Source organism: Pararge aegeria, chromosome 4 (genome assembly GCF_905163445.1).
Source record: "Pararge aegeria chromosome 4, ilParAegt1.1, whole genome shotgun sequence".
NCBI classification, from domain to species: domain Eukaryota; kingdom Metazoa; phylum Arthropoda; class Insecta; order Lepidoptera; family Nymphalidae; genus Pararge; species Pararge aegeria.
Window position 1 is genome coordinate 9,354,299 of NC_053183.1, and position 576,716 is coordinate 9,931,014.

The 576,716-nt window shown below is 35.1% G+C and overlaps 28 protein-coding genes across 70 annotated transcripts in view; 14 read left to right on the top strand and 14 right to left on the bottom strand.

The window, feature by feature from the left end:
* The first annotated feature begins 27,757 nt into the window (after nt 1–27,757).
* LOC120623414 (arginase, hepatic) lies at nt 27,758–33,213 on the top strand. 3 transcript variants are annotated; one of them, XM_039889438.1, is made up of 7 exons: nt 27,758–27,956; nt 28,093–28,253; nt 28,730–28,918; nt 29,536–29,722; nt 30,883–30,993; nt 31,248–31,375; nt 32,896–33,213. In XM_039889438.1, exons 2-7 carry the CDS (start codon nt 28,109–28,111, stop codon nt 33,135–33,137), a joined length of 1,002 nt encoding a protein of 333 aa, XP_039745372.1. In that variant the 5' UTR covers nt 27,758–27,956; nt 28,093–28,108; the 3' UTR covers nt 33,138–33,213. The 3 variants fall into 3 exon arrangements, with proteins under 3 accessions (XP_039745372.1, XP_039745371.1, XP_039745370.1); XM_039889437.1 differs by having other exon boundaries at nt 27,950–28,009; XM_039889436.1 differs by lacking the exon at nt 27,758–27,956 and having other exon boundaries at nt 28,017–28,253.
* Nucleotides 33,214–35,907: 2,694 nt separating this feature from the next.
* LOC120623417 lies at nt 35,908–37,071 on the top strand. Its single transcript, XM_039889440.1, has 2 exons — nt 35,908–36,153; nt 36,747–37,071. Exons 1-2 carry the CDS (start codon nt 36,076–36,078, stop codon nt 37,053–37,055), a joined length of 387 nt encoding a protein of 128 aa, XP_039745374.1. The 5' UTR covers nt 35,908–36,075; the 3' UTR covers nt 37,056–37,071.
* A 924-nt stretch (nt 37,072–37,995) lies between these two features.
* Nucleotides 37,996–43,776, bottom strand: LOC120623332 (zinc finger protein 622). Its single transcript, XM_039889299.1, has 6 exons — nt 43,159–43,776; nt 41,541–41,741; nt 40,373–40,527; nt 39,604–39,744; nt 39,029–39,157; nt 37,996–38,489 (listed from the first exon to the last, which is right to left on the bottom strand). Exons 1-6 carry the CDS (start codon nt 43,621–43,623, stop codon nt 38,378–38,380), a joined length of 1,203 nt encoding a protein of 400 aa, XP_039745233.1. The 5' UTR covers nt 43,624–43,776; the 3' UTR covers nt 37,996–38,377.
* Nucleotides 43,777–45,182: 1,406 nt separating this feature from the next.
* On the top strand, nt 45,183–48,347 carry LOC120637691. Of its 2 annotated transcripts, none has more exons than XM_039909641.1 (3): nt 45,183–45,511; nt 45,601–45,768; nt 46,559–48,347. In XM_039909641.1, exons 1-3 carry the CDS (start codon nt 45,462–45,464, stop codon nt 48,009–48,011), a joined length of 1,671 nt encoding a protein of 556 aa, XP_039765575.1. In that variant the 5' UTR covers nt 45,183–45,461; the 3' UTR covers nt 48,012–48,347. The 2 variants fall into 2 exon arrangements, with proteins under 2 accessions (XP_039765575.1, XP_039765576.1); XM_039909642.1 differs by having other exon boundaries at nt 45,448–45,511; nt 45,578–45,768.
* Nucleotides 48,348–48,452: 105 nt separating this feature from the next.
* Nucleotides 48,453–59,700, top strand: LOC120637692 (zinc finger CCCH-type with G patch domain-containing protein). 2 transcript variants are annotated; one of them, XM_039909644.1, is made up of 10 exons: nt 48,453–49,470; nt 49,826–50,032; nt 50,763–50,864; nt 51,427–51,564; nt 51,796–51,890; nt 53,069–53,186; nt 53,367–53,553; nt 54,815–54,972; nt 58,418–58,588; nt 59,228–59,700. In XM_039909644.1, the coding sequence occupies exons 2-10, from the start codon at nt 50,030–50,032 to the stop codon at nt 59,639–59,641; spliced, it is 1,386 nt and encodes a 461-aa protein (XP_039765578.1). In that variant the 5' UTR covers nt 48,453–49,470; nt 49,826–50,029; the 3' UTR covers nt 59,642–59,700. The 2 variants fall into 2 exon arrangements, with proteins under 2 accessions (XP_039765578.1, XP_039765577.1); XM_039909643.1 differs by lacking the exon at nt 48,453–49,470 and adding an exon at nt 49,578–49,754.
* A 2,958-nt stretch (nt 59,701–62,658) lies between these two features.
* On the bottom strand, nt 62,659–149,890 carry LOC120623219. 5 transcript variants are annotated; one of them, XM_039889111.1, is made up of 14 exons: nt 149,636–149,890; nt 146,261–146,321; nt 105,971–106,083; nt 93,682–93,799; nt 89,113–89,195; nt 78,331–78,452; nt 76,606–76,817; nt 74,720–75,069; nt 74,079–74,180; nt 72,192–72,352; nt 71,398–71,553; nt 69,200–69,500; nt 68,726–68,892; nt 62,659–67,755 (listed from the first exon to the last, which is right to left on the bottom strand). In XM_039889111.1, exons 4-14 carry the CDS (start codon nt 93,789–93,791, stop codon nt 67,618–67,620), a joined length of 1,902 nt encoding a protein of 633 aa, XP_039745045.1. In that variant the 5' UTR covers nt 93,792–93,799; nt 105,971–106,083; nt 146,261–146,321; nt 149,636–149,890; the 3' UTR covers nt 62,659–67,617. The 5 variants fall into 5 exon arrangements, with proteins under 5 accessions (XP_039745045.1, XP_039745044.1, XP_039745041.1 ...); XM_039889110.1 differs by having other exon boundaries at nt 145,754–146,321; XM_039889107.1 differs by lacking the exons at nt 146,261–146,321; nt 149,636–149,890 and adding an exon at nt 120,395–120,823.
* A 485-nt stretch (nt 149,891–150,375) lies between these two features.
* LOC120637648 lies at nt 150,376–165,522 on the top strand. Its single transcript, XM_039909563.1, has 10 exons — nt 150,376–151,665; nt 156,062–156,266; nt 156,749–156,902; nt 157,136–157,296; nt 158,418–158,584; nt 159,398–159,538; nt 160,291–160,455; nt 161,609–161,834; nt 162,573–162,729; nt 162,931–165,522. Exons 1-10 carry the CDS (start codon nt 150,886–150,888, stop codon nt 164,771–164,773), a joined length of 3,999 nt encoding a protein of 1,332 aa, XP_039765497.1. The 5' UTR covers nt 150,376–150,885; the 3' UTR covers nt 164,774–165,522.
* Nucleotides 165,523–169,251: 3,729 nt separating this feature from the next.
* LOC120623238 (rab-like protein 6) lies at nt 169,252–181,277 on the bottom strand. The gene is made up of 11 exons (XM_039889156.1): nt 181,036–181,277; nt 180,602–180,756; nt 179,942–180,129; nt 179,545–179,691; nt 178,936–179,110; nt 178,239–178,394; nt 176,857–177,005; nt 175,886–176,038; nt 172,332–172,618; nt 171,654–171,694; nt 169,252–171,075 (listed from the first exon to the last, which is right to left on the bottom strand). The coding sequence occupies exons 1-11, from the start codon at nt 181,145–181,147 to the stop codon at nt 170,884–170,886; spliced, it is 1,755 nt and encodes a 584-aa protein (XP_039745090.1). The 5' UTR covers nt 181,148–181,277; the 3' UTR covers nt 169,252–170,883.
* Nucleotides 181,278–181,816: 539 nt separating this feature from the next.
* Nucleotides 181,817–183,129, top strand: LOC120623447 (small integral membrane protein 8). The gene is made up of 3 exons (XM_039889479.1): nt 181,817–181,959; nt 182,074–182,249; nt 182,337–183,129. The coding sequence occupies exons 2-3, from the start codon at nt 182,130–182,132 to the stop codon at nt 182,490–182,492; spliced, it is 276 nt and encodes a 91-aa protein (XP_039745413.1). The 5' UTR covers nt 181,817–181,959; nt 182,074–182,129; the 3' UTR covers nt 182,493–183,129.
* A 1,090-nt stretch (nt 183,130–184,219) lies between these two features.
* On the top strand, nt 184,220–198,254 carry LOC120623255 (host cell factor-like). Of its 2 annotated transcripts, none has more exons than XM_039889174.1 (13): nt 184,220–184,524; nt 187,296–187,391; nt 188,270–188,370; nt 188,689–188,860; nt 189,845–189,956; nt 190,533–190,667; nt 191,597–191,724; nt 192,349–192,569; nt 193,876–193,956; nt 194,415–194,576; nt 195,446–195,616; nt 196,530–196,716; nt 197,524–198,254. In XM_039889174.1, the coding sequence occupies exons 1-13, from the start codon at nt 184,383–184,385 to the stop codon at nt 197,610–197,612; spliced, it is 1,797 nt and encodes a 598-aa protein (XP_039745108.1). In that variant the 5' UTR covers nt 184,220–184,382; the 3' UTR covers nt 197,613–198,254. The 2 variants fall into 2 exon arrangements, with proteins under 2 accessions (XP_039745108.1, XP_039745109.1); XM_039889175.1 differs by having other exon boundaries at nt 196,533–196,716.
* Nucleotides 198,255–199,768: 1,514 nt separating this feature from the next.
* Nucleotides 199,769–237,399, bottom strand: LOC120637759 (regulating synaptic membrane exocytosis protein 2). 15 transcript variants are annotated; one of them, XM_039909755.1, is made up of 24 exons: nt 236,126–236,601; nt 228,889–229,093; nt 227,985–228,480; nt 225,517–226,055; nt 224,857–225,073; nt 223,949–224,113; nt 222,601–222,737; nt 221,034–221,279; nt 220,483–220,620; nt 219,890–220,048; nt 217,808–217,885; nt 217,017–217,113; nt 215,300–215,430; nt 214,364–214,475; nt 212,197–212,383; nt 210,946–211,857; nt 210,209–210,858; nt 209,547–209,693; nt 209,259–209,394; nt 205,478–205,640; nt 205,105–205,302; nt 203,537–203,677; nt 202,155–202,271; nt 199,769–200,021 (listed from the first exon to the last, which is right to left on the bottom strand). In XM_039909755.1, exons 1-23 carry the CDS (start codon nt 236,233–236,235, stop codon nt 202,239–202,241), a joined length of 5,397 nt encoding a protein of 1,798 aa, XP_039765689.1. In that variant the 5' UTR covers nt 236,236–236,601; the 3' UTR covers nt 199,769–200,021; nt 202,155–202,238. The 15 variants fall into 15 exon arrangements, with proteins under 15 accessions (XP_039765689.1, XP_039765692.1, XP_039765690.1 ...); XM_039909758.1 differs by lacking the exon at nt 236,126–236,601 and adding an exon at nt 237,200–237,399 and having other exon boundaries at nt 210,209–211,857; XM_039909756.1 differs by lacking the exon at nt 236,126–236,601 and adding an exon at nt 237,009–237,072 and having other exon boundaries at nt 210,209–211,857.
* A 1,977-nt stretch (nt 237,400–239,376) lies between these two features.
* On the top strand, nt 239,377–259,606 carry LOC120637593 (antichymotrypsin-2-like). Of its 5 annotated transcripts, none has more exons than XM_039909444.1 (10): nt 239,499–239,654; nt 240,486–240,525; nt 240,783–240,877; nt 241,244–241,378; nt 241,970–242,176; nt 242,372–242,470; nt 242,880–243,020; nt 248,401–248,610; nt 250,637–250,781; nt 259,067–259,606. In XM_039909444.1, the coding sequence occupies exons 2-10, from the start codon at nt 240,498–240,500 to the stop codon at nt 259,198–259,200; spliced, it is 1,194 nt and encodes a 397-aa protein (XP_039765378.1). In that variant the 5' UTR covers nt 239,499–239,654; nt 240,486–240,497; the 3' UTR covers nt 259,201–259,606. The 5 variants fall into 5 exon arrangements, with proteins under 5 accessions (XP_039765380.1, XP_039765378.1, XP_039765379.1 ...); XM_039909445.1 differs by lacking the exon at nt 259,067–259,606 and adding an exon at nt 256,484–257,948; XM_039909442.1 differs by lacking the exon at nt 259,067–259,606 and adding an exon at nt 256,308–256,475.
* A 1,544-nt stretch (nt 259,607–261,150) lies between these two features.
* On the top strand, nt 261,151–271,068 carry LOC120623300 (serpin B7-like). 2 transcript variants are annotated; one of them, XM_039889252.1, is made up of 7 exons: nt 261,151–262,016; nt 262,572–262,745; nt 263,104–263,316; nt 264,392–264,634; nt 267,814–268,017; nt 269,703–269,832; nt 270,921–271,068. In XM_039889252.1, exons 1-7 carry the CDS (start codon nt 261,345–261,347, stop codon nt 271,028–271,030), a joined length of 1,746 nt encoding a protein of 581 aa, XP_039745186.1. In that variant the 5' UTR covers nt 261,151–261,344; the 3' UTR covers nt 271,031–271,068. The 2 variants fall into 2 exon arrangements, with proteins under 2 accessions (XP_039745186.1, XP_039745187.1); XM_039889253.1 differs by lacking the exon at nt 267,814–268,017.
* LOC120623301 (acetylcholine receptor subunit beta-type acr-2-like) lies at nt 264,348–266,080 on the bottom strand. Its single transcript, XM_039889254.1, has one exon. The coding sequence runs from the start codon at nt 266,047–266,049 to the stop codon at nt 264,796–264,798; it is 1,254 nt and encodes a 417-aa protein (XP_039745188.1). The 5' UTR covers nt 266,050–266,080; the 3' UTR covers nt 264,348–264,795.
* Nucleotides 271,069–279,282: 8,214 nt separating the features above from the next.
* On the bottom strand, nt 279,283–291,480 carry LOC120623543 (dnaJ homolog subfamily C member 5). Its single transcript, XM_039889596.1, has 2 exons — nt 290,780–291,480; nt 279,283–281,755 (listed from the first exon to the last, which is right to left on the bottom strand). Exons 1-2 carry the CDS (start codon nt 291,360–291,362, stop codon nt 281,730–281,732), a joined length of 609 nt encoding a protein of 202 aa, XP_039745530.1. The 5' UTR covers nt 291,363–291,480; the 3' UTR covers nt 279,283–281,729.
* A 1,754-nt stretch (nt 291,481–293,234) lies between these two features.
* LOC120623440 (protein Mpv17) lies at nt 293,235–294,859 on the top strand. The gene is made up of 2 exons (XM_039889469.1): nt 293,235–293,672; nt 293,766–294,859. Exons 1-2 carry the CDS (start codon nt 293,463–293,465, stop codon nt 294,120–294,122), a joined length of 567 nt encoding a protein of 188 aa, XP_039745403.1. The 5' UTR covers nt 293,235–293,462; the 3' UTR covers nt 294,123–294,859.
* A 1,243-nt stretch (nt 294,860–296,102) lies between these two features.
* Nucleotides 296,103–302,289, bottom strand: LOC120637935 (lipopolysaccharide-induced tumor necrosis factor-alpha factor homolog). Its single transcript, XM_039910007.1, has 6 exons — nt 302,164–302,289; nt 301,246–301,308; nt 300,428–300,493; nt 298,438–298,568; nt 297,200–297,305; nt 296,103–296,292 (listed from the first exon to the last, which is right to left on the bottom strand). The coding sequence occupies exons 2-5, from the start codon at nt 301,297–301,299 to the stop codon at nt 297,209–297,211; spliced, it is 348 nt and encodes a 115-aa protein (XP_039765941.1). The 5' UTR covers nt 301,300–301,308; nt 302,164–302,289; the 3' UTR covers nt 296,103–296,292; nt 297,200–297,208.
* Nucleotides 302,290–307,816: 5,527 nt separating this feature from the next.
* On the bottom strand, nt 307,817–318,626 carry LOC120623227 (sodium-dependent phosphate transporter 1-A). The gene is made up of 10 exons (XM_039889139.1): nt 318,560–318,626; nt 317,111–317,754; nt 316,618–316,863; nt 315,560–315,742; nt 314,338–314,493; nt 313,104–313,594; nt 311,789–312,012; nt 310,552–310,737; nt 308,911–309,057; nt 307,817–308,166 (listed from the first exon to the last, which is right to left on the bottom strand). The coding sequence occupies exons 2-10, from the start codon at nt 317,301–317,303 to the stop codon at nt 308,076–308,078; spliced, it is 1,917 nt and encodes a 638-aa protein (XP_039745073.1). The 5' UTR covers nt 317,304–317,754; nt 318,560–318,626; the 3' UTR covers nt 307,817–308,075.
* On the top strand, nt 308,110–334,339 carry LOC120623228 (presenilins-associated rhomboid-like protein, mitochondrial). 3 transcript variants are annotated; one of them, XM_039889144.1, is made up of 9 exons: nt 308,110–308,224; nt 321,878–322,067; nt 322,490–322,549; nt 322,699–322,861; nt 331,452–331,547; nt 331,932–332,056; nt 332,730–332,831; nt 333,536–333,633; nt 334,126–334,339. In XM_039889144.1, the coding sequence occupies exons 1-9, from the start codon at nt 308,175–308,177 to the stop codon at nt 334,211–334,213; spliced, it is 972 nt and encodes a 323-aa protein (XP_039745078.1). In that variant the 5' UTR covers nt 308,110–308,174; the 3' UTR covers nt 334,214–334,339. The 3 variants fall into 3 exon arrangements, with proteins under 3 accessions (XP_039745078.1, XP_039745074.1, XP_039745075.1); XM_039889140.1 differs by having other exon boundaries at nt 308,112–308,224; nt 322,490–322,618; XM_039889141.1 differs by lacking the exon at nt 308,110–308,224 and adding an exon at nt 321,530–321,723 and having other exon boundaries at nt 322,490–322,618.
* A 30-nt stretch (nt 334,340–334,369) lies between these two features.
* LOC120623356 (S-formylglutathione hydrolase) lies at nt 334,370–338,756 on the bottom strand. The gene is made up of 5 exons (XM_039889330.1): nt 338,623–338,756; nt 337,666–337,889; nt 337,062–337,307; nt 336,043–336,262; nt 334,370–335,068 (listed from the first exon to the last, which is right to left on the bottom strand). The coding sequence occupies exons 2-5, from the start codon at nt 337,878–337,880 to the stop codon at nt 334,886–334,888; spliced, it is 864 nt and encodes a 287-aa protein (XP_039745264.1). The 5' UTR covers nt 337,881–337,889; nt 338,623–338,756; the 3' UTR covers nt 334,370–334,885.
* Nucleotides 338,757–340,112: 1,356 nt separating this feature from the next.
* On the bottom strand, nt 340,113–347,523 carry LOC120637856 (integrator complex subunit 8). Its single transcript, XM_039909894.1, has 10 exons — nt 347,493–347,523; nt 347,228–347,351; nt 346,366–346,575; nt 346,139–346,236; nt 345,031–345,161; nt 343,143–344,733; nt 342,899–343,061; nt 341,681–342,029; nt 341,206–341,449; nt 340,113–340,384 (listed from the first exon to the last, which is right to left on the bottom strand). Exons 1-10 carry the CDS (start codon nt 347,505–347,507, stop codon nt 340,145–340,147), a joined length of 3,165 nt encoding a protein of 1,054 aa, XP_039765828.1. The 5' UTR covers nt 347,508–347,523; the 3' UTR covers nt 340,113–340,144.
* A 1,560-nt stretch (nt 347,524–349,083) lies between these two features.
* Nucleotides 349,084–352,723, top strand: LOC120623523 (lipopolysaccharide-induced tumor necrosis factor-alpha factor-like). The gene is made up of 3 exons (XM_039889573.1): nt 349,084–349,250; nt 349,795–349,978; nt 352,344–352,723. Exons 1-3 carry the CDS (start codon nt 349,202–349,204, stop codon nt 352,456–352,458), a joined length of 348 nt encoding a protein of 115 aa, XP_039745507.1. The 5' UTR covers nt 349,084–349,201; the 3' UTR covers nt 352,459–352,723.
* Nucleotides 352,724–353,801: 1,078 nt separating this feature from the next.
* On the bottom strand, nt 353,802–362,492 carry LOC120623392 (lipopolysaccharide-induced tumor necrosis factor-alpha factor homolog). Its single transcript, XM_039889403.1, has 3 exons — nt 362,206–362,492; nt 355,743–356,031; nt 353,802–354,242 (listed from the first exon to the last, which is right to left on the bottom strand). The coding sequence occupies exons 1-3, from the start codon at nt 362,216–362,218 to the stop codon at nt 354,137–354,139; spliced, it is 408 nt and encodes a 135-aa protein (XP_039745337.1). The 5' UTR covers nt 362,219–362,492; the 3' UTR covers nt 353,802–354,136.
* A 3,100-nt stretch (nt 362,493–365,592) lies between these two features.
* On the top strand, nt 365,593–454,027 carry LOC120623239. Its single transcript, XM_039889157.1, has 4 exons — nt 365,593–366,054; nt 447,127–447,271; nt 448,345–448,551; nt 453,045–454,027. Exons 1-4 carry the CDS (start codon nt 365,593–365,595, stop codon nt 453,368–453,370), a joined length of 1,140 nt encoding a protein of 379 aa, XP_039745091.1. The 3' UTR covers nt 453,371–454,027.
* A 15,745-nt stretch (nt 454,028–469,772) lies between these two features.
* On the bottom strand, nt 469,773–506,920 carry LOC120637649 (matrix metalloproteinase-14). Of its 11 annotated transcripts, XR_005659440.1 has the most exons (14): nt 506,619–506,920; nt 484,121–484,274; nt 481,993–482,097; nt 481,606–481,774; nt 480,208–480,283; nt 479,014–479,091; nt 478,628–478,759; nt 478,137–478,305; nt 477,303–477,506; nt 476,381–476,637; nt 476,048–476,213; nt 474,426–474,617; nt 472,679–472,784; nt 470,101–470,115 (listed from the first exon to the last, which is right to left on the bottom strand). XR_005659440.1 is itself a non-coding variant. In XM_039909565.1 (12 exons), the coding sequence occupies exons 1-12, from the start codon at nt 506,775–506,777 to the stop codon at nt 470,000–470,002; spliced, it is 1,761 nt and encodes a 586-aa protein (XP_039765499.1). In that variant the 5' UTR covers nt 506,778–506,920; the 3' UTR covers nt 469,773–469,999. The 11 variants fall into 11 exon arrangements, 3 of the variants coding, with proteins under 3 accessions (XP_039765499.1, XP_039765500.1, XP_039765498.1); XR_005659444.1 differs by lacking the exon at nt 474,426–474,617 and having other exon boundaries at nt 469,773–470,115; nt 484,121–484,250; XR_005659446.1 differs by lacking the exon at nt 474,426–474,617 and having other exon boundaries at nt 469,773–470,115; nt 476,129–476,213.
* A 47,314-nt stretch (nt 506,921–554,234) lies between these two features.
* On the bottom strand, nt 554,235–563,246 carry LOC120623230 (beta-galactoside alpha-2,6-sialyltransferase 2). The gene is made up of 5 exons (XM_039889146.1): nt 562,478–563,246; nt 556,065–556,162; nt 555,554–555,699; nt 555,330–555,466; nt 554,235–554,685 (listed from the first exon to the last, which is right to left on the bottom strand). The coding sequence occupies exons 1-5, from the start codon at nt 563,244–563,246 to the stop codon at nt 554,444–554,446; spliced, it is 1,392 nt and encodes a 463-aa protein (XP_039745080.1). The 3' UTR covers nt 554,235–554,443.
* A 5,443-nt stretch (nt 563,247–568,689) lies between these two features.
* LOC120623216 (transmembrane protein 43 homolog) lies at nt 568,690–573,511 on the bottom strand. 3 transcript variants are annotated; one of them, XM_039889101.1, is made up of 8 exons: nt 573,157–573,511; nt 572,332–572,436; nt 571,775–572,001; nt 571,190–571,383; nt 570,831–571,006; nt 569,969–570,197; nt 569,777–569,894; nt 568,690–569,183 (listed from the first exon to the last, which is right to left on the bottom strand). In XM_039889101.1, exons 2-8 carry the CDS (start codon nt 572,434–572,436, stop codon nt 569,054–569,056), a joined length of 1,179 nt encoding a protein of 392 aa, XP_039745035.1. In that variant the 5' UTR covers nt 573,157–573,511; the 3' UTR covers nt 568,690–569,053. The 3 variants fall into 3 exon arrangements, with proteins under 3 accessions (XP_039745035.1, XP_039745037.1, XP_039745036.1); XM_039889103.1 differs by having other exon boundaries at nt 569,777–569,882; nt 573,157–573,509; XM_039889102.1 differs by lacking the exon at nt 573,157–573,511 and adding an exon at nt 572,542–572,876.
* Nucleotides 573,512–574,150: 639 nt separating this feature from the next.
* LOC120637813 (transcription termination factor 5, mitochondrial-like) overlaps nt 574,151–576,716 on the top strand; it is a 7,426-nt gene continuing 4,860 nt past the window's right edge. Inside the window, exons 1-4 of the mRNA XM_039909836.1 lie at nt 574,151–574,453; nt 574,565–574,799; nt 575,882–576,042; nt 576,514–576,716. The exon at nt 576,514–576,716 is cut by the window's right edge and continues 138 nt beyond it. Coding sequence (XP_039765770.1) covers nt 574,324–574,453; nt 574,565–574,799; nt 575,882–576,042; nt 576,514–576,716 — 729 coding nt within the window. The 5' untranslated portion in view covers nt 574,151–574,323. The remainder of the gene's footprint in view (nt 574,454–574,564; nt 574,800–575,881; nt 576,043–576,513) is intronic.

Consider the following 576,716-nt stretch of genomic DNA (forward strand, 5'->3'; position numbering starts at 1 on the left):
TCTGTTATTAAATTCATAAAGAAGTTGTAATGTATAGAATGGGCTATTTATGATATGTAATAACTTTTGTAGCATTATGGGAAATCAATTTCCATCTTCTATTTCAAATCTTTGAATAAAAATCGTACTCATTATTAAAATGTAGGTACCAATTTACGCACTCTGTTTTAGGTGAAAACGTGACTTGTTTCTAAACAATGTGTAAACAACGCAACTTTCGTATAATTGGATGATTCAAGAACGAAGCACTCAAAGAAGAATAAACGAATTTATATTTTCCATCCACCTACATTTACAGTATTTTTTCTTTTGAATCCCCGACACAAAGGATAAAGAGGTGTTATAATTAGATTGTGTTTTTACAACGAACAAGAACTTTTTCCCTGATATATACTCCAAAACACCATTGCTCTGCTTACCTCTGCAAAGCATAGGAACTGAAAACTGCTTTATTTAATGATCTTGGGGCCCTATTTCAGGAAAAACTATTTTCTAGAGCAAGAGTATTTCCATGCCCAACCGTGTCGAAGGCATTGTCAAAAATGGCAATTTTTTTTTTTTAAAACCCCTGACTCTTGATATAGTGTACATTATTCTACTAGTCAAGCTAGTTATTTGATACCTATTACCCATATTCAGGTAACTGTAAAAAAACATGCACCATTTCATGGTGGTGGCCATCTTGGATTTGCAATTTATAATATATAGTCAAGCCCTTTCATTTAATACGCGTTTAAGGAGTCGTGGAAAAATATGTAAGTAATCCGACATTTTGTGGCGGCCATCATGGACCGATTTTCATCAAACATAGCTAAGAACACTCGCGACTAATTCACCTTTTAAAAAAAACGAAGTCAAATTCAGTTCATCTGTTCGGGAGTTACAATGTCACAGACCGAGAAACACACAGACACGTCTAATTTATAACACCCCATGGGGGTTAAAAAAGAGAATATGCCATTAATTTACAACATGTAAATATTTAAACCACAAATAATCTAAACTAAATTGGCATGTCTAAAACTAGAGCTATTATTTTCTAGTGTGAAAAGGCTGCACATACTGATTTAACCTGATAATTTAGTTACTCGTAAGATTCCCTTCAACGGAATCGGTACCATTATATCGCTTTGATGTAGCTTGCTTTCAAAATCGCTCTTAAACGAAATCCGTTCAACATAAACAACATTGTGTTAAGGCATTATTGTGGTCACCATTTCATTACCCGCTTGGACATCGTTATTGAATTGTGTCCGTTCAATTTTCCCAGCTAAGTGGAAAATGCAATTATTGGTTGCGGCTTGTTAAATGTGTTTGACTTTTGTAGCAACAAGTTACTGTGAATTAATTGTTATAATAACAAAATTAACTTATATTTAGATAAATTTTTCGAAGTTGACCTTTGTATCGGACAAAGAGCGTGAAAGCTCGTTGGGCAAATTTACTATTAAATGTATTTAGAATTTAGCTACGGTGTAAAAAGTGATTTTTACTACCCAATATCAATATGTAGGCAAAGCTAAACCTGACTTGAGACTTAAAACACATATCTTCTAAACTAGCTGTATCCAGTGACTTCGTCCGCCTTGCTTTTTGTTTTTTATGCATCCAGTAGAAATGGTACATTTGAGAGATGTCTGGCAGTAGCAGCGGCAAAAAATTGTACATTGTAATAACAGGGGTCAGTAAATAGATAGGACCCCCTTTGGAGGTTCGAAGGTGACTTTAAGGAGTACTTCGGTTTCAGCTTTTATCATTTCCAATGAAGAGTAACCGATATATTAAGAGACAGCATCGTACTCTTAGTTTATTCAAATAGGTAAAGATATCCACTAAAATTCTAACTCTGTAAAAATCAGAAGATATTTTTAAGTTATTTATTCTTGTATAAAAGTGGGTTTAGTTTTTAAAATGAAATTCTTCAATTCAATGTAGAACTGTGTTTTAGGTGTAGTCTTTAATTTTTTTTTAACTCGCGATTACTTATTACTTAAATGTACGATTAGAATGAATTAAAAATATTTTTGCTGCTATATAAATACCCTTCATTATAAATATATTTCTTTGAATAAGAATGAATACTGCGATACCAATGTAACCCAGTTTTGTTTCTACCGGCGACCTAATAAAATTTTAGAACACAAAAGCTGCTGTTATTACTTAACTATGATAGTTAGATATACTTCTTCCGGGACTTTTTTGTTGCTTATAAAATTAGTTCTTTAATCATGAAGTACATCAATTTCATCTATCACCAATAGTTTTCTCATAATGTTACATTCATTCTCAAGTGAGGGGTTCGCTGCTCTCCGCTGAGGAATTATCTTAACAATAATATTTAACAGATCTTGATGAAATTTTGGTAAAAAGTAAACCAATAATACAGCCTGTCCGATGATGCGGTGTTATGAAGTAAAATCTACAAAAACTTTCATCGCATATCCCGAACGAACACTATTGTTAAATGTATCAAATTGCATGCAATTCCGTTCAGTAGTTTTTGCGTGCTGCGCGCGTAAACCAACAGACATAAAAAACAGACAAACCAAAAATTGCATTTTTACGATCTATTGCTTATTTCTACGATTTTAATATATGGTTATAGATTACAAAAGTAAACTTGGTGTAAGTCGAAAATAATTAAAAATATTGAATGAAAAACAGGGTAAAACACAATAATGATTAAAGAAAATGTGATTAATAAATAGTAAAAAAAATAAATAAATAGTCCCAATTCGTTTACAATATATATAAAGTACGAATTCACATTGCTATTGCATAAGTTATTTATGCTGTTCAAGCGATGCACCGTTGAAAATATTAAACGATGCCTACCTAATTCTGCCATTAAACTGCCACGTCGTATTTGCCGTACAACCAACCAGAAATTACATTTCCGAATTTACATCTACATCAACAATCAGGTATTCTGAATTTGATTTGATTGTGCAGTCTACGCCAGAGGTGAAACCTGGACAAACATTAGCCCCCGGCGCCTTTTACCGCCTTATCAAAATAAATCATATTTCTCTTCAAATCCATCTCTACAATTAAGGTTAAGAGCTGTTGGAGATTCATAACGTTTCAAGGAAATATCAAATTATTATTAATAGCACTCGAGCCTCCCTACTTTAGCTCCTCTCAAAGACGATCAGGGAGATAAAGCACACGCTCGACTTGTTCACTAAATTTCAAACTTAACGATCTCATAACACCCACTCAAATATAAGAGTGAACTTGAATTTTATGCGACCGCATACACTTTTTAGAGTAGATGGTTCAAATATATGATCAAAGCAAACTTTTAAACTCTCCTGCTATATCAGACCCTCGCGACTTCGTCCGCGTATGAGTCAATCGAGAAGCTAGAATAGATGTGATGCTAACATCATAATCATCGTGGCTAGCTATGTACCTACTATTATTTTACGTGGAATACTGAGTTAGTAAGTTGTCATTATTTTAGTTGATACATGCATACATACATCCATACATCCACCCTCACAAACTTTCACATTTATAATATTAAGTAGTATGGTACGCATGTATTCGATCGTTGTCCCATATGCCTTGCTACTTGATGTTATTTGTGAAGAGTTATGTCCTTTGTCTCCGACAATTTTTATCAGATCTTCATTAAAATTAGATACAATAGTTGTTTTATAGAACAATTATTGACACTACACGTAATACACGTAAAAAAATAGTTAATAAAACCGGTTCAAATTTAACGGTAGCTCCGTTAAATTTGAACCGGATTTAATAACGTAGAAGTAAAATTGATAAAATTTTCATCCCGTTACCCATATCCTATATGCAGACACGGAATATCAGCTACCACTATACCAAATTTTATTTAAATCCGTTCAGTAGTTTTCGCGTGATGCCCGGACAGACAGACAGACAGACAAAAAAAAATTAAATAAAAATGGCCTCAGTATCGGTTATAAAGCATTCCCCGGTCAAAATTTTCAAAATATATTAAATGTTCACAAATATTCCAGTTAGTTTTATTATAAGTATAGATATCTACCAGTAAAACATTATGTCATTCATCCAATAAACAGCGTGCTAAGATAAGATTTAGATATTCATTTTAAATAGGTACCACTAGTTACATTTAGCATGTTAATTAATTTTGTATAGTAATAGTTGACAGATCAAGCGGGTGGCCTACCTGATGTTAAGTAGAAAACCATTGCCTATCAACAGAGCAACACTTCGACAGGTGCGTAAGGAAAACGATAATGTTACTAATAATAAATAAATATACTATGGCAATACACACTTCGCCATCTAGCCCCAAAGTCAGCGTAGCTTGTGATATGGTATGATACAAAGACGACTGAAGAAAATTATGAATATACAGAAATACTTATAATATAAAGATAAAAACCTACTGTACATGTTCAATCACACTACCATTTTCCAGTTGTGGGAATCTGAAAGCGGGGTCGCTGCCCACTGCGCCAGTTGGCCGTCAGATAACTCAATAATATAACTTTACTAGCAGTTATATCTAACCCATAATCTGTTTCTACGTGCCATCGTACCGGAACGCACAATCCACGTAAGTCTTTGTCAGTAAGGTGGTAACAAGCTGCATCCGAAGCCTTCCGCAAGACCAGACCGGAGAAAATTCACAAATTTTTCCCAAATGTCTGCCTGGAATCGAACTCTTGACCTACCACTTTTAAGACCATAGTGTTGACCACTAGACCCAGCGAAATCCCTTCTTATCTCTGTCATACATACCCAGTAGGTACTACCTAAATGCGCTATCAATACGAAAACTCATAGAATATACAGAAAATATATTCCTTTCATTAGACCATCATTTCTAGCAGCATTTGTATGAATGTTATCAAGGGTCAACCTTTCCCAAGTCCACGGAATAATAAAAAATCCCATTTATATTTGAATAGCAGTAACTTCTGAACGATCCTTTGACATTTCGTGCCAATATCCTCGAACCGACCGACTATTGAAAGGGCCTAAAAATTATAATTCAAGGCATGAAATTCGCATTTATATAATATCTTTAGAAATCTGCTCGTAATCGCTACGGGTAATTCATTCATTGAATTTATCGGACGACGTATCGTACCCTTAGAATTATTACGAAAGCGTCTCGTTTCTAATATCACGAGCAACCATCACGAAGAGCAACCTACTATGTCTAATAACTGATATCGGTACATTACATTTAATTTTCCTATAGAAAGTTACCCAGAAACTTAAATGGTATGAGATTTAAATTAGTTATATAAATCCTCTGGGTATTATAATCTCTGCCTTTACTAGGATTAAAATGTCGGGCCAACGTTTTCCCTGCAAACAGTCATAACTCTAAATTCATAGCACCGCCGGCCTGACTCCATGTGTACACATATAAGTTAATGAAAATATGTTTCTACCTTCCATAACCATAAAAGGCTTTGTCCAGATGGACAACCTACAACCCCGCGGCAGAACTATGAAGTTTGGAATTTCGAGAGAATATTCTTTGAGTAGGTACCCCGCGTAGTCGTGTGTAGGCAAATACGTTCGCGGACGTAGCCCGAGACGTTGGATAGACCAGGTCAGGGAAGCACTCAACTGTCCCGTCTACAGTGCTTATCATGCGGCGAAGCATCGGAGGAGATGGAAAAACATAGTAAAGCGGACAATATCAGTTAGAAGCCAAGATCCTCAGTAATGGGGAACTCAAAGAAGAAGTGCCACGACCCCATAGTTCAGATCAATTCTCAATGGAGCCACTGCATGGTTGACATTAATTCGTTGAGGCAAGCTTAATAGCCCTTGGTTTAATGATTATTCCCAGAAAATTAAAACTCAAATATTCCTGTAAAAATCCATCAAATGTTCCAAATATATTCATGGACACGGTTTACAGCACATGCTATTCTAATTTACAGCGGAGTGTAGCACCTGCATTAACATTTTGAACCTGAGCAACCCTCTTAGCAACAGGACATTTTTTTTAAATAAAGCTTTTTATCTAAACCACTTTCTTATTTTCCTCGTCACGTCGGGACTATTCAACCTATCTTTTATATTAAACACCGATGTTTGTGTGTCGGTTATTCTTTCCATCCTGAACGGCTTGAAAGTTTTTAATCTTTTAAACTTTAGGTATCACTTGGTGCAGTGGTCTTATGAGGTTATATATCTTATCCAGGTTCCAGGGTTTTACGAATGATTTAGGAATTTATATATGTTTCATTTTCTCTCGGGTCTCGTGTATAGTGGGAGTATATTATTTCTCTCGGGTCTCGTGTATACTTTATCTGTGGATAGTTACCACTACATACCTACTTACAAAGACTTGCCACCAAACGATTTAGCCTTCGGGTACCATGCCGCGTGGAAACCGATTTTTAGGGGCATGGGTCTAATAAAACTGCCAGACAGCAACTACCATTTAAGCCTGTATTTATAACATACAATTCAAGAGTAACTTGCAGTGGAAAGAAAAAATAACAATTTCGGAAATACCATAATAATAATTTGGTGGTGGTAACAAAAATTAAAATTCAAAATTATTTTCATAAATTCATATTGCGTACAAAACATGACATGACATCCGACAGAATTAAGATAAGAGAATCAATTTCAGTATATAGTGTTACTTCAACAACATTAAATTAATTTCGTGGTATATTTGCGGATAACTGACGCCAAATACGCCTATACACATTGTCGTCATTTATTGGCGCTTAGATTCGTTTTAAATAGCGAAGATTTATATTCGTACATAGTTGATTTATAAGTACCTATGTCATATTCCATATTAGTAAGAACTCCAAATATATATATATATATATAAATAAAAAATACCTATTCCTTAAAAAGTCATCCTTTTTACTATGTTCTTAGCGGACATTGATAACTATTTTTTCAGACTTCTTGACAACATAATTAACGCCAAATTGAATAGCCATCATCGGTAAGAATATGCAATGAAGAATAATATAAAACTGTCTACAGATTTCCGAGCACAATCTTTGAATGTGATTTCCCAAAAATAACGTTTCCTTAATTATCTGTACCTAATACTGCGTTTCGGTAAATTTGTTGCATTTAAGAAAGACAATTCTTTTAACGCTTTACGTCTTTGACGGCTACCAGCCTCAAAGACATAGAAATAAGCGCAATAATTAACCAATGCAAAAGTCTACCTTCAGCCCAAAGCCAACTTAGAAATCATATAGCAAACTTGCCCAGGAACTTTCGAGGCAATGGATTGAATGAATTGAGCGCAAAAAATAAAAAAGATGCTTTCATTAAATAAAAACACCTTAGCTTGAAGTTAATCAATTCTTAATGATCTGAAAAGTATAAAAAAATGTACATGGGTTCCACAAAAAACTTGATCATCTAGAGATACTTCGAACAAGCTCTCTCTATCGTCCGGTGATGAATCAAGTATGAGGAAATCCGTAGAAGAAAATCAACGGAGCCGCGTAGGTGAAGTGGCATTGGGCGGTGCACATAGCTCGCCACCGGTTAACACAACGTTGGTTGACCTGCGACTTTGGAACTCCCTACAAAAGACCTATATCCAGGCGTCCTTTGATTGACATGATGACGATGAATTGAAAAACTCTAGACTTTCAACAACACAGTATGTACCAACGCTGGACGAGAAAGTGTAAATATACCCTAACGTGTGCGAGATTTAACTGAAATTTAATGGAAGGCAACGGGCGCGCAACCGCAACACACATTTCCCATCAAAGGAATCACTCTAGGTATTATCCCATAACACGGTCTATAATTGGGAACTAAGTGTGTTTAAGCGTGAAGCTATCGAAATAACAATACGTCCATTTGTCATTCAAGCGATCGGCTGCAACATTTCACGTTTGCAGAATGAAATTTATTACTTTACTATGTGACTGGCTTTATAAGCTGAGTACACTCGTAGTGCTACTGTTTCAAGTAGAAACACCTACAATGACGTTCAATATTATTAAATTCTAATATTCATTTGTTGTATTTCAAAGTCGAAAACAAAATTGGAAAACTTGTGCGAAGACAAGTAAGGCAACTTATAGCTTAAGAGTTTGCGAGTCAAAATAGATTGGTGAAAGTTAAATATATGCAAGGTATTTAGATTACGCGCTACTTACTTAGGCCTTATTGCCTTATTCATTGTTAGTAAACACGGGTAATAGAGTGAACACATAATCATATACCGGCCCAGTGCAGGGCACGGGTCTTTTCTCAGAATGAGAAGGGTTCTAGCACGCCTTCGAAGTGCGGGTTGACTTCACACACCGTTGAGAACTTTATGGAGAACTCTCTGGCATACAAATTTCGTCACGATGTATTCCTACACCGTTGAAGCGAGTGATACTTAAAATTGCCTAAATTAAAAACGCACATAACTCCGAAAATCAGTGGTACGTGCATTAGAACATACGTATTGAAAATTATAAAAAAAAAACACTAAAATACCAATACCAACAGATACGTTAGATTTTTAATCCCAATTGAATGTAAAACTAGCTAGTACATGCTGCAATAAAGAACCATATTGGCTTGACACATAACTAATTAGCCTCAATACATACGAAACAGTAAGGTTCTTTTGTGGAATATAACGAATCTTCCTGAATACCTCGTTAGTATCCAACATGCCAGTCGATATATATATCTTGATTGAAGTTACTCATAGGCTTTTTTGGCCTTAAATGAAGCCAATGCAATCTCTTATTTATCTTTTCTACCTTTAACGATCTCATTTCTATTACAGCAGAATATTCATTTGCATTGATTAATCATCATCATCACATCAAACCATTACCGGCCCACTACAGAGCACGGGTTTCCTCCCACAATGAGAAGGGGTTAAGGCCGTAGTCTACCACGCTGGCCCATTGCGGATTGGTGGACTCCTCACACCTTTGAGAACATTATGTAGAACTCTCAGACATTCAGGTTTCCTCACGATGTTTTTCCTTCACCGTTGAAGCAAGTGATATTTTTATTACTTAAAATGCACATAACTTGGAAAAGTTAGAGGTGCGTGCTGGGATACGAACTCGGCCCCCCGAAGGTGAAGTCGAGCTCCTATCCAATGCGCTTTCACCGCTCTCATAACGTACAAAAAAAGAACTGCCATTGCGTGTGCACTACAAGTTCGTTGAACCCGTATTTAGTAGTAGTAGTAGTAGAGATTTTTGTGATAAAGCGGGGGAAGTACTATGGCCACGCTTATTTCTGCCGTTAAGCAGCATTATTGCAATGCTGTGTTCCGGTCTGAAGGGCGTGGTTGCCGGTGTAAGAAACAGGCACATGAGCCTTAACACCTACGCCTCGAATTGTAGGACACAGGGCGGTATGTTCACAAGACGTCAGCATTTGAGAGATAATTTGCAAAAACAACATATCTATAAACTCTTATTTAGCGGCATTTCAAAGGCTAGATGTAATGTTGGTTAGAGAGCAAGTTCCACATGACCTCACACCTCAAGCGGAGACGGCGTCAATACCAACTCCTTCCATTTGACTGGATGCAAAAGCGGTCAGTTTGACTTGTGGGCAAATTGACTTTCACCCTAAATCAGTACACACCCTGTTAAAATAAATTATTACCGTGTAACCCAAATAGTTGTTTTCTCATTATAAAGAAGAATGCTTAAAATATTGAGATCATTATGTTTTTCCGCCTGGCTCTCGATTAAATATTTAATATTAATGAGCCCTTTTCGCAAAAAGAAAAATGAGATACTCGTACGTGATTTTATTTACCGCTTCGACGGGCAAAGCTTTATGATACAATATTTAACATTATGGAAAATATTCAATGCAAATTTACAAGATCTTTTTTTTAAATACCTAAATAAAGAAATATTTCGCGTGTTTTAATGCTACGCTGCCAATGTTATAATCTTCAGGTGTTATAAGTTTGACGTAGCTGTGTGTGTGTGAGTGTGTCGATGTGTGTGTGTGTGTACGTGCGTGCGTGCGTTTGTTCGTCTGTGCGTGCTCGCTATTTTGTCTGTGGCAGTGGCATCCTGGCTCCCAAACAGCCGAACCGATTTTGATTATGTTTTCATGACTCCCACAATATGGAGATTTCGACCAGTACAATAATGTAGGTACATTATATTGAAAGGGAATGATTTTGTGTCGGGGGTTTTTAAATTATAAATGTATAATTCTAATTTTTGTTTGTCACTGCAGTTGCTCCTTGCTCCTAATTAACATGGCGTCACAGAAGATCTCGTTAAAAGTTGCAATTTATAATAACTTTGTTACAGTCTTTTACCACAGTTCTACTTAAGGTGCTGCGCACACGTAGACTCCTTTTGCTTCACGAAAATGGATATCTTAATTGCAATGCATCGGAGAAGAAATGTTGATAAAAAGTTGCATTATTATTTTATTTAAAGCTGAACCAAAAAAATGGAAATAGTTAGTTTGTCAGATAAAGTTTATCATGTGCAAATGCAATTAAATAAATCAAATCTTAATATTACCGGTTCCGGTTGTAATGTTTTCTGGACCCCTGTGGGATTTAGGGAAATATTTAAGGAGCGTCAAGGTATTGTCCTATAAAACTGTAACTTTAAAATAATACTTTTTTAAGCGATGGTGGTAAGCCCTCAGAAACATTTTCTGTGTACCCTCAACATAAGTTAAGAAAGGTGATCGCAAACACACTCGCACAGTCACTCAAATCATACTTAGACCGCGTATACATCAAATTCGTTTAACCAGGGTCACCAACGATAGAACTACTTAATACTAATGTTTTGGCATTCTCAGGAAGTAAGGAAGAGTCTACGTTTGCGCATTGTCTTTGACTGTTGACGCAGGTTGTCCTGAAACTGTCGTCTCAAGTTCAGAATTAAATTTTTCTTAGAAACACAAATATAAAGAGAGAAGAGACATCCTACTTAACATTTGTTTTTAGATCAACCTTTAAATATTAATTTTAATACTTAAATTGTGTTGTATTAACTAACATCCCCAAAGTATAATCATGCTTTTAATTAAATGGAGGCTGCACGATTTTCGGTCGAAAATGATTACGCGGCTGAAGCATGTGATGGAAATTATATTTTATCAGATTTATTCTGCTATCGTGAGGCCGTCAGCTCGACGTTGTTTGTAATTTACTTATCGTCCCAAATATTCCGAATCCAATTAAGGGAGCTAATTACGATACCGAGGAACTCATTAATGTAGTTTTAACATTTTGCTGATGGGCATTATATTTTATTTAAGAATATAAACTATTTTCTGTGTGTGTATGTGCTCAGTGGAAGTGCTACATATCACTACATTCACTGTTCCAGCTTTATGCCACGTACCTAGATTAACAAGGCTCTAAATGTAATTTACTTATCGTCCCAAATATTCCGAATCCAATTAAGGGAGCTAATTACGATACCGAGGAACTCATTAATGTAGTTTTAACATTTTGCTGATGGGCATTATATTTTATTTAAGAAAATAAACTATTTTCTGTGTGTGTATGTACTCAGTGGAAGTGCTACATATCACTGCATTCATAAAAAAAAAAAAAAAAAAAAACTGAAAAACTTGACGACTTTATTTGTTTGCAGGGAACCTTGAGGGAAATGCCAGATAATTTTGAAGCTCGTGTGGTATTCGGGGGATTATTTTTCCGTCCCAAATGTCGGCCAATAGAATTGCACCATGAGACGAAATGTACAGTTAACAAATAAGAATTTCATAATGAATAAAACAACATTTAATTAAGATTCAGGCTAGTGCAATTAATATATAGCAACTACCAGAGAAAATTTTCAAAAAATTATCAGTATAATACCATGTAGGTTGTACCACGTGACGTCGAATGGTGCAATTCTATTGGTCGATATTTGGGTCGGAAAAATAAATTGTTAAACAAAAAATCCGCAATATATAGCCGCAAATTATTATGTACATTCAGAAAAATAAGAAAATTTGGTGGCAACTTTGTTACAAAAAAGAGGAAATTAAAAGTAAATGGAACGTAAGTAATTAGAGTAGAGGAAAGAAATCACTTTCAGGAAGAACGGAAAATATACACCTATTTATTTTTCCTTTTCGGCTGCGTCCCTTCATTTAATTATAGAGGGGCTTTCCTGACAGAAATTGTGCTCGGAATGTCATGGTTTTTATGTGACGGTAAATATGACAATTATTGGGGTTTCATAGAAGCTAATTATCTGTTCACGTTACCCAGCTGTCATAACAACACTTAAAGAATTTTTGTTGCAACAATCTTTTATCCTAGTTGTGTATGGAGATGAAACTTATAAAATTTTTGAGTACAATCGCATAATTATGCGAACATTTGTTAAAATAGGTAAACTGTGTTACAACCATTCGAATACAAGTTTGGTCTAATTTTCTGTACACATGTAGATTACGGTGAAACTGAATTAAGAATGATGATTCGATGACGAGAACCTATTTCGCTTTATGACTTCATAACTAACTTAAATTTCGAACTGATTTATTGGGGGATTATTCACTTCTGGTACGATCTCTACATGTATAATACAAGGGAGGCACTGCGTTCGTAGGAGATCCCAGAGCCTCCGAGAATGGCCACCTAGGGGGTATAAGTGGTAAAATTCCCACATAACCCGATCTCCGAAAGTGAGCTCGGAATTTTTGAAGATGCATTCCCCAATAAATGAAAAAAAAAGGTACAGCGATGACAAATTAAAGATAATACTTTATATATGGCGGAAATTTGTTCTAACGCAAATTGCGTGGCAAAGACGTGAATAATTCAAGTGGAGGTCATTGTCGGACGTTTGATGCCGACACTGATTTATTGCTGACCCCGCGTGACAGAGCGCCGGGTACAGAAACTAGGATCACCCGCAGCGGGCTAATATAATAGCCTTATGTATTTCCATAGTATGCAATAACGGATATATAGTATTTAGATATATAAGCAAATGGAGATCTCAGCCTTGTAGTTCCTATTATTTAAACTGACAACATTTGTTGTACTTTTCAAAATTCTGTATTAATTAAATTCAAACCAAACAATTAATAAATCTTGTTTTTCCTGTAATGTGGCATTACACTGTAAAACCAAATACATGTGATTCGGCAACGTCAAGTAGTCGGGTCGGTGACCGCACGATAGAGTCGTATTTCGGGCTCTGTTGCCGATGTAACATTACAGAGTAGTAATAGGTAGTATCTATGTAAAATATTGAATATTGAATATTTTACAAACTATCGATTTAAAAAAAATATAGAACAAAAGTTGTTAGTTTTAATGTAATCAACTACAGGCCGAGATCTTTCTCGTATTTTTTATTTAACCCTGTACTTGTATACAAAGATCAATGTCTGATTGACGGCCGATTGGCGCAGTGGGCAGCGACCCTGCTTTGAGGCCAAGGCCGTGGGTTCGATTCCCACAACTGGAAAATGTTTGTGTGATGAACATGAATGTTTTTCAGTGTCTGGGTGTTTATATGTATATTATAATTATTTATGTATGTTGCTAATTAAAATATTCATCAGTCGTCTTAGTACCCGTAACACAAGCTACGCTTACTTTGGGGCTTCATGGCGATTTGTGTATTGTCGTAGTATATTTATTAATTTATATTTAATGTCGTACAGACTATACTCACAATAACTAAGTATTGGCAATGATATCCTTAGCTGAAATCGTGCGTACCTGTCCGATATACGCTCGAATCTTAGCTTCCGAGCGAGCGAATTTTTTTTGTGAGTTTGAATGTCTAGGTACAAATCTCATAGCAAAGAAGTTGTTTCTATACATGATTAATCGTTAGGTTGGCAGTGATAAACTGAAGGTGCCGGCTAGCTTCTTAGCCACAATTGTTACCGCCATCATCAGCTTAGTAATATCAACACAATTGTGGTAAAACCCGGTAACCAAACCCAGGACCTAATGATCCTTAGTCGATCTACTACTCCTTAGACAACGGTTCGTATAAAGCAGATGTTTCTAAATAATATAATTAACTTTTTTCTTCAAGCACCCCATAAAAGGTTTATAGAGTTATTAATTAGAAATTAATTAAAGTATCCAGCGAACGAAATAAACGGTTTGCATCTGACAGATCCCCAATTGCCCTTGGCTCGTTCTAACCAGACTGACGATCAATGTAACAACATGGATTAGGAATTTAACTGGATGAAACTATAGTGCTACGAAATCCGTATTTTTGCATTATAATACATATTAAAATTTCCAAAAACATTCCGAGTCACGCACACAGAAGTTTATATACATCTCTAGCGTTTTTTTAACGCACTCTGATCAACTAGTGGGCATAAACAAATGACGACTACTACTACGAATAACAATGCATCAAGACTTTCGTATTTAAAAATTACCAGCAGTTTCCTTACAGTTAAAACTGTCAGACTAAGCAGATGGCACACCTGATGGTAAGTGGAAAACAACGGCCTGTAAAGAAGGGTAACACTTCTTAGGGAATGCAAGGAACACGTCCTACAAACGCCGTCCTCTGTCCATCAATCTGAGGCGTAGGTATTAAGACTCATGCGCCTGTAATAACACCGGCATCACGCCTTTCAGACTAGAACACAGGCCGTTTCAATATTTCTCAAGCTTACATAGGCTTGATATTTCGACTCCGAAAATAAGTCATTATTTAATTACAACTAGCTGACCCGTGCAAATTCGTCTGCACCAAATCGGTTATTATCGGACAACACGAAAAAAATTACATTTTCTAAAAATGGGTGTAGGTAATGATGGTAGAAGGGTTTAGTAACAAAAGTTAAAGATTTAAGTATAATAGCAAAAATACCATGTCATGCATAATTTTACTGAAAGCATGGGATAATATTTTGGACTGAGAAAACAAAGCATACCAGCTTATCCTACGGGATTAAACCTAATTACATTTGCGTGCAGCTTGTTAATTATAATATGTACCTACTATACAGTATACACTTGGTATCCCCCGTAACATCCGAACCGCTATTTCTTAGCTGGCTTTTTATAAAAAAGTGGTGTTTTATCGGTGTCTTGGGTGGTGCTCACGCATTGTAAATTCTTGCTGTATGTAGCAAACGTTCACAAAACTTAATACCTATTATTGTAATCCTTTGTACAATGCTAGTCGAGGAGATTCTGTACAAAGTAAGTCTTCCCATTTAGAAGTTCTATAAAACAAAGAACAACAGAAAAGTTGCAGGACATATTAATTGAATAAAAGGTCGCAGTTTGAAAACCTATTAAAAAGAAATTTGCAACTACTGCTACAGATTAGAAAAAACATGTTGGCCGTAATGGAACACCCGGCAGATGTGAAATATTTAAATATATAATTAGTAAAGTATGGAATAAAAAATAGAAAATAAAAATGAATAGAGTACCTATCGTATATGTATATCACAATATATATTTCGGTGATACACACGCGCACACGCACAAGGGAGTCTAGACCGGTGGTAGAACGAAATAAAGAGTAATGCCATTTGCCGTGACTGCATATGAGTCGATTTTACTGCCAAGTTTCGCCAAGTTTTCGCATTAAAATTGTTACAAACTACATAAATAATTATACAATATACTTATCTATCTGTGTTTAAATATATTTAGTTCATGTAAAAAATATATAATAGGAGTAGGTCATAAGCGGAATCTTGGATGACAGGAATATTGCTAGACTCGACGAACATAATGCATATGGCATTACTAGTTCTCTTGACCACTAACTACTATATTGTATGTGCATGCTATAACGGGTCGTTACAATAGGCATTACCTCCCTGACGCAGAGTTGAGTGATGTGGTCTTAAAACAGGGAGTTCCCGGTTCGATCTAGGTGGAAGTTTTCTCTTGTCTGGAGTGCTAGGCTTTGGCTTAGCAGGGAGCTAACTCGCCATTACCATCACCCTACCGACACAGTCGAGGCGCCAAGCAATTTTGCGTACCGATTCGTAGCGAGAATATCTCTAATACCCTATCTCTAATATCCTTATGACCTTATGACCTACTCCTATTATATATTTTTTTCAAGAAATATTATTACTAAGTTTTTAAATATATTGGTCTTTATCTTATCTTTATTTAGACGGCCGATTGGCGCAGTGAGTAGCGGCCCTGCTTTCTGAGTCAAAGGCTGTCGGTCCAATTCCCACAACTAGAAAATGTTTGTGTGATGAACATGAAAATTTTTCAGTGTCTGGGTGTTTATCCGTATTTTATATGTATTTATCTATATTATTCATGAAAATATTCATCAGCTATCTTAATAGGTACCCGTAACACAAGCTACGCTTATTTTGGGGCTACATGTATATGTATATTTTGGCAATGTTTAGTGTCGTAGTTCACGTGGAAGGCTTCGGCCGTGACTTGTTACCTACCGACAAAGTCGTGCCGGCAAACGATTTAGCGTTCTGATACGATGTCACGTAGAAACCAATTAGGGGTATGGGCTTAATTAATATAAATGACATACCCCTAACAGGTTAAGCCGCTACCATTTTAGACTGCATCTAGGTGAGACTGCAGTTAGTTGCTAGCTTGTAGTAGAAAAAAAAGATATTATAAATACTTCGGATATTTCAATATGTTTCATCTTTACAAAACTCGCGATTGTGTTCCACAAATAATGTCTCTGGCCACCTTTACGATCCATTTAAAAACACCGCAGCACCTCTGACACCAATCTTCGTGTAATTGCTTCCCACTGAAACCTTTTTAACGGAAAATGACTGTTTTTTATTGCACACATGAAAAATTTCCCCCAGTTTGTTAAAAACAATTATTAAATATTTGTAATATTTTTTTGATCAGTACCGGACCTACCTACGAAATAGTCAAAATTAAAAACTAGCCTTTTTTTGAATACAGAGTATTGCCTGACGCTTACCACTTCAATTGCTATAAATCAAAATCGCACATTACTCCGAAATGTTATTGGTGCGTGCCAGGAATCGCCTTTGGTCCCCCCGGAAAAGAGGCTGACGCCTTAAGACAAGGCCATCTAGTGTCTGTTCTTAGTGTTACCACTGCTTGTGGCAACACTAAGAACAGACACTAGATTAGACCCGCTCGAAATAAATTATTTTTATGTCTTAAACGACAATGAAGTCCCCAATTCGATGGAGCATAAAATAAACAACAAAATAAGCGAAAGAAAATAAATACCTGCACAGAGACAATATCAAATGTTCTTCCAAAAGTCAACGTTAGTTCGGGCGTGTCTGATAGCCGATATCGGTGGCATTTTTCCACGACGCTGGAGACAATGAGAGCGTTCCATACTATCTGTAGCGCGACTCTCGATACAAACGAACAATTTTCGCCTTTATATTTCTGTATTGAGTGGAAACAGGCATTATTTTGCGGAATTCCATGCTATACAATGGATATCCAACTTAATTTGATATACTCAGCGAAAGTAAGAGCGGAGCATGTAAGGTGTTATTTATAATTCCTTCGACACATAATTTAGCATTTTTTTCATATTTAAGTCAACATCTCCTTAGGATGCCGGTGTCGAAGCGAAATGCGCTTATGCTTAACCACAGATATGGATGGTTTGTTCGTACAGATTCTCCTGCTTTTTGCGAAGTATAGCAAATTAAACTTGATAGCTATTGTTATATTATAAAAATATAAATACCAAAACTTTTAAAAACAAAAGTGACAATAATAGTTGGAATGCGGCACAGTGACTACTTCAAAGAGCTAATTATTGTAACCTAACTTAATGTGCTTTTTACTGATATATTGGTATCATTATTCGCAATCTGCTACATGGCATGGGCACCTCTCAGAATGAGAAGGGTTTAGGCCGTAGCCCACCAATCTGACAAAGTGCGGATTGGTAGACTTTACATGCTTTTGAGAAAGTTTCCATAACTTTCTCAGGCAATGCTATTAGATAAGTTTTTATAATTATATCGAATTGGTTTCCTCCTGCGATCTTGACATTTTAAATCGTCAATCTGTTATTTTCAATCTATCCTTAATTGAAACGTTCTCGAATGTGATAAATTATTTTAATGCACGTACTTATTTAATACTCGATTTACTCATTTTTCTATTGTTTATTTATTTACTTTTTTTTTCCTTCCTTTGTATTTTACCCCTCCTTGGTAAAATGCAATTGGTCAAACACATTAGACGGGCGGTCGACCCTACAAAATATGCCAAAACCAAAACAACAAGTCAGTCATCAAGTTTAAGGACACAACTCTCTCTCTCTCTTGTATAAAAAACCACTGACTAAATCAGTGTGTCTGCAGAGATTTATGTCCTTTAAAAATCACTACGAACCCTGGATTTCACTTAATTACTTCATAAGTGGGCGGCCTATCCGGCTCGTCGTCGAGCACACAGCCAAATGCTTCAGCCACTCATATTCCTCAGCTCGTAGCTCGAGTTGAGAGCACTAATAGAGTCTACAAATCTTTTTCAGACCGCATTCAAAAGGGAAGACCTTTTTAAGAAACTTTTTCATGATTTTTTTACAAAAACTCAGTATTTTTAATTTTTATATTGATGTATGGCATGTATAACATCGTTCTATATTATTCATTATTCATATAAAGTATTTTCTGTGTCCTTTTATATGGATCTAGTTGTCTGAAACAAATCTATAGCTATAAAAAGGCTTTGTACTAGCTGGCAGTCAACCTACAGCCCAAACGAATTTGCGATTTTAAAGTTAAAACGGGGAAGAAAGTTTGTATTTAAATCTGTAATCTTTTAGGTTAATTAATACAGATAATTTGGTACAAAATATAAAGAATAACTTCTGAATTAAGTTCAGTCACATCCTTTCTTTGCTTTGAGTTTTTTTTGTAATTTTCTTTTTAAAGACGCATTGCTACCTCAAGAAGATTTCTTAATTCCGTGGTCAAAAAGAACCGATAAAACTACAACTTATTGATGTACCTACTGGAGGATAAGATCCGATTGTTCCATACATCCCACAGATTAGATAACAAGCCTCTAGATTTTGGCACATTGCCCACCAAACTTTAAAGGTCATGTTAGCACAAAACACAAACACAAATCAATCATCATCTTCGTCATCATTCAACCCGTGGACGTACACTGGACATAGGCCTTTAGTCTCGCTGCTACCTGCGGTTTGATGCTTTCCGTCCACCTAAAGGTAAAACAACGTTACGATTAGCTCGTCTATGCGTCTCGAATATGCGAGAGCACACCTTATAAATAGTAGTAGATAAGTACATAAATACAGCGGATGGTCAATTACAAGGGTGCGGTTGTAGAACAGATTTGCAGAATGATCTAGGTAGGCACTTCATTTTGATTGATACGAAAATTTCCCAAACATCGTCATTGTTAAATAAAGTAGGAAATTGCTTTCCTAATTTCGAAGTGCTATTGTTAATTTTAATCAAAGATTCAAATTGTAATAATTCCTTTGATACGTCAGCTGTCTTAGTTGTTTTCTGAATCTCGAAAATGGTTTTGTTGTTTCAGAACGTAGAACAATAAATGGGAAAGCTTTTCATAATGAACAATTGATTTTAACGATAATTTAAACATAATACTGTCGATTGATTTGTTAAAACAGTGTTTTATTATATATTATGGCACTAGCTACCTCGGGGTTACAAATGTTTACTTAAATATTGGATAGAAGCAGACGTTACTTTGCGCAAACCCATGGTATTTTATGAATATTAAGCTTAATTTGCTATACTCCGCGTAAAGCAGGAGAATCTGTATGGTGTAATTTATAATTTCTTCAATCCTCCAGAATCTCCTCTTCCATAAGTGTTCACTTATATAAAACTGATGATCGTTCATAATAATCCATTTAATGCCACAAAAAGTGCTAAAGAAGTTTCCACTTCTATAAAATATAACCCACAAAGTAAACATAATTATATATACAGTATACATAGGTATAGCTCATGGAGAGCTCGGAGACACTGATGCAAGTTCCATTTTTTTGGACACCCAAAAAGTGCTAAAGAAGTTTTCACTTCGATAACACATGTTTACCCAAAAAGCAAACATATATACACAGCATACATGGGTATAGCTTATGGATAGCGTTAGGTGATAATGATGCGAGTTCCAATATTTTGGTCCACCCAAAACGTGCTTAAGAAGTTTCCACTTCGATAACACTAAAACTTAAAACAAGAGGCAAGAATGCAATGTTCGTCTGATAGTAATAACCGCGTTTGCAATGCTCATAGTCATTTTCCTTGGCCGTAAATTAACCCTAGAATTATAAACAACATTCATGACACGGACAAAAGCTTGCAATATTATGCTGTTCCAAGGCACAATCTCGTTGTGATATAATTTACAATACACCACGTTAGTGCTTGGTGTCTTATTAACATTTGAATTACCTAAATTGTTAAACTGGATCACGAGGTTATTTATTTAATTTCCGGAACGGATTAGAGAAATCTAGGTATCGTGTGTTTCTATTAAGATACCTGCAGTACCATTGTGGAGTAAAGAAATTGCCCAACCTGTGCCTCGGAGACGTCCGGTTATTGTGTTTGTGTCGCCAACTCGTATTGGATCGCTGTGGTTGGTTAAGCTATAATGCTCTGTCTCCTATTACATCCTCTGTCCTCTGTTATTGCTCACAAGCACAATAATTACCAAGGATTTATTTCAGTAGGTACATAAAATAACTTATGTTTTTATAAAAACAAATCACAAGATCAACAAAAGCTCACGTTAGGTAGGTAGGTCAAGTTAGGTACTTCTAAAAAGGTTCGCCTTGCATGACGGAAGTACTCATTACAAACACACCATATAGGGTTATGCAACACTTAGCATTCTTCAGTAAATACCTCTGCCTCTACATGAAGAAGAAAAAGAAAAACTTTGTTGTGCGCAAAACTTAAAATAATATAGATAACGCAAAATAATAAGGATAAGAAATACATTAAAAATGAAGGCATGCAAAGGCGGCCTTATTGCTGAAAACAATCTCTTACAGGCAACACTTGAATGAAAGAAACTATGGTATGTACAGAGAGAGTTCATTACGCTATCATATAAATAAGAAGTGTTAAAGGTTTGCAAAAGGCTCAAAAATTCGTTATTTCTGTTGCTTTAAATAAATCTAAGCTAATCTTCATCTTAATATTTCTACTACATTAACTTATGCATTTTATTCATAAAGAAGCTTCAATTTTGCGACGTCAACCAACCTCTGCAAATAACGGCACATTAACATTATCACTCTTTATGAGGGTCTTTGCCTCAACACTCAAGAGTCTCTTCATTGCAGGAGAGCCGTGTTCAGAAACTGTAATTTTCTCTTTATTAGGTAATAGATAGATAGTACTCTTGTTATCCTTAACCAATATTTAAGCTATAAGTGTAATACCGAGACTTAAACGAAGATGTTAGAGGCATATGCCAGATGAATACAAGTTAAGTCTGAATTTCTTAACACATGTTGATTCGCGTAAAATTTAAAGCGATTAGTTCTCCAATTTTATATATAAAATATATATTATAAATATTTTTTTTTTTTTACTAATTATATATTTTTATATTTTTTTAAATATATATATTTTTTTTGTATTTTTTAAAGTAATAATTGATGGACTAAGTAGACGGCCTACCTGATTGTAAGTGCAAAACCATCCCCTAAAAACAAAAATAAAATTCGCAGAGCACAACAATGCCGCAGAAAGTAAAGGAAAATGTACAAAAATTTTTAACATGTAGTCTGGTTATTATGGTCAACCTGGGATCACGTAGTCCTGGGTTCGAATCCAGGTTCAAGCAAAAATTTGAATTGGGTTTAAAAATTTCGGAAGTAATACAAAATTAGAAAATTGCCCTTGTCCATCTCCGTGCCAAGACGAGCACTAAAGCCGTCAGACTTCATTACCAGTTGCAATTCTTAATATGTGTTAATAATCCTTAAAGCCCACCAATCCGCATTTGAGCCGTGAAGTGGGTCCGTGTTTTAAACCTTTACCCAAACCCAAAACCTAACATGTGGGAGGGAGACCTATGCCCAGCCGTGGGACATTAAAGCCTCTAACCTATCCTGACCGGATCGTTCCTTATTAAATAAGTACTGAAACTTATAAAAGTTTCGAAAATTGTAGTAAAAGACATCTTAGTTCAGAAAGTGGCAGTGCAAACTGAAGTAGTTTTTATTTTAAAATTACATTTTCCACTTGCGCTTGTCTTCAGGCTGAAGTTGATGAAAGACGATTCCTTTATCTTACAAGTTAGAATAACATGTCTTACTGGAACTTTAAAGAACTTTGTAGTGTCTGTAAATGTGTAGCCAACCACTACTGACCGCTTTACTAAGAATAACTCACTATTGCTGGGTATGGTTTAAAACTTTCGCTGAAACAATAATATAGCTAAAGATTAGATTTTTCACCTGGTGGGAGGCTTCTGCCGATGATAAGCGATGTTTTCCTACACCGTTAAAACCATTTTAATTGCGCTATGACCCATAGGCTGTATTTTTGTTAAGGCTCGACTCTCTAAGAATTACAAGGAAGTTAAAGAGTTAAATATCAGTAATAAGAATAATATAATATAGGGATCCTTTGTCATATTCGTAATATAATTTATAAAGAATTATTGATGTCTTAACCGATTTAAATCCAATAAATAAACAGTACCGAAACAAACGACGGCCGATTGGCGCAGTGGACAGCGACCCTGCTTCAAGTTTAAGGCCGTGGGTTCGATTCCCACGACTGGAAAATGTGCACGTGAATGTATTTTTAGTGTCTGGGAGTTAATATGTACATTATAAGTTAGTTATATTTATGTATATTATTCATAAAAATATTCATCAGCCATCTTAGTACCAGGGGCCAGATGGCGATGTGTCTTTTGTCGTAGTATATTTTTTTATTTATACCTCATACATAAATGAAATAACAACTAGAACCATTTATAATCATCCGAATTGATAACCACTATTTTTAATGGAGGCGGTTAAATAGGCGGTCAAATTAATAAGATGAGATCCGCTCCCAGACCTTTGTACTGTCCCATGGCTGGGCAAAAAAACTTTTTCTTTGCAGAGCTGTGAGATCTCAAAGGAGATGGATTCAAGATAGATTCTCCACACTGATCTAATGCGGGTTCGCGGTCTTACTTGTAAATACCAAGTTAAAATGTTTTTTCCTTATATAAATTTATTGCTTTTTCCTCTCATGTGACCCCACAAAAGACATTCTTTCGACCGTGCGATTTTTATCCTCTCACTTCCTATATTTTTCCTGTCGATGAGCATAATGTAAAGGGAAATATCCAAAGGAATTTTCTTATTTGCTGCTCATGTATAATTTAAAGTTGCCCAAGCTCGCATACCTACTACTAATATGTAATTTAAAGGGCATTTAAAGTTTTTTATTCTTCCAAATATTTTAGATATAACAACTAGGTTGCTACATTAATTAAATACATTCTAATTCTCTTGTCATTGTTAGAAGCAGGCATTACTTTGTGGATATCCATGATATTTAATGGGTATTGAGCTTAATTAGCTATAATCCGCATCCGCAATTGCAAAGTCGTAATTTTTATTTTTTTTCATCAAGCGATGTTCAATACTCAGTTGTGCATTGCAAAGTCTCTTTCATGGTGTCGGAACGTGCGTAGCCATTGCATTAAAACCATGCAAATTTAACCTTGTTTTCGTTGATTATAAGAAATTTAGCATAATGTTCATTGTATTGATATTGTCGTTTAATTTATGTTTGATAACTATAAACTAAGTGTATTTACATGCACAAATACTTTTTTAAAACACAATTGCTAAACACTTTTCATTTATTTCAGTACCTATATAAACAATAAAATGAAACCACCTTATTGCCCTATACAATAAAGTGCGTTTACTCGAAACATCTTACTTCACCATAAAGGTCGGGTAGCAACCCTTCTGATTATAACCCAGATTAAAGCAATATAAATATTTCCAGACCGTATGTACCTACCTAACCGTTATAAACAACTGCTATTTACTTTTAGATATATTCTACGCAAGTTTTATTTGCAAACATTTTGTCCCAACAAGCTTACTTTACAATAGGTATCTCGGGAGTTACGAGTAGTTTTAGTTTCACCCTTGGAATTCGTTATTTATAGGAGTAGTTTTACTGTGCATAAAATACGCTAGCCAAACTAAGTATCTCCTTAATTTAAATGAAAAAGCTTCGGTAGATAAAATTTTGGCGGCTTTTGTTTTTTCAGTGTGCTTAACATTGAAAGGTTTATAACCAACGGAAGCCTTACCAAAGTAAAATGATAACTAATTTAATTATGAATTATTTTTTTACGTATTTTAGAATTGAGCGTATAATTATTTGAAACTATGGAACAAACAACTTCCCGACTTTAGGATATGTGTAGCATCTTGCATAATTGATATATTTTACGTTGCACTCTAATCTATCAATAACAAATTATTTCAAAAATTAATGTCCACATAGTTAGGTTATGAACACTTTGGTCAGGAACACTTTGCCAATGCTTCATGAACAGTTTCCTTGTGTCAGCGATAACTAGGTTTATTGACCGGCTGTTTTCGATCCCACCCTTAGATTGCAGATTTATTTGACCAAGTGTATAAGCACACAAGAATTCGGTTCAAGAGACATAGAATAGAATAGAATAGAAAAACTTTATTGCAACAGTAATAGGACAAGTCCTATTACTGTTTTCCTTGTATTTTCCTTTTTTTTGTTGTGTTGCAATAAAGTTTTTCTATTCTATTCTATTCTATGTCTCTTGAACCGAATTCTTGTGTGCTTATACACTTGGTCAAATAAATCTGCAATCTAAGGGTGGGATCGAAAACAGCCGGTCAATAAACCTAGTTATCGCTGACCTAGTAACCTAGTTATCGCTAGGGTGCAAAGGCATAGACTGTGTGCTTAGGCGACATATGATAAATCGTTCCCAAATCAGTTTGAACGAAACAGGTCAAGTTCCCTAACCTAACCTAAGTAAATCCCGGTTATTTAGAAACCGATTTTGATGCCCTAACAACGATATAAAATCACACGAGCGTCGCGTGCTTTCAATTCACTGGTTCACCTATTTAAGATTAACTGTGACAGTTTGCGGTGGAGCTCGGGGGCGTTTTAATTATCGCTCTAGATTGCTTATCGATAGGGTTAGCGATGAAGTCAACCTTATTGGCTTTGTCGCCGATACTAACTGGGTACCTATCAACCTAGTTGCAGGTACATTTTCATTTCCGAAATACGATAGGTATCATGCCTTATGTCTGCAGTGGGTATTCCTAAATGTGTGCTAATGTAGAAAAGCAATCAATCAAGCAATTAAGATTCATTTTTTTTTATAAATTTATAGATTATGTTTAAATTTGATTATTTACACCGAAGCCAAAATATTTATATTCCTACCCAACTGACGACGGGGATTCTAGATGCTGGTCATAGGTTTTTATGATGTTCCAAATGCGCCGGTTCCAGCGGCTCCTTGCTACTCGTTGTGACTACTACTGGTACGAACAAGTAGTACAAAGAACTAGCAAAATTCATACAAGTTATTAATAATTGGGCATAAACTCCTATGCATAGCGGCGCAAACCCTATTGGAAGTATACTAGTTTCCGAATGCCCCACTATTACTGTTTATGGAAGAGAGCGACCAGCGGTCATGAGGAAGCTGAAGACCAGGTGTATTTGCGCTGAAGATCTGTGTCCATAGGTTGATATCCACTTACAGAAATGATTATGATGATTATAATAACAGGATTTAACGTACTCTGGTGTCTCACGCAGGTCTGCATTGTTCTTATCTGCATTATCTTTATTGTCAGCCCATATCACTCAAATCTAGATCTTATAATATTGATAATAAGAAAAGATAACTAACTGTCTCAGTTCGATAATTAATCGTATTTAAATTTTTTACCAGAATAAATTGCTTTTTATCTACTTACTTTAAAACGCAAGTAAATAGCAATATGGCGTCAATGCTTAACTCACCTCGAACAAGGGAAGCGAATCAGATTCCGAGTCAGGGAGTTTTTATTGAATTCAAAAGTTAAAATCCAGTTCGCAAACAACCCTGGGAAATGTAGGTATCCGTCAGCGGGCATTCGTTACAGATTAAAAAAGTTTTAAAAGATTTTCAAGCTTGAGTTCTGAATTTCAGTTTTATACTCTCTGCCAATGAGGATGCAAACACTGATAGTCTCACTGTTAGTGTTATTATTTTCATTAGATACCTACAAAAATATCGGCTTGGCTGTGCAATATAGTTTTTTTTTAACATTAGGAATCCCGATTCCGCTCAAAAGCTCATGAGAATAATCACTATTTAGCTTTTGATGTTTAAGGTTATATACCTTTAACAATTAGTAGTGTGTGTAGTGATTATTTACAAGGAAATGATCTGTTTATATTTCGAAAAAAGTATATCTACTCCATTCCTACCTTTACATACCTTTCAATATTCCGTACAACATTAAAAAAGTTTTAGCGGATATATTATTACCAAAGAATGGCGTTTAAAATACTTATTTTTGCTGAAGTACCATTCAAAATTAACGTTTCGTCTCACTCGCCCTTTCAACCGCTAAAATTAAATAAACCTCAAAGAAAAGTAGTTCTCGGGTACCTACTTACCTACCTTTCAACGGTGAATGGGCAAAAAATTAATGAGAAGAATGTTGCTTTCTATAAAGATTTTGCCAGCCTCTTCCAGCCTAACTCTCCAGTAATAACTCAAATTTATCTTGGAATCCATCTTCCTTATTAAGGTTAAGGGCTGTTTGAAATTCATAGCGTTATAAGCAAATATCGCATTGTTATTAATAGCACTCAAGTCTCCTCATTACGGAGTTTCTCCGGAGAATAAGATGATTAGAAAGATAAAGCATATTTCTAAGTTTTGCACTAAAGCGAGAATATAATGATGATATTTTACTAATATGTACGGGTTGATATTTAATCATGTCAGTTACTCATATTATGTCTAATGAGGATTTGTACGGATCGCACGATAATACGGAAATACCACATGCACAGTGGCTGTATTAAACACAAATAATGAAAATTCATTATGTTAGTATGTTTAGGAAGTTTTTTAGACAAAAGAACCGTGCAGACTTTTGGAATTACGGATTCTTAATACGTGGTCGTTGGAACTGCAGGACTACGTTACAGTTTTAATTACAACAACATTTCCAAGCAAAATACGTAAAGTATTTGAATTCAAGAAAGTGGTTAAATTATAAACCAAATGCCTCATTTTTACAGTACATCGGCATCAGGCTTAAAAGAAAAGAAATTAATTATGATTGGATTAAGAAATATAAAGACTGAAGAGAATGTTTTACATCATCAGACTTATCAGATACCTTGCGAGAATCCAAAATGATACTATTTTATTTTTTGTATTGAATATGTTGATATTTCCTGTTATGATCAACCGTTTTGTGAAGACGCTCCGGTTTTATAAAATGTTGATAAAGTTTTAGGCATTGCTGTAAGCCCTATCGTCTTATTGGGTTTAAAAACTTAAAGTACATACAATGTTTTAAGTGGTCTATGCATATATGGATAGACGACATTTACTTAGATTCTGTAAATGAGTTAGGAACAGATTCCAAAAATTAATGAACATACAACGATTAACGATTTTATAACTTGCTAATTTATGAAGTAGAATAAGCGTTAAAAGTAGGTACTTTATCTAAACTACCTTTGTTATTTAATGCAGATAGCACAGGTTCTAAGATAAGTGCAGTTAGAGCACAACCTTTTTTCTCAGAAGCTTCACGTAGACTTAGTAAAATCAAATTATTTTTATAATATTGTCGATTAAATGTATTGAAACAGATTATTTAAAACACCCAAATTATTATAATATAGTATTTATAATTATTACTTAAAAATAAAGCTAACATATCTGCTTACTTACATTAATAATGATGTAAAAGTGTAAAAAAAACTTGGAACATCAGGTAACCTTTGACTTGAAAAGATAAGATGAGTAAAGAACTGTATCGAACGAAATGTCAGTAACAGTGACGATACTGAGCGTAAAACAGTATTACTAATATAAGCTACATAATTTTAATAGAAAATGAATTTTGCTAGGACATTCGTGAGAAATATGAGCAGAAAGGAGAAGTGGGAACCCTTGAAGAAGGTAGGAATTATAGGAGTGCCATTCGAGAAGGGCCAAAAAAAGTATGGTGTAAGTGTAGCTCCTGCAGCCATGAGATCGGCTGGACTCGTCGATCACCTCAAAGAAATATGTAAGTAAACAAAGAACCTATGCTTTAGAACTCCAAAATGGCTTTATTATACATACGCATACAAAACTATGTACTGTTTTTAGATAGCTAACTGTTACCAGAGACTTCGAGATTTTGGTATTTTTTATTCAGGAGTATTAGTTATTTCCAGAATAAAAGTATCCATAGGATATAGGTGCAAAGTTTCACCAGGAAGAGTGCAGTGGTTGAGCTGAACAGAAGCTACAAATAAACAGTTATACATGCGTATTTAAAATATTAGTATTAGGACTGACTATAACCATATACCTTAGAAACGCGCTTTAAGATATAGAAGGAAATAATCGAATGCCTTTCATAGAAGCCTTAAGCTCTTTCTAAATTCCTTACTATGGAAAAGCATTTTCTGTAGTTTTGGCGTTTAAATATGATCTCTTGATTTTAAAATGGCATATAGCTTTAGGATTTCTTTTGGAAAACAATATGAAATTTTTCAGATGGGCTAGATATTAAAGATTACGGTGATGTAGAGATTCCAACTCGTGACGAGCCAGTCGATGTAGATAACATGTCCCATCTACCACTCGTCTCGGCTTGCAATAAAAATCTGTCGGCTAAAGTATCACAAGTTCTCAAAGAAGGGCGTGTGGCAGTCACTATCGGCGGCGATCATTCCATTGGAGTTGGTAATTAAAAAAGTATTATTCAGATAAGTATTGAGTGGATAATTTTGGTGTTTACCAATCCATTGCATGCACTACACATGATTTTATAAACGTTGCAGAGTTTCGTCTTCTATCTATCCGAGACTTTCAAAGGATACTTATCAATGATTTCAAAGCTTTCTTAATTGCTTTTCTATATTAGGTTACGAATTGTTAATAAAATAATTCATATATGTGACGGCTTACTACAGTCAGTTAATCCAAATGAAAAGATATATAAAAGTCGTGTACATACGCCTGCTTTTATCGTTGATAATTGATATTCCATATCAGTGTCCAAAATAAAAATACCGTGTACCGTCTTGTTAGCCTTATAAAAGTTTTATGTGAATCAGTTGTATAGCTTCGGATATATCGGAATTCCTCAGATGAAAAACACTTTCAGTAGTTTAGTATAAAGGATACCTACTTACTCCATCAGTAGTTTAATAACAAATTTGATAAGACGGAAACGTGAACGCAATCAGTTGACCTGATCTTAGATGGTGTGTGATGGTATGCTGGCCATGTCGGAAAGGCCTATATCAAGCACTGGACGCAAAATAACTTTTGAGTGTTGACTTTTTGCCATTGAACAGGTACTGTGGATGGTCATTACAAAGTGAACGAAGATATGATTCTCATCTGGGTGGACGCCCATGCAGACATCAACACTAATAAAACTTCAGAGTCTGGCTCGGTGCACGGTATGCCTGTTGCACTGCTGGTCAAAGAGCTGTCAGACTATTGGCCGTATCTACCAACGATGGATTGGCAAGTTCCAAAGTAAGAAATCTGCTCAGTAAGCAGTGGTGTAGAGTAAGTTTTCGCCGTCTGAGGCTAAGCATAAAAGGGATGGTGACAGTAACAAAGAATCGCTACAATATTTTAATAATCTAATGACAAATGTTTCTTGTATTATAAAAAACGTATTTCTTATTCATTTTGAAAATTAATAAAAATACGTTTTTTAAAGAGTATGGCAAATTAAGTTTTTTTTTTCATATTATAGCAAGGACTTCCGCAAAGTAACGCTTGGTTCTATCCAGTATTTTTTTTGGTATATTCGTAGTGAGATTGAGATTATTTTCAATGAATAAAAAAAACTCCATTAAACTGCAAAATCTATCGTCCCGCCGCGCCATGGCAGCTGAAATTTTGTACCGCTTGAACTTCGCACTGATTATTTACGTATATCAAAACGTATTTTGTGATTATAAACTATCAGGTGCTTAGTTTTGTCTTTAATTTTGGAACATGAATTTTCTATAAAGCTCTAATTTGCCTATGACGTCACAAATGCGGCCATGACACGGCGAGCGTTTTTTCAAAACCTTTGACTTTTGCAAAAATAAGATATTTTTTGGATATAGTAGATGCGTTCGAACATTATATTGCAGTATTTCAAATGTGCTGAGGACGGACGAGGGGTTTTAGTGGAGTTGTAGGAGTCCCACAAAACCTGATTTCCTCCCCTAAATGAAACCCTACAGTAGAGTTATTAGTAAGACTTGCGCCTTGAAGGTTACGGGCCATGAATTTGACAAAGTACCTACTAGAAGTAATAGGCGAGAGCGAGTGAAAAAAGTTGTTAGTAGGTATCTAGTTTGTGTTAAAAATTGCAACGCTAAGGGTACACTGACGCGCCTAGCCATGAAAGCACCTGATGTTTACTTTTATTTCCCAATCCATTTTGTATAATCATAGGCCGTAATCCACCACGCTGCAGGCCCAGTGCGGATTGGTGGACTACGGCCGTAACCGCTTCTCACACACCTACGAGAACATTATGGAGAACTCTCAGGCATGCAGGTTTCCTCACGATGTTTTCCTTCACCGTTGAAGCGAATGAAATTTTAAGTGTTCCATTTTAGATAACAACACGTCAATATTTATAAGTTCTAAGTAAGGTACCTTCGTGTCGGTGTACATGTATTTTTTTACAGATTTTCAATTAGGAATCTTGGTTATGTTGGCCTGAGATCCGTGGACGAATATGAAAGGTTGGCGATAGAAAAATACGACGTGCCAACGTTTGCTATGGAAGATGTCGAAGAGTGAGTATAATGTTAGAAGATATTATACCTACTAGATTTTAAAGCAAACCTAGGCTTCAAACCTGAGGCTTTAGCGTCGTTTGAGTTTGCGACCAATCCTAAGAGTCCTACTCGAACGCGCGTTTTGTGTGATTGGTTACTCGCTAGGCTGTGATTGGTTGACGCGACGATATGGCCCTCGCTTTAGATAGTGGATTACGAACGTTTTTATTAATAACTAATTAATAACTTCAATTAATAATGAAATCTATCAGGTACGGCATCCAGAAGTCCATACAACACATTCTTCAAAGGCTGGACCCAGATGGCAGTAAGCCGATTCACGTCAGCTTCGATATTGACTCGCTAGATTCTTTGGAGGCGCCTAGCACTGGAACTCCCGGTTCGTAATTTCGTATCAATATCACCATCGACCACAATTAATGACACACAGGCAAACACCAACAGATTATCTTATGGGACAGAAATATATTAAATAAATTAACAAATAAATAAATATACTACGACAATACACACTTCGCCATCTAGCCCCAAAGTAAGCGCAGCTTGTGTTATGGGTACTAAAATGATAAATATTTTTATGAATAACACACATAAATACTTAGAATATACATATAAACACCCAGCCACTGAAAAACATTCATGTTCATCACACAAACATTTACCAGTAGGGGGAATCGACTGCGCCAGTCGGCCGTCACCTATATTAAATGTAATGTACGTAATACAGGTTGGAACTGAATTCATTATCTTAAATTAATTGGCAAAATCACGGATAATTCTTTATCAATAGCCAATAGCAGTCCACTGTTGGACTAAATGCCTCCACCAACCGGAGGGTTTGCCCATAATCGCAACTGTGATTGCAGTAGGTATATGGTTATAGTAGTACAGAGGATTCTGCTTTCCGTTCTTCGTTATATTCATCATATCTATTATAACCCATAACAGGCTACCAAGCCCTCTACAGGGCACGGGTCTCTTTCCACAATGGGTTTGGGTATTGTAACACAGTCTACCACGCTGGCTCAATGCGGATTAGGACTCCGTTTTATTATTATTATTTCAAGTGTCGAATATACTGGTAGTTAACGTTGGTGTATTTTTGGAACGAAAAACAGAATGGAGACACCTTAGAGAGTTAAATTTTAATGAAGGATAGTGTGAAGTGTGACCTACTTGCGAAATTTGGTCGCTTCCCTCCGTGCCCCGAAAACACGTTAGGTAATTTGTGAGAATATAATCCAAGTCTGCAAGTAGGTAACTATGCAAGGATGCACGCAAGTGTACAAGACAGTCTGCCAGTATTTACTTTACAAGCAATGCTACGTTTTAAAACGTGACTCCAAGATTAACCTAGTTGCCTCCTTAGTAGGGATTCTCCACATTTAGGTAAACCTACCATGATATTATTATATTTGCTACGTTGCTTTCCAAGGGACGTTCATAAATAAAATTACCACAATAAATGTATGAAGAGATATCATCAAGTGACACTCAGGTGTCATGTTAGTAAAGGAGGGTTAACAAATGTTACGTGCCGTGTCGTGTTTACAAACGTACATAGGTATACCATCGTCATAAATAAGCAATAAGATCCGCGGAGATCCAATCGGATGCGTTCAATCCCAAGACGCAGAACACAGTTTTTTTTTCATCTATTTTCCAATGTGAACGAAAAAGCAGGAATATCAGTCTCGGCAGACCAAAACTTCAGTCATTACTATGAAAATAAATGATTGTTTACTTATTAAGTACCTTTTTATTTACCTTTCAAGGAATAAAAATCTCGTGATGTACGAATAGAGAAAGTGGATGTACAGGGTCAAAAAATAATTAAGACATACTTAGGTACCTACATGATAAAATCTGCTATTTTCAAGAATTCTTTTTTCATTCCAGTGCGCGGTGGATTGACACTACGTGAAGCCATTAAACTTATGGAGATAGTTTACGCAACGGGCCGCCTCAGGGCAATAGACCTCGTAGAAATAAATCCAGCTCTTGGAAACGACTCTGACAGGAAGAGGACTATCGATGCTGGCTTGTGTATACTTAAAGCCGGTTTAGGCTTTTCTAGACGAGGAACTACGCCTCGTGGTGTGGTGGACTTGCCTGTGCAAACTTATCATGAATATAAGTGAAAATAATATTTTTTTTTTAATTCCAAAGGAAAATAATGTTTATCAATTATTGGCCTATTAAATACGATACCTTCTACTATAGTCTATTTCGCCTTCACTAGTAGTGTAGCCAAATTTTCTAATAAATCTTATGGCAACTGACGAAAAAATATTCTATAATGTTATAATTTTTTGTTTATAAAAAAAATCGACTTCAACATACGCCCAGGAACTAAAAAGCAAAAAATATTTGTTTCTACCGGCGTTCTAATTAAATTTGAACACAAACGCCACTATTGTGACCTAAATATGATAGTTAGATATATTCCCTCGGGGACTTTTTGTAGGTAATAATGGTACTTATATATAGTACATACTATCATGTAGTAGTGTAGTACATATTTTTTATGTATCATGAATACTTTTCTCTATATATCGGTTCAGGCGTCTTCGAGTAGTCGGGTAATTAATATACATAAGATTCCGACGAATTGAGAACCTTCTCCTTTTTGAAGTCGGTTAAAAACATTGACAAATCGCAAAAATGCAAACTATACCTTATTTAACAAAAAAAAAATAACTACTTATACAATATTTAGCATTTATTTATTTATTTAATAGGAAGCCAACGTTATATAAAATTAAATAAAATTTATTATCTTTATATATATATTTCTTGTGTGCGTGTGATGTCACTGAACTCCTCCTAAACGGCTGGACCGATTTGAATGAATTTTTTGGTATGCGTTTGGGTGGCACCCTGGATGGTTTAGATTCACAAATTAGCCCGACAGATGGCGCTGGGGTCCGCTAGTAAAAATATATTATTATATCTTTACTTATAATAAAACGATTTCTGTACATTTAATATATTTTGAAAATTTTGACCGGGGGATGCTTTATAATCGATACTGAGTCCAAAACAGATTTTTATTTAATTTATGTCTGTATGTCTGTCTGTCTGTCCGGGCATCACGTGAAATCTACTGAACGGATTTAAATAAAATTTGATACAGTGGTAGCTGATATTCCGGGTCAACATATAGGCTACTTTTTATGTCGATACACAATAAGCTTCTCCCGGGAAATGAGATGAAATTTTTTACAAATTTTACTTCATAGCTCCGTTAAATTTGAACCGATTTAAATAATTATTTTTTTATTTGGAAGTGTATACTATCAAGCATGTGTTGTGTAATTTTAATGAAGATCTGATATTATCGGAGATAAAGGACATAAATCTTCACAGCGAGTCGCAAGGCATAAGGGACAACGATCGAATGCATGCGTACCATCTTACTTATATTATAAATGCGAAAGTTTCTGAGTATGTATGTAAGAATCGATGGAGATGTTTAAAGTAATCATTATTACTTAAAAAAAAGTCCGGGAGGCTAAACGTCTAACTGTTAAGCCACAATAACCGCTTTTTATTATAATTTGTCAATCAAAACACGCCTACAATCTTAAGATGGTGACGTTCCTATCAGATCTTTATCCAAACAATTGATTATGTACCTGCAAATCCCTCTTTAAATTATCAAATTGGACCTATCGTTTAAACGTTACGACGGGTATAGAAATGCTTAAAAATATTTTAATTATTTTTGACGCAGACGAAGTTGCGCGGGTCAGCTAGTTATATTATATAATTATTGAGATATTCAAAGATATCAGCTGCAAAATTGCAGTAGGTACCAACGAGTGTGGTTTTCATACAGTTGTATCAAAACTGCAAAATGCGGACCAATGTAATTTTAAGGTAAAAAGCGCATAGATATCACCTGATAGACATCCCACGATTGCAGACGTACAATTGCTATGGTTTTATGCTGTATCCAATGGTTTCCGTTAACTCGTTTGCTTCGTAGGTTTATCAACGCTACATTACCAGTGCGTGATCGTCGGTATTGGTCGAAAAAAATCACATCCTATTTTGCCAATTGCAAAAGTACATATAGTTTAAATGAAAAAGTAGTACCTAAGTACTAAATAAATACCTACCTACCTACATAATATTAATTGCCGTGACATGACTTCCTTTGCTATGATGAATTTTAATTATTTCGTATGGTCGTACCTGTATTATTTTTTATTGCCATTGTTATCGTTTTCACAAAATGTTTCTTGACTTTGCAAGGCTTAGTAAATTTTATCTGATAGTAAGTTTAATTTTATTATTCTTGATCTGGATATTGTATACGAATCAAGCGTGAAAAGCTGTCCTCCAAACCTTTTGACATGCTTTCACGAAATTCTATGTAATCTTACTTACGAAAATCGTATATCATAATGACTGGTTCCGGTAGGCCAAGTTTGGCAAAGCATGATAGTGTATGGTGCGAAATTGACGCCTAGCAGAGTACGGGCAGTCCAAGACAGAAGTCGACTAGGTATAACATATCCCCCGCAATCGTATTGAAACTTGATTTTATAGGAATTGTTCCTCCTTACGCCACTACCGAACACCGTTCTCCGCTATGACATTAGTGCCACAATACTATACACACTTACTATACATTCGTTCCCAAGACTCCGCGCTTCTGTGCCACGGTAGTATCACTACATAGCATTCAATCGATGAAATCAAAAAGTCTTATGTATCCCTACTCTGTATGTCTTATTATATTATGAACAATCTAATAATATTTTTTTAGTTTAAAGTATTTATTTAAAATAGAAGAAATACAAATGTGTCAAAATAAATACAGATTGTGCTGTTTTCGCAGCACTTTAATGTTTCTTTATTTCTGTGTATTAATATGTGTTGAATTATTAAACTGCACCAACCTTATATGCACTTCACCCGGAATGGGATGAACATCTGACGTCACGCACGGCGCTCTTTTGACTTAGCAGACTTGACACAGCTCTTTCCACTGAATTTGATTCTTGCATGGGATCTGTCTTACGCAACACCGAAGTATGGAAAAGCACTACAGCGTGAAAACGTTTCAACATGGAAATATCCACGGCCAGCAATCACGTATTGCCTCGTAAACGGTCGCGGAACAAGTCTTTATTCACGCACATTCAGGTGAAGTTGACGGCTTGATGCAGTCATTTTATTTTTCCAATTACCTACCAATTTAGGAGCAAAGATCGAACACAGATATTCTTTATGAATGTATGCTTATATTATTTTTAATAGGTATTTTCAAAACAAACTACACTAAAAAGTAATTGCAAGATTGTTTACACAATAAGAAACGTAGAAAAAAAATGGAGTTTAGTTCGTCGCAATCAATCAAATAAATTGAATATCCTTTATATAAATGGCTAATCCCGGGATTCTATTATCACACAGTGCAGCACCATCGTCCGATCTAAGTCGGTGTTGAAGGTGAAGTAGGTGGGTACTTAAGTGGAATGGCTGACGCCCGAAATTAAGATCGCAGATTTAATTTAGTACCTAGTTCTCCTTTTCTTACTTCCCTGTCGATGATGATAACTCTGCTAACGACTTCAATTAAAGATTTGGTCGTGGTGGTCAATAGTCCGAGGCGACAGTTTCAATAGTCCGAGGTGACATTAGTATCCAGATTGTAGGTTTATAAATGCGAAAACGTATTGCCAACTGAAGCCGGCCAAGTAAGTTTGTGCGAACTGTACGCGCGATTTAAATTACAGATAATAGCTGCTGTCATTGGTGTATCCTACGCATTAGAACCGAAAACTGACGATGAAGATATTCAAAAAGTACTTGCAAAGTATTTCAAAAAAGTTCCGGATATACACAGCAGCTACGTTGTAAACGAGCAGTTGGCAAAGACTATTGCCAATTACTTCAATGGTACAGTTAACGCGTTTCCCCTATTCAGAATAAGCATCAAAATAGATCGAAAGCCGATAAAAATCCCTTGGACATTGAACCATGGTACAAGGGTTAACGATACTCTAATGAAGAAAAGGTATAAATATATAAAAATAAGGAAATAAAATGTTGCGGATGATAAATAAAAAAAAAAGTTAAATTTATTTCATTTTTTATTTCATTTCATATATTTTTAATAATAATCAAATAAAAATATTGTGTTTACGGCGGTAGCCGCTATATCAAATAAAATATATATATAATTACTATATCTAATTATCTTGAACTCAGAGCCACGTCTTATGTTTATAGACTTGCTGCTTAAATAATAATTAGATAAGTTGCGTTCTTATAAATGCTTGCTTACGTTACACTTTACTGTATTTGGATTCATTAAATGCATAAATCCATAGAAATCTCGGTTCGTAATAAAAGGGTTCAAGCGCTAAAGGATGATGGCCAATATGTATAAGAACAGACCAGGCAAAGTAAATGCAAGACGAAATGAACAACCCCCGATACAAACTTGAAAGATACGAGTAAGAAAAATTGTAGTATACACAGAACATTATCATAAATAGCATAGTAGGTCAAAAACGCCCAATTAAGAATTGCTATGGACAGCTTGAACTAACTATATTATACAGAGTTTCTAGTGAAATAATTCCTCATGCAGGATAAAATATTACTCCTCTCCCTTAATTTTGTCCGAAACAGATTGGCTTTGCAATAAGACTGGTTTTGCATACCAATGTTGTGTTTCTATAATAGTAGTGTTACTAATCCCACAAATAAAATTGTTTTTAGATCGCAGTTCACCACTATATATATATTTCTTGCGTGAGTGTGTATGTCACTGAACTAATCCTAGACGGCTGGACCGATTTGAATGAATTTTTCGGTACGCGTTTGGATGGCACCCTGGATGGTTTAGATTCACAAATCAGTCCGACAGATGGCGCTGGGGTCAGCTAGTAATATATTATATTTCTTGTGTGCGTGTGTATGTCACTGAACTCCTTCTAAACGGCTGGACCGATTTGAATGAATTTTTTGGTATGCGTTTGGGTGTCACCATGGATGGTTTAGATTCACAAATCAGCCCGACAGATGGCGCCAGTACAATATATATTTTTTTATGTAGCAAATATCATAAATCCCGATTTTTATTAATCTATTATTTTCACCACAGGTCGACTGTAAGAGCTTTCCTTAGCTTAAGACCGCCTTTGTACACAACAGCATAGCTTTTCTTCTTTTTCTGTGTATCGCTTATTGTTTCCACGTATATGGAATAAAGTGATCTAAATGAATAAATAATATAACAAGTCTTTTAAAGTATAAAAGTTGTTTATCTGTAATTAAATAAAAACGACAAGTGCAACCATGGCACAGTGCTATGCAGTCGATAGCACATAGAAGCACCTGTACAAGTAACAAGAGTAAACTAGAAGTTGACTTGAGGTCGGTAATGTTTCTGGAACTTGTTATTCTTGATTGACATTTTCATCTGCCACTTGGCTTGCACGCGTTTCATGAAGTGGATGTCTCGCGCTTTCCTGAAACAGGTTACATTTTCCTAGTAAAATGATCGAAATCAACATTCTTTACTCAAGCGGGCCTATAAAGTCAACATTTTCTTTATTTACATAGGCACGATTTTCGATTCCAGTGGTATGAACGAATGCAAGAAGGCAGCTATTATTTAATACTTAAAATCCCATCGTCGTGATAATAAAAATGCCATCACTGTCATGATGATAATAATCACATCATAATTATACTCTGCCTATCAGAATCCCACTGTTTGCGGAATCTGTCAAAGAAGTGGGATTTATAACTTATGCTGAACAATGCTGCTCCAATTTCCAAAAAAAATATTATTGATTTGCCATTTGCAGCATTGGGTAATTATTTTTATATAAGTTTCGTTTCAACCATGTCTATGCCTGTTGATAGTAAAAAGGTTGTACTCTCTGGTGGCCATATTCGAAAGCTAGTTCACATAGCGCCGTGCGTTATAACCTAATTAGATATACTCTATGACTCAAGATTGTTTGATTCCTAAAAAGTACAGAATAAAAAAAATAATACGTACTTAACAGCTAACGCCTGCTCTTTAGGTGCCCAACCCAAGGCTCGGTACACTCCCAGCAAGCGATGTAGCTTCCGATCCGACTTCTTTACTAACGCCTGACTGCTTTGTGTCAAGTTCTGTTTGTAATATCTGAAAAAAAAAAACTATTGTTTATTTTGACCTCTTCAAAGATCCTGTCCGTCCTACTACTGACACTGATATTTCATCATTTTTTGTCATGTTGTGGTTGCTTGGCAAATTATAAGGCAGTTTATACTGTGCTGGAGTAAAAAAACCTTTGAGCTGTATTCCGATTCACACTTAACCCAAATTAACAAATTGCAGCCCCGACAAACAACAACACAAATGACAATTAAAATATATGTAGTTGAGCCAATTTGCTTCAGCAACAAATAATAACATTTTAACTCTCGTGCCTTTGATATGTTTGCTGCAACTTAAATTAATTGGATTACACTCTACTTGAAAGCTCATAATACGCCTTAATATTGGGATACAATATCTTAGGCAGTAGGCAGATTTCATCACATAAGACTAACACCACACTGGATACCTAATTTAAAACAATGTTCTACCTCATAAGTGAGCGATGTCCAACAGTCACACCAGAAGGCAAGACTAATTGGAAATCATCCCCTTCCAGTGTTGCTGGGTCTTCCACTTCTTCATCAACATCCATCTCACCACCACCTTCTTCACGGTCAGGATATGATGCACTAAAAAATACACAAATACTTCATTATCTTATCTACTATCAAAAAGTCATTTTTATCTAATTACCTATACAGATATAAATATGTACACATTATATATTTTAATTTGAGATATACATGTTTAGAGCCTTAATTTTATTATGATATTCTATCAATATAATAGGTGATGCTAAATTTATTTAGGTATGAAATAAAACTATAGAATATTACAAATCCATCACACCTACTAAGAAGTTATAGAATACATTATTAGTAATCTTATATCTTTAAACGAGCAATTCTTGTATATAATTGGAATCTCGGAATTGGCTCTCAACGATTTTCATGAAATTTAGTATACAAGGGGTTTTGGGGGCGATAAATCGATCTAGCTAGGATTCATTTTTAGAAAATGCCCATTTGGTGCAGACAAAGTTACACGGGTCAGCTAGTTAATCTCTATTGTTCATTATAAAGTGGCAATCTGAAGACCACACTTGAAAGTTTAATTTTGACAATGATATAGATTTAAGCAAAATATTCTGTAAAAAACAAGTGATTTTTAGACACAAAATGAATTAAACTGTTATTATTATATGTACAATATATTGCGCAATTTTAATAAATAATAATCTCATCATTTTATGGATACCTATAATCATAATAGTCTGCATATTCCGCCAGTGCAATGCCTTCATGTAACATCTTGCAATGCCCTGTATCAATCATATGGGCTCTAGCTGCTTCCATGGAGTAGAATGTGCGACCCGCTTCATTGCACCATATACACATGAACCCTTGTGAAATCTGAAATGTTAAATTTATTGAATCCACATAATATTTGTTATTCTATCTTACTGTGCTGAGTGCAGCTAAATAAAGTTGAAAGAACTTTAGCTATTATAAATCAATGTAATTCTTCACAAAAAAAAAAGATATTTAGATTAAACATTAGAAGTAAGAATAAACTTACAGTGCAATATACTAGGTTACATTAAATTCATAATTCGTTTAAAGGAAATTGCATACATTTCTACAATAAACTACCCATTGAAATCTCCTAGATGTCTCTTAAAAAGTTCAAAGTTTGTATTAAACGTAAGCTTATAAAAAAGTCCTATTATAGTATAAAGGACTATGTAATCGCTAAAAAATCTAACCAGGTTGCTCTTCTTATAATTTTAAATGACAATGTGAGATGGCGATAACAAAAAAAGAAAACACCCGGTTAAGTTTGATGTGGGCTTCTTTTTAGACCTGGACGCGTTTGGAACCCTCATAGCTTTAGTTTTAAGTTTAAGAATACGGTTATCGCCATCGTCTCACTACCATGTAATACTCATTTAATGTACGCATCAAAAGTGCCAACTATCGGTCTACTTGAATAAAGATATATACCATATTCCTGACTTGGTTGTCTTCTATACACAATTCAGTAAAATCTTCGCAATAGAAAAAATTTCACTTATAAAAAACAAGCATCAAAAATTGCAAAAGCAAAAAAATTTATAAAAAACAATTGAAAATATCGAATACTGAAATTAAATATGGTGATATGATGATCTTAAATAAATACATTGCAATGATAATTGCAACCTACCTAATCTGTAATCTCATGTAATCTCATAGCACAGCAATAGTAGCAATTAACAGAAACATGTTCCTCCTGAGGTGTTAGAAATTCATCACCAAAAAACAATAATTTAGTTTGTATGAAGCATTATTCTTTTTTGTTAGCATGTTCTGTATAAACTATGCTTTAAACATATACACACAAACAAACCATGTTTCTTATATGAATGTTCAGATTACGAAATTACCTTTTCTCCAAGATACAACAAGAGTCCCTTGATATCCACACAATATTCAACATCTGGAATGAAGAAGGAGTGGGCAGCAGACATGTGTTTTAAATTCTTCACCATGTTCTTGCTGTGTTGGCTGCAAAACAGACAGTCTTTTGGTTTGATGAGAGAGTCACTGCCCTTGACTCGCAGCTCATCCCATTCATCAGAATCAAGCTGTAAAACCATTTTTTTTTGTAACAAAAATTTTACTGTGATTACCACTGGACCATAGTTGTCCATTAATAAATATATGCAATATTGCATACAATACACACAATATAGAATATTATAAATGTTTAAATGTATTTTTCTGATTGTCCTTCTTTCACATACAAATATGATATATCTACAATGCAACTTTAATATCAACTTTTCATATTTACTATGGAAATACTATGGCTAAGCAAATTTTGATGAAAATTAAGATATCCAAGACCTGTCTGTTTTATAAATATAACCTAAAATAAACTATTTAAAACAAAATAAAATCTAAAACATCTTCAAAACCACAGACCTATCTTGGAATAAAATAAAGGTTACTTTTTATCCTGAAAAATACTACTTTTATTACAAATTATTTATTTATTCTATACCTACCAAGCAGATGGCCAACCTGCAGGGCTAGCTCAGGCAGGAGACAAAAATTATATCCCCTGAAAGCACAGGATCATGGAATAGGAGAAGTTTACCCATGTTAATTATTATACATATATTATTTAGATATTATTTCCACTTGTGCACCGATGCTGCAAGAGTTCATAAAACTATTGCAGATGACAATTTTTTATATCAGTGAGATATTTGTCTCTTGCCCATGCTAGCCATGCTGATGGTGATTAGAAAACCATTGCCTATAAATAGAGCAACATAAGACAGGTTATGCAAGGACAATCTTCAAAGTACCTCTCTGGATTTATAACCCTGAGACCTAGATGTCAATGAACTGTATGCCTGTAATAACAACAGCAAATATGCCCTATAGACTGGAACACTGCAATGCTACTTGCTACATGGTTGTAATACTGGCCCAGACAGTTACAGTTTTGTAACACAGCCTGTGTTACAAAATAAGTCTATATATATTTATAAAAGAGAAAGTATGTGGGTATGTTCCGTATAGGCTCCGAAACAGCTGGACCAATTTCAATGAAACTTTCAGGGAATCTCCAGATTGACCTGGCGAGTAATCCTGTAAAGTTTGGTGACGATCGGAGCACTCCAATTTTTGAACTGTCAAAACTGTCAAACTGTCAAATACAGCTTTTATTTACTATAATGATTTTCTATTGTTTGGTGTACATGGGTGTAGATAATGATCTTCACCCGCTCGAGAAGAGAATAGAAGAGAATGAATACGGAGAGAAATTAATGATTTAATATATTATGAGACTTAAATTAAAAATTTAATGATGTAAGTTTATTGTTTAAAGCAAAATCTAGCCCGGCGAAGCGGGTTGGGTACGCTAGTGTACTGTGTACTATAACAAAGATAGTTCTATAGTAGAGATACACATGCAAATGGTACACAATAGTAAAGCTGATAGGTAAAACTAGTTTAGGATTATTTAAAAACTGAACATGAAAACCATACCTCTTCTATTTCAGAATCTGTCTCAATATCCTCTTCTGCTGAATCCTCAGCGTTTACCACAACAAATTTTCCAGGTTGTAAAGCTTTTGCAGCTTCAATTTTTTCAAAACTATCACTGTCAGATGGACTGGGATTATCCTTCTTAGTAAATGAAAGCTTATCACTGCCCAAATTCTTTTCTTCAGCCAACTTGTGCTTTTTACTATTCAAATGGTTGTTAAACGCGTTTTTGGTGTTGAATAACTTTGAGCAATATCGGCAGTACTCGGATTCATCACGATCAGCATTTTGACTCTGCTCCCTATGTTCTTTTGCTCGTAGCTCGAATTCCTCCAACGTTACTGGAGGTATGGAAGCTACCTTTCTTTTTAAGTTGTATCGGTGCCAGTCCAACTTATAATGCTCACGCTGTAATTCAGCTGTTTTGAAAAGGACCTGGCATGTTATACACGTGTATGTAGACATTGTGGTATGTCTGCTCTATCACAGCTAATAGATTTATCACAGGGTAATGAACACCTTCAGTTTTACTCCTGAATTTCTTTTTGGATCTACGCCTAACAAAATTACAAAATAAAATGAATAAGTAAAAATTGATCGCACGCATTTACAAAATAATATTTTACCATAGACAATTTGACCCAGTGATTAATCAACTAATCGACTTAAATTGTATTCGATTACCTATTTCAAAAAAGGATTTGTCGTAGTATTTTTTTCGATACCAATATTATTTTATCATCATCATACCAACCCAATACTGCTCCACTCCAGGGCTCGGGTCTCCTCTCACAATGAAAAGGGGTTAAGGCCGTAGTCCACCACCTTGGTTTAGTGGACTCCACATACCTTTTAGAACATTATGTAGAACTCTCAGGCATGCTGGATTTACTAACGATGTTTTCCTTCAACGTTGAAGCAGGTGTTATTTTAATTACTTAAAACGCACATAACTTAGAAAAGTTAGAGGTGTTAAACGCGAGGCGTGCTGGAATTCAAACTCGGCAGCTTGAAAGGGAAATCGAGCCCAGTATCATCGCTTCTCAATACTATATAAACAAATAATATTGGTATGGAAAAATACAATTTAATTTATATAAACCGAAACAAATGCGTATGAAGCTCAAGTGCTTTGTGTACTGTGTGTGTGTATTTTGTCAGGTGGGTGGCTTCGGCCTTGGCTAGTTACCACTCTATCGACAAAGTCGTGCCGATAAGTGATTAAACTTTCCGGTACGATGTTGTCTAGAAACCGACTAGACATACAGGTTTAATATGTAGCACCACATCTGCGCCACATATTTTAAAGTACGCAACAGCGACCAGCGGTGACACCCTTGACTACCGACCACTGGACTCTTGCGCAAATTCTTACGATTTCTCACAGTACATCTATTTTACATAATACAACGTTAATTTAGGATTTTTTACTGTACTTTTTTATTGGTTTGATAATTGTTTACAAATGTTACAGTATTGATTTAGATAACTTTTAAGTTCTTTTCTATCGGCTAGCGTTAACACTTAACCTGCACATTTGTATTTAAGCAACTGTAGTGATATAGACACTCATTTGTAATAAATGAAAAGGTGAATAAATAATTATGTCTTATAATTAATATTAGTTCCGTAAAAAATTACATTGTAATAGCTAACTCTAGTAGGTCAATGATTTCAATTATTTTAACAATTTATTCTATTAAAATAATGGTTAAATACTTAAGATGGGATTTTTGAAAGAAGACATTTGAAGAAGACTTTTTTAAATTTTCTTGCAGCAGAAGAGCAACTGATAAAGTAGAATCGCAAGTAAAATTACAGTTACTTATAAATCATATTTCAACATCGGGAACAATATGTATTATTATTACAATTTATCTGCAATTTCCGCAAAAATAAGATGGATTTTAAATCCATTTGAATATTTAATTTTTATATTGATTTTTTACCTTAACATCCCTAATTTGATCTCATAGACCAGTAAAATCACAACTGACATCTAAAGTTGACACCAAACACGCGAATTGTCAATATCGATAAAATGTATGTCAATAAGAAAAACCACAATATCTTTTATGATTGGTTAAATATATGATACTCTTAGTAGTTTTAAATTTTTTAGCCAATAATCCAACCACTTTTTCAATTGCGATTGTCACATCATCGCTGTCGAGTGTCGGCTCAGTCTGTCATAATTTGACATTATTTGGATCTCATTTGTTTTTGTCTACTCTTGATTTTCGTAATGTTTTTAAGCATAAAACTAAGCGTATATTGTTATGTAAATTAAATAGCAAGTAATAATGCTTGAGACAGAAGAAGTTGATGTTGATTATTTTACTCCGTCAACATGGTAACTATTTTATTATAAATCTTTTTTTTGTATATCATTAATTATCTAGTTACTAACTAAGAGTAGTAAATGAAATACATCTATTCCAGTACCTCTCTTTCAAAAATATTTGGCAGCAGCTCCAAAGAAGAAGATGTATTAGAAAACAATAATTCATTAAAGTTTATTGCACCGCTACCTCCACAAGTGACTACAAAATCTGAAGAATCTAAGCAAACAAAATTTCTTTATGCAGGATCTGTATATGCATATGAATGGTAAATACCTAATTATTTATTTTTATTGTTCAAATATTACAGTGGTAAGTAAATTCTTGTCAATAATTATATCTATAGATATAGAGAAACAGGCCTTACTTTGCAAAAGTTAATGATAAATCTGGACAGTGTTATTAATAACTTCTTTATATGCCACACCACACAGTACTTTCAAAGACATTTTACGCACATTTCTTAAATGACCAGGAATCAGCATTTTCAGGAGATATTGACTTTACAAAGTGCATTTGCTAACTAATCTCTAGTCAATATAACACTGGATTGAAGGAAAATAGGCTTGTAAGATTTTAATCTGTTAGTAAGCTACATAATATTCAATTTACATCCACCCTCACCCTTAAACTGTTTTAAGTACTGCACTGTTAAATTATGATATCCTTTTGACAAAAAGGATTTGAAATACTCCCCTGGCTTCTGTCTTCAAAGCTACCTATAAAATAGGTTCCTTCAAATTAAAAGTGAATAAGGAACTTTCAAGTAATCGTTCAATTCAAAACTATTCTTAAAATATATTCCATTGGCCCAAGTATAAATAGGCAATCCTGGAGTATTGCAAGAAACAAAACTAAACTTTCATCTGCACTCTAGAATTATGATAGATGCATTTATATAATGGCTAGTTCACACAGGTTCAGTAATCAGATATCTTTATCTGAACATGTAGTTGATTAATCACAAGCAATTAGACATGATGTGTTGGAAGATCTTGGTAACTAGGCCTTTTAGATATTTGTGTCTGCGTGTGTATGTAAGATTTTTTTTGTTCCAGGGTTGATAATTCATATGAGTTTAGAGGTAAATTGGGCTTTGCAATATTCAGCATTATAAATATAGATATTCATAAAATGGTCATATATAATTCCAATAAAACCAGTCTGTCCAGTTTGACGATTGCGCATGATATTAAAATAAAGGTAAATGGGAATATCAGTATATCATACTATGACAATCTCCATAAATTTTGGAGTGTCAATCCATCATCATCCAAACTTGACGAAATTTTAGATATACTGAGAAGTTTAAATGTAAATCTTGAAATTGTGCCAGCTATTGAAGAAAAAGAAATAAAAACTCACATAAAAGATTTCACTGAAAAAGATGCTACAACAAATAAATTAAATGAAACTGAAAAAGAAAGTGATACAGATGTTGCATTTAACAGAAAAACGAAAGATTCCATTTTGAAAAGAATGGCGACTATGGGGCATTCTGTGTTACCACCGCCTCATGCAGCAGCAGTTACTCAGACTAGTGATTCCTCAGATACAAGCATACCACAAAATCAGCGAAAACCCCGTCACAAGCCAAAGATTATGAATAAAAAGGGACCATCCGAAAAGAAATCATTAGATACAGACAGATTTTGTGAACTGACTAATCAAAATACAAGAAAAATTCCTCCACAACCAGAGCCACATGAAATGTTTAAAGATTTTCTTAACATTGCTAGTCAAGAAATTGTCCCTGTAAGCACTGCTAGTATAATTAATCCAAATGACATAAGTGCTGACGCCAGTAGTGTGGGACTAATCATTTCTGAACAAAAATTGAGTAATAGTGAATTACGAATTAACATGAACAGAATGGCTGATAAAGTAGACATACTACTAGATAAAGTTAAAGATTTGGAGATGGTTGATAGAAGCAAATCAACAAATAACAGCAATCTATCACAATTTCAAAATGAAATTGTACAAAAATTATTAAATGAATATGAAAAGAAAATTAATAGATATGAAGAATTTATGAAACTGAAGGGATTTGATTGTGAAAATTTTGAACTAGCATCTCAATCAACCTGCGAAAGAACACAGCACAGTTTAAAAACTTCTGAAATAAAAGAAACACAGATACAACAGTTATGCAATGATAAGGATAAAGAAATTGTTCAACTAAGAAAAGATTTGGAACTCTTATCTAACAAAGCAGAACAGTTTAAAGATTATGAAAGAAATTTATTAAAAGAAATCTGTAACTTGAAAGATAAGTTAGATGTATCAAAAGAGCATATTCCTAATGAAATTAAGAAATTGGATGATGCAGACAAACAAAACACTGATATTACAAATAAACTTAAGCAAATTATGAATGATACATTCCAAGCCATATCAGTAAATTTTGATGATGAAGAAAATTACACAGGTTCCCAAATTAAAAGCATTGTTGGAGTAGTTGTGAAAAAAACAACCATAGATTCACTTAGACAACTACAAAGTACCTAGATTTTTCTAACTGAATTATTTTGTTTGATAATTTGCCTAGGTATTTTCTTGGTCATTATAATTCTTTCAATATATTTACAATGAACCTGTCAGCAGTAATATGATTTTTAATTATCTGTTTATTTATAATTTATATTAGTCCAGTTTCGAGTCTACCCACCCTGGGCAAAAGATAAAGAAAATAAACAGCTTACCATTTTTTATCCTTGCCTTGATTGGTGGATGGTACCTATCAAGCAAGCTTTGAATATAATTTCTAATTATACAATTAGAAATTCTGTTCAACATATTTTATCATCTCTGTTATAATATTTAATATATTATTTTCTTCTTTTATATTATTTCTTTTGATTACCATACATACATCATCTGCAACATATCTATTGCAGATTTAGCTACTATATTATTTTTATTAATAAAATTACTAAGAGCTAAGTATTAGGATTAAATTGATTCCGATTATAAGGTTGGAAAAATTACAAGAGTACCTTTGTATCCTCTTTGACTACTAGCTTTAAGCGGATATTCAGTAGTAACCTGCTAGGCACGTCGGAGAGTTCTATACAAAAATCTTGTGTGCTTGTAAAGTAAAACATTGTAAGGAAACTAAAAATCGAAATTAATTTTGGTGCTTTAATAACCTGCCCAAAATTATGGCTCCATGTTGTATCCAGCTTAAGTATGCTCTAATAGGTCTATATTTCGGAAGAGACTATTTTGATTCATTTACTTCTTTGTTATTAATACCTATTGATTTCTGTTTTTGTAAGCTTAATGTTGGTTAGTACCTATAAGATAGAAAATCTCTTCGTGTTCTCCACGAAAATTAAAAATGTAGAAAGTAGGTAGAGTTCCACACGATTGATAATGGTGGTTAAAACGATTGACACAGGTGCCAATATCACTACTAAGGATCACACATATAAATTGCAGTGGGATCAAAATGATAAACTAGTAGTCAAAGAGGATACAAAGGTCTAAAGTTTGCTCTATCGGTCTAACCTGTCAGGCCGTTTGGAGGTATAAACTTTATCCAGTACCTTTAGCCTTTAAATTATCTAGCACATGTTAGTAACTTTAGAATAAAATAGATTTTTAGAGGTTAAGTTTTCCACACATTAACGGATTTAAAAGGAAATTGTAGTTTTGACTTTATCCATTACTTTTTTAAGGACCAAGCAGGTTGCTCACTTATAAATAGAAGAACACGTCGCAAGGAATTCTTTCTATATCCATAAATCTGAAACATAGGTTATGATTCTCATGTGCGTTGGTGCCCGATGTGCAAATTCTGCTTGGCGGCAAAATAACAGGGCACCTTCGACATTATCTGATATATTATCTCGACCTAACGTAAATACAATATTTATAGATTGAAACCTAAAAGGATTTCTGGATAAATCTCTAAACATTGGATTCTGTATCCCGTTAATACTAATTCCAGAGGAATTTAGGTTGGGTACGTATTAATTTATTTTGTGTAAAGATAAAAATGGTACTCCCGGTGTGCGCTGATCCTTATTAAAACATAGAGTAAAACATAAAAGTAAAACGTCAAATAGTGTTTTACTTTGCAGTTGTTTTTTTAATTAATAATATTAATTGAAGTGCTAGGAATTTAGTAAGTTAACTATATAAAAGTGGAATAATTAATAAATAAAAAGAAAAATATAAAGAAACATTTACAAGAACTTCGGAATAATGGAAGATTTGGCAAGTTCTATCAATCAGTATGAAGACCAAGTAATTAATTTTTCTATTGTGTACATGTTATTTATGTTTTCCCTCTCCTTTAATTGTTCACATTTCACCAGTTATCAGTAGTGAGACAAGCACTCCAAACAACTAAAGATGCTGGAGAAAGAGAATCACTGTCTGCTCTGCAATCAGAGTTACAGGAACTTATTAGCCTAACACAAGAAAGTTTGGATGCCCAACAAGCCAAAGCAAACAAATCGCAGAGTAATTCTGTCGATAATGATAATGTAAATGAATTAGATGATGAATATGCTCTATTTATGGTAAGTTTTATAACATTCCCAAAAATGGATGAATAATCGGACAGAATGTGTAATGATTCCATAAGTTAGTTATAGCAAAACTAAAGAAGTATTTGAAGTTTTGATGATGTGATGAACATGAATGTTTTTCAGTGTCTGGGGGTTTATATGTATATTATAATTATTTATGTTTATTATTCATAAAAATATTCATCAGTCATCTCAGTACCCATAGCACAAGGTATGCTTACTTTGGGGCTAGATGGCAATGTGTGTATTGTCATAGTATATTTATTTACTTATAAAACTTACACAACATACATTTTGTTGCTTAGCTAACAATACAGCACAAGTCAAAGTAGCTAAGTATGAAGGAGATACAATAAAAGGCTCTGTTAACATTTCTACAAAAGTTGCATGACAAACCTGTGTAAAATCATTAAAATAAAAAAAAATGTGAGTAATATTGATAACCAGGTTAATTATTCATTTGATTTTTGCATTACATGATAAGAGAGAGTTTTTGTGTCTTGAAAACTTACTAATTTAATTTGTATGGGTTTAGAACAAAAGGAGTTTTAGACTATTTAAGGAGTGTTTCTTTTTGGTTTTCATTATCAGATTGAGCTACAGCAAAGCATGGCAGGGTTAATTTAGTTTGCTAATAAACTTATATATTTAATTATGAATTTTGAATATTTCATTCTTTACTAATTGATTTTTTAAGTACATATATATGCTTTTTTTCTAGAAAGAGATGGCAAAAAGTGGTGCCTTTAAAGATAAGAATGATTCAAAGGATAAATCTGAAAATAGCAGCCAAAATGAAAATAATGAAGATAGTGATATAGAGGTAACATTGTATTACTATAATTTGTATTTATTATTTGTCTTCTTAGGGCTCTGCTAGGGTTAAAGTATCACAAAACCATTTTACTAAAGACAACTATATTGCCTCAACATCAAATAGTACCTTTCCAAAGTATAGCAAGGAAGGTTTCTGGACTTCTAGGATGATTTCTAGCTATCCCAATATTTTAAGAAAAAATTATTGAAGTAACAATACTTTCAAAGAAAGATATTGCATAGAAGCAAGCAATATAGCAATACTTTTTGTGTTTACAAATGAGTCTGTCTAATCTCAGGAGAGTGTCTAATCATTGTATGTGATGTTGTTGTGGTTTTCAATAATCATTTCCTCAGATAAGCATTGTCTTTCTGAGGAAGGTTTTTCTCAGAATTCCATATAGACAATATATGACACTATCAAAACTGATTCCAATATAATATATATTGGAATCAGTTTATACTACAAATATTTTATGTTAAAGTCAGTTAATACTATAAAGTAATTTTTTTGAATAATAAGTTTTTTGAATATTATACTAAAACATTCTATTATATTGCACATTTAGGATGAGTTAGCCACACTTCTTGGCATGAGGTGCGCTGTGTACCACACACATACTTGGGGTGGACAGCCTAGTTTACATAATGCCATGGTCAGCTCTGCGGTGCCACGTCAAGATGATGATCAGTTTACTGACCTTCAGGTAAGCTGGAAAAATCTTATTTCAGTTGAAAAAAAAAAATTTGAAATGTAATTAGATGGCTCATCTCATTAAATTAATTTTTTAGAACTGGGAAAAAAATGGGACAATATTGCAATATTTTAAATCTTTTTCCTTGCTCTGATAGATGAGCTAGAATTGTTGTTTGTTGTATTTCTTTAGGTATTCTTGTAAATGGGGCTATCTATACATATAAAATTCAAATATTTCTAGGTGCGAGTTCTGTTTACGCACCCTACTCATCAAGAAATGTTACCATGCCCCTTTTTCTTGAATGGAGAATGCAAGTTCAGTGATGAACAATGTAGGTGAGTTTTTACAACTTTGAGAATTGATTATGGCAATACATTGTCGGCGACTAGCTTTTACTTTAGTTTAGAATAATTAATATATGTAGTAAAAGTAGTTTAATAATTATTATAAGCAGTTAACATTTAAGATATTTAGGTAGAATAGATTTTATTTAGATGTTAACTAGACAATTATTTAGTAATAAGATTAGATTGTTTAGTAGTAAGAATTATTATTAAATAAAGAGACCCCGAAGGGTTTTATTGGCGGTTGGACACATTGACGCTCGATAACTCACGACGAGTTCTCGACCGGGATTCGGATATAAATAGGCCTCTCTGACCGACCGCCAATCAGTCGACCCGGAGCATTGAAACTAGAAACATCTCGTCTTTTATTGTGAAGAACATCCTGAAACCTCAAGAACGGTGTCGCTACCCCCACCACGGGCTACGACTACCTGGAACACGGTGGAACTCACGACCGGAGTGCGTAGCAGACGGGCGCCGACCAGCGCACGAGACAGAACTCTAACTCTGTCTCAGAACATAAGGCAGGGTTCTTATACCTGCCTTATTTCGCGCCTCGTCACCCAGTGGGACACGTTCCCTTGGCGTTGGTTCGGCATAAAACGCCGATGCGCCGCAACAACATGTATCTTTTTCTTCTTCCTGCATGTAAGCATATTACTTGTTCTGCATGTTATATGTATTTATAAGATGCGTTGACCAATTTTATTTAAACTGCAAAAACTTGAAAAACTTCTTGTACAATCTTCTGCATGTAATAATTTCAAATTATTCTCATTTAAAGGGTTTAGGTATTCTTTTAAAACTATTAATTTATATGATATAGATTCCAAAGCTTAAAGTCAGTTTGAAATAACCAAATTGTAGAAAGAATAAAAGCCATTAGCAGTTTCAAGTACAAGATCAAACACAAGCGACCAATCAACCCAATCAATGCTTACACAAAGAATCAGCTGATAAATAGGTTGACAGATTTTGATGATCTTTACGGAAAAAAAATTTAATTACGATTAAATAGTAAACTTACAAATATATTTTAAACATTTGAATAAAAAATAATGTATAACAGTAATAAGCAATACTTCATCTTCATTACAAAGATAAAGTATTTTTCAGTGATAAAGCAAATATTTTTATTGGATGGGGGGTATACTTTTTAATTACAGATATTCTCATGGAGCTGTGGTACAGTTATCAAATTTAAAAGAAGCAATTGAACCTAACTATGCAAATATAAAAATTGGAAGCAGAATTCTATTAAAATTGAAACCACCAGATGATGAGGTATAGTTGAAAAAAATCGTCATCATTATATCAATTATCAACCCATTAATGGCCCTCAACAGGGCACAGTGTATGCTCTCACAATAAAATCCAGTGCGGATTGGTGGTATTCACACAACTTTTTTTTTACTACGACAATACACACTAAAACATTAATTTATTAACATTTATTTATTTTAGGATATGAGCGTTGTAAAAAAATCCACAGAGAAATATCACCTGTGGCACAGAGGGGTGGTGAAAGGTGTGGATGTGGAAAAGAAGTCTTGCGTCGCAAAGTTGGAACAAAACATCAAAACTGGAGACAAAAGAAAATCAGCTTCCGACGAATATAATGTACTGTATGAGGATATATTTCCACTTAGTAGTGAGTTTATGTTTTGATCATTAGGAAATCTTCTAATGCCCATTTTCTATATTTAACCTATCTGTAATCTATAGAATTTATATTTAGCAACATTGTTGAATAATTTTCGGTAACAGACTCCAGGGTAAGGAACTTTGCTTACCAACATATCAACAGATTACAGATAGATTGAATCTAGAAAACGGGCGTTAATCTGCTTGCTTTATCTGGGATATGTCTGTTATATTTATGTATATAATATATACTATATCCAATATTTGCACATTTATAATTCACCAAAATGAAAATGAAATATTTTGTTGATATAAATACATTGCAAATTATATGTAAAAAAATATTTCCTCCAGAAACGCACAACTTGTCATGGCCGCACTCGTGACGTCATAGGCAAATTAGTGCTCTATAGAAAGTCCTTGTTCCTACACTAAATATAATCAATTTTGATATTGATAATACAAAACTGAGCAACTCGATGTATTTTGTGATTACAAACTATCAGTTGCTCATACGCAGCGATTTTCGAAGTTCAAGTGGTAGAAAATTAACGTTTATATAGACGTGACGTCATTTAGCGTTTCACCTGTCTTGTCGGAACGCTAGCGAATTTATTGAAAATAATTAACAATCTCACTAAGAATATAAATAAAAATAAGTTTTTCATATTACATGAATCATATATCATTAAATTAGTACTATATTTTAGAGATTCTTTGCTACTGTAATCATGCCTATTTCTTTTAAACGATTTATTGATTTATTGTAGCGTTGTATACACAGCAAGTTTAGCCATGTGAAACCCCTTTAGTCTTTAATTTTACGCATAATCATACTATTACGTTAAATCGCTTGGCTATGCTAACCGTGTGATTATCAAAACAGTTCATCAATTTAACGCAGACCAAGTCTGGTCAAGTAACCTATTCTAAAATTGCACTATTTTGGAATGCGGAACTTGTCAGACTTGGCTAATACTTTTTTATGCCCTTGATATTCACTAGCATTAAAACAGTAATTATTTCACATGCCATACTGTATGTAGTCTGTATCCTAGCTTCTCTGATAACGTAACAAACTCACTGCGCGTTCATACCACGACCAAAATACTTTATTATGAAATTTCGCCAAAATCCCATAAATATTATTCATTAAAACTTTAAAAGTAGCCATAAAATATACAAAAAGCACTTCAATCCGTTGAAGAAGGACAGCTAGTGAGTGAGAAGTAGGAATTAGACGTGACAACTGTCATTTTTGTTTATAGCGGAAGGTGATGAATCGGATTCGGAGGACAGTTTGAGTGATACCGATTACCCAGATAGCAAAATACTTAGAACAGAAGAAGAAGCACGCGAACTGCTGATAGAAAAAAGCTTGCATAACAATGCGCCCGCAATGGGCGAGTGGGAACGGCATACTAGAGTGAGTATGTATTAATTTACTTATTACGCTTAGACATTTTATAGTTAAAATAAATAAATAAATATACTACGACAATACACACATCGCCATCTAGCCCCAAAGTATGGAGGGTAGAGGTAAGGAGAGTCATCTGTGTATATGAAAAAGTGTCGTCAAAATGTATTAAATTAGGATGGCGCCACATTTGCATCAGGGTAACTCCTAAAAGAAGCGCCAAATATAAATATTGTTAGAGTAGGCTTGAAAAATAAACAAGGAAGTATGGAGATACAAGGAAGTAAGGTTATATTTACCACAATATTTTGTACAACGTAAGTTGTTGAAATTCTCAATAATTAACTACTTTAGTCGATAATGACATTAATTTTTTTAACTCGGCATACTTCAATTCATCTACGATTGCTACATTCATACCATACCCTGTGCATCCACCAGCGCCATTGTGGAGGATTTTTGAACTGTTATTTAGCGCAACAACTGGACACTTTTTCAACTTTTCTCCCATATAAGATGACTCTCCTTACCTCTACCCTCCATACCCCAAAGTAAGCGTAGCTTGTGTTATAGGTACTAAGATGACTGATCAATATTTTAATGAATAATATACATAAATACTTATGATATAACATATAAACATCCAGACACTGAAAAACATTCATGTTCATCACACAAACATTTTTCCATTTGTGGGAATCGAACCCACGGCCTTAGACCCAGAAAGCAGGGTCGCTACCCACTGCGCTAATCGGCCGTTCAATTTTCGGCAGTTGCTATAGTCGTAAAAATGTAATAGGCCCGTTTTGACATTTGTGCAAGACCATAGAATGTAACTTGGAACGATACTGAAAGAAACAATAAAATTAAAATCAACTACATACAGTGTTTTAAAAAATACGTAAATTTTTTTGGGACGTCAAATAATATGAAAGAATATATCGCGAGTATTCTTTTTGCGCTTACTTTATAGTAGCATGCAATTTATAATTGTTGCGAAACGTTTCGAAAACAGTTTCGTTTTGACATTTGTGCAAGACCATAGAATGTAACTTGGAACGATACTGAAAGAAACAATAAAATTAAAATCAACTACATACAGTGTTTTAAAAAATACGTAAATTTTTTTGGGACGTCAAATAATATGAAAGAATATATCGCGAGTATTCTTTTTGCGCTTACTTTATAGTAGCATGCAATTTATAATTGTTGCGAAACGTTTCGAAAACAGTTACGTTCTCAGTCTTTTTTTTTTATTCTAGAGTTTGTAACCATTTTTTTTTACTGAATATCGAAATTAAATATTGTGTAGTAATCTTTACTGCAAAGAATGAGCTTGGTTCTCAAAGCCGCAAATAAAATTTTGAATTGAAGGCACTGGGTTCTAAATAATGAGTCTGAGTTGATGTATCTGACCAAGCGGAACGACTGAAGCGTCCCCGCGCGCACTGCGCAGTTTTTCGTTCCCCATCTTGTAAAGTTGACTGTGCGCTCGTTTAAGTTTGATATATACTGTTTAATATTACGGTAACTTTGGCTCTTCTACTTTGGACATTGATTAATTCGACGAGACAATGAGATAGAACACACAAAAAGGTTTTAAGATAAGTGGATAGATATGATTTTTTCTACATATATATTTGTCATCATGTCAACCGAAAGACGTCCCAGCTGGACTTATGTATTTTGGACGGAGTTCCAAATTCCATGGTTTTGTTTCGCTCCCGTTCAGCGGCGTTTGATGTCGTCTGGCCTACCGACGCTGCGTTTACCGGTACGGGGCGGCATTCCAGCACTTTGGGACTACAGCGTCCATTGGCTCTCCGAGCCATGTGCCCCGCCAATTGCCACTTTGCTTTCGACTCGTTGAGCTTTTAGGGGGCGCGTTAGGTTTGATTGAATTAACACGCACAAACACTTTCAAATCAGAAGTATAATATTTAAATATAACAAGAGCACATTACACAGCAAAAATTGAGGACAACACGAAATAATAATATAAAAGAAGGTGCGCACATAAAAAGTCTAATGATAGGTAGAATGCGCATACAGTCGAGTCGCGCGGAAGGTTTGGACTGCACTCCAGCGCCCGGCGCGTAGGCGACGATCGCGGTGGGAACTTCGCCGCGCCGGCGCGGGCTGCCGGCCGCGCGACCTAGTTTATTTTCGCCCGGGTATGCTCGTGAATTAAATTTTGTGTGTAAATAATTATATATTTATGTTATGTGGATGAGTTGGTGTGAATGTGTACGTAGTGTGATGTATGTAATACGAATACTTATAATAACTATGATATATATTATTAGGTATAGTGGTGTGCGAATGAATAAATAAAATAAACTGATATATATGTGTTGCCTACAAGCCGTGTCTTTAACTCTTTCCACTTCGTATTTGACCACGGCTCTCTCCATCGCCTGCTTAGTGACTCTGTGCCCAAAGTTAGCGACCACGTTTCAGTTAAAACCAATGCAATCTTTATACATAACTTAAACTGGCAACCTACTTGTAACGTTCATACGAGCCATCCGATTCAACACAAAGTTAAATTTACCCGGGTTAAGGTAAAAAAAAGATTTGAAGCTCTATAATAGATAGTAGTAGATAGTAGTAGTAGATATAAGTAGATAGATAAAATTCTAACTTCTACTACTACTATATGTTTATTCTAGAGTTATGTTCGTTTTAAGTGATAAAAATATCACATGCTTCCTGAAACCTGCATGCCTGAGAGTTCTACCTAATGTTCTCAAAAATGTGTGGAGTCAACCAATCCGCACTGGGCCAGCGTGGTGGAATACGGCCTTAACCCGTTCTCATTGCGGGAGGAGACCCGTGTCCTGTAGTAGGCCGGTAACGAATTGATATGATGATGATGAATAGCCTAGTGAGTAAGAATTCCATCTCTCTTTCGTGGGGACCGAGTTTGATCTCCGGCACGAACGCATCCCTTTCTTTTTGGAGATATACAATCCGTTTTAAGAAATAAATAAATCTTGCTTTAATAATTAAGCAAAACACCGTGAAGAAACCTGCATGCCGGAGAGTTCGCTACATTCTAAAAAGGGTGTGAAGGTTACCAATCCCTACTTGGCCAGCATCATTTTATCATCATCATCATTTCAACCAATTGACGTACACTGCTGGACAAAGGTCTTTTGTAGAGTTCCACAATCTACGGTCCTGGGCCGCTTGCCTCCAGCGGCTCCCAGCTACTCGCCTGATGGCATATGTCCACCTCGTTGGGGACCGACCTACGCTGCGTTTACTGGTGCGGGGTCGCCATTCCAGCACCTTAAGATGAGCAGCTTCACATGAAGCTGCACTGCACTAAGTCTAAGTCTTACAACCCTAATCATTCTTACTAGAGACCCGTGCTCTGAAATGGGCCGGTAACAGATTTATAATGATGTTGATATAAGGGTTTATGTAGTAACGTGTTACGTCACAGGGTATCGGCTCTCGCATAATGCTGTCGATGGGCTACGTGCCGGGCACAGGACTTGGCGCGGCAAGCGACGGACGCCTGCGACCCGTTGAGGCGCGCGCCACACCGCCCGGGAAAAGCCTGGACCACTGCATGGCCTTGAGTGAGAAGATGGCTTCACAGGACCCACTTAAGGTGACTATCTATTTATTTTTACACCTTGTCAGTACGGCACGGCCATTTACACTACACTTAAGGTCAGTGGCGTGCACTGGGTTTCTTACCAGGGTATGCATACAGCAGTAAAATTACATAAAATGGAAAAAATCCTCCTCTTATACGGGCTATATTTCAATTTTAGGGTATGCAGTGCTTTTGTGCATGTATGAAGTGCACGCCACTGCTTAAGGTGACTATCTATTTATTTTTACACCTTGTATGTACGGCAGGGCCTCTTACACTACATTTAAGGTGACTGTTTATTTATTTTCTCATCTCCTATTCCAATCAGCATTGGGCCAGCGTGCCCTGTAGTGAGCCGGTAATGGGTTGATATGATGATGATAATGATTCCAAATTATGTGCTTTCATAACTTAAAACATTTTATTCTAACGAAAATGATTTACAACGAACGCTCGCTCTCTCTTCACTCATCGCCTTATCTATATAGCTATAAGGATCGAAATTGTGATGGTGGCACTTTAGTTAGTTGTTCGTCGGTAAAAAATACTTATTACATGCTTTTTACAATGTCGGTTATTTTTTGACAATATTTTTTTTATATCTTATTGTCAAATGTTACCTATAAACCTTTATTCTGATTAAAATTTCAGGTTGAGCAAAAACTGAAAAGACTACAAAAGAAGGAAGAAGAACGCAACAAAAGAGCTTATGAGAGGGAAAAGGAAAGGGAGAGGAGAAATGTATTCAATTTCCTAAACAACACTTTAGGACAAAAACCGGAACAAACTACTAATGTAGCCTCTATCGATATCAAACAATCTACGAGCAAAGATTTAAACATAGAACAGTTTAAATTGGAAGAAGATTGTAGAAAGATCGAGAACGAAATTGTGAAATTAAATAGTACTTTATCTAAATATCCTCAAGGCACAAATGGTTATAGAAGCATTGCAATGCAAGTTTCAGAAAAAAATAAAGAGCTTAGTACGCTTCGAAACAAGGAAATGCAAATTGCAAAAGAGCAAAAACAAAGGAAAGACAAACAGAAAATGACTGTTTTTTAGCACACGAGACAAGCAGTAATGTACTTTATTGAGTACGTAATAAATATTTATGACAGTATTATAATAGTTTTATTATTATTTTGAAAGCCACATGTATCAAAATGTGCTTATCAATGTCGGCATTGGCAGACCAAAATTGTCTCTCAAAAATTAGGCACGAAATATCGTTTAATGGCTGACAAATCAATGGTAGTAATATCTGTTGTACAAACATTATTAATTAATTAGTTCATGGGGAATATTCGGAAAAGTGATGACCTATGGCTCTGAAACGTGGTCGCTAACTATGGGCCTCATGCGAAGTCTCACTCAAGTCAACTCACTCAGTGGGCGATGGGCAGAGCTATGCTTTGAGTATCGCTGACGTGATCAAATCAGGAATAGGATCTGTAGAGGAACCAGAGTTACCGACATAGCTCAGAGTCGCGAAGCTAAAGTGTTAATGGGCGGGCACATAGCTCGGAGAATTTAAAGTTCTGGACCGGCGACCTCGCACCGGTAAACGCAACCTTGGTAGACCCCCGACGAGATGAACGAAGACATAAAGCGGGTCGAGCTCTGTCATAAAAAGCTACTAGTGTGTTCTATTCTACTATTACTAGTGTGTTGCGGCGACGCATAGTAAGTTTGACGCATAGTGCTAGTAAAATTTTCTATCTCGGAGATTTTCTTCATTTTATATCATGCATACCCTGTGCATACCCTCTATGCACGCCATTGAGAACGCTACAGCATTAGTGCCCTGGCGCTTTAAAGCATTGTGTTAACCGGACGATAGTTGTGTTCCTCAACTTATCTACTTGAATCAAAGTTGTGTAACCGTAGTCCACCGCGCTCGTAGCCAAGTAGACTTTACACGCATTGAGAACATTTTGGAGAACTCTCAGGCATGTTTGTTTTTTTCTCGTTGTTTCCTTCATCGTTAAGGCAAGTGATCGAAGTTGGTCCTCCCGTAAGAGAGACCGAAGCCCTAACTAGTAGGCTTTTACCGCTTTTTCAGTTTCAGTTATTTTTTTTCTTGATTACATTTACAACAATTATTATTTAGAGTTAAAGGAAATAACAAAAATTTATAATTACAAATTTCTATATTTACATGTGATGTTTTTAGTTTAAAATAAGCGTACATGGCATATAATTACAATTAATATATGAAATATTTTCTCTATAAATTAGATATTTGTACTATCAAACAATATTACAAAGTACTTATAAATGTTAATGGATAGTGTGACTAGCAAATAATATTTGCCGATTATATAAAATTGTAATATTTTAGCGACAGTGGGTCAAATGTTTTACAACTTAAATTACCTAATATTACCTACGCTATACCTAGTTTAGGTATGGAATCGAGGCTTCACAAGCCTGATTTATTATTTCCAAGCTATCCTTAAAATTTTGCATATCAATTGTTATTAATTTATATATACCTGTTACGGGCAAAATGATTACTACAGGCATTGACCGGGCAATCTGAATAATGCGTAGGGAAACCTAGCAATGTGGTTAATAACAATTGAGACTTATTTATTTATTACACAGTATACATTATGAATACTGATAAAATAAGTTTTTCGCAATACTTTTATAATTTTATTTGCGGCGTAGTTTTATTTTATTAAGTTTTATTACTTAAGTGAATTTACTATAGGGAAATTCAATATAAAATTACAGTTATGTGTAATTTTTTGGTGTATAAATATTTGAGGTGAACGCGAAGTGGTCTAGCAGACAAGCGAATCCTTTTCACTAATATTAAATTAATGAATTAATGATTTTCTGACAATGATGCTGATTCTGTTGCACACAAATTAACTTAACTGGTTGATAAATAGTTCTATTTTTTCTACGGGAAACATACTGAAATTCAGAGATTGGTTTACGACAGTAATCACATTTCCCGATTCGCAATATTAATATTCACACTACCCTACTAATCACTGAGCCCGCAACATATCGATTATATTATCTACATTAAAAATGAGTATAAAGGTGATAATTTTGCATAACATTATACTCCAAGTAACAATTAAAACATACTCTTAAGATTTGCTACGTGAGCAAGACACATTTGTACTTTCCATTATCCTGCGGGATTATGCTTTATTTTTTTGACATTTGGTTATTCACATTCACAGTGCCCATTTAGTTCAATAATCGCTTGTGATCTCACACATAACCGTCACGTTGAATGAAAGTTGCGGCATTATCGATATGACAGGTTTGTTAGAGATAAGATAGTTGCAATTAAATCGCTTAAATGTCAATAAAATTACAACATAAACCTGCAGGCTGGTGTAGTTAACGTATTCGTAAACTATTTTATATAACTGCACTATGCCAATACACTGAAAAGATGTTATTCGGAAGAATGAGGGCTATCGAGTGTAGGCTACAGAAGACGCCAGTTGTGAATAAATATAAATGCTTTTGAAATCAGCGTTCAGAAAGAATCCTTTTCTGAATAATCCTAAACAAAATGGAGACTACGTAAAACTGAGGCTGATTAACAACAATATTTCATTGCAACAATGGAAAAAACATTAGTCCGTTAGAATAATATAATATCAAGCCTATTTTAACACATAATTATAATAGGCCTTACATATTTTACTTAAATTAAATTAAAACAAATAAAGAGGAAAAAAGGTTTTTCTTAAAGTAGTGTACGAAATTGAAATTATACAAACTTGTTTATTACCTTACAACTATGGAGGGTAGAGGTAAGGAGAGTCATCTGTGTATATGAAAAAGTGTCGTCAAAATGTATTAAATTAGGATGGCGCCACATTTGCATCAGGGTAACTCTTAAAAGAAGCGCCAAATATAAATATTGTTAGAGTAGTCTTGAAAAATAAACAAGGAAGTAAGGTTATATTTACCACAATATTTTGTACAACGTAAGTTGTTGAAATTCTTAATAATTAACTACTTTAGTCGATAATGACATTAAATTTTTTAACTCGGCATACTTCAATTCATCTACGATTGCTACATTCATACCATACCCTGTGTATCCACCAGCGCCATTGTGGAGGATTTTTGAACTGTTATTTAGCGCAACAACTGGACACTTTTTTAACTTTTCTCCCATATAAAATGACTCTCCTTACCTCTACCCTCCATACTTACAACTAATGGTCGCTATAACGTATAGCTGTTAAATTTTGACGTTTGGTTCTCCATATAAAACTACAGATATACGCTAACGCGGTTGTGATGTCAGTTACATGAACACTTGCCCTTAGGTCAGAAATTGATAATTAAACAATCTGATTCTAATCTTCATATACATTGACTAGTGCTATATTTTTCTATACCCTATTGACAAGGATAGCTCATCTGATTTTATACGATCTAAAGATTTTGGATAAAATAGATTATTTATATCTGTATGCCTTGAATGGCAGCCCTTAGTGTCTTAAAGACCCACCAATCCATATCTGTTTTTGATAGCTCCCATTCCACGCTCGACGTTGTGTATTGACACGTGGCATTTGTCATATTAAGATTCATTAAAACTTGTTAACATGCGATTTCAAATTCTCTGCCTGCGTAATTAAATTAATCCTATATTATTTTATGCTAAAATCTACCTACTTATGCATTGAAAATTTACTAAACGGATTCATCACAGAGATTTGTTGAACTCATATAAGGGCTCGCACACACTTAAACGGATTGCACCATAATGCATTATTTCACGTTCCATACATTTTATGACTGCATCATACATGGATGTAGCATCATTATAATGATCGTAGAGTAATAATAATTATTACTATCTTTTTCTTCTCCACTATTACTAACATAGCGGAGTAGACAAGGATAACAATAATTATAATAGTACATACAAAATGTATGAAAAAACATTAATTACGGTGCTGCCCGCAAAGATTTGCGCTTAGCATTACCATCACCTTTCATTCTGTCCTTTCATACTAAGTCGAATCGCATTGTGTGAATCATCACAGTAGCCATAATTGTAGTAGTAATGTCCATTTGAATACATCCATACATTATTCCAACAGCCATAGCTAAAAAATAAATAATTAAAATTGCTTCTTGCTTATTTTTTTCGGTAAGTAAAATATTATACACTGTTCCTAAAATTATTTTTTTTGATAAATTATTTATAAAAAAACATAGTATGAAAAAACACAGTAACAAAACTGCGACGAACTAATGATTATTATTTTTGTTCGTTTCAAAATTGCATCGTATAGTTTGTCACCTTGCAAATCGATTGGCAATAAAAGTCCTACGGCATGTATTAAGAGCGTTACATATTTTAATTAGGAGCAACCTATGCATCGAAATAGGAACCATATTGAGTGCAACGAGGCGTTAATTCTCTATAACATAAAAATCGCAAAACACTCTTTACCATATTTTGAACGAAATGGGAATTCAAAATCGAAAGTGTCTGTTGACTAGGTAATCACGGACATTTCGTATGCGTTTTTTTTTTTTAAATTATCAGATAGCCTTGCGCATCATGCCTGATAGAAAGCAAGCATGGTTTTGGGATTTGGGGCTTAGTTTGAAGCGAACTTGCCTAGAAAATTACTTATCACTCTAGCCTTGAAGGTTCTCTAGTTTTACGTGGCCAGAAACACAAGATGCCGAAGAGTTCGTGTCACGTTATGTAAGAGTTCTGTATATTCTTTTGCGTTGTATAATAAACATACAGTCAATACTACTTTATGCGCTACTGGGACAATTCAATTCTCATTCTAATTAGCGGCTACGCTTTCATAATATATAATACATTAGAGAGTGACAAAGAAAGAGAGACTTGTTTCTACTACACTAAGTGTTGAAATAATTAAATTGTAACAAATAAGTACACGTATATGAGACTCCTTGTCGCGATAACTTACACGCCTTTTCCGGCGACGATGTGAGACGACTTGCTTAAAGCGTAGATACCCAAGTTTTACTCCAGTACTATAAGGGTTGTGTGTTGATTATCGACAAACGCTCGCCATTTTCTATCGAGTATCGAAAAAAACAGAGTAAAAAAAACCTTATTAACCTTGTTTTAAAGCTTATGTTACGCAACAATTCTTAACGGGCAAAACTTTAAAACGTTGGTCATTGGTTCCAATTTACTTTGATGTAAAAGTGTTGTAATACTGGACGAAGACGAGTCGAAGATTGCGAGCATCCAAACATCCCACTAACTACTTATGACTGAATCTAAAATTAAAGGTTTTGCTATTTAAGTTTATGTAACCAAAGTTGCCTCATGATTCCCTCTTACATGTTTTTTATTTAACTGGAATTTTGTATGAAAACTCTTCAAGGATCTAAACGATAATCAAGTCACCTTTTTACCAGATTTTGGCATACCCCTATAGCGGATACATTGTGATGTCTTTATTACGTCTTTATACGTAGCTTCTGATATTACTATGGAATTACGTATGAGGAATCTGAGAAGGTCGCATCATGAGATTCACATTTTCCTATATTAGTTTGTTTATAGGTGAGAAATTCACTGCTAATGCTCTTCTCACAACAATCACTGAACAAATCAAATAACTCCAATGCAACTAATCGTTTAGGTACCTACATTTCTGGTTGCATTGCAGTCTAACAATAGTTTTCGATAAAAAAAGGCCAGAATATCTTGGAAATGTACCTATGGGTTTTCCCAAAAAGTCGCCGATTGTTGTACCTAGAGCCAGAGCTAAAAATGCAAAAGCAAGCCAAACTCCAAAATGCTCTTGCAAATAAAGCTCAATACAAATTACTACCTATCTTCTCTAGGTATTACTTTATTGGTACACTGCCGACGAATTATTTATCTTTTGGGTTTGTACTTTTATTAAGAAAAGACTAGGATGAGTCGGAATTCAAAGCAGACTTTTTTTGCCTCCTTGTGTGACATCGAATTTCCCTTTTAAGCGTTGTTTTAATTTACTCAAGGTCTCGCAAACTTCTTAAACGTTCTGCATGTTGACTGACAATATTTAACATTTAAAAAAGTTGTTTAATTGAGTTATATTTTAGTTCATAAGGTATATGGAAGAAGCGAGCGCTAATTCCTTTATTACGTTTTTAGGCATCATAATATTAAATTTATCGATTCTTGAATTTTCACACCGTTACTAAATGAAATCCTTTAAAGATGCCGATTCTGTTGTTGTTCAAATCTCTAAACTAAACCTAACCTAATGTAATGCAAAAATAAAGGGTAGCAATATTTTTAAACCTGTAAATTCAGTTTCGAGAATTGTGTAAAACAGAATTAGTGCTATTCATTTAGTTACTAATGCCATCTTTCACAAAATGTCATCATCTTTAGTATGAATTCTTTCGCGCCTTTGAACGATGAAATTCAGAAAAGTCAAAACTCATAACGTAGATTAGGAAAAGTGTTCAAATATCACATTAGTCCCACATTTTTTAAAAGATTTCGCATAGTAACGACGATAATAGATGCGTTCATGGTGCAAATTCTGTTGAACACAAACCTCTAAACAAACTAAAATGCCTAAAATATGCCATCCTTTTCCTAGGCAAACATAGTGCCAAGAACAACACTACGTTAAACCAGACAATTAAGTTTATTAAAAAGATTTGTTTTCAATATAATCTGCGCTATTGTAAGACCTTTTATAGTACAATGATTTATTAGGTTCCGCGAATGTAATCCAGCTCATGTGTAGTTAGTACTAGAAGGATCGCGCGATCAGTAACTGTGGATTTATATTAACTTAAACTATGTCGCTAGGAATTAAATAGAGTGTGATGTGATGAGATTGTGTACACTTTAGAGCTTCGTAACCCACTAGTTAACATTTATTACAAAAAAATAAAAATCGGATAATTTGATAAAACAGTGTTTTTATCATTGTAAATATTCATAATGGCGTACATTCAGGCGTAAATTAAACAGTGGTTTGATGAACACCATAAGATGGTTATCAAATACTAAACATTAAGCAGGGTTTACGTTGAGTTAGTTCCTGAGTTAGTCGATATTAAGTATAAAAATGCACTACGATTTGAATGCCATAGAGAATTGTGGCCATGACAATGTAAGGCAGTTTTTCAAGGCCGTTATCCGGATCTACTGTCTCCACTTTCAAGTAAATATATGACACTCTTAAATACCCCAGGCCTTGAAATTGTAAACGAGTATATATCTAGGCCACACGATAGATTAGTCCTATTCCGAGAAAGAGGTTGAACCGAATCCAACTCTGGAGTGCAGCGTTCGGGATGTTTCGGAACGTCTTCTCGTCTATATTTTTAGACCAAACAAAGAACATTGCGTGGAATGACTAATGGCTGAACATGCTTGCATACCATGGAGAAAATCTTTATTTCATGAAAACAGGAATGGGAAGATCCTTTAAAGAACCAGAGTTATCGGCAAAGTTAACAAACCCCTCACTAGGTGGACAGAGTTCAAACTAGTCGTAGAGAACCGCTGAATACAAGCGGCACAAGACCGTGCAAAATGTAAATCCCCATAAAAACCTATATCCAGTAAACGATATAGTGAAACGATGTGATGACCTTGACAATAACTCTTACTTCTCCTGAGGATTTGCTGATTTACGATAGGAGAGGGACACAAATTATGTTTGTGTTTTCAATTGATACCTTTTCAGCTATTGTCTTCTTCCTGCGGTTTAAATCAATAAATTTTTGTTCCTTGTTCCGTCATACACTTCGCTCAGTCTAACTTGACCGAGATAAAGTTGGCTCTATCGAGACATTCGCGCAAGTATCATTTACAAATCTCACCTCAGAATATAGAATTCCCAAAAACTAGTTTTTCAGCCACTAATTACTTACCCGGTCAACTCGGATGACGCGTATTGTAAAGGTTGGTCCTATCCAACTAAACTAACTTGTAATAAATGCCGACTAGTGAATACATGGTTAAAGTACTTATTCTTGTGTGTGTGCGACTTCAACCCAAAAGCACTATGTGTGTGTGCAATGTGTGTACGCTACGTAGGCCGCAGACGGGCGACTACGCACGCCATGGCGTCGTCCACTGAGTCGAAGACGGGCACTCCGGCGCGCCGGGCTAGGTCCGTTAAGTAGTGACGCCCGCGGTTGTAATCTCGTACCGCTGCTTCGCTGTACTGTGAAAAAGGAAGTTAAGCGTAATATATATTGCGAATTTCGCAGAAGATTAAGTTAAATTGGGATGCACTTTTTTATAATTTGAACATTTAACTTGGTGTGCTCAGGGCAGTATTGCGCGCCTGGATACAAATCTAGCAGACGGAAATACGAGAACAGCGGTGTAACTTCGGTCGCTACCAACATGCGGGGTTCGGGAGGGAAACAAGGCGCCGAGCGGCTACTTACGAATGTTACGGACATTGCGCGTCTTACCTTCATACGTATAGCAATCATTTTACTATATTAGTCTGATTACCTTTGTGAGCTGTGTTACCTAGTATTTCTACAGTAAAAGTAATTTATTCCTACAGTGCTACTATTATTTGGACAGCCAGAGCTCCCTGGTACCTAAATAGGGAACTGGCTCCACTATGGTGCTTAGCTTCATGTGGCTGTAATCTTACCGGCAACCACGCCCTTTAGACTAAACGGCAGAAATAAGCAAGGCAATTACTGCCTTGCTTATGGTACTTCCCCAGGCGAGCTGTTTCTACACTATTCTACTACTAAACCAACTACAGGCACGGGGTTCAAAAAACAAGTGAGTTCAATCTGCACACGAGGCATGATTGTGCCGAAATCTGATCCAAACGGGTCCTTAAGTGTTTTTTATACCCGTGCGGAACACAACGCAATTTCTGGTCGGAATACTTATTTTGCGAGTGCTGCAAACATGGCACGGATTAACGTATGGAAAGTCGATTGCTCATCACCAAAACTGTTGGGTCTCCTCTTCAATTGCGCTGGCGTTACCTGACCCGAAACTAATTGGTCTCCTGTGAAGTTGTGCCCGGAATGTTTAAATGACATGCGAACTATGTTTTCTTCTGTTGCAATTTTATGTCTTAAAAGTGTGAAGCGATAGGCGGTACTTCTTGGTCTAATGCAAAGTGTCTGGCTGGAGTAGTAATACGTGTCGGTACATACCGGATGCGCCTTAGCGGGGTCCATGGGTTGCACGATTAGCACCGTGTGCTGCGCGCGCAGTCCCATGTAATGTGCCGCCAGCACCATTGCCGAAAAGCTCGGCGCCTCTGCACTTAGTGCGAACACCAGCACGCGTGATCCCAGCAATTGCTCCTCGTCGTACGTGCCTGCGGGTCACACGATATTGGTTAGCGCAAAATTTCAAAAATGCAGGTTATTCAAGTTAAAAGAAAATACTGTAGTATAGTTCTTCCCAAATAGCGCCACTTTGTGTTTTTGTTAGTGGGTATGCCAACATAAAATACGCGTGCTAAACTGCATGCTTAGTTAATTATGGTCTCCTAGTGAGGCAGCAACAATAATTAAATTTTAGGACATCATAACACAATTAAAAATGTTTTTTTGTATTTATTTCTTTGTTTTACATAAATAATAAATAATAATTTGGTACTATGGGGGGGGACTAAAAAATACCTTTGAAGGGCTGCGGCGTGACGTCCTCCGAAACAGTATAATAGTCCGAAGCGCTAAGCCTGTCCACGGGCCGATCGGAGTCCGGTGCCCTCTGTCTCAGCTCCACGTCGTTCAGTGGTGACGATGGGGGTGAAGGCGTGTGGGTATCGGGCCTGGGTTTCTTGTCTCGGCACGGCGACTCGGGCGCAGGTGCCGTGCGGCGGGCGGGCGCGGAAAACATGCGCGTGTAGTCGTTTGCGCGCGGTATCACGTACGTGTAGCCCTCCCGTCTGAGAATCTCCTCGGGTCGCCTGCTGTTTGACTACAGGGAAAGAAGAGTATCCTATATTATACTTCGTCCGCTTGAATAGTTTACGGTACATCTGCTTTGGAAACTATGTGAAATTAAATAAATAAATACATAAACACAAATAAATGGAGATAGAATATACCTTGGATTTGTACAGGTTACTTTTTACCCCGTAAAAAATTCTTTGCTTACCGCACGTTTTGTGAAAAACTGAATTTTACGTCTATAGATATAGTTTGGTATAGCAAACTTCATCGAAATAGATTTATTCTAGCTGCCATACATCACAAATATCAGACACTAAGGACCTATCATAGTTCTGCACGGGTATAAACTAGAAAAAAAGAGTGAAACCACAAAATAATAAATTTAAAGGCCGTAAGTAAGTCTTTAAATTCATTTTTTGGCGACTTGGTTGCAATGAGAATGCGAATGCGAATTTTATTGCGATTTACAACAAAACTAAATTAAGTTTTATTACGTGTATAAACGGTCTGCGCAAACCTCGTTGTTCGGTTAAGGAAGAGTTATCGGATAAACACAGACGCGGAAATATATACTAAGTATATAATATGCAGAGTTAGAAATTTTATGATTATTATTGAATGAACGAAGTTACTCATTTTATGTAGCGCACAACCACGTTGCCTTACTGTTACAGACGATCAGTGAAAGTTTTGGCATTCTCTCGTAAATTTTTAGGTTAATATGGTAACTGACATTCATGGTTTGTAGGTCAATAGATGACGCGTTTTGTGAGCAGGCGGCTAGTAAAACTTGGTTTCAAACTAACTGTGGCTCGCGACTACATCCGCGTTTGATATCAGTTTTTAAACTCAGCGGGAATCTATTATTTTTCCACTATAAAAAGTTTCCTTTATGTGTACTATTCCAACTTTATTTGTGACAAATTTAATCAATATCGTTTTAGCGGCTATCTTGTGTAAAGCTATTTATTATGTGTAAATCCGCGGGAACGAAACTTAGCGGGATAAAATCTACCTACGATATGGCTAGTTTGTTGGGTTATAAGCCTTTCATTACGGTATTAAGGTTCAATTTGGCTCGCATCATCGCAGTCTAGGTAAATATAATGAGAAGATAACAGCGCTTCCGTGAACAAATAAATAAATTTAAACTGTTACGCAACGCTGTTAGTACAGCTATTTAATTAACAGTGACGACAAAATAAACAGTATTACAACAGTTAACAGTTAATACTGGCAGTACAATTAGCAATTTTCGTGAGACTTCTCAGTATGTATATGCGAACTGCAGTACCCAGCTGAAATTTTCGTGAAGAATAGATAACCAGAATATTCAGAGGGGTGGTCCACACTGTTATTATAAATGCGGAAATGTATTTGTTTGATTGTCCTTCCTTCGCGCCCTAACTTAGCAACCAATTAACTTAATTTTTGGTTAAGAGTTAGTTGAAAGGTCGGAAAGTAATATAGGCTACTTTTATCCCAAGAAAACAAGCTGTTCCTAAGAAACTTGTCAGTCTTGCCCGCGTTCTTCGTCCGCCTGTATTACGGTTTTGTACAATTCCCGTTTTTACTTTTTGTCTTTTTTTCTTAATTTAATACCCAAATTTTTCTGGGATAAAAAGTAGCCTATGATACTCTCAGTCTATTGTTTAGTTACAACTTTTACGAAGGACAAACAAGGATAAGGATAAAAATGTCCAAAAGCCCAAATATCATCGGAGGATCCTAACTCGCCAAACATTACCCCCTAAGGACGTCCTAGTGCTTCGGTGGAAATACTTGAGTATCCTCAAGTATTTTCAACCTTACTCTACTTTATTTACACTTTTTTTTATTAATTATACCAATTCGATTAAAATAGTCATCGTTAAGACATGACAACGTCTGTCGGGTCAGCTAGTTTTAAAATAAAAACTTACGGGGAATGCTCCGCCGAGGTAAACGTCGTGAACAGGCGCACCCAACATGGCGGGTAGCCTCTCTAACCGTCGCTCAGTGCCCGGCGTGAAAACTGAATCTCCACTGCTACCTCCTGACGCCGTGCCCTCTTCCACTGCACTTCTATTACCACCATTCTGTAATTATTTTTTCATATAAGACTACCCGTCGTTTTTGTTCTTTTTATACACTTTTCAGCTCTTCTGACACTGTAAACAGCGGATGAAAGCGTTTTAATAGTTATAATTGACGGACCAAGGAGATGTCGCAAAAAAACTCTACTACTACCTCTAGTGTGCGTTTATGTTTTAGATACCCGATCCGGTCTAAAACACATTTGCTAGTTTTGAAACATTTATGTCCTTATGTGGCATAACGTCTGCACAGTCGCAGTGTATTTTTCACGCTATGACATCTGAAACGTGCTGTCAGTAAAAGTGTGCCAGAACACTGTATAAATATTACGCCATATTTATAAGTAAGGCCCTAAAAGTCTCAAAACTATCTCACTGTGAGTTGAATCCGATTTAGTCAACTACGTCAAAATAGCTTATCCTATAAATTCCTCAAAAGTTGGGCTATCAAATGCAAAAAAGATTTTTTTCTGCGTCCAAACAAACACGTTTTAATTCGGAAACAAAAGCCTTTTGTAGCAAAAACCATTGTAAAAAGCATCTGAATTAGAGTCAACATTCTTTAATTGCAGAATCATATGTTTAGTTCAGTAGTGTTGCATTTTTAAAGTATTATACCAGGTGAGTAACGGAACGCGTACCTTCGGTATCTTCAAGGAGAGTTTCTGTCCGTACGCCCTTAGCCTAGGGTTGTGCACTCGCAAGCAGTTGTGCTCACGCGGTGAGCTAGATACACGTTCCGCCACGCTCGCCGCTACGCACTCCTTATTTTCAGATTCCGTCCCATTGCGGTTCTGGTATTCTATAAAAATATATTTAATTATATATTTGATAAAAGAGTAACGCCTTACTTTTTTTTAAATCATGATGTAAAAAACACATTAGGCCTAAATTTATAGTCCACGACAATCAGACAAATTTGTGGCATATTGGGCTCTTGGCAATTGTGCGTTGTAAAGTAAATATCAGAGGGCGTTCCGGTATTTGAGAAGAACGTGCGTGAAAGTGAATTTTAGAAGATTCGTGTAAAAAAATACTTAAAAAATATTTAATATATATATATATATATATATATATATATATATATTTGTAAACATCATCCCATAGTTGTTTGGCTGCCGTAGATAAAATGAAATCAAGTTGAATGTTTGTCTTGTCTTTCAACAAAATGCAATCATAAACAGAACATCACTAACAAGACTTTTGCGAAATAGAAAAAAACATCGATTTACCTAAAACGGAAGAAATAAACCAAACGACGATACATTAGCCAGAAAGGCCTTGAGAAAATTGCTCTCCTTGATTCGAATAATAAGGAAATCAAATCAAGATATAAAATCTTTATCATGAACAACTTCAAAAGGTCGACAAATTATAGATATGCAAAAAGCCGAATAAAATACTGGAAAAATATTTACATGAATGGAGATAAAAAGGCGAAAAGATTAATAAAAAATCCAAACTGAAAAACCAAACAACGGTTGCTCAAACAGCGAAATTTCAATGAAATGCAAAACAGAAAACAATCACACCGCAAATGAATCTATTCGCAGAATGAAATCTGAGTGTTGTATTCCTCAGAGCGAAGAAATGATAAGATAAGCAATGTTTACAACTGTTATGCCGAATGATTAAATTTCATATTTTTATCTGCCAGGGAAAATGACGATACGAAATAAAATAAAAGCGTATTATGAATGGGACGATGTATCTATGAATAATGACTGCATAATATCGGCATCTCCTTAAGCGCACCGTTCTCGGGATGATTCTCAAAGGAAAATAATATTTAGGATCAGCACCAAACATGCGACAAAGCACTGCTTTAACTGCACTACGAGAATTCCTAATATTCATAATTTTCCTTTTAAAATCACCCTGCTATTTAAAATAACGCGTGAAAGCCAAAATTTGAACTAATTTACGATAACGAAAGTTACTGGCAAAATCCGCATTAGATTGGCTATTTTTAGTCGCATCTCCAACCAATCTGTGATCAAATTTTGTTACAAATATTTCGCAGCTGCTTGTAATGGACTTGAATATGAATTTGGAAAAGCAAAAGTTATATTACATTTTATTATTATTACATCCTATTTTTATTACTGAAACAATATTATTATAGATTCCTAATATGGTAAGCTAAGCGTTATTTTGAATATTTTTTATAATGATTATAAGATGAAAGATTAGACTATTGATATAAGCAAATAAACAAAAATGATATTAGAAATGCATTCTTATGCATGTTCAAAGTCAGCAAGTCATTATTAATTATGTGACGGTACGCTTTAGGGTTATCATAGTCCGTCAACTTCTTAAGCAAATATGCCCAGGAGTAATGAAGATAAACATTCAAGAGCTTGCGTCGAAGAATAACAATGAGGCTCTTTCTTGGTTAATTAGGAATAGAATTCAATAAAGAAAAACATTAAAATCTCCAGTGTTTTATATTTTGGGTATATTTTGAGTAAAGCGTGGGAAGTTAACGAACTATAGCTCGGTTAAGCGTGGCGTGCATGACGCACCGGGGGACAAGGTAGACGAGGTGAGCAAATCACGGAGCGAGCGAAACGCGCGACGAACGCGTGCCGCCACACTCGACCCTGATGGAGTGCGCGGTGATTGCCCTTTAACAAATATCACCTTTACCAACCGATACTATGTGAGCACAAGCTGAAATAAACCTACCTATTTGTGTTTTAGAAAATCGAATGGAGAATTTGAAACAAGTCGATAAATTACTAAAATCGATTTTACAGTTTGCACTTATTCTGGTTGAAGTTGGCTCTCTGGGGAACTTCCCACATATAACCTCAGGGTACTTTTGAATTCCTAAAAACTGTAACTATGCAGTCAGTAGTAGTTTACTTCAATTACGCCCAACTGAGATCGCACGAATAGAAGACATGTTATACAGAAATAATACTGTTATTATAAATCTATTTACGAGATATAAGTATTATTCGTAGAATAGGTCAATACATATCTCTTATCGTTATTCTGTCAGTTGTTGGCTATATGTCGTTTAAATTTCAAATTGTTAAATAGGCACTGTGTTTTTTTTAAATAATTTATATACCATTAAGAATATAATAATTGAACTCATAAGCCGTTTAATTTTAAATGATGATTTGTTGATAATAGCGGTTGTGATCTCAGTTCTCACCTGCATCCGCAGCAAGCTCGGCGACACGACAGAACGTTTCAAAGTCGATGGTATCCGCATTCGGTGGTAAACAACGTTCTGCAAGATCGCGCGGTACCCGCGTCGCATCCTTAAGTGCTTCGACGGCTCTTGCGCGTGTCAAACGCGCGTTTCTGCCGCCTGCCGCATCGTACGCGCGTTTTAACCGTAGGATTGTGTGACCCAAGGGGTGACGCGGGTGCGTTCGCGCGCCCCGAAGAACAGTGCGTGCGCATCGTAACGCCGTGGGGATATCTGTAAATGCGGGCAACCCCCGTCTCTCTACCGCTTCTTGTAAAGTAGCACGCGCTCGCGATAGCTCAATGTATTCCCTGGAATAAATAAAACAAATATGTATTAGTTATCGGTGCCTCCCAAAAGAATCTTGACTAATCTTTTAAAACTGAGTTTGTTGGAATCTACTATCCGGCCGTTTATACTAAATATGTCAAATAGTCTGTTTCTTAGGGAAAATAGGCTATTGTACCAGGCTATGACCCATAGTTAACGTGGCTGAAATCGCAGGGCATAGCTAGTAACAAAATATGAATTAGCAACCAAATTTAGAATTTGTTGGTGTAAAGACAATACAAAACGTATTAACACACAATAATGAGAGATCTTGCATAATACAAAGGTCTTTTGCCTTATATTAGTCTAGGTGGGATTGCTTCACAATAAACAATAGTCTCATCCTTTCGCCTATTGCGTTCGCATGTAATCGAAGTTCTTAAAATAGTCCCAATGACGTTTGTAAGAGTATTGAGTAAAAAAAATCTTTGAACATTGCAGGCGTTATATATAGCAGAAAGAAAGAATGTAAGAAAAATCGTCACACATTTGTGTAAAATTGTAACATTTGTATCATTAATTTGTTTTAAATAAAATTAAATGTGTGTCAAAAGAGCTGGCTCAGTATAGCTGCACTAAAAGGCTTGATTCACTCTAATTTGCGAAAAACATTCAAATCTATCCAGTCTGGTTAATCAAAGAGAAAAATCACAAAACTGCAGATACAATAAGTTAGGAAGGTTGTTTATTACTTTTTAATTTACGCAGGTTTCGTGTCTATACCGGAGCAAACTCAGGAGTTTTCATTGCAACATATTGGTGTTAATTCTATTGTACTTAATCTCTTTTCGAGTAGTTATAGCTTGAATAGCACTACTTTTAAAACTGCCAATTTACTATAGTTTAGAGATTAGCGATTATGCACCTACAATAAAATTATCACTAAGTTCTTTGCAATGTAAGAAACCATTATACAAAATTTCATCAAAAGTTAATAACAGAATTGCACTTTAGGTCGAGATAGCGAAATAAAAAGTAGCTCAATCTGGTCTCCATCGAAATATATCACGTAAATCTGGTTGCTCTCTGTTGTTGTTACCCTATGCTAATCGCCGTATGTACCGTTGTAGTAGGTAAAAGCACAGAATCAAGAACATATAGAATCCTCATTCAGCCATTATCGCATGCAATGCGTTGTATCCAAAAACAGTGAAAACGTCCCGCGCACGTCTCACTTTACACCCGCGGAATGTTGCTAGCTCACCAAATTTTCCCAATTTCCTCATTCTATGCTTAATGTTTTCCAAAAGAACAAACATTAGAGGTAAAACAACTATTGTCAACCGCTAAATGAAATGACAGAAACACTACTAAAGTGGAATGCTTTTTAATGCTTCATTATTAGTCGTGTACACGGTTTCTCAGAGCACAAGCTCTTAATTCTGTGGGTAAAAGAATATTTTAATGAGTATGCCTTTTTATTGAATTTTTTCAATAGGTACTTCATTGTAACCTATATTAGTAAAGATAAAATAGATAAATGAGAACTAGTGAGGATAAAAATTAGGTAGACTAACTGGTCTGAGATGGTCTCGGATCCAATGGTCTGATGGCGTGAGTAGGGTCGCAGCACCAGCAGGAGGTCTCTAGGCGCGGCGGCGAGATGTGCCGCTTCCACGCTAGCGGCAACCGCTCGCGTCTCGCTGTCCAACACGAATAGCAACGCCCGCGCTTCAGCCTTTGCCCGATGCTCTACCTCTATCAACTCCGTCGACCAGTCGTCTACTTGCTATATAAAAAAATACATACTAGTTAAACATTATTTAATGTCTGTTTTTATATTGGCAGAATACGAAAATTTAATTTCATTTGAATTGAGTTCCAATGTGGTTATTGTGTTCTACCGTTTAATTAACATTCCTAAATACAAAGGTTAAATACATAGGTATTTGGTTTTTGGTTTGGTATAAAACAAACCTTTAGAAATAAAACCGCGTAAGAAATTTTGCGCTTAGACTGGATTGTAAAATTGGTGCATTGAAAGCGAACAAAATGGTGTTGCATTTAAAACTCACTTTTTTAGTTTGGCCCTCTTATGAATTGAGCTTTATTCTTTAAAAATTATCTAATTGAATTAGGCATTATCTGTAAATGCTCTACATAATTCTCATGAGACCAAAATAAAACGATATCGTTATCTTTAAAAATTTACGAAAAACGTGTTATATCGGAACCTATTTAACTTGATGCAATCACGTAGGTAACTGTAAGTGATACTGAATACACAGAATCTACCATTGAAACACGCATTATCTCCTTCGATGGCCTATGTTCCTACATGTCGAAACGGTGTATAAACATAACCCAAAAAAAAATATTAAACATTAAGGAATTATAAAGTAACGCAATAAGTAGTCACAGCAGGTATTATAAAGGTATGGATGAGTCGCATTTTTTGTACAAATTAATGACACCAGTATACGCTCATAAATATTATATGCATCACCTACCTACAAATAATGTCTCTAGAATACAATAAAAAAAATCTTATAAATTTGCATGCGTAAATTAGTCACATACTATATTTAGGATCATGCCGACGTGTTGAAATTTTAGTATATTCAAATTGAAAGGTCTATGGCACTAAAATGCAAAGCTGATCACACCATTAGATTGGATACGTATATTTTAAAATGTGGTGCCCCTTTATATCATGTTCACGAGTTTGAGTTATATAAAAAAGATCGACAAAAATTTCAAACGGAATTTGAAAAATCAGCTCGGATTTTGAATAGTATTATAGCGTAAAGATGGTAGAATTTAAATGAGAAGGGAAGAACTTCCTATTTTGATGTCCGCTTTTTGATCAGCAGGATGTAAAATAAATCTTTTGATTTATTGTTTATTGGTTTAAAATCAGAAAAGACTACTTCAAGTTACTTTAAGCTTTAACTTCACCTATGCAGTAAGTTGCAAAGCTAAGGTGGCAATGGGAATTGGCCCATAACTTGGTCGATCGATGTACGTTCCAAGTTTTTGGAATGGGGACCTCGATTAGTGGTATTGGTTAAATATTACAGACAGACTGACAGATTTGCCCGCTAGCATCCTAGCCCTTGACTGCAACCTCATCTGCATCATCATAGATGAGGTTGCAGTCAAGGGCTGACTTGTAGAGGAATTAAAAAAAAAAAAAAATGGATTTCTGTCGGTTCATGTGATAATGATGTCGGCTTTATTATTGAGTTATCAACTAAATAATATTCCTATTTGGCAAGAAATCGTATTGTTTAGATACTTACAGGATTGAAATATGTGATGCCCATCTTTTCAAGCATAGGTATAGCGATGTCAGATCTCCACGTAGTAGGGTTGCACGATCCGCCCAGAAACACTTCGCAAGGAGGTGGCGACGCCTCGCTGCCTGCGCAACATTACATTAGTTAGTTATCACACCACTCTACAAACGCTTGGATTTAAAATTCTAAACATATTTAGTTAAATATTGGACAGAAGCAGGCATTACTTTGCGGAATTCCATGATATTCTCATCCATGGTTGGTTCAGCAATGTTAATTGTAGGGTAATACCCTACAATTAACATGAAGCTTAGTTTACTATACTCCACGAAAAGTAGGACAATCTGTACGGTGCAATTTATAATTTCAACTTAATTTATTATCAACTACTACTACTAGTAGAACTATTATCAAATACTCCACAACTACTTCTCTCAATTGAGAGTACATTTCCGGAGATCTGTCTGGTACTTACAATTGAGAGTACATCGCCGAAGATCTGTCTGGTACTCTCCATTATTTAAAGTACTTTGTCAAAGATCTGTCTGGTACTCTCAAGAGAGTACATTGTCGATGATCTAAGCAGATAGCTATACCAAGCGGCATGGAGTATAAAGATTGAAGAAATTGTAATTACACAATTAATTAATTAATGAAAAAAATTATATACTAATAACCATACCAGCTAGGACAATATCCTCACAATTCATTTTTGGCATTTAACTTGACGGAATGTCATTAAATTTTTTAACGGGACTTAATTAACTGTGGGTCCCGTACCTTCCTATACATATCCAGCCTGCACCTACCGGATCCCTTTATAATTATGAGGATTTAATTGGTTTAGCTATCTATTATATAATATTACCGCTCCAGCGATATTCAAACTTATCTCATTCAATAGTAATTTGATAAACATTATGTCACTCCTTTCCTAAAAAGCGATATTATTTTCGCTGAATGATTTCTGATTCCAAAGTTAAGTGTTTGTATTAGGAAACAAACACTTTCATCGTTTATTTTTGTGAATTCGCCATTTACGATCCCGCTTATTCCGTCACCCTCGGGTAAAGGTCAACGACATTATCAGGCTGACATCATCAATATTTTATATTTATTTCTACGCTTTACTTTAGCTTTCATTAAAATTAATGTTTAGTGAACTATTTAACCAATAACATAAATCTATCTACTAAAATACTAACACTGACTGGCTGAAAAACTGAGAGATAATGCCCTTGTTACCTATACCTCTGGGTATTATACTGAAGAAGCATGAAATTTTGCACAATAGTTTTATAAACATATCGTTTTATTTTGGATAGCGAATTTATTGAGAAAAGTTTACCGCCCTTAGTGGTGCGATAAACGTAACATCATATCCTTGCTATATCTGGTTTTGACAGCCGATTGGCGCAGTGGGCAGCGACCCTGCTTTCTGAGTCCAAGGCCGTGGGTTCGATTCCCACAACTGGACAATATTTATGTGATGAACATGAATGTTTTTTAGTGTCTGGGTGTTTACCTATATATTATAAGTATTTATGTATATTATGCATAAAAATTATTCATCAGTTATCTTAGTACCCTAACACAAGCTACGCTTACTTTGGGACTAAATGGCGATGTGTGTATTGTCGTAGTATATTTTTTTATTATTTATCTGGTGTAATTCCGATCAGCAAAAACGGACATAAGTTGCATAGTATAATCCACAGTAAATGTTCGAAATTTATATAATCAATGTTATTAAAAAAAATCTGATTTAATATTGAATTCAACATTAAACAAAACAAAACTTATATATCTTCTGAAGATTACGTATTGATTTTATAAACTTGCAGCGTTTTATATCAAACAAATTCAAAATTTTCAAATGGCAGATTGAATTAAGTAAGTATTGCTATCGTTATCTACAGAGTGGAAAGGAAATACTAAATTTAATATATCTACTGAGGACTTTGTATCAGATTGATTATTTATTACTAACGTAAGGCGTACATAGCGGTAGAAAATCTATTTAAGATTCGCCTTTCGAGATGATTATTCAATAATCTTATTCTATGGTCGACTCGGAAGTGGCAGGCAAAAACTATGTTACCCAATATAGAGATACGAGTATATTTTTAAAATTGTATGTCGTAGTTATAAAGATATATAAACAATTTAAATAAGAAGGACTGCCCAAATTGAATAGTTGATTTTCAAGGGTACGAATAAGTAGTAGTAAATATAATTTATGATACAAATACCATACTGATATGAATATCATAACTTGATATCTGGGCAGTTTTAATATTGGGTGTAGGTGTGGTATCGGACAACCGATTCCGTATTACATATGCAGTAGATTTAATCACGTGTTCGAGAGCATAAGCCCACGCTCTTAAACCTAACAACGAGCATCGTGTCTAACGTAGTTCTACGTCAATACCGTGAATAATGCCATTTATAGTCCTAAGATAAAGGAAGACAACAATGACCACGATACATTTGCATCTGCACATGATTATTCATAAGCGTTTTTGGATATATGTACGAGTATAACCAGTGTTGCTATGCAACGAAATTTGTATGATGTGTAATGCTCTGACCCTATTTCTAAGATATGATTGAAGCACGCAAAAGAAGTACTGTTAATTATTAACAATTGTACTGTGGTTGAACACGCAATGGTGCGAAGATAATAAATAGTACAATAAAGATTTAAACAAATATAGCAATTAATTCCTCATTCTTTAAGATAATGGATTGAAAGTAAATATATCTTTGGACCTGTAACGAATGAAAGTTAATTTATAACTATTTGTTGACGTACATTTAATATTTATTTAAACAACTTTATTGCATATAAAGGAAATACACTGGAACACTTACATTAACATAAATTATATGCCAAAGGCGGCCTTATCACTAACAGTGATCTCTTCCAGGCTACCTTAACTATTGGAATAAGGCAATGAGAGACGGGAAATCGCAATAATATATATAGTATATATATATATACTATATACATAAATAATTAAATAAAATAATAAATGTAATAATATAATATACATAAATATAATATATATTAATAAATATGCATAAATACACACACATATACAACAAGTACTAGATTATCAAATGCCCAACCCGAAGGTTGCTTGAAACAGATCGCTACTTTGCTATAAGGTCACCTTATTGATTGATTAATTTCAATGTTTGCTACCAGTGTATACGAGTATGTGGTTTATAATACAGAATAATATTCTACTAGTCTAGATAAATCACATGCTGTTTAAGTTAAACGATTCAAATGTAAAGTTATATGCAAACAGAGATAGAGAATATTGAATGTAGAGCCAATATACACGGCAGTCCATTATTCCATTTTTACCGGAAGACATGCGAATACAAATTTAGTTCGCTATAAATAAGAATGACTAATATGATGATACACCTTAATTTAGAAAGTGTTCCATAAAGGTGAACGGTCTGTACGACCTGGTGCCCATGGTAATTATTGATGGACCTAGCGTGGGCTGTGGACACGTCGGCGAATTCTTGAACAACCTAAATCAAGTGTTCAAAAGCGCAGCAGGTAACTCTCAGGAGGTATTCAATCATCACCAGCCAGTTGTTCAATCATAAGTTTGCTTACTCCAGAAAATGCAATGTTTTGATTAAAAACAATAGAGAACAGAAACACCATGTTAACAAATAGAAAACAAATCTAACCGTTTCAATGAAACATGTTAAATGTTGACATTTCAGAGCACAAAAACGTGGCCAACACAATCCAATTCGGGATCAACATTCATTGCCAGAATGAAAACGTAAACATAACGCGTGGTCAACAAACGCACTGAACATCCCTTCCTTAGCCTTCGCACAGATGTAGAGGAAATGCCTTTTAATCTACGCGATTTTATAGTAAACATATTCACGTCACCCAATGGAACTAACACATTTTGCACCGTAGTATTTCATATTATGGATTGTTTGCGTGAATAAACCGTACCGTTTAAATGAAAATTTTTAGTTATTACTAATTTAATAAAAAAATAATGTTTACGAGGTTTAAAGACAGCAACGCACAAGGCACTATCATGGTTGTGGGCGGCATGGCTGCGGCTGCGTTTGACTCTTGACACTCGCGTTATTACGCGCTGTCCCGGCGGGCGGTCGGCGGCCGACTGGCTTCAAGGCACCACGGCAGCCAAGCCAACTCTACGTCCGACAACTAGCCAATTCCGCATTTTAAAATATTCCGTTATTTCTATACCACCACAATGACATGACACACAATTATCATGGCGATGATCCATCCCATAAACCAGTTATTGTCTTATTGATTCGTTCCCCATTAGCTCTGTCATGCTATAATTGTGCGTATTTTGCACGCTCGTAGCGGCCACTTTGCGATTGATTGCCGGTACAGGAATAAACAGTTTAGTTATTAATACATTCTGGGTGCAATTATAGCTTATTACTTTACATCTATTTCAAAAATTTGACGTACGATTGTATATCTCTATTAAGATTTCTAAAAGATGATTTCAATATTACTTTTGAACACTGGTATTGAACAAAAGTTCTGTTTTTATATTCTTCTAAAGATTGACTTCTAAACCTAAACATTTACTTATTTATATTATGTATTTGAAAAGGTCATCATTTGTGACAAATACTGTGCATACCTTAAATGCTTAAAATGGGTCGTCACCTCCATAGGAACGTTCTTTTAAAAACGACTACTTGAATTACTTAGAATTTGAGATGGCAATACTTAGAATTTTACTCATATATGTTGAAATACTGGTTTTCCCTAAATATCACTATAGAGAAAATGTAACTAAACAATTCCGCTTCGTCCGATGATATCTTCCGGGTGATAAGGAAACGTGGCGCGCCTATTTGTCAACGTACAAGGAATCTCACCGTGATCGTTTTATTCTTATATGTGTAATATATATAAGAATATTTACATAAATCGTACGATGAAAATAGAACGAAGTTTTTCAAGATCTCACAATGATTTTGAACGCAGCGTTTAAAAATATTGAAATGGGGACAAGATAACTACCGATATTGTTGCTTCACTAAATAATGTAGAATACATATCTGTCTATAAATGACTTCGTACTAATCGAAATATAAGATAGGAAAACAACACATACATTTTATTAGGGTGTTTCTTTAGTAATGCAGTAGTAAGTTACACTCTGTGTCTATCGTATTTTCTCATTAAAAATGCGCAAGCAACAAGACTTCTTCACGATTTCACTTAAAGTAAATTATAATTATTTATATTTTATATTTGTACTCCACATCAAGTTCAGAAAATAAAAATATAACATATACTTTAAGTACGTATAAGGATACAACAGGCGGCTTGGGTACAGCTAAGTATTAAAACAATGAAAGCTTTCAAAATGTATTTTTTAGAAAAAAACAAACCAAAGTCTATTGTCTTTAAGGATATTCTTGCTGTACGAATTGCTAGATGGTAAAAATAAGGGTGCAGATAAGTCGATAAGTAATTCTGAAGTGTTTCCAATTCGGACGAAGAATCTGCAACGAGTAAATTTCGAGCCGTTACCGCAGAAACAGTGTATCCGACAAAAACAAAATGCGTTTTTAAGTTCTTCTCTTTGAAAAATTTTTTTACAGTATAATTGGCTCGGGATTATATAACGTTAATTTATTAAATTTAACAGCACATTTCTAATAATATTTCAATGAACTTTCGTCTGTAAAATTTGTGTCTTGTCGGTTACACTTAGTCGACGTTAGTGGCTATATAATTGTCGACCCACCTAGCGACCAAGCCAACTTAGCCTAATCGACAAACCAGCAGAAGATTTATATTAATAATTTAAATATTTAACAGATATGCTGTGAAATTAAACTTTAACTTAGTTAAATTTCAATTCAAAAATTTAACATTATCTATATTTATAAAATTTCATACAAAAAAACTGCATACATCAAGCCTTTACCGCCAAATTAGCGAATACCATGAATAAAAAATGTAATTTTTTTTTTTAAATGAAGGTTTACTTAAATATTTTTAAACCTTGTCTTGGAATAAAATTACGCCAATTAAAAATTTATACTTTTCATTACTTAAAACGCACAAAACTTAAAAATTTAGTGGTGCGTGCTTGGATTCGAACTCGGTCCCCCGAAAGTGAACTCGAGCTCTTACCCACTGCGCTATTACCTACCGCCTCTTGTATATATATTGTATATTCTAGTAAATCGTGTTTCCACCAAAGAAACATTAAGTCTGGTGTGTCTGTGATTAAGTTTGGTGCATCTGTTCCAGGCACACAGCACTGCAGTGTTTCCGCACTCTGTTTATAGTTGGTGCGGAAGAGCGGGAAGGCCACGCCCGCGGTTTATTTGAGTTTGTTTACATTTGCGTTACAACATTATGCGGAACTAAGCCCTTTTATCCGTATTGTTTTAAAATTATGTGTAAACGTTTAACGCTTCAAGAATTCTTGACGCAAAAACAACGCAATTTGCATAAATCGCAATAAATAATTGAGTGTGTATGATACTTTAAGAAATTTTAAACCCGTTTTCTTTTACTTGTAGCTATATCTACAAATAAATCGATTAGTATCAGTAATTCAACTAACGATAACGTACAAAATATCCTTCATATAAAGTTTTGTTTACAGCTTATACTCGGTTTAAGCAGGCTGAAACTGATTCTTATGATCTTGTGCATAAACGTGTGTTCATAGGTATCATCAGGATAAATAATATTCGTTAAAAACTCTCAAGTCCCAGTATCTAACTTTTTCATGAAAAATGCAATTATGCGTAACTAGTATTATAATCCGATCCTTTTGTTGTAAAGAAAGATCACTGTTTATATTCCTTGCTAAGTGAAAGCCAATAGCGTAGAAATCGGTCGAATTCGGTAAAACCAATTTTATCTTCGACTTATAAATGTAGCTGATATAATAACTTATTTTATGCACTTGTTTAACAAATCTTTTATTGACAAAATTCATGTCTATTTAAATCCGTCAAATTTAGAATTACAATGGAACAACTTATAAGTATAATCTTAATATATATAAATCTCCTGTCACGATGTTTGTCCGCGATGGACTCCTAAACTATTTAACCGATTTTAAATTAAATTGGCACACCGTGAGCAGTCTGGTCTAACTTAAGAGATAGGATAGCTAATAGCTTAGATCTTTAATTATAGTCGCAATTTTATTTTATTGCAAATTATTTGTCTATAATTAATTGATAGTCACATGTTATATATATATATATACTACTATAATCATTTAAGGCTTAGCGATACTGAATACTTTAAAAACAAAATCAAACGCAGACGAAGTCGCGGGCAACAGCTAGTTAATAATAAATATTTGCTTAATTTACGTTTAATGACTATTTTGTATCAGTAATCATGATTTCGCTTGTAACACAAGTGCTTCCTGCTCCTCGAATGTAATTCCGAACACGTGATACAAAAATATAATATCATGATCATACCGGAACATTGAATACGCAAAACGTACAAATTTAGACATTACCACCAAGGAAACCGAATTACAAACCATATTCATAACATTTGATTGTGTCATCGACGTTAAAATGCATCACAGTCGAATTTGCTTTCGGACTGACATATGGTGTTTGAGTAAGACACAAAAAAGCAACAACCCCACTTATATGATTTGAATAAAGTTAAACATAGTTAAGCTCAGTGGACCGATGACGATTGACGAACTACAGTTACCTACACAGATCAGCGTGCGTGTAAATTAGAAATGGGCGAGGAAAATAGCTCGGCAAAACCGATGTTGGGAACCCAAGGTGCTGGAATAGCGACCCGTTTCAGGTGAACGTAGCCTTGGTCGGCCCCTAACGAGGTGGACAGACGCCATTTTATCGAGTCGCTGGGTGCTGCTGGAAACTGCCTAGGACCAAAGATTTTGTGAATATCTCTAAAAGACCTATATCCAGCAGTTGATCTCAATCAATCGATTTAAGTAATGAGGTACGTAACATTACATTTCAACCCAGTTTTTGGAATACTGCTGAAAAGAACGTAAAATGAATCGTTACTGAATTAAGGGAATGAGATAGCATATAGGTACGAGTATAATTTTTAAATCCATCCATCCATAGACAGACTAGGCACAACTCGTAAGTCCTTCTACGATAATGTAAACTATTACAGCTACCTACAGCTATCGTTATTTTTCTTAAGAAATTGTAGTCTGTATAAAAAAGATTGTGAAACGAAACGGAAAGAATTAGTATATAGAGCAGATACAATTTTTTTCCGTTTTCCGTTACAAGATAAAGGTCTGGAGTAAAAGGCAATGCAAAAAGATCATAGGAGCTAAGTGCTCTTCGTAGCTATAAACTTGCAAGATTTGATAACCAAGACGTAGTAAGTACCTATAACTATCTTGAGACCGGTAGACAATGTGTAAACAAAAAACATCGTCATATTTTTACGATCATTGTGACTTAAATGTACTCTGTTAATAAACAAAGATGCGCCGCGCGATGACGTCAGCCCACGGATTCCCTACGCACTGGACGATTCAAATTGCGAACTCATTGCATTTTGTTTGTGTTTAAAAAATCAAAAACATCAGCAACATATTGCATTCTACATTATTTAATAGTCATAATTGTTCTTGAGATAAATAACCATCATCACACGTTCATCACACAAACATTCTCCAGTTGTGGGAATCGAACCCACGGCCTTGAACTCAGAAAGCAGGGTCGCTGCAGAATGCGCCAATCGGCCGTCTCGGATAAACGTTGTGAACAAACTGGCAATACTCAGAACCAAAACTAAATCAGATGTACATAAGCTACTTCAAGATCAGGCTTTCTTTTTTCGCACGGGTCTCTCGTTAGCTCGTTCATTATCGTTTATAAATCCCGTGGGAACTTTCCCACAAAATGATGACTTTCCGTCCCTTCATCTAACTCTATGCCAAAAATTAAGTCGATTGGTTGGATATGTTAGGGCGTAAAGTAAAGGCAAACCAACAAACACACTTGAGCGATTAAACGCATTTAGTAGAAGTAGAGCTTTTAGTGACAGAGCTCGTCCGTGGAGGTGGAATTATTTGTCTCCTCATAGATTTACAAAAATAATTTTAATAACACACAAAAGTAAAATGCCTGTTGCAGAAGAATTGCTTTAATTGTGTTGTGGCTTTTATATTGTGCCAAACACAACATGCATCTACAGTCTTGCCAGCAGTGATTGGATTATAATGCATACTTGCTCTAAACAATCACCTGAAAAAGATATTTGGAAATAAAACACTTGACCATCTAACTATCGAGGTGGAATTACAGGCATAAAGGGCAATAAAGTGATGGATGGCATGTTGCATGTCCTGCGAAGTGTTGCTCTGTTTATAGGCGATGGCTTTCCACTTACCATCAGGCCAACTTCTCGGTCGGTCAATTAATTTATTACTATAAAAAAATAATACAATACTGGTATCGAGTAAGCTTGGTTTTATTGTAAAGTCTATAGTATTAAGAGTACAACATCCGCATCAATGGCTGACAGAACCGGTGTGGGCGCAACGACAGTGAACTTATGTCCGACCCGGCCACTGCACGCGGGGATGCCGCTAAGAGTATTTCTGGATTGATACCGTGCGGAAAGTTAGTCACATAATCGGCGATTCGGATAGGATGTATATTAGCAATATACAATCTTTGAGAACTTTAAACAACCAATATAATACACTAAAACGGACCAATTCTAATAAGTTTTCTGAAACGAAAATTAGCAACTAAATACAATTAAATAAATCTTAGCTTTTGCCTTCGACTTCATGCGTACATAGGTAACAAACAAACAAGTGAACAGACTAATAGCCTTTATTAGCCACCGATGACCATAGTCAATGGTTTGTTTGTAACCCTAATTTGAATGGAAGTTTCACGCCGCAACCATAGTTCCCACGCGGTTTGTGAAAAACTGAATTTCACGTCAATCAACAATAACTATCTTTATAGTTTGCCATTGCAAACTTCCTCGCTAAATTCAACAATACTGTTAAATAATGTATTCAATATATAGCCCTTCAGTAGTATAAATGAAAAGTATTAAGTATAATATATGTACGGCCTCAATCAGGCAGTGACGGACGATGGCGTCTCAACGTCGACCTTCCGCAAGACAAAATATAAACGTACACTACGTCGTTAGGTACCTACGCGCACGGAAGAGAATAGCGATCTTTATTTCTCTTATACCTACGCTCCAGATCGTTAGTCACCGAATTTCACCAACGAATTGGTTGGCGTACTCCCGTAGGTGGATAGTCATTATAGACTAACGAACTCTATAAAAAAGGATGCTTTGTCAACTGTTTCGAAATATTAAAGTGTGTATATCTTTCTTCTTCAACTATAGCAATAATATTATTAGATATTTCAGATCACCCAGCATTGAAGTACATCTAGAATTCAAAGATGCTATAACTTTCTTTTAAATTCAAAACTATTCTAGCTATTTAACATTATCAACCCGTTACCGTCCCACTACATGGTACAAGTCTCTGGACTTTACAACTTTCAGGCATGCAGTTTCCTCATGTTTAACTTTACCGTAAAAGCATGTGATATAAATTTATTGTTTAAAACGCACGTAACTCCGTGAAGATATAAAAGGTGCGTGCCGTGGTGATCGAATTCTGTACCCCTGATAGGGAGGCATAAGGCCGCTCCAATTCTTCTCTGCTTTTATAGCTAAAATAAAATCCATATTCTTACCGTTAACATGTTTACAAATGGACTCCTTATCCCGAAATTCCTTTTCTATGCTCCACACAGGTGACTCCGGCTTATTTGGTGTTCTGTTGACAAAAGATGCACACATAAATGCACGATTTATGAAGCCACAGAGAAATTAACTTAACACAAACATGTAAGAGTGTTGATTGTTATGTACATATAAACTCTAAGGCGCAAGCCGCGCCGAAATTATTTTGATTAAAAAAACGATTTACTCCGCTAACTTCAAAAAACATAGGAATTACCTACCCTAACCCCCGTTTTAGCCCTATAGTTTTCGAAAACCCCTGCGGTTGTAGCACCCTAAAACGCACCTACCGAGTTCTGTGTTTCCTAATTCTTACAACCTGGGCATGTTTAAAACAAGAATCAATAGGCATCTTAGGCAAGCGCGTCCCATCTTAGGCAACAACTGCACTTTCAGTTAGGTGAGATTTTAGAAAAAAAAAACCTTCTAAATTTAAATGGCCGTGACATGCGTAGGTATCTCATACAATTTCCGACCCGACATTTTACCCCATAAGAAGTAGGTTTTTGAAATAAAAGCAGCCCAGCATGACCGTTGTATAATCAAAAGCCTGTCCTTTGGAGTCCTCTCAAAATAGGTCCAGCACTTTCAGAGATTTACCGGAACAAGCAGAGACAGACAGACATCCAGTGATAATTACTGTATGTGCATAATATGTTAATAACTCATATGCATTAATAGATAGCTGTTGTTTTGTTATACACTTGTAATATTTTATTTATTTGTATGCATGGATGTAGGAGTCTGCTAAAGGAGCTCGTACTGCAGGTTACCCGTCATTGTTCTAGAGCTTTTTGCAGCAACATTATGTCGTAACAAAGACATGCATGACCAAAATATTACGCGACACTAAAGGGTCAAAGCTCGCGTTCTCGGCAACGGCAGCGGTGGCCGCTACGGCGGTTCAAGACCGGGTACGCATTGTACCTACTGCCGTCCATTGAGCACGTCATCGACAGAATTAAACTGATTCATGCTGCACTTGAAGCGTACACGGAGGACACTAATTATGCCATTATACTTAGTATAGTTATTTATGATCAAATCGGATGCTGTAACGTTCGGAATATTCTTTGCTAGTATTTGATAGTGTAGGTACTATTAAGTCACTTACTTATAACCTACTCCATCCCTATTTATCACTACAGAAATACAAACAAACAAACGCACTTTCGTATTTTTGATGAAACATTAATCTTATGTATTATATAATTAAAGTACTCATTATTACCTACAAAAAAGTCCGCGAGGAAATGAATATCAAAGGTAAGTCGCAATAGCAAATTTGTGTTCTAAAATTTTATTAGATCAAAAGTGTCGCAGTTAGTATCGTAGTATTAATTCTTATTCCAATAAATAGTTCTATTATCAAGGTCATTTAGCATACATTGCGGTAAAAACCTTTTTAACACGCTTTTATTAGCTTCACCTGTATGTATGTTCGTAACCGACTCCTTTGAGCTCGATTTTGTCCTACATTGAACGATCATATACAAAGTTTGAATCAAATGATTCAAACTATAATATCTGTCAATAAAGTATTTATAACTATTGACACCATGCACCCCACGCTTTTTTTACAATAATTTTTTTTAACTATTATTTTTATTTATTCTAATCGGACGATTAAAGTACAATTTATCGCGAGTTTCAAAAATTTAAGGCCCACTCTTTAACAAAACTTAATAGAATAGAATATAATTTTATTGTTTACTGTTTACACATAGAAAGGCAGTTGACAAGGCCTAGAAATGTATTCAAAACAGTAAACCCACAGCCGGACGTACAATTATATTATTAAATAAGTATAAAATTAAAAATCACAACATAAAATCACAATATAAAATCAGTGACAAAATATATATAGGTATAAGATTTTATTAAGAGATTAATAATTTAACAAAATTGAACAAGAAAAAAAAAAAAGTAAAAATCATTAGAGGCAGATAAATTAAAACTAAACAGATCCAGAGAACAGTCTCCACGTCAACTGTCATCGAAAAATTCATTTAAAGAGTAATAGGCTTTAGCAAGCAACCAATTTTTTAAAACTGTTTTCAATTTGAAGATAGGGAGATATTTTATATTATCTGGCAGCTTGTTAAAAACTCGTATCGCCATGATGTATGTACTTTTGCGGTATATATTACAGGCTATGGGTTAATTGGAATTTTGTTTTTAAAAACTACACCAGATTTCATTACAAGTATAAACAACTTAAAAATTTGCTTTAAAACAAAAACAAACAGCTAGTAACTGGCGGCTCTTCGCGACTTATTCCGCGTACGTTAAATAGTCTAATGCAAACTTTAACTTTAATTGGCTCGTTCAAATAACATAAATATTCTTCATCCTACAATCTGTTAGAATGTATTACGAAATACCTTTATTTCAGGTCAGACATTCCTCAATTTGATTCTAAATGTTACGCTTTAAGATCATTATGTAATACTTGATATTATTTTAATACAATTATCCGTTCTCCGTTCTTGTCTACAATTTGTTTTACTGCCAAGACTTTATGCGCAAATAGCTAAAATGCCTGTCTTATTACTATGTATAAAGCTGTCATTACATCTGAACAAAACTCAAGTGGAAGTCATCTGTAATATATACAACGTTATATTTAAACAATGATCTAATCCACTCTTCCTGAAGTAGAAGCACGTATTAAATATCTAAATCTAACTAGGTACATGATGTATTTTTTTACGTCTATAGCCATATATAAATCAATTGCTTAATTAATTCATTATTTTATATCTAAATAAAATACTAAATGGTTAACGTGAAAGTTTCTAAGGATGTATGGATGTTTGTTACTCTTTCACGCAAAGACTAGGTACTCGAAAGTATTTTACTGAAATTTGGAATTTAGATACCTTGGATTAACACATACTTAGGCTACTTTTAACCCCTACGATAGTATAATTCTTACTTTTCATAGGGTCTTAAGCATTGTATTGTTTATTTATTATTATTTCTAACACGCTGTCAGCATGGCAGAGCTTATATTCCAGTCACGGAATTCGATTATCTTTTATCTTGATTTAAGATCTTCAGCTTTGTTTTAATCTAAATTAAAACGGAACAAAATAATAATTATTCATTAAGTATAATGTATACAATCTGCGGTGATTGCCAAGTGGTTCACACCTCCCTTTGGATGGACTGAGTTCGACACCTCTATTTTAGAGTGTGCGGTGGACTACGGCTAAAATCCTTATGGGCGTAGTCCACCACACTGGCCAAGTGCGGATTGGTAGTCTTCACAACCCTAGAGAACGTTATTAAGAACTCTTAGGCATGGAGGTTTCCGCAGGATGTCTTCCTTCACAATTTTTCACAAAAAACATAACTCTTACAAGTTAAAGAGATGCTTGCCGGGGATCTAGCTAGGTGGCCCCGACAACTAGGATATCATCGCACTTATGGTTAGGTTAGGTTATTTTATTGTTAGATATATAACGGACCTAACCGGAAGTGAGCATGAGAAAAGCTCAATTATGTTTGCGGTCATCAGCACGGTCATTACTTGCAACTGGGTGATTATTTTATTGCAGTTTAGTCATTGGGATTACGGATACGGATTTATTCTGCACAATAGAATGACTTAATATTATGATAACAACATGTTTACAATAAATAGACACTTGAGGTAAATTAACAGCAGGTACCGGGTAGTACATACTTTAAACAAGTGCGTATGCGCAGGAGTTAAGAGTCGCGCATTAGCGCAAGAGCTAAATTTTTTTATATAGGAATAATTGACGGGCCAAGCAGATGACCCATCTGATGGTAAGTTTAAAACTATTGTCTATAAAGAGAGCAGAACTTCGCAGGGCATGCATCCTTGCATGCCCTGCGAAGTTCTGCTCTCTTCACACATCCAAAAGGAGACGCCCTTACACCATCGCTCTTAAAATTTAATTATTCCGACAAATGAAACTATGCCCAGACAGCTATTACTTATAACTAAAGCTAAGGGTTTTTTGGTAATTACGCTAGGTAACAGAATAGGGGTTTTAAATTTCAGGATCAGTGATCATTCAGAGGCGGAGGTAAAAATTATGACACACAATTTGTATGAGTTTACACTTATCCATATCAGTGACAGAATTTTGAAGCGTAGGTAACTGTGTAATGTCCAAACGAAACAAAATTTAAGAATATTCTGTTATCGATGAACACAGTTGTGATGTTTTGTTTGCCTATTGATCAGAATAGCCCAAAGCAACAGAAAATAAAATAATTTGAGAATTTATAATTTCCGACTCATACTCCAACATAGTATTAACAAGCGATTTAACGATGCGCGGGTGACGAAGACTGCATCATCGCCTACCATCAGGTGAGATTGCAGTCAAGGGCTCAATTGTATTTGAAAAAAACAATGCTATTTAAACTTCTAATATTTTGACTATGTGATATTGTTCAGGTTTTGTAGTTCTTAGGTATCCATCTTCCGATCTTTCAGTGTTATATATAGTAGTTCAATTACAAAAACAGTCCATGCTTACTGTCTCGTCTGTCTTGAGCACCGTCGCAGTTCCGCCGCAAAAACGCAGAACTCTCCAAATGTGAGGATGAGAGATTTTCGCCGCGCGCACTGCCGAGCGCATACCAGCATTTCAAAAACTGCAACAAAAAAAATAATTTTAGATTAACGTACACACAAAAACGACGTCACAGGTTGGAATTAATGAAACACGATTTAGATTCTATACCAGTTTTCTTATTGATCTGGGTGGCTTAAAGTTATATGTAAGTGATGTTTACATAGGATAAATAAAATTCATAACTACGCCCCGAGGTTCAACCCGCCTAAGTTCCGATTCGGTGGGAACTTTAACAAGCAACAGTTATGAACCTATCAAGATTGATCGCAATCGTTTTAATAAAATAAATTAAAAATACGTTTTGAATGATAATTATTACCACTATACTTTTGTTTCTACCGACTGTTTATTAAATTTTTGTAACACAAGCTACTATTGTAACTTAACTCTAATTATGATATATAATATATTTCCTAGCACGCCAAATAATGAATTTTGCTTGCTGCAATTTTCTTGACATGCTCAATTTTTGTATGTTTTAAGTCTTTATTGCACACACACATTTTATATAAATTAAACACAAATACAGAAGAAACTTAAAATAATAAAAATAAAATAGAGCGCGCAAAGGCGGTCTTATCACTAAAGCGATCTCTTCCAGACAACCTTTGACGTTAGGAAAAAAAAAACTAAATTTTTGTTATCAAGCCTAGGAATTCACTTTCTCATAACTTAGCTTTCTATTAAAATATCTACGTGTTATTAAGCGTTTAATATAGATGTCGTGCAATAAATGTATTTTTTGAAAGTTTATTCGTTTAATTGATTTATTTTTATCATATATTGTCAGTGATCTCGTAATTCCATGATTCGTTTCCTTTGTGTTAATAAATAGTGAATTGAGTATTTTAATAATTAACAACCATCCGCATTTTTTCATTTAAAAATGAGGAAGGATGAATTCTTGGAACGCAATGTATCATGAACTCATCCAAGGAACGAGCAATTAAGGAAAATACAAAAACACTTTATTTTAGCTCTACGTGAAATAATTCAAGCTGCGATAGAACTTCGTTATACACAAATAGTCTACTATGCTTTAACTAAAATTAGAAAATGGCGAAAGCTTGTAAATCGCTTCCTTTATTGGGTTAAGACTTTTTCTGAACCACTCGTTAATCCTTATTTTGCCTTAAAGCTCAGGCCAAAACAAGGCTACTGGCTTATATACTTGGCCAATCACAAAGCCTGCTCAAACCAGCGCGTCTTGTGATTTGACGTAAAGCATGCCACGGCAGACGCGGACTGGACGCGTTGATTCGGCCTTGCCCTGACATACTACATTCTGATCGGTGAAGGATTCGCTACAATTTTACAGAACTTTTTTTAAAGCTAGGCCACACCGTTTGGTCTAGGTCTCCCAATCTGCATTATTTAACAAAAGAAAAAAGATTTTTTTATAAAAGCAGGTGTCTTGTAATTGGTCACTCGCAGTGCGCAAACTTTAACGCCACTAAAAATGCTTGTCATACCTTTGTGGTCCTTTTTATTTCACGTACTTGTACGATCTATGACTTTTCCCATAATAGCGATTTATGATACTCAATTAGTCTAATTCTGATCAATACATACTATAGTTTAAATCTCCGCGTCACGATGTTTTCCGCGATGGACTCCTGAACTACTTAACCGATTTTAAATTAAATTAGAACACCGTGTGGAGTCTGCTCCAACTTAAGAGATAGGATAGGTTAGATCTTTGATTATAGTCGCAATTTTATTTTATTGCAAATTATCATACTTCATACTAATATTATAAATATCAATGTAAGTTGTTTGTTACGCTTTCACGCAAAAACTTCTTAACCGATCCTCATGAAACTTTGTACACATATTCTTGGAAGTGTTAGAAGTAATATAGGATACTTTTTATTCCGACATTAAGCTCGGTTCCTTTGGGAGAGGGGATGAAAGTGTTTAAGGTTTTTACACCATAACTCCGACACATTATAACCGATGTACTATAGAGGCTATAATATGTGTTTAATTTTGCCCAAACTTTGTGTAGAGTATGAATTTGGTTGTAGATAGAGGACAGAACTCCCCAGCGGACAACAGCAAATCCCTTATTTAAGGCTTAGCGATACAAAATACTTTTAATTTTTTTAGATTTACAACTAAATTAAATGCCTGAAATCAAAAACAAAATCAAGCGCAGACAAAGTCGCGGGCAACAGCTAGTGCCTACTATAAGATTTTAAAATGTTTAAAGTAAAAGTCACCGTTATGTTTGACATTACTTCCAGACCTACTCTCTCTGGTGACTGCTGACTATGCTGTTATTATAAATTGCATAATGTTCTGTTATAGAAGTTATACTTCAAACGATTACATAGAGCTATTGATATTTTATTAAAGTGACCCTATGAATAGGAATATTTACTCTCGGTCTTGCCCTTCTACGCTTTTTTGCATCCATGATAAGGTTATATATGTAAAAGGGAGTATGTGTGTTTGTAAGACGGTTTTGTACCTTCACCGATGTGGACGTAATTTGGCACAAAACATTTCGCATCCTCGTTATGGACATAGGATACCTTTTATCTCGATAACCAAACTGGACTTTAGAAATATAACCTATCTCCCCTATTCTTATAAGCTTTACCGCTACTTCTGATTTTGATTTTGCTCAATTTTGCATACAGGTTGGTTGCATTCTGCAGATGGATATCCAAGACATTTTGCTCGGAGAACCAAAGTCTGGGTCCCGCGGCATTTTTATAAATAGAAAATTACAGCGGACTAAAGGCGGGCAAAAACTTATGACAGGAACTACCTCTCTATCTAAATATTACTAATCGCTATAGAAATGTTATAAAGCTCTAGTATTTTACGTAAGGGCGCGCAAGAAAATCTGAAGTTCAAATCTCGAGTTAACAATGTACAATTAGGTACACAACTTGTATTGTATATTATAGTTTAGGCGCGCATAAGCATTGCATAATAAACAAAGGCAATAAAGCTAGAGATAGATAAGTCTCACGTACGCAACTTATGCAACACATTAGGACTCATGATTTTAAATCAAAACTATGCAATAGAAACACACTTATTAGGTGGACGGTAGTGACGTGCATAGAGCGCATGCACGGGGTATGCAGATAATATAAAATGAAAAAAAAAGAAATCTCCAGTAAAAACTTTAGGGTAGTCGTTTTATAACTCTTACATCCTATCCTAGTCTGGCCTAGCTTATCCTTACGATTTTATAACCCGTACTAGAGATTTTTTAAATTTTATATCTGCCTGCTGAGAGCATATCCTGTGCTTACCCCGTATGCACGCCACTGGTGGGGAGGATGTTCGTAGGCTATCCCATGCGTGTGACTAGTGGGTTTTAAGAACTAACTCGTAGCACGTCATAAACAAATAGTTTTTTGCAAAATTACAACGGAGTCTGATTCCAGCTTACGCTGAATACATGGCACAAGTTGAAGTGTGCTCACGATTTCTCCCATGTTGCATCGCATATATTGCGTCCCAATCTGTCTCGACCTTTAAGACTCTACTGATTAACATGCCGGAGTTGTGTAGTAATATGATATTAGTAGTAAATAAAATAATACAATAACAGTCCATAGTACGCCGCGTCGTAGTTTGTACATAGTAAATACACAGCTTATTATGCAATCGATATTTTTATATTATGATTCCTGTGTACTCATTTCCTTGTATTGTTTATTGTAGGTACGTACGATTTTAGAGCAGGTACTAAAGTACATTTACAAAGGGGGTATGCTACCATCGCTTAAAACAGTACTTTAATTTCTACAGTACTTTAATAAAAATTATTGTTTCAGAATTTTAATCCTTATTTCAAGAAAGTCATGGTATGGCATCTTAAATTTCCATTTTTCTCCCTGCCCCTAGACCTAATTTCGCGCGAAAATCACTAAACTACTGTAAGGTTACTTAAATTTTCGTCACAGATAAATGCCATTCTAAGCTAGATTCTCAATACGAGATGATATGCAAATCAATAAAATGAATCCTTTTGATAAAAACAGTAATGGATTTGGAGTATTTATATTTGATAAGAAGGTGCTGGCACGTTGGAAAGTTGGAAGGACTGGCGACTAAAGCGACGCGGGGAAAAAAGAAGAAAGGATAGCGTGAAAGGTGACATCGGGCGTTTGGGATGATTTGGCGAGATTTTAAAAAGGAAAAAGGGAAAGGAATATATTAGTAAAGAGTAATTATTTTAAGACTCTAAATTTGAAGTACATTGTTTGCGTAATTGACAAATTATATGATAGTGTATTCTGAAATTGGTTTATATTTGGATTGGAATCTTTTTATACTATTGTCGCATTATCATATTTTAACAATAAATTTCATTTTCATTTCGTTTATATTGCTAAAGAACGCATCCGCAAAAGGACCAGTTAAAAGATATTAATATTAATCACAATATAATAACAATACAAAATCATATTATTTATGATGGGGGCATATATTTCTTATACCGGATCTTGCAATACTAGTGATATATATCTATTAAAGTTTTTAAAAACGTAGCTGGTCCATACAATGATTGTAGGAGTCAGCTGGTATTTAAAAAATAATTAAATTAAAATTCAATAAAAGTATCATAATACTAGTCTAAATTCCTGCACCACCTGAGAAAATAGCTGATTATTACCATCAAACGAATAAACTGAAGCTGAACTAGTCAAACAGAGCTACGAGTACCATTTAGCATTCCTACTATCGCGATTTTAGAACTCCCTTGAATAGAAACAATATTCAAATTCGTCAATAATTCCGATTTGAATGCTGTTTTTCTTAATTTTAAAATTCCTGCACCACCTGGGAAAATAGCTGATTACCATCGAACGACTAAACTGAAGATAAACTAGTCAAACAGAGCTATATTCCTACCATCGCGATTTCAGCACTCCTTGAATTAAAACAGCATTCAAATTGGTCAATACTTCCATCTGTATAATCGCTAAAATGAGAATTAAAATTAATTAAATTTATTTTCGAATCTTAAAAAGTAACAATACTCTTTCTACTAACTGGTCATGTATACAAGTGTCCTACGTATAAAACCTAAATAGGTGCAACGCATCAAAGTGAGCAATAGGTGAGATCATAATTCATCGCACCTACTCGTAGCACCTGGTGTAAATGCTAACACGTATACATAAACAACAAAATCACCGCTTATTCAGTTAATGAAACACTTGCAAACGCTTTTATTACTCGCAAATGGAACTTCGCATACAATTGGTAACGTACGGTAGAAATCACTTAAGCAAATTACAGAGATGTTGTTCGAACACGAAAACAAATAAGCTTGTTTAGATTAGAAAGATAAAAGCAGTGAATAAAGATATTTATATATAGCTGCTACTGAAAGGATTGTAAAAGAAATTTTTATAATTGAAAATAAAGTATATATATATATATATATATATATCTTTTGAATCCCAATCTTTTTGGGTACGCTGATCACAGCACCGTTACGGAGAGGTACTTGTCCAGCCCTAGGGCCAGTGCTAATGATATCCTTGAGCATAGAGAGTCCTTGGTGGAGCGTATTAACTTGACTCTAAAAGAGGTGTCTGATTGGGGTGACGCCAATTTGGTTAAGTTCAATGCTGCCAAGACGCAGTCGTGTTTATTTTCCGCAAAAAAGAGCCCTTTCACCTTGGCTCCCACTTTCCGGGGTGTATCCGTTCCAATTAGCGACCATATTGAGCTCTTGGGTGTCAACATCTCATCCAATCTCAATTTTGGCAAATGCATCGAGTCCAAAGCCAAAGTGGCAGCTAAAAAACTTGGTATCCTCAATAAGGTTAGGCGGTACTTCACGCCAGGTCAACGCCTCGCACTGTACCAGGCTCAAGTGCGAACCTGCATGGAGTACTGTCAAGTACCAACTTGAAGCTTTGGATTCGGTGGATCGTCGCGCCAGGAGAATTATAGGCGACAATTCGTTAACGCAGGCGAAACTACATAGTCTCCAGCACCGACGCAATGTTGCCTGTTTATCGGTTTTTTACCGGATATACTTCGGTGAGTGTGCTCAGGAACTTCACAATCTTGTTCCCCCTTCCCCGTTTTACCACAGAACAGCGAGACACCGAGAGCGGTGGCATCCTTATGTGGTTGATATCCCATCAACACGCACGAAACGTTTTTTATCCACGTTTCTGATACGTGCCGCTAAGATGTGGAACGCCCTCCCGGTAACTGTGTTTCCTGCCACGTATAATTTAAGTACCTTCAAGGCTAGAGTGAATAGGCTTTTTCTAGGCAAGCGTGCTCCAACCTAGACCTCATCATTGCTTTCTAACGGGCATGATTGTCGTCAAACGCTGGCCTATCGTTAATAAAAAAAAAAAAAAAAATATATATATATATAAAAGTGTATATATATATATATATATATAAAAGTATATATATAATACATAACATTTTTAAATCAGGATTTAATGTTAATGCTATAATCAGATTTATATGTGTGGTCAAAAGACATCAGACGAGCTTCAGTATTGATGAATCTACGTTAACAATAATGGTAATTCTATGACTAACTTCAAAATCCATGTTCATATATATATATATATTATATATAGTACATCGTCAACAACTGGTTCATAAATCTGCAAAATTAACAGCTCAATCGGATGCAAGAAAGTACCTGATAATTGAATTTTGAACCGGAATTCGTGTTTATGAGAAAGAAGAAGGTAATACGATACTTTGATACCTGATATTGTTGAACAAACCCTGGTGTGTAGAGAGATACACTTTTAGGTATATAACAATGAGATGAACATATGAATCGACCATGTCAGTCCTAAAACCAAAGATATGTCATAGGAAGCTCCAATATCACTATAATACACGACCATCGTTAGTAAAACTGGTTTTTAACATCCTGACTGAAAAAAATGTTTTACGCCTAAGTTATCAGCTTAACATAACAAAGTGAAGACACAAAAGGAGTGTAGTCTATTCACATCTCCATAAAATAATCGTAATGAGTATTAATAGGCTTATAAAGTGTGAGTGATTGCCGTGATTTATGAGGCTTAAATTAACAATGGGGCGTAACCCCATGCGGCCCATAAATTGTTTTATATGACATGCATATTGGTCGGGCACTTTGTGATAACATCAGCCGATTGCAGTGTAAGATATTGGGAACAATTCGCTATTATTCAATGCAATGAATGGCAATGACACTGTAGATGATTTGTTATAACTTAACAGTGGGCCTATAAATACTATTCAGTATAACATTAAATCAAAGTAACTTAATATCTAATATTATTCATTACAGACTTTCAGTTACAGAAGCAGTATGATACATTCATGTCTGCAAAAAAAAAATTCTATTCTTATTCATAAGTTTACCAATATCCTATTTAAAAGATGTATGTACTCTACAATGATTTGCTTGTAGATTACATACATGAAGGATTGCTTTTAAGTCCTCAACTAAGCCGTATTCCTAAACAAGACAGAGTAGATAGTTAAATTGTATAATATTGCTGATCGAAATAAGCAACTACTTAGTTACTTTCGGACATACAAATCTTTTTGTACTCAGTAGAAATAGACTTAACTTTTCGAAAGACTCTTGACAAGTTTTATAGATAAAAAAATATCTTATGTTAAAAATTGCGACGGTGGCGGTAATATTATGTATTTCAGAATACTTAAATTAAATGTCTCATAGCTCTCAAACACAAATAGCGTTCGTTTTTTGTGTACATATTATGATTCCTAGATGATTATTCAAACATAAGGAAGAAATTAAAACTATTAAGGTACAAGACAAAGTATTCTTCGTTAAAATCAGCTAAACCTTTATTTATAAAAACTAAAGTGTGGGTAAGTGATGATTGATGATGATGTTTTTTTTAGTTTTGTCTTCCCCATACTTCTTAGTCATTATAAAACAAAAAATATTTGCTCATATATTTACGTTTATGTGTCAACAGTTGCTGGCACACTCATTAATCATTATCTCAATAATTGTTTTAACCTAGAATTACCTATGACTAAAAACTGGGTAACATAGATAAGGGTCAACACTTATAGTTCTTGAACGTTCTTGTCAGCCTATACGATCTTAAACGTGCAACTAATAGAAATGTTTTACTATACTTATCGATAATGTCATTATTTGTAAGTTGAAGTCATTGCACAGGATTTATTTAAATATACAGTTATTAAAATTTACGCCGTTAGTTCTTAACTTTTTTTACAGAAGCCAAGAGAAATTATAAAAGGAAAATACAAATAAGGCTAATATAATACTGATGGACAAGGAAAATTATGGTATAGAATCATAAAAATGATTCACCTTATTTTAAAACCAACAGAAATATTTTTACTAATATTTTTAGTACATTAGATAATACAGTACATTTAGAAAATTTATTTCTAAACAAAAGCTCAAGGACACAGAAAACTTAGGATGTTTACGCAGTACATATTCTAGGCCTCCTACGTTTTAATGGTAGAGCTATCGAATCTAAAAATAAAATCGAATTTAATTTGAACAGCACGCTTTACCCTTGACTGCGACAAATGACAATGTCTTTGGGCCATTTTTAACATCGAAGACAAGGTGGCATTTCTAGATGCTTCACGAGCAAGTACTCCTTGCAATCTACATGAAGTATGCTCGGGAAATTCTATGAGGTCGTCTAAATGGCTCATATCACCCATCTAAGGCTTTAGATTGTTACATCAAGTTTTGCCTTTCTTTAACGTTATATTTGTATTCTACCCATAATATAGCAGGATATTATCCTGCTATATTACGGGCCTCTGTATTAAAAAGAAGCTCTAACCAGTCTGCTTAGATCAAAAATACGCAATAATATATATATTATTGCGAACTCGCCATCCTCATTATAAACGTTATGTTTCTAAATTTTTTACAATACAAACGTAGCAGATATAGTAAAATGTTTGTAAAAAATATAATTTGAACAACAAATAAAAAAAAGTATCCGATTTGCAGAACAAATAGCGATACAACCTGGAATTATATAATTCATCTGTGTAACAACGCATTTGATTACAACTGAAATCATATAATTTAATGTGAACTCATTTGTATCCAAATATATAAAACTGATTACAAGGCTGATTCAGCAATGACGCTCTTCCTTTATCTGATAGTGATCGGTGACCAATCGCTTGACCGTTCTTTGGAAGTTATTAAGGTTAAAAGTTGCGAGAATTAAGATGAGTAAATAGTTAAACTCTGCGTATATTCAATTGTTGACGGAAATAAGCTAACGAGTTTGAAATTGGCACACGTCACGAGTAGCAAATGTCATGAGATTTGAAAAATTTTATTTGTGTAGATCTTTAGATGGCGATTCTTAGCGACCTCGCAAATCTGCTATATACTATCGTATTAAGAATACTAAAAACGGAAAATAAATAGATTAGACAGTTATTACTTAGCCTGAAAACATGGAAGTTTATAAAGATTTGTTACTTCGTTTGTAATATCACCATTTTTTCTTCTTGATAATAATCAAGCTCGCTATAATTATATATTCTGATCGCTTGGAGGAAACACACTTTTAGAGAAATGTAGCTCGATTCATTAGAAAACTAAATTAATAGTAAATCGATCGTTGCCCTCCGGGTTTTGCGAACATACGGAAGCTTTTACCGAGCTCCCTGGCACCGCGGAGAGCTCGGTCGTTTTAAGTTGGAGGTCCCGGATTCGATTCCTGGCAGGGGCAATTTAAGAATTTATTGGTCTGGTGGTAACTAGCCACGGCCGAAGCTTCCCGGCCAGTCACCCTACCGACAAACCGACGTGCCGCTAAGCGATTTAGCGTTCCGGTACTATGTCGCGTATGTAAAAACCGATCAGGGGTATGGGTTTAATATAACTCCCATACTCCTAAACAGGTTAGCCCGCTACCATCTTAGACTGCATAATCAATTGGTGGTAATTGATGATGCATTTGGTGAGATTGCAGTCAAGGGCTAACTTAAAGTCAAATAAAAAAAACCTGCATACTTTTATACGACTTTCCATTTATTTGGATAATGGATATTCTGTTAAATACTTACTACTGTCTGTTCAAAGTTACCTACTGTTGTTTTATGAGTTGCAAACATTCTATAGAAAAATAAAATAACTCTAACCATCAAGTTTTCAATCTTATTCATCGTAAGTGCTAATAGTAAGTGACCAATGATAATTAACAGGAATGAAATGTAATGTAATGTACTTATTTGTTATAGTCAGTTGGTATTTGAGTGTTAAATGTTTGTCATTGCTATATCATTTGTAAGATTCATGAAAATTTTGTAATCCTACATTGTTGTGAAGGTCGTCGCTGGCAGTCATAATTGAAATCATAATTACTTGTGACTGAAGGAATTTCTCATAACTATACGTACTATACGTACTATTTGGAAGTCATAAATCTTGAAAAAAACTTATGTATTTGTCTTCAATTGATAAAGATAAGATATGTAACTCAGAGGGAGTTACTATATCTAGATCATATTTGTAACGTCAACGGTGGACGTTTTTTGCTAAACATAGGTATTTTGTAAGGATTGCCACATATGACTCGTCGGTTTTGTGCCGATTGTGTTCGGAGATTCGCAGAGACCAACTGGATCAAGTCTGCCATGAAGTCGGAATACATCAAAGCTGAATTTTCCTATGCGGGTCGTCTTTAATTCGAACTTTGGGCTCCTACGAAGTGGATTGCGCAGAAATACTTCGTGCATAGTTCTTTGTACAATATTATATGGAAGATTGTTAGCAGTAAAAAGGATAATATACTAGCTGTTGCCCGCGACTTTGTCTGCTTTTGATTTTGTTTTCTGATGTGGCATTCAATTTAGTACTTCTAAAAAAAAATAAAGTATTCAGTATCGCTTTGAATGAGGGGTTTGCTGCAGTCCGCTGAGGAGTTCTATCCTCTATCTCCAACCACATTCATCAGATCTACACAAAGTTTGGGCAAAATTGAACACATATTATTATAACCTCTAGTATAAAAAAAAATATTTAAATTGGTTATAATTTGTCGGAGTTATGGTGTAAAATCGTCAAACACTTTCATCCCCTCACCCAAGAGAACTGAGCTTAATGTCGGGATAAAAAGTATCCTATATTATTTTTAACACTTCCAAGAATATGTGTACAAAGTTTCATGAGGATCGGTTAAGAAGTTTTTGCGTGAAAGCGTAACCAACAAATTTACATTGACATTTATAATATTAGTAGGGATGTTCAGGAGAGCTAAGCGAATAAGAACAGGGATTAAAGGTATGCTTCCGCCGCCCAAACTTCAGCCAAAAAAGGTATCGGAATTGCGAACTCTATTAGCTAGTCTAGACTATTGAGAATTATGTGGCTTGCTATCCATTTTAAGAGTACATCCTAATAATAACTTTCTTTGCTATCGCTGACGTCATAGTAAGATAAACCTTATACTATCGATTACATTATATCTGCGCTCAATCGAAAAGTACCCAGGAGTCAAATATGCGGAGATAATAAACACAGAGACACTTTATCAGACGCTATAGTTGATAGACGACGGGCTCTTTTCTCTCACATTATATTTCATACTTTATGACTAAAAAAACCTAGTATACCAACTATTTTTATTTTTTTACTGTGTAATGTTTTGATGAATTATGAAAATTTTGTGTTTGTAAAAAATTTTCAATCGATTTTGACATTCGGTAACAAGACTTCTAGTCCAGTGAACATGGTCAAAAACGTGGTCTAATCAAATTCAAAATCAAGATCAAATTCTTGATCAAGCTCCTAAAAATATGAGCGAGAGCGATTATTCGTTGCGGAATACCGTCTAGAAAAATGTATCGAAAGTATATATTAAACATAAAAAATTGCAAGGCTTTATTGTTCCAAGTGTTTTTATAATACCAGTTTTTTCAAATGCTTTAATTAATATTTAATACTATTAAAAACAGTAAAATAATTTTGTGTGATATTGTTTCAAAGCGGGGCACTGTCTTCAAACCGTACAGGCCGTACGGAGACCTATTTTCGGTGTTGAATAAAAATTATACCGAGGCAGGATTTTTTACTGGAAATTACCTCCTCTTCAAGGGTCTTTTTTCAAAATTTCTTCAACATCAATAATTTTAACGTTACAAAAGTGCTCATAGAGTAAGCCTATTTGTTTCTTTTTAAGACACTTACCCTGCGTTTTAGTTGGATATAGCTCGATATCGTTGAAGAGGCCCTGCACTCGATGGGCGGGCGCCGGCTCGTCGGGCGGGCCGATTCGGCACTCCCAAGCGTGCGCCACCTCCCTGGGAAAAACAACCGTATTAGTATACTAATACATTCCTCCGCTGCCACTCGGTCCCTCAATTGTCTGCTATTTAAGACTTTAAAATTTAACGCCTCTTAATCATTCAGAGCCTATTAAAGTCGCGATATTAGGTACAGGACTTTTTTTCTTATACGAGAGGGTTATACGCCTTCGGCGGCCTTGGACGCACGCCGCTGTTTCAATGCGGTCAAACGGTTAACAGCTTAGCGTGCTCTGCGAGCCGCGGGAATGGACTCCTGAGGCTGGCCACGAGTTAGACGACGCGCGAGGTACTGAGAATTTCTTGACAGAAAATCACAATGCCTTACTGTTTCTTGCAAAATCCCGGAAATCCATATTAGCATAGCCAGAACACAAAAAAATTATCCCCCGATTGTATGCACAGACAAGGTATAAAATTTAATTGTCTAACGACCAAACCACGGTATTTCCACCCGTGTGGCCATATGCACGGAGAATTGATAAAACTGTGAGGGCAGATAAACATTGTCTCCTTTTTCCGTGGAGAAAATTTTTCTTGCAGAGCAGAAGAAGAACACCTCTCTCGGATCCCTTTACAATATTAAAAAGATGGGTATGAAAGTAACAACACTAAAAAAAACTATTTAATATTGACCTGACATCCGATTTCGTACAAAGTTTTCCTCTGTTTAATTTATCATAGGCACAAGTAAAATGTGCAGGAACATGTATGATTGGACAGCTTGTTTTTCTTACACACTGTTTTGGCTTCATGAGGAACAAAATGAGCAGACGTAGAACTCAAAGCTGTTTTTTTTAAAAAACTTTAATATACAAGAGATCCGGCGATGAATATCACATCGGTGAAGACGACGATGACCGTATCTTGACGTCAAAATACATTTAGACATTTACGTACGTAACTAATAACTATATACTTCCGTGTATGGTAGGCACTAACTCATTACAGCTTAGTCAGCTTGCTGACTGATGTAATGTACTATACATACATACAAATAAAATTGAAATGTCTGTTAGTTATGTGCAAATAATAGGTTTTTACAGAATGAATTCGAAATACCTTTTGAAAATATGTCTTAGTTAAATCCGGACCGAATTTGACTGACCTGTGTTTAAATCCGTGTCATTAAATTTTAGGTATCCTTTTGTGTGTGGCGCAGTGGGCAGCGACCCTACTTTCTGAGTTCAAGGCCGTGGGTTCGATTTCCACAACTGGAAAATGCTTCTGTGATGAACATGAATGTTTTTCAGTGTCTGGGTGTTTATCTTATTTTATAAGTATTTTATGCATATTATTCATAAAAATATTCATCAGCTATCTTAACAAGCTACGCTTACTTTGGGGCTAGATGGCGATGTGTGCATTGTCGTAGTATATTTATTTATTTATTTATTTATGTGTTGTTCTGTTTATGTTTTACTACGGATCACGAGATCCTTGGCTCGACTAAATATTGTTACGTATCGCGTTATTTTTGGTTAAAGAGGTTTTTGAGGTGACAACCCCTATGCCTAGGAGAGCAAGTTAAGCTTCTGTCCCGGTTATTTTCACTTACTTGTGATAATAGTTGGCAGCGTGTTGGTTCTATACTCTTAAACCGTAACTCCTATGAGAGAGGCCTGCTCTTGGAACGATATACCGGTTACCACTAAGAGTTACTCTAGAATCTACCCTAAAGGGTTCAAACGGAGTTGTGAAGATTCTATTAATCCTGTTTTAGAAATCAGGGCAATAAAATACTGTTTCTTTTTAAATAACTCTCAAGGATGTAGAATACTTACTTGCGTAGGCATTATTTTACGTATAACAAATTTTACGCGGCCGAAGTCGCATGCATCGGCTATTTACAATATGTAGGTACTTTAATGTCAAAAGTCTAGACATTGTTTAGGAATTCCATTTGAATATCACATTACAATTAGGTAGGTATGTTATGTCTATCAGTAGTTAAACGCAGACTAAGCGCATACTCCAGCTCGGGTTACCAAAAGCGAGCGATATTGATATTATTGTATGAGAATCGAAGGCATGCCCCACTTATCTAAACTATTAACACGAATATGCCGATATCTATACCTATTAATTATACCGAAACTAATATGCCGATATCTATAAATACCTATTAATTGGCCGTGTGGGGACGGTGCAGTGGTGTGCTGAAGTGGAGATAGCCAAGTGGATAAGGCTTCGGAAGACGATCGATCCCCGGCACGCACCGCTAACTTTTCGAAGTTATGTGCGTTTTTAATTTATGCAATTAAACATCACTTGCTTTAACGGTAAAGGAAAACATCGTGAGGAGACCTTTAGTCCAGAAGTGTTATAAGGTATCGGTGATACTTTTTAATATTATTATGCTAAATAGATAATTTGTTTGTTCGAGCGCACTAATCTAAGTTACTACCAGTCACTTTATATACAATGATTGTATGAGTATTTTTTTAGTATGACGGACTGACGGACGATGTCCTGCCTGGAAAAGCAGCGCCACATTATAAAATATACTTTGATCTAACACACAGACAGCAGCGCCAGTTACCTGGTAGGTAAAAAAACAATAAACAAAAGAGATTTTTGTCAAAAAAATAAAAAAATAATCTGTATAGAGCCACCATTCTCACCTAAGCACTACGTCAGTGCCTAGAAGCATGAAAAATACATTACGACCTATTCTCATACTAACCAAAATATATATACGTTAAAATAAAAATCAGGAGAACCATTATAGAGGAGTAACATACATGGTGCCTCTGAGATCCTTATCCCAGATTTTCCCTTATCACCAAGCTGTATGAAATGCAGGAGGAGTGCTACCAAAAACACCGCAAAGTAGGAAAAGTAACGAAACTAAAGGAGAAGTTATATATAAAATGATCTGGTATAATATATATTAGCTGACCCGTGCAACTTCGTTGCACCAAATCGGTTATTACCGGAAAACACAAATTAAATGACCTTTTTTAAAACTGAATCCTAGCTAGATTGATTTATCGTCCCCGAAACCCCCCGTATACTAAATTTCATGAAAATCGTTGGGGCCTATTCCGAGATTCCAATTGTATATATACAAGAATTGCTCGCTTAAAGATATAAGATTCCCATGTTACATTTGACTAAAAGAAAAAATCTCAAATTTAAATTCAAACTCATTTATTTCAAGTAGGCCTACTTTATACGCACTTTTGAAACGTCAAGTATGTATGTTTGCAGTGACTCTACCACCAAACTTGAAATCAGAGGTATTTCAATTCAAACACAAATCGTTAGGTGTTCGATACAAAACATAAATAAATACGTCATGGTATTGGTGTTAGGTACGTACGATACACATCGGATATTTCGACATTCATTGGCTGTGTCGTCATTTCTAACTGTGTAGATAAAACCGATAAAACGAATCATTTTAACATTACTAATAATCACTGCAGTTACTAATTAATGAGGAATTATTTTATAATACTATTTAATTTCATAAAGAAGAAAAGGTTATTAATAATTGCCGAAGATGAAAGCGCTATAAACAAAATAACATAAATATGAAGGGACGACCTCCTTGGCGCAGCTGTAGTGAGCGCTTGTGATCTTATTATTGAAGGGCCAGGCTTTGATCCAGTGGAAAGCGATTAGCGATGTGGGTTCGATAACCCTGGTTTGATTATTGAACCCACAGCCACACCGATCAGGGATCGCTTTCAATGATGTATTATAGTAAAAAGCTAAACCCATTGGCGGTGCAACTTCCCCGGTAACTACCCGCTGTTGAATCATCTCACCAGACAATCTACAATTTCCTGGGACAGTCGTTACATTTGACGCAACAAATACTTGGAGTCTTGTTTCTGTAGGTGTAATCTTCGCTTGTGATACGAATGCGTTCCCACGTGAACCATTGGTGGGTGTATGGTTATCGACCGGTTAGATCTACGCCGTATATCATGTTTTAAAGATATTCTATTCTAAAGTAGGTATATTATTTTTTATAGAAAATTGTACAAAACTTAGTAATACTCGAATAAAACTCATCATCTTCATTATCAACCCATTACCGGCCCAATACTATCGAGCACCGGTCTCCTTACATAATGAGAAGAGTTTGTAAACAAAAACTGAGCATACCAAATTGATAACTTTATCGCAATCGTAAATCGAAAATAAAAATAGTTACTTAATTATTCATATTCTACCTCTTCCAGGATGATGACGGATGTGATGACGAGGTATTTTATAAAACTGTGAAATAATTGATTAGGTATCAATCTGTGATAGTGATACACTAAAGTCTAGATATTCTTGCTTAATGTTTAAAAAATCCCCAAGTCTTTGAGTTGTAGTCATAGTTTTTTGTACCTACTACAAGAAGAAATATAGACCAAATGTAGAGCTCGTAGATTATTTAAAAACCTTTTGAGCTTCTTTTACGTGAAAGAGACGACTTTGTTAAACTGAAACGCTGACCACATACTAGTATACTGACTACATTTTACACATCCATCTGTTTACTCAATATTCGCAGAAAAATAATTAAAATACAAACTATAAATTATTAAAAGTTTGAATGTAAGGTGGACATAGGAGGTGTTTTAGCTTTATTGTTACGTTGCTAGTATCAAACGATTTATGATATTAGGTATGACCAATGCAACATGGCAGCCTTGAAAATAAAAAGTACGTAAGTATATAATGACAGAGTTCTTTGTGTGGGTAATAGAAGCTTCCGAAAATATACTACTAAGGTATCAACAAAACAATTTGAAAATTAATAGGTCCTTGGTACCATAGAAGCTAGTAGCAACGTTTTATTTTAAAAACTATATCTCGTTATATATAGAAACGTTTTAAGAAACATGCTGCACCATGTGGATCAGTCCGGATTGGTTAAATAGAAAAAAAGGAAATCCATCAGATGCCCATGGTTTTTAAAATCGTACAAAACACGCGCACAGAGTACCTAAATTCCAAAGGAACCGGTAAAGAACTCCCTCAGATTAAGAGTTCTAAACAAGATGTTCCTTTGAACATTTTGATTTAAGTTAGAAATACTCGTTTAGCGCACAATTCACTACTACTTACGGAACGAAATCAATAGCAGATGACATTAAACCACAATCACATGGAACTGACTGATTATCTTTGGTCAAGAATTGAATCCCAGCTAACGCACATTTGTAGCACATTATAACAATAAAACTTTTTAAAACTTTCATAGCTCGATATTAAAATATAGAATAACAAGACTGAAGCCGTTACTTGATATCGGTACATTAATAGTTTCAAGTGGATTTGTCAGTGGATGGGGTATGACGCGGTTGTGACAGGGCGTTCGATCTTGACCCGCAAGATAAGTAAAGGGGCGTCACTCAGTGAATCCATACTAATGTTATAAATGCAAAAGTGTTTTTGTTTGTCTGTCGTTTCTTCACGACCTAACGAAGCAAACAATCAAATTAATTGTTGACACAGACTTACGTTTTTGTATTAACAGTGAGATCGGAAATTTTTGAGTAAACTAGCGGTTATTATATGGTATTATGTAGAACTAGCGGTTGCCTTCGAACTACAATAAAACTTTTTTTATATATGTCTATAGACGAGCGTGTGACGAGCGTGTGACGAGCGTGTGACTGCAATCGAACCTGATGGTAATTGATGATGCAGCCTAAGGTGGAGCGCACTTGCCTTAAAGATGCCTAATCACTCATGATTTGAAGGTTCTCATATTATAGGTACCTACTGGGGAAAATGTAAGGGCATTCCAGATCTTTGCGGTGCGAATCAGAAACGACGATGCAAAGCGTTTCATACGCGTCCATGGTATTTCAACAACGAAAGAGTGCAGATCCTTACTGTGCCTCGTGTTCGATTGTAAAATGGTGAGAGGGGAACTAGATGAAACAGTTCTTGAGGACTGCATTTAACACAATAATGCATTCTACCAATAATAGGTACGTAAAATTTAATAACGCTTTTAGGGATAAAACCCTAAACACAATCGGATTTAGAAGAACGTCATTCTAATTTTTAATGACCCTAATTTTGAAGACATTGACATTAATTTTGAAACATTACACTTTTATACAGTTTTATAATAGACATTTCGAGGTAGAAATCGAAAAAAAAAACAAATATATTATCACTCCCTATGAAAGTTGCGTCTCGAATTAGTCCAAATGTTTCTTAATTACGCCGGAAGCATACAGACAAAATGGTTTTGTTAGTACCGTACATATAATTTCATAGTTTTAGTAAAATACTGTAATTTTGGCATTAAAACAGACACTTTAATTTCATTCATCTGAGATAGATTTTAATAACCATATAACAGTTTTATAGTACGCTAATATACATAATAATAAACTGTATAAGGAGTTGATCAAATAAACGTCTTGTGTCACTAGTCTATGAAATGATTCTTAATCTACAATATATTGGTAACCTGGATAAATTTTATAAGCTGAGAACAAAGAGCACAAGCCGTCATTGTTCGGTGATTATTAAACAACGTAAAAATGACTGATGAGGTCAGTGTGGCAGTAATTCAATCAGGGTAGAGTCATCGCTCGGCTCCTTTATCGGGCGATCTTACGAGAGAACTCGGCGAACGGAGTTTTACGCATTACTTTATTTATATTATTAGATCGCGTTCCAATGCAATAAAATATGTTTAAGATATCAATATACACGAATGAAATAATAGTGACTTTCTATTTTCAAAAAAATCACTAATAACTATCTTGCAAAAAATCAGGTCACCGATATTATACACTTATTCTGGAAAATGTCACTGGCATGTTATTAATCATAGAGAGACAGGTTTGGTTTGTACCAAATTGTGCGTTTTAAAATTAGGAAACAGGTTTTAATTATACTGTCTGATAAAACCAGGATATCTCGAGCAAAAAATAGCAATGAGTACTAGTCGTACAGAGCCCTGCTGCGTTGCAAAACTCATCTTTACGTTATTATAAAGTCCCCCCTCTCCCTCCTCCAAACGACTACTTTACTTGTCCGCATAATTTTGGTAATAATGGAAAATATCAAACATCAGGAAAATCAAACAGAAGTATGGGTAAGCTGCTAAATCGTGTGAATTATCAGGTTTTGTGAAAACTAGTAATACATATTTATTTGCTGTATTAAATAATATGAGGAGGTGCACTCCAAATTTATTATTATTCTGTCCAACACACAAAATAAATAAATGGGGTGGATAGTATGCGATCTGGAAACCTTGAGAATCAATTTTTTGTAAGTTCTGCCAATGTCATTTCAGGCCATTGACCATAAACAGAGTCGTGATTATCGTGGATCAGATAAGTTGTACCAGTTTGGTCATTACCTTTGAACGTACCTAAATAGTGTTTTTGACATTATACATAATGACGTACCAAGATGTCCGCTATTTGAATATTTTGTATATGTTCTATACATACATTATTAATACATTGCATACATTCAGCGTTTCTTCTGATAAAAGAATGTTAATGTCGAGACTTGAGATAAAAACTGGCATGACAATATATGATTACGCGCAATTATAAAAATACGCCATTATAATGGTGGTAATTATGTTACAAATGCTTGAAATAAGATAGAATAAGACTACATCATTGATCGATTGCCAATAACCTTATTAATATGAAACCTTGCCAAAAACTTTACCCCATTTTGGATACATGAATTTGAATATTCTCCCATTTATTCCTTTTTAATGTAAAATCTATAATCGCTTCTTCTATAACCAGTGGCGTGCACAGGGCTTTTGACAAGGTCAAGTAATAAAGCAGAAAGATGGCATGAAATAAGAACCTATAAGTGTAATATAAAAGTTTTAGGGTAGGCAGTGCATCTGTGCATGTATTAAGTGCACGCCGCTGTCTATAACTATGCGTCCAACTAGACTGCCTTATAAACAATTCGATATTACATCTCTGTAGTTTCAAGCCGGTAAATAATAATTGATGGATTAATTACTTCAATTATCCTATTTGATCTAGGTCTTGTTCCTTAATTCTTGCCATAATTGATGCCTCCAGGGGCATATCCGTGAAAAGTTAAATCAGTAAAACAAGCATCAAAACTTTGTTGTTTATTTTACGCAGTATCGGACAACGTATAATAAATAATAAAGATTGACGTGGATTATAATAGGTATATCATACAAAATTAAACGGTACATAGGACTAACATTTCTTCATAGAAACAAAATTAATTTATACATAAATAAGTGTCCGGTGGGTGGCTTCGGCTGTGGCTAGTAACCAACTAAAATAGCCTAAGGACAGTAACGCGTTCCGGTACGGCGCGATTAAGGCTACGTATAGGTAAACCTGCAACCATCGAAGAGCTGCATCATCAATTACAATTAAGTGAAATTATAGTCGAGTAACGGTAACCTTACTTTTTATTCCCATACAAGTTAATTGGAGTGAAAACTTGCCCGTAAAAGTCAAAAACTATAGTGTTATTTTGTGCGTTAAGGTTAAACAAACATTTGTATCCCTATAGCAAAACTCTGATGGGCATAATTCTCTTGTTTATGGGTTCTTCCAAAACCTTTCCTTGATGTAAAATCTGGGTCTTCCTCGAACCACGTATCCACCTATTTCAGCTTCACGTCTTTAAGCTATGAGGGTTACTCTAATTTGTTCTCATATATAATATAAACACCGAGCATATTAATGAGTTTCGTTATCAGGTTCATAATTAAACAAATAGAAAACAAAAATTGCCGTTTTAATTACAAAAGCCGCAAAACCAATACCAATGTCGGGCAAGAGCAAAGACTGCAAACAGTACAACCACGCGTGCGACCCAGCCAGGCAAGCGTTTACAAAAATATACCATGACATCATGGTTTGCGAGAGAGAACATTCGTTTACGTCTTCCCACTCGCACACTACAAGCGTATTATAAATACACTAGCGAGTGCATTTACTCAGTTTGCGTTCAATTAAGTAGGTTCGATCTCGCGATCGGACGCTTATTGGATAACGAGATCGATATGAACCTGGCTTTTTCGTTTTTTTTTTGTTTCGTTTGAAGGCGCTTTCATTAGCTACACCATAATTACTGTTTAGTATCAACAACCGCATAGATTATACGCTGATAGGAATCTACGTGAATATAATCTTTAACTTTAAAGGAGAACCCGATTGGATACCATTTTAACAAACAGAACCGGAAGCTTCCGTAAACAACTACGAATTTTGTTGTAAGTTTGTTATATATGTAGGTATGTCGATTGTTTTGAATTATTTAATACGTTGCGTAAGGGTTTTAGATACAATTTAAAAATAAAACAAGGTAGTTCGACGTTTACACAAGACTAAACCTCTCTTTATTAAACCTTATTCTCCTACTCATTTTTATATTATTTCCATTTCAACACCCCTTAAAGAAAGAACTTTATTTAAGAAAAGTAACTGCAGAGTCGCGTTGAAAAAGATAAGACAACTTGATAAAAGGTTAATAAATTAAAATCGTGATAACACATACCCAATTTTGAAGATGTTATGACGGCAGAAATACCTTTTTTCATCCTCATTATACGTTGCTATAATACTCTAGTAGGTACTTCAATACGTATAGGAGTCAGTGACAGCTGTAGCTTTTCATGATCCGTTCTTTATCGTGCTATATTCTCGCAATTAAATTTGTTCTACCAAATGGCATACGAGAGCAATTTAAAAAACAAAACTGATGTCTATGTTTTAATTAAGGTAATCATAAAAGTTTCATTAATGTCCCGGTTTTTTATATGAGAGGGATAAATGCCCGTTTTCACTGAACCTAGGAATCGCCTTAATCGGTTGCCTTGTGATTTAGGTGGTACCTGGAGAAAAAAAGTTTCACGAAGTCATATTGACTCATGTCATGTCCTAACTACTTATGTTACTTATAGGCAGTTCGCGTATCCCACCCAGGTATCGAACAATATCCAGCTATATAACTAGGCTTAAATAAGAACTAACTAGGCTTAAAATATTTAAATACTATGGAAAAATAATAGTAATCGTGTAATATGACATCGTATCGTAGTTATTCATATTTAAATTAGTAAGCAAAAGAAGAAAAAAAGGAAAATATTACGTCAACCTGTAATGCTTGCCCCCTGGTGATAACGAGCATGTTTCATATCGGGGATAACGGTGAACCTATATTGGTTTTCAAAGAATTATTTGAAGCCGCAGGCAAAGTTTATGATGTCATCTTTCAAAGGTATAACGGTATTTTATTTCAACACTGAACGCTGTGTTCTGCGTGTATACAAACGACTTTGAAAATTTTGAAGTCATGAGAACGGAAGATCGTTTAAATAAAGTATTAAGGACTAGCTATGCCCTGCAGTGCCGTAGCAGCTGTGTAAAGATAGCGATGCAAGTTTATAATCGACAAAGGTATGCGGGCATAATGCTTCAATCACCATGGCAGTAGAAGCATGAGATGTTATTCGAGCGCGCTAGGCAATGAAAGTTGTTTTAAATCAGTAAATGGATGGGTGAGCAACTTGTTTTAAGGTAAGGTAAGCTGAACGCCGTTATTCACCTGGCATGTTTGCATGCACTATTTACGTATTAAGTGAAGTGTTTGCTTTCCGATCGCTGGCCCACCTTTAGTACCAACAATATTGGCCAGATCTTCACAATATTGTGAAGATCTGGCAAAAGCAAATTGAACTAATAATCAAACCTTTCCAATGAAAGAAAAAATATTAAAATCGGTTAAGGAATTGCGGAATTATAGAGTAAAATCGACAAAAACTTTTATAGCCCATTTCGAACGAACCCTTTTGTTTTTCGCGATGAAAAGTATGAATTATTTTAAACCGGAGCATCAGCTATTGATGTACCATACTGCAATGAAACATTTTCAGTAGCTTTTGTGTGATGCGCGCAAAACCCAACAGACATACAGACAAAAGGACACACAGACAAACAGACAATAATTTCAAAAGTAGCAATTTTGCGTTGCAATGTACAGAAACATCTAGTCTACGATTTTATTAGCTTAACTCTAGTTGGTCAATACATCTCATTATATCTGATTTGAGATCACGTAGAGATACTCATAGAGAGCATAGTTCCACTGGAAACAGGGAATGGAAATAGATTTAAAGTTTGAAGTTTCCAAAGGCATATGTTATTTACCTACCTACGTAATTATACAATTTGCTTTGTACAACGTAAATGTGTACCTACAATGACAGTTTCATACCAAGAGGTCGTGACTAAGTGTAAAGCTTTTGGCTCTGATGTCATACAGTTGTTGGCTAAGTACTTCGCAATCACCACTAATTAATCATACTCCTTTTTATCACCATCATACTTTTCCAAAAAATAATGTTATAATTTTAATCTTAATATTCCTTTAGGAGATTTCTCTTGCTGGACGAAAATTAGGATTGAGAAAATGGTAATTTATGAAGAGAAAAAAAAGGAGTAAAAACACGGGAGTGAGAACTATTGCGAACCTGTATTGTAAATCTGGAAGCTTTCAAGTTGAAATAGAAAATAAAATTTTGGTACTCTCTGTGGAATTTAATTCTGTACTTAATATTTTTAAAACTTGTTAAAACACGCTACTATGTTAAAAGAAATTGAGACTAAGAGGTAGCCCGTAAATACTGCGGCCAAAATCAGTGATGGGAGTGATATTTATTTGCGCGACGTATATTCCGAGTACGAAATTTCACCCTGCGAATTTTGCTCGCGATTTTTATCACGTACATAATATTCGCGCGAGATTAATCCGAAAGTATTAAACCAGAGATGTATTGATCGCGCGAATTTCAAACCGCACATGCTTGTATGATTGCTGAGTTACAGAATTGCGGGAAAAAAACCCGCGCGGATCTTTTTCGCAGTGCGGACTAGGTCTAACATAACCGATGACTTCACACCTTTTATGATTACTTGTGGCTCGCGTTAACTGTCAACTAAATTTATCAAATCAGAATCGTTAAAGATACCTATTTGTCGATAATATGGATTAGTGATATAATTTCCCGCAGAGTCATACACAAACTTAGGTATGATTATTTAAAAATATAAATATTCAACAGAAACCTAAATTCAAAATTCGTTTATTTCAAATAGGCCTACTTTATAAGCACTTTTATAACCTCAAGTATGCTCGTAATGTCTCTAGCATCGGTGTGTAAGGCAGATAACGCACAAGAGGCCGACAAGAAGCTCAGCAAGCAACCTTGTAGTTGATTCCTTCTTAAATATTTGTCTCTTAACCTCGCTGTAATAATTGTGATTTAACACATTGTTTTAACTTATATATTCATTTAATAGAGTAACATAAACAGCGATAACATTGGAAATGTTTTGAAGTTTAGGCATGTTATCGTATACAGTATTATCAACTGTCAACAAAACAACTTATCAAGTTTAAAACCCAATATTTTCGACTCTGAATGTTAACGAATATTTGCTCTAAAAACAATCTGTGTCCGCTGCCTATTAACTATAATTTTTTGAAACCAATTTTTCTTCATTTCATAAAATTATATTAATTTCTACTAACTGTGCAAACGTTAAAATAAGCCATTAAAATTGGCTCCTACATAGCAGTAGTTAAAATTAAAATAAACAAAAATTAACAATTTAAAGAATTGACATTCACGAATATACATTAGGTACATGTTTCCACTGGCCCGTTACTGCGTCCGCGTGAACTATAGTTTTTCAAAAATCCCAGGGAACCGTCAGTTATCCTGGGTATTTTTTGTAGGTAATAATAACTATTTTCTACGAACTAATAATAATTAATATTTGTCAGCGAACGCCAAATAATATTTTTTTTTTAATATTTACTTCGCCTTACTTACTTCGTGCTTTCTATTGGTAATAATTTTTTTCGTTAATTTGTTGCGGAGCCTACAAAACAAAAACGCGTGACGTGTGTGTACTAATGTACGCGCGTTAGAAGTTATAATTCGTTGGCGTAACAAGATTAAAATCTATATAAAATTTTATCTTTCGCCTTATTCTAAGTTTGTAGAAATAAACCACACTAACAATAGAAAAAAGGTATTCAATACATTGAAAGTTTTATTATAATTATCTAGTTATCTCAACGGACAAACAACCAAGTTTCACTCAACATAAAAATTTGAGATTTTTCTACAATTAAATCACCGAAATGAGCCCGCAGACTTTGACAATTGAAAGTGTACACTGTCAAACCTTATAGCTAACTTCGAGCTGTCGGTTTTTAGTGAAGGTGCGCATCGTAAAAATTCACTCTCATAATTTTTCCCTAACGCGCCAATAGAAGTATAACTTCAAAAATCTTTCCTCTTTATAATATTAGTATTGATTTTCCATTTTAAATAAGTTTATATAATTTATATAACAAAGTGCGTAATTAGCGACATCACCTCCGGCCCGCGGTGTAAACAAGCCACCATGATGTCATGTTCATGTTGTTGACCCAACCGCAATGTGTGCCTACATTCATTTTCGAATACATACAACGAGATGATGACAGATTATAAAACATTATATACTTATGTTATATATTTATTAGTCTTTTAATTATGACAGCACTTTTGTCAGTAGTAACAGTAATAATGTCATCTCAAGTTTAAATTATTAACATTTATACAAGCAATTTGCAGGAATGACATTCGTTATAAGTTGAACCCGACTGCGGATGTAGGGGATGAGTATTAAATTTTTAGGACACGACATGATTTATTGCGTAATTTTTATAATGAGATGAGTTAAAGATTAAAATTGAGGTGTTAACTAGATGTGACGTGAAATCTGGAGGTGCCAGCGTGAATTGGTCTCATGATAATAATTTCGAGATTAGAAAACACAATTTACTATTAAGTCATGTTTATTGACGGAAGTTGTAATAGATATTTGTGGTGGTGATATTTCTTCACAAAAATAAACTAATTTTACGCGTATAGGTATAGGTATAATTAAACAAAGGATTAATACAATTGTTTCAACATCATCTAATTTCAATAAAAATGCAACATTGAAGTCAACCATTTGTATTTCTCTGTAGCAGTGCAGTGAAAAACTTTCAATTAAGTTATTGACACATTACACTTTTTATCATTTCATTATGATACCTATACAATGTACATAGCACCGTAGCAGCTCTCTTTCTCCTGAACTCGATGTTATTATATATTTCTTCTTCCTAACGAAATGCGCCAAAACGTGGCCTTGAAACCATCATATCGCCGCCAAGAAGGTTATATAAATCGCCGCCTAAGAAGTTTCATGTAAAACATGCCAATACATAGTAAATAATTTGTACATAGTTATATTAAACTTACCTCGCTAGGGCGCTTTTTAACTTCACTACGCCATTGGTCTTACTGGCTGTCGGCGGGATGACATCACTAGGCACGGCTTCTGCCTGCTTGAAAGTCGTTGCCTGTGGCACTTCGCACATTAGTGGTTCCATTCTGCACGAAATAGATGTTCTCTTGGGAGGCGTTGTACGCGGATAGGTGTGATGCTTTGAAGAACTAGCAGTTTGTTCAGTGCATTTAGACTTAGGGAAAGCCCGTGCGCATAGAACCGTTGCGGCATTCTTCAAGTGCGTGCGAAATCTGTTATTACTTTGGGTGCTCAATATGGCACCCTCCATTTTTAAGGCATAAAATGTCTCAATTACAATCAGTGTATGGTCGAATCCATCGTTAACAATTGCACTACACTGTGGTAGAACACGGGTTACCTTTTCAGGATCATGACAGTTTCATGACATGAAATAGTTGTTTTTCAAATATCGTGAGGAAGACTCACGATATTTGAAAAACAACTATTTCAATTTTACTGTTTTTAGTGTTTATGAACACAATATGAAACATTTTTATTATTTTTTGCTTTATTACGTCCTTAAATTGAAATTGAAAAGTTAAATTGAAATTTCGATGTTCACGTATATCATAATCGTTATCGTGCTATGTACGCTATTAATCATTATAAGCTGTTATAAAATCGATTTGCTTAATAAAATAAGACTTGAATCATTGCTTGTTAAATATTAGATACGGTCTACTTGGCGGATCGCTCGCTCGACTGCATTGCAGTAATAGTTTGGCTCGATTACCTACAACGTCTAATATGCAATACATTTTAATAAATTAACCGCTTACTTTGCAATGAACATAAATATCAATTCTCTAGGATAAAATCCATGTTTGAAGATATCGGGAATTTTAAGGCATATCAATACCCTGGCAGGCCTGAACCTTGCATCTTTGATTGTCCATACAAAATGCATATAAACTCCCGAGCTTGCTATACTTTACATAGTCCGTTTTAAGATATACTATGGACCGCATCATTCTTTTGGCATAGTACATACTTATTATCTGCAAATAAGTAAAGCCTATTTTAATAAATGAACCGCATTCATTGCTAAACATATAAATATCAGTACTTTAGGATAAAATCTATGTTGGAACATATAGGGTATCTTATGGCATATGCATAGCCTGGCAGGCCTTAGCCTTACCCTCGAAAATCAACCGTAAAAAAACTCCAAGTCCTTTTACAATACACCCTGGAAGTCTTCGCATAATGCATGAGATAATTTGTTTTAAGATGTACCGCATTCTCGCTTTATCTCGTTGTAGCAAAAGTTAAACACCTTTTTTTATAAAGTTTCTGTATCCAAAGCCTGCACTGATAAGTACCTAGTCGGATTGGCGAAATAACTTTCATCGCAAGGAACAACTGGACGCAAGTGGCACTACATAATAAGTAATAAATAGGCGCCACAAGAGCTCTAGCCCGTCTAATCCCTCCAAGAAACCTGCCACCATCACTAGACATTTTTCGGTTTAAGCAAAGACGTTGACGCGTCTTATGAATAGTAGTTTGGTGTAAAAAAATCGCCTCTAAGCGATGTGTAGAAAAGAATGACATTTGAACAATTTAGCAAGACAGGTTTTTAATTTGGTATAATTATTTTTGTATAGGTTTGCGGAAGGCTTCGGAGGGCGCGGGCGGTTGCGGTCAGCAGGGGGAGGCGGGGGGAGTGTAGGCGCGCTGACATCACCGTCGAAGCCAGCCGCTCTTACATCACCGCTGGCGACTTGACTACCTCCCACCGTCGCCTGACGCCTGCGCGCCCATGCCCCTTCTACCACACCGATCTAGGATGGTGTGGTAGAAGGAACACCAAAAATTACATTAGAAACAGCAAAAATTTTAATTTAATTTTAAGTTACTGTAAGAACGCAATACTCATTTACCGAACGCAAGAACTATCCTAAACGAACTCTGATTTTGAACTTTAAATTTTCATTTCAGTTTAGTTTAATAAATATCGAAAAGAGTATTATAATATAATATATCTTAGAGGTAACAGAAGATGAATACTTTGCAATTAAAGTAGCTAAAGAAAAGCCTAGGTATCACACCTACGTGACTGAAATCAAGCGAAAGGAAGGCATACAGTTCATTAAACGCACAACAAGACCTTCGCTCTTCTTTACTCACACTTGACGCTTGCAAGATAATAGCATTTACTCCGTCATATATTGGTCTGAGTCAAAGCTGTTGGATGTATTCAAGACATGTTTGCGGTGATTCGTAAAATCAGATTGTCCGACTTTTAAATTGTGTTAATTAAATCATTAAATTAGAATTGATGAAGTTGTGGGCTACCTAATAAATTCCTAAAGCGACAAGAAACACTCATTTGTTATTTGACTATAGCACAATTTGTTTACAGGGTAGGTGTTCATAGTTCATACGAGTTTAGTTGTAAACATATTTTGTAGGCAGAATTCCTAATGTGATCTACCTACGTTAGCTTATTCAAACGTGTGAAAGTTAATTACGATTTTCATAGAATTGAACATCTTGTGGCTATACTGTTTTCCAGTATCGTACTTAGAGGGCGCTGTTTTGATTCCATTCAAAGCGTTGTTAAATTTCACGCGATCTTATTAATAAACGTAGGTAGAAAAACAGACATAAGCAATGACTCTACGGATCGAAACAATCGGTTGATTTTAAACATTTACCATTTACTAAATGGCTTTTGAAGTCGGTTTTGCGAATCTTATTTTATTTTGTGGTTTTTGGTGTATAATCTAACAACCAAAAAAACGCAGAAAATTTGCCTCGTTGGAATATGGTTTTTAAATACTTAAAAACAGCGCTCCAACAAAGTTAAAACTTGAATAATTTAATTGATATTATTAAGTTAATTATATAACATACTTTGTGGTTGTTAATAATCTCAGAGATCGTTTACGTAGTAATATAATAATATTTATTATGTTTATATACTCTAAAGGTTTAATAGCACCCACCAGGGTGGTCCTTTTCTCAATAAATTTAAGTAAATAACATAAGTATTCTTGCCTGCACGACTTTTAAATGTTATTTCATTCAGTCGAAGAATAGGAAATTATTTATGCCAAATATAATTAGGTTGAATCTTTATTATGCACGTTTCTTTATATTACATTCGCGCAGTAAGCTTTTTCATACGTAACATCGTAAAATAATAGCCTGCGGTGAAACTAATTATTTAGACATAGGTGTAAGTGCTGCAAACAATAATTTATCATCGCCCACGTTTCACACCTGACATATCCGCATTATTGTCACCACATATTGTTCATTAAGACTTAATAAAGCTTACTATTGAACGCGTCATGAGCTTCTTAAATGAGGTAAGAATAGTTTGTTAATACTTAAATTTTTATTTTTGTTATTTATCAGCGGGGTTTAGTTTCTTGCGGTTTTATTAAAATCGGCGACTTGTCAATCCATTAATCTAAGTTAATCTGTATGCGTCCATAAAACAAGGAAAGGATTGTGATTAAAAATGTACACCAATCAACAAACTTTTATTACATAGCGTCTTCTCGTTTTCAAATAGGTGGTTCACAAAATTGAAACATTCTATACTATTTATTATGTTTTATCAAATAAATATCGATAGAGAATATTATTGAAAACAACTTCAAAGGCGCGTTTTTCGGTGAACACGAATAAATTCAGTACACCTATACTTTCTGAGATCAGCGATTTCAAATACATAAAGACGGCAGATAAATTTATTACAGAATGATGTTGATGACTCTAATGAAGCCTTAGAATATTGGTAGTAACGAGAATACAATTTTGGTCATTTCGAAAGTTGCCGGTACTAATTAGTTTACTCCTAATTTTATAAATGCAAAAGTGCATTTTTTTATGTTTAGCCACCAAACCAACCAGCTAACCAACCAGTGAACCGATCTTGACGTTATTTGGTGCGGATAGCTCGTATCCCAGTGACGGAGATGGGATACCTATATTCTATCCCGGGAAAGCAACCGGATATTGTTTCTGCGGGATTAAGGAAAATAGCTGTGCGTGTAAATTGCATAATACAAAACTGATGTCGACAATATTTTGAATAGAAATATCTCGCATCCTGGATTGGGACATAGGATACTTTCTATCCTGGGAAATTAACCGGATACCGTTCGTGCGTTGCATAAAAGCAAAACTGATGTCGACAAAAATTTTGTATAGAGTTATCTCAAATCCTGGAGGAGTACATAGGATACTTTCTATGACGGGAAAACAACCGAATAGCGTTCCTGGTGGATTCAAAAAAATACTTAGTGTGTACATACTTAGGGAATAAAGGCAAAACCGATGTTCACTACATTTTGCTTCGAATTAGCACCCTTGAGATGGAAATAGGATACTTTTCAGCCATTGCGAAAGCGGAGTACAAACGGCTCCCTCGGGATCATTCCTCGATAAAAACACCGAAACACACGCAAAGGAAGTCGCATGAAACATCTAGTAATATATAACCTTGTAATTATAGGAAACATGTGATACCGTAGTATTAGCAGTTATTAAACAAGTAATAAGTGTACTTAAACGAGACCTGTATCATGAGATCAAGGCTGCGCCGCGTCGCCCACAATACATCTGTAATTACGAGTATGATCGCCAGTTACTCGATTTCATGTTAGTTAACTAGTAATTGTTGTAATTACTTTAAGTTTAATTCTACCGCAACTGTACAACCAGCAGGCCTAATCAGTAGATTCGAATGTTATTATATATTAGTCCTAATTAATAAGAACTATATTCAAACCCTAAACTCATAGGTTAATATTGAGTTTCGGTGGATAAGAAATTACAATGTAAAACTGCCGTTTTATTCTGTAACCCCAGTTTCCAACCGAAGTTCAATTTTGACGTCATATTCGGCACGCAAGTTACATAAAGAACATCAAAATTTTGACAGTCTTTTGATGACAACTTTTCTTTGTTTACTTTACTAATGATAATTGTACAAGTTGATATTATTTTTAAAATAAATCGTACACAAATATTTTGCGTTCTTAATAACAAACAAGCAAATATATGATAATGGCCGATTTCAAGTTTCAGAGCAGCCACATTGCAGTCGCTCACTTAGTATTTTAGTAGGCTATATTCAGTAATTACGACTTGTATAAAATACAATCATATTTGTCGTTCAAAGCCTACAATCACTTGGCAATAACATTCTGACACATACTTCTAAATGCGGTATAATATATATCAGTTATTATATGTTTAAGTTAACAATGTTATAGGATGTATGCATGAATCGCATTGTCTCTCATTATCATATTATTATTATTTTTTACATTCTCGACAAGTAACTATGCATTTAAAAATGATCTCATCCTTTATAATATGTTTTTATACCAGTTGCTGGTCGCAACTTTGTCCACTTATAACTTATGTTTTCTCGCGGAAACAGAAAAAAAATAGTAAGTCACTATGTTTTTTCACACACAAAATATTTTTGAGCACCTGGGTGTATGATATGAAACGATATTTTTAAATTCTATCCCTACGCGAGAATAAACAATGGAAGAGAGTAAATTTCAAGTTATATCCATGAAACTTGTTATCTAGCTTTTTTTGTTGATGGAAGAAAAATAAAAACTTTATTGCATCTAACTTAAATGTGGGAGCGATCGTTGCTTGTATACCATCTTACCACTATTTCTAAACAATTTAATATATTTTGTAATAACTTCTAACTAAGAATATGATATACGTATACTTCCGAAGGTCCTTTGCTTTTTGTTAGAAAATTAGCATTCCGGTGAGATACAGAATGCTAATTTCCTTTTAAAAAGATTTAAGGTGACGTTACACTGTACTTTGCATAATAAAGACTGACAATGGTAACCACCATAGTGTTCACATACATTTATATTAAAAATAGTTTTAAAATACCTTAGCACATAAAAAGAAGAAGTAAATAGTCGTTATCAAGTACCTATACTATTTCACTTATAATTACTTTAGTCATATTTCATATATATCGGTGTGTAAATGAAAATCGTAATAGGCTTTAGAGGTACATTATTTACAGTCTCTGAGCCTTATCTGTGAAACCGAAAAGCTAATAGTTTTTGAGTAAACCATTGCCATAGTTTTTACTGAAAGAAATCAGATACAGCTTAACATCAAGTGCAAAAGTATCAAGTGACTCCTGTCACGCGGTTGCGTCGGGTAGCTTACTTACTATGCACGTGTCAATCTTTTATCATCAAAAGGGTTGTCATAAGTAAACACTAAGAATGTTTTGAATTTTTTTCTATGGAAAAATAAATATGCTCCTTTGGATTTCATATGCACTCTTCAACAGTATTTCGTAATTTCGTTATATTACTATTCACTAGCTGTTGCACGCGACTTGATGCGCGCTTTTGGAAAGCCAAATAATTTTGTCCGAAAAATTTAAAATAAAATCTGGAGTCAGCCACCCTTATCACCAAGGGGTATAAAAGCCGGACAAGCGGTTTCGTTAGATAATAAACATTTTATACAATATTATATCTAAACACTAGGTATATGTAAGTCATTACCGACCATATAATGCCCCACTGAACATCATGGGTTTTGACCTGTATCCATGCGCTACAATACACGTTGGAGGGCTCGAGCTGCAAAGCTTGTGTACAAGGCTTTTGGGAAAGGCGGTATCTACATTAACTATAAAAGTATCACTATACTATTATCATCATCATCATCCATTTTCGTTTCCATATATTTAAAGCAACCTCAAAAAGATCAAATTCATTTATTTCAAGTAGGCCTAGTGTATAAGAACTTTTAAATGTCAAGTCAGTCTGTAGCTCTACGAACGGTTCGGAAGGCAGATTCCATCGAGAAGAGCCGGCAAGAAACTCAGCAGATTGCTCTTTTCAAACATCATTTTATAGTATAACAATCCTTATATTTTTTTTGTTTTGTGAGAGATGAGAGCGGAGTGGTCGGCTTCCAAGCAGCCTTTTCGTTAAGGAATTCATCAATTTTGTAGTAACCACGATTGGTTAAATGTGTTTTAATATATTGCTAAAATTTGGCACGAAGGGATTCGCGTGATCTAAGTTTATAAATCAATCGTACAGCACTTTTCTGTAGTATAAATATAGTTCCTATATCAGCAGCTCTGCACCAAAAGGACTTCGAAAGGCATTAACATGTGTGTGCGTATGAACCATATACTCTTTGCTGTTGTCACTGTAATTAATGACCCCATTTGCCCTTAATGTAAACACAGCTGATCTAATGACAATTTTATACAGTTATTTCAGTAAAACAATCGAAACATAAGCTTTTCTTTATATGAATAATGTAGTCCATTGGCTTAATATCGAACTTGTATTTTTTTATATTTATGTATATTTTGTATAATTTTAAGAAACCTCCGTGTAAGCTGGGTGCGTCCCCTATTTCCCACGACAATATCAAATTGGTTTATCAATCAAAGCGGGAAGGATGCGGGAAGGATGCACTGCGGTGTCGGTGGTCAACGACCTTAGTGGGTGTAGGGTACTAGGGTACCAGATTTAATACTAATCATAATATTAAGCTCTAAGATATGAAAATGAAACGCCATTTGACGATATTGAAACCGTTTGTATGAACTGTACTGTAAGAAACTATGTATTACCTCATAAAGAATTATTTTTGTAAATTAACTAGGTAGGTACTATCTCTTATTTGTGAAAATAGTAAAAATTACTTTTTGACAACTTTTTCTTGAAGTTACAACACGATTTTCGACGACGAGCAAATTATTGTATAATGTTATTGAACATTAAGAACATAGAATCAAATTTGCAAAGCAAAACAAGATATAACTGTAAATAGATAACTGGGAAACGTAAGAAATAAGCAATAGAACGTAAAAATGCAATTTTTGGAACTTTTGTCTGTTTGTCTGTTGGGTTGTGTGCGCATCATGCAAAAACTACTGAACGGATCTGAATGCAATTTGGTACTTGGCATAGCTGATACTTGGGATTAAAATTAAAAAAGTACTTTTCATATTGAAAAGCAATAGGGTTCGTTTGGGATATGCGATGAAAGTTTATAGATTTTACTTCAAAACTTCGCCAGACCTTAACTGATTTTCAAAATTCTTCTTTTACCGGAAAGGCTGTATTATTAGTTTAATTTTGCCAAAATTTCAAGACCTGCTCAATATTGTTGTTGGTAGAGGAACTAATTGAAAAAGTACACCCGATTTTTAAACAAGAAAAAATATCTGTACAACTATACCTGGTCAATACTGTTGTTGGTAGAGGAATTAATTGAAAAGGTACACCCGATTTTCAAACAACAAATAATAACTTTAAAATATCTAATTCTTAATAACGCCTAAATGAAATGTTTTTTTACAGAATTCGAATTGTAGTAGATATCTTTACCTATTTGAGTCAACTAAGAGTGCGATGCTGTCTCCTAATACAACGGTTACTATTCGTTGTAAGGGATAAAAGCTGACTAGGTGTCAGCTTTTATCACAGGTACAGTAAATTCTCCGTCAAACCTCCAAAGTGGGTCCTATTTATTTACTAACCCCAGTTATCATAGATTACCCAGAACAATCTACAATTATTAGCCGCTTCTCAAATGAACTGTTCCTATGAGAGTTAAGAGAAAACAAAACAAACGGGGACGAAGTCGTGGGCAACAGCTTGTACCAAATATGATAATATAATATATGTAACATACATGTGAACAGCGGTTTTTCAGTTTGATGTTTTTGCAGAATTTTATCTAGATCATGCTATCATCTTGCTATTTGTTAAAGGTCATGAACGAGGATATGGTAATCACAGTCGTGAGTTCACCTACTTATATAACAAAGGTATAATGTTTAGATGTTTAACTATTATATTTAAAACGTAAGAATATATTATATAATGAATTATGCACTAACCTTTAGATACGGCATTATGTATTACAAACGGGATAACTCATAGGTAATAAGTGAAACATTTAATTATAATAAGTATCCTTTTTGGCGTATCTATTCATTTATAACCTAGGTCGATTTTAAATATAAGAAAATATCGTAATAAGAACAATTTTACTATCAAAAGTTAGAGTTTGAACAACTTATAAAGTATATACCTACATACATTTGTTTATCTATAATTAAACATTTTTTCACATTTATCATTTTTGGAGATTTAACCTTGTACACACAAATCCTCTTAAATACGATCAATGTACGTAACTCTCCGATACCACGATGCCAAGTGTGTTATTTTGTACCCGTTTGCTTATTCGATGGCGTGAAAGTTCACTACGATTTATATGGTATCGAAACAGCTTCATCTAGTGACTATATGATTTCCCAGTATTCTAACTAGCTGGCAGAATGTAAATATTTCTTTAAGTACATAATAACAATAACAATGCCTTTATTTGAAAGAGCGAGAAGTGTACAGAACAAGATCTTATTAAAATAAATTTAATACCTGTTTGTTGTATTGTGGCTTACAATCAATCACGAATGGCATGCAAATGTTTAGAAAAAAATTGTTAGAATTGTTACTGAAATTAAATTGCATACAATAAGAGAATGTCAATCCATCAAACAAAGTTAATATTATTATAATTATGTTTGAACGTTTGAGTCACGTGCTCAGACAGTCGCTTATAAACTAACAAACTTACTTTTTAAAAGAAAAATAAAATATTGAATGTTGCGTAGAAATCCTAAAGTGTAAACTATTTTTTAAAGTTGACTTCACACTTTGCAAATCTTGCATTTCTTGTTATAGTGGAGTTTAAAATAGTTACTGCTTAAGTTACTTTATGTCCCTGACGTAAAAATAAACATGCTTAGTCAGACGCTTTGGCAGTACAATTTTTTGGCACCAATTTACTATATTTACTCTGGATTTACGAGCGACCTGAATAAAAACCTATGAAGACGATTTGCAATAATATTAATATTTGTACGAAAAAAACACTATAGCAACAAGAGCAAGGTTTCTAACGGTGGGTTAAATGCCGTCGACCTAACAATCATGTATAAGACCACCGTCTTGTTAAACCGTTGGTTTAGTAGCAAGAACAAGTTCGTTGCTTCGCTTAGAGCGATTGTAGTGAGGCTGGTGATTTAAGACTTATTCACAAGAGGTTATAAGAAGTCATATCCGCTGTCGGACAATACACTGAGGTCAAACGACTCGCCGATTGTGTGCTCATCTAGAATGGGTTAGATACGTCCTGGCAATAGTACTTTTTTGATAACGTCCTGTTAGAGACCAATAACCGACATAATAAATAAAATCTCATAATGTATATAGCCAATTGTGTAAAGTTATCTACAAGCTAGTTTTTAAGGCTCCGTACCCGAAGGATGCCAGCTGGACCTTACTAATTCTTCGCTGTTCGTCAGTCCGTCAGTCCGTCCGTCCGTCTGAATGTATTCGATAAATTAAAATAGGTAGAGATTTGTTCTAATATACCAAAAAATAGTTGCTTTGCTCGATCCTAAAAATCTACAACGTGGATAAACCGCGGCTACGCTGTAACGACTGCGGCATATGGCCGACTTTCAGTGGCGTGCACTGGGTTCCTTACCAGAGTATGCATACGGCAGAAAAATAGCATAAAACGGCAAAAATCCTCCTCCTATACGAGTTATTTATCAATTTTAGGGTAGGCAGTGCTTTCGTGCACGTATGAAGTGCACGCCACTGCCGACTTTCATGTTAATCACAAAGATTGGGGAAAGCTAACGATCGACAGAAATTGATTTTGAGACAATATTTGAATGGTCTAACATAGACTAGCCAAGAAGTTACACTCCTGGTTTGGAGGAACCCTAGATGACAGAGGCAGGCATTCTAGATCTCATAATATAAACTCGATTTAACGATTAGTTAAACGCTGTTGCGGGCGTAGATAAACCATCATCTATTTATCTCTTAACAATAATTTCTCGACGCTATTTTTAAAGCACACATTTCGTTAACGTTGAAGGTCATTTTTACGCAATTCTCTAATTTTTTTAAATCTTGTTTTGAAATTATTATATTTTATTCTGTTTTGAAACACTGTGTTTTGGAACACTTTGTACCTAACAATACTTGTATTTATCGGGTTATGTAAACCTTAAAGTAAAACAAAATGTATTGGTTACCTTAAACAAATATAACTAAAGTGTTCGTGTACGAGAATAAAAACCCTTTAAAATTACTAAGAATGCATAAAAGACAAATTGTCGATGTCAACCTCTGTTTTTTTCCCTCAGAAAATTTTGCCTCTACAATGATTAATTTGCAAGTGACCGTTTTGAAGTCAACATCTCCTGAGGATGCTCTGGTGTCACAGCGAAACGTGCGTAGCGAGTACATTTTGGAAGATCTGTTTTGTTAAAGATTTACCCGGTTTTGGCTGATTATAGCAAATTAGGCTTAATGTTGATTGGGAATTCCGCAAAGCAACGTCTACCTCTTATAATATTTTTTTAGTTTTTGGTAACAAAGTTTCATATCGGTTCCAGATTACGGATAATTGTTTAATTGCTTTGTGAATGATGAACTTTGTGATAGGAAGCTGATACTTTATGAAATCTTCTATGGTTATAAGATTAACAGAAATGGCTTTCTTATGCTGAATAATCAGTTTTCCTTTTTGTTTTAGGCAAAGGTACAAAGAATCTCTAAATCTTGTTTAGATGAGCGAGTAATGTTTTATTATATCGAATAAGAAGATAGATTTATCTAACAATTAAATTAAAGCTGACGTCCGAGATACACTATTTGAAAATTTAATATAATAGGTATGGTATGGTATGATAGGTGTAACCCATGTATTGAAATTAATATTACAAGCAAGTTTACCACAATTTCAAGAATCTGCCATTGCTTATTCAACATCCTGTTAGTCAATAATTAGTTTTCTTACTCTACATCTTAGATGTGGGCGTTGTGTAGGTCCTTTTTTGGATCTCATACGCAAAAGCACATAATATCAGCTACCTACACTAAATATTATACTAAATCAAGGCATACTCCTTCATCTCATGGGCCATGGCTATACAAAATTACTGACCTAATGCTAACAGTTTCTTTTAAGTCCATTTCTAACAACTAAAATATATACGGATATCTCCACGTAAGGGATACTGTCAAGTCCTCATTCAAAATGTTGTATGGTTAAATTATTAAAACTGCTATTTAAAACTGACTTTCCGTATTTCAAACCGAACATAATAAGCCACGAAGACAAACAATTCTTTATAGTTAACTGTTCCATGTTCTTTTTCGGCGAAAATATAGGTTAATTTAGGTAACAAACAAACAAAAAAGCAGAAATACTTTCGTATTTATAACATAATACTAAGTATTTATATACAGAGATATTCTACTGAAAAGCTACTTAACTTACATAGGTAGGTCACAGTCACGGATATAAAAAATCGGATCTATCTATCTACCTACCGGCCAACGTCAATTTTGGCGTGAAGATGTGATGCTTTATGGGTACCGATCATGCACATAAATGAAAACTCGTATTCGCAAGTTCCACTTTGAAAAGACTGGTCAAGTACGTGTTAAGGAACCCGCATAAAGGTTCCGTGGCCAAGCCAAGACGACTTTATCAAAAAAGTTGTTTTTCGGTTTAAATATTTTCGATCTCCATAGAATTATTTCCATGTAAAAACCAGAGCAACTGCACTTTAAATTAATAGGTTTTTGTTCTTAGGTTAATGATTGCAAGAAAGTTATATTTTACGTTATTGCTAACCATTTCGTTCCTCCCAGAAACTATAGTTAAACTTGCACATGGTTTCGGTAAAAAGTTTCTATAACATTGCATCAAGTTAAGAGTTTCTAAAAGCGACGCTGCTTTATGATATTTACTGACATAATAGCCTACGGAACTCTAAAATCGGTTTAAACATTCGATACCATTTTATAGAAGTAGGTAAATTGTTAGAAAATTCATAATTACTTTTTAGTTCTATATTGACGTACCTACATTGCAATGAAGGAAAAAGGATTGTAAGTTTCTAATAAACGAATGAAAACCTAGTAGAAGTCCGTTTACTTTTTAATAAAACGCAAAGGTTTATCTCTATGTAGAGCCAAGTAAGCTATAAAAGTACATCAGGGAGTTCGTAACGTCAAACACTTACATTATATCCATAAAATATGTTAAACATAGCACGACACGATTCAACGATTTACGTATATATCCCCAGTGTAGATATTCGATAACATTCGGGGATTAGAAGGGCCAATGTTGATCACAGACCCATGCAGGGCTCTGGTTTTATTCACCTGTGTACACATCAATGGCAACCTTCCACCGGTAACACTATGATAGTATAGTTCACACAACGCCACTGTAAATAAACTGACGTGACTGGTAAATTAGCGCTACTATTGTTAAATAGACGGCGGACTGTACCACGCGGCGGCGGCGTTCGCGCGGCACTACTGACTGGCGAACGATAGCATGCCCGACCCTATGACTCCTACCACGAAACGTCTAACGACACTAAGCATCGCTGCTTTATCGCCACTTTGCGTACTTAAATCGCTAAAGTATACCCAATTGACTGGCACGATACGATCTTGGTACAGGGTGCGCTGTGTTGGCTTGGCACTGATAACAGGTACATAATATACCTCCTCGTTTCACTCGTTAAGTACACAAATGTACTGTGTGTAAACAACTTAGTACGAACTACAAATTGAAATCGCGTATTGTGTTAGGCTCACGCTGATAATGCCATCTGTATTTAACATCCACCGAACGTAGGAATACGTGTGACACTAACTTCTAAATCCACATTAATATACTCTTATTAGGTGTACCAAATTAAAGTCAGGGATAACTGAATAAAACCTGTCACGTTCGATTCTTAGGAAGCTCAGCAATTCAGCGTAGATTAAAATTATTTGCTAATACTAAGAAGGCAGGTTTCTTACAACAAATGTCAAAGACCTTTCTTGATATACTTGAGTAAGTATCTAATTTAACAACTTATACACAAAATATATATGTATATACTTTTTTGGTTTTTGCAAGTAGAGTAGGTAAGTTAAAAAGATAGATATGAGTAGATAAGCAACACTCATTCTATACATGGGATATCATATCCACATATGCTTACTTAATCGATATCGCTCTACCGTTAAAAAACTGAAAACATACAAATAAGTTTAATTTTAGCGGTGATAACGATGGGTAGGAGCTCGACTTCACATTCGGGGGCCCGAGTTCAAATCCCAGCACGCACCTCTAACTTTTCTAGTTGTGTGCGATTTAAGTAATTAAAATATAACTTGGTTCGACGGTGAATGTTCTCAAAGGTGTGTGGAGTCCACCAATCCGCCACTGAGCCAGCGTGGTGGACTACGGCCGTAACCCCTTCTCACTGTGGAAGGGGACCCGTGCTCTGTAGTGGCCCGGTAATGGGTTGATGTGATGATGAAGTTTATTTTAAACTTACTTTGTAAACAAACTTATAATAACGTACTCTCATATCTTATAATAAATTTGTTTAGTAAGTAAAGACAGGTGAAACAGAGCCCTAACAAGGTATGATATGTAGTTGAGGAGTTTTAACGAACAACGTAATAATTAACGGACCAAGTAGATTTACAACCTGATGGTAAGTGGAAAACCTTCGCCTAGCAACATCACACGGCATGCAAGGAGCACGTCCTGCAACACGCCCTGTGTCCATCAATTAGAGGCGTAGGTGTGCGTGGAGTTACAATGCACAGGCGACCACGCACCGAAATGCTGCTTATCGGCAGAAATAAGAATGGCGATACTACTTCCCCGGCACGAGCTCTGGCACTATAAGCTCTACTACTACTACCTCATTCATTTCAGGCTAAATCAACACACCAACCCTTTTAAACCGGATAGATATAATAACAGCTTGAAGCGTTGTATTTTTTGGTTTTTGTTGTGACTAAGACCTACCCTACTCAAAAGCTAAGTTAAAAGTTAAAGTCTCTTACACAACCGTTTTAGAAAGCATAAGACATAATAGTCTCTTATACACTAAAGAGGATCGTTTTACGTAAGAAATTTCTTATTTAGATTTACCTAGACTAAAGTTTGGACAGTAAACAAATGAAAAATCCTTTATAATAAGAGTTAATATAGAGTCACGCATTGTATAAGTTTTCCTCAAATCGATCAACATGATAAGAGGTCTTCAAGATTAGACAATTTAATATTGTGTAGAGCTTCGTCATCAAAATATATTTACGTAGGTACATTACCTAGATTACATTCCAGAATGTTTCGTAATAACTGTCTAATTTGTCTTACCAATAATTAGAAAAAATACCTTTTGAGTTTTCACCATTCCTTTTTGATTTTTTTTCGCCGATTAGAAAAGTTATCTTGGATATACTCGTAATCAGCGAATTCTATATTCCGAGTTTGTTGCTCGCAATATAAGAAAATATTAAAATTAGTTTTACTTTAACTAACTAGTTATATTTGGTTCCGAAGTGCCAACTCTACTAATCAAACTTAAAAATGAATCTGACAAGGCAGGATGACGGTGACGTTATTTCATATTAAGTTATATTTAAGTCCTTTAAACGTTTTTGTGTATGCTTGCAAAACCGTTGCAAGCCGGAACCCGTTCATGCAAAAGCTGGAACTGTAACTAGTAAACGAAACCTTTATATCCGCATTATGTACGTTACTCTTAATAAAAAATACCGATGTACAACTTTTGTTTGACGCCAGTGGCGTGCACTTCATACATGCACAAAAGCACTGCATATCCAAATTATTTTATATAACTCGTATTGGAGAGGAAATTTTCCATTCTATGCCATGTTTCTGCTTTATGCATACCCTGGTCGAAGACCCTGTGCATGCCACTGTATGACGCCCTAATTTTTTCTTTAAGATCGAAATATTATAATTTTCACTGATTAAGCGTATTTATATTTTAATGTAAGGAGAACGAAAGAAGGTAGAAATAACGGATCAAGCAGATGGCCCACCTGATTAAATGTTGCTTACATTTTGGCGTAGGTAAATTTAGGATATAAAATAATAAATAGTGCAAAGATCTGCCGATAAGTTTTTATGGAGAGTTTTTATGAGCCCAGCCAATTCAAGTTCAGCATAATGCCAAGCAAATTGCTTACGCATTTTTACGAGACATGCCAACTTTTTTATCCAGATAACTAAAAATAGACTTTATAACCGCACATTCATTGTGTTTCATAAAGTGCATTCATCACCCAGCGCAGCTTTGAATACATCGCGTGTGGCAGTTTCTGAGTCGGAACAATGACCAAAATAAAGTTGATCGCGGGGAGCTCGGCACGATATTTTGGCAAGTCGCTTGTGCGTGTCGCGGGCGCCCGATGATGCCATCGCCGTGGAGGATCGTGACGTCATCGCGCATTTTCCAAACGTGGCCGCCAGACGAAAATAGTCCCCGCCCCACCCCAGGCCCCTTGTACACCGTCACCGACGAATTTAGCGAGCAGAGCCGGCAAGAAGCGGACAGCCTTCGCAGTCAGATGTTTGACAACCATCCACTTGCATATTTCCAACGCTTTTTACTTTAGAATACAATCCAACCTTGGATGTTAGCTAATTTGCGCTTGCGACATCTATTTGTTAACAAAACAATAGATTGTATTATAGTAGTTAATTCTTGAAATAAATTTCACGTGAGATTTCAAGTTGCAAAATTATTTTAATTTATATGAAATGCCTTATCTATTAGCATGTCAGTTAACTATGATTAGTAATTTTTTTTTTTTTAATAATTATATTAAATATATTTTAATTTTACTTTAGTATATTATCTCGTAATTCCTTACAGTTATGGAGTGCTCGAATTTTACTGGTTTAGCGTACTGGAACGCTGTCCGTAGAGACCGGTGAGGGGTATGCTTTTAATATAACTGACATACCTCGTAACAGGTTAGCCCGTTACCATCTTAGACTACATCATCACCCACTACCAGCCATTAGGTGATATTGCAGACAAGAGCTACCTTGTAGGAAAATAAAAAAATTAAAAGCTTAGATGATTAATAAATGCTTTGATGAATATTAGACTTTACCAATTGACTTATTTTTAATTTTATTTCTGGAGAACTATCTTTGAGAACTATAACAAACAAATCATATATATATTTACTTTCATATATTCCTTGTAGAGCCCTCTACACTAACTTTATCATCGCGTCTGCGGTGCAGTCGAAGTCACTAGATTACCAAAGACATTTCTTAGAAGAGTAATTGTTATAGTAGACTTAGGATCATAGGAAATTTCTACTACCACAGTTTATTTTATTTATTAGAAGGTGATGCACTTCTTGCTAACTTTCGTCGATGTTATCTTAAATCAAAATCAACGTAGAAACTTTCTGAATTCAAATAACCTTACCCAGCCAGCCTTAAATGACATACCTTGACTACAAGGGAAAAAAATACCTTGACGAGCGTCAACAATATGAAAATATAGATACGTCATGGATATTTATGCTCTATCCAAACTGTTTTATTTCCCACTTTTAGCAAATAATTCAATATTTATTATTACGGAATTATTGTCACTAGTTTAAAGAATTTTTCGCATAGTATGGCTGCTTGGCTAAGTACTACAGAATCCCATTAGCAGTCGCCATGTTTATTCGCTGGATTTATAATATCCTCTAAATAATACCTACTGTTTTATGGTAACTGAAGTGTAAGTAGGTGCTTTGCTTGCTTTAATGTGCAAATAATTGGTGGATAACATATAGTTCATTTAAAACTAAAACTACGAGGGTTCCATATCGTTTAACCTTCAATAACAATGTCTACGACAAACAACCAATATAAACTGTTATCATTGGCCAATGAGTTGCCAATGTACATAACGTACCAATCAGTTTGATTCGATTTGATTTATAGGGGTACAAAGTTCAAGCCAAACAGTAAATTTAATTTTCATTAATTCAATTGGTTCCGACAAAGCTACCAACGAAGATACACTGGTAAACATTGACACTACGAAAAGTAAAAGGATTTAAACTACGAGTTTATACTCGTGGCTGTAAAATGGTACCAACTATACAGTCGTAGCTATAAAATAGTGTAAATACACTAGTATAATTCGCGCCATTAAAGAATTGATTTGTTAAAGGTAGCCGATGCTGTGGTATCTCGTTCCCACAATACAAGAGCGTACGCATATTGTGCGAATGATATAGATTGACATCGGCCGCCAAACCAGACTCCTATCTATGACTGTGCCGAACTTCATCCAGATCCGTTTGCAGTTCTGTCGTGATCAGTGGAAATTAATGAATTACCTATATAAGGCAGCTAATATCATGCAACCAAATACGTCGATAAAATCTATATCGGTTTTATTATTAATTAAATAACGCCTTAAGGCTTAAATGCTTAATGATTGTACAAAGGATGTTGATTAAAGCGCAAAAAGCGATTTGGTACGTCCGACAGATCGCTCACGAGTCACAAATGTGATCGACCTTGACTCTTGACAGCTCACACCTGGTATTACTTTCCGGAAGCCCATATTAGTCGATGACAAAAACTCGAATACAACTATTTTGATGACAGCAAGCTATAGGTACTTAATCCGGTATGAATTGCAGACATGGCAAAAAAAAATACTTTTAAGAAAACTCGCGCGGCGGTCTATCCTTTGCCCATAGGTAGAGAATTCCTCAAACTCTATTTGAGAGTAGGAAATTAAAATCTGGCAAGCATTTATTACTACTTCCCTAATTATATCAGAGATTTGAAGTTTGTGAGGTCGTCTTTGTTTCACGCAGCAACACAACACAGGAATGGCATGATTTTATGCATAGAGAATAGAGATACGTACATAGTTTATGAGCCGAAGTAACATGTTATTGCTTCTTTATGCAAAAATGGCTGCAAACTAAATTTTGATATAATCTGTTATTAAGGCATCTGGCATATCTACATATACGGGTGCTAGTAACAAAGCTGAAGAATTGTTTCGGGCGAGTATGAAAAGAATCGTGGCATAGGCTATTTAACACACGCTTCGACCCTTAGGAGTCGAAATGCGGGCGGGCATTGCGACGCGGTGGGTCGTAGAACGAATGGTTGTAAGAAATGTATCGGAAGTTGTACGCGGATTAAGTCGCGGAGAAGCACTAGTTCAATATTATAAAAAATATAAATGATAGTTCGTTGGTGTATTTGCTTTCAGTGGTAGGAATACAGAATGCGAATATGTACCTAGTATGCCTAAATAAGGGACGTTGCAGTTTTCATTGTGCCATAATGTACACAATTTAAGAAAATACTACTACTGTTTTGCGTCATTTAAGAACTTGACCTATATTCAAAATACCTAAAAGTACTGTATTCAAATAAAGACCTTTGTTTAAATGCTTGTTCTCCATTATATCTTAAAACTCTACCAATACGCACTTGGCGCTAGGTGAATAAAAGTCCAAACTTTCCCGTCCTGAGAGAGGACCCGTGCTCTATAGTGGTCCGGTAAAAGTTTAATAATGATGGGCGCAGACACTCTTTCCCATAGAAGAGAGCCGTAAGGAAAACGACGTCATTAGAAAATCGTTCCGAATTCAGACGCTATGATCGCATACAACTGTCTTCTTCTTTTGGCGTCTGGCTTATTGACGAACCAATGACGTCAGTGTGATATTGGTACCACAGTTGTGGTAGATATTTAAAAGATCGCAAGATGTATCGCAAAGATTTTGTTATAATAGCTTTTATAACAAAAAGCCAGCATACAAGAAAGGCATGAAACAGTGACGACTCGCTTCGTATTCTCCTTGTAGTGCTACTTGTTGCGTTAAATTATATTGTACTAGCTATTGCCCGCGACTTCGTTTGCGTTTGATTTTGTTTTTTGATGTGGCATTCAATTTAGTTGTAGTTCTAAAAAAAATTAAAGTATTCACTATTGCTAAGCCTTAAATGAGGGGGTTGCTGCTGCCGCTGAGGAGTTCTGTCCTCTATCTGCAACCACATTCATCAGATCTACACAAAGTTCGGGCAAAATTAAACACATATTATAACCTCTATAGTACAAAAATAATTATTTAAATCGGTTATAATTTGTCGGAGTTATCACTTTTATCCCCTCTCCCAAAGGAACCGAGCTTAATGTCGGGATAAAAAGTATCCTATATTACTTCTAACACTTCCAAGAATATGTGTACAAAGTTTCTTGAGGATCGGTTAAGTAGTTTTTGCGTCAAAGCGTAACCAACAAACTTACATTCACATTTCTAATATTAGTAGGGAAGTAGGGAAGTAGGGATAGGGATAGGGATGACATTTTGGAGATGCGTCTCCATCACTGACCTCTATTTTACTATAAAATATAATAGATAGAGGTCAGGGCAGCGGCGATAGCCCGGTAGGACTTCGACTTCACTTTCGGGGGGGGCGAGTTCGAATCCAAGCACGCACCTCTAACGTTTTTATGTTACGAGTATGTGTATTTTAAGCAATTAGAATATCACTTGCTTCAACGGTGAAGGGAAACATCGTGAGGGAACCTGCCTGAGAGTTCTCCATAATGTTTAATGTTCTCAAAGGTGTGGGAAGTCCACCAATCCGCACTGGGCCAGCCTGGGGTACTACGGCCTTAACCCGTTCTCATTGTGGGAGGAGACCCGTGCCCTGTAGTGGGCCGGTAATGGATTGATATGAGGATGATGATAAGTGGTCAATGGTCTCAATTAGTTCAAAGTTACAATAAAAAGTTCTATTATAACAAATGTTTGAAAAGCTTGGGGATGAGTTGCTCTATGTAGAGACGAAATGAGTTCAAAATGCGTTTTCCACGTATTTACGATAACTATATCATATAAAAACAGGGTAACGGAACTGAATCTATGTCATACGGAATCAGGTTTGCAAATGTTGACACAGACTCTTCAAGGCCCTTTGTTCTACAAAACAAACCTATCACAATAAACACGTAATAAATTGGATATATTTTCTTACAGGAAAAATATAGGTTGAGAGGTATATGGAAATGTTTAAATGCTAATAAATAACTAGCTGTTGGCCGCTTTCTACGTCCGTGCTTTTACGATTTTTAAAAATCTTGGTAAACGTTTGTTTTCCTGGGATAAAAAATAGCCTTTGTTACTCCGTTCTTTTAACTAACTTTATTCAAGTTGATTAGTTGCTAAGGTAGGGGGGCGTGAAGGACAAACAAACACACTTTCGCATTTATAATCGATTTTCAATTTTAAATATTTTTTGGGAGCCTTCTGTGTTCGTTAGGTTGCCCTTCTTTCACGCAGTAATTCTCACATTTATAAAATGAAAAGGGTACTAGAGATCCATTTTAGTGTACATACAGGAAAAATGTAGTATACATTCAGTTAAACGTTGATTTTTGTCTTTGCTTTTTTTGGTTTTAATTAATAAAGAGATACCTTCATGATACAATTCAGAACTATATTGTAAGAAAGTGGTACAATTACCTCATAAAATATACATGTCAATAGCTTACAGTATCGGCCCGGAAATATGAACGAGGGCGAAGTTTGTAATAATATACCAAGGTATAGAGGGGCAGATAAGATAACGTGCTCGAGCACTGCGCAAACAGTTCGCATTTCAGCGTTTAACGAAATTCAGCGTTCTGCGGCGGTCTTTCATGCCATTCATTGCTGAAAACGCGCGCGACATTCAATCGGTTCCGAGAAATACGCCCGTGTTTCCTGGAAGCGCTACTATTGGCGCACACACGCTCACAGTGTCAGTACAGCACACTATCGCCTCGCCCACGGCCCTGATAACATACAACCGTGACGAGACGTATCGGTACACTCATTAACGAACTCATATTGCGTGCCCGGCTCAGCTTACATGTAATCAAACAATTCGCTCGACACAACTTATGATGATGCAGTCAAAGTAGACAATAGCAGAATGGCACAAAGATTGGATAGCATCTACGCACTACACGCAAGTGTTGAGTAGGCGTAATACTTCACTCAAATGAATTAAATGTTTTATAACTCTTACTTTTGCCTTCGTGCTCGGATAGGGTTGCCAGGTTTATCCTTTTCGTTACCGGGATATTTCTGGGGTAACATTACTACATTGATGTTACGAAAATGACGTAGAATACATGAAAAATGTATTTATCTAAAATATAACGCACGCGAGAAGCGATCACGAAAATTTTACTTTCCAAGTTGCTAGAAAGCTGTTCCTTGAAGCTGATCCGGGACTATAACGACTATCCGGTAAGGGTTAACCTGTGGGTAGATTGTAACTATCGGCTTTAATATATCATAGAGATTTACATCTGATACATTAAAGATTATTTTATTTTTCAATAGATAAATGAAACGGGAAGCCCGTTTAAAATAAAGAAATTACTTAAGCCTTTTGCTGCAATTGTTGCATCTGTATATCGTGTCATTTCCCAATTAAATGGGGTAAGTTGGTACAGTAACTTTTGGTCGATCGACAACAGTGGCGTGCACTTCATACATGCTCAAAAGCACTGCATACCCAAATTATTTTGTATAAGTCATATTGGAGGTGAAAATTTCCATTTTGTGCCATGTACCTGCTTTATGCATACCCTGGTCAAAAACCCTGTGCACGCCACTGATCGACAAGTATAGTGCACTTTACGGTACTATACTACAGTTGTGGAATGATACTAAATTAAATAGCATCTACGCACTACAATTAGCAGAGTTGTTATTGACTAATTCACGTTGAGATTTCCGGGAAACGAAACGTCGCGTCGTGTCGCAGTAAATTAAACTCGGTCTCTGGAATTTTATTGCCTCAGGACTCACGAACGGTTGCGAATTACGTAGTTAGACAGCATCTCTACTAATATTATAAATGCGAACGTCGGTTTGTTGATTTTTAAGTCCATTTACTTGGATGACATAACATATATACTGTACTAGAAGTGCCCGCGACTTCACCCGTGATTCTTTCTGTTTTTTATTAAACGCACGAAAACCGGATAGTTTTCCCGATATAAAATGTATCCTATGTCGTTCCGGGGAGCTTTGCGACGACTTTTTTTTTTGAGTAAAACAAAGGTAATAAATAATTAATAAATAAACAGAAACACTTTCGCATTTACAATGTTAGTATTACTCATTGTAATATTATAAGGTTTGTTTGGGGATTTGTCGTACTTTTACGCAACATTTTCGCATTACTTTCGCTAGGGATCGTAAGCTAGGGTAAGTACGTTTCTAGGGAATTTGGAAGTAAAAAATATTACATCCAATGTTCCGTCATGCCAACCCCGCGCTATCACGCCGCAATAAATGTTTTCTAAAGCCCTCTCCCAAGTTGAGGGTTTGCCCATAATCACTACGCTAGGTAGACGGATCGGTGATTGCAGAAGTTAGTAATAGTAGCAGAGGACGATGCTGCCCGTGCAGCGGGAAGACAGGGGGTAGTGACAAATATACTCTGACCTGCCGTCTCCACAAGGCATAATAGAAGTTTTACATAAATAATAATTTGGAGTGGATGAAGTGAATAAGTAGTTACTAGTTAGTCGTTGACGTATCCAACGAGGAAGGGCTCAATTCAATAGAACGTTTGCTGATCGTCGGGGTCAGCGGAGCAATGGTAGCGGTCAATAATGATGATTCGACGTATGAACTCATGCTAATAAATATCAATTAACAAACCTTTTAGCATTCAAGACGTCTTATTTAGTTCTTTGTTTAGTTATAAACATCCATAAATGAGGTATTAAGCGATAACTAGGTTAGCCGATAACCGATTGGTATTAGGTATATTTTTCGGTATGTCTACCGAAATAGGGACCGATATACCGAAGTATAATAAAACTAGCGTGGATTAACTCGTGTTAATGTACATTCGTGTTGCATTTTTTCCATCCCTTGGTACTCCGTAATAGGTAGTACTTTTAGTACTAGATGATAGGTGCCCTGTGTCCTATTCTGTACCCCCGAAACTTGTATGCAATATTTCACTATGATTAATAGAGTAGATAAACGCGTACCCACAAACTCATATTCACATTTATGATATTGGTTGGGATTTTAACGAATTTAAGAAAACTTTCTGACAGTTTTATTGTGAGATTTTAAACATTTTTACCTTTGTTTTTTTTTTCTTTAAAAAAATAAATAAATAAATATTACTTACACATACATAAATATACATACATAATACATAAATAAATCTACGGATTTTAAAATGTACCAGAGCTGGAATTCATGTGGACTTTAAGTACAAGCAACTACGACGAATGACACACCTGACGTAATTCGGAAATGGTTCAGATATGCAAAACCTCATTAATTAGAAAATTGCACACTTATTTAGGGTTTGGTTTGGCACTATGCTTACTTGGTTTAATACTGACGGACGTAGGCTTCTTTAAGCCCGAGGGTTAAACTTATTTCTATGGGAATTCAAAATTCTACGTGTCCGAAGTTGCGGGAGTCAGCTCCGAAGTTGCGGGAGTCAGCTAGTTTGCCATATTACTATACCTACATAGCATGCACGTGTCAAGAATAATTGAAATTTAAAAAGCGTCTCTTTGTCTTTTGTACGAGTAACTTATCAACTGGAATGACGTCAACCTGCACGTTTCGTTGATGTCACTGTGTAAAAATTTAGGTTTCGATCAGGTAGGTAAGTAACGTATATTATACCTATTATAATATCTAAGTGCAAATGATAAAAGCCTGAAAGATCTCCATAATTTTCTCAAAGGCTTATTAAGTCCATCCGGGATCCGTTAGTATTGAATATTTGATGAAACTATTTTTGATCGAATTTTTGGTCAAAGAAATTTCGACGGGTCATTTTGACTTTCGTACGTGAATGTGGGACAACTTAAACCTTTCTATCTTTACATAGTATATAAAGAATTCACCCCCTCTGTTTGTACGCTTAGGTCTTTTAAAATACACAACGGATTTTTATGCAGTTTTCATCAATAGATAGAGTAATTGAAGAGGAAGTGTTACATGTAGTATTCAAGTATATTATAGTACAGAAAAGCCTAAAAATAAAAAGCTAAAGAGGGTCGCTAGTATATATTATTTAAAATCGAAAGGGTCGTGTGTTGACATACTTATCACAAAAACTACTTCACGTGGGTATTTAACTAGGCAACTTAATAATTTGTAGATGTCAGCTAAGAACGGATACTTGGAAACTTAATAAATTGTATGAAAGTCCTATGTTTTGATGTTAGACACCAAAATTCGCATTTAGTTTTAAAATGTATAAATAAAAAAACTTTTTTTATATCAAACCCATACAGAGCTAGTTTATATTAGTTCAGTAAAGCATTAAGCTAAAACTTTTTAAGGTATGCTTACTTGGTGAAACTGGAGGTAGCTGCATGACCCGCGGCTTCGGCCCGCTCGGCAGCCGCGTCCACCATGCCTCAGCATCACGAGCATCACTGACTGTTACCACCTCACCACCACCTCACTGTCACTACCACAATTTCACAACACATTACACACACTACCCTCCCCCTTATACCTTCCAGTTGCGAATGGGTGTAACTAAACGGCGCAATCGCTTGCGGTTTACTGTCATTAGAACTTCGAAGATTAATCAATTACTGTCACCACAGTGTACACCACTGGTAATACCACATATCACTATACCGAAATCTAGATTTTATATCCCGATTTACTACCGAGAGGTCACCGCCGTACAGTTATGTCACTTAGGAATTACTATCATCACCAATCAAAGTCACAATCTATTGAAACAGAAAAAATAATGCGGTTATAACTTTGCCATCACCTGACCGCGCTTCTACTAGCATGCCCAAACAAAATACAAAATATGGCAATAAGGCCACACCCGGATACCTGTTACAATATCCGATACTCCGTCACTTCTCATAAAATATCATCAGAACTGGGGTTGGATCTGAAACAAACGAAATCGATACATGTATATAATAAGTATAAAAAATTATTCCTATTTGCCTTGCCGTAACTTTAGAAGCACTTTACTGATTACATCCATATTTTATTAAACATTTTCTAAAACTTTGAGCAAGGTTAGAAATAAAGAAAATTGCAGTGAAAAGTAGAAAACTTAAGAAAAGTTAAAGACTAAATAATAAACTTTTCCATTGTTTAACAGCTGCATAGGTCGGAATCTATACATATAATAATCTGATATATAAAATTCTCGTGTTTTAGTGTTATTTCTTTTTTTACGTATTCGGTAGGTCTAGAATCGGTCGAAATATATATTTTCAACCCTTAAATGATATAAGGTGACCCTTAAAATATTTTGTTTTATTTTGTAGACAATATTTTTATTGTCTACAAAATAATTTTGCCTAAAAATTGCCTAAAATAAGCGCGGACGAAATCGCGGGCAACAGATGGTATAAATTCATCTGTACGATAATTTGTCTATCATCTGGACGGATTTAGATTAATGTTTGGGTGAATATTTCAATGTGTTCCTGGATGGTTTGAAAACAAAATTGGACCCGGTAGATTGCGCTGCATTAACGCAATCCGCGAAAATCAGGAGAATCTGTATGGTGTATTTTTGACGTGACAACGTCTTATAATTCGATGGAGCCGGCTGCACGCACGAAAATACAAGACATATGCGGCGTTACCTCGCTCTGAGGCGTTCCATTCAAGGCTTGAAGTGCAAGCGAGAGCGCGGAACGAGCGACAAAGAGGCACATGTCTCTCTCCTACTTGAGTTAGCGATGCGTCCGCGTGGACAGATTCTATACAATAATACATTTACATGTTTTCGGCAAGGATGAAGTGCATTGAAAAGTGAATGTGGTGTCGATTGTTCATAGCAACGATAATATCTATCAAACAAATAAAATTAAAATTTTCTTTTGAACAAATGCAACCATTGCATCAGTATTTTCTTCCGACGTTGTTACGTTCAACTATCGTCAGTAAGCTGACTTTATAGACAACAATTTTTTTTTTAAATGTCTTCAATCCTCATACTCCACACAAAACAACAGAGTGTAGTCAATTAATCTTAATTTTCATAATATATCATGGATTTCCGTAAACGCCTGCTTCTATCCAATACTCACAGGATGACGCTTACCGGGTCCGCTAGTCTTTTATAGTTTTGTAACCGTTACGTATCTACAAACCTTTTAAACAAATCAGCCGCCTAGAAATAAACTAGTGCGCAGGTCAGGGCGTTTAAAAGACGTACCCAAAGAATTTAGTACATACAGAAACCGTGTATACGACTAATATTGAAGCGCCAAAAACCACTCTACTTCAGAATGGTTTCTCGAACAACCGCTTAGTCACTTCACACCATTTATCAGTTGACAGTAATTGGTTTACCTCTTATGTTCTAAACTTTAACCATAAAATGGGAGAATGCGAAAAAGTTCGTAAGCTAGCAACATTCCACGGTTGTAGTGAGACGTGCGTGGCGCGTTTTGTCTATTTTTGGACACAATAATGGAGTTGGAAAAATAATGGCTGAATGGATTCTGTATGTTTTTAAGTCAGTGGACATATCTAATCTGCATTGCAAACTTAAGGCCGCCCTAGACGATGCACCGCTAGCAGGGGCAGGAAACATTTTTCTCCCCAAGGAATAGACACTTTAGTATTCTTTATATACTAGTTTTTCCCCAGAGCTTTATCAACTCATCGAGCATTGGCGCACGTGTAGAAATAATATCCACATAATATACTTGTAATAATAAATGGAAGTAAACTTCTCTGTTGCCGTGCAAAAATAAACGAGGGTAAGCTTTTCCTATTCCCTGTTAACATGCTTTGACAGGTGGAACGTTATCCGTTATCCCTAAATGTTATCCCTTGTCAGGGGATATAAAAGGGAGATATAATTTTAATCTCCTGCCGTACAAATAAAATATGTGTAATAATAAACGGGGGTAAACTCTCCCTATTTCATGTTCCAGTGCTTTACCAAGTGGACACTTTAATTATATCCCTTGTCAGGGGATATAATCAGGGAATAAAATTTTAATCTCCCGTTCGTGCTAGCTCTGCTGCCTATGGTAGTACTGCTGAAGTGGGCTTTGCGACGTTCAAGGTGCTCAAGATCTTAGACTACTATACTAACTAAACCGGTTAAGTACTTAATCTGAAAAAGCAACTCGCATACAAAAGATTGTAGCTCTTCTTTTGGGTTTTTCGTATTTTTTTAAACTAGGCTTGTAGTTTAAAAAACAGTAGGTCCTATACCTATTTGGTGTCTATACCAAGACATGCATGTATCACAGGGCGTCTGCATAACTTGCATGTCTCCGCGGACGCGGTCTGGACGTGTTGTTCGGGCCTTCATCATCATCATATCAACCGATAAACGTCCACTGCTGGACATAGGTCTTTTGAAGGGAGTTCCAAATTCCACGGTTTTTTGCCACTTGTGTCCAGCTGCTTTCAGGGAAGGCCAAACCCCGGCAGGTAACGCCTAAGGACACGGGTTCAGCCTGGGACTATACCAAGAAGCGCTAATTTCACCTTATTTTGGGCAGAGTCCGCTGTTTCGTGCATTACCATCCTGTGCGACCAAAACCCAATACGATACGCCATTTTGAGGAAGAGAATGATTCGTGTCGTTTTATTTCTATAAATGCCAAGCGTAAGTAGGGATTTCAGAGTAAAACCCAAACTAGAAAATGCCTTTACCTAAAATATATTTCTTGGTTTCGTTCGGCTCAATTAAAGAGTTGGCTGAAAAAAAATGAGCAAATCTTCTAATGAACTACCGAGAAATCGATATTTGTATTTTTCACACAATTGTCAAACAAATCTAGTTTAACAAAATACAAGCCCGATTTACACATCTAATTTCTGTTTTTTTTAAATATTTTTTCGATAGTAAAATGTAAAAACAAGGATTCAGTTTAGTGCCAACAATAATTATGGTCCAAACCAACCGCTGGAAGAGCTGGTCACCCTACTTTACTTCAAAACATTGAAGAGTAAAATCTTAGTTCCTTATAATTTAAGAAGAGTTCGAATCCATTTCATATCCATTCATTCATTATTTTATTCAGGTTATACAATAAATACTTAAGTGGGTACATTCATTAGCTAAATATCGATTTTCATTTATTTTACTTCGCGCACTATTGACAAATTCGCAATCAAACTTACTTATCAAGGCAATGATGCCCACTACGATGTATCTACTATACCTACCATATTATTATGAGATCATCGATACAGCAAATAAATTTAAATATGACTCACCGTTTATATACTAGCTAGTAGCTACAGAAAGACCGTGTAGGTTATCATTATCACTCACTTAGTACATACATACGACACACACGTCACATATTTCAATATTATTCAAGGGGTCAGAGACGAAAATATTTCAATGTTATTGTTACAACGCAAACACATTGTTCCGAACAAATAGCGAAGTACTTTTAATGTATAAATAAATCTTAATGCTTTTCAGAGAGGATGAAAGAGAAACAATAAAACTTCTCCCGAGTCGAGTTCCAATTTCTGTATTGAATTTCTGTAAATTGAACTTGTGGTGCCATCTATGATGTTTTTGTGCAACCGTCCCAATCTATATTATAATGCTGCCAAATTAAGGAGAATACCACCCGCATTTATTAATTTTATCAATTCAATACTTGTGCTTTTGATAGGACAATTGTTTGATTGCTAGAGAAATATATCCAATGAGAATGACTGAGAAGTAATTTATGCAGCACTTTATTGGTTTATATGTTTTCACGGTGTTACCAATTTCAAGAAGACGTTTGACATTTACTTTGACACAAATCTTAATCTTGTAGTGAAGTTAATTTGTGAGTTTTGATATTACTAAATGAAAGGAGAAATAAATTACAATTTACTACCTTTAAAAATTAAAATAAAATAGATGACAAAACATACCTCAATATATTGTGATATATATCATAATTAAAATTTTTTTTATTCATGTAAAGACGTCTTAACAAGGATACTGCGACAATACATAGAACACTTTGCTACCAAACCTTTCGTGACAATGTCTGCATCTGTTGACTAAAATTTGAAACCTAATAAGCTTTTAACAAGGTCAACAGTTTTCATCTACTCGTAGTCGACAAAAATAATTAAGAATCGGTACATACAATCACAATTAGTGCAATCAGCCTGTCTTAAATAAAGATAAAGTGTTAGTGTCCGCGAAAATGATGTGTACTTTGTTTTTCGCAATCACAACGTTACATGAACATGGATGACCTAAAATGCGAATACGTAAAGAAAAAAAGATGCTTTGGATTGTCCCAGAAAGTGCGAGTTAAAAAACACAATAATGATAGGTACTTCGAATGTAGATAATCAAACGTAATCGTAGTTTCATTGAGTGATCAGTGAGTGTCTCAGCATCAAAAGTGAAAATGTGATGTGTCAAACTGATTGTTTACTTCACGACGGACAGGTGACGGTGAGCGGTTTGTAGAAGTGGTACGCGAGGGCGGCGGGAGGCGGGCGGTATGTCGGACCGTTCGAGTCCCGTAAACGACGGCTACGAGGCATCCGAGCCCGCCATGAGACTCTCGGTGCGCAAGGACCTGTTCCCTGATGCCCGGCTGTCACAATTAGCTACTGACTCGGACTCTGAGGACGAACTCGTGTCCTGTGTCAAGCTGGAGACAGACTTTGAGCAGAGCATTGATGCCATCGCTAGCCAGAGGATGCAGGTTAACGGAGCGCTGCCGTCCCCGACACGTCCTCGCCACAGAAAGCACAAGCAGCACTCCAGGCGCGACACAAACCACTCTACTCTCAATGGGTGTCTTCCTAAAGAGAGGAAGAGGAAAAAACGTTCTCGTGACTCCCATAAAAGGACGCATACATCAAAAAGTGTAGTGTCACAAGTGAAAGGTGGTAAAAACTTAAATTTAGTTAGTAGTAGTGAGTGCCACGAAGAGGAGGAGGTTGAGGAGGCAGAAGAGGAAAGTGAAAGTTCAGACGATGAAGTGCTAGGGCGTAGTGTAAAGTTACCGTTAATTAATGTGCAGAGAGCTAGTGGCAAACCTTACAGTCATAGACTTAGTCAATTATCAACAAAAAAGAGTAAATCAAAGGAACAAAGGACTCATATAGTCATACCATGTAGTGGTAAGCCCCGTTCGATGTTGGACCTCTGTAGTTCTCGTAGCAAAAAGAAATCTAAGAAATCAGATTGTAGTACACCAACGTATCGAAGTCAGATAGTGGACACAAATACGAAAATCAAAATTAAGATAAGAAGAACAAGTTTTCAGGAAGTGGTAAGCTTTTTTAAATATAATAATCTGTTAGTTTTAAATGGTTTGTGCCATATAAGCATACCTAAACTTACATAGTTTAGGTACATAACTTTATATTGTTATTTTGTAAGAATGTACAAATGCCTTGGCTCCTCCTGTAAAAAAACATATTTTGGTATTTAGAAATTTGAATCAAGACTGCAGAAAAAGTCAAGCTTTGATTGCAAGTATTCTTGGAATTGGATCTAAACCACATTAATATTTTTAAAAGTTGTGTCATAATCTCAGCTTTTTTTAATTCGCACTGCTAGTCACAGACCTCCAATCTCAAAAAATAAAGTGTAGTGCTGTGTCTGATAAATGTACAATACTACTTAATTCAATCTAAGTTGGTCCCTCAGAACTTGAGGACAAAATTTTCATATAAGTGAAGTAGAGCTAGTAAGTATTGAAAAGATTAAATTTAAATGTTGAAATGTAATTGTTGGTTGCATAAATACAAAAATGAACATTCTATTTACCCAACTAGGTAATACAGTTTACCTAATCGGCATATAGGAAGCTCATTTCAGTTAGCTTACGGTAGCCATCATTCCCAGTTTATACCCATATTCAATACACAATAATTTTATTATTTGTGCTAAATTTCGAGCTTTGCATTTTCTTTATAGCTTATAGTCCAATCACCTTTGTGTTTTAGAGTGAAAATCTGTCACCTGTTTTTTTCAGAATCCATTGACCCAAGCATATGTACAAGGATAACTTATTATGAAATGAATATTGCTGGATCTAATTAATTAAGCCATTGTACTGTTGTTACCTATACTTATGAAATATTAATCTCCATCATTTATTGGTATAAAAGGGTGGGAGCTCCAAATGTCAGCACTGAGAATTATTGTCTCAGGTATTGAAAATTAAGCAGCTGTGTCAAATGTATCAATTTCAGTACAGTGCTTTTGTTCTAATTTGCTATAGTGGTTGAGTCAACTATTAATACCTGCTACCTACTTTTAAAATAATCAACTATTAATGCTTTCTTATCAAGAAGTCTTTTTTTGGTAAATTCAAAGAAAAAAGTACAAAGTTGTCTAAGTTCTATTCCTATGTTCCTTCTGCTGGCTGGTTGTGTTTTGAAATAAAACTAGCTGTACCCTGCCATGCTTCGCTGTGGCACATTGTGATTGAATGGTTGAGAAAAATAGATAAAAACAATCCTTGATGCGTATTATATATCATGCTAAAATTTCAGCTCGATCGGTGCAGAACTTTTTGAGTTTTTGGAGCGTAAACAAACCAACATATAATTTTATATATAAAGATTGTATTTGGAAAAAAAAATTGTAGCCAGAGTTTGTTTTGCGAATGTAATACTTTATTTATATATTATTTCAGCTAGCTTTCTAGCTTGTTAGATTACAGATTAAATCTCATTTGTTATTTTGTGATTAAAGTTAATTTTCAAATTGTTTTTTAAGTAGGTGGAAGCTTAATAATGTGCCAGCAGATACAGGCCTAATATTTTATCTTATACTGCACCAAAAGATAGTTAAGAATTAGGGATTAGATTTTTTTACTGTTTAATAAGGCATCACAGTCCCAAACAGCAAGTTTAAGATTATCCATCATTTGATGTTTTAAATTGAGCTTACTTGTTCCTTCATCATATCAACCCCTTACAGGTCCACTACAGGACACGGGTCTTCCCACAATGAGACTAAGTTACAAGTAATCCACACTGGACCCCTTTCCAGTGTGGATTACTTGTAACTTAGTGAAATTTAATTAAAATTATATGATTTGCCTAAAATGAAATAAAATATTTATTTCTTTGTATGTTTGTATGTCTATTTTATATCTACATAATTTGTTTATTGTCTACTTCAACTTAGGATTCTTGTATTACACTGAACATTTTCGTTATATATTATAATATGTTAAGGTTTCTTCCTATTTAATAAGTATATATTGAGGATATTATATTTATTGGAAAATAACCTAACAAAAATTAATGATATGTATACAAAATATAAAGGAAAATAACAAAAACAAGAAATGAGTTTTCATCCATGTGCAAGAACTAGGCATTGAGATCTAGTGGTGAGCTTTAAATATGAAACTATACTGTTATAGAATTATTTTACAATCCTTAGTTAATGCAGGTGAAGCACTGGAAAATAGCTAGTTTATTATATTTGAGGACTTTTTGTTTGAATGATATTATAATATTTACTTATACTTTAATGCTACTTCAAACTAATAACATATTAAACCATTGACTTCAAAAGTATAGTTACACAACATTTCAGCCCATATTTCGCCCATTTAGAAGGGAATTTTCGTTTAATTATTTCCAAGTAAATGCCCTGGATTATGCAAGAGAACCTACTTGTATATTCAAAACACACATTTGTAGGTTTAATATAAAAAATTCTTCACTTAAAAACTGTGTTAACAAGGTAACAAAAGTATTTCTGCATATCAAATTAATGATGTTGATAACAATATTTGTTTCTATCAATTTAAAAAAAATGAGACCCAAATACAACATTGCAACCCTCATTCACCCCTTTTTAAATTCTTTTTGAAGCTAAACCTCCTGAAAATTTTTAGAACTTGAGTTCCTAGGTCTAATAATAAAACTTGCATCCCATTTTACCACACTTAAAAGGTTATTTATGCAATTCAAAGCCTTTAAGGCTATTGTGAATTAATTATGCCTTGAATAGCTTTATTTACAAATAAACCTTCTTTATAGATTTTATGATAAGATTGATTTGATTGGCTCTAATATAGTGTTTAATTGTAGCACTTATAATGTGAGATTACACAGTGATCTCAGGATTACTTATCTTGAGAAGAAGATGCAAGTATAACAACTATTTGGTTTTCCTATTGAAATACTCAATGGAGAGAGCAGATGTGTTGAATATGAATTAAATGAAGTAATATATTACATGGATCAGTCAGATATAAAATATTATAAAGAAGAAATTTTGATAAATAAATTTTGATAATTATTGATTATTGAAATAATTTAAAAATTGATTTTAAGCTTCTGTTCATGTTAGAAGATAACTGATAACATAGATAAAATATCAACTGCAGATCAGAATAAAGTTGTCACCACCCCCACTGCAGGGCTAACACAAGCTGGAGACAAAAATTATGTGCCCCGATATATCCCCTGACAAGGGATATCATTAACGTGTCCACCTGCTAAAGCAAGGGAACAGGGAATAGGAGAAGTTTACTCCTGTTTATTTTTACACATATATTATTTGGATATTATTTTCACTTGCGCCAATGCTCTGAGATTTGATAAAGCTGTGGGAGAAGATAATTTTTATCCTTTCCCCGGGGAGAAAATTTTATCCTGCCCATGCTAGCCATGCTAGGTGTATGAGTGACTAAAGCATAATCAGAACAGGCAACAGCACATCCTCTGTGCTATTTCTAATGTCCTGTGTCTGTGTACCTGTCTGCACACGGGGCCCACCCTCCTATTGGGAGAGGCCTTTATTCTAGCAGTGGACTGTTAGACCGTTAGGATAGGCTATTGATGATTGATAAACAATGAGTTATTCAAATTGCATGGTGATGAAAGAAATGCAATCAATATACTTAATTATGAACAAAGTAATGGGTGAAAGTTTCTCATAATCAAGTTTTTTTACATGACCAACTAGGAAGAGTACTTAATTTGATGTAAAGCTATGCCTACACTATGTATGTATGTTTCAGGTATACAGAATAAATATATTATTTTTTGTATACCTATGCTCTTTTATGTAATCTACTCTTTTATCTTGTGGTTGTTGACCAAATCATTTAAAATTGTTTATCACTGTTAACCTTTAAAGATTGTTGTAATGATAATTAAATACACTGCTATATCATCCAAACGTAATAGTGATCATTCATAGTCATAGTTATTTTTAAATTTTATCCTAAAGTTGCAGTTTGTTTTTATGTCAGTACAAAAAGTATATTTTATATTATTTTTTATTAGTATATATTATACTAGTGAATAGCAGTAGAACGATTTCTGGTTTACAATGAGATTAAGAAGAATTTTTTACAACTGATAAGAGAAACCATCCCACCATACATTATCTTTGCCTAGCTGTAACAGCAATGCACGCCAAGATAGGTTTTGTATTGCAGAATATTATACTTGAAAAAAACTCTTTGAGTCTTTCTTTGGCTGATCTACAAAATATATTTATAAATTATTTGTATTTTCTCTTTTATGCTATATATATATATATATATATGCTGTATAGTTTAATCAAACAACCATTCATGAATTTTTTTGTGAAAGAGTGACAAACATCCATACATCCTTAAACATTTCACGCTTACAATTGTAATGGAATACAATGTACAGAGCTGAGATTCGACACTATAATTACAGGTTGCCCCAACACCAACATCGATAGCTGAGCTTGGTCAAAGGAAATCTAAAAAGAAGCGAGCAGCATCACCGGTTGCTAGTGCAAGCTCTGGAGAGGAGTATGATCCTTCTAGGGGAGATGCAGTCATGAGCGTTGCTGCTCCTAAACCTCGTGCGACTCGCTCTAAAACTAAGAAATCTAATAATAATAACTCCAAAACTAAAGGTATAAAAATCTTTTATTCCTGCTAATAATTTTCCCTATAGAAGTTAGTAAAACTCATAGCTAAATCTTTAAGCTAGCTTTTAGAGCTTATGGTTGGGGAATTTACAAATAGAGAGCCTACAATTTTATTCATGCTGTGTATTATAAAAGTTAAGGCCAAATGTTTGCTGTAAATTAATATGTTGCACTAAAAGTCAGTCTCCCCGAGGTTAAACATTGGAAACCTAGACATTGAACATGTAAAAAAATACACGATTGTAAAATTGTGCCTAATCGTCATCACCGCCATAAAGTAAGCTTTAAAAAAAAAGAAAATCTATATGTACATTGTAAATATTATTGCGAAACCTTGGCTAGCATTTTTTGCAGCTACATTTAACTTCTGAGGGTGCGCTATGAATTGTTGCAGTATTAATATGTTAAATATATTATAATAATAGTAATAATACTATTATAATAAGTTCTAATTAATTACATTTCAGATAAAGCTCAAAAGACTGAAAGAACTAGAAGTAGTGAAACAGATAGTAAAGAAAGTGGACCTCAAAGTCCGTGGGCGCATTCCATGCCTGAAGAGATTTTAGTTAAAATTTTTGAAAATGTAGTAAGCAACGGAACTTTACCAGCTGTTATTAGGTAAGATATCCTCTGTAGATATATTTATTCAATGTATGTATTTCGGAGATTGTGCTCAGGGACTATTCAACATGACGGGGAAATTTGTTACCCATCACTTCGAATAGCGTCCTCACGTAAGCTATAAAAATGGTAAATACAGGTCATAGACGATTCACAAATTAAAAACCTCACAGTTTGTGACGAACTTTCCTGGCTCGTAATATTCATTATAAACTTTGTTTTTATTTCAGATTGGGTAGAGTATGTAAATTATGGCACAGTGTCAGTTGTAGGCCAGAACTTTGGAAGAATGTAGACCTTGCACAATACACTGTAGATAAATGCAAAACTGACTATAAACTGGTCTGGCTTCTCGAAAATCGTCTGTCCCAATGTCAGATTTTAAATATTGGTAAGTTATTTTTTGTTGTTATTCAGTTCAACTTGTCAATAATTAGCTACTATTGTAAAATTTACAAAGATCTTAATCTTGAGGAATGGAAAAGAGGTTATATTAAAAACAACTCTTTAGACGGCCGATTGGTGCAGTGGGCAGCGACCCTGCTTTCTGGGTCCAAGGCCGTGGGTTCGATTCCCATAACTGGAAAATGTTTGTGTGATGAACATTAATGTTTTTCAGTGTCTGGGTGATTATATGTATATTATAAGTATTTATGTATGTTATTCATAAAAATATTCCTCAGTCACCTTAGTACTCATAACACAAGCTACGCTTACTTTGGGGCTAGATGCCGATGTGTGTATTGTCATAGTATATTTATTTATAGTTTATTTAACTCTACTACTAAGTGGCTTTGAGTTCGATTTTCGGTACAAACAAAGACCTGGAACATTACTCTAAGCATGATGTTAAATAGCCTATTTGTGACTTCCAGCAATTGCATATTTGATGTGCACAGTTGGTTCACACTACTGTCGTTTCTAGAGACAAGCGTGTTCAAGCAAACAAACACTTTTAGTTTTATGATTGTAATGGCCGGTAGTACTTACAATCCACTGCTTCATTACTACACAGATGCAAGTCATGCGCACTCCCAATCAGTACCTAGTCAGTCGCAAGACTACTCGATTGACAGCTACCCCCTTTGCTTGTGTACCTGAGACAATGTATGTGTATCTATTCAATAGATACGAACCCTAAAATCATTATCATCATCATCATATCAACCCATTATAGGCCCGCTTACATGGCACAATGAGAAAGGGCCGTATACCACGCTTGTCTAGTGTGGATTGGTGGACTGCACACGCTTTTAGGAACATTATGGAGAACTCTCAGGCATGCAGGTTTCCTCACAATGCTTTCCATCACCGTTGAATCAACTGATATTTTAATTGCTTAAAACGCACATAACTTGGATTACAACTCGACACCCAAAAAGTGAAACCGAAGCCCTTGCCATTAGACTATCACCGCTTCCGCTTCATCATTTTGAGTATACATACATATAATAGAGCAAGCCACTCACAGTAGGTATGAATTTTTACATGTTGTACTATGTTGTGTTGTAGCTCAATGGAAGGTATGCAATGTGTCGTGGGTGCTCGCGTGTGTGGTGGACTACTGCCCGGGGCTGGTGGAACTGAGCGTGGCCGGCTGGAGCCGCATCACACCGGAACAGCTGTTCGATGTGGTGCAAGGCCTGCCCAAACTACAGCGGCTTGATCTTTCTTTGACGGTAATTTAAGTAATTTACTACTAGTTACTAGTGCATGCCCTGGGCATGTCTCTCTAGTTGTTTACTTTAAAACTAACATCTTTGGTTCTATGACTTTTTCTCTAACTTAATAGTTTATGTATTATGAAAATTAAGCTTAATTTGCTATACTCCGCGAAAGGCAGGGGAATCTGTATGGTGTAATTTATAATTTCTTCAATCCTTATACTCCACACCAAATGCTGCATGTACTGTGTATTATTTAATTTAAAAATGATATATACATATATTAGTTTTTTATTTTTTAATATTTATTATATTATGTATTATTTTATTTGTAATCTAGTATAAGTATGTAGTTATCCATTTTTTTTTTCTTAATTATGCACCACCTACATTCTGTCTTCATCATGTTTTCCTAATCCTAAGGTTGCCTGGCAGAGATCTACTAAGCGATAAGGCCACCTTTTGTTTTCTGCTTCTGTCTTTCTTTTCTTCGTTTCTGTCTTTAACTTGTAGTGGTGTGCACATAAAGAGTATAAATAAAAATAAATAATAGTATATAGATATTCTACTTGTTACAACTCTGTACTGTTGTCCGTCGGCAACAGCTCACGAATCACGGCTTCATCGTGCGGTCACTGACCCGACTTAGCGTCGTTGTTAAATCACTTGTAGTTTCACAGTGTAATGCCACTTTATAGATAAAACATGAATTTTGAAAAGTCGTAGAACAAAAGTTGTTAGTGTTAATGATAGGAACCACCAGGTCATAAGCTTTCTGGAAATTTTTATTTAACCCTGTGTAATATTAATATGCATTTATGCAAACAGTCTGAAACGGGAGGTTCGAGCACGTGTTTGTCGGCTGCGTCTATGGCCCGCGTCGCGAGCAATTGCGGCACGCGTCTCACGCACCTCACACTTGCCAACAACAAGTTCTCCGCCCTGCCGCAAATACTCTCCTCAGTTGCCGTAAGTATTCATCCGGGTTTGTTACTCTCCATCTTTAAGTAAATAACTATACCTAGAACTACTGAGCCGGTGCTCTGTGTCAGAGTTGACATCAGAGTATGAGAGTGAGGGAGTAAAGAGTGCATCTGTGTTTTCGCATACACTTGTACACTGTATAATCTACCGCATAGTTAAAAAAATCTCGCTGGAGATTGACAACCGTGGATAAAATCAGCTAGGGAAGCTTCCCTAGCTGATTTTATCCACGGTTTGATTTTATCTGATTGGCGCAATGGCTCGCACACCTACACAGCTGTGTAGGTGTGCGAGCCATTGCTTCCTATATTTTTACAACGGTCAGCGTGGGTTCATAAATCGTGCCAGCAGTGTCTCACACGAGCTACTTCTAAACAGACATTTTTGAGATTGAGAATGGTTTATGCTGTAGTCGTAGGCTTGGTTAACTTTACACGACCTTGAAAACATTTTGGAGGATTCTCGATGAAAAAATGTGATATTAAATTGTTTAAAACGAACACATATCCGAAAATTTAGGAACGAACTCGTTAATCGTTAAAAACTAAAGCTAGTTAGAGTAGAGTAGACAGCGAGTAGAGTAGTAGCTAGCTAGAGTAGACTTAATCCAACCTCACTATATCGAAACGCTATTAAACTAATAGCGGTTGTATGTTACTGACTTTCCTCTTAATTTACTCTAGACTCTAATGGAAAGTAATCTGAAGAATTTTAAATACTGAATATATTTTCAACAGAGTCACTGTCCGAATCTCGAAGTGCTGGATATTTCTGGTGCCCAGGCAACGTCTCATCCAGCACCGATTCCTCTAGAAGCACTGCAGAAAGGCTGTCCTAAAATAAGGGTATTCAGCGCTGCCAATGCCCAGTTAGTTCTGGCCTCTGCAACTAAGACGCAACAGGTATGTTGATCATTAAGCTAAAAGATGTAAAAACTTTTCAAGAGTTGCAGTTCGGACTTACTTTCTCAATATCTGACGGCATTCCAAGATGGTCATGGGAATGTTTCTGCGCTCAGTCAACAGTGCCCGTCGAAGCCGACCCTATGAGATCTGGAGAGGTCCAGCGACTTCGTGGGACTCGTTTGATGCAATCTTTCCACCTCATCGGGGGTCTACAAACGCTGCAATTACCGTTACTGGTCCAGCACCTAGAGACCCTAACGTCCATCGGATTTTCCGAGTTACATGTTCAGGATAACTTGTATATAGGCAGCGTATTTTTTATCTTTGTGGTGTGTATAAAAGTAAAAAAAATATATAGGTATTAAATCACCGTACAGTTGCCATACAGGACTTGTCTAGCCAATTATAGCAAATTATAAACCGATGACGGCCGATTGGCGCAGTGGACAGCGACCCTACTTTCTGAATCGAAGGCTATGAATTCGATTTCCACAACTGGAAAATGTTCGTGCGATGTTTTTCAGTGTCAGTGTTTATCTGTATATATTATTCATAAATATATTCATCAGTCACCTTAGTACAATACACAAGCTACGCTTACTTTTGGGGCTAGATGGTGATGTGTGTATTGTAGTAGTATATTTATTTATTAAAGCAGAGTGATGAGTCTATGCTATACAACACTTTAGTATGAGAGAGGCCTTTTTGTTTTATCGTGGTGGAAAAGCTTAATGGCTACCTCTGTCCTTTTGGGCAGGACAGTGGTTATATGGGACTCTTTTACCCAAACCATAACCACCACGGCTTGTCCCTCTCGTTAAGTTTAGGAGACGTCCGGGGAACCCATTGTATACTTTCCAGACGTCAATGAAAGAGAAGGCCTGAGCCCAGCAGTGACACGTTAAAACGTTGATAATGAGGATACAAAGTAAATATTATAAAACTGATATAATTCTATAACATATAATTTGTTTGTGCGTCCAACACGCTTAATCCATGAGGCAGATTTAACTAAAATAATATGATTATCCAACTTCAACTTGGATCATAATCGCTCCACTACATCGAGGTTCATTTCATTTTATCTTAATTTCACGCTAGCGAAAATATGTTGAAAAGTTTGATGAAGGACTTCTATTTGAAAACGTAGATGGAGGCAGGTGGTTGGACCCAACTGGAAGAGGTTTCGATCGCCGGTAGCGTAGCTGAGGAACGCGCGGCCGTCGGTGACTATAGGCTTGGGGACGAAGCTTTAGCGAGACTCGTTCGAGGGGCCACACGTCTGAGTCTACTCGACCTGCGTGGGCTACAACGCATTACCGACTCGGGACTAGTACGAGTGCCGGCGTGGGACCTGCAACATCTCTTTCTAGGAGGTATGTTTGGTAGAAAAATTGACATAATACACAAACATTACAAGAAATTATATGTATTATGTTTGACGGCCGATTGGCGCTGTTTTCTAACGACCCTGCTTTCTGAGCCCAAGGCCGTGGGTTCGATTCCCACAACTGGAAAATGTTTTTGTGATGAACATGAATGTTTTTCAGTGTCTGGGTGTTTATATGTATATTCTAAGTATTTATGTATGTTATTCATAAAAATATTCATCAGTCATCTTAGTACCCATAACACAAGCTATGCCATCTAGCCCCAAAGTAAGCACTTTGGGGCTAGATGGCGATGCGTGTACTTGTCGTATTTTAATATTATTTATTATTATGTAGTTAAAGATTAATTCAAGGGTAGATAACATCAAGAAACATATAAAACTACATATTGAAATAAAAATTATACAATTTGCGGCCGCATACGCGAACTCTGCCAGGTAACCTAATTGTGGACTACATTTCACATTCGTTTACAGTGGATATGATGATTAAGTATTAATTGGGTTGGGTTGTATAGCGACTGTATCATATATTTATATAAACATTAATATAGCGCACATATACATACATTCCTTACTACTAGTTTATAGGGGATAACCTAAATGTGCAATAGCTTTAAAATAGAAAACAGCGACGTGTTTGTATGATCCTTAACGATTAAACACAAAGGAACTAAAAATACTGTTACGCTTAATTAGCTTAATCCTACTAAAATTGTTTTAGGTTGTAACGTGTTACGGCAAACGAATGCTTGCTTGGAGTTAATTTGTGAGAAGTGGTCGCACAGCCTGATAGAGTTAGACCTGTCCTGGGCCTCCAATGCCAAGGTTTTGCACGCGGCAGTCTGCGCTTTGGCCGAATCTCCAAACAGCAAACTCAGGTAAACGAGATAATTTAAATTAAGGGACGGTTCAATTAACACACGAATCCTTGAATACTGCATTCAATACGGATCTTAAATACTAAGAAGACCATTTTTTTTTATGAATTTTATTTAATTCTTGCAACAAATATCTCACTTTATAATCATTGACCCAACTAAAAACTGCTAAAGGTCCTGATAAGGTTTTTGTTTTTACAGAGTACTCAATTTATGTGGATCATCCGTCTCGTATGAAGCTGTCAAGAAAGTACTATTAAAATGCCCTCGCATAGAATCGCTCAACCTAAGCTCATGCCGCGCTTTGCCGAGAGGTATGAAACGCCTCTACTTAGGGAAGGAACTTCAGGACCTCAAAGACGGTTTAGATCCGGAAAAAGTTAAAGCCAAAGAGAGTAAAACTGAAGAATCCAAAAAGAAAAAGACAAATGCACAGGCCTCTAAGACTGATGACGACAAAGAGTCAAAAAAGAATGACGCAGCAGAAAGTTCTGGTAGTAGTAAAGTAGAAATTAAATCTCCAGATAAGTCTTCCGACACTGTGTTTCAGGAACCAAAAAGTATACCCGATTTAAGTACTAGTGTTCCTGATAAACGTACGTCTATCGAAAAACAAATTATATGTTCCCCTAGTAATAAGAGCGATGAGCAATCGAAGAATACTTCTGAAAATTTAACTTCCGAAGCTGTGCGAAAACTTTCGAGTCCCCTTGCTCAATCGAAACCCGATTCCTCATCGACTCCCCGGTCAGATTCCGTCAAAACTGACACGGGAAGTCCTCACTATAGTCCCGTCCAAAAGCCAGATAGCCAGATTCCTAGTAGTCCCGATGTTCCGCCAGAATTGGTTAAGGGCAACCATTCTTGGAATTTAGGCCAGTTCAAAAGTACTCCTTCTCATAAATCTGAAGCAAGTCCACTGAACAGATTAGAGAGTCACACAAAAATACGACACGCTAAGGTCATCGAGCAATGTAGTCCCACCACTTCTCTTGAGAACAAACCTAGTCCTGAAACCATAGCATTGAAACAAGATATTAAGAATCTTAATAATTGGAATTACAGTAGCTACAGCCCAATGCCTAGGCAGGAAAGTCAATTTTCTTCTCAAAGAAGTCCCTATTCGGCGCAACCGAGCCCCGCTCAGCCGAGTCCGTACTCGACGCAGCCCAGTCCATATTCCACTCAGCCTAGCCCTTATTCATCACAGCCTAGTCCTTATTCTGCTCAACCGAGTCCGGACACGAGTCAGATCGTCAAGGCCGATCTTCAAAAGTCGGGAGCGTGGAATAATGACAACTATAGTCCCATGCCTAAGCACCATGCTCCGTTTTCACCACATCCTTCGACTCACACAAGTCCCGATCCCGGCTTAGGAGTCAAAAACGACAATCTACGTAATAACCCGAACAGGACTCCCGGTCAATACAGCCCAATGTCTCGGCAGCAGCACCACAGCCCTTATTCACCCAGACCGAGTGTTGAAAACACTTACAGTAATAAAAAGAGCCCAGGAGTCGTTAAATACAGTCATCTGCCTAGTCCAGATGGTGGACATGCCTCGCGAACGCACTTGAATGCGAGAGCACAGGACGTGTATGGGCGTTCAGTGTCCAAGGTTCTCGATATAACTCCGAATGTCCCTCCACCGGAAATTCCGAACACATGGGGTTTCAATCATATGAACACTCCCACGACTGGCATAGAATCGTTAGTTTGGGGGACACCGTCCTTCGGTACGGAGCCCGCGATACAATCTCCGCTGCATTCGCGCGTAGACAACATGCCAACGATGTTAAACACTCCTCCACCGCAACCGTGGGGCGAGCTGTCTCCATTCGACAGCGGTGTCCGGAGAGCTCCCGACGCGAATGACCCGTGGACTCTAGGCCAGTTCCGAGTGGAGCCGCCTAGTCAGGTACACAACACGTTCGTGGAGCAGAACGTGAGCTTTGAGCCGCTAGGTACGCACCTGTCGCACGGAACGCATGCGTTGCACGCATACCTGGACGATGCCTACTCCGAGACGTCTCGCGCAGACTGACGCGACGGCGCGCAATACTCGAACCAATGTTTATTATCCATTAGGATCCTCGGAGGAGCATCTGAGCGGAGACGGATTTGGAGTGATATAATTATAGATATGAACAATTATTGTTAGTGATTGTAAATAAGATTATCTAGCTAGATGTAAGTTTAATGAAGCTAGGAATGCATTCAAATTATTTTGCAGCCGTTAGTTTATGAGAGATGCAGATTAATTATATTAGGAGTTAGTTAATCGAGATATAGATAATATAAATTGTTTTATACTCGATTGTTAGGACGTTCTCATCAATCTGTGCTTTGTTGAACGTATATTATACGTTACATTTTCGGTAACTTGTGAATGAAAATAAAATATGTCTATGATATAACTATTTCCGAGCAACATTTCTTAAGTTTACATAAAAATTAGATTTTCTCATTTAAATTTTATCTAGTTTATATCGAGATATGATCTTATAGAAAAAACAGCAAACTAATAATGCTATTACAATTTAGGCCTACTTAGGCCTGTGTTATATGTTCGTTGTGTAAATCGGTCTTATGAAAAGCAATAACAATAGTAGTAATTAAATAAACAGTGAATATTGCTACGCCGTAGCTTATATTTGATTATAAAAAAAAAACATTATTTAATAGAAAATTGAGGCGATGATTTGTAGTCTCAAATAGCTCAATGAAGTTTATCTCAATTTTAAAATATCAACATTCCTTTTTAATAGGTATTTATACATAGTTTCAGAAAAAAATGGTACATTGTTATAAAACTTTATTTGCTAAACCGTTATTGTTCCGGAAATATTTTTTTATATTGTTGACAATGAATGTATTTAGAATGTAATCAGAGCGATAGTTGAGCAGCTATGTTAGTGATTTTATTATAATATCATTATTTTAAAAATGGGGTGTTGTTTATGCCTACATCAAATAAATAAATCCTTGTAAAGGATTAAATAGGATGAAGCTTTTCTTAATACCACCTCTTTGTTTGTTATAAATTGCACAATCTAAAATTACTTATTACTTATTGTACAATATGAAGTTTCCTAAAAATTAAAATAACGAAATTTTAATTTTCCAATCCAAAATTACGAAAAAAAATCGCGCAAGGAACTGATATAATTGACGAATGTGTAACTTTGAAATAATGTTTTTCGTAATGAAATGTATTTTTTATTTACTGGTCACGTTGAACACAAAAATGAATTTGCATTTACTTTTAGTAGCACGAGTTTTATTATATTTTTTACTGATTTGTTTATCGCAGCATTTGCAGATTACTTTATATTAACATTTCATTATACTATACAGATGACATTGCAGCCAAGGTCTAACTTGTAGAGGAATTTAAAAAAAAACATATATTGGTAGAAGTACAATGACGATCGGGATGATGATACCGGTAGATTTTTTGTATAATTATTGTTATTTTATAACAATATAAACACATATATTATATAAATAAGGCAATAATCAAACTGAAATTATATTAAATATTGAATCTATTCCGTAACCAGTAAATGAAACTACGTTTTATTATTATAATAATTGGTTTATGTAAGTTTTTTTAACATCACATTTATTTGCGAACGTTTTTTGTTGTAGAATAATATGTATGATGTCCTTCGTAAACTCATTTGTGCGCGTAGTGCTTTATACGTTAGTTTCTGCAGATACGGATAAAGGACCTTCAAGAACTGTAGATATGCAGTTCGTATAATTAATACGGCTCTTACCAGCGGACAGGTCCACCCATTACCGCCTCGTAAACTTGCGTAACCGGCCAAGCACAAATATTGGAGGAGAAATTTTATTTAAATACTTTAACACCCAAATATGCTGTTATATTTAAATTCTTACTGAATTTAAATATAATATAATCAAATATAAATTTAATAGCACAAAACCGTAGTGTAGAATTTGTTTTTTGTCTGTTACGATAAGTCGGCGGTAATGGCTCGATGTTTTAACGCGCTGATAAAGACCTTATCGCTCACCTTTACGGTAAAAAAATACTGTAGAATTTCACAGACTGGCTTCAACTACCATGTAAGCTTCTTGTACACACTGAACATCAGATGTCAAAACACTCATGCATGGCTAGCATAGACGGGGGACTATAGTTATATCCCCAGATTATATACCCTGACAAGGGATAAAATTAAAGTGTCCGTCCGCCAAAACACGGCAAGGAGACAAGGCAAGGGGGATCAAAACTCATCATGATTTCACATTGTCGCTATCGATCTAGAACAATCAATACGTTGGGCTAGAAAAGCAATACCGACTAAGTGGGAAATTAATCTGACTAGAAAATACTCACTTCATTGTACGACTTAAAAATAATAGGAGCACATGAAAGCTCTCTCTCTTTTATTATGACGTTACGATAAAGATTTGCGAAATTAATAATTATTTTGGAATTTCTTATTAGCCAGTAGACTCGCACAATTCCTAGCGTTTAGGATTCCTTACCTCATAGACCAAAACGAAACTCTTACATGATCACTATGTGATCTTCAATTCAGTCTCGGCAAGTTATGAATATGATAAAGGAAAAAATAAGATTTCGAATGCCACTTATTTTTTTTTTTTAAGAAAATCGAGCTACCTTCCTATCCCAACCTTTGAGACTACTACTGGGCCTAGAAATTGTAAAATTCTGGCATAAATAGCAATTTCGCACTCTGCATATAGGAAAATCCTAATTAATTTTCTACGGGAAACAGGAAAATGGTTTATAGTAAGGAACCCTCTCTATGGGGGTCCGACTCGCAAGTGATGGATTAATGTATAGTAATAGCGTAAATCGTGTAGTAAATAAAAAAACGCGCACAAATGAGCGAATATGTTTTACGGTGTTTTGATTTCTGCTGAAATTATTTAAAATAAAGTACAATATTTATGCTAAGGGGCATCCATTAATCACGTACGGTAACTGGCAGTTATTCGGCCCTCGTCAGTCGTCACCCCTTGAGCCGTCGTAAGATTTTGCTCGACTATATCCCACCTCCACCGATGCAAAGGGAGATTTTTCAAAATGAATACTTTTAATCCTCATAATTTAGTATTTGTACGTTGGATTTAAAGAAAATAATTTGATTACGTCTTTTTATTAATTGCTTTAAATAGTCTTCTTTATTTAACCCAGTTTTCTCGTATTATTATACTATTTCTGGCAGAAAAAAAACTTATGTGAGATTGAGTGATATTCGGCTCAGCCCCCTCTGTTCCCCATAAACATTCACGTAAATAATGGACGCCCCTTAATGAGTATGAATAATAAGAAACATCACAATGTTTTTTTATAAGTGTAATTAATACCTGTAATATAATTTGACAGCATTTTGTACCTTGAAAAGTTCAACCAAATAATCATGAATTTTTTTATTTGATTTAGAAGTAAAGTTTTTTACAACCGTTCTATGCCCTAAGGCACAAACATTGGAAATAAAATAAATTTTAACCACAAAGAAAAAAAGCAAGTACAAAGTGCTTTGTATAAATTATTTATCTACTTAAGTACTTGTTGTATTCAAAGAGAACCGTAAAATCACCAAATATTGTTTCATTACCTACATTATTAGCCTTATTAAATGCCTATACTTTTACGAAGAAGATATTTTATAGTTTTATTAACTTATTACAAATCGGAGAATATTATAATATACATAAATGTATAAAATATAATATTAGGTAAATATTAATGTTAAATAATCGTGTACTATAGAATGTATAAAATAAAGTTGACTAATATCTGTAAGTTCTGTTATGTAGAGATTTTTGTTTGTAATATTGTTACATTACTGCGAGGACACACAAGTGGTCCAATTTTTATAATCTAACCAATAAAATATCGATGTGGTTGTATATTTACATTTTGAATAGATTGTAATCTATTTATTAAAAATCTTTCGTTGAAATGAATAATCACCCATCATTGCCAGCTTACCCCTAATATTTACAATTGAATGATTTAAAAAATACTTTTAACCGTCGGACTGCTCAAACCCCCAGAAAACTAGGACTATTTATGTGTGTATGTTTGTTCAGATTTTTATCTCATGTAGAAATTGAACAAGAGTTTATATATCCCTTATCATTGATATAGGAATGTGGTAACAATGACAACATATAAATTTATAATAACTGGAGTTAGGAAATGAATTTTCAAGGCTGCACAAAGAAAATATTTCAATTTTTGCACTAACACTTTATTTTTTATTTTATAATAACCGTTAATTTTTTATCAAAGTCGATTTTTATATAAATACCAGGATCAACATGATGAAGTTTTGCAAACGTTTTTATTATTCTCTTTTTTCGTTACCTGTAAAAGTTAAAGGAATAGATATAAAAAACAACGTATTATGCAGTAAAAATGTATTTTTTCACAACAAGCGTAACCACAATAAAAAATATATATAACATTATAACAAGCTTTTTAAAATTTTAATTTCATGTCAATATTTCAAATATCTCTTATGTTATAAAATATTTTTCCATCCATCAATAAACATTATATTTACTTACAAGCTTGGAAATTATCCACTCCGAAATAAGGTGTTATCTATTTATTAAATCTTCTGCATCATCTGACACATCAAACAGATCTTAGTAATGAAGATTTATTAAAATCAACTGCGGATATTTCTTTTTAGCTATTATATATAATTTAATATTTTTCATAGCTAGACAAAGTATAATCGTATCTTTTTAATGAATCGCGTGAGCTAAGATATCTCTTTGCGACTAAGATATTCTTACCGCGAACAAAAATGTAAACGGTGATATTCTTTATTCAAGCAAATCCAATTGGACCCTTACAAAAATCTTGATCAGTTTGACCATAGCATTCGATACATTTGAGGGTGAGAATATACTTTTAGTTCACGCAAACCGAAATGCAACGCGTATCAAGTCAATAGATATAAGAAGCGTAGAGTAGGCCACATGGTCCCTTCAGAAAACTGTATGATGGAAAATAAGTCAGCAGCTACTATTAGGAATACGCTCAAGGCGCCTTATCACCCGCGTTTAAGAACGGCTCTATCCTTTATAATATTTCTTTATACATTGGGTGTCCCTTAAATTTACTGTAAGAAATTTCTTTGCACCGGGCGACGGAAACTAAAGTTATGACACATAAAAAATTAGATTTTATTAACGATAAGTTACAATCTAAGATAAATCTTTAGGATTAACTAAATGGAAATAATTCATGCGATTAATATAACGCTTTCATTGGAATTTAAACATAGCTTACCTAATTAAAACGAATATACATATACCGCTACTCTGAATTCTAGGTATTTCCAAAATGTCGATTTACTCGCAAAATTTACTTTTCATCGAAAATTCTTCTAAGATAAATCTTCAGGATTAACTAAATCGAAATAATTGTCGAAATATACGTATAAATGTTATCTGTACTTTTAGAAATACTAGTCTGTGATTTTTTAAATGAATATTTTATAAAAAAAAACATCTTTTGATTGTTTAGATACATTTAGACCTAAAAGTGTAAGTAACTGAAATTCATAAGAGTAGCTTCGATTGAAAAAATTGTGTTTCCTCAAGCATTTTGTAGGATCAACACATAGGTATTTATACATACAAGAATTAGTGAGCACACGAACTAGTAAACGAATAAAGAAATTATTTTGCAATGACTAGATATAAATCAACTAAAAGTATGAACTGACATTCAATCTCAAATATATAAAAATTCGACGTCTGCTGAGAACTTTCAAAATATTAAGTAAATAATAAAAAAATCACAGTTATTTTATGTAACTTAGAATTTATGCAGACAATTAAAAGCGATTGATAAAACGCTTTCATTGGAATTTAAATATAGCTTACCTAATTAAAACGAATATACATATACCGCTACTCTGAATTCTAGGTATTTCCAAAATGTCGATAAACGCGCAAAATTTACTTTTCATCGAAAATTCAGATAAACTTAACATTTTGGATAATAATTACTTAAACTAAATACACTATTAATCCAATAAAAGGAGTAACCACATAAAAGGCAATATACATCCGTTCACACGTTTTGCGTTTCTTCATTGTATGCCATCGCAATTCAATATTCTTCAATTAAATACTATCATATTCTTCATAATTAAATTCCGTAACAACTGAAGGTTCTAGTAAATCTTTCTGGGGATTTGGTCGCTTCTCACTTTTGGACTTTTTGTGTTTGCTCTTCTTCTCAGTCCGATCTGATTTGTCACTGTAATCACCTTTGTCTTTATCCTTGGACTTCTTTTTTTTGTGTTTCTTTTCCACCTATGGGATTCAAAATAATTCCTGAGTTTTCCAAAGATATTTCAAAGATATTTCAAATTGTTTCGATTTTTAATATATCTGTTAAAAAACTCCGAAACGTCTACGTGGCTTCAAGGAACGTGTCTAATTTATTGCAAATTATTCAATTGAAAGTTCATTAAAAATAGAAATTAAGCTTTTTTGGACTAAATTAATCATAAATCATTCACACTGATTCGAAATTGCGCCTGTTTGATTGTTTGTTACATAGGTAAAACATAGGTTACAGCTAAACTGATCTTGATAACATTTGGCACACATGCAGCTTCCATCCTGGAAATAGTTATAGAGTATTAGATATTCCGGAAACGCTGCTGGTAAGTTACCCGGGGGTTATAAAAAAATAGCATTTTTTACTTATGCATGGCTTGACAGCTGAACTTATTTAGGTGCAATTTTTGCCAATATAAACATATCTTGGTGCATAGTTTGCATTTTGAGGACGGCCATAACATACAGTCTTATCCCAGAAAAGTAAAGGATTCCTGGTTCCTGGTATATTAAAACCCAAAATGCACGCGTATTGTTTAATAAATTACCTTTGTATCGAGTTCTTTAGCATTATCAGGATCTTCACCACCTATCGTAAAAAAACCATTTAATTAAAATATTTTGAAAATAAGTAAATAATAAATAAACTACTACACATCGCCATCTAGCCCCAAAGTAGGCGTAGCTTGTGTTATGGGTACTAAGATAGCTGTTGAATATTTTATAGAATATAATACACATAAATACTTATAATATACAGATAAACACCTAGACACTGAAAAACAATCATATGTTCATCACACAAACATTTTCCAGTTGTGGGAATCGTACCCGAGGCCTAGGACTCAGAAAGCAGGGTCGCAGCACACTGCGCCAGTCGGCCGTCAATTAGAATAAATAAGCCGCCGTAAATAAGATTTGGTTTAACGGATGAGACGACGGCCCATCTTATGGTACATAGAAAGCCATCGCCTATAAAAAGAGCAACACGTCAAAGGGCATGCAAGGAATACGTCCTACAACATGCCGCATAGTGTCCATCGACACGAGGCTTAAACCTGAAGCCTTATCTGCCCGTAATTACTCCAGCAACCATAGGCTTCATACCCGAACACAGCAGAAACAATCAACGCGGTAGTACTTTCCCAAGACGAACTCTGTCACTAAAATCTCTACTTCTACTTATAGTTTAACAGTTAAACATTAAAAATAAATATTCAACTTACCTTCTGGAGATCTTCTAACACTAGAATCCCCGGCCCAAATTGGATAATCAGAATGCATGTGGACATTCTGATCTCTACTGAGTATAGAAAAACTGTCATTGTTATCTTCTCGGTCCTTACTTATTGTTGCTTGCATTGAAAACATGTTGGACAGTGTTTCATCTTTAATTGGATCTGTAGCAACCTCTGCACCTACCACCTCAGCAGGTCTAAAAGGTGGCCCATTGTCTACTTCAAGGTCATCTTCATCTACTATTACTTTAGGATTCAACGTTGTTTCCTCATCACTATAAATAAAGTTTTTTTTTGTATTAAATAATCGATAATAACCAACTTAAGATCAGATCATTGTGGCCAACAAATTACTGTTTTGAATAATATAAACAAAGATGAACATATCGTCAAGTGTAGGCCGATAACTAAGAGCAAATTGACGCGATTCAAAGGTGAAATATCATCCAAAATTCCTGCCCTTGCCTTTAAGAACGGTCATCCTGACAGCATTTATGGTACGCTCTTTAATATTATAGAAAATGAATTTAACAAAATATTCAATTTCAAACATATAGATTTCAATAAAAAAATAAAGTTTAGCGATTGGGCAACTATTGGCATATACAAAAGTAGAGATAATTTGTATGAGCTCTATAGTGAAAAACAATATAACCATACTCCAGCTTTCCTACAACACGTAAAAATGTACTCTAAAACGTTTAAGAACGTTTGCTTTCATGCTAAGTCGCTATACTTTAAGGATCAAATCATAAAATCGGATAACAAAGTACAAACAACCTGGAAAATTGTTAATAATGAAACTGGGAAAGCTAAATCTCGCAACGTAAACTTTGAATTAATTATTAATGATAATAAAGTTACCGCTGACAGTGAGGTTGCAAGTACCTTTGAAAACTTTTTTCAGAGTGTTCCTATTTTGTTGACTGATTCACTTAATTCTTCACCTACTGCAGCTCAGAGTTTATTGAGGAACAACGTTAATGAGTGCAACGTTTTATTTAATTTTAAACATATATCTGCATATGATATAATAAAGAATTTTAAGTTGTTGAAACAGAAAAAAACCGGTGATTTATGGGGTATGTCTGTAATGGTAATATCTAACATTATAGACGTTATTGCCCCTTACTTAGCCATACTTTTTAATGAATGTGTTGATAGAGGTACTTTTCCAAATTTAATGAAACATAGTAAACTTATACCTCTATGTAAATCTGGCAATAAAAACGACATTAACAATTACAGACCCATTTCAATCTTACCAGCTCTTAGTAAGGTCTTTGAAAAAATTATATTTAATCAACTTTTGAATCACTTCAATGTAAATAACTTACTACATCCGGAGCAGTACGGTTTTACTAAAGGTCGTAGCACCACGGATGCAGGTGCTAAACTTTTAAAACATGTGTACGATGCCTGGGAACGTTCGCAGAATGCCATTGGTGTTTTTTGTGATCTATCCAAAGCATTCGATTGTGTCGATCATAAAACCTTGCTTCTTAAACTAGCCCATTATGGTATCAAAAACGTTGCACTAAATTTGGTTGCCTCTTATCTCAGTGACAGAACCCAAAGGGTTTGCATAAAAGACATTAAGTCGCAGGGGTCGGCTACGTCAATGGGTGTCCCACAGGGTTCAATCTTGGGTCCCTTTCTATTTTTGGTGTATATAAATGATCTACCACACCATGTCAGTGAAACCTGTGACATTGTACTGTTTGCTGATGATACATCTCTAATTTTTAAAACTGATAGAGGTAGAGACAACTCTGACGATGTAAGCCGTGCTATGTCGCATGTGTCGCACTGGTTTACTGTCAATAAATTACTTTTAAATGCAAAAAAAACTAAGTGTGTGGAATTTATTTTACCAAATGTAAAGAAAGTTAATAAAAATATAATAATAAATGGAGAATCACTAAAAATGGAAGATTCCACAGTTTTTCTGGGCATGACTTTGGATTGTAAGCTTCACTGGGGTACCCATATAGATACACTAGCAGGTAAACTAAGCTCGGCTGCCTACGCCGTCAGGAAAATTAGACAGATTACTGACGTAGAAACAGCAAGACTTGTTTACTTCGCGTACTTTCATAGTGTGATGTCTTACGGGATCTTATTATGGGGCAAAGCTGCTGATATTGAAACTATATTCATATTGCAGAAAAGAGCTGTACGGTCAATATATAAACTTAAATCACGTGAAGAAATGGTCATAAATTAGTGACATCTGCATATCGTCTGCGAAACGTGCAGAAGTCATTTGTGGGATTGAGTATACGCTTTTATAATATGATTCCTAAGGTAATTTTGGACCTACCAATACATAAGTTTAAAGAATGTGTTAAAACACATTTATTACAGCGAGGTTATTATACAATTGATGAGTTTCTTAATGACAAGGTTGCTTGGAAGCATCCGGCTCCGCTTTCATCTCTCACAAGATAGAAAAATATAAAATGTAAATTTTTGATGTTGGAAAAGAGCAACTGCTGAGTTTCTTGCCGGCTTCTTCTCGGTAGAATCTGCCTTCCGAACCGGTGGTAGTCACTACACACGGACAGACTTGACGTTTCAAAAGTGCTTGTATTAGGCCTACTTGAAATAAATGAATTTTGAAAATTTTGAAATCATATATTTTTTTATGGATTGTGTTTCCACATAATGAAAGGATTGGGTTCTTCTTCAAATCTTTACTAAAAAGGAAGAATAAAGCGATAAAATAAGATAATATACATAATTTAATTATTTACATCTCCTCTAACTCTCCCACTAGCTTACTCAAACTTTTCTAAGTTATGTGCGTTTTAGGCTATTAAAATATCACTTGATTCAACAGTGAAGGAAAACATCGTGAGGAAACCTGCATGCCTGAGTGTTCTCCATAATGTTCTCAAATGTGTGTGGAGTCCTCCTATTTGCACTGGGTCATTGTGGGAGGAGACCCGTGACCTGTACCGGGTGGGCCGGCAATGGGTTGATATGATGCTGATGATGAATAAATACTAATAATAATTTATTTATTTCATATAGAAAAATGTATACAGCAGGAATCTCCTTACGGACACAGAGATACTCTATTGATTTGTGCACAATTATTTTCATTATTTGGTTTATCCACACTAATATGATAAATGTGAAAGCTTGCTTAGTTTGTTTATTTTTTACGGATGTTTCACTGAACCGCTGAACCGATCTTAATGAAATTTGGCACATAGCTCGTATCCCGGAGAAGGACATAGGATACATTTTGTTTCGGGACACTTAAGGGTTCCTAGGGGAATCATAATAATATTTGTTTCGTAATCAATGTTGCCACTATTTCGCTTAACCTCTGAACCAATCTTAACGTTACTTAGTAGAGAGATAGAACATTAGAGGTCGAGAAATAAAATTAAATTAAATTAACAGTACGGGTAAATATTACGGCGCAGGCGCAGCCACCGGCGCAGCTAGCATTGAATAATTAACATTATATTGCTATTCCTATAACCGTAAAAACATTGAGGAAGAATTTAAAGAATTGCATAGTTTTATACCTATCTGTCTCGTAGTTTATCTCCTGATTGGTATTGGTTATAGGTCCTAGGTCTTCCAAAAAGCTGCTATCCAGAGTACCTGCGTAAAACTCGTCCAAGGCGCCTGACGATCCTGATACTGACACATTATTACCAGACGGTGTACTTGGTATGCTAGAAAATAAAATATTTGTAAGTATATTAGTTTCTCCATCACATAGTATCTAGAAGTTATATAATAAATAATAAATAAATATACTACGACAATACACACTCCGCCATCTAGCCCCAAAGTCAGCGTAGCTTGTGTTATGGGTACTAAGACGACTGATGAATATGTTTATGAATAATATACATAAATACTTAGAATATACATATAAACACCCAGACACTGACAAACATTTATGCTCGTCACACAAACATTTTCCAGTTGCGGGAATCGATTCCACGGCCCTGGGCTCAGAAAGCACGGTTGCTGCAATCGGCCGTCATAAATTCTTACCATCCATACTTTTAATAATTATTATATTATAATAAATGGGAAATTGTGTTTGTTAGTTTGTTTGTCCTTACGCCCTAAGTAAGCAATCAATCGACTTTATTTTTGGCGTACAGTTTAGCAGTAGTAAAAACTCTTACTGTATTTGTAAAAACCGAATAAACGCGGACTACAGCAAGTTATATTATAAATACGAAAGGTTATTTGTTTGTTTATCGTTCTTTCCTCCCGAACGTAATAATCAATCTTCTTGAGTTTTGTTAGTTGAAAGGACGGAAAGTATCATAATTCCTCAGGCTATTTTTAGATATGGAAAGACATCAAATTCCCTCAAATTATACTCAAAAACATAAAAAATAAGTCTTTAGGTAAATACAACGCCAGGACGCCTTTTCTGCTAGATTTTGTATGGATCTGAGTAGGGTACGATAGAAAGGTTTAATTTGTCCATGAAGCATTATAGTACATTGGTTCATTTGTTTAGGTTAGTTACCTATCTTGTGGCAGTTTCGAAGGTGTCATCTCCATACTGACTGGCGGCTTGGTCTTCATCAAATCAGAGCTCACATATTGAGTCTGTTTCACTTGAGATTGCTCAAACTCTTGGGGTTTGGCGACAACAGGGTGCAGAGACTGCGCTAACTGTACAATAAAAATTTACACGTGTTGATTTATTGTATATTCCTACTTAAGCCTTAATAACATCGACCTAACCCAAATCTGAGTTTGATAAACAAAAAGAAAGTGGCTTAGAAATGTCTAATAATCTAGCCACAAGAGTTTGTACTGTTTAAACGTTGCTCTTGTCTTTCCTACTACCATTAATTAGCTACTGTCGAATCAGTAAAAAGAAGTCTTTAAAACTTTTCTGATCTGTAATTTATTATCAGTTTAACGTACAATTATTATCAGTTCAAAACGTAACCGTATATATATGTATTTTGATTTGAAAATCTGCACCTTTAACTAAACCCATTTATTTCCATTATATCGTCTAATATTTCATTTATATACATTCTTAAAAAGGTAATAGTTTCCTTAGTAAGCTAAGGGGGCTGATTATTTTCATCATAATCATTACCAATAGATTCCCGGCGCACTACATGGCATGGGGCTCTTCTCAGAATAAGAAGGGTTTCGCCCTTATCGGAACTTCACGTGCCTTTGAGAACATTAAAGAAGAGAGAAGGACACTTAGGCATGCATGTTTCCTCAAGGTGTTTTCCTCCCCCGTAACAGAAACTGACATTTTATTGCTTAAAACGCACACATCTTCGAAAGTTAAGAGGTGCTAGGGATCAAACTCGATCCAGAAAATGAAGCACAATTCCACTGAAACACTAGGCTATAACCGCTTCTGATCGCTGCTTCTTTTACTTCCATAAAACAAAATTTATTTTACGGTAAAACCGCATAGAAAGTAACAGAAGGGCGCATAAAAGATTCTAGAAAAAAATAGCATGACGTAAACCGATCAAGGTCGTCGCTAGGCGCCACTATCCCAACAGCAATATATAAGAAACAATATCCCATATTATAAGTAGCGAAGACGGGAACGGATGGCTACATATTAGAAAGGAAAGGAGGCAAACCTATGTACGAGTCAATGGGATATCAACTGCTTAGATCCTCGATGCCTCGCAGTTTGATGGTAGAAAGTTCCCGTTTGGTTCAGTAGAATATGTAGATCAGTTATCCCAAATCTCCGAGGCGTACCCAAAGTACAACCATAAAGCTCGAACGTACGTTTAGACAAATTCCGTACACATTGAAATTGCGATCTAATCTGGGTGATCGTAAGATGTAATATAGAATGCACGCAACTTTTATAGGCGGTATTTGTAGAGATTAAAGGAGTGCAACTTCTGTACTTACAAGTGGATTCACATTAGGTGGTATGATAGGCTTGCCAGCGCCTAGAACGATGCTTGGCGAGCGTTCGTTAATGACCCGCGGCTCCTGGTCCGCGCTCTGACGCCGCTTGTTCGCCAAGCGATCGACGAACAGGTTGTAGTGAGATTCCTCGGAATTCTGCCAACATATAAATACAGTTTCACTCGTCGTCTTTCGTTCTCTTTTTTACTTCCACAATTCTCGAAACTAAACTAAATTGGCAGATCTAAATGTGACGTCACTTTCTACACAGAACATAGTGTAAAGAATGGCACTTCGTACTTTTAGAGCTGTCAATTTAGATATTTGTGTACAACAGAATTGGCACCATAGTCCAATTAATCTTTAATCCATATTGTTTCCTTCTGGCTTTACACAGATTAGTCACAATGTCAAGTTTTATCCAAGTTAAGAACCTGCAGGACATAGTGTGAAAAAAGCAATTGATTTTACTGTTAGGTAACACAGATAATTTAAATAAATTAGCATTGTTTCCTAGCAGTAAAATCTTTCTTATTAAATTTTTTAACAGATATAGGAAGGACTTTTCAGCCATATTTGCAATTCTCATAGTATTATTTATAAGTTACAAATGTCACTATACTTTGTCAATATACCTGCTCGAAACATGGCTTCAAGTGATATTGGTATTTTTAGATAAATGGAATGATATTTTTACCTGAAAATCATCAAGTTCATTTTCTATGTCCTCCATATCCTTTTGATTTCTTTGCAGTTGTTCCAACAAACTGCTTTTTTGTAGCCTTAGGAATGGAATACTGAGAAACTTATGCAGTAATCTCAAACCAAAACCATTTCTCATTGATGATTCTGCGTACCGGATAGGTGCCGTTCTTGAATATGAAAATTGATAATGGCATATAATAGGCTATCTAGCTAGCAATTAAAACAATTTCAGTATTGGTTATAAATTTGACGATAAAGCCGAAGAGTTTGTTTTTTCTTTGCTAAACTAAGAAAGGTTATAGGATCTTTAACATCATGCTATGACTAGAGGAGAAACGAAGCAAAGCATAGCAAACAAAAAGCAAAGTAAAAAGGCTGGCTGGCGGCGCGATGCGTTTGCTTGGGGTACATTGTGTACTATAGAGGATGAAAGTTATTTCTAATACTGCAACTTTCTGTGAAACTGTACAGCGGGGAATCAGTAGCTATTATAATCTTTGTTAGTGTTTCTCTCACATTGCACTGCCTCAAGTACAAATAAGGCAAAAATTACATGAGATTTCACATTGCAGGATTTGACTGATTAAAAGAACATTTATACCTCGAAGTTTTCGCATGGTATAAGGCCTGTTCAATATGATGAGGGTGCACTTGTCTATGGTGTTGCATGTCACAATGATTGCCAAGAATCACCACAGGTAGATCAGCGGGGATGCGACTCAACTCTTTGACTACGTATTCAAAAGTCCTAGAAAGATAATAATATACAAACTTACAAATAATTAATAATGTAATAAATTTCATAAAAAAAAACACCTGATACAGCTACAGGTAACAAAAGGTGGCTTATTAATATCTGTAGCACAGAAGCCACCAATGCATTGACTTATAGGAGGTACAGGATTTGTTTGGGGGGATGGATCCATATAGTATTTGAAAAGTTGAAATAGACTAATATAAAATATAAGACCATTCAAAATCAAGAACAAAGGACCTACCACGGCTTGGTTATATCCAGCATCAAAATAACACCTGTGGCATTTTTATACACATCTAAAAATGTTGCATCTAACACTGGAGTATCATATTCCTCTTCAGGTACTGGTGCTGACTGGTTCTCAAGTTTTAAGCCAAGTGGTGGCTTCTTCTTTGTGCGACCTTTATCTACTACTTCCCATACTTCTACCTATAATAAGTGATAACCTAATATAAATTTTAAGGATAAATTAAGTTTGAAGCAACATTTCCTCTAAGTAAAGTCAGCTCAGCAAGTAATAAAGTACTGAGCAAATTTTAATGAAGTATTGACTAATAAAGGATAGGGAAGTCTTCTTGCAAGGTTGGAGACAAAAACTATATCCAAGGGAAAAGGCATATAATAGGGACAATAGAAAAAAGGAATTTTAACCCTATTCATTATTACACATGTATTAATTGTATATTGTTTTCCACTTGTGCATCAGTTGTAAAGTTGTGGGAAACTTTTGTCCTTCCCCTGGGAAAAAGAGCTTAGCCAAGATTACAACATAATGATATTAAAAATGATGAATAGTAATAATAATAAAATGGAAATAATCTGCCTGTCTTCTAAGCTTATCATTGATTTGTAGTATGAAGGATTATTTACAAAACTTGAATATCTTGTAACTTAATCTTACCTTTACAATGAAATCTGTGTTTTTATATGCCCAATGTATTGGTGCAACTTGTATTTGTTCAGTAGGCACATACTCTTCAGTAAATGCTCCTCCTTGTAAACGCTGTAGGAGACATGACTTACCAACATTTCTGTCGCCTTTGATCAAAATTTTCACTAAAAAGAAAACAAGGTATCAGATTTCTTCTATCAGGTATCAGACTTCCTACTTGTCTTATTAAGTAAAAAGTAATTTAAAATATTAAAAACCAATAAAAACTTTAAAAGTTAAACCTCTTCTTATATTTATAAAACATACATATAAATGTTTAAGATTGTTTACATTGTAAAATTTTTAAAAGTATATTTATATTTTAATAATTCCAATCCAAGAAAAAAATACTATATTTTTTTTACAGAGAACGTTTGTATTTAAAGTAGGCAAGAGTTATTTACTATTAAAATGTACGCCTCTAGAAAACTTTTTCTGCAAGGAAGACGACATTGGCATCGGAGCTGTGCATCGATCATCGCCACTTCTCGTTAATTTCTTCAATGCAGAGAACATATTTTATAATTTAATTTTTAATAACAAACCGGGTGACACCGAAAAGCGAAATGAATTAAACTTAAAACACGACACCTTCAAGTAGTTTTAAACAATCAGAAAAAATCAAAACACTTCATTCAACTTTCAAGTTTCAATAAGTCAAATAACTACTATAAATGACTTTTTTTTTTTTTCTTTACCTATTTCTTTAGGCAAAGGAATATCACCGTACAACCATTACCCCAATTGTTTATAGTAGTTGTCGCTAGAGATGGAAAATCGATGAATTATAGAATCGAACACAGTAAATTATTAAATATCAAAAAGTATACAGTTATTGCAAACATAAAAACCCGTTACAAAAACCCGTAAAAATATTGGATTATTTAGAAAGATCGGTTGTTGTGTGATTTTAAATAGCCTATGTTATAAAACTTTTTAGAAGAATGTTGGGTTTCTTGAAGATTCTTGGGTCCAACTTGTACAGTTTAGGAGATTAGCGTGTTAAAAGTTTAAATTAACAAAAAATTTACCGTCGTGGGACATCCAAGGCAGATGTGAGACATTATGAATTTAATCACTGGAGACATGGCAGTACGGTGATATACCTTTGCCTTTTCCTTACGGGAAAGAATGAAGAAAAAGTTACGCCAAAATCTAAATGTCAATGTTATTTTCATTTTTCATATTTTAATGTCTGTGGCTGTGTTTGAGGTTATGTTATGGTGGTTGCAAGTTGGAGTTATATATATTTTTTTAAATAGAAACCAAGTGGGTTTTTAATCATTTTGCTGCACAAACTAATAATTATCAATATTTTTAATATGAAGGTGATACATTAGTGTTCAGTGATACGACACAGTCCATTTTTCCATAAAATATAGTTGCATCACTAAAACTACGTTCAGTTGTAAATTACAACTTGTAATTACATTTTATTTCAGCTATATTAAAGAACCTCTGAAATTGTAGACCTGACAGTGTACTATAAATCCACATAATGTCTAGCAGCGATAGCAACAAAGGTAGTAACAGCCAGGAAAAACCTGGTGATGGAATACGCGGAATGAGATCCACTACAGCCTTCAGAGTGGTTAACTTCGAGTTGTATGCCAAACCTGTGTGTAATTATTTAATTTTATAATGTAACATTTACAATTTAAAGGTACAGACTTATATTTCATGATGTTTTTTGTTGTTCTTTCAGAATATAGTGATAATGAGCATAGGCCTAACATGTTTTGGTATTGCTCTAGGATATATAGCCTATATGAGACAAAAATATGAAGCAATGGGATATTATTCAGCAATTGATAAAGATGGAAAAGAAATATTTGAAAAGAAGAAATCTAAATGGGACTAAGAAATAAGAATATATACAGTGTAAACTCCATGTAATGTCCCTCGATTTATCGGCGAAATCCCTAAAGCGTCAAAACTAATTGGTTTTGGTTGGTTTAGCTTGTTTTCCATACAATGATACATTCTACATAGCATTACACCCACCCTCAATAACAACAACAATTGAGTAATAAAGTACCTTTTAAGTTGCTAAAATTACTAAAAACTGTGCAGCTGTGTACATTTTTTTTGTCGCTTTATTATCCTAGCCCACAATAAACTCTACTGTCAGCATCATCCATACGAACGTTCTGAGAAATTCGTTCTTTAGTTTACGAATTGGGATTGCTTGCATGTGTAGACTTGTTGACCATGACGAATAAGACTGAGTCGTGGATTAGCTATACGTTTTCATATACTTAGTTGTTCACAAACAACTTTTTCTTTTTCTAATTCAGATTTTTCTTATCTCCATTTAACGCCAACTCTTTATAACGCCAAAGCACACAGTGCCCTCAGTGTCGGTACATAGAGTTTACACTGTATTTGGAATGTTAATAATTTAGGTTTAGTCACTTGTCTTAGAAATTGTAAATAAATTTTAAATTATTAAAGCTTGTTTTTAACCCTTGATGCTAAAATAGTAGGGTGTGAACCAATCTTGATTTTTTTTTTTGTTTGTTATGTGAATTAGTAATCTTAGCTGTTTAATGAAAATCAGTGCAAAATGGATGGATAGTTTTTCAATACTCCCTCAATATGGCACACACTATGGCAAATTAAAATATGAAGTTGCTGCCACCACAAAACTGCAAAAAATGTTTTTTTTTCACCTCAATATGGGTAACCAATGCTAAGGCTTGACTAGTAGGATAATAGAAGTTGAATGTTTTTTTTAATTTTAAGGTAATATATTATGTATCACATTTTACAGATCTTACATGAAAACAATGATAGCAATTGGTGATTTATTCAACTAACAATTGAATTATTCTTTTATAACACTTACTATATTAATAAAATAATTGCAGTTTATAATATGGCTTTTGGAAATTTTACTTTGCATTTACACCAAAATTGGTAGTATTTTAAACTTTTTAGTAACTACCCATAAAAAGTTTAAAACACTATGTTTATATATAAATAAAGTAACTAAGAAAACGCAATCAATTATTACGGATGGACCAGCTATTACTTTTTATTTGGTCATTTTCATTTGTATCTGCCGCCATATTATAAAGTCTGGATTTATCGTGTCTTGATGACGAATGCCGCAAGGTCCTCAAAGTATCGACAACAAAAATAAATTGATATCGATTTCGATAAATTGAAATAAATCGATATATCGGCCGAACAGAGTTATTAGCATAGATTCAGAGATATTTTTTAGTAGTTCAACGCACGAAATAATTTACATGCAGATGAGAACTACAATGGTGAAAAAGTCTAACAATAATGTCAAAACGGGCCTATTACATTTTTACGACTATAGTTAAACAGTTATACTAGTGGGAATAAGATGAGGGAAGACTCCTGTACACGAAGAGACTATATTCTCTTTGCTAACTGTGTGACCTGTCGCTTTTTATATTTTTTCATAATATTGTATACGATTTTGTTAAAAAAATCGAATGAAATCGAGATGAAAAAGATTATAAAAATCTTTCTTTCACAAGCCACAGAGTAATTTCTCATTTTACTGACAAAGAGGGTACAACACTAGACGCCGTGTTGGCCCCTGTTCTGTGGTTGGCTTGGCATTGCTTTTGGCAGGTGGGTTAGTTTTACAGTTGTCAAAAAAATTGAATTTGTTGATTTACTGAAAAAAATGTTGCGTTTCACCGCTTAAAAACTTGTAATATTTCAATGTTTACTTGTGTTATACTGAGTCAGTGCATCAAGTTTCCTTGAAATGGAGTCAGACTCTGCTCTTCACGGTGATATTCCCGATGGCGCGGAAATGTCCCCTTTGGTTGAAAACCAAGCCGAAACAGTCGATGATAACAATGTAGTACCCGAGGAAGCTGAAGATGCTCAGACTTCAGAAGATGCAGGTTTGTTGAATATGTTTTTTCTCTCAGGCTGATTACAATTTCGAATTGCGCTTTCGTTCCAGTACTGTATTCATTTTACATTATTTTAAAAGGTTGCGCTCTCGACTCTTGTAAGAATGACTACAGTAATAAGTACATAAGCAGGCATGTCATATTGGGCAGCATTTATATATAAGCCAAGTTCAAACGTAAACAAACCAAATTAGGGTCATCAAAGTTCCAGTTTGAAATCTTAATATTAGTATGCAAACTTACACATAAACTTATAATAAAATAGTATTGAATTATTTTTATATCACAATACTTCAGAATCACTCAATTCAAATCAATGTCAAACATCAATATGGTTTGATATTAATGTATGATAACTTTTCTTTAGTCAATTTTAAAATAAACTTTGTTAGTCTGAGAGAAGTTTACTAATGACCACTTGAACCATTGTGTTGGTTGCTTGCCTAGTGACCAATGCATATGCTTTGTTATTAAACTTTCTTTTTGGAATTTGGCTAAGTTTAATACTTATTTAACATTGTAATTTCTTTCAATACACATATATGTTTGTTATTGTACAAATGTTAAAATAATTATAAAACGCAAGCTAATAGAAATATTGCGTATTAATATTTGGTTAGGGAAAAAGTATCTTTGCATTTTTTAAGAAAATTCAAAACATTTTTTTGAATATAGTATATTTACATTTAACTAGAGTATGAAGGTACCATTTTCTTTGATAACTTATTGCCATCTTGTAGGTATAGACATAATCCCATTGCTATAGAAAAATCTGCCATAAGTCGTTTTGGTAGTCCTCTTGCAATGTTAACCCGACACTGCCTAAAGAATTCTGAAGAGACCGAAACAGATGGAAATCTGAAGGTGCAAGGTCAGGACTATACGGCGGATGCTTTAACACCTCCCAACTCGATATTTTTTTTCTGAATGGCTAATGATGTGTGACGTCTAGCTTTATCATGATGGAAAACCACACCCCTTCTGTTGATTAATTCCGGCTGCTTTCTCTCAACTTCTTGCTTTAATCTCATCAGTTGTTCTCAGTAGAGTTCAGAATCAATAGTGGTGCCTGTTGGTAACAGCTCATAATGAATAATGCCCTTCCAATCCCAACACACAAAAAGCATCACCTTGTTGCAAGTTAACCTGGGTTTGGCCACAGTCTGTGAAGCCTGACCGGCCACCAACCACACCACGGTTTTGACCACAACCTTTTTCACACTTTCTTGTCATACATGATCCGCTTCTCATTACACCAGTTATCAGCTTCTTCAAAAATGGTTTGGTTTCATTACATTGTAATAAAGAATCACAAATGAGTACACGGTTTTGCACGACTCATGATGCGAAGCATCAGAGAGTGCTTTACGATTTAAAAATTTTTGTTCGCCTCATTTCGGCGGCTATTTTATATTTATATTTTATAGCCTTGTTAGTTCACGGAATCAAGACATTTTGCATACTATTGTCGAGATAAATTAATGGAGATTAATTCCATACTTTTAAAAAATTTATTTATTGCAATAGAATTGGAAAAAAACACCAAAATAGGTCAAAATATTTTCCTGTCCGTCATGTGTGAAACCCGAAAACACTTGTGAGAAAATCCATTATTTGAGTTAAATTTTAAAAAAAATTTCTAATCGACGATTGTAGGTCACTGAATGCGAATGATTAATTAATTCAGTGTAGTTTAACTGCAATTAATAAAAAACGAAAACTGCAAGACTGTATATCTATATATATCCATGTAAAATTAACATGGATGGTGATATATCTATATCTATAGATATTATGTACATTTTATTCCACCAGGGGCGCCTGTGCATCACTTTCCTAGTAAGCTGTTTTAAATTTTTATTTTTTTATTTTGAACGACTCATGTGTTTTTTTTCGTTATTTATTGACAAATAATTGGATAGCTATTTTATTAATGAGTCGTGCACTTTTGGATTTTCCAAATTTTATTAGGTTTCTTTCAGTGAGCTCTGATGAGTTTTTTTCAAATGCGCCAAATCTGTTTTGTGGTCAATTCCCAGTTCTTCAGCTATGTTGTAACTATAGATATGCCAATCTTGCTCCATTTTTCAAAAATGGCATCTATTTTATCCGTAATAAGGCATCCAGAGCAAGTTGCATCTTTGACACCAAAATTTCTGGATTGAAAACACTTAAACCAAATTTGTCCTACTCTCACAGACGCTGCATAAACATCGCAAATTTTTTTCGCGGCTTTTGTTACATTTTTACCTTTTTTGTAGTAAAATTTTAAAATGTATCGAATTTCTTCATTAGATTCACACATTTTCCTCATTTGAATTTGGAATTATCTTCTTTAAAATTTAAACTTTTAATTATAGCAAAACCAGCTAGATACAAATAGTATAGCCAAAGAGATTTTATTACAAGTTCATACATATAGACTTTTTCCCAAACCTATTATTAAGGATTACATATATGATAAAAAAGTTTGGGTATTAATTGCTCCAACTTCATAGATAAACATTAACTAGACTGTGAGATTGTGATAAAAAAAACCTGGTTAAGTTTGTTTTGGACTCTTCTTAGACCAAGGTGTGTTTGGAACCCTCCTAGTTTTAGTTTTACGTTAACAAATGCTGTTATAACGGTCACCTAACATTAGTGTTAACATGTTAAATGTAAGAACACTTCATAAGTGCCTATGGTAAGGTCTACATGAATAAAACATTTTTAAATTTCAATTTGAATTTGAATTAATATGTACAATTTGTATACAGCAACAAATGGGGCTGCACCAACAAGCAGCAGTGATGTCCTGGATTTGGAACCCATTGCAGATTTGCCTGAAAATGAAGAACAGCATGCTGAGCCAGGTATCCCAGTTTCTAAGATTGTGCTTTATTAATTTTGATACTATAATAATAAGTAAAATGCTTTGCTAAATGTTTGCTTCACGACAAAACCTTTTGGATGTTAAAATGTGTTAAAACAAAACACTTCAGTACTATTCAGACTTTCTGCCATGTTTATAAGTCTGTCTGTATTATAAGTGGGTCTATGATTTTATATATTGGCCAGTGTATCCTAGGATATAAACTTTATATTCTGCAGGCAGGTGAAATTATGGCTAAACAATGCACAAATAAAAATAGTAAAATCAACTACTTTCAGGGGCTGTTGACATTAAACTTTCATATTTCCTAGCACTATAAAAATCATCTGAATGAATAAGTTGACAAACTCCCTGGCTTAGTGTTGAGCACTGTGGTTTTAAGTGTGAGGTTTGCAGAGGCAATAATTGCAGAATTTATAATTTCTGAATTTTCCCTGGTTTGGTCTGTTGGGACGCTTCACCTGTGGCTAGTTACCACCCTACCAACAAAGATGGGCCGTAAAGCGATTTACTGTTTCGTTATTGATTAGGGGTATAGGTTTAATATAACAGATTAGCACTATACTATCTCCAAGATATGCATCATCACTAACCAGCAGGTAAGATTGCACTCAAGGGCTAACTTGTAGTGGAATATAAAAGAAAAGAAGATGGCTGGGATCTTCTTGGCTTAGTAGAAATATCAATCTGTCTATGTTATAAACATAGCTGGGTTTGTTCATCTATTTATATATACAACTATTGAGCTTAACTAAATTTTAAAAAGCTATAGAAACAGTTTAGCAACTGCTATCTTTTTAATCACTAATTAATTACCTAAATGAAAATTTTATTAATAGTTTTCCTCTGATCACATAGCAGATGCAGATCCAGAAGAAGAAATGGACATAGATGATACAACTCCAGGGACTGTTGGTGACGAGTCAGCCTACATTGGGGATAACTGTCTATCAACACCAGTAAGAAAATTCTTGTTTCTCTATGCTATTCTCTGCATGTGAGGCTTGGTAATTGTGGTGATTGTACACTATCGTAATGCTTTATTTAAACATGGAAGGGCTGTTACAAGAAATCTTGCTTTGGCGATAAGCTGTCCTTGTGTACTATGTATTAGTACAAGTGTAAAGGGTTCTTTTTTATTCAAACTAATAGAGATTTAAATAGAATACACATATACATCGAGCAAACTTTATTACTGGTGTAAAATTGCACTTTCTTGTTGTAAATTGTGTAATTGAAGACTCTTCAATATAAAGGACCATTTGATTATTTAATAGGCTGAAACTGAGGAGAACTCTTTACAAGATGACAACCAATTGGAACCTTTATTAAAGGAGGAAGGAATAGACGAGGGAGAGGGAGTCGAAGGAGCCCAAGAGGAGTCCCCAGATCAGTCCATAAGCTCCGCCATGCCCATTGAAGGAGATGGTGCTCCACTGATACAAGACGGTATGTTAATCTTACTCAGCAACAGGTTTGTATCAGTGCCCAGGTTCATAATATTTCTTCTACTTTGCTTGGATGTGTTGAGTATATGTAACACATTCCCTAGAACATTTTAAGGCTACATTTATGTACGATTGTGCCCGCGACTTCGTTCGCGTGGACTTAGATGTTCAAAAAACTCTCGAAAAGTTTTGAATTTTTGGAATACAAATATGGGTTACTGTCTCAAAAACCCATGAGAAACCAAGGGGCAGATAGCTAATTCAAAAATTGTATGGGGTAACTGGTGACCTCGTCTTGATCTGCAAGCCGATTGATAGAGCTAAACTGCACATTGTCCCCATCAACACGCATCGAAATGGTGTTGTTTTTTGGAGCAGCTTGATCGTTTTGAGTGGTTGGCACGCACACGCAAGTAAGCAAACAGACAGACAGGCAGACAAACAAAAAAACAAACAGACAGACAAATAGAAAAACAAACAGGCAAACAAACGGGCAATCAAACGGACAAACAAACGGACAGACAAACAGGCAGACAAACAGGCAGACTAACAAACAGACAGACAGACAAACAGACAGACAAACATACAGACAAGCAGACAGACAAGCAGACAGACAAACAGACAGACAAACAGACAGACAAACAGACAGACAAACAGACAGACGGACAAACAAACAAACAGTCTCAAGGACTAATGAAAGGAGAAGGCCATACCGTAGAGACATAATGCGTGTCCGGTAGTTTCTCGTCTTGATGACTTCGTCCATAATTCCACAGACAAAACCCTCGGTTTCCCCAAATAGGTTACCGAACTGTAACCAGGATACAGATGCGATAACTCCTTACTTTTTCATACCGCCACACGATCTTACACGAGTTACTAAGTACTTGTGGCTTGCGCCAGTTCTCTTGGCCAAGGAATAGCGGAGTAACACCCTTATCTAATGCAATCATTCACATCATTCACAATCATTTTATTATCGTAGAAGAGTCGAGTACAATGGATGAAGATATGGGTGGTGGTGAAGGAGTAGCCAGTAGTGATGACGTAAATGATATTAGCAGTGCAGCACAAGAAGTACTTAGTACAGGAATCAGGTACAACAAATTCATTGTCTTTTTTTATTGGAATTTAGTGAATTTAATTTAATTGTTATTCCATTAAAAGTTAGCCCTTGACTGCAAAATCACGTAAGTGATGATGCAGTAAGGTAGTAGCTGGCTAATCTGTTAGGCAGTATGGCAGTCATTTTACACCCCTTATCAGTTTCTACACAGAACCGGAACGCTTAATCGCTTAGCGGCTCTTCTTTGTCGGTAGATTGATAAAAAGCCACAGACTCCCAGACCAGACCAGAGATAATTCAGAAATTATAAATTCCCAAATTGCCCCTGCGTGGCCTCGCATCTTAACTTAACGCTGCGCAAAATAATATAAAAACATGCTTTTGCCTACATACCGAAATCCATTGTAAATTGTCAAGGCCAATCGCCTATATATTAGTTAATTGTTTTGTGATTTCTTGATACCATAATATTTTGTTTAGGACGAACCTGAAGTAAACATAAAAGTTATTAAATGAAGTTATATTTTTTGTTGCTTCAAGGTTAATAAATAAGTTTGATTTCATCTAATGGATTCATGGTTCATGTTGAAAGCAAACTTTTATTCAGTTCTAGCACAACAGAAGGTGGTGCAGACATATCAAGTAGTGGTCAAACGGAAGCTGCTCTCATATCTTCAACCGCTAACGGCCCGGCAGTGCTTCATTCCTTCTCTGTGCTACCTCAAGTGCAACCGACGAATGAGTAAGTCAAATTAAGATAATAAAAATAAATTGTTACAAATTTATTATGTCACATAATATGTTGAAAAGTAAGCTACACATCATATCTCACAAAACCTGAAAATATCTCTCCAATCGTTACTAAAATTATAAATTTGCAAGTGTGTTTGATTTTTTGTTTGTTCGTACTTTCTTTACGCCCTCACTACAGACAGACTTAACAGAGTTAGTTGAAAAGATGGAGAGTAACTCTACTCTACTTTTTATCCCAGAAAATTAACAGTTCCCACGGGATTTGTAAACACCGGGATGTTTAAGAAACCGTAATAAATGCTGACGAAGAATGCAGTCAACAGTAAATATTGAAAATAATTCACTAAGTGCAAAATGTAAATTGTGATATTGAATTTGACAACTCTTCACACATGAACTGTCCCGGTCGCATCAATAATTGTCACTACATTTCTTTCAATTTCAATGTTGAAGGCATGCGAAGGTGGCTCAGGCATGATCTCAAAAAACCCTGGTTGCCTAATAAATTCTAATTGTGTAAAATATTTATGGATAGAGCCCATCCAGGGATGTTTCACTTATTTCAGCCGCCAAACAGCAATGCTATGTTTTGGTTTTAAGGTATTTTGATAATTGCGATGTTCCAGTTTTATGCAATTCACTGTGGTTAATGTTGTGCTGTAATAAGTTTGGTCCATTACGGCTGGGGTGGCTGGGCTGCACTACATTTCTCTCTTCGGAGAGAGGACTTAATTTTATCTCCTACCACAGCTTTATAAATTCTCCCGCCGTTGCGGAAATAATATCTGGTCAATATATGTGTAATAATAAAAGCGGGTAGAACTGTCCTATTCCCTGTTGCCACACTTTGTTAGGCAAAATATTTGTAACCTGCCTATGCTTAGTGCTGACCCGTATAAGTATAAGAGTTTTGCTTAGGTTCAATGACGCTGACACGTCTGAAATGGAAGGTGCGGCGGACACGATGCCCTCGGTGAGCGAGTCTATGCCTCTTCTCACCATGACAGCGAATGGATCTGCGTTGCTTTCACCCAATTTACTTCAAGGTCAGTTCAATACAATGAATCCAACCAATCTTTTTTAGATTGTATCAAAATATTCATCTGTCTGCTTTATAACAGGAATGTTCTAAAGAATTAAACAAATATACTACAACAATACACACATGGCTAGCCCTAGATGCATTCTGCCACGGCTTGCAAATTGTTAAGCGATCTCCTCTCTGTATTGCAAGTTGGGGTTGTTCAAGATAAACAAATAACCTAAAAACTGCAAGTGACGATGCAATCTAAGATGATCTCTGAAAGGGGTGTGGCACCTATTTTAAACCTCTACGCCAGTGGCGTGTATAGAGGGTATGCACAGGGTATGCAGGTGATATAAAATGAAGAATACCTCTAGTACGATTTATAAAAAACTTAAGGATGGGCATTGTAAGAGTTATAAAAAGTCTACCCTTGAGTATTTATAACTCGTATTGGAGATTTTCTTCATTTTATATCATCTGCTAACCACAGGCTATGCAGATGATATAAAAAGCGTGCAAACCCTCTCTTCACATATTAAAAACCAATTTTCTGGTCAGTAAACAGCTACAATAAGTAGCACCATTTGAGCAACGGAAAGATAAACAACATAATGGATGGAGTATAATGAGTTATACTATTTAGGGATATTCCAAAGCGAGGAAGGAGGCGCAGCGAGCGTTTCCTCCTCTGGAACGGAGGGTGCTGGTGCGGAGGCGACGGGTGCAGGCGAAGGGGATGGAGCCGTGAGCAGCTCTGGCCCCGCTGCCGCCGGTGCTAACGGAGCACCGCCAATACCGCCCACGGACGCTGCGCATGCGCTCGCCACACTAGCCAGCGCCGCTTTACATCATCAACACGAACAGGTGAGTGTGAATTGGAGCTTTGTTGGTAAGCTTGGCCATAACAATAAGAAGATATGTTTCGGAGAGTGTGCTCAAAAACTATTTGATCTAGTTCCCCCCTCGCCTTTTTAAAATCGAACCGCGAGGCACCGTAAGGATCTGCATCCCTACGTGGTCGATATACCGCGGACGCGTACGAAGCGCTTCGCATCTTGGTTTCTGATCCTCACCGCTAGGATCTGGAATGCAATTCCAGCTTCCATTTTCCCCAGTTCGTACAATATGAGTACCTTCAAATCAAGAGTGAATAGGCATCTCTTAGGCTGCATCATCGCTTACCATCAGGTGTGATTCAAGTGCAGTTAAGCTATCGTCTATAAACACAAAAAAAAAACATCATTCTCCGAACTGAGTGCCGTGAGATTTTTCAACTACGTTTACGTTTACATTTATATATTCTATCGCGTGAAAGTTACCACGGTTTATACACGGTGGCCGGTCAATTGACGTCACAAAAAAAAATTAAGGTCCAACTCATGAGAATTCAGCAAAAAAAAAAAAACTAAAAAAGTATTTTGATTTTTTTTAGAATTTTTTTAAGATGGTCATGTCGAAATTCCTCAAAAAATCGAAAAAATTATCATAACTTCGGGAACCCCACAATATTCCGGACCTACATTTCGTTTAATGACGTCAACTGACCGGCCACTGTATAGAAGGAGCGTCAGCTCTAGTTACAGTAATAATAATAATAATAAATATACTACGACAATCTACCATCTTTCTATCGCCATCTAGCCCCGAAGTAAGCGTAGCTTGTGTTATATGCTAAGATGACTGATGAATATTTGTATAAAAAATTAACATAAGTACTTACAAAATACAGATAAACACCCAGACACTGAAAAACATTAATGTTCATCACACAAACATATTCCAGTTGTGCCCACTGCACCAATCGGCCGTCGAATACAATACTGGGACACTGTACTGACGTTAGATGGCGCTGTTTAGATACTTACCATATAATTAACTCTCACGCGATCGCATTAGTAAACGTAGGTAGAAAAAACTCATACTTGCATTCTGGTTTCATAATTGATGACAAAAGTCCGACCGTTCATTCTTGGATGTTATATATACCACCTGTTTGGAACCCTCGTAGCATTAGTTTTAAGTTTACGAAGATCGATATCGCCATCATCTCACTACCGTGTACACTTTTGTCATGTAATGTACGCATCAAAAGTGCCATCTGATATGGGCTTACTTGAATAAAGATATTTTTGACTTTTGCCTGATAGTACTATTTTGTTGCTTGTTACAGGCAGAACCTGAGGATCAAAAGCCAGTCAATGATGAAGATGCGTGGTACACTGTGGGCTTTGTGAAAGGAACCACATTTACGGTAAGATTTTTTTTTATTTTTTATTATTGTATTTATATGCAAATTTTGCGGGTTTCAACATAAGAAACAGCGTTGTGGCACCAATAGCGATCTTATCATAAAGTTCAATCAAAATTTACGAGCTATTTATTTTGAGTACAACTTAAATGTATTATATAGTTTTATTGAGTTATAGAAGATTTCCTTGTATTATAGGTAGTTCAATCCCGGAAATATTGAATATATTAAAAAACGTATATGTAATAATTGGGTTTGTTCTAAAGCCTTGTTTTGCGAGTCGGTTCAAAATATTCTTCATACTTTTATTAATTTCCCGCACTATTAAAGAAATGATTCATAAAAGGCGGCCAATGTCGTGTCAGGGCGAATATTGTGCGAAATAGATAGAACGAGATTTTTAAGAAAAAATATTTTCTTTAATGGTGCGTATTATACGTTAATTTATGGTACATTTTCAGGTGCACAATTACATATCGGATCCGAACGTTGATATATCGAATCTATCGCTGGACAGTATGCCGGATTTCGCAACTTTACCTACATCACCATTGGAGCACGGCACAGCATACAAATTCAGAATTGCCGCTATAAACTCTTGTGGGCGAGGAGAGTTCAGTGAGGTGAAGAGTTTTATCATTATATTTATTCTAGATCCACTAACTGCCTATTTAGTGGGGACAGTCGCAAGTTTTCGGTTCGATTATCGGGTTGAAGTCTGCCCATCAGCATTTGACCCGCGTGGTGAACTAAACCCTTCAAATATAATCCTAATTTTATGAAGGCTCTTTAGTGGATTAGTTTGGGTTGATAATATTTTTACTTTTCGCTTCGACACCGGAACATCCTCAGGAGGTGTTGACTATTTACAATGAATATTTAAGCAACGATAATTATGGTGGGCTCCGTGCATATTGCCGAAGATCTGTTTGGTGTGGAGTATAAAGATTGAAGAAATTATAAATTATACCATACAGATTCTCCTGTTTTTCGCGAAGTATAGCATATTAAGCTTAGAATCCCGCAGAGTAATGCCTTCTTCTATCCAATAATTATTCTACGTATGTTGTATACAACGTGTTAATGAAAACCGATATAATACTTCACAGGATTGAGGTACATTATATACTATCTCTGAGATTTATTTATGAAACCGAAAAACTTTGAGTAAACCACCAAAGTTTTAACTGAAAGACCGGCCGAATATACGGCCTTAAAATTACATGCAAAATTAAAATCAAATAACTCCTGTCACTTAATTAGGTATGCATCACGTAGCGTAGGTACTATGCACGTGTCGAACTTTTACGTTTAATAGGGTTGTCAATAAGTAAACACTTAGAATGTTTTGAATTCGTTTGTATGGAAAAATAAATATGCTTCTTTTGATAAAATATTTTCACAGAGAATTCCTTATGAAATATACTAATGCATCCTTCAATATTATTTCGTAATTCTGTTACACTTTGTATATGTCAAATTGTATTAACAGGAGTCAGCATTTAAAACGTGCTTGCCCGGCTTCCCGGGCGCGCCGTCCGCTATCAAGATCTCCAAGTCGGTGGAGGGGGCGCACCTGTCCTGGGAGCCACCGCAAGTCGCCGCTGAAGGCATCTTCGAATATTCAGTATATCTCGCAGTACGCTCTAACTCACAACCTAAGGTAATCATCATATCAATCCATTTACCGGCCCACTACAGGGCACCGGTCTCCTCCCACGATGAGAAAGGGTTAAGGCCGTAGTCTGCCGCTGCCCCAGTGCGAATTGGTGGACTCCACACACCCTTGAGAACATAACTCTGGCATGCAGGTTTCCTCACGATGTTTTCCTTCACCGTTGAAGCAAGTAATATTTTAATTACTTAAAACATATAAAACACAAGAGATTTATATATATTAAGATATAACGCGCCTCGGCTCCCACACCAGACCAGTCCAGAGAAAATTCTGAATTCATAAGTTCCCAAATTGCCCCTTTAGCATTTTGATTTTTACGAGGTCCTGCTTTCTATTCCCGGGTCCAATAGTGTTAGGCCTTCCGTTTTTTCTGTCACAAAGTTCTCAGTACCACCAGCGCGGAGTTAGGAAATTAGTAAGATCCTACTGGTAAACATAAGCATCAATAATGGCCGTTTTCACTAAGCTTGCGTAATGATTTAGGCGATGTTTGTAGAAAAAAAAACGTTTCACAAACTCTTAGGTGATAGCTATTGGTGAACGGTTGATGTATGCCTAGGAATTTCCTTAGATAAGGCGTTACTTAATTATGCATTGCCTTGTTCGTCGTTAGTGAAATAAACAATTTTCTGTTCCTACGGGCCAACAAAGGCATAATCTAATGGCCGTTTTCACTAAATCTAGGCATCGTCTAAATTGAATGTCTAATGAGCTAGGCGATGCTTATGGACATTTTTACCAACTCTTAGGTGATAACTATTGGTGAACGGTTGATTTATGCCGAGGAATCTCTTTAGATTAGGCGTTACTTATTAAGGCATTGCCTTTATTCGTGAAAACGGGCATTGGTTTTTTAAATAAACAGTTTTCTGTAGAATTGGTATCACTTTCTCCCCAGGAGGCGTCAAAGTCGCAGCTGGCGTTCGTGCGAGTGTACTGCGGCAAGGCCAACACGTGCGTAGTCCCGCAGGCGTCGCTGAGCGCCGCGCACGTGGACTCGTCCACCAAGCCCGCGATTATCTTCCGCATCGCCGCGCGCAACGACAAGGGCTACGGGCCCGCCACTCAAGTCAGGTGGCTTCAAGGTAATTTACTTCTTATTGTAACTACTATCTGTTATAGAGTGTGTACAAACGGCTCGAGGTATATGGGCGGTGAGACAGGGGGAGGGCGCGATTGACAAGACGCACATGAAATATTCAAGGACAGATAAATCTCAGGATAACAAGTTAGAAACTGTAATTATCTGTAATCCACCTTCACATACAAAATTTGTGTTTTATCGGTTACGCACATGGCACGATATATTTTGTTCTGTGGAAAATTTCTACATTAGACATCTTTTATTAGTAACACCTACCGGTAGTAAAATTGACGCTTGTGCTGGCACGCTCTCTTATGTCGTCATGCCTCGATTCCCTTGTTTGTATTACGGAATTATAACAGAAGGATTATAGTTTTACTCTATATTTTTATCAAAGTACATTCCAATGTGAACTTTTTATGTATATGTTTAACACCTGCCGTATGTCTCGTGACATGCATGTATGCACCCTTCGCCACAGTGTATGTGTAAGTTACCGGATCTAGAGAACAGAGTGCCTAGTGTGAGATTTCTACCTGTTCGATGGCGTGAAAGTTAACTACGATTTGTATGAAATCAAAAGAGCGCTATCTAGTTACAATACTGGGAAACAGTACTTAACAAATCGTAGGTTACTTTGACTCGATTGAATAGGTAGACGTGGGTAGGCACCCAGCTAAACGACGCGTGACGTGACCTAATGAGCTAAAGCTAAGCTGCGAGAATTAAGCGACCATGAAGATTTTAATATGTTTCATATCGGTTTCTTGCATATCCTTTTATTTAATAACAAAAACCATTCTTTCAGATATTAAGTCAACGGGGATGAAAAGGGCAGGCGAAGGGCGGTTACCAGGAGCATCTCCGTCAAAACAACCAAAACAGTTAATGCACTGAATGTTTAATTCTGAGGTTTTACTTCGAGTACATTGTTGTATGAAAATATTTAAATCCACTGAGGCCTTAGTGTAAATTTTAAAATTATTTAAATTTGATTTCGTAACAGCTGGTAGGGAGGCTCTTGGTTACCACCCTACCGACACTGAAGACCCCTAAACGATTTAGCGTTCCGGTACGGTGACGCGTAGAAACCGATTAGGGGTTTGGCTTATAACAGGTTAGCCCGTTACTATCTTAGACTACATCATCACTTACCATTGGGTGAAATTGCAGTCAAAGGCTAAATTGTAATAGAATAAAAAAAACAGCAGTAACTTCATATAATACACTAAGGCGATTGTTCTGTATTTGTGTGCTTGTTGCACATTTTAATATATGTAGTACACATAGCAAGTTATATTTTCTAATAATGTTAAACAATCATAAATAATATTGCGATATCTGGTTTATTTCCCGGAGCGTGGTCGCGTGGGTGAATGAAATGTTTATGACTCGTGTTTTGATGACAGATTTATTTTTAATATGTAATAAGTGACTGATAAGATGAAGTTGTGTAAGTATCATAAATAGAATAAGTGCAAAATTATATCTGTTATGTAAAATATCCATTCAAAGAATAAACATCATTTTGAAATATTTTTTTGTTGTTTTTACACAGACCTCGAATTAATCCGGATTAGAGTAGGCGACACTGTACGGGCACCAAACTCAAGTGTATGTAAAAAAAATAAAAGATTAACTAAAGTTTTAAATTTCGAATGTTATAATATTTTGAAATATCAAAAATAAAAAGTTATTAATTTTTACTTCATAACAAAAAATTATAACAAACTAAATTTAAAACCAACTTTTGCACGTAATCGAATTACATTTTCACTTAAAAGTTTAATTTTTATGTCGATTTTTGTAACAACAGAAATTTGAAAAAAATGGTTGAATAACAATCGTATTTGAAAAATCGACATATTTTTTCTCACGCGGCTTTGTTGTTTAAATTTTTTTGACATAAATATTAATTATTTTTTAATGCCTGTTATAATATAATGTAATATAATAAATACCTGTTGCAACAAGGTTTTTCTAGGCGGCAATCCAAATCGAATGAGCCCTTGCTCATATTTTAGGAGCTTGATCAAGAACCGGCAACCGATTTAGCGATCGAGTATGTACAAACCGATTATGGTTTAATGAACCGAACTAAATAAGAAAGGCGAGATGGCAGTCAAAGGCTAACTTGGGAACTAGAAAAAAAACAGCAAGAGTTCAATGGCGCCAATTATTTTGTTGTACATAAAACACTAAACTTAACTACGTTGACATGTCTAAAAATAGTGCTATAATTTTGCAGGGTGAAAAGAACAAAAGATTTCTGTACAAAAAATCAGCACCAATGTATAGCTCTTTCTCCTTTACGTTATTCTTTTAATGTCTTAACGTGACGATGAAAATTTACTATTGTTAATTTTCGTCCAAATGAAATGATATAAGCCTAAGAAATTTGACTGAAATGAAATCTTCTAGTCCCTAGCTTTCCGGGCCGTCACTAATAGCTGCCGATTTGATTTTGGAACGCATACATTGGAACACAAGACGTATTCATCTGTCATCTTAGTATCCATAACACAAGCTACGCTTAGTTTGGGGCTAGATGGCGATGTGTGTATTGCCGTAGTATATTTATTTATTTATTTATTTACGCATTTTATTACTACTAGAGAGTTCGTCCAGGGAAGTACTGCCGCCATGACGAATTCTACCGCCAAGCATCACTGCTGTGTTCGAATTTTTTTTTAAAACTTGTGCTAAGCAGTGATGTGTTTACAAACAAAGTAGTGTTTTTTTTAAATATTTTAATCAAGCAAATATTTATAATTATACGTTACCTTACAAGGTCCGGAATCCTCAGTGCAGGAGTCTTACTCGAATTAAGTCAGTTTTTTAAATCATTACGCTCGAATAAGGAAGATTGTCATTTACCCCTGGTTTATCAGACAGAATTTTGGGTCATAATATTTGCGAGTGAATTGGTTATACTACAGGTACTGCCTATATTATAAATTTGCTCGGAATACATTTAAAATTGAGGTCGAGGAAAATAAACATAGTCTTTATATTTGGCTTTTAATACTTAATTACATAATATTATTGAGTACACTATACATTTTATTTTCTTGCTATAAAATGCTATCTATTCAAAACTCCGGTAGGCATTCCAAAAGAAAATAAAAATACAAATCATTTACATATAACTTTCGTTTTATAGAAAATTTCCTATGTTCAAGATATTTTTGCAGTTTATTATGATATTAAAGCAGTATCACTAAATGTATTGTTTGGACAAAGTTAATTTTTATTGTGTTTGATATAGCTTCGTCGAACACACTAGCCACTGCTGCACCTTGGTTACTGAAAACAAGAAACTATAATTATTATTTCACGTCACAGACCTCTGTTAGTACCATAGGATAGGTTGTTGTCAGTTTTAGTCTTTATTTTCATAAGCGCCAATTTTGCGCTGTAAGTTGTAAAGCTGTTATACGTACGTATGTACAAGGATCTAAAGGAATTACTTAAACATTTATATTGTAAAAGGGTATTTGACTGTATTAAAACTATCACTTGAGCTGCTCTAATTCTTAAAGAATATTATTTCATTATTATGAAAGATCTCTGACAATATAAAGGAACTCTCGGAACGTAGTTCAAACATTTTTAGAACCTCAGTTTTTTAACCATTGTTTCTCATGAATAAACATTTAAAGTACATTTTAATGAGACAATGCAGTTTACTATCAATTTTTAAACTTTTACAGATTTAAACGCCATTACAGTGACGTGACCCCAAAGAAGCGTTTCGCACCATTTTTATTTATTTAATGAATTTCATTAAATGATTTAATTTACCTATTGTTAGCTCTTAAATAGAAAAATGGTTAGTACAGTCCAATTGCAGTCAATTACCCTGTTCCAAAGGTAATCTACAGTAACATTTGGCGTTTCAAATGGGGACAAAATGTAAGCTTTCAATTTTTTAGGGATTGCAAGTAGGTACAAATACAATGCGGATAATAAAGGACAGACTGCCGTGGTAATTAAAAAGGTGATCTTTAACATTTTGCTAAACCTGAATTTCTGACTTTATAAAAAGTCTGTAACTCAGTTTAAAAAATATTAAAAAGTTGCGTTTTTCAATATCATGGCAAACTTTTCAGTGCTCCACGTACTATATATAGGCTTATATACATAATCTAGCTTGAATAACTAGCGTAAGGAATACGTCAAGCAACTGTGTTATATATGGACTACGGGCCTAAACCCCTTCCATTGTGGGAGGAGAACCGTGCCCATAGGCCGGTAATGAGTTGATATGATGATAATGACGATGAATTCTCTAAGCAATTTTTAGCATAAACTGCAATACACCAATTAATTGCTACGCAGTCTTTTAGGCAAGAACATGCTAAAATTATGTAAAGATCGGATGGACTAGTAGATTTACATCAGATCAAGGAACAGAATCTGACTTAAGAAATGACCAATTTGAATTTCAGAAGAGTAAAGAACAGGCATGCCTTAGGTAAGAATGGGAAAAGGGATATTTGATGACTAATTTTGAATAACTGCCCTATGATGTTCGGAAGCATTTTCTATAGTTGACGGCCGATTGGCGCAGTGGGTATGACCCTGATTTCTGAGTCCAAGGCTGTTGTTCGATACTGGGTTCGATTCCCACATTAGAACCTTAAATACTTAAACAGAAATTAATGTTTTTTTCGATATCAATTCCAAATTTAATTTTAAAAAAATATTTCCCACGAAAACGCTCGCCGGTTGTCGTGGCACTCGTAACGTCATAGGCAAATAAGAGCTATAGTAAGTATGGTATTGATACCAAAAATCTTAACAACCGATAATTTGAATAGTATCTACTAATTAAAATACGTTTTTATAATACATGTCAACATGCCTATTAAATGTATTTTTAATTGCAGGTTTTCTTAAAACAATTCTCAAAGAGTATATATATTTTTTTAGACGCAAGTTGCTTGACGTATTACGACGATAGTTTTTCAAGCTAGAATACATGTATATACAAATTACAAGGAAGTAGTCATTAGGGCAGGACTTACTTTAATTTAGTTAATAACTTACTGAGAAAGCAAGTAAGCAAGGCGACTGAACCCAGGATGGTTTATCATCATGATTTATACCGACGGACCCACAATGCTGGACATAGTATTTTGTAGGGGTTTCGCAAGTGAGCTAGACGACTGAACCCAAAATGGTTTATCATGATTTAAACTGATGGACGCCCAACCGGATATACTCTTGAAGGGTTATAATAATTATGATAGGTTAGTGAACTCAGGATTGTTGATCATAATGATTTAAACTGATGGACATTGGGCCATCCGTTTAAATCCGGACAGTATTTTGTAGCAGGTTTTACACTGCAGTTTTGTGCCGCCTGTGTCCAGCGATTCCTTGCGTCTCGCTAGCTGAATAACTATCTTACTACTCAAGCATATAAAAACAAGCCTTTTATCACCCGGGCACTAAGAGCTTGCGATTAGTAGGTGCCTGATACGTGTGCGCGACAAAATGAGACAGATTCTGATGACGTCATAGAGGTTTTGCCGATTGCGATGTACTGTCCTGAAACAGGAATAAATTTGACAGGTTTCCTGTACATAAAATGACATCACTTAAAAGGAGGTGTTTCATCAATGTATGAGCCTAGGGGCTAGGACTTTGTACGGTATACTTGGATATAGTCCAGAAAAAATTAAAAAGTTTTTAACTATATATATTTTTTAAATGGCTTTGTATTATTGAATATGTATGGTATGGCTACAAAACTGACAACACCTTACAAAAATTCAGTAACTTGTCATTCATTTCGCTTTGACAGACATTTAAAATTGCCGGAAATGTTAATTTTGTAGTTGTAGTTTGTAAAGTGAAAAAATTGTAGTTATAAGTATATTCCGGATGATGAATTATTAGATTAGATCGTCTGACTTGCTAAGCAAAATCGAAGTCCGTGTAACAGACCGCCGGGTAAAAAGATAAGTAAAACGGTTTGCTTGATAAGCAAAATTATGAAAGTACATAACCGACATCGGCCGAAATAACATTGAGAATAATTGACATCAAAGTGAGAAGCTGTCAGTTAACTTCAAATCATACTACACCAGCGACGCTATATTGAAAACCGATAACTACTTAAAGAACTCGAATTTTATTTTTCCCGAGAACAACAGATTTTTCTTGATTTTTTTAAGGTACCGTACAAAACATAGCCAGATTTGAAACACCTCCTTTAAGCCACACATGATTTAGCTATTGAAAATGATTTTAGCGGGATATTCTCTAAAACTTATCTGACCCGGTGACGGCGCTGCCATTAATTACAGTGAATAATAGGCCAATTGACATATCAATATGGTTCAAATGTTAACTACCGGGTCAGACAAGATTGTTAAACTATTACATACTAGCGGTCGCCCGCTAAATTTCCGATACAAACTTTCTTCCGCTATTCTACATAATCATCAATACACCCCGATCTGTCGCGTCGCCTCGCCTGACTGACTTCCTCAAGAATTGGGCTATCAAATGTTAATAAAATTTCATTTCCCCTTGGCAGTGGAGTTTATGTACACTAAACATGGTATGTATTTGACTATTTTGGTTTTCAAACTACATAGCAATTATCATTTTAGTATCTTTACTGACAACCTAAATAGCAACTTCCCTACAAACTTTAATCCCCTATTTAACTCTCTTAGGGGTGATTTTACATCGCCTATAGCAATTCGCCAGAGTTAGGCTATCGAATGCATAGTTCCAGCTATTCAGCTTTATTAGTACGTAAAGATAGAATATTAGAAAGTATAGATAGATTGACTTCTAATTACTTGTAACAGTGACGTGGTTCCGAAGAGCTTGTACCATCCGATGACAATATTGGTGAGATTTAAGTCGTCTAGAACGATCTGCGCCACTCCCATGAACACTTTTTTACCTTCTATGCGACCATAATCCCCCCACACCGTAACCTGGAAATAAAGTGCCGGTTGTTATTATTTGTGACTTCTCGTGTTATCGCTGTGAACCTGAATAAAAATCATTTCCGAAAACCTTAATAACAACTTATAATTTGAGAAAAACAGAAAACTTTTCAAAAGCTGGCAGTGAAAATTGTTATTAAACACGGCGAGTTTGGAACTCTCGTAGCTTTAGTTTTAAGTTTAAGATGTAGTTATAGCTATCATCTCACTACCGTGCCCCGTTTTTAACATAACAAATTTATAAAAAGTGGCTATATGGCCCTATTTGAATACAGAAATATTTGACTTTGACTTTAGTCAGTTTTGCAAAGTAGGTAATTACTTCCTTTTGATTTTCCCAGGAGAGTTATGAAAACGAAACAACGCGACCAAAACTTTTTGACTCCTGCGCTTGGACTAGCCAGATTGTATCTACTTGAAACTATCAGTAATCAATTTTGTTAATTGTAATATTAATGTTTCAAGAATATTCCCGGTACTTAAAAAACTCCACTTTTGGATTTTCCCAAGGGCCACTGTATTTGGCGATGCAGCAGTGATAATTTATTAGCGCATTGGCCTTTTTATACGTGACCTTGTTGCTTGTGTTTGGCCGTAACCCTGGGACCGTAGCCAAGCATACTGTCTATAATCGTTAACGCCTTAGAAAACTAAGGAAATGAATGAAAATTATGTTGTTCATTTCCTTATTTTTGTAAAACTTTCAAGGCTACTTGAAGAGGGAACTGTGACACGAGATTAATGTAATTGCAAATAACGTATATTTTAGTTTACATATGAAAGAACAAAAACCCTAACTAATTCTAATGACTTGAAATCTCATTTGCACGTTGATGTGTGTGAGTATGAATAGTGCGTAAATTATTGTTTAAATATTAAAGGTTTTTTTGTCATAGCCATTTGACATTGTTAAAAGAGTTAGTGTTATGTGTGTCCAGCTCCCTGAGGCGTAGGTTATAAGCCTAGCTATAGGTTATGAGCCTGTGATTGCATCAATGCTACAATGCTGCTTGGCGGCAGAAATAGGCATGGTGTTAATACTTCCCCGGACGAGCTTGGTCACGAAAGCTACTACAAAAAAATACTGTGATATCCCAAGGACTTAGTACCTACCCCATTTTCAAATAGCCTTGTAGATAGATAGCCAACTTGGCGCGGGCCCTTAGTCGCTGATTCTCAATAACTGCGCATAATTATAATGCAATTTGTGACGTAAATGTTTACAAAAAACTGTATCTCTTTATGTTAAAATTGTGGTTAAGAGTGTCACTATTATAAACATAAAGATAACAAGGACCTTGTTCTGAACTTTGTTGATCTGAAGTTATTCATTAATTTGAATTAGGTTTTGTGCACTTGTATAAGTGAAATCACTTGATGAACACAATAGATAAAGTTAAAATTTTAGTACGCACTTGTAGAATACATCCCTTGTTGTTTTCCCTAAATGTAAGAGTTTGTTGGTATAGTGGATCTAATGTTCTTCTTGCGGTGCTCGTCTTTGCCTTGGCAATGCAGCGTTTACCATTCACTAAGTACACTTTAACGTAAGGCGCTGGCAGTGTACGGCTACCTTGTCTCGCTTGTAACCCTCTTGCCCGAATTACCTCCACCTGGGATAAAGAGAAATAAATTGTTAAATGTCTTCGATATGTAGTATTAACCTTTTCGCGTATTCATAGAACAAAAGTCGTTAGATTTAATAATAGAAACTGCAAGGCCGAGATCTTTCCGGTATTTTTATTGAACCCTGTATATTAATTAGTTTTGTTTTTTCTTAGACTTTACCTCAAGAAATCCTTTCTGGTAACACATGGAGAGTTGAACATCGCCAAGAGTGGCTGCTCCCAGGAGCTGTCTACCGACAAGCTGTCCTGGGCCCAGCCCATCAATAAAGTCTGTATAGCCACCGCCATCGGAAGACCCTGATCCTCGCATCCCAGGAGACCACCTGAGTTTAGCCAAAAGTTATTTTAGGAACAGGTACACGAGTTACAAGTTTAATGCAGTACTATGAACCGATATAAATATTTTATTTCAAATGTAGTTTGAGTTTTTATGCTGTATTTTTTAACTTACCTGTGAGGTTGCACTTATTGTTTTATAGCTTAGTTAGGATATTTGTGGTTATGCAGTGTATTTAAGTTCAGGTATTCCCAATAAAGCGTTAGTTAACATTACGTAAGTTTTTCACTGAAAAGCCAAGTTAATAAGTAAACCAAACCCATTGACTAAATTGTGTCATGTCAACACAATATTTACACAATCTTTAAAAATATATGACTTGGATTTTCATGTGGCAGGTTATTATAACATAGTAAGATTTGAGAATAGAATATTAAACACGACATTGATACAATAGTGAAGAAAGAGGGCGGTAGACTTCGGATGCAACGAACAGTAAATAAGGTTTTATTGAAACGGACCTTTAACATACTCTTTAGGATATATAGTATAAGACCTATTCTAGAAGTCGAAACGATCAGTAATAAGTAATATGCAATAAAGGTAAAGAAAAAGTAAAGTAAGTAACATAAGTACCCAGTGGCGTGCACAGGGTTTTTGACCAGGGTAGGCATAAAGCACGAAATTCCATAAAGTTTAAAAACCCTTCTCGCATACGAGTTCTTTCAAAAATTTTAGGTAGGTAAGCATTGTTTTTGTGCATGTATGAAGTGCACGCCACTGTAAGTACCCTACGTCCGGCGCATTATAACTATGATCTACTTTGTAACTTGAACAAGTTATCAGATTCATATCAGTAATTTAAAAAGTTGTGTCCGGTGGTATTATATCAAAGGATAAGCGGTTGATTTAAACCGAATTAAAGAGAATCGTAGAGAGAGATATTCTAAAAAGATAACCTAAAATATAAAGCAATTATTTTCTTCTTTTTTGCACCGTACCCACATTATGTGCGTTCGGCAAAACATGTTCTATACAAACTTGAATACGGACATGTTGGTTTGGTTATAGCATATTTTTAATAATAATAATAATAATCGTATATCTTTAAACGAGTAATTCTTGTACATAATTGGAATCTCGGAATCAGCTCCAACGATATTCATGAAATTTAGTATACAGTCGGTTTCGGGGGCGATAAATCGATCTAGTTAGGATTCATTTTTAGAAAATGTCATTTTATTCGTGTTTTCCGGTAATAACCGATTTGGTGCTGACGAAGTTTCAAGGGTCAGCTAGTAAGTATATTATGCTGGAGAGTTAATCTCGATAATAATAATATTTAAAAATATAAGGTAAGTTAATTTCATAAGTAGTCTAAACTAGATTATTAATAAAATGCTTTAAATAGCCTTTCACTACGCCTTTCTATTCAATTCCATCTAAATTACGAACAGTCTATTTGTGAAAAATCGCATCTTTAGAATCGTTCCTGCCGGTTAATGTAGTTAATGGTGTTACTTAGCTAAAAGCTTAGTTATGTAGCTTAGTAGCTTCTATCTTTATATCATAAGATAAATTACTCAGAAAGCTAATGCCGTTAACAGGTTTTTTTTATAGAAATGTCTATGACTGATTAGCCTGCAGAGATCGTATCTGTATCATATTTTGTATATGTTAATGTTTAATAATAATATATGACTGATTGACGTAAATCTTTTTAGGCGCGAGGTGCCCGGGTCGGAATAGGAATCTTGCATATAAACTAACATTTTGTTTTTTGACAGGTTACAGTAAGGTCGCTGAAAACGATAGGACGAGCCACTCGTTTAGTCTTTAGCCCCAACCTGTCTAAAGTCCCGTTATCTGAAGTTTCTTTAGTTAACTTCTATTGCAAATCGTATGCCGCTTATCCTAATCATGTATACATGATCGTATACGATTTGCAAATAAATTCTCAGGTATTTAATTTTGAACGTCATATATAGATCATTGCATACAATGGGTGAATACCTTTAAATAAAATCCATTCTTGGAGATTTGTAAACGTTAATAATAGTGCAAGTTTTCAAGTAGGTACTCTAAAGTCTCATAGTAGTTTATCCTTTTGAGATTGTTTTTACTAACTGAATTAAAATGTCTAGGCAATCGGTTGCGCTGCAATTTCATCTATCATTAAGTGTCTTTATATCTTATTTATCTAAATGTTTAGTAATAAGCTTTAAGAATTTATGTTCAGTTATAAATCCATTTTAAATTTAGGTAGGTAGGAGTTGTAAAATTTTTAGTATATAGATACCAATAGATGAATGTGGTACAAAATATTGTGATACATGCATGAAAAGTAACATAATATGTGAACATTAATTATAAACGGAAGACAAACGATCCAGAACAGAAAAGTGCAAACATCATTAGGCTTTCAGGCAACATTTAGTAACCAACGATATTCGTGCAGCGTAAACTGTAAAGCGCCTTAACATCTGCAATAAATTCGAAAATTTTAATTGTTACTTATTAAAACCGTCAATAGCGAGTTCACGATACCTTGCTGTATATAGACTTGATGCATTGCCTATACGTGTGAGGACACGGGTGCGCTGGATAGTATAGAGAGTGAAGTAAAAACACCAATACAAAACGGCGTCATGCGTACAAGACGAAGGCGGAAAGAGGGAGAAGACGTGAGCGACATCGACGTACACACAGACGGGCTGCAAGGAGTGAGCGGGCGAGCGAGTGACTTACGATGATCCTTCCGAGCTAGATATAGAGATGAGGCTGGTGGAGTAAACCTCGTGCGACCGCTGGAAGGACGTAGTAGCGGTCCCGGAGCGCTTGCGACGAGCGCCGATCCCGCCCTCTACGCGAACAACGCACCCCGCGGGCACAAAAACGTTCAATACTCGCCATGATATTTACACATTTATAGAAATCCTTAATATATTGCATTTTAATTAACATCTTCATTAACTTAATTAGATACATAAATAGATTAAATTTGTTTGCCAATTAGGAGTGGGTACAGCTACAGCTTCTCTGTTAGTCGGTCAACACAATTTTGATACTCGCCCGCTTTGAGGCCCGTACATTTACACTTAAAAGCTCTACATAGCCTTTGCGAAGCAACATTGCACATATAACTTTCGTAGTGGATGCTTGTATGCATGCTGTGTTTATTGCATAAAGGTACTTCTATACATTAGTAGATCGACGTAGATTAGGTTAACAGTACACTTATTACAAGATTATATACACCTAGGACAGATATTATTTACGTACTACTATAACAGCCGATGAAGTAAGTGAGCGGTAGAACTTTCTTAGTCATTTTTATCACAGTTAAAAAAAATGTACTTTTAATCAAAATAAGTTTATTTTTTAAGTAGAGAGAAAGCCTGTAGCCAGCATACCTGTGTGGCAGAGGTATTAAAAAAAGTCTAACTGCTGGAAAGTTAAGAATTTATTACTTTAGCTATGAATTGTCGATGGTTTCCGAGTCCAGAAAAAAAAACGCAAGACCTAATGCTAGATGTCCGTAGTCGTACTAAGGATGCAGATGCGTAAAAGTTTCTACGATGGGTACATAACTAATATCGCGTCGCGTAATACCGCCGGAACCCCGCACTATTGTGTCAATGTGTGGTGCGCGAGCGCAGCCAACCTTTCATCGTCGTTTTCGCTCGATGCGGAAGAGGCCCGTGTACCGCCTCGCATTTCCCCAGGCACCACTTCCTCGCTGCGTTGAACCGTAAACGAATTTTTCCCACGTTTACCGAAACCTAACCGTCTTTTTCTTCCTGTCGATCATTGTAATTTACTTAGAAATGTTAAATTATTTATCTGTTTTTATCAGAGCATGGTATTTGCGCTCCATACAATAGCGGAAAAAAGGACCACAGGGATTTTTGGCAACAGGTTGAAAGATCAGTAAAAGTTTGCATTAGATTACCTGTGGCAGAAAGTTGAGAAGTAGAGTTGCTTTTCTTTCCCATGCCAGGGCCGAAGAAATCTCTTGGTTCGGCTTTGAGAAGGGCGTCGTCACTTACAGGCTCTACTTCATTGGTTCCACCAAGTGCTGTATCGCTGAGACTGCCGTCTTAAAGATCATTTAACAGTTATTAGCTTTAAGATAGTTGTTATAAAATATTGAAAATACTGTAACTACCGATATATAAGTTATAGCGAAGTTATTTTTTTATGATGATAATAAACACTCATATTATCATTATCATCATATCAACCCATTACCGGCCTACTACAGGCACATGGCTACCGCAATGAGAAAGGGTTAAGGCCGTATGCGGCCCAATGCGGATTGGTGGACTCCACACACCTTTGAGAATATTATGTAGATCTCTCAGGCATGCAGGTTTCCTCATGATGTTTTCCTTCACCGTTGTAGCAAGTGATATTTTAATTGCTTAAAACGCACATAACTTAGAAAAGTTAGAGTTGGGATTCGAGCTCGGACCCCCGACAGTGAAGTCGAACTCCTACCCACTGGGCTGTCAACGCTTCTGACTCTTATTATATTCGTTAAACATTAATTAATCGTAATTTTTAGATTCTACATAATGTGAAATTTTTGGTAGTGTGGGAAAATATATTTACCTGCTTTTTCATCAGGAGGTACATCAGCATTGCTGAGACTGCGAGTAAACTGTCCGCGTCGAGATTCTCGCCTCTCGAGCGGCTGCTGTTGGCTGTGATTCCGCCCGTTCTCACGCCCTCCATAGTCATTGCTGCATTCAAGTTCAGGCGAATAGACGGTTTTGGTCCGTGTATCATTGGTTTTGGTAGTTGGAGAATTATGACGCTCCTCGTATGGCATGTTTGATGTTTTCGGTTTGTCAGCACGAGTGAAGTCAGCAGCAGCAGGCAGATACGTCGTCGCTTCGGTGGTGTTATGATGTGTGTCATCGGATGGCAAGTGCGGGGCGACGGATGTGAGCACACCACGGGGCGAGCCGAGGTTCGTGGGAGAAAGACCGACAGACAAAGAATTAGCCATTTTACTATACTCTTGGTCTACGTGATTGGTTGCAGCATAAAAAGGTGATTGAGAGTAAGCGTTGTTTATGTTAGGTGATAATGGATATTTAAATGTTCTATCTAAATTAGTTGGGTGAAAAACGGAATATTGGGGGTGATGTCCATTGCATGTTGGAGTTTTAGGAACTTTATTTACAGCCTGCCTTTTCCATGTGACTAGTTCTTGATCTCGATTTACATCTTTTTGCTTTAAATATTTTTTATTGTGCCTGGAAATGTACATTTTTTTAAACATAACTTCTTTTTCTCCTGGAGTTGACGGTTTTAAAAAGCTAGGAGGTGAAATATCGTAATACCTCGTAGACTTCTCGTTAAATCCAATTTCAGTATCTTCAAGCTCGTTATTAAATGTTTCAACATTATCATATCTTGCTTTTAAATCTAAAGATAATATATTTTTCCTATCTACATCTTCGGTAGATGAATAAGATTTATTCCTTTTTTTAGAATCTCGTTGTTTTTCAGTTTGCGGTTCCCTTCCATCTTTATCTAAACTATACTGTCTATCAAGTCTAATAATATGTATAGTGGTTTCTGCTATACTATCATCACTAGCATAGCCATGAAAATGATGGAAAGGTTCTTCCGTTTTATTATTTTTACGTTTATCATTAGCTTCATCAAAAAAGGATGTTTCCGGCAAAGTGTTTGTTTGAACTATTTTATGATTGCCTGTTTTTGATGTTTTAATTTGACGGGCGACTCTCGGATTATCTATTTGAAAGTAATGGTTGCAATTACCTTCATTACTGTATTTATAATAATTGGTCAATTGCGATTGTAATTTCCTTTTTGAACGATGCTTTTGACGTACTTTTGAAGGTTTACCTTTTGATGTATTTGTATAGTTTTCGATACTTTTTGAGTTTTTAGACTTTATGCTTTCGTAAATGTCATTTGCGATATAGAAATCATAGTCCTGTTCGGAACTTTCAGAATAGCTACTACTTTTTTCATAAGCGAGTAAGGGTGTGGACTCTTTAGGATAGGCACCAGCAGAACGACTGCGGGAGAGTATACGACGAAGACGGCGGGTGGGGTGTGCGAGATGTGTCGTTAAATTAGGGGATACAAAATTGGTGCAATGCGATTTGCAACTTTTAGTAAAAAAATCCCCATCCGCCGCCTCATTATAATAACATTCAAGGGCAGGGGCAAAGCTTTTGCAAAAGGAAGAAGTGCTGTAAACGGGAAGCGTTTGCATCCGGCTGTAAAGCATGGAATCAACCAATGATAAAAAGAATTTACATGCAGCTTTTTTATCATCACATACTATAATAAAATAACTAAGGGCAAGCTAAAATAAAGATAAAAATTATGTAGATGAAACCTTTGTTAAATGTGTCGTATTTTTTTGTTCTCAATTTTATTACAGAAATAACGTTATCCGTTAATCGTAAGCTCGACTTCAAGTTTTCAATTATTTAGATAGAATGAGTAAAAAAACTTTTCTTATTGAGATACGAGTATATAAGATAAGAAAGTTTAGAATAACACAAAAATAATTTTAATTTAGGAATTTGATACGTATGGTATTTTAATATCACCTTAGCATCCTCGTGGGACGTGGCCGTTCGGACTGCGTACTGAAAGCACTAGATGTGACGGAGGCGACGGACTCGAGGTCCGAGTCCGCAGCCGCCGCGTCGGGCGAGAGGCGGCGTCTCGGTGCCCAGCCTCCACCGCGCGCTGCCAATTCAGAGTCCGACAAACCCGCATAGTGCCTCTCCCACCCTAAGTAATTATTGACATTTTGTGTGAACAGTCCACATCCCATAGGATGGCTCTAATTTTGCGAACGTAGCGCCGTAATAGTCATGATGACAGTAACAAAGAATCGCTAAAATATTGCATTAATCTAATTATATATGATTCAGGAATATAATATAAAAAACGCAATTTTATTTATATTCTTAGTAAAATTGTTATTAATTTTCAATATCTAAAATCTAGCTATCCGTCATTACATGCGAGACGCCGAATTTAACCTTAAGACTTCACGTCTACATAAATATAGTACGTATATCAAGTATTTTATGATTTCAAACTATCGGTTGGTAAGGTTTTTATTCTCAATACCAAAATCAATAAATAATCTATAGCTATGGAACAAGGATCTACTAAAGTTCTAATTTGCCTATGACGTCACGAGTGCGGCAATGACACCCGGCGAGCGTTTTCGTGGGAATTTTTTTTTTAAAATGTAATATGCAATTTATATCAACAAAAACTTTAATTTCTTCAAATATAAGATCTTATATCTTATTTTCATAAGATATCAATAGATACTTCTATTGTTCAAATTAGTCATCATGCCTACTACTCGATCAGAAGTAAGGACTAGGTACGTATTTTCGGCGCTTGCGTTTGACACTTTGCGATCATAGTCATCAGACTTTTTTTTTAATTCAAAGATCTCTTTACTGCAATCTCAACTGTTGGTAAGTTAAAGTCAAAGTCAGTTAATTATTAGTCGCTAAATCAGTTTATTAAGTCGTGCCGCTGCATGTATTTGCCATCATCATTTGGTCATCAGAAACGATTTTATTATCACAAAAGCGACCAATACATGTGGTAACGAAAGACCTGGCGTTATTTAGCCTTGCACTGCAGATACAGATGAGAAAAATCGCCAGCCTCTAGTGCACCTTGCTTTAGGGGCGACCATCTCAATGAGGTTTATATTTTTTTAATATTTTTCAAGTAACTCATTTAGTATTAAATGTGTTAAAATAAAAGTTAAACGTAGACATAAGAGAAAAAAAAAACATCTAAAGAGCTCTTTGGCAAATATCAGGTCATGAGCGTAACTACTAACTAGGAAACACTTACGATTTTAGACCAAGAGTCACCATTTAAATGTGCTAAATCTAGTTCTATCAATTTTGTATACATACTTATTCCTTATTTATAATCAATTATATCTGGCTACGTCCATGTCTAGAGATGTGCATTCAAAATAACAGAACTGCAAAATTAAATTATTATGGGACCTAAGAGATTTTTCTTAATTGTTGAAATTAATATATAAAATCTAGAACATAATAAACATCTATATGCATAGTGCAAATCTAGTCCGCTAGGCGGCTAATTTATTAGCAAAGCAGTGTTTCTTGATCCAGTATTAAACAGACAGAACGACGGGTAGTTAAAGGTATGTTTTTTTTAAATATTAAACCTAACTTTTACGCAATTCCAATTATAAAAGTAGTTTTCAAATAAAAATGCATCTATCAACATCTATTAGTAAGTTACACCTACAAATATTCTTTCTGATATTAAATATCTGTTAGACTTATTTTAATTATTTTTTATTCCTCTACAAGTTAGTCCTTGATTGCAATCTCAGTTGATGGTAAGCGATGCAGTCTAAGATGGTAGCGGGCTTAACCTGTTAGGGAGAATGGTATATATTTACCATACCATACCCCTAACTCTACCGTACCGGAATGCTAAATCGCTTAGCCGAACGCCTTTGTGGGTAGGGTGGCACCAGTAAGGACCAGAAAGGACCAGAGTAAATTCGGAAACAATAAATTCCCAAATTGCCTCCGCCGGGAAACGAACCCGGGACCTCCAAGATAAAACCACTGAGCTTACTGCTGCGCCAGGGAGGTCGTCGAAACAACAGACATAGCGACACAGCGGCATTTGGTTTGACGCTTTGAATTTAAGATGATGTCTATTTGCAAGTGAAGGTATGGGTGTATTGACCTTGTGGCGTGCTGCGGTAGGTGAGTGTGGCGCCAATGTGGTGCGGGCCGATCCACTTACGTTCTTCAAGGTCCGCCGACACCTGCGCGCGCATCGCTCGCTGACCACTCTGCTGCACAAAGTTCATTATCAGCTGAGATGAGCAACTTTACATGACGACATTCACGCGGTGATAAGGGAAACTCAAAAACATCAATCAAAGCATATAGTACCTACTGCAGTAATCTAATTCAAATTCAAAATGCATTTACTTAAAGAAGGCGTAATATAAGCACTTTTGAAACGTCAAGTCTGTCTGTTTGTAGTGAGTCTACCACCGGTTCGGAAGGCAGATTCTACCGAGAAGAAGCCGGCGAGAAGCTAAGCAGTTGCTGTTTTCCAACATCAACAATTTACATTTTACATTTCAACATTCATTTTTTTATCTTGTGAAAGATGAAAGCGGAGCCGGATGCTTCCAAGCAACCTTGTCATACCAAATCCTATTTTAACCGGCTTCCTTCGAAACAGAGGATTTACAGAACGAAAGGTTTAGTTTTATTTATTTTATCGGGATACACCCACATTTTTTATCGAAGCTAGTAGTAGTAGCAAATTTTTTCGACCGTAAGCTACCTGTTGCCCATAGTATCAGTACATTGAGAACTTAATTTATTTAAAAATGTATTTACTTTTTAGTAATTATAAAATTGATGATCAAGGGTGGTTTTTTTGCTGATAAATATATTTTGTATGGAGAAAGTTTCTGTAAAAAGTGGACAGCTATGCATTTCATACATCGTAATCGGGAAAAAAAAGAGACAAAACACCAACATTCATGCAATGCTAAATACATAGAAGGAACACGAAGAAGTATAAAAATATATTCTGACTCCACGTTTATTGATTATTGGGTTGTTCCGTGTATTAAAATTATCTAAGTGATGTTATACCTACCTGGTGCGGTATTTGGGGAAGCTGTCGCTTCTTTGGACTAGTGGTGGGAGTGGCGGTGGCCGATCGCGACTGAAAACGCGGTGCGTACGCGTGCGTTGGTAATCGCGATGCATCGCCTCGATCTTCACACACTGAAAAGTTAAGTGTACTCTGCTTTTTGGCACTTTAGTGAGTTACCCTCAAGGACATAACAATTCCAAACTACTTCAATGATGTCACAACATCTATTAAATTCATAAATAAATACGGCGAAGTCAAATTTTGGTGGCATAATTTTTTGGTTTTAAATATCAAGAGTAGCTTAGTTTTTTTTTATAAATACTAGTAAAACTTAAAAAATTACTTCTGATATAATTTTCCAAAAAAATGCCACGAAAATACCTTACAGTACCGTTTGTACAGACAACACAACAGACAGACAAGAATTAAGATTTAATCAGGATACTAAATTTTAATTGCTTCATTCGGACATCGCAAATAACATACAAGTTAAGAAGTTAATATTGCAGGAATACCAAAATTTCAGATTAACTTACAAAGGTTGTAATTTTTAAGTAGAGTGGCATGCAGTTTTAAACATAGTGATATTATTGAAAATACGTTGCACCCATCAATGCCCACGGATGCATTGATGGATCCAACGTATCTCACAAATCGAGTGGTTAGCGTGCTTAGGTTGAGGACGAGGTCGGAAGATGCGTGAAACAAAAATGATAGGAAGGTAGAACAGTAAGTGGCAGTAAAGTGGTGATGAGCGCGAAACGTGCAAGTCGCGACGATGTGTTCCGTGCGGGGTCGGGGCCCACAGTCCATTGGCCCCATCCAACATCAGGCGTAAAAACACGTAAACATACCTACTTATGGAAGAACAATACCGCAAATATTTTAATTGTATTCATTGTAAATATTGAAATTATCAAAAATCCCGGTCAAGAAACAGAAACAGTTGTAATACTCTACCAGAAATATCTGCTTATGTCTGATTTATTGGAAATAATACATATGTATTAAGGTATAATTGATGTATTATATCTTAATATCTATGTATTTATTGCGTACTTATCTGATGGAACTAAAACTAGGACATAAACATTGTAACAATTTAAAGCTGTAAACACGTATATGGCGTAGATAATTTCTTTTAAGCTATAAGAATAGATAAACAGATACAATAATATTACATATATTATAACGATCATCGAGTATACAAGTAAATAATGTAGGTAAAATCACATGCAACACAGATATACATCAGTTAGGCCAAGAGCCTCATAAGTTTGTTATGAGAATTGTTTTTGATTTTTCACACACCTTGCGATAATCACAATTCATTGTATTGGCCAATTCTTGTACTTTAAAATAAAATTCAGTTTCCCTATGGAAAAAATTTTGAACAATGCCTGTAATGATCGCAAAGAAGGCTTCCGTATTATTTCGCAGTACAAGGTCTTGTTTTAGTGGCACTTCTTAATAAATGTAGCCATAACGTTGGAATAGGACGTTGGAATACTTATGCAGTTATTTTGTCACGCTCTGACATTTATAAGGGTTTGACGGTTGAAGTGTGACAAACCCCTGCTTAACTATTCCTTCGGTATGCCACTTTTATTAATGAGGGCCTGTATATGTAAGTGTTCATCAGACGTTGAGGCACTTATATGCAATCCAGACAAATGAAGGTTGTTTTAGTTAGTCGGTTGTGTTTTGTTGTGGTAACCTGTGTAGCGCGGGGCGGAGCCGGGTGGAGACAGCGAGCGGCGAGGCGACGCACTGCGTCCGCCGGCCGCAGACTGCGACCTCACTACGTATCCACTCTATTACCAAAGTACAACTAGATAAATATTATAACAATACCGCAATCCATACTAATGCATAAATACCTGTAAAAGTTTCTAACCTATGATCTATAGTAATTAGGTAATCAATACTTAAATTTACGATTAAAATTCAGGTACTATCGTAAGGTGCCGGTAGTAACCTTAAGGCCATTGTATCTGATAAAAATTCAGTTACTTACCTGAATTTTTTATTAGGTACTTCATTAAAACAAAATAGAAACTGAATAGTTAACGTTTGTCTGGCTCTGAGAGCAGAAGGCTCTGTTCCTCTATTTATTAGTTTATTTGTAATTGAAATGATTATTGTGGCTTATATTTCAAAAAATCTTTATACAATGAACGAAGTTAAATGACAGCCAGCTATTTCCATCGTTTTTTGATTCTTTTGGGTGAGTACAAGTTTGTTTAGGTATGATTAGAAACCAAATTTTATTAAATTTTTTAAGTTAGTATTTGTTGCGAAAATCATATATAACAATAGTTGCAAGAGATGCGCTCTAAATAAATTGCAGGCAGGCGGACTTAAAAATACGTGTAAAAACATCGTTAATTTTTGTATTTCGTAGTGGATTTTGAACAGAATTAGGGCCAGACATTTGCTATTCATGTGTTAACATTTACTTAGGTTTTGCTTGTTCTACTGATATAAAATGATAAAATTAATCCTCACCCGTTCCCTCGACATGCCAGCCGTTCTCACACGACCAGCTGGCGACATGTCTCGTCTACTGCAACGTGTTTCCTCAATCTATAAAATAAAATAATCATGTTTTCATAATATCTATGTACACACAGTAATTGTTTAAGAGTTAAGTAGTAGAAATTCTTCCCTTTCTGATCCTGATATAACACATAATCACTACACTATAGAATACCCGTTACCACCTTCCAATTCATCTATTACTATTTCAGGCTACAGCTTAAGATATTTCGATACCAAGAAAGTAAAGTCTGTTCTGTAGGTAGTAATATTTTTAGTTACTAATGTTACCCGCGTTTATTATGGTTTTTTTACAAATCCCGTGGAAAGCGTTTGTTTTCCTGGGATAATAAGTAGCCTATTTAGATAGGCTACTTCGACCTTTCAAATAAATCTATACCCAAAATAAAGTTAATTTGTTGCTTCGTCAGGGCGTAAAGAAGGGACAAACTACCTTAGCGAAATTGTAGGCATAAAAAATGCTTTGTTATTTTATTTCACTTCAAGTTAGCCCTTGACTGCAATCTTAACTGTTGGTCAGCGATGATGAAGTCTAAGATGGTAACGGGCTAACCTGTTAAGAATATGACAGTTATTTTAAACCCATACCCCTCTACGCGACATCGCAGCGGTACGTTAAATAGCTTAGTGACACGACTTTGTCGGTAGCCACAGCCGACAAATTTAGGCAGAAAAATTTATAAATAATAATTTATATAACAACTAGCTGACCCGCACAACTTCGTCTGCATCAAATCGGTTATTATCGGATTTAATATCTTTTAGCATTTCTATAACCGTCGTAACGTCTAAACGATAGGTCCAATTTGAATAATTTAATGAGGAATTTGCAGGCACATAATCAATTTGAACTATAAAACTATTTATTTAGATAAGGATCTGATAGGAACGATCTCCAACTTAAGATTGTACCCGTGTTTTGATTGACAAATTATAACAAAAATTTTTATTGTTATTGTGTCTTAACAATTAGACATTTAGCCTCCCGGACTTTTTTGTAGGTAATAATGATAACTTTATCCATGTCCATCCATCCATACATACACCCATCCATTCATACATCCATACTCGCAAACTTTCGCATTTATAATATAAGTAGGATGGTACGCATGCATTCGATCGTTGTCCCAGATGCCTTGCGACTCGCTGTTATCTATGATGAATTATGTCCTTTATCTCAGACAATATTTACCAAATCTTCATAAAAATTTCACAATACATGCTTGATAGTGTACAATTTCAAATAAAAAAAAGAATTATTGAATAAAAAAACAGCAACTACTGAGTTTCTTGCCGGCTATTCTAGGTAGAATCTGCTTTCCGAACCGGTGGTAGAGTCACTACAAACATACATACTTGACGTTTCAAAAGTGCTTATAAAGTAGGCCTAGGTGCTAGTGGGTAGTAAATTTAAAATCGGTTCAAATTTAACGGAGCTATAAAGTAAAATTGATAAAAAATTTCATCTCATTTCCCGGGAGAAGCTTAATGTTTAACGGTATAAAAAGTAGCCTATATGTTGACCCGGAATATCAGCTACCACTATATCAAATTTTATTTAAATCCTTTCAGTAGTTTTCACGTGATGCCAGACAGACAGACAGACAGACAGACAAAATCTGAATAAAAATCTGTTTTGGACTCAGAATCCATTATAAAGCATCCCCCGGTCAAAATTTTCAAAAAATATTAAATGTACAGAAATCTTCCAGTTACAGTTGTATTATAAGTAATTTGTTTTGCAAATCATCTAGATTTGCAATAACAAGCCACTTATTGATGAAAAGAATCTGTAATGCCGTTCTGGCTTCCGTTTTTCACACAACTTTGATAAACGCTGCGTTTTCCGGTGCGAGGTCGCCATCCCAGCACCTTGGGACCCCAACGCCCAGCGGTTCTCCGAGCTAAGTGCCCCGCCTATTGCCACTTTAGCTTCGCGACTCGTTAAGCTATGTCGGTAATTTTAGTTCTTCCACGGATCTCCTCATTTCTGATTGCAACACTCAACAGTATATTTAAAAAAGAGCTTACCTCATGCGGTGGTGGTGGGCTCGAACTAGATGCCAGGCTGGAGAGTGAGTGGTGCCTGCGTAGTTCGCACTCACTCGGGGTGTCCGAGTCAGAGAGACGAGACGTCGATGTGGATGGAGGTGATAAATGTTCGCCATCCACATCGTCGTCCCGGTACCGCTGTTGGAACAAAAAAAATCAAGTTAGTAGGTTAAAAAGCTTTTTATATGCTTATTTATAAGAATATTGTTCTAATCAGGTTGCTATTTTGATAATTTTAAATGACCGTCTAAGTTCTTTGTGGGATTCTTGCTAGAACAGGGCGCGTTTGGAAACGTCGTAGCTATAATTTTTAGTGTACGAATATGAATGTCCCCGTCACTACCATGTACACATTTTTCATGTAATGTACGCATCATAATTGCCATTTATGGGCCTACTTGAATAAAGATCTTTCGGAGAGAATCTGAGGTTGAAGACTGTTCTGTGACTTCATCATGTTCAAGCAATATTAACTATTACGTAACACACGATTCTGAATGCCTAGTCACTAAATTCTTCAGTTCTGAAAGACTATATAATGAGACCTTTATTTAAGATAAAGAAGAACTCACACTATATCCCGGTATTTCTTCGTGAGGTTTCAGTAAATACCAATTAGGTTCTTGATTCATCATAGCAGCATCGAGGTCCAGTAAGACTTCACCTAGGAAGTCATTAGGTCCGTAGCGATTTAAATCCCATACAGTGACCTGTGGTACAGTTTTTATAATTAAAATCATATAACTTTTTTGTATCTAAAATAAATTTTAAATTACTTTATAGTGTTCTCATATATTTTTTAGTTAACACACTTTTATTGGCCCGAGCTACAACGACATTAACCAATTGTCCATGTCGCCAGAATTTAAGCTATTGAGGGTAAGTAGGTTATGATTTTTTTAAATATGTAGATGTAGGGCTTTTGCGCAAACTGTATGTCGGAGCTACGTATAATTGTGTATAATTTTAATAGGACTTTTCGAGACTTTCCGAAGTTTTGAACTCTCGATAAATCGGAGATTAGATGCGTTGATAAAAAACAAGCATCTTTTTGAAAGCAAAATTTTAATTTTTTAATAGCGTGATTAGTTAAAATAAGTTAACAGAATAGTAGAGATCGTACCTCTAGAGTTCGTTTTTTGAGGTCAGAAATTCGAATGCCACAGTACACAAACGTTTGGTTCCATCTTGGTTCCAATGTATTCGCAAGTGTTTTAGTTCGGCGTTTGCTTTTCTCGCTCTTGTCTGGTAGTAAGAAGATTTTGGCATATGGACATCGAGGGGAGCCGTCAGACCTGGGGCTTAGACCCGTAGCTGATACAACGGTCACCAGCAGCTGGAGAGCCGGGATGTCGAAAAAAACTTTTAGCTGTTGAAGGAATAAAAAAAATATCGTTAAAATATGAATTATGACAATAATGAAAGGTTACCTGGAAGAGATAAGGCCGCCTTTTGTATACTGCTTCTGTGTTTTTTTATTTTAATTCTTCTTATGTATTTTTTTTGTGTGTAAAGAAAGAGTATAAATAAATAATAAATAAAACCAAGTAGATAAGGGAAGTAGGGTTACCACAATATTGATTTTGTTAAAATGAGTATGTCTTATAGATGATATGTATGCCCGTTTTCACTAAACCTAGGCATCGCCTAAATCAAATGCCTGAAGATTCAGGCAATGTCTATAGAAAAAAAACGTTTCATCAACTCTTAGGTGTGAACTATTGGTGAACTATGCCTATAATTCTCCTTAGATTAGTATTACTAATTTAGGCATTGCCTTTTTCGCCGTTGGTGCAAACGGGCAATAGAACGATAAGATGCCACCAGCTCTGGAATTCTTAAATTCAATTGTTTTCAATCTCATTAATCAGAATCGATTCAATAGAGGTGAGGAATATTGGAACATTCATACATACATACATAGATAAATGCTATTAAATACATAATTAATTAATTAATTAATTAATTTTTATCATGGACCAATTGACCCTTATTTGCTGTTACCTTGATTTATTTTTTAGTGTGTGAGATATGTTGTTATTATACTCTCATTCACGATACCTTCTGTTTTCATGTTATGGTGTTATTGTATATTTTCATATGCTGTGTTTACTTTTAAGAAAACATTACACTTAAATAGAATAGTTAAAATTTTAAAACCGGTTGTATTAGTGTAAGTGTTTGTAAGTAAACCTAATAAATAAAATAAATACAAAAAATAAATAAATAACCTTAAGAATACACAATTTTTATGACAAGATACTATGTGAAAAAAAAATCCGGGTAGTATAACAGGTGAACAAGCTATAAATATTAAGCTGTTTATATGGTGTTTGACAAAGTCAGAAACAGCAGAGAAACTCCGTACCCTTCCTTAACATGGGAGAGCGGGAGAGATTGAGAGCTTAAACCCTCCTCATTGGTCTTATGCTGGTTGGCAGCATACATTATTACGATAATAACCGGGACCGACGCACAACGGCTTCCCGTGCTCTGTGAAGTACGGGAAAAGGCATAGCCAATTTCCTAATTGTACAAGAATTTCTTGACAGACCAAAACAAAATCCATAGTCAAACGCGATAACCACTAGACCAACGCCACATAAAACTCGCACATATAATGGAAATCACACCTTATAAGGCTACAGTTAAATGCAGTAACTAGTGCTATAATATCAGTAAGGTTTCACCTGTATGCGGCCGGTTACGCTGACGTTGTGATGGTTTTGCCGCGCGGACCGGCGGCGTGCATGTATGTCTGGCGAGCCCGGTGACGTCACCAGCACACTAGGTTTCTCGCATCCACCCAAGATTTCGGTGTAAACCTCTAAAATCAGACACGGTTTCGCAATCAATGGCTATAATTCCATCGAGCGCGTTTATTATTACAATGGCAGAGCAATGAGCGTAGCAGTGGCGTAGCACTTGGCTACGAGTCTATAAATCTGCTATGCATATTAATTTGAAAGAAAAATTCATTGTAGCACCTTTGCACACTGCTATGCAGCATTTTTCGACCATTTGATGTAGCTTTTGACTGCATCATGACTTACTAGGTGATTTAGCAGTCAGAGGCTAAATTGATGTAAAATATAAAATGTTCTTCAAAAATGCTCGGTTAGTGACAACAAGGATACTCACAGCCGGTTTTTACCACTAAAACTATCGTTATTTTACAATCGATATGTCAGAGCTAAAGATTGCAATTACTTGATCTAGTTCCCCCTTCTTTTATGCACCGTCAAGTAGTTAGTAATTCCCCATCAATGTTCTCACAAACGTAGTGTTTTTCTTTTCGTTTCTAATTCGTACTGCAAAGATAGAATGCCTGTACGGGATATTGTTTTCTCGGTCACATATTATAAGAAGAGTGCATTCAGTTCAAGCATGCATATTATAGGCAAAGGAGCCCTTTGCCTTGAGCTGCATCATTACTTATTACATTTCTCTAACCAGGTTGCTCTTCTAATAATTTTAAATGCCATTGTGAGATGGTGATAACAAAAAAAAAACACCCGGCTAAGTTTGTTGTGGGCTTCTTCTTAGACCAGGACGCGTTTGGAACCCTCGTAGCTTTACTTTTAAGTTTACGAATGTGGATATCTTCATCATCTCACTATCGTGTAATTCTTATTTACGCATCAAAAGTGCCACCTATAGGCCTACTTGCATAAAGATATTTTTGACTTTGACTTTATTATCCTAGGTGTAATTGCGGCCAAGCTCTAGAAAAAAAAAAACCCCGCCTAGTGCAACTAAGTTTCCGTTCTATTCCGAAGGGCATACTCATCACTCGGCTCTAATGCTGGTTTGCAGTTTGCAACTTTTTTTTTCTAATGCTAATATAAATTTCTGTTAAGTCTATTGGCTTACGTTTATTAAAGGGGAGTGATTTTTTTGATTTTTTAAAAAAAAGTAAATAGAAACCAAACTTCAAGCAGTCTTTCAGAAAATTGTAGGATCCTTAGACGAACGGATGGATCCTACTGACAGTTTTGTCGGAACCCTCAGAAAGGTTATAATATTGCAATTGTTTACCTTTATGAGCTCTCCAAGACTGTGCCGGCGGGCGGGAAGATGCAAGCGGGCGTGACACCACCAGCTCAACGTGTGAATCGTGCTTGCTGTTGGCCACCACCGCTGCCACTTCCTCCGCACTGCGCCCTTGCAGCGGAACACCGTTCCATTGTAACACTTCGTCTCCTGTGACGAGAGATTGGTGAAATTATGACGTATTCATTTCGCATCATCTCCTAAACTATGTGTCCGGTTTATGGACTTGATAAAATAACTATTTTGTTGTACGGCTACGGATTAATAGTCTATGCCTAATAATGACGATTGCAAATCAGCTTTTCATTTTAAATATAATTTCGACATAAAATGCGTTATTGCGTCATTTTAATGAGATTAATATTTGGCCCTACCGATTTTTTAAAGATCTGCTATTTGTTTAATACCTAGTATTTACGCATGATGGTGCATTTAGTCAGCCCACGCGGATAAAGCAGCTAAGTAGAGTTATTATTATGGCTTGCTTCACAAATAGCATTATTTCAGGCTGAAATCTCATTTTAACTTAAATATAATAGAACCTATGTAGTTTATCATAGGTAAAACAATTTTATTTTGAAAATTTGTTGAACTAGTTTTTAAGTTTATCCCTAAAATTCTATCGTACAAAAAATTTAATTTTTATATAGATTTCATTAATAGAATCATTATCATCTTTTCCTTTAGAATATTAGCGTCAAATTGTTGGGCATATTCTTCTTCTCCCTTTGACGTATGAAGAGCTTAGACCATATTCATAATCGCTGTTTAATTTGAGGTGGTGATCTTCGACACATTCATCATAGGCATTTCGATTCAGCCATCGGAACAGTTATATGGGCCGAACTAATTTCATACAAGATATATGCATTACAGAATTATAAGCCCCTTACCTATTCTTAGCTGCCCTTCTAAGTCCGCAATGGATCCTTTCTTGACCTTCTCAACTATGGCACCACGCGTTCCGTCCGGTAGCATTTTCGCTCCGACGACCTTCAGACCGAGAATCGCAGCTGAGGAGTGGGAGCTGCCTTCTACCACACTCTTGCGCAGAACCATGTGCCCAATCATACGCGTACCATCAGTTGAAACTTGCCAGTTCAGTGGAAACTGTTAGCAACGATATACGCTTAAATATGGTCGATCATAAGGCTTAAATGTCACAAAATATCAGCAAGTTTGGCTAGAAGTGTGTCGCGATGACGAAAGTGCTCACTCAGTGGTACTAGGACGATTCATGCCTGCCAATGCAATCATGCTACAGCCAAACACAAATATGCCTAATTGTTAGCTCATACATATACCTACCTATTTCATTATTTTCATACAAATTCATCAAATCATATGTTACCATGTCGCTCTAATCTTTTTTATCTTAAGTGGATTAATATTGCATTTCATAACCAGTGAATTTGCATGTAGGTATATTTAAAATTTTAATGAGTGTTATATAGATAATATGTACTTATTTATGTGAGCTGTTAGGTTTTCGGTTCAAAAAAGCAAGCCAAGTGGAACCGTTAGTATGAAAATGTGCAATGATCATTATGTACCTTAGGGCAATCACCCCTGTTTGAGTCTTCACTGGAAGTAAAAGTGCTAGAGGTATCGATGCCCGAGTCTTTGGTGGCGGAGTCTTGGCTGGTCTGCCGCTCCGACTCCCAGCGCAAGGAGGCCCAGTCGTGCGGCGCGCCCGACGCGTCGCGACCGCCTCGAGGAAACGTCGCGGCACCTTCGTGCCCATCGAAGCGTACAGTTTTTTTTCTCCTCTCGGTGAACCGTCTGTTATCGGAGGAGTCTTCCCACAAATAGGCACTCTTATATACAGCACGGTCAAGACGCGGGCCCCCGTCCGGCACGTAGGGGCGCAAGTACGAGCCCTCCCCGTCGTCACGGGCGCGCCAGCGGCAATCCGTGACCGAGTCGAAACTACGGCCGCCCGCCGGTGCAGTTCTGGCGGCATCGAACGCCCCGCGCACCTCCGGCATGTACGAGGCCGGTGAATGATTAGTCAAATTGTAATAATTGTTGGCAGCCACGCTGGTGTTGCGCAGGTGCGAGTGCCGTAGAGAAGAACACGCTTCGAGTTGTCCTAAGAATGACAACGTATGAATAACAACGATCGACACGCTTCACTAGACCGCCCAACGACTTGCGAGCCCGTACGCGCCCGGAACCGGATACATTTAATAATTTGTATTCCAAATAAGAGGAAATCAATTTTTTTATTTATCGCGCGTAACTTTTAAGATTCGATAGAAAGTAAACCGATCCTATTTTACGAAATTCTGGGTTTCTGGTTCTCTAAACATCTTTAATAGTCTATCAGTCAACAGTTCAGCCTCAAAACAAATAAATCGCAATTAAAGCGGTGATCACGCGCAAGCGGAAAGAATGTGTGTTCAACTTACTCGTTAGTATTGTAATACTAAAAAAACCGTAACTGTACATAAAACGCGGTCATAAAGAGGTATCAATTAAGTCCCGATGATACACTTCTTTTCGCCCAAACATGCATTGCTTGAACCACTACTATTAGATATAGAGTGCTTTGTAATAATTTTAGGAAAATATTTTGTAAAAGTAATAAATGGATAAATTTATTAACAGTTGAAACTGTGTGACAATTTTTCTCTCATACATGATGTGATTTTAATTAATAGATATGAGAAATTATTTCAAAAGATGAAACATTTTAATTGTGCTGGAGAAAGAAGCAAACCTAGCATTTAAATGAATTCGAGATTAGGTATAAAAAATGTTATCGTCCACAAAACAAGCATTCTTTTTGCAAAATGTAATGGAATCTTTATCGAGATCAAAATATTAACTGGTTCAAGCAATAAAATGGCAGAGGTACATAATGTTGCTTTGGAATCGAATAAAAATATGTGTTTTAACTTAGAGACTATCAGAATATGGTAATTTAGAAAAATACGCAAAGAATTTAGAACCTCCTTATTTTCAGGAAATTGGTTAAAAATCATAACACACATGTACGTCTGCCTGGATATGATGATGATGACTATGTCTCAAATATACGAAGAAGTATAGAAATTCGATAAACAGCGATCAAATATTGTCGATCAGAAAAGATTTTACAAAACGAACAATAACAATTAAACAATATACTGAAACATCAACAAAATTAGCTTAGTTACAACGCATCATTCCCCTGAAATACGCCCTCTCACCGATAAGAACTTTTTCATTTTCTCATCTAACATCGCTTGTCGTTGGTTTCTGGTAGTTCCGGAAGCTCTCCTATCTCTAGCAATACCTGCGAACAGTGCATGGCGAGATGAGGGTCGGTTCGCGACGCGGTGCAGAAGCGATGCGGCGCGATGCGACGCGGTACCGGGCGCATAGCAAAGGCGCGCGAGACGCTCGCGGCATATAAAATTTACTTTCAAAGCAAATTTGTATTTTATAATTGAAGACAATTTATTAGGTAAATATAACACGGTTCATTTTTGGGTACACACATCAAGTAGATGCTTTTATCTGAAAAAAGGTATATGTTTATAGAAAAGAACAAGAAAAATTTTTTTTTTTAAGTTTTGGAGTGATGAAGATTCAGGATACTTACATAATAACTTTTCGGTCACATATACTACATGAACGTAGATGACAATAAACATAAAGAATGTATATGTACCTATGGATAAGTTTAGGTGCTCTAGATTTAAAGTGATGACTAGCTTATATATTTCTGTTAATTTAAATTACCCTGGTACTAACTAAACGCTACAGAATTAACAAAAGAATACTTCTATACCTCGCACGGAACACCTTAACTTTATCGCTGCAAGATGTTGAGGGTTAATATATGAAGTAAAGTTTTAATCAGATTTTTTATGAGTATCGACTTTATATAGCCAGGTTTATGTAAAACGTTATATTGCGTGTTGTATAGTGTTGCTGTCGTGTAAGGTGACAAATAAAAGTTGCTCGGAAGAAAAGGATCAGTGACGACACGTGAGGGAGTGGAGACGGGCGCCGGGAGAGCGTGCTGACTTACCACGGTCGCGGTACTCGTCGTTCTCGTCGGAGACGCACTCGGGCACCTCGTCGTCGGACGAGGAAGAGCGCGGTGGAAGCGGCGGGTGCGCACCGGGCACGTGCGGCAATGGCAGCAGCTGTGCGTGCGGCCCGACGGGAGGCAAGCCCGTATCCTCCACCCCGTACGCTGCTTTTTGTCTCGGATGCACGAGGTGAGGATGAGTTCGGGCCAGCCCTTCCAACTCCCCATAACATCGTGCTTCCTGCTGACTGTACTGCCGCCGCAAGGCACTCCCCGATCTTTGCAAGGGTAGGTTCTCCTTTTCTGCGGCGCTGTGTGCCCTCTCTAATTTCGGCCTTTTATCTAAAGAAGTGTCCCCCTGAGGAGGTAAACCTCTCAAATCGGACTCCATTTGCCATAGCATTGAATCTTGACCGGCGCTTTTGTGTATCCATTGGCCGGTTTTTGACAACAGTTCTTGTTTTTTTCGACAGAGTATGCAAACCCATATAACCTGTAAGTTATTATTACCTTAAATATCCTTGCAGCTAAATTTAACAGGAAATGCCTAATATGATCGGAGTGTGAAAGAATCGTTTATTATGCTTAATAAAGTGCGTGATTGTTAAGGATTAAGTAGTGTGAGTGGATCCAGGAAATTGCATCGTACCTTTTGTTCCGTATAACCACGTTGTTCATTAAAGTACTAATGAATCGCTATCAAAACATGCATAGGACTGTTAGGAACTATACCTATTTTAGTAAATTAAGATAGAAACATTGATTTTGGTGCAGTACAGAGGTACAGTTGTGCTCTCTAGGAATTATCTTTGAAGCCTTTGCGAGAGATGTGTGAGGTAGCAAAGGTAAGCGTTGAAGAAAGCTCTAAAGATGTTCCGAGATTTGAGAAGTTTTTGATTACCTTATTGGATCTTAAAGTGACCTTTCCTCCGCACCTAGCGCAACACCTCACCCTGCAGTAGTGGCAGGAGTGACCCACTCCGTCTGCGAACTTGGTCTTCAGGCAGATGTGGCAGGTGGCAGCTAACTCTACTCCGGCTGCTCGGTGCATTTCGTTTCTGGTACGAATAGTCTGCTCGAGTACCGCTACTTCGTCTTGTTTACGTCTGCCATTAGAAATATTATTCTAGTGTCAATATTATACTTACCTACTTGCTTTGTATTATGTGCTTATAACCTTGGATGGACTGACTCGTTATTCTTTTGTTAGGTATGTGTTCAAATTTCAGTACCAGCTCGGTGTTCAGATATGCCCACCCTTTGGTCTCAGTTATTGTCACTAACATGTGAAAATAATCTTTATAGGCCACCAATCTGCATTGGAGCAGCGTGTTGCTTAATACCTGCTAAAGACTTGTTATTCTTAAGTATAAAACTAATTAAGCTTTGTAACATAAGAACGTTAACTATAGTTGGTTGTGCCCTATCACATCTCCCAGAAACTTTCTATATGACGGCCGAGTGGCGCAGTGGGCAGCGACCCTGCTTTTTGAGTCCAAGGGTTCGATTCCCACAGCTGGAAAATGTTTGTGTGATGAACATGATGTTTTTCAGTTTCTGGGTGTTTATCTATATGTAATATAATACACATAAATATTTATAATATACATTATGTGTATTATATTCATTAAAAAATATTCATCGGCTATCTTAGTACCCATAACACAAGCTACGCTTACTTTGGGGTTAGATGGCGATGTGTGTATTGTCGTAGTATATTTATTTATTTATATCATGTAATAAGAGTTTTTGTAGGACTGATAGCTTCCGAGTGCAAAATTCAACAAAACTTTCCAATAGCAGTAAAATCCCATTTTACAAATGCTTAGAACTTTTATCAAGCAAATGAGGTATACGCGCTTAAAGTTATATCTACTTATTCAGAATAATATAGCGGTTTATTGCTGGATTGTTGTGTTTTAAATATTATAAAACTTGGCAAAGGCATAGAGTTGCGAGCATGTGGTATGTAGTGACTAATAAAATTCTTATAATGCATAATATATTAAACAGTCTGATCATGAACGAAGTTCATATCTCGATTCTGAAATTCGATGTTATCGGGGATATAAGATTAGGTGGGTTGCCTACTACGCTAGCCTCGATTACTCTGCTTCGGCCTTCACAGCGTGTTTAGTCTAAATAGTAAGGCCTTCATAAGCTTTCAGAGAATATATTATCTACAAGGCTAAGGATAATCTAAGATACGAAATACTGAATAGGTAAAAGCTCCATCGCGCCAGGATATCGTAAAGCTGATTAGTGATTGGCGGTCGCAGATTACGAGATGAGCAGCAAGAGTCGTAAAGCTGACTGCACATTACGAGACGCGCCGCAATGGTGCATGACTAAAGATGAATTCGAAGACAGTGGGCTAACCTGTTAGCGTCAAGGGGTATATTTAACTCATACCCCTAACTGGCTGCTGAGAACAGCAACATCAACAAGGTTGGTAACTAGCCACGGTTAAAGACAAGATCAGCAGACTAGACCTCAAAAAGTGCAAAAATGATAAATTCCTAAATTGCTCTGCCTCAGTACTGGTGGTTACCCAAAATGGTGCTCGAGTGTCGATTGGAAGGGTACAACGATTATTATCACGTGATCGAGTTAACATCTGGGAGCTACAGCATACGGTCGGTTCGAGGAAGGGGTGTAAAACAACTGTAATTTCCTAAATCAGGATTGGAACTAAAAAATTTTTGCTTTTATAAAAACCCAATTACTATCAATCGACCAAGAAATCTGACCCAGGACTCGTGAAGTAGAACATGCTGACCACTAGACCAATGATACAGTTCCAACTCCTTGCTGACGTAATTTGCATTGTCCTTTGTAAAAAATACGTTGCTTTAGCCGCTTGTATTACGGTTCTTTTTGTAATGTGCATCAACTGGAAATTCTTGGTCGGAATTCAATCTAGAGTCTAGACCTAAGTCTAGACTTCATTAAGACTCTCCTGCAGTACTCTTTTTTTGTTTTCGAAGCGGATCTTATGTCAAGCTTTGTCTCATGTTACATGCTGTGCTATTGCACAGCATAGCAATATGCCATGGAAGCCCTATACTTATTTTTTCTACCTTACTACGTGAAAAATAATCATTTTATTACTTAAAGTATGCTTTAGAATTAGAGAAAAAAATAAGATAAATATATATTTTTATGATTTATAAATATGATTTATATATTTGTAACATACTTTATTATAAAAAGTAATTAAAATATTGTTCACCTAATAAGTACAGTACGAAAAAATTTACATAACGTTGAGTCTGCTATAAAATAACCGCACATAGTGAAGGTAGAGCTACGTAGACCAACTTACGTATAAAATAGGAACAATTATTGGGATACTCAAATGAGTGACTATATTCTCATTCGTCAAAAGCCTACTATTAAATAATTATTAGGTAAATTGTTATTGTTTTAGTCGCTTGTTTGTTCGCGTTTGTCTCGTATGTAGAATTATCAACTATCTCAGCACACAAATTTATTAAGATCGGTTTAGAGGTGTGGACAGACGTATTCACTATATAATTCACTGACTTTTTTAAATCATATAATCATTTTTATGTGTGCACGGCTGTAAAATTTCTGCCGAATAGCGAATCCGTCTAATCACGAATCTGACGGACACATCTGTCCAATACTGAATAAAGGATTTTTTTGCCCCCTTAGAAGAACTTTCTAGTCAACTTCTAGAGCCTCTGAGCCTCTGAGCTAGACTTAAAAAATCACTTGTTGACGGTTGACGGTATGGCCGAGATTCGTCAACTTAAGTTATGAACTGTGTAATGATTTTAACAAACCATTCGCCACGAAACGGAGGTAAGTTGGGACTCCCCCCTCTTAAGAGGGTATACTCGAACAAAAAACCACGTCGGCATGTTTGCGGTGGCGTATTTAAAGATTTAGCTCCCTGGGCGGCCCTATAAATTAAAATTAAAAAAATAATAATATGCAACAGTGTTTTGTTATGAATGTTGGTGAATGAAGAAACTAAACAATCATTTCTACAATACAAGAACTGCTGTTGCCGTTCGCTGTACTTTTCGCTATTACTGTATCCCTATTTCTCCACTAATATATCTATAATTCTATCCCATAGGATCTATGCATTTTCCGGGATAAAAACTACATTCACTCCAAGATCTTTTGCCATCCCAGGGTCCCCAGGCTATGTCCCTTTTGGCCCTAGGGTAAATATGCCTATGCATGTTTGCTTTGTTAGTCGCCCAGGGAACCGAACCGTGGCCCTATCACCGAGTGCGCTATAGCCTAATGGTGGTAGAGTCACTACAAACAGACAGACCTGGCGTTCCAAATTGCTTATAGAGTAAGCCTGCTTGAAATAAATTAATTCTAAACTTTATTGTTGTAAATTTTAAAGTAAAAATCTCTGTTTGTCTTTAAACTTTTCAGACCTAAATTAAACAGACCATTGGAAAATGTGGCAAGAAGATAATAGATTAAATTCCTTGTATCTATAGCTTTTTCCTTCTACGATTTCAATTGCCTGGTAGAGATCGCTATGTAGCAATAAGGCCTCCAAATTGTATTGTATCAAAGTTGCTCTATGTACTCTGGATTTCTTTTATATTTCTTTCTGTGGTGTACAATAAAAGTAAATTAATTAATTCACTAATTTATTCATTGCGAAAACTCATTGAGGCATCTGAGAAACTTTTTATCCCGGATAACAGACTCCCGTCTCATAAAAAAGAGCTGGACGAAGCTAGTTGCTAAATAAGGTAGTATGAAGAAACATTGAAACTTGGTGCAAAAAAAATCCCAAGTTCCCAAGTTATTATTATTTATAGGTCAAACACACCGAAGTGATATTTATACTTGCGAAATTTGCGCACAAAATCGATTACAACGCGCGTGCGAAACAGCAGACATAACTATGTTTGATACTAAAATACTTTAGATTACTCACAAATGAATTCCATTCAAGTAAAAACTGCTATAACTAGGTAAATTGTTAAGTATGGCGGTTGGTTTGTGGGTAAAACCAGCATAATCATCTCTTGGGTCATGTGCATATCAAATTTCAGAGGGTTTTAACATAGGGGTTTACAAAATAAGTAAAAACTTAAAAAAAAATACATTGTTTTCCGAATGATAATTCCCTTTCGTAACTTCATACCTAACGCAAACAATAAGAAAATTGAAGTCTATTTGAAAAAAAAACACTGTGTCATCACCTTCACTAGGAAATATCGGAAAGGTACGAATTTGAATGCACCCTACCTATCTATAACAGTATCTTTAGGGCGATTAATGTTATCAGGTTGTACCAACTTGGCCGTGTATCCTTACTATATATGCGAAAGTTTGTGTGTTTGTTTTTCCTTCGATTACGGGGTACTACACAACAGGGTAGATTGACGTGTTTTTCGGTGTAAAAATAATTTATACGCCGAAAAGTTAGGGTTTACTTTTTATCCCGGAAAACGAACGGTTGGGATATGTAGAGCGCTTGCAATTCTATTATTTGGAAATGTTTGCAACGTGAAATGTTTGGAGGGGTTTTTACGAGTTGTAACGATTTTGTATCTTTGAAATAATATACCAAAATGATAGTTGGTTTTATTTAGAAATCGGAATGTACTTTGCAAGTAGTATCTTTACCCTTCATGCAGTATCTTTAGCATTTTTAACTTGTTTGTTTGTTCGAAATCATTATTGCAAACACAATTAAAGATACAAAAGAGAAATAAATAAAAGTAAGAAGCTTAACTATTCATATTTTAGCGTGCAAAGGCAATCGTATCGCTAAAGCAATCTCTCCCAGACAACCTTTGGCGTGAAGATATCCGATAGAACGGGTTGGTGCGCCAAGAACTTTCTAATATTGGATAATACTAAAATAAATAACATGGGGTAAATCCATACATATATAATTGTATATCATACATATTTATTTAGATAATTCGATTATATACAACATAGGTACTAAAAAGTTACATGGCTTAGTAATATTCTTTCAAACCATTTTTTTGTATTATTAGGTTGGTTAAGTTGGTATAAATATATGTATATATATATATATATATATATATATATAATAAAATGGTAATTAATTTGTTTCAGGATTCATAAAATTTCATCCCTAAAGAGGTTTAATTATTAAAAAATAGCCTAATTCTTGAGGAATCTTATAGGCTGCTATGAATAGTTAGGATCCGAGCAAAGTTAGAAAGTACAAAAGCAAAGAACTATAAGCAAAACCGTGATAAATAAAGTAAATAAAAATTTTTGAGGCTTCTTAAAAAATCAAATTCCTAACTTTCACAATCCAAAGCATTTAAGAATGAAACCCAAACACCATTAGAAGTATTTGTTTGACAAATGAAACCATACGCTAGCCTTAAAATGAATACGAATGTCTTATACAATCGCACCTCTTATTAGATTTAAAGTTAAACATTTCTGTGCTATTGTAGAGTTGCAGAGATTATGTGAGTACATACATATTATTATTCCGCCTATGTACACCATAATAAGTCTCATGTAGGTACCTAATAAAACATATTTAACACGGTTGAATCTGCGCATTACATGATTTCTGAAAATTATTATTGGATGAAGCATTGTTATCGACTGACCAAACAGCAATTTGCCGCACTGCAACGGAATTTATACAAAATCCTCATCTACAAATAACAGGTGCCTTTTGCCATTAAAATATTCGTGTTGTATGGATATAGAATAAAAAATAACAGATTTTGGTTTGAGAAAAATATAGTTGGGAGATGATTTTTTTAGTTTTAAAACGTAAAAATGTAGCATATGACAAGAACTTAATTTAAACAATAAACTATATTCATGATAGGTACGTGAAAAAAATACCTACACCATTTAAGTGAAGGCAAATAAAAATCCATTAAAGACATTTGAATCTTATCCTATTAAAAATTGCATCAATCATTTTGTCAGTAAAAACAACTAAAATTCAAAAAACTGTCGTGGTATTTGAACCTCAGGAACGTATAGAAATTATTCGAAGGTAGCTTTATACTTTTAGACAAAAAAAAGCCCGAAGTCGAAAGTGTTCGGTTTAATTATTTATTAATTATCCAACAGCGAATAATTATATTCCACATAGCTAAACCGAACTCGATGATTTTTCGTAATAGATAGGTCGGTTCTAGAGGTAGACGATGAGGACGGACGACTCGAAATCATAAGTAAAAACTAGCACCTACGGCTTTATAAAAATGCTATATTGTATATATCCATGTAATAACTCTACTTTGTTCGTGGTTTTGATAAATGCGAATACAAAGCGCCCACAGGCTTGCAAATTTACTAGGTACAGTGTTATGCAGGTCTGAAAGTAGGTCACTAAAATATCTTACTGCATCCACGCTGAACGCTCCCGCAAGCGAAGCGTCTACTTAACGTCAATAACTAAGTAGAACCTAGTGCAAATGTTCCGCGCCAAGTAATATGGACCTATCTTATATGCCAATAGAACCCGGTTCCGCTAGGTACTCGTACCCATTTCAGTACTTGACGAAAAATATACTTATGTAGATACAACAGATCGATTTATTTATCATGACTCGTATTACATAGAAGGATGGTTAGATAAATAACATTAGGAATATTAATTTCAAAGGCCAAATGATTTTGCAACTATTTGTAATCTAATTATGTACATTAGTTAGATTCATATTTTTCAGTATTGCAGCCTTCTGTCTCGCAGATTATTGAAACAAAATATATGATCTTGTTTTACATATTATATCAAATTCAATTTATGCATATTAATTGAAATAGTGTGCTAAGAAGTATCTAGAGGTAATCTCGCTTTATACATACGTAATCACGACTTTGAGATCGCGCAGATGACACTGAACTCACGTCGATATCAATACTGTAGTTATAAATATTCAGAACTTATTTAAGTGCACTGTTTTTTCCTCTACAAAAAGTTACTTTGTTAGAAACGAAAGAGTATTATGAGCGTTTAAAAAACGTTATGATATATAATAAAAGCACATTCACAACATTGTCACATATGGTGCATTAGAGAAAGATGGCGAACGGGGATGGAGCGGGGTGGGAGTCAGTGGTGGCGGAGGCGGACGCGTGAGGAGTCGCCGAGTGGAGGGAGGGTCGGGGCACACCTCATAATCTCGTGCTCTCGCTGCTCCTCTTGTCGCTGGCGCATTATGACACCCTCGATGATGGCGCGCTCCTCCGGCGTGAGGTGCGACAGGTCCGGCATGTCGTCCATGGCGGGCGGCGAGCCGCGAGCGGTGCGCGGGCCCGCCGCGTTTTGCGGTGCTGTGCCGCGGCGCGACGTACAGCGCCACTCGCCCCGGAGGTTTATTTAATAATGCCGGGAGGGCCAATGGCGCGACACCTCACTGACGTCAGCACGACTATTGATCGCATGCTCTAAGCCAACATTAACGCGCCGCCGCGCCGCTTACTTACGCCCTTTCTGGTTCCGATGCGTGCGCATCACTCCCTCGCAGACCCTTAGTTCTATTTATATTTTTCTTGCAAGCTTAGGTAAACGAGACATTCAGCGAAGGTATCAATTGACTGGTAATTCTATTGAAACTATAATATGATAAGATTATAAGAGTTCGTTCAATCACAATCGAGCGGTGGTGGAACACATTCACCCGGTAGAAAGTTCACGTCATCGTTATGAAAGTATGTTTTTTGGCCGTCACCCCATGGATATTTCTTTGTGCGTATGCGCATGTACTCGTAATCGCGACATTCTGTCTTGTGTGGTATTGGGCAACCGCTGACGAGGAAAGCTTGAAAAAGAATAAGTGGTAAACATATGAAAAGTGAAATATACTTATATCTTTTTAAAGCTGTTTTAGGGTAATGAGGACGGCAGGGATTTGGAGGGATGTTAGAAGGGCGACATGTTCCAGGGGGTTGAATCTGGCAAGAAGCTCCCGGCACGCAGGGAGAGCACGAGCACGAGCTAGGTGAACGGCGAGGTGGACAGCATAAACTATACAACCTGATACAGTTCTTCCTTACCGTACCATATATCCTGCTTGAACTTTTTAACATATTAAATAAACCTTTGTGAGCTACTTATTTTTAAAATAATATAATCTGGTAATAACACTTAAAATTTTGGTTGACAGATTTTAATGTTTTCTTACAAAGATGTTTCTACTATTTGATTCGTTTGTAGTTTTATATTTTTCACAAATAAGGTTATATACCTTATATTGGTACTAAATAGTTATTTAGTAAAAAGTGCAAATGTGCAAAGTGTCAAGTTGATTTGCAGTGTTGCATCTGCTGGTTGTATCCATATCGGACAGGGCGTCTCCACGTTTAGGGTGCTAGGTTGGGTAACCTCCACGTTCGCCTGGGTGCCGTGGATCTCTTTTGATTCGTCCGACGGGAAGAGCAGCATTCATTTCGATGCACCCTGGAAACATCGGTTAATAATTTCTAATCAGGAATATGGTTAGCCGATGGCTAATGACCCGACGAAGTGTGAAGTGTGCGGCAACGGAGGGTGCAGTGAAAATGGCTGGCACCACTGGCCACTTTTACAGCACGCCTCTAACTAGCGTAACTGGGCTCGTAGTGTCCGAAGCGGAAGAAAACCGTTGGTAGAGTCGCGGTTAACGGTTATGTGCGAAAGCGTTCCTAAGGTTCCGTCGTCAAGCGGTGAGTAGGATGGGGCTTTTGTCTGTGTGATTCTGATATAAACAATGCGGCTCCCCGTAGGGCGGGGCATCCATGAGAATTTCTTGACGATAAAAATAGGCATCTCCACGGTTACCTCACGCTTCTCTTGTTGACAAGAACTCTGGCTTTAATAATCGGGACCAACTGAGGTCTTAGGCACGGACACAAAGTAAAGACAACGTAAATAATTATAATTTTTTACGTATATTGGTGATAAAAATATTCATCAGTCATCTTAGTACCCATTACACAAGCTTACTTCTAGAATTGTTGGCGATGTGCGTATTGTCGTAGTATTTATTTATTTAACGAACCAGTGCCTTGTGATGCCTTAACAAAGTGCATGCTTTCTATCTCATATGAGTCAGGGATTTAGTGCGTCCACCATCCTGTTCCAATATGGGTTCGTGGGCTTTAGCCCGATGCCTTAACGCACTACCTGATGCACTGGATTTTCCATGCCTATTTCTTAACTCTACGTTGGTAATAAAAAAAAATTAACTGCCTTAAAATTGAATCCCGCGCCAGGAACCGCACCCTAGTAATCGAAATGAAACATGCTAACCATTCGACTAACAAATCATTTGTTAATATTGAATAAGGGAAGTGTGGTCTCAGACTTAATTTGCGTGAAATTACATTTTGTCTGTTCGTTTGTCTGTCAGTTGTACTTAAAACATCTTAAATAAGGAATGTGGTAACTCTAAATGTGCAAATATTATGATAATCTAAACCCCAAATAGAGAAGTAAAATATTTAAGAGAGCCTCTCATACAAGCAGTGGGTTTAAGTTTAATATCTAAGCATCAGGGTCCAATTTTTTTTATATTACGTACAGGCAGCGTATCGAGAATCCATAGTTCAAATAACTTAATTTAATTGGAAATTGGAAATGGAACTGAAAGTGGCCTTAACTGCTGCACTAGCTATGCATGGCTCATTAATCTGTGCATACATCTTTGTAAGAAAAAAAAATGATAATTATGGATCAATAGTACCTATGTGAAATCGAAGATCTTACTCCTAGCACGGACATAAGAAATTGGGAGTGGAACTATGTATATCATATTTATCTCTAGTATTAGTTCACCGCAATCACAATTGGTGTTAGAGATTTAAGAGGGTTGGTGGGCTAACCTGCTTAAATTGTATGGGAGTTATAATAAACCCAAGCTCCTAAACGGTTTCTATGCGGCACCGTACCGGAAAGCACGTCCAACAAAGACGTGCGGTACAGTAGGGTGGTAACTTGCCACGACCAACGCCTTCCGCCAGAACAAATATTCAAAATAATAATCTGTTGCCGTCGTACAGTTTATTTGAAGACATACCTACCAAAAAATTACAAATTGAGGACGTAAAAAACGAGCCGAACGCTCGTTTTTCAAGTATTTGTAATTTTGCATTTCATTGCGGAGTTTTTCTTTTTTATTTTAATAAAGATATCGCTCTTAACTGAATTTACCGAATAAATTACATGTATATTGTTTCCGAAAAACATTTTCTACTCTTCACGAATTCTGGTGAAATCTTTCGTGCAACCTCCATCTACAAAGTTATGGCATTGTGGATAGAGGTTGTAAGGTCTGTGTTCTCATACAGATTTTGGTGTAGGGTTTGTGGTTCTTAGGTTGATTGTTACGTCTAGGTTGTAACCAATCTCATAATCTGTGTCGGTCATCACAGACTTCATAAAAATGGTTGGTACTTGTCATAACCATGCCAATTGTCAATTAGTATTTATAAATTAGTCGTGTTTGTACGTGTTTGTACTAACTCTGTGATAAACTTTGAGTGTTGATTCATAAATTCAAGGTGACTAAACTTTTCAAGTGTTATTATCCATACGGAACAACAGAAGAAGTCTTTAGATTGTACCTACTTTCAAGTTGGCAACTTTCAATAGTTTTACACGATACGAATAATAATCACCGGTTAATCTACATACCTTATCTATTTTTGATACCAAGAACAACTATAGTCGTAAAAATGTAATAGGCCCGTTTTGACATTTGTGCAAGACCATAGAATGTAACTTGGAACGAAACTGAAAGAAACAAAAAAATAAAAATCAATTACATACAGTGTTTTAAAAAATACGTAAATTTTTTTGGGACGTTAAATAATACGAAAGAATATATCGCGAGTATTCTTTTTGCGCTTACTTCATAGTAGCATGCAATTTATAATTGTTGCGAAACGTTCCGAAAACAGTTACGTTCTCAGTCTTTTTTTTTTTTATACTAGAGCTGTAACCATTTTTTTACTGAATATCGAAATTATATATTGTGTAGTTATTTTTACTGCAACGAATGAGCTTGGTTCTCAAAATGGGTTCTAAATAATGAGTCTGAGTTGATGTATCTGACCAAGCGGCACATGACTGAAGCGTCCCCGCGCGCACTGCGCAGTTTTTCGTTCCTCATCTTGTAAAGTTGACTGTGCGCTCGTTTAAGTTTGATATATATTGTTTACTTTTACGTTAACTATGGCTCTTCTATTTTGGACATTAATTTAAACATAGTGATTTGACTCGATTTTTGTGTTTGTTTTTATATAGTACTAACTCTGTTTCAACATGTTGAAAAGTGGACGTATAATCAACAGCCAGTTACGCGTATTGGTTGTGAAGTTAAAGGAATACTTTGAACGAACGAACACTTTACAATACATAATAATATCAATCCAGTACTGATACAAACTTGAATTGATTTATCGTGAGTATCGAGTACAGAGTCTTATGGTTCCATAACTAGTTACGTCGCGATGACAAATGTCAAAACGGGCCTATTATATTTTTACGACTATAATCGCCCATCAATGTGGATCCGCACTGCCTTCTGCATTTGTAACTATTAATTTCTATTACTCTTTGCAATTCATTTCGGTAAGACGTCTAAATATTATCGTGTCAACGTTACTTCGGAACCAAATGCCGGTTTTTTTTTGTTTATGTTGTGTTCTACGTTTTCTATAAAAGCCGGTCTGCCACCCAGTATGACATCATTCGCTCTGACTAAGCAGTAGTTGTTACACTTTGGCACGCTCATCGAAATTTTTACATAAATTTGTGAATTTCCCTTCAATTTAAACTTTCATTTACAGCTGTTCTTTACGCGTCAGTTCAGACAGTGAGCTCAAACATGGATTCAAAGGCTCTCTCCTCGTCCATTGCCCAGTTTTCAGCCAGATTTTGTAATGTAAGTTTCTAGATAGAAGAATACTGACCAGTTTAAGAATACTATGAGAATTCACCCATTACAATGGTGTCTTGGGTACCAAGGATGTCATGAGTCAACTTCTTAAAAGCAATAATTTTGTAAATCCATATCAGATATTGTAACACTAATGCTTAGTATTCTATAACACAAGCAAAGGTTTTAATTTTTTCAGTTTTGGTTTAAACTATCATAAAAATCATATTAGCTATAAAGTTTTAATTTATATCTTTAACTTTATACAACACTGTAACACCAAAATCAAAGGTTTTTAGTTTTAGTTTTATATTAATTTTAGGATTTGTTAATAATTTAACTTATTTTTTTAAACAATCTGTAATTTTTTAGGAACTAGACAAGACCAAGAATGTGGTGTCCTCACCTTTATCAGCAGAATTCGTTTTGGCCCTTGTTGCTTTAGGATCTGAGGGAGATGCTCATTCTGAACTTTTGACTGGACTCGGCATTCCTGATGATGATGCTGTAAGTACATATATCCCTACTAATATTATAAATGTGAATGTAAGTTTGTTTGTTACGCTTTCACACAAAAACTACTTAACCAATCCTCATAAAACTTTGTACACATATTCTTGGAAGTGTAAGAAGTAATATAGGATACTTTTAATCCCGACATTAAGCTCGGTTCCTTCGGGAGAGGGTATGAGTGTTTGACGATTTTACACCATAACTCCTACAAATTATAACCGATTTAAATAATTTTTTTTATACTATAGAGGTTATAATATGTGTTTAATTTTGCCGAAACTGTGGTTGGATATAGAGGACAGAACTCCTCTGCGGACAGCAGCAAACCCCTCATTTCAGGCTTAGCGATACTACATACTTTAATTTTTTTTAGACCTACAACTAAATTTAATGCCACATCAAAAACAAAATCAAACGCAGACGAAGTCGCGGGCAACAGCTAGTATTATATAAATTTGTATGAAAAGAATCCTATTATTAAACAATTTTTAACCTTGAACTAGGAATTTCGAAAAACAAGGCAATATAAAATCACCAAATGAGGATTATGGGACCAACTTGTAATGGAATTTAAAATTGTTTTAGATTCGTTTTGCATTTTCAACTGTATCTCAAAAACTGAAAGCAGTAAAAGGTGTTACTCTAAATGTTGCTAATAAAGTTTATGTAAAAGAGGGTGACTATGATTTGAACGAGCAGTTGAAGAATGATGCTATTAAAGTTTTCGATGCAGGTCTTGAGAAACTCAATTTTGATAATGGGGCTGCTGCAGCTAAACTTATCAACCAATGGGTGAGTTTTCGTTTAAATTAAATTACCTGTAAGTACTTAATGATATAAATTATTATGTCCTCTGTTTATCACAAACTTCTTACTTCAATTTATCATTTTCACATCTTCCTACAGTTTACTTTGCAGAGTAAAGTCAACAATGCCATTACATTACAGTACATTTTCTGTCTGTGTACCAGTTTTTTTTCAATACAGGTTGAAAGCAAAACCAATAACAAAATAAAGGAGCTTCTCACATCAGACTGCCTCAATGAGGATACACGACTTGTGCTGGTTAACGCACTTTACTTTAAGGTATTGCTATTTAACTTGTTATGTTAAGAAAAATATCTGACCAATTTTATTGAGATTTTTTTTAATAAAACTAAAAAAAAAATACAGAAAAATTAAGCATATGGTAAAACAGTCTATAATTCAATAATTGTTACTACGGGCAGTTTACTATTTTTATAGGTAATTTTATATTTTACAATTTCGATAATATTTTTAATGGCAATAGATTTGTAACAGTGATTATGCAGAATACAAATGATATTCTCATACGATTCCATTCAGTATTTATCTCTAATAAAATTATTACTGAATTATCACATAGTGAGGAAAACTGCATGCCTGAGAGTTTTCATAATATTCTCAAAGGTGTGTGAACCAATCCACATCTTTTTGTAAAGAGGATTTTTCTATAATTACTTCCATGTTTTAGGGGCAATGGAGTAAACAATTCGACCGCAACAACACTAGTGATCAGCCTTTCTATATCAATGAGGAAACCACTGTTGATGTTCCCATGATGTATAGAGAAGACGACTACTGGTATGGGGAAAGTCAGGAATTGGGAGTGCAGGTAAACTTCTTTATAATTGTTTTCAACTTTCTTTCCAAAGATCTACGCACTGTACATAAAAAGCAAGTAAGATGAATCTGACTGAGTTCTGCTCATGATATTAAAAACTAAAGTAAGTAAAGTTTTCGTAGCTAGTATCCACCTTGTTGCTTTTGTGACCTAAGAAATTTTATTCAATTTTAATAGTTTACTATACTAGACAGTCAGATTAGTTTTAATATTGGTAAACTAGAAAACCAACAATAGAGAAATTCTTGGTCTTTATAATTTGCAAGAATTTATTTACATGACAATCAAATTTTTAATTGTTCAGTTCTTTTCTACAACAACCGTAAGTTGGATGCACATTCAATCTTTTAAATTGATGAAAATCCAATATACTATGAAAATTAAGCTTAATTAGGGAAATTCCGTATGGTGTCATTTATAATTTCTTCAATCTTTACACTCCGCACCAAACAGATTTTCGGCAATGTACGCACATTTCGCTCCGACTGGAGCATCCTCGGGAGAGGTTGACTTTACAATGAGTAATTTAAATTATATTTTTTTTTTAATATATTGTATTTAATTGCATAGAGGCTACCGTTTGGCGAGTATCACAAAAATCTGTTCTTGAGTGGGTACTTATCAATATTGAGATCACTTATCGTGGGGAACCACGCCGTTTATTTCGTCTCGGCACAAGATAAAAATACGCGATAAAAATTCTCAAGCTTTTTTGTTGATAAATCTGGACTTGAAACTTTAATTCTAACGCTATAGATTCGAAACTTTGCTATCGGGTACAGCAGGTTTTAGAAATAGGCTAAAAATAATAAACAATTTGAGCGGTCTGGAATGCGTCAAATGGATTTCGTTCTCGGTAATGGTTTCTAAGCAAAACAAACTAATGTTTGCTTTTATTTTTGTATGTTATATTATTTAATAAACGTAAAATTATGTTGTAAAGGCTGTAGCTAGCGAATTCGGTATGTTTCTTCTGAATGCGAAAAGCGTGTAAACTCCACGCGCTAGTTAACGGCTCAGAATTTAAAAGCAACAGATAACAATTAATTTTTTTTTATTCCTGTTATTAGTTGAATATTTGTAAGTAATTTCAAGAAGTTCCATTAAAAAAAAAATAGTTTCTCATTTAATCTTCAACACTCAGTTGCATTCGAATTATTTCACACTAACTTTTTCCCGCCCAAGTGTTAACACTGTTAAACTCGTATTGGATTCTTACGTTCTATAAACTATCTTCAATAATTATAGAAAGTGTGGATTTTTATAAATTCGTAACGAATGAGGAACCTACTTGCATAATTTCATAAATGGAGATTCGTATTATTCCTTACATGCAAGCATGTTACTTTTTCCTATACTATCTAAAACGTTTATCAGGTTGACCCAAATAATTAATATCATAAAATACTTAGTTCAAATAACAAAACATATTGAATTACGGATCACCACTTTTAACCTACTTCAAAAAAGGGAAAGTATGTTGCGGTGAAGTAGGTAAGTAAAAATTCAGTTCATACCATAACAAGTTATAGGTGGAAACTTTTAAGTATATAAAGAACCTAAATTATTAACATTTCCTCACAAAAATAAATAAAGAGTGAAGCGTTGCGATTTTCGTAAAATTCATCCCTGAATAGGTGAAGCGATCATGTATGAGAGAGATTTGGTTAGGTTGTGGACGACTTATTATGATATCATTCCCGATTTCTCCGAGTTCTTTATTTATGAGCATTCAATACTATTGATCTTGCTAAAATTCAGCACAAAGATAGCTAGCGTACATGAGAATGATGTAGGCATCTTTCAGCCCGATAAATTATTTTAGTTCTACGGGAACTCTCCGTGGACGGAATTTTGGGCATCTAGCCAATCTTGTCATAAGTAAGTATAATAAATATGTAATGTAAACGTTAACTTTTGTTGGTTAAGTTGGTCATTGGATCGATACACTTATCGTTTACACTGTCTGTCTGATAACTATCGCCCTAATGATAACGTTATATAATAAAAACGAATGATTTTAACATACACTGCACACTTAATAACAGGGATTGAAAAATACAAAACTGACTACATTGTTCTATCATACTTATTATAATAGTTAGTGGCGTGCATACAGGGCATTAACTAAGCGATCAGATGATGATATAGAATGGAAAAATCTCCAGTTAATGTTAAAAACTTAAAAGGCTTTTAATAACTATTTTTTTCATTTTACATCATCAGTGCATACCCTGTATGCTTAGACTGAACTAAATTGACGGGTGTAAAAATAGTGCTACCTTTTTCCAAAATTAATGTAGTGAAAAGGATAACACTACTTTTAATGTGTCAATATTGTTCAGTTTAAGCGACGTGTGACAGCATGGTTGGTAAAATTGATAACTTCTTCACGAATTATGAAGATTGACCTGTTGTTGATCTCAGACTATCTTCATTAGATATCCACTAAATAGCCGTTGATATCGAAGAACAGCTAAATTTAGTACAGTTACATGTGTATCTACATAAATCAAAATCTTTGCACTACACTAAATTAGCAGGTTTTTTATAAATTCTGAACTTATGAAGTACCTATCATCTGAGTGTTGAAAACATCAATATGCAAAGGACGTCGCCATCGCTAGTTTTATGTGAACAAACACGCGGAAATAGTTTTTTTGAAATTCACTATGGTGAGTTTATACTTAAGTTAAGTTATAGGTATTCTTGCAGCTTATCGAACCGGTGCGTTTGTCGCTTCGTGTTTATACAGGATGTTTGGTGCATCGTGTGCCAAATCGAATCTGATGATTGGAGGGGTCTTTGGCTATCTCTTCAGCCCTCGTAAAAAAATCTTGCTCAAACGGTTTTTTTTATACTGATTTTAAATTGTTTTTTTAAAAATTGTAAAAATTCTACATTTAAATTTTAATAAAAAATAAAGTTGTTAAGTATTAATTAATTTTCTTTTTAATCTTTAATTTGTAACGTTTTACGCTTCTTTTGAAACTAGAATTACACGCCAGCAACATCTAGTTTTTGTTTTACAGCCCCGCAAAGTTTTTTTTACGTAAAAAAATAAGCTTGAACGTCAACTTTCGGTTTTAATAAAAAAAAAACTAAAAGTGATCATGTTCTTCCAATTTTTTTAAAACATCTCTGGACTGTCCCCTTTCTAATGGTGTGCAATATGCCATGAAAAGTAATTAGTAACATCACTAATTTTCAAATTTTCTAAACTTGGTCGCAATTTTCTAATATTCAACAGGTGAAAGAAAAACAAGGGTTTGCGTAAATAACACTCACAATTCACAAGGCAGATGACATTTTCTGTCTCTTTCATAAAGTTATACCTGCCTGATAACTTAAATGGCGATAATTATTTAGAGTTCCTGCAAAATGATCTGCCGGAATTATTGGCCGAGGTGCCCGTGTTTAATGAAGATGTGCCCATAGTATTTCAAAATGACGGCTGTCCCGCGCATTGGCGTTTAACTGTGAGGGAATACCTCGATAATGTGTTCCCCAATTCGTGGATTGGGCGCGATGGGCCTATTGCATGGCCTCCACGTTCCCCAGACTTAACTCCGTTAGATTTTTATGTCTGGGGACGTGCCAAAGAGCTAGTATACGCCACAGAAGTCCCAACGAGGGAGGTACTAATACAACGCATAGAAGCGGCCTTCGGTACAATTAAGAACGAAATACGGCTTCGGACTACAACTGTAACAATACGTCAAAGATGTCGGGCCTGCATTCGAAACAGGGGTGAACAATTTGAGCAGAATTTGTAAAAATTATGAAATAAATGTTTCAAATGCAATGTATTATTTTTATTTCAAGTAAAACCTACGAAATTTAAAAATTTTACCTGCTTGTGAGTTTTATTTACGCAAAAACTTGTTTTTCTTTCATCTGTTGAATATTAGAAAATTGTGACTAAGTTTAGAAAATTTGAAAATTAGTGATGTTACTAATTACTTTTCATGGCATATTGCACACCATTAGAAAGGGGACAGTCCAGAGATGTTTTAAAAAAATTGGAAGAACATGATCACTTTTAGTTTTTTTTTTATTAAAACCGAAAGTTGACGTTCAAGCTTATTTTTTTACGTAAAAAAAACTTTGCGGGGCTGTAAAACAAAAACTAGATGTTGCTGGCGTGTAATTCTAGTTTCAAAAGAAGCGTAAAACGTTACAAATTAAAGATTAAAAAGAAAATTAATTAATACTTAACAACTTTATTTTTTATTAAAATTTAAATGTAGAATTTTTACAATTTTTAAAAAAACAATTTAAAATCAGTATAAAAAAAACCGTTTGAGCAAGATTTTTTTACGAGGGCTGAAGAGATAGCCAAAGACCCCTCCAATCATCAGATTCGATTTGGCACACGATGCACCAAACATCCTGTATATGTAGGCATACAAGAAACAAGGCAAGAATTGTTCAAATATAAATTTAAAATTTAAACACTCCCAACGTATAATATAGTGTACATTATTCTATTAGTCCCTTAGATTTAATACCCATATTGAGGGAGTTGTGAAAACAAATAGAATTAGCCTAGCTTATACGATGACTGATAATTTTTAATCGGCATAATTTATATTTTTCAAATGTGTTTCGAAGTATTACAGTGCCAATAAAAAGGCTACTTTTTGACATTACGCTAAAACTGAGTAAATTGTACGTATCTTACAACTTCTTACGGTTTCCGAGAAAAAATGATTAAATACGTAGATAGAGCTATTTTTGCAGATGCAGGACAAGTCTTAACTTAGTTTTAGTATAACGTCAAAAAGTCTTCTTTTGTGCGGCAGAATTGTACACAGGAGTTTCTTAGATAACGTTGAGAACCCAATAAGTTTTGATGGATTTTCGGTTATTTCATTTAGCACCATGAAATTTGATGTTTTACCAATAAAAATTTATAAACACCGGTTCTTTTTGGGTGATAATTAACCATTGTTAATTTAAATAATATTTTGTCTCTAAATAGTGTATGCTTTTGGTAGTTTTATCCAATTTTTAGCCATTTTTTAGTTATAATATCTTACAAATCTTAGTGACGGCACCATTAGTTCCAAGCTGTTTAAGTTTAGGGTATCAGCTAGTTTTTATGAGTAACGCACATCCAATGCAATCTAAATAACCGCCGTGTGGTGACGGCAGATCAGAATACAGTTGTCACCTCTTCACCTCTTCCTACGGCCAGCAGCATCCTCTGAGTATTTCTACTGCTATCATCTACTGAGATTACGAACCTGCCAGCCCAGCGTGGTGATCATGGGCAAACCCTTCGGTTGGATTTGGAAGAGGCCTTTAGTGCGTTGGACAAAAGGCCACTCCCAAATCTATAGTGGAATGCAATCTAACATTGTTTCAGTTGCTCCGAATCTCATACGTCGGCAATGAAGCCAGCATGCTTATACTTTTGCCTAACGAGATCACCGGCTTGGACACGGTGCTAAAGAAGCTGGCCGAGGGCTACGACCTCTTGGCTGAACTGGACAAAATGTATAACACGAAGGTCCAAGTTAGCATTCCTAAGTTCAAGATTGAAACCGAAATCGACCTCGGTGAAGTTCTGCCAAAGGTATAACTTTTTGTCTTAATAGAATACTTTTTTGCAGATGACCGTGTTGCTGTTTATTTTCTTTATTTTTTTGACACTTAAATAGTACTTTAGCAGTAATCCGCCAATCAGATAGAAGAATAGAAGTGAGCAACGTTGTCATGCATGATTTGATCGAAACTAACGTAAACACGCAACGCACGCAGCGGAAGCTCTCAAAGAAAAAATAACCCTATTTTGGAACATTCTTTATTGGTGCTATGCTCCTATTGGTCTTAGTGTGATGATATATAGCCAATAGCCTTGCTTGATATATGGGCTATCAAAACTGAAAGATTTTTTTTCAAATCGGTCCATTAGTTACTGAGATCAACGCGTTCGAGTAAACAAACAAAATTCTTTACCTGATAGTTAGTGGAAAACCATAGCCTAGAAACAGAACAACATTTCGCAGGGCAGCCAAGGAACACGTCCTGCAACATGCTGTCTTGTGTCGGCGTAGGTGTTAAGCCTCGAGTGCTTTTAATAACCCCGGCACCCACGCCCTTCAGACCGGAACACAACATTGCAACATTGCTGCTTGGTGGCAGAAATAAGCGTGGTGTTATACCCTGTTACTACTTATATGTTTCAGTGATGACACGATCACTTTATTTATTAATTAATCATTGGAGGGACAGGGCTTTTTTTTTGTCGTGGTGGAAAAGCTTTATAGCTTCCTCCGACCCTTGGGCACGACGGAGGTAAAGTGGGACTCCTCCCTCTAAAAGGGTATGCCCAAACTAAAAACCAACACGGCATCTCCCTCTTGTTGGCTTTGTTAGTCGCCCGGGGAACCCGTTGTATACCTCTCTGTCGGGCGTGACATGGCCTGCTAGTTCATAGTATTTTGTCTAATATTCGTATAATAGTTATCCTATCGAGTGTAATAGAACCAAAAGGAAAATTTTCTTCTTACGCATAGAGTCAAAAATAAATATGTGAATAATGTTTTCCCAAACACATTTTTGTACATGTAAAGAATGTTATCTGTGGACCGATTAATATTACGCGAAAGCGACTCATTGCATTTTTCAAGATAAGATAATGGTAGACGTTAAGGATTTCGATAATTACTGAGTATTGATTGGTTGTTCATATTCTATTTATATAACAGTGAAGTATTTTTGCGCAGATAAACGTTTTTTAGGAATTTATGTTGCGATTGACTGAGCAATCCAACCTATCAAAACCATTGCCTATAAACAAAGCCACACATCGCCTATAACAGAGCAACACTTCGCAAGCATTCAAGGAACGCGTCCTAACAACTGACCCTGCACTATGTCCATCAACCTAAAGCGTAGGTGCTAAACCTTATGTGCCTGTAATTACACCAGCAGGGCTAGCACGGGCAAGAGAAAAAAATTATATCCCCCGAGTAATATAAGTATAATATAATTAACGTGTCCACCTGCTAACGCAAGGGAATATGGAATGGGAGAAGTTTATCCCCGGTTATTATTACACATGTATATTATTTAGATATTATTTCAACTTGTGCGCCAGTGCTTTGAGAGTGGATAAATCTGTGGGAGAAGAGAGGGATATAGTTTTCTCCTGCCCATGCTATCCGTGCTGCAGAGATAAACATGGAGGTATTATTCCCCGGACGAGCTCTGTAACAAAAAGCTAAACTATTACTAAAATTGGAAACAACAATTTTATTACCACGTTTATTACGACGCGGAGAGCTCGGAGCATTTCACTGTTATCAGAAATGAGGAGAGCCGTAGAAGGACTAGCTTAGTAAAGTTAGCTAGTAAAGTTATTTACATAGCGAAACCGTGCTTCGGACAGCGTCTTAAAATGTCGTTCCCAGTTATTATCGTCAACTTATGATAGTAGTCGTTGGAGCCACCCCGCTTTAGAGCAGCGTTGTAGGTCTTGTAATCTAATATCCTCTCAGTTACTATGACAGAAGTGGCCTTTTCCGAGCGGGATTTTTTAGGCTGAGCGAGGATTGTGAAGTTCGGAATCCTTAAAAACCATGTAAAAATTATTACAGCTCGGCATCAAATCGATCTTCAACCGTGGTAATTCTGGACTATCGAAGATTCTTAACAAGCCGGAGGAGATCTACGTGTCCAAGGCTGTACAGAAAGCCTTTATTGAAGTCAACGAGGAAGGCGCCGAGGCCACAGCGGCTACGGGTATGTTTTTTTTAAATAGTAGGTTTATACACATGTCCTGCAGGGTTTTAGGTAATATCATATAAAAACTCTGACCAGTAGTCATAATAAGGTTAGAGTAATGGGCCGGACATACTACATGTTGCTGAGTCGAACCAAATCGAGTTTTTCCGGTTAGACGCAACGTTATCAAATTTTGAAGATATTGGTGTACCACGATGTAATGAATACATCTGCTTTCCTTTTCGAGTGTACAGGCGTGATGTTAAGTTGTTTGATTGCGTAAACAATGCATGTTTACGCAATAGCAGCAATCGCGGTTCTTTGCTTTCTTCATCTAATCTATACAAGATTTAAATGGGACCATTTCGGGATAAAGCTCTTTCGAACAAAAAAAAACAAAAATTTTGAAAATCTGTCTATAAATGACGGGAGTTATGGCCCCAATTTACGAAAAGAAAAATAAATAATTGCCTAATAAAAAGTTGTGTGGTCAAAGTAACGGTGGGAGACTCTGCCGCGGCCAGTAGAATCAATCTTACCCAACTTGACGCACTGCCAAGAGATTTGGCGTACCTGTACGATGCCGCGTAGAAACTGAGGACTAGGGATTTATTAGGTTTCCTTTCAATCTCACAATGCATCGTGAAATAATGAGATCGCGGTCAAGCGCTAAATAGTAATCAAATAAAAACTACATACAATTGCGACCTCGCGCCATTTAAGTAGCAGCAGGTAAACGCAGCGTTGATAGGCCTCCGACGAGGTGGATGGATCTAGCCGCTGAATCCAAGCGACACAAGACCGTGGTATGTAGAATTCCCTCCAAAACCTATGTACAGCAGTGGTAAGTCTATTTGTTGACCTGAAATGGTGATGACAATATTTTTTTTTTCTTTGATGAAAAAAAGATGATGACAATAATTGTGAAGGACTGAAAACTTCCCCCTGTTATTAAAGTTAATTATTTTGTTTTTTGTAAGTATGTATCTGTCCGAATAACGACTACAGAGGTACGATATTGAATGCCTAAAATCCTGTATGATGGAATATGTTTGTTGATTTGCGCTTTTGGGGTGCATGCAAGGCTTGGGGTGTAACTTTTATCTTGTCATTTTTCATTATCATAACAATAAAGTTTGATTCATGATGAAAAATTGTTTCGTCAAAAAGTCATAACTGTTAACACGTCGTCCTGTGCTTATACATCGTTGTTTGCCTGAATTAGTAAATATCGTACAAATATTCATTCAATTATATCAATTCAGTTAATTATAAAGCTGTCTGTCAGCTGCAAGATATGGCAGTTTATAATATAACTAAATGTATATAAAATGATCATCACTATCGGCAATCATTGAACTCACGCGCGTTGATTTGTAATCATTTCTATTTTTATAATGTATTTTTTTTAATCTATATAAAACTAGTCAAGCATGATCCAATTAAAAGGCTTGACTACTTGTATACTACATGCTCTATTCTGTATGTTTAATTATAAAATTATTTTAAGTCATAACACATAATAGTATGTAGCTTTTACTGATTGAATAAAAAGTAATTTAATTTAAACGCATAAATATATCCAAAATTGGTTTAATTATCCTCACTGAAAAATGCCTTGCCTACGGAAGTGCTGAATTTTGCGAATGCAATAGGTGTCATCACTCATCTATTGATGCAAAGCCTAAAGACTAAAGGCCTATTCCAACAAAAGGGTTTGCCTATAAGCGCCACACTAACGGGTAGCACAAGATGCTGTTGCCCTTTTTCCATTATATTCCCTCAGTCGCCTCGTGGGAAGAGGAGGCGCGGTGACATCTGTATCGCGATTCTATTCTATGTATACCGAAAGTAGAGTAGTATTCTTAAACTCGAGGATTGATACACCATTCACATGCATGCTAATGCTTTCGCCTTTCTGCGTTTATCCGTAAATAGAAGATTATACAAGAAGTGCATAAAACAAGCCAATTGATTCAGGACATTTATCCAACCGAACCGAACTAACTAGTAGGATAATTTAAGCCGACGATAATACATGGATATTACGACTGTTTTGATCACTTTGCGTGACACTTTGATTATAAATATCTAGGTCAGAGATCTGCTCATACTGCCTAATCAGTGCTTTTTTTCATGCACCGTTTTCTGGCACTATACAAATATAATTACACAAGATTCTGGTTTATGCAATATGTAAGTTAGAATCAGTTAAAACTATTTTTAATTTGTTACCAAGATATAAGCTGTCTCATAAAATAAACGTAATTTATACTCAGCTATTGAATACTTATTTGTATACAATACCCTGAGATGGTTTCTTTTTTTAAAATATTAATTAATTTTCAGTCAACAATTATTACGGCTGACTAGCAAAAAATAGGATTAGGTATAGGATTTAGGATTTCTTGACTGAAAATCTATTTAAAAAATGAGCTACTAGTCATTATAGCAAGTTTCTAATTCTAGACGAAGAGAAGTTTGTGTTTTTGAAATATAATCAAAGTGGTTTCGAACTTTTTAGTTAAATTATTTCTTTTCAAGTCGCATAGAAATGTTCCTACGTGCTTAACGCTGTTGTTTATCTAAATGTATGGTATGTCTATATAATTAATTCGATTTCTCATTCTTATTAGAGGGGAGGTTTGTGGCCAGCTATAGGACAAAAGTCAGAGAATGATGATGATGTTTTTTTTTAACCTATCAGACAAGTTAGCCCATCACTGCAACGCCTTCTGGTGGTAGATGGCTTGGTATCTAGTCTTTCTTGAACCACGTCTTCCGTCGGGAATCCAGGACCCCCACTCAATGCTCATCGCGAACTAACCACACCAATATGTCAAATAAACATATAAAAAATAAGAATAATAGAGATATGGTTATATAAAACAATACTTAAAACATGTTCGGGGTATGGATGTTATGTTAAACTCATACTCATGATCGTTTTCTATATGCGCCGTCGAACGATAAAATCGCTTGGCGGCACGTCTTTGTCGGTAGAGTGGTAACTAGCCACGGCCAAAGCCTCTCACCAGACAAACCTATCAGAAAGTGGGTTGGAGTGGTTTTCCATATGGACATTGTTGGAATTGTTTGTGTTTCAGGAATGACCTTCATGGTATGTTCAGCTATAATGGACGAGCCCCCAGTACCGAGGTTCATCGCCGACCGGCCTTTCCTTGCAGCTATTGTAGCAGATAATACCGTCCATTTCACTGCTACATACCGCGGAAAATAGGTTTTAAGACCTACATTCAAGGACGTAAGAACATTTTTATGCGACTATGAACAAAGGAATTGAAAACACATTATTTTCATAACTTAAAAAAAATCATAATTTAAAAAACGTCGTCTTCGTTTCGTTACTGTCATTAGAAAATAACTTTCTTTGCAATTTATAGATAGATAGATAGAAAACACTTCATTGCACACAAAAAGAAACAGCTCATATGACAACTTAATAAAATAACAAATATTGCTATTGTAAATATATAGGACGTATAGCATACTTTTTTTAGTGTTCCCTGTTGACCCATCCATGGCTCTACAAATTTTGCTCGCAAATCTGAAGGTTTTGAATTATATTGATTATTAATTTCAGCATATAAATATCGTATTTATAAAAACCGTTGAAAGCTCAGTTCTTCTTATTGATGGTCTGCAGGACACGGGGCCGATAATGCGATCCGTTTTATTTTATGTATTAAAGCTTCAATGGTTTTTATTTTTTTAAACTATTAGTCGCGTGATATAAAATCAATATGTGCGATATATCAAACGTTTCTAAATTTATTATTCTATAATTGAACTAATAACAATATATTTATTTACAAGAATTATGGTAAATACAGATCTAGTTACATTGTAAACAGCTTAGTATATTCTACTAGTTGGTGTGTGAAAATCTTAAACTAAATTACAATTTTATAATGAAATTTATAAATTATTCAAAAGAATAGATCATTTGAATTTCATTTAAATTAGTCAATATATTAAGTAAATTAGATGTACGTTATTGTTTTTAAATAAATCTCCACACCGATCAAATTCATGGATAAAATTTCTAGCTAAGGCAACACGGACAGTTGACGTGTTGCTATGTTTAATAGTTGACTGACGTTATGGAGGGCCAAGAGAACAGCGGTTTAGCCACAGTATTGAACTCGGTTGTCATGAGTTTGAATCTCATTATTATAAAACAATAACCACAGGCACACCCACAGGTACAAACAAACCACAGGTATCTTGGAAAAAAACGCCCGAATTGCTTTAATTTTATATAAAAAATGTTCCCACGTCCTGAAGCGCTAGTGAAGTATATAATCATTATAAGTATTAAAATATTTACTATATCTTTCGGTATGCAATAAACCATTTTCTGAATGTGGGTGGCCCCATATTACTAATATCGTTTATACAAATCCAAACGGTTTTTACTATATACAGGCAATTATTAAATTTACGTTGTAAAGTAAATTTTAAGACAACAAGTTGCAACCATTTTTCGAGGGCTTTATTAGAATAAATATTATCTACCTCAGATTTCAAAACTACTCTATATTGTTGTATTGTATTTTTTAGTTACTTTCGTGCATATTACACAGTGATGAGATGATGAACTCTCATATAAAAATGTATTATTTTAATTGTTATTGTGATAGAGTACATAGTGCGGTCATAGTCGTTTTTAAACTTATTATTTAGTATTTTTATAATGCAACTACAAATAATGTACTTAAAAGTTGATCGCAGACTGACGCATGAATGAAAGCAACGCTTTTTTCATTAAATAACAATACTGCACTTATAAAAATAATACTGAAGTTTAACTTTTCTCAAGGGATGGGAAGCTAAAATTCTGTCACAGCTATCAGCGTGTACCTATGGGGTTTTTAATACGGAAGTACTGATGGATTATAAAAAAAAGCTAAAAGTTTAGTGCATGGATTACAGAAGAATATATAGGTTTAGGTTTAAAGACATTTATTCCCATAAAATGACCTAAGTCACTTACATAAGAAACTTAGTTTTCTATAATAAATGAATACACTTCGCCATTAGACTAAATTAAATTCAATTTTACTATTAACTACTCATTCAATGTATTCGTCTTTAAATTTATTGGTATATATAGATATCTTCATATTTCATTCGTTCTATTATAAGTCGGTAGTAATTCGGGTTCTAATGATACACAATGGTTCAAACCAAACTAAATTGACAGGCCACATGGCTTAACACCTACATCTTAAGTTGATGGACGCAGGACGGCAGTTTGTAGGATGTGTTCCTTGCATTCCCTGCGACCTGTTTCTCTGTTTATAGGCGATGGTTTCCTCTTACCATCAGGTAGGCCGTATGCTTGATCGGTTTAATAAAAAAAAAGTTCATATATTTTCATACAAAAGAAATAGCATCTGCTTGTTTGCATGCATAAATTTGCACCACTAACATTGTTTTAAGTTTCGGGCAAAGGTTTGTGTTTTTGGTTATTTGTGTGGGCGTATGTATATCGTTAAATGTTAAATTGCCGTTGGCTAGTGGGGGCAGTGCGTACGCGACGTTCGGCGACGATGCCGAGGAGCGTGCGTGTGAACCGGCCCGCACTGTGGTGTGTTATGGCGCATGGGCTGCCGCTTGTCACACTAGTACCCGCGCCCGGCAACCGCGCGGCCCGCGACGAGCTATAGATGTGAGCTGAGTCTGTGTGCGTACAGGCATGGTGATGATGATGCGGTGCGCCCGGCCGCCTTCGCCGCTGTTCCAAGCCGATCGGCCTTTCCTCTACGCGCTGCTTGATGGCCAAACGGAGCTCTTCATCGGCGTCTACCGCGCACCCTAAAGCGAAGGAGGCACCGATAATATATCCACACTGATCACGAAGCACGTTTAATAAAACACGCTATATTTAGTATATCTATATTTTTTTATCGGGCAAGTGTTTGATGTAATTCTAATTATTTGATTGAAGTATATACTATTAATAAATTATGAAAATCAAAAATTAAATATGGCTCACTTGCCTTATTTATATTGCCTCATTATATGCAACGTGCTGTCCACAATAGCGGCTAACATACTCACAATCGAGCCGATTCACCAACACGGCCAGCTAGCAATTGGTGCTCCTCCGCTCATAACGCTTGAGCAAAATGCAAAAAAGTAATATAAAAATCATTATTGATTGTGTATCAATGCACATTGATAATATTTGCTGTATTGGATGATTTGATTCATGCACTAACCTGCTACGTTCACTTATTTTTAAATAGCCCACTAAACAAATATTACGACCTCGCTTATCCTCATAAAAAAAACCTTTAACCATATTTTATTTTTATGGTTACCTACCTAAAGTTATATAATTGTTACCGCAACTTATGATCATTTTTAACACTTGTGGATTCGCTAAGTCATGACTGACTTTGCGTAATTTATTTCTCGTAACAAACTTACTAAATAAACATTTTTTTCTTTATTGTATTAATTTTATTATATTATCATACTGCTCGCATATATTTACCACGACAATATTAAATCGATAGCTAACTGTTGAAAATTATAATTATTCATAAAATATTTGTTCGTCCGTGTTCGTTCAGCGTTTCTTTTTTAATAATATTTCTTGTATATTGTAACTTTAATATTATTTTTGACCTCGCATTAAACTACAGAGATAGACATATCTAAACTACAAAAAAACAGCTATTTGATAAAAAAATAGTACCTAGTATAAAAAATGGGTATTCTCTTTTTTTAGCATCATAATCAATTTAATTTACGCCCGGTTATGTTTTTAATTTTATGCGCATGGTTATTTAAAAGCGATATAACTAGTAATCAAAATAATGTATCATGTTACGGTCAAATAAGCGAGCACATTAATTAAATATAAAATAATAATGAAAGAAGCCATTTTAACTTAATAATGGCTTCTTATTAAAATGTTTGCGAACAAGACATTGTTTTGCGAGAACAACTTTAGAATTCGTTCTTAAAGAATCACCAAATGTTCAAAAACTATAATTTTAACGAGATTCTGTTGATGCCCATCGTTCATTAAAGAACTCTTGGTTGACCAGAGCATGGGATAGTGCAAGAATCATCTTAATAATAACAAATTGTGTTTATCTGTATATTATAAGTATTTATGTATATTACTTATAAAAAATATTCATCAGTCTTTTCAGTACCCATAACACTTACGCTTACTTTGAGGCTAGATGGCGATCTGTGTATTACGATACATATTTATAATTTATATTTTATTTATCATAAATATCAATACTTATATTGTAAATTCAAGAGTGTTTGTTTCTTTCTATGTTACAAGTGTCGGGCTCAACCGCATAAACGATCTTGATGAAATTTGGCACAGAAATAGATTGTATCTCGAGACTTTATACTTATTTACTTAGGTAACTTTATTCCCACGGGATTTAAAAAAAAGTTAGTTCCTACGTCACGGGCGTATGTCAGTTACAATAACACTAACTGATGCCCACCATTAAGTTCGCGTTTCTTTCGGTTTTTTTTCAAATAGTTTTCTTTGTCGGTCTCCAGAATACAAATAGAAGCAAAATTTTATCAAGATTAAGAGGTTAAGTGGTTCGTAGATTGACAGAGGTTAGTTTTAAATCTCATCGGAACGATTTTTTGGTGCTTTTCTTGGTATCCTACGTCCATCCACACAATGGAAGTTTTATATGCTAAATATAGGGAACAAACATTCGAATTTATTATTATGGATACCGTTGTTTTTGCAAGCAGCGACGCCGATGTAAATCATGCTTAGGCTTATGACGCAGTGGGTTTGTTGTCTTTGTTAAAAACGGGTAAAACAGTCACAATTCGCTACGCCATATCAACGTTCTAGGATCTGCTATGATAGTGCTAAGAATATTTAATAAATCAGATTTTTTTTTCCCACAAGCATTGAGTTTATAATATATTATGATTTATTTTAGGAACTTTAATTTTTAGTAGTACCTAGTACGGTGGCAGACCTCCTGGGCTTGCATTCCCTGGTTAACGTTGCTCTGACCAGAAGGCCCAACTTCTTGGTCCGCCAATTATTCCTATAAAAACATATTATATAAATGAAAAGCACACTATTAAAAATTTATAAAAATCGTCCACCTTTCCTCGTGCGGGGCTTTTGAGGGCTCAGTGTGAGGAACCTCCTCACAATACGCGCCGTTTCGAGGACTACTGCCTTCTGTAAAACAATAGGAAAATATAGGCGCTACGACGTTGATAAGGCGTGGCGCAATGATGGTGTATAATTGTTTGTATTACAGCAATGGGCATCATGACGTTTTCGGCAATGCTAGACGCGGAACCCGTGCCGAGCTTCAATGCTGACCATCCGTTCATCGCCGCTGTCGTTGCTGACAATACAATCTATTTTACTGCTACATTTTATGGAAAGTAGACAAACGTTTCGAACATTAATGTTGAATGTTTCGAATATAACATTAATGTTAACGATTTGACATGCTGAAATCTGAGCATGTTTTATTAATTCTAACATTTTTGCATGGAACCACTACTGATTGACAATTCACGCGATTGCCTTAACTATTTTTAATGTTAAGGTTTAAAAGTCCAGACACACGTTTATGCCAAGCATTACAAGTAGAAACATTTTAATATGTCAGTGTGTATATTGGTTTAAGTAGTCTATGTTTATATTTTATATGCCCTTTTACCAAATAATGCATTTAATTTAGATACATGTAAGAGTTCAAATGTGTTATATAATTTAATATTTAATATAATGTTCCGTCAGAAATAAGAGAGTACAAAGTGCAATTTATTATACATACATAGCAGTATTTGTAAGTATTTATTTATTGTTGCTTATTAAATTTTATTTATTGATACCTAAATGTTTTTCTTTTTTATTAAAACCCAAATCCATAATTTTATCTATAAGTACAGGGTAACTTGAACGAGGGTCATTTGAAGAACAACTAAAATAGTGGGGCCAGGTTTGCTGAATAACTGGTAATTTAATTTTATCTCTATTAGAATCAAATCTACACAAAATACTTCAATCCCTCTCCCTTTGCAATCACTATGTGTGTACTTTGAGTTTGCTCGATGTTAAAACGAGACAAGACGAGAGTATGTCGGACACATAACTTCGCCCGTTTAACTTTTTCTTAAGTTTGAAGGCTAAGCACGCACATAGATCTAAGGATAAGATGTTATAATTTTCCAGAAATGTGTCGAATAAACATTTTTCTCTTTGTTCATTTCCGCGAATCTACATACGACGCCCCTGTATTTATTATTGCAGATTATACCCAGTTAAAGAAGAATGGACTGGACCCTTTACAACTCACAAAAGAGAAAATTATTTTTTATTATAATATGATTAACTTATTTCCCGCATGTTTATTTTCAGCCGCAAATTTGGAAATGCTAACCGAAGACCCTTGTGAACAGTTTATAGCATGCCATCCATTTATATCATTTGTAATGTTGAAGAACAATAGTTTTTTCTTGTTTAAATATATAGTACCACAGAGATAAATAACTAAGATCTGTAAATAACTAAGATGTCTTCTAAATTTTCCAGCTTCCAAGCTCGTAGAGTGATGGGGTCTATGTTCTTAAACTCTTCCATCAGAGTGCTTTTATAGCTAAAGCAATTTGTTCACTGTCTTTCGACTGAGTAATCTTTCTTTTTAATCATTTGTGCACAAGCGACCTGGCTACATTTCAGTTTGAGATGACTAGTTTACATTGCACAATGGCTAAGGATGTTCCTTAGCAGGTTTTAAACAGAACTAGATTAAACAATCTTCTTAATATATTGAGTGATTTCTAGTGGAGCCGAGGACCATAAAGGCGATAGCACCTCAGAATTTAGACTCCATAACACAGGTCCAATTTCGAGAGAGAGGTGAACCACCCCTCACGAAAATCTAACTCAGATGGGCAGTGATCGGGTAGTTTCAATACATATTTTCGTAAATATGTCATTAGCGTTATGTCATTACATTTTCATCAGCTATCTTAGTATATTTATTTATTTATTAGCGCTCGAATACCAACAAAGTTTTTATACAGTGCGTGCTACCAGTGTAGATATTGCCGCTAACCTTAGGCAAGCTAAGAAAGACCTGAGTTCAGCTGTGGACGTCCCTCGATAATGATGTTCACGATGATGAAGCTATCCCTATAATAAAAAACGTAAAAAGTAGTTAGGTATTTGTGACAAATAGAAAGAAATCTGAACAATAGCTATTTTGATGCATAAAAATCGGCAATAACAAGAAAACAATAGGTACGGTCTTACCATACCCATATGGAATCTAGGTATGCATTAATTAGCAGCATTTAAATATCATCTTTCAATTTAGGTAGACGTTTGTCGCATGCGGAACAGAACTAATTTTCTACAGATAATAAACTGAAAATTTTGCAGCGCGATAAGAAAATTGAGCTAAAGCAGTAGTGAAAACAATATCAAAACAACCTGAGTGATTTCATTCGTAAAAAGTGATATTTAATCTTAAATATATAATATTGATATTAAAGTGCCCTAGGAATTTATTGCCGTGCCTAATGAATCACTACCTATATCGAACCGCTCTAATGAGAACTCCGGCCAGTATTGGAATACTAATATTAAATAGTCTATGTGTTTGTGTGAGACCGTATGATTTTTCAATATCGAATCCATTAAAGCCTGATGTCTCAATCTACCCGCAAATATGTTTTATGGATATCAAACCGTTCTACTGTCCAAAAGTCTCGCCTAGGCTTGATCCAGCTAACATGCCATATGCCATTCAAGCAGGTAGACAACGTCAAAGATATAACTCATATAGAACAAATGCACGCCCATACATAGATCCAAGTTTCGTGTTTCTGAAAGGAACACTGGATAATGATCTCAGACGGCGACCACCTATTTACTATAGCCCACAGACATATTTACAGTCTTCTGTTAAACACGCACCCAATCCTGATATTCACAGAAGCTTTTTATATAATTCACTTCCACTGGAACACGGAAAAAATAATTATGAAGTAACAACCGTGGAGACTGAGATTAAACCTTCGTCAGATTATTCAATATTGACTTCACGGAGTGATGTAGTAGCCGTGAGTGAATCAACAACAGCTGTACCATTTGTAAAAGTTCCAGAGAGAAGTTCCGATACACCAGCCAATGTTTCATTATTTGATAAATTTACCCAGTCATTAGACCGATTTGAACGTAAGTTTTATCAGGTGAGGTTGCATATTTAGTTTGTAAAAATCGATCATTAAAGATTATTTTTCCCATTATTCAGATCCATAATATTTTAGTAGCAACGATTTATATAAGTAGTAAAACATTATTAATTGTCATAAAACCTGTCCAAGCAGGTAGCTGTTGGCAATGGGTTATGGGGATCGGTCGCATAAACTCTGGTAGACTCTTATTTCAAATATGGAAATGAGAATGCAGGGCCAGGAAACCAACTATTAACATCAAAGCTCGCGATCCTTAAGAGCGCTTTCTCTTGTAGAATAATCACATTTTACTGAGATATTTATATTGATGGTCTATGTAAAAAATCTAATTATGCAATGAACTGGATATACCTACTATATTATCATAATGTGGGCAGCGGGTATTTTCCATTGCACGAAATACAACCTGTTCATGATATGGTCGGCCAGATCTATTTTACGGGCAGGACACGATTTGTACATATGATTTTTAACACACATATTTTCTTTTACATATGAAATTTAATTTGATTTTTTTTATTTATTTAGTTGAAAAAATGTATGTTTTAGATCACATTTATTAAGCTTTTATCCATAAGCCCGCCCGGCCACCTGGTAAATGGGATCAGTTTCGCTCAGTCCGGCCTGTTTCTATACTTGGCGCTCACTGCGTTGTCCACGGAAGTTGATTCGGTTTCTTCGGCCGAAATTGACAGATACTTGCATCTGCAATTATCTGACTCAGTAAGTCTACGTTCTTTAAATAGGTACCCTTTTCATATTACAAGTTTTTGAATAAGATTATTAACAACTATTAATTAATTAGTATCGAGCCTACTCTTTGACGAAACCATTTATAAATCAACTTGTGTCAGTTTAACTTAGGACAATATAATTTGCGTTCAAAATTAGTAACGTTAATTCTAATCGATAAATTTTCTTCTGTTTCCCCGTTACTGGGGAAGAACGCAGTAAAAATACCTAGTTTTACTTGCTGAACGGATTTTGCTCAAATTTTTGCAAATTGTTAGTCTTAACATTGTTTTAAAGCTATCCTTGTGGAGCCTGAGTGATAACCTTACCGTAGACGTTTATATGACAGGGCAAGATAAAGCTTCTAAATCAGATTGTTTCCTGGCTCCCAACATCAAGTGTCAATCTGAAGTTCCGCTGGGCTACACGTCTGGTACTGGAAGCAGGGTTACCAGTAACTCAAAAATTTCGGCAAGGATCTGCTCCTGCTCTTAAGTTACAAGTGGAATGGTTAAACGGGACAGAAACATTGGGCAATTTAACAAAAACGCTCAACAGCAGGGTAGGTAGAACCCGTTACTGGGGAAGAACGCAGTAAAAATTACGCGTAAATCAAATACTTAATTAGCGTTTTTCTATCAAGAGACACCTATCGTTAGATACGGTGTATAGTTTCGTAGTTTCAGCTTTAATACAAACGATAGAAAAGTGTTATTTTAGACATTTGAGTTATTTGATTTGCGCAGTATTTTTAGCAAGTGACTATAATAAGGGCAATAAATGTAAAATGAGAAAACAAAGTTGGGCATATGTGAGTAAGAATCATTTAATTAATTTCATGTGCGTTCTTTCTCTCGGATAATAGAAATTCTAAGATTGCTTGGTTGTTTCTAGGCTAAAAAGTATTATCTCAGCTACAAGTCATGCTTGCCAATTTTTATCGTTTCAGTGGTATATGCGTGAAACGGTTGACCTTTTATCGGGCTAAAAGTATCATTGGCCTTCCCCAGGATACAAGTTATCTTTTTGCCAAATATTATGTAAATCTGTTCAGTGGTTTAGGCGTGAAAAGGTACACAGAGTAACAGATTAACTTTTGAATTTATATATTTGCATGGATGCAAAGAAAACTTAATTAGGTTACTGAATATTTATGTTTAAGGAAACTGTGTGTCTTAGTTTCCTTTCGAGGAGATCGAGTTAGTTTTTGGGAGTTATGTTCGAGCAATTTAAATATCCCTTGCTTTAAATGGTGAAGGGAAACGTCGCGAAGGAACCTGCATGCCTGAGAGTTCTCCATAATGTTCACAAAAGTCTACTAATCCGCACTTGACCAGCGTATTGGTATGGTATACTATGGCCTAAACCCTTCTCATTCTGAGAGGAGCCCGTGCCCGTAATGAAAATTAGTTTTGTCTTACGTAAAAAGTTAATAAATAATTTAAAATCCAAGCTAAAAATATCTAAAGGGGAACAGTCCTACTCAAAAAACTTACTAAATACAATCTGTCAACTGATTGATGAGATTTTGGATATTAATTTTGTGTGTTATTAAAACAATCACTGTTACTTAATTATTTAAAAAAACGTCAGTCTTAATTTAAAGTTTATTGTAATAATCTTATGTCAATATTAAGGTGAAAACAGATTCTGGTGGTGCAATGCGCAATACTTTCGAAGAAGACGATTTTTCCGAGGGTGCATGTTCCATTCTGCTGAACACTTTGTACTTTCGTGCGCGGTGGCGGTCTCCGCCCACCGTGCTCAATGGCTCACGACCTTTTCATGACTCTGAGCTCACCCAACCTCAACGGTCTGTAAGAATGATCAGAATAAATGACGTCATGCGGTATGCCGATATCGAGGAATGGAATGCTGAGGTAGGTCTAATTCATTATCAACAATATTTCTTGAAACTTATTTATATTTGTATCTACAGATTTTGCTTAGGTTCAAAAGCTCAATTATGTATTAAGTACAATGAAATGTGCCTTATTAGGATTAAGTTCTAAGCTAACCTAGCGATTATATGTTTATTCATTTATTTATCACTCGGGATACAAGTACAAATTAATATTATATAAACGAATAGAAGTATGACAAAAGTGAGGTTATTTAGCACAGTAGCGAATTTTATCCAGTCGGAGGCGGAACGAGTGCTTTTCTCCTCAGTTCTCGGATCTTCGGACACTATTTTGCCTTCAGCACCATCGCTTGGATCGAACTCTGTAAAAACCATATATTTTCCTGGCCCAATGCTAACTAAGCGATTAAGTGTCATAATCCAAGCTGGAGCAGGCACCACTTGCTTTCGTAAGGACATCAGCACCATAGTCACGAAAATTGCAGTTAGAGTGATTATCATTGAATCTCTTACAAGTAATAGTATAATCGGTGTATCTGTGCTCAGTTTAGGTACTACATATCCTATTTCACTAGTCATCGTAAAATGACCGAACAAACTGAAGCACAGGAGTATTAATCTCGTATTATCCTTAACGTCAAGTAATAGAGACGCCAGCGTTACTAGCACCAAAATAACTGATGGGGCAACAACGATAGCTGCGAGGCCGGCCGCTTCTCTGCGTAACATAAACGTATATTTAAGCATGGGATACGTGCTGTTGAGGTTGTATTTTCCTGGTAATCGCTCGTTGACGACGTTCAAAAGTTTCCAACCGGCACCATTTTGAAAATCATCGAGCACTACCGGTTTTAAATTGTAAAATGTAAAATTAATCTGTTCTCCAGTGTGCATCCATGAACCGAAATAGAGTGTACAATTTTGCACATCATACGGCCATCTTTTAAGCGTTGTTCTACAAATGCCTGTGTGAGCAAGGTGCGGAACGCAAGTGACCTTTCCCGTGTTAGTTACTAAACAGGTGGTGTAAAATGAATCGCTGTTATATGATGTGGCATCTGCATTGAACAGGGCCATGCCTGGTGTCCATATTTCATGGCTCTCGATTTGGATCTCGTTAATATCACCGTAGTCACTGGGCGTCCAAGTTAAAAACGCGTCATTCCAATTCAGTGCCACCCAACTGTGCACGGTGACCATTTCTTCTGAAGAATCGAAACTTAAATACTTCAACGCGAAACGCACTTTGACGGTGACAGCGCTTTTGTGGTCTCTCACCGGTCGCATGTCACTGTTATATTCTTTTAGTACATCGGTGTGCAATTTCATTTCGTCGTGTTCTACTTGCTTGGTATCAGAACTGTCATCACTCCAAACAGGGTTTGCAAGAAAGTAAAGCACTAGAGCAAGTAGAGGACCGTAACGCACCATCGTTACGATGTTTAGAGAGGTACTGAGGGCGTCCTCACTGTAGGCAATGGGTTTGGACCAAATGCAGATACACAAAATTTGATACAGTACAACGCCCACCAATGATAACTTGATAATTGATGTAAACCATTTTCATATCGGCATTGTTATTTGATACTTTCATTACGTGATTGAATATTGCTGTTATGCTGCGTTTACTAGTAACCTATCTTTATTATATTTAACCTATACCAGAGATTCTAAAACTTTCTTTAACACATACCATTTTCAAGATAATACCTACTACTAAGGTTTTTGGTTTGTTATATTAAGCATAACCCAGAACTCGGTCAAAGTACGGAAAGTGTCGCGCATGAGTTTCAACCATAACTAAAAATTAACGCACATTTATGCAAATAAACTGATATCGCCCGAACATGGTAGAATCTGCTTTTCTTAAAGTCTGAGAACTACCATCTTTTATCAAAACACAGCCCGTCAACACCATAAATAACGGGAAGGTTGTAAGGCTTTAATCAATATGAATAAATAAATAAAAATAAATATACTACGACAATACACACATCGCCATCTAGCCCCAAAGTAAGCGTAGCTTGTGTTATGGGTACTAAGTTAGCTGATGAATATTTTTTTTTTATGAATATAATACACATAAATACTTATAATATACAGATAAACACCCAGACACTGAAAAACATTCATGTTCATCACACAAACATTTTCCAGTTGTGGGAATCGAACCCACGACCTTGGACTCAGAAAGCAGGGTCGCTGCCCACTGCGCCACTCGGCCACACAATGAATAGGAACATTTATTAAGCAGCACAGAAAAAGAATATAACGAAATAATCACTAGGGTAACCACAATTACAGGGAAGCGGTGAGCTTCCCTGTAATTGTGACGCTGTGATAGGAGAGTACCTGTCCGTGTCTTGGCTGCCATACTTATTTTAAGAGAGTGCATACATTTTCTGCGAGATTTCCCCCTGAAATCTCGCCCCCCGGGTACGCCCATGACGGCGCGACATGTTGCAGGACGAGTTCCTTGGTTAGTGTTGCCCTGCTGACATAAGGTGGGCCATCTGCTTGGTTCTTCAACTATAGCTATAAAAACAAAACACTACACATCGAGCGATTATCGCTAACTTATCGATTTTAGAGGAGAAGGTTTATTAAAAAAATAGATACATGTACTGATGGTTATTATATCATAAAACAATTACATATATATATTTTTATTTATTTATTTATACTCTTTATTTGTACACCACTCAAGCAAAGAAACAAGACAAAAAAAGAACAAACACATGAAGAATGAAGCATATATAAAGACAACAACGTAAACATTTTGTATGTCGGTTGCACTAAGTCGGTATTGATTCGTTTTTTAGTTTTAGTCTGGTGGGGGGCTTCGGCCGTGGCTAGTTACCACCCTACCGACAAAGACGTACCGCTATCCGATTTAGCGTTCCGGTACGTTGTCGCGTAGATACCGATTAGGGGTATGGGTTAAATATAACTGCCATACTCCCTAACAGGTTAGCCCGCTACTATCCTAGATTGCATCATCACTTACGGTTAGATTGCAGTCAAGGGCTAACTTGTAGTCAAAATAAAAAAAATATATATTAGTTTTAGAAAAAAGAAAATATCACTTGTAGTGAGATAAAAAATATATAAATTAGTTAGAAAAAAGAAAATAATGTGTCCGTTAGTATTCCAGTTAAAATATTAAAGTTGGTATATAATCGCTTCTATTTCAAGGCATTGGAGATTAAATATGCAACACCTGGTCTAACACTCATGCTGCTGATCCCCAAAGGGCACACACTCCGTAACTTGGCAAAAAATGTGACTACGTCAAGCCTATGGGAACTTGATAAGAAATTACTTTCAATGCGGGTAGCCGCGATCCTGCCGATTTACACGCTGCGCATGACACTGCTGTTACCTGGGAAACTTGAAACGGTATTTATTTATTTTATTGAGGTGTACTTACCCACAGAATTAAGAAAATACCAAAACCACTCCACTTTAGAATGGTTTCTCGAACAAACGGTGAGTCACTTCATACCATTTCGACGGCCGATTGGCGCAGAGGGCAGCTACCGAGAGTTCGATTCCCACAACTAGAAAATGTTTGTTTGATGAGCATGAATGTTTTTCAGTGTCTGGGTGTCTATCGAAATATAATAAGTATTTATGTAATTTTTCAAAAAGATATTCATTAGCCATCTTAGTAGTATCCATAATTCAAGATGGACAGTATCAAGGATGTGCTCCTTACATGCCATGAAACGAGTTGGTATGTTTATAGGCGTGGGTTTTCCATTTGTCATCAAGGGCCGTGCTTCATTTTCAAACGCACAGAATTTAAATTCTGAAAGAAGCATAATATTTGCCGATTTTGCATTTATTATAAAAGACCGTTTCGTAAATTATGACTCTCAAATTTTCTTGCTGAGGAATGATCCTGGGACTTCACTAGGGAAGTGAATGCAATAATAACGCTGTTATTCAGTCAGAAGTGTATTGAGAGATGTTATTAAAAAAAAATACATGCTACACAGCACAACATCTACCAACCACTATATTAAGCGGAGAAAGTGGTTAGGGCTTCGGTCTTCCTTTCAGGGGGAACCATGTTTGATACGGTACGCACCTCTTATTGTCCGGAGCGTTGATGTGCGTTTTTGATTTAATAATAATAATAATCTCTTTATTTCAGGCAAAGCCCATATTAATACATTTAAAACAACAATTAGTATTAGTTAATAAAAAAATATCGAATTAAAAATTAAAATTACAGTATAAATTGATTCAAATGGAATGTTATAAATTATTCATTACAATGAATAATGATAGTAAAATGAAATGAAAAAAATAATTAAAATTTAATACTTTTTGCTCCGTGTGTGTGTATGTAAACCCACCTAGTGCCTCCAGAACGGGTTATTTAGCTTTCCAGCTAGTGTTTGCAAAATGGTTTTGCTGCTGCCGCGAATCCTGCTCATCAAAGATGCAGCTCTCTTCCTTATTACACAATAAAAGTCATCAACGTCTGCAAACATCTGTGATGCGCTGCATCAGCGCGGCAACCCCAACAGTATCCTGAGGCCATTACTATATTGCACACGTAGGTCATTGTAAGCCCTCTGCGTATACGCCACCCACAGGCTGCAAGTGTAGAACGTTTGGCAGTAAGCTTTAAAAAGCGTAATCTTTACATCTGCATTACATCGTGCAAACCTACGAGCCAGCATTGCATTTGACGGCCAATGACCTACGTTCCCTTTCGATGTCTTTAACATCAGACATATCTTCTGTCACGATGTACCCCAAATATTTCAATTCAGTCACCCTATTAAGCTGAACGCCGCTAAGTGTTAGAGGAGGAATGTCATCCACAGCTTGTCCTTTGCACTTAAACACAAGTAAGAAATTAAAAATATAACTTGCTTAAAACAGTGAAGGAAAACATCGTGAAAAACTTGCATGCCTGAGAGTTCTCCAGTTCTCAGAGTCGTGTGAGGTCTACCAATCCGCAATTGGCCAGAGTGGACAACGGCCTAAACCCTTCTCATTCGCAGAAAATAAGCGTGCCCTGAAGTGGTCCGGTAATACATTGATAATGGATACTATATATTTCACAGATGGGTATTTCACGCTTAGTTGAAACAAATAACGCCAAGACCAGTGGATGTGGAGAGCTGAGGTTGTCGCACGCGGTCCAGCGGATCATGTTTTGGGCGGAGGCTGGTCGGAACGCCTACAAAGATGACGGTAATCTTTTGCCTAATATACACTTAGACTAGTACGTATCTTCTTAGACATACCTTTCTATTACCAAATGAAATGAAGTGGCGATCTTTGAATTTAAAATAACTGCTACGTATCTACTTTAAAAAATAATTATGCTCCAGATGGATGATAAGTTTATCGATATCTAAACGTTTCAAAATTTTGTCTGGGTAGTAGCAGGCGTTACTTTGCGTAAATCCATAATATATTATGAAAATTAAGCTTAATTTGCTATACTCCACGAACAGCAGGAGAATCTGTTGACATAACATTTATTCATTGTAATGTCAACATCTCCTGAGGATGCTCCGGTTTCGGAGCTAAACGTGCGTAGAGGGTACATTGCCGAGGATCTGTTTGGTGTGGAGTATACGGATTGAAGAAATTATAAATTACACCATTCAAATTCTCCTGCTGTTCGCGGAGTACTTATAGCAAATGAAGCTTAATATTCATAAATTTTGTCTGGGCTTATTATCTCCGCTGTATTTATCGTTTGGCGGGATTATAATAAGTGTTCTATCATACTTTTTATGTCCGAAATCCATGCCTTGTTTGCTTTTTTTTATTCTGAAAGGGGCAGAATTAAGCATGGAAGCTCGTAAGGGAAATTACTAATAAAATACTCTTTCTTCTTTAACTTAAGAGCTAAGCTAGGTTTAGCTTTTTCTAGCCATGCCCCCCCCCCTCTCTCAATCTCACCTAGTGTTAAGTGATGATGCAGTCTAAAATTGTAAACCAATTGGAGAGTTATGCCGGTTAAATTTAACCCATACCTTTAATCAGTTTCTACGCGACATCATACCAGAACGCTAAATCGGTTAGCGACAAGTCTTTTTCTTAAAGGTGGTAGTCACGGCCATCCTTAATTAAGTTCTATGAAATAGAAAACAGATGTGAGTATTATATAAAAAAAAAAAAAAAACTAGTCACGGCCGAAGCCTCGCACCAGATCAGACAACAGAAAATTTTGAAATAATTCAACCTTATTCGGCATATTTGTCGTTTATTAGTATCTAGTTATTACAATTATTTTGTTTTGGTGTAATTGATACTTATTATAATTTTAGGAATAGAATGGGATGAGACTCCGGAAAAAGAAATTATTGTGGACCGCCCGTACCTTTTCTTCGTTCGATGGAAAAACGTTACATTAATGAATGGAAATTTTGCATTATAGACATTGTAATTTAAGTATCTTACTCCATTTTATTGAACTTTTTTATTTTTCTTCCATCTTTAAAACAAACTTTACACTAAAAAATTATGAAAATTGTTTATTTAATAAGACAAGTTCTAAAAAATAGACTTTACCAACTACATTCCTACCTTGATATCTTATCTTATAATTACAAATAAAAGCACCTTTTGTAAAAAAGTCACATTGTTTTATTAAGCATTAAGATTTAAACAATCATTCTACTACATACTTAATTTTAGCAATATAATTTACATATTTACTTGATTTGGCCTCGAATTTCTTTTGTCAACCGTGAGAAGCCAATCTTACTAAGTGGTACCAATATAGTCAGTGTAGTTTACAAACTTCCCTCATTAATAATAATAAGAATAACAATTTATTATATTATATATATTATTATTTTTTAGTTAGTAAAAAGACATTGCTTCCCCGTTCCTTCGTCTTTTCTAAGGTTAAAAGTTGTCTGGAAGAGATCGCTTTAGTGTTAAGACCGCCTTTGCGAGCTCTATTTTTCTATTCTATGTTTCTTCTGTATATGTGTTTACTTTGTATATAATGTGTGTGTGCTTTGCTTTCAAATAAACAACCAAGACATTAGTAGGAAAACCTTCTCCTATACAAGTTATATAAAAAATTGCAGGGCAAGCAGTGCTTTTGTGCAAATTTAAAATGCACACACGTGGCCATTGAGTATACTTACTCGTACAGGGTTTTTTAACCTCTAGACATCCTTTTAGTAAATTATTGATGCAAGCGCTGTTGAGCGTAACTATCGACTGGTTCGCAAAACACTTTGCTGCGAGTGAGTGGTGTGACGCCGAAACGTTGCAAGATAGCGTCAAACTATCTTCCGCCACAGGCCAGTAGGGGGTGCGAGCGAAGATTGCCGCTGCGCCCCCGTCATCAACAGCAACTCGCTGCCACATTGACCAATCATTGACCACGGATTTGCATTTCATTACTTTTATTTACTGTAATAATTGACAGCCAAAAAATATTGAAGGTTTATAGGCGTCGGTTTTGTCACATAAAACATAATTGCATGTGGGAAACCATCGTCTATAAATAGAGCAACAGTACGCAGTGCATGCACGAAACACGTCCTATAAACTGCCGCCCTGTGTCCATCAACCACAGGCGTAGGTGTCAACCTAATTCTCATGGGCCTATTACACTACACCGGAAACCACGCCCTTCAGACCGTATCACAGCAATGTTGCTTTGCGGCAGAAATAAGCATGGCGGTAGTATCCTCCTGACGAGCTCAGTCACAAAAAGCTCTACTGCTACCCACACCCTCCCGCAACTGAGTACCCAAACGCGCGATCTTTACATTTTTCGTTATCTCCTACCTAAGTATCGAAATAAAATCCTTACCTTAATACTGAAATAAAATGTAGCCTATATTACTCGCTAAGAATGTAGCATTCCATACGATAAGGATTTTACAAATCTGTTAAAATGTTTTAAGTTTATGCATTGCATAGGTACGAAGATACGTTTTAGACCCTTGATTCCGGCTTGCAAATAAAACACACTCGTAAAAATAAAATACTTATAACATAGTCGAAGTATCTAAATACTTGGACCAAAGTATCTAAATAATTGAACCTTGCCCACGAGATTTGCGCCATGTGGAATGTTGAGTCGACCGTTATTGTTCCGATCGTCGTTTCAGTCAATGGTCTTCTCGCGAAAAGCTTCGAGCTTCATAAGAAGCTTTCGCTTGGTTGTTGGATCAAGGGTCAGATACATAAGGCAGTAGTCCTTAAAACGGCGCGTATTGTGAGGAGGTTCCTCACTCTGGAGTCCTGACCGCCGGTTTCTTGGGCATTCAAAAGCCCCACAAACGGAGGGTGGATGTTTTTTTTATAAATTTTTAATAATGTTTTTTATTTTTTTTAATCATTGTTAATAATTAAAAAAAAAAATTGAAAAGAATAAATGATTGAAGAAATATAACATGAGTGAATAATATTACCTACGTCTGAGACACAAATGATGATGAGCTATCCTATTATCCATATCAGAGGCAATTATGAAGCTTTTATGGCAACTTTTCAGTCGAATTCGGGTCACAAAACCCATATTCCGTAGGTCAAGCGTATTATGTAACGCTGAGTCGTAGTATAAAATCGGGTCACCTTAATCTTTTGCCAAGTTTCTAACATTTGGGGATGATAGTTTGCGCAACAGGAACAAATAATAAATTTGTTTCCATTAATTTGTTTGTTTATTTGTAGAAAAACTAATTTGAAATTTATTTTCTTTTTCGCATTTTCTTTGCTTACGAATTTTCCTAATAGGTAATATGAAGCAATCGGCAAGTGTCACAATCGCATCCTCAGACTTTTAGTAGTCCACTGCACCTACATTGCATTCTTTCGCAGGATTGCGGGATAAAGCTTAGAACCTCAAGCCCTCTCTCGGGCAGTGCGGGTTGGAGGGCTGAAGGTCAAAGTCAAGGAACCCTTGTAGATTCAGCGTGTTAGTTCGTCAAGCACAAAAATTTGCGACGTTTATTATGAACTTCTAGCTTGCTTTCTATTCCATTTACACATACTATCTCTCCGAGATTTCTTAGATAAATAACCTGATAGTCATTTTCTACGATATCATAATATGAATATTAAAAATGTTCTCAGAAAACGTGTAGTAGGTAAGTATAATTATTTTTGTGTATGTATTACCCTAATTATTATTACACGACCCTCTACAAGTTGGCCCTTTACTGCAATCTTATCTGCAGGGCTAAAAAGGCCACACACAGGCCACGATATAATTAACGTGTCCACCTGCTAAAGCACCGGATTAAGGAATAGGAGACATTTTCCCCCATTTCATATTACATATATATTATTTGGAGTTCAGTCCAGTGCTCTGAGAGTCGATAAAGCTGCGGGAGAAGATACATTTTTATCCTTTCCCCGGCGATATACTTGTCTCCTGCCCATCCTAGCCGTGCTTGTTTTAAATGATGCAAGGATAGTCTACGATAGCAGCGGTCTAGCCTGTTATATTATAAAACTTGTGCCCACAATAAGTAGGGCAGGAAAATACACAGCCACACAATAATGTTTCTCATGTTTGTATACGAAATAGTGCCAGGAAATAATTGGGTAGGAGACAAATGGCTGGTTCACTCTTTACACTAGTAGATTAAAAAAAACTAATAGCAATAGTTACTGTTGCCCTGATTGCGAGTAAAGCACCTCCATTTTATTTAAAAGTTCTGTCCTTTATCGGATAGAGATTAAGGACAATTAATCAGATACCTTTAATAAAACCAACCTAGTGTTAGTCGGACTCGCGCACGAAGGGTTTTGTACCTTGATCTACAAAAACGGCAAAAAATCATGTTGTTATATGGGAGCCCCCACTAAATAACTATTTTATTGTTTTTAGTAGATATTTGTTGTTGTGGCCACAGAACAAGCAACAGAATTTGCTATATTGAATATGGATTCCTTCAATTCACACTTCAACAAAACACTTTAGTCGGTGATGATACTTAATAGATATACCTACCTGCTCTCCTGATGACACTAATGGCCAATCGATATCCTCTAACATTTATCTCATTAGGGACGGTCCTTAACATTCATTATTCATTGAAAACAATGGAGTCTTTGTGATCTATGTGTTTTCAGACTTATGACTTATAAAACGAGACAAAGTGATATGTGGCAGATAAACATCTCGATCGTTTTAACATTCACAATGGCAGACCTAAATCAAAATACGCGACATAAAGCTATGAATGAAAGAGGTATAAAGGGGTGTAGTAGGCAATGTTGAAGTGTTATTTGCAACATGTACCCTGTACCTGTAAGGCAAAAAAATTTCAAAGGTGCATCCGATGACTCAGTACCATAACAAACATCAATTAATGAATCTAAAATTGAAACAATGTGTCCAATTAAAAACGAGTTTTCGTTTAATAGATTACATTAGAGGCCAAGTCACAAGTACCTTGTGTTTAATAATGTTGTTGACCTTAGTCATCACGTCGTTGGGAGTGAAACGACGAAAAACACAAACACAAGATTTAAGGAATACACGACTGTACGGCAGCTGGCAGCTACAATGTATTGAAAATGTAGTTAAAGAGTATTTTGTGACAGAGCCCATCTGGCGAAGTTCTACCGCCAAGCTGCAATGCTGTGTTCCGGCATATGAGGCTTAAAATCTAAACCTAGAGTTGACGGGACAGGGCGGCATGCTGCTGGACGTGTTCCTAACATGCATTGCGAACTGTTGCTCAGTGGCGTGTACTTCATACATGCGTAAAAGCACTGCTTTCCCTAAATTTGGAATATAGCTCGTCTAGGAGGAGGATTATTGCCATTTAATGCAATTTCCCTGATGTATGCATACCCTGGTAAACTCAGTGCACGCCACTGCTGTTGCTGTGTTTATAAGTGATAGTTTCGAGGGCTTGCTTGATCCGTCAATTATTACAATACAAAACTTTTAAATTCTAGTCTGGTGTGAGGCTTCGGTAGTGGCTAAAAACAGACAAAGACATGCCGTGTAAAAACCGTAGAGGTTTAGTATAACTGTCATACCCCTAGCATGCTAGCCCGCTGCCATTGAGATGCAGTGAACGGCTAAGTTGTAGTAGAACAAAAAAAAATCAGATGAGGTTAGGATAAACTAAAAGCTAAAGACTACTTTAACGGCGTAGGTACTATGAAAACGGCGTATTTTCAGCGGCTACGTTCACATTTAGCTATAATGCATCGCGTACTACGCATGATACCAGACTCGGTGTTTCGCCACTGAACCGCATGGAATCGAGGTGCACTGCATCTAAAAAAAATCTACCTACATAACAGTTTAGTGCGGTTGAGATAATACGATTTCACGTTAGAAATAATCTTCGGTCACGCATTACGTCCGGTGCGTTTCAAATTACATTACTACGAAGTGAAGGTGAAGATGGCGGACCCGTTATACTGCTAAAAACCGCGCTAGTATCGTGTAGTGAAGGAAAACATCGTGAGGAAACCTACAACCTGAGAGTTCTTCATAATGTTCTCAAAGGTGTGGGAAGTCCACCAATCCGCACTGGGCCAGCGTGGTGGACTACAGCTTTTGGGAGGAGACCCGTGCCCTGTAGTGGGCCGGTAATGGGTTGATATGATGTATATTAATATATAAATAAATAATAAATGATCTGAAAAATTATGATCCTTGCCAGGTGACAAAGACGAAAAGCTCGAGTATAAATTTTGATGTAAACAAACAACAACGTCGGTAAATCAGTTATTATTTGTGTATTGGCGCTGAAACGTAATAAAACACACACCACCTCCACACTTTGAGTGCTTTATACAAGGTGTAACGGAATTACGAAATACTGTTGAATATATAAGTAAGTATATTTCATAAGGAGTCACCCTGTAAAAGTATTAAATCAAAAGAAGCATATCTATATTTCCATACAAGCGAATTGAAAACATTCCAAATGTTTACTTATGACAACCCTATTGAAGATAAAAGACCGACACGTGCTTAGTACCTTCACTGTGCGACGCGTACCGCGTTGATTTTACATTTTCGTTTGATGTTAAGGCTGTATGTGATTATTAACAGCAAAATTTATTGATGGTTTACTCAAAAACTATTAGCGTTTCTGTTGCACAGATAAGTCACAGAGACAATAATAATGTACCTATTATTATTATTCTCTGAAGTATTATTTCGGTTTTCATTTACACGTTGTATGAATAATAATTAAGCAGTTAGTTTTTGTATGGTAGTTATTGGTAACATTTGAAAGGTGCTGTCCGTTGAAATATGGCAAGAAACTAAGTATTCCGACGGTAATAATAAAGCACTGAAACAACAAAAAACCACAAACACACACACACATCCACACATACACACACCTACCCACACACACACACTCACGCACATTTTATAGTGAAGAACCTCCTCTTAAGATGTTGGTCGAAGCTATAGTAAAAGCACTGAAAATTTAAAATTGTTGTAGTCGAACCTATATAAAATCCTTTTCATTTCATATCGACTTATCAACAATAAAAACAAATGCAGACTCTACTGAAATTAAAGCTGGCATTTCAATGTGAGCTTTAAACATCATTCGACAAAGACAAAGACGATAAAGACACGTCATACACTTAAAAACAACCGTTTTAAATGTATTTCGCGTGGGCGAAGAGTGTCCACTCGTAGTATGCTACTGGCACTGCAGTTTGAATGTTACCTCCTTCATAAAACATGACTATATAACTCGCACTGCCGTTTCTTGCTTTAATCTATTTTTCGGTCGAGAGTTGAGTCGGTATTGAGTTGGTCGATATGGTGTGCGAAGGCGATGAAAGTAGACCAAGGTTGCGATTTCGTCAGCTTTCGTAAATAAATAATGTCCTTGGAAATTCTTAACATGAAAATAGACGAATGATCTCCATTAAATTGTAAGGAGATGCGATACGTGCGATGAATGTGTGATCACTTACTTTGTTTTCATATTACGGCCGCGCTATCAGGTAGAATCTCCGGACAAAAATTGTACGTATCAGTTCTCTATTAATTATTCTACTTCCTTAATTTAACCAGACAATGATTTATCTTAGCCTAAAACCTGACATTGACTTCACTTAAAACCATTAAAGAAATAATAAAAAAAAAACATTTTTTTACCCCTTACCTAACCACTAAAATAGCACATAACTTTATTTAATCATGATTACAAATGACTTCGTTTACTTTTATTATTTTTTACATAAGTTATCTACAACTAAAGTAGATTTTACAGGGTTTTACGCCTTTCATTTCGATTGAAAAATCGTTCTTAGCAATACGTCCGCCAAAATCGCGGCAAGAGGGGTGCGGCTTTGCGAATAAAATAAGGCAGACATAAGTTTAGAAGGAACGTGTTGTCTGTATCTAAAGTCTCGAAACGCAAAATTTGTATTAAATTTTCCGATTTTTAGTGACACATTACTCTCTATGGTATTGTAGTGTACTAGAACCAGTCCATAAATTGAGTCTCCTTTAATTAAAACGAATGTAACAATGTCACGCAATTTAATACGCCTTATTAAAATAGGGCCTATCGAGGCTCGCTTTAATTCGATAACATTTCAACATTTACATGGTCATACATTGGCATACATTTTTGTACTTGAATGGTACCTACGCAGTGATCCAAATAGGGAATCCAACTGTATTAAATCTGACCATAAAATTTCGCTTGTGATGTACTTAATCCTTAAAGATGATTAGTTTTAAGTTTTATTTCACTAAACCAGAAAGTAAAGTATTATTTTTGTCATTATCATCATATAAACCCATTACCGTCCAACTACAGGTACTGCATCCATTGGCTTCCTCCTACAATTGTATTTTTTTTTTAAACGTATACTACGACAATACACACATCGCTATCTAGCCTCAAAGTAAGCGTAGCTTGTGTTATGGGTACTACGATGACTGATGAATATTCTTATGAATAATATACACGAATACCTTAAACACCCAAACACTGAAAAACATTAATGCTCATCACACAAACATTTTCCAGTAGTGGGAATCAAACCCACGGCCTTGGGCTCAGAAAGCAGGGTCGATGCAAACTGCGCCAATGTATAGGGGGTTAAGGCCGTATTCCAACACGTTGGCCCAGTGCGGATTTTCCGCAAGCATTTTAAGAAAATTATGGAGAACTCTCAGACATGCAGGTTCCCTCACGATGGTTTCGTAGACATGCAAGTGATATGCGTGCTGGGATTTGTACTTGGCCTCCTGAAAGTGAAACCCAAGTCCTAACCACCAGGCTATACCGCTTCCTATTCTTAATTTCGTGATATATCCCATAAACTAGAACCCTTTTACTATTAATTTCACATATTTTTTTAATTTGTAACGTCATAGGACTTCCGTGACCCCATAAGGACTAGGTAGCGTAAACGGGGAATTTATATTATGTAGTATTTTATATATTGATTTTTATTAAAAGTTATTGAAGTCTGACTAACTGTCTCAGTGTAAAGGTATTCATAACTTTCTTTCATGCAGCAACGGATTTCCCTCCATGAAAGTTAAGAATACCTAGGTACCATCCGAAGTTTTAGTTAAGGCAAAGACGTATATACATTTATAATAATAATTGTAAATATCGCCGACTGGCAACGTCTTATAACCGTTTATACGTGACGCTTACAATATAAACTTAATAAAACCAATTTGTTGAGTAAATGTGACTTTTAATTAAATTGACGAAATTGCTATCTATAAATAGTAACACTTATTATATATTATTTAATGGTAATATCATACATATTATATTACGCGAGGATTAGGTAGGGTTTTCTACTTTTTATCATTTTAGTATGCTTTGATACATATACCTAACTAAAAAACAAATCTTGTAATGGCTAAAGCTATAATTAGCTTTAATTAATTATTTAAGCTTAATACTTTAATTGTCATTAATTGTGATTTTATTTTATTTAAATTTGTTTTTGTCCTCTTATATTATGTGAGAGTATACATTAAGCGGTCAGATGATATCAAATGGAGAAAATCCCCAGTTCCAGTTATAAAAAACTTAAGGGTAGACTTTTTATAAGTCGTACAATACCAATATTTAGGTTTTTTATAACTCGTACTGGAATTTTTTTCCCATTTTATAAAATATTCCCGTTTAGTGCATACCCTGGATGCAAGCCACTGAGTCTTATAGAAAACATACATTTTAATGGAATGCAGGCATTTTCACTGACCAATTTTTGAAACACAGAATGCGAAAGCTTATGACCATGTTAGATACTCTACACATACAATTTAGGACTCCAATAAATTACGATGATTACAAAGACACTTCCACATTGTGCTAATAAGAACAAATTTTGTACATATATCATTGTGAGATATAGAGAACGTTCCGCAATTTTCTGATAAAAAGCAAAGAATTTACCGATAGATAGGTAAAACATATTTTTTTATAGATACCTTGGCAAGAATAACCAGCGTATAGTATTATATCAAGCGGATAACAGGAAATTCCGTTTTATCAATTTTACACGTCTACCTAACAATCTAGCTAGTTAAATTTATTAGATTGAACGTTTAATATGCATTTAACTTTCATTTGAATTACTTAACCCGGCGTCATGGGAGATCCGGCACATCATATTTTGCTTGTAATTCAGTTACTGTCCGTGCAACATTGCCGTTCTTCTCAGTAGCTGGAGCGGTTGGGTCGGTCTAAGCATTACAGGTAACACAAAAGTCGGACAGCGATCGCACTGAACTGGTCTAAAAGGCGTAGTCTAAAAAGTTACGTGAGACCCATTCTGCGGCTATGGTAACAAATTTGGGTAATTTTGTATCAATACGGTTTTAGATTTTTACTATGTATGTAGGCTTTTATATGTACTTTGTGATGAAGAAGAATTAAGTTCTCATGCGAGTGACTTTTGTCTTTTATGGGAATAAAATGTCTTTAAACCTGAACCTAGTTTTTCTATTTTTGTTTATGGTTTTAGTGCCAATATAAAATTTAACACATTTTAGTGTGTCGTTAAAAATGGGTCGAGAAGAGGCAGTAGGTAAGATAATTTTTTTTATAATTTTTTTAATGTTACAATTAAAACATAATATAACATGATATTTTCTTTTAATTATTTACGTGAATAGCTAAAAAGATAAATAGGAACAAATATTAATTTCTATGTTAATAAAGTACTGGTATAATTCATATCCAACAAGCGGGTCTGTGAGACCACCTACGTCCGTGTAACACTTTTCCACCCCCATGACTCTGGGTTAAACGCACGAAAATTTATAACTTTATATTTTTCACAACAGTAGTTCCAACCAATTCTAAGTTAATTTAATCTGAAAGGTTAATATATTTTTTTAGTGCTTTACACTAAGGATTGGTAAGAAAGTAAAATAAATAAATCGCTTTAATATACCTAGGAACAAGCACTGGACTTCACAAAATTCATAACTATAGTTATATTCAAAAACCTACTTAAATTCAAAGTAACGTATTAACTCCTTCGTTGATTTGAACATTATGTATTGTTCCCCACATTAAGGATGCATAACAATCAGCCAATATAATAAGCCACGGTAACGCAGCGTGGTAAAGTCAAATAATAGCTGGGAATCTGGTGCGAGATTTAAAAAAAATGTTAATAATGAAGTTTGACATTTAGCGCTGCTGCACGGTAGTTATTATATATGTAAATATAGTATATATTCATTATATACCGTGCTATTACTGTGGCGTCCGATTTGTACACCCTAAAGGTAAGGTGTGGGGTGGGTAACACGAAATACATAATTAGAATAATTCGTTAAAACAAAATCTTAATTCACACTATCGTAAAACTTTAATAACGTTACTGATTCATCATACTAAACTAGATATTTTTTTATAAAATTGTGATCAGACTTAATAGATCACAAAAAAAATGTTAAAAAAGAAAATAATTCATCAAAAAATATGCAGATAAGCAGTAATAAAATCAGTAGACAATGATCAGTTTAAAAAAAAAAAAAATATTAAAACAGATAAGTAACATAACTATAAAAAATAACTTTATAGCTTACATCTGTAAGAAGCTTCATGAAGGTGGTACTAAGTAGTCAGTTCCTCATTTCTCTTACAAATAACTTTAGATTAGTTGTTAATACTTCATGTGTATTTTGGAATACTGCTCCCTGGAAATAAGAAGTAAATAATATTTTTATAACAAATATAAGTTACACATTGTAATAAGGCGAATGAAGAGGCATCGGTAAATATAATAATACATGCTAGTTTTATTATGCAGAAATTTATTTGATTGAAAGTATTTCGTGTAATTACAATTTAACATCTTAATAACTCGACATTTCGTCATTATAAATACTCGTTGACTAGTATCATATCATTAAAACATGGGTGACAACGATCGTTCATTGAATACAAGGTAAACATAATAAATATAATTATTTTTTTCTTGTGAGACGGAATGAATTCCGGTGGAGACTTCTTAACTAAAAAACGTCCAAAGACGTGTTTTATTGCTAATGGTGTATTTAATTAATTAACACATAATTCAGAGTAACTATTAGGTAACCAACCAAAAAAGATTACATTGACTTCATATAATAATTTCAGTGACAAGATGATATAAATCTATTAATATACCATTTTAGCTAAACTCTGGTTCAATAGAAGGTTAATGGTGAACTGTGATATAATTATATACTTACCAAATTGATCGACACGATAAATAAGAGATTTTCAAACTTTCTAAAGAATCACAGTTACTTTTGTATCTTATAATATCTTTAATGTTTCGTGTTGAACTAATGTCGACCAACGATCGCGATTAGGAATAATTTAATGTTAGCGTTCTCGAAGCACACATAGAAATTTTAAATTGCCTCGTAAGTTCATATAGATGTATGAATAATTTGTTTAAATGCAAAACTTATGTGTAATATTTTTCAATTATTAATTAATTCATTTTTATTGTGATAAGTTAGTAAGAATGACAGCGTAGATCGTAATGCAAAACTATATGATATAGAATGTACTTCTTAGAGTGGAGGTCTATGCAGTGTATTGTATGGTTTTGCGATTTCCAATCTCTCAGTGAATACATTATGTTTTTCTGTACCTAGGAAGAGATCACTCTTAGCAATAACCTCTGGCTTGTGTTATTTTTAAGTCTTTCAATTTTATCTTTGCCTTTAAATAAAATGGCAATAAAATTGTTTGAATAAATAAAAATTTGTAAAAAAATTCAACTTGTTGCAAATGTTAGCAAATCGGACAGCAGTTCAAACTACTTCAAGCACAAGCCGCAACTCGTAAGTCGACTGTAGTTCAAATATAAACTTTTGACACATTTAACATCAATGCGCACTTCGAGGTTGGTAATTGACAGTCGTAGTTTCGCATTTGCTCCTAAAACTGCAAGGGTAGATAACTTTTCAACTAACAGACGTACGAACTACGACATACGTGCTACATATGGGCCAATACCTTTGGCAACCGACATACACATATTGGAAAAACCGACACAGTAAGTATCAGGCCAAGTCACGGGTCTCATCATATCGGTACCTAAAAATTTAAAAATACAAGTTTCCTTCTAATCTTCACAAAACAGCCAATTGACCCATGATGTAGAGGATGCATAAGCAAAGTGATAATTGATTAAAAGCTAAAAACTAAGGGTCTCATTTATTAAAAGTAGCATAACGATGGAATAGTTATGAAGAGTCACTCGGACATGCGTTGGAATATGCGTTTAAGGTCTTGCTCCGCTTGGCGTGACGGCCGACCAGAGCGTGCGGGCCTCGAGGCAGCGCCTCCTTACTGGGTACTCTCCGTACCCTCTGTACTCCGTACGATAGGGTTCGCGGGGAAACTGTACTTTCCGGGTAGTCTTTTTAGTGCTTTTTGATGCTACATGGTGTCGGTCTGAGAATAGAAAGGTGCAATAAACTCGGGTCTTCTACGTTTGGCCTTGCCTGTTCGGTGCCAGCCTTGTTGTGGTGGGATTTCGACAATAGGGAAGGTACTGTCAGGGACAATCCTGATTCCCATGATTATTACTTGATGTTGTTCTTTAGTTTCCATACGAATCTTAGTTAACATCCACGGCACTCAGTTGCAGTGCGAAAAAACATTGTAAAACAACATTCGACAACAGTCGCAAACATTCCGACGTTATGCCACGTTTATTGTTAAGGTCTTCATATTTTAAGACAACTAAACACAAAAGTTTAACACCATAAAACGACAAAAATATACTTCTGCTAATCCTTTCAAAACGAATTACTCAATAAAGTCTGTGGCAATAGCAGTATTACAATATAATTATGTATTAAGTAACTTTTATCTAAAGGGTCTTATTTAATAATTTATCCCGAAAAAACAAAGAATCTAGGTATCATCTTAAAATGATTAAAATTAAACTTATCAACTTAAATAATTAGTTATATAAACGTAAGTAGTTAAATTATACACAGTAGGGTATTTGACTAATATTCATCTGAATATTATATTATTTTAATAAATACCTGAGCTAAATTGAATTACGTATTTTAACAATAATCATTAATATTTTTATTTATTAATCTTGAAATAACCATTGAAAATAGAATTTATCTATCGGAAAGGGGATACTTTGCTAATAAGTTACCTACTATGATATTTATGATAATCCCACACCTTTTTGCTGGGATCAATACTTTTCCGATTAAGAGAATTAACTGTAAAATCTGCCATTACCGCAGACTTATTAAAACTGGCTAAAGGACAATACAAAAAGAGAAGTAAATATTGAAATATTTCTGCAGATACATCATATTATGTTAATTATTAAATTGAAGATTTATTTCAATAATTACTTTTCTTGTAAAAAATGTTGTTTTGCCGTTACACTTACGATACAAGTATGCGGTAATGGCTCGTTAAGTCGTGTTTACATTTGAGGAAATTAATGGGTTAATTATTATAAAATGTTTTTTTTAAATTTAAATTTAAGAAAACAACAATACTTTTTGCGTTAATAAAATTAATTGCATTTTTATTAATATAGTCATAATTATAAATATGTAATGGTTTTTTTTAATATTACAAAGAAAGTGACGATATCTATAGGAACTGTCAAATACCCCAATTACTATTAATAAAATAGAAACATTTTTATGGTCAACACTGACGTCAATTATATTTACAAAAAAAACTTAACTCAATCTACAATAAAAATTTGCACATCTCGACAACGTTGGTCGTTTTCGTGTCGTTATGTGTGTATTTAACGTTAGAGTTAGTTACCACCTCCAGAGATCGCCACCCCCTCTCGAATTTTATTTTAGAGATTTTTTTTATTATGACAAAGGCTTTGGCAGCTGCCTCTTGCAACGTGGCTCTGTGAAATTTAACTTCACCGTCTAAGCGCAGGTAAGAACCTGGTAGCCATTTTGTTGTATGCTAAACTCATGGGTCATGTCTGTTAGGATGACGTTTTCTTTAAGAATTTATGCGCATGTTTAAAAATAAAAAAATCTTCAAGATCAAAGGAGTTCAATTTCTACGAACGTAGTACCCACCAACCTTCTCGAGATACACAAATTTATTAAAAATAGATACATAAAGACTAATAGTAGTGCAATTATATGACTAAAAATAGACAATATATTTAAGAGGATAGAATTGTTCTAATTCCGAATTTAACCCATTTCATAAAAGAAATATAAAAATATTACTATACAAGACACCTGCGTTTTGCAACCGTTTACTGCTACTTATAAGTTGAATTATATTATAGAGAGATATTTTTAACATAACGCTGGGCAATTTTCATAGCTAGCATTTTATTAATTAACAAGGTTCACAATCTTTAACTATAGGTTATAATTTTCCCATAAAAATAGCTTTACTTTAAATTATGAACTAGTCAAACTAAGTTAATGCAGCGGACTTTATTGCATAAATTCTTAATATACTATGCTTCAGTGATACACTGGTGGTCTGTGAATGTCGCAGGACCAATGCAAGGTGATTTAATCGCATCGTCCTTTTGCGTGAACCGTAAATGTGTAAGATTACCAACTTTGTTCAAGATTATAACTATGAGGAAGCAAATTTGATTTAAAACACCGTAATTATCTCTTTAAAAAAATCTAGCTTACTCTACAACGACATAACTACCCACACTGACAACTTTGAGAAACGAAAATAAAAACAAACGAAGATACTCGTGCTTAAGTGTCAAGAGAAATTCGATTCCTCTAGTCTAGAATAAAGTAAATTTGAAAATCAAACACATTATTAAAATAGTCATCAAGACGATAATATAATAGTACAGTCAAATAAGATTAAACATAGGCCATATATGAAAGATAACAAGCTGTATTTTTGCATAAGCTTTATTAAGAAAGGTATTATTTTCTTATAATATAAATATTAATATATAATTTGTTTTTTTAACTAGGTAAGATTATAATTTCATGATGATATTACTTCTTCTTTCGAATTGTTTAAAAAATATTGAAACCCACAGAGGGGTGTAGCGAGGGCAGGTTTATCAGAGGTTGAGCACTAGGGCTCGAAGAAATCGGGGAGAACGTGAACCTAAGAACCAAGAAGGTATACTTGTGTGAATGAGCATATTCCTACTATTCATGCTCTATTTGAAACGATTAATTAATTGAAACAAAAACATCTAAGATGAATAATGTACGAATATAAAGTTTAATAAGCTAGAACATCGTTGGAAACGAGGTTTTTGGTACTTATTTATTCAACCTACCATCGTCTATAGTACTGAATTCTATTAAACTTCAAAAAATATATTAAATGCCTAATCAAATGCGTATATGCGAAATTACAGCTCTTTATCACTTAAAATCATTTGAATCCTTATTTGGCTGAGCTAATAAGTATATCTAGTGTAAAAGTGTATAATATAAACATTTTGTTTGTTTAATTCCAATTGCTACCACAAAAGGCGTTGATGTTTATGAACAGTTACTTAATTTAGAGTTTAATATCCTATATTCTGCTGTTTAATTCTTCTAAATCAATGTTCGTTTCAAAGCCTTTTCATAAGAAGTGACCGAATATATCAATAACATACCTAACGCATTGAAAATATACTAACTACATTTACAGATCTTCCAGCCTTCGTGACCGAATTCGAGAACAACTTACGTAAAGCATAAATAGACGAAATAAATATAATACCGACATATGTCCCATTCTTTTTTATTATAAGAAACCTTCGTCAAGTTATACGTAAGTTTGCCTCACATTTGGTCCCGACATAGTAAAACTGTGGGGAAGGTTCTTTAAACTAGCCGACAAATTCTGGGCGATAGCTGCAGTGCGATTCTGATAAATCCATAACCCGCGCCTTGCTGATGGCACGAGACAATACACTCGTGGCAATTTCGGTATATGATTAACTCGCTGGCATGGAAGGTTATATATTAGACTTGGCTAATAGACTCTTTAGTTATTATTTTGATTTATCTACACATATTTCACATTACCACCGGACTCATTTTATCCATTTTTTACTATAATCAAATTAATACTTAATTACTCCTTAATAAATTAAGCCTGGCAACGATATTTTATCCTGAAACACTTTACTAATGCGATACTGCCAAACAAGCTCGTAATTTTTAAAATGTTTACCTCTCTAGTTCTCTAGTTATAATTTGACAGCCGTTCTGTCGTCACACGGCATACGGTGACATATTTTAACCCATATTCTCATTTATTATTCTTATTTAAACTACTACTTCTATTAAAACAGTCAAAGCTCCCCATGTATATGGTTTGAAGTGTATATACCGCTGTGAATTTAGCCGTTTCACAGTGGTTTGAAAATCGAATTGTAACCAATACCATACAGTAATTGTTGCATTTCTAAGGCACATATTAAGGCATGCTCGTAGAAACTGAATCTCATACGATCTAGAATTCTAGATGATGTTTCAAATTACGCAAGTTTTTGCCAATATAACGATACAAAAAACTTCCCACGGCGCTTAGAAATTCAATTTATACAATAATCTTTTTTATTCATTTTATAATATAAATTATAGATAGTCATTTTAATAAGGTAGCTAGCTCTAAATATCAAAGATATAACGATTTGATCTTAAATATCCCTCCAGTTATGTACCAAATTAAAACTGCATACAAAGTTTTTATATTGTTTAATCATCATTACGTCCCAAGTCAATAAAATGTCCATTTTTTATTTGACAATTGCTACTTTTAAGGAACAAAAGTTTGTATAGACACATTCAACTTGTAATTTTTTATAGTTACTTGTAAATTTTAATATATATACGATATAATATTGCGGTGAACGTTATTAATAATAAAAATCTTAGTATCACATGGAAGACTTTTGAGATCTGCAATCCAAATACGTAAAAATAACTGTAAATTAATGGTATCTATTTGTTTCAAATTCAAGGTAAAATATTAATTCAAGGCTTTTATACTGAACATACCTAGTGCTTAGAATAGGGAGCTTTGGTTGTACAAATTACAAGTAAATATAAATGTTATAGGTATATTTTTTTAACATATTTACTATTTTCAGACATATTTTGTGATGTGTTGGCTGAATAAAAATCAGCCACTAGTAGCGAAGGCCACATTGCGGCATCGAGATTGCGTCCTTAGAGCAGCGTTCAGGTTTGCGTCTAGCGTGCGACTACGTAGTGTAGTAGTTTTAAAAGTCCTTCCCATATCTAATAAGTCTAAGAGACATGCCTGTTAAAATTGGTTAGATGTCTTTTAGTAAAACTAAGATCAATAAGGTTCTAAATGCTTTTAGAGCTGCATAACGATTATAGCGCCAATTACATGCTAAACAACTACAGCGTTGAAGCTATTGGCGTTTTAACACTTAGGCATTGGTAACTCTTTTTGGGAATTGGGAATTTTAGATTACACAAGTGAAGTTTTGCATACTAGAATTTCTGCAAAATTATACATTATTAATCATGTAACAAATTGTTGTTGTTGTGTTGACTGATGTGTACAGTCCCTTTGCCTGCTATTATTTTCAATAAGTTTCACTCCATCTCATTTCCATCAAAATGCTAATCATATACCGAAATTGCAATGAGTATCTTATTTAAAAAGTAATTCCACATCTACATTAAATGGGTAAATAAACAAGTATGCCACAACTTTATGTGTATTGATTATTAAATTAATAAAATATATATATGGGTATAATAAATAGGTTATCCTTATAGTTTTGTTAGTCTACTCATCTATATCAGCCAATATATTTCGCTTAAACTATCTTAGCTGAAATTCAGAACAGTTGAAGCTACTACTAAGTATTACTGCTTAGGTATGTATTCTAATTCTGAAAACAAAAAAAAATTGGTATTGCATTTATGAGTGATATTACATTTTTTATTTAATGTTGATGTCATAGAGACATTCAGTTGTATATAATATGCCAAAATTAAAACAAGTCTATCTTTAAGTTTGTAGGAGACTAGTGGTGCCATACCCTCATAACAAGTAATAAAAAATAAGATTAAATTACCAAGGTATTAGTAAAACACAAGCCTACATTGATTCTTTTGTCTCATTGTTTGTAAACAATTTTTGTTTACAAACATATGACAGAGCTATTTAGCTAGAATCAAGTTCAAAATTTCAATATCAATACACTTGACTGAAGCAGGATTCATTTTATAAATATGGAGCAAAAGTAGCTTACATTATAGCTACTTTAATATTAAATAATAAACTACAATACATATGTACCAATCAACTCAAATACTTTAAATATAATTAATGGACAAGATAATTAATTTAGGCGGCCAATTTGATCCATTGTACTCAATTTCTGTAATAACCAAATTTGTTAAAAATTTTTTGCTTTTAAAAAGTAAACGTACATAAGAACACAAACAAGTTTGTGCTGTTTTGTAAGATGCAAAACCCAACATTATAAGTCTTTCTGAGATTGGGTAACAAAATAATGTTCAGTAATTAGCCACTCTGAGCCATATAATACTTTTGACTGATACAACATTTACTTCTTTCATTTGAAGAAATTGGCAGTGGAGGTGCATTACTTTGTTGCAGAAGCAAATAGTATGGCTGATTTAATTGCAGTATGGAGAAAAGTTTTTGTAATTAAACTACTCAAATTAAAAAATAGTGAATGACACAGAACCTAGTGGAAGGTTGATAGTGTACGAATACAAGGTATTGGAAGTATTATTGCAGAAAGATAAACCTTAAATGCAAGAACTTATACTTACATCAAAGGTAACCAATCCAACAATCAATAACACATCTTTTAAAATCATTCAACAAAAATAAGAGACATTAACCACTGATTGCAATGTGAAATTTTGTTTGGCAAACATAAAAATCAGGGTATTTGCATCACTGGTGATGAATAATGGATCCATTTTGATAACTCGATCAATAAAATATATTTAGGAGAGATGCAGCCATTACTAATAACATATTCAACATAACAAAATCATTCTTCTACATGATAATGCAAAATGTTTGCTGCTGTCAAAACCTATTCTGAGGAGTTCTTCCATTGTGATACCTATTGCTATTAGAAAGACGGGAAATAGATTGTGCTGTGGCTAGTTATGGAAAATACTTTTAATGAAAGGTAATATAATTTTGTTTTACTTATTAATAACTTCTTAATATTTTTAAGAAAAAACAGCAGAATCTTGTTTGAATAAATTAAAAGTTACATAAACATTTTATTCATTTAAGTGTCAATTAGGTTAATTAAAACTTTTTTGAAACAACAAATGTAGTATTTCTTTAAAAGCAATGAAAACCTCATTATACATTACTGTACACATAACTTGAGTATACAATTTCTTAATCTACAGATTAGATAACACCTTAGCTGATCATACCTCAAAATGATGATTCATTATCATTATTTTAATATGTTAAGTAGTTAATATTGATTTTTAACTATCCCTTTATAAATGCAAAATTTCCCCAATGGTTGGCTCAATTAGGGTCAATAACAAGTATGAACATACTTTGACCAATGTATAAATTAGAACATAATTTAATAGGCTGCTAATTAAACATTTTTCAGTTGCATTAAAATGGAAAACATTACATTTTGGAAATATGATGCAAAGCAAAAATTGTTCATAGCTATGAGAAAAGTTATTGCGAAATTCCATAATTGACCCCACCTGTATTGAGGCCAGTGTTTTCGGAGGCGCCGGCGGGCTGTGGCGCAGGCATTGAGATAGGTGGTGCCTGGTTATTGGCCGGGCGCCCTTCCCCACCCGGCTGCAGCGTCACGGGCTGGACACCGTCGGAATCATCACGCTCCAGCGTGTGGTAATCACCAGATTCTTCGGGCGGACGTGGCTTGCACTTGCCGCAGCAGCAATTACAGCAGCAGCACAGACAACAACAGAAGTAGCATCCAGTTAAAATGCCGCATACGGTGAAAAGCACTTTGCACCAAGTGCTCGTAACGACGAAATAGGCGTTGACGTTTTCTTCTCCGAATTGCTCAGCTATGTATAACCCGAGGGAGCCGTAGTTATCATATATGTTTCGTTTTGTAGCGTCACTCAGAATTGTGTGAGCGCGATTTACCTCCTTAAACTTGTCTGCAGCTTCCGGGTTGTTTGGATTTTTGTCTGGATGATATTTTAATGCTAATTTGCGGTAACTTTTCTTGACATCGTCGGCCGTTGCAGTTTTAGGGACTTGCAGTATTAGATAAAGGCTATCGCCCGCGGTGGAGAGTTTTCTTTTATCCATTGTTACGAGTATTCTTCGATAGGTTCACAATCGTTAAATAATGGCGTTACAATTACTTAAACATGAAATTGATGAAAATCATTAAATCGTCAACCAAAAATCGTTTCTCCCTCTAACGAATGCAGATAATACAATCTGAAGCATAGACTCTTAACCAAACACAGACAACATTCTCAACGCTCCAAATAGATATAGTTTATGATATAAATTATAATTGTCTATTTTGTACATTGTTTGTAGTTTGTATTCCCTTTGAACAAGAACAGAACAACAGAAAGAACATGGTGATTAAAACCATGTATAGTTTTAATATTTTTTTTTTAATTTAAAATCGGTTTTACATCGCAACATGCTCCAATAAAAATGCTGGTAGATTTAACAGTGCAAGAAAATGTCAAACACTCAAAATACATTTAATCAAAATTTATAAAAAGAAGAACTACATGGATTTCGCAATCGAGTAAATAATATGTCAGAAAAATAAAAATACTAGAATAGGAAAAAAGTACCCCAATAGTAAAAAAACTTTCTTGTTAATAGTTATTCAATTACAAACTCATTTATTGTATTTAACCCTCAGCACCACTCGTATTAGCCTCACAATTACATTCGTGGGGGAGCTATGTATATAAATTGACTTTTACAATAAAGAGGAATAGAGGAATTTTAAAATTAATGCAAGGTTAATTTTAAGTATCGGGAAATAGTTTCATTGAAATTGTTAACAGTATGATAACATTTTTAGCGTTTGCAACTGTATGCTGTATGCACGGTTACCATTATATTAAGCTTTCTGGCGGGCGACACAAGGAGTACATGGACGCGCAAGTGCGTGTCGTTCATAATAACAAAAAAAATTACGCAAATGTGAAAAGTGGGGGACCCTACTCCCTCACGAGTGGTATTAGGGGTTAATATATTCTCCGAAATTTGTTGTTCTTAGGTTGTTATTATTATGAATTTTTAGTTTAGGTATCGATTTTGTTTATTTAAATGCTTATCTACTTATTAGGTACTTTCTAGTTACAGGATTTCATTTTGGATTTCTAGTTCATCAAGAATGAATAACAAGTCGAAGAAATGCTATAATAAATCTAACTGGACGCCTCTTTAATTCACTCAAACTTGTTTAAAGCATCTTACGTAGTTTCAATAAGTACACCTACCAACATAAACTATGTAACATAATTACGTTCTAGTAGTTCTGTAGTTCACCTAAGGTTGCTGCACTATTTAACCCAATTATGTCTATAGTAGGTATTTCTCATTAGTAAGTGAAGGTTAGGAAAGCCTCTTGATTAGAGAAGATCTTGTATACCGCCAATATATATTGTAATATATCGTCTAACAAGCAGCTTTGAATAAATTTTTCGAAAAAATACTGAATGGGCGAATAGAAAATGACTATAATATCCGAAGTGTTAAATAAAGGGTTCCTAAAATGTGTTATCTCGCTGTCTCCGTTCTACTAGTTATTTCTAAAGGGTGATATAATATTAAAGCGCAAAGTAACTCCGAACAGGACACTAAAAGTAGTTTTTACTCGTAGCTTACTAAGCCAATATGTACAAAGAATAAATGCATTTCGTTGCTATTTTAGTCCTTCTAAACGAAGGTGGTTTTTAATCATATACGTAGTATTGTATTAATCTGTATCTGAAACACTGACCTATTTTATCTATAGTATAATAGACTTCTAGTATACTATACAGGTCAGTTGTCTGATCATCTGATGACTGATACAAAATATTTATCTGTCGTCGTCGCTTGTTTTCTCACATCTGCCATTTTCGTTTACATTCAAAAAAAAAAAAAAAAAATTTAAAATTTAAGAGATGCATGGTTCTTAGTCACATAAATTTAAATAAGATTAATATCACAAGAAGATAGAAGTAAAAGATAAAAAAGTAAAAAGATAAAAAGTTTGAAAATCAGCTAAAAGTTACAAACAAAACCAATAAAGTAAAGGGAAATAAACTAATTATTTTTAAGTCACGAAAATTGATGAAAAATAATTACTCAATGGCTCCTAAACCTATTGTATTATCATCGCCGAACTGTCAGTGTCTGCTCGGAATCTACTAATTCGAGCTTTGCAGTATGTACTTGGCCATGGCGAAAGCTCGTGGTATTTTTCAAATATATAAAAAAGTTCTTGCAAGGCGACCCTACTTAGTTCAAGCTATTCAAACTGGAGCTTTAATGGGGGCTGGTGATATTATTTCGCAAACTTTAATAGAAAAAAAGTCCATAGCTGCTGTTGATTTTAAAAGAACTCTTCAATTTTCATCTATTGGATTCTTTGTTGGTGTAAGTGGACAAAATATAACTGAATTTTATGACATGTAATGAATATTCCATAATAGCTAAATTAAAATTATTTATGGTGTATTATTTTTTCAGGGTCCAGCTTTACGTGTATGGTATGGTCTTCTAAACAAACATGTAGGTGCCAGTGGTAAAACTGTAGCCATGAAAAAAGTATTTGTAGATCAATTCATATTTGCACCAACATTCTTATTTTTTATCCTAGTGGCTGTTGGTACTATGCAAGGAAAGCCTTGGGATTCAATAAGAAGGGACATTAGTTATAATTATTTAGATGTTCTAAAAACTAACTACTATATTTGGCCTTGGGTACAATTAGTTAATTTTTATTATATTCCCCTACAATATCAAGTATTATTAGTGCAATTTGTTGCACTTTTTTGGAATACATATTTGTCATGGAAAACCAACAGTAAACGGCCAGTAGAATAAAAGAAGTACTGATATAAATAGGTAATAAATCTATATTTTTCTGAAGGTTACACTTTGTATAAATTGATTTACCATCTTTAGCCATTTTTTATTACATTCTGTTTGCCTGAAAATAAGAGACGGAGAAGGGGTCGTACTTAGCAGATAAAAAATGGTATATTTCCCATTTTGTATTGGTATGTTGCCTAGGCTAAACTGTCACTTTATTTGTTATGGGCACCTTTTTATGTAGCAAATGCACTGTTTCTGTTACCTCTAGCTCTCTTGGCAAATGTTTATTTCTAATAAAATTATAATCTCAGATAAAAATTATGTACATAAACTTTGCCCCATTTACAATAACAATATTTAGTGTAAAATCCAACTATTGCCCATACAAAAATTCAGTTACAAATTGGAAAAGTTTAAGACCAAATATATTTTGTTCAGTGAACATTTTATAGAGATTGAGTATTTCTTATATTTTTACATGAAATAGTAAGTAGTATGCCAATAATTGGGTTGATGCCAATAAAATAGCTACCTTAACTGAAGTAAGGAGGTACTAAAATCATATTTATTACATTTGCTGTTGTAGAATGCCCAATACATGAGTTATTTACTTGCGAGAAAGTTGTGTTTGTAATTGATTGTTAGTTTCTTAAAGTAGGTAACATGTATTTTTTTTTTTTTGTATTCAATACATAAAGGTATAATTTAAGTATTAAATCAGGTTTCCTACTGAATCTGTGGATTTTATTTTAAATTATGTTGTGGTGTGTGTTAGGTTATATCACTAATAGTGCAAGTAAATCGCAGAACCTGCAGAAATAGAGTATCGAGCGGGTTCTTGTGAGTGTCTGGAACAGCTTCTATTCAGTCCTAGCAATAAAGTCCTCATAAATGTGGTAACACATGTATTCAGTATTGTAAACCTTCTAGCACATGGGATTATTTTTATCCTGTTATTCAGTTCCTTTGGGAGAGGAGTTTAAAGGGTTTGGCGATTTTACACCATAACTCCGTCAAATGTTAACCGATTAAAATATTCTTTTTGTACTGGATATATTATACTATAAGTTTAATTTTGCCCAAATTTCGTGTACATCTGATGAATATGATTGGAGATAGATTTCCACTAATAAATAGTGCTGCTGTTACTAAACTTTTTTTCAAATTCAAAAGTTTTTTAAATTAGGCAAAACAGGAGTAGTTCCTCGGGAGGGTCATTTGCGATTGGCAAATGCAAATGATACTCCCGAGGTCATTTCCATTGACCTCAGGAGTTTCCATTCACGTATCTCTAAACGTGATTTAAGGTTTCAAATAGTGGAAGAATATAGCTCCAAGAGGAAGAACAGATATATTATTCGCCCACACCACAATAAATACATCGAGCGTTTTATTGTCAGTGGTCACACGATCGAGCGACTAATTGAATCTACTAGCACATCGAGCGACGTATTGAAACTACTCGCACGTTCGAAATAAGTGCTACTCGAGAAAAAATTCCCAACGAGTCGCAGTGTGACACTATTGGGTGTGACTCGTGGGAACTCAGACGTATACCTCATTAAGACCTATTTAGCTACTCGCTATATCTCGGAATATCAAAATGAGGGGTCAATATTGCATGTGACAGCGATCCGATTGCACTTCACGCGATGGGTTGTGCTGGGTTCTCGTGCGTAGGTATTACAGCCGCTTCTCGGTTGGCCAGCCAGTCCTACATAACCTTCCGGAAATTGATTAGGATTACTCGTTAATCTCCGTAAGGGATGCTTACATAATCCATCTGGATTTCCTAGTGAGAAAATAAAAGGAGTAGATGTTGTGAAGCTAGACCACCTAGCAACGCGGCAATCAGTTGCGACAACCTTATTTCTTGTCATAACTCCATGACGAAAGTACGGGTGGATAAATTGCGTTTCTTGTGGCGTGCATTCTAGCGCTGCTGTCGCTGACCCGTTTGAAACCGCGGGTACTTAATAAAACGATTCATAATGTCAAAGTTATTTAATAAGAGTATCTCTAAAAATAGGAATTACAAAGTATGAAGTGATAACAAAGCTAATTATTTTACTTAAGGTCACACATTCGGTGGTGTACTTAAAATAGATTTTACAAAGTTTAAAAAGTTTTCCTAAGTGAATGATATTTTAAGATTAATGGCCGACGGCAGGAACGTCATCTGAAACAAATTGGGAAGGATTTTATTGTACAATGAGTAAGATTTTATTATATCGTCAATCTGATGATAGGTTTATATATTAGGTACACTAAAAATTAGCCCTAGACTGCAATCTCACCTGGTGGTAAGTAATTATGCAGTCTTAAGATGCTAGCGGGCTAACCTGTTAGAGGCATGTCAGTTATATTAAACTCATTCACCTTGTCTGTTTCTACGCGGCATCATACCGGAACGTTTAACGCTTCGCGGCATGTCTATGTCGGTAGCGTGATAACTAGTCACGGCCAAAGCCACCCAGCAGACCAAACCAAAGAAAATTCAGAAATATTAACTCCCAAATTTTCCCCGCCATTCTCCCACACGAAACCACAGCACTTCCCACTGCACCAGGCAGTTCGTAGGACGATAGATAAACTAAAAACACCTCAGATCATATCCAATACATGCCGCTTAATTTTAGGATTAAACTACTACGAGCGTGCATATCTTAGGCCCTGAGGCTAATTAAGTAGTTGCATTCTATTTACTACAACTTCTTCATTATTATCATATCAATCCATTACCGAGCCGCTACAGGGCACGGGTCTCCTTCCACAATGAGAAGGGTTTTGGCCGTAGTCCACCACGCTGGTCCTACACACCTTTGAGAACATTATGGAGAACTCTCAGGCACGCAAGTTTCCTCACGTTGTTTTTCTAGACCGTTGATGCAAGTCATATTAGAATTGCTTAAAACGCACATAACTTGAAAAGTTAAGAGTTGCTTGTGGGATTCGAACCCTTGAGATTTAATCCGATTTGAGTCCTCCTATAACTTGTCCAAATAGATGAGGGGAATTTACAAGATAAGGGTCAAGTTAAAGTACTGTAGTCTGCCTTGATCTTGTAAATAAAAAAACATAGCTACCTTCTTACATTACTTCTCATAAGTTCCGATATAGTTACTGCAACTGGGGCAGTAGTGGTCGGTATTTTTCGCGGAGTCCAAGCAATACGGAATGCAACAGCAACAACTGAAAACATAACTCTACTTAGTTTTTTTTAATAGCCAACGGGTAACCTCGATAATATCTAGATATTTGTCGATATTTCGACCAAGTTACGTGGATCGGGTCACCGAAGCGGTTGGACAATAAACCTCAGAAGTCAGCGATTGTGGAGCATATTTTTCAAAGGGGCGCCCAGCACTAGATAGAGCTACTAGAGAACCTAAAGTTCTCTCCACCGACATATTATACTCAAAAATTTCAATAGTAAAGTTTATTTTCAAAGACTAAGTATGGAGAATCCAGTGTCAGAATTATACAAACCAAGAAAGCATAGTACTACTTCCGAATTTAAAAGTGGCGTTGTCAGTGTAGTGTGTCGAACAATTCGCGACATACCAACTAAAAGAACACAAAATTGGCTGTAAGTATGTAGGTATGCCAAAGTAGTTTCCGCGTAATGCGCGAACAATCAGACCGACAAACAGAAAGTTATTAACAATAATATATATATATATATATATATATATATTATATTCTTGGAAAAGGTAAACTTTATAGTTATCTTATTGAACTCTATATAATATAGGAACCTATAAATAAATGTGGGTCTAACATCATAGGTACTTTTTACACAATAAACCAAGAATAGTTGGAAAATCCAAAAGTGCACGCCTCATAATCTCATTCATTACAATAAAATTTATATTATTTGTAAATATTAATTAAACTACATCTAATTTTACCGTGAAAAGTAATAGGCTTCTATTCTTCAAAATACTGAAGCCTATACAAAAACCAACTCGATAAGTGAAGTATTTCGCTCTTTAACGTGACCACAAGATACGTGTATCTGTATCTGACACACGGACGTCCAAGACAAGAACTTTTTTAAAAAATTTTTTAATTAGTTTAAATAAGAGATTTAAAAATATCATGAGTGTTAAAAATAGTGTTTTTTCTCAACGTTATATTCACTTAAAAAAGCAATAAAGAATAAAAAAAGTGACATTTTAAGTTGGAGAATCACTCGGTGTTCGTAAACTGACAGTAATACCCACCTCAACGCTTCGCTTATGAGGCGTGCAAAAGCAATAGTGCGGGCTTTTACCCCATATAACTACATTATTAATGACAGCATATCGTAATACCTACTCACCATATCAGGCAACAAAGTGCGGCAGTTATGTGTGTTCTTGTTGTGCTCCTAAATTTCACGGAAGTCTTGATGTTGGAACTACAAAACGGGCATATCGTTACTGTGTTGTCTGGGCCCAGCAACAACGGAACCTGAAAAACGAAAGGAAATACGTAACTCACAGTTAAAACTGTTTTTTTGTTTGCTAGCCAAGGGATAGGTCTCGTCGCAAGATTTAAATAAATGTATCGCAGCGCCGGTCACCTGCCTGCGGCCAGCACGTTAATGTAACGAGCAAGGTATTCGTGTAGGTATTACCTTATTACACTAATTAGCGATTTATTGGTCAAATTCACCGAATGAGCAGTTAGACCGTCGCCACTCTTTTTACGTGACAGCGTCAAAATTTAAAAAATATGTATTTAAAGTAAGAACACTTTATAAGCACTTTATAACGTCGTGTAGCTTGTAGGTATATCTGTTTGTAATGACTCTTCCATTTCCTCTACACAATACGCTGCTGTTTGATGACGTTACTGCTGTACTATCGTTCTCAATTTCGATAAACGGTTCATTTGTTTGGGTTACTAGTTCTGAGAACACTTGTGCGAAGTGCACGCTTGTCAGCATAGCTTAACGTTCCACGTGACAAACAAAGAATCGACTGTGAAATAAGAGAATAGTTGTTATACTATGTATAGTAGGTACTTGGTACTAAGTATGTAGTAGGAATGCGGGAATGAATATACCTACATTTTTAAGGTTCCGTTCTCCGAGGGTGCCAATGAGCATTATAATACTAACCTTCCGCTGTCCATCGGTCTATCAGCGGGTTATATCTAATGAACCCTACCTAATTGATACTTGAAAGTTTCACAGAATGTGTTAAGATCATTTTTATATCTCTAAATAGGCATTGTAATTGATGTAACGGTCTAAGATGGTAACGGGCGAACTTGTCAAGAGTGTGGTCGTGACGTTAAACCCAAACCATTAATCGGTTTCTAAGCGACATCATAAAGTCCTTAATCGTCAAGCAGCACGACTTTTTCTGTAAAGTGGTAACTAGCCACGGCCGAAGACTAGATCAGATAAAGTCATACTAGACAAAGTCAGAAATTATAAATTCCAATTTGCCCCTGCCGGGTAACGAACCCGGAACCTCGTACTTGTAAGACCACAGCGCTCACTGCTGCGCCAGGGAGGACAAATTTTCACTGCCATTAAAACATATACAACAATTGGCACAGTTAGCATTCTTTTTGACGTAAAACTGCAATTGTAGTTGTTATACGGAATAAAAATCGAAATAAAAGTATAATGAACTATAATATCCGTTTACGTATATTAATACTAATACAATGTGTTGACATTGTATTACTACTATTAATAATTCCATTCCATCCAAATTCCCACGCCATAGTGCCCAACCTACCACATGTGTTGACACTTACTTAGTCAAACAAAATCTCAGTAAAAAAACACAATATAACTCAAAGCAACTACGCTTCACGCGGGAATCACGTAACTCGCGAAAATCCTATTCTTTAATTCCACAGCTCATGGTTTCATTTGTCAAACAAGAGATTCGAATTCGTTTCGGGGTTGCTTTAAAATATCGTAATAATAAGTAGGTAATCTCTAAATATAGAAGCGGTGATAGCCCAGTGCGTAGAACTTCGCTTTTACTTTCGGGGGGCCGACTTCGAATCCAATGGCGTGAAAATAATATCCAAATACTAATACGTGTATCCAAATATTAAACGTGTATCCAAATATTAAACAGGGTTAATCTTCTCTATTCCCTATTTTTGCCATCTTAGGCAGGTAGACGCGGTAATTTTATAATTTTATCCCTTGTCAGATATCGGGGGATATAATTTTTGTTTCCCGACTATAATTACCGTGCTGGACAAGTTTGGCACCCGACCGCTAGGCACTGCGCGGCGGGCTTGGATGTCTATCTTTTCGTATTACTTCTAAAAGATCAAATAGGAAGGTTGGTACCTACCGCTTTCGGGGCGTTCGGCGCGGAAACGGTTATCGCGGACTTCTGAGACATTGGTAGGATTTCCATCTGAAAAGAAAGTTGGAAACTTCATTACAATGGAATGAAACGCAAAAACATCTGAAATTATAACTGGGGTCGTGCCTACCTACCTACTTGACTGGAACAGGGTGGCTAAATGTAAAATATATCGAATTTACATAGTTTATGTACCTAATTAGATGGCTATATGATTATATCTATTGTATGTAATTACATAATTTTTTTATCATCTTCATCCATCCTCAGTCTGTTATTGTAATAGTTCTGAGCACAGGATTTTTATAGGTGGCGGGATAATCCCGAAGCTTGGAAACTCCACGCTGCTCTAAAGCTGGGTGGTGGGCTATATCAAATGCTAGGTTAGCTATCTACAGCAATCCTGGAGCGTGAGATCAGTTGAGAGAGGACGACGTGAACTCTAAACCGACCCGTCTCGTTGTAGGACTACCCTTGATGAGCACCTAATGGAAATAAGTCCTAGAGTTGGCAGGCGCACCTTGTCTTCTCGGTGCCTCTTTGGCGATTTGATATAGATGCATTTTATTAGTTTCCAGTGGAGGATCTTCCAGGACGGACCGCGTTGCTGGGTGACGGAAGGCTGAAAAGCGTTCCCATGACCCAGCTACCACTGGGTGGCAGTTTGGAACACTGTAGGGTTTTAAGCGGTAAGAGGCCATCTTAATCACATAGCCTCCCCGTGGCGCGGTAATATCCGTGGGGTCCTCCATGTGTCCGTACTAACTATAAGCTTATAGTAAAATAAGTAGGTAGGTACTTACATCTTTGGTTGGTTCCAGATTTCTGGGATACAAAAGTTCCGAATCTTGACTCATTATTGATTCCTTAAAAAAGTTAATAACTAGATTTAAAAAGTTCAAAAATGTAGGCCACAGTCACACCTATTTTCTTAGTTAAGGTGAAATCGTAGGTAGGATACAAAGATACAGCTTTTGCTTATGGATATACAAAACGAATAGGTATGTAGGTTTATTTAAATAAGACAAGCTAATCTAATGTAAAATTTTTAACCAAATGCTTAGTCTTGAATTTGGGTTTAAAAGGGTAAATCAAAATAATAAAAAAAAAGTCGAAGGAAAAAGGAAAATTTGAATAAACGACAAATTTGATGAAGATAATTGGTACGTAATATTATTTATCTAAAGAAGTGTACGTTTAGATCCTGTTAAAATAAGACTTGCGTAGGTAGATACCTACCTACCTACCTTATTATTAAGTATATAGAACATAGGAACATAGGTACCTACATATGGTAGGGACGCAACTAGCAGCTACTGTTACAGAAACAAAATTAAACTGAACTGAGTATACATACTCTATAGGTCTGAGTATAACTATACCTACGACAACTTAGATGAAGAAATGTTCCCAGTTACTACATGATAATTAAAAACAATTAAAATACCAGCGCGGGCATTCATAATTTTTCAAGATCAAATTAATTCGTATAAGTAGGTAGGTACTGTACGTAAATAGAACCATGAGGCACCCATATTCACTTTAGGAACCTACAGGAAACGTGAAGTACCCATTGAACTCTCACTATAAAAAATACACTCACAATAAAGAATTAAGTAGGTATTATACTCAAAACTGAAAAAGTCCACGCTAAAGTGATAAAGAACAACCGCTATTAACGAATCACTTATTTTATGTTTTAGTTAAAAATTACTTCTAACCTTTTAAAGCTGGTATGGCAGCAATGAAAAAGTGGACGACACACAGTGGAAGATCGAACTCGAATGAAACTATATTTTATTATTTTTAAACGCTCTTGGCTATGGGTACGCTATTCAAAATATACATAATCGACGGAAGGGTTAGCACTCACTGTTTATAATAACGCGTGGATTTAAAATTCTGTAGATTTTTTATATGGCGAACGTTTAATTTATCAAGATTAATGAACTGTAAGAGAAATCTACTGTAGTAGAATAAACTTACGAATAAAGCTATTGAAATGTCTCAAGTATTGTATAACTATCGCTGTGTCCTGCGATTTCACACTCGTTAACTATGGCTTGTATTGTAGCATGATGTTAATAATATACAAATAGTAACGCTAGTCCGGGTTCAACAAGCCGTCTCGACAAAGCAATATTGCTGTAAGGGCTGGGCGAGTAAAGAACCCTTACCGACCTTAGTCTAAGTAAGTTAACTGTCGCATCTCGATATGCTTACTAGATGAGAGAAAAAGATCGTCATGAGATTAAAGGCGTCAAACTACTGTGCTACAATTTTCCTCAATAAACGGCTATCTAATATAATGACACAATGAGATACAACGTACAATCAAACGCTTTATAATACTTCTATTTTGTCTACTTTTGCGGAACACATTTCAACAATCGACGTAGATGTGCTTTTAGGGTCGAATGACACATTGGATAGGAATTGGATATCATCGATCATATTTTGAAGCTTGACTATCGCAAATTACCGTCTCAGGGACTCATATAGGTATATGAGTCCCTGAGACTACTTACTTATTTTTCTTTGCTTTTGCTTCAATGTATCGTCAAGATAGATCACTACGATTTCAAATAACAAAATTTACGATAAACATATTAAGGGCGTCAAATAATTTTTTTATTGGTGATGGAGCTACATAGAATTTATTGTGTGCTACCAGCCTTATTCGAGGTCATTCCCGATACCATAAACTATGATGTACCTACCTACTTTAATCAATATAAGCTTCTCGGAATTTAAATCAAAAGCTATAGTCAAAAGCTAGCAGAAAACTTAAAAGTTAATTTACTAAACACACCAAAATATTTGTAGAGCTCGTCCGAAGAAGTACTTTTTTTTTGTTGACTGAGGGGATATTTCCTTATTACTGACCCGAATTCTTGGGGGGGAGAATTAGGTTATGTGGGATTTCTATTCACTAAAACCCCCCTCGGTGGCCGGCCTCAGACGTGGGTGCTGGTGTAATTGAAGGTTGATGGACATAGGGCGGCAGGTTGCCGGACGCGTTCCTTACATGCCCTGCGAAGGGTTGCTATGTTTATAGGCAATGGCCAAGTAATACAATAAAAAAAAAACACCCTACAAATAGAAAATCCTTTGTGGTCCCAGTAAAAAAAGTAACTGTTCTCCGTCTCTTTAGTAGGCAGGTACTCATTACTCTAATAGGTAGGTATGTAGTCTTTACTAGGAGAATGGGATACAAGTGCTTTTCCTCTAGATCGGTTCAGCGGTTGAGCTATGCATTGTTAACTATCAAGCAACCGAGCAGACACGCAGATACACTTTTAATATTAGGAAGTGTCCCAATATCACTCTCGCTACCCTTAGTTAAGTCTATTTTATTGTTTGGATTACTTTTGTCTCTTTTTTGTTTGAACGCGCTAGTCTAGACAATTTAAAACTTATTTTGTGCTTGGTAGCCCAATTATTTAGAAGGTTTAGGCTATACATATACGGCAACGACTGTTTGGAAGCCGATGTGGTCGAGCCCTGGGGCTCAACTCCTGGCGAGCCTTTTCGCCCGCCCCCTTTCCCTGGTGACACTTTTACAGACCTTCAGCACAGCTAGGCATGGACGGGAGCTATTTTCTTCTCGGGGAGAGGACAAAATGTTTATTTTCTGCCACAGTATTATCCACTATTCTAGCATGTAAGAACGGTTGGCAATAATATCCAAATAATATATCTACGAACGTTATATTAAAGAGTCTAGTGGCTTCGTTTTTATTTTCAGGGTTCAGAAATCGAAGCCCAGCATGCACCTGTAACTTTTCTAAGTTATGCGCACTAAGCAATGGAAATATCACTTGCTTCGACGTCGAAGGAAAACATCGCGAGGAAACCTGCAAGCCTGAGGCTGAGAGTTCTCCATAATGTTCTCAAAGTCGCGTGGAGGCCACTAATCCGCAGTAAGCCATTTACATTGTGGGAGGAGACCCGTACCTTGTAGTGGGCCAGTAATGGGTTGATATGATGATGACGATGCCGAAGATTAAACGCGTCTAAAAAATCATCTAAATACATGAGTTAGAACGTCCTGTCTATATTCTTTTACAAGACTCATAGGACAAAGTAGGCAGTAGCTAACTTTGGGGCAAACCATACATTTAATAATTTACGCAGCGCTTCGCTAATCTATGTAAACGTGTGTGTTATGCAAATAAAGATCTATCTATCTATCTATCTACCTACCTAATTTCTTCAATAATATCTGAGTACTCCAACTCCATCAAAATAGAGGCTTACGTACTTTATACAAAATTTAAAATAGTATTCTAAGCATCTCCGCTATTGGGAAGACCTTGAATATATCATAGGCACCTACTCATAGCTAATTTTTCTTACATCCATGGTCATCGTTTTAAAAATAGTTTTGAGGCGATATTAAAAATCCGTTTTTTAATGTAATAATTTTATTTAACAATTGTTTCACTAAATAAATAAGTGGCGATTCAGATGTTAAATTGACGTTAAATGTTAACTTCATTGGAATGTATTATACTATTGCTTATTCTACATAAAGCTTAAACTAATAGCTTTATGATTATTTAAGACATACCTATATCTACCATGCGTCCAGGAAAATGTAATAAGTCGAGGTCTAAGTATAAGTAAATTATCTTCTATCTATACATATTATAATAAAATCGTACACTAGCCGTGTCTGTACATTAAAGATTATCGCAAAAAGAGAACTGGGAGACGTTAGAAATAAGGAACAGAACGTAAAAATGTAATTTTTGGAATTTTCCTTTTTTTGTCTGTGTGTCTGTTTATTTGTATGTTGTAAAACTAGGTACTGAACGGATTTGAATGCAATTTAATACACTTATAGCTGATACTTGGGATAAGACTAAATAATAGGCTTCGTTTTAGATATGTGATTAAGGTTTTTGTAGATTTTACTTCAAAACTCCGACATACCTTAACCGTTTTTAAATTTTTTTTCGGAATACGGCCTATTTTTAATTTTATTTTGCCAAAATTTCGTGAAATTTTGTGAAGCATTTCTTCACAAAATTTCAATCAATATTATTGTTGGTAAAGGAAATCTTTTCAGCGGACAGCAGCGCCCCCTCCCTTAAGAATCAACGAAACATTTTGAGCAATCTATTTGGTGATAGTTAAAAGTGATATACTGCATGATTAAAGAAATTATATTATTATATATCATTTATTGATTTTAAATTTTTTTCTTTTTAAAATTCTTTACAATGCTTACAAAAACAAAAAACACTATTAAAAATTTATCAAAAATAAAAAACATCCTAAAGAACTAATTTTATTAGCTACAAAAAAGGTCGGAAAGAAGTATCATAGTTAAGTCACAATAGCAGCTTTTTTGTTTTAAATTTTAGTAGATCGAAGGTAGAAACATTGGTAGGTTACATTTGTATCGCAGTATTGATTCTTAGTCAAATAATTAGTTTTATAATTAAGGGTATTTAAATAGCAGCAAAAACCTTTTAAATTCTTTCTAATCGGACATTCAAGTGAGAAGTTATGACCAGTTTAAAAAAAATTAAGGAAAAACTTGAACAAAACAGTTCTTTTTCGCAATATAAAAAGTTTGTTTTAAAAACTACACCCGATTATTGTATAAAAATAAGACACTTAAAAATATCTGTACAGATACACTTAAATTAAATGTTTTTTTACAGAATTTCAATTTGAGTAGATATCTTTACCTATTTAGGGCAACTAAGAGAACGATGCTGTCTCTTAATATAACGGTTACTATTTAGTAAGTGATAAAAGCTGAAACCGGAGTACATTAAATTTACTTCCAACCTTCAAAGTGGATCCTGTCTATTTCATATCAGTCCAGTTATCAGAGTTTACCCACAAAAATCTAGATTTTTTTGCCGCTGCTACTGCCAGACATCATTCAAATGAACTGTTCCTATGGGATGTTCCTGAAGAACATTTAATTTTATTTTAACGCACCACTTCATTCAATATTTGATGTTTTTTAAATACATAACTGAGTCTAACTTTGGCGGGAAACGTGCCACACTATTTTTCATTTCTGGCCACACTAGTTCTCTGGTGTGTATGCTAAAATCTGAGCATTGTATCTTAAATTATTTTGTATACTCGTAATTGTTTATTTTCACGGCGTTAAATAGCTTAGAATTAACGAGGATGGATTAAAATAAATACGAAGCTATACTTACTCAAGAGGAAATATGTATCATTGTACTGTATTTGAAGTTGGAATATGATGTGTTTTTTTTTCTGTAATTTCTTAATATTCTTCAAGAATTTGTAGGAGACCCGTGCCCTGTAGTGGGTCGGTAATGGGTTGATAAGATGAATAAAATCCAGCGGTTGTCCATGATTCATTGCTACATTGCGAGGAGTCCTAGCGCTACGTTTGCCGGTCAGTGGCGTAGTTACTTATGTAACCAATGGCCCAGAGGCACAATGTTTCCGGTGAGGGTCGCTATTTGTATACCGTAAGACACAACGGCCATGGGCCCAACGAGCTACGTGATACGTAGCTTTGCATATATGTACTTCAACTTTGCATCTCGCTGATGTAAAAAAGAGTCTACGTCGACGAATCTCCTAATTTATGATTTGATTACTCAGAGATACACTGATCACAGGGGTTTCTCCATCTCCCACTGAGTGACTGACCTTTCTTTCCGCGCCATAGTTAGCGAGAGAAGATGATTTAAAATTAAAACTGGCACGTTGATTGCACTTAAAAAATAAAGTAGGTATACCTACCTACTTAATTAGTCGAAGTAGGATCTTAAAAAATAAAACAATTTATTCTAATCGATTAATCTGTTCCAATGCTATAAAACTTTAGATACATTTCAAACAGTGAAAAATAAACATCTTTTAATATAGGTTTGTTTCAGTTTAACTAAAAAACGGTTAGTAGCTAAACTAATTAATATAAATTAAAAACTATAACGACTTTATATTATATGTATGTACATAAACAAAGTGATACAGAAGAATAAAGTAGCAGGTAAAATACTCGCGATTTTGGACATTTTATAAACTTTGGATGTAAAACTAAAGATTAATAATATAAAATTAAATTAAAATTATTTTGAGAAAGTAAGATATAAGGAGATGGATATAAATAACGAAATATTTGATAGTAATAGTGCACACGTGCAATCAAATAATATCTAATACTATTTTTGTGACCAACTTAAATAATTCGGTACCAAGTTTAACTCTAAATAAAGGATGGTCAGGTACAGTATTACCTACTTATATATTCTTCTGAATGGTATTTTTTCCTGTCCAATATATGAAGGTAATCTAAGATTAGCTGTTAAGTACAGATTTATATAAACAAATTTTGTAGAAAATTATATTTCCAATTTCTTAAGTCTTTATAAAAAAACTATATTTTTTTTTATTAATAAGTATCTATTATACCTAATTTCAGATTGGCGATTTGACTTAAGTATGATTTTATTAATAGATCAATACAGTCACCGTACTACCATCGCTTGTATCATTACTGTAATACTTTTGACGTTTCCTTACAGAATTATAATCTTTATTGTTAGAACGTCAAACTATGTTAAATGGAGGTATTTTAGAGTAATGCTGCTTTATGCGATGGTAGAACAATATTTGTTTGAGTTCAAACGACAAATGCTTCGAGAGCCAGCATAGCGAGTGCCGCCGTAGCTGCAACGGCCGGAACCGTTACCACCCAAGCGAATATTATGTTCCTGTAACAATGAACATTCCTGTCACCGTTATCAACCTCTCACAGCGTATTATCGTCAGGTATGTTTGTTTTTTGTATATAGAGGCATGTAGCTACAAGCTAGTAGCGTCTATTCTGTTTTACATAATCGTTATTTTGATTGTAAATGTTGATGTTGGAAAAGAGCAATAGAAGAGTTTCTTTCCGCCTTCTACAAAACAGAATCTGCGTTTCGTACCGTTGTTAGAGTCACTATAAACACTTTAAATTTCAAAAGTCGATCAAATTTTCGACAGAAAAAAATCAAAGGAACCTGAAAATTTGCAGTAAGATTATCTTAGCTATTTATTAAAATTTTGGGATTAATAAAATAATTTAATTAAAAATAATTTATACGTAGAGATTACCGATTTGCTTGGGAAATGAAAGTAAATGTCAAAGTTAAACGAATATTGACTGTAAATATAGTAGTTGTCTTAGCAAGTACGGTCGGTGATACGCTAGTGATTATGACTCCAGCCTTACTTTTGGGGGGACCGAGTTCAATCCCTTCCCAGACCTCTACTAGCTCTTCGGATTTATGTACGTTTCAATCGACTAGATATCACTTGCCTTAACGGTGATGAAAAACATCGTGGGCAAACCTGCATGCCTGACAGTTCTCCAAAATATTCTCAACCAATCCGCGCTTTGCCATCTCTTTTTCGATGAAGACCCGTGCCCTGTATAATGGACTGGTAATGATGATGATGAAGCAAGTACGTACCTGAACAAACTCCAGTCCACAGATTTTTCGGAGAAGTATCCAACGCAGACGACGGAGCCAACTTTGCAGTGTGTAGTGGATATAGGCAGGCCAGCCTTGCTAGCTACCAGGACGGTCAAGGCTGCTCCCAACTCGATCGTAAACCCACTGACGAGTACAAATTTAAATTTTGCTTTAGTTATATATTGGATAGAAGCAGGCGTTACTTTGCGGAAATCTATGATATATTATGAAAATTAAGCTTAATTTGCTATACTCCGCGAAAAGCAGGAGAATCTGTATGATGTAATTTATAATTTCTTCAATCCTTATACTCCACATAAAACCGATCTTCGGCAATGTAGGGTACATTATGCTGCGCAGGTACCAGTAACAATTATTGTATTAGTATATTATAATAGTAATATATTAGTGTATTATAATATTAGTGTATTATCAGTATATTATATATAGTTCTTAACAATTATTCATTGTAAATTCAACATCTCCAGAGGACACTCCGGTTTCGGCGCGAAACGTGCGTAGAGGGTACATTGCTGCAGATCTGTTAGGTGTGGAGTATAAAAATTGAAGAAATTATAAATTAAACCATACAGATATTCCAGCTTTTCGCGGAGTATAGCAAATTAAGCTTAATTTTCATAATTAGTTATATATTTTTGCATTGCTTGTCTAAAAGCATTCTTTTTTCTCACAGATTTTAATCGTAATTATAAACTCAAACATCATAAATCTTTATTATATAACATAATGCTGATATCGGATGCTTATTATAAATAACATTAATACAGGGTATACCAAGCTAGATCCCTGTAATTTTAATTCTCACTCGAAGTTTTTAAATAAATAATTAAAACTTACTGGCAAATCCAGTGTTGTTAAATTATTATCTAATCTTGCTACTTCCGGAATAAGCGGAAATCATAATATAGTAACATCTATTTTTATTAATTTACAAAAATAGGTACCTACTTTTGCAATTTGTTTAACATTTTACATTTTGTTTATTATCAATATACCATTTCGTTTTACTAAACATAAATATTCGCGTGACACTCAATTAGAATAAATTCCAAGGTAACCTACATACCTAATCTCCATCAGGAATAATCACAATAACATCACAGAGTCTCTTCGAAAAGTAGGGATTTCTATTTTCTTCGGATGGATTGTAGCTGATAACCACCTTATGCGTAAATACTCAAGGGTTGTTAGAGCGTCACTGGGGATGGGGGCGACATAAACTTATGCGCCTCCTCAGAGTCCTCGGACCTCAACTTAGGGTGACGTTTGGACAGTTCGAAGAGTAGGACATTACTTTAATTTTTTTTAAACTATTTGCAAAGTTAAATAATAAGAATACTTATGAAATTCCTCAAAATTCTAATCATTTTAATAAATATCTCACATCATTTCAATATAAGAACTTCTTATCGTTATAATTGGCGGAGCAATCAGAAGGCCCACCTGAAGGTATGAGGAGAGTCACACTTTCCAGGTAGGTGTTAATCATGTGCCTGTAACTGCAATCTCGGTAATAGACCGGATCAGAGCAATGTTTGGCAGAAGAAATAAGCAGGGTACGTACTTCCCCGGATGAGCTCTGTCACAAAGTGCACTACCCCTACTAAAACTACTTACGTGTCAGGCGTAATGCTGGTGAGATCCTCGCCCACAGTACGAATGACGCGTCTTCCCCAAAACCACAGGCCCAATGCTATGCCAACGCCACCAAACACCAGTATTGCGAGCGGAGTCTCTGCTCGCGCGTGGGCACCACCTTCTGAGTATAGCAACCAGAGCGCTACTAGTGGACCTATGGCGTTGCTGAAATTATAGCAAAAAAATAATGGTTTTGAATCATAATTTCATTCTCTATGTCCCGTGACCACAGACTTTATCTTTATTATTTAGGACTTTATTTACAAAGACTTAAAGGCTGTTTTTAATAAACTATCGGAGAATAATTATTGACTGTAGATATACTGCACATAAACGATTTTACGTTGAAAGTACGCCGGTAGGTAATCTATCTATATTTACCAACGCTAAATGCCCGTAACTAAAGTATAGTATAGAGTCTACACGAATAATAACCTTGACTTCCAAGATCTACTACTAGAATTCTGATTGAAACTTCGCTTACATTAATAATATCATTAGTATATTATTATACTCGACAAGTCAAGAGGAAAGAATGAAACTATATTTTCTGTATTACTACTACTTTTAGGCCATTGATCTTTCTTCTCTCAGAATTAGCTTTAGGCATTAGTTCACCGAGCTGGCCAGTTGCGGTAGACTCCACACACCTTTAGAGAACGCTATGAAGACCTTCTCAGGCATGTAGGATTCCTCACGATGTTTTGCTTCACCTTTAAAGCAAGTCCTATTTATATGCTTAAATAAATACGCTCATAACTACGAAAACTTAAAGGTGCGTGCCGGGTAGCGAGCTCGGTCCCCATGAAAGACAGCCTGAAGCCCAATCACTGGGCTATCCCCACTTAAAAATTGATGTATCTACGGTTGCTTGTATAAATTATATTTTTGATCGAATGCCAAACCGCTCGTTTAGCCAGAAGCATGCAGGCAATCTGGAGATAAGACAACTACATTTTACTGGGGTGGCGCAAAGGTAATAATTTGGTCACGGACAACAGATATCCAACGCGGAGTCATTGGCATCTTTAAATGTTATGATTTAACGTACTAATTCTGTGGTTCAAAATTTTATCCTTTGTGCAAGTACGAAGCCAGCTCTTCTGTCACCAGGCTAGACGATAGAATGCTAGGCAAAAAATTGACATAAAATTTAGTGTGATGAATATGTTACCTACTCTTTACGAAAGTAGCATTCTTAGGCATCTAGTCTCACCTGACATCGTTGCCTCCATGAGCAAAAGCCCCGAAGGTAGCAGTAAGGACTTGTAGAAAGGAAAACAGTCGCAGCGTATCCGTTGGCGGTGGTGGTGGCACCACCGCAGGCGCGGGACTGTTGCTGCGCAACAGTGGTGCAGCACTAGAGTTAGGCGTAATAGCTGCAAGCTGAGTGTTCCGTATTTCACACTCGATACTCCACGCGCTGCCACCTTCTGGACCCTGAATGCAATTAAGTTAGCTTTTAATCACAACTACTGATATAGTTGGTATTTAACTAACTTCCTTCAACGAAGAGGTTAACAATTCGGATGTTTTTCTCATGTAATGTAAGTTGTGTTTACGCATTCAGATACGGTATAAGATATGATTTCAGTATATCGGGGTACACCAACATTTTCTATCAAAGTTAGTAGTACTTAGTTAATATTTTTTGTCGACTGGAAGTCCGTTGTTCAAACATTGTTTTGATTTATTCAAAAATTTATTTTAGTTGGTATAAATAACATTATAGATACTTTTTTGTTGGTATAAATGTAATTTATAGAAGAACTCGTTTTTTTTAATCTTGTTTCTTTAATAATATTTTTTGGAAGGTTTCATTGTTTGTTAGTTGAAGTGCCTAGGTTTTAACGCGCTATTTGCCATATTCCAGTAGAATGTGGCAAATAGCGCGTAAATATAAGTTATACCTTGGCTGCAAAGACACCTGGTGGAGGTTATGATGCAATCTTTGATGGTATCGAGTGGGCTAACCTGTCAGGAGCATGGCATGTATAATAAAAGCATACCTCTATAATCGGTTTTTAAGCGGCATCATACAAACGCTTGGCGCATCGAACATAATCTGTTATATGGTCGATGACATAACGGCGCGTCTTAATCGGTAGGTGCCACGGCCGAAGACCAGACCGGTGAAAATTCTTCTTCCGCTTACAAGAACACAGTAAGTTCTAAGAGCTATGTAAAGCACTTTGCTTATAATAAGCTTGTGATTTGTCAATGTTTTTATTTAGGTAAGGAAAAATACGTAGATAAATTATATCCTAAATAATCAAGGAATGGAGCACACGGGAACACTGCTATACTAAAAACTCGTCGGTTTCGTATTTGGTGTTTACCCCAATTAGATAACCTATTTAGTTTTACGTAGATCTTTCCATGATTTCGGAACGATTGCGGTTCGAAAAAACGTTCTTTCGATTTAGATGAGAATCACATCTCTGTAACTCATATCATGAAATCTTTCTCTGTTGCTATTTCTGTAATTTTGTCGTGTAAAATGTTATAAGGACGTTATTGCATAAGCTTACCTTATCTGATCTTGGTGGAGGAGTGTCGAATTCAACTGTAACGGGAGGCATTCTCATCGCCGACAGTCGTCCAAGCTCACCACGAGCAATAGTGTCGCATGAATCTCCGAGAAACCCATTCTTTGAATCGTAACTTTCACCCATACCCACAAGCTGAGTAGAATCCAAACTTTTACAGCAGCTTAACGTCTCGTCTATGTATTTCAAGGTATTTATCTGGGGATCCGCATCTATTAACTGTAAACGTGATTTGTTCGGTGGGCTTAAACTTCGGGAAAGAATACTGCAGTCGTCCATCGTTGCCAAGAGAGCACGGTTTCTAGCATTCATCTCTCTAACACCAACAGAGCATTTGTCTGCATCGCTCAGTGTAACCATTTCTGCGCTCTCCGCTATAGCTTCGAGGAGTTTGCCGTCTTCCGATAGTAACGAGGTTGGTCGTTGAGGAACGCTGTTTTTTGTATGTGTTGGTGTATTGGCTGGGGTCGTTTCTATAATAGGCAAATATTTAAAAATGTAAGTTATGCTAAGACTCGATACGAGTTTAATTACGTACATATTTTAAAAGTTAAAATATAAAATATAAAGAAGGGAATATGTTTTGCTTGAGTGATAATGCCATGTTGTTATGCCATAATATAAGAGGTTGACCCTTGCGACATATTTTTCTAATATGGTAGACAAGCTTTGACCATTTGTAACTACATTATAAATGGCCCCCAATAGCACACAACGACTATCGATGACGGTAATAAACATGGATAAAATTATAAAAAGTTATTTTGGTTTCTGTGTTCTTCACCCACGCTTCGCTCTTCAATTAAATTGTCGAAGATGGGTGACATACAAGACTAGGCATAGTTCCTTTTAATCGTAATAATGTTTTTTTATAGAATTGATTGACGGACTGAATAGATGACACACTTGATAGTAAGTGGAAAACCATCGCCTAAACACAGAGCAACACTACCAGGAACACCTCCTCCAAAGAGCTGCCCTATATCCATTAACCTGCGGCGAAGGTGCTTTACCACCACAACCTTCAGACCAGAATCACAGTAAATATATAGTTACTGTGCCGCAACACAGTTTTGCAACAATGCTGATTTGCGTCAGAAATTAGCTTGGCAGTAGAACTTCCCCGCATGAGCTGGTATTAAAAGCTCTACTTAAAACGGAAATTCAGTGAAGTATGCAATAATATCTCGTGAAATGTTGTAAAGGTCATATTCACCGTTCGATAATCCGAGGGTAAAGTTCACAGGCGGTGGTATAAGCTGTCGTTTATAATAGGGAACGAGGAAGGCGCACACGCAAATCGCTCCGAATACACCCAAAGCCAAGGATCCTGATAACGCTGCCCATAGTGGTATGTTATCCATTGCTAACACTGTACAAATGAACAACAATGGAATTAAATTCGATTCCGGGGCAAGTATACTTACAATTATTATTTTCCGCGGTATACAAAATGCAATAAATACACGTACATTGAAATACATACACGTACTTGACCACTAGAAGGTGGCAAAGCTACAAAATGGAAATAACTAAAGGATCACAGTAGATATTTAAATAACACAAAACACATAATTATTTATTTGTGCTAAAATATACATCGCCTTCTGTGGCATCCTTCTGGTACTATAGACGAGGTACCTAACCGTCGCGTCGGGCAAAAAATGCAATCCAACCAATTTTATATTTATATGTTATTGCACAAAAATAAGTCTTAGATAGAATACGTTTAGCCATAATATGTCCAAACCGTCTTCGTGTGTGTTTGTCTGGATAGGCCACCACAATTAAACTTTCTATTCATTTAACTCTTTAACTCTGTTAAATACGTCAACAACAATAGTAAGTATTCGATAACAACAAAAGCTTTGAAACCATTAACTCTATTTCCTTTTTAATAAAACTTGCGTAGGATTGATTTGATTTTGTTTATTTATTTATACTCTTTATTTGTACACCACTCAGAAAAACAAAAAAAAAAGAACAAACACTTCAAGAATGAAGCGGGATACAAAAGGCGGCCTTATCACTACGTACCGATCTCTGCCAGGCAATCTTAGGATTAGGAAAATTAAAAAGATTTTACACGTTAGAATAACTTCCCGTAAACATTACTCGCATACCAATGTAGGTAGGTATGCGAACGACGGCGAAACATATTAATATTTTTTGTACTACTCGTTAAAGAATCTCAACCGTATTTATTAGTCAAAACATCTGCGACGAATAATTGCGTAAAAAATGCCTTATTACAGTCTGAAACGTAAAATCTGTACCTAACGGTTGAATTTGGATATAATTGTTAAGAAAAAGGAACATTTGCAAAATAATCATGTGCGGGAAAGATTCTTTGAGCTATAGAGATTTTGCAATGGATAACGCAGTCGTAAAATGTATTGACTGACAAAGGTAAAATACGATAAAAATACAATACTTACATTTCGGCCCATCGAGGACTACACTTAGGACATTAACAGCAATAGTAGCGCCATAGAAGAGTGGTAGGACTTTCAAGCCTGCGGTCAACGGTTGAGGCAAACGGAGTATGAATCTACGCACCAACCAGTATAACACTGCTGATACCGTACCGCTGAGAGCAGGTGATATAAACCATGAAAGAACTGTAAGTGAGGAAATTTAATGTTATGAGATTATTAATTAAGTTACTAAACGGTATGTTGATATGTTCAGTTTATAGTCACGATCCAGTGGTATAATTCTGGGGTAAATTCTTCTATAATTTATAAATTTAAAATTCATATTAAAATTTTGGAACCGATAGAGTATGAACTTGCATCTCTGCGGCAATCGCGGTCTGAGTGCTTTGCCTAAGCTATGGTCAGTGGCGTGCACTTCATGCACAAAAGCACTGCTTACCCTAAAATTTATATATAACTCGTATAGGAAGAAGAATAAGCTGTTTTTTGCAATTTTCCTACTGTATGCACACCCTGGTAAGACGGTTTACGGTTCTTATGCCATTGGTGCTGAAACGAATACTTTTACCTAAGTCCTTTTATCATTCATATAGCGACTAAGGCGTTATCTAGTAGTGGTTTCAATAATTAATAGTATGTTAGGTACTTCTAAAGATATTCTTATTTCTTATTTGATAACTTAGAGATCTCGATCATACCAAGTTATTTTCACCAACAGAAAACGGACTCCAAGGTATCTTAATCCGTTTTTTTCAATATATTTCTGAGCCGTTAACCATCACTTGTCAAAATCTAACTTAGACTTATTGGTGATCTTTAAAGTTCTACTAAATAAAGTCTTGGTACTTGGAGGGTCTGTGCAAACAAACGTAACTGATCGGTAAACAAAAATAAAAATAAAATTTAAGAATACTCTTAAAAATATTATCCACTATAGGTAGCCATTAGGAGACATGGGAGCACTTTCATAGCCGCATAGGTATCTATCAAAGAGGCATGCCCATTATTATCGGAGCTTAGATTAGGAAGTCTAAGTGCACTTAAATTTACATACTCACCAATGGCCCCCAGAGTGGACCAACGTACACCAACAGGGCCTTTAGCAACCAGTGTAAATCCAACAGTGGCACCAACTACCGAGTGAGTCCCCGAGACTGGTAGCCTCAAAGCTGTGGCAAGGATGAGCCAGGTTGCTCCCGCAATCAGAGCAGCCAGGCAACCGGCGGCCAACAGACGCTCCCCTCCATTATCGTACAAAGAAACGTCCAGTATACCCTTGCGCATAGTGTCGGATACCTTGTAACCTAGCAAATAAAAGCACATTTATTTAAAACCCGCTTGTTTTAGTTTAACAATAAGTAGTTATACAACTTTATTGCGTCCAAAAACTAAAAAGATACAAGTGATAAACTTAAAAATAACAGATACAACTACCAGACTATCGAAAGATAATTTAGTAATAGTTCTTATTGCCAAATTAAACAACTGTTTCATTTTAAATAAGAAGCTCTTATAAGTCATGGTAGTAAATTAAAACAAGATGAAACTTACCAATCAAAACCGCACCTGCGATTTCGAAAATTGTTGCAAGTATGCATGCTTGTGTTAGTGTGAGGACTTTAGACCCAACGCTTGTTCCGAATGAGTTCGCCACGTCATTAGCGCCGATCCCAAACGCCAAAATAAATGCAACCACAAAACCACATATCACTAACCAAAGCAAATCTTCTGAAAATGGTTCCATCACTTCTTTCTAATTCAACTGTATTTGAGTTTCATCAGGCAATTGGCTACTTATGATAGGTAAGTACCTAGGTACTACTTAGGTACTAAATGTAATTTTTTTCTAGCACCTATGTAATTTTTATGCACATAAATACATATTACAGATAACAATTAGTAAGCTTCGCTTTTAACAAATATTGGCTAATCACGACAGTAACAATAAATCCCTTCTTCGTCAATTCAATTCTATTAGCATCATCATTCCGTACAAAAATAGATATATAATTATAATTAGTAGATACTTAACATATTGAAGGTAATAAATGTTTTATAAACTATGAATTGTGACATTCAATTTATGGTTAGGTTTAACGATATTGGTTGAAGTTACAAAATTGTGCGTCACAATGTAAGATGTTTAAAACGCAGTTTTTGGAGGTGGTGCTGTTTCAGTAAAATAGGCTTCATTTCTGAAACAATAATTAATTACGATGTTTTATTATTTTCTGTAAATTAATCTTACCTAAGCAATTAAAATATCACTTGCTTTAACGGTGAAGGAAACATCATATAGAAACCCGCAGGCCTGAGAGTTCTCCAAAATGTTCCCAAAGGCGTGTGTAGTCCACAAATCTGCACTGGGCCAGCGTGGTGGACTACAGCCTAAACACTTCTCATTGTGGGAAAAGATCCGTGCCCTGTAGTGGGCCGGTAATAGGTTGAAATTTTTATTACGTTTTTTTAATTTTAAAAAATGTATCCCCATCACTGAGTAGTTCTATTAACAAAATACCGTATCAAATCTATGTATCACGTGCCTAAGTAAATATGATGCCATGTGACGAAGTGAATCGGCAATCGTCTTTAGAGGTCATTTTGTTAATTTTATCTTCTCTGTTAGTTTTTCAAAACTAATAATAACGTGAGTTACCATATAGAAAACACACTCACTAACGAAATTGAATTTGGCCAGAGACCACATGGTTCTGATAATATCGATTTGCTGACGCCATTCATTGAAATTTTCGCGCTTAAATAAATATTCCATCATATTCGCTTGAAAAAATATCTATCAAGAATCTAATATAATATTCCTGGTGGAATAGAATTTCGCTATCCCAAAGGCTTCCTATGTGCCCTCTTTTACCTAATTATAATGCTTCGTTAACTCGTAAATTCGAAAGACGAAATATGATAAAGTTACGCCAACATGTGGTCATATTTAGTTAAGAAACAGCAAAAATCAATTAATAACTGCAAGAAAATATCACTTACTTTTTGAAAATGTAGGGTTTTATGGTCCTGCGACTCAAAAATCGAGATTTTGAGAGTGTAGCAAGCCGCCTTGACTCTCTCAGCTGTACACTGAAGTTATCGAGGGTCGCCCCATTCCATAGTCTGAATGGAGCATGCGCGAATCACCGCCACCCCACTTCTGCAGACCCCCTTGCCGTCGCTATTATTACAGAGCTGTAGGCACGGGTATTTGCGAGGGACCCCCTGGAAACAAGCCTTTATAAACTAGACGCTATAACAAGTTTACGACTCATCACAATTCCTAAGTAACTTGGTATGTAATGTAGATGGGTACTTCGTTGACCTTGTGTAGTCGATGGGAATTTTTTATAGAGAATTATTGAGTAGGTGTTTAGTTGAAATACCGCTACTTTTATGAATTTTAAATATTTTTGGATGTTGTCTCAAAATATAATCCTAAAATTTTTTTTCCAAGGGTGGCACTTCATAAATACAAACATATTGCTGTTCATACTCATTCATATCTACCTACCGATTGAACCATTTTAATTAAGATTTGAATCAAAGCAAATTTTTTTGGACAATCTTATGGATGATAATTCAGTTTTCGCCCGCTTAGCGGAATTTTTTAAGTTTGAGTTTAATTTCTGTAATACTTGTGTACTTGTTATTTGGTGCTTTTGATGTTGTTAGCTAACTATTAATAATAAATAGGTACGAAGTAAAGTACAAATTTGCTTAAGCTCCGTCCTTATGTACTTTTCACTGGCATTTGTGTTCGGTCAAATTTAGCCCTCCCGTTGTTTAATGGCGTATGGCAATACAATAATTGTAGCCTGGCTTTTTGAAAACAATTATTATTTTATTCGAACTAAAATAAGGATCTTTAATTTTTACAACATCTGTTTTGCTGTAGAGGTTTCAGCAGAGCTAGGTGCCTCAGCCAGGAGACAAAAATTATATCCCCCGATTATATTCCCTGAGAGGTAATATATTTAACGTGTCCACCTGCTAAAGCTCGGGAACATGGAATAGGAGAAGTGTAACCCGGTTTATTATTACACATATGTTATTTGGATGTTATTTCCAGTTGTGCGACAATGCTCTGAGATTTGACAAGGCTGTGAGAAGAAGATACATTTTTATCCTTTGTCTCGGAGATGTTTATCTCCTGCCCATGTTAGCAATGCGGCTGTATAATGGACTTGATTATAAAACGCATTATAATTTACGTAACGGGATTTGAATCTTCGCCTCTCCGGTACAGGAGTTCTGAGTGGCAATAAAGTCACTGTCCTACAGTGGCTTGGCTAGTGTAAGCCTATGCTGTAATTATTGCAGCAGTTAAATGAACTTTTTTTTTATATAGTTGATTCTTTTAGATCTCTTCTGTTGTAACTTTTGTGTTTATGCAGGAATTTGATTTCGTGAAAGATATTAATTTCCTAACCTGAAGTAGATATCCTAATAGACTACAAAATTCTATTTAGAAAACGATATTTCCAAAACTGCTTGCTGGGGGCCAAATATTTCACCAAAGTACTGAATGGATTTGACTGTTAAGAATGGAGATAGATTATGGATAGTTAAATTGTAAAGAATCGTTGTTGTAAAAGAGAGTGCGTGCCAGAGAAGGCAGGTAGTCGACTTTATTGGGCGCGGTTACTTAGATTTTTTATTGCTTTCGACGCGCGGGCAACATTAGTCTCTTGCAAAGCAGATTGCAACTGGAAAACCATCGCCTTCTGTTCTACGCAATTCTCTAGCTGGACTAAACTAGCGGTTCAAAAGGTACTACTGTCGTTCTCATAATGTTTGCAGTAAAAAAAGGATAGCACTTTTAACATTTTAAGGGTTGTCAATTTAGTTTAGTTTAGAGATTTGTGGATATCAGGATAATAAGCGTTGGATTGGAGCATCCTCAGGAGATGTTGACTTTACAATGAATAATTGTTAGGTCAACATATCCTGAGGATGCTCCGGTTTCAGAGCGAAACGTGCGTAGAGGGTACATTGCCGATGATCTGTTTGGTGTAGAGTATAAGGATTGAAGAAATTATAAATTACACCATACAGATTCTCCTGCTTTTCGCGTACTATAGCGAATGAAGCTTAATTTTAATAATAAACTAATATTACATCGTAATTTGTAGGAACTGTAGTCGGTATCTAACCTTCTTCTCAGTTGGTACGCTCTTGTCAGAACGGTCACAAAAATATATCAAAATTTGAGAGAAATTGTGACTGCAATAATTTGAACGTTAGAAGCAAAAATAAACTTGCAGTACAGTACCTATACAAGACTACACTAAAAGCAGTGAGATAATATATACTACTAGCTATTGCCCGCGACTTCGTCTGCGTTTGATTTTGGTTTTTGATGTGGCATTAAATTTAGATGCAGTTCTAAAAAAATTTAAAGTATTCAGTATCGCTAAGCCTTGAATGAGGGGTTCGCTGCTGTCCACTGAGGAGTTCTGTCCTCTATCTCCAACCATAGTATGGACAAAATTAAACACATATTATAACCTCTATAGTACACAAATAATTATTTAAATCGGTTATAATTTGTCGCCAAACACTTTCATCCCCTCTCCCAAAGGAACCGAGCTTAATGTTGAGATAAAAAGTATCCTATATTACTTCTAACACTTCAAAGAATATGTGTACAAAGTTTCACGAAGATCGGTTAAGTAGTTTTTGCGTGAAAGCGTAACAAACATACTTAAATTGACATTTATAATATTAGTTGGGATAGGGATAGGGGATAGGGATGACATAGCAGTATGTGAAGGCATCAGACGTTTCGTCAACTTGTCATCAGAAAACGCAATCAGGCAAGAACCCTCAAACAATAATTAAAAAAACGACAACCAATTAGGCATGCACTAAACACAAAATTTGAAGGCTGTACGGTAATATACCATTGCCTTTTTCGTACGGGAAAAAATAAAGAAGAAAAAAAAGTGTGCTAATGTGACTGTCAAATTGCCAAGTCAAGCCGTCTCCAAACCAAAATACATGGTCATTAAAATATTAACTCAAATTCAGGTTTACAATTCACAAAATCTCTTGAAAATCTCGTCGTTAATAAATTATGTAACATAGAAATAATTTTTCTACATTAAAATTAATATGTTATTAAGAAATGTACGGTATGCGGCAGAGTTGACTCTTTGCTGGTATGTATTAGCACTTGCAGGATTAAAAACCATTTTAATTTTTTAAATTAAAACATTATATAATGTACAAACGAAATTTACAGTCAATTCAGTAAGCAATTCCATAAACAAAAAAGTTAAATAGAGTTATTAAAACTTTTAACTATATTTTCAGCAAACCAGTGTTTTTCAACCAAAACTCAAATAAGTTTGGATATGTGCGACTACAATTGCGCAGTGCCTTCCACAATTCACGGCGAGGTGCCCGAAAACCTGTCTCTGAACCAAATCCTATTGAAAATATACACATAGAAGGACCTCTGAATGCAAGTGGCCTTTTAAAGCCATTCTTCTTTACTGTAGGGGTATGAAAGCACTTTTTAATATAATTATTGATTGCAATATCAAAAATTAATTTCTAGACTATAGTAAAGCAACAGGGTTTTGTCCAACCTGTTTGTTGGTTTGGACAGAGCAAAAGATTGATGTTGTTTTTTTACATATTTATAATTTCTCAGCTTGAGATTAATAAGGGCTACTTCTATCACAGGACACAACACAGCTTCACTTATATAGAGCTATGGTGCAATTTTTTTATAACCTTGCTTAAGCTGAGAGTAGTAGCATAATTTTTAAGTACTGAATTTAAAGAAAAGGCTCAGAAAATTACTTGTATTAAAATTTGAAACAAACATAATTTTTAACTTACTTTCTATAACAAAGATGCATCATAATAGTCTTTTATTATAAATCCTGTAAGGATACTTAATTATTTTTAATTTTTCAGGTTACATCTTTGAGCCTAGCTGGTTGTGTAATATGGGAGTATGAGAATCTACGCTCACATGCAAGTACTTTTCTCAAACGTCCAGGACAATGGTTGAATGCTCATCATAAACGTGTTTCAGCAAATAATGTAGATTTTTTTTTTTTGAGAAGATAAGAAATTAAATAAAATTGAAGTTAATATGAATTGTGGCTCTTGACTTGTTTTAGAGATCAGAACCTGGACCAATAAAAAAATGGTGGAGTTCATTAAGAGAAAGCGAAAAGGTTTTCTATCCCATTCTAGCAGCCAACATTCTTGTCTTTGGTGCTTGGAGAATAAGACCTTTGCAGCCTTTTATGATTAAATATTTTTGTTCAAACCCTTCAGGCAGTAAGTTATTATATCATCTTTTTCATTGTTGCATAACTATACCAGTAGGGCTAGCATGCACGCCAAAAGTTGATTATCTCAACCTGTTACTCGTACTTTTTCTATAGCAGGGGTTGAACCTAAATAGTTTACCAAGAAGAAAAAATACTTAATTTACTGACTGAAAATTCTGAATAACTGACCTTGACTATTTAACTAATATTTTTTAATAATCAAAAAAATTTCATCACCCTCTTTATCTTCTATACATATTCTAATTGCAGGCCAACAAACAAAATCAATATTCTAAAGAGCTACAAAAATACAGAACTGACTTACAGAGTTACTGAGTCTTACATATGTGAGATGAGAGAATCCACCTACATCTTGCATGCTGGACACACGAAACGCGCATATAACGCACTTTCAAATTACTTGGTAGACATACAGAACTCGAATGAAAGATACTTTTTAGATTTTAGAATAACAAAACAAAATCAATATCCTAAAGAGCTACAAAAATACAGAACAAACTGACTTACAGTTGTCGTAAAAGTATTGACTTTAACTTATTATACTGATCAGTTCGACCCCTGCACTTACAGCTCACGTGTAAGACTCACAAAACTTGTCATGTGAGATGAGAGAATCCACCTTCATCTTGCATGCTGGACACACGAAACGCGCATATAACGCACTTTCAAATCACATGGTAGACATACAGAACTGGCATAAGAGACACTTGCAACTATATTGAAAAACATACATAACTCTCATAAAATACTCTTTCAAATCACATGGTAGACATACAGAACTGGCATAAAAGACACTTGCAACTATATTGAATAACATACACAACTCGCAAAACGACACCTGAATCTTTCATGCTGGACGGACGAAACTAGCATAAAAGACACTTTCAAATCACATGGTAGACATACAGAACTGGCATAAAAGACACTTGCAACTATATCGAAAAACATACACCACTCGCAAAAACGACATCTGAATCTTCTATGCTGGACGGACGAAACTAGCATAAAAGACACTTGCAACTATATTGCAAAAACATACATAACTCGCATAAACGACACCTGAATCTTCCATGCTGGACGTACGAAACTAACATAAAAGACTCTTTCAAATCACATGGTAGACATACAGAACTGGCATAAAAGACACTTGCAACTATATTAAAAAAACATACATAACTCTTATAAACGACACCTGAATCTTCCATGCTGGACGGACGAAACTAGCATAAAAGACTCTTTCAAATCACATGGTAGACATACAGAACTGGCGTAAAAGATACTTGCAACAATAATGAAAAACATACATTACTCGCATAAACGACACCTGAATCTTCCATGCTGGACGGAAGAAACTAGCATAAAAGACTCTTTCAAATCACATGGTAGACATACAGAACTGGCATAAAAGACACTTGCAACTATATTGAAAAACATACATAACTCTCATAAACGACACCTGAATCTTCCATGCTGGACGGAAGAAACTAGCATAAAAGACTCTTTCAAATCACATGGTAGACATACAGAACTGGCATAAAAGATACTTGCAACAATAATGAAAAACATACATTACTGGCATAAAAGATACTTGCAACAATAATGAAAAACATACATTACTCGCATAAACGACACCTGAATCTTCCATGCTGGACGGAAGAAACTAGCATAAAAGACTCTTTCAAATCACATGGTAGACATACAGAACTGGCATAAAAGACACTTGCAACTATATTGAAAAACATACATAACTCTCATAAACGACACCTGAATCTTCCATGCTGGACGGAAGAAACTAGCATAAAATACTCTTTCAAATCACGTGGTAGACATACAGAACTGGCATAAAAGACACTTGCAACTATATTGAATAACATACACAACTCGCAAAACGACACCTGAATCTTCCATGCTGGACGGAAGAAACCAGCATAAAAGACTCTTTCAAATCACATGGTAGACATACAGAACTGGCATAAAAGACACTTGCAGCTATATTGAAAAACATACATAACTCTTATAAACGACACCTGAATCTTCCATGCTGGACGGACGAAACTAGCATAAAAGACTCTTTCAAATCACATGGTAGACATACAGAACTGGCATAAAAGATACTTGCAACAATAATGAAAAACATACATTACTCGCATAAACGACACCTGAATCTTCCATGCTGGACGGAAGAAACTAGCATAAAAGACTCTTTCAAATCACATGGTAGACATACAGAACTGGCATAAAAGACACTTGCAGCTATATTGAAAAACATACATAACTCTTATAAACGACACCTGAATCTTCCATGCTGGACGGACGAAACTAGCATAAAAGACTCTTTCAAATCACATGGTAGACATACAGAACTGGCATAAAAGATACTTGCAACAATAATGAAAAACATACATTACTCGCATAAACGACACCTGAATCTTCCATGCTGGACGGAAGAAACTAGCATAAAAGACTCTTTCAAATCACATGGTAGACATACAGAACTGGCATAAAAGACACTTGCAACTATATTGAAAAACATACATAACTCTCATAAACGACACCTGAATCTTCCATGCTGGACGGAAGAAACTAGCATAAAATACTCTTTCAAATCACATGGTAGACATACAGAACTGGCATAAAAGACACTTGCAACTATATTGAATAACATACACAACTCGCAAAACGACACCTGAATCTTCCATGCTGGACGGAAGAAACTAGCATAAAAGACTCTTTCAAATCACATGGTAGACATACAGAACTGGCATAAAAGACACTTGCAACTATATTGAAAAACATACATAACTCTTATAAACGACACCTGAATCTTCCATGCTGGACGGACGAAACTAGCATAAAAGACTCTTTCAAATCACATGGTAGACATACAGAACTGGCATAAAAGATACTTGCAACAATAATGAAAAACATACATTACTCGCATAAACGACACCTGAATCTTCCATGCTGGACGGAAGAAACTAGCATAAAAGACTCTTTCAAATCACATGGTAGACATACAGAACTGGCATAAAAGATACTTGCAACAATAATGAAAAACATACATTACTCGCATAAACGACATCTGAATCTTCCATGCTGGACGGAAGAAACTAGCATATAAGACTCTTTCAAATCACATGGTAGACATACAGAACTGGCATAAAAGACACTTGCAACTATATTGAAAAACATACATAACTCTCATAAACGACACCTGAATCTTCCATGCTGGACGGAAGAAACTAGCATAAAAGACTCTTTCAAATCACATGGTAGACATACAGAACTGGCATAAAAGATACTTGCAACAATAATGAAAAACATACATTACTCGCATAAACGACACCTGAATCTTCCATGCTGGACGTAAGAAACTAGCATAAAAGACTCTTTCAAATCACATGGTAGACATACAGAACTGGCATAAAAGACACTTGCAACTATATTGAAAAACATACATAACTCTCATAAACGACACCTGAATCTTCCATGCTGGACGGAAGAAACTAGCATAAAATACTCTTTCAAATCACGTGGTAGACATACAGAACTGGCATAAAAGACACTTGCAACTATATTGAATAACATACACAACTCGCAAAACGACACCTGAATCTTCCATGCTGGACGGAAGAAACCAGCATAAAAGACTCTTTCAAATCACATGGTAGACATACAGAACTGGCATAAAAGACACTTGCAACTATATTGAAAACATACGTAACTCTTATAAACGACACCTGAATCTTCCATGCTGGACGGACGAAACTAGCATAAAAGACTCTTTCAAATCACATGGTAGACATACAGAACTGGCATAAAAGACACTTGCAACTATATTGAAAAACATACATAACTCTCATAAACGACACCTGAATCTTCCATGCTGGACGGAAGAAACTAGCATAAAATACTCTTTCAAATCACATGGTAGACATACAGAACTGGCATAAAAGACACTTGCAACTATATTGAATAACATACACAACTCGCAAAACGACACCTGAATCTTCCATGCTGGACGGAAGAAACTAGCATAAAAGACTCTTTCAAATCACATGGTAGACATACAGAACTGGCATAAAAGACACTTCCAACTATATTGAAAAACATACATAACTCTTATAAACGACACCTGAATCTTCCATGCTGGACGGACGAAACTAGCATAAAAGACTCTTTCAAATCACATGGTAGACATACAGAACTGGCATAAAAGATACTTGCAACAATAATGAAAAACATACATTACTCGCATAAACGACACCTGAATCTTCCATGCTGGACGGAAGAAACTAGCATAAAAGACTCTTTCAAATCACATGGTAGACATACAGAACTGGCATAAAAGATACTTGCAACAATAATGAAAAACATACATTACTCGCATAAACGACACCTGAATCTTCCATGCTGGACGGAAGAAACTAGCATAAAAGACTCTTTCAAATCACATGGTAGACATACAGAACTGGCATAAGAGACACTTGCAACTTTATTGAAAAACATACATAACTCTCATAAACGACACCTGAATCTTCCATGCTGGACGGAAGAAACTAGCATAAAATACTCTTTCAAATCACATGGTAGACATACAGAACTGGCATAAAAGACACTTGCAACTATATCGAAAAACATACACTACTCGCAAAAACGACATCTGAATCTTCTATGCTGGACGGACGAAACTAGCATAAAAGACACTTGCAACTATATTGAAAAAACATACATAACTCGCATAAACGACACCTGAATCTTCCATGCTGGACGTACGAAACTAACATAAAAGACTCTTTCAAATCACATGGTAGACATACAGAACTGGCATAAAAGACACTTGCAACTATATTGAAAAACATACGTCACTCGCATAAACGACACCTGAATCTTCCATGCTGGACAGAAGAAACTAGCATAAAAGACTCTTTCAAATCACATGGTAGACATACAGAACGCGCATTTTACAAATATACAGAACTAGCATAAAAGACACTTGCTACTATAATAAAAAACATACATAACTCGCATAAACGACACCTGAATCTTCCATGCTGAACATACGAAACTAACATAAAAGACTCTTTCAAATCACATGGTAGACATACAGAACTGGCATAAAAGACACTTGCAACTATATTGAAAAACATACATAACTCGCATAAACGACACCTGAATCTTCCATGCTGGACGTACGAAACTAACATAAAAGACTCTTTCAAATCACATGGTAGACATACAGAACTGGCATAAAAGACACTTGCAACTATATCGAAAAACATACACCACTCGCAAAAACGACATCTGAATCTTCTATGCTGGACGGACGAAACTAGCATAAAAGACACTTGCAACTATATTGCAAAAACATACATAACTCGCATAAACGACACCTGAATCTTCCATGCTGGACGTACGAAACTAACATAAAAGACTCTTTCAAATCACATGGTAGACATACAGAACTGGCATAAAAGACACTTGCAACTATATTGAAAAACATACATAACTCGCATAAACGACACCTGAATCTTCCATGCTGGACGTACGAAACTAACATAAAAGACTCTTTCAAATCACATGGTAGACATACAGAACTGGCATAAAAGACACTTGCAACTATATTGAAAAACATACATAACTCGCATAAACGACACCTGAATCTTCCATGCTGGACAGACGAAACTAGCATAAAAGACTCTTTCAAATCACATGGTAGACATACAGAACTGGCATAAAAGACACTTGCAACTATATTGAAAAACATACGTAACTCGCATAAACGACACCTGAATCTTCCATGCTGGACAGAAGAAACTAGCATAAAAGACTCTTTCAAATCACATGGTAGACATACAGAACGCGCATTTTACAAATATACAGAACTCGCATAAAAGACACTTGCTACTATAATAAAAAACATACATAACTCGCATAAACGACACCTGAATCTTCCATGCTGAACATACGAAACTAACATAAAAGACTCTTTCAAATCACATGGTAGACATACAGAACTGGCATAAAAGACACTTGCAACTATATTGAAAAACATACATAACTAACATAAAAGACTCTTTCAAATCACATAGTAGACATACAGAACTGGCATAAAAGACACTTGCAACTATATCGAAAAACATACACCACTCGCAAAAACGACATCTGAATCTTCTATGCTGGACGGACGAAACTAGCATAAAAGACACTTGCAACTATATTGCAAAAACATACATAACTCGCATAAACGACACCTGAATCTTCCGTGCTGGACGTACGAAACTAACATAAAAGACTCTTTCAAATCACATGGTAGACATACAGAACTGGCATAAAAGACACTTGCAACTATATTGAAAAACATACGTAACTCGCATAAACGACACCTGAATCTTCCATGCTGGACAGAAGAAACTAGCATAAAAGACTCTTTCAAATCACATGGTAGACATACAGAACGCGCATTTTACAAATATACAGAACTCGCATAAAAGACACTTGCTACTATAATAAAAAACATACATAACTCGCATAAACGACACCTGAATCTTCCATGCTGAACATACGAAACTAACATAAAAGACTCTTTCAAATCACATGGTAGACATACAGAACTGGCATAAAACACACTTGCAACTATATTGAAAAACATACATAACTCGCATAAACGACACCTGAATCTTCCATGCTGGACGTACGAAACTAACATAAAAGACTCTTTCAAATCACATGGTAGACATACAGAACTGGCATAAAAGACACTTGCAACTATATCGAAAAACATACACCACTCGCAAAAACGACATCTGAATCTTCTATGCTGGACGGACGAAACTAGCATAAAAGACACTTGCAACTATATTGCAAAAACATACATAACTCGCATAAACGACACCTGAATCTTCCATGCTGGACGTACGAAACTAACATAAAAGACTCTTTCAAATCACATGGTAGACATACAGAACTGGCATAAAAGACACTTGCAACTATATTGAAAAACATACATAACTCGCATAAACGACACCTGAATCTTCCATGCTGGACGTACGAAACTAACATAAAAGACTCTTTCAAATCACATGGTAGACATACAGAACTGGCACAAAAGACACTTGCAACTATATTGAAAAACATACATAACTCGCATAAACGACACCTGAATCTTCCATGCTGGACAGACGAAACTAGCATAAAAGACTCTTTCAAATCACATGGTAGACATACAGAACTGGCATAAAAGACACTTGCAACTATATTGAAAAACATACGTAACTCGCATAAACGACACCTGAATCTTCCATGCTGGACAGAAGAAACTAGCATAAAAGACTCTTTCAAATCACATGGTAGACATACAGAACGCGCATTTTACAAATATACAGAACTCGCATAAAAGACACTTGCTACTATAATAAAAAAAATACATAACTCGCATAAACGACACCTGAATCTTCCATGCTGGACGTACGAAACTAACATAAAAGACTCTTTCAAATCACATGGTAGACATACAGAACTGGCATAAAAGACACTTGCAACTATATTGAAAAACATACATAACTCGCATAAACGACACCTGAATCTTCCATGCTGGACGTACGAAACTAACATAAAAGACTCTTTCAAATCACATGGTAGACATACAGAACTGGCATAAAAGACACTTGCAACTATATTGAAAAACATACGTCACTCGCATAAACGACACCTGAATCTTCCATGCTGGACAGAAGAAACTAGCATAAAAGACTCTTTCAAATCACATGGTAGACATACAGAACGCGCATTTTACAAATATACAGAACTCGCTTAAAAGACACTTGCTACTATAATAAAAAACATACATAACTCGCATAAACGACACCTGAATCTTCCATGCTGAACATACGAATGTATCATAAAAGCCACTTGCAACTCACATGCTAGACATACATTACGTAGTTTTAATAATACAAACTTTTACTGACTAATTACAACTGTCCCTGCTTTATAGATAGACAATACTGTGTAGATAATTTTCTTGTGGTACTACTATACTATATATATATATTTAATACAATACTAGCCCTATAGAGCGCATTTGGAATCCCTATGCCATATGAAGGTACGCATAAAAGTATTTTCTATGGGTCTTTTTATTATTTGTAATGTAGCTTTGTAATAAGTACACCTTATATGTTTTTTTAGGTACACAATAGGTTAGCATGTTAACTAGAGATAACAAAGCATAAACAAGTTTATATTTATAATTATTAATAAAAAAAAGGTACATAATTCAGTTCATTCATTTTCCCGAACTTAAAACTAAATATGTCCTACAGAAAACAACCTGTTCTGTGCCACTATAATTGCCAATTTCAACAAGATCGGTACTGTGGAAAGTAAGTGTAAGCAGAACATAGTTAACAAACAAACAAACACTAGCAATTATAATATTAGCATGGATGTGAAGGTCTGTTTTTTACTCTTTGCATAGTACTTAATCTATCCCTGGCAAAAAAATCCATTCATGCATTAGTTATAAATAATATAAAAATATTATTTTTAGATTAAATTTATGTTGATGATTTCAGGTGCAAAATGTCTGCCCATGGTTCTGTCCACCTTCAGCCACTACTCAACCTTACATTTAGCAGCCAATATGTATGTCCTGTATAGTTTTATGCCAGGTAAAATAAAATAAAATCTTTATCTTCTTTACATAGTATAAAGCAAAATGTCGCTTTCTGTGTCTGTTTACTTTTAGCTAACTCCTAAACCATAGAATGGATTGAAATGCTACTGTAGTCTGTAACCATCGTTCATATAATTTAGCACAGAAGGTTTATTTAATATACAATAAAGATTATTTAGCTTTTTTGCATCTAGCTACAATAAATTTACATGGCAGTAATTTCACTCTTTTTTATTCTAATTTACACTCTTGCGAAGCCGGGTCAGCTGGTCACTAATATTTAAAAAGCCATATTGATATAGCAATTGCCATTTCATTAATAATTATCACTTGTTAAAGCAATAACCAAATATTAATGTACGAATATTATTCCACACAGCTGCCATAGCATCACTAGGCAAAGAGCAGTTTGTCGCGATGTATTTGAGTGCAGGCGTGATAAGCAGCTTTGCCAGCTTCCTTTATAAAGTCGTGGTCTGTCAACCTGGACTTAGTCTTGGAGCGGTAAGTCTTTTAGGGCATTGGTTTCATTTTGAAGAAAGTAGCAATGAAACTAGACCTGCTAGTTGGTAACTGGACGATTGTAATGCATTAAAAAGTTCTAGAATACCTGCTGTTCAACTAAATATCATGAATCCGTCAGACCCATATACTTCGACATATAGCGCAGCGGTGAGCGCTGTAGTTTAAGTTGGAGGTCCCGGTATCGATTCCCGACAGGGGCAGTTTGGGACTTTAACATTTCCGAATTTTCTCTGGTCCTATCGGGTGGGAGGCTTCGACCTTGGCAAGTTACCACCCTACCGACGATATCTTGTTACTAAGCGATTTAGCGTTCCGGTACGATGTCGGGTAGAAACTTATTAGGGGTATTGGTTAAATTTAACTGGAATACTCACTAACAAGTTAGCCCGCTACCATCTTAGACTGTATCATTACTTACCACCAGGTGAGATTGTAGTCAAGGGCTAACTTGTCAAGTAGTAAAAAAAAACTTTTATACCTTAAGATAAGGTATATATATTTTTTTTCTTTACAGCTTTTAAATTGTAAATGTTTAACTGCTACATTGTATAATTTTGGCAACTGTACTTTGGAATATACCCAAACTTCTGATTAGTTTTCGTTTTCATTAACTAACTGGAGCCCTTAATTAATTCCTTTTTTTTTTTTGCAGTCTGGAGCTATCATGTCAATCTTGTCCTACGTCTGTGTGCAGTACCCTGACACTAGACTAAGCATAATATTCTTGCCAATGTTTACATTTGCTGCTGGAACGGTAAGAATATTTTTTATAAAGCAACAAAGTTGCCAAAAATTATATTAAATTATTGAAATTTTTTGCCATCAGGGCATGATTCTACTGCTCAAACAACCTGCCTGATTCAGTAGCTTTTCTAACAAGTTACCAACCGAAGGTCATAATGCAAATCACATAATTTGGCAGTGTCAGTTGCACCTACTCATCCAATATGGAGGATTTTAGAAACTGTCCATTTCCTACACCTAAACCTATTTGTCACAAATAGGTTACGATGAGATTGTTATGTAGAATTAAGGCAAAGTAAATATTAATGAATAAATAATATACGACAATTCACACATCGCCATCTAGCCTAAAAGTAAGCGTAGCTTGTGTTATGGGTACTAAGATGAGTGAAGGATATATTTATGAATAATATAAATAAATACTTATGACATACATATAAACACCCAGACACTGAAAAACAGTCATGTTCATCACACAAAGATTTTCCAGTTGTGGGAAACGACCCTACGGCCTTGGTATCAGAAAGCAGGGTCGCTGCCCACTGCGCCAATGGGCCGAAGATACGTATAGTTAGGTATAATTACAACAGGTTGCATAAGCTAAAGGGAAGCAAATTCAGTGGTTGTCAAAACTTCAATCTTCAGAGTCTTCGTCACATATGCTTGAAATAATACACATATGGGTAGGTAGCTAATTATTTTTGAAATTAACAGGCAATAAAGGTGATTATGAGCGTGGATCTTGCAGGCGTTATTATGGGATGGAAATTCTTTGACCACGCTGCTCATCTTGGTGGGGCTTTGTTTGGCATGTAAGTGTTCATCTCCTATTTATTTTATATTAAACAGAAAAAATACATAAGGATTAAAATGCAGCAAAGGCTCAAGTGAGCGCCACAGAACAAATAAGTAATAATAATCTAGGTTCAAAAGTTTGTAGCATAATTGAAGAAATTGCTAAAAATAGAAGTGTAATTTTTTTGCAGTGCAAAGAATATAGTCAAACTTAAATACTACTCTTATTTTAAATATAGCTTTTCTACTATACCTTAAATCCTGATTTTCAGGCAGACTAATAGCACATTAATCATGGTATACTCAGATATATCAGGATAAGGGTTTTCCAGGAATGTTATGTTCCAAAAACCATAAGCAATATTTCCAAAGCTATAAAATAATCTGACTTATATTAGTGCATTCTGGCAAGTTTGTTTGTACCAAGTATGAAGGCAATTTTTTGCTCCCCTGTGTGCTGCCGTCTGTTTACCTTAAACTACAGACTAGACTATATTTTTCTTTTACAGGGCCTGGTGTTACTGGGGCAACATGCATGTTTGGGGCAACAGAGACAAATTTCTGCAGTATTATCATAGCATCAGGAAGGATTCATGATAATACATAGATAGACAGGCAATGGTACTTTAATGACAAGTTGTATTTATTTTAGAGAATCTAATTTTGATAACTACTTTGTTAGCCAATTGAATATTTATAAAATACTATAATATCTACAAACAACGCTTGTTTTCTTTAAATAAAAAGAAAAAATATTGTTATGAAATCACTTTTATTATGTAAAAAAAATATCACATTATATTATGAACTCTGTGTAACTTTAAAACATACTCTATGCCAACTCTATGTATATATACATATATACAATTCATATTGCAACCTCATAACAGGATGTAGTCCCATCGTACCTCGCCATAACTGTGGCATAAGGGCACCGCATACTCATAATATAACTTTAAAGAATTTCCCATAAGTAATGGTCCCTGTTAAAATGATAGATAACGTGGAACTTTTTATATTTATACTTCAAATCAAACTGTCCATTAAAGAGGAAAGATAACAGGGATGTTTGGATAATCTTTTAATAAATTTATTTTAATCCCAGTGTCTCCAATAAAAAGATAACGGGACAATTTTTCAATTAAGCATGCCCTATTAATGGGGATGCGATTAGCAGGGACAATGGTACTACATCTGTAACAGTTAACACTTTCAGTGAATACTGCATCACAGACAATTTCTTTGTGATATCCTAAGGTTTTAACTTGTCTAAGCTTTTAATATTTTAGCATGAAAATCAAAATGTTCACCAATGTATGTTGCTATGTAATAATAAGAATGGTCATATCCCTCGCGTAAATTCAATATGACTGGAACTTCAACCGAACGGCAAGCTTCCACAAGGTTTTCGGGCAGCAACTGTTTCTCTATGTAGAACTTGTCGGCAGTACCCTAAAAAACGTTTTACTTTAATATTTTCTGCAGCAAATATTAAATAAATAAATAATATACTCGACAATACACATCGCCATCTAGCCTCAAAGTAAGCATAGCTTGTGTTCTGGGAAGTAAGACAACTAATGAATATTTTTATGAAATATATACATAAATACTTATAATATACAGATAAACATCCTGACACTCCAAAACATTCATCTTCATCACACAAACATGTTCCAGTAGTGGGAATTGAACCCACCTCCCAAAGGAGGTGGGTTCAATTCCCACTACTGGAAACTGAAGAGTCAAAACTCTTAAGAGCAGGGTCGCTGGCCAATGCCAATCGGCCATCAGTATTGTAATTTTAAGTTATTTTTTTTGTTAAATAATACTGTATACCAATGACGTCTGTAAGGTTGACATCTATTCTGATCTTGAGTTATGAGAAACAGAATATGTCCATACCAATGTATATACCCTTGTTGTTGAGAATTTAGAAGTTTTCAGGCTGGTAGTACCTCGTAGCTTGATACTTTCCTATTATTATAGTAATTTGACAGTTTATTTACATGCTTGACCTTACATTTTGCTTTAAATATATTTTTTAGAGGCAACTAAACTGTCTGTTGTTCTAATAATGTTTAAATGGAAATTGAATAGGCAACTGACACACCAGGTCTTAGAAACTAGTTAATATTTCAAAATGCTTTTGGGTGTAAACCCTAGCAGCAACATTTGAATTTACTGAAGATACAGTTAATGTTTAACTTGTTGAACATTAATTAACCCTTATTGAAAATTCTCAATCAATCATCTTTCCATCATTCTTTAAAACTTGTTCATTCAATAAACCAGTTGAAAAGCACATTTGCAACAAGGAACAAAATTGCAGGGAAATAAAATCCTTGATTATCAGCCCTAGAATATAACCCAAAAAATTTTGTGCATAATTACATGGATGTAGTTTTTATAAAGACTTTATTTACCTGGTCAATAAGCAATGTAAGTGGGGGTCCGTCATATTTCTTGACTAGTTCAGTTGCATCCCATTGGACCGCTTCACTCTTGTCACCTCCAAGGTAACCTGTAAAGGCTTTCTGACCCCATGGACACTGTGTTGGATTGCATATAGGGGCAAATGCACTTACTGATTTGTATAGACCAGGGTTTCTTAAAACTGATACTAAAGCTCCATGACCACCCATGCTAAAAATATCACAAATAATTTATGTTTCAAGTTCAATTGGCATTATTAAATTATATTAATACTAGCTATTGCCCGCGACTTCGTCTGCGTTTGATTTTGTTTTTGATGTGGCATTAAACTTTATATTAGATCCAAAAAAATTAGGTATTTAGTTTCGCTAAGCCTTAAATAAAGGGTTTGCTGCGGTCCGCTGAGGAGTTCTGTCCTCTGTCTCCAACCACAGTTTGGGTAAAATTAAACAACCAAGCTTAATGTTGGGATAAAAAGTATCCTATATTACTTCTAACACTAAGAATATGTATAAAAAGATTCATGAAGATCGGTTCAGTAGTTTTCGCGTTAAAGCGTAACAAACAAACTTACCTTCACATTAATAATATTAGTAGGAATTAGTTGTAATTTGCATAGGTACAGAAGTACTTTATTGCATGTTTACTAATACTAATCCATACTAATCTAATAAATAAATATTACCATGTTATTTTAATAGCAATAAGATTCTGTGATCTGGTGTGATATTTAATAATCCTAACCTTCTAGAAATCTAGGGATTAGTCCATGAATAAAACTTGTTAACAATTATTTAATGCAGATGTTTTTAGAAACATCATTACTCTTCACTAATATTTTTTATAGTTATTCTAAAAATATATTCCTTCTGGACTAATGGCAGGACCGATTTTCAAGAAATAGATATAGGAATAGATGTTGCTGCAATCAGATTCCAGGTTTCCTAGTTTTTGGGAAGGACAACATAATATGCCACTTCAATTGATCATAACATTATCTCATCATTACCTGTGTCCCATAATTCCTATCCTGTTTGGGTCAACAATATTATTGAAAGCTTGCAAGATAAGATCATAAAGCTCCTTGTTTAAATAGCTGCCCATCCTGTAATTTTTAGACCATGGCTCTTTTGTAGCATCCAAGTAAAATCCTGCACCAACCCCAAAGTCCCAGGATTCATCATCTCCGGGTATCTTGACACCCCTGGGGGAGGTGTCAGGTCCCACTACTATGACACCATATTCAGCTGCATATCTAAAGTAATAGAAAATTAAAATATGATAAAAATCTTTTATTTGAGTTATCTGTTTATTTGCCCAAAAACTGAATACTTGGAAACATGTCTTTTCCACCCCAGAAGTGGTGGATATAACACAAACACATGTATTTTGAGTAAAGTCTGTTTTATTTATACTTTATCTGTAAAATGAGACAAATAGATTTATTTCCAGTTCTACTTGTTCTGTTTCTACATTGCTTGAAGAATGTAATAGTCACCTAATCTAATATTATGTTTATTAATTTACATAGTTGCATTAGTTTATTTTTTATAAATGTTAAATGTCATATATTATAAAATCCTTCAAAATAAAAAAATCATTAAATATTATACCTTTGAAAACCAGCTTTAGATATAAAGTTTTGTTCATTGCAAGTCAGGCCTGAGAGATAAAATATGACTGGTAGCTTTACATCACCACCTTCAGCCTGAGGTGGTAAGTAAATGGAAAAGTTCATTTTGCATAATAACTCTGAAGACTCGTGAGAGTACACCTTCTGATAACCGCCACATATTTTATTAGATGATACCAACTGCAAACCATCCATCTTAAGTTTCTGAAAAAAACCAAAAACATTTTTTTTATTAAAAAAGTGTACAAAATGTAACAGCCACATTCTTTGAGAAGATTAGTAATTAAATTTGTTTGTTAAAATTCCATTACAAATAAGCCCTTGTTTGCCATCTCACCTGGTGGTAAGTGATGATGCAGTCTAGGGTGGTGGCAGGCTGATATGTCAATAATGTTAAAAACCATATCCTTTATCAGTTTCAACATGATGTTAGACAGGAAGGCTAAATTCAATGGTGGCACGTCCATGTATAGTGGTCACAACTAGCCACGGCCGAAGCCCCACATAAAAGTTATTAAAAATATAATACAATAATCAAACCACATGAAGAGTAATCAAAGGGTCAAGTTCTTTTAATTGATAGGTACCAGGTTAGGTATCTCTTATTTTAAACTTAAATGCTACGTAATATGAATTTTATCGATAACAAATTGGCACACTTCAATGATAAGTTATCACTGCAAATTTCACTAATCACCAGACCTTTTTGATCGAATAACACCGGTATGAACTATGAAATTATGAAGGTATGATGGTATTATAGGTTAAATATCGTCATCCAAATGATAACCAGCTGGTAGCAGCTACTTTTATATTATTACTATTCTTTTATTAAAACTGAGCACTTTTTGTTAATTTACTTTTTGTACATTTCTTTTTTTAAATGTGAATCTTCTGCACTACGAATCTTTTAAATATTAATGCAAATAATACGTACTTATTTAGACAGTTCTTATTTTAATTTATATATCAGCAAGCACTCTTCAAGTCACCGAAATAAAAATTATTTTTTAAAATCACCGAGTTGAGAGTTCGGAGTAAGTCAGCGAAAAGATAGGGATATATGTTTTTTAAACTTTTCTATTTTATGCCTTTGGGTTCTAGTATTTTTTTAGCATGTTTTTTTAAACTTGCTTTACTAATTTGGGTTCTAGCTCTTTTAAGTCTACTTAAAGCAAAGACAATAAACCATGCTTTATTGTTTAGCCATGCTCTGTGCATTGGAATTCGTTCTGATTTTGGGCAACACTCCTCTCAATTATCGGAGCTACGGAGTAGAGACATATTTTATTTAGTAAAGGGCTTTATGCTTTTAGCCTCAGAGGATATAAACACCGACACTGTGAAATGCAAAAAGGATTAGTAAAGAATCAAAGGATGCAGTCCTAATTTGAATCAAATACATACTTAAAGCTATTCCGGTGCGCAACCTGTCTTTCTAAGAGGGGTATCGTAATTTAGCTTTGTGGAGCTGGGTTTTTATAACGCAGCTTGCCCTTGTCAGTTAACTTGGAAATATTCACATAAGGAAAATACATTTGCAGGCAGCGTAGTTTTGGATTATCTTGGGTGTTAACTAATAATGAAATCGAATTTATTGTAACAAAGTTCTCTCTGCTCTGGTATATAGTATGGTAAGAGCAGAGATAATTTTGTTTTGACGACGCGAGGGTGTGTTCCCTTCTTCGACTGCATCATCACTTGCACCAGGTGAGAATGCAGTCAAGGGTTAACTTGTAGTGAATAAAAAAACAATAAATTACTTTTTTAATAATTTCATGATTCTGAATAGTTTTTTATTTAATATTTATAGATTTTTATATATATTTTTAAAATGTCAGTCCTTTCGCACCTTATAATTATTTTATAGAATCATAGAATAGCAGTAGTAACAGCAGCTGTTCCTATTCCTCATAAGTATTTATTTTTTCATAAATATATTTTTTTTAACAAAGCGGCCGATCGGAGTGACACATCGGGCGATGGAGAGAGCTATGTTAGGAGTTTATCTACGTGATCAAATCAGGAATGAGAAGATCCGTAGAAGAACCAGACTTACGAACACAGCTCAACGAGTCGCGAAGCTGAAGTGGCAATGAGCGGAGCACATAGCTCGGAAATAGCCGATGGACGTTGAGGTCCCAAGGTGATGGAATGGCAACCTCGCACCGGTAAAAACAGCGTTGTTTGATCCCATCGAGGTGGACGGATGACGACGAACGGATCAGGCGAGTCACAGCGAGCCGCTGGCACCCAAGCGGCACAAGATCGTGGTATTTGGGACTCCGTACAGAATACCTATGTCCAGCAGTTAACTTCATTCGGTTGATACGCCGGCGGAGATCTTCTGACTTGCGCTTATTGAAATGGTCTTAGATAATATTATATAAACTCCTTTACAGTTTAAAGAAAATATTAAAACAGTAATTGACAAAAAAATTATATTTACAAAAGGTATCTTATGCTACATATTGATTAGTAAGTGCCCGGAGTAGCCTAGCACGTCGTAAAGCAGCGGCTTCTCTTTGTATGTCTTCACTGTTGTTGGCGTTTAGTTCGAGCGCTCCAGCGGCCTTTACGGCCCTTGCACGTCTTCCTCCCTCCCCGCGTCGTGCGTGTAAAGCTACGCCTACTTCTAACAGAGTCCCGTCCCATAGACAACCATAGTATCCATCCATCGCATCAGCTGCATTGCCAGTCTACGATTTAAAAAAAAAAACATTAATTATTATTATTATTATTTAACTCTTTATTTGTATACCACATCATTAACATATAAAAAAACAAAATTAAAATAGAAACATGAAGAAAGAAGAAGAATGCAAGAGGCGGTCTTATCGCTTAAAAGCAACCTCGGCCAGGCAACCTTAGAATTAGGAAAAAAGAATAGGAGAAAAGACTGCTGGTGGTACACATTTTTTTAAAGTACATACATGCGAATAACTACATACTAATATATAAACTAGTTTACTAGTTTACGATATAACAACAACACATTTTGAATTATTTTTTTTACTTTCTGATTTTTTTGTAAGCATACAATACAAATACATACAACCTTTTTAGCAGTACTTTATAATTTTATTATACAACGTGTAACCGAATTACGATATACTGTTGAAGATTGCATAAATATATTTCATAAGGAATCATTCTGTTAAAATATTAAATCAAAAGCAGCAAGCATATTTATTTTTCCAAAAATATTACATAATTCAAAACATTCTGAGTATTTACTTATAACAACCCTATTTAACATAAAAGACCGACACGCACATAATATCACCTACCATACGCGACACGTTCCTAATAAAGTGACAGGAGTAATGTTAGGGCTGTATCTGATTTCTTTCAGAAAAACTATGGCAGTGTTTTACACAAAAAATATTAGCGTTTCGGTTTCACAGATAAGTCCCAGAGACAGTAAATAATGTACCTCTAAAGCCCGTGAAGTAATATTACGGTTTTCATTTACACGTTTTATAAACAAATGATTTATTAATAAGTATGACAAGCTTACTTTTTCAGCGAGGCATTTGAAAGCAGTTGTGTAATCGGGCTCATCGGGCAGTTGGCAAAGGGCAGCAGCCTGTGTGGGCGCCGAGAGGGCCTGGCAACATCGAGCGGCACGTCGGGCCAGCCCTCCTTCATCAGGAGCCCTTTTCGCAAAGTGCCAAGTGGCTGCTGCCAAGGCGCATAGGTATCTGCGTAGGGCCGCCGCCCAACGACTCCCAGCCATTTCTACGTCGCCATATAGACGTAGCCTGAGAAGAAAGACACAAAGTATAGAAACCATGATGAAATTATCAACTTCCTGTTGTGCTTTACAAAATTAACTGATTTTCCCATCCTGAATTTAATCAGAGATCCTTATACTGCTTTGTTGAGTGATTTTAAGTTTGTATTTTTATTATCGAAGATGTTATATATCAAAATACATTAAAACTACGGCATGTCGAGTCACCAATGAGGAATAAGCAAGCTAAAAAACTCACCATGAAGTGTTATAAGGGTATAGCCTTAAGCTTCTCTCGAGCAATTCAGTTAAGGACTCCAGAACATGCTTCAGATTGTAATTGTTCATATTCGAGATGTTTGATGGCCAGAGATTTGTGTATTCCACGACAAGTTCCAGGGAACTGTCGTCTATAAGAAGATTGTGTATTCTTGCAAGTAGGGACATCATGACGCTGACTGCGAGAGGTTCGCGTAATGTAGCCAAAAATCCATTAAAAGCGTTTCTGGCTTCTGCCGCCACGTTAGGTGCATCACGAGAATGTGATGGCATTCCGCTTGCAGATCGCTTAATGGGACCGTTGGAACCATTATTGTATATAGATAGAGCTGTGGAAAAGTTTAATGAATTTTAATAGGGAAGCATATTGAGGAAGTCTATTTATAATTAGTTTTACATCAATGATAAAGATTACGTTTAATTACTATCGCTTATTATTCATAAGCTCGATTTATATCAAACCACCAATCCGCACTAGACCAGCGTGGTGGATTACGGGCTAAAACCCTTCTTATTGTGTAAAGCAGACCCGTACCCTGTGGTAGGCCAGTAGTGGGTTGATATGATGGTCGCGAAAGTATAATATCTTTAGTACCTATACAACTTATAACGCAAAAGAAAGTTTGTGAAACGAATGGTGGAATACCCTCTATAAGGCAATTTGCCTTTAATAACCACTGGTCACCTTAAAAGATTGACATATCCTGCCCCGCAGGTGTATTACGTATCTCGTGACAGGCTTGCGACAGGCGTAAATCTTGCAATCACTGCTGTCGAACGTCACTTTTGTTTATTTATTGTATGGAAAAGTGACGTTTGTCAGAAGTTATTGTAAGATTTACGCCTGTCGCAAGCCTGTCGCGAGATACGTAATCACCCTGCGTACTTTTTCATAACTTAGAGGTACAACTTAGTCATACATGATGTTATCGAAACATTAACCGTTAATGCAGCGCACGCAGCAGATGTTCTCAAAAGTAAAAAAACCCCGACTTTGAACATCCTTCATTGGTGCTATGCTCCTACTGGTCTTAGAGTGCTGATATAGTCTATAGCCTTCCTCGATAAATGGGCTACAACACTGAAATAATTTTTCAAATCAAACAGTTCCTGAGAACATCGCGTTCAAGGAAACGAACACATTCTCAGCTTTATATATTAGTATAAGATTTATGTGTATTAAAATTATATGTCTCACTATAATCCCACAGGGCTCTGGGGAACTTCCTTGAACCCTTTCCTCTTTGTAGCTCGCAACAAGCGGCACATAACGCCGAAGCCGCCTCTCCTGGACCATTAGCAACGCTCGCTCCTTCCCATTCGCAAGCGTTCACCAGACAAGTCCAACATGATTCAATTACCTAGACGCAAGATATTGAAAAACGAATAACATAAAGTTTTGTAATCACAATACCCAAAAAGAATATTTGCATTCAACTTACTTGAGGACGAGGAATAATACTATCCCCCGAAGTTACAGCAGCTATGCAAGCCTTGCATTTATCAGCTAAAACCGTCAAATTCAAGCGATGGTGTGGCCATTCAGATAACATTACGTTTACTTGAAGCAACAACACTTCCCACGACAACTGACGACAAAGCCTGTATAGTATGGGATCTGAGCTTCCTCCAAGTTGGCTTCGAGCTTCGCCTTCTAATACCGAGAGGAGAGATAAAGCTGTCCGCGCGCAACCAGCTTCAGCGCGAGCTCTCGCAGCACCAGATACAACATAACCAAAATCTTGCAGAAAACCACGCGGTAATGAAATCAAAGCATTGCCTAATCCCCCTGGAGGTTTCCAAGATGGATTTAATTTCCATAATGGTGACGACGGCATCATCATCGCGAGTTTCACTAAACACATTCGCACATCGTCTGCTGTTGATGCCTCAATTAGACGTTTCTTTAACCTACCGATTTCAAGCTCGGGTACAGATTTACACTCGAAATCAGGCATATCCCAATCTTCAGTAAGAAGTTCCCGTGGAATATCGACATTTTCATCGTCAATGTTAGCTGGGTCATTTAAAATTTCATTTAATTGATCATCAGATATTAATCTTTTTCTTATACTCTCAGATGCATCGCCCACATACTTTTTTAAATATTCATCTATTCTTTCAATGGGTATTTTCAACTGTGATGTAGCTAGATGTAGGAAAAACATTTTCAGGTTTTTCCAGTCAGCCTCAGGTAAATCGGACATTAAAACTGGAGCTATAGCCCAAAAAAGTAAATCAAAAAATTTTATTCCAAAAGTTTTAAATTTATTAATGAAGTCAGGATGGGTGGACGGGATTCCTCCTTCGAGAGCATATCTGACCGCATTTAAGGCTGCCACACGGTTTAATAGGTCTCTAGCAACAGTAAATGCCCCACTTGAAGCAGATCCTTGAATATCAAGTTCAACAACTTCTCTGTGTACCATTGGTATTTCTCTTGCCAGATTATCTGCTTGAAGTATGGCTATAATGCCTGTATAGTGGTTAGCTACAGCTTCTTGAAGTTTTTGTAGTAGTGACGGTTCTTCATTCAAGACTTCATATCCTAGATTTAGAGCTCGTATGTAACCCAAAATATCATCTTTGGTCATACTGGCGTAATAAAAATCACCCCACGGCATTGTGCTGTGTTCCCCGTAGCCAAAAGTAGATACTTCTTTTTCGAGAAGGCTAGAATTTTCCCTACATCCTAATATGTGTTGTTTAGCCAAGTCATGTTGTCCGTAAAAGAAGTAATTGTAACAGAGATCAAAATGTATTTGCATTGCCAGCTCATATTGGCTTATTATTATGTCACCAGCATCCCAATTATGGTTCATGTCATCAGAATCTTCAGTGAGGTGAACAAAAGCTTCCCTAACTGGAATTTTTACCTTTCTCGCCTCCCTTCGACCTAGTGTTGTTTCGTAGTAAGATAATACACTATCCAAATATCTGATGCTTTGCATGCGGGAAGATTCACACATTCGAAGAATTTTTTCGAAGTTTTGATTCATTGGACTGTAGGCACTCTCTATTTGCATTCCAGGCCTGTTTAGGTAATAAGACAAATGTTTACATTCAAGTTTAATTATTAACAGTAAGACAAAAAGATTTCAAAAAAATTGTGTATATTATATGGTTGATAGACTACTGTTTCCATAACTATTACTGTCATTAATCAGTAGATTACAAGCCTGTTATTGTCGGTTGATGTATTCCGTGGTATGTCCCGAAATATCCTTAAAAACTTTAAATACGGCAAATCGCCATACATCTCGCCATCTCTTCAGTTGAATACATGAATAACATACAATAAGAAAAAACAAATAGTTCAATCGTACATACATGTGAACAAACGCCATTTTTGTTGTTTTAGCATAAAGAGCAGCCTTCACTGGAAATCTTAGCACCCATCTGTGGTATAATGTGAGAGCAAATTGTACTTGAGATTTATGTATAAATTCAGATGGTATATCCTGAAACATAATAATATGAAGATTTACATTGAGTGTAGGTATATATGTAGGAAGGGTGCATAGGTATATTTCAAAAGGAATTACCCAGTAAAAAATTTAAATCAATCAGGAGCATATTTATTTTTCCATACAAACTAATCCAAAACATTCAAATTGTTATGAAAAATCTATTGAAGATAAAAGACCGACACGTGCTTAGGGACCTACGCTATGCTACGCGTAACTTATAAAGTGACAGAGCACCTTTGCTTTTGATGATTCAGCAAAAACTATGGCAATGTTTTACTCAAAAACTATAAGCGTTTTAGTTTCACAGATAAGTCTCAGAGACAGTAAATAATATACCCCTATAGCCTCTGAAGTATTACTTTGGTTTTCATTTACACATTTTATCGTAGTTGATATGAATAAAAAAGCAGTTGACAGTTGGCTATTATAACTTTGATATACATAATTGCAAATCTAACTAAGAACCAACTTTGTAAAACAACTAAAAAGCATAAAATAAATATTTTCTGGAAGATTTTTTATGTTAGTGCCAAGAAAAACGGGGTAATGAAAGTATTTACAAATTTTTACATTTTACTTGGCACCAACTTAAATATGTTGCATAAAATATTTATTTCTTGCTTTTTTGTTGTTATACAAAAAAAAAAATTTACCAAGTTACATTAAAAAATACTCAAATCTCTATAGGTGTTCCTATTTCATTTGAAGAGTTTCCTCGATATTTTGTGCCAGAGGATGCCTTCAATAGATCTTCACCAAAATAAAATGGGATCACTTTGAGGTACTAATACCAAACAAAAAAAGATCCATCAATAAATAATTAATTGTGTAACAAATATATATAAAAAATAACATAAGTCAAATTGAGAACCACTTTTGCTAAAGTTGGTTGAGAATCAACTTTTAATTTTTGAAATATTTTTGCCATAAATATGTTATATAATTATCTTATTTCTAATTATTATTACCTGTGGAGGAACAGCAAAAGAAGTATCTGTTGCCATATAAACAAGATCCTGCATCAAATGTTGTTGAGTTTGTGGGGGCAGTTTTGTTTCCAACATATCTAAAATATAATTTAAAATGAGTTTAATGAGTTTAACTCAAAGGGGACACCTAATTAGGATTAGTTCATCTCTTTGTATAATTTAACTTGCTTTTTCCTTAACTTAAGAATAACCAATCTTTAACATACCTAAGTTCCAATGTAAACTTGCAGCCACTTTTAATGCAAGAATTTTCAATGCCAATTGTTTACGAGTAAATTGTAGACTAGTTGGTGTGGTTACAGATGGTGGGCTAGGTGGAGCATCAACGTCTACCACCCTCTCACTAGTTGGCTTTGAGTTGGAGTTCTTTGAATCCACAGATAAAAACTCTTCTATCAACTCACATGGTGTAGGTTCTATAATGAAATAAACCATTTAAATGCTATATAGAAGCATAACTTTGCAGAATTCCATTATATACAATGAGCTATAATCCAGAAAAACAGGATAATCTGTATGGTGTAATTTATAGTCTCAATGGTGAAATTTTCTTCACATATAATTATTGACGATATTATAAATTACAGTGTACAGTGTAATTTACCTGTTTTTCACCAACTAGGAAATTATGCTTAATGGACATGTGATGTGGAACACCAAAAAGTATGAACTTCTTCAAATTATTTACATGGTAAAGTAGCAGGCAGAAGAAGGCCTGCCTGTAGTAGAATATCATGCCTCAAAAGCCAATGACAATAGTTTGGAAAGAGCAACAAATCATTATTTAGAGTGGCAGTGTCCAAAGTAGAGATATCCCTAATGATTGCCAACCTTTGTAAGGTGACAGCACCCCAAGAAGAAGTACATTGTATTTTTAATGATTTAAATATATTGAACAATTGATTAATTGAAAATGTTGTTGTGTGATTTGAAATAGCCCATACCGTTATTAGAATATAACATGCAAAAAAAGATGTTTTCAAATCCAACAGATAGTAGTGACTAGCTTGATGCATCCAATAACAAACTATTCAGCTAATTTTAATATAGATATTGAGCATTCCAAACCTGGGTTAGGTTTACATAAGTGTTTCTTCAGCAAGTTCGGATCCAATAAAAATTCAAACCACAAAACAGTATCAGGAGATATAGGCACAGTGCCCGGCCGCAAAAGGTCCACATCCATTCTGCTCTAAGCGCATAAAAACAACAGAAAATAATCAGTTATACATATACGTTTGGCCACTCTGATTTATTTAATATTTACATCATAATACAATTACACGAGATAAATTACAGTACTAGTTTATAGTATTATTTAAAATCAGTTTACATTGGATATGTTCATACTTCACGACCCACATTAGAGACCAGATAAGTTTTGACAGATGACAGTGACACCAACTTCTTTTTAATCTTGCCTTAGTACTTTGGGTTCTAACTTTTCCAATAACCTTGTATGACAACATCCTAGCTAACATGGCATGGTTTTTATTATTTTATAGTACGTACTTACCTATGGAGTCAAAACTTTTTGATGAAAACAATTTTCCTTTTTTTAGTTTTTCTAGGTTTTAAATTTAACATCCTATTAGAAAAAGCATAGTAAAAAGCAGACAGTTTTTACGATTTTTGCATTTTTAGTTACATTTTGTATTGACTTAATATGTGATAAACTTACCTGTCAAGCTTCTTAACCTAGTCCTGAGATTTTTGTTTATTCATTGTACCTCCTACCGCCCACGCCGGGGCTTTAGAAGATATGAAAATAGATATTATTGAAAATAAATGATGAGAAACGAGATAAAGATCAAAACAAAACCCGATGTAACAAAATACTTAGAATTCCTTATTTACGTATTTTCGTCCTTCTTATACATCAACACTAATATTATTAGGTATAATGTTATCTTATACTAATATATAAAGCTTACCTATGTAAGCTTAATATTTTATACTGAAGAGTTTGTTTCTTTGTTTGGTTGAATCGCTAACCTCAGGAACTGCTAGTACTATTTAAAAAAAAAAAACAGTATTTAATAGCCCATTTATCAAGGAAAGCTATAGCTATATATCATCATGACAAGATCAATAGGAGCATTGCACCTGTGAATAATGTTTCAAAATCGTGGTTTCTTTTTCTTTTTGAAAGCTTCCGCTTCGCGCGCTTGGAAATGGTTAAAGTTTCGGAATATTTATGTATGAGAAAAAATTTCCCCTTTCGAGTTCTATAAAAAAATCCGAAACAGCATATGTCTTTCTTTTAAGGTTGGCTCACAATATCCTTTTTTATGCTAACCAAAATTGTTCTAAAATAATGCATTATTTGGGAAGGTGTTTTATAACCATAACTATTTTAATCCTCATCCAAATAAATATGCTATTCAACACAAGTATTTAATTTGCCCATACATTGCGGTGGAGAAGCCGCAGGGCACAGCTAGTTTATAGATATGCCAGATTGTCTAAACTGATCTTGATGAAATTCAGCACAGACATAGAATATAGTCTGGAATAGCCCATGACTACTTTCATCTCGGAAAAATGTATTTTTCCCATGGGATAGATTAGTTTTCGGTTTTCACTAGGATAACGACAGTTTTGAATTGCTTACCTACCTTTCGGATTTCGGATGCTCACCTAGTAGCCTTTCCCCTACTAGGTGTTAAATAATTTTACCTATTAAGAATAGGCGATTAAGAATACGCGAGCAAAGTCGCGGGCATCCGATAGTTGATGTTTAGGCCCTAAGTGTAGCCTAAAATAATTGGTAGAATGTTGAACAATTTTATGACGTCGATATTTTATGGATTATCGATTAATTAGTCATTTTGTTAGCTGATGCACTTGATCTAATTCATACACACTCCTTTATCTAAGTAGGCAGTTGATAACTGTATGGCATATCGGTTGGTTAGGTATTATCGTGTATTGATGAAATAGATAGTAGATAGACGTTACGCAGAAAGTCGACACATCTAAACAGTATAACAGTTTTTGTTTTGTGGAAATGATTGAAGTAGGTAATGTTTATACCAGTGAATGAAGTTTTTAAATATATTGAAAAAGAATAAATATCTTCAGTGCAAAAGTAAGTAATTGATACTATTTTTACTAAACATAATAGGTAAACACTTACTCGTACCTTCCAGTATTACACTATCTACCAATCCCTTTGCTAGTTCCGTGGCTGTATTGGACAGATTATGCACGGAGTCTGCTCTCACACTTTCGGAGACACCGGAATTAGGAAATTGGCGGTCAACTCCCATGCCTCGGAGACCACGTTAAGCCTTCAATTCCGGTTATTATCAAAACTTATGACAATGGTCATTAAAGCCTACCCACCAATTTCGAAGCAGCGCTGTGGGTCTATTCTCTACAACCATTTTCTTCTATGATTGAGGAGGCTGTGTCCAGCAGTGGCATACTGAAAGGCTGAGGATTATGGGATATGATGCTGAATAATTATGCGGTCTAGATTTGGTAGCGCTTGAATAGAAATTGTCTTAAAGGTACGGTAGTTAGTTATACGTGGCAGAAGACGATAGTTCTTGAAGGGCGTTACACACTATAGCGGTTCGTATTAGGAATGTGTATTAGAATGTTGAAATATGACTTCATTATCTTTTTAGTGGAAGCGTACCAACAAATATCACAGAACAATGAGGTCTCTATCGAGATGGATTTGCTGCAGGTGGGCTCCGAACCTGTAGGGATGCGATGCCCTTATTGCCAAGAAGATGTTATGACCCAAGCAAATTATAGAAACACTACATTGACCCACATTATAGCTTTAATACTAGGAATATTATTCTGGTAAGTTTGTTAACCTTTACCTATTTAGTAGTCTTACCTACTACTTGATATATTAATAGACAAAGCATAACGTCAAAATAGATAACTAGTTTTCTTCACGCCCTGATTTCTGGATAGGTTATTATACATATAATGCCACATTTAATAAAGCCTAAGCCTAACCTACATCTTGTATATATGTATATGGATATATTTTATATTATGCGAAAGTGTGTGCGTTGGTTTGACCTATGCTTGAAACGCAAAGCTTGACTTTTAATAGGTAAATAAATAGCTTGCGCCCTGGAGAAGGACAAAATATACTTTTTACTTAGAAAAAATAAGACAGCAAGAGACCGTCCCCTGGGGATTAAAAAATATATAATATATTACCTATGTAAGGCTTTGTAGCATAACAGATATTGATCAAATTTTGAAAGGCGATAAACATTATTTATTAATAGACTTGTATCCTTGAATCAGGCATAGGACACTTTTAGTAAGGAAAGTGAGAAAAGAAGTGGCGTATTATCATACGCCACTTCTTTTGTAAACTTTTTTAGTATTACTAAACTCTAGATTAAAAAAAAAAAGACATTTCTAATTCAGTTATAATGTGAAAGTAGTCTGGAGCAATATTTGGAAATCCTTAACAAATGAGATACAGAAAACTGTTCAATTATTACTAGGCCTAAGCAATAAGAATTGTACAGTTAGAACAACCTATAAAAAAATTAAGCAGTCGCTTAGGAGGGCACTATAGACCGCAACGAAATAATATTTGCTAGCACATATTAAAAGGTAAGGCTATTTGAGAATCCGCATCTAAAATGTCGCACATCAATGAATAAAGAAAGAGGTTTTTATGTTAATACCTTCTCCATATATCTCTTTCGGCTATCATACATATTTTAAAATGCGTAATGATCTACTTCGTTGTAATAAAAACTTTAAAAGAAATTAAAGACTGATACAAGTGTAGTAGTGGATTGGGGAGCCCCTGTATCCATAGATGTGATTGCTTAGAACATTAAGTATTCTTAATCCAATATGGGCTCTAAAAGAACAGTATTCGATTACCTACCAAGATTTTATTAAACGCCCTTGACAGAGTACTACTACACGCAAACAGTACCTACTAATTAACATTTATCTGCAATATTTTACACCTCATTTGTTACTTCTCACGATACCAGCAATGAAATAGCGCTGTATATATATATATAATGTATATTTCGTTCAGGGGCGGATTTCCCTACAAGCCAAGTAAAGCCAAGTAAAAAGTGCATGAGAGCAGGTTGAACGTTCAGGCTTTTCTTTGTATGCAATCAGTTTCTGCGGTATTTGGATTGTGTTGGTCTGATAAATGAATTCGCTGCTCAGAAGGTCAAGCAAAAGACCATTTGTAATAACATCTCATTGTTACTACAAATAAAAACAGTATGCAATAAATGTGTTTAATACAAGCATTGTCGTTGGAAACATCAGTATTTTTTTGAGATAATTTCGTTACTTTTTGCCTTAATTTCATTATTATAATCCATAATAGTAACATGCATAAATGGCGGCTACTTACTATTAAGAAAATACCGAATCCATATTCAGCTGGTATTGCAGAACGCCCCGCGCAAATCTCACTTCACAGCCGTGAATTGTTGCTAGCTCACAAACTTTTCGCATTTTCCCAACTTTATGGTAAACGTTTAGAACTTTAGAAGTAAAAGTGACTAACCGTCTGTACTAGAACCCCTACTAAAGTTGAGTGGTTTTTGATGCTTCAAATTAGCCGCGTACAACGGTTTCTGTAGGTTCTTATTTCTGTAGGGGCCATCTTTCATAGTCTTAAGGCAGCCACCACGATCAAATCCGCCTCTGAATTTGTTACATTAGCGGCTTCATTGCTTCCTTTTAGGTCATTTGCTAACGTTCAGTTTTGGTAAAATATTTTCAAACCTCATCATTAGCTTAATTGTTATAAAATCCAGAGACTTCTTCTCTGTCTACACTTGTGGTGTTTTTTTACTCTACTGTTGTAAAAAATGCTCTTTGAATAAATATCACTCAGACTTTTTTACAGCCTTTTTCATACTAATTTCAATGCCTTTGGTAATAAGTTTCGGCCTTTTTAGGGGCCTTTTTTGTCACTGACGAAACATATGAGCTAAGATCAGGTTTTTTAGTATCGCTCAATGTATGCTGCGCCATTATTATTTGCTTGATAATGGTTTACTGACATGGGCGTAAGCTTAGCATCCGTGGATCATAAATATGTCAAATACTTTTGGCTTTGTACTCACTACCCAGTAAGTTACTGTTTGTTATTCTGTGGCTTACCCACATAAAATAACCATAAAATCACCAGCTCTTTTGCCTATTTTGTTCTCAGGTGGTTATGCTGTTGCATTATTCCTTATATGGTGAAGAGGTGGAAGAACGTCGAGCATTACTGCCCTAATTGTAGACGGTTTCTGGGTATTTATACAAGGAACAAAATATTTTAATCCCATCCTTAGTCAGCAACGTTTCGGTTATATTTTAACTAAAAATGTCCTGCATTTTAAAGAACCTTTTTTAATTATGTGGAGTTGTGTAGAAAAAATAGCGACCATCTAAATATTTGATATAAAGACGCCACCCTCTGGAATACAATATCTAACTTCTAACAAAAAAAGCCCCGTAAGTAGGTACTACGAATACATACAAGATGTAGACACCAAATAGGTATACCTGGAGTTATTTTGTAAATAAAATATATATATTTTCTATATATATAGGTATATATATATTTTTTTTCTAAAAGACATTATATATTTAAACTTTTAGTACATATGAAAAATATTCATCGGTTATTTATTATAGTAATATTGTTTCTTTAAAATATAAATATAACCTAAAATAAATTATTTAAAACTAAATAAAATCTAAAACGTCCTCGAAACCACCGCAGCGAGGCACAGTTCCTAAGATGCTGCCAGCATTGCCCCTATGGATGGCCAAACTAAATAAATAACTAATATATATATATTCTCTAATATTATTTTAGTTAAAAATAAACAGTCAGTATAGTTACGAAAAACTTTATTGAAAATGTATTAAAGTATTTATAGCTTCATAATTAATAGATAAGTTGTACTTAAAAGTATAAACATTGATATAGGATACAAAATATATCACAGAAAAGTTGTATTTACATACTACAATATAGAATAGGTACTTATATATTTTATTAATAAATAAATACATATTATGATTACTTTATGTTGTATAATTATTGTGTACCTTCAACCTTTAAAGTTTTAATTAAAAATTAATTATCCTGTTTAAATTTATAATTATATAGTATAATATGGAATATGAAAAAAGTTTTTATGAAGTATTAAATATATAATTTATAATATATATCTTATAATAGCTCTGCATAACTTCATAACTGCATAACTTATTCTATAGTGGCAAATAAAATCAATAATAATTGATTTTGGGGCATTGCAATGCAGGTTAGGAAATTTGAAATACAATTCCTTTTTCTCGTTCTATTTTATATTCTTCGTCGAAATCAATAAAAAAATTCCTTGTTCTTCAATATAAAACTCAGATTTCTAAGAAGGAAAACGGCCTTAGTAGTTCGTCTATCGGGTCGTTTGGTAACCGTGTATTTGAACGGTTTCTAAACATAAAATATTTGATAGAGTAAATAATTAGGCACTTACAATTCATTTTTATCAGAAACTACACAATGGGGAAAGGATAACGTATGTACCTTGAAACTTAAACCTAATGATTTTACGATTTTAATTTATACAACAATAATTCATGCACCTACACTTAATTTCCTGCAATTCCGGAATTATTCGCATACTTTCTGACTTCCTTTAACTGTTAAAAACTATTCGGGGATATTTTTGAATGAGAAAAACACAATAGCAGTTAATGCTGAACGGAATATGGCAAACATATTTTTCGTAATTTACCGCGTATGACTGCAGTTCAGAAATATCTCTCCGTAACCTTATATAGGTAATGTAGTTATTAACATATAGCGAAAGGTTATCAAGGTAAATTCGAAAGGTTTCGTTGGCTACTATTTACTTAAGCCATATCTTTAGGTACCTCTTAGCAGGTACATATTAGCTGTTTATCATACATATATTTTGTTTGATCTCCAGTAAATGAATATAATCACGATGGTACATGAGAGCCAATAAAGGCTCTACATTTCGGACAGTAGTGATTTGCGGTTTTGCAGGATTTCATACAGTATGGGATGAAACAACCACAGCAGCATCTGTAATAAAGCAATTAATAAATAAGATAAGTACAAGATTATAATAAAAATACTATCACCTAAAACTTAATTAAGTTTAAAAAAAAATATTTTGCAATATATATTCTACCTTATTGTGCTGTTGTATTTATATCTCTGAAAATTTTCTCTGTGGTGTACAATAAAAGTGTATAGATTTTATCTAGTTTTAAATAGTTTATTTTAGGTTATATTTATAAAACAATTATTATAAAAGTGTATTCATTCATTCATTCATTCATTCATACGCTCTTTGCGGATGGTGACTGACCGTCGCCTTTAAACAAGAATGGAAAGTACACGGGCTGCAAAGTGCTGCCCTGTTATCCCCATCAAACTGAGGCGTTGGTGTAGTCTCGTGTGCTACATTACCCCGGGAACCAAACCGGGGTGTTCAGTTTTGAAGGGTGTGGTTCCACAGCACTACTGCTCGGGGACAGCAATGCTGCTTTGCGGCGGAAATAAGCAAGGCGGTAGTACTTCCCCGGACGAGCTCTGTCTCAAAAAGCTGTACTACTACTAAAAGAGAGATCTAACGCCTGAGAGATATCCAGAATGTTTTAAAAGATTTGTGACTAACGGTGTTGAGTGCAACCTCAGCCCGTAATCATTCTGAGAAGAGATTCGTGCCCTTTACTGGGTCGGTAATTAATTGGTTGATAGTGATAATGATGATCATGATGTGTCTGGTGGAACGCTTGGCCGTAGCTAGTTATCACCCTACCGCCGAAGCTAGAGACTAAGTGATTCAGGTGCGACGTGCGGTGCGACGTCGCGTAGAAACTGTTTAAGGGTTACTCCCTGACAGGTTAAACCGCTGCCATCTTTGACTGTGTAGCGGTCTCCACATTACAGAACTAGATGGCGCTACAAAAGTCCTGCATCGCGCTAGCGAAGTGTTCACGAAGAATGCCTTTATATATAACTTACAAAAATGATTGTTCGGACTTCGGTTCCGGAGCACGATCAACCGCTCGGAGGAAGATCTTCCTATTGTTACGGTCGAGCGTATCACCATAGCTCCCGTACAGACTGCATCATCACCACTCCAGGTGAGGAATAAAAAAAAAGATGCAGATGATTTTATCCTTCTATCCTATTAATACTAATTAATCATCATCATCATCATCATCATCATCAACCTATTAAAGGCCCACTACGATGGGTCTCTTCTCAAAATGAGAAAGGTTTAGACCGTAGTCTACCACGCTGGCCAAGTGCAGATTGGTAGGCGCCGTTAAAAACATTATGGAGTACTCTCAGGCAGGTAGGTTTCCTCACGATGTTTTCCTTCACCGTTAAAGCAAGTGATATTTAAATTGCTTAAATTAAAAACGCACATAACTCCGAAAAGTGAGTGGTTCGTGTCGGGGCTCGAGCTCGGTCTCCACGAAAGGAAGGCCGAAGCCTTACCCAATAGGCTATCACCGATATTTATTATGGATAATAAAAAAGGATTATGGATACTAAATAAATACGTACCCAGCAATTATACAAAGACCAGCTGATACGATATGCGTCCGATTATTAGATACGTAATGGACTCTTGTCACTATCGACTGGTGGCAGTTTGGGCACATAATTCCCGTACGGCCAGGGCCCAGTTTTATCGAAGTTGGGTTCGTTTCAGTGTTCGAAGTGACTACGACAGTTCGGGGGGGCACGGCGACTGTAGCGGTTGGTGGTGGGGCGGTGGCGAAGTAGGACGGCGGCGGAGCAGGGTTCGGTGGCATTTGCTCGTACGGCGGTGGTAAGCCCATTTTGTTTTCCACTGAAAATAGAAAAAAGGTACTAAATAAATACCTACAAATTAATTCTGCTTCTTTGTTTGATAGGCAGGCAGGGGTAACGAATTCCAATTTGATGACTAATGTCACACTTTTCAAATGTCACTTGTCAAAATAAAAAAAATACTGTTTTGGCTTCAGTATCGATTATAGAGGGCCATCTTAAATATTATCACACAACAGCCGCGGACGATCTGACCTAAAAACCTCACTGGCCCTTCCCTTGGCCAGAAGCTGGGTACGCCCATGCGTTCATTACATGCAAAATGTGAATGAATGAATGAATGAACATAGTAGTAAGTAGTGATGGCGATAACTACATTCGTAAACTTAAAAAAAAGATACGAGGGCTCAAAACGCGTCCTGGTCAAAGAAGAATTCCACAATATAACCATGTTACATAACCATCGCAATCGGCTTTTTTTTGTTATACTTCAAGATAGCTTGACTCTAATCTAACTTGGTGGTAAGTGATGATGCAGTCTAAATGGTAGCAGGCTAACCTGTCAGAAAGTGAGGCAGTCATATGGTAACTAGCAACGGCCGAAGCCTTACCACTGCGCCATATCAAATCGTTATTAGAAGCAAAGGTATGCGTAGATTTTCTTCTTCTTATGTCAAGCTTATACGGTTCCTCACAGTAAAAAAGAATCAGTGGAGCGGTTCGCAAGTGATGATCGGTCAAACTTTTTATTTATATACTTTAAACTGGAAAGTATTTAAAAAATTGTAGGCTACAAATTAGCTAAAAATTTTGTTAACATTGGTTTTGTTGTATATAAGTTACAAATTTTATTACTAAAATACCATAGGAAGTGTCTCAGGGTGCTTTCTTTTATTAGTATCCTTGGTTCGTCTCCACAAGCTGTGTTTGTGCAAAATATTGTCTAAATCTGTGCAGTGGTCCAGCTGAACTCGGGTAACAAAAAAACAAACACACTTTCGGAATTGATATTTTATTAGTATGGAGTGTCGATACATTTACCTACTACTATGAATATCAATCATCTATTTATAATGGTATTAAGATTTTATAGAAACCGCTTAGGTACAATGTAAATAAGATAAATTCCATATGTAAGATGTCATTCAAGTCCGAAGGTAATTATTTACCTATGCGGACAGTCTCAATAATCTAAGATGTTTAATCCTTAGTAATATTACATATAAAAGCGAAAATGTGTTTGTTTTTTTAGTTCGTATGTCCTTCTTCATGCCCTATGTTTATAATAATAAACTTGATTTTGGCAAAGAGTTAGCGGAAAGGACGGAGAGTAACATAGGTTCCCAGGGGTAAGTTCCCACAGGATATGTAAAAAAATATAGTTATTGAATATTAAGGGATATAAACCTGGAAGTCGCTGCTTCAAACAGGGACAAACAAGTCAAGACCAATGGCAAACGTAAGACTTGCGTTCTGCGAGCGACCAATCACAAGGCTTACTCGAGCACGCGCTAATTGTTATTGGTCGTACTCCAGACACAATTCCGAACGGCGCTAAGATTGGCGCGACCACGTGGCACTCACTTAAGATACTTTCGCATTTATAATTTTAGGTATGTTAATAGAAGTTTTTATGATAGTTTATGTCTTCGGCTTTATTTTCGCGGAGACCGAGTTCGAGACCGTCGCACATCACTATATTTCCGGAGTTGTGTGCCCTTTTTTTAAAATTTAAGCACTGTTAATATCACTTGCTTTAAACAGTGAAGGAAAACATCTTTATCTACAGCTCTCAACGGCGTGTGACGTCTACCAATCCGCTTTTGGCCAGCATGGTAGACTACGGCCTAAACCCTTCTCATAGTGAGAGGAGACCTTTACCCTGTAGTGAACCGGCCATGGGTTGATGATTATGATGATGATGATAATTTTGACATAAAGAGGTTATAACATAATTGCTTTTGAGATATTTTCCAGGCGAAAAGCATGTTATCTCACTATCCGGCCCTTAAGCTATTTCAATGCCCACGTCAATCTGGAGCACTATTGTTGTGTTAAAGAAGGACAAACAAAGTCTACCATTTCCGTATTTATAATAATTATCATCATCATCATCGGTTCCTTACCAGCTCACTGAGAAACTCCTGTCAGAATGAAATGGGTTTAGGCCGTAGTCCATCAGGCTGCCGAAGTTTAAATAGTGTCAGTACTGGCATCAAAATGAGGATAAAGAAATCGAAAGCTAGTGGAGGAGACAATTGCGTTACAACTTAAGTAGTTCAAAAAATTCGAGTGGCTTGAATCTATACCACAGAATAGTTAGATAACAGTAATGCGTACTGATATCGGTTTTAGATGCGTAATAATCATACAGGTGCGATACCTAAAATCATTTACACTAATTATTTATTTAGGTATTTTATCCGGATAACGGTTTTTCGATTCGGTATTATCATGAATGATAATAACCCATTAATGAAATTGATACATCCAGTGCTGGTTTTTAATAGATAGGTACATCACAATCAACCCATTAGCGACCCACTACAGGGCACTGGTCTCCTCTCTGAATGAGAAGTTTAGGCCCATGTCCTAAAGGCGCGGTTCTTTGACCCCAACCTTTGAGAACGTTATGGAGAACTTACGCAAAACATTTTTTTCTCAAAGAGCTTTTTCTGCACCAGTCCACTTTTATAGAACCACTTACCTAAATATATACCTAATTGAGACGCGCGAATTTCCTTGGTTCAAGCGGAAATTTAAGGAATTTTTAACGAATAAAAGTTACTATGCAATAAATGACTATCTCATAGATAAGTCGTGACATTATTTTTAAATGGTTTTTACTATTATACCAACATGATTTGCATGCTGTTAAGCGGACTTGGTTAAGAGCTAATCATAATATTTAAGACCTGGTTTGGGTTATTTCGCAAAGAAAAAAAGAAATATTTAAACAGAACTCTCTTGCATACAGGTTTCCTCACGATAAATAAATATAATAAATATAATACGACAATACACACATCGCCATCTAGCCCCAAAGTAAGCGTAGCTTGTGTTATGGGAACTAAGATGACTGATGAATATTTTTATGAATAATATACATAAATACTTAGAATATACATATAAACACCCAGACACTGAAAAACATTCATGCTCATCACACAAACATTTTCCAGTTGTGGGAATCGAATCCACGGCCTTGGGCTCAGAATGTAGGGTCGCTGCAAACTGCGCCAATCGGCCGTCAAATACTAATACGATGTTTTCCTGACGTGTTAAGCGGAGATAGTCTTTAGTTAGGGCAGTTAGGGCTTCGGCCTTCCTAAAGGGGGGACAGAGTTGACAAGCGGCGAATACCTCTAACTTGTCAGAATTTTATCCCTTTTTAATTTAGGCAATTAAAATATCACATGGTATAATGGTGAAGGATCGGTATATAGGTACATTAGTTTTTATTGATGTACCTATATATCTTCCTAAACTATATATAGATAGGAAGTAGGAACATAGGTACTATTTAAGCGAAAACCATGTAGAAAACTATATCTCTAAGTTAATCGTAAGATTTTATACCATTAATTCGTTTTTATTATTGTTAATTATTTTTATACTATTACGATCATTGAATATTGATAACTTTCGTAATGATCGTAAAATAAAAAAACACTTTTTATAAATCTCAATTTATAATAATAAAATCGTACTAATGCGCGGCAATGACGAAACATTATTTTTAAACTTCGAGTTATTCGGGGGCAAATCTAAGCCAAGGCTTGCGAATACGAAAGCGTTAAAAACGGCTTGATTCGGGCAATAACTTATTCCGCTCTCCTAAGAAACGGATAATAGTTACATTAGTAGCAGGAGACGGATATACTGAAAAAGATGGAGTTCTATAAATACACATTCATACAATTAAAATGCTTATTTAAAAGAAAGAATATAATATACTTTGTTTGTTATTTTAAATGAAAATGTTAATGTTGACACAATATTAATGTAACTTAAAATATAATGACTAATAAATGCGGCAATTCACTTTGTACCACTCTCCAGTGGAGATCTGTGACCTTAACACCAAACTAGTGATTATAATATTTAAGTATAACGATTGTTGTAATTGTTTTTATTGACGGACTTTATGGTATCCTCACTATAACTGGGTAGGCACTTTAGCCAATAGTGTTAAAATATTGTAAAGAATTACATTCACGCTGTCAAATTGCGTGTCGTAAAATGACAGCGACAATGTGACGTTCGCAATGCCTTTTATCAGGGTGACCATTCCACTATCTGCTGAAACACAGAAACACAGAAAACAGAACAGAAAGAAACACAGAAACTGGCCATTAACAAAAGATAAAAAGAAATTGCGGTTTTCAAAAATTAACTTCTACGGGAATATGTTTCTATTCAAACTAATCATTGTACCTAGGGATAAAATAATAAAAAACTTTAATCGTCGAAAATCATTTGCCGTTTTTAATCGCGACAGTTGACAACATCTGGACTTACTGCTTTCAATCAAGGAAAAAACCAAATGTGGATATAAAAAACCATAACTTCTGTTCTTTTTTATAAAAATCCAGAAACTTGTTGAACAAAAATTTGATACATGAGTCACATATAAATATTAAGAGAGATTCTTTAACCAAATTGTATTGTTGTTCCAATAGTATGCTCGAAATAAGGATAACGATGTCTAAGGATTGATTTCCCGGTGGGACCAAAAATCTAGGCAGATATAAAGTTTCGGCTAAAATTCTTATAAGTTCTAGTTCAGGGTTAGGAAATTAGTGTTTTCCATGCCTTTGCCTCGGAGACCAGACCAGTAGGTATCATGTGATAATTAATAATCATTAAAGTCCGCCAGCATACATGGGAGCTGCATGAAGTGACAGACCTCTAAGTCCAGGAGATATACTCAGAAGTGAGATACAGATAGTAATAGATTTGGGATAATGACTTGGACTTTTATGAACGAATCATTGCAGCGTCATTCAATTCTTTATACTTGGTCGGAAAACCGCAAAAATACGAATATTAGGTAGTCAGGTATATGTAGAACAGACTATTTCGTTCGGGACGTACGTGCCAAGAGGCATATACCTATCGCACCGCTATACGCGTCGCCCGTAGCCGTAGTCTGCGGTAAGGTCAGGATATAATACCTATTACCATTTTACTGTTAATTTTTGATCCTGTTTTGCCTCGTATACAATTTCCAAGTCTTTTTTAAATAGATATGTTCCAAAAATTATAAACATTGTAATTTTCGATTTCCGCTCGGGGCTTTCCACACGTAGCAGTGGGATACCCCAAACAATCCTACGTTTTCCAGCGCGGGATCGAAATTTCAGCACCTCGGTTCTTGACTTGCTTATCTGTCGATTGCTAGAGATCATGTCTTGGAGCTAACACACTTCTAAAGCCAAAGTATTTGAAACCATAGTTTACTTTGAATTAATAACTAAACGTCAACGTTTCGTTATTAATTCAAAGTCAATTTTATAACCATAATTTTTTTAAATTAAATTATATTTATATTTCTTAATTAAGTTTAATATTTTGGACTCATTACTTTAGGCACTTTTTTGTGCTAAAGATCGTGATGTGACCGTTTCAATATCAGTAGGTATGCAACGTTTCAATGAGCAGTTTTTCTGAATCGTGTAAATCGATCAACCATTAAGACGGAAATAGGGATCGATTAAAATATATATTTTTTTGTCTTTAAAGAACTATATAGAACTTAAATAACCTAAATTTAAACTCATTTAGCAGCTCAGCTCCTACTCTGTATGTACCAAAATTACAATTGCAATGCGTTATTAAAGATTAGTTTAGTTTACTAGAGCACGACCGAATGACGACCAACCTTTACGTAAACATCTGGTTGGTTGTTAGGTACGTATTGCTTTATCGTAATTTTATAAGAAAACAACCCAGCAATCGTAAGACGTAATTATACTGTGGCGTAATGAAGGTAAATAATGTTCATGGATACATTCTAGGTAATAAAACGAAGACTTTGTTTTAGTATAAAAGGGAACTTTAGATATTAGTATTTAATTATTAGATATTAAGAACAGAAATATATATGTCGCTACGGATCTCATTACTCAAAAATCAGATGTTGACAAAAATATCTTTAAAACTTAAAAAGGAAAATTTTAATTTTACTTTATCTTATAAAAACTCAACTCACTGGTAGCGTCCATTATGACGAAATTTAACCTTTACACTGTTTTCTTAATGTTTCAAAACTGGTGCACGAAACTTGCCAATTTGTCAAATATTTCCTTGAATAATTTATTTTTAAGATTTTCTAACAAGTGGATCACTTTTATAAAATTTTACAGTCAAATGTTATAAAACACAACTACACTTCGTGTTCCGTGTGTGGAAAACTTGTTTACTTGATGACGTGAGAATTGTACAGCGCGAGTGAATGCACTCTGAGGCGCGCGGATTTCAACAGAAGGCGAGCGAGAAAAAGAGATATCAAGTTACGAGTGACGGAGACAAACTACATGCGCCTGCGTCACCTTAATTATGCGTTTAAATTGTTGACAGTTAATTATTAAACAATAGACAATCCAATCAAGTGATGGTCAGGTAAGCTAATTTAATATGTCCACCAAATTTGCGCAACGGAGCGCCAGACTGGCGAATTGCGGCTGACATGACAAGGTGGGTATCGTTAGCGAATTGCAACACCAAATTTGCCTCGATTGATATCGAAACAGCACTACAATGCTAACGCCAAAGGTAGCATACAAATTGTTATCATTATGGGACCACACATGATAATCTGCAGATTGTGAAGTCATACGTAGTGCATAATAATATATGTTACTGCAAAAGCTAAATATATGCTAGTAAAACCGAAGACCATTAATGATCGGTAATTATCTGACCTTTGAACCGAGCATCACACTGAAACTGAAAATCTTACATAGTGTGGTAGAGACAATACGTTAAAAAAGGTTGAAATTACGTTAAGGTCTTATTTATCTTACCTTATCTGGACTACCTTACGTTGATTTGTAGATCTTGAAGGTAGCCCAAAACAAAATCTTTGAACTATCACTTGGAACAACAAGCTTGGACTGCCCTTTTTTAATTTTTTAAAAGCGGAAAGTCAGAATCTCGCATATGACGTTGTAAATTCTAGAACCCCTGGTTTGAGCGTACCTATATAAAATAATAATAAACTTTCAAAACCTCAAAGCTTTTTGATATTAGTAATATTTTGGTATTCATTTGTTATCAAAATGGTGCGAGGGACTTTACAAAGTTTTTATATTAGCAAAAGCATCGAATGATAATATTGTTATTTATTAATCTCTAGGACGTTCTAAACTCTTGGTTAGCCTAAGTAAAAGTGAGAAGACTAATTTACTCGCAATTTTTAACACATTACTTCTGGGCACACGTCTCCACTCTTCTGAGAAGAAAGGTACATAAAGGCATAGTCAACTACGATGGCCAGGTGCGGATTGGAAGACACAATTGATTAACGAATTTTAAGAAGAAGAGAGAGATTTTACCTCTCCTTATTTCAGCTTAATCATTGATCATTATAGTAAGTCTATTTAATATCATATATATCATTATACTATTTAAGATATACTATTTAATATCATAGCCTCCTCTCTTATGGGACATTCGTCATCATCATCATCATCATATCAACCCATTACCGGCCCACTACAGGGCACGGGTCTCCTCATACAATGAGAACGGGTTAAGGCCGCAGTCCACCACGCTGGCCTAGTGCGGAATGGAGGACTCCAAACACCTTTGACAACATTTTTTACAGGTTTCTTCACTATGTATTCCTTCATCGTTGAAGCAAGTGATATTTTACTAACTTAGAAAAGTTGCAGGTGCGTGCTGGAATTCGAACTCTGCTCCCCGAAAGTGAAGTCGAGTTCTTCCCCACTGAGCTGTCTCCTCTTCATATATAGGACATTGGGGAATGTTAAAGAGCTTAGACCCACCACTGATCACACTGTTCTAAAGCGGGCTAATGGGTCTAGTACCTACCTACTTATTACTGCAACACTGAGGTTAACGCTAAGCTGTTATCTGGTGATAGTTGTAGTAACCAGGACCAAAGGCTTAAAAAGAATTAGGCCAAAATGTGTGTTTAGAACGCACTTAATTTTTTAAACTTTATAATTACTAAATATGGGTCCCAACAGTTAACATCATCAATTATTACTGAAAAGGCATCTTCCAACGAGCAGGTTTGCCCATAATTACCAAGCTGCTGGGCAGACAGGCAGGTAGAATTTACACACATTTGAGAACATTATGGAGAACTCTTAGACATGTAGGTTTCCATACGATGTTTTCCTTCACCGTTAAAGCAAGTAATATTTAATGGCTTAAATTAGAATATGAAGGTTGCTATTTTCTCATGTATCGTTGTTTTCTCTGTTGTCGTCGAACCTGAATTAATCCTCAAGTTCTTTGGGCACATAACTAGGAATAAACACTCAATGAAACGATTGGTTGTCCAGGGGAAAGTGGAAGGCAAACGGTCACGCGATCGATCACCCATGCGTTGGACAGACATAATAAAAGCTGCAACACAACCCTCCATAGTCCAATGTTCCCGAAACGCTGAAGACCGTAACAAGTGGAGGCGCATCGCGAGGGCTGCTGTAGCCAAAGAAAATGTATCATCGTCACCACGACAACTCTATCAAGAGTGAACTACTAAGGAGGAGGATTTTCTCACGTAAGCTAAAAGAGAAGCTCGTTCGTGGATAAGTAACCTGTGTTTAAACTTCAACCTCCATTTCAGGCTTTCACAATTATGCTTAAGAGTGATAGCATATCAAAATTATACGATAAAAAAAACATGAAGTACTTTTTGGGAGTTATCTAGATTAATTTTTAAAGCAGGCAAAGGCAAACCGGTAATTCTTACGTGGACTAAGCTGGATGAGCCTTTCTATAAACAAATCTAAATAGTCGATAGTAGGTTCTGAAATAAGAATGTCTCAGCGGACATACTCATGAAGTCGCACCACAAGGGCTTTCCAATTTGTGTGTAATTTCAGCAAGGTATCTGGCTATACTCTATGTTGAATTCAAAGTTCAAAGTTTATCTGATACTTTATAAGTTATCTAAGTTTTTAAAAATAGCGCCATTCTTCAATAGGTCGTTATAAACGCCATCTGTTTTCCTATTTAGGTGATACATTTGTCTGTTGCCTTGGTTGCATAGGGCGGCAGGGCTGCCGGCGGAGCGGTTGGGCGGCGATGTCAGTGCGAGGCGCCGCTAGAGGGCAGCTGGGCACGCGTGCAGGGCGGAGGGCGGTTGGGGCTGGGGCTGCGCGCGCAGGTTACATAACGGTGGCGGAGGCCGTAGGGGCGCGCGCAGCGGGCGCGGGGCGCGGGGCGATCGATGCGCGCCCGGGGGGAGTCAGTCGAGCGGTGAGCGAGCGACATGGCGGCGCGCCCACCCCGCGCGGCGGCCCCGCGGCCCGGGCCGCGCGAGTAGGTCGCCATGCGCGATGCGGTATGAGGCAGCGCCGCGCCCGGCGGGCCGGCCCCCGCTAGCGGCGCCGCCCCCGCCATGCGAGCGCCGCCGCTGCTGCTGCTGCTGCTGATGGCGGCCGCGGGCCTGGCCGTGAGTCCGCTCGCGCGCCTCAACCCCTGGCTGAGCGCGTGCGACCTGGAGGAAGAGGGCGCGGGCACCGAGTGCGGCGAGGGCGAGCGGCACGCGTGCAGCGGCGGCGGCGCTGAGACGCTGGCGGGGCGCGACGTGCGGCCGCTGTGCGCGCTGGGGGCTGGAGCGCGAGCGCGCCGCCTGGCCGAGCTGCGGCTGCGCGCCTGCTGCGAGCGCTCTCCCGCCTCCGCGCTGGACCGCGGCGCGCGCGCCGACGTGCTGGCCGGCGGGGAGCGCTGCGAGCGCACGCTGCACGACCTGCTCGCCCTCGATGCGATGGTCGCGCGCGTGCACTGCGACTTCGCCTACATCCTCCAACGCTACGACTGCGACCAGTCCTACTCCGTACACACGTGTCACGAGTGCCAGGTGAGTGCTCGCATACTCCCTACGTGATCACGAGGATACCCAGAGAACCAAATCTGCATTACGTGCATGAATTATAATGAATCACTACAATAGTCCTATATTATGCATTCAATAGGATCACACAAAAGATTTTTACAGATATCAATCGGTTGTACACCTATATATACAGATAATTATACATATTTTCAAGAATATAAAAATGTCTACCGACTTATAAGCCAGCATGATGAACTATTCAAAATAATATAAGTTTTCTCAAGTTGGGCTGTCCTATCACAGATGTACAAATTGTGTAATGGCACACGCCATAACCTGTGTCTGGTTCAGTGATTATATACGTGTATTGATCCACTTGGGGTAGTCTCACTTCTTTGACTTATGTGATGCTGTAATAATTATTTGTGATGAATATTCAAATTTGCTCAAAACAAATCTTAATTGAAATCTAGCGCGTGATCTTATTTCGAGTTCCCAGTTCATAAAATGTATAGAAACTATTCAGCAATAATCTTAGGCCATCAGCTAAATTAGTGCATGGATCTATATAGTGTTTGCTATAGCTACGTAGTGCACCAATTTGGTGATGCCTCTCAATTTCTTTATTGCTTTGCCTTTACTTCCTTCATAGGGTTGTTAAAGACTTCATGTCTTCTTGACCATTTCTTATTGTGTCTAAGTACTTCTAAATATAGGATAGATTAAGCTAACCAAGTTTCAATTCAAATTTTAGAATTCATAGCCAGTGCCTATAAAGAAAACTGATCACGAATGTTGCGATTATCAAAATGGCATTTCAAATGACGAATAGATACTACTGAATGTAATGAAAGCCGGTAGTTCTTACAATAGCTTAATAAGCTCATACCTTTATAATAAAATGTAGGATTTCAGTTTGTCTATTTACTTTACATACATAGTAAATTCTTGTCTATGTATTTCCGTCTTGTGTGACCCAATAACATTTTTATGGAGCAAACAAAAACCGTCAACCGTTTTTTTTTCAATAGAAGTTCGTAAGTGGTACCCGCCATTGGCGTAATACATCGAGCATAAAAGAGGTCGTAATCAGAAAGGTAGGTAGGTAGTGTGCGATGGGTTTAAGAAAGAATCGGCCTCACCCATTTTCCACCCACCTTCAATAGCAATCGCATAGGATTTGAAAGCCTTTCACTAATTCTAAGAATACTTTTTAATTTAGAATAAAGGATAGATTTCATGCAATATTACAGTATGACCATAAAGTTCAATATCACCATAATCTCCGAATTTCACTTTAAACGGTCTTAAAATAGAGGTATCCCTTAACACTTTTATACCTGTCAATTTCTGTATTAAAACTAGTTCCTGGTGGTTTAAAACAATATAATATAATTTTATAATTCTGTAATAGATTCCATCTGACGGTAGGTAGAGATTTAACAATAAACCTTTTATGCATACCTTTCGGTCCTTTACTTTTTTTAACTTATTTATTACAACGGTATAAATGTCTTATCTTTTCTTGCTTCTAGATCATTACGTATCTGAGATCCGAAGACAAAAATATATTATTTATTATTGTATTAAAATTTTACTGTCCACATGGGTTATACCACAGAATAAGGAACATACAGAACCTGTGTACATGACTAATATTGAACCATCAGAAACCACTCCACTTTAGTAAGTTTCTCGAACAAACGGTTAGTCACTTCATACTATTTAGCAGCTGACAGTAATTATTTTACCTCTAATGTTCTAAGCGTTCACCATAAAATGGGAAATTGGGAAAAAATTGTTAGCTAGCAATATTCCGCGGATTTAAAGTGCGACGTGCGCGGGGCGTTTTCAATGTTTTTGGTCACAATGCAATAATGGCTGAACGAGGATTCTGTATGTTCTTAATTCAATGGGTTACTGTACCTTCCATGTGCCAGTAAATATATTGACCTTGACTGCAAAATCAGAGTAACCGACAAATCAAAATTTTTCAAAAAGTTTTAAAAGATATTTAAACAAACCTTCATTTGTAAATTAGGATTTGTCGCTTTCGCTAATTCGGCGACAAAGGTTCAATATTGTCAGAGTTGTTTATGATGCCCCCTGAGGTCAGATGCCCTAAGTAATTGCTTAACTTGCTTACGGGTTAATCCTAGAACTGATTGTGTACAACCTAAACACCTAAACAATGATGTTTACCCATCTTTTTTTTAGTAATGGGAATATAGAAATTATCATTAAAGATATGGAAACTTTCAGTAGAGTGAATTTGAAGATGTATGCTCCCGTTTCCTCTCGTAGCTAAATGTAGCACCTTGCATAAGCGACACATGGTGCCATTTCATACCTATATTATTAGAAAGTTGGGTAGTGTGTGTGATGCGAACAAGGAGCAATCAGCCTCACCCACTTTCTAAAAAGGCATCTTTAATGGCAACCTCATAGGATTTCAATGCCTATAATTCATTCTAAAAAACACCCTTCTATCATATCAAGTATTAACGATATATTTGGAAAGGAAGCACAATAATACCTCACCTATAAACAACTAATGGTGCCAATTGAGAAGTTTTGAAAACATTATACTCAAAATTGACAGATTTATATTTATTCTTCTAGGGTGTTCCAGTAACACCTTTATGGATTACACTAATTTTCCATTCCCTTTCGTAGATTAATGCACCATGTGAGTGATTCCCAGACCATATTATTAAAAAGAAAACCCTCATTGGTTATTAAATTAATGCTTCAAATTAGAATTAAGGATAGATTTCGTATGTAAGAGTTTAAACAATACCGAATACAACCTTACCAATACTATAAAGGTACTAATATGGTTTGTCACAAGTATCTTAATAACAATAAGTTAACAGGTCTTTAAATGGTGATATTTTTCTACACAAGGAACTTCAATATGGTACTTCCGGCTTGCTTCCATTACCTCCCGTAGCTAAATGTAGCAAAAAGTATACCTAGCTTATAGTATTTGAAGGAATTCATCAACTCTTAGATTAACTCTTTAATTTAGAATTAAGCTATTCTTTCGTATCGACATAACTGTATGAACAAGTGACACAACCTCAGAAATGAACAATTCACGGTGCTCATTCGGCTGCGGGCTGGGTACATATCTGACACTAAATTTACAGGTGTATTAGTTTCTGAAGCAAGCAAAAATCGTCAACAGTATTGTTTAAATATTTTTTCAATTACTTTTAAAAATAAGATTAGTTTCTTCTCGTTAATAACAAACGAATTATTGGATTTTATTATGTAAACAGTTCGTCTGTATAAGTAAGTAATTTTCACAAAGGTACCTATACAATAACATAGCACTTACTTATACACCTCTGACTTTATTTTACGAAAGTGCGTCCAACCGAAATGGCATCAATAAACAACTCGGAATTCTGAATACCATCGATTATTGATAAAACAATAATCGATGGTACTTTGGCGCTGGAAACTGGGGCAGCAGTTTGCCATCGGGGGCCTAAGCTGGGCTTTGCCCATCTGGCAGGAATCTATAGAGATGGAGTGCTTTGACCCTTGATGATAATCCTATATCCATTACATTCATCAATGTCAAATTTAGTTATCTACTGACTATCCTATTAAATTACATGTGTTTCATATTAACGTAGGATTAAATCCGAATACTTAAATAGTGAAAAGCAAAGGGATGGACAGCATTCCCAACAAGACCATAATCATAATGTGCTGTTTATGGTCACGGGACTCGACGAGTTGCAACTAACATTTCTGACAGAATGAGCTTTATCCTGAATATGCATAGCTTCTCACGAATATTATAACCTTTATCTTCTACATAATATGTACAGATAGCTTTATAATATTAGTCTGGATTCCGAACGAAGCCTTGTTACTTTAATAGAGAAGTTGAAAAGTAAAATAACACGAAGAGTTCTAGCCCAGGCACGCACCTCTAATTTTTTGGCAATATATTCGTTCTTCATTGAATTATCGTTCAATTAAATATCACTTGCTTTAAAGGTGAAGGAAAACATCGTAAGGAAACCTGCATACCTGAGAGTTCTCAATATTGTTCTCGAAGACGTGAGAAATGCACCAAACTGCACTGGGCCACTAGCTTGCTGATGCACTAGGTAGCTTGGTGGATTTCGGCCTAAACCCTTCCCATTGTGGGAAGAGTCCTTTGCCATGTAGTGGGCCGGTAATGGGTTGATATGATTATGATACGCAGATAAAGTAAGTGTTACGATGAATAAACAATATAAAGGTAGGGCTACGACACGTTTTATCGCTTGCGTCAGGAGCTGTACATTAAGCTACGAGTTGGAACAGAAGCATATAAATCCGGAACTATACTGGAAGTTGCTCTATTATTGCTTTATTAAATATGAATAACGGTGAAGGAAAACATCGTAAAGAAATCTGCATGCCTGAGAGTTCTCCATAATGTTCTCTGATGCGTGAAACGTCGCCCTTGGCCAAAGTAGTGCAATACGGCCTAAGACCTCATTGTGAGATAAAGCTCATAACCCTAATGGGTTGCTAATTATAATGACGATGATGAAATATAGATGAAATACATAATTAGGGACATATATATTTAGAATAATAGACTAGTAATAAAAAATCCTCTGATTTTTAGATTCTTTATATATAATTTTTTGGGTTAGGCCATCTTCAGAATTCCGAGTTGTTTATTGATGCCATTTCGGTTGGACGCACTTTCGTAAAATAAAGTCAGTATTGATAAAACAATAATCGATGGTATATGATGGATGATTGAGAAACACGCTAAAAAGGTACCATGCCTGATTATTCAAGCATTTCTCTTCGATATTCGTACTTATAAAGAGACATAGGACTATATTCAATATATACTACTCTAATTCAATGTCCTTTTGGCTGGACTCTCTTCTCTCAGAGACCGCAAAGAGGCAATAGACACATGAAAACAGCAGAAGCGCTAGTATTCTTAGTGGCTCAACTCTTAAGCGAATCTACTAAAAATGTAGCAAAGGTATTTATGAAATTTTATCGTCAAACCTTTTTAGGCTAAAAACCTACTTTACGCTGAGAAGTTTGAATTTAAAGCGAAACACTATTGCGTATATTACACGACAAGAAGCGGATTAACCATAGTATCTTTGAAAGAATACAAATCAAAGTAACATTAGCTTTTTGCCCCTTTCCTTTGAAAATTTTGGTAGCAGTACGGTTTAATCTGTTACCTTCACAGTATGCTTTAGGATTAGCCATTTTTCGATACCTACCGAAGTTTACGCCCCGGTATCTCTCAGACTTCAATTCTGCTAGTGCTTGACATACGAGTAAGTGACCATTCAAAATTATCCTACGTAGCGTCTTACCGCACAATGGCAGTTGGCATGAATCTACACCACCTTTGATAGTCTTATGAGCTTCAGACATTGCTTATTTTCTTAGTTGATCATAATAGCACATAATAAACAAGAAAAGGTAAGTTTTACTGAATAATGAATGAATAAAATGAATGAAATAAATAAAAAAAAATAAACTTGTGATTGTTAATCACGTCAATGAGAAATCTCTACCCACTAATGATTGCAGCAACCCCTAATGTGCTCTAAGAGCTCCCCATAAAAACAATAAGCTCGTTCATCATTATCCAGACGATCATAGAAAGATTCACAATGAATCCTCGTCTCATTTCATTTAACCATGAAAGAGCCATGATGGTTAATCTCCAGAGAGATTTTCCAACTACGCATGAGATATTATGGGGCATAAGTATGTGCGCAAACATGGGTGCACTCATTTTTCTCTCATTTTCATAGTACGATGAAACAGCAGTTCCAGCATGACCGAAACGAGTAAAGGTGCAGGACAGAACCGATAGCTTAACGTACTCTCCAGGGCACGAGGGTGAATCACCGACCATTTCCAAACACTGAGCTTGTGCTAAGAAAAACCCAATAGTTTTCTGACTCGGGGATCGACCTAGGACTTCGTTATCCACATTCGAATATACTCATAACTAGACTAACACGGCAGGCAATTCAGCTTATGGCATCTTATAGGTATAACATAAGTTCTTGGCAGAACTTTCGAGAGGGGCTCTTTTCCTCGTGAACTAGAGCTCAAGCTGAGCTGTCAAAATTCGCCACTATCTATATCCAGTTATATGAGGAGTACCTCTCAAGTAGTTAGAAAGGATCTACGTTATGTACTGTATTTTCTTTTATAAGATAAACGTATTCATAAGGCTGGCAAGTGACAACCTTATATACATTGCAGATAATGCAGTTCATTGACACCTTTCCTGTAGCATGTCACTAGCCATTTCCTATTCAAGCAGATCACCTACATGCTCCATTCGAGACACTAGAAAGCTTTCAACCGTTTGCTAGCCCGTTAACTCGCTCTATGTTTGTTTGTGTCGGATAGTTCGTAGCTAACACCCTCTCTCTTGTGTTTATTGGTTGATTTTAGACGAGACTAGTTTTCACATAGGGTTTGAAAATACATTACAATGTTTGTTGTATTAGATAGATTTAGGTTTTAATTAATTTTGCGTATTCCGTAAAACTAAGCATGTTTCCGGGATAAAAAGTATTATTTTTGTTACACCAGATCGTGGTCAAATAAGTCGAACGCCATTCAAACATATTCAGTTCACGCATGATTCAGTAAAATGAGACAGTATACATCAAAATATTGAAACATTTTTACGAACATTCACTTTTGTAATATTACGTATGTATAGTATTACGAGAGATTAATAGGTTTGTTGTACTATAGTATATCTGCAGGTATGTGGTTAAAGGTATTAAATAAGTGAGTTAAATTAGATTGCGGACGGGCTTCGAGGTAGTATAATAGTTTCCTGGTTTAAATAACTTATTAACATATATACCGCGAACGAAAAAAAATATAATTTATACACTGGTTATAACTGTGTGAGTAACCTTGCGAAAAAATAAATTATGGATGGGTAATAGGAAGTCCCCGATATTGGTCGAGGCCCGAGGGTGTTAAAATGATATATCTTTTGGTATGCGATCCTATCTTGTACATTACCTGATATGTCTTCACCGTAATGCAGGTAAGATTGATTACGTAATTTGTTTAGTATGGAACAAGAATCTTCTCTATTTTTTTCACATTTTACGAACGGTGTGATCGGTAAAACCTTGGAGTAACAGTACATACAACTATACTCGTTATCACTCTACCTACTCTAAGTTACTAATCTTTAAAACACCTACTATTGATCGTAGTAAAACATATTGACTTAATAAACGGTTTTTTTTAGCTGTTTTATAGTGTAAATGCTTACATAAATATTACTAGTATTTCATGGTATGCTTATTTTAGACCTGTTTATGAATCACGCCCACCTTTTCCTGCTAAATAGAAGATTTAAAAAATAATTTGTTATAATAAAACACTTTTATAGGCTAGTCGTGGGCGATTTTTAGTTTGATTAAGTGTTATACAACTCTAATTTCTATTAGGAAATACAAACAAATAGATTTCTGTCACTATAATTTCATGTGCTATTTCGGTAGATGATTGTGAAGGTGAAGGAAGATAAAATAATTAAATAAATAGTATCTAATGAAAAAGAAAAATGTACAAACGAGAACTGTTTAAATCTTTTTGGGGTTTTTATGAAACATTTCATCTCTGCATAACAAACAACATGTTCAGAGTGAAGTGGCTAAATAATTATCAGATATATAAATAATTCAAGCAGAACTAGTCACGGTTTCATGTTCACCTGATACTTTTATTCTCTTCCCTAGTAATTAATCTTTAGTAAGAAGAAGGTTAGCAATGAGCTTAGTTGAGAGATTCGATAAAACAACGGATAAGTTGAGGAGTTCTGAAAGCAAAGTGCGGTCGTAGGGCCTTGCGAATGAAGTTTCATTCAAAAACATGTCTGGATTGAGGTTAAGTGTTGGTGCGCAGGCGTACCTTCCGCGCATGCGCTCTAATTTCCTCCCGCAATGATTTCATCCACTTCCCTCAATATTTTGAATCTAACATTTTATGTTAACTCAGTTTTATCATTTTCATTTGTTTTATTTAGGTAGGTACTTTGTTTAAATTTCTAAAGAACTTCTGACTCCTTTAAGATGCTGAGTACTCCTAAATGTAATACAAACAATATAGCCTATTAAGTTCTGTACAGCGAAATAAAGATATCTTGAGTATGTGTGATTCTTGACCATATTTATGACTAATTAATTTTCCACTGATTAATTTTTCCACAGCAAAAATTATTCAACGCGACCTATAAGACAAATGTTAGTATAGTTAGGTTTTCTTTTTGGGTTAAAATTACAAATATTATATTATTTTTTGCATGTTTAATTTGTAACTAAATAGTGGAAATGTAAAAATGTAAGAAGCAGCCACATAGCATTTTAGGTCAAGTTTTAGTTTGTAACGTTCTGAAATCAAATAAGGTTACGAATCACGTAATAAGTTATTATAAATAGAGTATTATTTACAGAGTAGATTGATATAAAAGAAAGCAGCTACAATGTATAGAAGAATTAAAGAGGAAGAAAACATTTATTCTTGTTTAGCGTTACAAACAGTACATCCTATGTGTAAAAGCATTTTGCCCCTCTGTTACACCAGATTCATTCTTTACGGAAGTCCGTGATATACAGTGAACATTAAGTTTAATTTGCAATAATCCGTGGCCGCTAGACAAATTTGTGTGGTCAAGTTTATCCGGAGCATCCTCAGGAGATCTTGACTTTACAACGAACGATTTGCCAAGTATTTATAAATTGCACACATTTTTACAAATTTGTGTGGAGGTTGCGAGTTATAGAGCTTAGTACCGACCCACTCCGGGCACGGGCCTTCTCCCTCATTAAAGAGATGGTTTTACAGCATAGGTCCAACGCTGGGCTTTAGCGATTGTAAGTGTTTTTTTTTAAATAATAACCCACAATACAGGCTAGGTAATTACCATGTTATAATAATTGCCCAAAACGATAATTTGCTTTCTGTTGCACGGGAGTGGACTCCGTCGGTTTTCCTACTTCGAGCTGATACTGAGAGTATTCAGAAAAACCCAATTACAATAATTTGGTCTGATCCGGGGATAAACCCCAAGTCCTGATCCGTAGTTGAACATAACAACCATTATATCTTTATGTATTGGAAGTACAAATTGTTAATATCAACGTGGTATATTATAACAGTGATGGCCACAGTTTACGTAAACTTGGAATAAACGAATTCTTCCATTTGCAGAGCTAATATTTTTATGGGGCGCCAGTGCAGATTGAAGGAAGACATTTTTCATAATTTATCTCGAGATATGCAGGTTTCCTTACAATGTTGGCCTCCAGGCGAAGGGCGCGTGATAAATCTTAAGTAACAAGTACTTACCTTATTTTTATAGATTTCTTTGGTTTATGTACATTTGAGAAAAGCAGCGACTAAGTAGAAATAGCCCTACGACTTTTTTATGGATGGATGGATGAATGTTTGTTACTCTTTCACGCCAAAACTACTGAACCAATTTCACTGAATTTTGGAATGGAAATATATTATACCCTGGATTAACACATAGGTTGCTTTTTATCCCGGGAAAGTTTGTGATTCCCGCAGAATTTATGAAGAAACCAAAAAACCGCGTACGAAGCTGTGGCCAACAGCTGACATAATATACTAGTTACTGCTCAATACAATACTGTTTAATTGTGACGTTTTTAATTTTTATGTGGATAACTGTTATAAGTTGGTATGTGATTCCCAAAGTTAGAGCATAAGATCTTCTTTGCGACGTATATAGAATTAAGTATTGATTATTTAATATACGCAACTATTTTTATTTACGAGTTCGTCACAATTAGATTCACCTTAAGTATAATGTTAAAAAATGTAAGTTTCACCTGTTCAGAATTGTTACACAAACTGAATTAGCGTATTTATGCTTGTGCTCCTTTTTAATCCCCACTGTGAAAGAATTATCATTGACATTTTTCCTTGCATACAAAGTAACCATTGTTGCCTAATCTGTATCGTTATCTGAATCTCATGAAAATTTAATGAAGCGTTTAAACGTAAGGAGCAGTATGTAAAAAGTGAATTCCAAGAAGTGTTGCCAACTGTTTTGAATTTTACGCCACGTTTCTGCTAGGGAGAAAAGTTGAGTCGGCATACCAAGTGCGCTCACGGGATACCCTATTGTTCTGGGAATCAATGATAATGGAAGTTTTCATTCATTTTATGTTAACTTAATATATATTTCTATGTTCGAGAGTAAAAAATGGGAGGCGTCAGTCTGCCGTACGGTTTTAATTTGTACTACTACTGTACTGTTACTCACGATGGTCATGTAATACTGGAGCGCACTAATCGTGAAGAAGCATCGCAGTTTATCAAACCAGTATTCTTAATTGCTTTCCAAGTGGAATAAAAGAATGCTTGGCGGTTTGCTCGTAGACCCTTACCGGCATTAGAACTCCTCCGATACCTATAACTTAAAGAGATTTCACCAAAAACAACGCATGTAGAGTTTATTTAAACCAGCAAGTAACCTTTATAGGATTTCATCAGTAGGTCTCTATCGGAGTCAGAAGAAGGGCTAGGATTAATAAAATCTATTTCATCAGGATTGTAACATATTGTGTCTGGCTGGTTGGGGCTACATAACACCCTACTGACCAAGGTGTGCCACCAAGCGATAACAATTGAAAAGAGGAACTGCTGAAAGTCTTGTCCGCGTCTAGTTTGAATTGCGTTATCTCATACCACCTGGTGACATTCTAGTCAAGGGCTAGTCAGAAAAATTGAGAGATCCATAACATATTTCATTAGGTCAGTTGCACATAACAGAAACTATTTATGTGAGAGACGATCATAGCTGTAAAAAACTCCCCACAATATTGTTTTGCATGCCCGTTTAGTAGAAAAAGTTTTTTACAAAGATCGCCAAGTATTGCCCACGTTGGCGTTTTAAGTTGCCGTGCCGCAAGACAAAGGGAACAAAAGGCGAGAATTATGGCTTGAAACCTTTCAGCCGAAGAACTCTTGTGAAATCTTCATTAAATCTGCACTACGTCATTAGGTGTCTTAAGTAAGCGCTGTACATTTCGGTGATCACAAGAAATGGCGTTTAGGTAAAGAAAGAAAAGAAGATTAATGATCAGGAACACCTTGAGAGTATATTTTTAGCAGTTTATGAAAGGTTTGAATACTTATAAATATGGATTAAAATAGGTATAACATTTGTTGAATATTTTTCTTTACATGACCTTAATAGAGTTAGAGTTAGAATTCTGCGAAAACTTGTTTTTTGAACTTTGAATTCAAAAAGGTCGTTAAACGCACCAAGATTTAAAACTGTCATTTTCTAGCAGTGTAAAATGATTATTGCCTCAACGCAACGGCCTTTTTTTAACCATACCAAAAATGAATAATGCTATCTTCACTATATAAATTAGGTCGTCGTTTGCTCTAAAAGCTTATACTGTCATTCGCATTCGCAAACATCTTTGAATTCTAATTGTATGGTTAATATTATTACACTGTTAAAAAACTCAGGCTCTGTCGGTGCCAGAGGGGAATGAAGTGATCAAATCAGAATGTGGAGATCCATAGGATACCTTAATTCGACTGTCTAGCTCAGGAGAGTCGGTAAGTTGAAGTAGCAATAAGTATAAAGGACATAGATAGCTCTGTCTGCCAATATAATGTAGCTGAAGTAAAGTCAGGTGAAACAACGTCTATTGAAACAACACTAGGAGGACAGTCGACATCAACCGAGCCCCAGCTGACGAATACAGGATCAATGCGACACAGACGACATGTGTAGGTACTATGGATTTCCACCACGAGACGGACGTCGAGTAGGGTTAACGCGCGCCACGTGATAACTATGTCTGCCATTTATTCGATCTATTTCTATGAGATCATCATCATTATCACGCACTATCGGCCCTCTACAGGGCACAGGTCTTCTCACAGAATGAGAAAGGCCTAGAGCACAGTCCACGCTGGCCAAGTGTGTATTGGTAGAGTTCGCGCCCTTGAGAACAATATTGATAACTCTAAAGCTAGCGGAGTTCTTCACGATGTCTCCTTTACCGTTAAAGCATTATACTTGAGCGTTTAAAAACGCTGTCTGTATGTCTCCGAAAAGTTAGAGCATCGTAATTGATTCCCCCGAACGGGTGGCCGAAGTCTTACCCAATAGGCTGTCACCGATTTTCCTATAAGATAAGATTAATAGAGACATAGTTATCTTGTGGCGGACATCTTAGCCCTAATGCTGTAGCTGTCTATTAGTTGAAACGATGACGGAGTCTACCGTCTTTATCAGTGGTAAATGTGATGGTATGGAATAACTGATTGGGTTTTCATTTCATTCGATAACTGCCGTAAACAGAAAAATAATTATTATATCAATATTCATTTCACTTATGTATTAAAACACGTCCGGCAACGCAGAGCAAAGGTTTACTAAACTAACATCCCCGTATTGTGGCGCGCGGTTTCTCTTATAGTTGACCTACTTATTTATGCGGCCTAGATATACCTACAAATAAAGTAGAGTTTATCTTAACTAGTTTCATAACTTATCTAATAAAAAAGATTTAGTGATAGCTAGATATAATTTAGATATCTACCAGTTTGAATATTTTTTAGTAGTAACGGTATTTAAAAGTATTTAAGTAGATCGATAAAATATGTTCATATATATCAGTAACTTAAGCGGTAATAATCATTTTATAATGGGCCAGTTAGCTGTTTGCTGCACCATCGTCCTCGTTTATTTCGGGTTTTTAAAACTCCAGCAGGAAGCCCTTATTTTACTGAGATAAAATTCCTATTGATACGTTTGAATCCTCCAGGATGCAAACTATTTATATTTAAATTACACCGAGATAAGTTCCAAGATGCACGCACCTCTAACTTTTGTAGTTTTGAGCGTTTTAAGCAATTAAAATATCCCTTGCTTCAACAGTGAAGGAAAACATCGTGAGAAAACCTGCATGCCTGAGAGTTTTCTTTAATATTCTCAAAGGCGTGTGGAGTCCACCAATCCGCACTGGCCATCGGTGGACTATGGCTACTATCACTGTGGGTGGAGACCCGTGCCCTGTAATGGGCCGGTAAAGGGTTGATATGATGATGATGATGATGATGAGGTTACAAAATAGCTTAAGCGGTCAATTATCCGCGGGAAACTTTTAGCAGCAGCTTTTCCTTGATAAATATTATCCTATGACTATCTCCCGGATGTAAGCTACATGTGTGCTAAACATCAAGGTTGGTTCATTTGTTGAGCCGAAAATAGGTAACAAATAAAACAAACTGGCACACAATCCTATTAAACGTTACGTAAACTTGTGCAGCATACTATGAGAATCTTAAACCACACATTTTGAAGTTATTTATTAGTTTGTGTTTTAATCGTTTAGGATAGCTCCTTTGATAGCTCAAAGCTACATTCAAAGTCATCAGAGGTCGTTAATACTGGTTCATATCGAAATTATAATTATTAAACATAATATAATAAGTAAACGTCTTAGTAAACTCTACATGCTACTGGGATTGCCTAGTTGAAGTAACTATTTTGATAGTCGCTTGGAAAGATCTCCCTCCCGCCAATAGAATTATTCTAATATCCTCTATCGTTATTCGATAAAATTGATTTCGTCCGGTGTAAGTGTAAGAAAGGCAAATTGCTTACGGCCGCGGCGACGGTCCCTTACCGGAAGGAGCGACAGGGTGACACGGAGCAAAGTTTTCTCCGACGAAACGATCGCTACCTCCGCTAGGTATGGGTCGCGTCGCGTTAAAAGAGTTCTGAGGATCGATATGCACAATTTTTTTTTTACAGTTACATTCTAATATAAATGTGAGTGATTATTGTGAGTTATTATTGTGTGTTGTTAATAAACTAGCGGACCTGGTTGACAGATGTTGATTGCCAGCATACCTCGCTATAAAATATAGAAAAAAAAATTGGTTGTTGTTTGTACGCGTTAAAATTTCGGTAAAATAAGAAAATCTACGCAAATTGTCTCGCTGATTGTCTGTATACTCTTTGCTTTTGCTAAATAATAAAAAAATACCTCTTTGGAATGAGGGCTCAAAATGAAACCGACAACCGACGTGCCTTAGAGCGATTAATTAAGCATTCGGGTACGATTTCGCGCAGAAACAGATTAGAGATAATTTATCTGCCCAAGCCCTCGCAGGTTATTTCGCTACCACCTTAGACTGCAAGATCACGTACCAACAAATGAGATTGCAGTCAAGGGATAACTTATGGAATGATGTTAAAAAGTTTTGTAATAATAAAATCTTATTGAAACCTTTTTTTGAAATAAATATTATATGTATATTACATATGATTACAGTATGCGCTATTTTAAACCTCGCTTACGGCTCCGTTATTATAAAATTGCCACGTTAACTTAATCTTCCAATACCCGTTAAATTAGTATAACTGACGAAACAGGTATGCTTTTAACTGCACTAAGACTGAATTAAGAGCAGGTATAAAACAAAATATTCTGTACTAGAAATATAAGAGCAGCTAATTAGTAATTATGATTCTCGCACCCGTTTTTCAGAAAGGGCGTTTTCTGTGGAGAAACAAACGATCATTTTCTGTAAGCAGCCATTCCCTGCCGTCGCTCGCAGTTAAACTCATGGTGACCTACTTTTCAGCGGGATCTATATGTACTTTCAAATATAAGCTTTATTAATAGAATTGACTGCAACTTTGTTTTGTATTAATCTATTAGAACGTGTTTTGGAATTTATGGTTAGCTGGTTGTTGTTCTTTTTGTTTAAACTGCTTTGTAACAATCCATCAAATATTTATAATAAGACTAGAATTTATTTCGTGTCAATCATTGGAAGCGCTGTTCACCTCTACCCAAACATTCGTAATTTGAGAAAATGGCTGTAGGTACCTATGTCACGAGTCGAGTTAAATGTGTTTGACGTTATAACATAACTCGGGAAAATGGAATTACGCTAGTTTCTACATTAATCTGTTTTGTGACAAAGTAAGTTTTTCCTCTAATTTGTGGGTATACACATTTTTTAACGCTACTGTATGTTTGCAAGAAAAATGTGACGTGGGTTCAAAAGTTATTTCGCATTGTAAACTAGTGGTTATATTAAAGTAGAATATAATTAGTATCATGATTTATGGTCATCATCATCCTCGTCATTATCGGCCTATTACAGTCCACTGCTGGACTAAAGTCCTCTCACAACGGATGGATTTGCCCATAATCCCCACGAAGGGCAGACGAGTTGGTGATTCTACTAAATGGTAGTTAGTAGCACAGATGACGTGCCTGTTTTCCATTATATTCCCATCGACACCTCGTAAAACACTCGCGGGAAGAAGAAGGTTGGTGACAACTGTATTCTAATCTGCCATCACACCACTTTATGTAGGCTCCTTTTGTTCCTAAATAACAATACAAACCACCAGACGAGATTAGCAAAATCACTCATAAGTCCGTAATGAAATTAGGGCACATATTTTTGGGAAAAAAAGCTTTTTACAGGTCCTAAACGAATTCCTTTCATGTAAAATTAACGTTAAATCTCCGTTTGCGTTATTTGGTCATTTTACATGAAGTTTGTTAACCTGATAGTGTAACTAGGACAAGTGCATACCTAATTCTTTATACTTTTATTCGTTATGTTAACTGTTTGGGTAACGGTTACCTCTACTATAAAAATAATGCTTAATTTGCTATACTCTGCGTAAAGCAGATCTTCGGCAATGGTCGTACGTTTCGCTCCGATACCGGAGTATCCTCAGGAGATGTTATATATTCATATATGTCTAGGAGAGGTTGACTTTACAATGAATAAAAATTAAGCTATATTATTATTTATTAAATATTTTTAAAATAATTGTTTTATAAATATAACCTAAAATAAAAAATAAAATTAAGCTTAATTTTCATAATATATCATGGAATTCTGCTAAGAAACGCCTGCTTCTATCCAATGGTTACCTCTACCTCTCTAATAGCAATGGGCGGAAAGCGGAGCCTGAAAGTTGGAGGGCCGAAGTGTATTGGGGTCTTAGGCTGCGTGAGTAGTGACTCGGTGTCGAAAATCGCAGCGTTGGTAGAGCCCCAAAAAATGTAATAATAATAATAATAAGATGTAATAATAAGTGCGAATAAATACGAGTCGTCGGGAGACACTGCGGGAGATTCAAGCGGTACAGGTACGTCTCTTGTGGAAATTCCCAATAAAGACATATGTCGAGTAGTGGGCTTCCTTCGGTTGAGGTGATGATGATGAACATTGAAATCGCAGGTAAAGGTAACAACATTTTATATTAAGTAGTACCTATTCTGTTATTTTACTTACAGCCAACTTTATATCAACGTCTCCTTTCCGGAAAGTATCGACGTGACAATTTGTAAAGTTTCCTGCTGAGTTACGTTCGTTTATTTCTGCTGCCGAGTATCTACTAAAAGTTTGAATACCTACCATTTTTATAGTTACCTATATAGAAACCTATAAGAACAATATTAATGCAGGTTGCTGGTTGTGGCTCGTAACCTGAACTGAGTGCTATTTCGTTTAATGAGGTGTCACTTTTCGGGGTCGGTCGGGTGTCTTTGATGGAAGAAGTTTTGGGTTGGAACGTAATAGTAAATATACCTGCTGTTATATTAATTTAAATTTTGTTATGTAGGATTGATACTAGTTCATGATTAATATTGTGAGTATCATTTGAAGTATAATGCCATGTAAGTATTTAAAAATTGTATATTCTATTATCTAGAGTTCCCAACCTCATAATGGGAAAATCGAACACTTATAGATTGTAGGACCAATTATTATTTATCCGTTCTTCTGCCCAATTGTATGTCAAGGTATTTTGATTATGATAATAAAATCTGTACCAAAGTTTTTTTATTTTTTTATATCACATTAAAGGTATACTCTGGCATTTTTTACTAAATACGCGTGATCCGTAATGTACCGTACATTTCCAACGAAGTTCCTTATCATCTGATGTTCACCGAATATAAATGGAGACCATGTTAAAAAAAATGAAAACATAAGTAAGGTACGATGTAAAAAAGTATGCAACTTATAGTAAGAAAATAACACATTTTATCAAAGTAAGCATGCTTTTCCATGAGAATTGAATTTGTTCAATATGTTTTTATTTCGTTCCGTTCGCGGGCTCTACGCCCTCTAGTGCTATGTTTATCTAAGCTCTTCAGCCAACACTCCGTTATATTTTGATGTTTGTTTGGGGCGACATCTTCTTAGGTGACACTTAAATTGTTTTCAGTTATAAGTCGTCACCTCGAGAAGGCATTTTTTTTTTCAAATTTATAACTGAAAAAGCTCTGATTGAAATGTTATGTATTAAAATTTAGGTGCCTTCTTTAATTTTATTATCAGTGATAGTGACATGGGCCAACGGCTTAATGTTTCCGAGGCATGTTGGCGGACACTACTTATTTTTATAACTGTGGTAGTGAAAATTCCTGATAAACAGAGATTACAGAGGAACTCAATAATTAACTCAATTAGCTCATGTAATTTAAAATTACTTTATGGTTTACTAGTTTACAATTTGACTCCAGATCATTACCGTTCTTTTGATGAGGTGGTTAGTGGAATTCTTAACGATTCCCAACATCAAATCCGTTACATAGCGACATGTTCGACAAATGGTTTAGCTTCGTGGTTAAGTAATACAGGTACTTGCTACGGTACAGTCTTTTTCAGTCCAAGTTAGCTCTTACACAATATCGGCTAAGACCACACATTATTAGATATTATGGATGTCTGTCAAAACATTTTCAGTACCAGCTCGGAGTTTTTTTACCTATTGGCACTGTCCGATGCCCGTGTATTGAGCCGTCAATCTTGTTCGTTAATAAGAACTGTGAAAGCTTAATAAATCGCATTGGAACCCTGTATTCCTGTCCCCTGTGGCCAGTAGGATACTTATTGGGTGAGGCAGTGCTTTACCCACTTTTATCTACTACAGACGGACGAAGTTGAACTAGGGGGGCCAAAAATCTATACTTATAATAAAACTGTAACTGGAAGATTTCTGTACATTTAATATATTTTGAAAATTGTGACCTGGGGATGCTTTATAATCGATACTGAGTCTAAAACAGATTTTTATTTAATTTTTGTCTGTCTGTCTGTCTGTCTATCTGTCCGTCCGGGCATCACGTGAAATCTACTGAACGGATTTAAATAAAATGATATTCCGGGTCAACATATAGGCTACTTTTTATCCCGATAAACAAAAAGCTTCTCCCGGGAAATGAGATGAAAATTTTTACAAATTTTACTTCACAGCTCCGTTAAATTTCAATCGATTTAAATCATTCTTTTTTTATTTGAAAGTATATACTATCAAGCATGTGTTGTGTAATTTTAATGAAGATCTGATAAATATTGTCGGAGATAAAGGACATAAATCTTCACAGATAACAGCGAGTCGCAAGGCATATGGGAAAACGATCGAATGCATGCGTACCATCTTACTTTTATTATAAATGCGAAATTTTGTGAGTATGTTTGTATGAATCGACGGAGATGTTTAAAGTAATCATTATTACTTTAAAAAAAAGTCCGGGAGGCTAAATGTCTAACTGTTAAGGCACAATAACCGCTTTTTGTTATAATTTGTCAATCAAAACACTGGTACAAACTTAAGATGGTGACGTTCCTATCAGATCTTTATCCAAATAAATAGTTTTATAGTTAAAATTGATTATGTACCTGCAAATTCCTCTTTAAATTATTCAAATTGGACCAATCGTTTAAACGTTACGACGGGTAGGTATATAAATGCTTAAAAATATTTTGATTATACTTGATGCAGACGAAGTTGCGCGGGTCAGCTAGTAATTAAATATAACCAGTTAGCAATGTAAAGAATGAAGAGAGTAAGTGAAGCAGAGAGTAAAAGTATTTTTCAGTATATGCACGCCCGAGCAACACTCTGGATAGGATTGCTGAAACAAAAATAATAAAGCTATAAGCCCTTCGGAACTGCTCGCTTCATAACATCTGAATTCTGAATGTTGGCTATTGAATGTTTAATGATGTTTTGGTCACTGGATACTAGTGCTTACACTTCAAAATTCATTATAACTTTTGTGGTATTGTTATTATTTTAGTACTTTAAATATTTATCGTCATCATCGTAATGTTAAATAATGGTAGTTTATTGCTGTGCTTAGGGCTTTTGTAGAGAGTGCAAAATTTCACAGTCTGCGTCAGCGTGCGTCCAGCTACTCCAGTTTGATATCGCCTATCCTCTAAATCGGTCTACCGATGCTGCATTTACCGGAGCAGGATCGCCATTCCAGCATCTTAGCACCCAGCGTTCAACGGTTCTTCAAGCTATGAGCACTTCCGATTGACACTTTAGGTCAGTAACTGTAGTTTATTTTATGGATCACCAAACCGAACGAGATTGCGTGACCTAAGTGAAATAAAAATTACGAAATACTTTCTTTTGGATGACAATCTGATACGCTTTTACCGTATCTGGTGAAAAATATTGTGTCTTGTAAAAACGGGAAGCCTGTCAAATCAGGGTTAGAATAATAAGCAGGTCTTTATACCGCAAAAAAGTGTTACATCGGGACGAAGAATATTATATTTATTAAATACACTAGCCTGTTTACCTAGCTTTAGCTGTCAAATAAGAGTAACAGATTAAGCTACGTATTTATTTCGTTTAAACTTATCTTAAACATTTCGTACGGTTCTTTACGTTAAAATTAACGAATCTTAAATTTTAGTTTCTTTCTTCGAGCGTTTATATATTGTCCACCTTCTTTATTGACGGTACGTAGGCATCTAGACGATGATGCAGGTTATATACTGTTTTTGAAATTATGTTTATTTTTAAGATTAATAATATTAGCTTATTTATGTTTAAGTTAGTTATTAGCTTATATATGTCGCTGTTATTTGCCCCCTCCACTAATACCGTTTATAGTGTATGGTTTTATCTAGTTGGAAGGTCACGCCTGTTCGATTCGTCGAACCCCGGGATTCAACTACTGGCCAGGTCTGACTCCTTACGCACTCGCCCCAATCCCCAGTGACGCTGTTACACCCTAAGAGTTATATGAAATATAAAATAAGTTGGAAGAATGAAAAATGCAATCGATCCGAAGAAGTAGCAAATTAAAGGTATAGACTGCCTTTACCGCTATTGTTGTTTAGTGTCGGTCATAATGACTCCCAAGGAATTTAGCATTTTAGTGGCATAGATAATACACTAATAACAGCTAGTTACTGGCTGACTGGGCACGTTCTTTTGATCGGGTGGTTAGTGGATTTCTTAACGATTCCCAACATCAAATCCGTTACGAAGCGACATGTTCGACAAATGGTTTAGTTTCGTGGTTAGGTAACACAGGTACTTGCTACGGTACAGTCTTTTTTTCAGTCCAAGTTAGCTCTTAACTTCAATTTCACTTGGGTGGATTCTAGACGGCTCTATACCGGAACGTTAAATCGGAACGGAATGTTTAGCAGCACGTCTTTGTCATTAGGGTTTTAACTCTAATCACGATCGAAGCCTACCAGACAAAACTTTTATATAGTTTTATGATACTTTAAACCTAGCTTGGCTTTATAGTGAATAGGCAGTAATATAGTTCTATCTGCAGAGGTGAGATCATTTATTTTACCAGATATATATATATTTCGGTTGCCGTGCTTATGAACATTTTAGGTAAGTGCAGGACGCTCACGAGTTATTACTCAGGAATATTAACGTCATTTAATAAAATGATCTGCTATTATAGTTCGATTTAAGATTTCAACGTACCAATATATCGATTTCCGAACTCTCAGTTCACAGTAATGGGAAGGTACAGGAATTTTTCTGTTTGGAAGTTTTCGAAGTCAAATATGCATAGGTATATTTCGCAATACATAAATTCAATTTAAGGTTGGAACGATTGAAAAACGGAAATTTAAGTTACCATTGTAGGTAGACAGCTATTATTATAGCATAATGTGTACTAAGATGTATTCTAGGAGTATTTTGAAATGAGGTTAAAACAATGTTAATATTACTGAATTATAAGAGAAAAATAGAATAGACACACATCAAAACGACAAAAAGCACAAGAAATCATATAGGCAATACGAAAAGCTGTGTAGTATTTTATAAACACTATGATGATAATAATTCTATAACTAAGTCTATACACTTATCATCACAGCGAAAACATGATATGTTTTTATTCTTAAAAATATTTCTGACTAAAAATCTTTCCTCTGTAACATTTTTAAATGTTACCTCTAACGCAAATTTGCTGCAAATAAATTATTTTTTAGTTGCATTCTGCAATAGATTCCTGTCGTGTCACGCTTTTAATGTGAACTTTTAGAATATTCTTATTGAACAACATCCATATATAGGCCCATTAGTCTATCCATGAATGAAATATTTACAGAACCCGCATTGGTGGTGTCACACAGTAATTCGAAAATTTAGAAAAGATCGTGGGCATATATTATACAAATATTAGCATGAACAGTGTAATTTATTACTTTGCCCTATAAGTAACCATTTGTGTGCGTATTTATGATTTTTTAACAGGTGTTGGGTGAAACGATATAATATATTTGGATAAACTCGCAAAACTATTCATTAATTAATTCGCCATTCGTTCAAATTCTGGCGATTTTGATTATGATATAAAAAAACCGTTTAGTAAAAATAAAATAATGTCATCCGAAAATTAGGATAGTAAATGATTCTCTCCTTAAGTGATACATTTCTCACTAATACGATTCATTATTAAATCATACTGTTCTGCGAGAGCATAATTAATGGACCTACCCGCTAACTTGCAATAGAGTAGCGCTCGATTAAACACTGAACCATCTCGTTAGTAAATGAGGTTCTGGCGAACTGGGATGGTGTGACTGCAGTTATCCTATTAAATTTTTATACTCTACGATTTATAACTGACAAACTTTGCTCGTATAAGTTTGATCTCTTCTTTTTTTTCAAGTATTTCTTTATTCAAATAGGCCCATAGATGGCGCTTTGGGTGTGTACATTACATAAAAAAATAAACATACCTAGTAGTAAAAAATGGTTATTATTAGATACATTAGTAAACTTAAAACTAAGTTAAGCTACAAGGGTTCCAAACCCGCATCACTATCTCACATTGTCTCTCAAAACTATTTAAAAAACAACAACAAAATTACTAATTAAAAAAAACAACCGGGTCAGTGCAATTATTGGATTCGACCTATCTGAATATCCTTCTATCATTTACGTAATTCTGGCTATAACAGAATTTTTATATCAATTACCTTCGCCCTTGAACATCTGCTGCACCAGAGGAACCACCAAAGCGTTGTTGGTTTTTAAGGAATTTGTTTATCCGCCTCTTGAATAAACTCAACAAACTTTTGAGAGAACAGATTAGATGCAAGTTTGTTCCACAATTTGTGGTGCATGCTAGAAGTGATCACATTGTACGAGTAGTAGAAGAATACCAGGCATACAGATGATCTATATCTTCTATATCTATATACCTATATAATAAAATCGTAGACTAGCCATGCATTTGCATTGAAGATTTTTGCAATAAGATAACTGAGAAACTTTAGAAATAAGAAATTGAACGTAAAAATGCAATTTTTTGAACTTTTGTCTGTTTGTCTGTAATTCTGTTGGTTTGTGCACGCAAAAACTACTAAATATTTGTAAGTGCACTTTGGCAAATATATAGCTAATACTCCGGAATAAAATAATATATACTTAAATCCGATTTTAGTCCAAACATTCCTTAACCGATTTTAGTAATTTATTTTCACTAGGATGGTTTTATAATTAGTTTCATTATGCTCACATTTTGTGAAGATCTTGTTCATATTGTGGGAAAGCAAACCCCTCACTTAAGACGTAATAAGTGCATGCAAACATGCCAGGTGAATAACTTGAATAACTTATATAAAAAAGTTGCTCATCCATCCTTTTACTGACTTAAATCAACTTTAATTGCCTAGCGCGTATGACTAACACTTCATTATTCTACTGCCATGGTGATTTAGGCTTCGATTAGTATATCACATACTTTACTCGATTATAAAGTTGCATCGTTAGTTTTACTATCCACACAAAATCTTAGCACTTTGTTTGTGTGTCTAGAACTGGCAATCCGAATAAAAGCTGCACCTGTTAAGCTACGCCGCAATCCGTAGTTAACGTGCGGAACCGCAGGGTGCAGCTAGTCTACAATGACTGTCTTATTAATAGATTTAATTTTCGTAAAAAAATGCAGCTTTATTTTCCTATAATTGTTAATAATTTGACTGACCCTCGAGGGTAATCCGATTTAAGATAAGAAGATCAGATTAGTAGTCTAAATAAAGAACTAGGTATTTTTATACTGTTTATTTAGAATCAGTGTATGTGAGATAGAAGATGAGGAATTCCGGATTGCCGTCGCAATCTCTTTATACATGAGGAAAATATTAGTGATTTTTCTTTTTCTTATTTGCTAGTATCAGCAACAGTTTTACATCTCAATAGGTAGAGAGAAACTAAAACATGTTTGTAGTTCAGGGTTCCGATTTGGCTGGTTGTGTTACGCCAAATTCGGTAAACGCAGTAAGTAATTTTTATAATACTTTCTGTATCCTGCGACAGTAAATTATGCACCTCTAAAGCCTGTGAAGTAATATTTTAGTTATTTAAACGTTGTATATATCAATGTATATACTTAAATGTATTACCTTGGTTCAAAATAAGTTACATACATACACATATAAACTGTTTTACTTATTATACCTTCCTAAGAGTTGCGATGACATTTAAAAGTGCATGCGCTACGCTGCTGCGTAGCGTATGCTACGATTAATTCTTGTGTAATACGATTAACACTTGTTATAATATCTCGAACATGCATCCAGATTTTAAGAAACGTTTATCAGCTTGACCAGTGCCGTATCTAGGAGAACCGAAAAACGTTAAGATGCCGAGTTGATATAGCAACAAAGTACTTCCTTAGAATTTTATTCTTAAAAAAATATTTTCAACCCGATTTTTTTATTTAGCCTAAGTAAGGTGAACCGATGAAGTGCTATTGCCAGTAATGCTGGATAGGCTGGTACTATGATCAATGAATAAGTATACAAGAGTATACCATGTGTAAAAGCAAAGTAGAGAGATGATGTTACTTTAACAAAAGTAAAACGTTTGGCCATAAACAACATGACTATTTATAATAACATGACTTTTATTATAGATAATATAATCTCTTTTATTATCTATAATAAAAGAGATTTATAAATTAAAAATTTATAATAAAAGAGATTTTTTTATTATCTATAATAAAAGAGATTTGAGGAAGTCTTAAAAAGCTTATTTTATTTGACTAATGAATGGTTATTTTATTAAAGATTTCTAATTTTTATGTCATATCAAGTTCGCAATTTAAATTATCTAGTAGAATTCCTTAAATTCTCTCAGAGTTCGTCAATGGCAATAATGTTTTATTAATTTCTTTAGCTTTATTCTTAATCCTACATGCCATAGCACTTAAAATGATATGCTAAGCGATAAGGCAATCCACCAGTTGAAATAGTTATAGGTATTTTTTAGGGATTCTTGTAGGGATTTCATATTTTCGCTTGGGTCCAACGGTTATCTTCAACTGTCTGTGTGTGTGTGTGTAATGTTGCCTGACAATTAATTGTCTGTAAAGTTACCGACACTGCACTATGCAGTGTTGATCACTATTCCAACCTCAGTGCCATCTGTCCATTGAGCTATATTTGCCCTGCTATGCCGGTTTCACGCTTTTAAACTGATGTCCTTATTCCAAATTTGATCACGATAAGACACTTCTTGCATAACTCTTTCCATCGCGCTTTAAGAAGGTTCCCGTAGTTGTCCTGAAAAGAAGCGAAAGTTAAGCGATTGGCCAAGGACAAGAATATAGATAGTGAGCCTTCTTATCACTTGGGCAATTATGTTGCAGAGTGATAAAAAAAAAAGGCTTCAGATAGACTAATAATATTATTTGTGCAACTTCCAATGGCTTCCATTCGCCTGACACAATTGTAATCAATGAAGGCATTTATAACAGTTCGTTTGCTAGTAACTTGTGAGTTTTCTCTCACATAGACCTACCGAAGTGCCCGATGAAGAAGTAAAAGATTTTATACTTTATCTATTGATACTTTGTAGCACTTTGGTTTGCACTTTGTCTACTATAAAGTTACACCAATGCACTTACTTTTTTAATTACTTTTTACACATCAATTTATATATTTTATGTAATGATCTTTAAAGTTAAATGAGTTGCAATGTTTACTACCATAAATAACTATGTTACATTTTTATCTGCAGGTTCTTTACTGTAATGGATAAAGTTATGAGCAACATTTGTCCGGCATTTTCTCTTTGAAAGAACGAGTGTTATACTCGTACAAAAAACGACTACGCTTTTCTTTCTTTATAATTTACTCTATTTTGAAAGTTTTTATTACTCGATTTTGAAAGTGCTTGTTTCAAAGTTTAGTTACAATATGATCGGGCAAGCGAAAAGCAATTTCTGTCATAACTGACTTTGATAAAAAGATAAGGTTTACTCGTTGAGAAGATTCTCTGTGGTGCATAAGCTCTACAGAAAGAAAGCTACCGGCAAATTTAAATATATGTTCATAAGATCAGTTCAAATGTTTATACGGTAGAAGACTACAAAAAGACAAAGAGACACACGTTTATAGTGTTTTTAATAAATTAAATAATAAATTCTTATATGTAGGTATAAGCGTTTTTTTGGATATCATGGTTGTAAAGTAAGGGATGAAAGGTTCTACTGATTTTTTTTATTACTAAGTCTACAAACCTGAAATAAAGAACATTTATTATTTTGTATTTTGTAGACTTGGTAATAAAAAAAACAGTCCAAACTTTCATCCCTTATATCACATATTCATCCCATATGCTGCAATCCTAGTTTGACTACCTTAAGTCATCGCTCTCTTTTTCTTCTTCTACTGGGCCGGTTTCTGGATTTCACACTTCTGTTCTGTTGTACGTACTCATCCCTGTCTCATTAGCCAATTTATTTATGACTAGCTGTTGCCCGCGAATTCGTCTGCGTTTGATTTTGTTTTTTGATGTGGCATTAAATTTAGTTATAGATCTAAAAAAATTAAAGTATTCAGTATCTAGCGATACTGAATACTTTAATTTTTTTAGCCTTAAATGAGGGGTTTGCTGTTGTCCGCTGAAGAGTTTTGTCGTCTATCTCCAACCACAGTTTGAACAAAATTAAACACATATTATAACCTCTATAGTACAAAAACAATTATTTAAATCGGTAATAATTTGTCGGAGTTATGGTGTAAAATCGTCAAACACTGATCCCCTCTCCCAAAGGAACCAAGCTTAATGTCGGGATAAAAAGTATCCTATATTACTTCTAACACTTCGAAGAATATGTGTACAAAGTTTTTGCTTGAAAGCGTAACAAACAAACTTACATTCACATTTATAATATTAGTAGGGATAGGGATTATTAACATGAAACCCCTATTTGCCCGCTTACATAAAATATTTTCTGTACTGATGTATATACATTAAAATAATTTTTTTCTAAATTTCTGGTGTCTAGTCTTGATAGTCTAAAAAAAAAGCTTAAACTTTCATCCCCTATTTTACCACCCTTCAAGATTACTTTTTGAGACAAAAGATAGCCTATGGCCATCTCCAGCATATAGTCTCTGCTTGCCAAGTTTCATTATCATCCGTTCAGCCAAACAGACAAACAGAAGTTACATTCGCACTTCTTTTTTGAAGTCGCTTAAAAACAGCAACGTACGATCGATGATAATTATCGGATAAATAAAAATAAAAATTAAGGACGAATTTGTTAAATCATCTTAGAATCACCGAGATGGTTTTGGAACGGAAAAGCGCTTTTTGTAAGAAAACTTTGCCGCTCCACGATCCTCTTAAGCGAAGTTTAAACCGGGCGTTAGCATGTAATGTGAGAGTCCGAAAGTTGTTCGTCATAATTAAAGGCCCCCAGCTCGGAAAATTAATATTCTCTTTCTGCGGTCGCTGCGAGTTGTGGAATGAACTTATGTGGTACGCCAGTCACGAGGTTAAAATTTATAATATTATTGTGGCGTTAAATGATGCCTCTAATAGCACTATTATTTTACTTCACATTCATTAAAGTTACTTTTTTATGTTGCTTGATTTAATATTGTCTAAACTCTAGTTAAATCTATCATGTACCTAATGTATTGTTTTTTCATTAATTACTCAATAGCACATTCTAAGCTGCCCCAGGAGCCCCTGAATATTTTTTCATGAAATGTTGCGAGCAGTATGAGTATGAAAACTAACAATCCAGTTCCAGTTCCAGTCTTAAGGATGAAATGAATGAATGAATGAAATGAAATTTATTTATTTGCCCACAAAATCGCTTAAAATTATAATACAAAAATATATCTTACAAAAAGCATGTGGACAAATAGGGTTCCACCTCAGCACGAAGCCGCAGCGAGCTGCAGCGCTGGTTTTCAGGGGGACCCTGTGTGCTCACAGACGTGTTTGCGACTGCATCATCCATGCCACAGTCTATACATAATAAAAATAAAATTAAAAATAAAATATGGTGGGGAATATAAAATTTACAGATCTAAACCAAGAAGCCTACCACAGGCAGTGTCCATGGTAACGCTAGATACTTCGTCTGTACATACGCCAGAAACAAATTACAGATTACAGCCCTGCTACTATAGTATGTTTTCACACACAAACGCATACGGTTACGCAACTGATTCAAAGAAAAGCCTCATTAATGTCGATTTAAGAACTATAAATTTTAAGAACTATAATATGGTTGCCGGAGTTATTACAGGAACATAAGGCCAACCACCTATACGACTCAGGTTGCCCTGTAGGGCATTTTTCTTGCATGCCCTGCGTAGTGTTGCTCTTAACATAAGGTGGGCCATTAGCCTGGTCCGTCAATTATTCGTATAAAAAAAATTGTTTCCGCAATACTGAAAATTTTAACATGTGAATTTAACAGACAACAGGCCGTGGGTAGACGTCAGCATTCAGTACTCATAGTATAAGATTTGCATGCTCGCAATCGTAGAGTGGTTTTCGAGTATCAAAAGTTGTAATGTCAAAGTAAAATGGACCTAATGACGCTTGCTTAGAGGCTAATATTCTTTGATTCTGTTTTTATTTCGCTAACGAAAAGAGGCATTACTTCTATTTTATTTTGATGCAAATATCGATAGTCGGAACTAACCTTTGATTAGGAGCACACCAGTCAGCTAACTTAGAGTACAGACCGTGTAAGGTGGGCGCGAATCGCGGTAAAAAAAACCCGCGCCTTACCTAGAAATTTCCATCATTCGGGGTGGCCATTAATGTACTCGGCAAATTCACAAGTCGCAAGAGTACTTTGACAAGACCTTTTCACTTTGCTGGCCATAATGCCATACAAACCATTTGTAGCAAAAGAACACAATGCGTTAATAAATGGTGTAAATCTTACAGTTTTGTTAATTTGTGTTATACATAAATCTCTAATATGAACTAAATTAGCAGTTCTTAAAATAGTGCTATAATTTTCCACAAAGGGCACTGTGAAAGGAATAAATACTTTAAGATCTGTCAATTTAGATTAGTTTATTTTAGACATTTGGGTACCACAAATTTGGCATCTTTAAATTTTTTTTTTATTACTATGTATTTTGCAATATAACTGTGTACTTATAGTAATGATAATCACAGTAAAATGGATTCACAAGATGATGAATGGTGAATTTCAAAACGTACGATACGCATTGTAAATAACTGGCGTGCTCTACCGTTTTGTTGAAAGGTGGAACCCGATTCAACAACTTATCGCTTAATTTATGAGTGGGTAAGTACAACCGATTTATGTCCAAGTTTCGATATTCAAGGTAACGTTTAGGTAGATAGTGGGGAATCAGATTACTAAGGAGGTAAAAAGAAACACTAAGTGATGAAGATTTAATAAATTTGCCCGCCCCCAGCATTTCCCGGATATTATTGTGCAGTAGATATCGTTGGAAAGTACTGAGAAGGATTTGAAATGCAGCAAGCTTGGCCGGTTAGCAAAAACGAAGCAATTATGTAACGACGTCAACGAATTAGTGTTTGTGCTGGCTGCTCGCCAAGTACACGGTATGGCGCAGGTTGGGGGGGTTGTGGGGGGTGCATAGTTCGGTCATGAACTGTATCGAGATATCGATAATAAACTCGATACCTACGCGTGCTGCGTCAAAACTCGTGAGTTTATGTTTTTGTACGCAGTTATAATTTATACGTTACGTAAATAATGCATAATGATCTTCATTACTAAAATTATAAATGCGATGTTCTGTCGGTTGTTTGGGTCTTACTTATACCCGCAGCAACGGACTAAGGGACTAACAAATTGATGTTAAAGATTTTTAACATATACAGCTTAAGTGAAATAGGCATATCTTTTTTTGAAAAAAATTACCTCATATTAGTAGCTAAGTATGTTTTTACAAACAGCGAATTCTTTCCAATTTTTAAGATAAAGTATAATACGCCTTAAAAAAAGGGAGTTATGAAATTACTAATTGAATCTAATTAGTAATTTCTTACCTACCTTAAAATTATTAGCAAATTTCTTAATCAGAAAATTTCCCATGGGTCATCTGGAAGTCTTCGCGTACGCAGTCGTTGGCAATCGCTAGTAAATTAAGTATACAAAGAATACGGTCTTATAAATTTATTTGTAAAGAGAACATGAAATCACAAAAATGCTAAAATATTAAAATCTAGTTAATCTTAAACAACTTCAAATTATTTAAATATGTTGATTAGTATTATCATAATAACTCGAGTACCAATCGTTAATTTGTGTACCTCGTATAGTCTAAAAGGTTAATTTCCATTTTATTCCGGAAATTATATATAGGTATCAACTATCGACACACTACAGGGCACGGGTCTCCTGCCACAATGAGAAGGGGTTAAGGCCGTAGTCCACCACGCTGGCCCAGTGCGGATTGGCGAAAAGTTTCGAAAAGCTGTCGGTAATTTCAAAATACTACCTTTCATTGAGCATGATGTGGAAAGGCTTGGTTGGTTTTAACTTTCAGAGGCATATAAAGACTGCAATGTAAGAATATCCCAGTTAGGTCAAAGCGTTCAAATATACTAATAGCAACCGTACTCTTAACTTTACAAGTTATAGATATTTTTGTTTTGTTGTTTGCTGTCATGTTTTCAATTAATTTACCTTCCCAACTTTTTACAATATCAATTATCCTGTCTTTTAAAATCTCACTCCTCGGCACAGGTCTCCTATCTCATAGGCTTTTAAAGCATGATGATCCAATGCAAATCCAATGCGGGTTGGCGGGCTTCAACGAATATTATAACATTTAAGGGTCTATATACACCGTGTCGTAACTCTTCGCGACGATACGAGCCTATGCTTGTGTAATCTGACTAAGTGTTTTTATTATTATTTTTTCTTTTGTCATCAATTAATTGGGCGTATGTAACTATTGTGTAACATTGCATGTCAAATTACTGGCAATACACAGTACCTACCCTAAACCAATATGTAAAATCTTATTGACGTGTATTTTGCAATAAATGATTATTATTATTATTATTAAATTGGCACCGCAACGTCTATCGTAACGCCGCTTTAGGCTACGTTTCTACATGTGTCAGGATGCGTAGCGAGGGATCGACTTCATCAGAATCAAGCTAATAACTTCGCTTACGTCTAGCCCTAGCAGCTTTTATTCAAACAAAACAAGCGAATGGTGTGTTCTGAAAACTGAGGCAAGCTAAAAAATAGCTGTTAGTAGCTCGCACATCTCTGATGGAAACATCTCCGCTCGCACATCTCATACCGCTCAGCTACCTAGCACATGACGGGTGGAAGCACAGCCTTAAGCAGTGACGCTGCTTAAATCCACGCGTTAATACCTAATGCCTAAATACTTTACAATTTCATCATAAAAATGGTTATTGAATTTAGATTTTTTTTTCAATTATATTTTTTAGCTAACTTACGATTCGATATTCTCGTAGTTTTATCAGTAGGAGTCATTATCGTAGCATTGTTTGAGTTGGAACTGAAAACATTGATACCTATTGTGTAGTTGCTGAATAATACTGGTCGAGCATTGTTTTTATCGCAGATAGCTCTTCGCGCTTGAATAATTCCATCTGATTCAAGTACGGTGCAGAGTTTTGTAGTGGGTTGCAAGAGTCGAGAACAGAAGATTTCTCAATTAAAAATGTATTTGAATACAATGAACGTTAAAAATTAGAGGACACGCGTTTTTGACACTTATTATTAGAGATTACAAAACATAAATAATTACCTACTTCTATAATTTACCTTTTACTTGGATTTTAAATGTTTTTGGATATTAAATTAACATGAAATTTATTCTTATCAAATTAACTTCAAATACAGAATCTATGTTTTCTACTTTTGTGTTATTGTTACAACGTTATAAGCAGGTATGCCTATACATCGTATGATATCTCGTAAACCTTGGTTAAAGAGATCTATAACCTATGCTTTTAATTCATCTATAAATACAGTAGATTATACTAACATCTTTAAATTAAAAACCTCTATAAAAGAGGTATATAAATACAAAAACAGTTGTATGAGGGAAACGTGGAGACAAAAGTCCCATCGTAGCGCCGTCGTGTCACACAAACTCGTCATCTTTATATATTAAATGGTGTTGTATGTGTGTTCGTATTTATTCTTTCCATAAATGACTTGACGGTTTTCGTGAATAGTTCTCTTCTTGCTTTACTTGGAAATGCTCGGTAGCGCTGTTGTCGAGCTACAGATTGCTTTAATATTCGGACCGAATTTTTTAAGGAACTCTTTTTTTTTAATATGTATCTTATACTATAACATGTTTATCGAATTTATTAGCCTCCTAGCTTCTCTTAATAATTTTTAATTCAAGTTGAGTCTGTCATGGCAGAACAAAAAGGCCAATTCTATGGCACACAATAACACTACTAAACGAAATTGATGGGTCTAAAAATATCTAAAAATAGCATCATCCTTCTCTCAATATTTTACTATATTTTATTTCATAATTATACAATAATTTTGGACTTGTCAATTTTGTTTAGTCTTGAGTTTTGTGTCAGAATAAGCACTTAAGTCTGCCTACCGAAACCTCTAATATCCTCGGGTAAAGGAATTTTATCTCAGCTGATTTCTTCTTCTGTATGTGTGTCAATTAACTCCTCCTAAACGGTAGGACCGATTTGGATGAAATATTGTATCTTTATTCCAATGGATTCCTGGATGGTTTTGAAATACAATTTAACCCGGCTGGTGGTGGCGTTGCTTTACTGGACAGGACAACATCTGCGGGAGCACTAGTATTATAACGTTAGTTTGTTTTAGATCTATAAAATAAAGCAAACTCTGCAGCTTTCCTATTGCACCTAAGTACACGATGATGAAACCGCAGTGCTTCGTATTGTCATATTATCTTTCAGATTATGTATTAAAGGATTACCTTTTTTCGCTACAACTTTACGTTCTAACCAATATGACTATGGTAGTAATAAATAGTCTAACACGTGTAGCGTTTTGCTCCCGCCTAGTAGGTACAAATCGCTCGCAGCGTGATATGTCGAAGCGAGTAGCTACTGACATATTATATCATATTCAACTACTCAGTTTTATTGCTACAAATATAGAAGTTTAGATTTATATAATGTAGTGAACTATGACAATATTAAAAGTCTAAAACGTGTGCCATTTGCTCTTGCTTAGTATATCTCGCTTAGCGTTCCATTTTTATAGTGAAACGACATCATCGTGATTATCTTTATCAAACCATTACCGGTCTACAACAAGGCACGGGTCTCGTCTCAGAATAAGAAGGATTTATTCCGGAGACAAAATGTTAGCATGTTTCTTAAAACTGAAATATTTTGTAAATAATAATATAAGTGCATTATTAAGTGCATCGCTGGCATTATTCGCGCTATAATTTCCATTGAAACCTTTTTATTAATTAATCTGTGATGAAGCAAAAAATAGTAAACATGCGGTAAAGCATGAAGTAAACAGTTAAATTAGATAAACATTTTTTATTAGATACACGTTTATTGCATACAATCGCTTGCGGCATGAAAATAGTTTTGTTAATTTCCTTCAATTAAACCTAATTAATATTCAATTAAACCTAATTAATAGCCCATTGATGTGGGAACTGAGTTTCAACTCGCGCACCTCTAACTTTTTGTTATGCTTGTTTATAATTGTAGCTCATTAAAGCAACACTGGCTGTAACGGTGAAGGGAAACATCATGACGAAACCGGCATGCCTAAGAGTTCTCTATAACGTTCTCAAAATCGTGTGAAGTCTACCAATCCGCACTTGGCCAGCGTGGTGGACTACGGCCTTCTTATTAAGTCGCTTCATCGAGAACGGCCAGTTTGTGCAGTTGTTAGTGAATCTGCTTTTTGAATCTAAGGCTGTAGGTTCGATTCTCATTATTGAAAAAAATGGTTGTGTGATTATAAGTTTTTAAGTTTAAAACATATTGATAAGTTATGCTAGTACCCCTAACACAATCTATGCTTACTTTGGAGATTGATGGCGATATGTGTATTGTCGCAGTATATCTATTTGTTTTCTTCTGAGAAGAACTCTTGCCCTGAAGTGGGCCGGTAATGGGTTGACAATGAAGATGACGTGCAAAGGCAGTTTATAGAAGTTGGATTCGAGTTTACACCTAGCACGTAGCTTCAATTGGGCTCAGGTAATGGTACCCAATTATTAGTTGACACAAATAATCAGTTGTTATTCATAACGGTATCTAACCGCTGCCTAAGGTGCTCTAAAAGGCATGGAGGAAAAGTACCAAGGGTCGAACTTTCTTTTATTTACCGATTTGCACTATGGAGTTAGGCTATACCTGGTGGGATTGCCTAGTCCAATATCACATGTAATAGAATATTGTTTGGAAACGGTGTTTCAAACAATATTCTATTACAATATCTCATACAACAGGAGGCATTGTGAAGCTATATGAACACATGTAGCCCTCGGCTATTGCATAACGGCACTTTCAATACATTGTCTATCTGTGTACAACACGAAAATATGTTAAGCAAGTAATATTTTTTTAAACACGAAACAGTTATGCCAACTTACTTTAGTTTGACAGACGGACTGATGTGATTTTTGTATAGATGTAGTTTATGGTTCAGAAAAATAATAAATAAATATACTACGACAATACACACATCGCCATCTAGTCCCAAAGTAAGCTTAGCTTGTGTTATGGGTACTAAGATAACTGATGAATAATTTTTATGAATAATATACATAAATACTTATAATATATAGATAAACACTCAGACACTGAAAACATTTATGTTCATCACACAAATATTGTCCAGTTGTGGGAATCGAACCCACGGCCTTGGACTCAGAAAGCAGGGTCGCTGCCCACTGCGCCAATCCGCCGTCAAATAATAATGCCCGTATCACGCTCGTATGATGAAATTCTGTTATTTCTCTCTTCGTTCTACAATTTTTAAGCTTAAGGTCTTATTTTTTTATTTCTTTGATTTATTTTTATCCTCCGTATACTTACAGCTAGCCAAAACGTATATTAAGTTAGTTTCAGATGTACGTAACAAAATTATTATTTGTCTTATTAGTTAAATTGATCGCATAACTAAACTTATACTAAATATGTCTATTTCTTGGTGCTGAGCAATCAGATTGTCAAGCAACGAGAGTCCGCCAAATGTTGAAGCATTAAGAGCATAATGCGATTGGGATTAGAAAATAAAGTTTATCTATCTATCTATAAAAAAAAAACTTGCTATGATTACATGATTCTAATTTAATCATATAAAACTGCTTAATGACAAGGTTGCTTGGAAGCATCCGGCTCCGCTTTCAGCTCTCACAAGATAGAAAAATGAATGTTAAAATGCAAAATGTAAATTGTTGATGTTGGAAAAGAGCAACTGCTGAGTTTCTTGCCGGCTTCTTCTCGGTAGAATCTGCCTTCCGAACCGGTGGTAGAATCACTACAAACAGACAGACTTGACGTTTCAAAAGTGCTTATATTAGGCCTACTTGAAATAAATGAATTTTGAATTTGAATTTGAATTTGAATTTAATAATGAACTATTAAATTGAACGAGTATAAATAAAAACCTGTAGATGCAGATAATGCGAACTGCGTGCAGTAAAATGAACTTTCAAGCCTTTTTAAAGCCTGGTTTATTGCCATTGTAAGTACCTACACGTTTCAAACGACTATATTGAAAAATCCTACACATCGTTACCATAAAGGTAATTAATTCTTCTCGAAATTTATACTTGTTACTAGTATGATTTGTATTAATTACTTTTCAAGGAAATATCTGAAGACCAAAGATGAGACAAATTTAGACAGGGTAGTTAAATAATTTAGTTAGAAACACTTATTTCTCTATATTGAACGTTGTAATTATTTATTATTTATTTGTCAGTAAAACATAAAAGCAGCTCAATGGTAATGCGAAAATGGAAACTCACAGAAAGAGTCAAACTGCGAGTTCCCGATCTTGCAAGACATGTGTTAGTAATTATTTTATTTGTTCAAATTAGAATGATAATTCCCGGACCCGAAAAACTATAAAAGCTTATTTGTGATTACTACTGTTTTCTAAACACTGCTATGCCAGTAAAAAAATGGCTTTTTCTGTTATACATTTTTTTGATTTTTCACTCTTGCAAACTTCGGAGAAAAAGAGGATAGAGGGCGATTTTTTTTTATGGATTGTCAAAAACTATGCGATTAAAAAATCATGAATAACAAAATGAAGCTCTACGTTTAAAAACTCACTTTGACTGTGGACTCCACTTTATTCTTTTTACCCCTTTAGTTGTTATTTTTCTTTAGACTATTGACTATTCAAAGTACCTATTCTCGAATTCTTTAAGGGAAAAATCATGAGTAGTTACTAAAATATTATGTAGACGGACAAATACTATAAAAGGATTTATTTTTACCTTTTGTTAAGAAACTTAAAAACCGTTTGTTGTTGAAACTGAAAAATGTTATTTTCATATTATGTTTATCCTTTTTACCTGTGCGGAGTGCACACCGCTTACCAGTGATGAAGACTAATACAATAGCGCGCCATTTTCAATCCCTCAATAGACTGAAATCAGGCCAGGGCTAGCACTGTACGGGGCCTACCCGCTTGTAGAGCCTATTGAGTACTGTAAAATCTCTTTTTCATACAAACTAGCAGTGATGATATTACCCCTGTCGGGATAGGCCTCTCAAACCACACACGTAAAATTTCTAATATTTGTATCATCATCATATAAACCATTACCGGCCCATTACAGGGCGCAGGTCTCCTCCAAAAATGAGAAGGGGCGCACTCCAGCACTATGGTCCAGTGTGGCCTTCCAATCCAGACGCCTTCTAGAATAAATATATTTGCATAGCAAAAATTAAATAAAACTGAAAAAATTAAAAACATTTTTCTAACGAGCAGGGAAGTCAAAATTTGAGGTTTCTACGTCAGTACATAGAATCAATTGATGTCTACGTCAAGGATCACATGAAATAAACTCATTTTGAAAATCCCATAATATGTGTTTTTTTAAAACTAGGTTTTTGTATACGTATTTTTATATACGGTATTGTGGCCTGTGGGCTCATCTGGAACACCGTATAGCTATATTTTAAAGTTTAAATGTAAATGTATATTTATGTATGTATATGTATGTATATTTTAAATGTAAGAAAAAAAAAATGAATGAACTTTTTACAAGTTATACGTAACTGCACGAATGGAGAAACTTAAAATTTTGATTTTTATCTAAGACCACTGCAGGTGCAGATCATTCAGCCAGGCTGTTTTCATCCTGTCCCTTCGTTTTGTATCTTGCCCTGGATAACAATCGCAGAAGGGGTTAATACATACAAACATACATTGTTAAATACATTTTTCATTTATATTTCTTAGCTTTACCGCAGTCGAGTAAAAAACGAGTTGCAAAAGAACAAATAACTAACTTCCTACTTTACCTAATTAACAAAGTCGTTTTAAAGGCGGACTTACACGACCTCATGTTTTCCACCATCCCACTTCCACTTAAACTAATACGAATGACTCAACGCAATTATAACTATTCGAAAACACATTAAAAAGTAAGTATACTTACTTGACTCTTAAGAAAGCATCCATTTTAAAAGTTGTAAGTGATAAGACTACGGAGGTAATATTATTATGGAGATTATTATATCGTAAGACTCTGTATCTGCATTAGTGAATTAGGAGGCTTCACTTTTCTGCGTGCTTCCGTTTCTATAACACAAACGTCTGAATGGAGAAGCTAGTCTTCTCCGTTCAGACATTTGTGTGATATTTTGATGAAGCGTATGTTTAAGTAGTAACTAGTACTTTTTATATTTTTTTATTGGTCAACTTGAGAGAGTAAAACAATTTACGACAACTAGGTCACTCACCTCATCTCAAACCACACAGAGTTTGTGACCAGGTATAGATTAATGATTAATGATTTCATTTTGTGTTTATTATTTAAGTTGCAATCACAACCCTACCAGTAGTCAGTACACAACAGCAAGTTTATGAATACAACTTGTACGTAGATGGCATACCAGATCCCTACCCCACGCAACATTCTCTCTGATAAAGTTATTTTAAAACAAAATTCTTTAAGGTTGCCCTTACATTAGTAGTAAGGCTTTTTAAGACAGAGCTCGTCCACCATGCTTATTTCTGTCGCTAAGCAGCATTTTCGCACGGCTGTGTTCCGGGCTGAAGGGCTGTCAGTTTAATTATAGGCGCATGAGGCTTAACATCTTCGCCTCAGGTTGACGGACATAGGGCAACACTATGCAGGATGTGTTTTTGCATGTTCTGCGAAGTGTTGCTCCGTTTTTGGCGATGGTTATCCTCTTACTAACATGTGGGCTATCTGCTTGCTTGGTCCATCCCAATTATTATTATAAAAAAAAGCTTTTCGTAGCACCGGTCGTGTAGTGTGGTGACGGCGAATCAGATGAAGTTATCTCTTCCTCTCTTATTCCCGCGGGTATCGTACGAGGCGACTAAGGGAGAAGATATAATGGAGAAGGGGAAGCACCGTTCTCTGTGCTACTACTACCATTTACTGCGGTAACCAACTCGTTTGCGCTGCGTCATGATAATGGCCAAACCCTCCAGTTGAAGAGCTTTTTCGTTCCTTTTAGTAAATGGCTGGTAACACCAAAGCCATTGAACGGGCCAGTTAGCGTGTAAATTATCGAATAACTCATTTTTATGGCATGAAAATCCTCGTTGCCTTATTAACTTATCAACACAGAGTGTTAATCATTTTCGACTGAACTAATAATCGGTACTTCCCCCAGGACTGTTAACTATTTGATAAGCACCGCTATCTATTTAGCTGCAACGGCCCTTAGGGAGCAATAACATAATAATGAATTTACCTGCCATAGCAAATGCAACAAATAAAAATGTTGTCAAGCGTGAATTACTAACACCATGTTTGGTTTCCGATAATTTTTCGTAGGTTATTTAAGATTATATTTAAACAAATAAAATATCACTTATTTCAACGGTGAAGGAAAACACCGTGAGGACACGTATATAAAAAATTATGTTCGTGAAGCCTGCACTGGACTAGTGTGGTTAGACTACTGTCTAAAACCCTTTTTTTTTAAATCCACTAAAGATGGTAGCGGGCTAACCTATTAGGGAGTGTGCCAGTTAAATTAAACCCATACCCGTAATCGGTTTCAACACGACATCGTACCGGAACGCTTAATCGCTTACCGTCACGTCTTTTTCGGTAGGGTGGTAACTAGCCACGGCCGAAGCCTCCCAAGATTCCCAAATTGTCGTCCCAAGAGTCGTAAACCCGTGCGCTGTGGTCCGGGTTGGTTTGATGAAGTTTAAATTAAGGTGTAAGTTAGTAGTTCGATTCGTTTTGTATGTTTGTATATGTATACGAACACATTTTATTTTTAGGAGTTTTGACTTGAGTAGACGTTGAGTAGTTTTATTAATTATTAATAATCTAGAAATTTTTTGAAGGGTTATAGGATTTATTTACAAAATAAAATAATACTAATAAATTCATTGTTATCGTCTGTTTCAATGCAAGGTGTTCGGATCATACGGAATTTCCGCCTGCGAGCCGTCCGCAAAGTTTGGGTCTGCAGAGCTTCTAAATCCAGTGGACTATTTAATTTGGACTGGTATCAATAAGATAAACAAAATATGAGTTGTTAAAGTTTTACTCTATCAGTAAAAATGTAAAGAAACTTTAAACTTGCTTTATGGTTATCTTAGATAAATCGTCAAACAGAAACTAAGGTAAGGTATTTTCAGGGTGTGAACAATGATAATGTCTTTTTAACCGACTTAAAAAAGGAGGAGGTTCTCAATTTGACTGTCAGTTTATTGAAATATTTTTGTGTAAATTTGTTGGGTCCGCTAATTATATATACACCGATTTTTATGGTTTCCTCAGTCTCATTTTAATTTGTCCTATTGCAGCGAGCCTGGAAAAATCGAGTGAAATCTTGATATTTGACTGTTATAACATAGATATAATAGCAAACCTTCCCACTAAAAAGCGTAAAAATAAATTTTTGAATTGTTGATTGTGTTGATAAATTGTCGACTTTTGCTTGGCGGCTATTCTAAAAAAAAGGAAGTAACGGACGAGTAGGTAAGTCAAAGTATTCAAAGCCCTTCTTATTTAATTTATGTTATACCTACTCCGTCAATGTTTAATGTCCTCTTAAGCTGTTGTATTATTAATTATAATTAATGAATGTAGAGACATGAACTCTTTAAAATATTAAAATATTGACGGTGTTTTCAAACTATTTTAACAGAATAATGTAGAGTCACGTTTTAAACTGATCTGAATTATAATTAGAGATGTAAATATTATCAAATCAGTTGGATACTGTCATTGAGTATTGTTATAGTTGCAATTATAAAAATGAAGTTTTTAGTACTTGTAGACCGAGCTGGTCCGGGGAAGTATTACAACCATGCTTTGTGCTACCGCTAAGGAGAAATATTGCAATGCTGGGTTCCGGTCTAAAAAGTGTAATTGCCGGTGTAATTATAGGCACACGAGGCTTAACACCTATTTCTCAGTTTTATAGACATATTTATTAAATCTCTAACTATTATGGTTCATGATTTACAGCACGCTGACATACAACCAGATGGAAAGAGGGATGGACGGCGGAGTCTTTGTAATAAGGTTTCGTAGGCGCCCTTAGGGTATTGAACCCTAAATAAAATAGCATTTTTCGTTTTAAATCAATCTTTCCTTCCTCTCTTTCTTGTAATCCCAGCACGCACCTCTAACTTTACTAAGTTATGCGCGTTTAAGCATGTAAAATGTCACTTGCTTCAACAGAGAAGGAAAACGTCGTGAGGAAACCTGCATGCCTGAAAGTTCTCCATATTGTTCTCCACCTTGTTCTGTTCAAAGGTGTGTGGAGCCACTGCTCCACAGACCGTGCAATGCAGATGATATAAAATGAAGAAAATCTCCAGAACGAGTTATAGGCTATATAGGCTTTTATAACTCTTACAATGCCTATCCTTAAGTTTTTTATAACTCGTATTCGATATTTTCTTCATTTTATATCATTTGCATACCCTGTGCATACCTTCTAAGCACGCCACTGGTGTGGAGTCCGCCAATCCGCACTGGGCCAGCGTGGTAGGGCTTAACCCCTTCTCATTGTGAAAGAAGACCCGTACCCTATTGAGGGCTTGTAGTGGGTTGATATGATGGTGATAACTGTTTGCTTTCTTACCCATTTCTTACTCCATCACAAATCTACTCATTAAACTTTTGGGGTCTGTTATTTGTTGTTGTTCACTATTTGATGGAAATAAAATTTGTTTTTGTTCGCAAAATAAAAACGTTTATTTGTACAAATTTATGAACACTATGTATTTTCTAAGTTCTTCCGTACTTCTTGTATCGCACTTCTTGTTTGATAAACAGAAAAATAGACTGATGGACAATTGATAACCTTTGCTTAAAAATACTTTAAATCAACCGTCGTCGTGTAAGTCGACAAAGGTCCACTGTTCCGCATAGGTAGGGATTTGCGATCGCTGCAATTTGCTACTCGCATGATTTTGTCTATCCATAAACCCATATGGACGGTGGGCCTCATAAGAAGCCGAGAGAGGCTTAGAGTCTCACTATCATAGATGAAGAGAGCTATAGGTGTGTTACCGGTCTCATGCAGTTAGCGATTAAATTACCGCCATTAATGCGATATATATTACTAGAAACACTGTTCTTTAGGCCCCAAGGGATGGCCGTCACAGAGTTCCGCAAATGCGCAAAACAGTTGAAATGCGCGACTAACCTTAGCTGCAATTTAATTTATCTCTTGATTTACCCATAAATTGTTGGATTTACCTCAAATGCATAATTATGTGTTATTTGTTGATCTGCCGCAGCGTAGTTTATTAATGCTTAATTTTTTTTTTTTAATTAGGCTTGTTTGGTAGGTAAGAAGTCTTTGCATCTATGAAGTAAGACAATTTGTCAATTTGTTTTAAAAAAAACTACTTGTATATACCCAGCAACAATATAGACTACTCTATTGTATATTGACGCCAATATCAGATTAGTTAACTACAGAGTTAACAATGCCTTTCATCTTTGATGTCACAATTTGTGTAACAAGCTTGTTACGCTATGAATGTCATAAGGGCACAGTCATTAATTCTCTACATTAAAACGGATTTTAGAAAAATATTTGAAGTCACGTTTCACCCTCCCTTGTTACACAATTTGTCAGACCAGGCACAACTTCCTCTGAATATTCCATTTTAAACCCCCCCCGTCCTCCCATTTAGCCAACCCTATTTGCACGTATTGTAAAATGCTAGAGCAAAAATAACTCGGGGCGTAAAACAACTCTAATATTTTCACGGAATCATTGTTATAGCTAATATTATATATTTTTTTATGATTTACGTAATACTGCTTAATTAAAAGTACAGAATAAAAATAAGGAGCCAAGTAAAGGTTTCTCTTTTGGTTTGCCTTACTTATATCGAATAGGTATTGTAAATGTACTAAAGTAACAATAACAGTGGTCGTAAAGTAGCACCTTGCCCAGCGAGCCGTATTATGACTGTTTACAGTGCTATCTTTAGCATTGATTTTATATCGAATGCGTCACACTAACCAAACTAACTTATTGTCGTAACTATGGTGGATGACTTCATTTCTTATTACATTTCATTTTTCAATATTATTTTCTCCTCTATTGTACACAACGACCTTATATTAAACGAGCAACACTCCAAGTCGATCTAGTAAATAGATTCCAATCAATCAATCCCAACCGAAATACCCTTGACGAATCAAAAGAACTTGAATAAGTGTAATTGATTTGTTTTAGAAGCAGTTACGTACATATAGTAATAACAAATATATAAAATAACTGAAGCTTTTCGAATACCGGAAATCACTAATACTATAATTCTGTTTTGGAATTCACAAAAATGACTTTAAATCTTAAATACCTCGACTTTTGCAAATTTATAAAAAACTAGATGTGCCCTGCGGCTTCGCCCGCATAAATTACGGGACGCAGCGTACCTACCTACTGCTACATAGTCTACACCTAACCTCAATTAATCAGATTCCAAGCGGAAAGTTATTTCAATCGTACTGGGAGTGCCAAATATACAAACCTATGAGATTAAGTAGAGATAGATTTCAACATATTTGACCAAACGACTGATGCGTGGGAGTATAATACATCTGTTCTTGCTCTTGGAGCTTTAATTTTTAATTTTACCCACTGACTGAAACCTTCAATCACGTAAACAATACCAATCGCAAATGACCGGCCCTGAAAACTTTCCCGTTTTGCCTTATTTAAAATACTTTTTATTCCCTATAAAAAATGATTGCAAATAATGTGTGGCATAACATCAGCACTACATATTAGTCGATAGCGTTGGGTAAGCAACGTTGACATGTCAGTAAATGCATATTGACGCCAATTTCAGATTAGTTATTATAATTTGGTATGCATCAGTCTCAGCTAGTCAGACCTATCACTAACAAAAAATAGTGAGTATTAAATATAGAATCGAAATCGCAATAAAAATTAAGTTGATTTGTATGTTAAATGTTAACCAAAAAAAATTCTACCATTTTTTATTCAGTCCTAGCACTGACGTTGTTATAAATGTGGCAACACTTCGTGTATTCAGTATAGTTAAGTCTTAAGGAAAGGGTTTCCTGCTGTCCGCTTAGGAGTTCTGTCCTGTATCTCCATCATAATCATATTCATCAGATCTACACGAAATTTGGGCTAATCAAAACTGATAGTATAACCTATCCAGTAGAAAAAGAATGATTTACATCGGTTTACATTTTTCGGAGTTATGGTTTAAAATCGTGAAACACTATCATCCCCTCTCCGAAAGGAACTAAGCTTAATTCAGTAGTTTCAGCGTGATGCGTGGCCTGGATACAGGCAGACATACAGACAGACATAATGAAAAAAAATTACAGTTTTAGTTTCAGTATCCGTACAGAATTTGACCCGTTACAGTTTGATTATAAGTATAAATAATCTATCTATACTATCATGTGTGGTTTAATTAAAATATTTCTGACTTTAAATAGTGTCGCGAATACTGCACCCGAACAAGCTTTATGGCCCAGACAGGCTAGTTACTAGTCCGATATATTAACCAAAATTGGTGTCAAAATAAAAATAAAATGGTTAATATTTGTCTACAATCCATCGAAGGTGTCTCCCTTTTTTTATTATCGATATTAATTTAAAATGGTGTTTGTAAGAATAGACATTATAAGGAATTGGTTGTTTTTTTCCTAGGCCTAATTATTTTCAAATTAAAGTCTGCAACATAATAAATATAAGCCCAGCCCATCCTTGGGTCCAGCCCAGTTTGCACAGATAAAAGCCATAAACAAGAATTGAAATGAACCCCAGTACGCTAATGAATGACATTGATAGGTTCCTTCAAATGACTGGCATTCATATTTAGAGCTCAAAATATTGTTTTTTTTTTTTTTTGCTTGGCCCTGACACCATCGACACACAACACATACATTGATAAAGATAATAGGAACGTAATCATTATATCAAAACCATTGTAATTATCTCATTTGTCCAGATGTAACAAAACGAAATATACATTGTTTACTGTAAGACTATAACTATTTTAGAGGTATTAGTAAAATTATTAGCATTTTAAGCATATAATATAATAAATATACTTTGTCGAACATTTAAATTGTAAATTATGTGATAAACTGTATAAATACGTAATTGTAACATATAACTTACCCCGTTCCCCTCAATGCGACAAAATAAATATTCAAAATATAAAACTTCTATTAAACCCGAGCGAAATCGATCACAGACGTACCTAGTCGCCGAACAATATATGGGAGGTCGCCTTGAGAAAAATTCGTAAGGAAGCGTTAAGTTTGCGGGTGGCGTAGTGAAGGGGGTGGTGGAACGCGGGGGGCAGAGGTCACGGATCAGCTGGGAGGCGGCCATATTGATTCCCGGCCTGTTTGATCGGCGCCCGCCCGCGCGCCGCGCCGCGAAGGATTAATAGATGAACAACTTTTATGATTTCAACTCAAACGAAACGATGATATTATAGTATAAGTACAATTATTATTGTAGTATTAATGTTAATAATAATGTACGTTGTAGCATTAACTTAATGAAATTATTTATGTGTTAAATAAAAGCGGTTGCGTGTTTATACATGAATAAAAGCACTGCGTATAGTTTTTAATAACACTAGATATAAGCAGTAGGTAAGAATGTCAGTTTTGTCCATTTTTATAAAAGGATGTCGGTTTCTTTCACAATGAAATCGGCAACAATATTTTTATAATTAGTTCAGTTTTCAGAATTCACTCAAATTCATACAAATTGTATCCATTATTAAGGCAATACTGACCATGTTGCATCTTGACGAACCCTAAAGTCAACATTAACACCTCTCATTTAAATCTTAGTAAAATAAATAAATAAAATTGAGTTTATATTAAGGACAATTATGTCAAAAATAAATAAATAAATACTGTAACATAATATCGAACAAAATCTTTATCAGACTTCTTTCATAAGTATAGAATAGAAACCATTTAAAAATCCTTATTGCTTATGAAGCTGTTGTTCGTGTTAGAGGATGCTGGCACTTTAATTAAAGTTAAGAGTTTCATTATAGTAGCAGTACAAAACGTCTTATTGTTAGGTGAAATCACTATTATATACAACATAGCTACAAAGGCGAGTAGTGGATCCGCTTGGCAAAGCGGGCTGAGATGCAAATTATATTACAAATACTTAGGTAATAAAACTTGTATCGTTTACCGTCCAGAACGTCGTTAATGTGGAATAGGATTTTTCAATTCAATTATTTTTGCTTAAGTATCTGGTGTACGGATCCTGTACATATAACACACCGCAATTAAAGATGATTGATTAGTATCTTATAATGTTTAGAAGCGGTGTTAGTCCTTTGGGCCTTGGGAGATACTTTGGGACATATCTGTAACTTTTGGGTGCTTTTTAATTTAATTTAAACAATACATCGTGATAAAATCAGCATGCCTGGACGCTAGCATAGGCAATAGGCAAAAATTATATCCCCCGATTATATTATACTATAGGATAAAATAAACGAGTTCAGCCCACAAAGCACTGCAGTAGGGAATAGGAGAAATTAACCCTCGTTTATAATATTTGCGGAGAGTTCGTCAAGCTGTTTTTTTTAATCCATTACATGGTACATGGTAATTGATGATGTAGTCAAAGATAGTAGCGGGCTAACCTGTTTAGGGCTATAGCAGTTATATTGAACGCTAAATCGCTTAGCGGCAAGTCTTTGTCGGTAGGTAACTAACCACGGCCGAAGCCTCGAACCAAACCTGAACAGAGAAAATTGAGAAATTAAGAATTTCCAAATTGCAACTGCTAGGATTCGAATCCGAGACTTCCAGCTTAAAAGCACATCACTCGCAGCTGCGCCAGACGTCGTCAAGTGTGGAAGGAGATAAAAATGTTTCCTGCCTCTAGCCGTGCTGAGAGCTTTCCATCGTTCTCAAAGTCGTGTGAAATCTGCCAAACCGCACTTGGCTAGAGGTTAGACAACGGCCAAATTCCTTCTCATTCTGAAAGAATCCGTGGCTCACGACAGAGCCTATAACGGGTTGGTAATAAATAATGTTTTAGAAAACATGACGTAGCTCTAAAATATTATATCTTTATTAAAATAAAGAGCTCCATGAGTGAATATTACAAAAAAAAAGGCTCTATTCGCTCCTCCTTTCTCAATACATCAAAAAATGTATTGAATTTCGTTTCTTAAATTGTATCTCATGATACAAACTAAACAAGACTTACCCAACAATAATTATTTTTTAAATCACAATAGTGCTTAATAATGGTATAGAGTTACCTCTTGGAGATCCGTCCGTATCATAGGATGATAAATATTCGTACTACTACTGCACTTATTTCTGCCGCCAAGCAGCATTGTTGCAATGGTCTGAAGGGCGTGGTTGCTTAACACCTCAGCTTATTGACACGGGGTACACGTGGCAGTACGTGTCCCTTGCATGCCCTGCGAAGTGCTGCTATAGGTGTTGCATATATATGTTTATAGGTGGTGGTATTCTACTAACCATCAGGTGGGCCATCAGGTGGGCCATCAGCTTGGTCAGCCAATAAAAAAAAATAAAAAATACTCAACAAAAACTTTTCATATCGTCAAATTCAAATGTGTATTTCTAACGAAAAATTAGTGGTGTGAGGAAGCTCGTTTCTACGAACGCGTATCACTGTAGCGCCACCCGGCCCTTGAGCGGTGTATCAAAAGGTGAATAATATGGATTTGGAATTTTCGAGTTGTTTGACGAGTAATCCGGACGCAGGCCGTATTGTGAGCACTCTCGAGACAGCTTCAGTGCTCCACGCTTATTACGCGACGTGCCTCTCTCGGTTCTAACACGTTTTACATAAGTAGCCGATGTGCCTTACTGGAATTTGCACGAATTCTGCATTTGCACTAATTTGCACACATTTCAGAGTGAGACTTGCTTAGTAGAGCATGCTGCGGTGCAAAAAAGTGAAATTGCGCCAAATTATATCTTCCTTCATACCACTATCACTGACAATGGATATTGTGAGAACGAGATCAAAAGACGCTGTGCAGTGACTAGATCAGCCATCGAAAAGCTATCGGAGAACTGGAAAGACAAAAGAATCACGAAGAATAGAAAAGTTCGTCTGCTGAAATATCTTGTTTTTCTATATTTTTATATGTAGCTTAAATGTTGATCTGATACGAATGAGATGGACAGCACAGCGAATGAAAGAGTTTCGACAAAATTAGACTAATTCTTGTAAGATTTAAAATTTATAATTATCTAGGTATCTCATAATTATTGTTGCAGGAAATTTCGATATTGTTCAGTTAGAGTAAATCTTTACATTCCTTATAAAATTAACTAAGTGTATGTTTAAAGGCACGTACTTTTCAAATTATAATTGTAGGCTGCATAGTTATGGGTGTGTGGTTTTAGGCCTTTTACTTCCTGAAATTCCATAAAAGTCAGAATGTAAATTTATTCCGCTTTTAAGGACTAAACCAGATAGTAACAATTTATTAGATAAAACAATGAATTAATTACGTAAAGTTTAGTTATCAAATATTTTATGTAGGTTTCTTTCATTTTTACTTTTTGCATCCTCCACTTCCATTTAACTACGCTAAGGTTGAACTCACTCACTTTAACCCTATTACTATAAACCGTCTTTTTTTCTTGTATTGTATCTCAATGTTTTGTAATAATAAAGTTATTCTATCTATGTGGATCTAAATAATGTTAAAAGTGTAGTTTTATAACTATTATATTAATTTCATTTATTGCCATCAGAAATTTCTTTTGATACACTAATAAGGGAAATATTTAAGACCGATAAACACCTTTGATAAAATTAATATATACAGTTAGATGTATTGCGAGATAGAAATAGGTCATACGAGACAAAGAGGTTATTCAGTTCACAGAACATATATTACGTGCTAAGATAGCTGCATTTTTGTTCATTATAACTATGAAAAACAGAGGTGCGTGCCTTATGGTGCAATAGGGTTATACCATGCGAACTGTTGTGTCTATTTAGGTGTAAAGATATATACTCATGTAAATTTTGTATTGAATTGCAAATCAATGTACTAATATTATAAATGAATAATTGTGCCTATTTGATTGTGTATTTGTTGCCTATGTTCAGCTAAACTGCTTCTTCAATTTGCTTTGCTTTTATATATTATATTATAATATGGCAAAGCTTGTATTCTTTAGACGGCAAACGGATACTTTTTATTTTGCAAAAGGGCCCGGGCACCGTTCAAGCGGGTTTGATATAAATAGCATTTAATACTAGTACAGAACTTACCCACTAAACGGATCTTTAAGAAATTTTGCGTAGAGATTGCAACCTGAAGAGGGACGTCAGATATGTTCGTCTCCACGATAAAAGCTTTCTTTGTAGAAAACTATGTTAAGATCAGTTTAGCGGTTTCATTTAACTTTTGCTTTTATGGTATTAGTATTGGTTTAATTTTAAATAAATAAATAAATATACTAACCCAACAGATGCCGCTGGAGTCCGCTAGTATGCACATATATCCGGCTTTAGAACTTAAGTGCTTTTAGCTTTACTTTTACCGATATTATTATGTAAAAGCTCTGACCAAAGGTTAAAATGGAATCAATATGAGGTTTTCGTTCGAGGAGAATAAAAATAAAAACAATCCGTTAACTATATTTAACGGCGAATCCATCCGAACTTGGCTAAGGATTTAAGAAAGAAAGATTTAATCATGATTCTCTTTCTAATTAAGCCTAAGTACTAGTAGCCTAGCCTAATATATTTGTCAAATGCAAAGACATTCCCAATATGCTTTGAAGGCAAGTGCTTCCGGCCGCGAGCGTTTATTCAGATTATCATAGGAATCTGCACGATAGCCTAGTAATCAGAGCATCTTCCACGCCGATACAATAAGGCTAGTGAAATTTATGCTCTCAATAAATTTCTGAGAGCGGGTGAGATGTAAGGCCAGACGAGTGCTTGACCTAAAAACTGGAGACGAAGCGGGTGATCGGGCCGATAGCACGCGCTCTGGCCGCCTTACTATCGACTAATTATTATTTATTCATTATATGAACAATACTAGTATTATAAACAGTTTCCTGTCTATAACCCTAGCTGAGGAGTATTTATTTTATACTTAAAATATAAGAACTGAATGAGAAACAGGAAGAGATCGCTACCAAGCGATAAGGCCGCCTTTCGCCATCGTGTAAAAATAAAGTGTATAAATAAATAAATAAGAACATCACTAGAACATCAACAGACGTATGTTTCATTTACACAACGGGTAGTGGTTTGACTACATCTTAATTCAGGTCAATTTTTTAAACCAAAGACATTATCATTAACAAGCTCTGTCAATATCTATAGCATGTATCGCCGACATTTTTTTAAATTGATACTTCGCTTACCACTTACGTTGTCGGGATAATGTACTTGTAGTGTCTTGAAGTGTAACACTTTGTCGGATATGGATTTGAGATCCTTTATAAGTGGCCCTGGACTGAAGAATCGGTTTTCTTTTAAAGTTTCGCGTGGGTGGAATTGCGCCTCAACTCAATGGCCCACTTTGCTTCATTTGGGCACAAATTTTGCGTACCTACCCAAATATTGAAACATTTTCGGGAATATTGCGTAATTATAGTTTAAAACTCCGGAAACAAAAAGGTAGTTAAAAGTTTGAAGCGATTGTCAGTTTTTTCGTGGCTCGTAGATGGATGGATAATCTGATTTTAATGCAATTTTATCGTAATTCTTGTGTACCTACTTTTGATTGTGGAGTTTTCATAATAATTTAAAAATCCAGCTACAAAATATTTTAAGTATCATTTATATATCCGCAGCTTGTCAACTCTTCAGCTATGAGAGACGAGTCCTATAACCAACAGTAGAGCATTAATGGGCAGACGAGGATGTTGAATCCGAAGGTTGTTCCCAAAATATGATTAGCGATCGCTCAGCCAATCTGAATGATCGAATGAATGAATATACTTTTATAGCACACTCAAAAAGTACATATAAAGAAAAGTATAACAAAACAACGTATACAATTTGGCGGCCTTATCGATTCATAGCGATTTCTTCCAGGCAACCAATGGCGAAGAAAAAAATATATAAAATAGGTAGGTGATGCATGTATACATATACCCGTAAAAAATATTTCATTACTCAAATAAATATATACAACAATACATGTAACTAAATACAAATAAATTAATAATTAACTACCAATATAAATAAATTGTATTTAAATAAATAATATAAATATAATAAGATAAATATTTATTCAATTGATTTTCTTAATATTTTTTGTGTATTAATTTTTACTCATGGCTACTATTAATGAGTATTGGACTGATTAAACAGATCACTGTTTTTCGACGAAGAATAAAATCATCAAGTGCCATGTGGCTTGGCTATTGGACAGAAATTGGCACTCTTTTTAGTTCTAAATAATCACTATTGCAGACCTTGTTCTTGTAAACGATGTGGACCAGAAAATTTACTACCATCCTTTAAAGTAATATTTTATTATTGTTGACGTTTTGTTTCAGAATTATAATCTTTAAAAATTGTCATTTTAAAATTATACTGTTTATAACGATGGAAGTGTAAGCTATTGATTGAATGAGGTGTAGTACATAAAAAGGATAGAATAATTGGAAGAACATAGAATTGGATTTGGGATTTGTAGACTAATTGATGGTGTAAAATTTCATGTTCAATGCAAAGCTTGGTGGTGTCGTACTAAAACAAGTAAAATACAACAGACTGACAAAACATGCCACCAAGCGACTAAGTGTTGCCCGTACGATGTTGCGTATAAACCGAAATGGGGTATGTGTTTGATATAAATAAATAAATATACTACGACAATACACACATCGCCGTCTAGACCCATAGCAAGTGTAGCTTGCGTTATGGGTACTAAGATGACTGATGTACATTTTACGAATTATATAATCAAAAACTCCACTGACAAATATTCTTGATCATCATACAAACATTTTTCCAGTTTTGGGAATGGAACCCAATAGCCTTGGACTCAGAAAGCAGGGTCGCTGCTCATTGCGCCAATCGGTTCTCATATCCCTGTCATATCCCTGACAGGTTACACGAGCGGGGATTTTTTTCCCTTTTTTGCCCCGTGGTCCCTGCCGTGGTCCCACCACGGCAGGGACCACGGGGCATAAACGATTTTAAGGGGTAATTTTAAAAACGGTAGGCGGTATTAAAACGGTATCGGTATTAAATTTATTCTTCTATATGTCCTTATTCCTAAGTCTCTAATTTTGGCGATTGAAAATCAGCTTTGAAATGAAATATATTAATTTAGACGAACAACCCACGGAAGACAACACTTTTTAAAGATTAGTTACCTAATAGCCATTTACTTCAGTTTTAATAAATATTTGAATGAACCTTTTCAACGACATACGGCCGTCCCGCAGCGCCTTCCTCGCTTCGAAGGCTCAGAGGTCTGGGGGCGGTGTAGGGACGGCAGGGACATTGACCTCCCTCCCCCACGTTTCCCTCTGACCACGTTTAGTTCTGCGAATGCCAACCTTAAACATTGATGTTATTAGGTAGAATTTCCATTCAGTAATGTTTTCGAAGGTTTATTGGAAAAAAATATTCTCTATTCGGGATTCAGCCACGAGGTGATGTGAGTGCGAATTATATCCTTCATGACAATGGTCTGAAGTTACCTACATACTTTATGTAGTAAAAACAATCCTTATAATGCTAATATGAGTGTGTATGTAGAGGCCGCATCTTAGTATTTCAGCATGGTACCAATACTATGAACGAATATTATGATGTTATATTATTGAATAATTCATTATAACCAAACTTACTTTTATCGGTATATGTCCTTTTTTTAGAAAGCAAAGCAACAGTTTAATTTTATTTCATAACATTTTCATAATCAAGCAAGAATAGCGATCTAAGTACAAAATAATGTACATTATGGAGTCTATGTAAAAATACTCGATGCATTTATATGAGAACGTTAGCAACGCATAAGTTTAATCGAAATCATATAATATGTTAATATATATAAAATCGTTATTCATACAAACAACAAAAAACCAATTTTAAAAATTATATGATAAAGTATGAAAATCAATTTTGCGTTTTCAATTAGTTACCATATTGACGGAACGGGACTCGTTTATTTATTCCGATGGGTAGTAAATCCTTGAGAGAATCCATGGACGCAAAAGATAGACGGTAAAATAGAGAAAGATTTTGATTTACTTGCTTACATAAAGAATCAGACATCGGGTAACCCAGGCGGGTAAATGTCGCGCAAAATGTAATGAATTTGAATTTCTCTATTGTAATCCTTTTTGTATGGGTTTCGCATCACGTAACTCTTTCAGTCAAAAAATGGAGGCGGCCTTTACTGCGGGTAGTGGGTGCAGGGGGTTCTCGGTCAAGTAATTCGCGTAATTTTATTTAAATAATTGTTATTATTATTGAAATGTGTATTTTATTACTCAAATACATAATATATAAATTTTATTTTATTTTTAATGTAATACCCAGAGATTGTTTACAATTACACTCGATGTTAGGTTAATGATACGCGGTTTTTAGACCGCGCTTTTTTTTTTTATTTGTTGCTTCCTTTTTTTCCCGACATAGTGGTCGTTTATATTTTAGTCATTTGTTTTTTTTGTTATAAAATAATATTTGAGTCTTCTTTTTCTTTTATTATTTTTAGATGTAATAAAAATAACAAAATCGTACTTACCACTCATACATAATATAGTTTATTCTATATTATAAACAGCGCTTGACTTGTATATGCATATGTTCATTCTTGATGAAGGAACCCATTTTTATGGGTAGCGGTGTAAATGGAAGTCGGATTGCCTTATTTACCTTTGCGCTGCAAGCTGCGGCTTAAAAACAAGCAAACGAAGCCTTTCTTACGATTCGATAGTAGAAAGCTTAGTTTATAATTCACACATTCACGTCCGGCTACGTACCTCTTGGTTCGATCTTTACTGTTGCAGAATGAATTTTTCTATACTGAAACAATTTCCTTCCAAAAATGCAACTATCTTCATTAACAACTCACATTGGAATTGAACTTTTAATCCCTAATGACTATGTAATTTAAATAAAGTTGATGTTGATGTCGTTATTGACGAGTTCAATTCCAATTATTTGTTTGGGTACTTCGACATTAAATAAACTCCGTATATTTCAGCATTTTATGATTTTTACCGCATAGAGGTTTTGCTGCTTGACGTTGTTACAGAGTTCTGGCAAGTTGCCCTGCCTTATTAGTTTTTAATATCATGCAATTTTTTGAATATTCTAAGAGCCATTGATATAATCTGTTTCAGATTATTGAAATATATATCTGATTTGAGCAAATAACTCGAGCTGCTGAAGCTATAGCCTTGACAGCTGCTAGTACCATACCTTGTTTGCTTTTTCTTGAATATTAATTTTAATATTTTATTCTTACTGTCTACCTCTTCTAACGTTTACCGATTTTAATATTCTTTTAACCATCCAATATAAAATGTCGACTTAAAAATATAAATTAAATAAATAAAAAAATCACGTCATCAAAATCCTATTTCTACCACATCTAAGATCACACGATCACGCGTACATTTTATTTTCTGGGGTTATTATTATATTCGTAAACTAATATACCTTAAGCTCAACTTAATATCGAAAATGGTAATACATAGTAAGTAAAGTGGAAATCGGGCGTACGGAAAATAATTACAATTTTAATTGGCCATTAATACGGCCGCGTAGTGAACTGCTCATTATACAAACCGTAAAAATCTCTCAAGAACAATATTAATACCCACAGCTTTGATCAGCATCTGATTTGCTTTATTAATTTTATTGCTTACACAGTGGCTTCGGTTGGCGGGTATACCTATGTATGACACTTACCGCTGGCACTTATGAAGCGTTCATACATATTTTTTTCTAATTTTGTAAGGTGGTAATGGTAATAACTATATACGTCCGCTTAAAACTAAAGCTACGAGGGTTCCAAATTCACCGTCGTCTAAGAAGAAGTCCACAACATGCTTAACCAGTTTTTTTATAACCATCACAGTTTTTTTACAACCGCACATTTTTTTTTATATAAACACACACAATCACTTACACACACCTGGATGCTTGCATGATTGATTTAAAAAATTGTAAACATTAAACAAAAAAAGTAAAAATTATAAAATGTATTAAATTGGTTACGTCATGTTATCTCTGAAAGAGTGAGACCTCCAAATACAGAGATTTGGATAGAGATAGCAAATAAATTATTTTTAATTTTTTTTCATTTTCATCACATAGTCAAATATAATACTTAGCTAAGAAGTTAGAGCAATTTGCATGCAAGCTTTTTTATCGTTTATTTTCAATAATAAACTATAATTAATCTATAAGCAAATAATAAAAATAATCTAGTTTTATAACTTTGAATTTGTCGACCTTATCGAAATTCCAAAGATTTAATGCAAGTTATATTTAATAGCATATGATTATACACATATAACTCTGGAAAGAAAGAAGTGCGGGCCGGGGATCTAGCACGAATCAAAGAGAGGCCGAAGTCCAATTAAGGCTATTACCACTTCCACACCGTAATGATAATTTGTCCCAATTTCGCAAGTCGAAGCATAATGGAGTATAACATTGGGGTAACCAGATAGCTATAGTACCGGGTGGTTGTGGTGGCGAAACGACGGGGATGGCGGTCACGTGGCGCACGTGGCTCACGCGGCAAGGTGCCTACTGCGAATCGATCCGTTGCTACAACCCTTAAACGTTGTCAAGGAAAGAATAACTCCATTGTTGCGCATAAGGATGTAAAAAGTTTGACTTTAAAGAAGCGATGATAGCCTAGGGGTTAAAGCTTTGGCCTCCCTTTCGGGAAAAACAAGATCGGTTTCAGCACGAATTTCTTTCTTTTTGGAGTTATATGTGTTTAAAAAAAATTATATGCCTTTATTTGTCACTTTTTAACTAAACTTATAATTGATATGACTTATTAATCTATACTTATAATAAAACTGTAACTAGAAGATTTCTGTACATTTAATATATTTTGTAAATTTTGCTCGGGGGATGCTTTATAATCGATACCGAGTCCAAAACAGATTTTTATTTAATTTTTCTCTGTCTGTCTGTCTGTCCGGGCATCACGTGAAAACTACAGAACGGATTCAAATAAAACTTGGTATAGAGGTAGTTGATATTCCGGGTCAACATATACGCTACTTTTTATCCCGGTAAACAATAAGTTTCCTCCAGGAAATGGGATGAGAATTTGTATCAATTTTACTACATAGCTCAGTTAAATTTGAACCGATTTTAATAATTCTTTTTTTATTTGAAAGTGTATACTATCAAGCATGTACGGTCTTATTTTAATCAGGATCTGATAAATATTATCTGAATTAAAGAACATCTTATTAAAGAACTCTTCACAAATAACTGTTAGTCCCAAGGCATATGGGACAGCGATCGAAGGATGGTAATCCTACTAATATTAAAAATGCGAAAGTTTGTGAGGATGGATGTCTGTAGGTATGTATGTATCAACTGAAATACCACGTAAAATAATAGTAGGTACATAGGCTACCCACGATGATTATGATGTTCAGATATATTCTAGCTTCTCGATTGACTCATACGCGGACGAAGTCGCGGGGGTCCGCTAGTTTATACTATAATTCAAACAATTAAAGTATCACTTAAACAGTGAAGGAAAATCCGCACCCTGTAGTAGACAGATCGTCGTCAAATAGTTAAATAGTTCCATCCGATGACTCTAGGGTGCGTGGGTCGCGAAGCCACAAATCACGGCAAGTTTTTTGAAGTGTTTAAGGAATGAGCGAATTTTGTCGCCCAGTGACATTTAAAAGTAGGCGCATTGAAAGAAACACTAGATGATACGATGATACGACAAACAGTCATAATGAGTAGCGGACCTTAATTCGCTTCAGTTAGAACTGTAGGCTTACGGCAGTATAATTTTAAAATGTCAGTTTATTTAATATACCCTGACTTCTTTCAAATAAGGATCTCAAGATCTCCAAGAGACTTAAAACCAAAAGTGAGCCTACTTTTCCAGAACTATAAGATAATTTATTTACAGAAAATCTCACTTAGTAGTCACGACCTGTTTATTTATAAACCGTCGTATTAATAGCGGCAATTGCATATTGACATGACAGTTTTTATGACAGGTCCTGATCGGTAGTAGATATGGCGAGTTCCTAAATATCAAAAAAGGCAACATATGAAGGCTGATTCTCGTATATCTTTTGTAAATAGACTTTGCTCTACTTTACGTGTTTCTTAGAATCAGAAATAGAAACCGACGCCTGTCTCTATAAAGGTTGTTATTTAGCCATCAATTCGGGACTTAAGAGTTCCGTACAGTTCTTCGGGAGTTCGGCGTCAGGCGAGATATGCATATTTGATGTTAGCGCGCTTCGTCTATTACGGAATCGAGCCCTCGGCGCGAGTGAGATATTCCGTTATTACTTTATACCAGACACAATGTTTACTGTAAATGTTTTTCCTTAGAAAAATACAAGAGCAGTGCCAATTGATCATTGATGGTATTATCGATACAATAAAAGTAATACATCGATGCGATGGAGAATACTCTTAAGATATATTCCAAAGATTTATTTATTTCTTTATTACCAATCTTACATTTTTTTCATTACAGGAAAAAGTTATCCTAATACGACAATGCAGCCTGTAATATAAATTTTAATAATATATATAACTATAATGTATATGATAAAATCCAAATCGCTATATTTGTAAGTTTACTCAGAGTGCAACAAAATAAATCCGTCTTTTGTTGGCTATCACATTGAGGGTACGGAGTGCGCGCGTCTGTGGCGCCTCCTTCAGTAGCTTGGTGCGCCCGTTCGCCCTAGAAGATGGTACCCTTAAGTTTACAATGACCTAAAAAATAAAACAAATAACTAAAAAAAAATGTTTTAAAGAAAAACAACTATCAGATCTATTACTGCACCAATCCAGTAGCATTGTCAACAGTCAGTCTATTAATGCCCCACTGCTGGCCACATAACTCCTTTCTTCTAGGGGAATGGAATAAAACGATCCACCTTGCTGCTTGAATGAGGGTCGGCGGGCTACACTGTTTGTGAATAATGAATTCAAGTGATCAATTTATTTAAGAAATTCTTTGATACGAAAATCTACTTCGCGCTTTAATACAAATTACATTGAACTAGCTGTACCCGTGCACACTTCGCTGTAGCTCAGTTTGGTTTTCGAAACGACAAAGACTGTCATAGGATCTCTCTTAAGTAGAAATGCAATGTTGTGTAATATGTTCAAATCAATCCATATATTCGAAGTTGATGTTTTGTAATAGGTACAGGCTCAAATAACAACCTTAAGGTTTAAAGTTAGGTTCAAAGTAATCTTTTAACTAAAGTAATGTGTACCTAGGCAGTATTATTACTCCGTACAGCACTGGTACCTACTTAAACCTCATGTGCTTGTATTAACACCGATAACCACGCCCTTCAGACCAGATCATTGCAAAAACTGCTCTTCTGTTAAAAATTTTAACTCCACACACTTATACCATATACTAGAGAGTAAATAAATAAATAAATAAATATACTACGACGATACACACATTGCCATCTAGCATCAAAGTAAGCGTAGCTACTGTTATGGGTACTAAGATGACAGATGAATATTTCTATAAATAATATACTTAAATACTTATAATATACAGATAAACACCCAGACACTAAAAAAACATTCATGTTCATCACATAAATATTTTACAGTTGTGGGAATCGAACCCACGGCCTTGGACTCAGAAAGCAGGGTCGCTGCCCACTGCGCCAGTCGGCCGTCAAATAATAATAATAGTAATTTCCACCAATTTTAAACTGGAAGAGCAGCAATTCCAGACCTGTACGCAACGACGCTTTAGGATGGAACGCACTCTGACTAAGTAAGGCGTGAAAGATTTACAGACAAACGGAATTAATTTCCTATTTATAATATTTATATGGATAACTTCGCTATAAACAATATCTGCCTATTAACGCAAATTAATCCGTAAGGGACGTGTTTATTTAATCAATTGTTTATATAGAGTACAACTACAAAGTTATAAGAGAATGGAGCTTAACTTGCGCCGGGGGCTCGTTTACGTAATTGTTGAAGCACGCTTACATCAAATATGCAGTAGGTACTTCTCGCTTCGTGCCAAACTCCCGAAGAACTAATATGGAACTTCGGAGTCATGATGCCGACCTGACGGCGCGTCTAACTATCCGTACATGACAGCTGTGTCGGCTTCTATTTTAGAAATACTCAAAGAACGATACAAAAATAGGTCATTAATAATTTTATTTATAATCATAGTCAGTCAGTGATAGCCTAGTTGTTAGTAGGACTTCGGATTCTCTTTCGGGAGGCCGAGTTCGAATCCCAGCACGCACCTCGAACTTTTCTAAGTTATGTGCGCTTATCTTAAGCAATCAAAATATCACTTGCTTTAACGGTGAAGGAAAACATCTTAAGGAAACCGTTATTCCTTAGAGTTCTCCATAATGTTCTCAAAGGCGTCTGAAGTCCACAATACCGAACTGGGCCAGCGTGGTGGAGAACCATTCGTATTGTGGGAAGCCGTGCCCTGTTTTGGGCTTTAAATGGGTCGAAATAATGGGATGATTACGGTTCGTAGAAAAGCCAAAGTAACCGACATAGCAACCAAGATCATCATCATTCCCGAGGTGGACGGATGACATTAAACGAGTTTCATCGACCCGCTGGACGCAAGTGGCATTACACTTGACTTTAACTTCCTACATAAGACCTATTTCCAGCAAGGACGACCATTGGTTGACATGATGATGATGAAAGTAGATACAATAAAGATAAGATTTATCAAATTGAAACAAATCTTGTGCAAGACTTCGTATGCGATTAGGAGTTCGCTCTCACATAGCCACAAACGGTCATAACTTCTCGCTAGTTATTCTTTTTTCCTTCAACGGAAGATTCTGTCTCTTAATTATCGAAGAAAGTTTTACTGTTGCAAGCTAATAGCAGAAGAAAAATCACTATTCAAGATAATTATGAATTTATTATGTAAAGTAGCTTGACCCGCGAAATCATAATAAATCTCGACGTTGCTGGATGCAATCCCGCCGTAGTTTCGTGTCAATTGGGCGACTATGCGCGACACGATTTGTGCGACCGACGTCCGCCCCTCTCCGCGTTATTACTTTTTTGTACTTGCCTATGTCATTTATCAATTATGTTTTATTTTATTCAGCTTTTTTTTCCTAACCCCGTTGGTCCTCGCTGCTACTTTAACCATCCCTTAGTCGAGTAATGGACTATTGATGATGTGTTGTATACATCACAAGTTTTCATTTTATTTTCATGTATAACGTCATATATGCTGCATTTACTTCGCTGACCTTTAATATTTATTACTCACAAAATAGATCTCTGCCTGAGCACAAAAATCAAGACGTAAAGTCTAGAAATATTTGAAATAGAAACAGAGCCGTCCGGGTTCTATCTATATTTCTATAGTGCAGCGAATCTGATAATACCCCTGTACATAATATATTTAGGAAGATCTGCCAGTAGGTCGGTAGTGGGTACTTTGGTGTTTCATGTTAGTTCTGAGGTTCTCCAAAAGTTTTCCGAAAGGCAAGAAGTGTTGCATATTTAATGTAAATGCTTTTGTAAACGATACCTCTCGACTCATATCTATTCCCTTAACACTTTCAAGACTGTATGCTTGAATAGCAGATACGGCCAAAGCATTATCGTTATAATCATATTCTTTCAAGTACTTTCTCTTTACGTTGTTTAAAATATTTCAAAGGGAATGAATGTATTCATATTTTAAAATAAATTATTTTGTGGACTAAAAGCGCCGTCCATCCCATTGTTTTAAGAGTGAGAAACCATTCCGAATACAGTGATTTACGTTAATATTTTGCTATTTTAAATAAATCCTGAGACACGTGCAACCAAACAAAGGTAAATGAACAGATTATACACAAACCTCTAGACTATGCCTATGGAGACTGCCATGTGGAGGATATTTTTAAGCTGCTACATAATATGGCAACAAATCGTCATCCTTCTTTAAGAGAAGTTTTTCTATAAGTGTTTTTTTTTTAATTCAAACAGTGAGAGGTTTCAAATACAAACATTGACGATCACGTTTCGCTACCGGTCAGTCTGATGTTCATTCTTGTTTCTGAAGAAACTCAGGGATACAAAGTAGGTATTTTAAAAGCACTTTTATTTAATAACATCCTGATGTCTGGGAACTTGCCTGCGTAGAATTTATAATATTCCACGCAGCAGGCGATGTCAAACCGTTCAATCGTTTAAGCGACAAATGGTCTCGAACATACAGAAACTTCAAGTTTTAAGTTTTATTTTTGCCAAGAGCCTTCAACCATCTCTTTTAAGACTTAGTGGTTGTTGTGGCATAAAAATTATGTTTAATATATAAGTGAGTTTAATGAAAATTATAATTTTAATTTTCGTTATATACTCTAACTTAGTTTGTTTCGTACAAACTTCTTACCCTATTTAACCCCAACAAGTGTGGATTCGATAAAAAAATTACCAACTAATTTAACAACAACATAAACATCTACATTTCAAGCTTTTTGATGGTCAATAATTAAATATGTCAGTAAAATTTATATCCCCTATTTCACAAAGGTTGTTTTCGAGTTTTTGCTAGACACACAAAACGTACTTCTTTTCTTTTATTTGAGAAAACAAAGATAAATAGATGCCGGGATAAGATGAAGCGGAATTCCTATGATAAAAAAAACTGAATGAAATATTAACAGCAGTTTACAAAATTAATTCAGCGGTTAGTCCAATCTTCAAAGTGACATGACGATGGACGCTGCAATTTAAACCGATATTAAGCTACGTGATAAATCGCGTTCGAGCTTTAAGCTACTCCACTTTGAGCGGGTACTTTTCCTTAATTTATGGATAAAAATGTTATTGGTTTTGTCTTTAATATTTGGTACTTATAAGTGATTAAAAAATACTTGTGCGATAAAGCTAGTATTTGTTTGTAAATGAAAATTCTACTTCCTAAATAACTGCAGGCTTAAAAAAGGATACAGATCTGAATGGCAAAATAGTTGTTTTTCAATTAAGGAACAAAGGAATAAATTTTTTTTTTTTATTTCGAATCAAGCAGGACTAGAGTTATAACCGTTATTTTTTAATTCAAATTACTTTTGGTAAAGTAATTTTATGCAGCCGTTCGATTATATCGTTTACTCGGACTGAATTGAATTTATTTATAAATAAAAAGGCTTTAACCCACGTAGGCATAAAGCTTGAGCGAGGGCACCAACGAGCGATATTATATTTTTCTGTAATGTGACAATATTTAATTGTTTTGCTCGCACATAGGGTGGCCATTTGGAAGACTGTGTTGCATTCTTGATTTGTCCATACTAAAATAGTTTTTAATATTAATAAATAAATATATAACGACAGTACCATCGCCATATAGCCCTAAAGTAAGCGTTGCTGTTAACGGTACTAAGAAAACTGATGAATAATGTATTAATAATAAACATTAAAACATTATACTATACAGAAAAACACTCGGATACTGAAAAACAGTCATGTTCATCAAACAAACATTTTCCAGTTATGGGAATCGAACCTACTACTATATTATAGTAATTTTGTCTATAATTGTGCCAATTCTGTTGTACACTTTCTGACCAATAAAAATAATGTTATCCTTTTCCATATGAACAAAAAAACATAATGAAAAGGATTGCACTCATTTTAAATATGTTATTTAAGTTTTATTTTGTGTATTGATCAAAGAATTAGCATCAATATGCTAAAATTGTAACTGGAATTGATCTTAGATCAAGTAGTTTCTATAGTAGCAATAGTAGAGACCTTTTTGTCCGGTGTTTTTCAGATATACCGGCGACATTAGATGTACTTTCAGCCATTTTTAAACTAATCATCGATTTAAATGTTACTATCATCTCGCCATAAAGGCATATCTACAAAGGATATAGGATAGGATAGGATAGGATATATCTATAGGATTCTACAAACCGAAATGTTCTTTAAATATTCATAACAAGCGTACCCAGCCCGCTTCGCCGGGCTAGATTTTGCTTTATTTTATTTAAACATTAAACTTACATCATTAAATTTTTAATTTAAGTCTCATAATATAGCGAATCATTTATTTCTCTCCGTATTCATTCTCTTCTATTCTCTTCTCGAGCGGGTGAAGATCATTATGTAAATGGGTATTTACACCCAACAATAGAATATCATCATAGTAAATAAAAGCTGTATTTGACAGTTTGACAGTTCAAAAATAGGAGTGCTCCAATCGTCACCCAACTTTACTGGTAAAAACAATTCATTTAATAACACAACGCCTTTTAGGAGTTGGTAAATGCTCATCCTCATCACCATATAAGCCCATTACCAGCCAACTACAGGGTACAGGTCTCATTACACATTGAAAAGGTCAAAGGCCGTAGTCCACAACGCTGGCACAGTGCGGATTGGTGGACCACACGCCTTTAAGAACATTATGGAGAACTCTCAGACATTCAGGTTTCCTCACGATGTTTTCCTTCACCGTTAGAGCAAGTGATATTTGAATTTGCTTAAAGCCCACCTAACCTAAAAAGTTAGTGGTTCGCGCTGGGATTTGAACTCGGCCCCCCGATAGTGAAGCCGAAATCCAGTAGGCTACCACCGCTTCAATTATCGCACCTTGGCTCCTAAATCACTTTGTCCAAATTATAAAGTGGAATAAAAATGTTATTGCCGTCCGTTTACGGTAGACTGATAATTTTATTTTCTAAGAAAGCTAGTCTTTTTGTCTTTTCAAGTGTTAGATACACTTGTTAGTGGCTGTGAGAGAGAGACAGTTTCGCTTTTTCGGGTAGGTTTCATTTACAAATTTATTTGAAAAGGTGGTAGAGACACGTGTAAACTAATAGGTTTTTTAACAAATTAATACCATCAAATTGGTGTCCTGAATTTAATTCGCAACTTTGCGCATCCATATCATAAATATCTATCTAAATATATATTAAAGAATTACTTAAAAAATATTTCGGTCGTAATCCAAATATTCCCTTCAATCTCGTGATGAGATTGAAGGGAATATTTGGAATAAATATTTTTGCTCGATTCATTTAAAGGATCTATATAACGACTGACTGGACTTCCTGATGCAGCAGTGAGTGCCGTGATTTTAAGTTCGAGATCCCGGGTTTGATCCCCGACACGGGCAATTTGGGAGTTTATAATTTCTGAATTTTTCTGGTCTAGTATGAGGTCTCGGCCGTGACTAGACCTGCCGACACGATCCAGCCAAGAAAAAGATTCGGTCCGTGTTTATTCCACATTCTTATTTAGACATGCGAACTTGATGGTATCCGGTTCCAGGTTTGATAATGAAGTGGATAACAGGCGGTTACCACGCAGAGAGTCACAATTGAAATTCAAGTAACGGCCTCTTTCGATAGCTTCTCATATCTTCCGAGGTACCAGACACTTTTAACAGATTCCTTAAACGTCAATTTCCTGGGGATTTTTGCAACATCACGGGAAACAGATAGTGGACAACTGGGTCCGCAAATACAGGTGTACTCTCTATTCCCTCAGACTCTTTAAACCGATTGGACGGCACCCGTACTAATACGATACGAACCGACAGCTTAACGTAGGGTACGTACAAGGGCCGGTGGTGAATTAATGCCAATTTCCAAATTCCAGGCTGATACGAAGAAGTAGGTACTTGATAGAAAATCCCAATACCAATATTCACTGGCCCGTCCAAGTGATCAAATCCAGGATTTCGTGATCTGTAGTCAAACATGTTCACCACAAGACAAACTGTCATGTTAACTGGGGCGAGATTGGTTCATTTTCTTTTGCTTTGCCTTTTTGGCTTTTAGGTTAGGCGCGCGATTAGCATGAAAGTATTGTATGAGATTACAAATAACGACCGTTTCACAACTGCAATATCAACTGTCAAGAAATGTTACAGCCTTACTCCGCAGGGCATACTTGAATCATCATAATACAAAATTTGACGGCGACAATCGCCCTTATTCAAGGACGTAGCGCCACTTTAAGATCGCTTTACTGTGATAATAGTGCTTGAGTGAGGTTCGCGCGAAGTTGCGTTATTATGAAACGTCGCAAGCCGACGTTCGGGAACGCGTGCCGCATCACAAATTGCTTGACGGATTGTGACTGTATTGTAATGGATATGTTTATACTTAATATATACTTTATATGCCAGGAAAGTGTACCTACATCTTTCGCCGGTATTTAACAACAATTTCTTTAATTTTTTTTTTATGGTTGCACGCAAATTTTTCCAATGAAAAATAGGTCTTTTACATCAAAATAGATTTTAGTTCCAGGTCTTCATAAGTCGAGGTCAGCCAATAGGCAAATATAAACTTGAAGAGACCCCGTCTATCTCCAACATACAAGCTATTCCCATGCTTTATTACACCAAGATCGGTTTATCTGTGAAATCAAGACCAGTCTAAGGCATTTATAAATGCCACGGATATGTTTTGTGCCTGCTGCTTTCTGGGGATAAAATGTCTCATATTTCCGTCTCCAGGATACAATATATATGTACCAAATTTGAAGAAGGTGAAACATTAGTAACAAACAACAAAATGACGGACTTTAACATTTTTAATATCACTAAAGAATGCAATCTTTCCCATAAACAATTCCCACTCAATAAATGTAATCTCACGACTTTATTAGTATTAATATTTATTCCGAATAAGAAAAACGCTGTGGAGGGTATTGTACTTAAAGCTTGGAGCTGGCAGTGAATAGGGGAACGGTATTGTGCCGGGGCTATCTGTCGAAGCATACATCGCTATTTGTAGCAATTTGTTTACGTTTACCGTTCAGCCTCACATACTTGAGTAGAACAAGACTTTACTACTGAAAAACTTTACCGATGGGCCTGACAAGCAAGATCAGCTATTTATTAGGGTATGGAACTAATCATTTATTTATTTTTTAAGAGCACTGACAACATGCACATTACACGTTTTTTAATATAGCACACACACAAAAACATAGACTGATATGCACGTTAATTACAAGTGCACATAGCATTGACAAAGCGTCAAGTAAACTAAATTTGAAAAAAAAACTCACTGCTAAGTGTTTGGTGAGTTTTTCCCTAAAAGCTATGGCCGAGTCAAGTAAGATATGGATGCCAGGTATCTTTTTGGATACCTCGTTGTATTTCGCACATATACGTATAATAGGCGGTTGTTTTCCTAGATGGGATAGAGGAATATTATATGTATATAATATATGTCATGCCTGAAGTTAGTGTATAGTGTCTACCTAGGTAGTTATGTTTGTGAGGTAAAAGGACGCTTCGTGCGTTTGCGCATATTGCATTATAGTATTGCATTCTACCGATTGGAAGCTTGCTTGGCATGCGAGATCAACAACTTAACTCAGTCAATATATTCTTCTTAAAGTGCTTCTACAAATGAAGTTCAGCGGTCATTCTGGCAACCTGAATTTTGGAAGCAGCAGCTCTGAAAGTTACCGAGTGCTTTTATTAGGATATTGTTAAGATGTTTTTTTCATTCCCACGCCCCCTTTTTCTTGTATCTTTCCCTAAAAATCAGTTGGAAAAGATCATACTCGCGGAGAATATATCCTAGATACTCCAACTTTCTTTTCTTTACAATGTAAATCTCCCGTTTTTGCCCAACGCGCTGCAATATCATTTCATTTTTAACTCTGTCTCTCCAGGACATCGTCAACATCCATAACTAACTTACTTCTATGAGCGGGGCAATTGGAAGGTGTGAGAGTTTGTTATCTGCAAATCTATTGTTTAAAAAAATATTGTTGATAATATTACTAAAAATCTGGATCTTAACAACAGCGCCTACTATAGCGAAGAAAATCCCCATAAGCACAAACCAAAACATCGCAATCACTCAAACCATTTAGGAGGCAAGTACGATTGCTTTTAGCGCCGTAGGATTATAAAAATATTGAAAACATAATATTTAAAATTTTACCCTGAGCACATTTAAATAAGTACGGGATTTCACAACACATAAGGAAAATGCAGCGCGGAGGAAATTCTATAGCCATTGTTGTGAATACTGTGAATGGAGCTCCGGTATTGTGCCGGAGATACCTGTCGATGCTGTACCCCCATTTGTAGCAATTTGTTCGCGATAAACTGTCAAGGGCACACGCTGCCCTGAGGATAAATTTCACTACTGAATAAATATACCTGATAAAAAAACTAAAATAAAATTATAAGAAAACTTCAGAGATAATATATTTTACAGTTCCGAATTAAATCCAATAGTAATAAATTTTATAAATGTTTTTAGGAAACAGTTCATAAAGCAAACATTAATAACTAACTTTCATCATCATCAGCCTATCTCAGTCCACTGCTGGACTAAGGCCTCTTTATTTGCAAAAACTAACTTTATATACGTTTAAATAGAAAGATAGAAAGTTTTCCACCCTGTGTCGCTCCCATCCGCACTTATAGACTTAAACGTGAAGAATGGGTTGATCCACGAAAGTCGCTCAGCGAAAACCAAGGTCACTGACTTATTATTATATTATTTTATAAGTACCTATAATATAGTATGTAATATTTATTCAGTAAGTATATATTTTTTATTGAACTTAACAAGAACCTTGACATTTTCACAGGAATCCACTGACTTTATAATTAGTGTAAAAGGTGGTAAGAGATGGATGGATAGACGACGAAGTGATCTTTTTCCCTTTTTTTTCCGAACCCTAAAAACAAAGTCTTAACCTTCTTTCTAATTAGTGACCCAGTTCCTAGCCGTGGGCCATTTAAAGCCTGATACCATAAGTCACGCTTTTCTTAAAAATGTAAGCTCAGGTAAGATCATAGTGCAAAAAAGAAAATTTCTTTTGTATATACGAGTAAATGACATTTCATATCGGCGGTGCATATTATGTGTGAAAATATTTTTATGATATACATGATTAAATTGCGCCGGTGTCGTGTGTCGTTGGGAAATTTTAATAAAGTGCAGAGTTATGTAGCGGCTCATGTGACATGAGGATGGATACATACACATAGCTTTTAATCTATACAAAATTATGAACGATGAAAGTGGCAAAATTATGACACGCTTCATAACACTTGTGGAGAGCTCTCACTTGTTCAGAATACAGAAACTTGTCCAAGAACGATGAAGCGGTTTTTGTTGCACTTCCTTGTGACCTTTTTTGTTCCTGTACAAAAGAAGTCTTAAATAAGGGGTAACTCTACAAATAAACTAAAAAAAAAGAACGACGATTAAATTCAAAATAAAAATCTGTAAACCTACATATAAATTCAAACAAAATACTTAAAAGAATTCAGCATAAAAAGCCGTAACGTAAGGCTTTTTATGCTGAATTCTATTTGAAGTACGTACGTACGTACCGACTAATATTTGAAGTCCTAGTAAAAAAACTCACTTTTACTACCATACATTGTTAAGAAGCACATATAATGGAAAACTATTAAGTTTCTAAATTGTATAGTACCTAATATAGTAGACGTCCGGCTTAAAAAAAGACCCTAGCCAATTTTTGTACCTAAAATAAAACCGGCGTAAGTTAAATCTCGTTTTAATTTAAATATGAAGAAGAAATTTAAAAGTGTTTCTGACGCTTCATTCCGTGAAATAAATAAAAAATGTAAGTTTATAATTTCATCGCGTCATTACGCTGTTTTGTCGCCCACAATGTTTTATGTTTTGTTTCTTTAAGACTGAAGCGATTTTAACCTTTCATTATTATCTGAATTTCATTCACACTTAACTTGTTCTCCATTAAATAGCCTGAAGCGTGAAGGATTTTCGTGTTTCATATAAAACGAAGATATTAACTTAAAACTATTGTTTTTTTTTCAAAAAATAGTCCCTAAACAACTTCATAGATTAATAATAATTTAAGTAGCTTGAACCTCATATTAAAATACTCAGCACTTCAACGTGAGCGAAAACGCGGGCAAAAGCTAAATTACTTATTAAATTAACAAGTGTTTTAACTGTATGCCTGAGGAATTTAGAGGTTTTGCACAAACTGTGAATTCTAAACCAAGGTGGTGAAAAATCATGGTATATAGTAATCCCATAAAGAGTCACGCGTTGTTAAATCAAGTTTTATAAACAATATAGCGGAGGGAAAGCAGATTGAATACCGTCCGTCATGTTGATAACAATCTTTAATCGATCAATAACGGGAGGAGACTGAAGGGAGTCAAATACATGACACTCATCAATAGCCTAAAACAGTCCATGGCTGGACTAAATGCCTCTGGAAGAGGAGGGTGTTGACAACTACATTAAGATCTGCTATCACAAAACATGAGACACTGCGGTCAAGAAAAAAACATAAATTAATTACAAAAGAAAATTCTAGGCAAAATTTACAAAAGAATATTTCAGTGGATTATCTGCCTTGGAACGGTTGACACCGGAACCGCGTGATCATAGCGGGGTAACGCCAGATAAGAGGATTAAAAGTATTACATAGACCACAGTTTATTATCTGCTTCTTCTTCATTTATATTGTATTGGTGATAACATTTTATATTTATTTAGGAAAATTACTGTCTAAGTGCTTTGATGTAATTGTACGAGTATAATTTAGCAATGCATAAAAGGTTAAAATCACAATAACTTACTTGGTAATAAGACTTATTTACCCGCCAATCCACATTGAAGCAACGTTGTGTTTCCAAACTCAATATCCCATTACTATCATTATAGTTAGTTAGAGAGTAACATGGCAGTCACTTTTTGTAAATAATAAGATTATAAGATTCACTAGCCGTTACACGCGCGGCGTACTTCATCGCGTACACATCGTTTTGTTTAGAAATCCCGTAGAAACTGTTTGTTTTCTTTGGAGAAAAACTATTAGCCTATGTTACTTTCCGTTCTTTTAACTAACTGTATGCCAAAAATAAAAACAATTGGTGACTTAGTTAGGCTATAATAAATAAATAAATAATAAATATACTATACATACATTACACACATCGCCATCTAGCCCCAAAGTAAGCGTAGCTTGTGTTATGGGTACTAAGATGACTGATGAGTATTTATGAATAATATACATAAATAATAAACACCCAGACACTGAAAAACGTTCATGTTCATCACACAAACATTTTCCAGTTGTGGAATCGAACCCACGGCCTTGGAGTCAGAAAGCAGGGTCGTTGCCCACTGCGCCAGTCGTCGTCGATAATGTAAGGACAAACAAACAAACACGCATTCCCATACATAACATTAGTAGGGATAGAATGGATTAACGTCAAGAAATCATTTTCTTCATTACTTACCCTACCGATTTTTTTCCTTAGAAAATTATGCATTTTATGATTGGGGCCTATCGATAGATACAAAAATTTGCAGACATTTTATGGATCCAGGTAACCTACGTTAGCACGAAATAGTAGTAAGGATTAATGAAAATAGTTTTAGAAGTCCAACCGACTAAAATAGCAGCAGCGAAAATTTGAACGCTCTAATTTCGGGTATATTTTCAATGTAGTGCACGAAAAACGTAAATTGGATTTGTTTTTGAAATAAATTAATATTTAAAAAAAACTAAAAACACGCTTGTTATAAAGAACCAGACTAATTTCCAGTTTAGTTAATTGTTAAGAGCGTGATTTTTAGTTTTCGTCAAGTATTATTTTTATTATAGTAAAATTATTCGGCATTAAATTTGTTATTATAAACCAAAAATGTTTGCGGTTGCAACGACTTCAAAAAATTTTGCCTTTTTTTATTTGATGTTTTTAGGACCAGGGTTTATAAGAGGTTTGTTGAAAAATAAGTACTTCTAATCGTATGGAAACAAGAAGTTAATATAAATGGTGTAGCGTTTACAATCATTTACCACAATATTACGAATTGAATTTACTATCATTTAGAAAGTACATGTTTAAATTATTATTGAGGAAAGGCTCTATCTACTTATTTTAATTTAAAAATTACGGAAATTTTATATTTAATTGCATAGTCTTAAATGATTCGGAAGGTAATTTTAGACCTAACCATGCATAAGATTGAACATTGTCTCATTTATAACACAATGGATTAATTAGTTACAAGTTTACTTGGAGCAGTCGGCTGTGCTATATCAGGGCATCTAAAATACGTAAGATTAGGGTCCGTCAGTTACGGGCTTCATAAATGTATCTTAACTTCGGGAAAATTTAACAATAAAATAATAGATCAATATCAATGGTTAATATAACGCAGACGAGTCGCAGGGATTTTCTAGCCACAAAACTGTTGCGTGTGGAAATCCTTATAAAAAATCAATACCCAGCTGTAGACTTCCTGTGGTGGATAATGACATTGCTAACGATTGTTAAATATTGATAAAATAATATATATAATAATCATTATAATTTTATGAAACGTTGATATTGAATAAGAGTAAATGCTGTTTCTCGTATATTCTTTTTAAAAATAAAAATTCGGTAAATAAGTCTTTATTTAGAATAAATTAATTTTGAATTTGTATGAACACTAACTCGCATAACATTATTATTTAGTTTAATAAAAATGACGCATAGTCAGTGTCACTGAAATGAGTCACTACTCTGTATTGGCTATTCCATGTAGTCATTAATCTGGCTTACGAGGTCAGTGGGGCAATAACCGGGTGCACGTCAAATCCTTGCGGACAAGCTAAAATAAAAGTGTAGGAGGAACGTCCGTACGGCGATTGTTAACAATTTAATCCGTGCCAGCCGTATTAATAAAATCGGACCAAGTGCGAGTTTGACTTGTAAACTAAGGGTTCTCTCAAATTATACAAACAAATTCCCCTTTTTTCTCGGGTGGTCTAACTAAGTTAACTCTATAAACAATTAATTTTAACTATTATATTATAGACATCAAATCAAATTTTGTTTGTGTAATATTTACATACAACTTCGATTTTTAGGTTTGCAATCTTCGGTTACAAGTGAGAAAAAATGGTATTTATTATTCATTTCAGCTTAATTGGAATAAAAAAAAAAACCTATGCAATATTTGACCTACTTGAAAAATATGATCTCGCATTTCGCATTATTGAAACGTGAGATTGAAATGATTTTTTGTCGCTTTTTTTACTAGTAAAAATCCTAGACGAACGGGCCGACAAACGGACAAATATATTGAAACAGTGACAGCTTAGTGTTTAGGACCTTAGCCTTTTTTTCGGGGGACCATGCCTCAGTATTTAAGGGTGCAAAATGGAAAGGTATTTTACGTAGACGCCGTAGCATTAGTGTAGCATCTTTTCTGCATGTGCTTATGTATTTTTTCATAGCAGCTGTCTGTGTGTCATTTTGCAAGGATCGGTTCAAATTCAACATCCAGGTAAAGGGAAAAGCAAATTATGGCGTTCGACTAGCATTGAACTATCGAGAACACCAAACATTCATTTTGAAATGCTTAGCTTCTGAAATTAGCATGTTCCAACATACAGACTCTTCATCTTGTTTATTGTGGAATCCCAGTATCATATATGACAGGCTTATATAATAATAATAAATATACTATACATACATTACACACATCGCCATCTAGCCCCAAAGTAAGCGTAGCTTGTGTTATGGGAGAAAGCTGATGAATATTTTGATGAATATAATACACTGAAATATTTATAATACACAGATAATCACCCAGACACTGAAAAACATTCATGTTCATAAAACAAACATTTTCCAGTTGTGGGAATCGAACCCACGGCCTTCGACTCAGAAAGCAGGGTCGCTGCCCACTGCGCCAGACGGCTGTTAAATAATAAGACCGCCCCCACCCAGCTCTTCTCTAGCCTGTGTCTGACTGTCCTTTGATACGATCAAAATTATTTTTATCACATTCCCTGAGTTACTGCATAAATGCGAAAAAAGGTATTTGTTTATTTTTACTTCATTACGCTTTCAAATATGAAGTTGAAACTGATACTGGGTATAAAAGCCAATGGTCTTTAATTACGTTAATTATTTTATGTATCGCAATCGAAATATACAGCTTTTTGAAATTTGTTTTCATAACACGAGTCCCATTCACTGATTGCCATCAAAACCTGAATATATCCTACTATAAGCGTTTACATTAGAGTATTTGTACAGATTTCTATACCTGATTTGAGTGTTTTTTAGCTACCAGCAGAAGACCCACTTGATGGTAAATGAAAAACAATCGCTTATAGACAAAGCAAAAATTTGCAGGGCATGCAATCTACACATCTAAAAAGTACTGCCCTGTGTTCATCAACCTGAGATCAGTGGCATGTACAGGGTATTTAAGCAGGGTATGGATAAAGAAGAAAGATGGCAAAAAAAAAATTAAAAACATTTTATTCGAGTAGGCAGTGCTTTTGTGCATACATGAAGTGCACGCCACTGCATGAGATGTAGGTATTAAGCCTCATTTACCTGTGATTTCATTGCCGACACCCTATAAACCGGAACACAGTGATGCTGAAATAATGGCGGTATAACTTCTCCGGTCGAGCTCTGTCAAAAAAAAGCTCTACTAATACTAAAACTAGATTTAACACTTATAGGTTCACATCGCTGTGATGTGACATGTGACATGCTAATGTACTCGTACATGTGTACATGTAAAGGCATATAAACAATAAGACACTGACTGCCTATTTTTTTATTTATGATCATGTATGAAATACGAAGTGTGAGTAGGATTACGACAATCATGTTGTAATGCGAACGATGCCGATGACTGTAGTTTTCGTGTTCGTCTATCATCCCATGTTATATAGCGTTATTGCTTAACTTGGGCCATTAAAGGAACATTATGCCTCCTTTCCATTCCAGTAATTCCTTTCCGAGGCCGCTGGTTTTGACTAGTTAAAGTGGCTTATTAGGTTTCACTAACCTAGCATTGACGAATTGATAGGGAGTCCCGTATAGACAACTTCCTTTTTCTTCGTAGTGAAGTACATTTCATTAAATAGAAGTAGGTCCGGCCTGTTTAGAATAACGCAAATATCTGCAAGTTGATATTTGTGTAAAAGCATGGCGTGTAGGTATATTGATTTGATAATAATTTTAAAATTTATGAGGAAATGGCTGTTGTCCGCGTTTATTATGGTTTCTTACAAATCCCGTGGGAGCCGTAAGTAAAAAGAAGCTGATGTCACTCTCCGGCCTTTTAACTAACTCTATACCAAAAATCTAATTGTTCGGTTGCTTTGTTAGGTCGTGAAGGAAAGACAAACAAACACACATTCGCATTTTATAATATTAGCAAGGATTACATTTTTGAAAATACGTCAAAATAAAGAAAAACTTAACATACGGGATATAGTGTTTAAGAAACGTTAAAAAATATTACCAAATATTTAATATCATCAGTTACTCGATTAAAGCTCATGTCCATCACTGGTATAAGCTGATATATATTCTGGTATTAACTGTTGCATGATTCTGAAATGGAAATATATTGACCTGATTCACTAGCAGACGATACGGTTAAGTATCTGACTTTCGATCCCCGTAGATCTTAAAATCCGTATGAACAATGCAATCGTTTGATATATTATACGCTGCCATGAAACTGCTAAGTAGGGCACAACGTTGCTAGCTCTTGTCTCTTGTTATGATGTATGCAAACACAGACATGTCGGATTAATTATCGTTTGATTGATTGGGCTCCACTTGTAAACCGGTTGGGGCCAATATTTTTATGCATTAACTTATGAAAGCTGAAACTACGAAGGCGCGCAGCTAAATAAAATAATGCGAGTTCCGTTAACAATTAGCTAAATAAAAACTATTGAATGTAAAATTTTTATTCTTACATTATTGTTGAATAGCAAATTATAACAAAAGTTATTTACATTAACTTGACTTCAATGTCCCAAACATAGACGCATTATAAGCGTAAGTACCTTTTTACGTATGTAACTACAATAGATTATTTAACTATATCTATGTAATCATTAGAGTGTAGAATGTAATCTGTAAGTAGATAAATTTTCTGCGTAAATATAACGCATGCAATGAAATCACTTACTATTATTTAATACTAAGTATAAAGAAAACGCACACATCTGTAACTTTTCTGAGATTGTGCGTTTTAAGTAAATAAAATATCACTTGCTTCAACGGTGAAGGACAACATCGTGAGGAAACCTGCATACCTGACAGTCATCCATAATGTTCTCAAAGGTGTGTGTAGTCTACAAATCCGCACTGGGCCAGCGTGGGGGACTATGGCCTTAACCCCTTCTCACTGTGAGAGGAGACCCGTGCCCTTTAGTGGGTCCGTAATAGGTTGAAATGATGATGATGATGATAACGAAAACTAAATTTATGTTTTCATTACTATGATATACTTAAGATTCAGTTTAAAGAATACTGAAAAATTTAGATATAATACGTTCCTTTGATTAAATGCACCCTTTTTTAAAGTAGCTGTAAATTGTGTGATAAAAAAATATAATCAATTTAGCTACTTTTAATGTCACAGAAATTTGATTGTACACAGAAATATTTTAGAAAATAACGATAAACATATGTTTGAAAGTTATTCGTGTTCAGGAATGTAAAAGTATTGCAAGTGGATGTTTAAGCTTTACCCAAAAGTAACTTTTTACTCGCTACTACCTGATGTTATAAGCGAAGGAAGTTGCAAGTAAAATAATTAGAAATTTGCAGTTGTTGTATTTTGTTGATGCAGTCATATTAGACTGAAACGTCTCATGTGTCAGTCATATTAATGAATTCACTTTGGTCTTAGTTGACTTATTAAGCATTATTTATTGCGCATGGGTTCACTTATCGGTACTATAAAGAACTTTATCAAAACCCCTTATTAATAAACGCGTTGTTTGACGTTGAAGTGTGTTTTGCGTCATTGTAACATTTGAAAGCTGTTGTGAGTTAAAGTGTGACAAAACACCGCATAAGTATTCTGTCGTTACGTCGATTACGTTTATTAATAAGGGGGCTTAGGTGACGATTGTGATTTGCAATTAAAACAGACATTCTAATAAAAAAAGATAATAATAATAGCTTATACACGATACGATAGAGTCGCTCACAAAAACCTCGATGGAATCGTTATGATTGATTATCTTCCATTCCGCCCACGATCTGTCGAGACAATGGCCTCGCGCAGTTCATTTGTCCTAATTTCTTAAGCCCCACTGCACACTGCCGATTTCAAATATTAATTAGCTTATATTTTATGCAACGGATGTACGAGTAGTAGTAGAGCTTTTTTGTAACAATACTCGTCCAGCGAAGAAATACCACCATACTCGGTCGCAATGCATTGTCCGTGTAATTAAAGGCACATGAGGCTTTCCACCTCCGCTCCAGGTTGATGGAGGCAGGGTAGAACTTTGTAGGACAAGTTCCTTGCATTTCCACTTCCATCAGATGGGCCATTTTCTTGGTCTGGAATTATTGCTATAAAAAAAACTTTATTTTTTGATAATTTGTCTCTTTGTTACTTCACACAAAAAAGTTAGGATGATTAAATTGCCTTTTCTTTCCATTTATATTATACTTCGCTTAAAAGTAATTTTCTCATTGTATCTCGCAGTGTGTATTGTCTACAGAAGGTAGGTAATCAAGAATAGAAGACTCTGCATTCTAAAGTAACTTTACGAATATACCTTTGTAAAATATTAAAAGGAATATTAAAAATCCTTAAACGTTGCATTTTCATGCAAACTGCAATAAAAAAGTTCAGAGAAGTAATCTAAAATAACTCCTCTTTTATTTCACTACTTTAAAGAACAATAGTCTCAATCTCAAGCGGCTTGACCTTACTGTGAGTAAAATTAAATGCTTCGGGCAAGCAACCCTTTTGTTTTTCTTTTCATATACAATTTACCTTGAAGATGACTTTTCTTTTACGGGCTACGGCGTATAAAATTTTACAATGTATGATTCTTGGTATAGCATTCAAGCGCCTGAAGCGCTGTTTGAGAAAACGTTGGGGAAAATAATGGAACAAATACATATATGTAGCGAGTTATATGTAAAGTAATAACTTGAGTGCTTATGCAGTATGCACATATTTCCGCAGTCTGCACTGACAATGCTAACAAATATGATTGGTATGTTCATATAGGTAGGTACCTATAGTTATATGAAATAAGATTGTCTGCCTTGAAAAAGTGATGCCATAATCAATATTGCCAACAGAACAAAAATACAAACAAATGCAAACGAATTCTTATTAAAAACTCTTATTATTAAAATTCCGTAGTAATGCCACTGAACAAAATTTCTTTCGGATTACCGAAAAATGAATTATAATCATTACAAATTACATAAATAATCGTAATTCAGGCTTATAATTTTGTACATTGGGGTAACTTAATTTTAAAATACAACATTATCAGTCAGAAAGAAACAAATTCGTAACTAAAAAGTAGGCTGTACAAAAAGCCATTTTATCGGAGACCATATAGAATCACAAGTGTAAAAGTTACTATTTTTGAAGTTTTCGAATACTAAAATACGAAAGCTTAATTAATACATACCTATATATATATGGAAATGAGATCGTGTAGATATTTAGGTTGAGGATAAAATGTGTCTAATGGCCGAGTTCTGCTTCTTACTTCGACTGCGAAAAAATGGAAGTGATAGTGTTAATAATTTTTGGTTTAAATTTTAAGTGAATAACGTAAATTTTTTAATTGAAATTTTTTAATTTTCTTTCTGCTGTAAATTTAGTTAGTATTTATTTATTTATACATTTTAAAAGATTCACTGAGACAGCATCAAAAGTACCACCTATGGGCCTATTTGTATAACGAAATATTTGACTTGGACTTTGCCTATATTGCCAGATAAGGATAACTCCGGAGTTCATATGCTGTCAACGAAAAGCTGTTTAAGTCCATGTAGCCAAGATTTTCGAGAACTTCAAGTTCATAGAAAGTTAATATATAAGCATACAAGCTTACTTAGACAGCGACGACTAGATAGACAGAAGGTATCAAGCGAGTCATAGTCGTTTGACACAAAGGATTTGCTAGAAAATGTCTATTAACTCTTGCTTTGAAGATACTCAAGTTCTTAACTTTTTATTGACCTAAGTTAATTGGCTACGGCACTAATATTAAGAGTTCATGTCAATGGGCTATAAGATAGAGGAATAGCCATAAAAGACGCACTGTATTGGCTATAACGGTAATGGGGTGTTAATTGAAATATCCGATATACTCTTTACATTGAGGCGTGCCGGTCCTCACTAACAATTTTAAACTATCTCTAATAATGATCTATTTATCTATTAAATTAATAATAAACTGTGAATTTATTTTGCTAACTCATTTTCGAAATCACTATATTATGTTGCAATCTTACAGAGCAGCAGAGAGCTCTTTTTTGTTTAGAAGCCCTTTTAATTTTATTATTTTTATTTCTTTTCTCTTTTTTTTTTTTGCTGATTTTAAAAGTTTTTTGGTTACAGGAACCCTTAAACTATACCCTTAAAATTATTAAAAATTGTTTGCTTTGCATACGTCTGAAATATTGTACATAGTCAGTAAAATATACATTTTTCATTATAAGTCAAATGCGGATTAAAAGATATGACAAACCTTTTTCAGAATGTGACGGTGAATGAAGCCTCTTAGATATATTACTTGACCTAGTAACCACAATTTTATATTTCGACGCCCCCAGTCTATCATCTCTATTTAAATTATTCATATTTAATAAGTGGCACTAAGAATGCATACTAACATTATAAATGTAAAAATGTGAAGTCAAGTTTAGATTAGCATTAGTAGTTACTCAAATAGGAAGTTGCGACAAATTAAAGTAGGCAAGGAAAATATGTAGTAATTTTGTAAATTTTACTTGGCACACACTTAAAAATGTTGCAGAAAATGTTTATTTCTTGCCTTTTAGTTATTTTAGATAGTCAGCTTCATTATAAAAAAAAAAATCCTCGCTTTTCAGTAGGTAGGTTTGCAGTTATGCTATTAACATTTTTACAACTACATACCATTAAGGAAGCGCAACCCGTGTAATACATATATGTAATTGTATAGTTCCAGTGGCCAGCCGTGGTCTTCAGTGGCCTGCATAGAGGGTATGCACAGGGTATATAGATGATATAAAATGAAGAAAATCTTCAGTCCAATTTATAAAAAACTTAAGGATTAGCATTGTAAATTTAAGAGTTACTAAAAGCCTTCCCTTAAGTATTTATAACTCGTACTCGAGATTTTCTTCATTTTATATCATCAAAATCGGTTAATATTTGGCAGAGTAATCACATGTGCTAAACACGAGAATAATCTTCCATTTAATATTAAGACCACGCACTCATGGGACATTGCAAAACATAATTTGGATGTGTAGAGCACCGTAGAGTGATATTGGTACGCTTTTTGCCTCTGTAATGAAGAGTGTATATTTATTGTATTAAAAAAAACTCTGCTTCCAGGATCTGGCTGCCACTATACCTGATCTTTCTATCACGATCTTAAAAATTGAGGTACCAGCTTTCATGTGCCGATTTCACACGACGCTTCAACATGGGATTGTTAGCGCAATTTAAATACGTCATTGAGCCGATTTTGTACAAGTTTTCACATATAGATAACAGTGTCCCTTGGTTGTCATACATAGAGGATCCCTGCTAAGCCCTGGCTTGTCAGCTAGTAGGACGTAAACAGTAGAAATTGCTCTGTAGTCGCTTGATGTCTAATTAATCACTCACAACGTGATATTGTGCGGGCTGGAAAAATGCTGAATAACGATAAATGTGAGAAGGGACTGGCCAGCTGTTACCGCTTCAGCCCTTTAATGTCGGTACAGCTCGTAAATCTACATCTTCTTATAATAGCAAGGGTATCTTTTGTGATGTAGAGTAAATAGGTATATTTTATCTGGTATGTCTACTGGTGCTCTAAACAGAACTCTATGTCCACTCTTAGCATCTACTAATAACTTAATAATGTATATATATATGTATACCAATTACTATACCAGATAAAATATACCTATTTGTGAAAATTTTGTTAACTTGTAAGTGCGCTGCTGGCTTAAGAAGGTTGGGAAACCCTGTCATAGCCTTTCTGTCCAGAAAAAAACACCTACTGTTTCCGAGGGATGAAAAAATAACTTTTAGTAAAGGATAACGGGTAGCCGAGGCCAAAAGCTAGTTGTAATATAAAGGAGGAAAACCACTCGCCTTGAAATGTCCCCATACATACTATGATCTATTTTTCCTAGCTAGTCTAACTAGTCAGCTAGTTAAAAGATAAACATTTTGTAGGTTTTTCTCGTAGAATAATCACATTAAATTGTCACAAGAACCTATATTAAACAGTATTTGCTCTTAGCTGTAATTTAACTTAGCTGCAACTGTCCAAATGTTATTGAAAAATCTAGATGTATGTAGGGGGTTTCTCATTTAGGCTATAGCTACTATTCAGCGTTGTTATGTTTTTGTTTTTAATTACGAGAAGGGTTCCCTAGAACTGTATACATAAACATAAACGCGTTTCACACCTTTTTCTTCAACTCTTATGGAAAAGGTTTGCTACAGACTATAGCCATTGTACAGCGGTAATAGCGTTTCTAATCTTTTTATTAACTCAGGATGTAATTTGAGGGATACCCATTAGACTATAGCCGTATTAAAGCTCTAATAGCGTTCCAAGTCTTATCGACAACTCCTCTTACTAATTGCGTCGAGATTCCCTACAGAATATAGCCATTATACAGCAGTAATAGCGTTTCAAATCTTATAGTCTAGGCTTCGTGTTAGTTGAACGGGCTCCCATTCAGACAGAGCTTCCACACTCACCGCCGCTATCATAAAAATAGGGCACCCAACAGTAATAGGTGCATAGTTCTAGAATGATAAAAGGAGTGGGTTAAAGTAAGTGCCTTGAGTGGTACTCATTCTCAAAACAAGTCAGGCGTCCCAATACGTCACTTTATTTATTTTATTCCAAGTTATGTAATAATTCCTAAAAAATTAGACGACTCGTAAACCGATATTAAAATTTCGACAATGTCGCTCGAAGCTATAAGTTTGCTATATGCCTTTTAATATTGCTGATTAGGCACAGACATCTCGAAAGTAATGTTAAATCCTGAAGTAATTGATCTCTAACAAATAATAATTGGTCTGTGGGTCCGTACAAATGATCGTTTCGAGAGAAAGGGACAAGACGCTTAAAAACTTTTTTAGGCTCCATTCAAATGGAATGTTTGTTTTTTGCTTAGTTGTTTGTTTAATAATATTTAGCTAAACTAATGCACTGATGTTGATAGAAAAATTTAATACATGGATGTTATCAACCTGTATATTTTTATCGTTTTTTAAAACCACTTTTACTCATCTAAGCCGTAAACATGGTTTTAAAAATTTGCCTTTTTTATCTATGGTTCGTATAACAGAGTTTAAGCAACGTATAACGAAATTTTGCTACGACATAGCTTGTAACTTGGAGATAGAATTGTACGGATATAGGATACTTTTTAGACCAAGGAAACCGGACAACATGTAGACTTTTATAATTGCATAAATGGGACAACTTGTAGTAGAATAAAAAAAATGCATTTTTAGTACTTAAGAACGTTGTAGTAATATGGTTCTTGGTAAAAACGGTTGTGGTTTGTTCTATTACAGGAGACGTATCGACGTTGGGCGTGTAGCACAATGGTTCCACTTTGGGTAGAAGAAGGCGCTGAGGACGGTGACGAGGGCGGGCGGTCGCGGCGTGCGCCCGCAGAACACACAGCCAGGTGGCATGCGCGACACCTCGAGCGCGTAGGTAATGACGAGTCTAAGGCAAACAGTTTAAAATAAAGACAATACGAAAATTCACAAAATAATTTCTAAACTCATATATTCCGGTCCTAATATAAGCACTTTTGAAATGGAAGTTTGTCTTTTTGTAGTGAATACCACCGGTTTGGAAGGCAGATGCTACCGAGAATAAGATTGCAACAAACTCAGCAGTTGTTCTTTTTGAACATCATCATTTTACAAGTTCACAGTAAACATTCTGCCTTGCGAGATATGATTGTGGAGTGATGGGCTTCCAAGCAACCTTGTCTTGCAGAAATTCAACAATTATTAAGACGTAATAAAAATTTTTTGGGTGTAATTTTTTGCGCCACCTATACTTATTCGGTTAGACGTAAACGGCAAACAAAAAACGCACTTACAAAGTCGCGTGCACCCAGCCTAACTGTTTGTTTAATTTAGATCTAAAGTAACAACTCCATAGAAATATCGCCAACCCAACCGGCCCACTGCAAGGCACGGGTAACCTCTCAAAATTATTATATGAGCTATTCACACGCCTTTGGGAAACTTACAGGCATCCTCGCGATGTTTTCCTTCACTTTTATTGTGCCTTTTGGAGTAGAGACTTTGGGACCGTGGGGTCCGGAGGCAAGAGCCCTTTTCAAAGAATTATCAAAAAGGGTTATCAAGTCTACCGGTGATCCTAGAGCGGGCAGTTACCTTGGCCAACGAATTAGTTTGGCCATCCAAAGGGGCAATGCTGCCAGCATCTTAGGAACTGTGCCTCGCTGCGGTGGTTTCGAGGACGTTTTAGATTTTATTTAGTTTTAAATAGTTTATTTTAGGTTATATTTATAAAACAATTACTTTAACGGTGTGATAATTTAATAGTTTAAATTCAAAACGCATATAACTCCGAATAGGAATACGCTCCGGCGCTCCGGCGTGTGCCGGCTCGATTTCGGTCCCACGAAAGGCAGACTGAAGCTTTTACCTGGATACTAGGCTGCCAGCGCTACTTTAAATTTCAGTCAGCTAAACGTTAGGTCGGTTATCATGATAAGTTACACTAGGGGCTCTGAACTATATGTGCAGGTCACCTGGACCGGCGGCGCGGCGGCGGAGTCGTCGGTCGCTGGGTGCGCGCCGCAGCCGCGGGTCCTGGTCGGCCTCTCGTGCGCCTCAAGCCTTGCCTCTCCGTCTGCCAACTCGTCGAGCAGCACTGCCCCTATTTCCTGCCGGCGGACCGAGCACCTGCATACCCCACTCAGTACGCCGGAGAGCCCACCTTCTTATGCCTTGGTAAGAAATGACCATTTAAGGGAAAAAAGAACTTCATTAACATTCATCAACCCATTACCACCCTATTACAGGGCACGAGTCTCGTCTCAGAATCAGAAGGGTTTATAGGCCTGGATCGGCTTTGAGAAAATTATAGAGAACTCTCAGTCATGCATGTTTCCTCAGGTGACATTTAATTACTTAAACAATCCATGACTTCGAAAGAATATAGGTGCTTGCCGGGAATCAATCTCGGTCCCCCCCGAAAGTAAAAAAGGAGACCTAGGCTCTATACAATCTCCATTTTTATCGCAAACACGTAAATTCACATAATAAATAAATAAATAAATAAATAAATAAATAAATATACTACGACAACACACACACCGCCATCTAGTCCCAAAGTAAGCGTAGCTTGTGTTATGGGTACTAAGATAACTGACGAATATTTTTATGAATTGTATACATAAATACTTATATATAATACACATATAAACACCCAGACACTGAAAAACATTCATGTTCATCACACAAACATTTTCCAGTTGTGGGAATCGAACCCACGGCCTTGGACTCAGAAAGCAGGGTCGCTGCCCACTGCGCCAATCGGCCGTCGAATCATTAACATGTTTAACATAATGTTAAACATGTTATTGATGAGATCCGTAGAAGTAGACATAGCAACATATCGACAAAGCTCAGAGAGTCGCGAAGCTTAAGTGGCAATGGTCCGCCATTGCCACTTAAGCTTCGCGACAAACGTTTGGCGTTGAGTTCCCTGGGTGCTGGAGCAGCCACCCCGAAAACTCACCCCTGATTCAAGCAATTGTTGTATTGGTAGATTCTCCACATGGTGGGCAGGTGACATAAAAGGAGTCATCGGGAGTTAATGGATAACAGCGGGACCAAACGGTACTTCTGTTACATTAAAAATACCTTTCCAGCGGTGGTTGCTCTGTGGTTGCAATGATGATGATAATGATTAAACATTAAATACTTTCGTATAACTGAATAACGAGGATTTGAACCTGGTATGCAGTCAAAAAGGTACGTTATAGAAACTGTTTACTAGTCATTTTATATGATATGGTAGGTAATTAAGAAATAATACCTGGCTAACTTTTTCGTGGGCTTCCTTTTAGACCAGAGTGCGTTACTTTAGTTTTTAGTTGTCAATTTTGGAAAACTATTACTAATGCAACTACTACAGCACAAGACACACCTAAATGTATTCATCAAAAATATCTTTAATAAATAAAATTGATAAAGAAAGTTTTACTTTGACTTTGACTTGTTAGTAGAATATAATTTGGATTTCCTACCTCATGAAAGATAAAAGCGATCCGGAGCGAGCGAAGCGTATAAATGGTTATTATTTATACGTTTCCCTATAGTTGCTGACTATAATTATTAAATATTATCTCCTAAGGAAGTAAGGATATTCTAGAAATCTGGCACAAAGTATATCAGCTCAGTAGAATATTGATAATCCGAATATCATTAGATAATTTGGAATTCCGCGTGAGACTAATTTTGTTCGTTACTGTACTTCCTTTTCGAGAAATCGTCATTGTCATCAAAACTCGTCGGGTCATAGTTGGGCATTGGCTTAGCCAACCGAATTTATCCATCGGGCGTTGACAGAAGCAGTTTCGTCCCAACTCCAACAATGTACTGGCTGCTTGGACTTTCTCAATTTCTGAGACTTTCCAGTTTGCCCTCCAACAATTTCTAAAGGGCTCTAATAGGTACCGTCTCTCGTCTCGTCTGCCTACATATGTACAGCCCAGTATATTAAACTTGTCTTGCGGTTCTTGAAATAGTTCTTAGAGTTTATGTTCACCGAGTACTCATATCAACACTTTGCACTTGAAAATAAGCAGACTTTTCCTGGTTTCATAGATAGACTTCTATGCAGCTTCAAGCACCACAGTGCAATGGCCTATGTTAGGATTTATCGAAGAGTATTCTATCAAAGCGCTCAGGCCAGAGAGTGCCAGAGAGTGGTAGGTTCATATCCTGTCGGTACCAAAACATAATACTTCATTCTATTCCAATTCTTTCTCAATCGAAGCTGTTCGATTATGGAATGCTCTCCCTGTTCATATCAGGCGTATGCAGTCTCTACCCATTTCAAACCTACTAAAAACACTTTTTACCACCTTACTGTATGTAGTATGTGTATTTATTAATCATTCCCTTTTTATTGTATTTGACATTTTCCCTCTTTTTCAGCTTGTTTATAAATATGCTCTTTTTGGTTATTTTCCTTTCTGGCTTATTTATGACATATAGGTATATATTGTGTATAATATTTTATATTTAATTTATATATATTGTATTATATTTTTATATTATATGTGTACGTATATGAAGTAAGTATTTTATTTAATTTATTATTATTTATCTATTTTGTAATTTATGTTTATCATGTAAGTATTTTTCTTGTAGTTGTACCCTAACCCCCCTTCTTAACTTGATGTACTTTGGTTGGTCGCCTGTTAGAGATTGCTTTTTAGCGATAAGGCCGCCTTTTGAACCATTTCTTTCTTTCTTTCAATTGTGTCTTTCAATTTTTAATGCTTTGTCTTTGGTGTACAATAAAGTGTATTTGATACATATTCCTGCCACCTGAGTTGGGTATCAGCCTCCACGGCTACGTACACATTGTTTAGGCTGTCGAAACCTACGTACAATGTATATCCTAATTCAAGGGATATTAGGATATACATTGTACAATACGTTTAACGTTCGAAGCTTGCATATTAAAAAGAAGAGAGGAAATGTAATCTCTGGGCTTAATGAATAAAGTATGATAGTGATTTATAATGTAATCTTCGAATTTTATGTGAAATGGGGATGCATTAAAGCGGAAATATTCGGTTATTCTTGGCAAACGCGTGCATGTAGCCGACAGCGGTGTATTAGGCTCGATTAGTCGACGCTTGGCCTGCGTTCAAAACGAGCAACCTCAAAACAAATGGCACCTTTTCTGCGCTGTACCCGCTATTGTTTTTCCTTTCACATCACTTTGACCAATTGTTGCATCTTGGCTTTCTCACGTAACGATTCTTTCCTTTTTTGCCGTCTTCACAGTTGAAATGTAATTAACCAGTATGGTTTTTTTTCTTTCGTAAGATAAGAGCATTGCAAGGAATATGTAAGCAGTTGCCATTGATTGGATCTCCCCTATGGTAGATATTTAATTTTCCTTAAAAATTTACAACTATCATGGATGGAAATCTGAAAGGTACCTACTCCATAAAAGACAACTTCGCTTTACCAGGAAGCTAAAATTATTGTATAAGATATAGGCAATCGTGCAATAGGAAATATTGTACTTGAAATGCTATTATTATTATTTGCTAGTGTTTCCCCCCGACTTGCTCCGCGGACAACTCATTAAAGGTAAGTTATCCCATACAAACTTTCTTCCGCTATTCTACACAATTTACCCCGACTAACCGCGTCGACTAGCCCACTATTTCTACGGTCGCTTTTCTGCATCGCCTTTTTAGCATCGTACTATCAAATGCAAGAAAGGATTTTTAAATCGGCCCGGAATTTTCCAAACATAAATAAAACTCTTTAGCTTAGTAGGTTTCCTAAGGTTGCCTGGTAGAGATCGCTGCTAACCGATAAGGCCGTCTTTTGTATTCTACTCCAATCTTGGTGTTTCTCTCTAATTTTCCTTTATTTTCATTACTAGGTAGTGGGCTAAAATTAAGTATAAATAATAAATAATAGTAATAATGAATATACTTCGACAATACACACATCGTCATCTAGTTCCAAAGTAAGCGTAGCTTGTGTTATGGGTACTAAGATGACTGATGAATATTTTTATGAATAACTAGCGTACCCAGCCCGGCGAGGCGGGCTGGGTACGTTTTGGGTACGCTAGCGGGCGGGATTTTGCTTTATTTTATTTAAACAATAAACTTACGTCATTCAATTTTTAATTTAAGTCTCATAATATATTTAATCATTTATTTCTCTCCGTATTCATTATCTTCTATTCTCTTCTGGAGCGGGTATAGATCATTATCTACACCCATGTACACCCAACAATAGAATATCATCATAGTAAATAAAAGCTGTATTTGACAGTTTGACAGTTCAAAAATAGGAGGGCTCCGATCGTCACCAAACTTTACAGGATTACTCGCCAGGTCAATCCGGAGATTCCCTGAAAGTTTCATTGAAATCGGTCCAGCCGTTTCGGAGCCTATACGGAACATACCCACACACTTTCTCTTTTATATATATAGATATACATAAATACTTATAATATACATATAAACACCCAGACACTGAAAAACATTCAAGTTCATCACACAAATATTTTCCAGTTGTGGGAATCGAACCCACAGCCTTGACTCAGAAAGCAGCGTCGCTGCCCACTGCGCCAATCGGCCATCAACAAATAGATTTATGGATTTATTTGTAACACAATGTCGGGCAAATTTCAACGCTTTTCTTTCGGAATTAATGGGAATTGACACATTTTTCAGATCCGCGTATACCGGAGACGGGCGCGCAGGCAAACAAATCCAACTACGGAGCCGATGAGTGCTGCTATTGGTACTGCGAGGGGCGGCTGTGCTACCGTTGCGAGGCGCGACTCAGCGAGCCGCCCCGACCTGATGCAGAGTGGTGCTCGCCCGTTGAAGAACGCGTCGCAACCTGCTCGGTGCCGTATCAGGCACCCGCAGCCGCTGGCTCCATCCCACCAAGCCTTGGCCTCCTCCTAGCCTCAGTCATCGTTTCCATCACCACACAGATTCGGACTCACTGGACACCTACACCACTAGTGAATGTGCGCGATACGAGGTTATAGTTTTACGTAAACGTGCGTCGCACCCCAAGTCCCGCGATCGCCGGACTATGAAACTTGTATTAGTGCTGTACTTATGATAATAAATTGCGACGATGCGATCCGCCGAGCGCGAGGCGTCTATAGACTGTAAGTTTATATCTGTGGTCGTTTTACACATCTTTACGGATGAAACACCAATTACTTATGAGTTTTGTCGCGAAGCTTTGAGCCGACATTCCGGCCAGTATAGTTATATTTTTCGCCACGAAATGTAACGAATACATAATATATTTGCGTTAAGTGAGATGGTTGTATATTTTACACTAGGTACAGTGACAGACGAGAGGTGCAAGAGCCCCCAGAGCATTTCATTTATTTTTGCTAAACACTCTATTGCTGTGAATACAATTTTCGATGCAAAATGCCAAACATAAAACTCATGTCTTGGCAGTTTAGTGAAATGCAATACAAAAATGCGATATTTCTAGAAGTGTGAATAGTTTTAGACTTGAGACCTCAAAATAAATTACATTGAGCATATATGCCGCATAAATATAAGGTAGCGAAGATAATATTAGTTACAATATCTATAGAAGGTCCGTTAAAAATGTTGATGGTTACTTTCTATGAATATTATCAACTACCTTATATGTATCTGAAGCCATTGGCCATTGTTGTAACGAAAATGTATACTTAACTTAAATTGTCACGAATTACAACAATAATTCTCCTATATTTAAACAATAGTGACAATAGTGCAAATTCGTTTTGTAGTGTTAATTACTTTTTAGAAGAACATTGGTAAAGAGGCGGGGCTTCGTGACTTCGTTGTTGGTGGTGTTGCTAATAGCGTTTAATGGTAGTATTTGGCAGTATACGAATACATTATCCGGTTCCAATTACCTACATTATAATATAGCTATAGCTGTAGCCTTAATAAGCGCGATGGTTTATGTATATGATGTGTAAGATTACTTTAAGCTTGAGACTTTCGACACCACTTTACAAAGGTATGTTATACACATACCTATGTCGGCATGAAGTCTGCTCACCTATGCTAGAAGCAATTTTGACGAATATTCGTGAAAGTACCACTCAACCTATGCGAACAGCCGCACGAGTCGCGTAAACCAGAAAATGCTAGCCCGACGTGACGTAAACGCGGACTGCACTCAGAGCTCTGATAAACTCGAGCGGGTTTCAACGCACGAGCGATATATTCATTTGCACGAGCCAAAAGAATACATTACATGGCATAGCAAAATTTTCGCACGAAGCCTTTATTGAGCTTTAAAGTGTCGTTTTGATGTCCATTAAAATATTGAATCGGTGATTCTATGCCGTTAAATAAAGGGAAAAATTGTTATGTAATTGTTTGAACTATGTATCTACATAGTTCCAAAATTAAAGAATTGTTGTTTTTTTGAACTATATAGATATACTTTTTAAATATCGTTCAACGGGTACATACTGCGATAATATTATTTTTATTTTTATTTTGAAGTTCGTAAGCAAAAACTTAATCGTGGGGACGACTTTAAATACCCAAGTGTGTGGAATCAAGTGGTAGGATTATGCAAACCAACAAAGTATCGTACAGCTTCTAAATTTAAAAGTAAGTGTAGTATGTCGAACAGTTCGTGAAATACCGACAAAAAGAACACGATAGCGGGTAGTCAGTTTCTGCCCGTGACATCCAACATGACACCTCGTACCTACGTAGTCCCGTCGTGACCACGATCACATCCATGCAACCGGGTCGAAATATCGACAAAACCAAAAATATTATCGAGGTATGTACCCGTTGAACTATATTTAAGATATGTAGATGCATATATAAGTTTCAACAAACAATAAATATAGCGCTCCATGCGCAATCAAATCACATTATATTTTTGCCTGGTAACATATCTATAGGTACTACAACAAAGCACTACCTCAGCAGTTAATAATAATGTGTGTAATATGCCCGTGCCATAAAGACTACCTAACTAATCAACAACCAGTGACGATAGCCAGCCACCTTGGTCGCCTAATTTTGGTATATTGTGTAAATCATATTGTATCTATTAAATTAGGATTAATTAATTAAAAGTAGTTGTTGTTTTGTAAGAAAGTATGGCGTCATTAGCATGTTAATGACAATTATATTAAATAATATATCCGTCTTATGAATTAATTACAGATAAAAACGTGTTGAAAGAAGTTTTTATATGAATTGACTAATTAATATATATATATATATATACTATATATATATATATATATATACTATATATATATATATAAAAAGGTGTTGTATTATGGCGACAAAACTACCTTAAACACGGGTATAGTCATCGTCATAATTGAATAGGTAACAATGTTTGTTATTTTGTCTTATTTTTTTAAAAAGTATGAAATTATAGTGGTATCGTTGAAGATTTTGTGATTGAGAAGAAGATAAAAATTAATGGTTATTAAGACTTTATTGAATGGACATTTGTTGAGATATTGTCCTCGATCGGGGATGAAGTTGTTGTATTCGAAAGATAATAATATTAAATAAGTTATTTTTTACGTTTTTATTGTGTAAATATATCAAAAACGGTTTGTTGTTTCCATTCCCGTACTTAACGTCACCCAAGGTGCTAAACGTCTATTAACGCTTCTTAGATTTCTTTTGTTTTCCTCTACTTCAACCTAATAACGTGATCTGTTTGTCGGTCTGCGTGAGGATGGATGTTACAGAGATTAAGCGGAAGAAGCAATTTTAAGAAATCTCGCACCAACTCGGGATCACACTGAATTTCCAAAGTGTCTTATCCATATCACTACTCTCTATACAGTAAGCATACCGAAAGCGATTATTTTCATAGCATATTGAAAGGGTACTCGATTCGCAATCCTCGTAGGTTGTGTGTTTCTAATTAGCAAATGATACCTAGTGCCTTCACCAACTCAAAGCTAACATAGCCTCATACTGTTTAAGAAATGTTCTGGCACTAAGTATTCCATCCGATAATGGACTGAAATAATTTATATATTATGACCAGCAGAGAAGTTTTAGTTTTCTATAAGTGTCAGTGCCTGGTCTAGAGAGACTTACAGAATACTTAAAAAACAATTTAGTCGATAAATAGTTAGGTTAAATTATCGATCTTTTAATTGAGACGGTCCAGTTGCTTTTAACAATTGCGCGTATTAAACGATAAATGTGGATTATTACTAAAATAAAACCTCTTTTAAAGAATAACAATATTGGCTACCCACGTTATATCTGAATATGAAATTGTTATTCGAGTATGAGTTTTTTTAAACACTACCTTATCATAAAAGGAAAAAAAATAGTTTTAATAATACAACTAGAAACAGTGTATTAAAGTAAAAAAAAAACTTTTTTTTATATTCTCCGATAGTTAGATTTTAATATTATAATTGAATACAACGTAGGTATATAATTTTTAATAGTTAGCTAGTTATTCATAAATTACACATACTAACAAGGAATGGAAAAGAAAATGGAAGATTACTTCCATTTTCCATTCAAAATGTTCTTATTCGTATGTCGTACAGAACTTAATATCTTATTGGGCTAACTATTCGAAGCATTTATTTTCTATTACTGCGTTAATATTTCTTTCTTTGACCAGACTCTCAAACAGATTTTATCACAATTTTAACTAAACCTATAACCTTTTTTTATTAGAAACTGAGATACTTTTCAAAATTACCAAAGTAATTTATTAGATAAAAATTCCTTATTACTCCTATAGGAAGGGGTATTTTTCACAATATCTACTTGTATCTATGTATAAATTATCAAATTTAGAATTAGAAATGAATTACTAGAGCATAATAAATTAATTGAAACAATTTCGAGCACTCGTTAAAACTCACACATTGACCGTGCATCCTTCTTTTCGGATTTCTACTCTCACTCTAATTAATCTTCACTTGGCTACTATTCTATTCTAAAGTAGATAAAAAAAAGACCAAAAGATAGGAGATCGGTTTAAATGTTGTTAATGCAGTACAGGCGTCTCGTTTACATCAGCCGTTCAGGCGTTCAATGTATGTTCGCAGATTAAGAAATATAACTTTCAGGACGTAAGAACATTTTTATTACACGTCGGACTTTTTATTAAATGCAGAAAACTGATGTTACGGGGATAGCTGTTTTTTTAGCAAATAAAAACCAATGAGTCATTGGAATCATTAATTTAATGAAAGACTTGCCATGAGAATTAAAATCGCAAGCTACAAGAATTTTATATACCAACCAAATTTCTTACACTTGTTCACTTTTTAGTTAGTTTTGTCCTATATGACATCTTTATTGAATACAATAAAATTAGGATTTAGTAGAATAAGAAAATTTGAGGCAGATGAAATTGTTTTACTTTATCATTCTTATTACAATACGGTACCTACAGACTTTATGGATATGTCGCATGACGGTAATTTATTAGATAAATACATTTATATATCACATCACTATTAAGATTAGGTTTCACCACATTATTTTACAGAATGACATGATTAGACGCCCGTTTCCTGCATCTAACTAAAAGTCCGATTATGATATATATGCGATGCAAAAGTTTTAAACTCCTTTGATATTTACAAAGAGGCTGTCTTTAATTTATCGAAGTTATAATGGAAAGCTTAATGTTTGTTTACATTTCTTCTTCAAAAAATTATAGAAGAGACATAGAATAACATCTATAGAGAGTACCTACTTTTACTTTGCTTGGCCAAAGTCAGTGTTAAACGTGAGATAGTATGTCACACACAAATAGTCCTCCATTATTAATACTGGAAGTCATCAAATAACAATGACAATTTTTTTTCCCCTTGTAGCGCTAAATGTTGTAATTCTAGTGCTGGAGCTAATATTGTAGTGTTTTGGTAATTCTAATTTTATTCTTTTGACACTTGTATTATAGTCCATTGGAAACAAAACAAAGTGAAAACAGCCTGTCCAATGATAATAATAAAGGTCGGTGCGCATGTCAGTTGCAAAAGTTTGTCTACTTTAAGCACAGCTTCATAAGTGCACGTTTTGTTGAGCACGCTATTCTCAGAGATTTTCGCGAGCCTTAATGCTTTTTACTTGGACTGGATATTGCTAACAAATTCGTTGTTGGCTTTTTCTAAATTATTCTTAATAAACGTTTTACGTAGGTATGTAAAGTTTCAGTCGTGAACAGCAGGCAATATTTTGTTTGTTTATGCGTTAATAGTATTGAAGCTGGTACTGATAGCCGTCCCCGTCTGGGAATTTGCTAATTTCACTTTACTCCTGAAGCTTTTTTTTTGCGACTTATATTCTAAGAATTAATTTTGTTCAAGTTCAAGATCAAGTATTGCTCTTTAATCTATACTTATGGTCTAGATCTTACAGTACTTATTGATCAATGTTAAACCTGACCTAGAGATTTAGAAATTTGGAAGAAATATTCCTTGACTACCCTAGAAGTGCACTAAAAAGAATTGTTTGAAATCCATGAACGCAATTTCAATTGCGTTATTCGGGCTTTAAATTATAATAATTAATAGGTAGCAACACATGCTTTAGATAAATGTTATGCAATTCACATTCCATTGTCCATTCGTTCTTGCAAAAATTCTATTATCGAGAACAAGAAATCAGAACTTGTTTTTTTTGAAAAAAGGCCACAATTAAGTTTATTTTACTGAAAAATGCTCATACGTCCTTCTTAAAATTGTACTAAAACCAATGAATCTACAATTATGCGTACCTAAATACTAGATATAGGATATTAAATTTTAAATAAGCTACTCTAAAGTTTATTATTGAGACCATTCAATTTCTCATTGATTTCGTAGGGACACAAAAGTAGCAATAATTCGTAGGGATAACTGAATAATCATGTAGAGTTCATATCCGCAGAAAGTTTGGGGATGCAGATGGGTTAGGTCGGAGCGAAGGCACCGGAACCCTGCTGGCTTATGCTGTAAGAATTTTTATGGTGGTACTGATGTAACAGTATCCTGACAGCGGTGATTGCCTGTCGACAATGGTGACAATTTAATCTTATGCAGAACTCTCAAGTGTTGAACGAGAATAAATTGGCGAATTATCGACGCAATTGCGACTTGCTAGGTTAAAAAATTACAGCATAACTCCGCGAGGCATGCCATGGGATACTTGCTCTTCTACGTAGGTTAGCATAAAGGGTGTTTGGTTTGGTGATAGCGTGTACATTATGTTTTTGAATAATATACGTATGTTTTGATGTACATAAATAATGTGTAAATGTTTAACGCACAAATAATTACAAGAAAATAAAACAATGTATGAAAATTATTCTGTATTTAGCTCTAAACTATAACCGAAAGGTTCCATACCTTAGGAATACAACCTAGATACCCTCGTGCGTCTGCTGCCAAGCTGTGCCATTTTATTATTAAGTTCTTACCTAAATTTATGTTTTTAGCTGTATATTTTGGTTTTGGCAGTACGAAGTAACAAAATCCTCCTCTAAATATATAAAAAAAAGAATTCAATAACTACGGAAATAATTAGTTATTGTGTAAGACATCTTTCACGTTAGGATACGCAGCGACACTGTTGACTGTTAAACACACGCACAAACAATGCAAATAAGCTCACGGCGCTTGCTGCTGATACCAAGTTATAAATATAGATAGTTTCAACAGATGCAGAGCATGGTCCGTTATCGTTAATGTAAGGAAAACACCAAATCGTAGCATTTTACATACAATAGTCTTAGTTTTGAGTACAAATAGATGTGACCTGCACTACACTGGTCGACTCGATTTTAAAAATATTTTATACAGTAAATTTTTATTTTATTCAGAACGCGATGTGAAAATATACAGTACACAAGAATTAATAAGGGCATTATTTGAATGTGTAAAATTTATGTGGTCAGTAAATTATTCTTTTTACAGAATTGGTTTTTTATTATTATATATTCCGCTGCGTGTTCTGCTATGAATTTAAAATTATAGCTGTATTACCATGAAAGTTCTGAAGGTACTTACTCCTTTAGTCGGGAAAGTTATTAAAACTATTAAATTAACCTAACCGCTATTATTGAATGTTAATTTGCTTATGTTATTTTTTCCTTTTGCTCATCAATCTACATATTTCAGTATATCTATATATCAGTGGATATTAATTTTGAACTCCCTGAAGAAAATAATCGCCTGCGGAAACTTTATATATAACTATAGTCCCACAAAGTTATCTAACTTATTGTCAGCGTCAAAATACCAGCGACTACGGTAGAAAACATACGGTGTCAATTAATTCCAATTTTGGTTAGTGAGTCAGATAAGTTTGATAGTATATCGTATACGTACAAGTTGCTTGTTATGACGTATATTTTGACACCTCTGTAGTTTATTGTCATTCCGAATCCAGCTAGTACTTACTGGCTGTAACATTTAGTTTAACATATTTTTAAAATTTAAACAGTTCAAGCTAGATGAAACAGATGTTTTTTTTTCAACGTAAAAATTTACAGCACGTTTCAATCGCATTTCTACTCGTAGCCAATATACTTTGTGTTGCTAACTACAACTACGTTTGGATGCAACACAAGCACGTTTAAACCGATATTTGTCTAACAAAAATGGTCCAAGAGTTCGTAGAGATTTGGAGTTTGCTGCAGGTAACAAGCGTGTGAAATCCGGCATGACCTTTGTGTGCAGAATGTACGTCAAGTACATGTATCTAAGCTTCCTTTTATTTGGACATAAAATCGGCGTTTCATAGATCGGCGATAAGCACTTGCAAATCTTTGCCAGTGAAATAGTCTACGCGTTTGAATTTGTCGAAACTCCCTGAGCTTTGGCATTCATGTGTACCCGGTTTCAAATTGCGGTTATTGATGAGTTTTTAACGTCATAGCGGATCAAAGCCATGTTGTAAATCTAGCCCAATTTTAACATAGCATTATAAGAGAAACTTAAGGGAAAGGGTCAAAGTTATACCTTGCAATAGCTTTATCTTTTTAAATTATAACAGTAGTAAGTACTTTCAGAGCGCTTGCACAATTCGTGCGATCTGAATCCAATAAAAATACTCGGGAATGGAAAAATTTCGGCTGAATTTGAATGCTTTCATGCTAATGTACTAATGGTTCCACGTCAGTCAAATGAACAAGTACTAGCACAACCGCACTTATGATAACTACGCTTTATACTTACTATGATTACTATGGGTACATACACAGATTCCGATAGTACGTTCACAAGCGCTCTTTAGCTCAAGACCACAAACATGGACACAACAATCCGACGTAATATAAATAAACAATAAACATGTAGAAGGGATCAATAAACAGGCGCTTGATTCGTTTCTGTGGGATTCCGTAGTCAAACAAGGAGCATTTAAACTTTTGAGTTTTTTTTTGTCATAAATGAGAGTTTCAGTCACCCGACTAGGTACTACCAAAGCTCCCTATGTATGGTTAAAAATTGCTAAAGGTGCTAATACTGTAGTGTACAAAACTCTTAAACTAGACTATATTTACATTTCTAAAATAGTGCGGTCTCTTTTTCGATGTATTATTTGTAGTAAAAGATAGTACTATTTTAAGAAATGTCATTAATTGACAGTATAGTTCAAAGATTTGAGTTCAACAGAATTGGCAACGTTATGTGTTTCCACTCAGTCAAGTTTAGAAAAGAAATATGGTGATTGTAATTTCGATAGATATATATTTAAAAAGAAGATGCCTTATTTAAGCAAGGAAGTAGTCGCACTTAACTTACCAAATAAAAAAGATGAAAATGTCGTGTGTGTGTGCTAGAAACAAATCTACTGTATATGAAACGTTAAACTTAAAAAAAATACGTCTTATTAGCATTAATCTTAGTATTAGCTAACGGTTAGAAGATTTATTGATTGGTATGACTACGGAACCCTGTTTTATGCGTCTTTTGATACGCATTTGACCAGTTATTTAAGTTTTACTGAGTAGAATTGACGATACATTTCTTATGATTTAGATTTTAGAATGTAGGTTTAAATGGGCCACAATTGATTTGATTTTCATATTATTATTTTTTAGCACGTTATCCATATCTCAAATGGTTTTAAGTAATTACAAATATATGCTTATGGTGTGTCCCTATATTGCACCAAATCTTCGTCCTATCCAAAATATCTTGTGTTTAAGACTGACAAATATATGTGAATGTCTGCACAGTACTATTATATTTATAATAATATTCCTTAACAACGTCAACCTAACATTCATAATCCAATATAAAAAGAATTTAAGGTGTGCTAGACGCATGTTACACAGACACGTTACGTGAGTAAGCAGGAATCGGCACAGCCATGCCTGTTACAAAAAGCAGCTCGATCTGCCTAAAAACACGAGCGAGCCCACTCAGGGAACTCGTCAAAATTTAGCCAATCGGTACGAGTCGTAAGTAATCCTTTGTGAATGCGTCAGCCGCATTAAATTTGGTGACCCGCACTAAAGTAAAGCACGCAGCAGCTAAACTAAATCTAATCTACGAGTAGATATGTAAAAAACTAATACATATAATGAAACTATATTGTATGGTATATGCAATTATATGCAAAAACATAAACAAGGATCAGATTATTAGAGAAGTTTGTTATTTCAAAGTTTCTTATTTTAAAGACTCGCAAGAAGTTTCACCCAAAAAAGTTGCTCTGCAGGACAAAACAAAGCAAAGGGTAGCTTATTTAAATCGATACGCACAATTAACATTTTGTTATTGTCTACGTTAGGCCTCAGTGCACGGATAAAACCACAAAAATTTGAAGGAATCTAGGTTTAACTATATAAAGTGTTTTAATGTTATGTTTTGTTATAAAATGATTGTATTATTCAAGACATGAGTTTCTAGAGTTAACTTATTCAAACCAACATCATTATTTATATGTATATGATTAATTATGCGTAGATGTGGTACTCTAGGTTCAAAAATTAGATAAATTTATTGTTATGAATAAGAAGTAACTTTCAAGCAATGCAATTCGAGAACTAGTTTGTACATTATAGGAAACTTAGGGTTTCGGGCATTCTAATATTAGTCATTTCAGTACACTTGGAATTTTGAGATTGGAGGTAGAAATAAGCGGTTGTTTTTATACATGATACATAAATCGCGTAGGTAGGACAGCGATCAAGAGTAATTTGATGTAATTATGTATATAATCTGTTAAGTGAAAATATTTTGTAATTACATAAATAAGATCCATTTTACAGAGAAACGATTACGAAAGTTTATTTTTCACGAACGTTAATATTTTCTGTGGAAGTATCCCTAAGCATTTAAGTAGTCTTGATAGTGTATTGTTCGATCATATTTAAAGTGATTTTAATTTTATGATTTAGTCTTTTACCTATCCTTGTCTGTCGTGTTCTAAGCTAATTATTAGCTTATCATCCTTGAAACACAATGTCTTATGATGGTGATAGTTATAAAATGACGAAGTTAAAATCTTATGATGAAAAAAAAATAGTCATGATAAGGTTTTTAATCATTTTTCATGATAATTTGTACGCGACCATGATAGTGGTAATGAATAAAATAATAAATATTAGTGATTAAATGCCCTGGTGACTCTCAGTAACAAAATACACCGCTTCCAAATTATTTGCGTTGTGTTTTTACAAATTGGGAAAGTTGAGGAAAACGAGCAGAAATTACTCAAAACTGGAGGAACAAATATAGGTTTTAATTTTAGCCGACTTCAATGTACTATTATATTATATTATATGTAATTCTTTACAATTCATAATATATTTTTACTTTGAGTGTCCGTTGCGGAGTTCAGTAATTCAAGATCTACATCCGATTCATTCATCGGCCCCTGTACATGGAACCACTCGTACACAACAACAAGTACTATAATTTTTTTTTATTTATTACACAAGCGTTCATTTGTAAATTTGCATAAAAAATAACTGAAAAGTTTAATCAAACTTATAGTAGAAAGCTGAAATTTGGTATGGATATTATAGATATTCATTAATTTTTTTAACAGTTCACCAACATAATCACCAAATACTTGAGACCCAGAGTCCTTTTCAAGTCTTTTTATTATATATATATATATATATTTATTTAAGTAATGATATATTTTTTCTGTATTTGTTGTAGTCGCCATTGGTTGCCTGAAAGAAATCGCTATGAAGCGATAAGGCCGCCAAATTGTATCCGTTGTTTTGTGATACTTTTCTCTTATCTTTCACTTTTTGTGGTGTGCTTAAAAGTATATTCATTCATTCATATATACACAGTTCCCACGGATACCTTCCAGCTCCATCACTAGAACATCTCCATGTCTTATTACATAGCATTATTGTCGAATTTACCAAATATGCATGCTAAATTTTAGCTGGATTTGAAGTTGGTTACATTTAGTTTGCAAGATTTTTACTCCCAGATAGACAACGAGGCAAATCGATTCAGCCAGAAGAATGATATGCCTGAACATTGACGAAACATAAAGTCGAATTGAGTACATTTTTATTTGAAGTCGGTTAAGAGAGATCGATAGAGAAGTAATGAGACAAATCGAACAGAAACTGTACCGTTACATTGTGCTTTGTAAATAATTTGAATCTTAATAAATTTTCCGATATTGAAATATTTCTTGATAAATGTCACGATAATATGTGTGGTTAATTATTATTTTGTTACAATATTTATTGCAAATTTAAAGTTTTATTTACAATTATTATTTTAAATGATATCTTTCGTCATGAACAGAAATATTTATCATAAGTTCTAGATCATATAAATATATGTACTTACACTATGTTATTTCATTGTTCTTTTTCATTCAGACGCATTCATATGAGCAGTTTTAAATCTGTCCACAGGGCTTAATAAGTAACTTTAATCTTTATAACGTTTAAAATCGCCTGGTCAATAGTGAGAGGGGTAGTTTAGTGTTTTACTCTTAAATAAATATATTATTAGTAAGTACGCTTTGACGCCGCACTGCTAACACCGAAAGCCGTCGTCAGCGAATATGTAAACCTTCGGAACCCTCCTGAAACCTTCCGTGAAAATGCCAATTGCCAATCCAACAGGCACATGCTACACGCTCAATATTTATCGGTCATACGTGACCTAAATTGTTCGATCCGTGGACTCAGTGGCGAGCATAGTTTGTTAGGATGGATACAAAGTAAGCAATTCTTATCTAACACGAGTTTTAAAAATTTCTAAGCCACAGTTAGATGGCTGAGGAAAAAAAAGTATAACTATATTTTGCTTCAATTCGGGCCATATTGTTTGTATTTTCGTACCAATCTTAATGACCGATTACTAAATATTGCTTGTCATAGAGTTTTCAATTCGCATTGAAATAGTATTGAATAATATTTTTCTTCTCACTCAACCTCGACTCCCTGTGAGCACCACTGAGTAGATCCGTCATTACTATTAAGTAAACGTTTAAAATATTATGCTAAAAGTTGAAAATTCAAAATTAGCTAACCTAATATCTCTATAATTATTCAGCGAGTCGCATGGCCCATAAAAGATGCAAACTATTTCTTTTAATATTTGGATGACAAATGAACATGGCAGAACGTTGTACGACTTCTTTACGCTACAAAAAGTTTTTTAGGTACAATGTACTTAAATGTTTCGAGAAGAGTTTCAAAATTCTGTCTTTGAAATATTTGATGGAAGACAATACTTTGCGGAAGTCCGAAGACAATTAAATTAAGCTTAATCTGCTTCAATATGCAACAACCAGACAATCTGTACAGTGATTTTTTTTACGCAACATTATACAGATCTTTTAAAGTGCGCTCTTAACACATGTTTTGCTTTTATACCGGCGCATCCTCAGGTGATGTTGACTTTTGCAATTAATAATGAACTGTGAATTCAACGTCTCCTGCGTACGCTTCGTTATTGGAGTAAAAAGTTCGTAGATAACGTTTTTCGTAATCGCAAGTGTGTGAAAAATAAACAAATTAAAATATTACGCTATGCGGATTGCCTGCTTGTTGCTGATTGTATTAAATTAAGCAGAATGTTCAGTATATATCCCTGTCTTCGTTTAAATTCTCTTTGGTTAGGTAAGTACGGCGCGAAAGCGTATTCGCAAATATGGCGCGCGGCTCGCTTCCTTAGGGTGGGCCGCGGTGCCCTTGAACACTGCCACAGTACGACGGCTATATATTGATATGATCTAGGATGTGTCGTAGGTATTCTCGAGTAGTAATCGTGTACTAAGTCTTATGTTACGCTTTCTAAGTGATTTATGGTGGCGTATTCAGCTCTACAAGTCTATACTAGTGTGCATGTTATGACTGTGTCCTTATTGCATAACTTTTCTCGCAGTTGCTGACCGGTGGTGAACTGTCATCTTGAGATTGGAAGACGTTGTAAACTGTTTGATAAGTTACACAATATAGCCCTGATTTCTACGACTTAGAAATTGCATTACATTCGTAACTGATTTTTTTTAATGTAAAATTTGACAATTCTTGGATGAGGAAATGTCAAATTTGAAATTGCAAAGTACATTTCGTGCGATGTAACGACTTTAATGCCATAGAAATTAGGTCCTCGCTGCCCGATTCAGTAATTTTTTAAACAAGTTGTTAACCGGTCCTCTTCATGCAAAACGATATTGTAGCTAGTAGTAACATTTAAACACACCGCACGTGTGGAGTTGACAGATAGCCACAAACTTGCAACTATAAGAGAATATTGGAAAGAAGCAGCGTTACTTTGCAGTAGTCCATGATGTACAAAGAATACACAGCTTATTTTACTATATTCCACAACAACCAGACAAATATGGTGCAATTTGTAATTTATTTCTTTTTAATATGTTACACTGAAATAAATAGGTGTGATTTATTTCAGTTTTATTTGTAAGTAAATAAATGGTGCCAATTATGCTGTACATAAATCGCCAAACTAAACTAAATTGACAAGTCTAATAAAAGTGCTAGTCTTTCTTTAAGGAAAAATAATGAAAACAACTGTCAATATACTTGGTTAAGTTTAGTTATTTATATACAAAGAAACAAACACAACATATTTAATTGTAATCCTCAGAAATAAAAAGATTTTTTTTAAATCCTTTGCTATGCCAACTCTTTTTTGATCCTAGCGGGTACTGTGCATTGCCACGCCAGAAACCTGTATGTCGGGCATTGAATATTTTGGATCACTAAAAAACTATAAATTGCACTGTACAGCTATTTCTGGTTATCGGAAATTCATAGCAAATAAAGCTTGGTGTTTATCTGTGCTATTTCCGATGCACATAAATCTCAAAACTAAATTGTATTGGTATAAATGAAGAGCTATAGAGCTAGAGCTTTCGCGTTTTCACTAATCAAGGAAGCACTGTAAAAGTATCCTTAGCCTTACTTTCAAAACTGTCAACTTAGTTGAGTAGATCTCTATATGTCTATATGTACAACAGAATTGGCACCAATGACTATCTGAAAAGTTACTGAATCAGTGGACAGGTTGGTTAGTCAGCAAACTTGCATGCCAGTTGGTTGACAAAGATGCTCCACGGACACCGGCGCACAGTGTCATTGTTTGCCCATAAAGCGGGCATCCTATTTATATATTTTATAGAGCATATAATAACAAAACGAAGAGAGAACTCCCGCGTGTCAATTTTGTTTCGAAATTAATTTAGATATATTTTTAAAAGACAATTTTACAAAAATCTTTTTAGTAATTAATTAATTAATTATTTTGCAGTGTCAAACAGCGATAGACGCTTTATATAGAGTTCTTGCTTTTTAATAGAAAACTTGATCAAAACATTATTTTATGTGTTTTCCGTTTATTTTTTCCTACATGCTTGGATACTAGCAGCCACCAACTTTTGTAATCAATGAGTCATTTCTTGGTCAAATAAGTTTATTTCAAAATAAATAAAAAATACGTATGGCCAAACCTACTGTATCAACAAATTTGCAATAAACAAACATTTCCAAAAATCGCCTCATTGGAAACATACTCTTATTAGGAAACCTACCTAGTACCTTGCATATCACTTACATCCAGGGTGTAGACAGACACAAGGCATTTAGTACGAAATAATATTTACGGTAGCTAGTTCGCTGTTCTATAAAAACTACCTTACGAAAGTTGTATCTTTTCTTGATTACCTACTAAATCTATATATCTATCTATATAATAATAAAAATAAATAGATACCAGATTTAGCGACATTGAGTGCACAACATTCAGTAGCTTCTTCTTAGAACTGATGATTTGATCAGTTATTTTGGTCAAACATCTAAATAAGTAATTGATAATGTACTAATACATCAATGTACATACAATAATGTACTAATAATACATATAATCACTTAAATTATTTCCGAAGCACCTATGTCCTATTTAACGATTTCTAAGGATAGGGAACAAAACTTTTCTAAAACTCTAGTCCCTATTCTCTTAATACTTTTTTCAGTCAAATAGAGATCACACGAATACGCGTACCAAGTACACAAAAATATCCTGCTTCTGCATTTTTCGAAGTTCCTTAAAAAGAAAATCATGCTTTTGCTGAGAGATAACCAAATAGCTGGTTTAAAAAATTTGAAATACCTTGGTTTGTTGTATAAAACATATGAATGAAATCTATTGGTAAAGTAACGAACTTACATTCTCTTTAAATTAAGTACCCTAATACAAAATTTTCGAAATCCCATATCCATTGATTTTAAGATGCGATCTTTTTCAGCGGTGTTTATGGATGCAAAAAGCTATAATTTAGTCTAAAAGTTCGTTGCTAATACCTTTCGATAATCTCGAGAAAAAAATTTGAAAAAACAGATTTATGAATATTTTCGTCTAAAGTAATTATACATTTTATTTTAATGAATTAGACTACCAACAGCGCGTTTACCTCTACACATTGAAAAATAAAAGTTAAAATGAAATTAAAATAATTGTATCATGAGATTGGACTATAATTGACACGCGGGAGTTCTACTCTTCGTTTTGTAATTATATGCTGTATCGAATATCTGCAAACAAAAGTAGGATGTCCGCTTTCTGGGCAAATAATCACACATTGCGCCGCTGCTTTCAGGCCGTTCGTGTTGGCACATCTTGCACTCGAACTAAAGTTAATATTGTTCGAATAATTGTAGACAGATTTCGACGTTAATATTATTTGCATTTTCCTAAGAGTTAGAACGATTGAGACAGTAGGTCGTACGACCGTGTTATGATGAATTGTGAAGATGTTTATTAAAAAAATACGTTTATGAAAAGCAAATAAAAACGAAAAATATTGTCATATAAAAATATAATTACTAACTTAAGAGGAATTATTGGAGAAACAGAAAAACGTTAAATAAACCGATTAAAATACAATCATGTCTATCATTTATCCGTTCCTGATTTTTTGTCTACCTTAACGCAAAAGTAGTAGAATAAAAGGCATGTGTTATCATCAAATATTTTTAATACAAAAATCTTCGCTTACGTCAATATCACACTCGAACTTACATCATCTATTTATATTAGGTATAAAAACTATGACTTCGAATTAAATTATCGTCCTCGCAACAGTATAAAAGATCATACATCACAACATGGCGTTCGCTATACACAATATACCGAACGCGGTCAGGCACACTACACACATTCACAGAGGAGACGCGGTGGCCGGCGCTACGCACGCGAGAGTGTCCTTAACACCAACAGAGAGCAGACCGAGGCGACCAGGAGTGTGAGAGGCTGCCGATCGCTTGCCGCGCCGCTACCGCCTTCCGGCGCGTGTCCCGCATCTGCACAGCACAGGCCGAAATGCTTACAATAATAATACGCGTGCAACAATAGTGCGAGTGCTCAGTGCACCTACAACATGCTACGGACTTAAAACAAACACAAATGGAGTGGTGATGAAATAAAAGACAATTTAAACAGGCTGCAGAAACCGTACCTACTTATGACCGTATTAATAAATTGCTAGTAACAATAAAAGTATCTCTATTAGTAACTCATTTATATTGTTTAGCACTCTCTATCGAAATCTGATTTATCAAAGTTGATTTTATAAAACCAATTCCCCTCTTTTTATCTTTACAAATATGTGATAGTAGTTAAGTTTTCAAGTATATACTTATGTACCTAACTAAATAATGGCCGTCGCCCACCAAATCGACTCGACACCGTCCGTCAATTAATTGACTCGAATGTGAGCTTTATTTTTCTTTTTTTGACGTGACAACGTCTTATAATTCGATGGGGCCGGCTGCACGCACGAAAAAACATGACGTATGCGGCGTTACCTCGCTCTGAGGCGTTCCATTCAAGGCATGAAATGCAAGCGAGAACGCGTCAAGAGCGACAAAGAGGCACAGTCGGCCTCCGCGTTCGACATCTGTCTCTCTCCTACTTGAGTGAGCGATGCGTCCGCGTGGACAGCTTCTATACAATAAAACATTTACATGTTTTCGGTAAGGATGAAGGTCAATTGTTTATAGCAACGATAATATCTGTCAAACAAATAAAATTAAAATCTTCTTTTGAAAAATGCAACCATTCCATCAGTATTTTCTTACGACGTTGTCACGTTCAACTATCGTCAGTAAGCCGACTTTACAGACAACCAATTTTTTTTATTCATAATAATTGAAGGACTAAGCAGATGGCTTTCCTGATGGTAAGGACAACCATCGCCTAAAAAAAAAAGTAACTCTTCACAGGTCATTCAAAAAACACGTTCTAGGAATTACCGCCCTGTGTCCATCAACCTGAAGCGCAGGTGTGAAGCCTCATGTGCCTGTAACTACACCGGCAACCTCGCCCGTCACACCTGAACATAGTAATGCTGCTTATCGGAAGAAATAAGCACGGCTTTAATACGTCCCCAGACGATTTCTAACACAAAAAGCTTCTGCCACTACTTAAAATGTGACATAAAACCAAATTATCAATACTAATGTGCCAGCAGCAGTCCACGATGAGTTCTCGCTCACTATTTTTCTTGCTCTTGTTGTCTCCTAATCCTAATGTTGACTGGCAGAGATCACTTTTAAGCGATAAGGCCGCCTTTTGTATTCTACTCCAGTTTTTGTGTTTCTCTCTATTCGTCCTTTATTTTCCTAACTGTGAAGTGGTGTACAAATAAAGAGTCTAAATAAATAAATAAATGACTGGCTAATCAATGCTTGCGTTTCACGCATTTCAAACAACACTTTATGTCACATGATATACCTAAAGCTTACATTTCAATGCTTTTACTAAGAGTCAAGATGGCATGGAGACGTTATGGTGTGCGCTGGCCATAAGACAACAGTAACGAGAATTGGCAATCATGAAATAACAGATCTAACTCTACTAGCCTAGCACGTAAAAGTGGTCACACCGCAAAAAAGTGCTAAACACTCCAGGTTAGATAGGTCCTTATCTTATATTTTTGCTAAGGACCAGTTCCTCCAATCTTGGATTTTTAGAAATCTTGATATAAATATTTGGATTATGCACTAGCCTAGCACGTAAAAATGGTCACACCGAAAAAAATCGCTAAACACTCCAGGTTAGATAGGTCCTTATCTTATATTTTTGCTAAGGACCAGTTCCTCCAATCTTGGATTTTTAGAAATCTTGATAGAAATATTTGGATTATGCGGCAAGTTCTAACCCCAATCTCTAAAGTAAGTGAGCTAAATTGATAAGTCTTAAATTTGTGTTATTCATTTGATAAATGTTCTTTTTTGAAAAGGATAGCAATATTTTTAGACTTGGCTGTTAAGTTAAGCTTAGAAATTTGCGTAAACAGAATTGGCCCTAATTACAAAAATATACTTCCAATTAACTTAAGAATACAAAATTAATAATTAAGTACAAAATGGACAATTGTCAGCTTACGCAGCAATACTTTTTCTGGGGCTCAGCTGCCCCAGAAAAAGTATGTAATGTTTCTTTTTATTTATGTAGAAGAATTTAATCACGGTTGCTTACAAAGGAATTAAAATTAACCAAAGAATTAATCGTGCTAGTGAATCAGTTAACAGATTCAGCTTTGAATTATTAACAATTTAGAATATTTATAATCTTGAAATTAAAACTTGTTTTTATTTATATTATTCTAAGCTAGAGCTTTTTATAACGGTAAGCATAATAAACTAAGAAATAAATTATTTATTCACTTAACAGATTCATAATTATCAACTAAGAATATTTCAAATGATAATTTCTAAATGAACTTGATTAAGTCATATGGCTTAATATATTCACAAATCTGTTTATCCAGGTAGTGATTACAATATCTAAAAAAACTTTTATTAATAGGGCATTAAGTAGGTATTTTATACGGTTTGGCAAAACAAATGAAAGGTAACCTACGATGCGGGTGATTGGTGGCGCGGCGGAGGACGTTTCGTGCCCTCCTAATATTTCTGAGCTCCAAGTACATACTACAGTCTAGCTCCACTTGACTGAACGCTGACAACTGAAACATTAACTTGCCTTTAGCAAGAGATCTTTAGTTTATTGTACCGAAACCCGAGTGCAACTAAACTACTAATGAAATATTTACATGTCAACACTCTCACATGTAGTCTACTAAATACGTGGAACTAAGTTAATATCAAACAGTTCTATGTTAATATAATTACATGTAGACTAGTTTACCCCTCGACGGTGCATTTGCTACAGCTTCCTTAAAGTAAAATAAAATTTTACTAAATAATATGGCACCTACAACTCAAATAAATTAAAGTTAGACTAAATAAAAGGCTTATACATGCAATAAAACGCCTTGGATTTGTTAGTCACACAACGGTGCCAATTTTGTTGTACACAAATATCAAAATTAATCTCAATTGACAAGTCTATAAATAATGCTATTCATGGTAAATATTGTGAAATGCGCAGCACTACTTTTAGACCTGTCAATTTATTTTAGCTGAGAGAGTTGTTTATAACAGCATTGGCACCAACATTTACCTTATATTAGGAAATATATTTCTTAGTAGAAAATCCAAAGAAAGTGCAACAATCAAAAAACGGTTTTGTTAGTTAATTGTTGACCAAGTAAATTACGAAACAAAATTATAATTTAAGAGATCTTACGAGACGATTCTCCAAAGATTGTTCTAGATTTATAACTATGAGGGACTTCTACAATGTTAAAATATAGACGCGCAATGTCCGCTTGACCTCATCTAGAATTTGAAAAGTAGTATAAGCTTTTTTAATGAAATGATTGCCATTAACTTTCTTTACTACTTTTTAATTACCATTACCTACAAACTACCGTCTACTACACAATTCTACAGTAGTCTCCAAAATTTTTAGTCCCGCTTATTACTGTAGCTACATAGTCGCAGTTCAGGGAGGATAAAAAGAGTAGTCCGATAACTTTACGCGAATACGATATGTACTTTTGAAAAGTTTAGGACGGCCATAAATATTGGAGACTACTTCAAGAAAAGAATCATTATTTCAGGGATTCATTACTATTTCTTTAATTTAATAAATATTAATACTATTTTCTGTGAATTCGTATCGACCTGTTTAGAAAAAACCAAAAAAAACATGCACTAAGAATTTTATATTAAAATTACTAATATGTCAATTCGGTTGTTAATAACCTTATTCTGAACTTAACCCACAGAAATAAAAGTACTGAAGAAAATATCTTTCCAACTGTTCAATTTGAAAACGATTCAAGTCATCCAGGCCAGGACCTTTGAGTCAGACCTAGCATTTCAGTTGATTGTAAAATTATTGTACTAATTCGCATTATTGTGTTACATGTACAGTCCTTCACTTCAAATTGTGGAAGGGATATGGGAGTTGAAATTTAAACTAAATTGACAGTTCTAAAAGCACTCATTTTAGACATGTCAATCTAGTTTAGTTTAGAGATTTGTCAGTCATAGAATTAGATTGCTTCTTGTTTGAGCTACCAATCTATCATAGCTAAAATGAACACCGTGATTGTGTGTTGAAAAGAAAAAATGAAAATGGTTTAATGAAATGTACTCGTATGCTATGTAAGTGCGAAAGCTCCTGGCTACTGCCACTAAGCGTGAAGCGTGACTTAAGTCTAAAATATCATGCAAATGTGAAATAAAAGAAAACGTACAGGCAGCGCGTGAGAAGCTCGCCGGTACTAAAATCACCGCTTATGTCTATAATCTCACTGGTATATGATCCCCTATGATACTAATTTAGTCTTTGTTCTTTATGTTATTCTTTATGTACAAATTTGTTCAGGAACTCCACCAAGGCTATTTCCTGAACCAGAAGAATGATCTGGGAGCAGATGATTTTAAACCTAGAAGACAAACACAAACACACAACGTAATGTGAACGTCCCAACCACCATGATATAACACGTACCTAGTGTTAATTTTGTAGGTGACAGAGAGTTCAAACAAAAAAACAGTGCATTATTTTGAAAACATATTCTGACTAAAATATTGAGTGGTAACAAAATGTACACTACTTTATAAGGTGACTTCATAAATCCACCCATACCATTTATGTGAATATTTAAATCTTGTCTTAGATAAATAAGTACTAGTAAAATTAAATTCCTTAAAAGTGTTTTATAGTGCAAATAACATTGCTGTGAACTTACTTAACATTATTTTTTTAAATTGAATATTTAATTTCATATAGTGTTTATGTTTCTAAAGTGTGTTGTGATGTAATGTAATGAAGAATATTGCATCACGCTATTTTATTTATACGAAATATTTCTTAATTATTCAGACATTTGTCAGGTTTTTCTTGATTTTGTTTTCTGGTTTAAAATTCTACATCAAAATCTTCATTACATTACATTTCAGTAGATTCGGGATGCCCAGATGCCGCGTTGTTCTCCATTTGATTCCATCCACCGTCGACCACTGCCTTAAGCAAACCCTCAAGCTGTATTATTAATAGATTGAATAAAGCACAGCGGATTAATTTAATTATTTGTTAGAATATCATTAAAGCAATGTTGTTTGTTAGTATGAGTTAATATTACGAAAGCGTTATAAGATTCATTTATAAATAAATATTGTTAGTAAATTGATTATACAGTATGAGAAATAAATGATATTTCATGTTAGGTAGCTCTGCCTTGATACGTCAGAAATGTTAATTAGTTAATGTCACAGACCGTTAAATAAGAAGATAATAGAAGAAAACACACAACAACAAGATATTCACAAAAAGGTCAAAAATATAAGGAAGTTGAAATAGATAATAATGATAAATTAAAGTTTTTAAAACACAAGACAATATAGGAAGAAACTAATCATAATCAGACATAAATTGAAACGAGGATAGGACAAACAAACATATTATGTAGGCATACAAATCTAATTATGACACATAACAGTGGAAGACGGTTCTGTAAATAATATTTAAATTCCTTTCCTTGAAAAAGAACGCATTTCTCAAACAGGATAGCTCTTGATAGTTTTAGTAAGAATAAAATTATCACTTAAGAACAAACAACCCTTATACTTAAATAACACAAAGATTATTTTCTCAAAAATGTAGGTTTTATATTATGAAGAACCTTTACAATTGCCGTTTTCTCGATCACGATTAAGAATGCTCTATGCATTTGCCTCATTAATATATTATTGAATTTTATTTCAATCTTTATCAAAACCATCTTTCATACAGATAATTTCTTAATGAATCTTCATCTTTTGTATTTTGAGTATGATTCATCAAGAGCTACCCTGTGCGGGGGCCCGAACCTACCTGCGTCGAATTTAATATCGCCCACGTCGTCATCATCGTCGTCATGTGCGTAGTGTGCAGGGATAGACAGATGCGCATTACCTCCAACGGTACCGCGTGGCGCACTACTACAACCCAACCACCAGTAACCAGTGGACCTTGGGAATGCAGGGTTATCGGTGTCCACCTGCAACCATCAAAACACACGTATTAATTTGAATATGTTTTCCGAACTCTTTTACTTGTACTTTACTGAGCTTGAATATTAAAAAAGTAAATGGCTAATTCAGTGGTTATGTGAGTTTAAATTCTATAGAAGCAATAATTAATAACATTTTTTAAAATGATACTTACACTGAAAGTTCTATCATTAAACCGCCAGTATGATCCACCCTTGAAGAAGTAAGTATATCCATTAGTGTACTGCAACGCTCCATCGATATTATCCGGTATTCCTGCCCAGTTCGACAACGGCTTGGGATACGTTGATTTTACAGGAGGACGTTGAGCGGGATCGAACCTCCAGAACTTCGAGCCTTTGTAGAAGTAGATCTTGCCATTGCCGGACCAAACTAATGCAGCGTCTATATTGTCTGGGATACCAGTGAATCCTGGAAGAATAAGTTTTTAATTTATTAAACTGTTCTCCATCATACTCAGCTTTTATGTTGCTCGAGCCTCTATCACAAACAGAGTGTTATGGATAAAACAAGTTACTTCATTTTGGGTGAGCACACTTAGGTTACCAATCCTGACATTTACGTGATGATTGTTTACTTTCAGATTGTTTATAATAGGAATAGAAGAAAAAGGTGTAATGCATATCTCCAAAGTTAGACTGCTTAAAAACAACAAAACTAGCGCAATGCATTGATTTGGCTGTCGAAAATGGATGATAAAACCCTAAATCACACTATGATTTTTTTATTCTTGGTATCTCATTCTGATCGAACATTTCAGAAAAAACCAGCCACACGTGGTTATACGAGTAAGTAAAGCAATAAGACGTTGTGTTCCGCAGCTCTAACCAGCCAGGGGTCATCAAAAATGCATGCTCTTTTTAATAGTGCAGCACAATTGTTTTAGCATTTGAATTAAGAGCCAAAGCAGCTTTGGAGGTAATAATTCTTTTTCTCTTATACATGATTGCTAGCTAATAGATATTAGTAGGAATAGGGAAATATTAGAGTGAAAATATCGAATCCAAAAACTATAAACCCTCTACACCAACAACGTCAAGATATTTTTTGTAAAAAAGTTATGAAAGTTATTATACCTTCACTAATTTCTTTCGGGTAATCGCCATCCACCTTCTGTCCATTATACCGCCAGTATTTGGAGCCCTTGAAGAAGTAGGTCTTTCCGTTCTTGTAAGTAAAAGCAGCATCGATATTTCCGGGCAGACCGGGCCATGAACGAGCGATGGGGCGAGGATAGCCAGCTGCTACGCCATTCTCCGTCAATCGCCAGTAGTTTTCACCTGACGAAGTTTAATAATTTTGGATCTTTAAATAACAAGTTTCTTTATTTAAACATGCGCGCCACGAGTTAATCGTGGCTACCCATTTTCCTATCTTATCTCATAGATTAATAGAGAAAATGGTAGACATAAAAACTTGTGGCGTGACTGTTCTCTTCTCTTCAGCATACAAGCTACAGTGTTGTACAGTTGAACAAACCAATAATGACACTTTTCCAGTGCAGTAGTTGAGCTGAACAAATCAATAATGACACTTTTCCATTTATAATATTAGTATTATACACATTTAAATCACCATTTAATTACCCAATCTCCAAAAATAAACATTTTATTTATTTTTCTTTAATATTTTTGCATGTTGCATGTTAAATCTATATCCAAAATAAAATATACTTGTCGTAGTCTTATGTTGTTGTATCAAAAATTATATAGGGGAGTGCACTGATATCTATAGTACGAGTTTTTACTCAGTTTAGGTACCAGTGATTCAACCATACATAGTACTAAGCTATGATTTCTGTCACAATTTAATAATCGTGCGAATAAATGATTTTATTATTATTATTATTATTATTATTGATGTGGGTAGAATGATAGTACGGATAATAGATCACAAAAGAGATAAGTTACCTTTGAAGACAAAAGTAGAACCGTCGGCAGAGTTAAAGATAGTATCAATGTTTGAGTCAGAACACAATGCAGCGTCTTCGGCGGTTGGCTGTGGAGTAGTGACCCTTGGCACCGTGGGGTTTGGCAGACTTCCGCCAATATCGACTTGTGTTTTATGACCGTACAGCGCCTGGAAATTTAGATGTATTCCTAAACTAAATTTATTATACTCTTACGGGATCTAAACCGTCGTTATTCATGCTTTAAAATTAATTTTTGGAAACTGTTGTCGCGCACAGTGTATGAATGATGAATGATAATACTAGAAGACGGGTTGGGCACTCAATTAAACCCGAGTGATCTCTGTGGCTTTGATCTTCACAAATTACGTGCGAGTATGCTACTCAACTCCAGAACTAAAATTTATACAAGTGGCAGATACACGAATTCCCAAAATGATCTGACTGCTGACGTTTCTTTTGAGTTTTATACTCGTAAATAAAAACTGTTACCTGTATCCCCGTTATGTCGTCCTGGTCAAGTTGGAAAGCGGGATCGTAGCCTCTGTAGAAGGGTGCCATCAAAGCAGACCGAACATCACTATGAGAAAGTCCTAGAGAATGACCAAACTCGTGGGCTGCTACCTATATACAAAATAAAAGTTTTTTAGACGATATTTCGAGAATGACAAAGCTCTTAAGAATAGACTTTCAATTTAAGTAAAAGTTTTTAATTTAAATTGAGAGTTTGTCACCCCCTAAACTAAAACGTAAAAAGGGCTAGGTGCTCTTTGTAAAAAGACTTTCGACCTCTACATAAATTACTCACAAACTTTTTAATGTTTATTTTAACTATTATATTATTGACTGATGATCGTAATAAAATACTACCAACTTACTTGAAAAAGATTGGTACCCCTCCTGGAATTTATGGACCACATTTCAGCGTCGTCGAAGTGAGCATCACCACCGTATACCTTGACAAAGAAAACAGTGAATAGGTATATAAGTTATTTACAGTTATTTTCGCTGTCTAGTTATAGTTTGGCGGTTATAAGAATGCGTTTCTGTTAAGTAGTAATAAAATGAATGATGTAAGTGTGAAGTAGTATTGTTTTACGGTAAAAATATTTTTCAGTGCGGGTGTGGTGTGATGCCGCGCGATTAAGCTAACTCCTAGAAAGGAACTAGTCTGGCAATTCTGACAAAAATTCACATAAATTCAGCACTGTATTACACGCTAAAAAAATATTTGCCCTAAAAATGACTACAATCCTTTACAGTTAAGCGAGTGATATATTATTTTAATATAGGTATATTTTTAAAAACGCTCTTAGCTCAGATAAGTTGCAGTTACGACGGGAGTCAAACTCGGCCCAAAGTCCTAACCACTAGGCTATTGCCGCTTAAATTTTCGGTTATTAAAATAAATTGTAAGAAATATTTTTTTACAAATAAGTTTCAGCAGTAAAGTGCTCTATTAAACAAATATGAAAACTGCAATTAACTACCAGAAATATATTATTATGTAGTTTAGCTTTCACTGCAAAACATTGTGTAAAATGTAACATGTAACATCCGATTATTTATAACGATTTTCATGCTCGAGTTTATAACGTTAGTGGTGACATGGAAATGTGTAATTCATTCCATTTGCCACGCTGACTGTCTCGTAACTATTCATTGTTAATAGTGAATAAATTGCTCACTAACAGTTTATGTGTTAGCTATGAATGTTTCGCCGTGTGGTGACGGCAGGTAAAAGAACAGTTATGACCACCCCTCCTCTTCCTGCGGTGGTTACGAGGTGACTAAAGTAATATAATGGAAAACGGGCAGCATCGTCCTCAGTGCTGCTACCCTTCTACTGCGATCACCAATTCGTCTGGCCTGCGTGGGGATTATGGGAAAACCATCCCTCTGGGAAAGGCCTTTAGTCCAGAATGTTTTCGGCTATTGATATGATAGATGTCTGATATTAATTTCCTACTTCTTGTTTGTTTGTATTTTATACCGTGACAATGTTTTTTTTAGATGGACTCAAAAAAATAACCGCATCTTCTCAATCAACCAACAAATCAACGAATACTTACAGGAAAATAAGCGTGAGCAAGGGTGCCGCCAGGGCCGTCAAAGGGATCGCCGTCGCCGTGCTCGCCCTTTTCAAACCTAGAATTTTTTATTAAAAATGTATGTTAAATATGTGGTAATTTAAACAACTTTCATATTTATTTATTTTATCGAATCGGAAATTACTGTCTCGAACCTACATTAACAGCATACAAATTGCGTGTAGGTTTTATTTAGTATATAGGGATAAAGACATTTTTATTATTTTTTATTAGATTATACATGTCCATAGTACTGAAGTTTAGACATTATTGCTACTACGTGCCAACACAATTTAGTTTTTGGAACAAAGTTGGAAGACACCGTTGGATAACACCGTGAGAAAATTATCGCCATGTAATATATCGCAATGTTACAAAACAGGCATATTAAACACAACGCTAAAAGGCCTCATAGTCTGTGGTAGTAGCATTTAAATTTTTTTTTCATATCAGAGCTAAAAATATTTTTGATCTCAGTTTTGGTACCACTTAATCTGTGTTGCATAGGTATATATCGGCAGTACAAAGTTACTCGTAATGACATCGTTTTATGGGTATGCCCCTACATTAAGCCAGTCAATGACAACGATTTGGGCTGGTTACGCAACAGAGATTAGCATTGTATAAAACCATGCAACAGTTACAAACATTCAAATTGTAATAAGTATAGTCAACGCAGATGTTTTGCAATTCATATTTTTATGTTAATTATACAATATTTCGCGTTTGATTCCATTTTCTTATCAAATTTTTTAAACAGTTTCCTATTTACTTTATGGTTTTTTTGAGACTATTGTAGACTCGATTGGAGTACGCGACTTAAATTTTTACAAAAAAAAACAATAAAATTTGAAACAATTAAATTAATTTATTTTACCTTCTTTCTTCTTGCCTTAAGTCGGTACACTTAAAACTACTAGTTGTTAACTTGACTTAATCCGTGTTTTCAGACCGCGGGATACGTTAGTTTTCCGCGATCATAGGCTCTAAAGACGTTTAATACTTTAATTTTGATAAATTGTATCTTTAATTTAGGTTGTATTCATTCTGAAATATATAGAACTAAAAGTGTCAGTTCAGGCCGATAAGCTATCTTTAAAATCAAAAAATCATGTCAACCCTTTACTCTGCTACAGCGTGATTGAAAGAAAAACCAACTTTTCTTTCGCATTCATAACGTAGTAGGTAATTAGAGCTTCACATTTTAATGATATTAAAATGTTGTTATCATTTTATGTCGTCTGTCCACCTCATGGACCCCTTCGCGAAAACCAGTTGCAGGGCGACTCCCTGGATACAAATACATTCAAAAGACCTTTCTCCAGCAGTAGATTTCCTGTGTTAGAGATGATGATATTTAAGAAAATCATAGAGTATTACCTAATTTCAATATGAACTTGTCCGGAACGTTTCTGAGTAAAAGTAAGGTCCGTGAAATCGGACCAAACAGCGAACGCCTTTGCCAACTCAGTATCAACCTCTGCGTGATTCAGTCTAGATGGGTACTTAGAGATCTTGTATGTAAGGTTCTTCACGCGCCATCTTGAGCCTGATAATAAAAAAAAATATTATAATGTAATAGAGACGTACGTACAACAAATAATAGAAGTTAATTGTTTTTTCTTTTCTTAAAGTTACTTTAATAAATATAAAAGAGTAGCGTTTTTACAGACTATTGAACACTTCATTAGTTTTATTGAGAATATGTTTGTATTAATGTAAAATCAAGTTTTAAAAAATCACAAATTATGCAACATTCACACTAACCTTGAAGCGCGTATCGCTTAGCCCGGCTTTCGCCGAAGCCTACTTTGTCTTTAACACCACACCTTGGCAGTGACATTAGCTTGACTGTTTCCTCGTCCAATTCACCTGAAAGACAGGATATGAAATAACAGTTACTATTAAACGAAACCGAAAAGTTGAGGAATTAACACCTATCTTAATGGTTGGCTTTTACATTAATAATTGATCATCAACTTCAATGTTTTTCTTCCTTTGCTTTGCTACACTGTAGCCGTGTTAAAGTCACCAAGTGTTTTATATATTAACCTTTTATTTGTCTCATTTAAAGTATCACGACTCGGTAACTTTAGACGTTGTATTTGTCAACGTCTCTTGCAAATATATATGCAAACATAAATACTTATACACAATCAATCAAGCAATGTTAAAACCCATACAATGTACCTAATGGATATTGTCCATAAATCCATTTTAAAGCGCCCTTTCAATATGTATTAGATGTCAAGGAAGTAATTACACTATAAAAGCAACAAAAACCGCAAACGGAAAACGCGATTAATTAGTTCAGTGGTTTAACGCCAAAAATACGCACATTGCATCATTTATTTTAATACCGAATATTAATAAATGCAATTTTGAAAATTTGCTTTTTGTTCAACTTACATCTTTTTTTTTTAGTTAATTTTTAAATACGCAAAGTTTTAAACGTTAGTATTAATTTTTGTAAATATAGACGTGTAGATACCAAATACGGATATACTTTGAATAAAGTTTAAATGTACAGTTTTCAAACATAATGCAAAGATGCAATCAAACATACCGTAGTAGTAAATTTATCTTTAATGTGTGTGAATAAAAGAAAATCATAAAATAAACATTAAAAATTGTCAAGTACTTTGAAGTCAAGTCCACGCGAATATTTACGTTTAGGAACTGGCGCGGTAATAAACAATGAATAATGTATTATTTGTGTACGTCGTTATTTGCTTACATAATAACTGTCCTGTATGCTGACCAATAAACTACTTTTCGTATCAAATCACGTACATCGTAACGAAGATTCAAGTTCTGACCACGTAATGGTATTCGAATAGTTCGCTGTCAACGGTAGGTACTCGCTGTATACTGTAATTGCATTACCAATGTCATGAGCTACTCGTGACAACGCGAATTAATTGACTCTGTTATGGCTGTTACTATGACTGAATAACATATGTTTTTAAGTTAATATATTTACAACCAGAATCACCTAGTTGACTGTGGTATACGCTGAGTTTAATATGGGTGATAATATACAGCCGTGAGGTTAGGTTACAAGGTTATACCTTGCTTAATAAACAAGCCTAGTAACGCAAAATATTTACAAATCAGACTGGTTCCTAAAATTAACACCTCCATTAAAACATCTTCAAATGTTCATTTAACACAAACAATCCTGCCCGATGTCATTTGAATAAATAAATTTGACAACGTACGTATATAGCTACATTTTTCTTACCGTATATTTTTGCCGTATTTTAATTATTTATTGCCCATTTTATACATAGAAATACCTAAGCTATGAATGGGTAGAAAATATAGGAGTAGATACTAAGTAGTGGACTTAGTTACTGTCTACCTTATTTTAGAAAACCACTCCTTTATAAAATACTAGACAAATTACTGTCAATGTAAACGCAGAATTCTGTTTTTATTCCGTATGACTGAATATCCACAAGGTTCACAAAGCGGACAAGGTCGTGGCGACTTCGATATGGGTTACCATCACATCAATTACGTCAACTCAGTAATCTAACAAATGCACTGTCACGCATACGAATCAGGTATTTGATATCCTCAAGTATAAAACACAGAAGATCAGTCTGAAGTTCTTATGTAATAGAGTAAGTCAAGAGATAAAAAAAAAGTTGGTTGGCAAATATTTATATGCCACTTGTTTATTAAATTTCTAGAGCTTCCAAGAAAAGAACATGCATCCAAACTCAAACCGGTTATTAGTTCTGCGCTCCAAATATACACGCATCAATTTAAGACATCGGTAGTGATTTAAAAATTCTTCTTGTATCAAGAATATTACTTAACCATCTTGATAAGTAAATATTGTCAAGAACAACTTCTTATACAAATAAAATAAGAAAAAATAACACACCTGTACTATTTAATCCGGCGAAACTCTGGAACTCGGAGATAGCTTTTTTCCACGTACTTTCGTCCATTATGTGACCACTGGAAGGGTTCCGTACAGACGGACTGAGGTAGCCATATTGAGCCAGGTACATCTGGAAGTTCACGTCATAATCAGGCTGCCGCATCCAAGATTGGACATGGACCTTTGTCGAGATGATCGTCATTAGTAAATGGTGCAGAAAAGCGGGCTAAGATAAAGCAGTTAGGTGATTATTGCGTTGACCTACCATTTTCCTACTACCACTATTAAATATCTTGCCAGGGTCTGTTGATTATGAACATTATATGTTCTTTATTTTTATTATTGTGATTTGTAAGTTCATTCAATCATTCATTTTAGAGTGATCATTCATCCACTCTAAAATACAGCATTAAATATATCAATATGTATACAGTACGTTTTAATATAACATATATATTATCACCGCGAACATAGAAGAAAAATCAAGAGACACGAGAACAAATAATATTTATAACAATTTTTTTCTATAATTATATTCTGACGGTAATTTTTAAACTGGTAATATCTTAGTTAATATACTTCTATTAAAGCAGATGGTACTAACTGGCGCAGCTACGTTGGAAAATAATGGCAACACATAAATGTTGGAATTTCCTTTTATTACGGAACCTGTACTATCGCATAACAGACGATGAATAAACCCCTAGCACGTGAGTAATGCTAATTAAAGAATACTGCAAAATACGTTTTAAATATCATTTATGTATTGGTTTCCTTATTTGTTTCAATAAGCGATATTCCGGCGTGAACTAAACCTACGTTCGAAATAGATAGGTTATGTTCTAGGCCGCCATCAAACTATGAGCTAAAGTTTTTATTTACGGAAAATATTTCAATATGTTTTAGAGTATACGTTTCAAACGATGACATAATATGGCAGTATATTTGTAGTAGAACCTGTATATACATTACATCAGCTTGTATCCGTCATTGACCTGTATTACTAATTGGTAAAACAGAGGTCAGTCACATCCGATCATAAAAAATAGGACCATAGATAGAATGCATTAAAGCTCTTGCGGCAAAACCACATAGGAGAGCAAGTTTGCTTTAAGTAAATAATTAATGTCTTATAATCAAAGTGGTCTCCATACGCATTAATTTCCGCCTTTTACAAAGGAGTTTTCAACTTCTCTGTGTAAGTAATAATATGATGTTTTCCTAGAGATATTTTGACACAATCACGTAACGCGCAAAAACAAAATTATTCCGGTATTTCGTCTAGGTACTTATAGAAAACAAACTATTGTCTGCATTTGTGTGGGCTTTTTAATAATCATGAACTGGCACCGTGTTTTCTTCTGCGCTAAAAAGTATCCTTAGTCGGGCTCCTTTTTAAATAACCTGCATGGAACAGTTCCTAGGTGATATTTAAAGATAGGTAACAAAGAAACAAATAATGCACTCGTGTATTTAACGACTTTCTTTCCTTCCATCAGATTGAATAAACCTTTAAAGAGATTGTCAAGTCAAGAATCAAAGTTCAATGGCAAAAGCAATTTAAAGGATTTAAAAGGTTACAAATTAAAAACTCGCTTAACTGTGTTACATAAATTTAGTTTTTAAATAGTTACATCTTATTGTACTTACTACACAAGTTACTGTTCGCAGTTATGCCTGCATTGAATTTCTATTTTCCGCGGTCCTAAAATATCTTTGCTGATTAAATAACAAACTATAAGATCATCCAAGATATACTTATCAATTCGTCGTTGAGAGTCCCATATGATATTCGTATATATGTGGGTAAGAAACATGTAACATATTTAAGGTGGAAATAGGAAAATTAGAATATACGAGAAAACTGAATGTGCTCTTTTGTATGGGATTTTTTTATAAACCCAAGATCATGGTAGACAGGAAAACTTTAGTTGTGACAGCTAGTACAGAAATATAATGTTTTTTTATATCATTATAGTGTAACGTATAAATAAAATGGTAATATTTATCGCGTAAAATGTAACTATTATAATATGATAACAAGTTGTCGCTATTGAAATAAAAATAGTTATAGATGCGCAAGAAATCTTCCGACAAGATAAACAATAGAATCGCGGTAGGTAAATGTATAAGATTAAAGAATCACGCTATTCCGACATTAACAACATTCAAAGATTAACCTATATAATACGTCACCTGTCGTTATCGAGAGCTCAATACATAGCTTAAGCTAATAATACTGACTTAAACATTGAAATACGCTTTCAAATCTCTTGTCGTTTTCGCATTGACAACCAATGCCCGAGTCGAACGTCACGGTAGGGAGCAAATCGTTTATGTTCGTTCTTGGACATCCTTTTTGGATTTAGTAGACAAAGAAAATTAAATTTTTATTCACAAAATTTGATGCAATGGAAATAAAAACGTTTTACCAGAGCTGACATTTTCAAGATTGTTTTTATACTTCAAATAGGACATAAGGAAATTTGGAAAGTTAATAAATAATAAAGAAGCTTTCATTTCATAGAGTAATTATACTGAACACAGCACTGATCTTTTACAACAAAGATACCAATTACCTAGCATGGTTTATCTTCACACATTATCGTACACAAGCGCAAGGTTAGCCACCATTGTTTATTGTAGACGCCTTAGATAAGGATAACGAAGGTATCAAAAAAAATGTCTTCCATTAAATCAAGCAGATATGAACATAATGAAGCAATAATTCAAATTAGGCACGTGTTCACTGCAAAAAGGAAAATACAAAAAACCAATAACCAGTTGTCGCTTTAAACAATTACAACTTCTATGAGTTAAGAATAAGTAGATAGTCCAAAAGAAAGGGGGATTAAAAATAATATACTTTTTATTAGTATATTTTATGGGCTTTAACGGAGGCTTCATTTTGCGATCATTCACCGCAGCTCAATAGGGATGGAAGTTCAAGACGAAGCCGACCTTGGGTGCGCGTGCGCCGCATAGTAATCCATGCGGTCCGTCTGGCACCGACGCTCTTTGTCTCTTCTGTATTTTGATATCGAGCTACTATTTATTTATTATTTTATTATAGTATAAATTTAATTGAATATTTACATACTAAATTAAATAGGAAAATGTTATGGTCTAATTAAGAAGGAAAGTTCGTATTAAAAATATGACTTTTTTTATCTCCAACTCACATAAAAGTAGCCCTCGCCAAAAACAGACCCCTTAAACGACCACTTAAATGAGGGCTTTTTGCTTTATTTTGTTTGATAATCTGTACATATTATATCTGAGATTGACTCGCTTAAAAATCTTATATAAAATATCTTGTATAAAAATTGAAAGAATATATCCTCATCAACGTTTGCAAACATTACAGGTAAATACTGTCGCATTTTGAAAAAAACTGAAGCGAGTGACGTTATTTTTTTAACTTCCATACCGCATAAAAATAGACATCGTGTTAAACAAATATATGAAAAGTAAATCTTTATCAGCACCCGCAAATATATTATGCAAATAAGTTGCTGGGTACCATTACATTAGGTATATTCAAATGAACTAAAGAGACGTCCTTTAGTTCATTTGAATATATATTCTTTATACATAAAGCTAACAAAGGCTAAATCAGACTTGGCCTATCAACTGCCAAATAAGAGGATGTGCTTATCAACGCAGGCCAACACGATAATCCAAAAGATCAATTTGTAAAGAGGCCAGTACAACATGGGTGGTAACAATGTTTAGTTTTTTATGTCCTAGAGAACCAAATTATGACAAATGTACATTAAATGAAAACCTTCTTGCATTTATTTCGTCACACTAATGCTTAGTACACAGCTATAATAAACTACCGTTGTGAATAAGTAAAGCCTATTATTCAATCCCTACTTCCCTATCCCTGTCCCTACTAATATTATAAATGTCAATGTAAGTTTGTTTGTTACGCTTTCATGCAAAAACTACTTAACCGATCCTCATGAAACTTTGTACACATATTCTTGGAAGTATAAGAAGTAATATAGGATACCTTTTATCCCGACATTAAGCTCGGTTCCTTTGGGAGAGGGGGTGAAAGTGCTTGACGATTTTACACCATAATACCGACTAATTATAACCGATTTTAATAATTATTTTTGTACTATAGAGGTTATAATATGTGTTGAATTTTGCACAAACTTTGTGTAGATCTGATGAATGTGGTTGGAGATAGAGGACAGAGCTCCTCAGCGAAAAACAGCAAACCCCTCATTTAAGCATGAGCGATACTGAATACTTTAATTTTTTAAGAACTACAACTAAATTGAATGCCACATCAAAAAACAAAATCAAACTGTCAGTCTAATCGTAGGTAAAATCTACAGTAGTAACCAAATCTACAATAAGTCGATGAATCTGCATTTCTTTCTACGTAGTACAATAAATGTATGACGTGAAATCCCTAGGTCATAGCCGCATACAAAAAGCATTTAAACCTCATCATCATCATCATCGACAATTACTGGCCTACTACAGGGCATGGGTTTCCTCCCACAATGAGAAGGGGTTAAGGCCGTAGTCCACCACGCTGGCCTAGTGCAGATTGGTGGACTCATACATACATATCTTTGAGAACATTATGTAGAACTCTGAGGCGGGCAGGTTTCCTCATCATGTTTTCCTTTACCGTCGAAGCAAGTGATATTTTTAATTACTTAAAACGCACATTACTTAGAAATGAGGTTCGTGCTGGGAGTAGAACTCAGCCCCCGAAAGTGGGGTCAAGCTCCTACCCACAGCGCTAAACGAGTTACAGCAAAACGTAATGCAAACGTAAACAAACAAAATAAATCTCAGTGAAGTGGTAAATGTACTATGACTAAGGTTACAGGCACGGGTTTTTGGATGCCTCTGACCGACAATGAGGGGCGATGACACCTACATTTTTCATCACTACACAAATGCAGGCTGCAGTTTAATAACTGTCTGTCGGTGACAATATTTGTAACAGTAAATTTCGAGTTAGCATTCTTGTTATGTTATCAGATGTAAGCCTTTAATGTTTGCTTGCATGTTGTTTGTTTATTGCGTACAGTAGAGGTTAACGTTATCAAACGATCATTTTTATTTTTTTAATAAAATAATAAACAAGTAAATATAAACGAGTTATATTATTTATTATTTTTCTTGTTTATACTTATTAATTTATCAATCTACCTAAACAAACAATCAGATATAAGTATTTCGTTATTTATGTTTTAAAGGTAGGAAAATGTATACAATATGATATATGCTTTCACTTGACATGGACAAACCACCGAATTAAATAAGTTTTTTGAAGATTTTGTCCTAAAATGCCACATTTAATGTTCACATTCTTTATTCGAACACATTCTTGTCATCGAAATGGCATGTAGTTTTTATGTGTTCGTAAAAAATATGGTATGATTTATACAAATGGCATTGAGGTTAATAAGACCTTAAGTGTTGACTTCACACAACAAGTCTACATTATTTCGTTATTTAACATTTATTTAGTTTAAAATGTTGTCCAAGTGACTCATATTAGTTAGATAAATACAGTCCATATATGTAAAAAAAACACTGCGTACCGTAGAGTTTAACTATTTTTATACCAATTATTCTAGTAGAATAATTCATTTTATACCTGCTGCCTACTTAAAACCCGGACACCTTGCACAGGTACAAAACCTATATAATCCCCAGAAAAGTGACTTATGAAAAATCTTAAATTGTATCTAATGTATACGCCATTTATTAAATATAAGTAAATCAACGGAATCAAAATCAATGAAATCCAAGTAACACTTAACAGAGGATTCAACGGCGTCTGTCAAGGTGAAGTAAAATTTGGCACAACCGTATCGGGGTCAGTATGTCCTTGTAACGGTCGGAGGCTGCGCCCGCGGCTAAGATCTTTACGTCGCAAAGAGCTTAAATCATTCACGTGTTCAAAATTGAGACCATGCATTACCAAGTAATATTCATAACTTACGACTATACTTATAAACTCTACATATTTATTATATTAAGGTATTTAAATAAATAATTTTTAAAAAATATATTAGTATTTTATTGAATTTAATATTTCTCTAAATAGACATAATTAAATATTTTTTCAAAGACGACAAACAATCTTAGTACTTTTTCTTTGATCATGATCATCACAAATATATATTTTGTCTGTCATTAATATATTTATATACGCCATGACCAAATTTATATTACGTCAGTGACACCATAGAGCTGTATATTTTATGTACGTTGAACGCAGAAGAAGCCAAAAATACCCAATTTGTCAAAATCTAATGAAAACATTGACATAAAGATAAAGACACCTTTATATCAATCCATCCATACTATTATTATGAATTCGGCAGTTAGCTTTTTGTCTGCTACATTTGCATTCTTAAACCTTCGAATAATTTTTATATAGGCAATGAGATTGATTTGGCCAAAACCTTGATTTCCCATTAAAAAACTTTAATCCACGCGGATAAAGTACGGGCTTTTATGTACAGGCAGATTTTTTAAGAAAAACCAAAATAAGCAAACTGCCTGTCCAATACAAGCAAAACCATTTGTAGTCGGAGAAAATAAGAGGATAACTTTTGAGGATTTTCACAGTTTGCACGATTAGTTACCATTGAGCCGTGATTATTGGGCCGTTTCTTGTTCCAGAACTTCGAATTTGCATAAGTGACCGTGTTAATGACTTCAATATACGACGACAGTCGACAATACGCTGTCTCGTCGTAACGACGCCATTATTTTCTTTTTTAAACCGACTTATAACAGTAAGAGGTATAAATTCGAATAGATTATTTTTTCATTCGCATAGGTACTCAGGTACCTACTACACATCTAACGATTAACACACCAATTTTAATTTAACGAAAATCTGTATAAATTTATCAATACCTTAACGGCCATAGCAGCATATTTCTTGCAAATTAGTCCATAGTACTAAATGAAAGTAGATTTCGTTGTTTGAACTTAAAATTTAGGAATTGTTAAATTGCTATAACATAAGTTCTAGAGTCAATTTTATTTTATTTTTACGTTTTTTTTTATTCTGCAGTTCATTAATTGGAAAAAAAATACAATCTAATTAAATTTATATAAATTTAAGCTCAGCCCAAACTAACTAAGGCAAAAAATTCCGTAGGAGTATCCGAGAGCATCTAATAATAAATAAAAATAGCCAAAAAACGGGGAGAAATAACTTTCATTTTTGAAAATGAAAGTTAATGTTGGTTAAAAATACCTATTGTTTATGAATTGTAAAAAGATCCTGTTAGAAGGAATTATATAAAGACTGCTTTAGTTTTTGTTCTAGTAAAACTTAACGATGTGTTTTATTACAAGCAAACACCATTTATTGTATGTTTATAACGATTATTGTTATCTTCAACAGCACGTATTATACAGGTTACGGTTGGTATAATGAAATGATACAAACTGGGTAATTAGATATATTTTTATAGTTTAAATGTGCACAACAGCTATTAATGGAATCGTCTAATATGTATACAGTATTGACACCCACTATTGGTAACTTTTACACAGTCCTAACTGATAGTTTTATTCACTTTATTACACATATATACTATTATATCATAGCTTCGCCGCCTGAGACTTCTTTTGGAAATTCCAGAATTAATCTACCTATCTTACAAAGGACAAAAGTTTATTTTGCCATACAAACCGCTTTTATATAGACATAAATAGTGCCGTTTTTGGGTTGCAACCGGATCTAGGAACATATGTATTTTGTGCGTTAAAGTACAAGGAACTATTTAGAGCTTCTCATGAACAACGACCTATTGAACTGGTCTGAATTATTATTAGTTATGACTAATATGCCGCGCGTACGTAACAGAAAACTATGCGATTTATGTCTTATAAATGTTTAATTTATGCAAATGGAAAAAATATATGATTAATTTAAATCTTCCGACTAAGATTCCACTTCAACAACGCACTATAATATGGACGTAAGGAAGGAAATGACTAGTGGTTATCAAAACAACATATTTTAACGCAGATTAATATAAATTTCCTATGTCACGGCAGATCAGATTACAGTTGTCAGTCACCACCCCTCTTCTTCCCACGGGTGTCATACGAGGCGACCAAAGGAATACAATGGAGAACGGGTACCAGCATCATCTACTGCGATCATAAACCCATCTGGAGACCCACTTGGGTCCCCCTGGGTGGACCCTTTAGTCCAGCAGTGGACTGTTATAGGCCCATGGTGATGATAAATAGAAATTTCTATTCTTATAAAACTATAAAAATGGTCTACGGAGTAATATCACCAGAAATTTTACAAAACTACGTGTTAATTTTATTACAAACTCCTCTTCTGGCTGGGCGACAATAGACAACAAAATTGTTTTGACTGCAAGACAGCTTTTTGTATTAATTTGAATCCATGGCGTATAAGTTTCACGGATTTTCACGGATTCTTCTTCGGAGCTTCCTTCTGCGGAGTTTCGTCTTAGTATCATTAAGGAGCTATTCATCTTATCTTCTATTAAAGGGGCTATTCAAGGGAACACCTTGTTGCTGTCGTTGTTCATGGCCGGTGGAAACATCACTTGCTATATTTTTTTTACAAAAGAAGGGACGGTCAACATTTGACGAAGATATAACTCTCTGCTTTGAAAGTGGTTTGGAAAACAACTTGCTATATTTTATTTACAAAAAAAAGTGACGGCAACATTTGACGAAGATATGGAAGAACTCCCTGCTTTGAAAGTCGGTTATATATGTATCTTTGTTGAAGTTCCAGAATAAAAAAAGGGTAAATAAAGAACATGTAATTAAATCCTCTGTATTAAAGCGGCAAATCATATATAACAATGTGTTACAAAGTGTGTAAACTGAGAAACGCAAAAGCACTTCTTTCGCTTTATGTATAAACTTGTAGTGCGTGCGATGTAATGAATCATACTTAGTTAATTATATTAAATCGAAGGCAAAAGATTACGCGTTTAACATAGTTAGGGTTCCGTATCAACATGTTTATCAGAAACCACATGTGTTACTGTATTATCTTTCCATTATCGAACTCTGATCTGTTTTTATTTTAATAATTTGTACTGTATTTTATGAATGACAGTTAGCATCTTTATTTTTGTATAAGCTCCTGTAATTTGGCAGATTAAAATGGTTATACTACAATTAAGCCCCCACTACAATCACACTTGGTGGTAAGGATTATCTAAAGTAGCTAACCTATTAGGCGTATGGCCGTGATATAAAATCCATAATCGGTTTTTACCTCGCCGGTTCCTATTGTTCCTATTCAGTTTAACTTAGTTCGTAACCCTGCTTTTATTATTTACGGGCATTGTGACGTCATATAGGATAGGGAAAAAGTGGCTTGACAGTTCTTATGTTGGCAGTAAGTACATAGTTGCTTCAATGACACAGTGAATCGTCTCCAATCATCTAATGGCCATTTGAAATATTTATGAAACGTCAACACAGTAATTGTAACATTAATGTCACTTTAATTCTTTATCAACATGATATCATCATCGTTTTAATATTATTAGAAGTATGAAATTCTTAGCTAAACGTCAAACGATAAATTTGCATATTTAAATTGTAAAAATATTATGCAAAGCACATGTTACGAAACACGTGGAAGAGAACAAAGTTGTAAATAATTAGTTTTGTGCACAGATTACATTATGTAGCAATTATTTCATTCACGAAACAATTTTACATCTATGTATTACCAATTCATAATCTTTGATGGATGCTTCAAGAATCATGAAGATATGGGCGTTAAATTGCTCTTTTTTCGTTACCTACGTTACACCAAATCTACAACAGGATCGATTTTATTTCAAAATTGGCTAAAAAAAAAGTTTCACGATCTGACGCATGAAAAAAGCCTTTCAAATCTGTTAGCTGGGGTAGGGTGGTTATCAAATGGCAGAAATTGAAGGCTTGGTGAAAGACAGTATACCTAGGTACGTAGTGATTATAATTGAACTTCCTCAACAAATCTAAAGTGTATATCTTAATATATATAAATCTCCTGTCACGATGTTTGTCCGCGATGGACTCCTAAAGTACTTAACCGATTTTAAATTAAATTGGCACACCGTGAGCAGTCTGCTCCAACTTAAGAGATAGGATAGCTTAGATCTTTAATTATAGTCGCAATTTTATTTTATTGCAAATTATTTGTCTTTAATTAATTGACAGTCACATGTAATATATATATATACTACTATACTCATTTAAGGCTTAACGATACTGATTACTTTAAAAACAAAATCAAACGCAGACGAAGTCGCGGGCAACAGCTAGTATGTATATATAAATATATCACGTATATACACTTGAGATTATACACATATACATAGAAAAAAAAGGAAGCTTTTGTTTAACATTGCATCTCCCTGTGGATAGATGTGAGCAATTGAATTTCTTAGTTATCAATTGATAATGCAATTTTATAGGTACCGAGTGGCCGTATTAGGTTATGTTGTTTAATATTATGTCGACGACACCTCACGTTCTAGGAAGTATGCAACTGTTCTGTTCTACATTGATATGCCTCTAAGAAGATGCATGACACGTGCAAATAGGCACAACTTCCTCGTTCGGGTTGCAAATAACGTCGAAATTCTTTACTAACTTCCCTATAAATGTTAACGACAGGTCTCAATCAATCGCCTTTAGCACCAATATACTGTAGGTATTTAAAAATTCAAGCGCGCTCATTGGAAGGTCAGTTTGTTTATATATATGCAGACGATATCTATGTGGTATGGTATCAATACTTTGAATCTTGACACGGGTTTTCTGTAAAAAAAAGCTTTAACTTACGCTGTCGGTTACGTATGAAACATCAATTATACAGAAACCTTCAATAATCTTTAATAAAAATTGTATTAATAGTTAAAATGTATTAATAGTAAAAATCTCATATTTTAATAAATTACGTGCTTTTATTAATTTGATTTAAACATGAGGCGTGTCATTCTTTTAAACAAGAACGATTTTAAAATAAATAAAAATACAAAATAATAAAAAACAAAAACTTTTTTTTTAATTCTGAGTAATTAGGTAAGTTTACATTTAAATATAAACTCGCGTTCTTAACTACTCATCAATTTCTTTTATATGAATTTTAAAAGTATACACAATTATAACTAAATAACCGATGCTGACACTATAACACGATTCATATTTATATATCAAAAACAATGCAACGTGTAAATAACGAGCACCTATAAATTATCGACATTATTATTTATTACTGTTCGAAAATAGGTTATGTGTGTAAATAGGGTGTCCATTACTCGCATATTATAACATATGTACACGTGTTCATACAAGACGCAAAACATAAATGGGTGGAAAAGATTTCGCTACGCCACAGCGAAACTCGTGGATTTTATAATATTTGTGGCATAATTGGATCATTCACGTGAAGAAACGGATAATTTACTTTATAATTATCCTATAAACAATGACCTGCGCATTTTAAGTGCACATGTTTTACTGCGTACCAGAAAATTGTTTACATGTGTACGGAATTTTACATTCATGGCATGTAAAGAGCTTAATTTAAGTAATAAGGCTACGATTCCAATACAAATAATATAGTATTCATGATGCGCAGTTGAGAATGTGTGTGGATACGAAACATGGTGGTTTTTTTCACGCAATCGGATATAATATAAATAAACAAATAATAAATAAATACACTTCGACAATACACACATCGCTATGTAGTCCCAAAGTAAGCGTAGCTTGTGTTATGGGTACTGAGATGACTGAGGAATATTTTAATGAATAATATACATAAATACTTAGAATATACATATAAACACCCAGACATTGAAAAACTCATCATGCTCATCACACAAACATTTGCTTAGGTTATTTATCCATATGTTAAGCTTGAAAATAAAGACATGATGATTTTTGAGTTTCTCCCACACCAAACCACGATATCTGTCTCGTACATTTCTGATCCATAAAAGGCAACCTAGTCTAATAGTGCCATTTATCTGATATTAGTCAAAAGCTGATAAAATTGAGAACTTAAATTTTGTGATCATTAAAATAATGTTTTAATGATCACAGAATATGCAGATATCATCATTTTGTTTTAGGCGTATTAAATTGCAAACATTGTAAACATTGAAACCATAAAACGTCATTCTTTATGAAAATGAGATCAGTACACGTTACACAAGTAGGTAAGCAAAAGAGACGAGCCATTAACCTCGCACGGGATTGTCAGGTTAATATTTATTGATATTGTATTCAAACAAATTTACCTTAAAAAATCAACAGTGACTCTACGCATAGTCTATATAACGTAACATTAACGTTTCTTAGCTAGATTTGCTTGTGCTACATTTACTTAGTAAGTAATGTAAGTAAAAGGACAAGTTCCTGGGACATCGTCCGCTTGGATTTTTACTCCCCGTTACTCCCCGGCTTTTTAATTATTATCTCTATGCAAAAAAAACGTAGCAATATTATATACGTGATCTGTTCCTAATCCTGAATGGGTTTATAAAGGGTTAGGCATTGGATTTTTCTGTAAAAATACAAAACACGGTTTCCGCCCGGATATATAAAATTTTTGGACTGGCAACGGTGCCTCAAAGAGCACCCTAAGCCCTGAGTAAGTGATAATAAGTCAACCTGCAATAAAGTAGCGTGGTGGATTTAAGCTCTAAAACCTGTGCCTTGCAAAAAGACGCATATCAGGTTGTTGATGAGAGTACAACGGGCAATTTCGGCAACGTTGAAGGTTTCTGTGAATATAATAGCAGAGATTTTTTTAAAACCCCTTCTTTTAAATGTAAATTAAATAGCTTCAGCAGGCTTGCTGTCTGTAAATGGATGGAGGCTATCAATCCATTAAACAAAAAGCAATAAGTCCATCCTTTATCCATTTCAGTCTAAAGCTAGATTGAAACTCACGAAAAACATCGACACAATACAAGTAACGATTGCGGAGTTGTACTGAGGCCTGGCACAGAAATACAGGTGATTCTTGCAGTGTCACAAGCAAATAGACCTATCGACCGCATGCAACAGATAATAGACGGTAATTAATCACAATTACTAGATGATTGACAAAACATTAAAATAGAATCCGTTGCGTGTGAACCAGCATTTTCCGTAGAGAGTATTTTTTTTCCCGGTCGCCCTTTGTCGACCGCACGCTCACGTGGAGAGCTTTGCTTTTATAATCTCCTATAAATATACATATCTGTTGACTAGTTACACGTGTGATAAATTATTGTGGAAGGGTAATAATTATTGAAAATATATAGGTACGTAGCTAGTAATATATTACTATTGTACTGAAAACCAAGTAGCGTGACATAGACATCAACGGTCAACCAGGCTATAAGCCTAATTATAGTTTTTAATAGATATCGGGGAATTCACGAAGAGAATATAACAGAGAGCGGGCAGCAGCGTCCTCTGTGCCACTACTACCATCGGCTCCGATCACCAAAACAGCACAGTTTAGTGGTTATGGACAAACCCTCCGATTGAGAGAGGGCTTTAGTTCAGCAGCGGACTGTTAGTTACATTATCAGACTATTACCGGCATGCTACAGGGCAGGTCTTTTAAAATGAGACGAGCTTAGGCTGGGAGGTAGTCCTCCAAACTGGTCTGGTATGGATAGGGTAGAGTATCCACGTCTTTGACGGCCGATTGGCGCAGTGGTCAGCGACCCTGCTTTCTGAGTCCAAAGCCGTGGGTTCGATTCCCACAACTGGACAATATTTGTGTGATGAACATGAATGTTTTTCAGTGTCTGGGTCTTTATCTTTATATTAAAAGCATTTATGTATATCTATATTTATAAAAGAGAAAGTGTGTGGGTATGTTCCGTATAGGCTCCGAAACGGCTGCACCGATTTCAATTAAACTTTCAGGGAATCTCCAGATTGACCTGGCGAGTAATCCTGTAAAGTTTGGTGACGATCGGAGCACTCCTATTTTTGAACTTTCAAACTGTCAAATACAGCTTTTATTTACTATGATGATATTCTATTGTTGGGTGTACATGGGTGTAGATAATGATCTTCACCCGCTCGAGAAAAGAATAGAAGAGAATGAATACGGAGAGAAATTATTGATTTAATATATAATGAGACTTAAATTAAAAATTTAATGATGTAAGTTTATTGTTTAAATAAAATAAAGCAAATTTTAACCCCGGCGAAGCGGGCTGGGTACGCTAGTTATTCATAAAAATTATTCTTTAGCTATGTAAGTACCCATAACTCAAGCTACACTTACTTTGGGACAAGATGGCGATGTGTGTATTGTCGTAGTATATTTATTTATTTATTTATTTTGAGAACGTTATAGAGAACTCTCTGGCATGCAGGTTTCCTCACAATGTTTCTTTCCCCGAAAAGTTAGAGGTCCTCTCAAAAGGGAGGCTGAATCTCTAACTACTAGGCTATAACAGCTTCTGATAGGTATAAACCTAATTATTTATTAATTGGATGTGGTTATTTTGAAACAAATTTTCAGTTGTAGTTAATTATATTAAAAGACATTGAGTTACGCGTGAGAACACTTAAGGCTGTATTTCATTTCAGTTCCTGTATATAAAGGTGATTTAAATTTGGAATATAAAGGCTTTTTCTATAAAAAGTATCACAGTATCAGTAACATAAATGAAATATATTTTAGCTGGTATCCTAACTAATAGTAAACCGTTAATCCTTACTACGCAACTAATCGAGTTCATTTTTTGAAATAGATTTAGATGAAAGGTTTAGTTATTAGGTATAAGTAGTTTAGCATAGGCTACTTTTGGGTCCTGGAATACATTAATTTGACAGGTAAGTTCGTACTACTCGTATATTTTTTTTTTATTGTAATAACGTGTACAGACTTATTCAACGCTGGTAACACCGTGGGGTGTAGCTAGATTGATATAACAGTACACAAAAAAATGACCGCCTTAACTGTTTGTAATTAATAAGACAGTGCTAGACATTGCCCCAAGCTGGTCGTCAAAATAGAGTTATAGAGGTAATCTGTGTGCTGCCATAGAAATCCGTAACATTATTTGAAATTGAGAGTTTAATAAACATATTTCTGTTTTTATGGTTTTCACGGCATTTTATTTTTTCATTACTTTCAAAATATTATTTGGAAAAAGGTTTTTGAGCAAAAGCTATTTTTTTTCAGCAATAATTAAATACCCAATCGGTTAACCCTTGTATAAAACTGCGACTGTGACTATAAAACTACTTAGTGCCTTTGCATTACTGGAGACAACGTGTTCGGCGATAGCAGGCGGTAGATATAAAAGTGGGAAGAATCGTTCCCTGAAACGAGATATAAAAATAACTTAAGGATATGCATGTACCAAGTTTACGCCACTGCCGACACAGAGTGCTCAAAATAATACTTCTGTAACTCATGCAGAGCAATACGATCATGAGCGCCGCCTTAACAAGCAAGATGCAATAATTTGCTGCAATTTCCCATAATTTTACCTTACAGTGAACTGCAACACAAAATTACGATAAACGACAATAGTTATAGTAAATGATTGAGCGTCAAAGCGAACAATGAGCAGCGATCATCGGAGGACGGTGGCCGTGGCGCGCGTGGTGAAGGTCGACGCCTGCTTCCTGCGTGCGTGACAAGCATGCACCGGCACTAACCAACACACCTCATGTTAATATATCACTGAATCTGTACAAATGCCTCGTTGCTGTTTGTATAGTTACGTTTCTCGAACTAAACGTTAAGCGAGAAACCATCTCCTTAAAACAGAGCGATACTTCGCAGGGCAAGCTAGGAACACGTCTTACAAAGTGCCGCCCTGTGTCCATTAACCTTTTTTAACGCTCTACCCTTAGGCCCTTGACTGCAATCTCTGGTGGTAAGAAAGATGCAGTCTAATACGGTAGCGGGCTAGCCTGTTAGGGAGTATGTTAGGGAGTAGGTTTGTATGCCCCTAGTCGGTTTCTACGCGACATTGTATCGGAACGCTCAATCGCTTAGTGGCTTACAAGCCACGGCCGATGCCTTCCACCAGGCGAGACCAGAGAAAATTCAAAAATTATAAATTCCCAAATTATAAATACCCAGGACCTCCAACTAAAAATAAATAAATAAATAAATATACTACGACAATACACACACCGCCATCTAGCCCCAAAGTAAGCGTAGCTTGTGTTATGGGTACTAAGACGACTGATGAATATTTTTATGAATAATATGCATAAATGCTTAAAACATACATATAAACACCCAGACACAGAAAAACATTCATGCTCATAACACAAACATTTTCCAGTTGTGGGAATCGAACCCACAGCCTTAGGCTCAGAAAGCAGGGTTGCTGCAAACTGCGCCAATCGGCCGTCAAAAAAGCACAGAGCTCACCGTTACGCTACGCTCGGACGAACTCTATCACAAACAGCTCTTCTATTACAAAAGTGTGACGTACGTAGCATGTTCGTACGATCGTACTATGGATCACGAGATCTTAGGTTCCGAAAAATGGTAGTGACTGTATCTGTCAAGAAGTTTTAACTTGGCGTTTACAAGCCTGTTCAACTTGGCGTTGTTCGAGTAGTTTAATGATATGACAGTCCGGCAACAGAAGCATGACAGGATAATTTATTAAATGTTTTATCAATCTTATAGCACAATCAAACAGAAAAATATTCAAATTTCTAATTAAAAAAATGCAAACATAAGTTTCGCGCCCAATAATAGTCGCAACGTCAATTACATCAACACGAAAAAAAAATATCGAACTATAGATACACTACCTCTCGTCTTGAGCTCTGTTTAACGCCATGAAGAGATCGCTATGTAGCGATAAGGCCGCCTAATTGTATACATCGTGTAAACTAGTTATTTATAATTTTCCCTGTATTTTTATGTGGTTGTACACCATAAAAGTGTATTCATTCAGTATTCATACACTAGATCTTGGTCCTATCGAAGATTCAGCTAAAAAATAAAACTGCAAACTACTCTTAGTCAGCGCGTCTGCGGCTTATTTTGTTGTTCGATTTTGGCACGTTGCAAAAATACAGTAGGTATGGTTCATTCCGGTCGCACCATCGAGGTAACCCGGTCGCTTTTTGTACACACAACGCTATTGTCCGATGATTCAGGTAACATTAGCGCCGTTGGCTATTGTGAAAACGCATACATTTTATTTTTAGTCGCTTATTTTTGGTCTTCTTTTGGTATAGTAAACCCAAGTAGTTTACTATGATGTTATGTTATGAGATGATGAGGTAGATTGAATGATAAAGGTAAAGATATTATATCAATAACTTATTTATAATTCAATCCAAATCTATTAAACAAATATAACATTATAATATATTACATTGACGATGCAATCCTCCGAAACGGCTTGACCGATTCTTAAGAATTTTTATTGCATATTCGTTAGGTCTTAGATTGGGTCGTAATCTACTTTTCTTACCCTAAGTTATGTGGGTAGACATAACCAACAATTATTTGTTTGGATAATTTTTTTAGCATAATAAAATATTTTTAAAAACCCAAAACATATAGTTTTGGGTTCATCAGCGAGAAAATTTTAATCTAGCTCTTAAAGAAGTAATTTATTTTAGGATCGTATTTATTATAACTGTTAACAAATACCTCAAGTGAGTAATTTTGCAAAAAACCGAGTAAGAACATTTACAATTTCTTTAAATTCACATCGCATTATCTCATCTTTTGCGAACTACTTCCAACATTCATTTCCCAGAAGTAAATTCGTGACTAGGGTTAAAGACTTGTTTGGCGTTTTAGTGTACTTCAAATACTATTTTTTGTCCATTTATCTCTGGGCTGGCACGCCGTGGTGTGATCGCGAGATACCGAGCCCATAAACGCATAACAAGAAGGTGACCGACGACTAGTTTACTGTTAGTTATGCGTAACGCGTGTTCCACAAGTTTAGCGAAGTCTAAAAATTGCATGAAACAATGGGAATCAACAAATGATAAATCTTTTACATTGAGAAAATTTTAATGCTTGCGCTTTCCATACATAAAAGTTAGCGCAAGGCATTTATTTACACTATATTCTATGTCCCGAGAGTTCATTGTTCTAAACGTTGGCGTAGGAAATTTTACGAGAGATGTCCGCTGGACGGCACATGCTTCGAATTTTTATATCAAATTACTTGTATGTGTTGCGGGGTGATAAAAACAAAGAACACGCAGTTCCCCGCACTTCTGCTTGATCTATTGTTTCTAAGCTCAGGTATTTGATGGGGAATGACCCCCTATATAAGGGTGTGTTAATCATAACAGTACCTATTGAAAATGACAGGAAATGGTTTCCTTGCGGTGAAGCAACAACGCCACGGTATTCACGTGCTTGCAAGGTACAATGACCTATAAAATTTGAACCCTGTATCCCAGCAAAAAACAATGCTGGCGGCCTGCATAATTTCGTGACTTGATTCACGATTTTCAAACCGTATCCTAGTAACCGTTTGAGCATTTCAATACTTCTGAGTATCACTTTGTGATTCCAATTTTGAAACCTCTTGTTGATATTTTCATATCCCATTTCTGTTTAGCTTTTATTCTGTTGCTTAATCAAAAATATTATTTATACAAAAATAATCCTTTTAAGTATAAGAGTATGTCAACATTTTTTTATATGAATACTACCTCCTTGGTCATATAGAGCATTAAACATATTACATTTAATAATCATTTAATTACCTACTCATTTATTACTTTATCTTTGGAAACCCCCGGAGAAAATGAAACAGGATTTCTAGTCTACTTCAATAAAACTATCATTTTGATCAATTAAAACTGTTTATAGGTAGGTATTAAATTGCTTATCAAACCGGTTTGATATATCATAATATGTTTTATATTAGAGCTTCGTCTTTTTCATATCAATGAAAAAATATTTATTTAGTAATGCCGTAAGATTTTGGTGAAAATAATAAGTTTAGTTCTTTGTTCTTAGTTCATTTAAGCAGATTGGTAGCTGAAACAAAAAGCACTCTTTGGGTGAAAGCTAACCAAAATTAGTGCCAAACTGATGTGTAAACTTAATCAAAAGATGACATATTAAATCTGTTTTTTTACTACCTTAGGTTCCTATTAATAACATGTTCGAAATATAATAGAAATCTAAGCAGGTCAGTAGAGCGCTTATTAACCTTGACATAATGTTACGAGTACCTTATCAGATTTACGCTAAAAGTCGAATACATAAAGAAAAAACTTTTTATCGGACAGCCTTGGTAATAGTATGACAACAGTTGAGTAAGAACAGTTTTTCAACGAATTACGATACACTTTCGCTGAAATCAAGCTATCAAATTCTGATACCCGATGCAAATCGTAGGTCATAAAACATTTAATCTTCTTTATTTAATACTAAATGCAAATGATATTATAATAATAGTGATAACGATATCGTTATCACATGATGACATGATGTTATCAAAACTATTGGTGCAATTTATTCGGTTAGTGCTGACAAATATGAAATCATATAAACATTTTAATTGTTTAAACATTGTCATCATCATCATATAAACCGATAGACGTCCACAGCTGGACATAGGTCTTTTGTAGGGAGTTCCAAATTCCACGGTTCTGAGCCAGCGGCTACCTGCGACGCGCTTAATGTCGTCTGTCCACCTCGTTGGGGGTCGACCAACGCTGCGCTTACCAGTTCGGGTAACAGGTAAGCGCAGCGTTACCGGTCGGTTCCAGCACCTTGGGACCCCAACGTCCATCCTACATTGTAATGTACTTAAATTATATTTTTTTAATCTTTATTCCTCCAATCCGCACAACAACAGAGTAGTGGGTTTTAACCACCTCTCTCCTGCGAAAAGGTTTTTCTGTGTCCCGAAATGGGTCATTAGGAAGCTGAGCATGGTTTTATGATATTTCCTATACTAACTTGATAAGTAAGTATACCTAAGCAATAAATCCTCCTTATGGATACACTAGGCTTGTAAGTAGTTGATACGCAGGTATAATATATATAAAACTTGTTTACCTTCAATATTCTGATCACGATTCAGTTGGTAGTTTAAAACAGAAAAAGATTTAGTTCAGTAGATACTGCTATATTATATCGATGCATTTGCACAAATCGACAGAAATATGCACTTAAGCGTTTAAAGTATATGAATAGAATATAATTATATTGCTGAATGAGAATTCCAAAGAAATTAGATGAAAATTTTTGAATAATAATTTATTTATTTAATAAAATTAAAAAAAACATGAAGAGCATAATATAATTTAAAAAATTTCATGTCTCTAATTTGACAAACATAGACCTTTAAGTCCACCCCAGGGTATTTCACCCCCTTGGAAGTTGTTCTATGTTTAACTCTCATTCTTTACTTCACATCTCCTAGATTTTAACTATCTACTTCAGGCCTTAAATTATTCGGCATTCAAAAGAAGAAGTCGAAACATTGCGTTACATAACCGCTTTTCAACGTTAATCAGTAAAGGGGTGTGTTTATTGTGTATAGTCCAAAAATTTAATATTATGTTACTCCTGGTATAGTCAGTGACCTTTAGCTTTTATATTAGATACGTAAAATTGTACGGATAAGCCAGTAGATAATTAATTCAATATTATATAACGTACTATACGCACATTCATTAGCTAATAGGTAATATCGACGTGCTCTATGACCTAGAACTTGTTACGCATTAGGGTTCCCACTTTTAAAATCTGTATATTATTCCGTGAAGAGATAACTTTAGCGGTTTGAGCGGTTCAAAAGCATATTTTGCGCATAGAGCAGTGTGAGATTTTTGGCATCAATTTTAAATGTGTTCCATTTAGTGCAGAAAGCCACCATTGCAATATTTTTTAATAATAAATTGTAATATTTTTTATTGAAAGACTTTTTCCTACAAATGCTCAAAACGCTGTCATTGTGGCTTATTCGTACAGGAAATTCTATCCTTGGGAGAATGTCTCAAGTTTAAGCACCTCAAAAAAGTACAAATTTTAAACCATAGATTATACATACGGTCATAAACTATGATCGAATACTTCCTGGGACTGTACAGAAATAATATATTGTGTGTTTTATTTTGCTCTTAAAACAGTGGAAACCCTAGCAAGTTATGACTCACAGCACGGTCGAATTGTTCTCAGAAAACACAGAGTTTATGGTCGTTTCCTTCTGAACCCTAGCAATAGGCATTCTTACAACTGAGTCACGGAACCGGCGGAACCACTTTACGTAATCTTTTCCGGATTATACGGTATTCGGATACAGGTTGTTGAGTATTTCTCTGCAACCACGTTAAAACGCGGCGACGTCATTTGATTGACTTTTAATTTCCGCATACCTTTATATTTAAATAAAAAATGAAAGCATTTTTTTTTTGCTTTTGCCATAATTTTGTTGGTTTCACTTATTATTGGGATCCAACAAAATTTACCAAAATTTCACATTAATAGTAATAAATAATAATAAAAATATTGGCAACTTTAAAAAAAAAAAACAGTAGCCTATACCTTTTGTCATCGGTACTTTGTTGTCTTGATGTTGAAAATAAAACATAAAAGTGTTTAAACAGTGATTCATAGTAAAAGTACCTTTTTTTTCCTGGCTTTTCACCTAGAGGTGATGCTATAATATTAACTGATACTGACAGTTGCGAAAAGGCACTAACTAAAAGCCAAAAAAATCAGTGTAAACACACCTACGCCATACTATATTTGTACGGATATTCATACGTGAATCATATATTACCTCAACAAATTCGGGAGCCCCCGATACGCTTGAAGTGAAGCTACTGAACTACCTACTTTTTAATTTGCCGCTTTATCATTTGTTGTGAATGAACATTACTATCAGGTGTGGCTACTACGGATACAGTCAGTCTCAATTTTATGAGTCGAAGGCATAAGTGAGCGTATACTGAGAAATGTGAGTCACAGTTGTCGACCCACTGCGAGATCATTTCCGATTCCGATTCAATCGATTAATGGATGATGTTGCATGGGTATTCATTTAACGGAACTTACAAGAGCATTACTCACCGAGACGAATTTAGGTTTATTTGGTCATTATTATCAACAAGAAGCTAATTAAAGACAAACTGAATATTTTCGAACGGGTAAAAAATAAGTAATTTTCTTGTTTGGACACAAATTACCAATACAGGTTCCGGCCAAAAAGAAGGTATTTGCGCTGATGCTAATAATGTTGTTTTCATTGAATTTAAATAAGTAAAAACCTAAAAGTTTATTTACTTATATTAGTTTGTGTAAAAAGTTAATGATCGAGACGAATTTATATTGGCATTTCGGTCTTATAGGAGTCTTATTTGATATTTTGTTATTTAGCGAAGCATGTCATGAAATATGAGATGAATGATCTTATATTTAAGTCTTAAAATAGGTAATTATGTTTTTTTTAATATGTTAGATTTGGCTGATACTGCATGTGAATATAGAGATTTGGTTACTCACCATTGCACCGTTGGTATCACCATAAGCGGGTGCAGCACTACTCCTTGTCAGTAAGACCAGTGTTGCCGTCACCGTCCACATTATCCTTAAACTACTTCTCAAACTAACAAACGCCATAGTTCTGGATGGTTTTTCTTTTGTTATACCTAATAAGCTCATTTGTTCTTAAAATTATCTATGTATAGAATACTATTCTGCTATAACAGACAATATGTCATTCTTATATTGAAAATATAAAAGATTATTCAATCTTATAAAACCATTAAATAATTTTTGTTCGATATGTAACGTTGATGTCCCGTAATCTGAAACAAAATGAAAATGTTATTTAATAAACGTAATATTATTATTTAATTAATTCTAATATTATAAACGTGAGAGTGTATCCGTTTGCTTTTTTGTAACTTATGTTCGGCTTATCCGCTGCATCGATCATAATAGCAAATAGCTCGCACTCCGATGAGAGGCAGTACTTTCAAAACCCTATGTAATCTGTCTTAACAGCTCATCCGGTCTTGACGAAATTTTGCATAGCATTTGCATTTTTTACATCCTGGTGACTGGGTATGTTCTGTTTTAGGGGACTGAAACAAACGCTTTTGTAATCGCGGCAAATGACTAGTATGCAATAAAGATTAGCTCAAAGATAATAAAATTATTTCCAAGGGTCATAGTCTTGGTTGACACATCGTATCCGCTGCTGTGAGTCACGAGCACTTACTAAGTTGATTCCACTCACGAAGAGTGCGAGTAAGTCACATATTTTCCACTAAGCAGTAAAATAATTATGTCCACAAAGCACAAGTCCTTGTAGTATTTACACATGAAATACAATAAAATTCAGTAGTGATTACTTTGGACTTCCTCAGAACCGAAATAAGTATAACTGATGCCTGTATTAACTTTTTATTAATGCAAGTCACCTAAAAGATTTTTCAAAATCGGTATTCAATTGACAGAGCATCAATAATAGGAACATAAAAATAGTAGCTCCTCTTTTTGAAGGCCTGTTAAAAATTTACAAGATGAGTTTTCGAACTTTAAATCCTGTAGTTTTCAGCAAGTCATAACAAAACTAGTTCCAGTTCCAGACAAATTTACCTACAAAAGCAATATTATATATTACGATTTTTAATAATGTTACTCAAATTGTAACTAACTCTAGTGACCCAGATATCGGCACGAGGTACGGGCTCGTCAGCAAACACCGTTATCATACGAAAGATAAGTTTTTTCAACATAATCACCACTTATAGAAATTCCCGCATACAATTGCTGAATAAATAATTTTTTTGATGTAAGCACCAAGTCCTGATTTTTGAAGTGTTATGTTTGTAAATATTGTTTGCATTTCTTATCAAAGGTCAAGCAGCTCAAGTTTTTTACAACATGTGTTTCAGCTATAAGTGAACGCATATATATTAACACTAAACTTAAAGAAACTAATCCAAGGCTTCCTTTGAAACATTACTAACTCGTTTTAAAGAATGATAACCAAAAATTTAAAATTCATTTATTTCAAGTAGGCGTAATATAAGAAACTTTTGAAACTTCAAGCCTATCCGTTTGTAGAGACTGTACCAAAAGGAAGGAAGGCAGATTCTACCGAGAAGTAACCGGCAAGAAAATCAGCAGTTGTAACGTTCCTTTTTCTATCTATATAGTGATGCTATATGTCATAAAAATATCTCTATTTATCTGATATTATATGTAATAAAAAGAAATTAGCTATATAACATACAATTTTAGATTTAGTGGTAAAAATTAAAGGCCTCCCTGGTACCCAACTGGAACCATCACTATGAAATCATCGTGTGTAAAATGTCGGACAATTCACCGTCACTGATAAGATTATATTGTAAGATAATATAAACTGTTACCTACAAAAACGAAATAATAATAAACAGAATTATGGCAAAATAATTGCATTAATAGTTTTCTTCTTTGCCCTAGCCTTATCCCATCATTTGGGGTCGGCTCCTCTCGGCTATCTGCGCCAGGACTCTCTGTCTTGGGTTGTCACGTCAATCAGGTTTGTGTTTTTAATATCTTAGGCTCCGTCGTCCACCAAGGAAGCAGGGCGTCCTCTTCTTTTTGACGGCGTAATCGTCTGCGCGCCGCATAACTTGCCCGTACCACCATAATCTGCCTTCCGTCATTTTGTTGATTATAAGGAATATAATTGCATTCATAGTATTGAATATACCAGTCAGTGTGTTTCTACTGACACATTTGGTTGATAAGTAAAACTTGGCTCGGTTGTTGTTTAAAGAGATCAATCATAGAATCGAACTCGGCTAGGCAGAGTTCGTAGTACCCTTAGACTCCTTTTCCTTTGATTTTATTTGGGGATTAGTTTTATTCCTATTTGTTTGTATGTGGTAGAAGAGAACCTTCTCCAAATTTTCTATGGTATTATAAACCCAGATTGGGAACCTTTAAACAAAGTGTCGCGTGCAATTTTTCGCTCACCGGAGCGTGGCGATGGAGGTTTCACCGTCATTGGAATCATATTACCTAACTTTATTTATCGAATCGTTTTTTATTTGCTGCTTAAGATTGCAATGTAAATTTTGGCGCCGAAAAGTAAACTCGTGCCTAATTATTTTGCGAAATTTAATAATCACAGAATCTAATTCGTTTGACCGTAAGCAAACGAAACGCTTAAGCAACCGCAGCATTGAGATAAAGTGCCGTGAAATAATATCTTGGTTTTAATGTTTTCACTTGTAATATTCTTATTGGTTCAGAAATATCCAAGGCTCATTGATTTAAATCTATCATTACTGCGGTTTACCGGCTTAATAACTATGAATGAAATATTACGATCTTCCTTATTTATGTAACGCAAAATTACTGTATCTTCACTAGGCATACTAAAATCTTACTTAGCAGTAGTAGAGCTTTTTGTGACAGAACTCGGCCGGGGAATTATTAGTGCCGCTATATATGTTTATTTCTGCCGCTAAGCAGCATAATTACAATGCTGTGTCTCGGTCTGAAGGGTGTGGTTGCCGATGTAACTAAACGCACATGAATTTTAGACTCGTTCGATTTAATAGAACTCTTACGGAGCCGAACGAATAAAAAACATATATAACTTTTTTCCGACAGTGTTCTGACGTCACCTTCAGTGCAAGGTAGTCAGGGGCAATTGCTAACACTTATAATATGAATATTAAGATGCTATCAAGTCAGCTCTTGCCTCTCGGAAATAGAAATATTTTATCCACTAATGCGTAGTTATGATGTGTAAACTGAAGCAGAGCTATTTGTTTTTTTTTTCATTGTCTAACTCTTTTAACTCAAAAGTTACTCCTTTTGTAAAAAAAAACAACCATCCTTCTGAAGGGTCCACTAGTTTTTAGGAAAACGGTAACATTAACGGTAAGCACCCCTCAATGGCCAATAATAAATAAGTAGAAGGGTTAGAGTTAGGGTAAGAAGTTAAGTTTCAAAAATAGTTGACCACCGTAGTCCACCACGCTGGCCTAGTACATATTGGTGGACTCCACAACCTATGAGAACATTATGGAGAACTCCCAGGCATGCAGGTTTCCTCACGATGTTTTCCTTCACCGTTGAAGCAAGTGATATTTGAATTGCTAAAAACTTAAAAATTAAGAGGTGGCGTGCTGGGATTCGAACTCGGAACCCCCGAAAGTGAAGTAGAAGTCCTACCTCAGGTTGGTGGTAATTTTATAATATCATAATATAACATTTCTATAAAAGCTAATATAACTACAGTCAAGTTCAAAGATTTTTAGCTTTACTTTTATAGTGTTAACATTGTACGTATGTATATATATTTCCCATTGTTTGTTATCTAATTTCCTCGTCATTAAAACATGCGGACGGTTAAGAGGTCATATTTTAAATTAAACCAGTCATGCGTACGCTTCTGGAAATCATGTAATTAGGGAAAATCTAATTGACAGATTGAACAATACTTATAAAGGAAAATTTAAGTCGTTGTTGCGTATGACCTTGAAAAGTTTTTTTCAATACTCTCCACCTTTAATTACAAGAGAAAGGTAGAAAGGCGTTAATGTTTTGCTCACAACAACTCTTTGACCATCTCTTCTATCTATTCCTGTGGTAGAGTCACTTTAAACCGACAGACTTGACGTTTCAAAAGTGCTTTTATGAGTTGAGGAATGAGAGAGAGAAGTTTGTGTCTAGATTTTTGACACATTCTTTCCGTTTTTATATAATTGATTGTAGACTTCAGCTTCTGTTAATCACACTTCCATAAAGATAAATTATTTAGAAAGCCAATGCCGTTTACAGAACCATGATAGGTGGTCTGGATATCTTTTTATACGAATTTCCCTAAAAAGTGGCGTGAATGTAAAAAAAAATAAAGAGAAGGTCGAAAAATTATGCTCAAAATTATAATCTTGTGGCAACTGGTATATAAAAAAAAGAAAATCAAACAGTAAGTTAAAATAAATGAGTTCAAAATTTGAATAGTTTATCCCCTTACAAATTACTTTAGATAGATGAACGAACACAAGTGGTCGATAGTAGCAGGCGTTTCTTTCTTTTTCTGAAGTCCATGATATACAATGATTGTTAAGCTTAATTTTTAGAAAAAAATAAAGCGGGAATCCCGGACAAATTTGTACGTTGTACTTTACTTATAACTAATATTATGTCCTTTAAAAATTGTTTTATATACTAAACCTTATACTAACTGTTAAATATACTAACCTAATACTGTTTTATATACTAACCTAATAATTCTCCTGAAATATAATTTAGAATTAAATCTCCGATGCCGGAGCATTCTTCGCGAAAAAATTCGCTATTATATTCCTTTTATTTGTAAGGTCCTTAAATGTCTTCAACCTATTTTCTAGTAGTTTGGGTTGTTTTCGTCTAACTACGTCTAATTGTATCTTTAAAGTTATATTATGAAGCGATTATATATAAACAGTATACGATGAGAAATACTTCCGTTTCCGGAAAATATAGGCTCATTTCACAATACACGATTTTTGCAGTCACTACCTAACAAGCATATTAATGAGACAGCACGCATCTCGCGGGATGAGGATGACATGTCGCATGTTCATACATGCAGATTCGCATCTCGTTACCCTCGCCACTTTCCTACTTCCGCAGACTCACCGGCAGGCAATACTAATGATATATTAATCGTAAGATGGCTATTGTGTGGACAAAACAGCATTATCTAGCAATGTCATCGTAGGTATGTAATTAATACAATGTTAAACGTCACTTTGTGATTTTTATTTGCCTGCCATAAGTAGCCTTTTTGCATTACATGGTCGGTACCTACAATACTATTATCTATTACCTGGCTAAGTTTGTTGTGGACTTCTTCTTGGAGCAAGACACTTTTGGAATAAAAGTTAATAAATGCAGTCGTAAGCTCAAACAAAATGAATAATGTTTTACACATTCATATCTGATTTGCAATAGCGGTTAAGATAAAGTAAATACGCTACCCAGGCACCTCTATAACATTTCGGAGTTATGCGTTTAAAGCAGTTGCATATCAATTGCATAGAAAAACATCGTTAAGAAACCTGCATGCCTAAGAGTTCTCCGTAATGATCTCAAAGGCGTTTGAAGTGTATCAATTCGCACTTGGCCAGCGTGGTTACGTGGACTACGGTCTAAACCATTCTCAGTCTAAAAGGAGAGCCGTTCCCTGAGTCACAGTGGGATTTTGTTACGTTGTCAGTACTTATTAATTTTATTACTTTATTGTAGGTATATTATTATTAATAAGTATAAATAAAAATTCCGCAGGTGCCCTTATTGACTTTAATTTTAAGAATAATCCATTACTAATACAAAATCATACACATACAATGCCGTCACGTTTTAAGAAAAAAAAAAAACATTAGGTACAAGTTTCCTCTATGTATTTACGTCAACGACATTATTATGATGACTCATAATGTTTCATTACAAAGTGACCAAGACGTATACAAAGGTTCAGTGATAATTGCTGTTGTGTAAATTAGTAACGGAAACTAAATTTAAACTAAAAGCAATTATCTAGTTTATTTTGGATGCTTTCAAATTGATTAATTAAATATAGCTAGGTAAGTGAAGATATATTAGATATGTCTGATATCTGATAGTTTCGCACTTTCCTGGATCCTTAATCATAGAAGTTTCTAATCACAACACACTATTACACTATATAATACATAAATGGACTTTCAAGAGACCTTTTCGGATCGATTGCTTGTGGGGTTGAGTATACGCTTTTATAACATGGTCTAAAGTTAATTTTAACCTACCAATGCATAAATATAAAATTGTGTTAAAACTTATTTATTACAGCGAGGTTAACAATTGATGAATTTCTCAATGATAGGGATGTTTGGTAGCACAGCCATCTCTGTTTTCATCTCACCGGAATGCATTGTTAATAAGTGGAAAATGTTTATAGGCTAGTAGCAGAGTCACTGCAAGCAGACAGACGTTTCAAACGTGCTTATGCAGCAGGCCTACTTAAAGTAACTGTTTGATTTTGAATTTTACCTAATACTACGTTTGATGGTTCAGACGCACAGTGAGACTTCATAGTAATATTTTTCAATACCGGTTTAAATCCACTAAAATTCCGCTCTTTTTACCTATTTGTTTTTGCTACCTCACGAAGCGGTAGAGTCGAAAATCAAGAACCGGATAAACCTGTTTAAACTTTTATTCGACATTGGTGCTAATTCTGTTGTACACAAATCTCTAAACTAAATCGTTAAATCTTGAAGTGATGTGTGAAGGATGGCACTATATTTAAGCCCGTTTACCTGGCACCATTGTACCCCTCAACACTCACTCAATATTACTTGTCATCAATGAAACTATTCTCAAACATATTTGCTACATAATCTCAAACAAGCATAGATGTATGAGATCAGTTTTTATCAGTAAGATAAGGTTTTATGTTGTTATCCGCTACATTATCTTTTTGAGTGGGAACTACATTTAACGTACAAGAAAATTGGGCTTAATTAAAAATCTTGTCGCGATATTTCCTATCTTGAGAATTGTCTATCTTATTGAATAACCTCCCTAGCGCAATAATTGTGAGCGCTTTAGTTTTTTTAAGTGATCGTCGGCAGAGGCATTTTGGGAATTAAATTTTTTTTAACTTTCCTCTGGTCTGGTGGGAGATTTTGAGCGTGGCTAGCTAGCCGCTAAGTGATTTACAGTACGATGGATCGTAGAAACCAATTAGGGGTATGGGTTTGTACCTGCAATAGCCCTAGCAGGTTAGTCCTTAGTGCTAAAAAATAAGAAAATATAAAAAAACTCAAAAACAAACAGTTACATGCCCCAGATACAATACAAGTGGCAGAAACTGAATTTTTTGGTGTTTTTCGATACATTCGGTTCAAAATCGATTCCTTACCGGCCCTTACAGGGTACGGGTCTCCTCTTAGAATCAGAAAGATTAGACCGTATTCCACCACGCGGACTCTATTTAGTCTTCTAAGTTAAATGTGTTTTCTCTTTCTTTCTTTTCTTTTATATCAATCAATCAATTAGTTTTTCTATTCCTTTGTTTTTTTTTTTTGTTTTTTTTTCTTTTTTAGTAGCACTAGAGATCATTTGCATTAACTTGCCATGACAGCTAATTTTAATTTTTGATTAGGTACTTTAGGTACCTAATCAATTAATATTATCTGTCATAGTAAGTGTTACTTGTATCTACATCGTATCGCCCTACTGCTCCTTGCAGTATTTGGATAGTGTTGTGGATAACATATTAATCCCATTTTTTTCTTTTTGTTAAATTTAAAAGCTATTGTTGTAATATGTAACTGTTTTCTGTCCCAAATAAATAAAATAAAATAAAATAAAAAATTTAGGAGGAAGTGGGTACATGCACCCAAATACTAGTGACAATGACATAAGTAAATAGTTTAAAATGTTATAGATACAACAAGTTAAGGTTAAAACAACGAACTAAGAATTCTTTGGGCTTACATGTAAATATGCAACGCAGCCTACTATTTGCAAACTGTTTAACAAGCTTATAGAAAAAGTACTGTGCGTAGAGAGGTTTTAAAGGACATTGCCCATGGACAGGACCTGGATTTGTGTCATATGTATATTTAATCCGAAAAAATGTCTGAGTTCTTTATGTTTGTTTGTTTTTCATCAACATTTCTTTTACGCTACTATTGAAAAACGCATTAAATAATTGATTAATTGACTGAATTATTTTAACCTATAAAATCGAACCTAAATGTTGCTACATATCGGAGCTGTATTTCAATATATTAGAAACCGATTTAAAAATTACGATACTTGTTGACTAATAAAAATGATTCCTTACAATTATTCAAACTTCAAAATAATTATAAAATATCTAACTTCTTGGTTGAATTCTAGAAACGAGTTTAGAACTAAGAAAGAAACAATATATTTTATTTTAGCTATACTATGTTTCTCTGACGTTTAATAAATCATGAAGTCCTAATTGCTAAAATTAATAAGAATAACCTTATCTACAATAATACACTATGTATCTTATTAAAATAGGATTATTGAACTTCAATATGCTTTAATAAGTATTTATTATTGCATAATTTTTCCTTAAAAAAATAATGCAATAATAAATACTAAGAACGATATTATTTAATAATAAGAACTAGTCATAGTAGTAAAATCTAGCTAAACCATATATAAACATTCGGCCTGTTTCGGTTATGTTGTTTTTATGTTATATCATAGATATTAATAAGATATAAACTCAATTTCAGCAACTTAAATAAAAAGATTTCTCTTAAACCTCGTTGAATAAATAAAAATAGTTTGCAGAATTTTGAAAGATAATTGTTTTTCTACTTAATAAAGTTATAACCACTGTGACATAAGATAATGTCATCGGGGCCCCAAAGCTCCTAAGAAAATGGGGAAATGTCCTTTCTTATTAAATAATAATATTCTACTTGGTCGGCATGAAATTTGGTGAGGTTTAGTTCTGCTACTCTTTTTAAACTTTTTAACTATCTGGGATAAATGTAAACTATGCGTCCATTAAGGGTAAAAGTAATTTCCTGGTAAGTTACTAACTACAAACGACTAAAGTCTCTAATCAGAGTTAAGAAAGGGAAGGGAGTTATGATAGGAAATAATAAATTACCGAAGTAACCTCTTCCTTCCGTTTTTAACTCTGATAAGGGACTTCAGTCGTAATTTTGTAATTTTCTATTATAAATTATCGAACTGACCTGAGTCGGAAATCGATTCCAGGATCTCGTAAGTCTTAAACCATGGGTGTCTATAGCACCGTACGGTTTGGCACGGTACATAATTCTACGTAATCCTATTCTATCGATAAATTGCAAAACGCAAAAGCCAGTGTTCCGAACCATATCTTTTAATTTATTGTTTACTATTTAACTGAGGTGTGTTGTAATGTTTATTCCAAAGTCCGGGCGGTCACACAAGATACTTCCAAAATGAGTGTACACCGAACCAAAAAGGTTGAATTTAGGTTTTAGAATGTTTATCTGCATAATATGAGAGAAAATTGCGTCTTGCTGACTGATCCATGCACTGACTATCAACACAGAACTAAAACCACGGAACGGAATGAGCTTTAAAAATTTTGCGAACGGATTGCTATTATAATGTAGGAGTCTACTTAAAAAGCATTCTTTGAAAATTCATCCCCTAAGTAGATCACCTAAGGGTTTGAATTTTGTATGAAAATCGACTTTAACGTGAGAGAAACCAAAGAGTCCAAAAAAGCTGTCTAACAATTTTGTCGGTTGTTGTAATAGCTTGTTTATTTATGCATTGTATTCTGGGGTAGTTATGGAGGATATTATTTGGGTATGGGTAAATCATTATACGTTTGAAGTAAGATATATTGGGTTAAGCTAAAACTCTAGGAGAGGTAACAACAAAGCAGTGCTCTTCAATAATTCATCTGACAACGATGATACATACATATTAGTGTCGCCATTAGTTATTCGATGCGTGTATTGCGGGGGACTGACCAGTGTATCTATAGCATTAATATTACTAGATGACAATCGCAAATACCATACGTGTGTTAACTAATACAGTATTCCATTGACAAGGCTAAGAACTGTATATGTAAAGTTTTCTTGACTTTAACAATTAAATTATTTACCTAGTCTGTATTCATCATTATTCACTACATACGCGTAATTCACAGTACAGTCGGTCTGGTATATCTTTTTATATTTGTGTATCTACAAAGTACTGAGAGGATTTCATGAAATTTTTCAGCAATAGAATAAAACTGTGAAAAAAAATTATGTGTATCATATTATGTGGATATAGGTTTATTAGCCGACAAATTAAGATTTTTACAACTCTTTATTTATCATATTTTTAAGTCAATTTATTATATTATTTGTCAGACTGTATTTGCAACCTCAAAATTTCCATGTCTTCTTAAACCAATTACACGCGGAAATCTTGCAAAACCTTCAGCTTAGAACTCCTTTTTACTACACCACAAAAAACCCTAGTTTTCCATGACACAGCGCAACATAAACAATGCGTTAGGTTTAAAAAAAAATACTGATCAAGGAGTGATATCTGTTAGCTGAATGACAGATACTGAAAACGATATGATATGAAAAGAATGTTATCTACTTGCCTGTTCAGATCCCGATTTCACGCAATCCGTACTACTTGAAACATCGGTTTGTTTCACTAGTGCGATGGTCAAACAAAGTCAACATTCACAGGGCACTTCACCTAGTCCCGCGGGATATGAAGATCACTTTTTTTCTTTGCAATTGCACGAATTTTCAAAGAAAATGTGTGTTTCGCGTGTTTTCGAGCGATCGTAGTGCCTCGCGCGGCACGACCTATCGCTCTCGCGGCTTGGGGCGAATGTACGGCGCGCGAATTGCTGTTCGTTTATAAACTATCGCTGGTGATGCACACTGCACAGAAGCCTCCGCCCGCCCCTTTGCCCAACTGAACTTAATTTTACAGAAAAGCTTACGTGAAATATTGGTGCGAACTTTTTTTTAATTTCTTAATTTCTTATTCCTTAATTTTAGTTTAAGTAGTGAAAACGTCATTTATCTTAGGGTAATGATTCATTAATTGATGGTCTAAGTTGTTGAATAAATCATTTATTTTTCATGTTTTAGGGACTAGTTCTCTGGTCTAATTTATTTATTATTATTTGTTACAAATATTTATTAGGAACTTTTAAGCCCCAATAATAAACCTATAGATTTACAGTAAAATTAAAATATTTACATTCTTAATCATTGTAAAATCGACTACATTAAAAATAAATACAATTAAATAAAACAAATTCTCAAAATAAAACTTTTGTATTTTGGCACGTCTCGTCTCGTAAATTTAGTACCTAGGTATTTTCGGCTCCTCGTAAGCTTGAGATTCTGGTTTCGATTCCCGAGTCAAGCAAAAATTATTGGGTTTTCTGTAAAGAATTTCTCATACGAGCCCGGATTTCGGAAACTATATCACATATGTATAGTCAAATCTCACCAACCTGCATGGGAGCAAAGTTATGGGTCTAATTTCCTCTCTTTTTTTATTCCATTACATATTAGCCCCTGAATGAATACTCACCAGTTGATAAGTACAGTCTAAGATGGTACGGGCTAACATGTTAGTGTTATGTCAGTTCTATAAAATATTGTTGTTCGGGGGATCGAACCCTGGATCTATCAATCATAAATCACTGTGCCCACCTCTGCGCCAGCGATGTCTCTCGCCTATGAGTACTCTGCTAAATTGAGGATGATTATGTTGAATGTCTTTTAACAGTTCTATAATTTTAATACTGTATCGTTAAAATTAGTGTATTTTGCAAATAAAGATATTCTATTCTAGTAACTAATATCACCATTGGTAGATAAAGATGGTTTGTAGCGGATGCAATATTTCAGCCGTTACCGCCACGTTCACGATATTTAATACAATATTGCGGTTTATTAAAATGTTAGCGACTTTCATTTCGTTAACTGCAGTTATAAAATCTCGTTGCAAGATTAATAACCTTGGTTCCCCTATTTAGGTCCATTTCCTTAAGTTTTTGGTTTAATATTTCAGGGATATGTAACCTAATAGTAGTTTATTATTCATTCAAGTACCAACGTAACTCGCGTGTTATTATATCCACACGCTCGTCATAGAGCGCCAGTATGGATCAGCACCGATTATTATAAACGTTTCAAAGTCAATCATTGTATGCTATTAAATATACTAAAACCAATCGGACATCAAAGTTAAAGTCAAATACGAGATTCTATATTCGAAATAAAACTTTTTTTTATCGCACTCTCTGGGGCAGTGGTCAATCTTATAAGTGGGGGGAGGGTTTGATCCCTGGGCACAATTTAGTAATATATGTGTTCTTAGTTTTCTTGGGTCTGGTCTGGTGGAGCTTTTTTTGTGTGCACCACCCTAACGACAAAGGCGCCATCAAGCAATTTAGCTTTCCAATACAATACAATAGACACACCAATATGTGCATACTCCCTATATTAACCTACGGAAGCCAGACTTGGGCTTTAACGCAAAAGTTAGAACAAAAATTAACAATTTATCAGCGCCCGATGGAACGTAGTATGCTACATGTTAAACGGTCAGTGAAAATAAGAAATGAAGCACTAAGAAATGAAACGAACATAACAGATGTTAAAGTAAAAATCCGAAAACTAAAATGGATATAGGCGGAACATGTGTGCAGGCAAAAGCAAGACAGGTGGGCAAAAAGAGTTACAGAATGGTATCCGAGGGAAGGGAAGCGATCTAGAGGACGGCAGAGAATTATGCGGAATTAGTGTGGAGCGATGATTTTGTTAAAATGATGGCAGCAACATGGCAAAGACTGGCGCGTGATAGAGATGCATGGAAAGAAATGGAGGAGGCCTTCGTCCAAAGGGCGTACTGAACTGCGAAACTGTTAAATATAAAAAGTATGTTAAGAAAAATTGTTATAAGTAAGATTTTGTTTTAAATAATAGTATGAATATTTACGTTTTTTTAACAATTCAGTTTTTTTTTTCAGTAATAAATGGCTTTAGTTTAAATTATTAGTTATATTAAACCTATACCCCTATTCGGTGTGTCTATAGTATATAGGTCATCCTGCTACTATCTTAAAAATCATCATGCATCGTTCATGTTTCACAAACGAATAAAAAAAGAGACTTCGGCATGTATTAATTCAGCTTCGCAACTCCTTGAGCTAGCTAAATCGGTAACTCTGGTTATGTTCTTTTAAAGAAATCATTTTTGAATGTATTGCGTAGGAGATACTCTTTCTAGATAACTAAGTAAAGTTACGAGGATACTAAATTCGTTCTGCTACAAAAAAGTCTAAAAAGTCTCGTCGGGTTTTTCTTTTTTGGATCGTATATTGTAATTAGTTATTGTCTCACAGTGACACATTAACACTATGTAGGGAAATTCATTGCCAAGCTTATGTATTGTTTTTGTTATTTTTAAAAGTAGGTAAGGATTATTATTTTTCTATAAAAACTTTGAACTTATTGAGGAAAATCTCTAGTCCAGGTCATTAAATAAATAATAATAAATAAATATACTACGACAATACACACATCGCCATCTAGCCCCAAAGTAAGCGTAGCTTGTGTTATGGGTACTAAGATAGCTGTTGAATATTTTTTTTATGAATATAATACACATAAATACTTATAATATACAGATAAACACCCATACACTGAAAAACAATCATGTTCATCACAAAAACATTTTCCAGTTGTGGGAATCGAACCCATGGCCATGGACGCAGAAGGGTCGCTGCCCACTACGCCATTCGGTCGTCAAGTCATCATACGATGGCTTATCATTAATTGTACACAAGCTGCATCATCACTTACCATTAGAGGCTTTTCATTAATTGAATACAAGCTGCATCATCACTTACCATCAGGTGTAATTGCAGTCAAGTGCTCGTCTATAAACATTAAAAAAAGTTAAGAACCCTTAATTTCATTCTAACATACCAACGACAGGATTATCTCGACAGTTGATTTAACTTAATTGCAATGTTAATTGAAAAATATGACTAATTGCACATTTGCATGTTATGCATAGAAAAAAAAAACATTTATGAGCTCTTAAAGATGTTATACCACATTATGAACATATTAATTGGCCTCTTATAAACAGTTCATACACAAGTGTTTATAGACTATTTACTTAAGATTATATCTATTTTGTATTGCATTCCGAGGATTGTAATGTATCTGTTAACTATCACGAAGAATTATTATATATAACACTAGCGTACCCAGCCCGCTTCGCCGGGCTAGATTTTGCTTTATTTTATTTAAACAATAAACTTACATCATTAAATTTTTAATTTAGGTCTCATTATATATTAAATAATTTATTCATTCTCTTCTATTCTCTTCTCGAGCGGGTGAAGATCATTATCTACACCCATGTACACCCAACAATAGAATATCATCATAGTAAATAAAAACAGTATTTGACAGTTTGGCAGTTCAAAAATAGGAGTGCTCCGATCGTCACCAAACTTTACAGGATTACTCGCCAGGTCAATCCGGAGATTCCATTGAAAGTTTCATTGAAATTGGTCCAGCCGTTTCGGAGCCTATGCGGAACATACCCACACACTTTCTCTTTTATATATATATAGATAGATTATGAATTCAAATGCTATTATAGTTTTTTAGTAGCTTAATCACCGTTATATTGCCCTAAAGGATTCATAAATAAATAATCATCATCATCATCATCATCTTTATCGTCATCTCTATCAACTCATTTGTATGACGGCCGAGTGGCGCAGTGGGCAGCGACCCTGCTTTCTGAGTCCAAGGCCGTGGGTTCGATTCCCACAACTGGAGAGTGTTTTTGTGATGAACATGAAAGTTTTTCAGTGTCTGGGTGTCTATCTGTATATTATAAGTATTTATATCTCAGTACCCATAACACAAGCTACGCTTACTTTGGGGCTAGATGGCGATGTGTGTATTGTCTTAATATAAAAAAAAAAAAACTCATTACCCACTACGGTGCACGGGTCTCCTCTCAAAATGAGGTATGCTTAAACCGTAAATTCAAAATTCAAATTCAAAAATGTTTTATTCATGTAGACTTTATCACAGGCACTTATGAAGCGTTCACACATTTAACATGTTACACTAATAGTGATGGTAATAACTGGATTCGTTAACTTTGGATTAATAGACTTCACACACCTTTTAGAACCTTATGGAGTAAGTACTCTCAGTTATGCAGGTTTCCTCACGAATAAATAATAATAATTATCTCATCATCTCATCAACCAATTAACGGCTCATTACGGAGTACGGGTCTCCTTTCACAATGAGAAAGGCTCAGGCCGTAGTCCACCATGCTGGCCCAGTGCGAACTCCACACACCTTTGACAACATTATGTAGAACTCTCAGGCATGCAGGTTTCCTCACGATGTCTTCCTGCATCGTTGAAGCAAGTGATATTTTAATTACTTAAAACGCACATAACATAGAAAAGTACAAGGTGCGTCCATGCAGGCTGGGATTCGAACTCGGCCCCCCGAAAGTGAAGTCGATACTTACCCAATACGCTATACCCGCTTCAATTTAATAAAAGCATAATATTTCATTTATTTCAGGTAAAACCCATTTTAATATAAACGTTAAAAGAGGAAAATTTAATAGTTTAACAGATCTAAAAAAAATACAGAATAAAGAAAATGTTATTATTAACATAAACTAAAATTGCACCCACGGGTACATTTGTGATTGTTTCGGTTTTTCAATAATTCCACAGAAATCGTTATTTACCGGTATTAAAATCCATGTCTGCAAAACGTTGCAGCAGTTGTTGTAAACATAGTACCAAATAAACAGGCATACTATCTATTGCACGCGGTACCAGTTTAAAAACCGAAATAACGAATGTTTCGGTTTTTAAAAATCCTCGGAATAGAAGAATTTAAGAAAAAACAATGATTTATCGGTAGCAAATGAGTACTTTGGCAAATATTAGGGAACAACATACAGACAGACCAATAAGCAACGTATTTCTAAAATCATGCCTAGCCCGGTAAAATAATTTTATGATATTCTGGAGTATTAGTAGGCACCTATTAAAATATTCTTACAACAACTCTTTATTAAACAATGATTCATCAAAATGTAAATATCTTTACCACAAATCTGTTTCCCAAAACTTTTATCAAGTGTCATTTAAACTTACCTTAATGCATTTTTCGGTAAACTAACCGTGATTTAATCCATACTAATATAATTAAATGCATAGGTGTGTCTGTTTGTTTGTTAGTTTATTTGAATGAATAAGTATACTTTTACTGTACACTACAAAAAGTACATAAACGAAAGATAAGCAATAATAAAACAACGTGTAAAATTTATTATTTGTTACATATGCTAGATAGATAAGAAGAAGAAAAAGTCTTCATAGCACATACAAAGATAAAGCCAGGTTAAAAAAAAATAGCTTATTTATATACCTGGGGATTTTTTTCTCTTGGAAAACCTGTTATTAGTTTTAAGTCAACCAATTTTGTAAACAACCAATTTTGTCAACTATGTAGTAATTACAACTGTTGATTTTCCAATTAATAAAATATAATGTTTGTAAACAAAAATATTTGTTTTCCGTTTGTTAGCTTTGTTCGGCTCAACCACTGCCCTTTGCAAGTTAGAGAATTAAAACTTTGGAAAGAAGCCTCTTTTTAGCGTTCGTATCCACTTACGCCCGATTTTAGGGCTGCTCTCTCAAAAAGTCTTAAAAAGCACTTAATTGAAGCAACTTAGTGACTGTACCTAATAACTTTGCAAGAAATAATTATAAATCTACAAGGCATATATGAGAAATTTGGTATTTATAAATCTATACTCATAATAAAACTGTAACTGGAAGATTTCTGTACATTTAATACAGTTTGAAATTTTTTACCGGGGGATGCTTTAAAATCGATACTGAGTTCAAAACAGATTTTTATTTAATTTTTGTCTGTCTGTCTGTCTGTATGTCCGTGCATCACGTAAATACTACTGAACGGATTTTAATAAAATTTGGTATTTATAAATCTATACTCATAATAAAACTGTAACTGGAAGATTTCTGTACATTTAATACAGTTTGAATTTTTTTACCGGGGGATGCTTTAAAATCGATACTGAGTTCAAAACAGATTTTTATTTAATTTTTGTCTGTCTGTCTGTCTGTATGTCCGTACATCACGTAAAAACTACTGAACGGATTTTAATAAAATTTGGTATAGTGGTAGATGGTCAACATATAGGATACTTTTTATCCCGATAAACAATAAGTTTCCTCCGGGAAATGGGATGGAATTTTTTATAAAATTTACTTCATAGCTACGTTAAATTTGAACCGATTTTAATATTTATTTGAAAGTGTATATAGTATACACTTTCAAATAAAAAAGCAAGCATGTATTGTCACATTTTTATGAAGATCTGATAAATATTGTCGGAGATAAAGGAAATAAACTAATACTCTTCGCAAATAACAGCAAGTCGCAAGGCATATGGGAGAGCGATCGAATGCGTACCATCCTACTAATATTATGTATGTATGAACTAATAACGACAAGTTACTAACTTAGTATACCACGTAAAATAATAGTAAATAGCTAGCCACAATTCAAATTCAAATTGAATATCAAATTCAAAATTTCTTTATTCATGTAGGCACATATATATATCACAGGCACTTATGAAGCGTTCATACATATATGTTTACATTATTGTAAGGGGATAGTGATAACTTCGTTCGCCAACTTAAACCTAAAGCTACGAGGGTTCCAAACACGCCCTGGTCTAAGAAGAGCCCACAACAAACTTAGCCGGGTAATTTTTTTTTGTTATCACCATCTCACAGTTAATTTATATTAAGCTATGAAGCTAGAGCAATTCACACCCAAGCTTTTTTATCGTTTAAGTAATCTTTAATATTATAATAGGAAAATGATTATGATGTTAGCATCAGATCTATTCTAGCTTCTCGATTGACTCATACGCAAACGAAGTCGCAAGGGTCCGCTAGTCTTTCTAATGAAATATAATTACGAGAAATAATCATTGAATCAACCTCTTACTTTTTCAGTTCTAGCCAAATTTATCCTTTTTTAGAATAAGAGAACGAAAATTTACTTCATAACAAAACAAATCAGTACAAAATTAGCCAATAAAATTAGTGGGAACGCTTAAGGTTATTGGCGTAATCACAAGCCTTAATATTTTCAGTGTAATCCAAAATTTTCAAACAGCAGATTTCATTAAGTATTGCTATTCTTATCTATAAGGAAGAATAGGAAAGGATTGAAGTACTAAATTAAAACGGGCATCTGAAGATTTTGTATTAAATTGATTATTAATTTCGGGCGCTGCGAAAGTTTTACTAAAATCAGCCCAAAGAGGTGAAACAACAGTAGATTTTATATCTACTTATCTATGTTTTTGATGTTTAATGTAGTTAGTTACATTTAAAAACCAGTTATTTTATTACGAGTTTCGTTTTTAACAGCATCCATAATGGTGTGGATTTGGGGATGTAATGTTTTAATTTATATATATATGCACGAACAGAGCGGCGGGCAACTGACAGTATTTAATAAGGTTGATTACACAGCTAGTACTATATCAATACTGTACTTATCGCAACAAAGGATCTGTGGTGAAATACTGTTAGGCTAGCTGCACACCGCACTCCCAAAAACACTAGATTTTATTTCTTTTTATTCTTGAGGCGTTACCACTGCTTCCGCACTTGACTTGCTTGTTGGACAAAGGCCTAAACCTTTCTCATTGTGGGAGGAAACCCGTGCCCTTTAATAGGCAAAGGGTTGATATGGTAATGATGATTTTACAGCTGTTATTTCAACTATATTTGAAATAACAGCTGTAAAATCAAATGAAAAAATAACATATTCGTCAATCACGAATTACATATTCGGCTATTTGTAGGAGGGTAGTAATTTTTGGGCAGCAGGTTTTTTTCCCTCTGGAAAACGTTTTTGGGTATTTTTTGTGGTAATTATGAACCACGCAATCAATAACAAGAATGTAATACTAACGAATGCTTTAATAAAAATCAAAAATGTGCAGACGAATAATTTAGGACGAAATAGCTACAATAGATACAATAGTTTATATCAAATAGACCCATATCAGCGTGGCCTACACCCTTTTTGTTGCGGGAGGAGACCCTGCCCTGTAGTGGACCGGTAATCGATTAATATGATGAGACCCATATCCATAAATATAAAAGTGTGTCTGTTTGTTTGTTTGTTACCTATGTTCGATTCGACCATCGTATTTTCGAATTTGAATTAACGAAACCCGACCGAACCGAAATTTGACGCACAGATAGCTTATAATATATATAACTATCTTGTGTCAAGGGATTTGAAAAAACCCAACTAACGTGGACGAAATCATGAATTATGCCAACTTAAGCTTATTTTTTTTAAATATCGTAAACGTGAACCTCACCGGAACTAGTAGGTCGGCCAATGTCATACCTCTATGTATGTTGAAAAATGTGACATGGAATATGCGCGAAATCTATAAGTGAAGCGACTTGCTAATGCTAAATGCAGGAAGTATTCGTAGTGTATGTTATTATTATATTTACCGACACTTTGTTAGTGCATGTCACTGGTCATATTTTTCATAAATGGAAAGGGAAGCACCTAACTGCGATATCGCCTGCCTCATTGGTATCGAATTTAGCGTGTTCATCTACGGATTTCTGATTTCGATTACCCCCGGGTTTGGTCAAAATTTTTTAGGTATTGCATTTAAATGTATGGCTACTTTTTCATAACTTTCACTACTGCCGTGTGAGAAATACACAGATTTTTTTTTATTCTTATCAATATATTGACGGCCGATTGGCGCAGTGGGCAGCGACCCTGCTTTCAGAGTCCAAGGCCGTGGGCTCGATTCCCACTACTGGCAAATGTTTGTATCATTAACATGAATGTTTTTCAGTGTCTGGGTGTTTATCTGTATTTTATAGGTATTTATGTGTACTATTTATGAAATTATTCATCAGTCACTTAGTACCCATAACACAAGCTACGCTTACTTTAGAGCTAGATGGCGGTGTGTGTAGTGTCGTAGTATATTTATTTATTATTATTTATTAACAATTTTACTGCAATCATGCGAAGGCGTGATGCTGGGCGTAGGGCGGATGCCCCTCACGCCTTATCGCGTGACCGCCTAATATAATGCGAATAACACTGAGAAAAAGTGGGCCTGCGGCTCACATTTAATTATTTATGGGCAGTCGAGTTATTAATAAGTGTTACTGTTGTTAAGAAGGTTCACTTCTAACTCACGAGTACAAATCATCAGTGTGCAGCCAGCTTATTATAACATGTGGTCTCGTAACCTTCATAGGTCTGTGCTATGACGAAGCTATTGTCTGCGGTGAGTAAGGCAGGGTGGCTTCCCTGAACGCGGTGGAGGCATGACTACATGTGACCGAGTTCAAGGGCGCTTTTGTATGCCGTCTGTTAGCACAACAAACCTTTGCGCCGCAAACGATGACTGTCATTTTTCTTTTTAAAAAAATTTGTATGAGAAAGCTTTTGGTCTACACATTTCACCTATCTACACCTTTTAAACCGTTTATTTTGTTTCGAATTCCAAATATCTTTATACTCTTTTCTTTGTTTGGTTATCTATTCGACATTGGTCTGAAAAGCTGGCTTTTTCCTTTCTATGTTTTCTGCAACTCGATTTTTTTTATTACTGCCATTTCACATGGTTCATATGCAGCATAGTACCACGTTTAATCGCTTGGCAGTACGTCTTTGTCGGTAGAGTGGTAGTGGCCAAGGCCTAAGCCTTCCACCAGAGCAGAGAAAATTTACAAATTGCCTACGCCAGACATCGAACCCAGGACCTCCAACTTATAAACTAGAGCATTCATAGTGCTTACCGCTGCGCTAGGATGGCATTCTGGCCTATTTTGGCGTGTGCGTCCTACATACCCTTCCGTAAACAGCTACGTGTTTCCTTGTTACGTCCGGAAGGAATGCGTAAATGCATTTCCCAGCGATAACGAAAAAAAGGGAGGTCGTCGAAATGCTAGATCGCGTGTGCCGGCACTTTATAACAACCCAGCTTTTGTGTAGTGTGTTTGTTGCTCCAGCTAAGAGTAAAAAAAGTAAAAATATTTGCATAAAAATATTTATTCTGCTAAATAAACTTCAGAAATTGGATGTATTCTTGTGATACTATAATAATTAAAATTCATATCTGGTGTCTCTAAGTCCGTCTGACTTTTGCCTCTAAGTCCGTCGTCATTAGATATATTTCGCAAGTGCCATCAATTTGTAATCCTCAATAATTATTGTTTTTATTAATTCATTCATAAAATAACAAAGGTCCATTACTTTAAAAAACTACGTGGGTATTTTAATATTAAAAGTGATAGAGTCCTCTGCATGAATTTTCAAAAGTAATGATCAAGTGTTTACAACGCAGATATAGAGCCAATATGGAGTTGAACTCGCTTTATTAGACGCAACTAGTAAGACCCAACGCATCTTAACTTATATATTAAGGTTGCATCCAAAACCAGTACCGCAAAGTAGAAAAGAAGTTTTTTTTGTGTACCTTATTCCTCGGCGCCTTATTTGTAAGTTACTATAGGTTTTTCTTCATTTCGGTCGAATAAAGGATATTTATTTATAGGACAAGATTAGCTCGCTAGCTATCGAGGAGTCGTCGTAAAATAAACCAAATTTTACTCGTTTTAGAGTCGCGAATACTGAATTTCCGATTTTTGTATTACAAATGTTTTTTTCAAAAGCCCGAGCCAAAAAAATTGATAATATAATTTGAGCTTTGATTGAATGATTATACAATTTATTTTACTCCGATGTTCAAGTATTTTCATACCCAAAAATCAATCCTCGATTGCGCGGTAGCAAATCTAGTCCTAAGGCTACAGGGCAAGTCCTAGCGACCACTGTACTAAACGAGTCTACAATATAGTACTCACAATCAATAACATGGTAAAATAAAACATGTTGTTGTTGAAAATGAGCAACTGCCGTGGTTTGACTGCAAGCAGTCAGGCGTTACGTTTTGAAAATTTTCCTATTGGTTACTTCAATAAAATATTGTTTATTTACAGAAAACTACGGAGAAACCTAGTTAACGTATGAGTGTACTTAATAAAAAAATATGCGTACCTGTTTCAATTAATTTGCGTAATGGAAGGAACAATTAATTCTACGGGATATAACTTAAAATTTTCCGCCTGAATATTATACATTATACGAGTAGATATAATAATAGAGGTCAACTAGAAACACATCTTGCACGGCTATGACTTAATTAGTTTACGAGGAAATAAATCACGTAAGATTAATTTATAGCCATAGATTGTTTATTACAAATCAAGATTTGAATAGAATTATAAATTTATTATGTTTATAAGCCACACTTAGTTGAGGACTAAAAAAAAACCAAAAATGATAAACAAAACGAGGCCTATTAAATATTAAAAGAAAAAAAAACGGAGTCCCCATTTTCACTTTAAATACGGATAATATCACTAATATCACATAACAGTATAATATTGTTTACTTCTAAATCTTTAAACGAACAATTCTTGTATACATATAATTGGAATCTCGGAATCGGCATAGCTAGGATTCATTTTTAGAAAATCTTACATATTTAAATTTAAATTACAAATCCATGTAAACCACTTATGATCAATATATATCAGGTCTTTACCTATGATATGGCTGAAATGTATGAACACAGATCATTGATGACTGCATTGATTCGGATGGACCCTTATTTTAGCTGGGGTATCTTTAGCGAATATCACTATTAAGTGCACAAACCAGGATTCGAATATCTTCAATGTTTATTCGCGTTGCTTCGTAAAGGAGTTCGTCAGCTGTCACAACTAGGTTATAGAAACCACCACCTTTACAAAATAGAAACGGAACTACGTATAATCTAAAGTCGAGGGCAAAATTAACATAAGCTTCCATTTAAAGTTGATTTACATCCCAAGGACTTATAAGCATAGTTATAAAGAAAGACATACAGTTTACAAGCATACTTCAAGGTTTATGCTTTATGATCCGTATATATGAAATATATCTTTGCCGTTTTGACCCTGCAATACACATTAATCCCTTTATAGATAAATAAATAAATAAATATACCACGACAATACACACATCGCCATTTAGCCCCAAAGTAAGCGTAGCTTGTGTTATGGGAACTAAGATGGCTGATGAATATTTTTATGAATTATATACATAAATACTTAGAAAATACATATAAACACCCACACACTGAAAAACATTCATGCTCATCACACAAACATTTTCCAGTAGTGGGAATCGAACCCACGGCCTTGGGCTCAGAAAGCAGGGTAGATGCAAACTGCGCCAATCGGCCGTCAATTTATAGATGAGTAGCTGTTGCCGGCGACTTCGTCTTCGTTTGATTTTGTTTTTCTATGTGGCATTCAATTTAGTTGTATTTCTAAAAAAACTTAAAGTTTAGTACCTATTCCTTTCAAAAAAAAAACTGATGTAGTTTTAAAAAAGTAATTTTTCTATTCACATAGTAACAATATCTTAAAAGAACTGTCTGATCAGTCTCCCTGTCTCCTTGTATCACTTACAAAGAATAGCAATCGTTAAAGGAAGAATCGAAATCGCATTGTTAGTTGATTCATATGCTAAAGGTTAACGAAGAACATTTTTAACATTTTTTATTTAGTCCTAGCACTGAAGTCTTTATAAATGTGGCATTATGTATTCAGTATCGTTTAGCCTTAAATTAGGGTTTTGCTGCTGTCCGCTGAGGAGTTCTGTCCTCTATCTCCAACCACATTCATCAGATCTACACAAAGTTTGGGCAAAATTAAATATTATATGTGTTTAATGTTGCCTCTATAGTTCAAAAATAATTATTGAAATCGGTTATCTTGTGTTCGAGTTATGGTGTAAAATCGTCAAACACTTTTATCCTCTCTCCCAAAGGAACAGAGCTTAATGTCGGGATAAAAAGTATTCTATATTACTTCTAATACTTCCAAGAATATGTGTATAAAGTTTCACTAGGATCGGTTTAGTAGTTTTTGCGTGAAAGCGTTACAAGCAAACTAACTTTGACATTTATAATATCAGTAGGGATAGGGATAGGGATAGGGACAGGGATAGGGAAATTGAGTCACATACATTCTACTAGAACTCCGTTTCGGTAGCAAAAACGGTACATGTAGAAAAAATAAACCTTGATTAATTTTCATGTCCTTAACCTTGCGTTACCATCATTATTATCAACCCATTACGACTGACCCACTACTGGGTACTGATCTCCTATCAGAGTAAGCGTTAGTCCATCACGCTGGCCAAGTGCGTATTATATACGATATTGGGCACAAAGAAACAAGTACAATTATAATGGTACAGAAAAAGACACAATAATTGTTATCAGTTAAATGATCTAAGCATTTGTCGCAACAAACTACTTATAGGTAGATAAAATTATGGTATTGGTAGACTTCACACGCCTTTGAGAACATTATAGAGAACTCTCAGGCCTGCAGGTTTCCTTACGATGTTTTCCTACATCCTTAACGCAAGTGATATGTAGTTGCATAAAACGCACTTAGCTCCGAAAAGTTAGAGGTGCATGTTCGGAGATCGAACTAGTCTAGATCGAAGTCCAAATCACTTTCCGCCACAAACATATAGAAAAAAAAATCAGACCTTGGTCCTTACCGGATCAGTTCCGGTTCACGACCGAATCGTGCCAGTTAACTCCTGAACGAACTCCTGTCTTTCCTCCCCTCTATTTATAAGCCTATTGTCTCTAGAATACTAAAACAGTGTTTCTAATCGGCAGACATTGACGGTCGAATGGCGCAGTGGGCCGCGAACTGCTTTCTGTGTTCAAGGCTGTGAGTTTGATTCCCGCAACTGGAAAATTTTGTGATGAACATTACTGTTTTCAGAGTCCGAGTGTTCATCTTCATATTATAAGTATTTATATATATTATATTCATCAACTATCTTAGTACCCATATCACAAGCTATGCTGTGGCGATGGCGATGGCAATGTGTGTATTTACAAAAATCTAAATAAAAAAATATTCCTTATAACTAAATATTAACACATTTAAAACAGTTTATCAAAGGAACAAGTTTTTGCAACAATATGATATCAATGTTTGTAATAATTAATTTTTATTACTCCTTAAAATGTTTTGTTCTAAACAGAGTGCATAAAACACATCATCCCTTGTACATCTTGGATTTTTAATAACGTTTTGTGGCATCTATGAATGAGTAACTGCAGACAAACTAAACGTCACGCGTTACTCGTAAATCGTAACCAACAATTAACACTACTATAAATCGTAAAATGTTCGTCTTAAATAGCGATTTACGACTATGACTCATACACCGTCCTTTAATTGATGAGGCATGAAAAGTTAATGACCTTTGATATACCTTACCGGATTTTTCGTTTTTATAATAACTAGCTGTTGCCGCCGTACTTCGTCTGCGTTCACCGGAACCATTTGTTTTCCTGAGATAAAACAACAACCGTCCTTAAATCTATGCCAAAAATAAAGTCGATTGGTTGCTTAGTTGCTTAAATGGAGGACAAGCAAACAAACAAAGAAACAAACAAATATATGTAATTTCACATTTATAATATTGGTAAGAATTATCAATATTTCGAAGTGAAATTTCTTAATTCGCGGTAGGGATTTCCTTATGTTATGAAACACAACATGTCACCGCGGCTTCGCCTGCTTTTAGCCCTTCTCTAAGTGTTAAATAGCTCAAGGAACCAATATATTTTGGTGTAACATTTCAACAAGGTCGGTTAGCTGAACGCAGTTTACAATTATTAACAAAGCCTGTAAAAAAATGTTTTTAAGTATCGGATAGAAGCACAAGTTACTTTGCGGAGTTTCAAGGAATACAATTAAAATGAAGCTTAATTTGTCATTATCTAAAAGAACCAGGAATATCTGTACCTACGGTATTTCTTCAATCTTCATACGCCACACAAAACAGATCTTCCAAAATGTACAACGCGGGTAGCGTTTTGCTCCGACACTGGAGCAGCCTCAGGACTTAACAATGACTATAGTCGTAAAAATGTAATAGGCCCGTTTTGACATTTGTGCAAGACCATAGAATGTAACTTGGAACGAGACTGAAAGAAACAATAAAATAAAAATCAATTACATACAGTGTTTTAAAAAATACGTAAATTTTTTTGGGACGTTAAATAATATGAAAGAATATATCGCGAGTATTCTCTTCACGCTTACTTTAAAGTAGCATGAAATTTATAATTGTTGCGAAACGTTCCGAAAACAGTTACGTTCTCAGTCTTTTTTTTTTTTATACTAGAGCTGTAACCATTTTTTTACTGAATATTGAAATTAAATATTGTGTAGTTATCTTTACTGCAAAGAATGAGCTTGGTTCTCAAAATGGGTTCTAAATAATGAGTCTGAGTTGATGTATCTGACCAAGCGGCACATGACTAAAGCGTCCCCGCGCGCACTGTTCAGTTTTTCGTTCATCATCTTGTAAAGTTGACTGTGCGCTCGTTTAAGTTTGATATTTATTGTTTACTATTACGTTAACTATTATAGCTCTTCTATTTTGGACATTAATTTAAACATAGTGATTTGACTCGATTTTTGTGTTTGTTGTTATATAGTACTAACTCTGTTTCAACATGTTGAAAAGTGGACGTATAATCAACAGCCAATCACGCGTATTGGTTGTGAAGTTAAAGGAATACTTTGAACGAACGAACACTTTACAATACATAATAATATCAATCAAGTACTGATACAAACTTGAATTGAATTATTGTGAGTATCGAGTCCCGAGTCTTATGGTTCTAGTCGCGATGACAAATGTCAAAACGGGCCTATTACATTTTTACGACTATAATTCCTTAACGTCCATGGCTAGCCACCAATATTTACTACCTACCACCCTATCAACAAGAACGTGCCGTCAAGCAAATTAGCGTTCCGATACGATGCTGCATATAAACCAACTAGCAGTCCCCCGCGACTTCGTTCGTGTATCAACTTCTGGAAAATTATTATGTCTTATACAAAACTTCATTCTACGACCCTGCTCGTGCATCGGCCGTTGGCTGACTATAAATAGTAACATGATGTAAAATAGCCCGTAGCGTCCATCAAGAATAAGGCTTTCAAATTCAAAAGAAGAACTTAAATCAGACTGGTAGTTCAGAGTGAAGAACCCAAGAAGGCGACGGTCTTATATAAGTGGCATATTAAGTCTTAAGGTCTCAGCTGTCTGCTGAAGAATTTTGTTTTGCCTCTAAAGATATTAACCAAATTTTGACATAGCTAAACTGTTGATACCTACAAAGTTTACTATAAAAAAAGATTTATTAAAATCGGTTGAGAAATTAAATGTAATCGTTGATCCCTCATCCAGCAGGATCCCTTTTGTCTTTATACTAAATTGCACTTAAATCAGTTCAGTAGTTTCCGCGTAATGCGCTATCACACAGACAGACCGGCCGGCGCAAGGTTGCTTGTCTGGCTGTTTTCTACAAGATACATTTCGGAGAGTGTGCTCAGGAGCTATTCGATTTGGTCAAACCATCTCCTTTCTACCATCGAACTGCGAGGCACCGAAAGAATCTGCACCGTTACGTGGTTGAAATACCATCAACACGTACGAAGCGTTTTGCTTCTTCCTTTCTGATCCGCACCGCAAAGGCCTGGAATGCCCTCCCATCTTCCGTCTTCCCTGATACCTATAATCTGGGTACCTTCAAATCAAGAGTGAATAGGCATCTTCTAGGCAAGCGCGCTTCATCTTAGGCTGCATCATCTTTTACCATCAGGTGTGATTGCAGTCAAGCACTTGTCTATATACTTTAAAAAAAAAAAAAAAAAAAAAAGACGAACAGCCAAAAATTTAAGAAACCTTTTTTGTTTTCTATCGATATTAAAGCTTCACCTGATAAAAATTATCAAAAAATATTAAATGTAGGACGCACACTCTAAAATTGGTTGACACCTACACTATATAAAGAACATATGCTCCAAAATTCATGTCTCTGGTACCAACGGTTTAGGCTGTGCGTTCATTTTGCAGTCGTATTTCATTCTTTTAGGAGTTTCTAAAAACTGGAATACACATATTTCTTTGTTGAATTTTAAGAGCCAAAGATTCATCGATTTTACTTGAAAAATTACTGACTTTCATACAAAGTTTAAACTCCTATTTAAGACACTTAGGGGTCTATTTTCAAAAAATCCTTTCTTAATGTGCGGTTACGTCATAAAAGAAACCTACTGTCAAAATTTCGAGGGTCTAACCGCTGCGGCTTAGGCTGTGCGTTGATTATCATTAATTCAGGACTTTGAATTTTATATATATGGATTAGGGTATTGGTTTACGGCCATTATCCTAACAGGTAAGCCCTCTATCATCTTGGACTTCATCATCACTTACTTTCAGGTAAGATTGCAGTCAAGGGCTAACTCACAGCGGTTGAAAAAATTTAGTTAGGCAAGAGTTATTATTTTAATAAACAAAGTAACAAATAGTACCAGATAGTCAGAGTTTTTTTCAAGTTAAGTACTGGTGGTTTCTAATACATTTCACCTTGACATACAGATAGCGACCTAAGTAGGGTCCCAGATAAGGCGATAAGCAAACGATGGCGTCAACTCTACAGGAACAGGCATTTTGGTCAGCCCCCACTGTACAGTTATATATCATAGGTTCTACATAAAAAAAAACATTTTTTTTTTGGCGTTGTGGGAAAGCTTTATTCCTACCTCCGACCCTTGGGCAGGATAGAGGCTCTTGTTGGCTTTGTTAGACGACCGAGGAACCCGTTGTATAACTCCCGGAAAACCAAAGCAAACCTCTTGCAACGAGGTACACGTATTCAGCGTTCTTATATATTTTTAGTACAACATAATACTATTATAATCATAAGTCAATCCTTTATTTAATCTACTTGATAGATGATACTTAACAGATTGAACTCTATTCGCATTAAGTGCCTAGCGAATGTAGGTTACCAAACGTAAGTGTCTTGTTTGCGGCACCTACACGCTCCGGCCCGTTACAATCGTCTATTCATACGAGTACGTAAAAACTTCGCAAAGGCCAGATGATATGAGTTTTATAATATCTATATGAATGATCATTACTCAGCAATCTGTTTATAATGATATTTGAAGACAGCACGGCACTGTACATCCTTATTTATATTATAAATGCGTCGTATGTTTGTTTGTCCTTTCTTTACGCCCCAACTAATCAACTTGATTTCTTGCATAGTGTTAGTTAAAAGGACGGAGAGTAACATAGGGTACTTTTTTTTTCATTAGAAACTAAATATAGTTTCTTATAAAATTGGAATATAAATTTATAGCTCTATAACATACCTACCTACCTAATATTACTTGACAGTTACAAATTAACCAGACGTAGTTTAACAATAAATAATACCTACCATCGCCTTTTAATTGTTTTACTTCACTTTGCTATATACTTTTCCGTGTAGGTTTTTAAAGACATCCCTAAATAATTGTTCTTATTGATTGGTTTGGTAACTCAACAATTAAAAAAGTGAGTCAGAAACTAAATTATAATAAGAAAAAGTAAAAATGTCCGAAACAATAATATGCAATTCGCTGTAAGTTGACGGTCGAGGGATTACAAAAAAAATACGTGTACACCGAATGCCTGCACGCACTGAGGTTTTTCAACTCAAGCGTGAAACTCATACTGCGTCCCTAACTATCTTTATCGAACTTTTAAAAGTTGATAAAAGGGCAGATTTGAAAAAAATATAGTGATATTTTATTTCATATTCAAAATTTACTTGCATAAATTCACGCAGGTTTCTACATTTGGCAGCCGATTGGTGCAGTGGGCAGCAACCCTGCTTTCCTGAGTCGAAGGCTGTGGGTTCGATTCTTACAACTAGAATAGGTTTGTGAGATAAACATGAATATTTTTCAGTGTATAAGTATTTATGTATACTATTCATAAAAAAATTCATCAGTCATCTTTGAACCCATAACACAAACTACGCTTGTTCTGGGGCTAGATGACGATGTGTGTATTGTCGTAGTATATTTATTTATTTTATTAGAAGTTTTAGTAGTATTATTTGTTTTTGTAACAGCAAGTTTTTATTTAAAAAAAAAATAGTAACTTTGGAGAAGTTGTAGTGAAGAGGGAAGAATAACAACAAAAAATAACTAATAAACTAACGAGAGTGATGAGACGAAGTGCACTCTAATTTAAAATTACTTGAGGTAATCCACTTTCCAGCAAGCAGTTTTTATAAAAATCTAATTTACTACTTAGGATCTATCGAAGTTTCTGATAGTAAATGTACTCGTAGGTAATGGCTCGATATCAAAGCTGACATAACTTAATACATAGTGATATAACTTAATATACAAGATTTTACTTTAAATTTTACATAGTGATATAACTTAATATACAAGATTTTACTTTAAATTTTATATTGATACCTTTGGGAGATAAAGTGGAGATATTAAACAAAATTTTCCCTAACTTGTATTAGGTTGTAAATACATTTTTGGTACATGCGAATATCCCCATAGATTATTTCCTCAACCTATGTATATTATAAGAAATTTCATAGGAGAAAGATCTTAGACTTCACGCTGCGCTGCTCCAAAGCGGAATGCTGAGCTAAATCATCACCTAACTGCTATTGTTTGTTAAAAGAAGCACTTACATTTATCGTATAATTCGGTAGGGACTCTTGTAATCGATATATAGCATTACCGTTTTTGTTTTCAATGATAGACCCGCTATTACAGTATTAGGTGCGAGTACTATAAAAAATACAAATATTTGAAGACTGCACTGCACTGATGCCTTCAAATATTTGTAATTATATTATACCTTACTTATATTATAAATTCGAAGTGTGTTTGTTTATTACACATAATATTAAATATTTAATATACAATCGGTCGGTTGCACATTGTGGTATATAGTAAGCGAATCCAACGATATCTTGTATTCAGCAACTGTATTCTAACCTTCACCACACGGGTCACTGGTCTCTCGTGTATATCGAAATTACTTCCTATTACAGAAATCAAAACATCCGATCATTAGGCTTTTTAATAGATCTTAAAGATATGAATCCGTAACCAACTGACAAGAGTCTGTGCGTTCTAAGTGTTAGTTCATCACGGTATTATGATTAATCTTGAAGCAGAAGGTAATATAAAATAATAGATTAAATTGTTCCACGAACATTTTCTATTATGACTATGTTACCAGTACCTATATACTTATTTACGATCGAACTGGATTTTCCTGATATATCGAACCTTAACTAATTATATGAATTACAATTTAAAATCGATATGTAAGCCCATGATTGGAAAAGTACGTAAAGGCTTTTCTACGAAAACTATTTGCTGTGCCACGTTGCGACGTGGTATGCAAAGTTTAGTTTTCTTGGTACAACATGTTTTATCGGTTTTTCTGAACCAAATACAAAATAAGATTATTGTTTTCTTTTCAGGATAGGAACTTATTGCAAATACATCATCGCAAAACTAATTCGTAACCGCCTAGGAAGGAAGAATATCTCTCACCTTTTCATAGGTAGGTATGTACGTGAAGGCTTTTTTATGAACACTATTTGCTGTGAACATTATATTTTTCAAGCGACTTGCGCGTCCAGTGGTTTTTTGGGACTTTAAAAGTCCTACAACAGTCCATGGGTTGATGATGATGTTTTAAGACATAATTTCCTTTACCATCTCGAACCAGTTGTACAAATCTCCATAGAATTTGTGTGATGAGTCATTTAAGCTTTCATAAGCTCTGTAATGGAACGGGAATTTAAATACCTAAGGTATTTAAAAATTGGATTGAGTTTACAATAAATCAACAACTAATAAATATATGAGCAACTGTATAGAGTTTTAATACTACGAATATTGTTGATATTTCCCCGAATTTCCTTACCACATTCTCTTTAGCAGTTTAGGCGTGAAAAGGTTACAGAGCACTACGAGAGTAACTTTAGAATTGATTCTATTAGTAGGAAGTATAAAAATGCCTATTTAGATAAAATATGCATTTATATACTTCCTACTTTTGATATACACTCGAAAGAAAATCATCCTAGCTATATTTATTTATTTATTTATTTATTTATTTATATTCGTACGAGGTGACTAAGGAAATATATAAGCAGCGTCCTCTGAGCAAAAACCATATACTCGTACTGCGATCACCAACCCCTCTGCCCAGCGTGGTGATTATATCAAGCACTAGACTGTTACAGGTTATTGATGAGATACTAGCATTATAAATGCGTAGTGTCTGTTCGTTTATTGGATGCCGTTGGACGGCTCAACGGCTGAACTGATTTTGTCACAATTCGAGATAAATATAGCTTGCATCCTGGAGATGCTATCCTGGTATGAAATTTTGGATATTGGAGACTATAAAACACTTTTAACCGCGAGATTATTAAAACCGAAACCAACGAGAAAATAACAGTCGCAGTTAGTATACGATAAACAATTTTTTTTAAATTTTTAAGTTTCACCTCTCTCCTCTTAAATCACAAGCCACTGCTCCTTGCAATTATAACTAGCATGTGATAAAATCATTAAACCTACCAACTCGTAGTGGATCTAAGCTCTTAATCCCTCCCGATGAGGCTTTTACCCAGCAAACGAATATTTCAAGGGTGAGGATGATGAATTCACTAATTAAAGTAGTAAAGACTGCTTCTTATTAAGTTTCTAAAGTTTAAACTATATGTGACAATAAAACGACCTCGTAACGGGCAGCAGTGGTATTCTGTGTCGTTTTTTTCCGTTTTGATGGCTGAAACAAAGCAACATGTTACTGTAAATTTTGTAACAGTTGTGTTACATAAAGAGTGAATAGGTGTTGGATATTATGAGTCATACAGCGCCGTTATTTTAATATTTAACCCACTTGTAACACATATTTCCTTTCCTTTTCAAGTTATGATATCATTAATAGTAGGTACTTGCTACATTTATTTTAACAATTTTACGGATGGTAAAAGTATAAATTGTTAGAAATTCCCCATAATAATGAATAAAAGAATTAATTGATAAACGGGAACATTCTTTATATGATAATATATCCTACTTTAAAGCAGCAAATACAGCGGATTTACGTAATTGTATGCACAGAGAAAATTTATAAGCCAGAATAAAATATAATAGAATAGAATAAATTTTTATTGCTTTAACTGTGTTTTGGTGTTTTAATGGGAATAGTGCCAAAAGTTCGCCACTTTCTGGCGTGTAATTTTCTTATATACTACGATAGTGCGATATAGTGCGATACTTTTGATATTATTTTAGCAACAAATATCATAGCCAGTAGAGAAGAAGTAAGACAAACACAAGAACAATACACGCTGGTAAAGTCGCATGCAGAGGTAACTAAAGCTCAATAGCTCAACGACTCAGAGGTGGATAGCAATACGAAAGCTCGTAGTTTCAAATCCTACCCGTTGCTATAACTACTCCTAGCAAAGACTTTATTTAAGGTGTATTTTTACTCAAACTGAGACACCTCTTTTTTGATTTTATTTATTTATTAGCTTTTCAAGGGAAACAAACAGTACTATTACACATAAAAGTAATGCCGTATTTTAATATCACATAAACCAATGATGTTTCCACAACTTAGTCATACATATACGATAACATTAACCACAATTGCTTAGGAATAAGAACCTACCAATCGAAAATTATACAAAAAATGAAAAAAAAAAAAATTAAAACACAAAAAAAAACAAAAACTTTAAAGATGTAAGAACGATTTAGATGTTTGGAATTTCTCTCTAGCTTAATGTCCCCCTTAAAAACATCAAGTTCCCAATTCTGAATGTGTAACATATAGATACTCTTCATGTGGTAATAAACTAAAACCCAGGAGATGTCACTTAAAAGCAGTTCGTAGATTAGTTCTTATAAAACAATGAGTCAGAATTAACTTCCTGGTAAATAATCTGGTACAACATGGAGACAATAATATAATGACCCCACGTCAGTACAGGCTCGGACGCAAATTGAATAACCACATCTATAATATATTTGTGAAAATTCGCCGACCACACAATTATTTCCTCAGTCATTTCTAACTGGTAGTGTAATGAATCACGTCGACTAAAGCTCCTATGATTTGGGTCGAATCTAAGACGTAAATTGGTTCCATTTAAATACCATATCTCTAATAATTACGCCAGGCTAAAAAATAATAAATCGTATAAATAGTATTTCGGCATTTATGGCACTATCTCGAATCTAGAATCTCAAAAAAAATGTAGACAAATATAAGGCGAAGTTGAAAATAAGTTAAAAATATTTTTAAGTCGGTGACAAGTAAAATGTAAAAATTACTAAGTATTTGCTTAGCATACTTTGACCAGACCTTGTTTTGTGTCATTGTTCTGCCGATGCCTTTTGTTACCATGATTTGATTTTTCTATCGTACAAGCTTCGCAGCTTGTACGATAGAAAACCTAAAATAACCTCCCAAAAATAAACCTAAAATATTTCTGTAATTTTGGTGCAATGGACGCTGATCGATTGTGTGCAGATACTCGGGCCATTTATTTGTCAGCAGTCAGATCCGCATAATAATAAATAAATAAAATAAAATATACTACGACAATACACACATCGCTATCTAGCCCCAAAGTAAGCTCAGCTTGTGTAATGGGGACTCAGATAAGTGATGAATATTTTTATGAATAACATACATGACTAGGATAACTGGGATGACCCAGACACTGAAAAACATTAATGTTCATCACAGAACGGACGAACGTTTTACAGTTTTGAGAGACGAACCCACGACCTTAGACTCAGAAAGCAGGTTCGCTGCCCACTGCGCCAATCGACTGTCAATGCAATAATCTTTATTTACAATGGCAAAAAATCTCAAAGTTCGGTGGTAAATCTGGGCATTGTCTGCATGCATATGGTAGAAAGAAGATATGTTTTGAGTTATCAAATTGATGAAAATAGAGAAGAGTAACTGTGATAACACGCCACCTTGAGGCACGCCATCAGTGATATCGCACCATGAGGAGTATGAATGGATATCACTGATAATAAGTTTCTTCAACGCGAATACGCTGCCGACGACCATGAAGGTAACTATGAAATAATCACTGATGGAGAAATGTTTTCTGAAAATCATTGCTGAAGTCAAGCAAAGTCAAAACTGTAAGTTGTGTATTATATGTATATCATTGGTGACTTTAATATGAGCAGTAGCCGTACTATGCTGAGGACGGAAACCGGATTGGAATAGATGAATCAGGGTATGGCGATTAAGGAAAATGCTCAGCTGTTGGTAAATGTTAGCTCAGCTGTTGGACAATGTTAAAAATCTGGGTATAATTCTTGATTGTAGCTTAAGTTGGGCGCACCATCTCAAGGAGGTCTGCAGGAAAACTTTCTCAGCATTGTGCTCTTTGCGTCGCCTGCGATATTTTCTTCCAATTCCTACCGAAATTATTCTCGCACAGACTCTTCTACTACCCATTCTTGATTATGCTGACAAAAAGTATTCCTGAGAAAGCTCACTCTTCAAGGAGGTTAATTGAGGAAGTCCTCCTTTTTCGAAGTCGATTAAAAACAGAATAAGAGTAATAGAGTCTGAGATTCAAACCTGCAATTTCATTTAATAATTTAATATAGTAGTTTGTAACAATTCCCATTATTTGTAACACCTCAAATAATCTTGTTTGATCCACTTAAAGTTCAATTAAGTATAATTATGTTTAATAGCGTCATTCAGCTTCCTACGTCAATACACCTGAAAAATGATGATTTGCTGAGGTACTGATAAACTCTGAATATGGATACGTATACAACTAAATAATGAACGATTGACTTTAGTGCCGGGTTACTAAGAACTCTAGGAATTATCAGTGCCCTTTGACATAAAATTCACTACACAAATTGCATTGAATATTTATTATTTTAATGAAAACTAATTATACCTAACAATAACTTCTTTGTTAATTTAAATAGAATATTTTGCTCTATTTTATTACCGGTCATTACCGTAAATAAGGGAATTTATAATAAACATACTTATAATTTTTGGTTAATATTTGTAATTTCATAAAATAGTATCATAAATACCCTACTGTTTCAACAACTACTGTAAAGTTCAAAGTTAGCTTTACACTTTATAGTAAGGAAACACACCGATTTGTCACCTTAATCCCCTGAATCACGACGCACTATTATAAGCTGCGCCTGCGTTTCGCCAAGAGCAACTTTCAAAGTGCTCGTAAACTATTTGCGAGAACTTGCTTCTAAAAAATATTCTATATTATAATAGACGATGATTCGAGAGATGAAAGGTCGATGAATGAGGTGTAAATACGCCATTGAAGTATTCATCGTAATAGACATGAAAGTACTATGCTCAACTCGGAAAAGCTACCCATCACACCTTCAAACTACGAGTATGAACCCCCTCGCTACGCTCGTACAAACGTCTCCGGTGAGAAAGATCTTTCCATCTCGTAATAGTCTGTAAAAAAGTTAAATCTTACTTTTCTAGAAATAAAATATCAAAAATTAACATCGACGCATAATTAAGCCAATAAAAAGAGAGTGATTCCTATTATGGTTCCAATTTGCGTACAACACCGTTTACGCATACCGTTATGTGGTATACCCGTCGTCCACCCACGGGTCTATTGATCAAGTTTACTTACTTTCACTTTTAAGTGCGTAGAGAACTGACAAAAAGAGAAGTAGGTACTTTAATCTTTACTTACAATATTGGAAATAATAAAGTTGGGAATAGTAGGGAGAATATCTAATAATAGAGAAATCAAGCTTAGTCTAAACTCCATTTTTTCTAACTTATCTTGTATTTTAGTTAAGAATTCATAACTTTTAGTGTAAAGTATGATCAAAAAAATCAAGTGTCAAAAATAAAAACAAACAAAATTTGTTACTTTAGTTATTAAATAGTGTAGTAAAGATATAGTAGATAGTTGTTAAGATAATAATAAAAATACACTTACATAAAAAAGTCCCTTTTAATTTTGTTTGTTTTTATTTATATGCACTTGTTTTTTTAAATAATACTTTACGCTAAAGAGTAACGAAAATATTGTTTACATTATAGGATAGGTAAGAAAAAATAGACTAGGCTCTAAAACGCTCTCTTATTACAGTGGTCTGTGCCGGGCTCAGCGAAATTTACAGAAGAACAGACTGAGAAGGATGTTTTACTGAACGTGGTATGAACTTGCCTGTGTGCGAAGGGTATCAAAGGATTTTATGTATTGATAAAAACTATTGTCAATGTAAATATTGATTTTATGCAGGAAGCCATAGTACTAGTGGTACATCAATAGGTAAAAATATCATGTCTAAAGAGTACTAAGAACATTTTTGATACGCATTATGTGTTGAATATAGAGAAACATACATTGATATATACTTAAAGAACTAATCTTTAGGTACATTCTAATGATGCCGATTCTTTTGTTTTTTCGTTCGCCACTTGCACACAAATCTCTGAGCCAAATTTAAAAGATATGCCATCCTTGTAACCATCATTTAGAGATTTGTGTAGGACAACGAAATTGGCACCATTATATCTACGTATAAATACTTACTATCCGAAGTCGTCTTTAGTAGAATTTATAATGTAAATTTTAGGAGTAGTACCTATTTTGCAAATGGAAAAGGACGTTAAATACACTGCCGACAAGACTATACCTATTTCATTGTTTTTATGTAAATATAAACTATCATCACTATATCGGGTGTACTCTCAGCCACATTATACATATAATGCAAGGCTTACATTCCGCTAACTTATCCCGGACTGTAAATAAAGAAGGACTGTCTATTACTATTGCAAAATTTATTTGTACTGCATTGATGCGGTTTTAAAATCCTTTCTAGGGTTGAGTTTTTTTTCCTTTCTCTTTTTTTTTTTTTTTATAATATTCAAATGACCAACACAATGTGCTAGTTATCTAATAATCTTTACTTATAATAAAACTGTAACTGGAAGATTTCTGTACATTTAATATATTTTAAAAATTTTGACCGGGGGATGCTTTATAATAGATACTGAGTCCAAAACAGATTTTTATTTAATTTTTGTCTGTCTGTCTGTCCGGGCATCACGTGAAAACTACTGAACGGATTGAAATAAAATTTTGTACAGTGGTAGCTGATATCCCGGGTCAACATATAGGATACTTTTTATCCCGATAAACAATAAGTTTCCTCCGGGAAATGGGATGATTTTTTTTATCAATTTTACTTCATATCTCCGTTAAATTTGCACCGATTTTATTAATTCTTTTTTTTATTTTACAGTGTATACCACCAGGCATGTATTGTCTAATTTTAATGAAGATCTGATGAATATTGTCGGAGATCAAGGACATAATTCTTCACAGATAACAGCAAGTCGCAAGCCATATGGGACAACGATCGAATGCATGCGTACCATCCTACTTATATTATAAATGCGAAAGTTTGTGAGGTTAGATGCATGGATGGTTGGATGTACGAGTATGTATGGGTATTTGTTACGCTTTAACATCACCACGAATGAACCGATTTGGCTGAAATCTGGCAGAGATACCTACAATATAGTCTGGAATAGCTCATAGGCTTCTTTTTATCCCGGAAAAGCAAACAGCTTCTACAGGATAGCATCACTATTTTTTCCGCATTTGTCTTTCAAAATCGGTGCAAAAGAGTTTTAGATGGACGAGGGGGTTTTTTGGATAGGCATAGTTGAAATACTATAAAGTTTTTAAATTTTGTTTGGTTGAACGCGCTAATCTCAGAAAATGCTGTTTCGTTTTTTTTTTTTTTCAATTTGTAGTAACAATTGTGGCTAAATAACATCACGCTACTATCATTAATGAGAAATGTTGCAAAAACTGCAAAAAATATCCTTTTTAAGAGATTTTGATCCTTGCGATGCGTGAACGGTAAACGTTACGCCAAACGATGGAAGTATGTAGTAAGTATATCGGAATTGTCGGAATTGTTGTTTCTTTAAAGATCTATAAAACAGTCCGTATACGACTATTTTTTGAAGTCGACTCATTCGCGGCCGAAGTCGTGCGGGTCCGCTAGTTTATAATAATAATAATAACGTTTAATTCAGATAAAACTCCATAGCTACAATAATAAAAATTATCTTATTACTATATTATAAATTAAAATTGACCAAACCTATAAATAATAAAAAATTAGGAATCCCCTCACTAAGGTAAGTACCCTCTTGAGCACTTGGTGTGTGAGTGTGTACGAACCCAGTGCTCCATAACGGGATTTTCCCATTTATAGCTAATATTTTCAAAATATTGTTGGAGCTTTCGCGCATTCTGCTCATCATTGATGCAGATCTTTTTCTCATGATTGCGTAGAAGTCATCAACGTGATTCTCCGCAAACATTTTTGATGCACTGCAGAAGCGCGGCAGCCCCAACAATACTCTGAAGCCATAATTGTATTGTATACGTAGGTAGAAAGCTGCACGTATAAAGTGTTTGACAGTATAACTATCAAACAAAGATTTATCTATAAAGTAGGTAGGTAGTATGAAAAATTGCTTGGAAGAAATATAAGATGTTGGGAAAGAGCCACTGTTGAGTTTCTTTTGGGCTTCATTTTGAAAGAAACTATTTTTCGGACCGCCGTGTGAAATAACTACTAAGAGTCTACAAAGAGGTAGGATAAATTATAGCTTGATATGATGGTATTAGGTTTTGTGTAATCTGTAAAAGTAGAATATGCAGTACCTATTACCTGGCTGAATGTGAACTGGAGGTGCAAGTATAACCATTGGCATGTCAAGAATTACAACCTTCGATTGTCCATTAATATAATTAATATAACTTCCGCAGCTCCTGCTGTCTTGTTAGAGACACGTGTTGATATACACTATTGTTTACTATCTTCTTTATTTCTTTTTCCGTGTATACTTGTAGTAGTAGTGTTTACTGAGCACTGAACAACACAGTATTGCGACTTTATCCACATTACTGATTAACAAACGTTATCGTTTTTATATGCTTTCAGGTATTTTTGTTCACGAAAATAAAAGATCGTAATTAAGTATCATATAATCTACTTATGATATTTATATAAATCATATTATACAAACCATTTTATACAAATTTAACAAATTAATATTTGTAAGTAAAGCGTACTGCCTACTCTAAAAAAATTATAACCACATCACTCTAATGTAACACGCATTATTTTTAAACGAGTTTATTGTGACATCTTAATTTTCCTCATAGTACAAAAAATAATTTCTCACGTAAGTGAACTTTGGTTTTGACGAGAATAAAGTCTACAAAATTAACCTACGAAGATTTTCTGCATCTCCTATACATACATACATCCTTATTATTGTCTTAGGAATATTTAGCTCTTCGTATGAGAATAGTATTTAGCATACCTACGCAAACTTTTTTTATTGATCTTCGTAAAGTAGCTTACACTCATATTTTTATTTATTTATTCTATTCAGCTAATATACAACCAACTAGAAAGCTTGATAATGTGATAGCCAGTTAGATGGCTAGATCATCATATAGAGATTAAATCATGTATTGATATTGGTACAAAAAAAACCTGTGTCTGTCTTACAACTCGAATAGGTACTTAATTTTTTTCTATATTTCTTATCAAGTGATAAGATTTTTTTCTGGCATGGATTTCTGAGTTTTTTGTAATAAACATGTACAGTTCCAATCTCAGATAATAATTGCTTGCCGCGGCAATGTAGCTAGTTATAATAAAAACAATTGCCTTATCTTATACTTGTATCTATAAATAATCTATCCTATCGTTGGACTACAGCCAGGGAGCGGAAGGTGCGCTAGGCAATTGTCCAGCGCTTCCTTATAAATAGAATAAATTATATTAGTCCATATTTTTCTAACAAGAATATACAGACATAGGTTCTTATAAAAAAATAGGTATTTGATGCGAGTAGAAAACATGAGCTAAAATGTTAGCAATGACAGTAACTTGGCTTTTAACTACCTCGCTGGTCTAGTGGTAGGCGTGATGGGTCGAAAACTTATGTGGCGTTAGATAGGAACTTACTAAAGTGATTTGTGAGAGAGCTCGTCCGGGGAAGTACTATACCGCCATGCGTACTTTTACAACTACTGGCTGCATATTGCTCACTTGCTATTTCCTAATTCATGTCACTATAAAATTGTCGATCAGCAATATGGGCGTATAAAATCGATACATTTTGCCAAATCTAGTCAGTTCTTATTCTTCAATCGAATTGCTGCCCAACTCCGTGCCTGGTTTCTGCCTGCCAGTTGGCTTTCAACAAGGAAATTAAAGAAAAGGTTACTCCGGCTCTAATACACCCTTCATTAGGGTTCTGCGACTCGTATAACCCAAGAAAATAGTAAAGTGGTTAATGTGGATATTACAAGTTTATAATATTGAATTTACTAATAATCTTAAACACCCTTATTTGGAAATTGGCTATGTCCATTGTCCACCCCTTGCCCTAAGACTTTTGTCGTCACTCTCGGTGATTATAACATGTGACCCGTGAAGCCCTCCAACGTGTGACCCGTAGTTAATGTTCCAATTAATATGCTGAGAAAGTCCTCCTTCGTCGACGAAATCCCTGGCGCATCGTTGAGCGGTTTGGTCTTACAAGAGCTAGGTGCTGGCATCAATTGGAGGCCGTGGTTGACTTTTGCGAAGAAGTTATCTCGCAGAAGGAGGCCTCGGAGCGGATGCGTGAAGAAGCTGTAAACGCACATCCCCTCCGGCGCAGACGGGGGGGAAGGAGACGGCGGGAATATGCCGCACGTCTGCTTGCCCTGGGAGGCGGCGGGTAGTTATAGGGCTAGCTACACGTCCCTATATGAGTCTCCCTACTGTCTGAGGGGGGGGTCAAGCTGTCCTGATGCCCTCCTCCTTAGCGTAGTAGCCCTGGCAATCAGTTGGGGTTGTTGGTAGACGTCTGGGAAGTATACAACGGGTTCCCCGTTATATATATATAGTTCGGGTAAACGAGTCCCACATAACCTCTGTCCTGCCCAAAAGAACAGAGGTAGCCATAAAGCTTTTCCACCACGACAAAAAAAAAAAAAAAGGTGCTGGCATCAATCCCCAGCGGGGCCAATTGGGAAATTTATACTTTCTGATTTTTCTTCGGCCGTAGCTACTTATATTATAACTATACCAACAAACGATGCCGTTTAGATAGCGATTAAGGGTATCGCAATTTATTATGACTGCCATACCCCTATGCATCGTAAAATACATCATCACTGCAACATCACAACTTCAGTCAAGGGCTGATATATAGAGGAAATAAGGAACTTATAATTTTAAAAAAATGCCTAAAATGTCTTCAACCGTACATATTGGTAACTACCCATATATTCTCCGAACTCAAATCAGGTTAATCTCGTTCGTCCGAATTCTAAAACAAAGCAAAGTCAACAAGGAAAACTCCTCTTGTTCCGCTGTCAGTACAGTTTTAAGTAATTAGCAGTTAAAGAACACAATGTAATGCGGTCTGAATATGTAATACAAACGTGTAATCATTTTATACGTCTCGAAATTTACAAATTAAGGTAGGGCCAAAATAGGAAGCGTCGTAACCACGCTATCAACGTTGTCTACTTAAGGCGCGGTCCGATTAAATAGTTGCGTTTTCAAAAAAAAGGGTAAGAACAACTGATTAGGACACACGCGCACTCTCGATATACTTTTCTATTTCGTTAATTGCTGGCTATATTTTCTTATTTCTTATATTGACTATTTAGTCAATATCTATATCACAATTGTTTATTGCACCTCATACAAAACCTTCTAGCTATAACATAAATCTCAGTCACCTTTTTCATATTTGTTTTGAGTATGACCCAAATCTACAATTCAAAACTGAAAATTTGTTTAAAATCCCTGAAATCCCTGACATGAGGAAAAATTCGTAAGTAAGGTAAAATGAACGTAAAAAAGCGCACATAACAGGAGAGGTTGGTTGAGGACTGAGGTACATAATATGTAACTCTGACTCCACACAAACAGTCGTTACTGAGATTGTTACCTAAACCTGCCAACTTGCATTGGCAAAGCGTGGTTGAGCTAAGCTAAAGGTACTCTTTTTCTACCAGAACAGAGATATGCGACCAGTGTTATCCTCAGGCTTCTGATATGTAAGCATAAGGAAGTATCAGTTATTTGTATGGCTTATGAAAAGCGGAAACATTGATATGAGTAATGATAAAATCAACAGCAGAGAATTGGCGCCCAATACTTAAATCTATTTTTGCTACTGGACTCCTAGTAGCTTGCCGTAGTATATTTCTGAAAATCAAGCATCTCTAGGTACCAATAAATTTTCAATCAAAATAATCTGTACCAATCAATTTACCCTCATGAAGTTTTTAAAAAGATTTTAAAGAAAGCTTTACTATTTTTGCATGTATTATGTATTATGAATACAGTGAAAACGTGCCTTTATCAGGGCTACGCAGTCGGATGTCGCTAATTCCGTACGCACATAGTGAATTACTAATCAGTGACACCTAGCAGCACCATCAGTATTCTACCAGCACCCGCAGTCCGCTCGACGGCAAATCGCTAAAAATATAAGATACGGCAAGGGCACCTCATGGCCGACATGACCTTACTCGAATCTCATAAAATAACAACCAAATGTTTGTTCCTGTTCTTATAAAACTTTAGGTACCTTGGTTATAGTGTTGTGCGTATGTTTCCCGACCACGGGAGGTGTACAAAATATAGGCAAAAAATGATGTAACTAAGTACATGAGATATTTTAAAGATAAAAAATTGGCGTAGTCGGTGGCCACAAATTTCCAAAACAACAGTAATAATATATTTATGTAATATCGGTTAGACCATTTATGTTGATATCCAAAACTTGTAATTTTGACTGTTGCCACCAGCGTTCTGAGGTATGGGTGGTCACTGGTCACATTCTCCAATATAAGATTTCTGTGATTCAATTATTTTTGTAACTTTTTGTATGTACCTGTTCATTCATTATTTGGGCTTTTTCTAAAATTTGAAATTTCAATTTAATGTGGGTATAAAATAGTAGTCGGATTTTTAATTTTCAGTTTTAAAACTTTTATTATGATTGTTTTTTTTGAATGGGAGGGAAAAAAAAGGATTGGTGAAATTAAATAATAAGGTTGTGGTTTGTGCTTGTCTACAAAATGTCAAGTCACTCTTGCCTTTTATTACTAGGTGGCAGGAAACACTGACATCAAAAGAGCATGGAAAACAAAAATTCAAAATATACCGTGCTTACGGCAGCTGTGGTACATAAGTGAAGGAGGAACAAGGTTGCCAAAATTCCAAGCTTAAATAAGGGCATTTTCTGTGATTTGGTGCTTAATAAAACATCAATAACGTTCCTGAGGTTTATTTGCAGCAAAATAACATTGCGTGGTTCTACAAACTAGCACAAAGAGCTATCATTAAGAGTTAAAACTCTATGAGATTTGTATAATTTCGGTAGAGTAAGTATATTACAAACTCTGAAAGACCGACATAGAAATTACTGAGTTTAATAAAGCTTTTTAACTCTTATTGTTCACTTTTCGAGCTAGTATTATATATATTGTATATAGATATATTGAACGATATCGTTTTGAGAGTACTGTCTTCATGTGAAATATAAAAACTTTTATAGCGGGCATAAGATACGACGGAATTAACCATCGTCCTACTTAATAATATAAAATTTTTACTGCGCACGGGCGAATGGCATGTGAGAGTTTTTTGAAATATTTTTAATACAGTTGTATAAACTTGTAACAACGCAGTACCGATTTAATACCATATTGTTTTCTATCCACTTACCGTAAAAGCTTAAAATTTAAATACCCATACTAATATTAGGTAGGTGAAAATGTGTTTTTCTGCTACCTATATTTCGCTGAACAACTGTGCACACATAGTTTGTTTAAGATGGACATCGAATACTTTATATCCGGAAACAGCACCAGGGTAACCTTTCCCGCGGTTGCACGCTAGATCGATCTTAGTGAAACTCTTTATCCCCGAAAATTAACCGTTCACGTGGGATATATATATATATATATATATATATATATAAAAAACTAATTAAACTGCGAAAGTCGTAAGTTTAAAGTAGCCTCGTCAATTCGATCTCGTCCAATCACAAACGCATTCTCACAACGACTTAACATTAAAGTAGCTTTAATAACAAACAGCAATAACATAAAACTAAAATATAAGACCAAAAATCACATATAAAGAAGAACAGTTAATGTTTTTCTCACATACCTACGTTACATATTTTAACATATCTGATGGAAAGGCTAAACGGCTTATGTCATGTATGGAAAATAACAACTCTCAGTAAGCTTTCGCGTACAAACAGCTATTTATATTTTTCGAGGCAGTTAAAGTAACTACTTATTGTAATATTTCATGTAACGGGATCTTTAATATTATGGAACTTTTTGTATAAGCAGTAACACATTCCTAGATTATCTTACACTGGAACTAAAACCTGTCTAAGCTAGATGTAAATATTACGAATTCGGTTTTCCTGAGAATAATTCTAGTCCTTACTTATTTTTAATCACTTTATTATTGTCAATATGTCAATATTTATGTATATATATATATATTAATTATCTATACGTAAAGACTTTCACGTGAACCAGACTTGCTATACAAATGTAGTCTGTATGTACACAATAATTATTGTCACAGCCATAGATTAGGTACATATTGGTGCAATTACAGTTGTGTGCATCATCTCTAATAAAATTAACAAGTCCAAAAATAGTACCATCCACTTCATTGTGTTATTTATGGCACTAGTTAGCACTTTTATTAGACTAGATTAGTTTCGAGATTTGTGTACAAAAGATGATATGTTGAGCACCATTTTCCAGATAGATAGTTGCAGCCTTGATGGAAAGGAAAACAGCTATTTTGGTAACAATATAGCTTTCTAGTTTTTCTTAGCACGTTCATTGAAGTATATTTGGGAGGAAATGTAATCTTAGTCTACATAACTGCGGTTCACAATATAATATGTACTATCTACTCTTAATAAATGTATTTAATATCTAACACCTAAATAATATTATATAGATATAGCAAATCTAAGCGTTTTAACAAATGTTTACATATTCTAACAATGAGTATAGAAATAAATAAAGTTTTTACAAAGCGTACTACATTTACTTATTGTTACGTATTATTATGTGTTACGAGTATATTCTTTTTGCATTTCTGTCGGGGTAGCATGATCAATAAAAAATTCTTTAGCATAATCCATCAGGTTGAATTCACAATCATTGGACGAGCGAACTGTATTTTATTGAATAGGAAATAGACGACATTATTTGGACTGAAGTACGAGGACGGTTATGCAAAAATTAAATATTAGGTAATAACATTATCTAGCGCTATATTAAGTCAATCGTATAAGCCTTATACATACAAATAAAGTCTTTTGTATCAAATAACTCTTTATGAGTGAAGTTTTGCTAAATAATATTAGGCGTTTTTCAGTCTAACACAGGCGAAACTTACGCGTTACACTTGCAAATTGCAGCAAACTGTGTCAACATATTTTTAGAACAGAAGTTAATATTTAAAAGCATATATCAATAAAGCTTCACACCTCATCAGTGAAGTGCTAACTGTCGTTAGCACTTAACACTTTCGCTAACAGTAGGTACCTCATGAGCGTGTCAATTCTGCTGTACCCTAATCTCTAATTTGACGGGCCTCCTAAAAAAAGCTTGGGTATAAATTGCTTCATAGGTAATAAACTAAATAACTGAGGGATGGTGTTAACAAAAAAAACCCGGCTACGTTTGTTGTCGGCTTCATTCGGTACCCTTCTAGTTAAAAAATGTGGTTATCATCATCACCTCGCAATAATGGAGACATCAGACATCATCATCTTGAGTATATCAACCTATTACCTGCCTACTACAGAGCACGGGTCTCCTGCCACAATGACAATGAAGGGATTGAGGCCGTAGTCCACCACGCCGGCCCCGTACGGATTGGTCGACTTTGACTATACACATATACAACGTGTAAATGAAAACCGAAATAATACTTCAGAGGTACCTACATTATTTACTGTCTCTGAGACTTATATTCTCTGAAACCGGAACGCTTATAGTTTTAGAGGAAACCATTGCCATAGTTTTTACTGAAAGAAATTAAATACAGACCTAACGTCACATGCAAAAGTAAAATCAAGTGACTCCTGTCACTTTATTAGGTAGGTACGCTTTGCGTAGCGTAGGTACTATGCGCGTGTCGGCCTATTATGATCATAAGTAAACACTGAGAATGTTTTGGAATTAATTTGTATGTAAAAATAAATATGCTTCTTTCTATTTAAAATGTTTACAGCGTGATTCCTAATGAAATATACTTATGCACCCTTCAACAGTATTTCGTTATTCCTGGACACGTTGTTTATACAAGTATGAATGCTTTATAAGACATGTGTTGGCGTAAAGAATTTTTGAATTTGAATATTTGAAAAAGTACTCTTCACATTGTTTTATACCGAAAAGGATATAGCACTATTTTTAGTCTTGTTTATTTAGTTTAGTGCAGAGATTAGCGTAGGTACAACAGAATTTGCACCACGAAGGTACGTTCATAGTTAACAGTGTAATGTTCTTAGACCTGGTATATCAATAAAGCCTCGCTGAAAGACATCGAGGTCAGAGTTGTCACTCATTCGGTGTGCAAGTGCCTTTTCCTGTGCAAGGGGGTGCCATGCACCGAGAGTGCAGCCAACATCATCGCCCTTTGCATGGTAATGACACCTTCGCGTAGCGCGCACTGAAGGCACGTACTCAAATACACGAACTCGTGTACAGCGGTGTAACGCGAACCATAACCCTGGATTTACAAGGAAGATTATTAATACAGTTGATTTATGGTTAAAAGGATTTATTATCCTGTAGGCATGCATTCATTTATTATACCTCTTGTATTATTTCCCTCAGCTTATTTTTGTCCCAATGCTGACCACAGGCCATACGTATTAACTCTCACAGGAAAGGTATTTAGAGCTTAGAATCTAGACGCTGCTTTGCGCGCTTTAAGGATTTTTATTTTTAATCACATGTTATATCACTAACAAAAATCAGAACTAGTTTTTTTTGATGCGAGATTTCTGAAAGACGTGCCACCAATCTATTTGCGTTCCTTCTGAGACTGCACCAGCAATTGCCATTAGGTGAGAGTGTTAACTGAAGTGCAATAAAATATGGGACCAATAGTTCTGTAGTAAGTATAGAAGTGATTCGCGCCAAATTCCCATCAACTCCAAGCAGGTATCAAGATATGAAGGATTTATATTAGGACTTGTCAGGTAAATAAATCTGAAAATTACAATATCTAATATTTCTTGCCGAACCAACGCAGGAAGTAATGATCTATAGTTGAAAAAGCTTGCTACTAGATCAACGAATATGGTACAATAATGTACAAAAAGCGGTGTTATGTTTTGCAAAGTAAATAATAATTAGTTAAGGTCATACTTATACCAATAAATCCAGAAGATGGTGGATTTCTCCTCAACCTATAAGCTGAGGAATCTTGAAGGACTTCCCACAAATCCCACAGTACATGAGGATTAAGAAGATGGACATCTGCAGTACCACGCCGTTCAAGTACTCTATAAAAACACATTTACGTCCGCTTAGTTGAATGAGAGATAAATAAAAGAATAAGCATTAAAGCAAAAAACAAAAAATAAAATAACCTTTTATAGGCAGAAAATACTGGAAAATCGGGGTGGTGATACCATTCTTCTAAAGTGGACGAATAATTTGCTGGATCCCATATCAGTATTGAAATATTCTTGTAAAGGGAATCTCCTAAAAAGTTAAACTCCGGTTTTGTTGCAACCTGAAAATTGATAATAAGTACATAATATTTTACCTAAAACTATTTATATCCAGATGGGTTTAGCGCAGCCAGTGCTTAGCCTTTAAACGCCCCACTGTTCCGATTTTTTGCTTCAAGTTGGCGTGCGGTTTACTTATATGAAGGGCACAAATCTATCTAATCTATTGTTTTGATTAATAAAAACAGTTTTTTAGCCACAGAACTAAATGCTTATGAAATTATAGTAGCGAGTTGTTTAGTTTAAAATGTTATTAGTTCCAAAATTTCACTTTATCGATATAAATCTCAAGATTGGGCATACGTACATTATTCTAGCCTTGTGCCGTTCATATGTTTACCGTTACGTATTAGATATGATTTCTTACCTGTGAATTTAATACACGAAAAGTTGTTTTAGACCCAACATCGTCTGTAAAGTTTACAGTCGGTGCGTTGTTAAACCTCAACACCATATCATGTGAATCTGTAAAAAAAAAGGCTTCAAATTCAAGGTAATAGAGAAGCAGGTTAGTCACAACTTGGAAAATAATCCTCCGATCTTCTATGATATACTAAAACCCATATTATATATGAAATCATTTTGATGTTTTTAATAGACTTAAATTATGTTTATAAAATATATCAAAATCGGTTTATAGTAATAGGTGGAGCAGGTAATCACGTAACAAATAAACAAAAAAAACAAAATAGGGACCCAGTAGGGACAATGGAAATAAACAAACCGATTTGCAATAAATACTTGATAATTACCTTATCGGACCGATTATGTGCTATTAAATAAAACGTTCACTTTTTTTGTTGTAGATTACATGCTCTTAGAAGACATCTTAATACATAGATAATTGTTTGTTTTAATCGGAGACAAGACACGCTTGACTAAAAACTACCTATATCTGAACTGATTTCTAAAAACAAGGTTAGGTATTAGGTGATCCTTTATAACTGAGACTTTTTCGAAGAGTGTTTTATATTCTTACCGAAAGCTAATGAAACCTATAATACAATTTCATAAACTACAGCGGTAGGTGAGTTTACGTTTACCATAAAATAAAACGATCTATGTAGAACAGTAAGATTAGAAATCCGTGCATCATTTATAGTTAGATTCTGATAAGATAAGAAACTAAAATCAATTTCTACGCGGCATCGTACCAGAACGCCGCGCTGGATCGCTTGGCGGTTCGCCGAATCCTCAACAAAACATTTACTGCCATCACCATATTTGATAAAGTTTCCTTGCCATAATTATAATGACACATTAAAAGTTTTCTTGAAATCCTAGTTACCTTAAAATTGCAGGGGCAATTTAAATTTATTCAATCAATAGATACATAGTATTAATAATAACATAAACTATTAAATAATGCATGTGGTGCAGTTCCGAGCATTGACACGTTTGCTGAACCTATTGTTCGTACGTTGCACTTCTATGTTCATAGATAGGTACGTAGGTACGATTCTAAGAAAAAAACAATAATTATGATTTAACTAGTAACTGCTTGCAACTTCTCCTACACGGATCACAACTAGTAAATAAATCGGGGCCAAGTAGGTAAAGTGTAGATTTTTACTAGGCAAAGATCATATACTTCGGTACCGTCATGTTGTGGCAGGAAAGTACCAATAATTTTCTACATATATACTTGGCACCGATTATTTATTGGTTGCTTATATTTATTTGTTGCTTTATATTCCTACTATAAAGTCGATATTTTTCGGCAAAAAACTTTTCGGCTAAATTTGAAATTATCTAAAAAAAAATCATCAAAATCGGTTCATAATAGGCGGAGTAATCGCCACAGTATACAATAAAAGTAATATAGATATATATTAGTGGCGTGCATAAAGGGTATGCACAGGGTATGCAGATGATATCAAATTAAGAAAATCTCCAGTACTCCAATTTGGTTATGTTTAATTTTATACAAGCAATTATAAGATTGCTAAAAATATCAAAAAGGAGCACCACTTAGCATTTTAAGTCGCGTTTTAGACACAACCACGAAGTCTTTTATTATCTACTAGCGGACCCGTGCGACTTCGTTAGCGAATGAGTCGACTTCGAAAAATGGTCGTATGTTGTCGCGGACTGTTTTTTATAACTTTAAAGGAACAATTCCGACAATTTCGATATACTTACTAAACACTTCTGTCGTTTGGCGTAACGTTAACCGTTTATCGAAATCTCTCACAAAGGATATTTTTTGCAGTTTTTGCAACATGCCTAATTAATGATAGTAGCATTGGTAGTAGCGTGATGTTATATAGCCTTAATTGAAACTACCAATCCAAAAATAAAATCGTAATTTTTTCTGAGATTAGCGCGTTCAACCTATTACAACTATGTGTATCCAAAAAACCACGTCTACGTCAATCTAAAACTCCGTTGCGCGGAGACAAATGCGGAAAAAATAGCTATGCTATCCTGTAGAAGCTGTTTGCTTTTTCGGGACGAAAAGACAGACTATATTGTATGTTTCTGCCAAATTTCAGCCTAATCAGTTCAGTCGTTGTGGCGTTATAGCGTAACAAATATCCATCCATCCATCCATCTATCCACAAACTTTCGCATTTATAATATTAGTCGGATGATTAGTCGGATGGGATGCATTCGATCGTTGTCCTAAATGCCTCATGAATGGCTGTCTTTCAAATAAAAAAAGAATTATTAAAATTGGTTCAAATTTAACGGAGCTATGAAGTAAAATTGATAAAGTTTTTCATCCCAATTCCTGGAGGAAACATATTGTTTATCGGAATAAAAAGTATCTTATATGTTGACCCGAAATATCAGCTATAACTATACAAAATTATTATTACAATTAGTTCACTTAATTTTCACGTGATGCCTGGACAGACAGACAGACAAAAATTAAATCAAAATCGGTTTTGTACTCAGTATTGATTAAAAATTATCTCCCGGTCAAAATTTCCAAAATATATTAAATGTACAGAAATCTTTGAGTTACAGTTTTATTATAAATATAAATTTTATTGAACTCTATCGTAACTCTCGAAAATGATAAAGTTCCAAAATAGGTACTTGATGGACGAATGACTTAGACTTTACATAATTTGCCTTATGGTGAATCATGTCCCACGATTTTTTGCTGCATAATGTCAAATGTGCAGTACCTACACTTGTTTAGTTGGTACCCATTTGCAAAATAAGTTCACTGGAATTGAATGAGGAAATTACGAAAGTGGGAAAGGCCCTCGGGAAACAAAAATAATATTATGTTAAAACACAATGTACAAAAAATCTAAATAAACAAGGATAAGTTGGTTTAATATTAAATAAGTTAGATGATTGATTATTTTTATATTGCTTGTCCCTTTAATCCTGGATTTAACAGAAGTACACAATTTCATGAAAATTTCTTAAAAACTCCAAAACGGTTTACTCATGGTTTATCATTAGCATCAGTAGGCAATCCTATCACAGGCAGCTATGAAGCTTTCATACATATATTATTACCATTGATTGGACTAGATGGTGTTAACTACATTTGATAACTTAAAACTTAATCTAGGAGGGTTTCAAACGCGCCCTGGTCTAAGAAGAGACCACAACAAACTTATCCCCGAATAAGTTTGTTGTGGTCTCTTCTTTTACTTTTTTGTTATCACCATCTCACCGTCAAATTAAAATTTAGCTATGAAGTTAGAAAAATTAACAGGCTTTTGTATCATTCATGTAATCCTTAACATGATCATAAGATTTTTCGATAATATTTATGTTTAATATAGCCTATTAAACTGGCCTACAAGTTTATTATTACTTCTGATATTTACATTTATTTACTTAATTTTTTGATCTATTTAACCGCGTGTGCTGCAGAGCACTGCCCATCGATAAATTATTTATAGGTGGGCCCTATTGAAGTTTAGCATCTAACGTTATTCTTAGAAAGATTTTCGTATCCATCAGGTTAAATTCCTCATTATTAAGTTGAACAATGGTTTTTACTTGTAACATTCCGTGACGTGATTTTAATACACTGTTTTTTTCCGGTAATAGCTAAATTTTTAGCTTAAAACCGATTAGCGAGGCATTTGTTTACATCATCAAGATTAGTTTAACACACAATACTATCCCGTAATTGTCATTCCTGTAAATAAGGAACAAAAAGGTCCTAATATAGACACCTGAGGGACACCTATTTTCACAAATGATCCTTTGGACCGCTTTCCGTCAACTTATTGGACTCTATCGTTTAGATAGGAAATCATTCAATCTAGAGGTATGCCTAGAATTCCATAGATGTGTAATTTTCTTTCGACAAATTACACCAAGTGCGTCTCGTGATGTTATGTATTAACTCACCAACTGCGTCGGTTATTGAGCGAACCCGTGTTAAACCAAATTGCTTCGAGTACAATAAATTGTTTTCATTAATAAAAGTTGAATAAGTAACGGATTTAATATGTTTTTCAAAGATTTCACTGAGTGGGTGGTAAAGATATTGGACTAAAGTTAGACGTACTAGTACTACCACATAAAGTAAAAAAACATCCCAATATTCCAACAATTCTTACTTACGGGCTACTTATGGGAATATACCTAGGCGCCGGCGTCGCGTTGGAGCAGAAGACAGCATTTAGCTAATCGGCGAGCTAAGATTGCGACAGTCATGAATAAATCTACTCATCAACGCATAATAAAACATTTACATGGTATGATCACTATCTGACATACCTCCGTATACCAAGTAGGTACCTACTAGATACGTTGTGCTAGATTTTCACATAAATTTATCAATTTCTTTTAGAATTTATATATGCAAGCTCATTTTTAAGATTTATTAAAAGACGTCCGAGTACAACTTCTGATAATTAAATTGATCCAATACAAACTTTTATTGTGCGACCCACCGTGTTGCATTGCCCGCTAGTTGTTCGTCTCGTAAGAATTATAGCGTTATGTTATGATAAATATATTATACCCTTTCTCAGAAATTGCAATGAAACGAATAGAATTCACGCATTTCAACTTCTTTCATTTTGTTCAGAGTATAAATAGCAACCCCAATCATGAGATGTTGACTTTGCAACGCACAATAGCGTTAACATTATATTTGACGCACTATTGCAAAGATTTTCGTCTTGATGTTAGGTATATACGAAACGTGTGGAGATGTTGTATTAAGAGGATCAGTGTGATATTCTTTATAAATATAAATTATAATATCATAGGTTATTATCAATTATTCAAATTATTAATTAATAGTCTTCGAAACCACCGCAGCGATTGCATTGCGCCTTTGAATACCTAACAAATCTAATACTTTGGCTAAGGTAACTGCCAGCTCTAGGATCACCGTTTACGATTGTTAATCCATTTTGACAATAACACTGAACAGATTTCTGGTTGTTGCATATTACCTATAGTGAATTGATTGTGAAAAAATATTTCACTTATCATCGGTTGATTCATGGTGTAAGTACGCCGTGTGTAACCGCAATTTATTGTAGGTACAATAAATAGGCGGGGAAGTATAAAGGTATCTAGTTGTCTACCGTGATTTGTAGCTGTGAGTAATAAGTGAAGCCCTGTGTACAACAATTCATGTAATTCGCATTTGGTTTGGGCCGTTCGCCGAAGAGTGTCGCCTGCGCATGACAATGCGTACCTATTCAAAGCGAAGATCCGATGCGATAGCTTGACAATACCGGTCGATCACCTGCGATTGTACTAACATTTTTAGAATAATCAAACCAGAGTCAGCTTTAGCCCATGTATAATTTTTTTGTACTACAGAGAAAATGTCTGACGCCTTACCACTCTTTAGCGATGCCATGGTATTGTCCCACCAATGTCCCATCTTCTACGGCCTTATGTTATAGGTTATATAGAATCTGTAGGTACTTAAAGTTATAGAATTTTCAATTTAATGTTTGGAAGCATAAACTTTGTTTGGTTCCGTCCATTCAATGGTCTTCTTGTGCCGAATACCCTGCACCGTAAAGCTAGCACAGAATCTAACAATGACAACAAAACAAGAGTACGATGTTGTACGTTAGTACAAACTAAACCGCGGATCAAAGTAAAAAATCAAATGCTACATGGTTGTTGTACTATTTATGTTTTTTTTCCCCATTTTTAGTTGCCAAAATACACAGAACTCTCCATGCAGGTTTCCTATCGATGTTTTTCTTCATCGTTGAAACACGTGATACTTTAATTGCTTAAAACGCACATAACTTAGAAAAGTTAGAAGTGCGTGCTGGGATTCGAACTCGGCCCCAGATAGTGAAGCTGCAGTCCTAACTAGTGGTTACTCAATCAGATCCAGAATCTGGCATTATTTAAACTAAACCAGAAATCCATCTCAGTTCTTCTTATTTACAAGTCAAGCATGTATCTAAATTCAAGGACACTGAGTTCGTCAAATTTTATGACTGAGCTGAGGAGAAGAATTTCCGGACAGTCATATAACAATATTCTTGACTGATTAAATACTTACTCGTAAGTTCGTTTTCAGTTTGTTTACTAGGACGACTTTGTGTACGTGCTTTATTTATTTATTAATGGCACTAACAACATACGTTACAAATACATATTACACATTTTTAAATAAAGCTCACTCACAATAACATGCACTGATATGCACGTCAGTATCGAGTGCATATATTGACAAAGCGTCATGTTAACTTAATTTGACCAAAAAACGTGATAGGTTTACTACACGTGGATTTGTAAAGCTTGTAAGTTGTAACGTAGGTGTTATAAAAATATCGCTAACATAGGTTTTTCAATTGAAATAAATGTCCATACCTATAAATTCTCCTAGACGAGATCCAAGTAGAGCACCGGCACTGGTTACTACGGCACAATTGTTAAACAGACGACCTTCTTGCAGCGGTCGTTTTGGAATTTTGTATCCTAAACTTGCAAAAGGCTCATCCCGTGCAGTGATAGTCCGTACAAACACCCTTCCTAGTGCACACAATACGTCTTCCCTACTTTCGTGCTTCAGCGCTCCCCTTTCATATTTGACATCGTAAGAATTTTGAGAGTCTAGTCCTGACGTAAACACTTTGCTTTCACTCATCAAAACTCGATGAAATTCTTTCAATAGCATCTCTTTGAACTCATTCGATTTTGATTTACATTCCTGTGTTGTGTAATCGCTACATAGATATTTCTCGCTATCAAACTCCAATATTGGTTTGTGGATATTCGGAAATCTCGGTATACCATGACTTTTAACAACGATATTATTTGACGGGCGAGCTTGCGAGCCGGAGGATTTATTATTCCACTGCATCAGTTGACCTGTTTTGAATGCGACCACCGATCTTCTACTTTTACGCGCATTATCAAATTTTAATACCGAAATATTTATAACAGAATGAAAATTTTTCGTACCATCTTGGAAACTTATACCAGCGATACTCTTTGGGGGAGGGTCGTGTGTCTTACTAAACAGTCTTTGTTTTTCTATGCTCATCCAGTACTGTGACCATATCAAGTACAAATAACCACACATACCAAAACATAGAAGGTTGATGAAAATCCAGACAGACATAGCAGCGGCTTTCATTTCTAATAACAATTAATATTTAACAATACCTCGATATTTTAGACAACCTCACACAATTTTATGTAAAAAATATTTAGAATAGAAACCTACAATACACTACACAATCACGAAATCATAAAAATTGGAATGCGATCTCACGTGAGTCAGTGGATGGAATACGATCAGCTGAGGCTTAGACCACGCTTGCGCAAATGGGACCGCAGCAGATCCCTCCCTTATTTTTTTTGTTGTTCGATAATGTTGCACTGGAGTCCCTAGGGGCTTTTATGATTTAAAGAAAATCGAGAGATCGAGAAAAATTTTAGTTTAGTACGCAATATATAAGTGACTGGTTGTACCCTGCCACGCTTCGCTGTGGCACATTTTTATGGAAACGTTGAGAAATGAGAAACAAAGCAAAGAATATTACATATTAGTTTAATTTTGCAATATTTGTGGATATACAATATTTTTTGTTTTTCCACTGCTGCTTAGATATAAAGACTCGCGATACTGATGCAAAAAATATATAAAAACAATCCTTGATGCGCATTATATATCATGCTAAAATTTCAGCTCGATCGGTGCAGAACTTTTTGAGTTTTTGAAGCGTACACAAACCAATATAACATTTTTATATATATACTTAGATATCACTAAGGAAGCTACTTCCCGTGAGATTAAGACATTTTCTTCACAAGGCAAACTTAAATACAAAATACCAAAGTGTATATACTTAGTAGGTACGTAGTGTTTACAATATTATAGGAATAGGAATTTTTAAAAAGAGTCTAATGAACTGAACGCGCTTCTTGATTGTTAAATAAAAGTTCAGTTTTATTTATATTTTTAAGTTTCATAAATATAACTTGAAAAATGGCATAAAAACTTACTTTCCCTGTTAAAACCCTTAGTACGGTATTTAAACCATTCTTAGTAACTCTAGGGCGCGTTTTTTTAATTTCTGAGTTCAGCCGTTTGGTCTGTAGTGCTGCTTTCAGTTAGTTGGGACAAAACCTTGTGCAGTTATGGACTGTACATAGTTCATAGTCTCATCATGCACCACAATATGTTGTTTATTCCCAGTGATATACGATGACAAGCGGCCGGTCGTAAAAAAATATGCCGTATAATAGTATAAAAAAATATATAGCTAGAGATAAGGGCCATTAGATATTATACTATATTTATATTTAATATCCAATAATGTATTTAAGCGGTGATAGACTAGTGGGTAAGGATTCGGCTTTCCTTTCGTGGAGACAGAGTTCAAATTCCCGGCACGTACCATTGACTTTTCGGAGTTATGTGCGTTCACTAAGTTCAACGGTGAAGGAAAACATCGTGAGAAAACCTGCATTCCCGAGTTTTACATAATGTTCTCGTTCACGTTAAAGGGTGTGTGGAGTCCACCAATACGCACTGGGCCAGCGTGGTGGACTACGGCCTTAACCCCTTCTTATTGTGGGAGGAGACTCGTGATCTGTAGTGGGCCGGTAATGGGTTGATGTGATGATGAAGATGATTATTTAGATGATGATGATGATTAGGTGGGCCATCTCGTCAGTCCGTCAATTATTATTTATTAATAAAAAAAACAGAATAGATAAGTTTAGTCCCACCTTGTCGTTCCATACTGATCCCCTTATAAATATTTGTTTGTCCTTCCAGAACTCCCTTAAGCAACCAATCAACTTAATTTTTGGCATAGAGTTAGTGGAAAGGATGAAGAGAAACAAAGGCTACTTTTTATTATATTTTATCGATGAAGGTGATGAAGATGGTTAATGTATTATTTTTAGGTAAATAAAAGAATGCCTTTCTTTTTGTCCGATTACGGGAAAGCAGAGGAAATACGAGTAGTTATATTTATTTTCGTGTGTTCCAAATCTAAATTTTGATTTATGAAGTGTAAAAGTGTCACTTGCTTCGTCTTAAAGCGTTCCGGGCACTTTTTTAATTAGTGCTTCTGGGTGTGTGATGCCATCACACGTAAGAAAAAAGAAAAAAATACTATGGAAAGCCTTTACAAGCCTAGCTGGTGGAGATTTTAGAGATTCTAAAGAGATGCACGTTTTATAAGGAAACTGAAGCCTGGCCGAAGGCTAGCCTGAATAATCTACGGTATGGTTCAGCAATATAACCTTCCTTCAAAGTCACTGTAACTCAAATCACTGTAAGGTCAGCTATTAATAAAGTCCAGTTAGAAGTGATTGCCAACCTCTGGTTTAAGTAGGCACTAGAAAAAGAACAATCATATTTTTCATCATGTAAAGTTCTCATTGAATACCTAGATCCTATAAATATATAGAAAATATTTAATTTAATTTAAACTGTTTTTAACGCTAGCCGCCCCCCACCACTTCGTCCTTTCATCCCTTATTTGACCCTCTTAGAGATGAAAATTTGAAACATATAGTCTTATACGCATTCCTCAAGAGTTAGGGTTACGAAATTAAAAAAAAAACATATCTAATCGGTTTCAAACATATTTTAATTCGGTTATACAAACAAAGAAACAAACTGTTCAGCTTTGCTATCGTAGTAGTATTTAGTACCTCATAGTAGAACTTTTCGTTACAGAGCTCGTCCGAGGAATTAGGTTCTATGCTTATTTCTGCCACGAAGCACATTGCAGTGGTTGTCGGTGAAATTGCACATGAGGCTTAACACCTACGCCTCAAGTTGATAGAAAAGAGGCGGCACTTCACAGGGCGAATCCCTCGCAAAACCTGCGAGTGTATGTTGCTCTGTTGTTAGGGGATGAGTTTCCACTAAGCTTCAGGTGGTCCATGTGCATGGTCCGTCTATTACTACATCAACAAAAAAATAAAAGAATAGGAGCCGTTCCTCTGTGGTGATTTTTTTAAGAGTAAGTAGTATAAGAGTGGTAGTCTTTCTTAAGCTATCTACCTTAAACTCTTGAATATTATTCTTTTAAACTTACATTAATAAATCGATGCATATAAATAAATGCCATTTTGTACATTCTAGATAGATAGTGTAAAGTTGTAGGTAATAGATAGGTTTTGTAACCCATCTTTTATCTACAACTTTATATTCCATACTTATTTAAGCTTCATTGGTGGAGTTCAGTTCACAGAGTACTTTTTGTTGTTTCTGCGGCTATTATTGTAAATCATATTTTATACAGTTGTCCAGCTTTTGGTGTTCAGAGATTAATATTAGTAGTTTTGATTTTATTTGTAATAGTGAAGAAAAATTGTAAGATTTAAGTTAATCGTAACTAAAAACTTACAGTTTTTACATAAATATTGTAAGGCGATTAAATAAGTTAATCGTTACTAAAATCTTAGTTTTTATATTAATTATTTTTATGTTTTTTTAGTGTTTCATAGAAAATGATAACCTTACCTTAGTTTTAAGCTAAAATGTAATCTTTTTTTGAAAGGCCGATGGCCGTAAAATAAATTAAAAAGAAATAATGACTAATGTTTTATTTACAATTTACATAGGTACCGTAATTGTGTTTACGGTATGCACCTAGCATTGATAATCAATTTTTCATGAAAAGCAAGAAAGCAATACCCTATATGCACATTATTATTAAAAAAATTTTTTTTACAAATAAAACCCTCTTTCTCTAAAGACAATAAAGAAAAGAGAAAATTCTTAAGTTAACTGATAATGTGCTGATAAGTGCTAAGCTTCTTGGTCCACAACCTACATATAACGGTCTCCGGTCTAAAGGCCTAGTCTTACTGGTGAAATACAAATAATACAATAACAATAACAATGTTACAGCGTGAAATTCTTAGAAAACAAGCCCGAAATGTCATGGTCTACAATGTACATTGTGCTACATGGCAAGAGGCCATGAAAATCCTTTACAACGTGAAACAAATACAACAACGAACAGCAGAGGCCACAAGAACAAATCGTTAATTAAAAAATCGATCTTTTAAAATATAGCATGAAAATAAAATGCTCCGCCGTCCGCGTGAAGTTCTTAGAAAACAAGCACGAAACATGGTCTACTATGTGCATTGCTACATGACAAAAGAGGCTCCGGAAGGCGTACGCAACGTGAAACAAATACAACGTACAGCTGAAGCTACAAATATATGTGAGCACTGTAAAATTAATCTGAATGAAACTAAAGCTGCTGAAATATACAAAAATTTAACCTCCAGTAAAAAGGGAATGAAGAGGAAAAAAGTTCATGGATTTGATTAATCCAAACTTGGTTCAATCAAAAGATTCATTCATAGTTACCATTTAACATATAATAAATGTCCCACTGTTAGAAATTTACTACCTGAGCTGCAGAGCACATTTAATTTTTATAGTTCTGAAACGACTTGGCGTAATGCATGGGTTTCCAGTGGCAAGGAATAGATGATAAAAAAAATACTTATTAAAAAGTGGAATATACGGTTGAGAAGAATTGAGTATTAAGACCAATTGAAAAAGTAATGTCAAGAAGGGAGAACTATAGTATTCATTGATAAGCTTTATTTGAAACAAGCAGAAGAGCAAAATGCAGTATCCAAGAGCCAACTTATGGTAGTTGTTCATGCAGGCTCTGAAGCTGGCTTCATACCTAATGCTTTACTTATAACCCAATCGTTTGAGAGCCACAGCAATATAAGCAATGAAGTTTACCACAATTGGCTTCAACACCAACTAATTCCAAATCTTCCACACCAAGGTCGGTCTTAATAGTTGATCCATCTTCTTCGCACAATACAGCACCTCATTCTAATGCAAAAAAGTGTGACAAGCAGACCTGGCCAAGCCAGAAAGGCACTCACATTAGCAATAACAGTAAAGAATCTTTATGTAAAAAAAACTACTGAAATAGTTTAGGAAAAAGTTGATACTATTACCCAGACGAGTGAAATAGAAATTGAGAACATTTACAGAAGAACTTTTAATTGATACATTAAGTGAGAAAATTATAGATGGTGACATTAACAGCAGCTCAGAATCTGAGGACAGTGATTCCTCCTCATCGTCTGACAATCAACATTAATTTTCCAGATGATTATCCTAATACAACCGGCCTAAAATTGGAAAATTGTATCTGATATTACTAAGAATACCAATTAGTTTTATCATTATAACAGTATTATTTATATAGATATATTTACATGATACCTGTCCATAAGGGATCTATATTATAAGGTACTGTATGTAGTCACTATTTAGGCAAAAAAGAGATTTTAATTTGGCTAGGATTTAATTCAGAGCAGCATTCAGGAAGCTTTGTGATATCTTCGATTAATACATAAACTCATTAAAGAGTAGAAGTTCCCACTTGATTTACTCCTAGAATAGGCTGATGAAACCAGTTCTGTGAGAACTATATCCAATCCATCCTTATCCATCCTTAATCCAATGTAATCCTTTTAATGATAATACCATTAAAGACTAATTAGCATCTTTCAGTGTAACTTTCTGACTGTTATTGTTTATAAACATGGTAATGAAACAAATTAAATACTTTAAAGGATTTTACTGGTTATTTCTATAAAACCTACTCCCAATATTTCTTTGCTAAATAAACCAATCCAATATGCTTACTCACAAAATATCAAAAGATTAACAGTTATAACATACAATTATTGACTTATTCACTTATTTGTATGATAAAACTTTTAAAAACAAAGTATTCTGTTGTAAGCACATAAATACAAAATTCAATGAATCAATTACATGAGGTGTTGATAGACAATTATTGCATCCTCTGAATTGACAGAGGATGCAATAATTGCAGAGTGCACTATGACTGACACAAACCAATAGGTGTAAAAAGTTCATAAATTAATATTCAACAACCAGTTTGAGCAATTTCCACAGGCAGATCAGCGATCCTCCCAGCGAGTGTATCTTATTGAGTCTGGTGGGTCTCTAGACAAAAGTGTGGAGTAATGCAGTATAGGCAACACTACACCTCCAAGAACCATAACCCCGAAAGTTGGCTTATGGAACAACCTGCAAATATGAAAATAACTATAATATCTCAAACTGAACTCAATGAAATCAGAAAATTAGTATCATTTTAGAAAGGTCTTTTATTTATTTATGAATATGACACAGGTAGTTTTTCCCCAATGAAACGAAAGTTCATAAGTAATGTAACACAGGATGAGGTTAGTCTATAGTTACTGTGGCCTTGGCTCGCATAAAAAAAATCCCCGTGCCATTTTCAGTAACTAATATGTTGTTAACATTTTCGGTTTGAGGTTGATTATTTTTAATTAAAAATGTCCAGGTTACGTTGGAATGCCGAAAACTGTGGCTCTGACTAATAATTGATAAACGAATCGCAGGTGAAAAGCCTGGCATACAACTTCCATACAGAAAAAATGGTCAGTTATTTTCTGAGAACTTAAGTTTAGCCTGTGTTTTTTGAGTGTGATAAAAATTTAATATAAAATAATATATGCATTGATCTTTACACAATAGCATAATTTAACATACTTGTGGAAAATTTGTGTCTTATTGGTTACACTTATTCGGTTGTTATGGCTTGTTAATAGATACTAGGTTTTCTTGACATTGCATAAAATAATCTATTGTCTTACCATGGTATAGATATGATGAACATTGTGTATGAAAATGATAGAACCAAATTGATCCAAAGTCTTGTACACCTCCTTAAATTGCTTGAAATCCAGTGAAATTGCATAACTGTAAAAAATACTAACATTTATTGTACATACCAACTTTTAATAAAGATGAATTATCAAATTTGACAGTCTTGAGTTGCTACTTACATAGAGTCAGCCATTCAGGATGAAGTGTCATGGCAGATGCAAAAACTTGCACAAAACCCAGCATTCGGTATTTCCATGTATGTGTATTTACAACACTTTTTTCCACATCATATAACTGCTTGAGACTGTATGAGCCCTTTCTCATTAATGACAATGGGTCTGCTGTAGGAAATTTCTCTAGACTGTATGGTTGAAGAACACCTCTCTCAACTACACCAACTGCTGTGTACTGAAATTAAGTTTTCACTTAGCACAGGTTTCATGTATGTTGAAAAACTTAATATGATTAGTTATTTGGTTAAATAATAATTATTTGAGCATTTCAAAAACAACTAACCAGGTTTTGATATGGAAAGAGTGTTTTTGATGTTCAAAAAAAATACTAGTTTTTCGACATAGTATAAGTTTTCTGTAATGTAAACAAACCCATATAGGAGCATTCTTTAAAAGAAATACAATGTAGTGTAAAAAATACAAAGGAACTACTTTTTGAGTTTTGCAAAAAACAACAAATGGAAGCTACATATTTATACCTACTTTACAGAACATTCAGGGAAGAAATAAAAAATAGAAAGGGTAAGGTCCTTAAAACAGACTAATAGAACATAAACCAGCATTTTATAATGAGATCATCTCATCTTGAGATCTACTGAAAGGATTGTTTTATAGGGTTCCTTAGCGTTTGTGGTTTGAATATGTCTTGATTATAACAAAGTAATTGTTGGTAAAGTTAGCATGGTATGCAGGTTTATATAATATTTCCTATTTTAGGAGCAAATTTGGGAAAGAGGATACATTGTACACTAAAATAATAGTTCATTGTCAACATTTTAATACATAAGCCAGGCAAAATAAGACTTACAATGTCATCCTCTCGTCCCGCATAAGAGAAATGAATTCGAAGATCACCTATTTCATGTTCGAGTGCACTGTTTCCATGATAATAAAAGCCAGAGTGAAGTTTAATGTCACTCCGATCAGGTCTTGTGTCTGACCAGATTTCATAATAGTCGTTAACTTTCCTTTTTACATCTAACCCTAAAAAACATTAACAAACTATTGTACCAACTTTTACTACTAGTTCATGAGCTCTACTATGCTACTATTCTAATGATAAATTAGATATCCCTAAAAGTTTCTGGGTGCATAATTCTAATATGTACATTGTACATACTGTATTTTTGGTTCACAGCATCTAAATGAGTACTTTTGTTATCTTACCCAAATGCATCCATCCAATTTTAACATTATCTGCTATATGAGTTTCACTAAACATTGGCATGGATGCTGGATTATGGTGTCCTGGTCTGATGTAAAATAAGGATGACTCAACCACATGATCTCTCCAGTCTTTATGGTACCAATAAGTTTTCTGAGATTCTTCAGCTGGCTCACTCAAAAAATTTTCAGTTTCACTGAGTAAAAACAATTCATTAAATCACACAACTGTCAATAAATTTTATATATCTAACTATTACATCTGTGTTTCATAATATGGTTCTTTATAATGTTGCCGGAACTGTCTCTCTTCCAGGATACAAGTTATAAGTGTGTCAAAATTCATCAAGTTACCCAGGTTGAACAATAGTTACAAATAAATGAACAAATGGACACACCTTGTAATATTTGTATCAAATTGAATGATTTTAAAATCAAAATACAAAATTACCACACAAAATTAAACAAATGCTTTGTTATTTTTAAATTTAAATGATGCCATACATCATTTACATCACATGGTGATTGTAGCTTGTAAAAACACCTTTACTAAATATAAGGTTATATTAAAAAAGCAATATTGCTTACGTCGTTTCCTCTATCCATTGGTACATTTGCACTCTCTTTCTCAATTTCACAGCTTGTACATGAATGTTGTAATCAGGCTCAGAGATGGGTTCCAGGACTCTTAATGGGCCTACGATATGTACTACCCGGCCTTCATAGCGTTCTGCTTCATCTCCATTGTGCACATCTATACTCTCTGCTGCAGAAACCAGTTCTTCCAGAATTAGGTTGCCTCGTATGGTTTGACCCTGAAATGATTATACAACAATGGTCTATTATAGCTTATATTATGTGAATGACTTTGAATCCACATATATTTTGTAAAATGTACAATTTTCTTTAATTCCTGGACTCTAGAGATTTTTTAAAAATAAAAGCTGTTAAAAGGTATTTTATTTAAAATATGTAGATTTTAATGCCCTTAATTATTAATATAATATAAAAAAAACCAAGACTCATAATTCTTTCTAATCCCTCTTTAAGTTCAAAAGAAACTCTTTCCTAGTCTATACAAATACCCTTAAATAAGAACCTAATTTAGGTAATTTTAAATATTTTTTGAACTGAAACATTCTTACCTCAGACCATATCAAGAAGTAAGTAACCCCAGAAAATAAAATCAAGCTAAGAATTGTGGTAAGCCAAGTTTGTTTGAATTGGTTATAAACTGCTGTCCAATCCATCTGAAATAGTATTATTCATTTTTAAAAGTTATTTTTTAATGTACAATATAAATCTTAAATTTTATTTCAAAGAGGAATGATTAATTTGAACTGAAATTACTGAACCAATTTTAATCATTGTTTCATAATTGGAAAGCGGCTTTATTCAGAAATAACTTTAATCCATATTATATCCAGTATTAAAAAGAATTCAGTCGGTATTAAGTAAAGCAAGCCACAGGAAAAAACCCCACTGCTTCTTTCTTCACATGCTCTTACTTAATGGTACCTTTGCCATATGTAAACACCAAATATTACCCTTTAGTTGATTATAAATAAGCTACCATCACACAATTTTATGTCTAATACAATTTCAAAATAAAAAGGATCTTTTCAATCATCATTTTTAGGCATATTGTTAAAGGTACATAAAACATGCTCTTTACAGCATGTTATTTGAATACATAGTTTCAGAGGTATTGCAAAATTGAAATATTTAATTCATATTTAATCTAGTCTAAACTCAGAAGTAATAAGTTCACATCTATTAGTACTTATTTCTATAGTAATATCAATTATTATAATTATATGTTAGCACCCTTAGGTAATGTGGGTAAAACTATAGTGAACAGTTTACGATATTATTTTTAATAGAAAAACTTGCAAGAATGTTTCGGTTAATTAATTTTCCCATATTATATTGTATTTTAATAGTCCTGTTGAGTTCATTGTAACACCCACCTCACCGTTCAACCTATTAATTTGAAAGTTCGAGGAATCAAATAATAAATAAATCTGGCATTACAGCGGTTTATTACCCGCAACCCTCAAATTATTATATATCTTCATTTTACTAATTCATTCAAGTTAAATAAGTATTATTTTTTAAATGGTCACCAAAGAGCCGTGAATTGAAGCTGAAAGTCATAAACATACTAGGCGTATCTGAGCTGAAAATATCTATTTTAATCACATAACTAAAAACAATAAAGGTATTATCGCGATAATGACTGCCACTGACTGTGGCAAAATATAAAAAACGGGGGCGTTTTAGCAATAGTAGCTATTTATTTACTGGTCTGTATAATAAATTAATATTTATAAAGTGACCACAGGTTAATAATACAATCAACAGTGACAAATAAGCTTGCAGAAAAATATCGATTTGTATGTATCAGTATTTAATGTACGTTGTGTTGCTAATCGATATATCGTTGGCCAAGGTAACAGCCCGCAGTACATACGGATTGGTTTTCTATCGCACTGATTTATTGATCATTAGTTTCCACACTTGCATGACTGTTTGCATATCTGACTCGGTCACCGATACAAACGTAAAGTAAATAGTGAAATCAATTTGACTATCACGGCCTGAAAAAGATAGTAAAAAATGTATCGGTACGTTACACCTAATTTTTTTTTTATATTTGGTTGAGATTATTCACAGTAAAATTTCAAACTAAATAAATTAAACACACAATGTTTGAGCTAGTAGAGTTAGGTAGAGTAGCCAGTAAAAAAGGATTTTCATTGCCCCACATTGTAGTGCCTGTAAGTTGAAATGTATCCAATGATTATCACAAAGCTTAGGTAAATAAAAATGTCAATTAATCCTTTGAATTAATCTATATAACGGTATTGTCTTTTTCCGTCGAGTCCAGATCTTTGATCCGTCCCTGTGTGGTCTCTGTGGTTACCGGTGAGGTATGACAATTAAATTTGTCAATGCCTTTTCCAGATAGAGAGACAAAAAGTCTTATTTGACATTACAGATTCTGTAAATATTTGTAAACAAAGTTAGAGAATTCGTGAAAATTATGAATAATTTAAATTACCTAAGTTTTATATCACTATAATGTAGCTATGTGTAAATAAGTATATATATTTTAACAAATAACCTATAACACCATGAACCTAGTACGAGTTATCCAATCATTAAAAGTACCGGTTCACATTTGTATAGCTACAATTCTAATAAATCATAATCGTCAATATTGCCGTGGTGTTCCATTCTTAAGCCTCTATAGCACAGTGTTCGGTTTGTATTATTAATAGTATATAATTTATAGTAAACTTTATCTTTATCATTGTAGTAGTAAGTAAAGTCAAGAACTAACAAATCGTTCTGTACACTATAATATAATTTCAGGCGCTTTACCAGACAATATCTCATCACATCTACAAAGAAAGCACCCTAAAATTATAAGTCTAAGTGAGGAGAGCTTAAAATGTACTCTGCAGGTCTTAAGCAAATTTGCTATAAGTGCAGAAGATGCTTGCCTTGAACCACATATCTTCTGTATGAATCCAATATCAATGGATAACTATGGAGAAATTTTGAAAGAATGTGACTTTACCAGTATACTTCCTACACATATAATAAGGTATATTCATTTGATAATGTTAATTGCTGCAACAAATGGATTCTGATTCATTAAATTATTGAGTCTTAACCTAGTCCAATATTTAGATTATATGTAAAGAAATTATCTATAAGTCAAATTCCATAGATATTGAACATACTAAAGAATATTTTATATAATATACCTAAAGAATTTAAAGAATATTTTTATGTAGCTTTTCCCTGTTCCTATTTCTTTTGCATTAACTATGCATCAGCATTAACTATGCTTATAAATGTATGTGATGCTGTGTGAGTACCTTGCTCATAGACAGAAACTCCTCCTTACGCAAGGGTGCAATATTAGCATTTTGCATTATATCCTAAACTACATACAACTTTTTTGTAAGGTTAATATTGCATGCCTAATAATAACAATTGGCAAGGTTGCTTGGGTACACAAAAGCCTCTCAAAAGTCTTTTTTATACATTTTAAAAGGTGGTATTTTAATTTATATATAATTTAGCAGTGTTAAGAATCAATAAATGATAGAATGTAAAATTGGCAATCACTCTTCACTATTAATTTATTGTTGACATTAAATGTCTAATTGTGGCTTATCTATAAAATTAGGTAAGTATATGGCCCTCCAAATTTATTTAGATACTTAAAATACCAATATTTTTGAATTTCATAGTACTTACATCTGAAGTGATATGAAATTTCATTATATGTTCATTATGGATAGCATATAATGGAATTTTTTCATTATGGAAACTGTTATTTCAGACTAAAATCATGTTGATGCTCAAGTAATATAAAGCCTATCCTACATTCTGTATGTGATAAAATATTTAAAATCAGATTTCAGCAGTTTTAGTCCATTCATTACACACAAATATTTACAAACAAAAATCAAATCTCTGTTCCTTGTTACAATTATAAACACAAAGGTAAGTAAGCAAATTTTCACACCCTAAGTAAGAAACCCATCAACTTGATTTTTGGCATATGTTTGAGTTTTTACAGGATTTGTTAAAAACCATAATAAATACGGACAAATAACGTAAGCAAAATCTAGTAGATAATAATTTCAAAAAATACTCATATTATTTCTTTTTCAGATACCACACATTTGTCAAATCTAGAACAATTACACAATTAAAAAATAAAGGTCTGTTACGGGATAATGTCAATATGGAGGAAAAATTACATGAACATTTCCATGAGTGGCCAAAAGAGTGCCACCAATATAAGAATTTTCAAGACACCAATACAAATATTTGTACGTAGCAACATAATAATTATTGTGAATGATGTAAGAAAGTTCCATTAATGTTCCATAATATTGGGTAAGGCTAGGGACTGAATTTAATCCCCAGCTTGTACCTATAACTTTTCAGAGTTATGTGGGTTTAAAGCTTTTGATGAAATCTGTAAGCCTTTGTTATATAATGTACTCAAAGGTGTGTGAAGTGAAACAATCCTTGTCGAGTCATTGTGGTTAAGAACAGATAAAACCCTTCTGATTCTGAAAGGAGTCTGGTGTCCTACAGTGGGCCAGTAATGGGCACACCATGTTGTGTGTAGAATTTTATGACAGTGAACTGGTTATAAAACCTCAGTGATTCTATAGCCTTAATCTACATGGTCACAAAAAAGTCGCATGGTTTATGGTATGCTATTAGCTTTATAGCTCTTTTTTCACAGTTGCTATGTTACTTGGAAATGTATTAAGTCATCGGTTATTTTGCAGTAACTGTACGCATGAGTGTCTTAGAAAGATATTTACAATGGAAGTTGTGCATAACATCAGATGAATTTAGAAACTACTGTAAAAATTATCTTCCATTGAAACACAGACCAATGTGTGATATCAAAGAAGCATTAAATATTGCTGAGAATGATATAAAATTTAGTAAAGAAACTATAAGGAGTAATGGCTTCATCATATCATCA

What these genes read in the sequence shown, in the direction of transcription:
- LOC120623414 (XM_039889436.1), top strand. Translation starts at nt 28,079, where the DNA reads ATGAATTTTGCTAGGACATTCGTGAGAAATATGAGCAGAAAGGAGAAG. An exon ending in GCTATGGAAGATGTCGAAGA is followed by an intron (nt 30,994 to 31,247) that starts GTGAGTATAATG and finishes GAAATCTATCAG; the next exon opens with GTACGGCATCCAGAAGTCCA. An exon ending in GCCTAGCACTGGAACTCCCG is followed by an intron (nt 31,376 to 32,895) that starts GTTCGTAATTTC and finishes TTTTCATTCCAG; the next exon opens with TGCGCGGTGGATTGACACTA.
- LOC120623417 (XM_039889440.1), top strand. Translation starts at nt 36,076, where the DNA reads ATGGAAATATCCACGGCCAGCAATCACGTATTGCCTCGTAAACGGTCG. An exon ending in CTTTATTCACGCACATTCAG is followed by an intron (nt 36,154 to 36,746) that starts GTGAAGTTGACG and finishes TTTAAATTACAG; the next exon opens with ATAATAGCTGCTGTCATTGG.
- LOC120623332 (XM_039889299.1), bottom strand. Translation starts at nt 43,623, where the DNA reads ATGTCTACATACACGTGTATAACATGCCAGGTCCTTTTCAAAACAGCT. An exon ending in TGTTGTATCTTGGAGAAAAG is followed by an intron (nt 40,528 to 41,540) that starts GTAATTTCGTAA and finishes TTAACATTTCAG; the next exon opens with ATTTCACAAGGGTTCATGTG. An exon ending in GAGCAGGCGTTAGCTGTTAA is followed by an intron (nt 38,490 to 39,028) that starts GTACGTATTATT and finishes AACCTGTTTCAG; the next exon opens with GAAAGCGCGAGACATCCACT.
- LOC120637691 (XM_039909641.1), top strand. Translation starts at nt 45,462, where the DNA reads ATGCTTGAGACAGAAGAAGTTGATGTTGATTATTTTACTCCGTCAACA. An exon ending in TATTTTACTCCGTCAACATG is followed by an intron (nt 45,512 to 45,600) that starts GTAACTATTTTA and finishes CATCTATTCCAG; the next exon opens with TACCTCTCTTTCAAAAATAT. An exon ending in TCTGTATATGCATATGAATG is followed by an intron (nt 45,769 to 46,558) that starts GTAAATACCTAA and finishes TTTTTGTTCCAG; the next exon opens with GGTTGATAATTCATATGAGT.
- LOC120637692 (XM_039909643.1), top strand. Translation starts at nt 49,713, where the DNA reads ATGGAAGATTTGGCAAGTTCTATCAATCAGTATGAAGACCAA. An exon ending in GGATATATTTCCACTTAGTA is followed by an intron (nt 53,554 to 54,814) that starts GTGAGTTTATGT and finishes TTTTGTTTATAG; the next exon opens with CGGAAGGTGATGAATCGGAT. An exon ending in AGTGGGAACGGCATACTAGA is followed by an intron (nt 54,973 to 58,417) that starts GTGAGTATGTAT and finishes GTTACGTCACAG; the next exon opens with GGTATCGGCTCTCGCATAAT.
- LOC120623219 (XM_039889107.1), bottom strand. Translation starts at nt 120,711, where the DNA reads ATGGAGGGTGCCATATTGAGCACCCAAAGTAATAACAGATTTCGCACG. An exon ending in GCATCACATATTTCAATCCT is followed by an intron (nt 76,818 to 78,330) that starts GTAAGTATCTAA and finishes TTTTTTATATAG; the next exon opens with CAAGTAGACGACTGGTCGAC. An exon ending in ACCTCGGCGGAGCATTCCCC is followed by an intron (nt 69,501 to 71,397) that starts GTAAGTTTTTAT and finishes CTTTCCCTGTAG; the next exon opens with TCAAACAGCAGGCGACCCGA.
- LOC120637648 (XM_039909563.1), top strand. Translation starts at nt 150,886, where the DNA reads ATGTCGGACCGTTCGAGTCCCGTAAACGACGGCTACGAGGCATCCGAG. An exon ending in GAACAAGTTTTCAGGAAGTG is followed by an intron (nt 151,666 to 156,061) that starts GTAAGCTTTTTT and finishes CTATAATTACAG; the next exon opens with GTTGCCCCAACACCAACATC. An exon ending in TCTCCAAACAGCAAACTCAG is followed by an intron (nt 162,730 to 162,930) that starts GTAAACGAGATA and finishes TTGTTTTTACAG; the next exon opens with AGTACTCAATTTATGTGGAT.
- LOC120623238 (XM_039889156.1), bottom strand. Translation starts at nt 181,147, where the DNA reads ATGTTCTCTGCATTGAAGAAATTAACGAGAAGTGGCGATGATCGATGC. An exon ending in TACCATGCGAAAACTTCGAG is followed by an intron (nt 179,111 to 179,544) that starts GTATAAATGTTC and finishes TTCATATTCAAG; the next exon opens with AACGGCACCTATCCGGTACG. An exon ending in TCGAAACTGCCACAAGATAG is followed by an intron (nt 176,039 to 176,856) that starts GTAACTAACCTA and finishes TTTATTTTCTAG; the next exon opens with CATACCAAGTACACCGTCTG.
- LOC120623447 (XM_039889479.1), top strand. Translation starts at nt 182,130, where the DNA reads ATGTCTAGCAGCGATAGCAACAAAGGTAGTAACAGCCAGGAAAAACCT. An exon ending in TCGAGTTGTATGCCAAACCT is followed by an intron (nt 182,250 to 182,336) that starts GTGTGTAATTAT and finishes TTGTTCTTTCAG; the next exon opens with AATATAGTGATAATGAGCAT.
- LOC120623255 (XM_039889174.1), top strand. Translation starts at nt 184,383, where the DNA reads ATGGAGTCAGACTCTGCTCTTCACGGTGATATTCCCGATGGCGCGGAA. An exon ending in ATAACTGTCTATCAACACCA is followed by an intron (nt 188,371 to 188,688) that starts GTAAGAAAATTC and finishes ATTATTTAATAG; the next exon opens with GCTGAAACTGAGGAGAACTC. An exon ending in GTACTTAGTACAGGAATCAG is followed by an intron (nt 189,957 to 190,532) that starts GTACAACAAATT and finishes ACTTTTATTCAG; the next exon opens with TTCTAGCACAACAGAAGGTG.
- LOC120637759 (XM_039909749.1), bottom strand. Translation starts at nt 236,235, where the DNA reads ATGGACGACATGCCGGACCTGTCGCACCTCACGCCGGAGGAGCGCGCC. An exon ending in GCGTAACCGGCCGCATACAG is followed by an intron (nt 221,280 to 222,600) that starts GTGAAACCTTAC and finishes TTCCTTCAACAG; the next exon opens with CTAAAAGTTTTTTTCGACAT. An exon ending in CTGGCATGTCGAGGGAACGG is followed by an intron (nt 217,114 to 217,807) that starts GTGAGGATTAAT and finishes CTTTGGTAATAG; the next exon opens with AGTGGATACGTAGTGAGGTC.
- LOC120637593 (XM_039909442.1), top strand. Translation starts at nt 240,498, where the DNA reads ATGTGGATCCGCACTGCCTTCTGCATTT. An exon ending in TTTCAGCCAGATTTTGTAAT is followed by an intron (nt 240,878 to 241,243) that starts GTAAGTTTCTAG and finishes GTAATTTTTTAG; the next exon opens with GAACTAGACAAGACCAAGAA. An exon ending in GTCAGGAATTGGGAGTGCAG is followed by an intron (nt 243,021 to 248,400) that starts GTAAACTTCTTT and finishes ACATTGTTTCAG; the next exon opens with TTGCTCCGAATCTCATACGT.
- LOC120623300 (XM_039889252.1), top strand. Translation starts at nt 261,345, where the DNA reads ATGAATCACTACCTATATCGAACCGCTCTAATGAGAACTCCGGCCAGT. An exon ending in ATCTGCAATTATCTGACTCA is followed by an intron (nt 262,746 to 263,103) that starts GTAAGTCTACGT and finishes TTTATATGACAG; the next exon opens with GGCAAGATAAAGCTTCTAAA. An exon ending in GAACGCCTACAAAGATGACG is followed by an intron (nt 269,833 to 270,920) that starts GTAATCTTTTGC and finishes TTATAATTTTAG; the next exon opens with GAATAGAATGGGATGAGACT.
- LOC120623301 (XM_039889254.1), bottom strand. Translation starts at nt 266,049, where the DNA reads ATGGTGCGTTACGGTCCTCTACTTGCTCTAGTGCTTTACTTTCTTGCA.
- LOC120623543 (XM_039889596.1), bottom strand. Translation starts at nt 291,362, where the DNA reads ATGGATAAAAGAAAACTCTCCACCGCGGGCGATAGCCTTTATCTAATA. An exon ending in AAACACTGGCCTCAATACAG is followed by an intron (nt 281,756 to 290,779) that starts GTGGGGTCAATT and finishes TCTTATTTCCAG; the next exon opens with GGAGCAGTATTCCAAAATAC.
- LOC120623440 (XM_039889469.1), top strand. Translation starts at nt 293,463, where the DNA reads ATGTACTTGGCCATGGCGAAAGCTCGTGGTATTTTTCAAATATATAAA. An exon ending in CTATTGGATTCTTTGTTGGT is followed by an intron (nt 293,673 to 293,765) that starts GTAAGTGGACAA and finishes TTATTTTTTCAG; the next exon opens with GGTCCAGCTTTACGTGTATG.
- LOC120637935 (XM_039910007.1), bottom strand. Translation starts at nt 301,299, where the DNA reads ATGAGTCAAGATTCGGAACTTTTGTATCCCAGAAATCTGGAACCAACC. An exon ending in ATCTGGAACCAACCAAAGAT is followed by an intron (nt 300,494 to 301,245) that starts GTAAGTACCTAC and finishes CTTTCTTTTCAG; the next exon opens with ATGGAAATCCTACCAATGTC. An exon ending in CGCCGAACGCCCCGAAAGCG is followed by an intron (nt 298,569 to 300,427) that starts GTAGGTACCAAC and finishes TTCGTTTTTCAG; the next exon opens with GTTCCGTTGTTGCTGGGCCC.
- LOC120623228 (XM_039889140.1), top strand. Translation starts at nt 308,175, where the DNA reads ATGAACATTCCTGTCACCGTTATCAACCTCTCACAGCGTATTATCGTC. An exon ending in TTACATTTGCTGCTGGAACG is followed by an intron (nt 332,832 to 333,535) that starts GTAAGAATATTT and finishes TGAAATTAACAG; the next exon opens with GCAATAAAGGTGATTATGAG. An exon ending in GGTGGGGCTTTGTTTGGCAT is followed by an intron (nt 333,634 to 334,125) that starts GTAAGTGTTCAT and finishes TTTCTTTTACAG; the next exon opens with GGCCTGGTGTTACTGGGGCA.
- LOC120623227 (XM_039889139.1), bottom strand. Translation starts at nt 317,303, where the DNA reads ATGGAACCATTTTCAGAAGATTTGCTTTGGTTAGTGATATGTGGTTTT. An exon ending in TACCCTCGGATTATCGAACG is followed by an intron (nt 313,595 to 314,337) that starts GTGAATATGACC and finishes TGCCTATTATAG; the next exon opens with AAACGACCCCAGCCAATACA. An exon ending in ACCAGCATTACGCCTGACAC is followed by an intron (nt 309,058 to 310,551) that starts GTAAGTAGTTTT and finishes TGTACTCGTCAG; the next exon opens with TGGGTTTACGATCGAGTTGG.
- LOC120623356 (XM_039889330.1), bottom strand. Translation starts at nt 337,880, where the DNA reads ATGGATGGTTTGCAGTTGGTATCATCTAATAAAATATGTGGCGGTTAT. An exon ending in TCTAAAGCTGGTTTTCAAAG is followed by an intron (nt 337,308 to 337,665) that starts GTATAATATTTA and finishes CTATTACTTTAG; the next exon opens with ATATGCAGCTGAATATGGTG. An exon ending in ATAGGAATTATGGGACACAG is followed by an intron (nt 336,263 to 337,061) that starts GTAATGATGAGA and finishes TGATATTTTTAG; the next exon opens with CATGGGTGGTCATGGAGCTT.
- LOC120637856 (XM_039909894.1), bottom strand. An exon ending in CTTTTGCTGTTCCTCCACAG is followed by an intron (nt 345,162 to 346,138) that starts GTAATAATAATT and finishes ATTATGTTTCAG; the next exon opens with GATATACCATCTGAATTTAT. An exon ending in CAGAGCCCTGTGGGATTATA is followed by an intron (nt 342,030 to 342,898) that starts GTGAGACATATA and finishes ACTTTTCCACAG; the next exon opens with CTCTATCTATATACAATAAT.
- LOC120623523 (XM_039889573.1), top strand. Translation starts at nt 349,202, where the DNA reads ATGAAGTTTTTAAATATATTGAAAAAGAATAAATATCTTCAGTGCAAA. An exon ending in TAAATATCTTCAGTGCAAAA is followed by an intron (nt 349,251 to 349,794) that starts GTAAGTAATTGA and finishes TTATCTTTTTAG; the next exon opens with TGGAAGCGTACCAACAAATA. An exon ending in ATACTAGGAATATTATTCTG is followed by an intron (nt 349,979 to 352,343) that starts GTAAGTTTGTTA and finishes TTTTGTTCTCAG; the next exon opens with GTGGTTATGCTGTTGCATTA.
- LOC120623392 (XM_039889403.1), bottom strand. An exon ending in GGTCTTTGTATAATTGCTGG is followed by an intron (nt 354,243 to 355,742) that starts GTACGTATTTAT and finishes GCTTTATTACAG; the next exon opens with ATGCTGCTGTGGTTGTTTCA.
- LOC120623239 (XM_039889157.1), top strand. Translation starts at nt 365,593, where the DNA reads ATGCGAGCGCCGCCGCTGCTGCTGCTGCTGCTGATGGCGGCCGCGGGC. An exon ending in ACACGTGTCACGAGTGCCAG is followed by an intron (nt 366,055 to 447,126) that starts GTGAGTGCTCGC and finishes GTTCTATTACAG; the next exon opens with GAGACGTATCGACGTTGGGC. An exon ending in GCGACACCTCGAGCGCGTAG is followed by an intron (nt 447,272 to 448,344) that starts GTAATGACGAGT and finishes CTATATGTGCAG; the next exon opens with GTCACCTGGACCGGCGGCGC.
- LOC120637649 (XM_039909564.1), bottom strand. Translation starts at nt 506,777, where the DNA reads ATGAGCTTATTAGGTATAACAAAAGAAAAACCATCCAGAACTATGGCG. An exon ending in GTGATACCAACGGTGCAATG is followed by an intron (nt 484,275 to 506,618) that starts GTGAGTAACCAA and finishes TGGATGCGGCAG; the next exon opens with CCTGATTATGACGTGAACTT. An exon ending in CCCGAAAGAAATTAGTGAAG is followed by an intron (nt 476,638 to 477,302) that starts GTATAATAACTT and finishes TTATTCTTCCAG; the next exon opens with GATTCACTGGTATCCCAGAC.
- LOC120623230 (XM_039889146.1), bottom strand. Translation starts at nt 563,246, where the DNA reads ATGAAAGCCGCTGCTATGTCTGTCTGGATTTTCATCAACCTTCTATGT. An exon ending in GTATTTTCTGCCTATAAAAG is followed by an intron (nt 555,467 to 555,553) that starts GTTATTTTATTT and finishes GTGTTTTTATAG; the next exon opens with AGTACTTGAACGGCGTGGTA. An exon ending in TTCTGGATTTATTGGTATAA is followed by an intron (nt 554,686 to 555,329) that starts GTATGACCTTAA and finishes TTGTAAATCCAG; the next exon opens with GGTTATGGTTCGCGTTACAC.
- LOC120623216 (XM_039889101.1), bottom strand. Translation starts at nt 572,436, where the DNA reads ATGGATTGGACAGCAGTTTATAACCAATTCAAACAAACTTGGCTTACC. An exon ending in ACTTCTTGATATGGTCTGAG is followed by an intron (nt 572,002 to 572,331) that starts GTAAGAATGTTT and finishes TAATCATTTCAG; the next exon opens with GGTCAAACCATACGAGGCAA. An exon ending in TTCATCATATCTATACCATG is followed by an intron (nt 569,184 to 569,776) that starts GTAAGACAATAG and finishes TCATATTTGCAG; the next exon opens with GTTGTTCCATAAGCCAACTT.